This window comes from Serinus canaria, chromosome Z (assembly GCF_022539315.1).
Source record: "Serinus canaria isolate serCan28SL12 chromosome Z, serCan2020, whole genome shotgun sequence".
Classification (NCBI taxonomy): Eukaryota; Metazoa; Chordata; class Aves; order Passeriformes; family Fringillidae; genus Serinus; species Serinus canaria.
In genome coordinates, this window is record NC_066343.1 from 16,558,759 (window position 1) to 16,970,775 (window position 412,017).

Sequence of the window (412,017 nt, forward strand, 5' to 3'; positions counted from 1 at the left end):
TGGAAGGAAAAAAAAAAAAAAAACGGAGAGAAATAAAAGGGACAAAAATTAAAAAGTGGGAGGGGGAAGAAAGGGAAAAAGAGAAAAGGGGGAAGGCGAAGACAACAAAATAGAAAAGGGTGGGTAATGGAAGAAGAAAAGAAGGCAAAAGGAAGAGGAAAAATTGCATGAAAAAAAGGAAAAAAGTGACAGGAAAAAGAAGGGAATAAAAGAAAAAGGGGGGAAAGGAAAAGTAGAAGGGAAAATGAAGGACAAAAAAGAACAGAAAGAAAAAGAGGGGAGGGGGGAAAAAGAGAAAAAGGAAAAACAAAAATGGAGGGAAAAAAATCATTGATAGGTGTCAGGAAAACCCATGAATATTAAAGCTTTTTATATTGTCTTTTTTAATAGATTAAGCTCAAAGCAAATGGAAAAAAATCAATTTAATGGAGTAGCAATAACAAAATCTGATTGCATGATCTATTTCACAGATACTGAAGAGCCCCTTAACAGTTTAGATTAAATTTACAGAAAGTATCTTTTTTTTTTTTTTTTTCTGAGAGTTTGGCAGTGATTGGTATTCAGGACCCTAAAAACAGAGACGTTCACAGAGCACTCATATTTCTGTACATGGCTTCTTTTTAGACCAAGGTGTTTAAGGAGCATGAATGAAACTTTGGTGTGTGCAGTTTTCTACCTCAGTTTAAGCCATTCACACATTTTCTTCCAAAACAGCTTATTAAATATTTTCCTTTTTTTACCTGTTTATCAAATAAGAAAAAAATATATTCCTTTGTATGCCACCTCTATGCACCTTGAGGCAAATTAAGACCTATATGCAATAATAAACAAATTTGCTTGGTACTGAAGGAAAAAAAAGCTATTTAGTTGTCAAAAATGGGGGTTTAAGATGTAATTTACATTTGTAGATTTCCAGCTGTGTTAAATTTGGGATAAATATCTTCTATGCTAATACTGAATTTGCTGTAAGAAGTCATCAGTTAGGGTGTTTTATGACAAATGCTGGTGCAAACAACATGAGCCAGTCTTGGTTCAGCTGTATTCCAACACAGAATATTTTTTGGGGCAGGTATCTTATTGTTCTCATGTGCCAGCAGAAGATGTTGCATGATTTTTGTCTACAATTCAGCCAGTAGTTTACCTGGCTTTGAGACCCTTCAACTGGTAGGCAATGGTATGAGGGTAGAAAAACCTTTCCTCATTAGTTTTCTGATTAGAAATTTTTAAACTTTATCGAAGAATCTACTTGATTTTTGAGGAAGAAAGGATTCTATGTGCTTTTTTATGTAACAGGGTTGGCTTTTTTTCCCCTGAAGCTTTCATATATTTTTAAAATAAAGATGAAAAAGAGATGTTCCTATACTATAGTCACTGCACTGTAGTTTAGACATATGCAAAATATTTTGAAAATCAAGTTGTTAATATCATATAGAAAGTGCAGTTATTAATTGAATACAAAAACTTTAGAAGTTTATCACCAATTGCAATTAAAATCCAAATTAGCAATTTTATTTGTAAAAGGATCCTCCCTATCCCAGTTTCCCAGCTCTGCACACATTCTTTCACTCAGCCCAGTACATATTTCCTTTGCCCTTTTCCTCCCAAGTCTGACCCAGGGCCCACTGCCTAAGTACAAAATTGGAGAGGCTGCTTCCTGCAAGTATCCAGAAGAGATGAAAAGGATCAGGGAAATGGATGTGTTCTTGCCTCAACACATTCTGTCTGTACTTTCTTCCTGTCTCTCCCCTTTGCTCCTGTAGCAGGATGCTCTGCCTAACCGAGGGCAAAACATCTCAAACTTGACCCTGTTTGAAAAAAATTATGAGTAGTGGATGGGGAAGGGGCCTCATACTGTGTTTGGTGTTGAAGAATCAGCCTGATTCTTCAACACCAAACAGTCCCAAAGTGAAACATTCTGAGGATGTGAAGAACATTTCCTGACATAAACTGGCACTGGTGAGCATGTGCCAGGTGAAGTTGCTATTGGAGGCACCATCAAATCATAGTGCTGATAAGTTATCTCAAGCTGCTGAGGTGATGCTGCAGGCCCAGAGACATCTGACTGTGAATCACCTTGTACCACAAAAGCCCAGCCCCTCTTTTTAATTGCAGGGAATTCTAACACACCTCTTCTCAGAGCAACCTTGGATATTCCACTGTTGAATGGGGATGCCCCTCAAGGCTACTCCTCAATGCTGAACAGAAGAGATTTGTCCTCCGTTGTTGGTATGGGAAACATAAATTTCTGCTTAGTAATTGTTTTGCTGGCTTTAATATTATTCCTCCAGTATGCAATAAATTGTGTATTATACTAGTAGTTATAACTATCTTCACTGTGTAACAAATTCTGATTAAGATCCCTTAGTCTAAGCATTTTTATCATCAATTAAAATAAATAATTCTTCTATATTGGCTTGCTGTCCTTAACTCTGCAGGATAAAGCTGCGCCAAGCTTTTTAAATTATGCCAATAAAAATTTTTGGTCATAAACTCTTGACCAAGTCTGGGACTGGGTTTCCCCTCTGAGGAGAACATTAGAAAGCTAGAACCTTTTTGAACCTCATGATGCAGCAGGAGGGTTTCCCTCATAAACCTTGCTGAAACTTTCCATTCTGCCCTCAACAGCTCCTGATGTTAACTCCTACATATTATATCTTCATGCTAGACCAGAGGTGATCAGCATCAGTATTTAAAACCTGCTGGTTTGGACAACTGTGGCATTGAAGCACTCTTTCAGACCTCACTGCAAAACTGCCTCCCAAGAAACTCAGAAGAACCTGGACACATGCCTGGTTCCATGGTGCAGCTCCTCAACAGCTGCCAGGCAGATACATGGCCCAGCCACCTAAAACAATAGCAGCTGTCTGGCAAAAATACCTGAAGAAATGAGTTCAGTCTCCTGGGTCATTCTTCACCTCTCACATTGCTCATTTTCTGTAAGCTCATGCTTCAGTTTCTTCTGGCTTTCCAACTGGTAGAGAATTGTCAGTCTATCATAATCTATGCGCACACCATTGTGATCTTAGAAATACCAGGGATTTGCTTCTTAAATAGTAAAACTCTTGTCCTAGTCAGGCAAGCTATAGATTTCAAGAATTCTCTTCCCTTTGTTCTTCTGTTTGCTGCAACTCCTCTGGCACACTGCAAATCTGTAATTCAGTCAGCATATTTTCATACTTTTTAATGCTTTTTTTCTACATTTATCTCGTTTCTTTGTTAATGGCTCATTGCCTAAAATTCCTGGATGTGACATGCAAGTTATCAGTTGTTCTATACTGCTGATACTGATGTTGAAAAACCTCAGAGTTCTTAGGAGACATACTGTAGCATTATATTCCTTCAAGAATAATGACTGTAAGCTAAATTACATGCCTGGAAGGGAAATATAAATGTAAGAAATAGAGAGATGGAAAGTTCCTCATTATCACTCCATCATTGTGCTGAAGTAAAATGGGAGTCATTGCAAAATTCAAGATTAAATAAAGCTCCTGGATATACTAAAGAATTCTATTATATACAAGTCAGGAATACTGAAAGATTAATATAGATATATACTCAGAAGTAAAGACTGTAAAGAGATTTCTGTGAAAGATAAAATAATAAATATTCAAAGAAAACCCAACAAAAACGTTAGCTCAGGCTTTTAACCTGCAGTATGTTTCCTTGATCCCCAGCAAAGGCATATTAATTCCTTCCTGTTGAATTAGATTTGCTGCAGTACCTTGGTAAGTTAGGCATGAATGAGTGTCTTTTTCTGAACGTCTTTGAAAAAAAGTGCAATTTACCATTTTACTCATTCTTTTCTTATTTTCTGTCACTATCATTGTAAGGAAATACCAAGAAACCTTTAAATAACTATACCAAATGTGCACAAGAGCTTTTGTGTCAGAAAGAGAATAATGTTGCTACTGCTCTTACGAAAATTATTCTGGTTCTTCTATTGCATATCCAGATAATAACATCATAAAACTGAGGTGTGTTAAAGCAATGAAGCAAAATGCATGTGAATACAGAGCTAGGCAAACAGCTGAACTCTCTTTTTACCTCTGCTGTAGGTATTCTACTTATGCAAAGCACTCCCTGCCTCAGTATTTCTATCTGTAAATGACAACATCAATATTTTCCCTGCGGGATGTTAGAAGGTGTAGGTTGTTAATATTTACAAAGCATTTTCAAATTTTTCTGAGGAAAGGGTGAAAAAATGCAAATAATAGTAAGTAGAGTAAAGATATTATAGTTATTCTATCACTGATTATAGCAGTCCTATTTTCATATTCTTTCTAGAGATTTTCATTATTACTTGCTATTTTTCTCCTCTCTACCCTTCTTTTTCTCCCACCCCCATTTTGTACTTCATATTTTGAATTTCAATTCTGTTGCTATGGTAACACCACGATCTGACTAGTGCTGCCTTCAGACCCTTTTCAAATCTACGCAGTGCTATTTAAAACTACACATTTTGTGTTTAAGAGGCCTGAAGTTTTCATTAGAATAACCTGACAGGATTTTCCCAGCTCTAAGCTATAGTGCAGATACACATTTCTAAATCTAATACTTGCCAATGCTTTTCCATCCCAATTCATGTTGATTTGATCATTTTCTTCTCTGTGGTGGCTAAATAAATGATGGTGGAATTAACAGAAGTAAGCATACTTTTATTTATTTCCATAAATATTTCCATATATGTATCTATATGTGTATATACACATACAAATAAGCAGGCTCACTGTGCGCATACCCAATTTGTTTTTCATGTCTTTAAACTGCAATCTGCCGCAGAACTTCTCAGAGAAGTCAAAGGAACCACCAAGTTCAGTTTAATTTTATAATGAATTAAAACTCAGAAGACAAAAGGAAAGATTCCCAGTGGTGTGAGAGATTTCAATTGTTTTTTTCTTAAAAGCTGCCACTGATCCTTGCTAATGCCCGAGTACAAAGAACAAGTGTGCAGTGGAGTACCCACTCATAATCCAAAGCTAAAGACACACATTCAAACTTCTGATTTTGCATTCAAATTTCTGATTTTACATTCTGATTTCCTAAAACTGTTTAAAATCCTGATAAATTTACTGCTGTAACCATTAATTAGAGTCATATGCTTCAGCCTAATAGATGGTCACAGATACACTGCTCAAGCACTGGAACACATTCACAGAAATCAAACAGAGGGTTTAAATAACATCCTGCATCAACTTGTGATGAGGGAGAGGACCTATAGGTAAGTTCCTGAGCATTTAGATCAATGTATGCAATGTCATTACAATGATCCCCCATTTCTGATATGACAAGCCCAAGTTTTATCCTGGGATATAGTTTTATCCAAGTTTTATCCTGTTCTTCAGGTGGCATTACAGACTGACACACTGATTTAATTTTTCTACCTCTATCTCTGTGGAGTGGCATAGCTAATCTATGTTATTATGCTCCTGACTAATTAAAAAAAAAAAAAAACCAAACAACCAAACCAACAAAAACATTATTACTCTTAAGATAAAGGAATAATAATTCCTCAGCTAAATGTCTCTCCTTGAAAATCATGGGATTTATATCTTGCTACTTACTTATTCAGACTGGATAAATGTTTAACATTCAGATGATACAAAAGCCACCTTAAGAGATTTCAATGGTGTTAAAGCAAATTCATTTTCCAGCTGCAAGAAAGCAGGCCAGCTGTGCATGAATGTACCCAGGTAAAAGCCCACTGAGGTTTCTGTTGGTATTTTATTTCAGACTGCAGTTCATGATTTTAAATCTTTGCATACAATACCTGAAGTCAGCATTGATTCCTCTGCCGCCCCTCCACCTTAGAGGTATTTCACTCCTCAGTCTTCAGCATTTTCCTCACTTCTGCTCCCAGAAGTGCACCAGAAGTTTATGCACCTGTTCAGCAAAAGATATAAAGGAGATGACCTGGCTTTAAAAAAATATTGTCGTTTTAAAATGTACATTGTTTCATTGTGTAAGTCTTGTTACGATTTTTCAAACAGTGTGTTCCCTTATCTGCGGAGCACTGCAGCCTGAAAGGTGTTAGGCTGGCACAACTCAGCTGCACAGCCAGGAGTCAGGGAAGGAAGATGAGTGTGCCGATTCCTCAGGCTACTGTTGCCACTAAAGTGTGCCTTTACTGAAGCAACAGGGTTGAATTACCTCTTTGGTGGCATCATTCTGACCCCTCTAAACCTGGGATAGGAATTTTTTTCCTACTCTGAGAAGACAGAATTGTAATGCACATGCTAAGCTACTTTACATGATTAAATAAATCGTGGCCTTCACTGTGAATACTTTTGTATAAAACAATTTTCAGTGTATTAAAAAAGCCCACCTTGGCAATAGATTCCAGCTTGAAGTACTCCTGCATCTCACAGACAATGTACATTCCTCCTGCCATGCTGCAATATGTTACTACCCTAGGTTGTGCTGACACAGCTTTTGGTAGGATTACATTGTGAAGAAAACTGATAAAACTTAATAAAATCCTGCCAGCAAACAACAAAAAACCCTTTTAAACAGAACTTGTTAACCCGTGGCCTAGAAGCTCAGCCTTTGCCTTGAGACAGCAGAACAGGCTGATGATTTAATTGTTCTGGATAGATTATGTTTATATCTACTACAGTAAAGAAAAGGAGTCTTTCTAAAAATGTAAGCAGAAGAAGAAGATAAAGGTAAACTTTATTAAACTTAAAATCCCCAAGAAGGCAAACATGAAACAGAGTTTATAAAATTACATGTTTCTTAAATGTTGTTCCTTTAAGGCAAAGCTTTTTTTTTTAGGGTAAAGAGTTTATATAAATTTGTCTCCACAGCACCATGGCTGATTAAGTGACTTGACATCTCTATAGGAAAGTGATGGAGGTGTTTCTCAGAGCCAGTGTACAAAGAGATGCAGCTCTTCCTCAAAACCTCCCCTTAGATGTGACAAAAAGAGTTGCCCAGATTTGATTTGTGACAGTGGACTACTCTTCTGTTATCTTTACCTTTCTCTGGTGCCAAGGGTAATTTCAATATTAAAACCTGTTAAAATATTTTCAACACTTCCTCATTTTCACACTTGGGAGTTTTTTTCTGAGTGGGGTATAAGTTGCCCCATATTTTATAATTTTGGCTATGCTACCTAGATAAACCTCAAGGGAAAAGCCAAAGTATTATTGTTGTCCTGATGTCAGAAACATGTTATTAAAATCCTATGTCTTTTTTAATAGAATTGTCCTGTCCAGTAATATTTTTTCAGTACCTATTAGAAAGAGAGTACCTGGAGGGACATCATGTGATTGCAAACTATGGAGCTGAAAAATTTAGGGAGAACAGTAGAGCTCCCAAGACAAAAAAATGTCAATTTTGCCATTATTTACTTGGAAGCCTTCATGGAGAGACACAGGGATTACTTTAAAAGTTCTCTAAAGCAGAATTTCTGTTAATCAGAAACTGCTTTAATTCATGGAGCTCAGTCACCTGGGATACTTTACACAGCATTGCTCTTTTTGAAGCAGAGTGTATTTCACTACAGAAATTGTCTTGTAAGTATTACTCAGCACAGCAATAATAACTGGGTACAAAGAGCTATCTGCCATACAGTTTTTGACTCTCAGAGTTCATCCCAAACTGCTTCTAACTATCCTTACATAGTTAGAAGCAGTTTGGAATGAACTCTGAGAGTTCATTCCAAACTGCTCACACATCTTGCCTGGAAAGACCAGCTAGTCAGGTCTGTGAATAAGCATAGGTACATTAACAAATAGATTCTCTCAGAAAGTGGGTTGGGGTAAAATAATTTTTAGAAAATATTTTAAAATAAGAGAAAGAGAGAGAGAGAATGCATATCAAGTTTTCTCAGATTTTAATCCAAGCTCAACTGCTACCTGGTACAGGTAAAATTATGGCCAGCTGACTACATCCTAGCCCTGGAAATTAGGCTGGTGCTTGCTAGTGTATCCAATATATTTTGCCACGAGACCTATAATGAGTATTTAATAGATTATCTTACATTTGTACAGTTTAGGCCTGCCAGGCCTGCACCATGTCTAAAGGATGGGTGAGTCCACTCACAGTGTTCCGTGGACCTCCGGCAGGTGAATCACCCTGAAATCAGCAGTAGGGTTTGCTAACAGGGGTTTTATGCAACAGCAACCATTATTCCACACACATCAGGAAGTCTTTCCTGGGAGGTGCTGATACCCTGCCCATGGAAGCCAGTGTGTACTGGCACTGACAGGGTGGGAGCACATCCAAAGGCCAGTGCTGTGGATTCGCAGCTTGCAGCAATATTCAACAAATGAAAAATAGGCAGATAGCCACCTCTGAATACCTAGGTGAATAGGTGAAGCTGTAAGAAAGGGATTACTACGTTTTTGCTTTTTTTTGCCCTTGTCTAATCACCAGCAGTAAATCTGTTGTGCCCTCTGGAATCCATAGTGGGATAAAACAAGCTCTGACTTGATTCCGGTTTATTAAGTCAACAAAATATATTTTAAATTAAACATTTATAAAAATAGTTTGCTTTGTTTCATATATGATGACACAATCTCTACTTTTTTTACATAGTATGTAATTATGAAGTGTGTGACTTGTAAAACATGGGATTTTCCCTGCTCAGTAGATATTCTAGGATTATGTTTATACCATTTTAGATGCAACTGCTCTTAAATTGTTGATGGAAGTGCACAGAATATAATATATATAGCTTATCAGCATTCCTCACTTTCAAGATCAAGTTACAGAAATTTCTTGGCTAGTTTATATTAGATGTCTGGTTTGTGCTTAGTTAAAAAACAATCTTTTTCAACTGTAGGAAATTCTGTTTTGATCTGATTTATTATATTTCTAGATGATGAGAGAAGTGCATTTAAAGGCACATCCTCTGAATTTCATCTGAGTGTCTTCTTGTATAATTTATAAATGCAACAACATGTCTAACGTTGAAAGGAGTGTATGTAGCAAGACTGGTTTTGCTGCATTAATCCAAGATTTCCATTGGCACCTTTTCTATGAATTATTCAAATAAACATCTTTAACTATCCATGTCTCACATAATTTTTCTCTATTCAAGCAAGACATGTCAGAGTTGTTGCCTTGAACTTTCTGTGTAGTAAGAAGGATAGCTGTGAACTCCACGTGTGTTTCTCACCATGTGGCAATGCCTTGTTTCCAGTCACCTATGTCTAAACATTTGAGTTGTGAGTGCAGAGAACCAGCCAGCTGAAAATGTTATCATGACTAGGTGCCAGAGCACCAGAGAGGACCAGGATCTCCCCAGGCCCAGGGAGACAAGGGGAACCCATCTCTCTCAGGACAGGAATCTCACAGCAATCCATCTCAGCACTCCAGGAAGGGAGCAGGGCAGTGCTCAGTGCAAATGGACTAAAGGTAAGAGTAACCCCAAGTCCAGGGCATCTCACAGACCTGTGAGGGTAGGGCAGGTCCAAGATCAAGCCAGGAAATGACCCTACAGATCAGCATATGGGCAGTGTGGCTGAAGAGCAGCACTCTTTGAATGTCACCCTGTGCCCATGGGAGAAGGTGGCAGGCTGTCACATGGGTGAGGGTCCCACATGAGGCTGAGCAGAGCTGCAGAGGTCAACTAATGCCCCCCCAGAAAATGGCCAAGAAGGGAATTTTGGGTGACGTGGCGACCCTCTTTGTGGCCTTCTGCTTCACTTGCTCCAGTTTGTCAATGCTTGTTTCACTGTATGTCCAAAACTGGAGGCAGGAGTACTCTAAATGTGGTCTAACAAGAGCTGCGTGAGGCAGGATATTCACTTCTCTTAACCTGTGCTCATGTTATTATTGTGTTATCCCAGCTCAGGCTGGGATGCTGTTGGCCTTCTATGCTACAGGGCACAGAGCTGAATCACTTAAATTGCTGTACATCAGGACCTCGTCTCCCTCCCAGTAGAGCTGCTCTCCAGTTTGTTTGTTTTTCATTGCACTCATACCATCCTACTCTGGGTGTAAAAGTACTGTACAGGAGAATGTTCAAAGCCTTACAAGGATCACAACATAGTCAGTGAATAAATGTGCAAGTGCAAAGGTAAAAATAGTTTAAAAATATAAAGGTTAAGGCAAATCAGAGTTAGTCACTTTGTTATGCAGCCTATATGTTGTGTTTGCCTACTAGTAGATGTTCTGAGAACCACAAACTTAATACTTCATAGAATCAAGGAATCATAGGATGGCTTGCGTTGGAGAAGACCTTTAAAGGTTGTGTAGTGCAACTTCCTGAAATAACCAGCAACATCAAAAAATCAGGCTGATCAGAGCAACATCCTGCCTGATCTTCAATAATTCCAGGAATGGGTCATCTATAGCTTCTCTAAGGAACCAGTTCCAGTGTTTCCCCACCACTACCACAAAAAATTTCTTCCTTATCTAGCCTGAATCTACCCTCTTATAGTTTAAATCATCACTGTGCTATTACTACAGGTCCTGTAAAAAACTCCCTCCTCATTTTTCTTACACAGCCTACTTAAGTATTGAAGTGCCACATAAAGGCCTTTTCCTCTCCAGGCTAAACAATTCTGACTCTGATAATTTTTGTGGCTTCTTGTGGACTCTCTCCAGCAGCTCCATGTCCTTCCTGTGCTGGGACCCCAGGGCTGGAGGCAGCTCTGCAGGTGGGGTCTCAGCAGAGAGGGGCAGAGGGGCAGAATCCCCTCCCTGCCCTGCTGCCCACGGGGCTCTGGGTGCAGCCCAGGGCACACTTGGCTCTCTGGGCTGGGAGTGCCCATGGCTGGCTCATGTCCAGCTCTCACCCACAGCACCCCCAAGTCCTTCTGGGCAGGGCTGCTCTCCATCTGCTCATGCCCAGCCTGGGCTGGCACCAGGGATTGCCCCGAGCCAGGTGCAGCACCTGAGCTTGGCCTTGTTAAACCTTGTGAGATTCCCATGGGCCACTGCTCGAGCTTGTCCAGGTCCCTCTGTATGGCATCTGTCCCTCAGGAGTGTCAACTGCACCACTCAGCTTGGTGTCATCTGCAGATTTGCTGAGTGTGCACTCAATACCATTGATTATGCCAGTTGAGGTATTAGAAAGTATTGGCCCCAGCGCTGAGTCCTTGTCTTGGGGTATATTTGATATGTACTTGATGAGTACCTGATATGTCAATTGTAATGAGCTTGTTTAGACATAAGTCTCCACATGCAGTTAAATAAAATTCATCTGAGTTCATAAAGTCCTTCTCTTCCCTGCAATTCTCTTTTTATGAAGCACAGAAGTAACTTTCTGACTTTGACTTTAAGCAGTAAATGCTGTATGTATTTTTCTGCTTTTTAAAAACAATAGCAGCATTTAAAAATGCTCCTCACATTCATCTTCAAGTGCCATATGAATAGTCCAGTTTCAAACCTGCATATGGCCAGCTGTCACAGTTCAGCACAACAGAGAATCTGGTATAACTTTGAAGAAAGCTATGTAATCATATCCATCCTTAAATCTAAATTCTCTTGATAGCTTTGAGATGTAGCTATAATCAAATTCAGAAATAAATCCTTTCTTCCTTTCATTGCTTGGCTCAAAGAGGCTTCTGAAGGTAATGAATGGCAAGTCCCACCAGTGGGCAAGCTGAAAAGTTCATTTAGTATTGTGAAAGCCTGTAGCATTTCTTCAGAAGGCCTGCAAGGTTTGTGGCATATTCATTTGGGGTCTACATTAACTTTGTTACATTATTTCTGGAAGAAACTTTTAGACAGCTGAAAATTATTGAAAATCATTATCTGATTAACTGAATTAATAAAAAAACCCAGGCTCATAAGTGTTTGTCTAATTGTAACTTGACAAATTGAGAGTGAGTATAGATTTAATAGGCAACAAGATTGTGTAATTGTAAAGTGGTCACCAACTTAGGCAACTATCAAATTCCAATTGTTCAACTCCAAAATTACTTATCTTTATTTAATTGGTAGCCATTCTTCTAATTTTCTTATAAAATAACCTGCACTTTAAATGAGAAAAAGAAGGGTGAAATTTTGCTTAGAATCTACCTCTTATTTCAGAAGGATAAATGTCCCACATTCCACCTGTGTATTAAATTTTTAAACTTTCTTCTCAGGCTCCTGGGTGATAGCTATGAATTCTGACATAAATCTCTTACTGAGACTGCATAAATCATGCAATGCTTTTTAAAATACTTTTAAGATTGGAATGCCAACCAATAAAATCTCCAAAATTTATAGAGCACTGAAAGGAGCAATGCTATAAAAACAAGCAGTCTTCTGTTCCGGGCTGGCAGTAATAGCAAAGCAGTCCAGATCTGTGTGTGTAGTCATTTCTGATAAGCCACGAAAGTTCCTTTCAAAGCTATTAGATCCAAAGCCTGCTAAACTCTTTGGATATGCCTATCCTAGTATATGCTCAACATTGCCTAGGATTATCCTTAGGCATGATTTGGGACTCAGAATTCATCAGGCCCCTCCACCTCTGACAGGTAGCTTGCTTGCAGCTCCTCTCTTGGAAACCTGTCTAGAGACTTGACTAGAAGAGCTGCAGTCTTTTTGTGCCTTCATTATCACAAATATTTTCCCCGTACCTTTATTTACTGGTGCTTCTGAGCAGGTTGACACGACCTGCAGTTTTCCTCTGTGCTCTTTCAGGGTGCTCTCACATCTACAGGACAACAGAAAGAGTTTTTTCTAAAATGGACACCTCTTTGTGCATGCTTAAGTGCCCTAAAAATTACCTGTTGTCAGAATGATGTCTTCAGAGTAGTATAAAATTATTTCCCAGCTACTGATTCCCTAAATCCCAGTCTGCAACTCCCAGAAGATTTGCCTGCATTGCCCTCTGTCATTATTTCCTGACACTGCAGCAAGGGAAGAATATGAGAGCATGTCAGCATCACTCAGATAGCAGAAATCCTCCTGACCAGTGCTGACTTCATACTCATACATTAAATATTACAGAAAATATTATTCATGCACCAACTATGTGATGCTCAGGGTCTCTGATGTGTTACAGTCTCTCTACCGAGGGCAGGCAATACTGATTGTGATCACAGAGTTGATTATAAGCTGTTTTGCTTGGACAAAAGTGTTTACCCACTATCCCTCTTTTATTAATGAGGCCTCAGGGCCACAGTCTCAATGGACAGCTCCAACAGCAGGAAACAAAAACTCTTTTTTCATGGCCACATACTGGGATTGTTGAAAGGTGTCATAGTACTGAGAGTATCTGCTAAGGGCACATTTAAACTTTCTTTGTACAAGCAGATTAACCAGGATCATCTTAACAGATCCAACTCAAGAAGTTTTGGTGTGTTACACCTAGAGAATGAAGTCTGTAGTTATGAATTATTTAGTCCTTCATTGTATATGTCTCATTTTAAACAAAAACTGTTTACCTACACAGGGCAGTAATGATGAAGGGGAGGGGAGGAATTTACATCAGTTTATTCAAAATTGTAAACACTATCTGCTTTAAACAAGCACTCCAAATCGGAATCTGGTTAATGTGAGTTTTAATAATGGATCTCTTGAAAGAGTGTCACAAATCCTTTAGTGACAATAAGACAAAATTATTGTGCCATATTGTAAAAATTTTACCCTTAAACTGTATCTTATTTTAAATCTTGCACTACAGCATATTGCCATAAGTATATTAGAGATGAAATGTCCATTTTAGAAGCTCTGATACCTTTCCATTTCACACTCATTTTATCCCTTTTATTTCTGAAAATAGGAAGAACCCGTCTTGTTTCTCACATAGGTAAGTCGAGTAAATAATATTACATTCTGATTAAATTCTGCTACAGAAGGATAATATTTTAAGTGAAATTGAAAAGGTAAGGAACAGAAAATAATTACTAAATGTCAATAATGCAAGAATAATTTTCTGGTGTAATTTAGTTTCTGTTTGGATGTGCATGTTGATGGTGTAATATACCAAGAGCTGTACTGTTGTTTTTTGCTGATGCAACCTTTCTATGCACCAACAAATCAACAGACTATTGTTCTATGGAAACTTTTTTCTGCTTAATTTTCAACTCTATTAATTTATTGGTTTTTACCTTTTGCTTTGCTTTTTTCAAGCTTGATATTTCTACTAAATGCCTGCTGAGTTTTTTTGCTTGCCTTCTAATTCTGGTATTGTTGGTTCACCACCTTACTATCACTAACAGTATTTTATGATAGCTAGAGGATTTTCAGATTTCATGTCAATTATGGACTTCATGGACTCTTTTATTTTTTAACAAAAGTACTTTTCAACCATAGTTAACAGAAAGTATCCTGGATTTTCAGATGTGTGTTTTCAAAATTTGGATTTCTCTGATTGATACTGTTAAGACAGTATATCTCATGTCACACTTCAGAAATCAAATTATATTTTTTTTCCTTGGCTACAACCCATGATCTGAAAAATTTAGAGAGCTGCTGTTGTTGATCTCCATGCTAATCTCACAGGAATAAAAATATAATCTGTGTGCTGTTTCCCAGATGTATCATATGAATGAGACATGAATCTTATTGCAGCTTGTAAGCATTAGAAATGCGGAAGAAAATTTGCTGAGAAACCTGTTATGTAAGATCTGCTTCACCAGTGTACAGAGCTTAATCTTGTAACCTGATGTACAAGAACCTCCCATTCAGGAATTCTGGCCCTGTCTGTTTGTTTTGACCTGCCACTGGGATTTTATGGAGTGACAGTAAATGCTAGCTGTTTTGCCTGTTTGGCGCTTGCTTCCTCTCTGAAGGCCAGCCAGGCTGCTTTGTCAGTCTGGCTGAGTAATTCAGACTCTACAGGTTGAGACTCAACAATTTAGACTTCTCTTTACTGGTTGCTAAACAGGCCTGAATACCAGCTCATCAAGGCTTATAAATTTGGGATGTATTTCAAAATTCCTAGCATAGATGCACTTGGCAAGAGTTACTTTTGATTAAAGATGTAACAAAGCAAGAGTGAAAAACTGGATCAGTACTTGGTAAGTTGCTTGTTCCTGAAATATATGAATTCTCAGGTTTCAAGGGAACACATTGTTCAGCAAAACAAGGACCTGTTATTATTTAGAAAAGCAATAAGATGGATGTGAAAGTTGGAAATTCTTCATCATTGGGATTTAGGTGAGTAATTTAATCAGTCTTTTGTCTTGAAACCTGTCCTGCATCTCATCATGACAGCATTTTTGTTTGTCAAATGGACTTGATGATGAAATTACCAACAGTAATATGAGATGTAGGTGTAAGAGACATATTTACAGAATATCTTTTTACATGTTCCTTTCCTTGTTTTCCAGATATCAGAATATACAGAACTATTAAAGTAAGTACAGCAGATATTGCTAATGAAGCTTGTGACCTAAAACCTGCAGACCTTTGCATGGCATTACATTATATATTAGTTTGCCCTCTGGTCTCTTGAACCTCCTTTTCCTCTTTGCTCAAAGTGCAAATTCAGATCTGAATAGTTGTTACAGAATTAGGTTTAAAAGGATTTTGCCTTTCATTACACTTAAGTGACCAAGAGAGATTTCAGAAGTACTCAGGGATGCTGAAAGTCCCCTGCTATGCCTGGCAACTTCTTGAAGCTTCTTAGCAAACATCTGCCAGGGGCGGAAATTTCCATCTACCTCTCTAAAGCATTCAAATTTACCTGGGGCAGAGGATTTCTAAAATTCATTGGAAATCTAAAAGCTATTGTCAGGGCAATAAAGATAAAGTATGAGAACTTCCCGCTCTATTATGGTAATTGGTGCCCGGAGCACAAAATGACATACTATATATTGTCACGTGGTGTCTTCTTAAGACACGTCTGTTTGTACTTGACTGGGATGATGAGTTCAGACAATTCATCATTTGGTTCCAGAGAGAATCTTTCTTCTCTCAAGCTTTACGATTACGGCTGGTCTCATGCCTGTCTCATTCTAGCCTTGCTTCTGGAAGGAAGCCCAGGGATTTAGGTGAAGTTATACACAGTTCTATATTAGGAATACTGCTTGATGTCTTTCAGAAATGGAACATTTATCCAGGAAAGTGTGACAAACTTCCTTAGCTTCACCATTATCTATATTTCCATAATATAAAATCTTACTGTTTTAACCTCTGTAATTTTTTTTCTTCACAGATTACCGTCATATTTGATGTTTCACTAGAGTCCTATCAATGTAGGAAAAACATAAAAATGGAAAAGCACTAAACCCAGCAAGCACCAGATGCCAATCACAGAAGTATTCATCATATGTACTAAGTAACTGCTCATACACAAGGACTCCAAGCAGTTTTAAAAGGGGATAAATTAAACCCCTGTTCAAGATGCCAATCACAGAAGTATTCATCATATGTACTAAGTAACTGCTCATACACAAGGACTCCAAGCAGTTTTAAAAGGGGATAAATTAAACCCCTGTTCTGTACTGTCACTTTAAAATTTTTTCTAACTTTTAACCTTTAAACCCGTATGCAAATAGAAAGGAAGCCTAAAAGACTTAAATTCATAAATTAAAACACTTAATCTACTTCACTCTTGATTTACTTTATAGTTTGTGAATTCTCCTTCATTTTAAAATTAAGTTGTGTATGAAAGTACAAGACTACTACAGAAGTACTTTTATTTAAAAAAATAGTATTTTAAACTTTTTTACCCTTCCTTTCTCTTTCATATGTATGAAAAATTATGGACTGTTAAGATTTTTTCAGTACAATCTGGGAAAAGTGACATAGATATTTACATTTCTGTGAAAAAAAAACAAACAACAAAAATGAAACCACACCCCTGGTACTCTGAGGAGGAATTCTAAAAAATTTAGAAACAAGTGTATTAAATTACTTACCCATCTCTGCTTGTTTTGTAGAGATCTTGAGAATAGCTTTTCCTCTTTCTAAATAATTTTTTAATAAGATGAAAGAGATTATTTCTTTCTAAGAACCCAATGTCCCATATGTGTAAGGATCATTACTCTATGTTTTCTGAAAAGTTTTTTGTGAAGCAAGGGGATATGGGCTACTGGGACACCATGAAACATGCAGAATTCCCTGATTGACTTGTTAAGAAAAAATACTGCAATCAAGGCAATGAAAAACAATCAAACAATCAGAGCACTGCCAACAGAATTAGAAAGGTGACTTTCTGAAGGCAAAACCAAACTGTCAGTGTGAATTTTAAATCTAGTGTTTATACTTACAGATGCCAAGAGCAGCCTTTTGTTTGTTTAACTTTGGGTATTTAAATTTAAAAAGAAACCTATGTAGTTTCTTTTTAAACTACATAAAAAGAAACTACATAACTTATGTAGTTATAACTTAACTTCTCAGGTGGGATTAATTTCTTCCAGATAATTCAGCCAGCAAATTTTGGGTTTCATTCATATAACAGGTATCAGATTGGTACAATTAACTCTTCTTCAGATTCTTTAAACTGCATTCATTTTATTTGACACTGTTATATTAAAATTCATCTGTCACTGGTAGAATCCTACACTTTTAAAAGAAGGTATTAAGCTGAATTGGGAGAAGGAGGAGAAATCCTACCTCAAATCTATGGAATTAGGAGATCAGCCGTAACATTAGACAAAGTTTTGGCTGCTGTCATGTCTTAGTAAAAGGATTTAAGGGAGAGAGAGATCTTTTGCTTAAAAGATATTAAACATATTAAACATAAAAACTATACTATTCTGGAAAAAAAAAATTACTGTGTATTTATTGCCAAAAGCTCAACTCTTGGAATTCCCAGGCTTTGGATTGCCCACCAACCTCTATTTTCCTATCTCCTGGCACGCACTGTAAGCCTGTTTTTAATTAACTGATCACATACATCCCAGTCCTCTCCTGAGTTCCTGCTTCCTATGGGGCACAATACATAGATAATGCTCCCTGAATGAGGAACTATTCATAATTTTGTTTCTTTGTTATTGTTCAGTGTATGATCCCATGTCACATTTTTAAGTTCTGCTCTGAAGGCAGAAATTTTCATTTCCTCTTGGGCTTTTCTATGGTGCTCATCACTACCGTGTCTGAGTGCTTTACAAATCTTAATGAATTTATCTCCATTGCACTTCTGTGCACTGAAGAGGAATTATTATTCTAATTTGACAGAGAGAGAACTGAGACAGAATAAATTAGAAAATATCCACTATTTTTGACAGTCAATTTGAAATGCTTACAAGCTGATTTTTTAGATAGTTTAGATACAGGATATGTTTTAGTTTATCCAGACATTGTACTGGATACATTCAATGCCTCTTGCCTGTGTTGCAGGTATAGATACCTAATGTTTTCAGACCACACAAAGGGCTTGGAGTTACAACAAAGAGGAATACAGAGGTGATCACTTGCCAAAAGTACTATTTAGGTGATGTAGCTATGATAGATCCATGAGAGAATGAGGGATACACTTACTGAGGGCACCATTCCATTTGCCTGAATTTTCAGACCATCCCTTTTTTTCATCAGGTTTCTGCTACATCCACTGCTGTATGTCTTCTAACTTCTGCAAAATTGATGGAAGGATTGTACAGCATCCTATCTTGTATAATTCTTTCTTCCCAAGAGCAAGACTATTCAAACAGCACTGCATGGGGAACAAACCTTGTGTAAAATAAATTTCCAAATTATAATGCAAAGACACAAGAGGGATTTATTAAGTTTGTATAGGGAAAATCGATAATGCTTTAATCTGTGTTTTTGCACATGATCTTGCATGCTTTTTTAAAAAGCCCAAGCAAGAAAACAAAGCTGTGGACTGTATGTCACCGTACAGATACTCACCTGGGTGACGCTGGGTCCTCATGCAGTTCCGAGATGAGCTGCAGCACAGTGTCTTCAAAAACTGAGTGGTAGAAAGATGATTTGTGAAGGATTTGCTGATGGTCTAGGAATACTGAGATTCGGGAATTCATAGTTTAAATCTAATTTCTAAAGAAGATTGTGTCACAGTGAGTTCATGCCCCTTTTGCAAATTTGGTCCTTTCTAGTCCTTTCCCTCCAGTCTATGACAGTTCCAGTTTTGTTCCTTTATTCCCAATTTAAGTCCTTTCTTCCCCTAGATGCCCCTTTCTACCCATTTATCACAGTTCTTATTTTGCTGTCCTCTGGAGTTCCTAATCAAGCCTCAGGCTCCACTGACAGGATTCTGAAAAAAATGGCTTTTAAAATACCTTTTGGTGCACATTTGTCATAGTGCTGTGCCTTAAGTGATATCTGTGTGCTCACAAATCTATTTTTTATACTTTTTTTACACACTGCAATTCAAAACACTATTGTTTCTATGCTGTTTCAGCTTAAACCTTATGCTTATTACTCCTATTAACAATAAGATGCAAAAAATAAAGATCCATAAGATTATTGACTGTAAAAATAGTATCTGTCTGTGTCATTAATTCCTTGTGTGTCCTGGATAAATCACGAAAATTTGCTGCCACTTTCTACCCCACAGAAAAAACAGGGGCAGTAATATTTTCATTCTTTAATCCACATATTTCCTTGTCCATCTCTAGCCTGGACACGGTTAAGATTATTACTGAGTTTAATTCCACTCTTTTCACAGGGTCAGAGGGTGAAGTGCTTTTACCCTGTGGCAGTGCTATTGTAATAGGGTCCCGATCTCAGTTAGGGCCTTTGAACTCTATTACACTTCTAGCAAATAACAGCAAAGTTACAGGACTTATTACATAACACATAAAACATACATGGCACTGTGTGAAAGATTAGTTACAACAAAATTGCCTTTCTAACCTGCACAGGAAAATATGAAATTATTTGTCTAAAGCCTGTTTGATAAGACAGTCATGATATAAGTGGATTTTAAGAATTTACAGCATTTATTCCAGAAGGAGAATATTTCTTTATTTGAGAAGGAGTACATATCTGATATTTACTCTGACTATGTCATGGTGCTATCTACAGCAGCAGACATATGAAAAAATAGGAGTGCTGAATAACACAAAAATTAAAAGCTTGTTCAAAGAAAGCAAATTGCTTAGGGGGAAAAAAGAAAAGAGAAGAAGGTACAGAGGAAAAATTAATCTCTTGGAATAATGTAAATAAGACCTAGGGATAAAAGAAGGACATAGTAATTAATACAAGTCTGTGCATATATACATATGTATTCTGTCACTGTGTCTTGCAGGCATTCATTACTGATAGATATTATTACTGAGTTCTTAAATAAAATTCACTGAGAAATCCCACAGCCACCACTGTAGTACCAATTCATTACAGTTTCAAAATGTGAACGATTTTGTGTGGCAATGGGGGACATAATCACTGCAGCACAAAGGTAGAATACTATAAATCATTTGGAAGAGGAGAGGACAGGAAGACATGTCAGAGAATTAATGCATATAGTTAAAAGAGGCACCCAGGAATGTTTCATTTTCACTACTTTTTCAGTGACTTTTTGATCTTATTTTGCTGGAGGGTGGGGAGATGATTGCACCAACCCACACATAGTAAGAATTAATCTATGGAAGATACTTCTTGGTTACCCTCCCTGGCTGCAGCAATTCCATCTTATCATCCTTGGTTGTGTGGAGGTATTTTATTTTCCAATGTAAGCAGCTAAACTCAATAATCCTATTACTGTAACAAAGTAGGGTGCAAGAATCCTCTAAAAAAGAAAGTAGACAAAACTAAATTAAATACATTTTGAGACATTAAAACAGCCTTTAAAAATCTGCTTTATTTGATGCTGGGATTTGCGCATTGATTTTTGTTATTAAATAAGCAAGTGAATAATCATTAAATGAGTTGTAGTCGTTCAAGCATGAAGGGCACTTGATGGGATCTTGTCGTGGTTCTGCTCAACAGAAGGATCAGGCAATTGCAATTAGGGGAGTCTGTGAGGGAATTTTGTATCTGCAGCATCCTGCACAGAGAGCGTGATCGAGCATCTCATTAAAAGCTTGGTAGAGACTGTGGCGTGGCTGAGAGCAAATTGATTTAAGTTCATTCTGGATAGTAATACTAAAATGACAGCAGGGAAAGCAACCAGAGGCTATGGAAAAGATGTAAGCCCTTTTGCTGAGCATATGCATCCTTCAGCTGCCACTTCATCTGACTTCTGAGTTAGAGGACACCTTACTATATTTCCTACAGTGTTTGCATCATTCTGTAGCTGCATGGATCTGGGTGGCATTTTTAAAATTTTTATCTCTAGATCAGGGCACAATATTACAGTGAATTCTTGAGTTTTGAAGCTGATGAAGAATTGAACTGCTTATTTCTAAAGCACAGCATCATACTATGAACACTTTCTGCAAGGTTTGTGTGCTCAGCATCTGCTGGTTCCAGATAGATCAGGAGTGCTGATTTAAGCTGGTAATACAGAGCACTGAAGCTTTGGTAGAAAGGGGTCTGACATCTATAAAATAAGAAGTAGGGAGATTGGAAGGCACTCTTACTGTTCAGCCTTTGGACCATTCAGCTATAAAATGGGAATAATACTATTCACTGTGGCACTTCTCATACTAAGTGGAAGGCACTATGCATTTTCTGGGTTGGATTTTCTATATAAATACAGGGCTGATCATAACAATTTTTTCTGTGGAGCCATTTGATGATGCCATTCAGTGAGCTCTTCTGTATCACCTTCATCTGAACAAGATCTGGTTTGATGGAGCTTTTAACAGAATCCCATGGTCAGATATTATGGCACTCTACAAGTATTGATAAAATTTCAGACTGTGTTCCCACTCAGTGATGATGAGAATAAGATAGGGGAAACAATGTGCAAATATCCTGAAATATGGCTCTAAAAATCTGGTGCATTTAATGGTGCATTTAATAACCAGTGCTTTTAGTTCCGGAGCTAATATACTCAAATCCTTCCTTATCCAAATACTAGTATACTAGAAATAGTATACTAGTATAAAACCGAACAGTATTAAGGAATAAATCAGCCTGGAAATGTGAGTTCCCATTGAAATCAGCTCCTTGTTAAGCCTCCTGCTCAGCTTCAGGAATGCCAGCACCTGTATGAAAAATAGTTTGGAAACAAATGTAAGTCTAAAGGAATTGCAGAGATGCTTTCTAAGCAACAGTCATTAATAATTTGTTCTTTTCTGTATTCTAGTATTCAAGACAGAAGAAAAATCTCTGTTTTGTTAGATTTTTTTTAAAACACCTGTTTTCTAAGTGCTAATGACGACTTTTAAAATTGTCATTAAAAATACAGATTTAAAACATCCATCACACTATTAGAAACAATAGAATTCCCATGAAAAAAACCCATACAGTTTCATTTCAAACTAAGAGAAAAGAAGGAAATTTCACTGCACCAGTAAAGTAGAAAGAGCTGACTGTTGAGTTTGTGCCTTTTCTCTCCAATAGCTGAAGCAGGTACCTCAATCTTTACTTGACTGAAAGCACAGCAAAAAGGGGCATTAGTTTGCACAGCAGTCTCTGGATTCTGCTTTTGAAGCTTCTGAACTGCTGGGATGGGGTCCATAATCACTGCAGAAAACCCATTAATGTCTGAGAAACCTGATGGTTTAAATGCTGCCATTGGGTGGGGGTGAGGTGAAGGCTGGAGCTCATGATCCTGACTTCAGCAGGAAGGCTCCTGCCCCACCTTAGGGCTTAGACCCACAGCACAGGCTCCACCCTGAAAGTGGAAGAGTGTGGATGCCATGGGACAAAGAGAGAGAAACGGCAAGCGTTTCTCACAGGGGCTTGTGAGAAATTTTAGGGAGTTGGAAAGATGTGATAACCTGTTGACTATAAACAATTTGCAGCTGCTGTTTTTCTACTTTATTTTTCTGTTCCTCTCAAGGACAGTGCTTGAGAAAGATGTTTCTGTTAGTTAGCCAATAGAATAGAACCTATTGAACCACTCTATAAAAACTGTGCAGTTCTTCTGAATAAAGCTTTCTTTGCCTTTCTATGATCCTGCCTCTCTCCTGTTCCAGCCCTGACCTCGGCACAAGAGTGACAGAAGAGGGGCCAAAAGGAGCTAGATGTGCCTTCAAGTGAAGTGTTTGAGCCACCTGGCCCGAGACTGTGCAGGATGACCAGGAAGAAGTGATTTTAATAGGCAGCACTGTTGTAAGGACTGAGATACTGAATGCCTTTCTTGTCACTGTCTTTACTAGCAAGGCCGGTCAGAAAGGAAGGAGCAAATAAAACAAAGAAAATCTTTTTCCTTGGATTTGGGCAGTGAATACTTAAAGCAAAATGGATCTCCATCCGTTCTCCATCAGTTCATGAGTTGTGGTGGGATGGACCCATGAGTGTTTAGGGCACTGATGTCACTGCAAGACCACTCTCAGTGACCTTTGGTTGATCATGGTGACTGGGAGAAGAGGACCTGGGGATCCCAGTGAGCACCAAATGCTGAATATGCACCAGCAATGCACCCTTGCAGTAAAGAACTCCAAAGGTATCCTGCATTATGGACACTTTGGGAGTATTGCCAGCAGGTTAAGGAAGATGATAGTCTCTATTCAGCACTGGGGAAGCCACATCTGGAGTGTTGTGTCTAGTGCTGGTTCCCCAGTACAAGACAGACATGGACATACTGGGAGAGACCCATGAAAAGTCACAAATATGTTGGACTGGAACATCTCTTCTAGGAGGGAAGGCTGAGAAACATTGTACTATTCATGATGGGCAAGAGAAGGTTTAGGGGAAGATCATCGACAGGGAGGCAGTAAAGAGGACAGAGCCAAGTTCTTTCCAGTGATGCCCAGTGACAGGAGAACAGGCAAAGGGCTTAGATTCTGAGGGTGACCAAGCACTGGCACAGGCTGCTGAGGGATGTGGTAGAGTCTCCCTCCTTGGAGGTATACAAAATCCATCTGGATATGGTCCTAGATAATCAGCTTTAGGTGGCCCTGCTGAGCAGGGGAAGTTGTATCAGGTGACCTCCAAAGGTCCCTCCCAAACTCAGCCATGGTATGGTGTGATGAGGAATAAATTACATTGTACTTGATGTTTACTTTTTATAACTTGTAATTATTTTATAATCCATTAAGGTATATAATGTATGTATAGTGCTGTTATAGTTTTTCCTTATGTTGACAAGACACATTTTTCTTGTCTATTTCTTGGAGCAAAGACTAGTGCATGATATTGGGTACTACAAAATAATGTCTAATATTGAATGCTTTCCCCTCGTCTTGGATAACATTCAAGACTTTGTTCTTCAGAAAATTTTTCATTTCTAAATGTGAACATTACCAGCAGATAATTTAGGGGTAAAAAAAAAAAAAAAAAAAAAAAGTTAAGCCAGCTGTCACATCTTATGCTAGGTGGATGGGACTGGTTAAACCAGACAATACAAAATGGTTCAGCTAGATGTGAGGGGAAATTGCTGCTATAAAGCTCAGAAAATGAGCACTTTTGTAGGATTCACAGAGAGAATGCTAGGACATTTCAGTGCAGGAGAAAAAGGTTTGCAGATTGATGTATGTCTCTTTGAGTTCACAGAGGATGAGTCTGGAGTGACTGATGGGCTAATATTAACTATTGAAACTGCCTCCATTTCACATTTAGTGCAAACAGTGACATTTTTAATGCAATATGGTCAGTCTGGCAGTAATCCACACTTCAGAAAAAAAAAAAAACAACAAGCCAAACCTTCTGAATGAAGAAATGAAGAAGGAATACTTTGTTCTATTATGTAACATTCTGACATTGATTTTCTTTTCCCTTTAAGATGCTGCGTTCAGGCCATCTGGCTGCCTTGCACTTCCTTTGGATCTGTTATTGAACCAAATAAGGTAGACTGTTGAAAAGACTAATACTATTTAGTGAATTATTGAATCTCAAAGACATTCATACTCAGGTTTTTCATTTTTCTGATATGCTTTGTTGAAAACAGGATGGAAGTTGTTGCACATGAATTTATCAATGTTTGTTTACTGTGAGTAGAACTTGCAAAATTTCACAGATGAGAACCTGAGTTTCTGAGACTCTTTTAAAAAAATTATCTCACACTTAAACCAGATTGCCAAAACTATGCTAAAGAATTTTTAAGCACTTCTTCTGTTTTTTATGTGATTAGTTATCTAAAGATAGAATATCTTTAGATATTAGAACTATGCACTAGCTCCTACTTTGAGAAGGATCTATGTATAGTATGTTCCTAAATCTATAATCATACATCTGTTAATGAAACATGTTGGAATCATTCGTGTATGAGATGAAAAGCTGTTGTCACAATCTATTTAGAAAATGCTGATTGGACAAAAAGAAATAGGATGTGGTCTATATGTCACATATGCCTCAAATTATTTATAACCTGGAGGCAAAGTTATCTTGAATGCATATGGATAATTTTCTAGCAGGTAAAGCACAGAGCAACATCTTTTATATATCATATAAGTACCATATATTACTAAATGTCACTGAAGTGCTGAGAGCAGCTCATGGCAAACAGAATATACCATGTAGGGTAGAAAAAACACATGAATTACCAGTCTGAATGACATGAAATTCATGGACCTTTTCTACCAGTACTCCAACATCTTTAAAAACTTTGGAAATCCTAAGGAATGAAATCTTAAACAAGATTCAAGATGAGGGGGAGCATTCTGTATCATTCATTATTTAATAATGTAACAAGTTTATTTGTGATGAAGTATGAGTTTTGAACTAGATGATTGCTTATTATATCTGATTACCTGTGTAAACAGAACTCAGTCTTGCAAGATACACGTGAGACTTTGCAATGCATTTTCATATCTTAGTAGTTGCCATACTGAGCCACTTAAGCCCAAAACTGTAACAGTCCAAATGTCAGGTAACCTGCAGTCTAATACAAGAGAACTATAAGGTCAATAATGCTGTCAGTTGCTGACACCAGCATGCACCAGGTGCCTAACATTGATTTCTGCACATTCTCCTCATAAAGCTCAGCTTTTCCAGTGCTGACAAGCTTGCTGGCACCACCACAGCTTTCTCTGGATCCATGTCACAAACCTTGCAGGGTTGGTTCATGCTTGATCCACCTATTTGTACACCAAACCTAGTCACAACCTAAAAAGAGATGCAAACTTTAGGCACAGCAAAGAAACAACAAAAACTGCATCCAGCTGGTGGCCAGTCACCAGTGGTGTCCCTCAGGGGTCTGTGCTGGGGCCAGTTCTGTTTAATATTTTTATTGATGATATGGATGAGGGTTTAGAGTCTTTTATTAGCAAATTTGTATATGACATGAAGCTGGGAGTGTGTGTCGATCTGTTAGAGGGATGGAGGGCTTTGCAGAGAGACTTGGAATGGTTGGATGGATAAGCAGAGTCCAATAGGATGAAGTTCAATAAGTCCAAGTGCCGAGTCCTGCACTTTGGCCACAATAATCCCCTGCAATGTTTCACGCTGGGGATGCTGTGGCTGGACAGTGCCCAGGTGGAAATGGAGCTGGGGGTACTGGTCAACAGCCGGCTGAACATGAGCCAGCAATGTGCCCTGGTGGCCAGGAAGGCCAAGGGCATCCTGGCCTGTATCAGGAATAGAACAGTATGATCAGCAGGAGCAGGGAGGTCACTCTTCCCCTGTACTCAGCACTGGTGAGGACACACCTTGAGTGCTGTGTCCAGTTGTGGGCCTTTCATTTTGGGAGGGACGTTGAAATGCTTGAGCATCTCAACGTCCAAAGGAGAGCAATGAGGCTGGTGAGGGGCTTGGAACACAAGCCGTATGAAGAACAACTGAGGGAGCTGGGGTTGTTCAGCCTGGAGAAAAGGAGACTCAGAGGTGACCTTATCACTCTCCTGGAGGGTGGCTGTGGTGAGCTGGGGATCAGTCTCTTTCTCCGGGCAACAACAGACAGAACAAGAGGACACAGTCTCAAGCTGCGTCAAGGGAGATACAGGCTAGAATTAAGGAGGAAGTTTTTCACAGAAAGAGTGGTCAAATACTGGAATCATCTGCCCAGGGAGGTGGTGGAGGCACCATCCCTCGATGTGCTTAAAAAAAGACTGGATGTGGTGCTTGTTGTCATGTTCTAGTTGAGGTGTTGGAGCGTGGGTTGGACTCGATGATCTTAAAAGTCTCTTCCAATCTAGAAATTCTGTGATTCTGTGAAATTGCCTATACATTGAGTTTGTGGTAGAGTTCCATGGTGAAATATATTATATCTGCTTGATATAATGCATGCATGCATGGCTCTCCCTCAGAAGAAAGAGACACCCAATGCTTTCAAAGACCAGGGATTTTCCAGGAGGTTTTCAGAGAGAATGCTCCTAATGAGGGAAGAGCAGGACATACTTCCAGGTTTTATGCCCAATTCTCACTAATTTATATCCATGATAATGGGCTTATGAAAATAATTAATTATAAGTGTATTAGTGAATTGCAATTATAATAATTGTATTGCAATTTAACTTTAGGAGTAACTTGAATTAGCCCTTCTTACAGGGCTGCTAACTTGCAAGTTTGTAAAGCTTAGAATCCCTATCCAGTGGGAAGAGACTGTCATATCTTTAAATAGAGAAAATCTCTTACATAAATGGCCCTTGTACTTCATAGTTTATGCTGCCCATCTTTCTGAAAAGTTACCCACACAGGCATCTTCCTCACCCAGAGCCTGTGAATTATTCTCCAAGACACTTTTAGACTGGTTTAACATTTCATAGAAGCTATGATGCTTGTACATTTAAAGCATCTTCTTATTCAATCACATTCAAATGACAAAACCTTTCTTATTAATTCTTATAGCATTATGAAAGCAGGCTGGATACAGTGGGATTTCAATCTGGTTTAGTCAAAGAGATAGAATTGGGAAAATAAGTATTGAATGTGCTTTAAATAAAAACAAAATTTCTTTCATTTAAGCAATTGTAACCTCTAGGTTAAGATTTGACATTCATTAAGCAGTAGAAATTGCTAAGTTTGTTTTAGATCTGCAGTCCAATATTAGCTTCTACTAAATGCTTGACTTGTTAGGTATTGGAGTCTGTCATCAACATGTTTGGAAAAGAAAATGATTGGGCTTTAGAAAGCCATTTAATTTGCACACATATGTTTTTTTCACATCTGTTAAATTACTCGGATGGATCCCCTCTTTACCAAATTTGGCTTAGTGAAAGGAGGTGGCTACAAAAGCATTGCTCTGTCCTTCCTACCTCCTTGGAAGATTATGTAATCACCTACCCTCACTGCCACGTATCAGTTAATAAAAACAAAGAATGGCTAAATTTCACGCCAATTAGCATACCATATTCAAAGGAAGGAATGAGGAAGCTACCCACAGGTTTCAGGACAGAACAGTCAGCCAGTCTGTTCACAATCATTCATCTGTACAAAAAAGTTTGCAAGCAGTTGCATGTTCCTTCTACTTCAAAAAACATTTGAATCCAGGTGTATCTCTATTTTTACTTATAAAAAGCAAAAATAGAAGCAATTTTCATTTAAGCATTGTCAAGATCTAAGTATAACTTCTTGTTCAATAGTATAAAAACCAGCTGAGATATGAAACTGGTTAAAATCAGCTGAGAAACACTCTTTCTATTCCATGAAGGTTTCCATGGATTACTCTAAAGCGATCCAAAAGCAAATTTCCACTGGCCTAGAAAACTTGAAGTCACTAGCTTCTTCAAGGCTTATGCGTAGGCCTATGAGGAGGAAACCTTCCCGAAAATGCTGAGTTATTAACTTTTATAACTTATTGTGCCTAGGTGTTCTACTTTCCTCAAGATCTTTGTCAGATGAACTCTGACAAACCTTAATGAAGGGCTTCAAAACATTCTTTTCCCAGCTGTCTAACTGATCTTGTTCTGAAGACTATGCCCAGTAGCTGAGTTGGAAAACAGAGGCAAGTTTTCAAGCTTCAGATGCTCTGTAAGCCAAACCTTTAATGTAAAATGTGGCTGACAAAGGTGAGCTGTATTATAGTCCTGATCTGTGTACAGCTGACTGTGAAGTATGTTGATTTTGCGGTACCTAAGTGACTTCTACCAGAATTTTGGGGGGGAAAAAGCTGCAAGTTGGTATAATCATAGATGGCCACAGCTGTTTGACCATGTGTTTCAGAGTTCCTGGTCTGTTTTCTGTCTCAGCGATGCTCAGCTTATCACACATGAGAGAAACATATTTGTAGTGCATTTCCCACAACCAACATGGCTCTTTAATATTGAAATTAAAGACAACAGATACAGTGGTCAATTGTTTTGATGGAGGGATCAATAAGTTTAGTGACTGAGCTGCTCTTTTGTCTAAAGTAGAGATGAAAGACAGCATAGATATAACATGAAGAATTAGTTTTCAGAAATTTTTTATTCTAGGAAAATATGTTTATCCGAAAAATATCAATTTTCTACTTTTTGACATATACTCCAAGTTATAAAGAGAGTCTTTAATTGCCTGTTGTAATCCAAGGATTCAATCCCTTAAATTCATTAAAGAAATGTCAGAGCAGGGACACAGAGACCACTACATATAAAGGATCCTTTTGAACTGATGAAGAACAAATGAAGATGCTGAACTTTTTTCACAAGAGATTTATGAATAAAACTTCTCAAATACCAAGCCACAAAACTGAGAACACGGGTGTAACAAGCAGCATGGATTTGTCTCTTTACACTAAATTTATTCATTTCTTTAACCCAAGACAGAGGTATCAGGAAATTGCTAAAAAGGACTGAGAAAAGGTAGCTGGAAGGGATTAAGCAATATTTTCTGGCTGCCTCTTCATTTTGTCTTCAAAAAGAGAGTGAGCTAAAGACAAAGGATGGTGGCTACCTGAAATTGCTTAAATTTGCTGTGCAATTTTTATTTGAAGAATGAAATGGAGGGAAGGGCCTGGATACATTTTGGAGCTTCTATCAATTCATTTTGGAATCATATAAATAGAAATTTAAAGACTTCTCAGAGGACATGTTCTTCTGCCAAATTAGATGTTGAGCATGTCATGGGTAATAACATGGTCCTCCCATGCATCATGTATCCCCAGAAAGGTTACACTGGCAACACACTAGGACTTAAAGAAAAAATTAGAAATACACCATACCATAGAGTTTTGTTCAATATCTGTCACTTCCTGTGGCTACTGAGTCCTCGCAGACCATGGAAAATCTTAAAAGGAGATAATTTGTGAATGGGATGGTCCTTGAATTCATCACTTTCCTCAGAGTAATGAATTCAAGGAAAATTCAAAAGCAGAGTGGCTTTTTCTTCTAGTCAATCCTTTCAGTCTGCTCACTAATCTGATCCATTGTAAACTTGCATGGTCTAGGAGATGTGCATCATTCATAAATATGTTGCTAGTTTGGAACGCGTTAATTTCCAAATGTGGTTATTCTACCTGTGAAATGATCTTGCTGCCTCCAGCACAATTTGGTCAAATTATCAACCAAACCCTCTTGTTTTTGACCTTTGGCAAGTCCAGCTGCTCAATCTCAATCAGCACAGGCAAACAAGTTTTCTTCCAAGTCATGCAAAGCTTCTACCACGTACCAATTTATTCCTCCTACTTCTTTTTTTTTTATCCCAGTCACAGCTCAGTCAGCCTGATTTTGGAAGGAAAGTTCTTACTACCCATCTGGGGAAAAAAGTTACAGTATAGGTCTAGGACAATTGGTCTCTTGGTAAATAACTTCCTTTTTTCTTCTCTGATAAAACAGAGGAAACAAGAGCAGTTCAATGAGTTTGGCAAAATAAATACAGTGCTGCCCTTCAGCAAGAGTTCACTTTCAAACAATGTTACTATATGTTTATACTTTCCACTATCTGTCTGCTACCATTGCAGACAATATCCTGAGCTACTGGACCTGGTCTGCCTGAGCAGACCTCTGGTGTGACTTCTATATCTAAACAGAAAATGACAGCATTGATTAATCAGTAAACAAAAAAAAAAAAGAGAGAAAAACTACACAAAAATGACTTAAGTCTTCCATATATTACAGCCCCTTTGAAAATTTGTTGCACAAGAAGCTGGCACAAGAACAAATTCATGTGCAAATGAACTGAGGGCAATTTTTTTTTTCCTTTGAAGATATTCTAGGAATTAATCAGCACTACAGAAAACTAAGTGCAAGTTTAAATCCTGGTTTATTACTCAGCAGTAGATTAAAAATGTGTGTTTTACTATAAGCTGTTCGTTTTCATGCTGCTCATTCCTTTGTCTCCCTGTGGTGTGAAGCCATCTGTTGTGTTGACAGAACTACCTGGGAAAGGAGGACAGCATGTACAGACACTAATATGAATGCTGAAACTTCTATTTCTTTTGTCAGATTAGTCCCCAGCTTTTATCCGCAGGATGTCCCTACAAGCAGTTGTGCTGGCCGCAGCAAGGAGAGGATTTTACCATACAGAAGCAGTTCTGGCTCTGGCTGGGGTAGAGTTAAGAAATGAGGAGCAGCTGAGGCAAAAGTAGAATCATACCAGTGCTATGTGCAGACCTTTATTTTCAGGAAGAAGGCATTTCAGCGAAGTATGTGCAGCCTCTGGAATTTCAAGCATACCTCAGGCTCTGATGGAGAAAAATCTACTGGCTTTTTTTTTTTCTTTCCTCATCTCAGACATCATTCAGGATAATAAAATGATTAATTTTTCAAGACACCAGCAGTCTTCTCTCACAATACCTTCAATTTAAAAGCTTTGCTCATAGATCTGCTGTGATATGATACATCAGTGCTGGCAAAAGTATAAAAATGATGCCATCTGTTGTTGGCTTAGATACAGACATCAATTCCTTCGGCTGGGCAACCAATCTGAATTGTTCAAGCAGAAGCAAGCAGGACATCCTGAACATCCACAGCCTGGATTGGCAATCGTGATCCAATAGGTACTCAAGAACTATTCAGTAACTTAGAAGATCTCATAAATACAAGTTAGACAAATAATTTTCACCCTTTTGAAAATTCCAATAGCAAAATTATTAATGTGAGTAATTAAACATGAGTTTGCATCTGGCAGCTGAAAATCAGCCTGAAGGCTTTATGATCAGTGAGAATAAAACATTGCAATGATACATGTGAACAAACTAGTTCACAATATTCTATTCCTGCATGTCAAGTTCTAATTTAGTTTTCCATCACTCTTTCATGAAGATACTTTGAAGAAGCCAATTCCTGTAGCAATCAAGGTGAGAGCACAAACACCATGATGTAAGATCAATTTTTGAAGAATTAATAAGAAATCTATGAGCCCAAAGACCATCTTTAAACTCAATGACAACACCCCATGTCTTTTGTACCACACTAGTTCAAAAATATTGTGAGAGATAATGTTACATTACATGTAAAAATACTATGATAATAATCATTGTGATATTGACTGTGATGTTTATTTTGCATTACATTCAAGAAACTAGAGAACAGCCTGGAGTATTGCCAGCTCTTCTAAGCAGGACAAGGAGTGTTGATACTCTTTCTGAAACTCCATTTATTTTATTCAAAAGTAGCCTGGCATTTTTTATTTCCTGTATTAACTCCTGTTTTCCTGAACACTGAAACAACTGAACAAGAATGTTTATTCCATGTTTGCTGTCTCATGTTATGTCAGCTGCACCTAGGTACAGTCTTATTCTCTTAGCCATATTTTGAGGGTTACACCTGAGGCTGTCAAGTTTCACACCATGAGCATTAAATGCATTTGGCTTCTTCTACTTCTCAGCCCATCTTAACAGCACTGGCATGTCTCCCCTCGCCTGGGAGATGCAAACCCCAAAGCTGAAAAACCTGGTGCTGCAGCCAGTGATGGGCATCCCAGTGCAGCACAGGCTCAACGTGTCCCCAAAGGCAGATTCTCACCTTTACTGGTTTAGCCATTGGAAAGTAGGTTACAGAGCACTGCTCACTAGGTAGAGAAGAGCTGTGTACTTCAGACAGAGGCTGCTGAACTGTGAATTAAGTGAGACCCTTGATTAGTGTAAGGAATAACTGGATGTTGTGTTTAGAGCCAGTGATGTGATCACTGCACCTTGAGAATCGTTCTTGATTGATTTTTTCACTTTTAGCAGCAGAAAGAAAATTACTGAAAGAGATATAATAGGGGGATAGAGAAAATATGCTACAAAAAAAACCTTAAATTAACCTATGCAAATAACTTTGAACTGACTCTTAGATGCTTTTGCTTCCATTTGTCTCTCACTTAAATGGGATTGAGTATAAGCAGCTGTTCCATACAATGGAAATAACTTATATCAGTTACTGGAAAATTTGGGGGAAACATTTCTAAATTAGCATTTGCATTTAAAAATTTTAAAGGAGAAAAAAATGTTTGCCTCTTGGGTGTGCAAAGTGGAAGACATCAATCCAAGTGCCTGACAGAATCAGATAATTGATGTTTGATCTTTTTGTAGCCTTCAGCCAGGATTAGAACCTTTCAGTTCTGTGGAATATGCTGGGATGGCCTTCCCACTGCTGAAGATTTCCAGCTATACATGAAAAGTCTCCACTTGGGAGCCCTTACAACCTGAAAACTTCTATTTCAGTTAGCATTTTATTTTTATATACTTTTTAAAAAATATGTTAATCAGCTTGGCAGAAAAGGCTGCAAAAGGGCTGTAAAATGGTTAATCACAACAGAGTAACTGACTGTCCAACTCGTGATGGTGAACCACACCTGGCCCACAGGCTGCTCATATCCTGTCTCACGTCAAGGGCACCTAAGTGCATCAGAAACTTGAAAAAATGATGCAGCTGGGGCTGCTGTGACAGAGGTGATGCTGCTCAGGTGTCCTTCTATCCTTCAGGATAACATCAGGAAAAACAGCTGCTGCACAATGAGAATGATCAGGGCTCCAGCCTTCAAGTGCACCCCCCAGGAGATTGCATTCAGGGTGAATACACACTATGGCTGCATCTTCACATCCCAAATAACTTCCCGGGAACAAAGAAAGTTGGGATTCAGTAGTTTTCCGTAAGAATTTGGTTTCAACTACATTCAGGCATCCCTGAAAACTCTAACTGTAAATTTGTATTTATATTCTTAAGATAAATATTTTAGTCAGTGTCTGTCATTTGCTTTTAGATTCTGACGCATTTTTTAAATTTAGGTACAGAAAAGGAAAGACTGCTTTATATCTGGAGCTGAAAAGACAGTCTTGCCTGTTACAGGATGTAATGCCGAAAGACAAGGAGAATGGTCTGATTTCAATCAAATAATGTTTAAATTATTTAGTCTGTTTAATCTATTATTGAAAAACTCCCATAATGCTGCTCTAGAAAAGCTTCCTATACGGAACTGATTTTTTTTCTGGCATCGTATCAGAGGTTTCCAATATTCTTAATTAATCATAGCTAGATTATCTCACTGTAATATTGACAATATATGAAGCTTCAATATTTCATCTTAGTAAAAATGACCTACTTGAGCCAGTCAGTCATTCAAAATAGATTAAGGTACAAAACCCAAATAATTAAACACTGATTTATTTTTAAAAGCAGATGATCATTCTCATATTACTTCAGCACCTTCTACAATTAGAATATTAGTATGTAAAATTTAATTTAATGCTTGATTCTCCCAAACACACTTCTCAGGGAAAAAAAAAAGCAGTACTTACTGATTGTGATTACTTGAATTCTTTAAGGTTTTGAAGGTCTGTAACTCTGACAAGGTTATTGAAAAGAAAGGTGATTGTTTAAATTCCAGCATGCACATATTCTCATTCAGTCAAGGTCACTTATCAATCAAATGAATGTCATTTCATAAACACCCCTGAACAACTGTGTTCTATTATCTAAATGGGAAGGAGAGGTGTTAATGGGTGTCTAAGGGATGAAATCAATTTAGCTTGGAGGCACTCAGCTGTTAGAACAGTTGTTAACATGTCTGGCTGCTAATATATGCTGATTAGTATTAATATCACACAATGACTGAAATGCGACTGGCATGACATTTCTAAACCAATGAACGGTGATTACAACTCTCTTTTCTTTATCCTCTTACTGAGTAATTGCCACCAGCTTTTCCACCAAAATTCACCTGGCCTGGTTCGTCAGTTTCACATCACTCGAGAACAGGACAAAGTGATTGTAGACACCTGCCCAAATTTCCAAAAACATGCACTCCCTACAATGAGTGCAGGAGCAAACCCAGGGAGATTGAACAGTTGTGAACTGTGGCAAACAGATGTTACACATATACAGTCATTTGGACGGCAGAAATACGTTCACGTTAGTGTAGATACCTTTTCTGGAGCAGTCTATGCTTCTGCCCACACAGGAGAATCGTCTATCGATGCCATTAAGCACCTCTTACAAGCCTTTTCTTTCATGGGCATCCCCAAGGAGTTGAAAACTTATAATGGACCTGTTTACAAATCCAAGGAATTTGGGAGCTCCCTGAAGCAATGGAGAGTAGGGCACAAAACTGGCATCCCCTACTCCCCTACAGGTCAAGCCATAGTAGAAAGGACTCACCATGATATCAAAAGAGTTCTGGATCAGCAACATCAGGTTCTAAAAGTAGAAACTCCTCACATCTGGTTGTCCACGGCACTGTTCACAATCAATTTTCTGAATTGTTCCTTTGACAGCTTAAATCCTCCCATCTTACGCCACTTTGGGGGGAGCAGTCACATGTTGATGAAGGAAAAGCCTCCGGTTTTAGTAAAGGACCCTGAGACTTGGAAAACGGTGGGGCCTTACAAATTGGTTACTTGGGGATGTGGATACGCCTGTGTGTCCACCCCCTCTGGTTTAAGGTGGGTCCCTTCCAAATGGGTAAAGTCCTCTATTCCCAAAGTGTCAGAGAAAACTACAGAAGCGCCCCAGGTTGCTAATGCTGCCTGGAGAAGAAAACGCTGTATGCGTTCTCTGGAAGAAACTCTGTTTAAGCCTCCCATCTGGAATAGTTTGTAATACGTTTGTCTTAAGTTTCCTTTTACCAGTGTAGATCCCGCTATTCGTGTGCAGTCTCGAGACGCCATGAGACCGAGCCTGCTCCTCACCCTACTTGCGATCATTTCTCCAGTGATCTCCTGGATAGTCCCTCAGCCCAAAGCAAACATACATCAAGAGAGAAACTGATGACTGGCTGAGTGGACTGTTCAAAAGCTGGGGACTCTTGGGCTGGTTGGGATCTATGCTGAAATCTCTGGTTTTAGTACTGTTTATTTTAGTTATTGTTATTGTAGTTGTGTTAGCATTGTTTTTAGTTTAATCAAACACATGGTTCTCAAGTTGATTTCAAGCTCACCTCCCTCTCCTGAAGTTTACCACTTTGAAGCCCTTAGTGCTCCAATAGACGACACAGAAGCCTCAGTGGAAAGTACTGACCCTCCTGCAGAGGAGGAGCCAATTTACCAACCATGTTTAGCAAACATTCTGCACCACGAACTCAGTCCTCTTCTTTTTAAACAAAACTAGGGGGAGATGTTGTGGTGTGAAGCTATATCCAGTCCCTATAGGATATAGGGACAGGATATAGCTTCCTATGCCTATTTAGGGATAGGATATTGTGCCAACTTCTTCCTTCCCTTCCTTCCCTGCCCCCTTGCCCTCTTTCTAAGTGCTGTCTGTCAAATTCCACATTCCAGCAAGGGCGTCATGTGATTGGCAGAAGTTCAAAAGATGCTTCTCAGACCTGGGGTCATTGGCCTGTCCAGGTGTCATTGTCCCCTGAGACCCTCCCCCTCCCACCTGGTTGGTGGCTCACCTATCCTCTCCCTCCCCCTTACCTGTGGGTTTAAAAGGCGCTGGAACCATGCGGTCGGGATTCTGTTGGAGCTGTTGCAAAGATTCAGAACTCTTAGGACACTGGAATAAACTCTGGATTTAACCCTCCGGCAGAATCCGCTCTTTTTCTTTTCACCATTGCCTGAACATTTTCCACTAGAGGTGAACTGAGTTTCTACTTTGCTTGGACTCATTCTGAGGGCCTAACTCCCAGCCAGCCAAGGGTGTCTATGAGGTGAAAAACCACAGCTGCTACCTTTGAGCACTAAGGCCGGACAAGCCCAGGGACACTCCACTCAGCAATATTGGGATTATATTCTAATATATGTGGACTTTCAGATCTGCAAGGGCACAGCACAGTTTGAAGATTTGTACCCACAGGCACCTTCTCGTCATGGTGATCTTGTTGGAAGAGGAAAATAAAGAGCATTTGACCTGTTATTTCCTGGCAGCAGAGGATCTTGCATGGCTCGTTGAGACAGTAAGAAAGACCTGCACTAAGGAATTGGAAATACAGATTTCTCATGGATAGTCATGCTCACAACATATCCTTAATGTGTTGCTGCTAACAAGTGAAAGTAGAGTTTTCAAGTACTGAATAACAGAATGTACTAAATGAACTTTTATTCTCTTTGTGTTTCTTTCCCCCCCTAATATGATGTCAATACTATGGAAATGTTTAGTTCCAGAAGGGAGACAACACTGATTAATGTTACCAAAAACCCATGATAAAACAAAAGTTTTGTTGTCTTTGTAAACAAGTAACTTGTTTACTGTGCCATTTGAGTAAAAGCATGCAGAGGGATCAGGAAAAATGAGGGATGTCCAGACTCTTTGCACCATCCTTGTATAACATAAATATTCCAGTGAAGGTGGCTTTGCAACTAGGGCTGCCTGTCTTAGAAAAAGAATCTCTTCCATAAAACCTATTCAGAAGAAGAGAGGATTATAACCTGTTCCCAGAAAACTCCCCACACTAACTTAAGGGTACTCAGTAATTTCTGAGGGAGTAGGCAACAAAAAAATCTGAACTTGGGGGGAAGAGGAGAAGGAAGGAAAATATAGAGAAGATATCAACACTGGCAAAGATCATTATCATTAAAAAAAAAAAAAAAAAGGTACAGGTAAAATTGGAAGCAGAAGCCAGAATTTCAAGATAGATTTTCAGATGTCTTTATCCCAGTTTGATAATGGAAGTGTTTTAAAACAGGGCATAGAGTAACAAATTGTGGAAGAACTTAACAAATAATTTCATTTTTACACATACAGTCCTTATATGGGAAAATAATTGTGTGCAAGAGGAAACAACTTCCAAAATCCAAACCTTTATAAAATTGTTTTTAATCTTTGTATTAAACTAAGCTGTTTCATATAGCTTAATTTAAAGTGGACTAATTATAAATATTAGACTTTATTAAAAAAAGGACAAATTGAAACAATTCAAATTTGCAATTATACTCTCTTGAATATTGTGTCAGCCAAGGTCAAGTTGGAACACAGTTGCGATGCCTCAAAAATCTAATTGTTAAGCATCAGTTCCAGCCTTGTTCCCCCATCATAGAGGAATGAGAGAAAGTAGTATTTCTGTAATGCTGAAATGCCACCAGGGAACATTTAGGACAACACGATCTATCACATCACCTTGCATGAAATACACCTGTTCTCTTGTCTACTTGTCATACCAGGAAGAACAGGCATTTTGGAGAGAAAAAATGACATGGGACATAAAAAAAAACCAACCCCAGTTTCAGCATATCTGTGTAAGAAAACAAGATCTCTGTTAATTTCTAGGAATCATTCCGTAAACTGTATAGAATACAGAAATAATTGCAGTTGTGTTCTCATGGAAAAACTCTTCCCTCCTATATATTTAACTTTTTCTCAGATTAAGGTAGTTTGCACATGCACATCCCACTCCAAAGTCAAATTCTATGCATCTCAGACGTGTCTTAATACATCCAGCAATTTTGTATATATATTCAGAAGGATACACTGACAGTCTTGTTACTGATACACAGCCATGGGCTAACCAAGACTACAGGATGTGGATTTCATTTCTTAATAATTATAGCTACTGCCTATTTTTTCTTAATGTAATCCAGATGAGCTAAATATTGCAAATTAATTTAAACAGTAAACTGAAGTTAGGATACAGATTTAAGGCAATTGTGTGGGTAATTCAGTTCTATTTCTTAAGCCAAAAATGTAATTATTCCTTTACCGTCACTGTGTCATTGTTCTTAAGTAAAACTGTAGGTAGAGCTTGTGAAAGAAATAGAAAACAGAAGACAAAAAACGATTTTGTGAACACACAGCCCTGCCCCCCTCCCCCCCCCAAAAAAAGAAAAAAAAAAAAAAAGAAAGTTTCAAACAAATTTTTTAAAAAGCGGATTCAATGCAGTAAAAGCAGCCTTATACTCTTGTGCTAGTACGGTAAGTGTTGGTAAACTAATTAAGGCATTATAAGAGTTAAAAATTAACATTTTAAAAGATAATTAAGAAAATAATAAGAAAGCATAGAAATAAAATGCACTTAGTTTAGAATTAATCTACCTTCAAACAGAATTTTGCACCATGCAAAACATCAAGGTTATACTATTAAGGATGTTCAAAATAATTTTAAAAATACAGATTGTATTTCTTTCAAGACAACATGAAGACTATGGAAGTCATTTGTCACAATTTGATTCAGGAGTAGAACTGGACAACTCTTTGTTTGAACTACTTCAGCTGTGTCCCAACTCACTCATGCATTGTAAAAAAGATAATATTGTGTGGAGCACCATTCCTGGATTTTTTATATATATATATATATATATATATATATATATATATATATATATATATATATATAATGCGTGTGTGTGTGTGTGTGTGTGTGTGTGTGTGTGTGTTTCAAGTAGCTAATTTTACAAAAATTAGAAGAAACAAAAAATTTGTTTGTCACAGGCCTCAGGGGTTTTTGCCATCTTATTGAAAACACATTTTGTTTTCTTTTTTTCTGTCTTCTCTATTTCTATTTTCAAAGCTATAACTGCTAATCAGTAAAATAATTTAACCTAGTCGGTAATGTTACATTTTTCTAGATATTTAAAATTATGCAGAGCCTGAATTTTTTTAAAAAAGGGTTTTTAAAAGGCTAGTATAATTTTGGTTTTTTTAAATCAAACAGAAATTATAAACCCTTTAGCCAGAATAAACACATTCTCTTTAAGAAGGACTTGCAATGATGCATTCTTAAAATATGTAATTGTTTAGCCTTATTGCAGTATTTAAAACAGTATGTATTTTTAGGAATACAACATAATGGGGATGTGTTGGAGAACAGAGATGGATGAGAAAGAATCATCTGGACATCATGGGTACCTTTAAGGAAGACAGGGACCTGAGAGAAGGAAAACTTTTACTGCTCTTTTGAAAACCCTCTGTAACTTCTCCAAGGAGACCAGAATAAACACAGGGCAGTTCTTTTTCCTGAGGGGTGCAGCAACCACACTGTGAGCACTTTTTGAGTGAATAAACAGACCTGGGAACAAACACCTTCATCCTGGGGCAACTGTATTTCATGTTGCACCAAAGTTTTGCCTTTAAAACTTTCAATAGCTGTTATGTGAAAGAGGTTCAGGATGGAGAGAGCTTAACCTGCCCTGTGTCACTCATGGCCCTGTGTCTTTCTTGGGAACACAAGTCATCTCAACAGCAGCAAATGCGCTCGTCCATGAAATAGCAGTGCCAAATCCAGGCTTTTGTGCTGCACCACTGTGCTTGTTCAGTGCCCTCTCATGGGACCCACAAAGCTTTGCTCTTGCGGTAAATGATGACCAGGGAATCATGTTCTTTTCCTCTAAGCATCCACAGCAGTGACAGGAGTGGATGACCACCTAACTAGATTGATGTTTCCCCTCTGTAGTTCTACTGAACCGAGTTTTGTTGCATCTGTAGCCCATGGTCCATATCTTATCCTGTCTTATGGCACATAAGAAATATTGCTTTGAATTCATGTGTGCTAGCCTGTTTTTTCAATAAAATTGTTGTCACACAAAAAGTCCCACCTGAAATGGAGGTGTGTATGATATTCATGATGTAGGCTGAGACAAGAAAAAACCAAAACAACCTGGGAAACATCTTGGTTCTCTAAAATTAAGGAAGATTGGAATCTGCACTTTGGTAGAAGACTTTAAAAGAAAGGTTTATTCAAAAGAAAAGCTATCTCACTTGTCCTACAAAAATCACTAAGTTTTATTACTACTGTTTAGCAATGTCTCTGCCCCATGGTGTTGACTGGAGCCTTACTAATCTAAGTTCTGCAATATCTGTTGGGATGTTAATGCAATGAAACATGCAGAAATGAAATCTTAATAGTAAAGAGGTCAGATCAGTTTTAATTTCAGAGATTCTTTTTCCACTTTCTTTACAGAATGATATTGTACAGAAGAGCTTTTCCACAAAAGTCTTATACACAGTACCTCTGATGCCTGTTGATTTTTGCCTTTTTGTTTAACATATTCTCTGTATCCTTATACATATATGCATAGCTCTGTAGCCTATTACTGGATTCATGCTAGTTTTACCTGTACTTTTCCCTGCCCTGATAGGCAGAAAGACCAAACATATTCCAAAGCCCCTATCCTATCTTGATTCTCCTTAGAACCCAAGGTTGAAAACCAGCTCTTCAAGACACATTTCATTAACAAGTTAAGTTTCCATCTGAGGAAGAAGGACTCAGAAGGGGCTTGTCCTGGAGGGGGAATTAGGTCATCACCAGAGCTCCTAATTGGTGATATTTGTCAAATATACTAATTTGCAAAACTTACAAAAACTCTTTTCACCAGTGTGGGTAGGCTTTTCTGGACATTTTCCCTATCTGCCCCTGGAGGCCTCCAACAAAGACCAGCCTTTACATTACCTCCTATACCAATATTATCTCAAAATAATGTTATATTCTAAGTTTTTAAGGCATCACTTCCATTCCAGACATCAAAATATCAGTTATGTGCAGCTTGTCACTGAAAGAGGGGAATGGCCACAAAAAAGAACAGAATGAAGAAACAAAAAGCATAGAAATGAAAGTAGTGGCATGGTAGTTGGATTTACTAACATTCAGCATAACATACAAGATGCTAACTGGATGCCTGGGATATATCAAGAAAAACATCCTTTTGTACTTCTATCACCCCAAATAAGTTGTCATAGGATTGTTAGTGTTCAGGAACACATAATCACGAGAAATGATTATATGCGGGTGCTTTTATTGAAGAGCTCTGGGTGTCAGGGGTACAAACCCAAATCTGATTCCGACATAGGTTCGGGATGGATATGCTTTTATATTCTATCATTATATAACTTTCATGTTAATTGTTAAACTTACATTGTTCTATAGTATACATAGATTTCAGCCAAGCATAGCCACCTTAGACTAGGAACATACAGTTTCTCATTGTTCTTCTTATGATTATACAATAATTATTTTAATTACTAAACAATCATTACAGCTAGCAATTATACTACTTACACAGGTAAAACACAAGGCTTGACATTTCAGAGTTTATCTTAGCATTTTCCAGGGCACCACTATCAGGATCATTGTACATAAATGTTAATATATAAATGTGCTTTTCACCTTTGCCCAGGCACTTAAGTAGCACCAAGCAGAGTTATAATTTCATAGGCAAGTTACTGACTGTTGGGTGTTGGGTTTTCTTTTTTCCCTCTCCTTTTCCCTTTCTCTTCCCCTCCCTTCCTTTCCTGAACTTTTCTTGTTACTTATGGTATCTTTTCCCATTGAGTTGCTAAGAAGCACTGATGGCTGGATGCTTGAGAGGTGGGGAGGGGGAACTCTGGTTTTTGGGAGTTTTTCTTGGAGGGAGGACAAAGATACCCAGAAAACAGAGGCAGGAGAAAGAGGAGGGCTGGGGAGTTCGGGATGGTCCGTCTCTCTGGATTTCGGAGGAGGACAGTTGGACCTGTGGCTTGGGGAAAGGAATTCTCTGCCACCGCCATAACCCATCGGGGAGCTGCCTTTCTTCAGCCGCTGGGCCCTGCATGCCCTGCCCTGCTGGGATGGGCCGCAGTTCCCAGCTACTGCAGCAGAGCTTCTGATACACCTCATCTACTGCCCCAGGATTTCTGCTCATTCCGGCTATTCCAGCTTGGTGCTTCTCTGGGGCCCTGGGACTGACTGCCCTGGGGTTTGTGAAGTGAAGCCTCTCCTCCATCCCTTCCCGTCTCAGCCAAGCCGCCATGGCAGCGCGCTCCCTGAGCTCCCGCCACAGCGCCCCCTGTGGCCGCGGGGGAATCAGCGCACCTGCCCTGCCCACGGGAGCCAGCAGCGCCCCTGCTGGCCGTGAGCGGGACTGCACCAAGGGGAAAGTGCCTGCGGCCGAGAAGGGCTCTGTCACTGGGCTCTGCTTCTGGCTGTGGTCAGGGCCAGAGCTATTGCTGTTTGCTTGCCGTGTTATACACACCAGTAAAGAACTGTTATTCCTATTCTCATGTCTTTTTCTTTGCCTCAGAGCCCCTTAATTTCAAAATTATAATAAATTGGAGGGAGGGGGTTCACATTCTCCCATTCCAAGGGAGGCTCCTGCCTTCCTTAGCAGACCCCTGCTTTTCAAACCAAGATGCTGACATTCTTCTTTATGTATTTTTTCAGTTTTTTGAGATGAAAGGTTAGCTTTCCATGTCTTAAGAGGAATTATCAGAGCAAAATAGTTTTGTAAATTGATCCTTGTTCTTGCCCTTGTGTTTGTCCAAGTATCAATGCAGCAGAAGGCTGGAGGTGACCAAGCTGAGCCAGAACATGGCACAGCTCTCTAAGACCTGCTGGATACAGACATCGGGATGTTACAATTTTTACTTTGACTACAAGTCATCACAAAACAGATTAATATTGTCTGCATTTTGGCCATAAGCAGAATATCACTGACTCAATTTTGTCCAAGTATGCTAAGGAACAGAATTTCACTACATTTTCTAAGTGCGCAGGATAAAAGACAATTTAAACCTGCCTGTCTCCTAGGACTTTCAAGTCTGCAAGTAGATAAAAAACTGGCTCTCTGTACTGTGCCCTAAAGCAATGCTGGAACTATGTCTAATTAACCTCCTGAAAAACCTGAAATATCAGGAAGGAATAGCACTAGACTTCAAATGCTTTTTCACTTAGTTAAAAACCTATGGGTAGTACTTGTTTTTGTAGAATTCACGCCAATTGCTCTAAAAATTGACTAGACAATAGTGAATAGTTACATTTAGAAAAAGATAGTATTAGAAAGTACAATTTAAAAATTACAGAATACATTTTAAATCAAGGTTATGCCAGGAGGAAATTCTAATTTTGTCTACATTGTCAACCTAATGGGTTGGGTAGAACCTAATGCATGAAATTATTTTTCTGCTCTTCAATTTTAAGAGTGAGGTTTATTTGTAAGTACTTGCTTTTTCCTAAAGTAGATCTTTCTCCTCTACATGCTTGGAAAAATTTTATTTCATATGAATGTGGAAAAGGGAAGAGATGATGTGTGGTAATGTTAATCCGAATGCTCTATTTATATGATATAATTTAGTTCAATCTGGATCCTATGCAAAAACAATAATTAACATTTTTCCAGGTAGCTTAGTAAAACCAGATGAGAGGTAAAAGTAAAGGTTAGAAATTAAAATGCCCTCTATGAATATCTGTCTGGCTAGGCATATATTAGTTGTCACATATTGATCTTGCATGTGTGCATCAAAAAATAGAAAATATTAATTTCAATATTTTAATTACTTGTGGTCAAATTTACATTTCCATATGCAAGAAAATTGATTTTTTTCATTAAAATCAGATTTTTTTACTGAAATCCAGGAACTCAATGCATATATACAGCTCCCACATTTGTCTTTTATTATTGAAGAATTATCTTGCTCATACTCATACAAATTTGTTTTTGGAGGCTCAAGTTTAATGCAAACTCACCCTCTCAGTAAAGGTTCCTATAAGGACTAACAAGGCTGGTTACTTCCCCTGCCACCCTCCCCACTAATCGCAAAAAGCCCCAGCCCCTAGCTGTATTTTACCAGCATTTTCCTCCATCTTGAAATACTCTAGTATTCCCATTATCTTCTGTAACTTCCCAAAACTAACCACTGCAGAAATGAATGGTCCAGTCATGCATGAGGAGGAAGTGCCTGCATCTAAATAATCTATGGAATTATGCATGACTCTTTGGGAAAGGCACATAACTCTTCAGAGTCTTCCAGAACATGTAGAGAACCCACTTCTTCCTTCAAGCCTTAATGTAACAGATGAGGATACAGATTTAGTTTGAGGGAAATCTCTACTGCCTATGAAAACAGAGGAATATGGGCTTTGCTTCCCAACTATTCTACTGTATCTATTGCTAGTGATGAGAAATATCAGAGTTGGCTCTGAAGGGTGCCAGTTTGGCCTGGCTTGGCCACAAAAAAACATGAAAATACTGTTTCTGAGATATCTGCCTAATTCTGGTTCCAGGAGGCTTCAGTGGTTCAGCACTAGACTGACAGTGCCATCATAGTCTTGTGTGCATGTTTATCACATTCCTCAGGTTTAGTGCACTGACTCTGATGTAAGTCTGATTGTTATCAAACTTCAGTTGGGCTGCAGTATTCCAGTATCAGGCTTAAGAGAAAAAGTGGTAGGAATGAGTTATTACAAATCCACTATCTCCTCAGAGCAGAGCACTGTGGTTTAATATGTGTTCAAAACTTTGCTAAAAATACAAATTCCTTGCCAAGGTTTACAAAATTTTGTTCATTTCACAAGTTTCTTTATACACATTTTTTTGCCTCATCATTCCTTGAAAAAAAAAAATCAATTTAAAAATGTCTTTGAGATCTGATTTACTTTTCCATCCTAAACCCTGACATTCACTGTTTTCCACTTAGAAAATCCTGCAGTATAATTGCACTGAACATGAATGGCACAAAAGGGGAGTAAGCCACTCAGAACATTGCAGTTGATTCTGCAGTGTAATAGCAGGAACTGATTGTGCCTGACGACTTCTGGGGTCACCAGGGGAATATCCTGTGATTTCAGACAGCGAGTGGTATCTGGCATCCATGGCAGTTTGTGATAATATACCATGTATCTTCAACAGCATGCTCTTGTATTAAACACTAAAGACAATTACAATGGCTGCAGTAAGTGAGCCTTGACACTTCTGACAGGGTGCCTAAACATTAGGAAAAGAGAACTTGGTGGGATGAGTACAGAAGTAAGAAACACACAGTGCCAATTTTTGCCCAGAAGTTTTTTGGGTTCTTTGCAGTTAACTTTCTGGAAACTTTGTTGGTGCTCTCTGCAAGACAAATGGAAATGAGTTGCAGATTAGCTGAGGGCACCAATTAATGTGAAAATACATCTGCCATGTTTGGTTTGGGATTTTGAAACAACTTTATCTTAGCTTCTATGGCAAAGAGATCCTGCTATGCATTCCTCAGTTCTGGAAGTCAATATACTGTCTGCAGGCCTTTCTACTGTCAAGCAACACTTTAATCTAATGCCTACATTTTCATGGGTTACCCTCTGTCACCTAAAATACTCTCTTCACTTAATGGAGAAGATTATTGCAAGGAGCCCCCAGTCATTTTTAATACCTTGAAGTACATGCTTAGAACTCTGGTGATTGCTGGTGATACAAAACAATGTTGATTACAAACAGTTGCATAAATCTTTGCTCTAAATTTCATATTTTCATTTTTATCTCTGTTGTTTTTTTCTTGCTCTATATACACTATCAAATTTTAAAGAGATTAATAACATATGGTAATAGTACTAGCTCTTTTGTGATTGTTTTCAAAGACCTTGTCAATATCTCAAGATATACGTTAGGAACTATTACTCAAAAATCACTTTCAGTTATGGATACCTGTTTTTCTTTTTCCTCTCTCAGAGAATCAGTTCCTGAGAGAAAGAGTTAAACTGAAACAACTCTTAAAATGGCAGTGAGATTTTGAGAATGCAGCTCTTACGCATTTTACATTTTATCAGCAGGTATCTGTTCTGCCTCTCTTAAGACCACGCAAATGAGTAGGGGAAAAAAAATATATAGGGCATCCTGCTCTGACTGATTGAGTTAGAATTACAATTCCTAGTGAGATAAATGGGTCCTGTATTTAAAATATCTTAGTTACCACCTGTTTGAAAACAACTTTCTTGAATTTGGCAGATTAGTGGAGCTCTCTTTTGTTTTGTTGTGTATTTATACTCTGCCTTTAAAATATGAACTCAAGTCTTACATCTACAGGTGGCATTTGCCCCCCCCCAAAAAAAATTTCCACATTACAAGTAATTTTGAAACAACCTCCACCCCCTGGGTCATAACCAGAAGGAGTGGGAAAGAGAACTGGTGGTTAGGTCTGACCTAAGAGCACAGAAATGACCTTTCTTCCATCGCAGATAAGCAGTCATGCCTTGCTGCCTTCATCTGCTTCGCACTGGGGTTGTGTTTAAAAGCAACCTATGTGCAAAGCTAGCTTCTCTGAAGAATAGACTGACAAAAGAAATATCTAAAAATAGGAAGAAAAAGTGAAAAGCACAAAAACAAAGCTATTATTAAACACATAAACCCTGAAGTATGAATATAAACAGAGCTCTCCAGTGTGATGAAGGTGTTCTGAGAGGAATGGGAGCCCCTTGTGACTACAAAAAATACAACCACTAGTCCTCTGGTGAAGCAAGAGTACAAATAGATCTGCTTCAAAGTTTCAGTAGAGCTTCTGTATGCAAGGGATCCCCTTGCAACCTCTAGTCATTCCCCATATACTTTTCCTCTTATCTTGCTCTTGGGAGAAGAGATACAATCTGGCTTAAGATCCCTTTTTATTGCTTGCATAGACGAGAGTGCTTCAGCAGATAAGGGAAGCCAGCCAATATGCTCAGGAGCTGTTGTGCCAGCCAGGCTGCTAAGCATGGCGACTGCTAGATTTTTCATTTTTATTTTTTTCTTTTACTTTTCTCTTTTCACCCTAAAGAAAGTAAACTCAACAACGGATCTGTCTTAAAAAACAAAACCAAGACAAGCAAACAAAAAACCCAACCCAAACCAAACTTAAAAAAAACAAACAAAAAAAAAGAAATTAAAAAAAAAACCAAAAAAAACCCCACACAAATCCACCACTCTCTACCATACAATAACTGTAACTTTATTCATCATAGTTTTCTCGACATGTAACATAATGGAGAGAAAATAACCCAGCTGTGGATAGAAACACGTTGCAAGACCTTGCATGTTTACACTAGATTATCTCCTTGGTTGTTACAAAGGCTGTAACATGTTAGCTGTCAGGCCGTTTTGCAGGAGGTTCTTGGTTTTTCTGTGTATTATTTTTTTCCTTGTGTATTCTTCTTATTCAACCTTCTTGGTACATATCTGCATTTTAAATACTGTTTGGAAGATAAAGTTTGAAAAGAACAGTCCAAACCATTTTTTTTTATGACGTAACATTCACAGCTCAATTTCTGAAAATCATTCCCCTGTCAATTCACTTTAAAATGCTGAGCTGTTTACTTCTCCATATCAGTGCAAGCACTTCTCGCACCATCCTCTGTGCTCTGAGTGGTTCTAAGTCATTGATTTGCATAATGGCTGCGATATTATTTCCCTGGCTAAAAGGAAAATGTGCATCTCACTAAACTGATCACTATAATCTCCTCGCTCTGACTCCGAGCACAATTTTAAAGTCTTTTGTTCATTTGTATAGTCATGCATTCTCTGTTCCAGCTTTCTAGAATTTAAGGGTAAGAAATGATTTGCATGAAAATAAAGTGATGTTTGAAAAGTTGAAAAATTTAGAGTTTTGAAGAGAAAACTGAGAGAGAGGAATTAAGATTGAAAGCTAGAACTTTTGTTATACATTTCATCCTGCCTTTTTAATCTAATTGCCCTCCTTCTAAATTCTGGTTGTAGGAAGGAGTACAGTTTTTCTCTGCAAAGGGACTACTGAAAGACTAATTCAGATTTGCTAGATTTTTTGAAACAATTTTCTCTCTTTCTTACTGAAAGTTGTCCCAGCGGGCATTTTCAGAGTGCTGTGACCTTCCCAAAGAAGCATTTTGTAAAAGACTCCTTGGGGGCACAGGCAGGTCTGTGCTCACATCAAGTGATTTCAGCTCTTCTGCCATCCGGGCGGCACAGAAGCAGAGATGGGGTCTGCGTGTGAGGTTCCAAGAGAGCCTTTATTGAGCTGCTTCCTCAAAAGAGTCTAGGGACAAAGAGCCACTCAGGCAGGAAAAGCAGGGGTTTATATAGGGATCTCGAGGGGCAGGACAGAACACCAGGGCCAGTGGGGTAAAAGAAATCAACATACATTTGCAAAGGGCTCTGGGGTCAGTTTTCTTGCTCTCCTTAACCGTAGTGTTGAAGCTCAGGGATTGGCCCTCTAGGGGAATGCAACAGGCTTCACCTTTGCTGGTTTCTCCAGCCCCCACAGAAAGTATCCAAGAAAAAAAACTAGCAGACATTTGTCAAGCAGAGAACACCAAGCTAAGTTTATATGTCCCTTCTGACATGCAGAAAGAGAAGTCTGTCTGAACAAAACTCATTTAACTATGCAGTATAGGGAATTCATGGAAACAGAAATAAAATACAACCTCATTAGCAGTATAGAAAAAGGGAATACATTTCTTTCATGTTAGGCAAATGCATAGAAATTAATGTACTGCTACAAGAACGGGATAAAAAAACAAGTGTAATTCATGTATTTAGTAATAATTTAGAGGATGATGTTAATTGAACAATAATTAACTTTGCCAATGAGAAAAGACAGCTCAAATACAAAATGCTCAATGTACACATAGTCTTACTTTTCACATCTTGTTCTGATGTGTGTGCTAGATAAAGGTTAAATACTAGCCACCTTGCTGTGATTATTTTCCCCTGTAATCTATATTTTTTCTCTACTGAAAAATCAATATAAACTATGCCAGAAAAAAGGCTGTGAAGAACAAATTTCATGAGTGTAATTGTTGATTCAATACTCTGCAATTAAAATATTTTATAGTAATTTTCTACATTTATCACTTAATATAATTTAAATAATTCAAATCCTGGTTCATTCCACTACCTCAATGATACTTTTTATCCTATTTAAGTTTCATCAAGAAAAAAAAAAAAAGAAAAGATATGAACACCTATCAAAGCAACTCTAGACAAAAACTAGGGTCTAAACAAAGACTAAAGTAGAGAGTAGGATCTTGTTTTTACTTAGCTGTTATAGCTGAATAATTTTTCATTTTGAGTGTAAAAATGAGTAAGATAAGATATTTTCATTCCTTTCTCCTTGGGACAGTTGCATGCAGGAATAACTTCAAAACAGTTTGGAAGAGATTTAACTGAAAATTAAAGAACAGCACAGTGAGAGAAAATATTCTGGTTTAGCTATATAAAAATACATATTTGACAGGGCTTTCTGCCTACTGCTTTAAAGTTTAGCTTTAAAAAGGAGACTGATCTAACAATTGTATTTGAACAATATTTGTAAAATCTAAATGGTCGATCTCCCTGTGAGTTTACATTTGGAAGAAGAATGAAAATAAGTTCTGTGAAAATAATTGTGTCAATTCTGAAATTGATTGAAAATCAAATGCACTGAAATTATTTCACACTACTGAAATGGAGGCTAGAGCCTCCTTCTTTCATGAAGATACAACTTGTCTTGTTGTGTCTGAGAGCAGAAAAGAGTCCCTGCTCAGAAGGCACCTGTTTTTCCCCTCCTTATAACTCAACATACATAGCCTAACTCAGCCTAACTCAACCCAGCTTTGTAAAATCATTCTGATATTTAAAAAGTAGTGTATTCAAGGTAATTCTTACTAGAGCTTTTCACAGCTTAACGATAATGTCTGGGCCTTCCTCACTTACCTGAACTCAAATAAGTTTCTCAAGCGGTCCTTTGATTGAATTTGTACTATCTTGCTTTAAGATCAATTGCTCAAATATGCTGTGGAAACAGAATAAACTTCAAAACAAAACACTACTAGGAAAAGCAAAAGCTCTTTCATTTTCAACTATTCTTGTTTCAATGGAAACTTTGGTACAGAATGGTACTAAAGCAACCCAAGTATAAGATGAAAACTACTGGACAGAGAAAAATCAATTCTTACACCTCTTCACAGCAACACCCCTTTGGGGATAGGATGAGAGCAGAATGTAAATAGTTTATTACTTGATGCTTCAGTCTAATGCAAAGGAGCACTGATGCTGACACGTCAGCACACAGCAAACAGCTTACAGTAGCCCAGCAGTCCCTCCACTTGGAGCCATTAAACAATAGAATTATAGATGTGGAGAAACAGAGGTCGGTATTTAACCTGCTGTTTAATAAATGCAGGGTAGAGTGAATAGAACAAGACAGGAGTTTTCATTTCTGAAAAAGAAACAGTCTTAAGTACTGAATTTGAAGTAAATGAAGAAAAGCTAGTAGTATCTACTGTCAACTGAATGGAGAGAGGGACACCTTAACAAAGGAAGTGGACTTGTGTAATGTATATGGATTTTAATTTGCAGCATAATATGGATATTTTAGAGACATTTCTAAAAGTACTAACATGCTAACTGCTTGTAGCAGTTACAATGTCAATTGCTTTGCTCAAGTCAGTAAAGGCAGCTGGAGAACAGCTGCCATATTAACTGTACAATACTTTAGTGTTCAGTGAGAATTTGTTAACACACACTTTACAATCTTTTAAAATGCTCATACTACCCTCACACACAATGCCTGCAGAAGGTATCGAGATTCCCTCTTTGTTGTGCATTTTAGGGCAGGGTTTCACTGTGGTGTAGCAGCAGCACCTATTGCTGCTGGTAGCTCTTGCTGAGCTACACAGCCTTCCACTGTTGTGGAACTGCACTTCCACTTCAGGACATCAGCATGCAGGTGGCCTCTGAGAGAAATGACATGGCATAATATTTAGGTTATATCTTCCATATTTAATCTTAGTAAGTCACTCTTGTATTGCTTCAGCCATTTGATACCAATGGAGTTCTGCACACTTGGGGGACAGTTATTTTGAAACTGTGTTATGCTGGTTATGCAGCAGTACTTACTGCACCTTTTTCTATAAAAATCTTCTGTATTAAGTGAAGTGGAAAATGGCGTTACAGTTAAATACAAGTATTGGACTGGGTTTCTTTCAGAAAGGTAATGGCTGTGTGAACAGCAGAAGTTGTACTCATATAAAATGCTATCCTTCACTTTCTGGAAGAAAGAAAAAGGGGAAAATTCTTTGTTCCCATAGATTAATGGTTGTATGGCTTTCTTTTTGAAAACTTGAGGTTGCTGGGTAACATAATGCTATAGGATGTATACCTCTAAGGCAAAAGCTATTACAATAAATTTTCATACAAGGAATTTACTCAGATAAGAAGTGTATCTTGATTTGGCAATTCAAATTGCTTAAACTCTTCCACTGATATCTCTTTTTTACTCATCACCACTTAAAAGTGGTCTTACTCAATATGCAAACTCACTCAGATTTGTATTATAACCTCCAGTATGGATATCACCAGGGAATAAAGCTCAATATTATTATAACCTGGAATTTGTACTTTATATGTTCTCTCACATTTTTCCAACAGCAAATGGCTCATCCAAATGCTTCATACAATGCAATGTGGCTTTAACCTTGAGCTCACCATATCTGAAGCCGTTGCTCTCACTAAATTTTAAGTAAGTATAGAATCTGTTTTTAAGTGTAAGTTTACAAGCGCAAATTGTTGTTCCTCTAAAAGGATAAGCAAATTTGTTCAAGATGAATCTGTTAGATTTCAGGCAAGAAACTCCCAGGAAAAAAAAACATTTTAAAGTTAATTACTAACAATTTTTTTGTTTAGTTCAGCGAGGCTGGGATTCAATCCCAGACACACATATGATTTTTCTCATAGTTCAAAGCTGACCATTTAAACTTCTGGTTCTTCTCAAGTACTCTTATGCAGACATTAACAAAGGTATATGAGAGTTTCAAATTTTATAAAGGCCTTTTCCTTCTAAACATCAAAGTCTCTTGTTTTGCAGGTGGTAACACCTACCAGATATATGCAGAAATGCAGAGCAAAAGCTAAAAATTAGTGGTTGCCTGTAGGGGGAATGATCATAATTTTATATATTCCTTACCTAAGAAATGAAGTGCCAGCATGCAAACCCCAAGTTTAAATCTTCTAAAAAGACAACTAAGCTTAAAGCACCTATTATTCTAATGATTTTAAACACTTATAAGTGAAAAAAGTGAAAGTAAAAAATTAAAAGTACTGTTCTGGTTTAGGCTGGCAGAAAGTTAATTTTCCTCATAGTAGTTAGTGTGGGCCTGTGTTTTGGGTTTGTGCTGGAAACAGCGTTGATAACACAGGGATATTTTTGTTATTGCTGGGCAGGGCTTGCACTGGGCCAAGCCCTTTTCTGCTCCTCACCCCACCAGTTAGCAGGATGGGGGTGCACAAGGAGTTGGGAGGGGACAGCCAGGACGCCTGACCCCAACTGACCAGAGGGATATTCCAGACCGTGAAACTTTCAGGCTCTGCATGTAAAGGTGGGGGAGAAGAAGAAGGGTGAGAATGATCAGAAGGATGTTGTTTGTTTTCTCAGGTCACTGCTGTGATGCAGCCCTGCTCTCTTGGGCATGGCAGAACACCTGCCCAGACATGGGAAGGGGTGAATGAATTCCTTGTTTTGCTCTGCTTGTGTGTAAAGCTTTTGCTCTCCCTATTAGACTGTGTCTCAACCCTTGTCTTGTCTCACTTTTCCAATTGTCTCTTCCCATCCCACTTCATTGCTGGCTGGGGTTAAACCACAACAGTCCTAATGAATTCTAGAAATTCTCTTGAAAGACTCTTTACTCAATGCCAAAACCCATTTTTCTTTAAAGAGAAGTTCACACTCATTTAAGGCAGATGTGGTGATAAAGCATTTTCATTCAGGTGAATGTGCTTTTAAATAAAGCCTGGAAACAAAATATTAGTGAATATACACTTAATATGCAAGCACAGGTTACTTGTAGAAAATTACATGCGAATCAATGGATACTGCAAATAATGAAAAAAATAAAGGTCTCCTTAAGTCCTATTTTTTAAAAATAAGAGAAATCTTTGCCATTTAATTCTGTGAAAGTTTGCCTTTCATAGCTGAACTGGAGGAAATAGAATAACTCACTGGACATTGCCTGGCAAAGGTAGAAAATACACTTTTATCCAGCACCTAGCACCTCTGACACTACAGGGCACAAATGTGACCTTGACCTTAAGCACTGGCAGTAAAGAATCCCCTGCAGGTGCCGTGGGATACACCAACAACTTTCAGAGGGAATGTCAAAGAGCTGAAGATTTTCCAGTAGTCATGTAACATTTTGATGACTTATTACTGGATTTCTCAACACAATGGAAGGACCCCAAAAAATAAAACTGTTGTATCAGCTATTGTACTATACATGCATCATATGCCTGCAGCAGCATGACTGTGTCAATGACAGTATTTCTTTTAGAACAGATATTTGAAACCCAGACAGATAAACTGGAAATGGCAGTCTAGAAAATGTATGAATTTCTGCTTTGTATTTGCCACACTCTTGGAGAATATAGCTGTAGAGAAAGGATAGCTGTGAAGAATGGTATTGTGGACAGACGTTCTCATCCCATATCCTTTTTTACAAAAGAAAATAGCTGTTTTAATTTGAGGTAATCACAACAGTACAATGCCTTAAGGATATAAAAGGCAATTAAATATAGAATTGCTCCTAGTCCCAAGACTGGTAGCCTTGAGAGGTAGGACAGTATGATAGAAGAATGCAAAGGAAGAGGTCAAGAAGCAAACAAATGTGTTCAAAATAATTCCACTGTAAGAAAAGCCCTGTGTTTTTGTCAAAAAAAGTTTGTTCAAAAGGTTGACAGTGTATTGATGTTTGTAGACCCAGATTTTTGAAGGCACTTCATATAGTATCTTCTTTATCATCATTTACTTAGCCCAACATTACATTTGTCCATGATACTTTATAATTCCTTTCTGTATGAATTACTAATAGTGCAAGATGTACTTAGTTGGATTAAAAATTATTTCTGGCAGACTTTTAAATGGTGTCAGATGTGCAAGGACACTAAATAGACCACACAGATTTCTCTGAAAAAATCTTTGGCCAAGGATTTTGATATTTTTCTTAATAACTCAGTGGAAGCCAAATCTCTATAGAGTTCTGACAAGAACTAGTGAATCAACTGTACCAAGTTGTTCACTTGAAATTGCTTCCTTGACTAAATGCTTGCATCCCATGTGACATACTCGTAGTTCTGGTGGTTGTATCAAACTTATGTATGGAGAGGAAACCAAATCCCAGACTGTGTTTTAGATTTAGTAATATTTCCAAACTGATAGAGGAAAATAAAGAAGCAGTATTTTGGACCTTCCTTTCGTCGCAGGAGGCAGACCTTGCTGGGTAGGCCCACGCAAGCACATTTCGCCTAGGAACCCTCTGAGTTTCATTTAACACCCCAACACATCCTCTGTGATGTCTTCCTGGAGTCACTGTGGCCTCACCAGCAAAACATAAGAGGAAAAGAGGGCAGCAGACCCAAGCATCAAGGATAGTTCACATCAGCAAGGAAGAAAGCACTGTAAACAATACAGTAATGACATCTCAGAGGAGGAAAAAAGAAAAAAAAAAATCTGTTGTGCTGTATGCACTGCAATAGACCCACCAATCACCTATGGCAAATGGGATCTGGAGTAGGATTCAGCTTTGAGTTCTTGATCTCCTTCCACCTCTTGTTTGTTTTCTGGAGAGAGATTAAGCTTTTTAAAAGCTGTAATACAAGGAGAAGGTTTGATATGGTAGAAGGATGATGGGTTGTGTTTTTTTCTCATCTATAAATCCCTACTTAAATTCTCTGAGAGTTACTGAATATAGCAGAAAATAGTTTGGTGTTAACCCCTGGCCTGTGGTGCTCATTTCTATCATCTATGAGGAGATAAATAAAATGAGATCATCCTATTCAGTTATGTTCAGCTGGCATGTTCACTAATCATATCCCTATCCCAGTAATGAATCCCTTCAAAATGTTTTACAAAATACTCAGGAAATAGACTACAAATAATAAATATATGTTATGCAAAGAACATGATTGCCTTTTTTGAAAGCATTGTGACATCAGCAAGATGACAGAAGTAGCTAATATATACCCTATACAAGTACATTGCAAATGGTTTGACTTGGAATTTTGGAGTGGTTCCACCTGTACAACAAAGAGGTTTTGAACATTTAAGATTGTCTTTCATTTAAGCACAAACTAGGATAGGGCAAAGTTTTTTAGAAAACACAGGGGAAATGCAGACAGGCTGTAGCTAAAGTTTCATACAAGAAAACCTCCTTGCCTTGTTCACTGCCCTGGCGAGGCATTTGTCTCATTTAGGCTCACATTGAGATCAAAAACTTTTATTGGACTCCTGACTTGCCATGGACTTTCAGGACTCTCCACACCTGTACAGACAATCAGAGTTTCAATCTACTCTCTGTCACCTCTCTTTAACTGGCCTTGCCCTGTAGCCTGTCATCTTCTGATGCAGCAGTACCTTCTGTGCCAGCCCATGCTGCAGAGACCCACTGGGAGAGTATGCTCTTTTTCCCCTCAGAGAAAAAACAACCTTAGGTGGAGAAAGAGGTGCCTTCTTCTTTGTGGCTCAGCCACCCCACTGAACAAGCCCAGCTGTCAAAACACAGCAGCCTCTGAATGAATCAGCAGCTGCACAAAATGCTTAAATAGAAAAGATTGCCACCAGAGCAAGAAGCTGTGAGGACTGCAAAACAGTAAGGTACTCAGATGTAACTTTCTTGAGATGCAAATTGTCCATCTGTCTTGAAGGATATGAGTACTAAAGACACTGAAGAAATATTCATTAAAGGGTGCATAGAGTCATATGATACTTTTTGCTGTATATGCTTTAGTTGTGTCACTCACAGCATCCTTCCCTAGAAGTGATCCAACTGTGAGGTGAGCTGGTATGCGGTGAGCAGGGTGAAGAAGTGGCTGAAAGGCAGGACTCAAGTGCTGTAGCAAATGGGGCAACATCTGGCTGAAGAGCAGTCACCAGAAGTGCTTCTTAGGGCTCAGCTTTAGGGACAGTACTATTCCATACATTCCTCAATCACCTGAATGCAGAGGCTAGATTAACCACAAGCACATTTGCTGGGAAATGCTACTGACTCCTCAGGGACAAAAGGCTTTGTAGAAGTACCTAAATAGGTTAAACATTAGTTAAATTGCATATCAGTGATGATTAGCCAATGTCAGATTCTGCATCTGTGAAAGAGTAGCACCAGGCACAAGCCTGCATTGGGAGAGGATTGACAGCAGCTCTGCAGAAAGGGATCTGGGTGTGCTGGTGGATAGCAGGCTCCACCTCAGTCAGCAGGAGGGGAAACCCCATCCTGGGGTGCATCAGGCACAGCACAGCCCACAGAGGGGATCACACAGTATGCAGTTCTGGCCCCAATATTTAGGAAGGATGTGAATGCACTGGGATGCACCCAGAGGAGGGCAGTGGAGCTGGTGGAAGGCCTGGAAGGGCTGTTCAGTGAGGAGCAGCTGAGGAGACTGGGTTTTGCCAGTTTGGAGCAAAGGAGATTGATGGGTGACCTCTCTGCAGCTTCTTAAGGAGGGGAAGTGAAATGCTGATGTTTTCTCCCTGGGTTCCAGTGACAGGATGCCCAGAAATGGCTCAAGGCTGCACTAGGAGAGGTTCAGACTTGACATTAGGATGGAATTCTTTACTGACAGGGTGGTCAGACCCTGGAACAGGCTTTTTAAGGAAGTGGTCAATGCCCCAAGTCTGCCAGTTCCAAACAGGTATTTGCACAATGCTCTTCATAACACATCTTAAGTTCTGGTGAACCTTGATGTGGTCAAAAAATTGGGTTGAATGTACATGTCTTTCAACTGAAATATGCTATTCTATCCTGCTCCATTCTACTGTATTCTAAATGGGCATTTATGACAGTTTCATGCATTATTTCCACAATATGCATAAAGCAGCCTCTAACTTCTCACAGAGAAACAAAAATGTTCTCCACCAAGCAATTCATTATTGCATTGGTGGAGAACACCTATGCACTGGTGCTGTCAGTTTTGCCCATGCACCTATGCACTGGTGCTGTCAGTTTTGCCCATGATAGTGACTGTTAAATAATATCCTTGGCTTTAATCTTGTCCCGTGAGCTTTAACATCTTATTTTCTCTCCTATTGATTTGAGGAGGCAAGTGAGAGAGCAGCTGGGTGATCATCTGGCAGCCAGCCAAAGTCAAACCCCACAATTACTGTCTCCATGTCCAGACTAGAGGTAGTTTTTCAAACATTTTAACTCTTATGAATAAGTTGCCTTCAACTTTTGCTTGATCCTTAGCAAACTGCGGAACAAGTAATATGATAATGGCAACACACTAATTGCAGTTCCAGTCAGTGTGAGCTGCAAGGACAGATTATACATTTGTTCACAAAGGCTATTTTCAGAGCTTGTGAGTAATACATTGCTTGTGAATCAAAAGCTGGGAAATACTGATAAAACACCGTAAAAAGAAAAAAAGAAAATCCAGTAATGACTTGAAAATGCTGTCAAATCAAATACAGAGCAGATGAGGAAGGAGGATGGGTTTATAATTTTCCATCTACATACTAATTAAGACTTGATTTTTTTATAGTCTGAAGCCTTTCATGCTGATAGATCACAAGTTGCGTGTCAAAAAGCAATATAAAATTGTCTGAAGTCTCAAAATAAATATCTTCAAACTGGTAGCTGTTCTCTTTTCATCTCCAAATTATTTCACACACATTGCATCATGAAGTCTTCAGAACATTTAATCCTAATGAAGTTGAATCATCTCAGACATTTTAAGACACTCCAGCATTTTAGGATTTGTCTCTGAGACTGTGTTATTCAGGGAAGCACGACAGTCCTGAACACTTCACCTCTCTTCCCCCACATGAGGTTCTGTGAGTATTAAGATGTGGAACTAAATTCATTCCCAGCCCCCATTACAAGGGCAATGAGGTAAGTAAGTGGATAGTGGGAAACGACTGGTAAATTTTTCCTATTTCTTATTCTGCCACAGATTTCCTATGTGACTATAGGCTGCTGTCTGTGCCTCATATTCGCCTTCTGTGCATGTAGATAACAGGTTTTTTTCTCTCTTCATGGTAACGTGAATCTGAGTTCATTAATCTTTAGAAGTCACCTTGTCCTGAAAGAGTCACACTTACTATGTATAGCTCACTCAGTAAACTCAGGAAGGGCTCACATTATTCTTTTTTCTTATTCCCTGCACTTTTGAAGGCATTGATATTTCAGTGTTGGCTAAGATTTCCAAATGGCCAGGACAGCAGAAAAGCCCTCTGTCCTTCTCTTACTTGTGGCTGTGAGCGTCAGTGCCAACATTAAACTTTTTCCTTAAGCAAAGCTGTTTGAGAACTATGGACTACAAAGAAGAGAAGGGGAGGCTTACCTTTTCAATTAACTCCCAAAAATAAATATTAGATAACCACTAACGAGGAATCCCTTTTCCAGTTACAAAAAGTGCCCTACTGATGTGTATGAAAATTCTTTACAGTAAAAAGGAAAAGTGGTTTATCTCATAAACAGGCAAGTCAAATGATAAGCATACAACACATTGGAATGTCTGCTTTGTGAAGAAACATTGAAATACTTTCATTGATAAAAAATCCAAGTTTCATGGCTTACTGTGTTCCTGTAGTGGTGTATCTGTAAGTGGTGCACCAGCTCAAATGATAAAAAGCAAAGTGAAATTATGGTATTTCACTGTTTTCTTGCATTTAGATCAAAGCTTTAATCTGCAGCCTCTGATTTTAATTATACTTAAAATCTCTAAAGAAAAAGCTTTTTTCCTTAACTTGAAATGCTATTCCTCTTAGAAAAAAGTGTTTTGAATGTGAAATGCACATGCCTTAGGGAAGAAATGTGGGATTACTTTGTGCATGACCTAATATTACACCTGAGGACCTGAAGAATTGCTAATTGACCCTTCACCAGTACAGGTTCCCACGGGAGTAGAACTTCCTTAATAATCATGCTTCAACTTGTGCAGCACTACGTACCCCGCCTTACTTACTACATCAGTAAGTATCTAAACACTCAAACAGCAATGCAGAAAAAAAGGTAAAGGTATACAGGCCAAGTGCACCTCTATTTTGATCTTTATCCTAGGTTATGGTTCTCTTCTTTTTGAAACCATAGCTTCACACAGCTGTTCTTACCAGTCTCTCCATCATTTGTACCTCATTCAACATAACTACACTTTGTCCAACTGACACAACTTGATTTCATACAGATAATTTCCAACATCTACTGCTATCACCTGTATAGAAATTGTCATGATACATTTAAGGCACCTTAGATGTTAAAATAATATGATTTGTTTTCAAAGACTTGTCAGTGCACAATATGTTCTGGAAGAGCATAAGGCACTACAGGGCCATTTTAATTATATGTTAATTATACTCAAAGTGACTTAGCTCATTTTAAACACATATACAATGACCAAAGCATTTACATGAGTAAGGAACTTCAGTCTGAAGATTTACCAGGAAACATAATCATAACCAACTCAAATTTACATTGAGGTACAAAGTGGAGAATAAGACACAGGAAAATCTCTAGGGAATACAGATTTTTAATTAACAAATATTAGGTACTACTGTCCAAATTAACTGCTGAGAAGCTGAGAGTGCTTCTCAAGCAGTAAAGGAACATCATATGTGACAAGCAATTTGTGTAATTACTTCTAAATAATCCCACTTTGCAACAAGGCAGTGTGTATGTTTCTGAGAAGATAAATAAATACTAAATTTCAGAAGTCATCTCATTCTGAAAAAATAGGTAGCATATGCCCTAGCTCTTACAAAACCTGACATGAAGTGATTTTGCTACTGATTTCCTATAATAGCATGACACTCCTGCAACTACCACAGCCATGCCACACTGTTTTTCCCTTGTATTGCAAAATGGAGCCATCTCTCCCTGAATGATATTTTTGCCTCAGACTGGACAGTTTCCTGAAACACACACTGGTAGAAGAGGAATATACTCTACTTTATGGATTGCAACAAGAGTATTAAATGTACATTTAGAAGAAAGCAGACACTGCCTAGCAGGGTTCAGTTGGGCAAAAGAGTACATTTTAATTTATATGAAAAGTAAAAGAACAGATCTATTTATTTTCTTATTTTCTTTATTTTCTATTTACTTTCATAGTCTGGGTTTGTATGCCCAAGACACACTTTCAAAACCTGAGTTAGACTCAAGGCTAAATGTTTTTCCCAAGTGATCAAGATCTACAATGAGCACCAGTTTTCAAGAATCCTCTGAAGTGTCTAAAGAACTTTTCAAGGTGTCTGCAATAACCTGAGCAGTTAAAGCAAGAATCACATATTCTATATAACATTTCATTTGTGGTTTCTTTTCTTATGAATAAATCTATATCAACAAGCTAACCTTTTCCTGTTTTAATACTTGGAGAAAAGCTTTTCGAATGTTCACTTATTTCCTTCTCATTGATCCTTTACTCTATATGGAATCTACATTTCCTCCATAGATTCTCCCTTGTATATTTAAGCATGACTAGACAAACTGCACAGTACACCTCTGACAGAAGTTGAACCTAAGCAGCAAAAAGAGCACATCTTTTACAGTGTGTTGATGCACAGGCAGGAAAGAGGTCTGTGGCCCTGTTCAATTCCTTGAAAGCAGCATTACAGGCATTTTCCCAGCCTGGGATCCCATTTACGGGGCACAGACAGCCAACAGCTAATCCCAGCCACCTGCATCACAGGCTCTTTTCACTCCACGCCCATGTGCCAGATATTGTTAGACAAATGCATCTGGAAAGCAAATCAGCAGCCAATTCTGCCAGTCCCACGTGGAGCACAGGAGGCAGCAGCTGTTCACAGCTGTCTCTCTTGGCCCCTGCACACTCCAGGCACTTTTGTGGCAAGGTCCCTCACTTAAAACCTTTTAGTGCAGGAGAATCGTTGCAGAGCATAATGCAGGACTTGACCTTATAACCCAAAGTCCCACAGAGCTATGCTGGACCTCGTACATGCATAAAACTCGATGAGTTGGGAACATCTATCCGACACTCAACAACCTGAGTGCAGTATTGCAACAACTGGGACAGTTCTGTGCTAAGGCAGAGCCTTGATGTCTTCAAACAATCTCTTCAGAAACACACTGGTAGAAAAGGTTAAAAGGTGCACATGAAATATACAAAGCTTGCTTTACACACTTTTTAATTCAACTAATTTTGTTCTCTACAATCCCTCAGCCATGAGACAACATGGAATCCAAAGAGAAATGCATTCTTTTTTTCCCCAGTTAGGCTAGCTGATCTCATGATACATATCATATGCATTTCCCTGGCCTACTGATAGGGAAGATATGTGCATTTCATTTAGTATAGGTCCACCTTTTAGCATTATGTCCTTTCTTACTAACAAGAGCAAAATTCTGAAACTGTCACGACAATAGCATTAATATAATCTGCCAAGGCTCCTCTCATCTTCACCAACTTTTTATATTTGCCTGTTAGGTATTTTTTTAATTTTAGGGATGTGCATTTTGTAGGAGTACTAACATTTAACAGAATGCCTCTTATGGGAGCAAGGTGATGAAACCTTGAGAAGTTAGTGAGGGATATGGTTCCTCTGAAATGTCGGTACTGCAGCTGCTACTTCCAGATAAAGGGCAAGTTTGCCTGTAGTTTTCTGCCAGCAGTAGTTAACACAAATTCTGGCAAAGACCCCAATTTCTCTTCAAAGACAAAGACAGAAGGGAGTTGGCACTGCTCAAAAAATGTTGTTACAACGACTACCTTTTCAAAAATATTTCATCAAATTTTGATTATATTTAATATATATACATACATCTGCCAAGGTTTTAAGTTTATGCCATCAGCCTAATAGACAGACTCTAGCTATGCAGAATAATATGGCAGTATGAGTCATCTATTTACAGCCATTCTATTGTTTGGCTGCTTGAAACAAACATTTGTGGGCAGGACAGAGAGATGAAGATTAGTCCAGATATGAAAAGAAGACATCATTATCTGAATGATGTTATTAATTTATAAATTTATCATTAAGATTTCTTACAAATTTTCTCTGTAAGTGATTTTTCAAACATCCATTTTAATGGAAAGTTAGCATGGACTATTTACTTCCTATCTTGCGGGCTATCAAGACAGAATCCTCTAACTTTTCCCACTTATTAAAAAAAAAAAAAAAAAAAAGAATCTTACCTTGGGAGGTGTTGTTCTCAGAAGGTTTTATCATCTACTTCTATATTTAAACATCCTATACATAGACAGATTGTATTCTCTGTCTGTGCCTGCCTAAAATCTAATTTTCCTACAGCGTAATTTTCCTGCTCCTTTTCTTTAGAAGTATATGGCAGAAACAGAAGCATTTGGGTGTGATGTGGTTGGTTGGTTTGTTTGCTTGTTCTTAAAAGTACATGTATGAATCCTGCTTGGGAGCCACCCTCTGAAAAACTTCAGTTTTTAAAAATTCCTCCCATCTTTTCTAATGCTTTTAGTTAATGCTTTTGGGTTACTTTAATAATCCCTAAATTACTTTTATACTGCCCAAACACCCGCTGGGTGAAAAACCTTTTTCTCATGTCTGTTGTAGATTTCCTGGGGCACAATTTCAGGCCATTCTCTCAGGTGCTGTCACTGGGCACCTGGGAGGAGAGATCAGTGTTTGCCCCTTCTCTACCCCTTTGTGAGGATGTTGAAGGCCCCAGTGAGGTCTCCTTGCAGTCTCCTCCAGGATGAACAGAGCAAGTGACCTCAGCTGCTCCTCCCATGCCCCTCTAGACCACTATCTTCTTTACCCTCCTTTGGACACTCTTTAATAGCTTTATAACCTTTGCATATTGATACACCCAAAACTGCCCTCAGGACTTGAGGTGAGGCCACCCCATCCCAGATCAGAGCAGGACAATCCCCTCCTTTTCCCAGCTGGTGATGCTGTTCCTGATGCCCCCAGGACAGGGCTGGCCCTAGGGGCTGCCAGGACACTGCTGACTCATAGCCAGCTTGCCATTGACCAGGACACCCAAGTCCCTCTCCACAGTACTGTTCTCCAGCCTCTCATTCATTAGTCTGTCTGTACAGCCAGGATTGACCAATCCCAGGTGTAGAATCCAGTAGTTGTCCTTGTTAAACCCCACCAAACTGGTGATTGCCCATCTCTCCAATTTGTTGAGGGCTCTCTGCATGGCCTCACCTCCCCATTTTGTATCCTCTGCAAACTTAGTGTACCTTCAAATCTGTTGTCCAAGTCATTTATGAAGTTTTTGAAGAACCCAGGACTTAAGATGAAGCACTGTGGAACCCCCCTAGTTACCATTCTTCTGATCTTGCAAGACTCAAACTCCAGTTTGAGAATCACAATTCTACTTTGGAAGCAACTATCATAAATAGTAAAAGGTTATCATATTACCAGAAACTAATTTCTCAAGTATGTTAGCAGCCAGGAGCATTGTAGTTATTATGTCCACTTACGAGTTGTACTGACCTCAGGAGTATTGTGCAGTTTTTAATTAAAGCAACAAAAATAAATTTTTACACTCATGTAACCCTTTAAAATTAATTATTTGGAATGGTGAAAAAAGTACACATGCATAATACAGACAGGATTTCCATAAATACATTGAAAATAAGACTAGCCCAAAACTTCTGTTTAAGATAACTTCTATTTTGATTTATGCTGGGTTGTTTGTTTATTTACATATGATTTTTCACATAATGCTCATATTCTACAAGACCACTGTATTATTCTGTGAATTAAAGAGATCTAGAGAGAATAATGAGTAAGTTATCTCTTTTTTCACCTAAGATTGCAGCCCTTTTGTAGCTGCATAAAACTGTAACTTAAATATGGTGGTCCATATATTTTGTATCCTTGAAATGCCTGGATACAAAATGTTTTTTAAGTACAGTAAATTCAATGTATGCTCAAACAGAAAAACTGTGAAATGGAAACATTATAGTGCTGATATTTTTATCTTCATCAATGCATGGGTGGGCAAATCTTAATTGGGAATTTGTTAAAAAGGAAAAAAATAGGGATTTCCTATTTTTTTTTTCTATAAGGATTTCTGGAGGCTTGAATGCAAGCGCTGTAGTGTCTGAAAATAGATTATTACTACACACTTACTAGAGAATCTTTATGCTGAGAGAGAAGGAAAAATTATGGCAGGTCAGAAGACTGAAACATGTGCCCTCTCTTCTCCTACTCTCCCTTTAATTATTGACAGCCTGTCACTTAGGTGGCATGGTATGATGAATAATAAAAGAGGATCCAAGCTGCATTGCTCTCCAGGATTTCTTCTTCCAAACCAAATACTGCCATCTTCAGGCAGACCATACTTCATGTCTACAAGTTCGAGGGTTTATTAGCTACTGAGGGGGTCATCACCTCAAACAAACTAAAAACTGGTTCTTTTGAAGATCTTTCAGATTGATACCTTATATGAGATAAGGAAGAGAATCTCCAAATTTTATTCTACCTTTGGGAATAAGATTACCACTACCTAAGCACACCTAGATGTTATTTTGGCCAAAACATAAATGAAACCATTCAATTATTTCCCTTATTGTAACAAGAGATAGGTAGTTAAGCTTACAGCCATACAAGAGACCCTGATTGCTAAGCACTTCCAAGTACACATACGTATTGTCAATACACAGGCAGGTCATTGCAGAAGCAGAATTTAAACTGTCACAATTTGATGGGTTGAAATTATGTATCATATTTATACTTTTTCCCTTCAAGCAAAGTAGAACTTTAAGTTGACATTCGAGCATCAGATGATTGTATCTGCAGAACAAATAAGAAAAGGCAGACTACCTGTTGTCATCATATTGCAAAACTCTCATACCTACTCAGCAATTTCTCATGGGCAGCTCCTCACAGCACTGACTTCTTCTTCTTCTTCGTCGTCTTCTTCTTCTTCGTCTTCTTCTTCGTCTTCTTCACAGCCAACAAACCTCAGCTCTCTCCTCAGCCAGCTAACCCACTCTTTTGTAGCACTCTTTTGTTGGACATAGCTGTGGCCTATCAAGGGCAGGCCTGTTCCTAATCTTTGGTGATTAGTACAGCTGCAACTCCTCAGGTGTGAGACTACCTTCTACACTGTCTTTATTTTCTTACATTCTCTCCTTCCACAACTACCCCTGTAAACAGATAATTCACAGTATATACTACCCAAATATTCATCAGAGTACTGACATTAATCTTCCTTTTCCTCTTGATGTGCCCTTAAATTGAGATTTAGTCATGAGAATCACAGCCTCCATTCAACCATTAGAATCACATGAAGAATTAAATAATATAGTGGTTGCAATGAAGACTAAAACTTGCAAGGTATCAATAAGTAATAAGTAATAAGTTAAGTTTCATTTAAACACTGCTGATTTTAGCCAATGTAGAGTAAATTTTTTTCACAGTGGCCAGTATGGGACTGCGTTTGGCATTTGTGCTTAATACAGAGTTGATAATACCAAGATGTTGTAGTTATTGCTGAGCAGGGACTGCAGAGTCAGGGCCCTTTCTGCTTTTCCCACTGCCATGCCATGCTGGCAAGGTGGCTGGAAGTCTGTGGGTGGCTGGGAGGGAACGCTGCCAGGACAGGCGACCCAAACTGACCAAAGGAATATTCCAGACCTGTGACATCAGGTTCAGTGTATAAAGTGGGGGAAGGAGGTGGAAGGAGGGATGTTTGGACTGGGGATGGTGTTTGTCCTCCCAAGTCACCCTTAGCGTGATGGGCTGCGCTCTGCTGGAAATGGCTGAACATCTGCTCAACAGTGGGAAGCAGGGAATTCATTCCTTGGTTTGCTTTGCTTGGGTGCGTGGCTTTTGCTTTCCCTATTAAACTACCTGCATCTCAACCCTCAAGCTTTGCAGCTCTGACCCTTTCTGACTCTCTGCCTGATCCTGTTGGTAGGGCAGTGAGGAAGTGTCTCCATGGGGCTGGGCTGCTGGTGGGTTAAACCATGACAAACACTGAAACATATTTTTAAAAATTTCTTATTAGAGTACAAAATTGGGTACTTCTTTTTAAGAAATTAATTTTTTCCATAATGGGAACTGCTGTTGCTATCTTACTGTACTGGCAGGATACGATATTTGTTAATACATAAATACTGTACTTTGTGCAAACACAACAGAACACCAGCCAAAAAAACCAAATCAAGAACAGCCAGATCCATTTTAACTAAGTATGCAAGTCAATTAAAATTAGATAGACTTTTTATATTCCTTACTGTCCTATAAAGGAAAAGGATATTAAATCAGAATTTGACTAGACTCAAATTCTAGATTATGTCCTTACAGATTCCATGATGTTTCACTTTTTGCTTGTGCTGTGTCTAAAATTGTAATCTGTTACTAGGTGTGAGCTCTGATTTCAGAGAATACCTTACCTCATCTCTATGCTGGAAAATTCTGTATTTTCATATGCAGCCTTGGGGTTGAGAGATTTTATCCTTTAAAGGGTTCCTCAAGTCCTCCAAATAATCAGTTTTTCCAGAACAGTATCTTTAGAAGTTTTATTATGTAATTAATCAAACATATAATGAATTCAGAAATCTTGCCAACTTTTCCACATAATCCTCAAAAATACCAACCTCTAACACTGCACAGACTAAGAGTCTCTATTATGTTTTCAGGATGATGGCCATAAGACATTAGTCCCTTCAAATTGTTTTATCTCTGGGCTTACTGTAAGAGGTAGCCTGTCTCACTGGTTTTCAAATGCATATTTGAAAGCAGAGGCTGAAGGAAGTTATCTGCTCTCTCCTTTTTATCTTTCCTCCCTTCCCTTTTTCATCACTCCTATGCCTGAAGTTCCTTATCACTGCTCATCCAGCACAGCACAGCGGACACTGTGTCTCTATTGTTGCGAGCAGCTACATATTTTTCTCTGTGCCAAATTCAGCCAGGAGGAAGGTTAATTTCTCCATCTCCAGTACTCTGCTGGTGCAGAAGTGAGAATAATCCAGGGAGTGGGTTAACCTAATCCAGTCTTTTAGCTGACAAGATCTACTCTCCACCAACAATACCTTACTGTTCCACAGTGGTGCCACTTTTGAGCTTGCTAAAAATTGCAGGTCTTCAGGAATGGAGAACTGAGGAACCTCCATTCATACCCATGTAGACTGAGGTCATTGTCCAGGTGCAATCCCAGCCAGCAGCTGAACCCCACACAGTCAGCCCCTTGCTGACTGCTCCCTGTGGAATGGGGGAGAGAATCGGATGGGTAATGCTGAGAAAACTCCTGGGTACAGATAAAGAGAGTTTAATAGGTAAATGTGCAAGCAAAGCAAAATAAGGAATTTATTCCCTTCCCATAGGCAGGCAGATGTTCTGCCATTCCCAGGAGAGCAAGGCTCCATCACATAATGGTGACTTGGGAGGAAAACGCCACCCCTCTGAATGTTCCTCTTCATCTTCCCCCCACTTCACTGCTGAATGTGATGTCACAGGAGTATCCTGTCCCTGCTGAGTCCCCTCCTAATTCCTTCCTTATTCAGTGGTAGGATGGAGGGAGAAGCAGAAAAAGCCTTTGGATCTCTGCAAGGCCTTCTCAGCAAAACTCAAAATATCCATGTACTGTTTCAGTCACCAATCAAAACACAGCCCCTTACAAACTACTGTGAAGAAATTTAAGTATATTCCAGCTAAAACCAGCACAAATAGTGAAACAACTAGGATTTTACAAAAGAACATGAAATCTGTTTCTATATCCAAGATGTAAATTCTGCTATTTCCATCCATTTATTTCATATTGACATTCCTAACACACCACTCAAAGCTACTGATGTTAAGCGAGCAAAGCTATGCAAAGGGAATAAACATACTAAATCATATAGTTTTATAACTTCATAACTCAATGAAACTAATTCTACCTTAAACTTACTTATTTAAGTTAAATAACTACTGTCTCTCAACATTGGCAGTATGCCCAAAGATTATAGATCCAGTTTTCTAAAGGTCAGTCCTGAAATACAGATGAAGATGCACTTAAGGGGTATCAGGACTAGATACAACATGGTAACTTAAAAATTTCTTGTGTTCCCTTGCAGCTCAAACTTAAATACCACACTTACCTTGCGTCACCAATCTTTGTGGCTTATTTAAATATGCACAGAGATAACAATGAAAAGTGTCATTATCCTTTGCTATGTGTGTAATAAACCCTCACTATCATAAATAGAGGGGATTTTACTGCTTAATTCCAAGACTAAGTGGTAGTAGCTTTCAGGCATCCCAGATTACTGGTTTTATGACTTGTAATTTCATGAAATATAAGTAGTGCTAATGAAGAAATGAACCCTTAGTTACATCTGCCTTCTGACATTATGTAGTGAAGATTTCACAGCTGATATTTGGTCATATAATATTTCATTCTGCTTTTTCTCTGCAACAGGTGGTTACTATGCTTGCCTTTCATGAAGCAACAGTGACACTCAGTGTTAAAACTCTTGCATAGACCAGAAGCACCCTCTGCTTCCCTGTATTTCTCATCCTTCCTTTAAATCTCATTTAAATTACCATTTTTTAGCTCTTGAAATTTTTTTAGCTCTTGCAGGCTATTAGGAAAAAAAAAATTCTACCATCTTGAAAAATGAGCTAAACTCTCCCTCTATGTTTGTATCTAAAAACTTATGTCTAGATTATGAAAAAAAACAAAGCCCAAAGCTTTGTTATGGTACTTACATAATTCTCTTTTTGAATGAGATCTTGATTAGACTGGATTGCAAGGTTCAGAAAATGAAGTGGGTGGTGTTTTGGTAGAAGTATGTTTCAACTTCAGATGGAAGACTGAAAACAATAGAAAGTATTTCTCCTTCTGCCTACAGATACTGCAAATCTTTGGGGAACTTTGAAGATCTACTTGAAACAGCTAGACATAAAAGTTCAGGTTTAGGTAACAAAGACATTTGTGAACAACTGGGATGTAGTAAAGTTTGTCTCTGGTCACAGCTGGTGAAGCCCTGTCCAGCCCTGCCTGGAGCCCTGACCCCCATGGCAATCTGACAGCATAATTGCCTTGGAATTTGTCTACTACAGTGATAAATATTTTATACATGCAGCAACTTCAGAAGTACTGTAACTTCCGATATACGTTATATCTGCTATTGATCACCCAGATGTACAAAGTAATTCTGAGGTACCAGTGGCATAAAAATCCCCAGTTATAACCAGGTGACCACCAGTGGGAGGAGAGAAAGGCTCTGGTCTGCCTGGACTTCAGCAATGACTTTGGTACCACCTCCCCAGAAAAACTGGCAGCCCACAGCTTGGACAGGAGCACTCTTGGCTGGGTTAGGAGCTGTTTGCATGGCCAGGCCCAGAGAATGGTGGTGAACAGTGCTGGATCCGGCAGGCCTCTGGTCACTGGTGGTTTCCCCAGGATCAGTGTTGGGCCCAGTTCTGTTTAATATCTTCACTGATGATCAGGATGAGGGGATTGAATCTACCATTTGCAAATTCACGGACAACGCCAATTTGGGTGGGTGTTTTGATCTGTTACAAGACAGGAAGCCTCTGCAGAGGGATCTGGAAAGCTGTATTGATGGGTCACGGCCAATGGTCTGAGCTTCAACAAGACTACAAAAACCCCTGCATTGCTGCAGGCTGGGGCAGAGCTGCCTGTTTGTAAATCATCTGGGGGTTCTGGCAGACAGCAGCAGAACATGACTCAGCGGTGCCCAGGTGGTCAAGAAGGCCAAGGACATCTGGCCTGTGTCAGCAACAGAGGGGCAGCAGGAGCAGGGCAGTGACCGTTCCCCTGGGGTGGGCACTGGTGAGACCACAGCTCGAGCACTGTGTCCAGCTCTAGGTCCCTTAATTCCAGGAAGGACATTGAGGGGTTGGAGTGTGTCCAGAGAAGGGAAAAAGCCTGGCAAAGGGTCTGGAGCACAAGCAGGTGAAGAAACCGGGTGCATTTAGCCCGGAATAAAGGAGGTGGGGGGGTATTGTAAATCAAAGATGACTCTGACGAAGGGGAAAGAGAGAGAATGATGCATCTGACTCCATCATCAGAAGGCTAATGAATTACTTTATTACTACACTATGTACATTTCATCTAAACTGAATCTGCCAGGCACTCACTCTTGCTCACAGCTGCACAGAACTGCACTCATCTCTGATTCTCTCCCGTGACTGTCCTGTGACAGTCCCACACACACACACACTTCTTGGCCCTGATAGGCCAAGGGAAAAAAACATCCTCACTCTGGGTAAACAATCTCCATATTGCATTCTACTTTAGCACAACACAGGCACAGCAAGCGAGACAAAATTGTGTTTTCCTTCTTCTCTGCTTGTCTCACAGCTTTCCTCTGTTCAGAGGGCATGTGAATACCACAGCGGGGGTACCCTGCAACTCCCTGACCTGAGGCTGTAGCAGGTGTAACTGTAACTGGTTCCCTCTTCCCTGTACTGTAACTGTAGCAGGTGTAACCTGTAACTGGTTCCCTCTTCTCCCAGGGAACCAGTTACAGGACAAGAGGATGCAGTCTTAAGCTGCTTCAGGGGAGATTTAGATTGGACACTAGGAAGAATTCCTACACAGAAAGATTGATTAGACCTTGGAATGAGCTATCCAGGGAGGTGGTGGAGTCACTGTTCCTGGAGGTGTTTAAGGGAAAGCTGGATGTGGCACTTAGTGCCATGGTCTAGTTGATTTGGTGGTGTTTGGTAAAAAGTTGGATTTGATGATTTCACAGGTCTTTTCCAAATGGATTCTGTGATTGTGTAATCTACTTGAAGGGAAAATAATCATACCAAATATACTTACAACAAACACATTTATTGTAGTTTTACCTTAGTTGGCAACTAATAAAAACACAGCTGCTTAGTGCCTCTTACTCCCCCACCCTAGTGGAGCAGCTAAAGAGCTGGAAGTGTAAAACTGAGAAACAATCTCATGGGCTGAGGTAACTAACAGCAGTTTAATAAGTTAGTATTCTAACAGAAGTAGTAATAATGAATTGCAAGGAAAAGACAAAAATGAAGACAAAACAGGAGAGAAGAAATAAAACTCAAGAAAAACAAATTATTAAAATGAAAAAAAGAACAACTGCGGTTATACCATATCAGTTGTTTTGGCACCCAGTGTAGTGCATGAAGGGTTGAAATAATGGCAGACTTGACTGAATGTGCTACAATTTGCAGCTGTTACTGCTGTTTAGCTATTAACTGGCAGGCTACTGTGCTTGCCATGGGGCTTGCTTGTCACTGACATGTTTTATGAAAAATCCTTTCCTTAGGATTTTTTTCTCCTGAGAAGCTGAGAGGCCTCAGGAACAAAATGTAAACAATAATTATCTGCTGCTGTGGAATGCAACAGGTGGATCTTTGATTGGTCCATGTTGGTTGTTTCTAATTAATGGCAAATCAGTCAGCTGGCTCGGACTATCTGAGAATCAGGAGCTTTTGTTATTGATTCCATTCTCTGCTTTCCTTGCAAGCCTTCTAATGAAATCCTTTCTTCTATTCTTTTAGTATAGAAGAAAGGATTTCATCAAAGTATAGAAGTAAGGACTTCATCAGGAGGCTTGCAACATGGGAGTCAGATCCTCGTCTCTCCCCTCGTCCTGGGACCACACATTCACTTTCCTGTCTGTCTTCTGGAACCCAGTGCTTGTTAGTGGCTGCTCTGATTTTGCTGCTGGCTGCACTGCTGGTTACCTCAGCACGTTGTGCCTGGAACACTTTGGTGACAGCCATGGCGAAGTGCCTGGGCTGGAGGGTGCCCAGGACAATCTGTGCTCCTGTGCTGCCATACTGGAAAGGCTGGAACTCCAATGTGAACTCGAGTCTAAGATTCTGTGACCTGTGGAGGAGTCCACTGTAAAGTAAAGAACCACTGACAGTCCATGGAGGATCCTATGCTGGGGCAGGTGGATGTCCAAAGGCACATGTGATCCCATCAGAATCCTGTTCTGGAGCAGGCTCCTGGCTTGAGCTCTGGACCCATGGAAGGGCTCCACTCTGGAGCAGTTTTTGAAGTACTGCAGCCTGTGTGGGAAGGACACACATTGGAGAAGTTGAAGGCAGCCAGCATTTATTGAGTTCAGCTTGGTTTGACGACTTGACTTGGACTTTCATCTTCTTTTAATGTTGTTTTGTTTTTCCTTACTGAAATAAAATTTTGCAGTCTGTAGGACGAGGGAGTGTGCGAGCCATCACTGGCAAGCAGCTGGGACAGGCACAAACCAATGGCTAAGGCACAAAGAGTGAATTTATGTCCATTATCATGCTAACTGGAGGAGCCCTGAAGCAACACCTGGGCTACACAAGGGCAGAGCAGGCACTGTTAAACTCAAGGATGACTGGCCTGCTGTTCACACAGTCTTACCAAGAGTTACTTCCAGCTGTCTTCTGCTTTTCAACCCATTCTCCAAACAGAGCAGAAAAGGCCTTGCCAATTTTTTTTTGCAAAGATGTGCTATGGGTTATATTGACGAAGTTCACTGAAGTATAAATCCAAACAAAATATTCTATTGCTCTGCTTTTATCCAAAGGTATATTTAGTACTTTTCTCATAGGAAACATTTTTACAGATCTGCTGAAGACTAATAATAGAGGTAACAAACAAAAATAATAGTAGCATGGGTATTTTAATCCTAACATAACTCATCCCTGGGCAAAAGGCCAAAACATGTGCTACACAATATAAAATATTGTGCATTCCTTTTCCTGCCCTTTGTTATTTAATATTAGTAATGAGCCATATATACTCTAGCTATAACTTGGCTTCTCCTTCCCCAGATACCTTTTAGTAAAGACAAAATTGCCCATATATTTAAACTACATATCTAAGAGTATATTGCTAAGTCAACTGTTTAGAACGGAATACTGAAACAAATTGCTTTTTCTAGGCACTAAGCAGAGTCTTAATCAAAGCAGTGTAGCCTCTAGCCAGGATTCACAAACCAGGGCACCTGCATCGACATTCAACACACTGCAGTTAGAGGTGAGTACCTGCAGGAGGGCACAGGGGGTCAGAGGTGCAATACGAGCCTTGTTTCGAGATGTAAAATTAATTAAAACAGCAGAAAACAAGTATTTTCTGGAAAGTGCTGGTGGGAAGATGACGTTGACCGAAGAAACCTTGGAAGACTGCTCTAGGTGGTCTCTAAGCTTGTGTTATTCTGCCACTGCAAAACCTCAGCTACTGTCCTGCATATAATGAGCCCAATGGGAAGGGGTCTTCTCACATTTGCCTACAAAGTGTAGCACAAAAAAATTTATATCAGTTCCTCAAAAATATACACATATTTTATACATCTTATGTGTAAATATATATGGCAATGACTTAAGGGAGGGGGTCCAGCAGATGCCACAAAGATGGTGATGGGCCTGGTGCATCTCTCTTGTAAGGAGAGACTGCAGGAGCTGGGCCCATTTAGTTGGGAGAAAAGTGAAAGGGTTTCTCAGTAATGTGTATAAATATCTTCAAGGCCGGTGCCAACAGGATGGTGCCAGACTCTTTTCAGTGCTGCCCAATGACATGACAAGGGACAGTGGCCATTAACTAAAATACAGTAAGTTCCACCTCAACAAGAATGCCACGTTGAGGGTGGCAGAGCACTAGAACAGGTTAGCCATGGCATCTCCCTTTCTGAGGACATTCCAAACCCACCAGGACGCGTTCCTGTGTTACCTGATCCAGGTGACCCTGTCTTGGCAGGAGAATAGGTCGAGATGGTCTCCAGAGGTGCCTCCCAACCCCTAACGATTCTGTGGCAATGCATACACGCACATATTACAAGCGTACGTGCCGTAGGCGGTGTGCAGACCCGCGTTCACACAGTGAGTGCACCGATGTGACACACGGCGGACACGCACCCGCGGCCGAGCCTCCACCGGCCCAGCGCGGCCGCTAGCGGCAGCAGCGCCGGCCCACGGAGCTCCGCCCCCGCTCCCCGGGGGAGGTCAGGCCGGCGGTAGCGGAAGCTTCTCCCTCCCTCCCGGCGTCCCGGAACCAGCCGCGCCGCCGCCGTCGCCTCCTGCCTCGGCCCGCCGGCAGCATGTCAGCTCCCGGCGCCGCCTCCCGCAGGTGACACCCGCCCTTCCGCTGCCGCCGCTTCCCCTCCTATATGGGCCACCTGCTCTCGAAGGAGGCAAGGAGCCTGAGTAGGGATCGCCGCCGCCCGCGGGGGAAGGTGCCGCCGCCGTCGCGCAGCCGGAGCTGCTTCCTGCGCGGGCCCTGCATGCTCTGCTTCATCGTGCACGGCGCCAGCCCGCCCGCCCCGGAGCAGCCGCTGCCCGCCGGGGACCCGCTGCTGCCGCCGCCGCCGCCCTACGTGTCGCTGACCGCCGCGGAGCAGCGCGTCGCCCGCCGCCTCCTGCGCCTGGCGCCCGCCGCCTGGGAACCTCCGGGCCGCTGCCAGCGCCTCTTTCTCTCCGGCCTGCTGCCCTCGCCGGTACGGGGCCTCCTGGGGCCGCCCGGTGAGGTCTCCTCCGAGATGGTGTGCAAGCGCAAGGGGGCCGGGTTGCCCGCCTGCCCGCCCTGTAAGCAGCCGCGCTGCGCCGCCGCCGAGCCCGAGCCCGGCGCCTGCCAGTGCCCGGCGGAGCCGCAGCTGCTCGCCCTGCCTGGCGCCGCGGGGGAGAGCGGCGGGGGCACCGCCGGGCAGAGCGGCGGGGGACAGCCCGCCTCGCCGCCGCCTCCCGCGCCCCAGGACGAGAAGGAGCAGGGCCGGGAGGAGGAGAAGGAGCGGGGCGGCGAGGCGGGCTGCGAGGAGCCGCTGGAGTACCCCGGCGACAGTTGCCGGGAGCTGCCGCCGCCGCCCACCCCGGACATCAACCAGCTGCCGCCTTCCATTCTCCTCAAGGTGGGTCGGGATGGGGGGGATGGACGGGCCAGCCCTCTCCTTGAGGATTTGGGAAGGGGCTGTGCCAGCGTCGCCGGGAGGACTCAGTGCCGGGGACAGCCGGTGGAGGCCGGGCCAGTTCGGAGCTGCCTCTGCGCCTGGCTTTGGGAAGGCGGATAGGGCTCTGGGGTGTTGTTTGTGTCCCGTTCCGCGACCCCATTTATTTGTCGTTGGAAACGGTGTTGTGAGGCATTACCTGGAGATGCAGAAACACAAATCAGCTCCAGAAGCTGTCTGGTAAATGTTTTGACTGTAGCCATTAACTTCGTAAGGTGCCCTTTTTTACAAGTCGACTTTTACTTTCATCACTGGTGTAGTACTGGCCAAGGGGGCCTGTCACTGTTTTAAGTGATTCCCTGGGTGTTGGAGCTACATAGTTTTCAGTGTTGATTATGAAACAGTTTGCATTGCTGTGTATTGTGGATCGATTTTGGCCTTAGTAGTTCCACAGTGTTTGCAGCCTTCTTGAATTACATGCTTTCATAACCTCTTACGCTGTGTATCCGAAGAACAGTGTCACCTCTCCTGTCCCTTTTGCTCTCTTTCTCTTTGTTCCTGTAATACTATTCTCCTTTGGTACTACTTTCCATTTTTAAGCTACTCTTTTGACGACTGTGCTGACTTTCTTCAACTAAACATTAGCTGAAAAGAGGAGTCTAACTGGAACTGAGCCAGTGATGTTTTCCATAGTCTGATGTGACTGTGCCTTTAAATTTTGGGAATAAGTTTTCAGGATTGCAGGAGTTTCTCAGAGGTCAAATGGCTGAACTTAAAGCAGGATGTAGTAGTGGAGGAGTGAGAAGCATGACTTGGTGTTCGTGTTTTTCTAGTTGTACATCCAGTGCAGAAAGTACTTCCTTTACTCTTTTGTTGTCAAACAGTTACAACCTAACAACAATCTGTCTTGCACATAACACTAATTCTGGTATGAGGTTTTTTTCGTTGTTGTTTGTTGGTTTTGTCTGGTTTTTTTTCAATACTCATAAGTGTGTTAGTTATGATAAGCATGTTTCATAGATGCACTATGCAAATTAATTCTAGGCAAATAAGAATTCATGACCTATCATCTGAATTAATCTCATCTGTGATTACACAATTGAAACTTTGTCTTGTAGTTCTGTTAGAAGGGAATCCATTTGTTTGCCACTGTTATTGGAAGATAACTCTTTGATATTTGGTTTTAGGGCTCATCTGATTAGTGTAGCTGAAATACTTTTCAATCAATGGCATGAGTACTTTTCTGTGGTTACTTTTACTCAGTTTCACTTTTTGAAAAATACTTATCTATAACTGTGCCATAACTTTAATAGTGAAAGATGTCATGTCCATCTTACCTGTGGACTAGTTTAAATGTTATTTAGTGTCTATTTAATTCTTATCCGTGCTTTCAAGGTTGTGGGGGTTTTATGTTTGGTTGCTTTTTTCTACAAACAAGGAGTTTTGTTTTAACCCCAGGCAGCCATTCATACACCACATCTACAGATTGGTTGGGTGGAGAATACAGGGGGAAAAAGTGTACCTTATGGGTTGTGGTAAGAGCAGTTTAATAACTGGTAAAAAATAAAGTGTGTTACTAACAATGTTTGTATAAAAAGGAGAGCAAGAAAGAGAGATCCAGGTGATGCACAAAACATTTGTTTTGTACCAGCTACTAAACACTTACCAGCAGCAGGGAAGAATTTTATCCTAGCTGAAATCAGGACAGACATCATCTACCTTCCTCAGTGATTTTGCCTCTACAGTTGTCCTGAAGTCAGTTCCTTCTGCAAAGTCTGAAAAAATAGGCCATTATTTCCAGCATTGTGGTAGGAGCCAACCTACTCACCCCCAAATTTGTTCTTCATTCCATAGCTGTACTAACGAGTTGGGCTTGTGGTTTTGGGTTTTTTGAGATTTTTTATATACATATACAATATATATGTATATATATATATATATATATATATATATATATATGCACAGGGTATGTGTAACTTTATCTATATATCTGTCTCCTAACTATTGCATTGTTTTGGGGTTTTTGGTTGCTTCCAAAATATACTAGTCTGTTATGGAGCTTTTAACTTCAGATGTGTAACCAGGCATCCTGTCAGCTGGATTTATATTTGCCTTCTTGTGATGGATTTTGATACAGATAGGATTATATTCTGGATTTTCTTTCTCCAAAGGTGTCATTTTATTATGAGAGGGTGGAAGACAAATTTACCCAAAATCTTTACTGAGCTATTTTACTGTAGGTGTAGGACACACCTTAATGCAAGGACAAGAGTTTCCATCCTGGGAAACATCAGGAGACAGATCCTGATGGTTTTTTTCTCTATTCCCATGTCTGTGACCTTCTGATGTAGTGGTGCTGGTGCAGGAGTGACTGTCACCAGTGTCTGCAGATCGGCTCAAGACAAGCCCAAGGAAATATGTCAGGAACTTTTACGAGGAGCTTGCCACTTTTTCTGCTCAGGTGCTGTTTAGCTGTGGTTCAGTCTCCTCTAAGCCAAGGGTTTGGGATGGGTGGAAGGATTTGAGAGACTGAGTTGGCCTGCAGATCATTAGATGGACCCTGCTGGATTGGTAGGTTCACAGTGCAGTGTGCCAGTTGATCCTGTTTCCCTGGCTGGTGAAGAGGTATCCTGGTCAATATGAAGTGATAAAAGAATGGTGCTTCCATAGTCAGGGTTTTGTGTTTTGCTTTTCATTTTGCTGCTGAAACATGTTTGAGAAAACAATGCTAAAAAGTGGGCAAAATGTCATCTTTAGTCTTGGAAGAGGAGGGTGATTACCTTTGACTAAAGGGTCATTTAAAGCCATCCTCTTTAAAACTCGAGGAGAATTAAGGAATTATAGATCAGACAGCTGTAGATAGCTTGACTGTGTCCTAGACATGTGTGAATGAAAAAAAAAAAGGAAGCTGTTTCTTAAGTACTTCAGAAAATTACAGAATCTTCTGCTGCATGCATTTAAGTTCTGAAAACTTTGAGCTGTACATCACAAATTTGTGCCTATTGAAGAGCCACTGCTACTTATTCCTGGAAAATAAAAGAGAAAAATAAATCTTCCTGTTTAATCTGTTACCTCTTTGTAGTGCTGCTGTTTAGTCAAAAAAGGTGTAAAATAGTCTGCAGACTGAGCCATGAACTTAGGAGAGAATGCCAATTCAAACACTTCAGATTTCCTTTTAAGGTGTTGTTTTCCTGGGCTTTGTATGAGTCCAGTCCGGATAGCTTAAGAGTCTAGCCCACACGGGTCCGCATAGACGAAGGTAAAAGACGAGAGGCACTCTTCTCCATGTGGGTGCAAGCATCCTGTTTATTAGCTTGGGACAGGACACAGGTGATGGGTCACCCAGGTAGAAAAGAGCAATTGGAACTCTCACACAGGAGGTTTTATACCCTAGGGGGTGGGGGCGGAGGAGAGAGAACAGGAGCCAATGGGATGCCATTGGGGAGGGGTGAAGTACCTGTGGGATAGAGCAGGTGTGTATAACGGGGGGGGGGGGTGAGGGGGAGACCATGTGATGAGGGAGGGGGAAAACCCATCCCCAGCGAAACAACTAAATAAACTATTTAGTGCAATACAACACCTCCACCTTTTCTGTTAACTAAAATGGAAAGGAGATGTGATGGACTATTTGTGTTACTGATTATAAATTTGTCCACCACCCCGAGAGTCTCCAGTCCTTGAACAGTCCTCAGATTCTTGCTTGACTTGTCCGATCAGGCTTTTTACTTCTCGGAGGGCTGCGTGGATGTCGGGTGATTTTGATGTTAGGTTCATACAGCACAGTCCTGTTGGAGAGTCTGTGCCAGGGTCACCCAGATGTTTTGGCGTGGCTGAGGAACAATTCACGCAGCTGTCAGACTGCTCAGCGTGAACAGGATCACAACTTGGACATGGCTTTTCGTGAGGTTAGGTGGGAGGTAGATTTCCTGTTCTACAAAGGAAAGCAGACAATTTTTTAAAGAAAATACATACAAGTTCATGGGTCTGCCGGAATGCAGCTGACTCTTCTATGATGATTTTTCTTTCTTTTCCCGGCGGCGTCTTCTCTTGGAGGCAACAGCTGCTTGCTTCTCATCCCCGTCTGCTGGAGCTGGATTTTTAGGGATGAAAGGTTTTACCCACTTTTGGGGTATCCATCGAGGGCCTGAGGGGGTGGATACACATGCGTAACCACGCCCCCAGGTGACGAGCTCATAAGGACCCTTGGTTGTCCAAGTTTCTGGGTCCTTAATGAGAACTGGTGGACGCTGTGACAACTTAAACCGGTTGTTATTATTGAAATGACGTATTACTGGAGGGTTCATGTTTTCAAATGAACAATTCAGAAAATTGATGGTAAACAAGGCTTTACAGAGCTTTTGTTGTGGAGTCATCCACACTGCAGAATTTCCCTGCCTAGCCAGGACTTCTTTGAGTGTATGGTGGGCACGTTCGATCACAGCTTGACCTGTGGGGGAGTGGGGAATGCCTGTCTTATGCTCCACTCCCCACTGCTGGACAAACTCCAGGAACTCCTTGGAGGCATACGCTGGGCCATTGTCAGTCTTGATCTCCCTAGGGACCCCCAATACTGAAAAGGCTTGCAGCAAGTGTTGTTTAGCATGCGCAGCCCTTTCCCCTGTGTGGGCAGAGGCATAAACCGCACCTGAGTATGTATCTATGCTGACGTGTACGTATTTCATGCGACCGAAACTGGGAATGTGTGTGATGTCTGTCTGCCACACTTCACAGCTGCCAAGGCCTCGGGGGTTAACCCCAACACCCAGGGATGGCACTGCCTGAAGCTGGCAATTGGGACAGGTGGCCACAATGGCTCGAGCCTGACTTCGTGTTAGCTGGAACTGGCGGATTAGACCTGGAATATTTTGATGGTATTGTTGGTGACTTAGTTTTGCCTGTTGAAAGATGTCTGGAAGGCGTGCCATTTCTGCTGGAGCTGCAAGGGAATCTGCTTTGCGATTACCTTCTGCGATCTCGCCTGGCAAATCGGTGTGTGACCTCACGTGCATCACATAGAAAGGGTGCTCCCGCTGTGAAACCAAATAAATTAGTTTTGAGAGCAACCTGTGGAGATGCTCATCCTCAATGTCCTTGAGAACTGCCTGCTCCGCCCTGGACACTACTCCCGCCACGTAGGCTGAATCGGTAACCAAATTAATTGGCTCCGAAAACTTCTCAAAGGCTCTCACGACTGCGGCCAGTTCAGCAATCTGGGGCGACCCCTCCACAAACTCAACATCAGCTTCCCAATGCTGGGTCTGGGGATTTCTCCAAGTCATCACCGACTTGTGGGATGCTCCAGATGCATCAGTGAACACTGTAAGCGCCTTGAGTGGCCTACGACTCCTTTTCTCAGGAGCAATGAGGTGGAATTCCTCGTTGAACAGCTTGTGTGACGGGGCCTGGACTGATACCTGTCCACTGTAGCTGTCCAGGGATAGCTGGAGACTGGCATTGTTCTGGAGCAGGTCATTGAACATTTTCTTTGTCAACTTCTCAGGAGAGCCCTTTCCCTCCTTAGCAAGATGGACTGGAAGGTGAATACACTCAAAGTCACAACCGGCCAGCTCACGCAATCTTAACCTGGCCTTCCAGATCAGCTGAGCTATCAGCTCCTGTGGCTGTGTGATGGTTTTGGATCTCTGATGGGAGAGGAAAACCCACTCTATGATTAGAAGTGGATCTTTTTGTACTTCAAACCACTGGAATATCAATCCGTGTATGTGTGGTAACTTCCCCAAAACAATGAATTCGAAAGGCAGCTCGGGCTTATAACGATGAGCCTGCCTCTCGGCCAAAGCCTTCTGAACTTTTTGGAGGGCGGTTTTTGCCTCTGGGGTCAGTTCCCTGGGAGAGACTAGCTCTCTCTCTCCCTTCAGTAAATTGAGAAGGGGAGCTAGGTCCCTGTTAGTGAGACCCAGCCAAGGCCTGACCCAGTTCAAAGACCCACACAAGGAATGGAGATCTGCTAGGGTTTTGGGATCACTCTTAATTTCCAATTTCTGCGGAACAATGGTCTGCGCAGTGATTTGCAAGCCCAGGTAGTTCCAAGGTGGCATCCTCTGAACCTTGTTTTCCTGCAATTGAAATCCAGCAGAGGTTAAAACTTTAACCACTAGGTCAAGTGTGTCTTGGAGTATTATGTCATCGGGGGCACACACAAGCACATCATCCATGTAGTGTAGGATGATTGCCTCTTTTTTCTGGGCGCGCACTGGGGACAGCAATGAAGCCACGTACCACTGGCAGATGGATGGACTGCATTTCATTCCCTGTGGCAATACTTTCCAGTGGTAGCGCTTCATTGGGGCTTTTCGATTGGTGGTAGGAACAGAAAAGGCAAACCTTGGAGCATCTTCTATGTGTAGAGGGATATGGAAGAAACAGTCCTTGATGTCTAGGACAGCCAATTGCCAATTTTGGGGAAGCATCGCTGGGGAGGGCATCCCTGGTTGGAGAGACCCCATGTCCACAATTCTTTTGTTTATTTCTCTTAAATCTTGGAGGAGCCGCCACTTATCCTTCCCTGGCTTTTTTATTACAAAGACTGGGGAATTCCAGCAGCTAGATGTCTCTTCAATGTGTCCTTTAGCTAATTGTTCTTCCACTAGCTCCTCGAGCGCCTTTATCTTTTCATTACTGAGTGGCCACTGTTTTACCCAGACTGGATCATCATTCAGCCATGTTAACTTGTGGGCGAGGCGCTCCACAGTGGCCGCTTTTAAAAATCCTGGGGTGTCTTAGGAATGACCAGTTTGACTCCCCACTGGGACATGGTGTCTCTACCCCACAAGGGAGCTTTGTAATTAGTAACAAATGGACGGACACTGGCCAATTTTCCGTCTGGTCCCTCAATTTGCACGATGCTTTTTGATATCTTTGCCAATGTGACTCCTCCTACACCTTGGATTTGGCCAGCCACAGGCTGCAAATCCCAATGTGACGGCCACAACCTTTCGGGTATGATTGTCACATCTGCCCCTGTGTCAAGCAACCCTTCCACGTGGAGATGTTCTGTTCCACGCATCAGGTTGCATCCCATGATGGGTTTGTCCTCGCCAACCACTTCTGCCCAGTATACACTAGGTGCCTTGTCATCTACCGAAATGTCTGCTGGGACAGGAATGGCCTGGGCGATGATTTGCCCCTTGGCCAAATAGAAGGGTGGCTGTGGACAACGCGCCAGGAGAATGAGGTTAGGTATGCCCCCTTTGATGGTCATGGGAGCCACCTCAATCTCCATGGGTGTGTGTGCAGTGTCCCCAATAACAAAGTACTCACTGTCCAATTTTGTGCAATCTTTTGTCAAGTTCTGCGAGTCCTCAGGTAGGCCCACTCCAATGACCATCCACTGGGTAGACCTGAAAGCAAAAGCTTTGGTGGTCACGAGCTTGAAACGCTTGTGAGACCACCAAATTTTATCCTGTAAATGGCACTGTTGTTTTCCCACATCCCACTTCCCTTCCTCCCCTCTTTCTGTTTTGAGGGAGGCTTTCCCTTCAGGGAAGCCCGCCGCATTTATGTCGTGGCGCTGGACGGGTTGGCGCTGACTTCGGAGTTTTTTGGTGTGAAGGGTGTCTTTTGTTGCCAGTTTTGAGGGCAGTCCTGGGCAAAGTGTCCTGGTTTTTTGCATATGAAGCAAATGACATGTTGAAGTTGTTCTGGTGACATCTGCCGCCTCCTGACTCCCGGAGATACAGCTGCCACCGTCTCTGGGTTTGTTGGCCTTGACCATGCCTCCCGTGTAGCAAACAGTTCCGCCTTCCTAGCACAGGCTTCGATCATCTCTGCCAGTGTAGGCGGGGGGTTGAGAGGCAGTCCCAGGAGCACCCTGGTGCAGACTTCATTGGCATTTCTCTGTGCCATCTCTTTCACTATTTCCATTTGTGTCTTGGGGTCCCGTACTTGTCGCTCAACCTGTGCCCGGAGTCGGTCGACAAACTGCAAGAAACTTTCTGAAGGAGATTGTTTAATGTCAAGAAAACTACCAGTAGGTTCAACAGTTGGTAGGTGGTTAAAAGCCTTGTATGCAACTTTTGAAACCTTATCTAGAATGAATTTGAACAGCACCCGAGCTTGGTCCTCAGACTTATCCCACTCCCCCTCACCGCATAAATGTTCGTAAGTAATGTTATTGTTTTCTAAATCTTTGGCACCCTGAGGGGTTTGTTTGAGTTCCTCCATGAGATCTCTGAGAGATCTCCTCTGGGAGCTTTCCCATAGATCAAACTCTGACTGGGTAAGCAGGCACCGGAAAAGATCTACTATATCAGTAGGAACAAATTCAAGGGATGTTAATGTAGCCCTCATCATGCTTCTAAAAATTTCACTATTTCTCCCAAATTCTAATTGACTTTTGTATAACTCGCGCTTTGTATGATATGAGAAGGGCTGATAGGTTCTAGGACCAGCCCTACCACCTGTGTATTGAGCATGGGCTACCAAGGGGATTGCTTCTTCCTCCCGGTTTTTGACTCCAGGGTTTCCCTTTTCAGCCCCACCCCCGTGGGACCTGGTAGGGAGACCACCCTGTCCGCAAGCCCCACTCCCATGGAAACTGGGAAGGGGACCACCCCCTCCCTCAGCCCTACTGTCTTGGTAAGCAGGCAGGAAAACACCCTTCACCCCACCCCCATGGGGAATGGGAGAGGGTACACCCCCTGCCCCCATGCTGGTGCCTTGGTAACTAGGAGGTGGGACATCCCCTCCCCCTGCCCCACCCCTGTGGGAAACAGGCAAGGGCCCACCCCCCCAGCCTTCCGCTCCACCCCCCCAGCCCTTGTCCTCACCCTCTTAGGACCCAGGCAAGGGGGCGTGGGAAACAGGCAGGGAGGCGGGGCAACCGTGGGAACCAGGGGCGGGGTCACCAGTTGACGTAATGGAGGGCGGGGAGACAAAGGGAGGGGGAGGACCGCCCGAGGGAAGGAAAGGGTTGTGAGACCGGAAGGGGTTGGGGACAGGTGAGCGAAAGGGATTGTGGGGAGAAGAAGGATAAGTGGAGGGCTGAAACACGTGGGTGCCGTCATTTTGGGCTCCGGCCATGCGGTCGCGTATCCTGAATGCCACCATGCGGTCGCAGCCATTTTGGGAAGTGGGGGGGTGAGAACGCGAACTCGGGATAACAGCAGTTGGGTTAGAGGGGTGCAGGGAAGGTGCTCTGTTGGTCTGTGCGCAACTACCAGGGTACTGGGAGAGAGGTGGGAGGCCAGGGAAGCAGTGGCAGTGCCAGTTACCCTGAAATTGCCGGATAGCCTCGCATGACTTTCTCAGTTCAGGGGCAGAGGGAGTGGGAGGAGCTGCGGGAGGGGAGACTTGTGCTAGCCTTTCTTTAGAATCCTTCTTTAGGACTGCTTTCCAAATCACCAGGAACACAGGAAAAAACTGAGACACTGTCCCATCTCCCTGTTCTGCTTTTGCTGTTAGCAAGTTTCCTATTTTGTCCCAGGCAGAGACTGAATGAACATTCTGCTGGGTAAACTGAGGGAAATGTAAAGAAATCCACCGAACGAACCATTTCAAAACTACTTTGGAAACTGTAACGTTTCCACTACTCTTAGGGTGTCTAAAACTTGGGTATAAATGCCTCTCTGTGTAGCAGAAAACTTACCACCCATTTTTGCTTTCTGCAGCACTCAATCTACCTTTTAAACAGCTAGTACAAACAAAACTGAAAGCACTGAGTCCACAGCCAATCCGGGAAAGAATCCGGACAGCCTTCCCCCCCCTCCTCTCTGGGGGAGAGACGAACTGCTTGCGTACAAACCGCGCGGCTTTTAAAATGGCGGGCGCCCGCAGCCGACTCCCCCGCGCCATGTGACCGCCACGCGGGGAGCCGGCCGTGCCGGTTCGCAGCCGATTGCTGGGGTCTGCCGCTGCCCGGGCGCGACCGCTCACGGCAAAACTCTGCTGGAGTACTGCAGTAGGTTGTGGGCACTGGGATCTTGTTTGTGCTTTTTTTGGTAATCGTTGTCCTTGATTCTGTAGCTGGAAAGGGATTGTTTTGCCTGACTACCTTGTGAAGAGAACTTACTAACACATAATACGAAGTTTCAGAGTTACATATCAGGCAGCAGAGAATCTGAAAAATATAAAAGCTAAAACCTAAGGTGTTATGAAAAATTGGGATTTCTATTTATTGATTTTTTTTTTTTTTTTATCATCAATGGGAATGCCCTTATCAGGAATGCTTGGGGTGTGCTTGAACTTAATTCAAAACAAGAGAGTCTAGTAATAGATAATGTCTCCTTTTTGACATCCTCTTTCTCAGTTTGCTGAGCTTATTTTTATAAAGCATGAACATGTGCCGATAGGACTGACCCTGTCAGTTTTGGCTTAAGGCTAGTGCACTATAAAGGGAAGATATGTGTGTGTGTGAGTACATACGTGGGTATGTATTTAATGCAGTGTTTTCATAAGTATATTATTGCTGTTATTTGAAGCACTATTGACTCCTTTTCTCTTTAGTCAATGCTTTTTACTTATTTTTCTCTTTCTTCCCTTGTTGAAATGTTACAGGTTTTCTTTTGTTGCAATGATAACATGTTTTTTTATGATAATGTTGATTGAAACAAAATGCATTGCTGCTGTCATTGCACTGCTAGCCCTGAATTTAAGATAATCTTATGTGATGAGTTATGTGAAGTGGGTTTGATAAACTAGAGATAGACCTTTAATTTTGTCTTCTGATTTTATGAATGCTGGTGTTTATACCTGAAAAGACTGCGTATGCATTTTATAGTTACCCTGTGATTTTCTTTTTAAAATTTTTTTAAAATTCATTTTGGCTAGTTAGGAAGAAGAGGCATCAAAATACATAATTTGGATTGGACTTTATCTGCAAGGTCATTGAGTCACTTTTGTAATACTAACTATCTTTCTTATTTATGCTGGTGTTCCAGCATATTATCCCGTATAAAGTTAATGTTGAGTCTTTTAAGTGTAGCACTAAGATACATAGAATGGGTTTTGAACCTTTGTGACTGATGCTAGGAGGTAAAATGTCCTTTAATTTCGCTATTAATTTGCAAACTCATTTTTCTTTAGCCATGCTCAACACAGCAATGTGGTTTGCTATGGATTTGTTTTGTTTTTTTGGCTTCTTGACTGTTTTTTGTTTTTTCCATGAAGCTTACTGTTACCAAACTTCTGGAATTCAGTTGAGGGGCAAAATTGTGAATGGAAGATGTGCCAGTAGACTAGTAACTAAAGAGAAGACAGTATATGCTCTTTATCTCAATGATAAATTTCCGAAAGATGTAAATTTTATGATTGATTGCAGAATTACAAAAGCAATTGTTTTGCTTTGCAGAGGTGTGTTTGAAAAGGCGGCTTTTGTTCAAGCATGTAGGTTTTAACAAGAAGAATGAGCTATGTGATGGAGGAGAAATGTCATGGAATGAAATTTCTGGTTTCTTTGACAGGGATAGGTCGCCCTGATTTTTTAAGATTTTCTAAGCCTTCTGATGTTTACATTCTTGTAACAAACTTTCACACACGCTTTCTGTAAATAACACATTGTTTTGCCTTCTTTTATGGAAGAGGAGAAATTTGGTGGACTGTTGGTTTGTCCAGTGTCTTTGGAGAGGTGGCACTGTCATCCTCCAATTCACTGTCACTTTTGGAAAGCTGTAAATGTTGGAGTCAGGAAATAAACGTTCCCTTTTTTCTTCATCTTGAGAGCAGTGGTGTGCTTGTGTTATTTTGTGTCCTATAGTGATAGGGATAGATGCCTTAACACTCACGGCCAGTAAAAGTTTCCTTAATGTTGTTTAGGTGTTGGCTTGTCTTGTTCAGCATCTCCAAAATGATATATTATTGCATTGAGAAAACTAAGAGATTACCTGAGTTGTGCAGTGTTGGAATGTAAAGTAAATTAAATGTACATGTGCTTTCATTCCCTAATCATTTATTTGTTTCTTTTGTTTAGGTTGCCTGACCCATGTTTGATCTTTCACAGATTTTGCTTTGTTTTAGTTGTTTTTAAACTGGCATGGTGGCTCAGAAGCATTACCTGTTGTTTTTTAGTGAGGACAGTTGGGTTTCTGAGAGTGAAAACATATTAAGTTCCTGCAAGTAAAGCTACTCTGCTTATTGGACTCTTCCTTTCCATTAGGAGGACAGTCATTTCTTACAGACAGAAGCTAGTATTGTGGTTTACCTTGAAGCTAAGGCAATCTGTGAGTAAATGGCTGCTAAGGGCAGTGTCTGTCTCCTTTTGTAAACTTCTGGCTGTGTGTTTCACTGGCTTTGTGCTCTGTAGAGTGATCATGCAATTGCTGGAGGAGTAAATTCATCTGGCTAATCTGACACCAATCTAACATTAGAAAACTTTTCCTTAGAATCAGCTGCCTGAAAGGACTTTCCCTAAGTACAGTCACTAAATCCAGTGCTAAAATTCAAGTGACTGGAAGTAGGGGACTGGTAAATGGTTGCTGTGAATGGCAACTTGCCAAGAGAATCCTGGCTGTGATGTGAGCTCATATCATCACTTTCCCTGACTGGCACATTTTTCTTAATCACAAGGACAGTTTGAACTTGATTTCCTTCATGGGTGTACTGAGGCTCCTTTCATAGGTATGTGAGTTCAGTGCTCACATCTCCTTCATAAATTCAGAATTACTTGTATTTCCCTTGTTCTTTTCAAGTTATGTGTGAGCAAAGTGAAGCAATATCTTGAAAACAAAGCACGTACTTGTTCTTCCTTCCTCTTCTCTTATGTATGATAGTTGTTTTCTTAAGTTCTCGAGTTTTCTGAAATAGAATGAAGCAGCCTTTACTAAACCTAAATATAAATCTTAATCTGGTAGTTTAAATGCTCTATGCCTGCAATTAGCAAATACTGTGTTTTACTGTTCATAGTAAAATGTCATGCACTAAGCATGTTCTTTTTTTCAAATAGTACTTGAGAAATATTTTTAATAATGAAATTGTAGTTAGTTGCTGAAAAAATTTATGAAACTAATGAGCAGTTTTCCAAGAATGAATGTCTCAAGTTACTTAGGCACCATGAAATGTTTGAATGTACATTTTATTGTTCCTTTGTTGTTAATTCCTTAAGATTTTTGGTTTTGAACAAATCTGCCTGATGCAGTGTAATGAAAACAATTTTGTAGATACCTGTTCTTGAATACAAAAGCTTCTTATTGATAGAGGAGAGCTTCATTTACAGAAATGAAATTATTTCTTTCAAATGAAAGTGAGGGAAAGAAATAGGGGGGTGTGTAGATTCACTTTATAGTCTTTTCTGCTGTGGGGCCTATATTTTGTTCTTGTCCATAGAGGTATACCTGTTTTTTAAAGTTAGCAGTATCTTTTTAAAGAATGGTATTAGCAATCAACTGAATTCTCTTGCCTCATTTCCTGAGGCAAAAGCTTCTTTAGTATATGCAATCAATAATTCTAACTCCTTGATTATGGTTTTTAATTTCTTTTAGAGTAAGATTGTCTTTTGATAAGTTAAAATTATTTCTTGAATTATGATTATGTTTACTTTATATTTGATCTTGGTGATGTGAAATACTTCTTAGAAAACTTCATGCTGAGGATATTGTGTTGGCAACCACATAAAAAATTTTCTACTACCAAACTTCCTTTCATAGTAACTTTAATGGATATGGTTGACTTTTCATAATATCCTTTGATTGAAAGTGCATTTTTTCTTTGCTTGATTCACTTTTTATTTAAGTCCAAAATGACCAAATATTTAAAGGCACACTAAATAAATTTAGTACATTGATTTCTGATGTTTAAAAACTGATCTTTATTATTTTTAAAAAACATATTTGTAGGATGCTTTGTGGTGTTTTTTGGTTTGCTGTTTTGGTTTTATTTTCTCCTCTGTTCCTGCTGAAATACTCTAACATTTCACACAAGTGTTCAAAGCAGTCTTTTTTAAACTCACAGGTTGAACTCTCTAGCATACATAAAAACAGTGGGGAAGTGTTAAGGGTGTAATGTCTGAGGCCCATTATGCAAGGACTTGGTGGTAAAGGAGAAAATTACACAGAATAACTTTATTTCTAGTTTTTCTGGTTGGACCCTTCATTAATATTAATCAGCATTTGCTTTCTCCCTTTCTCATCCATTGCCTTACAAAATATTCTAAAACATTGAAGAAAACACCAAAACTTTGTCAGACACTTTTTTGGTGGTCTGAATTGTACTGTACAAGGACTTGGTTTAGCTGGTTTAAAATCAATTCGACATCACCTGATTCAGAATGGTGGATTGACTCACGTGGGGTGCTATGGAATTAGCTGTGTTTTGTTCTTTAAAGGTAAAACAGTATGGCTTTTCTCTTGTAAAGGATTTGTATGGGTGTATCTATCAACATAAAATTAGATTGTTTGAATTGAGTGAAGCAGATTGAATGTGATTTGACTGAAAACTTCCTGTATCTGTTGGTTGACTTTGGCTGTCATGAGCATTGCGTTTTTGTATTTTCTTTTGATGTAGGATCACTTTGGTTGGAAAACATCTCTAAGATCATAAAATCCAACCATTAATCTGGTACTTCCAAGCCCACCAATAATCCATGCCCCTAAGTGCTGCATCTACATGTCTTTTAAATACCTTCAGGGATGGTGTCTTCACCACTGCCTTGGGCAGCCTATTCCAGTGTTGGATAACCCTTTTAGTGAAGAAATTTTTTCTGATGTCTAAACTAAACCTCCCCTGCCTCAACTTGTGTCGATTTCTTGTTGTCCTGTCAGTTTTTGCCTGGGAGAAGACCCTGAATCCCCCTGGCTATGCCCTCCTTACAGGCAGTTGTATAGAGCAATAATGTTCCCCCTAAGCCTCCTTTTCTTAAGGTTGAAAACCCTCAGCTGCTTCCCTTCTGACTTGTGCTCCAGACCCTTCACCAGCTCCAGTGCCCTCTGGACTCACACCAGCACCTCAGGGTTTTTCTTGTCATGAAGGACCCAAAACTGACCACAGGACTGAGGTGTGGCTTCACCAGTGCCCAGCACAGAGCAATGTCACTGCCCTGTAGTACTGCCACGCAAGCTGTGAGCAGACAGTTTCTCCAGGAGAGTGCTGTGTCAAAGCAAACTGTGGCAGACAAAATTCACAGCCTTTCCCTATTCCACCACACAGGTCATCTGGTCATGGGAGGAGACCAGGTTGGTCAAGCAGGACATGCCTTTCACAAACCTGCTTTGGCTGCGCCTTCTCCTAGTTGTCATGTATGTAACAACACTGGAGATGATCTGCTCCATACCCTTATCCAGGACCAGGGTCTGATGACAGGCCTGTAGTTTCCTGGATCTTCCTTCAAGCCTTTTGTGTAGATGAACATCCCATGTATCATTCAGTCAACTAGAAATGCCCCTGTCAGCAGCTAGGATGCTTGTAAATAATGGAAGGTGGCTTGGTGCGCACTTCCACGAGCTCCCTTAGGGCCCATGGAACCCATTTTGCCCTATAGACTTGTGGGTCTTAAGTGGTGCAGTGGGTCACTGACTGCTTCTCCTTAGATTATGGGGGACTTCATTCTTCTCCCTGTCTCTGTCTTCCAGTTCAGTGGGCTGGGTACCTGGAGAGCAGCCAGTCTTGCTGTTGAAGACTGAGACAAGGAAGGCATTTACTGGTCTTTAATGAGACTGTGTGAACAGTTTTATTTCAATGCAAGAGCTTGTGGTTAAAGAATTTACCATGTCTGGAAGGTATGATAAGGCTGTCAGTAGGGAAGATCAGGTATCCTTAAAATGGGATGTAGCCTGAAGGCTCAGAGAGTCTCTTGCAGCCATTGAAGGGTAAGATAAACCCACTAATCTTAACAATGACATGAAAGGATAAACCAGGAGAAACTGACATCTGCATTAGGAATTTGAGCTGGAAGAGAGGGAGCTCCTTTTCCAGAGCTCTGCTTTCTCTACCCCTGCCTTTTGCCAACAGGGAAAATAGTGTAAGATGATTCTAATAAATAATAAAAAAATTTTTTTTTCCCCTTCACTGCGCTGAAGGATACTCTGGTGTTTGGAAGAGGGATTAGACAATAGAGGGGGGAGCAAACTGAATGGTGGATATGAAAGTGTAGATGTTTGAGTACAATCCTCAGGAATTAAATGTGCTCACTAGTAGAACCATTGCTGTCCAAGTTACCTGTCATAAGCAGGAATTGAATGAACACACCTGTGGGTAGGAATGGTTTTAACTTTCAGCTGTATTTATACATCCTTTGGAATTAGAGAATTTAAGCCACAATATCAGTGTGTATCTAGAGAATAATACTGAATTAAAGGGTGGTGAAGTCATCAAGGTGAGTAGAAGTGTTTTATGCACTAGTGTGGAGTATTTTAATCAGTAGCTCAGCTAATCACTTAATGTAAGGGTGATGTGCCACCACCTGGGATGTGTATAGTCCTTGCTTCTAAATTCCATTTAGTGTAATTCAGTATGTCATCTTCTAGCAATTGCAAGCTCTTAAGATAAGCTGTTGTTTTATATGGCATTAATCAGCATCCTTTTATAGCTGGAACTTTTGGAGCTCCTACAGATAATAAAACTGGCAAGGCCTTGTTCTTGAACACATACTGCTTGTGTAACTCACATGGCTACTCTTATGCATGTTGGGACTTCTGCAATGATTTGGGTCTCCCGTCTCATCCTGGTGGCCTCGCTGTGTTTTGAGAAGTCAGTTTGCAGCACCTGTTGTCCTTAATTTTCTCTGCTTCTAGACTTAACTACAGCGTGGAGTAAAATATTACTACAAATGCTTTTGGACATTTTAAAGAATATTTTCTATGCAGTAGTACTGTTTGTGTCAAGTACTTAATCAAACTTGTTTCTTTTTTGTTTTGTTGTTGCTGCAGCTGCTTAATGCAGGAGAAACAGGTTAGCAGTAGGTCTGTGATTTGTGAGGGCTTTCGGCTTTTAGTGGGATGGTAGTGTTGGTTGATGGTTGATCCTGGCTGGACACCAGGTTCCCCTCCAAAGCCCTGGCACTCCCCTTCTTGATGGGTGAGGAAAAACATGAGGAAAGGGTCATGAATTAAGGACAGGGAGAGATCGCTCAGTGATTACTGTCACTGAGCAAAAAAGACTGAACTTGGGGAAAAAGGTTGAATTTATTACCAATCAAATCAGAGTAGGATAATGAGAAGTAAAACCTACATCTTTCCTAGTTGTTTTATCCTTCCTTGGCCTAACCGCACTCACAGTTTTCTCCCTCTTTCCCCCAGCCATTCAGGAGGACCAGAGTGGGGGTTATAGTCAGTTCATCATACCTTATTTCCGCTGCTCCTTCATCACTTATTCTCACTCTGTCTCTGGTCCCAATTTGTTTCTTCTCACTGACATTTTTTTTCTCTTTCTTACGTTATTCCAGAGCTGCTCCTGCCATCACTGACTGTCTTAACTTTGGCCAGTGTAGGTACATCTTAGGTGCAGGCTGACACTAGCTCTGTAAGACGTGAGGGAAGGTTCTAGGAGCTTCTCAGGGAAGCTGCCTTTGTAGCCCCCCCACAACTCTCAAAACCTAGCCATGCCAACCCAGGATAAACAAAATAAAATACAGATAATTTTTATGGGCTTTTATTTTAACAGTGACAGCTGTATTAGCAACAGTCTTTACTGTACCAGGTTTACTATGTTTTTAACTGCAAGCTTGGGTTTCTCAAAGGTGGTATTTCTACAAATAAACATATTTATTTCCCACTGGAGTAAAGATTAGTTGAAATATCTTATAATGCCAACCTTTATGTCCTTTGTTAATATTAATTGAAGTCAGTCAAATGTCTGTCTAAACATAATGTGGGTCATGTTGCTTTGTTCTGTTCTAAGGTTTTTATAACAGTTAAAAGATTCAGTCTTCTGTTTCATGCCAGTAGCAGGAATTTAATTTTCCTACTGCTCTTACTAACTTAGAATTACTGAGCATCATCAGACTGTCACCTTTTCTCATGTTTAGAATTACACTTTTGCAGGAGATGTCAGATGCCAAATTACCACTTACTATTCAGTGCTTTCTTTCTGCTAATTTGTAATTCTTTAGGTGTGCCATCTCAGAAGCACTTCTGAAACTCAGTCTATGAGATGAGTACTTAGGATATATTCGATTGTTGGTTATGCTAATATGACTTACTAATACTGTCAGTTCTTGTGGGATGTAGGTTTTTTTGTTATTGTCTCTGACTAATCAAGCAGGGGGCAAGTATGTTATAATGCATGCTAATACTTTCTGTCTTTTACAAGATGTATTGATAATAAAATATTTCTGTCTCTAAAATATGATTGCATGTGACAAATTTGTTTTTTCTTTCTTTACAGATATTTTCCAATTTATCTCTGAATGAGCGCTGCCTTTCAGTGTCATTAGTCTGTAAATATTGGCGTGACCTCTGTTTAGACTTTCAGTTTTGGAAGCAACTGGATCTCAGTAGTCGTCAGCAGGTATGAAAATATCATTGTGGAATAATTGTTTTCATGACTCAGAATTTGTTTTTGGAACTTGTACTTTTGACCAGAGGTAAACAAAAGAAACACATAAAATGGTGATATTGCATGGATTTTACTGCTATTCCCTGAAAATGTCTGGACCCTTAGATTGCTTCCTTTAAATATAGTATATTTTGTCTGAGATCAGTTATTAAGCAGTGTGAGCATAAGTGCTATTTGAAATGGGTTGTGCATTACCTGTCTCAACTCTGAATAAGATAGTCTAGAGCTGTGAGATGTCTTATTAATTCAAAGACAAACATGAGCATTCCTGAGATTACTGTAGTTGGAAGAATGGTCACATATGTGGTGCTTGCTCTGTTTTAACAAATTTTCTTTATTTTATTCTTCAGCTGGTATCGCTCCTATTAATTAGAAAAGGGACTGTGTTTGGTTTTTTGTTTCCAGTATTTTGGTTTTTTTAAGCTTTTAGCTGATCCTAGAATTAAATATTTGTGGGTTTAATTTAGTGAGATCCCTAAGAGCCTAGCCTTAAATTGTGGAGGATAACTTTCCTCCTTGGAAAACTTTAGGGATGCCAGTATTGTTTGACCACTGCCCTTAGGTTTCGTGTTGAGTAGTGACGTGTGGAGGTTTGTAAATTGGATCTTGAGTGTTTAATGAAAATACAGAGTGCAGGGAAATAACAACTTGACAGTTGCATTTGAAGAAGAATTTTTTTCCTTTGCAATTTGTTGTTGTTGTGGTTTAATATCAAACAGCAGTCAAAGCCCAGGTAACCCCTTCTTCACTCCTACCAGTAGGGTTGAGGAGAGAACTGGAAGAATAAAACTACATAATTAATGAGTTTAAAGAATTTAATAGTGAAAGAAAAATTACACACGCATATACAAAATAAGAATTAAGAACAAGACAAAGAATTAATTCATTGCTTCCTATCAGCTGGCAGGTGCTCAGGCATCCCCAGCAGAGCAGGGACCCATCACACTTGAGAAGACACTTCTCAATGACTTGAGAAGACAAGCCCCATCACTGAAAATGTCTCCCCCTTCTTCCTCCTTCCCCTCAATGACTGACTGACTGACTTATATGCTGACTGTGATGCCACATGGTCTGGAATATCCCCTTGGTCAGATGGGGGTCACCTGTCCTGGCTGTGCTCCCTCCCAGCCTCTTTGCTACTGTGGCCATGTGAAAAGGAGAAAAAACCTTGGCTCTGTGCAATCCCTGTTCAGCAATAAGAAAGCCAGCACAAATGCAAAACATAGTTGTATACTAGTCACTGTGAAGAGAATTCTACCCCAGGCAAGGCAGCACAGTTGTTTTCCATTTTATCACCTGCCTAAAGAAAGAGCAAGAAAAATGATCTGACTTGCTACAAATGAAAACCATATTGAATGCAGCAATGGCTGCTCCTCAGCTGTATAAGACAAAAATCAAAAAGGATTCGTGTTACTCTCTTGCCCTCTTTGGTTAAAGCTGAATCTTGTCTATGCCAAGTGATATTTTGAATGGTAAATATTTTTGAATGGTCCTTTGCAGGATTGTCTGCTTTTAAGATTATTGTCATTTTGGCTGACTACAATGTGTATAGATACAAAATGGATGGAATATTTTGTTGCAAAGGTGATAAGGAAACTTTGCTGTGTGAGCACCCAGGGGCTGCTCTGTCAGCCGCACTGGCCCACCTGCCTGGACCGAAGCCCCTCAGTGGCTGCGGCCCCAGGGAGGTGATGGATCCCCTGCTCGGCTTCCAGACCACTTTCCTTACTGCCTCCACTTCTGGTTTCCCACAGCAGAGTCTCACACCTCTGGGACCTTAAAATAATGTAATCATTGTGCAACCACAGAATAACACCTCAGGCTGGAGGAAGAGGGACCCCAGAAAAGGGACCTTTGTGTTTTTATACCCTCACAGTCTGCGCGTGGGTACATCTGGGGGCTCTTGTCTCCTGCTGTATTTCCAACTGTCTCTTGCCTGGCTGTGTAAAACAAAGGGCACAGAAAACTGTGGCAAAGGGCCGGCACGAGTTCATGGCCTTTTGCCTCTGGCTGTGCCACCTGGAGCTCAGCTGCACCCTGAGCTATTTGCACTGAGTGTATTCCTCAACAGTTCTCCCTTTGATTAAATGGACCATACCTGCTAATATATTAAAATGAAAAAAGAAAACTTTTAAGACATTGAAACACTGCCCTTCCATACAGCATTACTACAAAAAAGAAATATAATAGAGTAAAGGTTAACACAATTTCTGTAGGACGCAAATGATTATCAATATGAAATCACATATATTTCAGGAAACAAAGTCATTAGTGTTTGGTGGCTACAAGTTACATAGTTCTGTTATTAGCTGGTGTTCTACTTCTGTTTGTTAAATGATTCCTGCCCTTCTTATGCTAATTAGTCCACATACTCAGTCTTTCTGGTCTTTTGGTGTGGTGGGTTTCTTGGGTTTGTGGTCTGTGGTGTTTGCCATATCCCTTTGCCAGAATTGCCTTTTACTCAGTTGGAGTTGATTCAACACAGTTGCTGAGTTTGTTTTGTTAGTTTCTTCCTTATCTAAGAAGTTCTGCCAAATGTCATTGTGGTCTACGAATTCTGCATTCTTTGTGTCTGTCACTAGTACATTACTCTCCCCAAGCTTTGTTAACCTTTCCTAGGAGCTGAGGTCATTGAGGTGCATCAAGCCCTAAACCTTAATAAAGCAATTCTGCCAACAAGTAATTTATCTTTCTAATACCTGGACATCACAGATAGTCTGTTCATGGCTAAAAAGAGAAGTAGTTCTGTGGTTACCCTCCTAACTCTGGAGCTCAGTCTGGTACTTGAAAACTTCAGTCAAGCTGGGCAGCCATTTGGGATTTTTTTTGTGGTGACATAAATTCCTGCAGCTGCCTGTATTTTCTGTGCTTGTCTAGCTGTTGCCTCTCCCTCTGTGTGTGAGCATTATCATTAAGTCATCTAGCTACAGTCTACACAGTATGTCAGAACTGGCTTTTGCCCAATTGACTGACCATATTCTCTCAAAACCATCAGCCCCCCCACTCCTCTGAAACAAACCAATTGCAGTAAAATATTCAGCCATAGGTAGTATTTGTAAAGGAGGTATAGTTTCATTTTTCCTATAGCTCATGGAAATGCATCTTATAAACGGCCATTTTTGCCCTAGTGACATTAAAGATTTTTATGGAAAAAGTTGTGAGTATTTGTTTTTTCTTTGCAGGTCACTGATGAGCTCTTGGAAAAAATAGCATCAAGAAGCCAGAATATTACTGAAATCAATATTTCTGATTGCCGCAATGTATCTGATACAGGAGTATGCATATTAGCAATTAAATGTCCTGGGCTCTTAAGATATACTGCCTACAGGTGTAAACAACTTTCTGACACCTCTATTATTGCCGTTGCCTCTCAGTGTCCTCTTCTTCAGAAAGTTCATGTGGGCAATCAAGACAGACTCACTGATGAAGGCCTGAAGCAGGTAACCATCCATTCCACAAATTCCTTCTGAAAACTTAGTATATTTCAGCTTAGCAAGAAGATGATACTCTTTCATAGGATTTAACTAAAATGATGAAAAATCTTCTGTTTTAAAAGTTGGTGTATGGAGACTTAGTTTTGGTGCAGTAAATGCTGTTCTCTAGAGACTGCACCTACTTTTTAATACCTAGGGATTGAATGATTGATTTTGTAGTTAAATGTGCAGTTTGACATCCTGTACTTCACTTCTGTCGGATTCAATTTTCCTGAGCTTGGTGACTAAGATCTTTATTGTTGGATGTGCAGGAAGGTTTCATCAACTTTCGGAGAGTGTAAAAGGAGCATTTAGGAGTTAGGGTAAATCAAATAAGCTGTTGAGCATAAAGGCATTTTTAGCTACCTGTACACAGAGTAAAAAACTTAGTTCTTATGTGGTGCTGTTAGCTCCATTTTGTTGATTGTAGTTAGAAACTTCATTTTGTCCTGTATGTAATTAGAATCTTTCTTCTTTGCATACAGTGTTTCAAAGCCTGAAAAGAAAGATAATTTTTAATGGAGGATGGACAAGCAGAAAAAAATCTTTTCTCCTATCTCTTAATTTCAGTCAAATTCTGTTGTTGTTTTATTTTCACTTTGATATCATTAATTGCAGCTCGGCTCAAAATGCAGGGAATTGAAAGACATACATTTTGGGCAATGTTACAAGATCTCAGATGAAGGAATGATCATTATAGCTAAAGGCTGTTTGAAGCTGCAAAGAATATATATGCAAGAAAACAAATTGGTAAGTACATATCATGATTTTGTTCTTCCCAAGGTATTTTTTGATTGTCAAAGCTTTCTCTTGCTCTTTATCTTTTAAAAATTTTCTTTAGAATGGCTGCTTTTTTCAAGTGAATTGCTTAAAAATGTTTCTGGCTGTGAAAAGTGCAGTTCTGCAGACATGGCACAAAAGGTGATGCAAAGTACAGGTTAAGCTAAATGCATTAACTTCTTGTTTTTAACATGGTATTTCACAAGTAATTGTTTGGGAGATGTGTGGTTTGTATAGGAAAACAGTTCATTTGGAGTTTTTGTTTCTACAAGTGCAGTAAAAAGTGCAGACATCTAAAAGATTTTTGGAGCCTGGGTTTTTGATTACAAGTGATACACTCTGATAATGTTTTCTTGAAATGTGTCACTTTCTCATCAGGATGGAGTAGTGTGCCTATGCTAGTGGAAGGAAATTGTTGAGGAGTAACAAAACAATCTTGTGTCCTAATTCTAAGCAGTCTCTAAAAGGACGGTTTCTAATGCAGAGAGAGAGTGGCTTGCAAAAGACTTAAGTTTTTTTTCTAAATTTCATTTTATTTTTTAAAATTTATTTCTTGCAATTGAAATTTGCTTGCAGTTGAAATTTTAACTGTCAGCTAACATTGTGGTTATAACCTTAGTTTCAAAGGTGCTGAATTGGAACAAATAAATTGTGTTTGTAAGAAAATAGCATACCTTGTATTCAAGAATCATTTGATATTTAGCTTCAAAAAGATAAAGAAATGGCAATGCTCAAGATTTTTTTTTTAATAGAAAACATTTTCAAATCAACAAAGAAAAAGGCAGCCAGTTATTGGTTTTGATCAGCACTGTAGAAAGTTGAAAAATAGGAGACAGGGATCTAAACTTAGATTTCTGTGTAATTTAAATGCAGAAAAAGGGCTTGCTCTTCCTCTTGAGTTGAAACACAATCTTGAATACTGTCAAAGCTAGTCCTTCTTACCTTAATATGTAAAAAACTTTAAATATGAAAAAGAAAAATAAATTATCCATGAAGTCTGGAAGGAAAAACATCTTCCTTCCTTATCTGGAAAAAGAAAGGTGGGTTAATTAAAATTAATTAACTCACCTTTTAAAATTAATTAAACCTGTCTTTGAAAGGAAGAGGAAAACATTCAAGATTTGCATAGTTGCATGTGAAAAAATGGCTTAATTGTAATTAAGAAAACAGTGTGTTTAAATTTCTACATAAGTTGTTGATCACTGGAAAATTTGGAGGCAAGGAATTAGCTTTCCTTGTAGATGCATCTTAGAGTTCTTAGAATTGAAGTTTTTATTCTCTTTATAGTGTGAAATGTAACCTAAGAATTTGTTATTGCAGTTAGCCCTTAAAGACTTCATGGTTTTAGTATCTGAAATATCATTGAAGTTCCTGGCTGAAATGGAACATAGGAAGTAGTTTAATCCTTTTTAAGGCAATTGTGAAATGTGCTCTTAACTTGCGCTCTACTTGGTTGCTTCGTTGTTGAAAACATAACACTGATTTTTATTTGCAATCTAGACAGAAATATTTGCTGTCACATAAACAGGAAATTTATCTTAATTTTGCCCCTTCAGGTAATTTGTCTAGTGACTTACCAAAACTGAATTTTTTGACCAGTTTTTAATGAATTTTCTTTCTTTTTTTTTTTTTAGTATATAATTGTACTTAAATTTCTGCCCATCCTTAATTTTCCAGGGGGAAGAAAAAGTCATGGGGCAAACTTGGTATAGCTTTGTAAAATTAAAATTCAGATTCACAGATCTTCATATGTACAAATGAAATAAGTTTTGAAGCTGTTATGCACTCCAGGGTGTTGAATCCTTAGAATAAAATTACTCTTGAACAATGCCATTAGATGACAAAGCTGAAGAAGCTGCGGTGCTTTCCCTTTGCTAGGGACAAGAGTCTCTCAGGTCTTGCTGGGAGTGTTGTTTTGTGTGACAAACCAAGACAACTTTTAAGAGGTTCCCATTCAATTGTAAAATAGAAACTTTTACAAGCCAAAATAAATTAAAAATAAAGGGATTGTTTAGTTGTGGAATTGCCTTTAAAGGGAGTTGTGGTTGGCAAATGGTTTGTCAAGTTCTGTGGGTTACTTTTCTCCCTTTTAAAAAATCCCCTTGATATTTGGCACATACTACTTCATGTTCCACTGGTGAAGAAGGTGGTTTGGGGAGACATGTGTTGGTATGTGTGTGTATTTTCAAAATGAATAAGCATTCATTCTCTGAAATCAAAATATCCTCTGGCAAGAAAAGTGTACTTAACGTAAAAAGGCTTGGTCTGTGTATTTAAATTTCATACATTGTCAGTATGCTAGAAGACTCCTATCCTCCCCTTTTAAGCAACTGCTGTAGCATCCATGTAAATAATGTAAATAGTCTTATGTTTTGTATTTTCTTGTTTATTCCTTTCTCAGAGGTACTTAAAATCATATGTGTGTCTCTTACAGGCAATTTCTATTAATTTCAAAATGTATAGTGCATTACAGATAGTACATGATGGTTGAGTTTTCATATAGGCTCGTCTCACACTAATGGATTTTACACTTCAAAAATACATCTAGGCGGAGGCAACCATCAGCTAAATAATGCCTTTGTGAGTGTTACTTTGCAGTAAAATGTGTGTGGATCAGGCAACAGAGTTCAGTTGCTTCATCTGTTGCTAAGTAACTGTGTTATCAGACTGCTGAGCAGAAGCAGAGAAAGGAGAATTTATGTTCTGATTGTTGAATATACTAGACATTTCACAGAAAAATAGACCCTTTCCTGTCTTTGAAGTGCTGATTATTTTCATGGTAATAAGCAAAAGCTGCAATTAATAAATGGGACAAAGGATGTAGGAGGAAAAAGTTAATGCTGCATGGCTAACTCAACAACAGAAGATTGTTGTTATTTGCCTAACTGTTTTGGATTTGTATCTCTTCAAAACATGTTTATTTTTTCTCTCTCCTTTGAATGACAGAAAATTATAAGCTGAGCCTCTTCTCTAAAGCATACTGGCCAAACTGGGAACCCAGTTAAAAAAAAAAAAAAAAAAAAAAAAAAAAAAAAAAAAAAAAGTAGAACTTTGTAGGACTTATGAAGTGTGTTGCGGTGTTGTCTCTCTTGATCTGCCCCCAAGCAGTCTGATACAATTGAATAATCTCACAGAATTTCAGTGTAAATGGAAGAATAGATTATAGTTCTGTCCAGAAAAAAATAGAAAACTTCTTAATTTCTTGGCTGAATTTAGTTGTACATCTTATTTTATGGTTGTGACTGGTATGGTGTGCTGTAACTTCTGTGTTTGCATCATGTGAATGTTCAGTGTGAATGAAGCTGGTGGAAGATGGATGGGTTAATTTCATTGTTATCTTTGTACAGATTGCTGTTTCTAATCTTTCCACCTGACACAAAGAGTACCTAGCTTAGGTGTAAAGCCAGAGAACTGTTCCACACTAATGTGTAGTACTCTAGCTGAGACCCAGAATGGGGGGTACTTCGCCTGAATGGCTTTTTTTGCAGTAGAAGGGTGGAGTCCTAAAATATTTTAAAGGTTTTGTGAGATGCAGAACTCAATGACTACAGTGCACCCAAAGGAAGGGGTTATCTCCAGAAGCTTTTGTGCAAACTATTTTCCTTATTTTGAATAGAGGAGAACTAGATTTAGGAGCTCAATGTAGAGCTGGAGAAAACCTTTCTTCACTTGACTAAATTGATTATATACACTATTATCTTTTAAATTACTTTACCTTAACTGGGTAACTTAATGGCTAAAAATATGATACAGTTGTTGCTGAAACTTAACCAGCTGGTGGTTCCAAGTTTGTTCCTTCCTATTCCACCTAGTGTGGATGGATTTTTGTGGTGAACTAGATACGGGGCGGGGGGGTATGAGAGAGACCAGGGTGGAGTTTTAGATATTGTAAGAGAATGTCAATATTTCTACTTCTATATTTTGTTGCCTTGCTCTCTGTTCTCTTTTACAAGCTCATTTAAGTGTGGATGAGTTGGTATAGTAGCTACTATGGCAGAACTTCTTCCTTTCCAATAAAGTGATGTTGTGAAGTGGATTCTTAAAGCAAATAATAGGTTTGATGGTTCCCAAATATGTGCATTAAGACAGTTATATTCTAACTTGACTGTGTTTTTATTTCTTTGTTGGACTCTTGAGTCTTCAAGTTCAAGATAACCAAGTTTGGGCCCAGTTGGCAATATCCTTGATATGTGATGACACTTTTCAAGTGATGATACTTTTAATTTTACAGATGTCTATTTAGAAGTTTTTTAAGATGGGTATTCTGTAAGTGTTTTGCTTACCTTTGCAGTTTGCAGCAGACAGGAGTTTAAATTCAAGTTAACTGTGATACTACATTTGATAGAAATTAGAGTGCTTAAGATACGTGAAAAATACGCTTTAGTTTCAGTAAGTAAGTATTTAGGTAGACTAAACAGAATGTTACAGTTTTGTCACACAATTAAACAGTTAACATATACTTTTACAGCATTGACTGGAATCAACTTAGTATAAAATGTATAGTAAAAATAAATTTAATTCTCCTATTTTCTGAATAAAAAATATTGTGTAAGCTGATAAATTAATTTTTGTCTTTTAATGATATTCCCCTCCCCACTTCTGTTTTTGCTTTGGGAACCATTTCCCTTCCTGCTTCATACTTCTCATCTACAAAACACTTACTTCAGCATTGTGCCTTGTGTCACAAACATTGAGAGGTGAGAGTATTTTGATTGAGTTTAGCCCAGGCAAATTGTTTTGGGAAGAAAGTATTATAAGGCTTATAAACAATGTTTAGAATGAATGGAAATAATTTACTTATTTCAATGGTAACAGGTAAATGAAAGAAATTTTTTGGGAAAAATATTCCAAAAGAATATAGTTTCCCTGTCCTATTTCCATCCCCCACAAAATATTCCATATGCTGTTTTCTTTTTACATGCAGTTGCTTAAAACTGTTCTTCTACTTGAAGAAATTTCAGAAAAATAATTTATTTCCCATGTTTCTACAGGCATACTTTCCCAAAATACTTTTGACCACTTTATATCATTATTTGAGGTTTTGAAAACTCAGATTTCCAGACTTTCCCCTTCAATTACTATTTTTACATTCAAACCCCCAAGTTCAGAAGGACCCCTTTTCTGGTTTTCTTTGCAGACACAGGCACCTCCTTCTCCTTCAGATGTGACCTAGGTTTTCTGCAGCAGAATCTCAGACACTGGATTAATAAAAATTACAGGTTTAATAGAGATACAGCATCAGGTCAGTGAAGGTTGGGTGCCTTCAAAGAGAGATCCAGAACAAAGAAAACCCCAGGCAATTTTACCCTTATGACTTATGTCTCCACCTCTCACACACTCTTCTCATGTCTTGATCTAATGGTAATTTTTGGTTTGTGGTCTTCTAGCACTTTCCTGGTTTCTTTCTCCATGTCCACCACACAGGCAGGCCCTTGATTTCTTGTCTCATTGAGTTACAGCTTCTGCTGACAACTGTAGCCTCCTTATTTTTTGTTTTTTTTTCAGGTGCACCTGCACATAGGATGGAAAGCTAAAAAACCACTAGTCTTAATATAATAAACATTGCCTAGCAACAAGAAAAACGTCACTATGTTATCAATGTTCTTTTCATACTGAAGCTGAAACACAGCACTGTACCAGTTCCTATGAAGATGACTAAGCAAATTAATTATTCTGGCTGAAAGCATATCTAGGTCTAAGTTCACAGCTCCTGGCCTAAGGCTTCAGCAAATCCAGCTACTGATGCTAAGCAAGCAACACACTAAATCTCACAGCTTTGTAAGTTCATGTAGCTCATCCTACTTAGGACCTGTTTATGCTGAATAACTAGCATCTCTCAATAACTACTTGCTTGCTAAAAGTTTATATACATATTGAGGAAGATTGTGGAGTCATGGAATGGTTTGGGTTGGAGGAGGCCTTAAAGAGGTCTGGTCCCAACCCCACTAATGCTACACCTGTCCCCTTCCAGGCATGGGGCAGTCCAACCTGGTCCAAAGCCTCACCATCCCCACAGTAAAGGACTCTGTACATACTGAGATGGATTTCTCTCTTGTGTATACTGTATTTCATAGCTTTGGATAATGATGTTTCATCTTCTGTCAAGTACTAAATTATAGATTTCTGAAGCAAAAACCTTGTGCAGATGGCATGCTGGTAGTATACACTAGTAATGATGAAGTCCCTCTTGTATTTTAGCTTCTCAAACACTTTACATACATGCCAGAACTACTTGATGTACCATAAAAACAAGGTTTAGCATTTTAAAAATTTGTTTAACAGCTATACTGATACTAAGATGAAGTGTAGGAAGTCATGCTTTCATAAGAACTATGTGAGACATCTGTCTGGTAGTAAAAATGCTATGGAAAATTTTGTTGTTTGACAAGCTCTTCTGAAGCATTTACTTAATTAATTTTTTAACAGCATAAAAATGATTCAGTCAGTTTCTTAGAAACCTAACTTACAGAACCTTATTCCTTCGAGTTCAGCTTAGTTTTTTTTGTCTTTTGTCTTTTTTTGTTTAGATCCGTTGCATTTTGACCTGGGCAGATTCTGTAATACTGGTCCTGCAGTGAAACGTTTATACCAAGTTTGATGTTAATAGAAGGGAAAAAGGCAAAACTTGTGTACGTGTGCATAAATCAGCTACATGTATCTTCTGTAAAGGCATTAGAACCACAGTGCAGACTTCAATTTTCAATATAACTTTCTGCAAGTACCGTGTTAGTAAACACAGTGCGGTGTTGTCACCCTTAGGTGGCGGCATTGACTTTGTAGTGGTGACGAGCTCCAGGCCTGTGCTGTGGGGAATTGCTAATGTGTGGCAGATAATTTCTGAGTATTGTGCTGGTTCCACAGACCCTGTGTTCCCTTCAGCTGCCAGGATTGCTATCAAGAGTAATTCTTAAGTGTCTCAATAAGGTCAGCTGTATGGTTTCACCACTTTCTGCTTCTTTCTATTGTTTCTTTTTAGACAGGTACTGCATTTCTCTGTTGTGAGTTTACTTTGACATGCACAGTGTGTGTGTGTACGCATTTAAAAGCCACCAACGGCCGGAGTTGTAATCTGTATTGCTGAATTAATTATACTTTTTGACTCCTTTCAGATTACATGTTGTTGATTAATGACTATACCTACTCTAGTGTTTTAAAAACTTCCAGTTTTGGTATTGATAGAATATATACCACTTGAAGCATTTATTTGGGCTGTAATTTGTTACTACTTTTAGTAAACAGTCTATGTATAAAAGTGTATAGCACATATGCTGTAGATTAATATCATGACAAAGAAGTGAGTGGTGGAATGAAAGAGTGGAAAAGTGGCTGATATGAAACATTTTTCTACTGTTTGGTCAGCATTATAAGGTAATTTTCACTTTGATACTTGCAGATGATGTATTTTGCATATAATTTTAATAAAAGGTAAATGCATTTATTTTTACATTCAAGGACATTTTTTTATGCCTGTGCATTAATGGCTTGCATGTTAGTGTTGTACATCAAACTTAGGAGGAACTGTAACAAATAATGTTCTCAGTACTGAAGCTTCTGGTATCGAAAGTCCAAATGGATGGAGGTAATGCAAAAATCCTAAATGAAATATACAGGAAAATTTCAGGAAATTGTGAATTTTAAAATTTGGGTTAGAATGTAGGCGCTTCCACTTTTTTGTTTCTTTTGTTTGTTTTTTGGCTGCTCTTGTTGAATAAGTTACTCGAACTTTTAATTAAAAATGTGGTGACCAGGAATTGGAGCTGAATATGGAGCCTTTTCAGTTGTTTGAAATACCCATATTTAGTTGTCCTTTATGATCACTGGTCTTACAGTACTTTAGTCACAAACCAAAGTCCATGATGCAAGAGTGGAAAATCCTTCCACTAAAATATAGGCTGCTAGATATTAGTGTTACCTAAATGGAGCTGAAATTTTGTGTAGATCATTTGTTTTCTTGTTGGGGTTTTTGTTTACTTGTTTTAATCTGGTGATATCTTGTGTTAGAACACTGGCAAACTCCAGATTAATCAATTGTAGGTTCTTTATCTCTTAAGTTGGTATTTTGATTCATGTTGTACTTTGTAAGATTCTTCAGCCATTCACTAAGGATAGCAGTAAATCAAAACTGATAATATTTCTCCCAGTGAGCTGTGATGCTTACTGAAAGAGATCATAAGAGTGATGCTGTGAAGCAAATCCCTTAAAACTGTCAGTATCATTATTTTAAAATAGTAGTAATCTGAATCAAAGATAATACAAATATGTTTTTATTTGTATATGACAGAGACAAGATTACGTAATGAATGACAGGCAGGCATCTTTGTTTATATAATTTCTTTCCAGCAAATTTCAGTTGAACTTTTTTATCTTTATGAAGCTAGAAGAATGAACTTGTCAAATTTCTGAAGCTGTGGGAAAACACTTTTGTTTCCCAGAGAACTTCACTGTAAATTACATAGGTTACAGTTTCCAGTATAAGAGGTCAAATCATTAGGGTACAAGTTCTACAAATGTCTGCATTCCCTCTTCTCATCTTTCTATAGTTACTGGTACCTGAGAGCATATATATATATATATATATTTATAGATAGATATAAATGTAGATATAGATGAAAAAAATGTGTGTTCTCTGTGTGTGTATGGAGGTACTTTTCCAGGCAGTTGTATTGTCCAAAATGCGACATTGTTGGTAAACAATGTTACAGGGCAAATTGAATAGGCATGGAGACTGAACTGCTGAAACCATCCTAAATACTGTCTTTTTTGAGTCAAGGTTAAATTTTTATGAGTTTTAAACTGCAACATCAGTCCCCCTGGTGGGTAAATTTTTACATTTATACTTGGATTTAGACTTAAATTGCAGATTTATCATTCATACTCACTTTATGCACTTTCATCCTAGGAATCACAGCATTATTTATTTTAGAATTTGCTATGGCCTTTCAACTGTCATTGTGTTTTTAATCCAGAATGATAACATTTAAAAAACTGTGTTTGTCTGAACTTTAGACATAGGTACATTTGTAGTTATTGTGGCAAATTTTGAACATCCTATTCTGCTTTTCAGAACTATGTGTGGCTTTGCCCCAGTATTTTTAAGAGTCCTTAGCTTAGTGTTCCTCCTTTTCTTTGTTTGGTATAGTTTGTTTTTTTAAATTAATTATTTAAATTAGTATTTTCCAGTAATAACTTAAAATTCTGTTGTATCTGAGGCTTTCCCCAAAAATTGTCTTGGTGGGGTGATCCTCAGAGACCAACTTGTGGTTTTCTCTGTTTGGTCTTCTTGTTCCATTGCATCCTAATGTGGTCTGTTCAGGATTTTTTTTTTTTTGGTGCATGTCTCTCTGGGAACTGTACATTATTCTGTCATTATGCAATTAAATTACAGCAAAATTATTTTAAATTCTTTGAAGGTTTTTTTGTGAGATTTATATATATGTGTGTGTGTGTATATATATGTGTGTGTGTGTATCTGTGTATTCTCACAGTTACCCTACTGATTCTCCACCCCATCCCTCTATGGGTAGTGAACTGCTACCTGGGGTTAAACCACAGGAATGGATAAGACTGTGCTGGTGTTCCCCTCTCCTACCACCTTGGTAAAATTACAAGTATGTTTTAAGAATATTTTCTATCTGAAACATCAAAATGTAAATTAGGGAAAAAAATCTAGATTACAAAATCATGAAAAAGATAAATATTATTGGGAAGTACTTATTTTTAAATGGTTTTCTTCTTGAACATTGAGAAAAATAAGCCAATACCTCTAAGGGTAAGGTTTTCATAAAGTATTTTAATTTTCCTCACTCCCAAAAGAAAAAACTACTGGATTTGGTAAATGGGTCAATGGGCCAACTTTGTGGTGGGTGAGTGTGCATTGCCAGCAGAAGTTTTCCAGAAGACTTGCTGGGACTGCTTCCAAGGGCTGCATTTTTGCAGTAGGGATTGTGCGTGATGCTGCTGTTGGAGATGTAGCTGTGCCTCTGCCGTGGTCTCCCTTGCATGAGCCGCGTGCCCAGAGGATTTGTTGGTAGGTCTTGTGTGTGTTTCTGGTGATGTCACCCTGCTGATGCCGTCTGTGGAGTTGTGCCAGAGGTACATCCTTACACTTCACCACTGCCAGGGTTTGCAGCAAGGTGTAGGTGTGACAAAAGAGGTGTTTGATTGGCTTAAAATGTCAACTTTGCAAGTCTCTTCATCTGCGCAGTTCTCTTTTATTGTATTTCCCAGTCTGTTTGTGTTTGGAGACTGGAGTTTTTAAAAGATGCTTTTATAAGAGCAATTTTATAGTTTTCTTTAAACTAGTCCTGAAGTTTTTTCATATCTTTTTTGATTTGCTGTTCAAAATATGTGAAAATGAAAGTTGTTGGTCACTCTGAAGTTATTGGATTATTTTGGTGGGAGGCGGAGTGTTTGCTGTTAATCTTGTGCAGTTTCTTGAAAATACAGAGAATTACTCAGCTATGTAGTGAATACTTATATTGTATAGCATAAGTGGGAGATTTGTGATTGTATTCTTGAGGTTGGATGATTTCAGCTACTACATAAGGCTGTTTAAATATATTTGTTATTTCAGAAAGATGACAATTTCTAGCATAAAATAGTATTTGATACTTTCTGTGGTTTTAGGCATTTTTGAAAATACCTTAAGGGTGCACACTTCAAAAATTTATGCTTTATAGGTGTCAGAACAGTTCTGTCTTGTACTGTTTTCCTTCATTTTTAGTATATCTCTTGCATCTCAGAATACCTTAGAAAATTTATTCTTCCTATGGAGCTCATTCTTGAGCTAATGTGCTGGGGTTTTTTAAAATGTCTCTTAGCACTGTACAGTCTAAAAATCACTGTGCTGTTACTTTTGCTCCTAGACTACAATTTCTCCATGTTTTGAAGTATTTGCAACAAAGTTTCAGAAAGTTTTGGAGTGCTTTTAATGAGCTAGAAATAGTGTAGGTGTTTGTTGTATGCACATCTTGTAGCTCTTCTGTGCTTTTTTGCTTTTCTTTTTTAGTCTTGCTTGGGAAAGGTGTTGCAAATAAACTTGTTGTTTTGGAAGGATTGCTACAGCTGACCTTTTGTTTTTTTTGATTGTGATACTAATACTCGGTAAAATGATGTGAAACTGCAGTGCCTGTAGAGATCAGTGGTTGATGTTATTTTTTTTTTTTTTTTGCTGGGAGAAAAGCTATGTGGACAGTGAATTTTAAACTTGAATGGCACTACTTCCTTACTAGTTCTGTTACACAAATGGAAAATTGGGAGGACAGTCATCCTTTGGTGGAAGTAGTTTTTTTGTAAGGCAACAAAATTCTTGTGATCCTATATGGTAGGACTGTCACATCCTGTGAAGGCCACTACCTGCCTCCTCTATATGCTTCATTCTGTGGTGGCGGAAGTTATTTGGAAATTCCAAACTTCTCTAAAGGTATTCCTGCCATTTCAGATACTTTGGTAGCGGCCTAGTTGTTGTTTTCATGCAGGTGACAGTTGTGCTGTATTGCAGCATAAACTCAGGTAGATCATTGTTTTCCTCTCCTATAAAGCAATCTGTCTGGGACTGGAAAGTATTATAGAAATGGGATATCCTGGATTTTCATGGCAAAATACTGCTGGTTTAGTTCATTGGCTTGTGCTTTTATGTGGCAATAGTGATTCTTGGACTGTAGAAAGAGACCTAATATATCTGTGAACTGACACCCTCCAAAAATAGAATTTGGGTGAGGTGATGCAAAAATCTGCTATGCTAAGTTCTTTATTTTTATTGCTAACTTTGGCTTAGCTAGTAATTTCCTCTAATCTTACTAAGATGATGATAGTGTGGTTTTTACATTGAAGTAGGCACAAGTAGAATATTGAAACAAATATTTAAGCTCCTACTCTCAGGCTACTAGTATTTGTAAGGAAAAGAAATTTCAAGTATATTTTTTAAAGAAGTATATCCAGATGCCTCTTTTGACTATTTCTGTAAATTTTAAGCTATTTACTTAGTGATGCATAGAAATGTAGTGACACTAATTCAATAATTTGTAATGTCTGGGTATTTTTGTGTCTGCAGAACAATTTCTACTTGCCATTTGCTATAGATTTTAAGTTTGAATATGGACAAGGTAATAGAAGGTGATTAAAGATACTAAATGTGCAATAAAGACAGTTGAAAACTTGATGGTTTTTGTGGTATAAGCAGTTTTGATCTGAAGACTATCTCTGTGTAGCTGGTTTGCTTGTAGCATTTGGATGCTACTAGCTGTGCAGAAATTTTAGTGCTGTATGTTTATAAATGCTCCACCATTTGAAGAAAAAGAATTTAAATAGTTTATTCTATAATATTATCTGGCTTATATTTTCAAACAATATTTGCAAATAAAAATGTTATATTTTTGTCCAGCATTTAAAAAAAACTTAATTCATCTTCTTGAATTAAATATGAGTCATGTCTTTTTATGTCTGGTCTTTTAGGAAATGTTGCTTTGAAAGAAGTGAAATTTCAATGCGTAATAAAACACATCAGGCAGATCAAATGTTTAGGTACCTTGGCAAATGAATGTGTGTCTCAATAAATTGTTCTTTTATCTGGTAATTCTGTTAAAGATGGCATTTTATGTGTATCAAATCTGCCATGCATGAAGTGGTGTGTAGGGCTGTGTTTACTAGGACAGGCAACTTCTGCAACAGTTGGTCTTTATCACAGGAGACTGTACCCCTCTTTGAACTATATAATTTTCCAGGCATATTTGTTCCTGACAAATTTGGCTATCTTATAAGTGGTGTTCAGTTTTTTTTTTTTTTTTCAGATAACCCTGCAAATTATTTTCTTTGTTTAACATAGTAGGTGGAATTATTACTGTTTTTACTGATTAACCTGTTTGCAATTGTATTCAGAAGGCATATGATCATGGTTTTCTTGATTTTTTTTTTTTTTTTGTGACTTGTTTTCTTGTTGTGCAGAAAAGACAAGCTCCTGATTGTAGGGAGTAGTTACTAATGTTGTACACCACAACACTTTTGTGTACACAAATCCACACTTTTGTAAAAGCTGCTGTTGATTCTGAAAAGAAATATTATTGAAGAATTGCCAATTAATTTGCAGTCACTGCAGTCTGTCGTACTTGCATAAATGTAGCATTACAATTTCCATTTTCCTCACATTTTCAGTTGCATATATCTTTCCCTTGCTTTTTACTTTAGACAGAAATTTTCCTTCTAGCTAGGGAGAATTTGTGTGTACCAGTCTTTTGTTTGGAGAAATTCTCATTTTTCACAAAAAACTAAGAGATCTCTATGAATATCTCCTTATGAATCCTTAAAATTCTGGGTTTTTTTCTACACTAGTTAACAGGGGATCCCACAGCAGTATGACAGATGTGCTTTTGCTGTTTTATTATCCTTTGAAAAATACAGCTTGCCTATGTTCAAACCCAGGTTTGAAGAGAAACTTTGTTATTTTCTGTCATATACATGTCATATACATGTCATCTATGCTAAAGAAAATTTATTTTGAGATGGATTACTTAGATGGATGTAGAGCAGTGTGATGTGACTTGGAGGATGAGCACAGGATGAACATTTGTGAGCACAGGATGAACATTTTCTGTTCAGTGTGTGAAAAGGTTGGTAGGGCTACCTGGTACTTCTTTCACTGCATGCTATGGTCTGCTCTAAGTCTAGGACTGAATAAAAGCAGGCAGTGGTGGTTTTTGTGTTATTTTGTCTTGGTTTTCTTTTGCTCATCTATGCTTTGTTACTTGATGGTTTTATGAGAGGAATGTGGGAAAATAAGGAAAGCTCTTGACTCTCTTTGGTCTTGTCTGAGAGGTTTTCCATCCCTGTGATAAAAACCAGTGGATGGCACTGATATATATTTTTTTGGCGGCTTTAACAAAATATCTAGATTTTTGTCTTGGAAAACCAAAAATGAAATTCCTTGGTGATGGATTTTGGGTGGAATTTTTTGCTTGTTTGCTTTTGAGACTTGGGGGGTTTTATGATCATTTAGATAATATGGGTTGGGGATTAAAGAAAGTGAGAAATCTGGAAAAGTCTTGTTGCTGAAATCTGCAAGGTGATTAAAAAAAACTTGCTTTCCCAGAAGTTATGGGTTCTTCAGTACTGAAAAGAGACTTTACAACGGGCGCTGTAAGCTTCACTCCTACTTTTTCCATGGTTCTCCCCTGAAGCTGAAGCTTGGCCTAATCAAACGGCAGATCAGTTATACGTGATGCTGCTCTCCAAATACATCCAGTCTTACAGCCCATTCTGTCTTTTTTTCTGCTGGAAAAGAGTGGGGATCGGCAGTCAGATTTTACCCAAACTCATGTTTCTTTGCCATTTTTTCCCCTCCCTCATTTCTGGGACATGTTTAAGTCATTGGTGTTACTAGTACTATTTCGGAGAGTGAACGTAAGCCATTTTTATCATAGAGGATTGCTAATTTGTGCTCCACATGAACTTGTCTTTAAAATGAAAGATTACCAACTAATAGATGAGTGTGGAATAAAAGGAATGGATTATGGCCATCACTCTAACTTGGAAAAATTAATTCTTGAGCATGTTCCCTGGTGTATAGATTCCTCAAAATAAAAGGAGGAAGGGGAAACCACATCTTAAGACATTGAGTCTGAGGATAGGAATTAAGAAAAATGGTTTTGGATTCATCCTTAGCAGTGAAATCTCACATGGCTGTACAGCACAATGTGAAAAATTATTTCACTGCTGAGTTGGAATGCTTTTGCCATAGGTAGACTTTGGCTGTATAGGTTGCAGGTTTAAATTTTCACTGATATTTTCATGTTTTATTCTATGCTACCATTTTATAAACATTTACCGATGGATTTCAGTGGTAGAAAAATGTCTTTAAAAAGACAAACGTGTTTAGCAGAGTAAAGATGAAGAAATTACTAGTAGACAGGTAGTCACTCACTGATGGTGCACTATTTATAAATTTGTGAACTTATCACTGAATTGACTTGTATTCCAATGCTTTGATGAAATCCAATTTATTGCATTAACACTGTGTTTTTAGCAACTAAACCAAAAGTCTTTATCAGTCCATTCTAAAACTATTTCCATGTGAATTTATGAGCCTAAATCAGTACTTTGACTGTTTAGAGGTGAATTACACAGATGGAAAAGTTTTAAATTACTCACTATCCTGTACCTGCTCTTTGTACAGTTCTCGAATTACAGTTGTGATTAAAGGTATTTTGGTATGCCAGATGCATTTTGTTGTTTGTTTTCCTCCTAAACACTAACTTAATATTATGTAAATAGTTTAAATATAAATTTATACAATATTTTGATTTAAAGTTAGTTGGGGTAAATGATATGAATCTATGTAAGGTGAAGACCTCTCTTATGTCAATTTTTTTTAAAGGCACAACACACCACATTATTTGTGAGTTGCACAACTCTCAAATCACAACTCATTGCCAATGTGTGAGGAGTTGTGATGGATGGAGGCTGATTATTCTTGTTATTAAGAATGTGTTTTTTCTGACCACTGTGGACTGCTTCAGGGGGTGGTGTGGTGTGAAGGAGGAAAGGTGCAATTTTCCTCTACTTAATTATTGCATATTTCAGGGGAATTGTTTATTTGTTGCTGTAATCAAAGTTGGTCTATGGAATGGTTTTAGAATCTCTTCTCTTTTTGAAAACTGTCCCTGCTCTCCAGTCAAAAAAAGGAAAGCAGAATTCCAAAGATTCAGATAAATGAAAAAATTAAACTCTTCTGTTCATTGAAAATTTTGGTTTAACAGTAGCAGCATTAAATGCTAACCTTAATTAAAAATTAAAACAAAACCCCTCATATATTAAAGATGTTATTTTTTAATTCTTCGTGAGCTCTATTTTTGTGTAGCTCTATTTTTGTGTTTTTTCTTTACCATTTCTCCTCTGAAATCTAAATGATTTTTTGCAAAAGTTTTATCCTTGTTATTGAGTCTAATCTAGTTGTTATACAAATAGCACGTCATTTAGTAGCTAACTCATTTTTTCCTGTATATTGCAAGTGCTTTGGAAATGTTTACTGAAAGTTACAATTTGTCTCACAAAGATTTCAGACTTTTCTTTTTATTCTCTCTTGCAAGCTGTTTGAAGGAGGCAAAGGGCTTCTGTCTTTGCAGACCATAATTTCTTTTCAAATTCAGGTAGTAGATTACAATTATGATGCAACCCCATAATTTTCACCTTGTTGTTATTCAGTGTTATTGCAATCCTTTTAAGTTGACTGAAGCGATTTTTTTTTTCCCCTCAAGCATTCCTTCTGTTGAACACTTTTGTCTTTGCCTTATGTACTTTCACAGTTTATTTTCAGTTTTCACTTGCTGACACTGAGTTTGTTCAAGGTCAGTTTGTTTAGCTTTATCTGTCTGATACCATTAACACTGGCATCCTCACCCAGTGATGGTAAACAAGGTTTCAGAAAGATTGTTGTTTTGCATCAGAATGTGTGTTAAAACTTCATCAACAGGGATGAGAAATGAGGAGCAGCAATCTCTGAGGTAGGGGATATCACCCCAGTTGGTAGTAAGATCTGCTCTGCTCTGCGCAAAGCAGTTACTCCGTAGGATGTGACCTGCAGAGTCAGTCATACCTAATTTCAATCGACTTTTAATCTGTTTCTGGAAAAGTATCTAGCTCTAAATATCTGCTGTCTTTCTAATCATTACTTTAATTGTCTTTCAAGAATGCTGAACTTGAGTTTTGCTATTTTTTCTTGTCTGAGTTGTGTTTTTTTTTTTAATTTCAGAATAGTTTAAGTATTTGTTATTTAGGCTATATTTGAAGCTTCACATTGGCTGCCATATGCAAAGATATCTCATCAGTTTGCATCATGTGCATTTAGTTTTATCCTGTTCAGATAAGCCAAGAAATATTTAGGATACTTTTTGTCTAATTTTTCTCAAGTATTTCCAATGTTTTTGTCATTTTTTTGATTTTCTTCTAAATTCTGCAGCTTGTATTTAAATTCCAATCAGAGAGAGATCTGTTCTAGTTTAATTCTCACCATTTTGTATATTTGTTCTCCCTGTATTATTTTGTTTTGAAGACCTAATTTTTTACCCATTATATTCATCTAGTAATCCTCTTGCAGGTTAAATAAACACCCATTTGGAATAAAACGATGTAGGGATAAACACTGGCATATAAGGCTGAATTGTCAGACAAAATTTGGTTGTTTTATTTGAAAAAGCTGAATTTTGTCAGGAAACCATAGTTACATTAAAACCTATGAAAACCATTGTTTGTCTTAAGGTAGCCAGCTTCTTTAAATACAGTCCAGTATTCCTTAAGGAGAAATTGTAGTGCCTTGATGTTCCCAATTAGTGTTTTGCACAACTTCTGACAAATCCATCTGTTGTCATGACTTGCTGTAACTATTACAGTTGTTGTGTGAGTTTGCAAGGGTGGACTTGATTAAATCTTTCTGATGCTAATGTACTGACCTGGAGTTTCTTGATGGAAAAGGGCTGAAAATAAGAGAGCTTGTTTTCTATGTGGTCTTTCTGTTCACTTCAGGATTATTCCAGGGTGCATGTGGGAATGTCAGCAAGTTATGATGCTCTATTATTGTGCATAATTATCTTGCCATGAGAAATTCAACAGGCCGCCAAAGAGTCCAGCTAGCTTCTGGAGTTTGAGTGATACTTTTGAGAGACAATGATTGGAAAAATTAGTTGAATTTTCAACAGAACTTAGTTAAAAATTAATACCAACTGGAGGTACTGATTTCTGAATTATGTAAGAGCTAATTAGATTTATTACTCTTCAGAATATCTGATTTCAGTTTTGGAAGTTAAGCAGTTTACATAATTAAGTTCCTGTACACACACTTAGGACTTCCAGAAAGTTATTTCAAAATGCTTTTAATGTGCTCCAAATACTTTTAGTGTCCACAGTTTCTATTAATTTTGAGGAATGATCATGCAACACTCTGGAAGTCAGGAATTTCTTATTTACGATATTAAATGTGTGATCTTCAGTATTAGGCTCTGACCCATGTCATGCAAATCTGTGCTTATAGAGGAGTGGAAAAGTGTGTCCTTTGTGATATGAGTTTCAATTCTTTAACTGGACTTCCAGATTCAAAAAGATTGTATGTCTTTCTAACATATGCTACACTGAAATTTAAAAAACAATAGCACATGTAATAACAAAGCTAAACCAAAATCTATATTATGATTGTGTAGTATGTAAAAACTTTTTAATATACTTTTTTTATTTTGTATATTGTCCAAGTAACATAATCTGATTTGAAATCCTCCTCTACTTTTCTTTACCTTCTTTTGAAAAACCCAGTTGCAAGGAAAAAGTGGATATAAAGAACTTGCTCATGTAACTCTCAAACACCTTCTGTCAGTAAAAGAAAAATCATACTCTGATCCTCACACCTGTGTTCTTCAGTGGCGTGAACCAGCCGGCCTTCCATCACTTCCTTCAACATCATCTGGAAAACTTTAATAATAATAATATTTGGGGGAAAAAATGTGCCTCTCAGTTTAACTCGAGGACATTTGCTGGCTTTTCTTTTACAGGGGAAGGGGATTTAAACAAACTTTCCATAACATTGGTTGGTTGTGTATTTTGTTGTAACCACCATGAAGTTCACTGCATTTAGGGAGACGATGAAGCCGAGATGAAAAGATATAAATTCATGAAGACTCAGTTTCACAGCTGGTGTATAATCCTTTCTGTTGTCGCTGGTGCCCTGGCCCCAGTACCCAGCAGAACAAAGGGAGCTGAATTGGAAATGGTGGGAGCTGGGGAGCCTCTCGCGGGCAGCACATCTCATGGCCATAGGCCTTGTCAGGGCGCAGTGTGATACCCTTTATTCTGGGTGACAGATGCGAGGTGGGTTCTGCGAGGGGGAAGTCATTACTAGTGTGAGGGCAGTGTCAGATCAAAAGTAACTAGCGATCAAACAAGGTAAAGGGCTGCGGAAAACAGGCTTTCTGTCTGGCCTCAGCACCTGCTGGATCACTGGGGGGAATAGGCCTTGTGTGTCAGGTTGTGCTGATTCCCTTTGATCTGTGGTGAATGAGCTAGGATGAAACTGAAGGGGAGAGGGAAGAGTTTTATTTCCCATTTCTTCAGGACAGTTGAAGGTGCTTTGCTATGTAATGCTGTTATGGACTTCACAGCTGAAAAAATTCTCCAAAAGACGCTTATTGGAAGTAAATTGTTCCGGGCTTGGCTTTTCTATTTCTAGCCTGGTCTCACTGATTAATTCTTCAATGGCGTTTAATTTTGATGACTGAGGATAAAATCTGAAATTTAAATTAGATGATAGTAATATTCTAATATAAATTAATGTTGTATTATATAATACTATAATATTGTTAAGATTAAAATATTTGAAATATTTATATTTCTTTAAACAGAGATGTAGATGCATATGCTGTAAGTACATACAATTTTTTTTCTGTGGACACTTTTCCTATAACTCATAATTTAAAGTCTAATTAGCTACAAAGAAACAATAAGGGATTACCTGTATACATTTCAAGTGTGATGATAAGCCATACTTGGTGTTCCACAAAGAGTGTTCCATTTCTGAAATACTTACCTACATATATGCACACCTGCAAAACCTAAGTAATTTTGTAGTTGTGATGTTTTATTATGGTGTTCCTTATGTTACAGACATAATTCTGTAAATTAATATATTTTATTTTGCAAGCTTCCTTGTATTTTAGATAGTCCCTCATGTCTGTGCCTTTTTTTTTTCTGTTAGGTATATTTTGCAATTCATTTTGTTATGGAGGACTTTCTCTATACGGCTATATAGTAATAAAAATTTATTTTATTAGGAGGCATACCTGTGACATTTCAATTACAAATTTCATTTCCTGCACTCAAAATGAGGAATATATGCATCTTGTAGAGTGTATACTGAAAAAATTGTACTCAAATCAACTATTAGAATTTGTTTTGTAGTTTAACAATAATATTGTCCTTTTTTCTAACTGTGATCTAAGCTTTCTTTGTATTTACAAAAGATTCCTAACTTACTTCTCCTTTCTTCCATCTTCACCTTCATCTTCCATTTCCCCTTCCCTCTCCATTCCTTCTCCTCTCCTGGTTTTGCATCCCCATAGAGTCATGGAATGATTTCTGTGGCAAGGGAGCTTACGAGTCACCTGGTTCAATTTCCCTGCCATGGACAGAGACACTTTCCAGCAGATGAGGCTGTTCCAAGCCCCATGCAACCTGGTCTTGGTCACTTACAAGACTGGGGCAGCTGCAGCTTCTCTGGGCAATCTCTACCAGGGCCTCCACCACCCTCACAGCAAATAATTTTTTGCTAATATCTGATCAAGACCTACTCTTTTTTTTTTTTTAAGCTATTCCCTCTTGTCCTGTCATTCTATGCTCTTGTAAATAGTCTCTCTGCATCTTTCTTGTGGGCTACCCTTTGGGTAGAAGTCACTCCAAAGCCCTTGGTTTTCTAGGATGAACAGTCCCAGTTCCCTCAGCCTTCCCTTGTAGCAGAGGGGCTCCATCTCTGATCATCCTTCCTCTGGACTCACTCCAAGACATTCATGTCCTTCCTGTGCTGGGAACTCAGAGCTGGATGCAGCAGTGCAGGTGGAATCTAACAAGAGTAGAATATAGGGTATTTTTGTCTTAATTGAGTATATTTTGTGGTTTTTGTTAAATGTGAAAGTGTTACTGTGAAATACCTGGCAATATACTGTGTATATTGCCAGGTATTTCAGAGAGTAAAAAGGTGCATAATCTTCCTTGATAACTTAAATTTAAAAAAAAAATCTAATTAAAAAACACTCCAGAAGTTTTATTATCAGCTTTAAAAGTTTTACATAGTTCAGTATTGACTAAGCAAAATAGTCAATACTGACTGTAATAATTTCATAGTTCAGTATTGAAATGTCCTGTGCAGCTCTGTAGTGTTTGTACTGTTACTATGGAAAAAACCTAACCTGGTGTTCTGAGCTCATTCTGTAACACTATGGCTGGCCTTTTCTTCTTGACCTCAGCTTTCATGCAGCTTCTCAAGCTTCACACATGCATTAGTTGGTCTTAGAGTCTTCCCTTTCAAGTGACCATGTGGCTTGAAATCAAAATAATACTCACACAATAATTAAATGAGTAACTAGTATTCAAATATATTTTAGAGAAAAATATTTATGTCTGTTCTTCTCATCTCTGAGATGAAAAATAACTACACATCCACACACACAAAAAAAATCAGAATAAATTTTTGTATACAGAGAGATAGTCATATATGGTTTTCATCCTGCTGCACTCTAGATAAAATGGGAATGAATGCTATGCATTTGCTACTTCTTTTCTTTGTGATTTCTGGGGTTTTTTTGTTGTTAAGTAAAATGGCACTTTCAACATTCCTGTGAGCAGTAAAGTATAATAAAGCTTTAGCTGCAGTGCCATCTGAGTCCTCCTAGTAATCACTTTGACCTAAAAATTTAAAACTCTATTACATTTTGCCTATGGTTTTTGTCCTCTAACAGATTAATCATTTAACATGTAGCTTCAGGTGATGTGTTTATCTTCTAAAAGCTTAATGTTCCAATTGGCAAAAAGTAAAACCCAAGCCAAAATACAAATGTCTTCCTACATTTGTTCTATACCCTGTCTTGGATTTGCAACCATTTGAATAAAAGTAGTGCAAGACCTGTCTGCTGGAGATTAGCTATTTATCTTTTATTAAATTTTTTTTTACTTTAATTTTTTTTGCATCAGTATAGACTCTACTCCAGCTATTTTGTAAATTTTTTAGCTCTAGCTTACCTACAACCAAACAACAACAATGATGAAGATACATCAAAAAATGGCCCAGATTTTATAAATAAAGCAGCTTTCTGTGTTGTGCTAGCTTTGTTTACTGTGCTGGTTTTTTTTCCCCACTACAAAACTAAATAACTCTTTGCAGTGTTAAAATAAAAGTTCTTAACTTTTAGTAGGAACATTGAAATCATCTGAGCATCTCTGGGAAGTTAGCATTAGAGAAATTTGGGTACATGAAAAGCTCAGAATAATATGACTAAGTAATGTAGACATACAAATATCCCATGGGTGGATGACAGGAGGGTGGTGCTAGGCTCTTTCCAGTGGTGCCCAGTGACAGAACAAGGAGCTCCTTTAAACATAACAGTTTCCACCTCAACATGTAGAAGAGCATCTTTACACTGAGGGTGGCCGAGCTGTCAAGGTGGAGTCTCCCCTGCTGAGACATTCCAACTGCACCTGGGCACGTTCCTTTGTCACCTGCTTCAGGCTTATTCATAAGACTTCTTATATGTAAAATTATAAATGCTTCCAATTTAAATTTTGTCCTTCTAGCAAAAACCATAGTGTGTCCTGTGCCAGCCGTTGCTTAGCTAATGCTGAAAGTACAATTCAGTGTGTGTTGAATGCTTTAGGTACTTACTTCAGTAAGATTTCTGTAACAGTGATTTAATTCATTTTATGGGCAAGATAGATTTGTATCACAGGATATTGTGACACTGTTTGGTTCAGTTCCAGAATGAGTAATAACAGCTTGTCGTGTGTTTTGGAGTATATGATTTAACAAAGGTTCTAACACAAAACCTGTGTCCCTATCCTACTGATTTTAGTGTTTTGTGTGATGGGGCTTTCTGGTGGATGTTTTGGTTTTGTTTGTTTTGGTATGATTTTTGTTTGGTTTTGTTTGTGTGTGTGTGTGTGTATGTTTGTTTGTTTTGGTTGGTTGGATTTTTTTCTCTCCATAAAACCACTGAGCTGGCACAGTGTGCTTTCTTTATTGTTGCTGCAATACATTTGCACAAAGTTGGGTACTGTAATGGAGGGCAGAGCTTATTGTTAAATATTCCATGAAATTTTAAATGTGGCAAAAATAACGTTGGAATTTGGCACAATAGAAATACTGCAGATAAAAAGATGAAGATCTGCAAGAAGATCTTTTGATCTGGCAGACATATCCTTTTGATGTGTCAGCTGTTTATGTACTGACTAATGTCAGCATACCTCTTACACATGAATTGCATAGGGTGTGTAACTGATGAAATATGAAATGGTGTCTATTACAGTGAGATGAACGTATCTGTATATGTATATGTATCCCTTTGTGACAGCATTAGCAATATATGTAGCCTGTACACATTTTCACGAATTCAGTTAAAATTACTGTTCTGACATAATTTCAGTAAATTTGAAAGAGCTATTAAACTCTGTGTTTTGCTAACAGTGAGCACACCACTGATTGTATTTCCAGCATAAGAATGGCAGTTGCAACTGCAAAAAAGGACTGAAAACTGACTTTAGAAACTGCACTGCAGTATATCTTAATGACCCTGCTTGAGCAATCTCTAGTTCAGTGAAAGAAACAACTCCACATTTTTGAGTACTCATTCACAGTTGAAGGGGCATCTGTTTGCGGGAAGGCATCATTCAGGCAGTAAGATAAGACCCTTGAGGTGTACCCAAGTGTTGACTACCACTTCAGTTTTTTATCTGTTTGCCAGAGTGCAGAGAATGAACAGGAGGGGAGGGGTGGGAAAAAGGAAAGCTTGGACATTTTCCAAGGCCCCAGTGTCTGTGTGTGAGGGGTTATAATTATAGGCTGGGAGGCTGACTTTTATTGGGCAGGCTTTTCTGGTGGACTTTCAGCCCCCCTCCGTCCCCTCCCAGGTGGTAGCTGGCTTTCATAGCCAGAATTGCTTGACATTCTCAGACATGGCTAAATGGGACCTCGGCCCCAGGGTTCACACACTGCCAGCTGGAAGAAAGTAACAAATGAGAGCAGATGACAAAACAGACGTGCATAGTAAGAGAGGGGAAGAAAGGAAGGAAAAACAAAAGGTAGGAATAAGAAAAAGAGAGAAGGGAAATCATAGGGGAGGAAGGGATGGTGGAGAAATGAAATGGTGGCAAATACCGAGCTCTAGGAAGTTCTATTTGTATGGAAGGATCTCTTTTTGTTGCCACATAAAATGCAGTAGCATTTGCTTCTCAATGGTTTATTTTACAGTGGTAGTGTGCTTTGTAATGATAAAACAGCTATCAGCATGGTGAAATGTGAGGGGCATTAAATGCTATCGCATGTCAAGGCCATGTGGTTGTTGATTCTCTTGTAATAGTGTTGCTGGGTTGCTTGTACTACTCATTTTTGAAAAGTTTCTTAAAATATTTATTTTGACCTGCTTTGGTACTTATGTAAGATATATCTTTGAGGTGGCAAAAATACTCAAAATGTAGAGATCCCCTTAACTTTGAAAATGGATACTAATTACCATCAGAATCATTGTTTATGAAAAAAGAGGAGGGAAATTAAAATGGAGGGCAGTGGGTCTGAAAATGAATTAAAAGAAATCCTGCGCTTGATGTGCGAGCATGTGTTCTAAATTACTTTTTTTTATGTTATGTTCAAGTCTTTGTTTACTGTTACTTTGTTTACTGGTCTGAAGGGAAAGAATGCTTCTTTTTTTTATATTAGAGTGCTTTTCACACAAAAAGCGCTTTTCTTAGTTAATGATGCTGTTATCTTTAATTCTTTTTGGTCTGCCTGGATTTTGTAATATATTAAGTACTAATCCTAACAAATCAAGTCAGAAATTTGCCAGATATTGCAAATTTGAGTATCGATCTCATCTAATTAACTTTGATTCTAAGATTCTTTAAATTCGCTTAACTATTAAGTATCAGAAACATCTCAGATTTTTTTTAAATTTAATTTTTTTAAATTCAAAGGCTTTTTAAGTCTCTGATTTTGTTTGGGCATGGTAAATACCAGGTTGCACATGTGCTGTCTGCACTGGCTACTTTGAATATGCTATGTTTTCTCCTTTTTATGTTTAGGACTATTGTATTGTCATATTGGCAGTATGAAGTAGGTTTACTGCATGAAACTATAATGTGGAAAAATTTAAAGTACAAGTATTTGTCTGAAGTTCTAAAATGGTAAAAGGCAGTAGGTACTAAATAAAAAAGTGCCATGCATTATGCTTTCAACTGTAATACATCACGAATACAGTCTGTCCATAGTTTGATGGTACTGAGACCTATTATTCATGTCCGAATTTTTAAGCTCAACTAGACATCTTTAATGATTTAATAAAACAGAAAATAGATAGTGTAGATAACTATTGTGGCTTGTTCTCATCCACTGCTTTTCTATACCAGGCTTCATGACCAGTCATCTTCTGATTAGTCTTGCACTGCTAAAATGTCACTAAAAGCTTTTAAGGATTGATTGCGAAGGGCGAAACACCAAGCTCTAATATGTAGATGGTTGGAAATGGGAAAATTGATATTTTAAAATTTATCTTGAGCATGAGTTATATTACTATAAGTGATAGAAGACATCCTACTGCAGTTAGTGCTGTTCCAAAAAAGAGAGTGTGGGTGGGTGATTTGGGAGACGAATTTTTGAAAGGTGGTTTGTGCATCAAATTCAGTGAAATCTAAAACTTTGTTTTCCTCCACCATCTAATCTGCTTTTAATCTTTAATTAATAACTTTTAGCAATTAATTAAGAAACTTTTCAGTAAAATACAGTGATAGAACATCCGTCGTGCAGCTCTCCAGTTAATTCCAGTATAACAAGTTCTGCTGCCTCACAAATGCCTAGTTCATCACCTTATGAATATGCTTAATTACAAATTAGTACTGGTCACTTTGGCACTGTCAGAAAAGCTTTTGCATAAGTTCACAGTGAAAGTATGACCAAAACATGTTTCTCAGCTATAATTTATCAGAAGAGGGTTGGAAGAGGTTATTACATTATAGTCTTGTATAATTTACTGTACATTCTTTTCCATATTACTGGGTTATTGTGGTGCTTCATGTTTTCAAAATGTCTGAATGAGCTGTTTATCAAAAAAGAAGAAAGCATAAGAAAACATATGATTTGGTGGTCGTGCCACTCCTTCTAGTGCTGTTTTTGTGACAGCACTTTCTCGTAAACGTGTTAGTAAGATCTCACTTGGTATATTGTTCACTTACAATGATTTGATCCTTATTCCTGGAGTTTTACTCTCATTATTGTTCTAGAATTTTAATATTAAACATGATTGTAATAGAAATATATGATCATATACATTAGGTGTTAAGATTTTCTTTTTCTTGTCAATTTCCGTGGGACACTGGCCTTATGTGTGTGTTCCATTTCTTTTTGTTTTTCTGTAACTGTAATCTACACTTAATCTATTATGGATGTATAAAACAAGGCTCCAGCTTTTCTTTTTACAATTCTGCTAAGTCCAATGAACGTAAGTAACTCACTTCAAGTAAGAAATGTTTGCTTTGTGCTGTTACATCGCACCATAAATGTCTAATGGATGTTACTGTCTTTTTTGTATTTACTAACTCAGAAATATTACTTTGAAGATGAATGCTAAAATGTTAACAGAAATATTAAAAAGTGTAAAAGCTAAAAAATGTTTAAAAATAATGGAGAGAGATATCCTGTGTCCACTTTTCCTGTTTGATTTCTATGTTTTGAACTTCTTTTTGAGACTGTATTTAGCTATATGAAAAATGTGATATTTTTATTACACCTCTTTGATGTAGCATTTTTAGGATCAAGCTTACATTAGAGGAATGATGATCTTGATTTTCATCTTCAACTAGAAAATTATTTTTATTTGTCATTCAGGTTAACACTATTTTATTTTCGTGTGTGCAGAGACTCTAAAGGCTATGTTAAATTTATTACAATGTTTATTTTTAAAATTTAGAAAAGATATTTTACAATTAATGAATTTTATTTGAACATACCTACACAAAACATATTCTGTTTGGTATTCAATTTTTCCTTTTCAAAATTTTTAGGTTTATTTTACCTCTTTATATTAATTACGTTATTATTACTGTGTTTGCTGAGCTTCCCCATGAGCAAGAAGAACTTGCAGATTATGTGAGTCCTATCTAAAAGTATGATTATTGTGAAATCTTGCCTTTTCCTTTTTCCTGTTTTCAATTGCAAAGCTGGAGATTGGTATTAGTGAAAGGCTTCTTTTTGCTCATTGTACTTACTGCTACCTTCTGTGAAGTTGGTAAGATGGAAATTACAAGGTCATAATCTATGTGTTTTTAATACCCGTGAGCTCTGACTGGTATTCAAAATACTGATACGTGTAACAGCATCTTTTCAGCATGGTGTTTCTTCTGCTTTTTAGTTTGTATAAAAAATTACCAAAATCATACAATTATACTAACTTTCTGAAAAAAAAAGAGATGCAGTTAACAATCTAGCTACAGTACTTTCAGTAAAAGCTAAAAAAAAAAGGTACAAATACTCTTCTGCTTCCTCATATTTTCTGTATGTGTGCATTTAACTACTGAATTTAAGATTCTTTTGTTTTGTAAGAGTTGTAAATGTGCCAGTGATTTCAAATAACACAAATAAACACAAAATTGTTTTATACAGTCAGATATATAACTAAATGTAGAAATTAACATAAATCTGTTCAATAGAAACTATTTAACATTTTCAGGCACAGATTGGGTTAATTTGTAAGTTCATTCAGTGTTTTTGAAGATGAAAAAGGCCCCTCTGTGTGCAGTAATTTGAATGCATTATTGAGTCTCCATCAATTATGAGTTCAATGCAGACATGCGCACAAGGGGAGTGTAGGCATTACCTTCATTGTAAGCTTTGTACATGTGGCAAATCCTGAGAAACAGGGAATTTGTAAATTAATGCAAGGACTTGAGATTTACTTTCTAATAAAGGAGAATTTTGGGGAATAAGTGCAAGACATTTGGGAGTGCATGTATACAATTTAATAATCAAAACCAAGATTGTGATGAGCATCTATATTTTCTTCTAAATTGAAGACATGGTGTACCACACTCTTTCTTAGTGAGCTGTCTCTTATTCACTGTAAATTGCACATGTAACAGAGAAGATACTTTTAAATTAGTGGAAAGAGTATATTTTATATAGTAAAGAAAAACCTTTGAGTCAGAAGTGCAGCTAATTAGTCAGTGTTACTACTGTTCAGTTCATATTAAATGGTGTTTTCTTTGAAAATTGTTCCCAGTTTTTCTGAACAGTAATAGAAAAGCTTAATAAATTTGATTGTTTCTGACATTTGTTTGTGATTAGCCATTATATGGTTGTTCTTTGAAACTGAAATGTAATAAATAATAAACAAAATCCTTTAGAAGTGAGAATAGTTAGGCTATTATCACAATGCTGTGGCTCTGTAAAACAGTGTCATTGTTGTACTCTGGAATTTCAGAGGTGGTTTTCTGCTGACTGTCAGCATACATTTTCATCACAGTTTACTTGTGTAAAGTTTATTCTTTAGTAATATAATAATTTATATAGCAGTATTTACAAACCATTAAAAATTAATATATATAATGTCAGGTAGCAGTGGAAAGACTATTTTCTGTCTCTTAAGTTGCAAAATGATTTTGCGGGGTAGTAAGTAGAGAGTTTGAGGTTTTGAAGCTTGATAGCTTTGTATTAGAAGTCAGATGTTTGTGCTAAAGTATATGATGTAAAATTTGTATAGTTGCAGAATGTTTAGTATGCTCATTACTTAGCAACATAAAGAGAAGAATGATTAAGGTGTCTTAATGAGAGAAATGGGGTCATAATATCTTGTGTGATTTCATGTATCTTGGGATCATTAGCAGTGGGAGACTGTTATTTATACCATTTCTCTTTCTTGCATATGTAATATGAAATTGTTTTTTTCCTGTGATAGTATAGACCCTCTTGCTTCTGTGAATATTCAAGCAGCTTTTTTTAGGTGTTCCTTTCTCTTTTGTTCTGTAGTATAGGTAACATTTCCCTTTAGGTTCACTATTTTGTGAAGGTCATTTAAAATATGTTTACTTTCATTTAGGTTAAAGTGACTCAATGTGGGTAAAATGAACTAATTAATACAACAGGTCAGGCTGTACACTACAAAATATATCCTTACATTATTATTTCACAGCCTGTTTTTGAATATTGTCTGTTTTGTTTGAGCAAGTAATTTCTTAAAATTTTGTTCAGGACCAGTGTTACAGTGCATGATACATACTGCATGATACATACCGCACTGTAAGAGAGTAGCTTCATTTTCTCTGTTTATATCTCAAATAAAACAAAACATATTGCCACCTTGCTGTTCACTGTCTTTATCTCAGTATATAGATAATAAAAAATCTGGAGAAAAAGAAAAAAGTGTATAAAAGAAAGCATCTCATCATAAGAAAAAGGGTTGTTTTTAAGAGGGACTAATCAAATGACACTGATGAAAAGAGGTCTTTGAATCTTCATTATCTGATGTAGGTGGCTGAGTTCTTGAATTTTGTACTTACGAGTCACATTTTTCAATGCAATTTGTCAGACTAGAATGTGATTAATCTATCTGTCATTCTGAATTGATATCAGGGAACTTGTCAGAGTGTACATAATGATGTATGACTTTGTCAACTTTTGATAGTAATATTATATTTACAACTAACAAAATTTAAGCATGCATCATGTTGACCTTGAAATAAGCTTATTCTGTTCCCTTGATTTGTGAATACACGTGGCTGTTGATAAAAAGAAAATGAGCACTTTGCTGGAAAAATAGAGCTCATTTTGTGCTCATTAATTAAGTATGCTTGTTGTTGCACACCAGCTCATAATGTAAGAGTTAGTTTGAATTTTTCTTTTTCGCATTTCCTTGCTGACTTTGTGTATGTATCATTTGAAAGACATAGAAGTATCTTAGAGGATAATTTAAATTTTCAAATACTACCTAATGTATCAAAATAGTATTTTGCAATTTATATAAGGCAGTCATGTGCCTGAGTCAAGTTTAATACTGAAGAGAAGTGGTCAATAAATATATTTGACTTTGAAGTTGAAGTGATTTTTTTCTTTTTACATTGCTAGTGAAACCTGGCTAAATCCTGTAGAATGTTGAGACAGAGGAAGGGTCTATTCTTTCTCTATGATAACCTTCTCTAGATACTGTAACACTGAATTTTTCCAAATTAAACATGCTTTTCTTGAAGTCTTGTGTAAATCTCCTAACTCCTTTGTGCATTGATTTCCCCATTGACACATCATTAGCTAAGAGCTACCTCATAAACTGTTTGAAGAGCAGGAGTATTCTTTGAAACTGAGACTTGTGCCTTACAGAGGATATTGTGTGAATTGTCCATGTTTGAGCCTTGAAAATATATTCATTTAGCTGAAAGTCAAAATAGGTGTTAAACTATATGCTAAAATGTTTGTAAGTTAGTAACAGTAAAGGTAAAGAGCCTGCTCATGCCAGTCCTAGAATTGTTTATCATAAAATCATATGGATTAGGGTAGAGCTTCAGAAATTACCCAGTCCTTTGACCTCCAGAAGTTATCTAGTCCAGTCTCCTGGTCAAGGCAGGGTTTTCAGGTCATCTTCAGGTGAGTTTTGAGTATTGCAAGGATGGAGACTCCACATCCATTCCAGGCAACCTGCTCTAGTGTCTGGCTGCCATCTTGCTGTTGTAGTCTTGCTAGCCCAGCCTGTTACTCATTCCAGTGAGGCAGATAATTGGAATATCCATTAATCTATTGTTTACCAATACTTTGTCTCGCTGGTGAGACAGTGGATAAATTGCAGTGGGACCGTAGTGCTTGATAAATTGAGTTATGGTCCGAAAATAAGAAATAATTTTGAAAATCAAAAGCATGATTTTTATTTCTTCCAGACTTTGTGTGTAAGGGATAAGAATTTTACTTATCAGTGATTAAATAATTATTAGCAAGAATAAGAAACCAGACAAAAAATTTCATATGCTTTCAAATATTAATTTTTACCTATATGTAAATAATTATATTGAGAAACATTTAAAGAAATTATTAGGGATAAATAGATAGATAAATAAATAGAATGGAAATTTGTACTTGGAGGTTGTAAGAATGATTGTCAGTTCATGTTCTGTGGTGTATTGTAGTCACAGAACTGTGTCTGAATAGTTCATCTGGCAGTTTGTGAGAGGGCTGTTTAAAATAAAGACAAATGAATGTCAAATTTCTTATCTAATTTTAAGTCTAGTAAGGAAAGAGTATGGATGTTTTCAGTGAATCACTAGGATGGAAGAATGTAAGCATATTATAGAATGTTCATTGATACTGCCCTATATGGGAGAATTTATTTGCTTCAAATATAATTGTAAAGAGCATGAAGCAACTAAATGGATGAGGAACTCTGAAAGCTCTCCCTTCGGGACTGGTAGTTGATTATATTGCTTTCAGTAAATGAAGCTTTTTGTGGGGGCAGTAGCTAGTTTCTTATACATAAATTTATTATGTTGATAATTTTACTGTATGACTTTATGGTGGGAGGAGTGACACTTCTGACGGAGGAATTGGTTTATTCTTTGTGCTATCTTTGTATGTGTGCAGGTGCCAGAAAGAATAATCTTTTGTAGTAATGGCAAATTCAAGAAACAGACAGCAAAAGCCCCCGCGAAACCCTGAAAGTGCTTACGTAACAAATATAATTTCCAGTGAAGTAAGCAGTATTATTCTATAATAAGGAAACCTTTCAGGAAAGTCTTCAGAAGTCTCTGAGATGTGGGCAGTGGTAATTTGTCAGTGGACAGATCATGCTATTAATGAAGGTAACAACACAATTAGATGCCTGCTCCTACTTTCTCCTTCGCCATCCACTCCCTCCCACCTCCCCCAGTTATTTTACTGAACCACTCTTTTCTTCCAAGGTTTTCATTTGAAATATAGAAATGAGTGGAGGTAACTTAAGCAATCCAGCTGAACATTAGAAACTATGAGTGCTGAAAAATTTGTGGTATTTGTGGCTGTCAGTTTGTAAGGGCATTGACATAAGAAGAAATGATAGGGAACTCAGGTGCTCTTAAATATATATTTTTTCAGTGTGAAAAAATAGAAGCCTTAATTGCAGCGTGCTGGAATTGAAAATGTATTAGAATGTATTTGATTATTTTACTGTGTTTTTAAGTATCTGACAAAGGAAAAGTCAAAGGCAAATTATGTGAGTAAGTGCTTCTGCTAGAGTTTGAGGAAATTGTTAAGCTCAGTTCTCTGGATGGGAGAGTGTTTGTGATAATAAAATTGTAATGGGAGGCAATTATTTTTATGCTGGTGGGATAGATACAGAAATTTTTAATCTACTCTAATGGTTGATATTCTTATTTTAAAGGAAACTATTTTATTGTTCATTGCTCTTATTCTGTATATAGATAAAGCTGTTACTTTGTGAATAACTTTCAGTAGCTTTGGTCAGTTGAGATGTATTTGATATTGTTTCCCTTGTGCACTTTGACAGGTGGTTTAAAAAATTATTTTTATCAAGTTTAGCTTATTCTGATTAGGCCTGAGTTTTTTTAAATATACTACTTTAAGTATGAATAACATAAAAAAATCTTTTTAGGAATGAAGAAAAATTAAGATCTTCTTTCCAGGAACTGAAGACCAGTAATTTTGAAAATCCTCTTTATAATGCCTTTATTTTTTTCTGAAAAGGACAATATCTTGTCTTCAGCTTATTGGCCAGAATGCTTTGAATTATAATACCTAGCTCTTAGATAATTCTCTGCATTTCTAAAGTATTCTATAAATATGTAGTAGTTAATCCGCTTGAAGTGTATCAGTATTAAACAATGAAAAGCTTCATGAAACCCAGACATTTTCTGATGTCTTTGATTCTCAGGCCCACAAGTATTAAATCTTTTGTCTTCTCAAAGTATATTCTTCCAACATTTTGGTGGAGAATATCTGTAATTAATGTGATCTTTTTAAGAATATGATAAACACATTTCTAGTCAAGGGATTTATTTACCTCTGCTTATGTCTTTACACCCAGAGGATTGCATACATGATTCCCATTCTTGTAAGCATAGAACTAATTGTAACTGCAACAGAATCATGCCAAGGACTTGGAATAGTGCCTACCAAAACATTGATTGTATGGTTGAAATCTTATATTTGTTCTTTCAAGTCATCTGCAGGAAGTTCATTAATAAATTTATGCTCTAGTGCTAAAATTCTGGTGTCCCTAAACTCATGGTTGCCAAGCAAGAGTGAAGTCCGACAGCTTATGGTTCAAATGGTTAGCTGCCATTTTCTGTAGGATTGGGAGGGTGAAAGAGAAAGTACTGTGTTAAATAAACATTCACAGTGAAAAATGTTATAATTTCTATAATTTTGTGTGTCATAATTTGTCTTTTGTTGTTTTTGCTTAAAATAAAATTTGGGTAATTTCTTTGTGTATTGCAAATAATTTCCATGTGTATGGCTTTTGCTCTATGGCAGAAGCTGTCATGGTAAAATTTGCATCAAGCTGCATACATGTTGCAGCATGTTTTAATTAAACATGCAACATATAATAAGTAGTGTTTAAAGCAGAGATGAAAGAAAGTGTAAAACTTACGAGTCTGAAACAGTAAACACATAGAGCAGTTAGAAAAAAATCATTAACACGTTTTGCTTTTAAAAATATCATGTGCATTTAAGTTTTTAACCTGTGCTTCAAAAAATGGCAATACAATTATGTCTGACATTGAGAGGGAAAACCTCAGTTATCTGTCAGTGATTATTTGGCAGCATGGATGAAGAATCCTTTTACGTTTCACTTTATCATACTCTTGGAAAGGTAGGCAGGCATGGCCTTAAAGTGCTTTAAAATAGTGTAGGGAAGTTGTGCACCTGATAAATGAAGTTGTTATTCTTGTGTGAGGTAAGAGTGGTAGTTAATACCAGTTATTTTACTGATCAACAACCTACTTACTCTATATAGAATTGACAGTAACAAGGTAGGATTCTTTACACCATTTCAGTAATGCTTGAAATGATGACATACTTCAAATGTGTGATGTGTTTATAATCAAATCTTTCCTTTAGTGGCAAAGTTGACTTGTCAAAAATTAGGGAAACCTGATTTAATACTGTGCATGTAACCTTTTTTAGCCTTATTGGCTATTATAAAGGATTTAAATGAAAAGATAGTATTTTCCATTTTTTATTTTGGAACTTAATTTTATTAATTTTCATTTTACAGATATTGCTTGTATTAGTGGGAATTTAGACAATACTTTCTTTTCACTTAGTTTTCAAATTATTACCAATGGTAGTGTTTTGCTATTTGCTGCTTTGTTCATATCCTTTTCTGAAGGCAGAATGTTTTCCTCTCCTGTTCATTCTAAGTTGTTTATGCTTTACAAATAACTGACTAATTTAAAATAACTGACTAATGTAACTGACTAATTTAAAAATATTACTGTTGAACTAAGTTGGAAGTGGGGGGAGTGGGTTAAGTCTCAAGGATCCAGCAGTCAGGGTGACCAGGTTAGGAGCAATCAGGAGACAGTTTTCAGCTTTTCTTCCCTAGCAATTGGGAAAAGAAGGGATGAAAGGTCTTCTGCTGAAGGATGGGGATAAAGATTTTAAATTTTCCAATCTATTCTGTGTTTTTTTCTCTTAGTGATTTTAATGATTTATTATTCTAAAGGGAGTATAATGAAAAACAGAAAAAGGTGGATGTGTCCCAGTGTATGAATATTCAGGAGAAGTCTTTTTTTCAGATGTTCTTTAATAAAATAAGGAAATGATGCCATCATAAAAGCACCAAGAGCCAACAACTGTATATTATTAATATTCTGGGATTGTGTAGTTCATAAATAGGTCCAGGAAGGAATCAAGAGTTTCACTGAGTTTTTATTTCATATTCATGTCAGGAGCTTTTTCTGGGATTGAACGCTTTGCAAAGAGGTGGTAGTTCCTGTTTTAGAGAGAAAGAACTGTTTTATTTCGGTGTCAGTTTAGGGGGAAATAGATTAAATCTTGGTTCACTGTTGTAGCAGGTTTTGACTGAATGTTTACTAGATGTTTTAAAGTAGTAATGTGATTTAAACTACTACCAGTATGACAAATTATGATATTTTGTGACAAAAGTATATAAATTTGGGGTTTTTTAGTAAAATAATAGTCTAAGACAATGGATTGAATGTCCTTACATTCTTGTCTTTATTTAAGATTAGGATTGCATCAAACAGACTATCAGATAGATAATTGAGATGAATCCTATTTGCTGTGTAAAAATTTCAAAAATTGTTTCAGAATATTTAGAAACAAATGGTTTGGTGTGTCTTACTCTATAATTTTCCTTCTAATTTTTGAGGAAAAAGCCCTTAATTTTCTAGAGGCAGAAATAGATGTCCTAGAAATGGGGTGTCACTATTTCAGGGGTTTTTTTCCACTTTCAATGTTAAGTTTTATAAGCATAACTATGCTATTTCTTTAGAAATGTCATAGAGGGAGTTGACTTAAGAGAATGCATACATGGATATCTTATTTCCAGTTCTTGAGTTGTTCTACCCAACTGTTTCTGGCAGTGAGGTTCCACATCATCTTAAATGCATTTGATGTTTATAGATCCAAAGCAATGCCTTAGATAGTAAATTGCTTTAAAATTAGTACACGTAAGAATGTGAGGGAATGACACAGTCCAGGAGAAAAACTCAGATTTTGATAGGGTCTTCCTGAAATGCAGGATATTTCTTTGTCAAGAGCTATAGCTGAAGATACAGTGATGATAATGGTAAGTTGATGATTATACTTGATGAGATAAAATATGTGACAAGTGTTACTGAACTATGTTTGAGTTACCTATGTCAACAGGTACAATGTTCAGTATTAGCACACTTACAGATATTTGCTGTAATGATTCAAAAGTATGTATTTTCCCTGTTAGAGCTTCATTTTGTCATAGACATAACGCATGAAACCCTCTTGTCATCTGTCAAGGTTTGAGCAAACAAATTTTGACACAAATCAGAAAACTGTGACAGTTGAGTGACAAGCTGTCAAAGGTTACAGATCAATTGTACCATTTATTTCCTTAACTTCTGCTAAGCAGATAAATATCAGGAAAACCCCTGAAATCAATCATTGCAAATACTTCAGAGGTTTAAGCAATAAAAGAGTATTAGATACAGAGAATCTAAATTTTTATTTCAGAACTACAAAAAAACATTTCAGTGATGATTTTTATTGGAATCAACACTGCTAAATAACATTTCATGTCTTAGGAATGCTGAATGTTTTCAGATTGTAGTAGAAATATAGATTACATGTTAAGGTTTAAAGAAAAGCACGGAAACAGAAAGGTCAATAGGCATTTTCATACAGAATCACAGAGTGGTTTGGATTGGAAGGGACCTCTGGAAAAAACTAGTCCAACCTGCTTCCTTAAGCAGGTTCACCGAGGACAGGTTGCACGGGATGTCACCCAGGTGGGTTTTCAATATCTCCAGAAAAGGGGACTCCACAGTCTCTCTGGGCAGTCTGTTTAAATTCCTTCCAGCCTCAAAGTAAAGAATATTTTCCTCCTGTTTATATTGAACTTGCTGTGTTTCAGTTTGTGCCTGTTGCCCCTTGATCTTGTCCAGAGCACAGGTGAAGAGTCTGATCCTTTCCTCCACTCCCTTCATTGTCTTTGTAGCCTCTGCTGACCTTCTCCAGGAGCTCCTTGTCTTTCTTGAACTGGAGAGCCCAGAACTGGACACAGCAGTCCAGTTGTGCCTCATCAGGGCTTAGTAGAGGGACAGCATCCCCTCCTTTTTTCTGCTGGCAGTGCTCTAAAGCACCCCAGGTTCCCTTCTTGACCCCCAGGCCACTCATGGTCAGATTGTTGTCCACTAGGACCCCTCAAGTTGTTCTCCTCAGAACTGCTTTCCAGCAGGTCAGCCCCTCACCTGTACTGGTGCCTGGGGTTTTCCTCCCTCAGTGCAGGAGCTTGAGCCTGCCTTAGCTGAGCTTCACTGGGTTCCTCTCTGCTCAGCTCTGCAGCTAGGTTTCACTGACCAGCAGCACTACTATCTGGGGTATCAGCCACTCCTCTCAACTTTGTATCATCAGCAGACTTGCTGGGGGTACACTCAGTCTCTTCATCCATGTTATTGATGAGTGAACCCAGTGTTGACACCTGGGGAATGTTAGGTACAGGCCTCCAAGGTAACTCTCCTCATTGCAGCCAACTGATTGAGCTTTGAGTTTATGGCTGAGCAATGTTGGTAACACACTAGTATTTTGGCTGCTCTAATTGCTTGTGGAGGGTCAAGGCTTTATGTCCAACCCCATCTGTGGCATCATGTGTTTTTAGAGTTGGTTATTCCTTTTGTAAGTTAATAATGGTTTGGTGCTTGGTTCCCTCTATGTATATCCCTCACAATCGTTTCTACAAGTTTTTAAGTTGTTTATCCCTTGTTTTTTAAGTTGTTTGTCCCTTGTTTTCCTGCCAGTGGATTGTCCCTCAGAATAAGCCTATTTCCTCCCTTTTGGAGCTGCGCCCCCTCCCCTGCCTGTCATGGTAACCACCCCCCTTATCTTGAGAATTCTCTGTGACAGCCATTCCTTATTCGATGTATGATTTGCCCCTGGGGTTTTTCCCCTCCCCGGTGTGATCCTCAGTGGCTTAGCTGTAACTCACGCTCCTCCCTGGGTCCTTATTATTGGTAAGCTTTATTGGTAAGTTATTGGTAAGCTTTGTGTCTCCTCCTGTCACACCCACTCCCTTTATCAGCATCCCCCCCAAGACCCCCTCTTTGTCACTTGTCCCTAACCCCACCAGAGAAGATTAAAAATCTTTGGTACCTACACGGGTGTCCATTTCTCCTTCCTTTATCTTGGGACTTCGTAGCCACCATCCCGCCTGCGCCACCCACGCCACAGATGGTAACCACTGCCCAGGGTTCCGGAGGGGATCCAGGAGTGGCACTTGGTGTGGCCACCTTTGTCCGTATTCTGGGAGCACCTAGCCGGGCTCCTGTCCAGCTCCCGTGGCCGTGGGAGAGGCTACACCCATCCCTCCCAGACATCTGTGAGCTTATTGTGGCTTAGAGGATGGGAAAGGACAGAGTTGGCACAGATGCCAAAACTGACCAAAAGGATTTTTCCATACCACCTCCTCAAGCAATAAAGATGAGGGTAATAAAGTTCCCAAGAAACTTCTTCACATGCTGTAGCTCAAAAATATTTCTGGGTGTTGCCAAAGTCAGGGCACCATGTCTTTGTGAAACTTCAATATGTACAGTTGCTGAATAGAATACTTACAATTTGTACTATGCTAAGGTTGGTTCTTAACTGCAGAAAATATTCAGTAGATTTTTGAGGAGCAGAAGGTAGCCTTTGCTTGAGAAATGTTAGCATGTTCAGTCAATGTAGACCAGGTCTTCTCTTTTCTTATCTTGGTACTCAATCGACAGGTATTTCTTTTCACCCCCCTGAACCCCTTTTGCCACCAGCCTGCCTACAAATGTAGCTGTAGCCTTTTATTTTCACTATGACTTCGGAGTGAAAGTGCCATCTCGGGATGGCATACCTGTAGGAACCAACATGTTCAGAATTGCACCTACTGTTCTGCCTTTTTAGGCTTGTCCTGTCATTTCTTCTTAATTCTATGACTAAGGTAACTAAAGATTGCATGAAAAATGAAAAAACAAGACTAATTCTTGTGGCAGAAACAAATGTGTTTAATTCTGAGAAAGCCAGTTCATTACTGGTGGACTTGTGAAAGTCACTTTTCTGTAAAGTTTGAAGCCTTCTTTCAAAACTAAAAAATATAATTTTGACCTATTTGGTAATTCAAATTTTCCTCCTTCTGAAGAACAGAATCATTAGATTTTGAGTTATCCCAGGAAAAAAAGATAAAATGTCTTCAGTTATGTTTCGAACCTCAGTCAGATGAATGAATTAATTTTTTTCTCAGTGCTTAACTTTTTAAATTTTCCTTGGAGATGATATTGTCATTATGAAGTTGAGCTTAAATAACTGATATTATTTATTATTTCTACACCATTTTGAAAAATATGAACTGAAAAAAAAGAACTGAAGTTTTCACATAGGTCTACACATGACTGTACAGTGTAAATCTCCCCCAGTTTTGTTTTTCTCTGTTTTTAAGGAGGAGCAGCTGCTCAACATTCAGTAGTTCAGTCAATAGAACTGCAAATGTAAGATTTTTGTTCTGTACAGAAGAAATGAAACAGTGTGGTAAAAATATAAAGTGTGGAAATTGTTTTGAATTCTTGAAATTTGGATGTCAACAAGATAAAATTCTTCATTCTTGGATTGCTATAAAGTAAGGACTCAGTGACTACAATTTTTTATCTGTCTTGAATCAGATGCACAGTTGGATTTGGAGAAAAATGTTTCTCTCTGGAGTAAATGTCTTTGTTTTTTTAATAGAATTCAAGCCATCTGAATTTAGAAAGCTAGGAGTTTCATTTTGCATGTTTTTAATTTGTTTGGGATAAGATGCCATACCAGTCATAAATTATCTTTCATGTTAGCAGAAAAACAAGGGATTGAGAAAACATGCAACACAATCAGTGTCTTGCAAATATTTTTTGCATTTTTCTTTATGGTGCTCTCCAGAAAATCACAAGTATAATTTCTGCATTGTATATTTAAACCTGATGTGAAGAAAAAAATCATTTGTCTAAACCAAATCTCAAGGTTATTAGAAGAATAAGGATACAGCTTGAGTTCTTGACAGCATACTTGACTCAATGTGCTTTTTTCTGATTATCCATACATAAAAGATGCTCATTGAGGTCTTAAACAAATCTTTGTAAATATTGATATTTTACACTCATCTTCCAGCCTTTATTTTACCTTCACTGTGTTTTGCTAGTCTTTCTCTTTTGTTTTGGGTCATGTGACTGAATTTGCTGGGCTAGGAGCAGTAGGGTGTTTATGGGCATGGAGTCCCTCTGTCTGCTGGTTGTGGTTCTGTTTAGCCAACTGGCTTCTAGATTGTGTCTGTATTTAGGTATGCTGTCAGCAAGAGATGAAACAGACTACATTTCTTTGTCATTGCCTAATTCAAAAAGTGAGAAATCAACAAACAGCCTACACTCCCTGTTACCCCCAGTACTTCTGTTTATATTCAGAATACCTTGTTTTGTTTATTTAACGTTTCTAATAATGGGTGTTGTCAGATATAAGTATTATTTTTGAAATTTCATTTGTCGTTTATTGAACTCAGAGGTACCAGGAAATACAATATTCTGACCATGAATTTGAAAGCATTCTCCTTTCCTGGATTAGCTATGGCATCTCTGTTAGAGATGTATAGATTTCCTCTCTTAAAGAGAAAGAAGGGAGTAAACGACTAGTGCAGTATCTTTGGGTACTCCAAAAATGTCTCAGCATATCTGTGGTGCAATATGGAATAAGTCCAAGCTGACATTTGGTTGTGTCAAAAAAAAAAAAAAAAGGCATTAAAAATATATTGTTCTGTAAAGTGACAAAGAAATTTGTAGCTTTTTTTCCCCCTGCTGCTGACATTTTAGAATTGCATCAAAGTCTTAATCTATATCAATGGCTGATAAATAACTAGTGCAGATTTTTTGTTGTATGCTTATATTAGACTGTTAATGCAACAAAAATGGATCATGTAAGTAACATATTTAATTTGGAAATTTTGTTAGTATTAATAAGTGGATATAGACATGTAATCAGAAACTATAGTGTTTATGGGAGATGTGGAGTTTATAATGATTACTGCATGCTTTCTGTTCTCATATGTTTCTGTTTTCATATTCTTTTCCTTATAAATTTGAAGCTAAAATATTTCATTTACTAAAAATAAAAGTCCAGAAATATTGCAGTTATGTTATTGTAATAATGTTTTGGAAACAAGTTTAAAGAAGTACATTAATGATGAGTACATTTACTTATTCACTTGGAGTTCTGAAGTATGAATGCAACATTTTTTTCTGGTTTTGATTTTATATTTACGGAAGAAACACTGTACAGCCCATGACTATAAAGCTATTTCAAGAGTTTAAATTGGTATTCATCTGCATTTAAGGGGGAAGTTATCCTTAAGTTATCCTTAACCATGATATCCAGCAATTTTGTGTATAGAGCGTAGAAAGTTGTAGTTTATGAGCAAGAATTGCACTGTGCACTACTTGTATGTGGCTTCAGGGCAGAGGAAGACAGTCTATTTTTAAATTAGAAGTGGGGTTTTATAAATCTGAGTTTCATGTCATAAATACTTCCTATTCATAGTGAATTTAGAATTGCAAAGCTTTTTGAATATGCTAGGGTTGTTTTAAACAGAGTTTTCATAAACAGCAAAAGTGAGGGAACACTGAATATAAGGGCAGAAAATAATGAAAGGCACTTAAAAGAGAGGCACTCCAATATCAATTTATGTTTATTGTGCATTAATTTTGTATTTTAGAAACATTTTACATTCATTATGTATTTTATATTTGTCAATATGAAATTGAAGACAATCTGGTACAGGTTGCTGTTTCTAAACATAGTAGTACCGGGAGAGTATTTCCAGTAGTCTGCTAATTGAACTCTTGTTATATAATTTTGTGAAGAAAGGCTTTTAGATTATATGTGTGCTAGCTTCATTCAATCTCTTTTTGTGGTAGTAAAAAATACAGGGGGGAAGAAAAGTTTTTGGGTTTTTTTTTAATTTCAACATTAGTTGGGTTTTTTATGTAGTGCCTATTTTTTTAGTGATTTGAACTTGAAGTTAAATTTCATTCTTTACACTAAGGGAATTATATTTTAAAGTGAAAGCCAGAAGAAAAATAGTTTTCATGTTATAGGAAAATTGTTATGGTCACTGGCTATATGGAATGTACTGAAGGATAGAGGAGAGCAGGAAATATGCTCCTGAACTACAGTAGTTGTGGCAGAGGATTTCACACCGAGATTCAGCTATAGTGAGATATATAGTCTCTGAATGAAATGCAAGAGCAGATTATGGAAGATGTGGGAATAGAAGATTTTTTTAAATTATGGAATAGTTAAAAATATGGCTGTTTTATTTCCCCAAATAAATACTGACTTCAAAAATACACTAAAATTATTAAGAATGTTTGGGGTTGGTGTGTTTTCATAATGAGTCAGCTTCTTGCATTATTAGTATTTCTGCTAATATCCTTAATTTTTTTCACTTAAGGAAAATACTTGGCAACAACTGTAGCAACAGTAGTTCAGGCACTTCTCTTGTGAGAAAATCATAGAATAATGGAATGGTTGGAATTAGAAGGGACCTTTCAATGTGGTCCAAACCCACTTCCTGCCATGGGAAGGGATATCTTCCACTGGAGCAGGTTGGTCAGAGCCCCATCCAACCTGACTCTTAATGTTTCCAGGAATGTAGCATCTCTCAGTGCTCCAGTGTTTCACCAGCCTCATTGCAAAAATTCCCTCCTTACAGCTAATCTCAGTCTACCCTCTCACAGTTTAAAACCATTACCCCCTGTGCTACTGGGCCTCCATAAAAAGACCATCCTCATCTTTCTCATACTTCCTGGAGGTATTCAAACAATGCAGGTAGAGAGGCAGAAAGAAACACCGCACCAAAAAAGAATCCTTAGAAACCATCCCCCCCAACCGGAATAAACCAAGCAAAAATTATTATTTCTTTCTTAATTTTTGTACTTTTCATGTGAGAGAAGTGTTCAGAACAGGAATAGATGCAAAAGTAAGCGCAAAATACCAACAGATATTTTGGGCTATAAATCATTTTGTTTCCCAGAAGCAGTTTAGTACTTGAGAAGAGTTTCTAAATTAGATTTATGTGATACCATCAACTCTTCACATACCTGTGGTGTGCTCTTGTGTTGCCCAGGAAAATTACATACTAGTGAATATTTTGGAAGAAAATGGTGGTTTATTATATAAACTCTTACATCTGATTTTAAAAACAAGAGGAAGAAATTGCTTTTTTTTTTTTTCAGAAGATAAAACTTGTTGTTATTCCTAGTTCCTTGCTGTTGTTAATGATGAGGGGAAAGTTGTTCAGTCCTTCCCTGGGGCTGTGTCATGTCTTTTTGTGTAAATTTTGCAAGTAAGAAGACAGGTCTGTGTTCTTTCACCTTGGATCTGCAGCAGCGAAAGGAGATATGATTTATTTGTTTACGACAATATGTCTTTCAGAATTGGAAGAGTCTTCTGGTTTTGACAAAGGCATTTATTTGGGTATATGTTGAAATCTAGTTACAAAAGCAGAAATTGTCACTGATGTTGATGAATCCTAGCAATTGGAACATTATTTTCACTTTTCTGAACAATCTGGTTACACATTTTAACATGCACAGCACAATATAGTCTTGTTTAGATAACTTCAGTGAAGTCCTAATTTTGAAATTACTTGTACCTTTGAGCTTCACATTTTTTAGCAGTACCATTTTTCTGTAAGCACTTGGAAGTTGAGGGACTTGAAAGTGAACATAGAGGGACTCAGTGACTTAAGCTTCTACAGAGCAACACAACTAGGACAAAATGCACAAAAAGTAAGAGATTTTATCTTCAAAAATGTTGAGCAAATTGCTGTACTTACAGCAAATGTATTTTCACTCAGCTACTTTAGCATAACAACATTACTTAGAAATTTTAGGTGAATTGTTTGTTTTTTGTTTTTGCCTGTGCTTTACCTTGTATCTGCCCATTGCCATTTGCAGCACAATTCTGCGTAGAATGCGTGGACCCAGCAGGTTCCTTTAAATGGTGATCTCAGTAGAAACAGTGGGATCATTTGATGAACTGGCTTTGGAAAACTTAAATATCTCTCTCAAGTCACTTGCTGGCTTGTTCGAAAGTGTGTATAGTCCCTGACTAATGTGCATATATAAAAAATAAATAAACATATGTAAAATAGATAAATATTAAAAATTATACAAATAAATAAATAAATTGTATATATCAAAATATAAAAATATATAAATATATAAATATAATGCAGTTTACACTGTAGTGTATGTATTATATTTTCATAAGCCAAGATATTGTTATGCAGTAGCACAAAAGAATTTCTTAACCTGAGGTTTTGTGTGTAGGTTTATATAAAGGTTTTTAATCTTATTGATAGTTTCATCTAACCAAAAGTACTTGGAAGTGCTAAAGGAGAGAGAGATAAGATGTATTGAAAAGTAAGTGAAAAGTTATTACTACCTTAAAAGACCTTTTTAATACTGGATTTGTTCATAGTTTTATGGGCAACTCAGCTTTCTTGTAGTGTAGTTTAGCTTCTGAAGTTACTGCTTTAACCTTTAGAGGAGCCTAATTGAAGTATGTGAAATTATCGTTAAAATATTACTATATAAGGTACTGTGATTTGAACTGAAAGATATTTAAAGCTAAAGCAGTGCTGGTAAAAACAAAGAAGTGGAAGTGAACAGATTTGCAGTCTTTCATGGCATTGTTTTGAATCAGGTATGTAATTTGAAGCTCTTAAATCTATGTCTGTGTAATGGAATAATACTGTACTTTTACTGAAAACTGATGAGTTTGGCTAGTGAGTATCAGAGATATGCAATATGATTTTAACAGTATGAGCCGAATTGTGAATTCTGTGAAATACTCTTGTATATTACAAACCAAAGGTCTGTGTCAGGGCATGGGTTTGAACCTAAGCTTCCTGGACCCCAAGGTGATGAGAAGCAGTACTGTAGGAGCAGTTACTATTGGGAAGTCTACATCTAGTTGCCATCTTCAGATTCATTATATAATAATCTTTATCTTCCTCTTACCTAAAATCCCAACCAGTTTACTGGATTCTTTTTACCGTTTGGGTTTTTAAAAATTTGTTAGTTTCTTGGTTCAGTGTGTGCCTGTGGTGAGATGTTGGCAATGGGATAGCCGCTCTGGTAAAGTGTATTCTTTGAAAAGCATAAAACTACTGCACAGTGGAATGTGATAGGGGAGTGAGAGCAAAGTGTGAGAAACAGCATTGCAGACCCTGAGCTCAGTGAAGGAGGAGGGAAAGGGTGTACTCCCCATGAGGGAGCAGAGATTCCCCTGCACACCATGTTGAAGACCACTGTGGAGCTCATTTCCACATGGCACTCCGGAGATGCCCTGCACGATACTGCAGCCATGGAGAATACATGCCAGAGCAAGCTCCTTGATACGTGGCCTATGGAGGGAGAGCCCACAGGTTTCCCAGTAGAAACAGTGGACATGGAGCAGTCTTTTCCTGAAGGATCCTCTGTGGTGGAATGGAGTCACATTGGAGAAGTTCATCAAGGACTGTACCCAGAAGGAGTGATGCCATGCTGAGAGAAGAGTGTGAAGATGGGGTAGTAGCATTAAGGGAGTTGTTACAGATTAACCTCAACTCCCATTCCCCATTCATCATCTTCCCTCAGAGGGGAGAGAAAGATGAGTCTGTTTGTCCTGTGACAGTAATTGTGAGTAGTCTCCTTAATTTGACCCATGAACTTTTCTGTGCAGTGTTCCCCCGGTCTTGTTGAGGAGAGACTGTGTGGGAGTGGCTGGATACGTGTCTGACAGCCAGCCAGAGTCTCCACAGCACCAGTGTATTTACCTGGAGGAGGTCTGTAGCAGGTACAAACCAGTAATTCTTATGCCTGAACCTCTTCAAATTTCAGTTCCTTTTGGAGGCTGCCTTCTTTTGAGCTCATTTTTTAAAAAAGAACTTGATCTGCAGAGAGATTTCCTGGAAATTCTCTCAACTTTGCCTTTGTGAATTTTTCAGGAGAGCTCCTTTTAGATCCTTTGGATCTGTGACCTTCAGGAACCTGGCTGTCAATGAGAAAGCTTCCTGATCCTATGTAGATTTACTGTCCCACATAGAGATACAGTTGCTTCCTGAGTGCTCTACCTGAAGTGAGCTGTCAGCATGGCCTGATTATCTGTGTTCCCATATGAATTAAGATGTGCTGTTTGCAGCTACTGAAAGTAATGCAGACATTTTTATCATGTCTGTGAGCCAAAAGAGTAAATACTCTGAATATTTTCTGGCTCCTTTCAAAGCCCTGCTGGTTATCATTGCATTGTGCATTCCACCTTAACTCACTGTGAGGGAAACAAACACAGGTCAGGCAGACTCGGGTAGCTCAGCAGGACAGACCATTTGTGATCAGGTATGTAGAGAAGATCTGCGTTGGTTACAACTTTATGATTAATTTTTTCACTTTCTTTTTTGTCCATTGGATGAACCACAAATCACCAGCACGTAGCCCTTTTCAGAATCTGTAGGGTTTTCTGTCTGGTCACGGTGCTGGATGCTTGTGAACTAGGTTTGAAGTTATTTTCCTGTTAGTTATAATTATATTCTCTGCTAATGTCTGTCACAGCACACTATAAGCAGAAAGATTACAAATACTTTTTGTTAGAATGCAGTATTTTATTCTTGCACATTATTGATCTATAAACACTTCAAGTCTCTTGTGAAATCCCTTTTGAAAGACTGACGAACAAATTAAGGAACTGCACTTAGAGAAGCCATCATTATAATGACAGGCAATTTAGTTTGAGGTAACTGGAGCAGTGAAGAATGTAATCCATCATATCAGCAAGTATTTTTACAAATTTTATTAGTCTGACAAATGTTATGCAGACCATCAAGGTCATTTCATAGCAAAGATGGGATATTGTTTTCATATTCTTACCGCAACAATAGTGGTTTGCATAACTACATGTTCAGTTCCCTATGGTCTTGCAGTGCAGTGATGCAGTGAGACAGGAAATAATACCAGCTGCAAAATTAGACCTTTTCCTCTTTGTGCAGGGCACATTTTCAGGCTAACTGTCCTAGCTTTGTGGGAAATAGCCCTTTTAGTGACAGTCACCTTTAAGTATTAAGGTTTCCTGTCTTTCCAGTCCCTGCTAAATGACTTTACCCCACTAAAGCACATTCCATGGCCCTTGAGTTAAGTGTGTTTGCACAGGGCACTTACTGGATCTGTTTCTTACAAGAAAATTACCACCATAGTTCATAACAGTTGGTAGAAAAGTGCATCCCTTAGATACGATCTCATGAAATAAAAATTTTCAGTTGAAAACACCAGAAGTCTATTAATATGGATGCAATTCTGATTTTCCTAATGTGAATTTTTCAATATATAGCAAAAATATGGAAAGTTTTTTCCTTCAAAAAGTAGGTTTTTTGCTTATTGCACTCCTTGGAAACCATTACCCAATAAGCTTTTGATGTTGTATGTATTTTGGGGTGATACAAAATTTGGTATTTCTCCTCCTATCCATTTTAATTTTTCAAAAATAAAAAATATATATGCATATATATGCCATATGCATATAATCACTCTGACTGCAAATGAGAGTCCCAGCCTAGTGAGTGCAGTTGGTTTTGTATGGTTTTTGTGGGATTTTGTTTTGGTTTGTTTTTACTTTTGCGTTTGAGACTGATCTACTTTCTCATTGGATTTCTAATTGTGATCTAGAGGAATATTTGACAGTTTAAGTCATTAAGAAGAGTAAAAACCACTAAGCAAATTTGCTGCAGCCATGACTGCAATTACGTTTTTCTCATTAAACCTTGATGTTTCTAAAATCTATGACACTTAGCTAATTATTCTAACTAGTGTAAGGAATGTATGGAAACATATGGAAGAGAGGCTTATTGCGTCAGGAAGCCTCACAACTTGCTTCCATAGCTAATCTCATGATTTATAGGTGCTTGTATCTATTTCAATCCAATAAATAGATTTCTTGTACTTATAATGCTAGGAAGTTGAATTGCTGTGAAATTTGAAACTTTATTTGAATTTAAAATCTTTGTTACAGGTCTTTCCACACAAGAGTTGTAGTTACAGTTATGCTTAAGTGATAGTTTTTCCTTATGTTTTTGCCTCCTAGTGTATCTCAGGTGAGAGATCAGATCTTTGATAAACACTGTGCTCTCATTTGCTTCAATTCCATGATTTTGGTGCCCCTTTTCTATGTTTGTCTGATGCAATGATGAGTGAACAGAATTGCAAAGAGCTTTTACATGTTTTTACAGAGTTCATTGTGCAATTGTGTTCCTTCTCTCTTCTAGAAGGCTTTACCTATATTAATTATAGGCCAGTTATTTTCATCTGTGTTGATTATACTTCCCAACTTCACCAGTAAAGTTTGTTGTGTTATGCTTTTGGGAACGTCATATCGTTCTTGATAGAACTCTGTAATACCTGTTTAAAGATTTATACAAAATCTGTTTGGTCACTGTTCAGTCTCCCAGCTCAACTGTTTTCCTTTCAGTCTAGTTCTTAGCTATCTTCATCATAGCTGTTTTTACTTTCCTGCCCTTAAATTCCTATATTGATTTCAATTTTCCTCAGTTTAATAATTTTTTGTTGGTATTCCATGAAAAGCATTAGTGACATAAATAGTTGTTGCAGCTTCTCCATCCATGAAAACCTCTCCAAAAATTGTAAAAGTTACAGCTGATAAGTTGACCGTGGCCTACATCAGATAAATGTGTGCTTCGGGTTTTTCATTTACTTCTGCATCCTTTTTATTTCCTTAAAATGTATTCTGGAAAGTGTTGGAATAATTTGTACTAAGGACGTCAGGAGAAGAAGGATTGAGTTAATGATAGCCAAACACTGGCTCTGGAAGGATCTCATTTCAAGATAATGAGAGAAAGACAGCTAAGATTCTAACTTCCCTGTTCCAAGGACAGGGAAGCAAGGTAAGAGGTAAATAGTATCATTATCCAGCTGGTCATTCTGTTTTTTTCTGAAGAAAGAGGCTGCCAAGGAAAGTCTAAAGAAGCCTGAGGCCTTTCTTATATTCTGCTTGTTCTGTAGAGGTTATGAGGGTGGGAGAGTGACTTGGGGGTGGAGAAAGACAAGAAACAAAAAGTAATTTCTAACACCTTTCCAGATATTACATCAGGAATAATAATAACATAATTTTTCTTCTGTTTTTTCCACTTGCATGTGGGGAGGACTTAATTCTTGCAGTTTCTGTCTCTATCCCCTGTCCCCCAACAAAAAGAAAATAAAAATTGCAGATGCAGTACAACTGGAAGTCATTAAACAGTGTACTTGGGCACTATTGACAAAAATTTGAGAGCTCACCTAATTGATTGCTTTGCCAGAAGCTGGGAATGTTGAAGATACATTGATTATGCAGAGCATTGGATATTGTATAGTTTGCTGTTTCCACAAAATTGCAGCTGATTTCTGAAGGAATTCTCAGAAGGTTTAGAAGTCAGGCAATAGTTTGTGTGTTTTTCAGTAAACTAATGACTCATCTTCCTGCATTGATTTATATAGCTTGTTTTACAGCTCTGGCATAAAAAAAAAATTCTTTCTGCTTGTAATTGTTATGTTTTACTGTCATAGAAGAGTGAGGTGAAGGGTGTTACATTGGGAAAAATTAGAATGATCAGGAAAAAAAAAATTTTTTTAAATCTTGTCAACAGCCTGGACTCAAAAAATTTTCTTAATATGTCTAGGGCATTATTTATCTATTCACAAATGGGTTTATTTGTTTAAAGGTATGTTGGTTTTAGGGTGGTGTTGGGGTTTGTTTAGTTATATTTTTCTGGTTTTTTTAAACCTTTGAATTTCTTAAACCAAAATGAGAGATTGTGATAACTGTGTACTAATTTTTTCTGGTTTAGAATGAAATTCACAGTACATGGGGCATGGGGCTGTGTTTGATTTTGTGTTACAGACAGTGTTGGTAACACAGGGATGTTTTTGTTGTTGCTGGGCAGGGCTTGCGCTGGCAGGCTTGCACTGGCTTCTCACCTCACCATTGAGAAGGCTGGGGGTGCACAAGGAGTTGAGGGTGCACACGGAGTTGGGGGTACACAACTGGGAAAGGTGACCTCAGCTGACCAAAGGGAAATTCCAGGCCAAAGGGCAGCATGCACAGCAAGAAAACTCAGATGGGTAACCGTGGCTTGCCAGACCTCCAGTGTGACTTGCTGGTTTAATTGTGAGCAACAAGTTTGGGTTTCTTTGCAAAATTTTTTTTCTTAGTTTTGATTGTCATTGTTTAAATTTTTTTTAAATCTTATCTACACTTTCTTTACTTAGCTCACAAGTTTCTCACTTTAACCATTCTGATTCTGTCCCCCACCCCACAGTGTGAAGAATTCAGTGAGTGGCTGTGTGATGTTTAGCTGCTTGTTTAAACCAGGACATAGTGACATCTTTAAGCAAAGCTGAAGATGTTTCTTTTTTTTTTCCTTTTTACCCACTTGCTTGCTGCTTAGTTTTTGCGTTGGTTTGGTTTTTTTCTTTTCCTTTTCCGTGGTGACCTAGAGATTTGCAGCAGTTATGATCTTTGTGTACTGAATGTGCTTAGCTCTGGGAAGAGCAAGCGGGTTTTCATTTTTCTTTTCTTAAATCTATATTAATGAACTTCAGCACCCTCTTGTGCTGGTCCTGCCATTATCACACGGAAGGCAGGGCTTCACACAAGCCTGGCATCTGCTGGGTTCTGCATTGGGGTTAATCAGGATTGTAGCCTGCTTCCAGTCATAACTAACACGGCAGTCCCACTGGGATTTCTCATTAATAAGGTGCTGTTCTGAAATGAATATATGCACTGATAGATTGATGTAATCTCAACAGGTATGTCTTTGGACAACACGTAAGGATGAAAAATATCACATCTAACTCATGTTCACATTCATATCATCGTTGCCTAGTTGCTTCTAATACCATTTGTAATGTCTCAGCCGTGATTTCTTGACCCTGTTTTAAGTTATGTCTTGATGTGGTTGCAGAGAGCAACATTCTGCATTTCTAGTTTCTGTATCTGTGTGCACATGTTGAAGCTGTAGATTCTGATTCCTTTGTTTTCTTCTGTGTCAGTAAGGGCCCTTATGGGATGATTTGACTTCCTATTTTAGTCTTTGGCCTTGGAATTGTAAAATTGTTTAATCCAGATGACAAAAAGGCAAATCGATGTCATTAATATGTTTAAGTGCCTCCCTGACTGTATTTTATTTGTTCTTCTTGCTGCGTATTATCAGGCTTTGGTTTTTTTTTTTTGCTGTCTGCATTCAGGCAGCCTCTTCAGATTTTAATAGATCAAAACTAGCAATGTATATGATGACAGCCAGGTATACGAATATACTTCACTGGATGCCCATTCAAAAAAGAAAAAAAAATCAAGATTGCTATACATATTATGAGTTAAAATAAAGCACAACAGGAGGATCTCTTCTTTTGTGTTCTGACAATCTACTTGCTGAGAGGTCTGTTAAAAAAAAGTAATTAATAAAAATGGTTTTTATGAATAATTTGATTATATAGTCTGTTACCAGCTATAAGCACATTTTCTTTAATGCCTTCTGGAGGTTATTGATTTTCCTTGCTATTGTGGTTAGGACAAAGCAAAAGTTGAGGGTGTTTTGTTTAGTTTGGGAATTCTTATTGGTGTTTACTGGTGGAAGAATTAAAAAAAAAATTATACCTTAATTTCTATCCTAATGGTTTAAATTTTTGTCACTAGGCATAGAAGTGTATCATCAGCAGCTAAACAAAGAAAGGTGTTACAGAACTTCCACTTGAGTTGCTTTTTTCTGGGCTAGAGATGATTATTTGCTAAAAATCTATAAATTAAATTTCCATTGAAGTATTTGCAAGGATGTGTGTATGTATCTATGCAATATCAACTTTTTTTTTAACCAGAGTGTGTCTTGGACCTTAGTCTTTGCGTACATGCATATTAAAATTCTATTTTAGCAGCTTTATGGGGTTTTTTTCTTTATTGTTGCTGTGTTTGGAGGTTGCTCCTACCAGTTATGGCTGATATCAAACTGTGATTGTAATGAAGTAGTCAATCGCAGTAGTGAATGCGGAAGATTACCATTTTAATGACTAATTTTCCTGCAACTTTTCATTGTCGGCCAGTCCCATTTATGTAATAATTCTCATCTCTCAGGATGTAACATGTTTACTTCCTCCCATAAAATTTTATGTAGAACTCTGTACCAATTTGTAAATGTAGGGACAAGACTCTAAAGCAGTGTGAAGAGAATCTTGATGTCCAGTCTGTTCCAATAATGCTTATGCTGAATAGCCTGAATGTCCACTGACTGCAGTGCTGACTAGATCAGAAAGCATGTAAACAATTGTATTTCATACGAGTGTAAACCAGAGAACTATATTAAATCACCTACTATTCCTATTCGTCTTTTCATCATGTCTAATGCATTTCAGGTTTTTAACTAATTCATGCCTTAAAGCTGATTCTGCATCATATTGATAGAATATGTCTGTGTCCTGCTTGATCAGACTAATGTTACAGAGGTTTATTTTAAATTAAATTACTGGTAATGCATGTAGTTCACTAAGTAAAAAATTGTGAAGAAAAAGCCCTCTTTGTATTGTTTCTTATTGTCAAGAATTTCTGTTTAGTGTGACCTCTGTTTTGTGAAGATCATATATACATCAAAACAATTTCCACTTCTGTGCAATATTTCTCATATTTTCACTGATTGTACACTGATTATACTTTCCAAGGGCATCTGAAATTGTGATTCTTTTGAAATCTCCAGTTAGAATGTGAACTCTGACTTCATCTGTTTTGTATGCTAGAATAGTATGGAATATTACATATTTTTCATTAATGATACGTGAAGCCTTCTAGTACTTGCAACAGGCTGAATAAACATGCGTACTTAAAACCTAATAGCTTGTCTGTTAGCCAGTAATAAATGTATAATATCATGTCCTCTAACCTATATTGTAAGACATCTTTTTTTTATTGCACTTTTTTCTTTTTAGAAGGACTTTTCATAGGGAGAATGTAATTTTGTTTTAACAGCTTACAATATCAAGAGGTAAACTGCAGGGCTGGTTAAATTTGCTAAATTCTCTGTTGTCCCTAAGAGACAGATTGAAATAATGTCAGCCTGAAACAGTATTTGTATATGAGATTTGGGTGACATTCTGTCTTTTTTTTCCTCATTTGTTTTAAAAATAATGGCTCGTATTAAAAAATGTGTACTGCCCAGGAAGACTAATATGTAAAAGTTTTTGGGCAAGATATAACTATTTTAAAAAGTTCTTGTGGAATCCCAATGAATGGGTCCATTAAATGATTTTTTTTTTTTTGTGAGCTATAAAATGCTGGATTTTAAATGTTATTTTGATTAATGCAGTATTTTTCAGCAAATAGTTATTGAAATATAAGAAACTTTATAATCATGTTATGATTTTCTTAGACCTATGTAATTGTGGTCAAAGTTCTTCTGTCTTTATGTTAACTTCTAGTTATTACAATAGGCAGGAAATTATTTGTTTCATTTCATCTCCTGTTTCCTGTGTGACATGAGAGACCTGTTGGTGATTAAAAAGCTTCTTAATCCTGTGCTTCAGTTTGAAGAGCATAAGCAACTTAAGACTTTTTCCTTCCCCCTGCCTTTACATGTGCATTTTTCTTATGATTTGTAACAAATGGTGACCATCTGATTCAACTAGAGTCCACATAATCAGAATTGAACAGTTCCCTCTATGAAATTTGTATTGGTGCATGGGGTGGGCAAAGTTTGTTACCTGTGGCCTGTAGTGGAAAATTTGAGAAAATCTTGTCCTTCTATACTTGTTAAAGAGAAAGAGGAGATGAATCTGTAAATTGTGGAATGCCACAGGTTGGAGATATCTAGAGGCTAACTTTTAAGAAAGCTTTTTGGTATTTTTGCCGACTTTCAGTTTCTGCAGTAACTGTCTAGATAACTGCTGGTAGCAAACTTTGGTAAATATTGAAGCTGATTATATCAGCTTCATGATGTCATACTTTAGTTCCATTGTGTATGGCTAGTGTGAAACCTGAAAAGTGAAACACGGTTAGTTGTTTGAAAAACAGATGCAATTGTGAAGATATCTTCACTGTGGGTTGCGATATAGAATGTACTGTGTATACATCACTTTACTGAACTGTATGTATATATTTCCTTTTATTTTCAACTGCTACAAGAGTTTCCTCACTCATTACAATTACATGGTATCCATGAAACTCCAAAGAATAGATTTGAACAAGATTTTGTAACTCTCTATTTCTACCGGATGTTGCAAGTGTCTTAACTTTATAAGAGAAAATAGTCATGTTGTTTTAAAATAGCCAATCTGGTGGCCTTCTGTGTTGAAGTGACTACACCATTGGACAGGGGAGGGGTTGCAGATGCCATTTATCTGGACTTCTGTGAAGACTTTGACACAATTCCCCTAAAAAATCCTTCTCTGTTTAAATTTCAGAGAGATGGATTTGAGGAGTGGGCTGTTAAATGGGTAGGGAACTGGCTGGATGCTTCCTCCAGGGGGTAGTGATGAGTGGCTTAGAGTCCTAATGGGCATCTGTGACAAGACATGTCCCCCAGGGCACAGGGTAAGGGACCAGTGTTATTTAGTACCTTCATCAATAACATCGGTGAAGGGATTGAATGCACACTCAGCAAGTTCTCAGATGTCACCAAGCTGAGTGGTGTAGTTGACACTCCTGAGGGACAGATGCCATCCAGAGGGACCTGGACAAGCTCGAGCAGTGGCCCATGGGAATCTCACAAGGTTTAACAAGGCCAAGCTCAGGTGCTGCACCTGGCTCGGGGCAATCCCTGGTGCCAGCCCAGGCTGGGCATGAGCAGATGGAGAGCAGCCCTGCCCAGAAGGACTTGGGGGTGCTGTGGGTGAGAGCTGGACATGAGCCAGCCATGGGCACTCCCAGCCCAGAGAGCCAAGTGTGCCCTGGGCTGCACCCAGAGCCCCGTGGGCAGCAGGGCAGGGAGGGGATTCTGCCCCTCTGCCCCCTCTGCTGAGACCCCACCTGCAGAGCTGCCTCCAGCCCTGGGGTCCCAGCACAGGAAGGACATGGAGCTGCTGGAGAGAGCCCAGAGGAGGCACCAAGGTGATCAGAAGGATGGAGCACCTCTGCTGTGAGGGAAGGCTGAGAGAATGGGGATTGTTCATCCTGGAGAAGAGAAGGCTTTAGGGTGACCTAATTGTGGCCTTCCAGTACTGAACAGAGCTCTCAAGAAAGATGGAGAGAGACTGTTCACAAGAACATAGTGTGACTGGGCAAAAGGCAAGGGACTCAAACTTGAGAGTAGGTTTAGATCAGCTATTAGGAAGAAATTCTTGACTGTGAGGGTGTCAACGGCTGGCTGGAGAAGTTGTGGATGTTTCATCCCTGGAAGCGTTTAGGGTCAGGTTGCCTGGGACACTTTTCAGCCTGGTCTAGGGTAGGGTATCCCTGCTCACGGCAAGAGAGTTGTAGGTAATCTTAGAGGTCCCTTAAAACCCAAACCATTTTATGATAATATTACAGTCATATTTACTAAGTCCTAAAGTAAACATTGGATGCCAAGGCATCAAACCTGTTTTTACTCTTAAAATTTATGGTGGTTTTTTTAAGCCTAAGTACCAGGTATTTGCTGTCTGTGTGTGGGTGTTAGCCTCAGATTACAGTGGCTCTGGTACCACTGTCATATATATATTAGTGTTATGTAGATGTCACAAACTTGCATTATTCAATTAATTGCATACTAAGAATATGATTATGTTGGGTAGGGATGAAGGGATCCAGTTATAGATAAATCACTCTTACATTAGTGTTTTGGCTTGGTTCACTTTATTCATCACTTTCTTTAACACTTTGTTTCACTGCGGAAACTTAGACCTAGTGAAGAATATGAAAAACATTTATCCCTGTGGCATACCACACCACAGTGATGCATATAGTTACTTTGGGTAAAGAGGGAGATACAGTACTTCATACTGTTCTGTTTTTTTGTAATGAACAAAAGCTTTATATGTGAGAATCTGTCAGAAGCAATTGTTTTTGAGTTGGTATTGTATGATCACAGTGAGAGCATTATCTAAGTTGGTCTTTAAGTTTTTCACATTAAATAAAAACACTGTGAGAATGATAGATAAGTTTTACCTATGAGAGGGATGTGATGACAAAACAAACTTATGCTATGGAGGTGATCGTGTTTTTAATGAAAGGGACATGGATTTTTCAGATTCTTGACCAGGAAAATTAAAGGGTTTATTTAAGTATCTAGGAGACCTTCAGAAGGTCATAAGAGTAATGAGGCAAACGAAATATGTTTTTATTTATGAATGCTCTTGGAGTTAACCAAAAGGATGCAGACATAATAGTATTTAATAGTTTTCATTACCAAGACCTCCTCCTATTTGTGAACATGATCTTGTGAGGCCATTTTAGAAGGGAAACAGTATGAGCATAAAACACTTGTTACTTGAATGTGTACTGTAAAATAAATTTCCAGGCACTTTAAAAGCCTTGAAGTTGTGGTAAACAGATATATTTGCCTGAGTAAATGAATTTAATGGGAATGTGTAAGATCAAATTGCATAGAGGAAGCGAAAATAAAAGTTACTTTCTTTTAAAAATATTTTAGGTGATACTGAGTTTATTCTGTTAGGGTGAACAGTAACGCTGTTGAATAAACTGGGATTCGGAGAGGGTTTTTTTTACTCATAATACAGAATAAGAAATATGCCTCTATAGCTCTGGAGGCATTAAAAGTGAAGATAATGCAAAGTCATCTTTTGTCCCTGAGAGAATAAATATTTTATTCATACTCTTCTTAGACAAAGAGGAAATACTAAGCTACTAGACAACTGAATCGTGGACCTATTGTGTGGTTACAGGGAAATTTTTTCTTCTTTTCTATTCAGAATGGTAATAAATAAAAATACTTTATATATATTTCTTAACATATGGACACATTAGTCTGTTTGATTGAGTATTGTGAAAGCAAAGGGGAATATTATTTTTAATTTTTAGAAATTATCATGCATTCTTCTGCTTAAAAAATATGCTGGGAAATGTTCAGTTTTCCCATAACCATTTGTGAACATACAGTATTCTGGTGTGTGATCCTTGCTACAACATTTATAATGCAGTGGTACTCTATTTTTTATTTTAATTTTTTAAATTTTAATTTTAAATATTTTAAAATGTATTTTAATTTTATTTTAATTTTCTACATTTCGTAGGCTATCAGGTAATGATATGTGCTCTTTGGTGAAAGGTGTTTAGTTTTAGAAGCAGTGTTTTCCAAATCCATAGTAAACACATTTTGATAATAAATTTTCTCCTCTGGTAGAAGGGCAGTATTTTGTAGGATGAAGAATTGCTTTTACAATTTTATTTGCATTTTTCAACAAGTAAATTAGGGTGTGCTAATAGTTTTGTTTAATACAAATGGATGTAAACTGCACTTAATAAAATTGTGAGAGAATGAGAATCATAGATAATTTATATTGAGAATTTAGATTTGTTTTCTAACCCAGATATTTAAATTGGTTTGAAGATAGTGGTTGTCTATAGTTATTTAGTATTTCAAACTGTATATGATCCAAGGGTGTTGTTCTGTTTAGTACTAAATAATTTGCAGGATAAAATAGACCAGAAAAGAACCTTTTTGATGCTTAGTGTCATCAGTAACAAAAAGAAAATCAGATTAAAAAGTGGTACTCTGTGCCACAGAAATGGAAGGAATACTTTTTGTGGCCTTTAACAGAGGTACGTAAAGAGTTCTGTATCTAAAACTCATGTTGGAGTAATTAGGAATGATTTGTATACCCTTTCACTATTACCAAGATAAAATGGGAAAACTGGTCTTGATAGCCAGTTGTTCAATCCTCTTAAAAACCAGGGAGAAACTTTACATTCTAAAAGGGTACCTTATAAAATTATGATTCCCCTGAGTGTTGAATTGAGTATATTGTGAAATTTTGGGGCTATTTTCATACTTAAGGTGTTTTAAATTAGTTGATGTTACCATTAGGAAGGTCGTGAGGCCAACTGGTAAGTGTAACATAAAATGCTCCTTTTAACTCTTCAGCCCTTACATTCTAGTCTATCTTCTCCTCTTGTATCATGGGCAGATCAGTGATACTAATTCCTGCAGTGATGCATAGGGGTGAGGGCAAGCACAGCAATTCCATTCTCTTCACTCTTACCCTCCTCTCAAGTGTAAGAAGCTGGGGTAGTGAATTGTTACAAAATGCCGCAGAGCATTTATTCTCATGAGCTCTGAGGCAGCAGGGGTGCACAGGACATCTAAAACTTAAGTTTACTTACAAAGAAATTTTGTTTTTAACTTGTTTGTAAAAAATCACTTATGTTGATGGATTAATTAATCCTTTTCAGTTAACAATGTAATGTTTTTCAGCCGTTAGTAAGCAGCAGCATTTTATTTTACAAAAGACTACACATTTGCTTTGTGAAAAGATCTTTTTCTAATGAAATGAACCACTCAAATATATATATACCAAGATTGTGAAAAGATTGAAGATCTAACTGAATCATTAAAAGAATAAGTTAAAAAATGGGCATCATTTCGTCTTCAGTTAATTTCCTTCAAAGATGCAGGAACAGAAATATTTATATTTCGCTTTTGAGTGCTCATAGAAATTGGTAGTACTACTTGAACTTAAAGCTGGAAGTTGTTGAATTTCTGTTTTGATTAAGCAAATTGTTGAATTTACTGAAGGTGAAGAAATGCATTCTGGCAGGTAGTTAAGATGAGCCTCGCCTTCTGCTGTTCACTAATGAAATTTGGGTGTCCTAAGAACTTGAGTGTGATAACAGATTATCCATGCCTTATTTTTGCCAGTGCTCTGTAATTGCAATATGGGGTCATGAATTAAATGCATGTTTGTCAATAATAATTACTTTGTCACAGCTTTTATGACAAATATAATTTAAGCTGATGCTTGTGGAAAGCAGGCAGTGTAACAGTCCTGTTGAATAGGAAAGGTCCTTTCTAGTTTAAGTTTTAAATAAATCTTCCGAACATAAACTTTATTTTCCACCATTTCTGCCTTTTGTTTTCTGAGGGAGATGTGGCAAAAGAGCTCTGTATTTGTATATGGCAGTCTTTATTTGTGTGTATTTCTAAGATAGGTTTGTGCTGAATTACCAAGAATTTAAAATTATTTTGGTTTATATTTATGGTCAATTTATTAGTATAATGTATTCCTAAGATATGATATTGTTAAAATATTGTTAGGAACTGATGCTAATGAGTGCCTTGGTTTGTTTGGTGGATCCTTAGGACTAAATCTGTAAGTAAGTACTTTGAGTATTGCAGCTTCTTGTAGAAAGTAATTTAAAAATGAAATTGAATTTTTACTTAAATTTAAATGTGGTTAATTTATAACAGAATTTACTTGTAATTTCCTACTCACAGGACTAGGAAGATATGGATAATGTTAAATATTTTTAAGTATATCCTTTAGTTTAACTGTGTAAAATTTAATAGTATTCTACTGTAATATTTTGATCTTTCTTTTTACCCTCCTTTTGACCCTAAAATGTAGTTTGAAAGTGTTAGTCAAAAGAGAGGCAAGATAATCTTTCGCTTTGTGGGATAGAGGCATCATCTGATAATTTTAGTACAGAGATAGTAAGACAAATTTTACGTTAAGTAGGAAGTGCCTGTGTAAGCACACATGTGTTGTAAAGCATCTTCTCTCAAAACTGCTTCATTACTGTGATTTTGTTTTTTTAAGATTTTCATGTAATGATATCTAATTTCTTTCCTGCTGGTAGAACAGTGATAGCCTGTCTACAGCATATAGACATTTTTGTATATCAGCAATCTTTTTGCTTTTTTTTTTTTTTTTTTGTTTGTATTGAGTACTTGTGAATTTAGTTGAATTCAGCTGTGATCTAAATTAGTCCCTTGTAAATGCTTTTGCTCTGTGTGATTTGCCTGCATCTTTTGAAATTAATGTATTCTAGAAGTCTTGGTAAAAAAGAGTTAAATCAGAGCAATACCAGCATTTAGGCTAACTGCACATCACTGTAGATTATGGCACACAAGGATTTCGGAGGAGACAGACGAGGGAAATGCACATTGAGCATGTGAGACCTTAAACACCGTCTTGGAGGGTGTAGCCACGTGCTTCATGCGCGGCAGGTTTCAGAGTGGGTGGCATATGGGCCTCAATCTATAGCAGATAACAATGCACTGGTAAGACAAAGTTCAATGACTGAATTTGAGATTTTTGCAAACTTAATCTCTTTTCAGACATAAAACTGAATTTTAGTAAGCACTCTGTGACTCTTTCCTTTTTACCTTTGGTGCCCAAATAAAGTTTGCTTAAGCTGGCGACTGACCAAAATGGAGAAAAAATTTTTGGAGTAAGGAATTGGGAGAAAAAGTGTATATTCTACCATTTGTATTGCCTTGTGTAGAGAATACTTAGCTTCATCACTCTTCTATATTTACATGACAGCATATTTTTACTCTAGCAGAGTTTATTCTTCTGAGGAATATTTTTGCAACTTTTATTTTTGTATATTGCATGGAAAAAATTGCATATTAAGATCTGCTTACAGACAGTGAGTAGTGCACCTGCTTAAATAAGAGAACAGGGTATTCCTTCTGTGCCAGTTTCTTTTTATATTCCTATATTTTTTTGCAGTTACTTCTGTTTTAGATTCTGTAGGTGTTCATTAATAGTCAGGCTTTTTAGTTGGAATTTGAGTGGCTTTTATTGTTGCACCTCAGTCTTTCTTTTTGAATTATCATCTCTGCTTTTTCCTTTTTGCACTTTCATTTATTGAGTAGAATGTAAAATAAACTAATACTTATAAAATCTAATTCACATTAGGCAAAATATTGAATTTCTGTGAAACAATGCAGAACTGGAGTTCTTATATAATAGGCTGCAATACATAAAAAGAAAATTATTAAATCATATCTCACTTATCATAGATCTTTTTGATAGGAGCAAAATCTGTGCCATTAGTTCCAGACCAGGGTATTTCCCATTCACAGTGGTTTAGTGCATAACTTATAAATCTGTCCTCATCATCTTATATTACTTTTTCAAAGCAAGTCTAACATGAAGCAAGACACGATGAATGAAAGTCAGTGAAGGTCAACTAGAAAATCCAATTACTAAAGATTCTTGGAAGAACAGTATTGTGATCTATAATAGAATTGTGTGTGAATTTCTGTCTTTGTTGACAAGGGTCATTTCTGTAGAGCTGCAGGTTTTTTTTTTTTTTTTTATGGTAATCTAGTTTTAGATTATGCTAGTCTAATCTGTTTGTTTAATACATCAGAATGTCAGTTGTTTAAAAATTTGTTAGTTCACAGAAGCCGTATTTATAATACATGTTTTATGTACCTGTTCTATCTCCTGAGTAGTGACAATTCAGCATACAGTTACACATTGCATAACAAAGAGGTAGTGTTAAGTGCATAATTTTTGCATACATATCACTGCTAATTTTCCATGACTTTTTTTTTCCATCACTCACTTATTTTTCTTTCATTCTGCTGAATAGATGATTTCTTGCAAGTATAAAACACATTCATATGGTAAAAGAGGGTACTATATCTGGCACCTACTTCTGATAGAAATAGTAATCCCAGGCTGCATGTTGGAGCTATTTCAGAACTTTAAGTCTGTATAGAATCCAACCGTTCTACATACTGTAGATGATGAATAAGAAGAAAGCCTAGTTAAGCAGAAGAAGAGATGTTTCCAGTCTTAGAAGTGTCCTTGGACTTCATTTAACTTTGTTGCTTCTGTATCACAGATCACAGAATAAGTTAGGTTGTAAAAACTTCTGGGGTAACTAAGTCCAAGCTTTGACCAGCTCTGAATGCCATGTCCAGTCTTTCTTTAAACGCCTTCAAGGACAGGGACTCCAACACCTCCCTGGGAAGCCCATCCCAATGTCTGATCAACAGATGTGGTTGAACTTTACCTACTTTACTTTTTTTTTCCCTTGATACAAATAGATCTAATGAAAAAAAACCCACGAAACCAGCCAAACTTATGCGTACCAACATTGTATCATTATGGTTTTGAGCCAAATATAAATAAGGACTGATAGGATTTAGTTGTCTGTAGTTCTAAATGAAAACTATGTAATTTTACTTAATTACCAGTTTACACGTAAATTTTAAATAAATTCCAAATCACTACATGTTCTTCTTTCTCCCAAACCCTGCAAAAAAAGAACAACAAAAAGATGTAATATAAATGTTATCTTTTAACCTTTTAGCAGATGTTTGCATTACAGATATTTTGATCTGGTATTTCCATGCAGAGTCTCTTACATTCATCTTAGGAGAAGCCATTTTAATGAAATTGCAAGTGTGTGTTTATGTAAATATGGAAATACATATATGCATTTCTTTCACAGCTAATTCAATCATAGGAAAGTGGAGTAATAATTAAAGTGTTTAACGAAACAGAATTTCAAGTGGTCTTCATTCAGACAGGGTGTCTGAATGGGAAGAATGTTATTAAAAAAATGAATTGATATAAATTACTTAGGATCTGAAAAAGAACTAATGTATTCCTAGATACTGGTATAACAAAGGATGCTGAGAGGAAGGTACAGTTGATTTAAACAATTTTTACAGTGTTTCCCAATAAAAGTTGAAGTAATCTTCTCTAGATAGTGGAGTTTTATTGTCTGACAACAAAAGACAGAAACACTGCTTTTTTATTTATAGTCAAGATTTAAGAACAAGTTGTTTGCAGTAGTAAAATATGTGTCTGAGCTACCACAGTAATTGTAAAGCATAATCAGGTTATATCGCACTCCTTTTGACTGGAAAATGAGGCATACAGAGGTAATGAAGAATCTTTTTCTGATTTAAAAAATGATGCATATTTAAAAAGCACTTAAAAGGGTTCACTGCTAATCTGTAAACTATTTAGTTTAAATGGTCATAATCTACTGCTATTAATTTTTATTAAAACTATTTTTTCCACAGGTTTTGTTTAGATTACAGAAAACACTATAGCATGGAAAGAAGATATTTTAAGACATAGTAATTTTATTATTTGATTTCAAAATGTCATTTTTCAAAATCTTCATGCCCCTAAATGTTAGCTCTAAGTAAGAAATAATTTGTAGATTAAAGTTTTAAGCTCTGTAATGAATTTGTGATATTATGCATTTATGCAACTGATTTTTCATTAGTACATTTTCTTGATAGATAGGACAAAGCTGTCTGCAACAAAGAATTACACTTGAATCTTCTGTAGGGAGGGTAGACTAAGATTGTAATAGAGTCCTTCTCTAAGATTATTAGCTGAATTGGAGGTTTTATTTTATTTTCTATAGGAGATAGACTATTTTTTTTTCCAGCCCATTTTTGGTTCTGGTAGCATCATAAGTACTGTAAATTTCTAAGCCTTTGACTTAGGATAATTTGTCACAGGGTTTTGGTAATCAATATCTCAAAAAAAGTAATAGTTGATGTGGCTGTCCTTGGCTGAGAGGAGTGGGCAAAGGTAAAAATATAAGGCTGTGTCAGATCAAATCAGAAAAAAATTTCTTACCGTAGTGGTTTGCTTTTGTTCATGCAGGCAGACCTGAGACATGGGTCTCTGCAGATAGCCCATGATCACTACCCAATTTTTGATTGAATCTGTTCAGCTAACTCTTTTACCTTTCCTTTTGGACTGTTTTCAGTTTAATTGGGTTCTAAATACACAATACTAAAAGTCTTGCCTTTTATTTGGCAGATGTGCAGCAGTAAAAATCTCTGCTCGCTGAGAATTGTTGCTTTGAGAAAACTGCACTAGGTCTGTAACAATTTTCAGTAACCCAAAGCGATACAGCTTTTATGAGGTTGTAGGCCTGTGAACCCATATCTCGGGGTTATCTTTCCAAAACTTGTCTGCCAGAGTCCTCACCAAAGTCACCACATGCTGCCAGGGTGCAGGAATGTGACATCTTGGGCGGCAAGTTGGAACTCTAGGTGATGGTGATTCAAAGCACAGCCGGAATAGTGTTCCTGTATGAATTCACCTGAGGCTCAGCTGTGCACTACATCTTTCAAAATTTGTTTTGCTTTTTGGTTTTGTGGCAACAGGAAGACATCCATAGAAATTTTGAATGTTCTCAGCATTCAGGAGTTAGGATTCCAGGCACAATAAGACATTCCTGAGCCATGTAGCTGGAAAATACAGGCTTTGTCCCTCAGTCAGTATATGGTTTTTCATGACTGCCATTTGCACTGGGAATATATACTTCTCATAGAAAAAAAAAAAAAAAAAAAAAAAAAAGCCCCCCAAACAAAAACAACAACAACAACAACAACAAAAAAAACCCACAACCAAAAAAACAAAAAAAAAACCCCAAAAAAACCCCAAAACCACAAAACAAGAAGAAAACAAACCTTACTTGTTTAATTGCCTAGTCTCCCATGAGAAACAGATGTAATATTACTTTTAAGAGTAAATCTTCAGTTGCTGTGTTTTAGTTAAAAAGAAATACAAGACAACGCATATAAATTCAAGATAGCACACAATTCAAATTCTTTGCAAAGTCAGTGATGGGTATAGTATGAGTATACAGACTGACAATAACTAATTTGTTATGTTTTCATTTTTGTATATAATTTATGAAAATAGTGAATAGAATTGTGTCTTGGGTTATTTGCACATAAATAGGTTGATAGTAAGATCTGAATTTGTGGCTATCATCTCTTGCATTGTGTTTCTTTTTTCTCTGCCTTCTGCCAGAAATATTTTTTCTTCCTAATTTTTGTGAATTTATGTCCATGCATATCCATGCAAACTGTGCAAACCCAGTAATCTCTCTCAAACTCTTGAACAAATAATAGTAGTGGTTATAATAATACTAAAAGTCTAAATAAGCCAATGTTATATAGAAATTTCTTAAGCTGTAATATGTACGTGCTTATATCACCTATTCAACTGTTATCTGTTTATCTTTTTTGTAGGTGACAGATCAGTCAGTGAAAGCTTTTGCTGAGCATTGCCCTGAGCTGCAGTATGTTGGTTTCATGGGCTGCTCAGTTACTTCAAAAGGAGTCATTCACCTTACCAATGTAAGTATCATAACTACTTTCTGCTAGTCACTAGTGTTTTGGACTATAGCCATGTCATAGGTGTCAGCCTGGATAAGATTATGTGTATGATTTATAGCACTTACATGGACAGAAACAGGAATAAGTGAATGAACTTTGCATTATTTAGATTTCACTGTATATAAACACTGTACCTAAAGTATATTTATGGGATTATACATTTTCTCATGAGTAACAGTGATGTTCAGGTCAAAACTCTTTAAAATATGTAATTACACCTGATTCCATCGCAAACAAAACAAAAATCCATTTTAAAATACAAAATTCTAATTGCAAGAGATATAGACAGACCTCTGGTTGCAAAAGGATACCCCCTGTGTACATATGTTTTGACTATTAATCTTCTTACTTGACACAGATACATTTTATTTTCTTTCCTGTTTCTTTTGCATAAGATGAGCGAGTGATCTGTGGGAAATCGAACTTGAGTGAATCTGCAGAAAGTAATTTAAGTTTTCAGTAAAATGGATGACTTGAATAAGGTGAACAAACACCATCTAATTAAAATTTGTAACTGAAAGTAAATCTGGGGATCATGCAAACATGAAAATGGTTAAAGAGATCTTGAGGTAGGAAGTAGAGAGCATATTTAATGAAAATGGAGTGACTGGTGTTTCTTGATGCAGTTGTTAAGGTCTACTATTGTTATACAGAACCATTCAGCATATTTGTAAATTACTTTCATAATTTTAGAGCTGCTTAGCTGAAGCTGCAGAAGAATTGAAAAAAATTTGGAACACATGCAAAAAGAAATAAGCCCGGGAAATTAATTTGTATGGTAAAGTTATAGGACCTCAAAGGATGCAATTTCAAAATCACTGTGTATTAAAGTAATGAGTAAAAGGTGTGTATGTCTGTTGGAGAAAGAAATAGACAGGGTATGTAGTCCAAAGCTTTGTAGGAAATTTCCACTAAGATCACTTTTCAGCTACATGGTTTTATTCCTGCATTATTCTGACCTAGATTTATTGAGTATTTAATAAATGCTAGATGTCTTATCCTTCAACAAAATGGCTTTATAATCACATTTATTAGATTGAAGAAGAGTCAAGAGCTTGACTTTTTATTAATGTGTTTCTGATTTTCATGTGTTTAATACTAATAAATTGTTAGAAATCCTGATTTACATTGGAGTGACCCTGTTGAACGTAGTCCTTCAGAAAATATCTAAGAGGGTGCTTAGACTTTTAGTATGTAATTACTTTGTAAGTGATTGGTGGATGTTGGGACTTGAGATTTAGGTTTTTCTGTTTCCTTCCCTCAAGCTGCATCTGTACAACTTCTGTAGGCTGTGAATACTGCAAAGACAGTGAAGTGATAGCACTGAAAGGGATTGCTTAACCTGGAGAGGGCTCAAGGGAAGCCTTGTTGCAACCTTTCAATACTTAAAGGGTGTTTTTAAGAAAAATGGGGACAGGCCTTTTAGAAAGATCTGTAGCAAGTAGTAACATTATCTGCTGCATCTGTCTTTCCCAGAATTCATCTGTTGATGACATAATTTTTTGTTCTAACCATCTGTGGTTGGTTTTATGTTGTTGAGTACTAAACTGTTTTTTCATAAGTGTTTAGTAGTGATTTCAGTCTGGAGTTGCTAGAGAATGTGGAATCTGCTGTTTGCTCTCTGTGGCCTGTGAGTGTGTCCCTCCAGGCTGTGCAGAGGTGGTTGCCTTCTGTCCTGCTTCTTGAGTGCAAACTGGAGATAACCGCAGTGGCCTCAGTTGTGAAATTGCTCTGAGGCTGATGGATGTGTAAAAATTGAGTGGTTTATTATTACTGTATTCTCCCCCTAGGAATGTTAGCTCTCTTTAAAAATACTGGCTCTTGAAAAATTCTAAATTACAGTGCTGCTGCGTTGCAGAGCTTTTTTTAATAGCTAATTGTAGGGTATGGAAGAGAAAGTGTTGTATACTTCAGAAAAAGAAGAAACATTCAGGGTTTATTTTCACTCTTTTTCTACTGAACACAATGACAGTAAAAAAATTTTTTTGAACAAGACCAAATCATCATGTTGATGCCTTTTTTCCTTGAAGTTATTATAAACTGAAAAAAATACAGATAAAGTAAATAATGATTAGTGGGTGAGATGAGCGGCACTTCCTGTACATACACAGAAAGAAAGGGTAAAAAAGTGTGTTTATATGCAATTCACAGCTAGACTCTCAGTTAAAACCATTTGTTTGTTATGATGACCTGGATGTGTTTAATTTTCCTTTAGTTTTAATGTGTCAAACATAGTTACAAAGGAAGTGAATGACCTCCTTCCTCCCTGACATCAGAGTATTTAGTCCAACACTTATCTGTGTTGTTTCTGTGCAAGTGTGAAAAACATGTGTAGTGTTTTAGTTTATCTTCTGTTTTAATCACATCTCCACTCACTGTTTTCTTGCTTTATCTTTTATTATAATTGCTTTTATTATTTAATTAGCTTTCTACGTATAATTTTTTCTTGTTTGCACTCTTTCTCCCATCCACACAACCTTGTCTCTCAAGATTTTACCCCTGGTTATTTTTTACTTTGCTTTTCCTGTAAGTGTGAAGATAACACAAAAGTGAAAAGTGCCTGTCCGCATTAGGTGATTGTGTTGAGCACAGAACAGCCTGGTGGGTAATCTCTTTCATTAACTATGTGGGAATTAGAAACTTTGTATTCTTTCAAGTGAGGTTGTGATTTTGTAATGTTACATCTTTGACCTCAAGAGCAGTGGCATTTTCCTCCCCTGTTGTGGTAATTGCTTCTCAGCAGTTTAATTGTTGCATTTTTTATGGCATTTTTACAGTGTCAGCAAATCTTGACATCTAGATATAACTTTATTACCAAGCCACTTCCTTGGCTTATTACCAAGCTTTCTTCCTTTGGTTTCCGATATGTATGCAAGGGTAACAGGTTCGTAGCGATATACTCTGTTCTTCTATGCCATATACTTCAGTCTGAGTGTCTGGTAATTTTTGTTACAGAAATCTCTATTTATGTATGAATCTTTGTACAGAACCTTAACAGAAAAAAATTTCTAACTTATTTGCTAATCACCAATGCATGGGGACAGTTAATCTAAGAATTGTTTTTGGAATAATGTGGTCTTTACTACTTCATCTCATAATAGTTACCCACGTCCAATACAACTTAGTAATACCTGTGTCTGAGTTGGTGGTCAGTATGAAGTCAGTCAAAATTTAGATTTATGGAGTAATTTTTTTGGACTCATTCAGTGTAGACATCGTCAACATGACAGATACATATTGATAATCTACAAATGACAGGACTGATTTTACAAGAACCTTTCTGAACTGGAGTAATGTATTGTTTCTTTCTAGTGAATGATTTGTTTTGACACCAGGTATTCTGCTTTTTGCTCTTTTTCTGATAGTATTTCAGCATACATTCTGATCGTAAAATCATTAAACTTCCCAACTAAGGGCATGATTGCTGTTCTTTGGCTAGATACGGAGAAAACAGCATCTTAATAAATTTGTATAATAGGCTGGATTTCATATGATGAAATATGATTTATTTCAATCTGTTTGCCTTTAGTAATGTGTCATTTTAAATATTAGTCTCCCAATGACAGAAAAAAGGCATTAAGTGAGGATTTTGAATACAGTGATTCTGGGGCATTCTTCATGAGTGTTGGCTTGAAACTTTACCTGATATGGTGCTGTGTAAGTGAACATTTTTGCATCTTGTCAGACTGAACCTGATGATTTTGTTGAATGAAGTTAACTGTGTCCTTTTTAAGAGATTCTTGTTGCTGTTTTGAAGAATTTGATGCTTTTACCCAACTGCCATTTCTTTCAATGAAGTAAAAATACATTGCAGAGACATTGCATGGTTGAAAGTGTTGGATCTAGGAAGCTTCCACTTCCCCTCTGCCGCCCCAAAAAAATTAATTAGAACTACTTGATAGTAAATAACATGAAGATGTAAATCATGAATGAATCAGTAAAAATATAATTCTACAGCAACTTTTATAGTTTATAAACTGGAAATAAGTCTTGTAACACAAATACTATACACGAAGTTTATATGTCCATTCAAGTCCCTCCTCTAGAGGTAATTAAATCTTTGTGCTTGCAACAGTTTTTGATTGCTTGTTTGTTACGTAAGCAATGGAACCTTAATGTTTCACAGTAGCTAAGAGTTCAAATTAAAACTTACCAATATGCAAAACATTTTGATCAGTCTTTGGAAAAATAGTCTCCTTTGTAACTATTCAATAATTTTCAAATTCTTTAGGCCATGTATGATTACTGTTCTAGGCTCACAGTATACCTGAAGTGTGTAGTTCAGTTATGGCAGCTCTTCAATAAAAATTAATGAATGTGAGTAACTTTTTAAAAAATAGTTCATAGATTCTATTGACATTACAGTTCAAAGAATGTGGTTTACATTTTTTTCATGTTACTGTTTTTCATTTCCTGAAATCACATATTTGCTTTTGGAGACTTAAGTCAGAGATCAGTTTATTCCCTGAAGGCATGTATACACTGAGTCTCAAAAAAATTAAGCTTAATTAGCAAAAGATCTGAGTTTAAAACTCATTAAGTCCTTGTAAGGACTTTCCTTCTGAAATTATTTGGCTGGTGTACTGAAGAGGATTAATCTTAGATGAATTCTTTAGCAGTGGACTTGGCAGTTTTAGGTTTCAGTTGGACTCAGGCTTAAAGTTCTTTTCCAACATAAATGATTCTATAGTTCTGTTCTCTTCTGTGCTTTTTAGGGCAGCATATCTGTGCAGGAGTTGTGGAAGCATGTAATGGGAGAAAATTTGTGTAGCCGTTATATTAGCAATTTCAATTCAATAACATCTAAATATTCACAGAAGTTGGTACACCTACCCTTAAATTACCTATGATCCCAATGGTAATAGTAATTTTCTATCTCCTAAAGCACTGCACATATTTCAATATTCCAAGTTTCTATAGTCAAGATAGAAATCTTATTAATTGCATGACATTCAGGCACACAACAGTATGATAATCTCTGAATCTTCAAATGTATCATTTGGTATAAAATTTCATTTAAGGCAACCAACCAAAGTATTTAAAAACCCCAAAAGTTTTAGCATATTTTAAAATATCTGAGATCCAAAAGTAATGATATAATTACTTTTGTGTAAGTGATAATCAGTAATTTCAGCAAGTATGTGTTTATAAGTAGTGCACAAAATTAAAGTGTTGCTGCTTTTTAAAAATTCTTTTATTTTCTATTTCATATTTTTAACCCTCTGCCCACTTATTTACATTGTGTGTTTTGTGACATTAATGTTCCTTTTTCCATGAAAGCATTTTGACTGACGTAGCTGAGTTCAAAGTTTAAATTCTGCTCATGCATGATAATTTGCAAAGCTATAAAATTAAGATTTCAAGAAAAGTTTGGATGTCTGCAGAAGTGCTGTGAAATTACTCAGTAAAATGGTGTTGCTGCATGAAAAAAAAAATTAAAAGAATCCAAAGGGAAAAATATTATGCATCCTAATTCTGTAAGATAGAGGATATTCTGTAACTTAAATACTCATTCTCTGGAATAAATGCTGTTTAAAGGTACAATATTTTAATATCAGAATTTATGAATGCACTGTAGAGTCTAGCATCTGTTTTTTAATTGTATGCTTTGGAGAAGCTTGATTTTTCTTTTTAACATCATACTGATTTTAGCTGTGAGGGTTAAAATTAGATTGTAAGACTTATGTGTTTTTTCCTTCCAATTTTTTCATAGTTGTGATTATAGCATTTTTCCCTTAAAATTACTTCTCAGGTAAGATATAAAGTATGAAATTTGTCATTAGGGTATATATTTATTTTTAATGAAAAATTATTACATACACATTTATTACAATTCTCTCATCAGTAATGAGATGTTGATACCTCTTAACTAGGCAGGGAGGTATTCTTTATTCAGATTGATCCAAAATTGTCTCAAAAACAAGTGTGTATTCAGTTCTGCAGGTCTTGAAAGCCATTGACACTTCTGTAATGGCAATTTTAGGTTGTAGAGACCATACTATACTTGTGTATGTATCAATCTGAAACAGTCTCTTTAAACTTCTAAGACACAAAGGTTTTCCTCATTGAATATGTTGTGCCTGAGAAAAAGAAGAATTAACTTGTCAGGTAGATCAGTTGTTTAAAATGAAGGAATGTGACAGTAAAAAAGACAAGTGATGGTTGAGTTTCTGTATATTGAATATAATATTAGATAGACTATTACTAGTGTGAGGGAAAGAAGCAATGAGGGAATGATCATTCGCCTGTGATGGTAAAGGAAAAAATCTACCTTGAACACCCTATTAATTTGGTGGACAGGAATTCTAGGAAATCGGTTTAGGTTTTGATTCCAGCCATGCAATGCCAAAATGTTTTTTTTTCCTAGGAAACCCCAAATGCTTTCTGCTGCATTCATCACTGCATCATTGAGGTAGATTATATGTGATTATATAAGATTAGCTTCTTCCCTAATTTGAAGCCACAGTCTTTAGGCATTTTTTAAAGGAGCACTGGCCCCTTTCCGTGCATTGATACTTTAGTTTATATTTATATGGCTTAGTCTGTAAGTAATAATAATGGCCAAAGAATCACCTGTTTTGTTATCTTCTCATAAGAAGAATGTTGTTGAGAAAGAAAGCTTAGGGTTTTCTTAAATGGGAAGATTTTCTACTTGTCTTTTAAGATGCCTTAGTTGTTTAATGTCCTAGAACACACTCATTGTTGAATTGTCCAGCAGGTGTATTTTATACGTCATAGGCATAGACCACATTATTCCCTGCATGGTTTAAAGGCTGAAATATTTAGTATGAATAGCTGTGTGAAGGTGAGGAAATTTACAGTTGCTGGAAGCTTCCCCTTGTAATTTATACAGGAAAAAATGAGAAATTGGTTATGAGCTTTTTTTTGGCACATTGAAGATAAACTTCATGCTGGTGCAGTATGTATGAAATGAAAATAGAGCTTGTAAAAGGCGTCTCTTTTACCAAGACAGTATCAATCACTATATGCTCCACTCCCTAATATTCAAAAGGTTTATCAGAATTTCAGTGGGAATACAGCAAGTGACCTCCACTGTGATAACTGTAGTAGTATCATAATAATAGAAATATTATAGTCCTAGATTCTGTAGATGTACCCTGCAGGTGTTCCTCAGGGGTGAGGGTTCTTGATATTATGCTGGTTTTGCAGAATTTTTGGGAACAGTATGTGGTTTATCTTCAGTTTTTGTTTGGAGCCTGTTGAAAACTTAAAGAACAAAACTCCAGTTTCTGTGGAAGGCTACCTACATTCAAAGTCCTTTTCTCTTCCTATTGTTCTTTTCTTCTCACCCCACGCTGTCACCTCTCCCCCTACCCACCTGTCCTAAATGCATTGACTTAATAATTAACTACTGAAGTGGACCAATTATGTGATCTCAGTTGGATGTCTTTACCTAATCAAATCCTTAGTGACTTAAATCACTGATGAGGATCATTTTTTCTCTCTTACAGGGAAAGTAAATTTAATTAAAGTGTCAATATTGCCTAATGCAATTATTTTTCTGGAGTATAACAGAGATTATTTCAGACAGCTTAAAAAGCAAACAGTACTTGGAGGTTATTATGACTAAAGTGATACTGGAGAAGTCTGTAAATTTTTTTTTTGCATACATAACTCATAAAAGTTGTAAAAGGGTTTGCTTTTGAAGGACACAAGAATGATTAACACTAGTAATAAGTCCGTTTAATTAGTGCATAACTTGTAAGCATATTGTTTTGTGACTCCAAATTTTGTTGCTTAGAATATCCAATCTATTATTGATAACTGTGCAGATAAGACTACAGTATAAATACTGTATTTTTCAGGGAGTTCATATTGTTTGTTTACTTTGAAAGCCCTATACTCTGGAGTCGTTAATTGCATTCATGTGAATCTAAGTACAAACATGCTTTTTCACTTCCTTCCATGCCTTATTTTTCTTATGGCTGAATGAGTTGATATTTTACCTTGTTATCTTACACTCCATGTACTTAAGAGGAGGAGGGCCTAGGCCCTTATTGTAAGTTGTATAACGCCTTGAGTGAGAATGTCTGTATTTTATGTAGTAACTGAGTGCCTGAATAACAACTTTGATCTAGCTGAATTCTGTGAGTATCTCTGATATGTTTGCTTTTTGTAAAAGATACAGTAATCATATCTTTCATGACTAGCTGGCACATACTGTGCAACTTCCAAAAAAATTAGCAATTTTTTCAACAGTTATGTATGTGAATGAATTTCAGATTATTTCTTTCTCTCATATTTGTCTCAATAGCTAAGAAATCTTTCAAGCTTGGACCTACGTCATATAACAGAACTGGACAATGAAACCGTGATGGAAATAGTAAAGAGATGCAAAACCTTAATTCTCTCAATCTGTGTCTGAACTGGATCATTAATGACAGGTAACTTCATTAGAGCATCCAAAAGTAGTGTAATGCAAATTTAACTGGTTCTCTTAGTTGAGAATAATTCCTCATGACTTAGGGATTGGAGGAGATTGATTAAAGCAAACAATGTTTGCTGAGTGCTTGTTCTTGCATGTTTTGGGTAAATCATCCAGACGCCTATTTTGTGGGGTGTTTGCCTATTTCTGCAATGGAGAACAGTTTAGTTATAACCAGATGGCAGCACTAATTTGTTTTATGAAGATTTCAGGAGAATGTGCTGTGTACAAAGAGTGATTGAAATGTTCAATTGCTATTGAACTGGCTTATTCAGTAGGTGTCCAGGATTTAGATAAAATTATATGCACTCAAACAATGAAGTATACATTTGACTATATAAATACAAATAAACTGCTTGTGAAATAATAAGTGGAATTCCTGTATTTTTAGAAAGCAAAAAGGTTGTTTGGTTGGTTTTGGGGTATTTTTTGCAAAGAACTTCAGAATCAAAATGGAAAAATGACATTGGGTTATTACCTAGCCTTTTCCTTTTGACCAGAATACCTCCTATCCTGCTGTATTCCAGTCTTTTGATCAACTAATTTATTTCAACGCCAAGTATGTGGAAAAATATTATGTAAAGTTATATCACAGATCAGATGAAAATGAGAATTTTGAAAGTGAACATTTTTTTTTAAAACAAAAAATTGAGCAAAGTCAGTGCCTGAGGGTACACAGGCAAGAATATTTTTAATTACTTCTGACAGACTATTTCATTATAACTGCTGCTTTAGATGAAAAGAAAAAGACACTTTTAACAGAAAGGGGTTCTAAAACGGTTTAACAGAATAATGTGTTCTAGCCATTGTACTTTCCCATGATTACTTTTTTGGTGTTTTTAATAAGGTATGCTTTCAAGCTTTTCAAAAGTCATTAAGGGTGTACTGATGTGCAGGTAAGCTCAGACTTTGGTGAAAGTGTAATATTCTAAAAGTAATAAAATTGCATTGTGTTCAGTAGAAAGTACCAGTAATGGTACCATAGCCATAGCTTCTTTTAGCCCTTAAGACTTATTTTTTGGATTTGTTTGTTTAGATCAGACTTTTGATGAAATTTTCTTGGTTTTGAAAGCATTTAGTTGCCTCATCTTTCTGTCTATAAGGCCTTATTTTCACATGTGAAAAAGGTTACTGGAAAATTCCAGGATAAGCTGGAAAATATAATAAGAGTAAAAATTCAAATTAAAAAAACAGGCAGTTTTCAGTTCTTTTTAATTAAAGTACTTATAAACATATATCCATCTGCTTGAATGTTTTGTGTATGGCAGTCTGCTAAGTTTGATCTGAACGGCTGTCAAATAGTTCTTGAAAATCCTTGATTAGAGTTACTATAAAAATAAGAATATCTTTTAAGTCTATGCATATTACTTTAAAACTTCACACTGAATATGAATTATGAGAATTGTGAATCTCAGCAAGAAAAGGAAGCCCTTTCAAGCAGTGACAGATAATCTGCTTCTGTATGCAACTTTTAATTGTTTATTTTTGCTTCTTAAGGTTTTCCATTTAATTTTTTTTCAGATTGTACTTGTTTGTATGTAATATACCAATTAAAATTTGTACATTTGAATTATCTTCTAGCTCAAGGAAAATAAAAAGAGAGAATTTAGAAAATAATTAATGCCTGAAAATCTGAAGCAGTTCTTGACAATTCAGATATTTTTCCTAATTTAAAAGTGGCTTGAAACTCCAAGTACTAGTCTGAACTGAATAAAGTTGGTTGCTTTACTCCTCCTAAAAGCTCAATTGAGAATAATGGAAAATTATGTAAAAGGAATGTGATACAATTGCATGATTTTATTTGAAGAAAACACCAGTTTAGTGCAGTATTTTGAGTGTACCCACTTTGAGAATACAGGTGAGCTTTCAAAAGCTCAAAGGACTTCAGGCGCTTGGGTTAAGATGCAAATTAGTTTAAATTAAGTAAATTAGGTAATTATTTAAGCTTAACCTTTTTTTTTTTTTTTTTTTTTTTTTAAATGCCATTGGTGGCTCCTAATCTGAGGAAATGTCAGAGGAGATTCTGATTCTTGATACCCTTCCAGAGCATTTGAGACAGTAGCAGTCTAACATTTTTCCCAATTCCTGGTTTTAAAATAAAGATTAGTTCCACCTCTCCCCCACTCCCCACCCCATTATCAAGCAGGTTTACTTGTGAGATCCAACTATAGATGACTTGTATTCCAGATATTTTCAAACTTAATAGGACAGTGTTCTGCTCACTTTAGAGAACTGAGGGCTGAGGCTTCCTTAAAGCTTTGGAAAGCTAAGTTTTTTTGTGCATAATATTGAGTGTGAAAGAAAACTGGAAAGTTTTTAAAATACTAGTATAACTTAAAAGAGCTAAGTAGCTCTTAAAAGCAGTTGATTATGGCTTGGCAGAAATAAGTCACTGGTTTTAAAACTTTTTTTTAGATTTTATGATTATTTCTAGAAATCTATTAAAATTCTTTCCATAAGCAAGAGTATAACTCTAGAACACTTGCAGTCCTTGCTTGTGACTAGGTGTTAGAGTTAATCATGTTATCATTACATTTCTTCATGGATAACTTGAATTTTCAGAGTGCAAGAGCTGTGCTTGGCCGGCACTTGCTAAGATTTTTGTTGCTGTGATTCTTCTGCATATGCAAGAATTGATGAAGGCCATTGTTTCTGTGTTTTGATTAGAGCTCTTTTTTGTTTTGGACATATGCATCTAAAAAGCTTACGTGGGGCAGTAAAAAAAAAAAAATTTACCTAAGGCAAAAAATATGTTCAGTTGAGATACTCTTGACATTAGTTTTAAAATGAAGAAAAAAGCTCACTCCAAAGCTTAATATACTGTTTTTCAGATTGATTATGTTTGTTATAGAAACAATCCTACTTCTTTCAAATACGAACAAAACCAAGCTTGCAAATTCTTTTTATACGCATCATGAGTAGATTGCATCAAGTCGTTGCAATTGGAAAGGTTTGCGTTCTTTGTACATGGTGAGGTGAATAATACACTCTGAAGCTTGCTTTTGGTAACCTTTTTACCTTGAAGTTGTTTTTATGGTCACTGCCCTTGTTCCTTTGAATTTCAGTTGATGAAGTAAAGCCAGAACATCTAGAAATAAATCTTTTGAGGGATTCAGGAAATGTACTATGATATGCTGGCAAAGTTTTCAGGGGTATGTGGGTTTTTTAATAGTTTGAGGAACATCTGCTATTTATTATATCCATAATGATCAGGAGGCAAACAGCAGGCCGTCTGACTTTATTTTGGGAATCTCATCAATGTGGACTGAGAGTTGCAACTCACTTCAACATGTGTAACACAATTCACTTAGGGACAGACATTTAAAAGCTATGCAGTGACTCTGAAATCTTAAGAGTGTTTCTGCTTGCTTCGGTCATGGTCTTACTAAAATATTTCCTTATATTTGTATAATATTTGTATAGAGGATGTTTGCAGCCCCTACTGTAGCTATGTTTCTTCTTAGAAACATAGGGAATAATTCAGATAAGGCAAGGAACTTTATTTACAGGTACAGTGAGACATTTTTGTGCCATGGCACTGCCAGTCACCCAGGATAAGATTCCACCTGCAATACAAAATTATCAGTTAGTTTTGCAGTCAAAGGACAATATTTTCTCAACCATTTAAGAACTTTGGTTCTTCCTCTGTAGGTGGTGCTACATGTTCTTGTAATAATGTCTCCAGAGAGCTGTATTTTTTCATGTCATTTATTACATGCCTTGTGTGTGACTTCGATAGCAGGTGCTAAGATTTGCAAAGCATCTGGATGTTGTTGAGAGCAAGTTATGGTTGTGACTTGGAGGACGATATGCAATATCTGCATGGCACAGTAAAACAGTAAGAATTTTGTTATTTTCCTTGTGGTGGTATTGCTAACCATCACTGGACTTCTGACTGGTGATGGGAGTAGGAGAGGCATTAATGTGCATCTCCTTGAGCTGTTAGCACAGGTGGAAAACCTGGACATAGTCTCGTTGTTCCATTTCTGAGAAAACGGCTCTTTCTTCTTTTGTATCTCCATGAAAATCCACTATGGATAAACCAGAGTAGGCAGTGTAATGGGTCAGTCTAACCACACTGTAATGATTAAGATTTGTTGGTGAGGATTATAGTTGGAGTCCAGGACGGAGGAACTTGAAAATACAGACATTTCACAAAGAGGGCAGTCAGGAAGTCAATGTACAAAAGAAATTCAGTGGAAACATGGAAACAGATCATAAACCTGAAAATCAAACTGTTTGTACAGTCTCAGAGTCAGGAGAAATGAGAATTCACCTTCAGAGAGTCTCCATCTACTTTATTTGACTAGGTCACTAATGTGCTGCCAATTTCTCTGACCCGGGTATCATAGTTGTTGGCATAGAGCATTTTGGGGTTTCCGCATTGTTACGTAGTAGAATAAATTTTGTTAATTTCATCTTTCATACATTAGAGAAGTGTTCAAAATTTTATGTTGACTGCCTAACATGAGTTCATGTAAATCCATGTAATCAGCATTGGGAGCATCTGATGAGATCTGGATTTGTTGTGGGTAGCAGATACAGTGCTGAAGATTATCTCAGCAGAAGATTAGCTCAATGTGTTTAGTCCCAGAGCTGCTGGTATATGTGAATGCCCCAGCATTTCGCTAGCAGACAAGAGCATCACAATAGTAGCTCTGTTCTTACAGAGTATTTTTAATAAATGCAAGGCTAGTGATCACTAGAATTATTTCAGGAAAAGTAAAAGTTTTTTCCTCCTGAAATTAAAAGTCTCTGCATATTTGATGTGGAAATTATTTTAATGAAATTGCTTCTAAATGAAGAATTCAGGGCTTTCATCTTTCCTGTGTTTTTCCTAATCAAAAATGTTCATTTTGACTTTGATAACTACAATGCTAATATAGCATCTTAGTATTCATCACTTTAGATGTGACTGAAGTTGAAATGTACTTCAAGAGCATTGACACTTATTCCTGTAATATCATATAATCTGGATTTGTAGATATAGTAAAATCTTCCAGAAAATAACTGTACTTTAATGCAATATTTGTCATTAATCACTCTAGGTAAATACTAGCATTCCTTTATTCTAATTTAATTTCAGCTATTCTGAGTTATCTGAAAGATCTCCTTAGAGTACTCTACATATTTTTCAGATGTTTAGTCAGCTGCATTAAAAAACTTGAACTCAATAAAAACTGAAATAATGTCACACAAATCAATTTTACTTTTAAAATTACTTACTCTTTTGAATGTCATACTTTTTAATTAAATTTAGAAGAAAATTTGCTTTACCCTGCAGATGTTTTGTGAAATGATTTGAAACTGACTGTCAATTTTTTTTAAAATTCAGACCAATGCATAGAAGCTGGACAAACAATAAACCTAAGCATGGCAATTTTCTTTATTGACTTTAGTTCTGGATCTTGTGTTTTTTTGTTTTTTTTTTTTTTTTAATGATTATAAAAAAAATCTAAAAACACCCCATTTGTGATTAGTTCAGTGTAATGGGATAAAGTGAAATGAGACACCCACACAGGATTAGGGGAAGAGTATGAGAAGAAAGAAGCAATAGAGAAAAGTATTGTGAACTGGCTGTGACCCACATTCCATATTGCCCTCTGAGAGAAGGGAGAGGGGAGTTGGGAGTAAACTTTGCCCAGCAAAAAAATGGCAGCTGAGGGGGTTTTAAATGTTTTCTTGTTTCTCATTGTCCTGCTCTGTCTAATTAGCAACTAGATCAGTTTTTCCAAACCAAATCTGTTTTGCATAGGTGGCAAGTGATTTCCTATTCCTTATCTTGACCTCCAGGCCTGTTTCATTTTATTTTGTTCCCCAATCTTGCTGAGGAGGGGGGGCTGAGAAGCAGCTGGGTGCCCACCTGTCATACATTTAAGGTATCCTTACCCACACTTCCATACTCTCCTGCACAAACTACTCCAGGGTGCGTCCTACCCATTGCTTGCAGTTCTCCAAGGACTGCTCCATTGTGGTTTTTTTCCGTGGGGCTTCAGTTCATAAAGAACATGTTACTCCAAGCATGGATCCTCCACAGCTCAGTTTTGTGATGCTGTGAACATCAAGGTAGCATTTATGCTTCAGTGTTTCCTTTGGTAGACTTGGGCGTTGTCACTAATACCTTATTTCAGTGATGTGATATCTTATATGATGTGGTTTTGCTGTTGCTGTGCAGTACTGTGTGAGAATGGCACCTTTCATGCCCACGAGTGCAGGATGAACTTCCTCCAGAATCAAGAAGTGGACATGTATTTATGTTATTCTGGCTATCTTTGTTTTAAATGTTTTACTCATCAGTGCAGTGGAAAAAGAATTTGGGTTATGATTCCACACATATCTCAGCAGTTACCCCAGAAAACACTAACCTTACCAGTGTTAGTCATCCTTTCAGCTTCTATTAATGTGCCCCAAACCCACATTATAAAGACTTCTGGGAACTGTTTCTTCAGCATTGTTATCAAAGAAATTAATTTTTACAAACATTTGATTTGAACAGATCACTGTCATACTATCTGCAGAGTTTAACTGATGATAAAAATCAGAATGCCTTTTATATAAGTAAGTGTAGCTTTCCGTCTATTGGCTTTAGCCTGCTAATTCTGCTTATTTCTATAATGGAGATAAAACTGGTATTAAAAGAAATAGTTTTTTTAGGGACCATTTTTGGTGGAAGTGGATGTTATCAGAGACAGTAAAACTTTCAAGCTCTTGTCATGATTTGCCTTGCTTTTGTCTTTCTTAACATACTTGAAAAATGGGGAAAATAGTCTACTGTTGTCACACTGCTGAAATGTATGATAAATGACGGTCTGTAAATAGTGAAAATATGAGAAGGGTGATTAAGTCTGACAATTCTCACGTAAAAACTTGAGATGATAAATATCTCCTGTGATTAGTTGGTAATTTAGTGCAAGGGACGAGCATCAGCCTAAACAATTTTATGAGTTGTGGCATAAAAAAATTCTGTGAGATAGGTAGGCACTTGTTAAACCTAAGGAGAAATTTCTTAACTTAGTTGCTAATAATTAAAAATGGCAGACTTGACACAAAAGGTGGCTTGATGATTTTCTGTATGACATTCCTTACAGAAATTAAGAAACTGCAATGCTCCCTGAAGGCATGGAAATGACAGTGTGTTATAAATCTGATTCCTCAGTGCATCATGAAAATGGAAAATGTTTTGTGTATATATATAATTTCTGTACAGATAAAATACTTCCAGTGTTATAATTTAAAGCAGTACAGGAAATTAAAAAAAAAATCCAACCTGCCATGGCTCAGAAAAGAAGATGTAGTCTTCATTGCAATTAGTGTTATATTCTGAGGTTGCAACCTATAGTTCACCATGCAGTCAGAATAGACACAGTACTTGAAAAGATGAGAGAAAAAGGAATGGTTGTCCCAATGATTTATTGTACTGACGGTATTGTTTAGAGCCTGTCAATATATCCAGTATAAATACTATTTGAAAGGAACATAACCATGTTCTAAATTCCATTTAGGCTGTTTCCTGCAGCATGGGTTCTAAGCTCAAAATGAAAAAAGAAAGCAATTATTTGGTGGGGTTTTTACCTTTGTATATGTGTGGGTGAGCATAAGCTCATGCAGTCATATAAACAGGAAAAGTGTCAGATGCTGAATACTAATTATCTTCAGTCCTCATCGGGTTACTCAGTGAGCCCTGCTTTTCTTTTGTTAAAACCAAAGAAGACTGGTGTATTCTGAATTTTCTGTGATGTTAAATGTAGGGACATTTTGTTTTAGAATTCAAGATTAACCAATAGGTACTGACTTGTAAACAATACAGGAATTTAATGTACCTTTGAAAAGTTGTACTCAGCTGGAAGAGGAAGATAGTGACAAAGTGGAAGTTGAGCTGACAGAATGAATAACTTGCGGTATTATAGTATACTGCGCTGAAAGTGCAGTAATAATGTAATGAGGAAAAGAAGCAGTAATTCAAGTGGTGGTCATGGTGATGCCTATAGGATATAGTCAGGGAAAAGCAAGTAAGCAACACCAAGAATAAAAGTTTTAAAAGGCTAAAACTCTGTCTGCTTGAAATCTTGTTGACTTCTGTTCATACCTTGTGATTGTAATTTGCTGTTTTTCAGAACCATGGTGAATTGGTCTGAGACTTCCTTCAGTCCATGAATCTAGTTTTTAGTCTCATTGAGTAGAGAAGAAACTGATACTCACCTCCATGTGCCTGAAGGGAGCTCGGATTCAGCCAGCTTATCCAGCTAGCTTTCAGAGGGGCAGAGTGTTCCCAGGCCTCACAGTTCTATACAACAGAAAAGATAGGAAAAATTCTGCCCAGTCATTAAATATAGCCTGAATTTTTCACTGTCAAAAATACTTATATCTCATTTATAACTTGTATAATTTCTGTCATCTTGGCATACTGGGAATGCTACGCCCATTTTCCACTTGCCCAGTACAAGAAAGATGTGGACATACTGGATAGAGTCTTGCAAAGGACCATAAATAAGGTGAAGGGACTTGAGCAGCTGTCCTGTGAGGGCAGGCTGAGAGAATTAGGGCTGTTCAGCCTTTGAGAACAGAAGGTTCAATGCAAATATACCCATGAAAAAAGGGAGCAAAGAGAGCAGAGACCGGCTCTTTCCAATGGAGCTCAGTGACAGGTGGTGGGCAAATGCTGAAAAACAGGAGGTTCTCTCTGAACATCAGAAAACATTTCTTCACTGTGATGGTGGCTGACCACTAGGACAAGTTGCCCAGAGAGGCTGTGTGGTCTTCCTCCTTAGAGACAAGGATTCTAGGTGCCTTCCAGGCCTCTTCCAAACTTACACACTCTGTGACTCTCATACTAACCTCTTGTGGTGTTTGTATTTTGATTGTTAAGGTAGATGGAGATACATAAAGTGTGGTCCACCATAGCAGCCATATTCCTTGCCTGCTTCTGATTTTTTAAAGTTTGTCATGACATGTTTGAACAAACCATTATCTCCTGATTCTGGAAAATGTATTGGTCAAGGAAGTCCTAAAGAAGGCCCACAAGGAATTAGAGATATATTGCTATCAGCATCATTGATGTTACTGCTTATAGTGAAGAGTCAGAAAAATTGTGTATTGCCCTCATTCTTTTCATGTCTTTCCAATTGCCTCCTCCTACTCTGTTTTATTTCTTGTCCTAATTTTCCCTCCCCTTCAGACTTTATCTGATAAAGTCTAATTTGTCTCGCCTGTGGCATTTAGCAGATGGTTTTGAGTCTGTGGTAGTCAGAGAGTTAAGAGCAATTCCAAATACTGTGCATTGGAGCAATTTTGTCAACTTCAGTCACTCCAGACTGAGGTTTGTAGTCTGCTCCCTTGCAGCACAGTATCAAAAATTTGGCTTCCAAAGACAATGGTTTTTTTTCTGTATTTATCGTCATTCCCCCCGTCCTTGCAACTTCTCCCAGAACACGAGAGGGAGTGAACAGGGCTTTCTGTCTTGTTTCCGAAGGATAGAGTTAAAATAAAACTAGTTTACCTGCTCTTAGTGTTTTGTATTTCAAATTTTCATAGTTTTTTCTCAGTTACCTTAGAATATTTTTATAGGTGATTATTGCCTTTGACATGATAATTTTTTCTAATGAAAATCCCATCTGTGTTCAGCTTAGTTTCACACAGGGTAAGAGCCACCTTTGCTTTCTTGGATCTGCTTTGTTCTACACAGTGGTAATTCTCTTTCCATTGAGAAATTAAATCCTGTTACCTCTTGACATGCTGTAGCTAGCCAAATTTACCAACACCTGCCAGCTTGTCATTAGTAGAGGTGTTTCAATGAAGTATACGGATCTCTTGTAAATGAAAGGTACTCCTAAAAAAAGAATTGCCTGTAGGCAAAACACTGCCAGTAGTGTTTTCCTGACTTGTTCATCAAGTTTCCTATAGACGGAGGGAAAGCAAGCTACAATGAAATGTTAACCTACCTGGAAAGCTTTTCCAAGTCTGTGTATAGTAAAATAAAAAGATTGGTCTTCCATTCACTTATAGAAAAAGACCTTTCACAAATAGAAATGACAAGTCATTAATGATTAATACTTTAATTCCATTCTGGTAAAATTAACTAGTATACTTCTATATGAGCATTTTATAGAAGTCAGCAGAATAACAAGTCATACATGCTACATCTGGTTTCACACCAAAAAATATGTGTTATTTATGTAATATAAATAACACCTGTTATTTGAGTTCAGTGCAGTTACAGTTTCAGAATTATTTTGATTTTTATTTACATTTTGTTACTTTTCTTTCAAAAAGAAAGAAAATATGTCTTCAAGTTTATGTATGCAAATATACACATACAAATATAATATATTCTCTGGATGGTTAATAACAGGTTTTTGCATATGAGTAGGTCTGCTAAATGTGTTGAATGAATGAATGCTTCCTATTTAGGGAAGTCTGAAGGAAGACTTAGGGAAATCCTAAAGTTACATCTAGGCAAGTTTCTAAGTCTGATTTACTATAATTTGTTCCTTGAGGAGTAACATTGCAGTTGTGTTTTTTTTTGCTGGAGCCACAGTACATTTCAGTCAGACTTTACCAAGAGTTAGTGATGCTAAACCCTTTGTTTCAAAACCTGAGGCTGGATGCAGCATCTAAAAAGCCTGGCTGCCAGAAAGATTTATCAGCTGCCTGTGGACCCTGCCCAGTGCAGAATAGAACAGAGCCCAAAGGCTAATTTTTGTTCTCCATCTACTGTTGAGCAATGGGAATTAATTTATAAAACTGAATTTCAAACTCACAGATGTGTATAGTGGATTATCTATGAATTGTTCTGGCCTCCTCTGATTCTTTCCAGATACATATTGCTATTAGCTTGACTTTATTAAGAGTTATGCAGTTCTGCCAGTTCATGTTTCTAAGCACCTAGAAAGTCGTTAGCAATGCTACTGAAGTTGCACAATTTGTTTCAATCTGGAAAATCAAGCATGAGCTGATATAAAAGGGAAAAAAATCCAGCCATGCCTGGATTGGAAGAGTAAATTTGGGAGATATATTTGATTTGCATATACTAAAAGGAGACAAAAGGCCTTTTATAGTCCTTAATTAATTCTATGTTTGGTATATGAAATGCATTCATTCCAACATATTTTCAACATGTTTATAAATCATTCATGTATTGACTTAGAATCTAACAAACTTATTTTTTTTATGGTTCTGATTACTGTCACTGAGAAGATACCCGCTCTTGAAATATTTATGTCCTTATTGAATTGATTCAGATAAATTTTACTCTTGAAGACTAGATACCTTTCTATTGCATAACTTGCTTTTCCATGCTGCTCTTGGGAGCTTTTTATCAACAAGGCATAACAATTTGTTTGTTAGGCTGAAAAGTGTACGAAATGTTACTCAGAAAGGCCTGTCAGATGGCATTCAAATATTCATTCAGTTTTTTCCGATACTGAAAATACTTGCGTACTGTGAAAAATTACTTAAAAGAGAAGATCTTACCTTGTATAGCTCTATTTTCTTCCAATCTATATATTTCTTTTTGGCTGAGAGTTTTCAGTGGTTTCTTTTTTTGCATCTCTGTATCTAGTGGTTTTGATTTCTTTTAAAGTGGTCCTTTAAATTTTGACATATGCAGGCTGTGTTGAGAGGATGCCTTTCCTCACATGTGCAATGTATTTTATGCATGTATAAAATATATATACATTTACTACCCAAAGTGTTTCTCTAATCTGTATTGCAAGCTGTAGTTCCATTTCTACTTTCAGACATAGTAATTATTAGCCAGCAGAATTTAGCTTAGAAAATTTGTGCCATCCTTTAGCATTTCAGCAGGGCGAAAATAAAAAGTGCATGCTCAAGCTTTCATCCATTAATTGTCTTCTGGCCTGGGAGACCGTGTCAGGAATTTTAAATGATGTTAGACTCTCCTGGGGTGACTGGAGAAAAAGGAAAATACATTCTGTGTAACTTAGCTCTGCTCAGTGGTCTCCATTTGGACTGCTTTCCTGCCTATGTCTGGTCTCTTGTGGATGACAGTGGCAGCAGAACTGCCAATAATTATTGTAGCTTGGAGCTAAATGTAATGGATTCTCTTGATTTTTCATAATAGCTAGAGTAACTCAGAAATTTTACGTTATATTCAACCCTCAATTCAGCATGAACCCAGAAAAATCCATTCTATTTTAATACTGTATAAATTTCCAATACTGTATTATTTTCCAAGAAAAATAATGTTGATTTGTGTTTGTTTTGGTTTTGCTTTTAGCGTCCATAAAAAAGAGAATTGAAATACTGTTATATGGAGTCGTGTTTTGGAGACAGACACATGACACAGCACTGTGGGTTATCAGCAAACAGCAATGAGTTTAAAAGGCTGCCCTTTTATATGGGCTTTGGGCTCACATAATTGATTGCATAGGACCTCTCTGGCCAGTGGTGTATCTGCATCTCCACTAGAACTGGGTTGGCTGAGGTCTTCACTTGGGTTGGAATCCAGCCTATCCCCACCTTATCTGGGGACTTGTTTTCTTCTAGGTTGATTGAGTTTAAGGGACAGCTTTAGATCATCTGCAATATAAAAAAATACAAGTAAAAACTAGCTTTTTTAGTAATATCTTAATATTGGTATTTCCTTACCTGTGATGCTAAACAATTGTTCTAAACATCTGCTCTAAGCAAAGGTTCCTACTATGAGGAATTTCTTCTATAATTCTCTTCTAAAAGATGTTTTGTTTCTTGTGATTACTATAGGTTACTCTCCTTGAATGCTGTAATAAACATTCTTCTTTGCTGTCCCTAACAGATTTCATTTTCTAATTAAAACATAGTCATGTTTTGAAAACATCTTACAACAGAATTGAGGGCTGTTGAGAATGGGCTTAAACACTTCCGGTCAAATTGTAAAATAAGCATTTCAGAAGAATTTTTGGTAGCACCTAAACTTTTAGTTTTGCTTGTAACATTGCTTTGACTAATTTTTCTTCTGTATAATGAATGTGTCCCAGTGGTCAATGCTGTCAAATATTTGCTGAATGAAGTTTGCAGAGATGTTTCCTGATTAGCCCTGGTGTAAATGGTGATATATTCATATATCTGTTAATTTGAATGCCGATTTAAATAAGATGAAGCAATGTGAAAACCACAGGTTTTGTAAAAATGAGTAAAAAGTTAGAGTTTGAATTTTCATTGTTGTAGCCATTTTTTACTAGCATACCGATCAGAAAACATTGAAATTGGAATTTATATTTATTTCTTAAACAGCTATGGATCGATTGGTCTCTTCAAGTACTGCTCCAAGTGCCTCAAAACAATGAATGTATGATAATGTACTGTAACATACCTTAAGATAAAACATGAACCCTTTAGAAGTTAAAGGAATGTGTAGAGTTTAAGTTTGATTTTTCCTTTTCTCATAAAATTGTTTTCTAGAGTTTTGCATTATAAGTGTCTGTAACTGAATGATAGACCTTTAAAAAAACCTTCTTGAAGCATTTTTTCAATTGGCTTCCAAAATGGAAAGTGCTCGGAGAGAAGTAAGAACAGGTGGCAGGGTTTTATTCTTCTCTAGATCTTGCCCTAATGGCTGGTCTTTTCATTTACAATCTTACTAACACATTAATAGTGTTTAGGTGATTAGAGATTTCTAACACATATTTTTTTGCAGTCCTCAGGTCTTAACATAAGGGCTCAAAAAATGAGTTTACGGATAGAATTTGTCACTGGATCTTCAGCTTTATGTCAGTAAATAATTTATATCACTTCCCTTTCAAGCCTCATTTTACATCATTATTTTGAGCATTTAAAGGGTTAAAGAAGTATTGCAGAGCAAAGTAAAGCTTCTCTTTCTGAGACTGCAAGGTATGCTACTAATTTTATCTGGAAGAAAGGCCTTCTTTATATCCTGCTTATTGCTTGTCACAATTAGTCTTTCTCAGCAAATGCCATGAGAACAATGGTGTTAAACAGAAACTTGCTTTAAACTATCTTATTATAGCAAGTCAAATGTCATATAAGATTCATATATGTTGTTCAATTGCATGTTAAAAAGGCTACAGAAAAAAAAAAATTAGGGACTGCAACTGAGCATCAGCTCTCAGCTTACACTATTTTAAAATTCACTGGTGGTATAGTTTACATAGGTAACCCAGTTATGTTCAAGTTTAAAAACAACACTCAATAGTAGTATGCTTGTAAATGTCTTGGAAACAAAAGTTGCACAAAATCCCTCCACTTTTAGAAAACATATTCTAATAACAAATACATACAGTGAAGTGATGTTCTACAATTTTTTTTATAAAGGTTTCATCATTCCATAGAATGCTTTAATTTTTCCTGAAATTTCAAAATATTTTTGCTTTGAAATACTGAATATTGGATAACATCTGTATATATAAAGATATATATATTAGTGCATGTTATGCAGAGCTTGTTCAGGAACATCAAAGTGAATTTTTTTACAGAATCTTCCATAAAGAAGATATTTTTCAACATAGAAGTTTTACTAATAAATGTACAGTATCCAGACTAGAAATATGAGCTGAAACGTAATGATATATTATAAAGTCTATATTATGAACTTAGTCTTAAAAAACTGATACAATTTTACTTTTTAAAACAGGATTTGAATCCTAGTGCTACACAATAAGAAATTAATTTCAGTGTTTTTCAACATTGCTGGTAGCTGTAGCTTTCTATATTGTGAAGAAATCCCTTTCTAAAACAAGATACTCTGCAATTTCCCAGTAACAATCATGAGCATTTTGAATAGCAAAGCACAAAGCATTTTGTGGTTTTGTTACCTCATCTTTGGAGGTGATGGTAAATACCTGAATAAACATCAAATTAGAGGAAGCGGGAATGAAAAACAAGGCGACAGCTCTAATACTGAATTGTCAAATGTAAAATCCAAATGTTACAAATTTCTGAGTATTTTTGATATGCCCACGTGGTTTAGAATGTCTGTATAAATGTATCTAGTTTACTACTACTTGCAATACAGGGGCTGTAAGTGAGCCAAAATAAAAGTGAAAGTGTGAATTGTCATAAAAAAATATTGTGGTAATAGTGAAGGATGCAAATGTTCATTAGGACATGGTATTTGGGAAATCAGAGGATTTTAAATATTTCGTATATTTCATTTCTATCGTTGTCACTTTTCATTTATTGAAGTATATGATATAAACAATTTTTTTTTGCTCCAGCTTTCACTCATGTATGCAAGTGTAAAATATTGTACTGCTGTAACATCAGCATGAAAAGGTGATTAACAGTCTGCTTTTTTCTGCTGTTGCATATTATGTGTGAGAAATGACAGAGGTGACGATTTGTCTAATTGCTGTACTGTAGTTACAATTATAGAGAAAAGGTCAATGTAGTCATTGTCAATTAAACTGCAAAAGAAAACACGTTTTGTAGCCCTGAAGAACCATTATGCCAATTTTATGCTGTTCATCAGTGTGTAACACAAGTGCTAGGATATATAAATCTTATCTTTCATGGAATTACAGCGGACTTGCTCTATTACAGGCACTTGGTGCTGCTGAGTAGAGATAACATTAAGTACTCTCTGTTAATTGTATGTTCTTTCATTGTCTCATGTTTCTCAAGATTTGTGTGCAGTAAAACCCGGCTGCTTTAATGAATAGAAATGGATATGCCAGAGTGCAATTTGACCCTTCTATTTTCACATAGTTAAGAGATGGTGAGTGACAGAAAAAGGTCTTTAACTTCAAAAGGTGCTGTGGTGTTAGCATCAACTTCAATTAGTGTAGGTATGTCAAATATTGAAATACATACACTGAATTTGGTGATATAGTGCATATACAAAATAGTGCAGTGATATCTTAACTGCTGCACTCTTTTTTCTACTTTCTTTTCTTTCCTTGCACTTTTTTCTTCAGTCTTGGTTCTCATCAGGATACACACATAAAACAGAGGTCAGTTATAAGAATAACTCCATATAAGTACAGTCCTGACAGCTGTATTAAGTTTCTATAGGTATTCCTGAAGATGTGCTTAGCACTAAGAAATTGTTTTTATTTAAAAAATGCTTCAAGGACTGTCAGGGTATGGTAAAATTTTATGTACAAATTTTGTTCTTATTCAAATAATCAACAAAGTAAGGGTATTTTTTTTTGTTAGGACTCATACCTGGAAATACTTTAAGAGAAAATTTGAGTGTTTTGTTACACCTCTAAAAAAGGGTCTCACTGTGTCAAACAACATTATGTTGCTACCATCTAATAGAGCTGTGTATGTCAAATTGGGACATTGAATCAATATTAATTAAAAAAAAACTTAGAAATTGATTTAACCTCTCAATTACACCTTTAACATAAGGAGTTATTTTGTTAACAAATGATAGGAAGACAGGAAAAGTGAACATAGGAAATGTACTTTTGAAAGATAATTGGTTTTGGGGTACACTCTCTATCTATGTGCTAGAGGTACTCAGATATTCATAACTGTGGAGGTATCAAAAATACCTAGAAGGCAAAACAACAAGTACCAAGACACCATATTTAGAATTAGGGCCTAGAAGAGTAACAAGAAACAGAAGCCAAGCTTCTTGTGGCTGGTCCCCGGAGAACAGTCAGCTGATTTTTTTATCCATGTGTGTAGATTGGTATAATTCAAAAGGATACTGACTGCAAGTCATAACAGACCTGTCCTAGGGTGACACTGGGGGCTGTCCTCCCTGAATTTACCCTAAAGCAAAACTCTTCATGTATTCTTCAACAATCTTCCTTGGTGTATTTGATTAAAGCAAGCTTTGAATAAAACATAATTTATTTTATTTTGAAACAACATTTTTGCCAAGCAATGCAGGGTTTTTTTGATCGCTTTCTTTCTAGGGTCATGGGGAAATCTTGAAAGCACCAATAACTGGTAGCTAGACCATGATCATCTCTGGTTCCAAACTCTGTGTACCTCTAGTTATCATATTTTCTGAGTTGTGTTTATATCTTTGTTCTGATTAAAAAAAAAACAACAAACCAAAACCAAACGAAATCTACAAAAAACTGGTGAGATCTAATAGAGCTGGTGTTTTGTAGGAGCTGTGCCTCAGAATTGCAGGTATTGTGAATCTGAAGGAGTGGAGTGAAGGTCTCATCATCTTATCTCATCTCTATATTTTTCAGAATAGAGAATAAATTGTTAGTATGTGGGGCTAGATTCTATGTCTAGATATTTACGTTTGTATTAATTTGTCTTTGGAAGTGAAACTGCAGTTTTTTATCCCACTTGTCCTGTGTCTGTGTTACCTTCTGATTACAGAGTCAAACATTCAGGCAGATAAGCCTCATACATTGAGCAGAAAGCTCTGGAAAGACAGTGGAGGGAGAAGTGCAGGGAGAAGAATTGTGCCTGGGCTTTGAGTAACTGTGACTGCTGCACATCTCTGTTGGATGGAAAACAAGGGACAAAATGGAAGCCATTGAACTCATTATCATTTCATAACCTTAATAGGTCAGAGTATGTAGGATATTTGCTGTTTGAAAATTTGATTGACCTTTTAAAATAATTTTCCATTATGCAAGTATGTTTCTGAGTTTGGCAGAGAAGGAGAATCTGGATGCCTGCTGTGCTTGACTTGAGCTCTTGATATGCAGAGCATGATACTGGACTTTCAAGAAGGGTCTGATGGATTGAGACTGAAATTCACAGTCTGAAACAGTGTTGTGTATGATATCCAATAGTTCAATTTTGATCCACACATTTTGCTAAATATTCTTTGTTAAATAACATATGCTCTAAAGTTTTGAAAGAATGGCTGAATCTTTAGGTTTTAATTAGTTTCACTCTAGTTGGCAAGTACATGAAGATGATTTTATTTTTAGCATGATCCTCTATTGCAAGCAGAATTCATTTTATACTTAAGGAAAAAAATTGAAGGATTAGGTATTTGTTTACATAATAGATTGGTTAAAAAATGAAAATTTAGAAATGCTGAGATATTTTGGAAAACTATATGGCCCTGTAAATAAAGTGTTGGAATTGAGTGCTACTGTAGGCTTTTCTTTACTGTCTTGTTTTCTTAATCTCTCAATGATCCCATTTATTCCTTTAAAAAATAATAAGAATAAACTTTTTAAGGACTACTAATTAAAATGGCTCAAATATTTACTCAGAGCACAGATAAAATGAAGAGAAACTGTTCATTATATAAATTGGGAATTTAATTTAAGCTATATTTCAGTATCTCATAATTTGAATATGTCTTAAAATTTAAGCATTTTCTACCATACATCAGACTTCCAGTATTTGTAACTCTGCAGGATTCTTTTAGTATAATGAAAAAAGACTAAGTGGAATAGAGTCTAGTATAGTTTATTTATAAAGACAGTATTTTATAGATTTGAGATTAACTGTATTCATTTTTTATATTTGCCGTGCTTCTCAGGAAGAGGAATAAGAATCTATGAATACTTGGAGAAAGAGGTCAGAATGCGTCACTTGATGCTATAGCACTGAGAACTCTCTAGTACTTAACAGAAGTTGAGATATGTAGCTGCAGTATTCAGCTGCAAGGGACATACCACTCGATTCTTGGCAAGTTTCTTCTTTCTGGGTAGTCTTGTCACATTTATTCCTTTCTCAAGCAGCAAAAGAGGGGCTAAGAAATATTTATTTATTCATAAGAAGACTAGTCTAGTCTGTTTGTAAATCCAATTTTTGTATCCCTCTGAATGAAGTTAACATCATCTATCTTTCACGTTACAATCTTACTCTTACTTTTTCTATGAATTTTGGCTTCTTAATTTGAACCTAAGCTGGTGTCATATATTGAAACAGATTGTGGAGAGATCAGCATTCATTTGTTATTTGTATGCATGTCTTCTATGTGTATATAAAATTACAGCTGTTGAAACCTTTGGGTGATGCAAGAAGAAGAAGAGGTAGTAAATAACACTGAAGATAGACTGTTGATACCAAGCCATCTAGATTATTTTAGTGAACTAAGATCATGCTGGGAAAAATGCATTTCAGTATAGCCATATACAAAATTGAATATTTAGTAACATAGAATGCAGAATGTACCTGCACAATGGTAAAAGAGTTACACCTTTGAGAATAATGGTTCTCAAACAGATTTAGGGATTACGATGAGTAAAATGAACTCATGCTATTTAAACATCGCAAAACAGTTGAAGAGGCCTGGGGTGAAGAAATGTATTTAATCTTTGTGTACACCGTTAAAAATATAATATCACAGTGTGGCAAACAGCACCTGTATTAATATTTTCAAAGTAAAGGAATATGGTCTTACAACTCAAAAAAAAGAAAAAAAAAATTAAAGACAATTGACTTGCAAAAAAGTGTAGAAGAATTGTAAGAGAACAGCTGGTGACATTTCAAAATCTGGAAGTAAGAATGAAGCAACTTGCATTTGAAAATAGACATTTACATGTGAAATGAAATACATTTTAAGTAGTATATCTTGGAATGAATTACAAAGGAAAGTAAGTTCTGCTTGCTTTTTTATTTTCCCATCAGATTGTAAATAATGTGTTTTAACTTTTCCAGAAACCCCGGGGTTGCTAAAAACAATATCATTAGAATAGGATCTGGACCTCAGGGGGTCCTCTAATCCACTCCCCTTCTTACAGCAGGATCAGCTGTGAGCCCAGACCAGGACAGTCAAAGTCTCCAAGGATGGGGTCTGCACAACCTCTCTGTGCCACTGCTTGGTGGTCTTCATGGAGAGATATTCTGAGGCAGGCACCCAATATGAAGCTCTTGTTTCAAATTACTGAAATTTGAAACTCTTGTTTCAAATTATACATTCTTTGCCTGATTCTCTTGGCATGCATCACTGTTGGAACCTCACTTTGTCTTGATGACCTGGCAGATACAGGAAGGCTGCTTTATGTGCCCCCAAAATGACTTCTCCAGACTGAAAATGCTTCCCTGTCTCTCAGTAGGACCTGTCTTCCAGCCCCAGACCATTGCGGACGGATAAGGTTGATGTCCTTTACTCCCTGAGTGCACTGCTGACTCACATGCATTTCGCTGCTTTTCCAAGATACCAAGTCCTTTTCCAAGATACCAAGTCCTTTTTCCTTTTCTGCAGAACTTTTTCCCACCCAGCTGGTCCACAACCTGTCCGTCCCCTTGCAGACAAGTGCAGATGAAGATCATAGAATGGTTTGGGTTGGAAGAGACCTTTAAGGGACTTCTAGTTCAACCTCCATGCCATGAGCAGAGATCATCAACCAGATCAGATTGCTCAGACTTCTGTCTGAACTGATCTTGAAGGTTTCCAGGGATGGGGCATCTGCGAGCTCTCTGGGAAACCTGTGCCAGTACTTCACCACCCCCACTGTAAATAAAACTACCTTATCTCTAAATAAACCCTCTCTTTAAAACCATTACCCCTTGTTTTATCATAAGAAGTCCTCCTGAAAAGTTGGTTCACGTCTTTCTTGTAAGCATCCTTTAAGTACTGAGAAGCCACAGAGAGGTCTTCCTGGAGCCTTCTCTTCTTGACACCTGTTGTCACTGATGTCCCCCGGGACTCAGCCATTGACTGTTGCTCTCTGGATATGACTGTCCAGCCAATTCCTCATACACCAAACAGTCCACCCATGAAATTTATTTCTCTCTGATTTAGAGAGATGGATGTTATGGGGGACCATGTAAGATACCTAATAAATCAACTGACCATGACTGATAAATTATGTGACTGTGTTAGATGGTTATTAAGTTTCAGATTTATTTAGTGCATTTACTTCTTGTTACGAATTGTGCTGCTGTTTGAAAATCATGAGAAACAGAAATGCTTTCGTAGATTCTTTGTGGCACAAACTTTAGAATTGCTTGCTGTTTATATCAGGATTTCAGTAGTTGCATGACTTTATCACTGCATGACTAACCTCTCTATACCGAGATTAGCTGAGTTAAATAGCAGCTAATTCAGCAAGTAGTAGTAGTAGTGTCTTCTGAGAGGAGAAGAATGTCCACAGTCTGATGGTTGGTACTGTGCCAGAGAGCTCAAGAGTTTGTTAATACAGACTTGTTCAGATGAGTAGAATAGCTAATTTAATTTTACAGCTATTCCTGAAAAATATTCACAATTTCCCCATAGTTACTATGTGCATATTCTGAACATTTGTGGAAGTATTTAATTAATATATTACTTAACAATTCTGTTTTCTTATTTTTTATCAGTAAATGCAGATCAGTTTCTACCCACTTTTTGGCTATTTTTTTTTTTAAATGAATTTTAAATGTATTATGGTGCTGTAAAATAGACTCCTGCAACTTCCATGGACACTCACATGCCTGCCAAAATTCAGGCAAAAATATCTGTAAATTACTTTATCTTCATATATCAGCTTCTTTTCAGTTCCTATAAGTGAATCAATGGCTGTAGTGGGTATTACGTAACCAACAGTACCCTTAAAAGAAGGTATCCTATAATGTATGCTTCAGGCAGTGATTAGCCTCATAAATTGTGGTTCACAGTACTTCTGTGTAATTATTGTTAAAGCCTTAGGATATTAGTAGGGCATTAAACAGGCCATCTTCTTTTCTTTACATATTGTGTATCGCTTCTGTAATTTCTCATGAAAAAAATGGTATTTAGATGTAATTAACTTAAAGAGCTTTTAAGAGATTACAAGTTGAGCTAGGCAAAATGGCATAAGCCCTTCATGTTTTATTAAAGAGCTGCCTTGAATAGCTTGTACTGTCCCATTGCTTTAACTACTTAAATGTGAGATTCTTCATATTCACTGGGTGTAATCATGATTCTATTTCATGTTTTATGCAAGCTATGTCTTATGCAATCTTTTCATTTGAGCCTTGTGTTTAACTTACTAAAATTTAAGTTTTTCTTATGGGAAATGAGAAATTCAGGGAGAAAGTTGAGTAGCCTAAGTAATTTGTGAAAGCAAATTTGAAGAGGAAATGTTCAACATGAAACTGACAGGGTGTAAGTGTTTATAGTAGGATTTACTACTAGGAAAAGATATGTATCTTTTCCTAAATAAAAAAACATTTAATGCTTATTGGGATACCTTGAAGGCATTGGAAAAACACTGGAACTGATGAGAAACTAAATCTAACTTATTTCTTCAAGAAATAATTGGAAACACTTATTTTCAGTTTGCAACATTTGAAATGACTGTTCAGATAAGATGGGTGCAGCACCAGTTGTTTTTTCTTTTTACAAGAAGAGGCCGATGGTAATAGACTAGTATCTTTATTTGTGGTTTGGGAAAAGTTGGAACCTAAGTATTTGATCTCACTTTTCTTTTAATAAAATAAGGGATTATGAAGACCATTGATGATTATGCTTGCAGGTGTAATTTACAGAACTTATTAAAACCTCTACTGTTCCTTATTTTCTGGTCATGAGTATTTATTGGTTGTTACAGATAAAGAAATACTTTTGCACTCTTCTCTAACTGACACTTAATGATAAAAAAGTTTCCTGAAAAAGCTTCTGGGGTCAGTTATGTATCCTTCACCCTTATTACAGAATCAGGGAATGGGTTATGGCAGAAAGACTGGGTGCAGTCTGGCCTCCATACCCAAGCAGTTTTATTCTTGTGCATGCGATTCAGGATTGTTCAGACAGCCTTTGAACGTCTCTGGTGAGGGAGACTCCACAACCTCTCTGGACAATCTGCCGTTCTTAGTCACCCACACAGTAAAGTTCTTATGTTCAGGTGGAACTTACTTTGCTGTGCATCAGTTTCTGCCCTTTGCCTCTCGTCCAGTTGTTGGTACCGTGGAGTGGAGCCTGGTCCATGCTGTGACTGTTCCCTACAGACATGGATGAGGTCCCCTCTCAGTTGTCTCTTCTTGATGCTGAACAGGCCCAGCTCCCTCAGCCTTTTCCCATGAGATGAGTTCCTTTATCATCTTTGAAGCCTCTGCTGGACCTGCTCCAGGAGCACCTTGTCTGTTGTCCTGAGGAGTCCCGAACTGGAAACAGCACTCCAGGTCACTACCAGAACTGAGCAGAATTGCAGTTACCCTCCCGTGACCTTCTGGCAGTGCTCTTCCCAATGCCCCCTAGGATCACTTCTTTGCCCCAAAGACACTGCTGGCTCATGGAGAGCTTGTTGTCCACTCCAAACTTCTCACAGCTGTATTCCAGCAGGTTAGTGTACCTGTCCTGGTGCCTGGAATTATTCTTCCTCAAGTTAAGGACCTTGCATTTGCCTTTGTTGAATTTCAGATGATTCCTCTCTGCCCATCTCTCCAAACTGATGAGTTCCTCCTGAAGGGCTGCATTGCTCTCAGGCCACTCCTTCTGCTTTGTGTCATCAGTGAACGGGCTGAGGTGTGCACTCTATCCCTTCATCCAAGGTAAACAATACTGGGCCTAGTACTGAATTCTGCAAGACACCACAAATGGTGTCTTGTTGATTGTCAAACAATCTTGTTTTGCTTTGGGTGCCTCCAATGAGACCCTGCCACTGATCACGACCCTTTGAGAATTGTCATTCAGCCAGTTCTCAGTCCATGTCACTGTCCACTTGTCCAGCCTGCACTTCCTGAGTTTCCTTATGAGAATATCATGGGACACAATACCAAAAGCCTTGGTGAAGTCCAGGTAGACAACATCCACCACTCCCCACTCATCTAGATAGTACTAACAATGACAAATGCTGTCTTTGGAATTCTGGAATAGGAGTTGATATTGATATGGGCAAGTATGATGTCTTCTTTGCTTGTGTTTTTATAGTACTTATTTTCTGTTTATGTATTGTTTGCTCTGTATTTGGAAATCATTATATATATATAAATTGTTTGGGGCTACATTTACCTGAGCTTGGTTTGGGTTTTCCAGCAAATTGTAGTTAGTATTTAAATGTAATTGGAGTTGCATAATAATTTTAAAAAACCAAAACAGTAACAACCAGGCCCCACAACAAAACATAATACATGTAAGTAGAGAACTATACAACATTTAAACTGTTACCTTTTTGTGAATATGTTATATCCTCTGATGCATGTGTTGTAATGCGCAAATGTAGTATCAGGTTATTAAAATGAAATCGTTAAAACATCCAGGAAGGAACTAGATATTTAATAATTTGCTGTCACATAGTTGTTATCTGTCATTCCACAGTTACTTGGTGTTTTAATCATTGAAATCTGTAAGCTGATCATACTCAAACTGGTACAGAAGAGAAAAGGTTCATTGTGCCAGTGCTCACTGAGTATTTGGCAATCTTGTTTTGCTTTGGGTGGCTAAGAGCTGGTGACATGGTAGTATGCCCCTCGACTAGTTTATTAATACTGTGCTAACAGCAGTCATCTGTTCATGCCCTCTGCATAGTCAAAAAAAGAGTCTTTTGAGCACAAAAGCTGAGGAGAGGTTTATCCTGAGCCCCAAAAGTGAAGGTGATGAATCAGGTTTTAGTAGAAAAAGAACCTGATAGTTCTTTGACAAGCAAGAAAAGAAGCTGCGTCCTGCTCGTCGGCTGTTTGTCCACTAAAAATAGTGGTGTCATGTATTGCTAAGAGGAACCTTTGGTCTACCACAGAAAGAAAGTATACCAAAGTTTCGTTGTGTTTAGGGCTTTTAGTGCCTGGAGAATAAATTGGTCCTGTTACTATAAATTCACTTTCCAAGCTACCTTTAGCAAGATACTCCTGTACTGCTCGTTATTGTTAGTGTCTGAAGATGCTGCATGTGAGACATTTATACTTCCATTAGGTAACACCATGGATAATCATTGTAGGGAGTGTGAAAAAATAAGTGTAGGGGTCACTTGTTTAGTGAAAAGGTGATGAGCCAAGAGCTTTATGGTTTCTGGGAGATTGCCATAATAGGGACCTATAGTCAATTAGAGATTCTAATATTGCTAGAAGCCTGATAGAAGCTTAAGCTCCCTCATCTGATGTAACTATCTTGTTTTTTCTGCTAGCTTGTGACTGCAAGTCAGAAAAGTGCTTTAAAAGGAGTATATGAATAATCCTGTGCTTTATTTGGTTGCTAAAATCTTGCTAGTCTCATTTGGATATATTCAAGTGATTAATTTGAGCATATGCTGAAATACTTTGTTGAATTGACTCTTAAATTAGTAGAGTGAAAGAAGGAGTTATAATCTCTTTTTTTTCTGCAGTATTTCATTTTTGAAAAAATGGATTTGAATGAAAATGCTATTGTGAGGAATATGTAAAAATCAACCTCTATTTCCTAGTTGAACTGAGGATCGCTGATGTTAATTTAAGCACTTCACAAAGCTTTATTCCAGGATAGAACTTCTTTACAGTGACAAGCAAGTGGCTGTGGAATATCTGTACTAATATTTGTCATTATTAAAGTTGTATTGCTTATGAGCCCATTAAAACCCAGTTAAGCATATTGAATTTTAATCTGAGGAGACAAAGGAAGTCAGATGCATATTGGTTCTACAAGATCCAGACATAGGTGCTTTTTCAGGGCATGAATCTTATGGCCATACTTTCTCCCAGTTCTCATAAGGTCTGCATTATGGTACTTCTGTTTTCCCAGTTCACTCATGTTCTAATTTATCAACCCTATAATAACATCCAAAATACTGATTTGTTAGCAGTAGTTCTGCACTGGGTTATCTGTGTAAATCTCAGTGCCAAATGACATTGGAAAGGAGATGATTTTCTTCGCAAGTAATTTTATTTTTATTATTTTTCAGAAGCTTTTTTAAAAAGTGATGTTGATCTAATATTTATGAATTTTGATTTCATTCAACCATTGAAATCTTATCTTAGAGATATCTTTTATATAGTTAGCAGATATTTACTGGGCAAATATTTGTTTTTATTTCATAATACTGATCAAAAAATGACTGGAGCTAGTGCAATATGCCAATTGTCACCTTAAAATATGTATATTCACAATAAAATCATAGCTCAAAGGATTATCAACACCTGACTTTTATGAATGCAGTTAAGCCATGCTGCTGTTGGTATGTTTTCCTAAGCAGCTACTTCTCAGAGCTGTGATACCACCTGAGTGTGGGACTTTTCAGGGCCTTTTTCAGCTGGGGCACTGCTGGACTGGATTTCGGCCAGCAGCACCCCTGTAGCTCCAGGTGTCCCAGTAGTGGAACATGTGCCTGCCAAGGTGTATCTGCTCATATGACCTGGACCTTTAATGAAATCTGATGAAATCCAGCAACTTACTTGGAAACACATGTTGGAAGTTTTACTGTCGCTTCTCAATATTACAAAGCCAAAAATTTTGGAAGTTGCTGTATGGAAAAAAGTGGCCCAGAAATATGTGACACATAAATAATTTCAAAGAACCCTCCAAAAAAAAAAAAAAGATGTTCTACCTTCATCTTAGTGTTCTTTGAAAGAGCAATAAGTATCAATTTTTTGTTTAATATTGCAGTTTCTGTACAGAGTACCGTGTACTAATGTAGGCTGTTCACATATGTTTCATTTTGCCGTCATTCTGGCTCATTTTTAATTCTTTAAATACAGAAAACTGAAATGAAACTACTGATGTATAACTTTTCTTTGGTTTGAGTTTTGTGTTTTTGAACTTTGAAAAAACAGCAACTGCAGTTAACGTACAGTTAATTATCTATTAAATGTAGAGGCAAAAGAATTCAACGGATTGTAACAAATAGACATTTTAAGAAGTACTTGGCCAGTATTTTGTGGACCAAGATTGTCTCTTGATGGTCTTTAAATAGACTTGCAAAAATTATATGGAGCATTTGGAAGTTTAAAACACAACTTGCTTATAATTCTGGAAATGAATACAGATTTAGCTCATTAAAAACCTCTTTAAACTCTCCTGCTGTTCTAATATAATATGAAAATTTGCAGAAAAGAGAGGGATAGAAGCATTGATTGCAAAGTAGTTACAATTACAGTGTAACTTCTAACTTTGCCCATGAAGTTGTGATACAGCTTATAAGAAAGGTACAATTGTCAAGAAATAAAAAAAGAAATAGAAATGTTTGTGATTAATAAAATTTTAGCTATTCTATTATCTTACCATGAGATGGTGATGTTTATTCTGCTCTGTAAGGATCATACAGCCGCAATTTGATTCTAGGCTAGATCAATGTTTCTTTTGTAAAAATCTTCCAGAGAATATACCCAATGATATAAAAAGAAAGTGACAAGTTTTCTAATTACAACTACTTAGAACTTTGTTGAGACTGTTTTTGACTACAAGCTGGAAAATACTTGGAGAAGAGTCTGATAGTAGAACATTTAGAGATTTTAAGTAGGTTTCCAAGGCCCTTTAGGACATTTCATAGATATAGATACTTAAAGGATTTGGAACACATTGTTTCTTCCCTCTCATTATTTCTTATGCAGTGTTATTTTACCTTTCTTAGTTTAGTGTAACATTCTTAATTGTTACCTTTCCAAGAAATTTTTCAATAAACTTCTAGTAAAATAGCATTCATCTTATTTTATATTCAGACAGGGAAACCGGACATGCCAAAGGAGAAGAGTCTGTGTAAAGGCATTCTGAACTTCCTTCTGTGCTCACAGTGCTGAGTTGCTGACTTTTTTTGGCTCACATTAACTTGTACAATTAAGGATGAAAAGTTCATCCTGCAATCCTGCGGAAGATTTGCCCGCACACACATTTTTATCTGCAAGAAAGTATTTGCAGGGGAAAAGCCAGTGCACAGAAAATGGACACCTGCTAGATGCATAATGCATATATTTGGCCTGAAACATGTGCACATTCATTGTGTGTTTCAATATTTCAGTCCCTCACAGTTACAACCAAAACCTGTAAAGATCTAGAGAAAATGCCAGCAGTTGTACCCAGAGAAACCTGACCTTTTTATTCAGTGATTTTAAAATGATAAGCAAAGATAGGGCAATGCTGCCAAGTGCATGTGCTCTGGTCTGATCTGCTTTCTGGATCTGCCAGCTGCGGACCAGCTGTGCTGGCCTCAGTGGTGCCAGAACTGCAGGCAATGCTGCAGACAGGCTTTGAGCAGACAGGCAGCAGCAGGGGGAGCTCAGATTAATGAAATCTGTTCTTCTGTGACCTCTTTTGAAGGAGTAAGGGAGGCAAGCTGGGCCCTGGTGACAGCCCAGCTTGGCATCCATGTGATAAAACAGAAATTATACATGATTTCAGGGAATACTGAATGAATCTGTTCTGAGGTTTTTCTAGAAAGCCAGACAAAGTGACTCTGTCCAATACTAGTATCCCGGTGTTCTAGTTGGAGTGGTGCTATTAGCACTGCTACACCTAATCTTGTATTTAATTCTATCTCTCTCTCTGTATCTCTGCTTGTGTCTTTAGGATTTCCATGGAAAAAGTTTTGGTTTAGCCTTCCTTGATTTATGATTAGAAAGGGTTTGCTAAAATCTCATTTCAAAATTCTGTGTTTGAAAATAGAGAATTATCTGCATATCAACTCTGAATTTTCTCTTCCCTGCCATCAGTACATTACCAACAGAGGATGGTTGGAAAGGAGGGGATGAGAGACAGAGGAGACCTGTAGGCCCAGGTGCATAATTAGGTTCTAAATCCCTTGAGACATAAGGCATAAGAAGAAAAAGGATAGGACCAGAACAAATTATTTTCCAATGTTAGCAGGTGAAGCATATTCATCTGATGCCTTCAGAAGGCATTATAAGGGTGTAATAATTTTGCCTTACATTAGTCCCTCTCCCAATTTTTTAAGTTTAATATTAATGCACTTAGTAGATTTATTTGTTTACTCTGTCTTTTCTCATGCTTTTTATAATTACAGTTCATGTGTCTTGGTAAGTTCTTCCTCTGCTGTTCACATGCTGCTCCCATAGTGGAGATCCACACTGATAGAGGTCAAAATCAGATCCATCAGTGCAAGTTACAAATGACTCAAGCACAGCTAGAAGGTTTTGCAGAGCTATCGTATGGTTTGTCATTTTTATGTGATGTTTGCCCTGAATGATGTCGTTCCAGGAATACGTACAACACACATACACACAAAAAAAAAACCAAACCAAACAATTACGCCCTAAGGTGCCTCCCCATATTCACAGTTTCTTTTGAAACAAGAGAGAGATTTCTTTGTTGCTATATAGTTCATTGGACCAAATATTTTTATACTCACTTGGGAAATTGTATGGTGTCTGTACCTTCCCAAAGCTATGGTTTTGACATGTGCTGCTCTTATATTAGCTGCAGGCTATGAGCTTTCCTGTCATCCTTTCTGCATTTTTAATTGACTTTTGGCATCTCATGTCATGATGGCTTTTCTTATGCTTGTCCTGCTGCTGCTCATACATCCTTTCTCTTTTGCCTCACAAGACAGTAGCATTTTCTGCTTGCTTTCTTTAAATTAGGTGCAAGGAGATGGTCTATAAAATTCTCTGCTGTTATGTTAACCTTGGAGGTTTCTGCTCTTGGATATTTCATGGCTGGTAAGTGTTTTGAGAAGAAGAGATTTTGTTGATTAATAACAAAATTGACAAATAAGCTTCTCTAGTTTGATCAACATTCACATACTGAAATCAGGTTTTTCTTTGTATACTTTTCAAGCTTCTTACGGCACTTTGACACTTAATGCAATTTTTTGACACTTACGCAAAGAATTCTTCCCTTGTCTGATGTTCTCTTCATCCTTCTCAATGACACTCTTCTTCAAACCACATTCTGTAACTTCTACAATTAACAAATAATACAGCGTCATCCTCTTTGCTTAATCTATTTTTATTGTTCCACTCAATCACCTGTATCATTGTAGATTTTCTATTTCTTGCTTTTTGGAAAAACTCATCTGGGCATCTTGATGTTGCAGATCTTCTAACCACTGATAGCTGTGCCAGTGGTGCTAACTTGGTTGGTTGCATAGTGAGTATGTGGCACGATCAGGTTTCTGTTTAAGTTGCATTACTGTGCTTTTGAATTTGACCAAACTCTTCAAGCAATCCTGAACTGAGACATTTGGAAAAAGGAATTATGAAATATGGTTAAAAGTACTGATTATTAGTGACTAGTACAAATGAAACTTACATTAATCCACACAATACTGACTGGTATTTTAGGATATATTTATGATTCTGTTGGTCCATTTGTTTGTGACTTTGACCAAGTTATATGAAAAAATGATCATCCATGTGCATTGGTGCCTGATTTTTTTCACTGTCTTGCACTAATCAAACTACTTAAACAGGCATGACAGACAATTCACTGCTTTTGAGAACTGTGGATCATGTCATAGATCTAATACTATCTTAAAATTTCTCAACAAATTTGATGAAGGCTGTCTGGTAACTTTGATCACTTTGAAAAGCTGGTTTTGGGATCTTAGTTTTCTTTAAGGGATTTCTTGAAGAGTTACTGTAGCTAGTTTAACTTGAGTGAGTAATATTCTTGCCAGAATAGTCATGGCCTAAGCTTTGTGTAATGCTTGCTTACATTGCCAGTACCACATCTGAGACCCATTCTTTGATGTCTTGCTTCCAGAATGAGTGAAGGCTGTGTGTTAGTTGGAAACACGTTAAACTTCTTCATTTTCATGTCTGAATACCAGTTTCTCACAGTAGCATTATTGCTAGTTTTGAAATAAAAAGCTGCTTCTTCTGTAATTCTGAGTTTTTCAACCAAAGTCAGTCTCTATGCTTGATTTATCTTGAGAAACAAGGAGAATGGTGCAGCCTGAAATTCTCTAGGTTGACTAAATTGTTACAAAAGATTTCATTCTAGTAATCCTACTGAGTATGTGCTAAATTACAGCACAAGACAGAAGGTACTGTCTTCTCTACTATTAAAAAATGGACTACTCCAAAGAAAAATTGGTCAAAACTGAAGGGAGTCATTAAAGGAAGGAGTGGCAACTCAATGAATGCAGTCTTTCTTTTGGCACAGGTGACTTAAAGCAGTAGTTGGAATAAGTAATTTCCTTCACCAAAGGAAATCAAATACTCTGATTAAATTTTTATTTCTGCTCTTTGACAAAGCCTTACTTATTTCAAAATTTATCAGCCTCTGTGATGATATCCCAGTCTGTTTTTAGTCAGAAATTGGGCTGTGCCTCAGGTTGTATATATTGGAAAACAAAAGGCTTGCGTGTCTGGTTGACAGGCAGTCTTGTAATGCATGATAGGTTTTGCTACCAGCTCTTAAAATTCTTTCAGCTCATATTTTTTCCAGCACCAGATGGCAACATCTCTGTGGTGTTCCACTGAAAACTTAAAAATTTCACATGGATTCTAGGGGATCCGTACCCAAGTGGATTCTAACTGGTCAGAAATCTGGTTCAAGTTAAAGTATTTGTCACACAGCAAACATCACATGTGTTAGATGTTATATAAAGGGAAATTGGTCCTGCCTTCCTATTTTATTTTATCAGTAAGTGTATTCTTTCAAAATAGCTTTTATTTTTATAATAAAGAAGAATGTAATCAATCCAGGAATTCTTCAGATGAATTACTCCCATCTTGTAAGTTAGCAGATAGGAAATTTTTTCTTTTAAATCATGTTAATTAAACATGGATACAGCAGTTATTATTGTGATAGCATTGCTCTGGCATTATTTGATTATACATTATGTGTAAATAATCTTGGTATGTTTTGTCCCTTAAATAATATGTAATGGAAAAGTGTTTTTTTCTGAATGTATGACTTCATATTCTGAAGCCTGTTGCTGGAATCATCATCAGCTGTGTACTGAAGTGTCTCCCTGTTGCTTCTTTTAAAAAGTGATACAAGAAGTCAACATCTCATTAAATTTTAGAAGTGTGTTGGAATGAAATGGTGCTATTGAATTTACAACTTTCAGCTGTGCTTTTTAGACTTCTATTCCATTTGAAATTTTATGATGATGTGTCAACCTCCAGAAGATTTTTCTGTTTTTTTTTTGTTTCAGAGCAAGTTGTGTTAAAGTGACAAACTAAAATCAGTGGGGTGTTAACCCTTTCAGTTCTCCATTTATTTTCCAAGTTTTATAATAAAACAGTGTCAAAGCTAGTTTGACTGCAAATGTCCAGTACTTTTGAGCTGTATATCAGCAAACCTTCCTGGAAATTTTCTGCTACATGTTACCATAAAAAAATCATAGAGAGAAACAGCAGTTTTTGCTTTTTTATTTTACTGTTTCAGTGTACTACAAAACATTAAGTCCTGCTAGTTTCACTGAAGCCTACATGAATTTAAAGAACTCCTTGGTTGTCCTCTAATCTGGACATTGCAGAATGATCAACTGGTGCTCCATGCATGCTTTAAATACTTCTTCAGCACAGAGGGATTTTAAAGAGATGTCATGTTTGGCAAAACAATCCCCTTATTGCTCTTCACTCCATAATCTGAGTTTGATTCTGTCATTACTTGATCATCTATAGCGAAATATGCATGCAAAGCCAAAAATAAACAAGTTTGTTTGTAACTGCAGTTTCCAATATGTAATTTCTCATTGTGTCTTCTTTCTGTGTCTGATACTGTGAAAAAAAGCAAATGAGAAAAGCAAAGCTTGTTAGATAAATTTAAAATGGTGGCTGAAGAAAATTGAGACCAATGTGCGTCTTTGCCTCTTGATTTTCTTCAGCCCCTCAACATAGGGGATTGTACTGCAGTACTCAGTGTTGGTGAAGCCTCACCTGGAGCACTGAGAGCACTTCTGGGCCTCACACTTTAGGAAGGATGTGAAGGCACTGGGATGCACGCAGAGGAGGCCAGTGGAGCTGGTGGAAGGGCTGGAAGGACTGTCCAGTGCAGGACAGCTGGGAGGTCTGGGTTTGTCCTTTTTGGAGAAAAGGAGTCTGAAGAGTGACCTCACTGCTCTGTGCAGCTTCCTGGGGAGGGGAAGTGGAGAGGGTGGTGCTAATCTCCTTTCTTGGGGGTGCCATGATCCAGAGCATTAGTGAAGATCTGAAACAGGGCCCAGTATTGGCCCAGTATAAGCCTAGGAGAAGTCAAAGGTAGACAATATCTGCTGCTTTCTCTTCAACTACAGAGCCAGTCATTTCATCATAGACTGTGATAAAGTTGCTCAAGCCTGACTTTCCCCTGATGAATCTATGCTAACTATGCTTGATGATGTTATTGTCCTTCCTATGCCTGCTGACAGTTTCCAGAATTAGCTGATGCATTGCCTTCTCATGGATCAAGGTGAGGCTGACCAACCTGGATCAGCTTTCCTGTCCTTAGATGAGATAGCGGCATTTGCTTTTCCTTAGTTCTCAGACACTTCTTACAGTTGCTATTATAGTTGAGAAGTTACTGACAGTGGCTTTGCAGTTCAGTTTGCCAGCTTCCTGAGCACTCAAGTGCATCCTACTTCACTGAGAGTCAACACCCCTATATTTATTTGTGTTTAGTTTTTTTTCATACTCTTAAGTAGCTTCCACCACAGGTACATCTTCTTTGCTCCAGACTTCTCCTGTGGTCTCTCAGAGCTGGGATTCATCAAGGCCTTCTCATGGAAACTGTGGAGAAGGCAGCATTTTCAGTACTTTATCTTCTTTCATGTTCTGTGTCCCCTGCTTCATACAGCAGAATGCTTAAATCTTTTCTACCCTTTCTTTTGTTCCCTGTGTACTTAGAGAAATCCTTTCCATTGTCTTTGACATCTTGTACTGTACTCAGCTCCATTTTGGCTTTGACTTTCCTAACCTCATCCCTGGATGATTGAACAATGCTTCTGTATTCTTCCCATATTACCTGCTCTTGTCTCCATTTCTGTGTTTTCTTTTTATGTCTGAGTTTTTCCAAGAGCTCCTATTCCTGTTTCTCTTGTAGAAAAGATCTATGCAAAATTGCTGATTTTCTTCTGCTCCATAAAGAATGTTAAACACTTATCAGGGAATATTTAAGCAAGCGTTCTTTATTCCATTTCTTTGCAAGAGGAAAGTGTATTCTGCTTTCAGGAAGAATACTGGGAGCCAGTACCTTTGTCTGCTGCATGAAGTGTTGAATTTCCTGAGAGAGATTTATTGAAATTTTATATAAATGTCTGTGTGTATGAAACATCTTGGCTTAGTGTGGGATTCTTACTTAATGTTCTTAGGTATCTCCACTTATTTTTATAGATCATAGGAAGTTGTGTGGGGGCCTGTATGAAATGTATAATGGTATCAGAAAACTTTGTATTTCTTCCTTTGAGGACTTTTCTTTTTTTCTCCATAGCTGGACAAAGTGTTCAGCCTCCCAGATCAACAACTTTCAGGAGTATGTAACCATTGTACAGAAAGTGAGAATGAAGGGTAATGCTGTCTTACATTTGAGAGCTCGGCTCTAATTCATGTGAGCATCTTTTAAAGTTTTTTTTAACCCCTTCACAGGCATTTATTTTCTCTAGAGATGTATGAGAATTTAGCTTGGATGGTTTTGGCTAGTTATTCTTTTATTGTTGTTTATGTGTTTCTCCATTCCATACAAACAGTTCAATGAATAAGAGGGTTTGGGGTTTTTTTGTTTTATTTTTTGGTTTTTTTCTCCCCCAAGGTTATCAACCAAAATAATAGACCTCTGTAGCAGGAACACTTTCTTGAATGAGCTGCATCTGTTGGAAAGGAGTATTTATGGTTTTTAAAAATTATGATCTTGCTAAAGCTCTATTGGCCAGATTTTCTGTTGTCAGCAAGTGGAATATTGTTTTCATTTCTTTGTCTTTTAAATACTGTTCAGGGAGTTATGTAGAACATATTATTAGATGCAGAAAGATTTAGAATTTTGTGTTGTTTAGTGTGCCACACTTATGTGGAATAGATGAGACTAGGAAAGATACTTTCCTTTGAGAATGATAGAGATTTGTGCCTGAATGTTTACATTTACTAAACCTTTTTTGCAGTTTATATTCATACCAAGCCATTTATTCAGCCAAGATGTTGTTTTAGAATATTTTTTTAGGACAGAAAAGACACTTTCAGTTGTTTTGTTAATACAGTTTTAACACAGTCTGTATTTATGTATGCTATTTTACTTACAAAATTCTAAAGGTGTTTTGGGACAAGAGACACCATACAAGAATTCCTTGTCCACTGTGTGCATTGCTGTTTACTTACAATGCTAAGGTCTTACAGTTCTGCTAACAAACCGCAAAGTCTTACATTGCCTCAAAATTGTTTTCAGTAGATGATCTGCTTAAGAGAAATAATAGATAGCAAATGTGTTTAGGGAGCAAATGATGCCCCTTCTTCTTAAAGCATTAAGGTTTTGTAACAAAAGCCATTGCTTTACTCCATTGTCAGGAAGTATGTAAAGGTTTGGCAGGGTATGAAAAGAAAACATGGTTATTAATGACCAGAAATGTTTGCCCATTCTAGGAAAATTTTGTTAGGTACTTGAATGATTTGCATGCATGTGTGCAAGACCATAAGTTGATTTGTGTGTGTGTATCCAAAGTCTGTGTTTCCCTACATAATATCAGAGTACCTGAGCTGCAGAGGAACTTCTATTCAAATAAGCTCAGTGTCTTGGAGGTTACATCAGAGTGATAGTCTGTTTTCAAATGCTCCCTTCAAGGGCAAAAAAATCATAAGGAGTTCTAAGGCAAGTTTAGCTGAACCCTGTAAAGTGCAGAGAATGGAGTCTATGGTATTGGGTTTTTGTGTTTTTCCATTAGTAATGTGTTGTCACATGTATGTCCCATTGTAAAGACAATCAATATGACACCCTGGCAAGAATAAAGTATCCAGAGTAGAATGTCAATACACTAAAAGTGCATTTATAAAGTCTAGGACAACTGAAAGAAAATAATATAAGGTAGAAAAGATTTAGCGGGTAGCCACAGAACCCACAGTATTAAATACAAATCTCATAGTGTCATAGAAATAGAAAGACTTGGATCTGTACACTTGCCCTATTCCTGTAAGTACTTTTCTCACATTGAGCTGAGATAATATAGATAAGGAACTCTGATATTAATGAAGAAGAAACAAAGTAATACATTTTCACATACAAAACCAGAGACAGATATTCTTTCTTAGAGGAGGAGAGAATAAGTAAACATCTTTTGTCAAGTCAGACCATATTGTATCATATCACAAAATGATTCATCAGGGCTTCTGCCTCTCCTTTGAATGTCCCCACATTTTAGAGTAGCAAATAATATTATACTTGAGACTACTTAAGTTTAGAGTTCTAGGTGTCATATGTATTTGCTTTAGAATTATAGTTTGGGCAAAGTACTCTGCATCAGCTAAGGAGTTAGGTGGTTTAAAATAATAGAATGAATAGAACTAGGTGAAAGAATTAAAGTATGGAATGACAGAATGCACTAAATTAGTATTTTATGTAGTTAATACTTTATAGAGAATGCTTTGCAGAGATAAAGCATAGTGAATTAATAAGTTTACGTTCACAATTACAACTCCAGTATTCTAGAAGTTAGTTAGGTAGAATTAAATCACTGAATTTTCTAGTACTGAGCTAGTACTGGAAAGTGCATCCAAAATATAATTTGTTCTCTTCTACATTTTCTAATAAGTTTCATGATGAAGATGATTACGGACTTTTAATTTACAAGAGTTATAGTTGCCTCCATTTTCTGTGCTAGACATGAGCTCTTAAGTTTGTTTTTTGCTGCATAGTGGAAATTATATGTAAAAAACAATAACCTTATTTCTGTATTTATGATCAATTTTCAAAGTTACAGTGGTTACTCTGGTCTTTTGTAATGCACTGCCATGTCATAATAAAGGAATTTAAATATTTCCTGATCAGCAAAACAAGGAAGCCTCAATGTAAATGCAGTAACCTAAAATCAAGTACTTAATTCAGTATTTTGTTGGAAAAGGATGAACTTAAACATTCTACTTGCCTGATTTCACCCCCTAACAAACCGTAGATCAATGTAGGGCCATATTTTTGTACATCCACAATTCTCAGTGTTCCTGCTTTTACCTCCAAAAGTATTTGACTATGGTTTTTCAAATAATGTCTGTATTTCTTCATTGCTTTTTCACAATTTCTGCCATTTCCTAGCTAGTATCTTCTGATCTATTCTTAAGCTCATTTTACTCTTCCCACAGCCTTTATTTTTCTCATGAATGGCTGTGCTTGTATGAACAGTGTTCAGCAACTTAGCAGTTTCTTTCAGACTTAGTGAATTCAGTCAAAATCACAGAAGATCCAGGCCCTCTAGTTTATAGTTCTGTTACAGCTGTGTACTGGTCATTCATTAGTGTTACTTTTTAAAATTTCTTATCTTTTACCTGTGTATATATAAGAATAATTTAAAAATATTTCTGTCTACATAATGTCTTCTTAAATATATATTAAAAATTGTGGAGTTTTGAATCTAACAGTTTTATTTCATTTTACAGCTATAAAATTATTTTCTTGCCTACTTTTCATCAGTCACATTTAGTGATGTGTGTCCTGGAAGAACAGTGAAATTCAGCTATGAGAAATGATGATTAATATTTAATATTCATGAACTTACATACCTAATTTATGATAATTTTAAAATCAAATAAATCATATGGGGCTTACTGTAATGATATAACTCACATGTATTTCATGAACAAGTAAAAAGTACCTTTAAAGTAAGCAGATTTTGAAAGCTGAAATGCCACAAAATATTTAAAGGACACAATAAATGGATAAGCAATTGTACGGTCTCTAAGAGGTGGGATAGACAAAAATGAAATTTGTAATTAGAGCATGAAGTGCACGGACTCCTGTTAGATTTATCATTTAGTATTTACTGCACTGGGAATGATCATAAAATCAATTAACTGGCCTTCACATTTTACATTAGTTTATGGCAATTGTTGTATTTGCTATTCAATGCAGATTCTTCATGAAAAAGCAAAATATAGCTTTGATCAAAACATTAACTAATAGTCATGAGCGATTTAAGTAAGATACTCTATAATAACAATACATCTTAAATATTTGTGTTACACTGGCTCAAATTTAGGGTCATTGATTTTCTTTCACTAAAGTATGTTTTTTTTAGGATATTTTGAGTCTTCATATAATAAGAATACATAACTTTTCTTAGGTAAGTTCAGTATATCTTTGCCAAGGCTATTTATTGAGAAATATATTATGTATTTTAAAAAATATATAATGAAGTCTGAATTGAAACTTATATCTGTGCAGTTTTGAAATATATGCAGGAAAATTTTTTTTCTTTTCTTTTGTTGTCAAAGCTGGAAACATAATGATAGTGTGCAAATTGTCACCTGACTGTATATACACTATAAGAAAAAGCTCTGTTCTAATAAACAATTGGATTAGAATAATTTTAGAACTAATAAACTATTACCCAAAGTTTCAATTTTTTATTTTCATTCTGAAGGGAGAATTCATGTCAATCTTTGATGTGTGTTTTCTTCCAATTTTTGTGTTTTCTCCCAGTTTTGACCCTCTAGCTGGTAGCACCTTTTGAAGAATTGAGCCAGTATCATTCGTATAATTAAACCTGTTTCTTGGCTCTTGATTCTGCCTTTCTTAATCATAGAAGTTGTGCTTCATTTTAAAATGCAAGAAAACTATGTCTCTGATTTTTGTTCTGTCAGTTATCAGCTTCTTTGTGCCTCTTTCTGCCTGTGTTACTTGTGTATGTGATTTTGGGAGTGAGGGCAGAAAGAAATAGACTGTGATAATGCTATTGAGCCATCAATGAGATGCCTTGTAATCACAAACCTTAGCTTCTCTGTGCATAACAGAGCTCTAAGTGCAGATCAGGGACTCTGATGTGAGCAAGAATGTAAAAAAAAATAATTTTGAACTTCATTTTCAGATTCAGAGGCTAATCTTAGGGGAGAAGGTGATAGCCTATAAATCAAACAATAAGATACAAATCATGTCAGCTGTATAAACATTTATTTTGCCAGGAAATTAATTAAATGCCACTTGTTCCTCACAGGACATGGAGATGCATCCAGGAAACCTAACAGTAGTCACATTACACATATTCAAATACTAAATAGGGTGTGCCATGTTCTGTTCCCTTTTCCATTCCTGATAGATGTATGAGATTCAGTTATACCAATTTGATGGTTCATTTGAGCTGTGTTTACTCACTAGAAGTTCTGAGTAATGAAAATGAACATGGTGCTTACTTGTAAATAGTGGATTTGGAGATTTTTTGGCATCTCTAAATGTGTCACAAAACAATAATCTCACTGCCATTTTCTCAAGGAGTATCCTAAAAGCCTACAAAATTAAGCAAAGTCATAATGAACTTCCAATGTCTTTTTTCTTTTCTGCGAGTTCTGATATTGTTTTCTGTAATTGGATCAAATATAATTATTAATATAAAAATGGAATAATTATTAATTAGCTGAAAGGTGAATACTTGAAATTTAAGAAGTCCTATAATATCATATATGAATTTGTGCCTTTATCTATTCACATGTGCTTATCCTTATCCTCTAATTAATGAATTTTGTTTGCAAAGTTAGTATTTTCCGAGTTCTGTGTAGCTTTGTGCTTATTTTAAACAGTGGATTAATGAAGCATGCCATTTTTCTTTCATAGTGCATTTGCATATAGCCCAAATTTAAACATATAAAATAACATGTAAATTTAATAAAACTTTCCTTTCCAAAAGCTGAAGTAGACAATCTGCTTTTTCAGTCTTAAGCTTGAATAATTGTAGAATTCTTTCATTTTGTCTTAATGTCACGCCTTTTGTCGAGGGAGTAGACAAAGGGAAGAGTTCAGTCGAGATGTTGTCATCAGCAGATCCTATACATAAAGTATTATAGAAGACTACATAAATTTCCGATCTGGAGTTTTAAGTGTTGACTCCTCTTTCCCATTTCTGATATAGAGAATGTCCAGAATCCAGTCTGTGAGACAGAATATCTGTAGTTACATTTCAGAGACCTTTCCAGAAGTGGAATGCTGAAGATCTGTGGCTTTGAGTGGAGATAAAGTATGGAGGTTTCAGGTTGACAGTTTTAGATATCCCAAACTTATAGAAACCACTCAGCTTTCTCAAATTTACCTTAGTTCTCTTCTAATTTTTCAAATCTTACACTTGAGCACACTCAAATCTGAATATTCTAGTCACCTGATGAACGGATTTTACTAAGGACAACTTCAAACCTCACCTGAATTATATACGTTTGATGCTGTAAAAGTCATTCTTAGTTTTGGACTAAAATGAAGAATTTTGGTGGAAATATGAATGTTTGGACATTACAAATAATTGATAGGATATGTTCCCATTTTTAACTGAGTTGTAAGCAGACTCAATTAATTTCTAGTTTATCTGTGGCACTTAGATCAATTTCTAGTTTCTATCTGATAAATGTAACTTCAAAACTTCCAGGTTAGTCACACTGCTGTTCAGGGCACTGTGTGGGATCTTTATTATCCAGTTTCTCCAGGAAGTAACCTTGAAATAGTCTCGTGTGCACTTTGATGCTGAGCTGAGAAATTTTCAGTGTGGGTGTTAACCTATATCCCTTTCAAATGCCACAAATATGTTTCTGAAAGAAAAAAGAAGGAAACTGTCTGTTGTCTTTAGATCACACAAAACTATGTAATTTTTAATGTTTATGTACTTTCTGTTTCCTTTCAATCTGTCCAGATACCGTATGAGTTTTAATTTTCTTTCTGTACTGTAGGGCAAGTTAAAAGTTAATTTATTATCAAATTCAGTAATTATTTCTCCACTTTGTGCTGGATGCATCTGCAGTTCAAGAGAAAATTAATTTCATGTAGTGCAAAAGTCATTTTGTAATTCAGAAAAATTAACTAGGAACAATACTACATTTAGCTATATTGCCTACATTTGATACTAGAATATAATACAAAAATTTATAGAGTTGCTATTATAGTGGTTTGAATTCTGTAGTTAAAATAAAATTTGTAATTTAAAAGTACATTTTATGCTGAATAGTTCTGAATTTGTAGTCAGACTTCTAATCTACCTCAGAATAAATTTGAAGAACCTTCCTTCTAACAAAATTCTGCTGCATGAGGGCAGAAGCATATGAAAGAAATGTGATTATCTAAGGTTTTGAGAACATATCTGACTTTCATTTCTAGAATTCCTCCTGAACATTTTCTGCACTGCTTCTTTTATCTCCTGAACTTAATAACTTAGCAGTGTAAGAGATAATTGAGAAAAACAAGTAATGAGTATAGTCAGGTAATGAATATAGTATGACTCGCTATTGTGTTCAGTGCTTCTGCAGTCATAGAATTCTTTGTGGAAAGTGTCAGTCTTTCTGCACAGCTTCCTAGATCATAGAAAAGATACTGAATTTATCTAAAGAAACAAATCATTACTATTCATGACTGTTGAACTTGGGGCTAACATTGTGGATGAGGGGAAATCAGATGTTTAGGAACTCATCTTACAAGAAACAGTAATACTTCTTCATGAAATAAATACAAATTTACAATATGTACATGACTTGTACTCTCCAGAGCATTAGTGAGTAAATGGCTGAGGCACAGAAGTCAACAGACACAATTTTATTGTTGCATGCCTCAGGTATTTTTCAGTTGCACAGGAAATGTTGCTGGACCTGGTTGCTTTGAGAAAAACTATAATTGCCTTGCTATGCTAGCTGTGTAAATTCTTACAGTTGAATAATTATCCAGACAAGTTAAGAATTTGTGTTTATAGGGTTTTTTTTTACATACTGAAAAATACTAGTCATATTTAAAGAATCACATCTCACAATTGCCTTCTAAAGTCCACCTTTCAGATCTCAAATTTTCTGAATTCTTACTATGAACTACTTTTCATGTCAGTGAATAAGCTTTTATAATAGATGAAGTAATAATGGGAGAGAACTGTGATTAAAGTTCTGTGAAGGTAAAGAGCTGTGAAGAAATTGTAACCTACCAAAAACTGTTCTGACACATTTATTTAATTGCATTCAAGCAAAATTAGCAGTGTTCAATCAGTGCAATGAATATTATGAGGGGAGGAGATGAATTGAAACTGAAAACATTCTTCTTGGTCACACAAAGTGACATTTTTTACTAGGCTTTAAATATTACATTATTTACTTATTTGGGAAGAAAAAAAATACTGTCAATAATTCAGTAGGGGATTTCTTTTTATTTTGAAAGCAAAGCTTATTTCTCTAAATGTGAGTGGATGCTTTCTACAATGTTTTGGAATCATAAATTTATAAATAGCATTTGCAGAGTTTAAAGTCAGTTTAAAGTATTGTGGAGTTAAAAAAAGATAATTGGTTACACTGTAATAAAAAAAAGTAGTTTCGGTGGTAGTAATCCATGTGTGTCATGGAAAAATGTGTGCCTGACATTTTCAACTAAGAATGAAGAAGAATCCTTTATGTGAAATTTTTCTTTTCGTAAAATTACTTTAGAAATCTTACTAATACTACTGCATTTTACTCATAATTTTCCTAACCATTTACCAAGTTTTTAATTTCTCAAGCTTTGTAGAAGATTCAAAGTATCACCAATGAGTATATAATTCCTTTTTTTCTTAAATATTTCTAGAGGTACTTTTAACTTGTTTATGCAGGGTACATGTCTGCTAGTGAATAGTTACAGATTGGCACTACAATACTATAAATTGCTTACAAAACCATACAGTATTTCTTCTATTTTACTTACCATTTCTGGTAAATGGGCTGCCTATATGATTGTTTGAAAGTTATGGTAGCATACTGAGTCTTTTGTGCATTCCACTTTATTTAATAATCTCTTCTTTGTTATTGAGCACAAATGGAAATGTAAATGCTAATTTTAGGAGTATTGTGTGTTTCCCAGTGATTCTGATTTCATGTTTATTTAAATTACAGCAAACAATTCAGCTGGGTTAGCTCACAGAGCATTTCAATTACATCTGAAATGGAACGAAATACAAGAGGGTGAATTGCTTTTTCCATGCTACCTGCTCTTCTTTAACGTGACTTCTCTGTGCCCTGTGATGTTTAAAATTGAGACATCCTCAGAATTTAGGACTTGCAAACTTGTTGAACGTTAGTACAGTATATTTGTCCTTTTGTGTTATAGGTTTCTCTGTACAGTCTCTTACTAATCAAAATGGAGCAAGGGTACAGCACTTGTAAAAAGCTGTGAAAATAATCCTGCAAGAAGTTAAAAGTTTTCAGATTTCCTCTAAAATTATTAAGGGGGATAGCATGTACTGTTACTTGTTTTAGAGTATGTAGCAGTGCAAGTTGTGTTTGTGGCTTTTAGCTAAGTTACAAGACGCATTTTGTTCAAACTCAAAGGAAATACTTTTTGCCACCTTGTATTAGTGTGTTCCATTTGCATCTTTTTTACTGTGTGAAAAGAACAACTGGCATGCTTTTTTACTTTTGTTATAGAACAGAGCAGCAGTCCTGGGAAATAACACAAGCCTTTTGCACTTGAGTTATTTAGATCATATTTCTTTAAAGTGTAAGTCAAAAATAACTGAAGTGACTAGCAGGAAAATTCAGCTGTTCATGGCTTTAGTTGTAGTCAAAGGTGGTTGTTAGCTCTCTATACTTATTTTTTCTTTTGACGTACATTTTAAAATATTATTAGAATCATAGGATCATTTAGCTTGTAAAAGACCTTCAAGATCATTGAATCCAGCTGTGAACTGCTTCACTGAACCATGTCCACAAGTGCCAAATCTATATGTCTTTTGAATACCTCTGTGAATGGTGACTCCACCACTTCCCTGTGCAGCCTGTCCCAATGCCTGACCAACCTTTCCTATGAAGAAATTTTCCCTAATACCCAATCTGAACCTCGCTGATACAGCTTTGGACCATTTCCTCTTGTCCTGTCATTTGTTCTTGTCCTGTCTGGGAGCAGAGCCCTGCCAACCCCTACCCTCTCTACACCTTCCTGACAGAGAGTTGTAGAGATGATAAGGACCCCCTCCCCCCCACCCAAGCTTCCTTTTTTTCCAGGCTGAGCACCCCCAGCTCCCTCAGCTGCTTCCTATCAGACTTGAGCTCCAGACCCTTCCCCAACCCCTGTGTCATCAATGGAGAGAGACGGGGAGACTGACTCGGTGATCAGAATCTGATTTTATTGTGGGATACAAACACTTATATACTATTTCAGGGATACAAGCAATGTGTACTACAATGATTAGGTTAAAATCACAGACACAAACTTGTGCATATAACAGCATCTCTTGCTTGCAGAGTTTAATGGGATTTTCTTTTTCTGGTAAACCCATTTGATTTCAAGTTCTTGCAATCTAGGTGTGATTTTCAAAGTTCCGTTTGCTTTTGCCAAGGCATCCTGTTATCAAATCTCCTATGTTAACCAGGTCCAAAGCCCATCATCTGTCTTGTGTCCCCCAACATTCCAATAGCTCTGTTCCCTTCTCTGGACACGCTCCAGCCCCTCAATGTCTTTCCTGCACTGATGGGCCCAGAACTGGACACAGGATGCAAGATGTGGTCTCACCAGTGCCAGGACAGGGGGGCAATCACTGCCCTGCTCCTGCTGGGCACAGGATGCTGTTGTGCTTCTTGGCCACCTGGGCACAGCTGGCTCATGTTCAGCTGCTGTTGACCAGCACCCTCAGGTCCTTCTCTGCCAGGCAGCTTTCCAGCCCCTCAGCCCAAGCCTGTACTGCTGTGTGGGTTTGTAACTGTGTGTTACCATTCTTATTCCTGTGAAATGCTGCAAGGTAACAATTACTCTTCTGGGGGGGAAAAAAAGAATCAAATTTTAAAAGACTCCATTTGTCCGTACACTTGAAGAACTAGAACACAGCTTTTAACATAATTTAAATTTTCAGGCTTTCTTTTTAAGAAACATTCTTTCTTCAAATGTCAGTGAAATTTATTTTAAATCATTAAATATGCTCCTAACTTCTGCTTTAGTGTATGTTCTTCAAAAAGATTAAATCATCAGTCTTTAATTGTAGAGGAAACACAGTTAAGGACTCCTAAAAGCATCTTTGATTTCATGATAGAGCAAGGGATTCCCATCTTGTTTTCATGGAAAAACAGCATATCTTAGCTGAGCCTCAGTATGGGATACAGAAGAGCTATCTCTTCCTTTCCAGAATAACTTGAAGTTCTGAAAAAAAGCTGCAGTAGGGAGAGCAGTATTTCATCACTGTATTCCTTAGAGAAATTGTAGAATATAAAGACAATCTGTGTGCTGTATAGATAAATATTTTTTTAATTATTTTTACTATGTCTGTCTGTTTTGTTTATTTTGGTCATATATCAGTACAGATGAATGATGGAAGACTTACAAAGTGAGCAGAAGAAATACTATAACATGCCATATTTTTAGGAGTAGTAGTAAATAGTGACCAGAAGTCAAGAAGATTTTAATATCAGTACTTATTTAATTGATTGAAAATATATTAAGGGACATGTAAAGGTATAATCCATTGTATAAGCCTTCTGTAATGACGCTGAAAAATATAATCTTATTTCTCTGTTAAAAAAATGTCATAGCGAGTGTGGTCTTGTTCACAAGGGTCTCAGGATGAGGGAAGAGATGAGAAAGTTGACTCCATGTTTCAGAAGGCTTGATTTATTATTATATGATAGATAATATATTAAAACTATACTAAAAGAATAGAGGAAAGGATTTCACTAGAAGGCTAAGCTAAGAATAGAAAAGGAATGAATAACAAGGTCTTGTCTCTGACCGAGACAGTCTGGACAGGTGAACTGTGATTGGCTCCTAATTGGAAACAGCCAGATGAGGCCAATCACAGATTCCCCCTGTTGCATTCCACAGCAGCAGATAAGAATTGTTTACAGTTTGTTCTTGAAACTTCTCAGTTTCTCAAGAGGGGAAAAATCTTAAAGAAAAGATTTTTCATAAAACATGTCAGTGACAAGCGAGTGGTGAGATTGCAAGCCTAGTAACACTTATTAATTATGCTAAATTTTTATTTTTAATTAGAGTAGCTCTTTTGAGACTAAATCTTTTACCGTTAGGCTTTTTGAAACCTATGAGATAAAAAGGAAGATTTTTTTCAGAATATTATTTACATGATTTTAATTAATGATTATAATCTACATGGTCATTTTTGAAAAAGAGCACTTAATCCCTTAACCAGTTTTCATGATTTGCATTTTGCAAAAACATGTAAGCCCTGAAGGCTTATTATCTCTGATTTTTTCCAAACCAAACTTATTTTTAGAGAACTGTATTTTGTTTCTACGCCAAGTCCCATTTCCTATCATAACACCTGTTTCTCATGCAGCGTGAACTGATTGGTAGAAAAGTAAAGTTTGCTTCCTTTTGCCAAGACAGAACATAGCCCTTGGCAAGGTTACCTTTGAAAACAGTTTTTCATGCAGACACCGTCTATAAGCACTATTGCTGTTGCCAAGATCCTCTGACTAATGAAGGGTCGGCGCAATAGTGTGTTCGTTCTCGTTGCTGGCGGCACGTACATGTAGCGTTTCTTCTGAGAAAAGGCACTCTAGTGTTTCAAACAGAAGCTAGAAGTTTAACCTTCTAGGAGGAAGGTCAGTGTTAGTTTTTATTGATAGCACAGAAAGAAGCGGCTGTGTAGGAATATGAAAGATAAACTCTGTGGCAAGCTGAAACTCTTTAAAATACGGAGTTTTCAAATGTTTCTTAACTAAAATTAGTTCTAGAACTTTCATGTTTGCAAAGTTACGTCTTTGAATCTAAAAGCAGGATTATGCTTAGTTTTCCATATTGATGATTTGGGGAACCGATTCCTAACAAGGAGGGATTAGCATATAGACTGAATGTAAAGGTCAGAACTTCAGGTGCTTACTTTCAGATTAATTTTTTTTTCTGTTTCCCACTTAATGGAAAAATGCGTAACAAAAAAGATCAAGTATTGCTCTTAGTATCAATTGCATTTAGAAACCTATTAAAATTCCATTTTTTTTTCAAATGTGTGGACCAAATAATCTTTTCTGTGACAAGAATAAATGCTCAGGTATCTTCAGCTCAGATTTTAAATAAAAGTTTTTGGTAAAACTTACTTTAAATGGATAGGCTGTAATCTACTTAAGAGCCAAGAATTTCTAATGTAAAATTTGAATTAAATATTTTGTCTCATAGCTATAGTAATATAAAGTATATGTTCTAGCAACAAGTGAAGAAATTAAAACAAGGTGAGGAAAGTTACTTCAGGTAAACCAATAGCTACTCTGTGGGCATCCTCAGATAGCTAATGAAGGGTTTTAACTTGAAGACAGTTCTTGGAGAACTTCCTTTATATTGTCAGTCTTAAACAGCTGTAGTAGTCCATCATATGCATCATTTATCATGAGGTTGGTAGTGTACTTAGGAGCAGCACTCACAATGATTAAAACTTGCTGCATTATTAAGAGCAACTAAACTCTTCTTTTATAAATGTGCTTTCCCAGACAGTTAACTCATTTCCAGGAAAAACTTCTATGTCATGTGTCTCAGACTGGACTTGTTACAGGAGACTTTTTTCTCTATTTTTGTGATAGCACTGTATGTGCGATACAAGACTTCTTGTTTATTTTCATTGTACTAAGTATGCATGTCTGTACTTCATCTTGAAAGAACTTATTTTTATTTTAATTACTTCTTTATTTTAATAGAAAATACATTTTTAAATTGAGTAAATCATGCCTGTCATGTATCTTAGCTTTAAACAACAACTTTGTATAGATACAAACTAAATGCAACCCTTATTAGGGAGCTGCAGGATTCTGTTTCTTGATTCTAGATTGTCATTTGTTCTTTCTAAGCAGGGAGCATCTCCTTTCCTGGTTAAAACCTTCTTCTGCTTAAAAAGAAACCTGTTTAAAACTGCTATATAGCGATTTCATGGGCTCTTGTATTTAGTGCTTCATTGAGCCATGTTCATTAGTTTGAACTGTTTCTTCTTCATTAACTTGGCATGTACATGCCAAAAGGCTGGTTTGGGCTGGGATAGAGTTAATTTTTTCACAGCAACTCCTTTGGGGCTATGATTTCTATAACAGTCAATGATTAGAATGCTTCCTGAAGACAATGTTGATATTACAGGGTTAGGTATTTTAGTTGTTGCTGAGGAGTGCTTACATAGAGTGAAGGCCTTTTTTGCTCCTCATGCTTGCAGCACAAATCCTAAACATAGCACCCTGATACTTACTGTGAAGAAAATTAACTTTATCACAGCCAAAACCAGCACACAGAGTTAAGTGTGTCTGAAGTAATTTTGAAGTTTTCTTTGTGTGCTCATATTGATCTTTCTAATAAAATTGATATGGCCTTTGACCAGTAGGATAATTAGCTCATCTTTTCAGGGTTTTTTTCAGATAGAATTTACTACATATTTTCAAAACTAATACATTTCCTTGCTTTCTCAGTGGTGCAGCAGACATGAAGTACTTACTTAAAGTGAGGCATATATTTCCTATTATTTGTATAAAAAATAAAGTGTTGAATCTTGAGCTCAGTATCAGTATCTTGGCTTTCAATTTTAATTGGATGTTTATTCTTTGGGCATTAGGCCAAAAAGAGCAATACCACAGGAACAACACTGTTTCTTGAACGAAGTTAATTAGTCTTTTTTGAGGTCTTCTAAGTCACTTCTTCAAGTAGTTATTGTGTATATTGGACCCATGTCTACAGCAGTGATAAACAGGGTAGCGCTCATTATTGTGTAATATAGTGTGTACCACATATTTAATAATTCTCCAACTTTAATGCTAAAACCAGTTAAATCTTTACATATACACAATGATGATTTGATTCTGTAGTTCCAGTATTGAATTAGCTATTAAATGCTGTCACCAAATGTTTATGGTGGTAGTTTTATATTTTCTATAAGTTACTCCTACAGAAGTACACTACAGAAGTTTTTTTCAGTCTGAAATGCCAATGACTACCTTAAAGATATTTTCTCTCAGCCGTACGTAACAAAAGTAAGTGTATGCTATCCTAACAGAGGAATAGCTAAATGATAGTCTTTTGGAAACTGTGTATTTCGTTGCCCTGGTAGCATGCAGAAATCTTTGACTATCATTTCCCCACTAGAAACTTCAGGCATGATCGTCTCAGTTTCAAACAGAAACTAGTTTGCCAATGATTTAACAAGCTTTAGAGAGATTGGGTCTACAACCCAAGAGATTGGTCCTTGGAAAATCAGTGCATTTTTTATTTGCAAATCACTTCTGAATGCTCCTCTGAGCATTCAAAACTCCTAGCTTTAGCAGTTTCTTTACATTATGCTAATGATGCGTGCATGAGCTCATAACCTTTCAGCTATTCACTTGCTTGTGTAGTGGCCTTATTCAACCCTAACACAACTGAAAAACAAAAACAGCAGAAAAAAAAGGTAATTAGTCAATTCCTTATTTTACAATTCAAAATACAGAAGTAACACTTGTAGCACTTTCTTCTTTTACATATTTTAAACTTTTCTGAATGCTTGTTTTACATACTACATTTTATAAACAAGGCAGACAGTAAAAGTGAAGCTTGCAATGATACGTAAATTCTGAATTTAGTGCAGAGTCATGAAAAGTATATGTCACAGATGTCTATGGGAATCACTTGGTCTTACCCTTGTCTTCATAGGGTGACCTTACAAGGTTTTGTAGAATGACATCTCATTGCCACAGCTTTTCAGGCAGTTTTTTGTGGTTTAGCATCACAGCACTCTGCTGGTCTTCTTCAGCCCACTCCAGTTGTACTTTGGGATTAAAAAAAGTGAAACATATCCTAATACACGCTGCACAACACAGCTGATATATGTTATTGTGTTGCTTCTTCAGAATCTATTGCGAACAGTCCAGTCAGTGTTTTCTTCCCACAGCTATTTTTGACTTGAATTGATGAAAAAATCTAAGGGACAGGCTCAGAGACAAACTCAAATAGCTACAGTAGTCAATCAGATGAGAGCAACTGAGACCTCTGGGCTACGGGAGCTTGGGACCTGCAGCTGCTGTTCACGAGCAGGCAAAAATAAGTGCGAAGTTAATGCAAGTACTGGATATTTTGCACCGGTTAGCTGCTTATCAAGGAGTGAAAAGAGATTTTGGAGTAGTTACCATTGTGTGAGACTGGCTTCTTGGCACTGACCTGGTCTAGTTAATTTTTCGAAGGGCAAATTCAGACCATGGGATTGGAAGGATTAGGGAGCTCAGATTAATGCTCCTGTGGTGAGTTCCTTGATGAAGAGGTCAGGTGGAATGAACAATGGGAGTCGGTCATTTAGTTGGGCTGTATTCACTTGTGTCTCTGCCTTAACTGCAGTGGGGCATTCTGCTGGTCTATTAACACTGCATGAGAACCTTGCCTACCTGTCGTTTTTAGCTTGTGATTTGGAATAGTTCTAAAATAATCCCATATAATAATAATCTAGATGGTCATTCAAAGTACTCTCCTACATAAAAGACAGGGAAGTACATAAAAGAAAATAAAGTTGCCATTTGAATTTCTGTTGTAGAAAAAAGAAAGAACTGGCTACAGTATTTTCTCTGCTATTTTATACCTTAGTATATTACTTGCCTCTTGTCTCCCTCACATTTTTCCTTTGAATTCTCTTATCCCTCCTCTTCTCCTTCCTTGACCTTATGTAAGAGTAACATGTGTAGTTCAAAAAATCAAAAGCAACACACCAAAAAACCACAAAACTACAATAATGGAGGTGCTTCTACATGTTCTTTGATTTCCCAGCAAACTACAGTGGTTATGGAAGTGTTTTACAAATGTCAAGTAATAGAGATCAAACTACTGAAACCTCTTCAGAAGCATTATAATGTTCCATACCCTGTGACATTTCCCAGATTGTGGCAGTGGTCCCAATCCAGAGGTTTTCAGAGCCACTTGCATGTAGATTGTCATAAACCCATAGAAAATGAAGCTTGAAGTTTATCTCTAGTTGAAAGTATTCCATTTTATCTGTTTCTTTAAAAATACCTTCCTGTAAATTTATTTATAATCTATTGCAGTGTCTTATTTTCTCACCAGTAGAAAGCTTATGTTAACATTATCTAGATATTTCTTGCTTCAACTGAGGACTATGTCACCACTGATGAGGAGCAAGATTTATTTTTGGTCTAAAGAGGTTTTAGTCCATCATCCAGGTCACTCCTTTGTAATGGTTATAATTGAGTTAACCATCTGGTGAAGTTTAGTGAGTCGGAAGTAAGGAAGGGCATTTAATTCTCATGTTTCAGAATCACATTTTGACAGAATTCCTTAACAGTAGAATGATATAGCAACCTTTTTCCAGGTTTTTCTCTAACCACTGAGCAACCTTTTTGCAGAATTTTTGTTGTTCTTTGCCCCTTGCTGGTTTTGTTTCATTTTGTGCTTGGTCCTTTCTGATTTTGTCCCTAAATTCTCAGGCCATTATGCTTGCCCATTTGATACGGTATCCATTTCTTTTAAATCACTTCTGAGTTTAAGAGCCTGAAGAGTTTTGCTTTGTCTGCAACAGGTTTTTCTTGCCATTCTGCTAAATTTTGTTTCACCAGAATTTTGTTTTCTTAACAACTGGAAAATAAGAAGGAAAAAAAGAGGAGACTACTAAGTTCAAAACTTGTAATCTAGCAAATTCAGAGTGACTTTGATTTGAAATCTTATTTCAAAATCACTTTCATTAGTTGACTTCAACTTGTTATTTTCAGCCCTCTACTTAAAATGTGTCTTAAAAAGCCTCAGTTCCAGTTGCCTGCTTTTCAAAAATAGGTGCAAGCACATTACAAACCCTTTGGGAATTGCCTGTTATCTTCTGCAGTTGACTGAAGTATCAGGCCAGCTAATTCAAATCGTGCTTCTCATAAAAAGACTTATTCACAGTGTTGTTCTTCAGCAGGTTTTTCCAATGAAATACAAAGTCCTGGCTCAGTCTTGATTCAGTACTTCAGATGGTTTGAACTGAATAGTGCTCATGTTACCTTTTCTGTGGCTTGCATTTGCTCTTTAGTTTTCCATAAAGTTAGGTGTTTTTAGAAGTTGAAAATTAATTTTGTATCTCATAAGTCAGAAAATTATATTCAGGACAAAAATAACATTTATGGTCACAGTTACTAACATAAAGTACACCCTTTAAAACCCACTTGAGATACAGCATAAGAAAAAATACCATAATTTACTCCATAGAAAATCCTGATGACTGCTGTGTGTGCTTGGCACTGGTGAGGGACCACCTCAAATTGTGTGCCCCATTCTGGGACAGTCACCACAAGAAGACACTGAGGGACTGGAACATGGCCAGAAAAGAGCAGCAGGACTAGGGAGGTTCTGGAACACAAGTTTGATGAGGAGCAGCTGAGGGAGCTGGGGGAGGGCACAGCCTGGAGAAAAGGATGCTCGGAGGTGACATTATCATCTCTACAATTGCCTGAGAGGAAGGTCCCAGCTAACAAGTGGCAGACAAGGGGAAGTGGTCTCAGCTGGAGGTATGTTGGATATTAGGGGAAAATTCTTCTTGGGAAAGTTTGGATGGGCATTGGAAGAGGCTGCACAGAGCAGTGGTGGAGTCACCATCTCTGGAGGAATTTAAAGACACACAGATGTGGCATGTGGGACTGATTATTAGTGGACTTGGCAGTGTTTGGTTAGTGACTGGCCTTGATGATGAAGGATGTTTTCCAGCCTAAGTGATTCTGTGTTGTCCAAAATCAGCAACCAGTAGCCTGACTTGGTATGATGGAGAACCCTAAATAACTAAGAATGTAGTGTTTTATTCAAGGTAGCAGAAAGTTTCTGATGGGGCTGATCTCTCTGATGGAATCTATATGAAATAATAATTAAATAACTGAGCAAGATGGCCCTAATATTGTGAAAATACAGCTAGGAAGCTCCTTAGATTCCAGCATTAGTAAAGTGTAATACATTTACATTTCCCTAAGAAAGCCATTATTCATCTTTAGCATAGCATGTGTTAAAGCATTTTCTTTTTCATGTAAAAGTAAATATAGTAATTATCTCCTATTTAATAAAAGAAGTCTTTTTTTTTTCAGTTAAGAGATTGTAGATAATCGTTTTTTTCCCTGAAGTTGATTCATACCAAATATTCTATGCATTTCTCAGCCTGGCATAATGCACTCACTGGTTATTTTAGTGGGGTTCTATGAAAATGGCAAAACTAAATTTCTCGTATTATAAAATCTGTATTTAATTGCTTTGAGAAATGAAATGCTTTGGATCTTAATTTTAGAATATCTGTATAGAAGAATATTTCACCTCAATCTTAAAATAACATTTTTTGAAATATGTGCTTATTTACAGGAGTTTCTTTTTCTTATACACCCTGATAGCAGTCAGGTTTTTAAGTGGAAATTGGTAGTTATTGAAAGGTTTCTGCCATTAGATAATACAGGATTGTAACAAGTGGGTGTCATTCTACTTTGAATTTAGAGGCCCTTAATGTTATGAAAAAGATATCCTCAGGATGTTTTACATATACCAAAGCATGGAGTTAAATTATAAATTAAATAAAACCATTAGGAGTGTCTTAGTCACACAGTAAAACTGATCTGTCCAACAAACCAGTCAATATGGCTGAATGATGGTACAGTAAGTGGTTTCTAACTAAGTTATATGCGTGTTTCAAACAATAACTCAGTTATAGCATAAGTGTTTTTCTGCACTGTTATTTAAGATAATGCAAGTTCCATCTTATTAAACTTAGTGAAATTAGGCATTAGAGATTACAAACACTGGATTTTAAAAATTAATTTAATGGGAGATTCCAGCTGTTTCAGGGTTCAAAGACACTGTGAAGGATTAAAAGTGTGTCTATACATTTAAACACTATATATTCTTGTTTATTTGTGTAAAACAGAAATTCAGAACAATGGTTAGTAAACTGCCAGTGCTTCAACATATTTCTATGAGCATGTTTTCTGAAAGAACCTTTTGTCTATTAATGAGAGCATCCCTGCCAGAGAAACTGATTCCCAAGTAGACAGCTTAGCAGGATCACTGGTGGGGCAGGAGGGAATGTTGTAGAGCTTTACAGCAGTCCTGCAGCCTGTGTGGACAAGGCTCATGCTGCTGTGGGTGCAGAACAGGGCTCCATTCATCAGCAGTCATGGCGCAGCATTCTGGGACCTTCCTCAGGTGTTTGTGGCACAGCAAGGTGCCAGGGGGTGATTGGCACAGAGACACTGCCATGCTCAGGGTGCAAGGGAGAGGCTATTGGGGGTGAACTAGTACACTTGTGGCTCGTCACATTTTCACACAGTGCTTAATGAGGGTAGTGAGTTTTACCTGGAGATGGAAGCGTGTCATTACTCTTTTCTTTCCCAGAAACATGTTTGCTTACCTTCAAAGCAGATACGGTCTTTTCATACTTTTACTTCATACTGCTTTTATCTTTATTATTAGCCTTAAAGAGCATGCAGAGGTCAGGTATTTGACCTATGGAGCATAAAATTTGAATGATGAATTTAATAGATAGGATAAAATATACAGAAGAACAGCAGGGCATGGAGTGACTCAAACAGTTTCAATGTACTGGGTAGTTCCAGTGTTATCTAGTGTAATAATGTGTATGTGCTTGTGAAGAGGGTGTTTCAGCTAGGCTGGAAGAATTTATATTGAGCTTGTAAGACCATCAAGTTCAGTGAACAGAGAGATCCCAAGGAGCTGTCAGCATAGGCCAGGGACATTGCTCCTCCAGTCACCTCTAGGTGTACCAGCCTTCCCTTTACCAGGGCTCCAAAGTTTTTTTGGCAGTCTTCCTGCCCTCTCTTCCTCTATTTTGTAATGAGTTTCCTCTAATAGCCTCTGTCCGTGAGAAACCCACCCAAGTCAGCGTCTTCCTCTTACCCCTCTTTAAAGCTTCAAGGGATAAATCCTTGCCTTGAAGGGACTGTTCTTAATGGCTTGTGGTGTTCATGCAACAGAACTAGCAAGAAAGACAATTTAAAAAAAACTTTTGAAAGTTATAGTAAATGGGGGGGTAGAAAGCAGACTGACTGTGTTTATTGTTATTGAGTACCATAGCTATTCAGTAATAAACATAATTACGGAAACCCGAATGTGATATTAACTAAGTAGTTTCATTTATTTTGTGTTCAGAAACCCCTTCAGAGACAGTGTCTTCAAACTTTTAAACATTCATACGCAGTGCAGATGAAGAGAAAAATAAATATGAAAATTATTTATTTCTATGTTTTTTAAATTTATCATGGTTGAGGTATCCCTGGGTATGGATGTTCCCATACCATCATGCCTAAGAGTATCACACTGATGTCTAATAGAAAGACAAATAGAATAATGTCATCTTCTCTGATTGAAAGCAATGTTACTCAAAGATTGTGCATGTGCAAAGATATGCACATGAGTTACAGTTACATTTCATGTTAAATATGTTTCTGCAAAACAATAAAATCCCGATTTTTACTCTGGTTTCCCTGGGCTTGACTTTCATCCCCACACGTTTTCATCCCAGAATTAACGTTAAAAATAATATTGGTTAAAGGCCATCTTATGGTCTCTTCTCTTAATTATACATCTGGTGCATCCATTTACCCTTCTAACATGTAAGCTGCAGAATGGTTACCTCTGTCTAAAATATTAACTGGATAAGTCACTTCTAACCCTCTACTAGCAACGCAATTGTCAGTCTCTGTTGATGAAATATAAAATTAAAATCATTCCTCAAGATAGAGCTGTAATAACACCATGTATCATTTGACATAAAGTGCTCAAACTTTGTAAAGTGCAGAAGTAATATCCCTCCCTCTTTGGTCTTCATTTAACAGTTGAAAGCCTGCTTTCACAGGCTTTTCAAGAGAACATTTTAGACAGTGGAAGTGCCTGGAAATCAAATCTTTATTAAATATTTATGGGAGAGGACACCTAATGACTTCTAGGGGACCCTACAAGGAGATTCAGTATCCATAGAGTGCACTTATCATTGTTTGTTGTTGCTGTGATGGCTGATATTAAATATTTAAGTGGTGACAATTTGCTCAAAGCTGTACAAGACCAAAAAACCCAACACGTTATTCCAGCCTTTACAAACTTTGTCTTCATCAAACAAATGCAGAAAGTATACTAACTTACTATGAAACATACCTGAAAAACAAACCTGAGTAGAGCACTTTTTCACATTGTCCTTGCTTTCCCTCTGCCATCCTCACTGAGGTGCCTTGCCTCAGCAGGAGTTGCTGCAGGAGGAAGGTGCTTCCTCTTAGGGAAGGTGTAATCAAAGACCACTGTTTGCTCCCTCACCTTTACAATAACTGCAGGGACAGCTGTTTGACCGAGTTCATTTCCCCTGTGACATTGTGCTAGAGAAGATGGGAAAGAGCACTGTTAGCATCTCCAGGAAGAGGATACCCAAAGGCTTCACTGATGTAAGATGGGTCACAACACGAGAATTTGGAGCAAGAGTTTTTGGTTCACAGGGTGAAAACAGAAGAGATTGGCTGCTTGGCATACAGGTACAGAATTGTCATCACATACATATAAGAAGTACAGGAAAGTCTGATGGGAACTGAAGGAAAGAGATACAAAAAAGGAATAGTACCCAGTGCCACTAGTGAAAAAGAAGGGATGTTATTTTAGGTATTCATCATCCATGCTAATTAGATCTTCATTATAGTCTTAAAAGACAAAACAAAAACTATAAGGAGGAGGCTTATAATTTTATTATTGTCCTTCCTGTTTGGATGGACAATAAAATTTGATAGAAGGTGGTGCTTTGTAGCATGTGTGTTGACAATAGTGTACCAAACAAGAGACTCAACATTTTAACAGTTTCTGTGGATAGAGACAGGGAGGAGACAATGTGGAACTGAAACCTCTGACCATAAGTAATGAAGACAGTATGCAGAATAAAGTGCAGAATAAAGTATTGCCTTCTCCCTTGAATAATACTGCATCTATTTTGCAAAACAGACTAGAATAGGAGAATGAAAAAGGATACAGAAGAAAGTTTGAGAATTATCAGCAGTTACCCACCAACAGGGGAAGTATTAGCAAATAATAAGAAATTGGAACCACCATAAATAAAACTAGAAGAAAGAGAAAGCATCACAAATGTGATCACTGAAATCCCTAAGCCAAGAGGAGTTCAAAACCTTTAGAGAAAAAAATGACTGCACACCAAGTGGCTCAATCATCCTGTAGGATTTTTTACTATGGGAAAACAAGAGCCTGTGGGAGCACTTTGTTTGAACTGAGCTGGAAACAAAAAATGCTAAATTGGATACAGGCAGTAGCAGATAAGGAGGTGGATATGTGTGCATTAGTTCCTCCTCCAAGTGGTGTTCATTCCAAGTTGTGACAAACTTAAACCATTGTTTGTGATAAATCTTTTATGTTAATTAGGAATGGATTATGGTTTACTAGCACAGTCCTGATCTGTGACTCAGCTACCATGGTATTGATGGATCTATGTATGTTTTTTAATGTGTATCTATCAGTTGGCAAAAGAAAGACTAACTAAACCAGTAAAAAATTTGCAATTTGATGCACAGTTACTTTGGTTTTGTCCATTAGCTGATTTCCAAATACTCTTTCAAAATAGAAAGCTTTAGCTTCTTAGAATCAATGTATTCATCTTTCGGTTTATTTGACATCTTCTGATAATTTATATAAAAGAATGTTTGCTTCTTCAAAAACAGTTACACTGATTTTTAATATTCCTTTAGTTTGTAAAGGAGAAAAATATGTACAGATTTGAACTCTTGTAAATGTAAACAGGGAGAGGTTTTTCAGATGTTAAATGCATTTAAAAATGAGTATGTTGTACTTCAATAAAGTTACTTTAAAGGTACTTTTGCTCTCAGGCATCATTTTGCATAATAAGGAAAGGAATGCAGAAAGCAGTTACTACGTTTCTAGAGGTTAAATTAAAAAAATAGAAATTAGAAATTAATGAAAATTATAGGATCATAGCAACATAAACCTGGAAGACCAATAATTTACTTTAAATTCATTCTCTGTTTGAGGCAGTGCTAGGACACTAATCCAAAATTATGTCTAACCTTTTATACCATGTTGCTTTCTAGGAAACCTGTTTTAGCATTCCACTGTACTGATAATAAGGTGGGGGAACACAAGGAGAGCAGTCTTTATTACAAATATTTTTTTTTTCTTGCAGAGATCATGCAGAACAATATATCAGTGTCTTTTTAATAGCTTCATTTGACACATACAGAATCTGTTACATGTTTTCATCTTAGCCTTTGAATCAGATCAGCTAAGCCCAATACCTTCAACCTGACATTTAAATGCTAAAGTCTTATCTAGAGCTGATTTAGTCTGTTTTGAAAATGGGTCTCCTGAGCTGCAAGCAGAAGGCAGCGTGAAGCACCTCAGTTGTGCCTTTCACATCTTAGTTTTATTAATGCTGAACAAGATTCACTTGTATCATGCTCTTGGATAGTCTGTAATAAGTTGAAATGTTTCACCAGTCTTTGTTGTGTTTGCTTTTATCTTTCCTAAAGCAGGAACAAAAATCCCTGTTCATTTTCTCTGCTTTAGTTTGAAGAGGAGTCTAAATTTTTATATATTTAGAAAGAAAACATGTTTTATATATTTAGAAAGAAAGATGCAATCTGGTTTTATTATAGTTTCATGAGTAATAAAATATATTTAATTATTGAAAGCTTGCCAGTGAACTCTTGCCAGTGAACTTCTCAGCATGCTGTGAGTTAGGAAAAGTGGGAGAATAGTATTTAAAGTTTTTTGCCATGTTTAAAATACAAAGTTTATCTTCATAATCAAAAAGGAGAAGGATGTGATTAATACAAGTTTTGCTGTCAATTGTGTCCGCAGGGATGTTTTAAAGAAAATTTTGGAAAACCAGTGTTGTGGATCAGGACAAGTGTCTAAAAAGCTTGTAATCAGAATTCTTGAGTCATGTAGTTGTTAATAATATATTAAATCTATTAAATATGTGCTGCTACTCTAGCTGTCAACCTTTCTGTTTCCATTTTCATATCAGACAGGCTCCCTCCCTCCCTCCCTCTTTCCTCGCTCTCACTTTCATGCCTCTCCTCTCCCTTCACCCTTCTATTTTCTTTCCCCCTCTCTTCCCTCTGCTCTTTCCCCACCCCTTTTTGCTGTACCCACAGCTGTACAGCAGTGATTTTCTGCACCTGTGTTGTGAGAAAGTAGAAGAAAGCTAAAACAATTCTGCTAGTTTTTTAGTATTTGCAGTATGAAATGCAAATCACTCTTCTTTCAAATAAATTACTAGGAGAAGCAAAACCAGGTAAAAAACTACTCTTATTTTTAAATTACTGCATTTAAATACAATTAAAAGGTTGAGGCCAGAGCTGGATTTGGATGGAAAAATTGAAAAAACAATTTGACTGTCCAACTGTGATAAGAACTGAGAGCTAGACTGAGGCAAAGTCATCATGCCCAAGATCATCAGCAGAGCAGGCAACATGGTATACTTTCTCATCAGAAAACACCAGGTCAGGCTTATCAAAATCAAATTAGTGAGCAGGAAGCCAGGATTCAAACACTGATGGTTGCATCTGTATGCAACCAGATTGCATACAGATGCAACTTACGTATGCAACTTACAGTTCCTCACCTGATGTTTCTTTTTGGGTGCCAGCTATCAAAGCATGGCAATTTGTAACTAAATGCTGGAGAAGTCTATATTTATATGACACAGTGCAGTGCTCCAGGTAAGCAAGGGACCTCCTGCATTACTGCAGCGCAGAACAGTGGCTGATTGTCCTCCCAAGGAGTCCTGTCTATATCTGTGCAGCACTTCACTGTGCTCTGCTGGGGGAACCTGGACTTAGTTTTTTATTTTGGGAGTTTGCATATTTAATTGCATTCTTTTTGTTTACATTTTCTTAGAAAATTATTCTGACAAAGCTCAAGAGCTTTTTTATTTAGAGGGAGTGTGGGTAGCTGTGTTTGGATGAGCATTAGATTTGATTAAAGTCCACAAAACAGCATTTTCTAATATTTTTAATATGATTAATAGGGATTTCTGTTAATGATATATTTCACACATTGATAGTCAATTTTAAATAGCTTTATTTCTAATGCAGAGGTCCAGATAATAATATTTTAAGTAAATCTGACAAAGTAACTGGAGGTGTATGCTTGAATGTGGTTGTATATCTACATATCTCTTTAAATACATCCTAACATTTAAACAAAATCTCCTCTTCCCCAGTGTGAAAAATACAATTGATAGAACTGTTCATCACAAATTGAGGACCAAGTAACAAAAATTTGCATAATCCATCAAGATTGTGCTCCCTGTGCAGAGTCACTTTGTATGAACTTAAAATTATTTAGATTTCTTAGAAAAGATGTTTTCTGCAAATATGAAGGGGGCAAAACTGCCTTTTAAGAAAAATTTGAACCAATTGACTGATTCTTGCATAATTTTTCACCATTAGAAGTACTGCATTCTCTGGGGTGCTCATGGTATAGGAACGAAATACACAAAAGAGAAACTAGTTTTCTGAAGAGATATGAAATATGAAATATGAAATAGTTTATGGTTAACATTTTAATGATGGAAGTTGCAAAACCAGCTATTTAGTTCATCTCTGGTCCTTAACAATTATGAAGACACGTGCAGTTTCTTGGAGAGAATCACACCAAGGTATAGCAAGTTCATTCAGTACGTTGTTGAGGCAAGTCAGATTTACTTCTTGTTATAAAAGTTTTTCTTTATTATTGATGCTTTGTGTCCTAACACTTCATATTGACACTGTGGCAGGTTATTGCCTTGTGTTCTGTTCCTGTTTTTCTGATTTGCAGCATTGGAAAGGCTGTGGGGAGGCAATTCTTGCAGTGTATTGCTGCCCATAAGTGTTTTTGGTAATCATCAATTTAGTCAATCATAATTTAGTTTATCATCAATACTGATATAGGTATGAAAGACGTACTTTATTGTTACTACTATGAGTATCTAGGATTGTTGGAGTTCATGTAAATTTATGAAATTAGTAGGGATGTGTGTGTTTTCTTTCTGTACTATTGATGGGAGATTATGGATTCATCTGCAAATCATGTCAGTGGAAGGACAGGGAACAGCTTGGATATGTTTTTGTCTCTCTAAGTCTTGTTTTGGAGATTAATGAGAAAGTGCTCAAGATCCCTGGAAAACTTCCTGTGCAGTACTCTGTCTTGTAATGCTTTTATATGTTAAGCATTTCATGAATAAATAGACTAAAATGGACTATGAATAATTTTATTGTGATTTGAATGAAATGCAGGCACAAGTAAGCATTAACTACTGAGACTGAGATTCTGTGAAAGGGAAGCTGGATGTAGGAGCAAGCACCAGCACAAATCAGGACTTAATATTTATTCTTTAGGTATGTTTCTGCAATCATTGATCAGTTCAAACTAATTTACTTACGAAACTAATGGTTGCCAAGCTGATAACCGGGACAGCTGTAATTTCTCATTGGTCTATAACACTGAACAAATACAATATATTATTTTAGAATAAGGTGTGGGTGGTGGTTTTGGTGTTTGGCTTTTTTGGCTTTGGTGTTTTTTTTAATTGTTTATGTTGTATTTATAGAGTTGGCAGCATTTAGAATGAAAAACTTCATCATTTTCCTGGTTTAATTTGTTTGTTTGTTTGTTTGGTGTGCCAAGGGAGTTCCTTTGTGGTGCTGACTACAGCTCTCCTCTGCTTACTTTGTCTTGGAGAAATCATGGGGTTTTTGAAAAATAAAAGTGAAGCATTGTAATAGTTATGAAAAAAAAAAAAAGCAGCCTTTTTTTTGCATGTTTGTTCTTAATATTTTCTTCATGCTTGGTGTTTTGGTAGCCAGTATTTTTATTTCATGACCATAATTTGTTCACTCATGGTTTAATTTTCTTTAATTCCTTAAAATTAAATGAATTAAACTATTACTGACACAGAAATTAAATTTATGAATGAAAAATGTTTTCAGATAGTAATTCTAATAAATCACTTCAATTAGCATTCAAGAATCAAACAGCTGTGGTATCTTTGTCTTTAAAAGGAGCTTTATTAAAAGAAAAAATTAAACCATCTTGCCCTGTGGATTTGCTTATAATATCTGTCATTAAATAGCTCAAAGAAAACTTCCAGCCCCTACCCAATGAGGTGGCCTTAGAACCAATGTGTGCTAGAGCAGAGCTTTATCAGTTAATGTCTATTCCAAAAAATATTACATTTTCAAATGTTTTCAGTGAATCAGGTATAACAGATAATCAGAAATATAGTTACAGGATTAAAATAGTTTTACTATTAACTAAAGGTCAGATTGCTTCTTGTAAATGTGATCTCATACATTTCTATAGGTTCAATTTTAATTCATTCTAATTCTATTTTATGTTTTTTCTGTCACATAATCGTATGTTTCTATGATTTATATTTTTCTTGTCCTTCTTTCAAGGTAAATTTATAATCATGACAATATAAGAGAGGGTACAGCAAGCAGTGGGGTTTTTTTATCCTTTATGCATTCTTTTGTGTCTACACTTTAAAGATTTAATCAGACCAATAAGCAAATTATTGGGCTTTCTACATGTAAGCATAAATAACACTGATTATAACATTTCATTTTCATGGGCTTTCAGTGATGGAAAAAAGAATTTTTATATTAATTGCTTGATAATCAAGTCATTATGAAAAAGTCACTTAAAATTGAGAAAATTAGGGTGAATATATGGAGTTGTGCTTTCTATTTTTTAAGCAGTGCAGAAAGTTCAAGAAATTCCATCTTTTGTCATAAGGTAGTTGTTTTTAGAGCAGCCACTATTTAATTCACCAAAAAGAAAGATATAGGTTTTGTATTGTACAAAATGTGTTTTGTTGGTTTTTTTCTTTGTACTGATGAGCAGAGTATCTGTCTCAGGTAATCATTTGGACCACAAGAATTCTCTACCCCGTCTCTGTTGATTTTCCTACTTGATTCTTCTTTTGTTTATATTGAAGTAAATTTTTAAAAACATTTAAAAATTTGAGTAATCTTCTGACATGGGATAAAACCATGTAATACCTTATATGTAGCCTTTCCCACAGTAACTCACACCAATATTCAGTGGGGCAGTTTCTGAATACTGCTTCGATCCCAGCCATTTATGAAAGATAGATCCAAAGTGTAGGATTGCAGGTTTTCTGCCATTGTTCCAGATATTTGTAACAATGTGATGCAAGGCGGGGGTCTAAATAACTTTTTCCTTTGTTATAATGGAGAAGTGAAATGTATTAAAATTTTTTGTTTTGATGTCTGTTGTACAAACACGTGTTTGAAATTCCAGTGATGCTTTTAGTTTATATAAACATTTTTTCATCTACAAGAATCTATATTCTGATACTATTTCTTAGATTTTTTCTAGTTTGATCACTTCAATATTATTTTATTTTAATGTGTTCTGTAATAACTTAATAATCATTCATACCTGTTCTGTAACTGACAGCTTAAAAAAAGTTATAAATGTAAACTATTTTCCTGATGATTAATGTGTAAACCTGTATAATCAGTACAGTCTTTATGGCAATATTGGCCCTTAGTAGCATCTCTGTCTGGGTGAAAAAGTGAGTGCATTGTCCCTTGACTAGAAATGAGAATATGTCACATTTACACCTGGTTGCCCTTTCTCTTCATGCTTTAAGGTTACAATTTTTAACAGCCAAGTAAGCTGAACAGAACTGCTGTTTTCCTTCAGAATTTTTTCCCAGTTTCCTGTGCAGCTATTTTATTTTATTGATGGTAAGGTTTATTGAGGTATAAATGAGAAAAGGCAGCATTTCTCAGATCACAGAAATTAGTGAAAGCACATGCACATTTGATGTTTACTTTGAATGTGACCATTTGATTAATATGTCCTACTAGAAAATATTTTTGCTTTGGTTTGTGTAGACTGTATTACAGAATGTCTTTATATTTTGAGGGGTTGAGTTTACACACTGTTGAATCAGCTGCAGCAGCTTTCACAGATACATTAATTTAACAAATGCATTTGTAGTTAACTGCTCCCTTGACAATAAACGGAAATGATCACCAAGCCCCAGAGCTAAAAACCTGTCCAGATTAGCCAAGAAAGCAATGCTTTCTAACTATGAATTTCAGCAGCTCATACCCCTGTGCACTGTGACAAAGAGGGACTTGTTACACAATTACTTCTGGCGAAAATATGCAGTTACGCTGGAGCCATGCTGCAGGCAGGCATCTCCCTGAGATGCTGTTTTGTCTAAGTGAGGGAATGGCTCTCTGAGTAACATGCTGGTCATCCAAATATGTCCAAAGTAATAGAGAGCCCTTCAAATCAACCAGCTTGTTATGCTCAAGCATCTGTTTGGCATGTCACCTTCACCTGAAAAGGACTTCCAAGCAGAGTACTTGCAGCAGTTCTTTAAATATCAGAGAAGCATCACTGGTTGTGGTTAACTCCGTGAACGAAGGATTCCTGACAGGTTGGGATATTTTTCACTAAGCATTTGCATGGTACATTTGCCATGCTCATCTGGATGACTTCTGCATAGAGAAAATTTTTGGTTTATGAACTTTATCTCACTTTAAATGCTTTGGGGTGCATTTTAAGTAGTAGTGGTGTACCAAAAGAAATGCCCAATTTACCATGTAAAAGTTGAAAATAGTCATGCCTTAACTCCAGTCAGCAACTAAGTACCATGCAGCTTGCACCCCCAGCTACTCCCACCATGTGATGGGGAAGAGAATCAGAAGGAAGGCAAGACCCCAGTGATGAGATAAGAACCTCATCATTAATAATTGAAATGAAATCTCATCAGTAAGAGTAGTAGTGGTGTTCTACATTACTGCTGTTCCAGTATTCCTATTGTAATGAAAAGAGAGACAGCAAAAAATGACAAATAAAACCCAAGAGAAAGAAGTGAGGCTGTTTTTCACCACTTACTAATGCCCAGCCTGTTCCGCAGCAGGGCTGGGCCCCTCCTGGTCAATTCCCCCTGGTTTGTATACTGAACATGACATACTGTGAATATCCCTTTGGTCAGTTTGGGTCAGCTCTGCTGGCAATGCTCCCAGCCAGCTCCCTGTGCACCTCCACACTGGCAGAGCTTGACTTGTGGTAAGCACAGTTCGGCAACAGCCAAAGCATCACCTTATTATCAGCATGATTCTCATGCTAAAGTGAAAACACAGCACTGTTCAGTGTCCTTTCACTCTACTCCACCCCAATGGATCTGTTATTAACAAGAACTGCAGTAACCCTTCCTCCAGAGGCAGGTTTTAACATTAAAATTGTATCAAGGAACATTTCAGCATGTTAAACCACGTGAGGTTCTTGCTGGCTTACATGGCTTGTCTTTTAACCTCATGTTCAAATTACTTCAATTCTTAACCCTTAATATTTTAATATTATGCATTGTTACGTTTTTTCAAAGGAACAGATTTACAGTTAACACATATGGTCATCAGGGACTACAGGGAACTTGGGTGCAAAGAGTTGAGGTAGCTTTCAAATCCAAAGATTCATTTGTATAACAGGCCTTTAGAGGAGTTTCTAAAGGGTAAGGACCTGTAGATTGATTGTTTCTCTGCTTCTTTGGCAGTGAATATGCTGTATTTTGCAGAAAGTATATTGCAACTCGACCGTGATCATTTTGTTCTGATACCTTCTTTTTCTTTGCAGTTATCCATTAAGATGGTAATGTACCTTTCATTGTCTGATATTTAGAAGCTTTTCTTTTATTAATTTTGGCTTGGATAATTGCAGCTATAATTTGGTTATGCTCAAAATTTCTTTGTAGGCAGTCTTACTAGTCTACCAACAAGCTTTATTCTTCAGACTTTTAAGTCAAGGTGGTTGACAGAGGTTTTTGACTGCAGTGCTAAGGATTTCTGTAGGCTGTCCAAGACTCATGAAAGAAGAAAATAGTTTCTCCTTGTCATGTAGGATCTGAGCATTTGATGGCTTTTGTCTGAGTTGTTAATGGATGATTTTCCGTATTCCTTTATGGAAAGAGATACTTAATTGTTCTTTGGGTTCCAGCTAATTACAGACAAGCAGTTTGCTCATCCCAGTATGAGGCTGGACGACCTATATACTTAGTTTTGCTTGGGCAGAAGAAACTTCTTAATCATTCATCATGAATCTGAACCAGCAACAGAGTAAATCCATGAGGCCCTGGAGCTCAAATGATGGAATTCTTTTCTTTTATGTCTGTCAGGAAGACTTGTCAGCAGTTAGCTTCCTCATCTTTCTATTCTAACCCATTTTATATCATAGAATCATGGAACTGAATAGTTTCTTCCAGAGCTTGTTTAAGAAAGGGCAAACAGCCAGGTGATAAGGTGAGAAGAAGAGAATACAGCAGCCTCAGTAGTGTGCTGATCAAAAGCTGAAAAGAGTCAGCTGCTTTTTTAGATGTTTTTAACTTGTTGGCATGGCCAAATAGTTACAAAAGTAAAAGGATGGCATTCAACATATTTATAGGCTGGTGACCCTTTAGCCCTGATGGAAGGAGATGCTAATCCAGGATGCTTCTTTTTCCAGTATGATTCTTAAACAGACTGAGGTCTTTAGATGAAGGTCTAGAGTCCTTTATTTGCAACATAGATACTGATTGTGTTTGAAAGTATTTTGTATTGGTTAATTCTAGTGTGTCTTCAGTGGCTTTCAGTTTTGTATTATTTTGTATGCTACCAACAATAATTGGTGCTGGTACATGTAGTACCTGGATATATATAGTACATGTCTCATGGGTTACTGTACCCTGGGATTCTAGATGGATAACTTCTATCCTTACACTTTCTGAGCTATCTGTGTCTGGAGGCATTGTTGTCCTTTCTGGTAATAAAAAGCAAAAAGTGTTTGAAATCAAACAAAAAAGCCACTTCAAAAAAAAAAACCAGAGATGAAGATATGCATAGGACATGTGCCCCAAGTCATATGACAAAGGATCTTTTTTTCAGAGTATGCAATACAGCACAAGAATTGAGTGTGGGAGTAAAAGTGAAAATTGTGTCCATTCTTTCTGTTATGTTAAAAAAAAAATTAAATGGTTAGGACCAAAACGCTTGTGTAATGGATGGATGGAAGGAAAAGTCTATTTCCTGTTTAAAATCTGTGACAAAATACTGCTGCAAATATTTTTGACAAGATGTCAGGAGTAATTTTTGGTTTTCTAGTAGTGTTCTGACTGAAGCAAAATGTCTTATTTGAAACACAAAGCTCAATATAGCTTTAAATCCTCAACAGCTTTGATGGAAAATATATAAAAGGAAACTTTTGTTGATAGATACCCTACTTTTTTCAGGTAATGCTTTTCCATGTACCCTGAGCTCTTTGAAACTTATTGTGCTTCTGTGGGTTTACCATGAAACACTGAAAACAAGATGTTTTCAATGCCAGCTTCAGGCAAAATGGATCTCCTTAGAATTATAGATTTCTCCAGTAGTCCTTGATTTCCTTAATATGGCTTCCTCTAATGAAAGCCAGTTTCATTCTCAAATACAGTTTGAGACAGTACTTATATGAGCGTTTATTAATTCTTCTTTCCACTGGAAAAGAACATTCCTGACTTCTGACAATAGGAACTGTACTGTTAAATATAAAGATATTTTCATGATATCAGAAAATTAATGAAAATTGGCTCAATAGTGTTCCTCTATTTAGCATTGTAAGCTGAATTATCTTTAATTTTCTATTTCTTAAACTGCTGCTATAAAGAGGTTTTCTATTTAGTTCAATTGGTAAATAACCACACTGTTAGAAATATTCCTATTTTTATACGTTAAGACAACATATTTTATCTTAGTTGTAAAAAACAGAGTGCTGAAGCATCTGCTTTCAATACACTTAAAAGGAATTTCATTGATGTTTTTGTTGCAGAAAGAGCAAAGAGTATGATTTTTCCTTTATGAAATAAATGAACTGATGTTGAGGCTGTGATTTTTTTTTAAAAAAGCCATATGTAGAAGGCAAATCATATTTGCCGTATTTGTTTCTGCAGTAAACTATTATTGGCTATGACACATGTCTAAATGTATGATAAACAAAGTGCTGAGGTTCATTTGGAATCTTGATTTTTACTGACTTTTCCTGAGGATTTTAAAGGATGCTCATCTTTCCATGTAAGGGTTATCTGTATGGAGCAGGCAACCTCTAATACATGGCTTGAAGCCCTTTGATCTGCTACAGATAGCAGCCTCTATCACTTATTTTGAGCTCCCCACCTCTTCTGGAAAGCTGAACTGATTTTCTTCTGTGTCCTGCATTCCTGTTGGATGTTTCAGGATTCAGAATTTCAGCTGCTTTCCTGAATACTGAACACTGCTACAGTTTTCTGAAACATGAGTGTCAGCATGAAAGGCTTGGAGAAGTGTTGAGACATCTTTCTGGAGGACTAGGAGGAAATCTTACTTTTGAATTGAATGATGGTAAAAACCCATTCAGGGTGCTGTTATGCAACAGCTTTCTGCAATTTTTTAAGTTTCAAACTGAAATGTAAAGTCTGTCTGCCTGCTCCTCACTTGTTGATAAATACCAAAGGAAGGCAACTTCATGTAAAATTCTTCAGATAAATTTAGTTCTGCACCTAATTTGTACACATTTTAGCTCCTTGTCACATTCGACAAATTCTTCCATTTTACTGCGTAGCAACTTACATTTTCAATAAAAATTTAAAAATTTAATGACCATATGCTGTCGTACATATTTATCTGGCTTTTATTCATAAAGATGCTTCGTGTATCTATTTGCAAATCTAGTCATGTGTACAAACATAGATGTTAAAGTTAATACTCAGCTCAAACTGCTTTCCGCAAACATGAGCTGTTACTGTAGTAAGAACTTCATTCAACATTTAAAAGTCTTGTTTATATTTTTTTATTTTTAAGATATCTAACTTGTAACAATTTCTTTATGAGAATTGAAAATCCATTTTCATTATTCTCTTAAGGCAGATTTTTTTTTTCTCACTGGAATTACATATAATGAGTTTGGGATTGCTTTATGGTGTTATTTTTTTTTTAATTCGTATTTTTTAGGCTTAGTATAACAAGCTGAAAGAATCATGAGCAGCTATTTTTTTTTCCCTGTATAAGGTCTTTTAAATAACCCTGAAATCTTTTATAAAGCCTCACAGTATGTTTGGGAAATACATTCATGTAATACATACATTGACAGTACTTTCATGGAATTGCATTTTCCAGCAGTCATAAGATCTAGTGTAACCATCTGGTTGTTGACTAGTAGATTCAGCACATAGCTTAAAAGGCTTGGTTTTATCTTTGATTTTTAGTAGTACTGTTTCCAAAGGCATTATTTTAAACATTATTTTCCTCAAGTGTTTTTTCCTATGTAAAACTTCATCTAGCTCATGTATTTTTGTATTAGGAAATGCACCTTTCCCTGATGTTTCCCTGATGTCTTAGTTGTTTTTGTTTCTTTTTTTTTTTTTTTTTTGTCACTTGATTAAAGTATTACACTGTTTTATTTACCTAGGTCTGCAGTTTTGGAAGCTTTTCATGGATTATATCTCTCATCTATGAAAGAGTAAAACAAATTATTTGTTTTCATCTGATTTTTTTCCTATTGAATGCCAGAGTGTGTGTTTGCAGGGGATTACAAATTATGGTAATAAGTTGTTAATTGCCTTATTGTGATTGTCTTCAAAGACCACTGCTGAAGTATTTGAGAATCCTTAGGAACAGCTTATAAAGAATCTTTATATGTCTTTGACTCTAACTTAAGTGCTTGTAAAGATTAGTGGCCACTTCTGTCTTCCTTGAACTTGCTGGGTTGAGAGGCCTTTGAAGAGTTATTTGGGGATTGGTGGGTTTTCTGAATAATATTATATGAGGCATAAACAAAGTTTAGAACCATATTGTATATAAACCAGGGAGTATATTCTTATTTGTTGTTCTTCTTATCCTCTCTTTTGTTATGCTAAGAGGAAAAATGTTATGCTAAGTGGAAAAACATACTTTAAAAGTTCTTGGATGTTTGCAATGCATTGTTTTTTTTCTCCATGACTTCAATACTTGGAGAATTTCTTGCTCAAAACTTCAATTCTTTACATATTACCCATCTGCCTAGCTTTTCCTTTTGTTGTTAATTGTAGATATAAATTCTTATTTTATAACTCTTTCTAATGAATCTACCTGGTTAAAGAGGTTTTCCAAATTATGTAAGAAATCAGAAATTCCCACTGTGTGAACATAATCTGAAAATCCTTTTTTCACTGTGTTTGACAAACATCACTATTTTCACCCTTAGTACTGTTCAAACTTTCCACACATTAAACAAAATTAGTCTGGATGAGTACAAATGAAAATTATTTTGCGTGTAAGTTTACACAGTGGACCGTGGAGGGGAAGGAAGATGATGGTTAAGAAAAAAGAATGAGTAAGTTCCCATTCCAGCTCTTCAGTTAGCTGGAGATCCTACCTGCTAACCCTTCCAAACCATCTCGGGCTACAGCCACCTTTGTAGGGATTTAATTGCCTTCCTTGTTGTCAGGGGATATGCTACAGCACACAGTGATTATCTAAGACAGCTAGAGGAAATGGACGTAGACACTGAGTTCATCTCAAAAGCTTTTTCTGTGCTGCCACCCAAGGCTCCTTTAAACCCTGCCTCTTTGGTTTTATCTAAAAAACACCCCAAACCCAAAACCAACCAAACAAAAACCAGTTGAGCTTCTCAGATATTTTCACAAACAGTATCATAACATATATTTAGTATGGGAACCTATGGTGGTGAAACTTTGTAACTGGGTAAAATAAAAATGTTTATTATAAAAATAAAATAATCCTGTGGACATTCAGTTTTCAGTGAGGTTTTGATACTTGTAACTGTAATAGGAATGTGAAAGGTAAGCTCCTAGTAACAGGACATGTTTTCATCTGCAGTCATAAATCAGTTGTGAACATTTAGATTATATAATTGTTTTGTAGGAGTATAGGCTTATTTTTATTTCTAGGCTTAAAATTATTCTAGCTGCTCTTGGTTTTAAATCTGTGCTGCAATATAATCAACAGACCTGTAAAGCCATCTGACAGAGATCTTTTTGGAGGAAAAAGGTGCTGTGTAAGTAGGCAGTACTATATTTAATAAGTATGTGCAAGATAGCGTGTGACAAATCATCCTGAAATCTCTATGCCATGACTGGGAGTCTTACTTTTCATGTAAGGAGCCCAGAGGGTGGCAGTGAAGGCAAAGTTATCTGGCTTTGTCCAAGCATTTCTCACAAAGACAAGCCATGCTGAAAAGTAGAGACATTTTAGAAATCACCAGGTTACCACTGGTAAAAAGAAACTGGCTAAGGGGAAAAAAGGTTTTTTTGTGTCCAATTGAGAAGCACAAGAGGGGCACACAAGAAATCAAGATCTGAGATTACTGTGATCACTGTTGTATTTTTTGCAGAGACAGACAGTGTTTTCATAATTTCTTCTAGTACAAGGGAGTGAGAATGGTTCAGAATAATCTGTTGGGAGTTGGTGGTAATTATTATAGCTGATGCCAACTGGTAGCCAAGAATTATGGCTGTTTCTTGATTCCCACACTAACAGAGTTCTTAAAGGACAGAAAGATTTTCAAATCTGGATTCAGCTGAAGAGTTACATGTGTTTCAGTTAGCTCTGTCTCACCTGCAAGTGCATGGCATGATCTCAGTTTCTTCAATCATGCTAAAGATTGTGGATTATTACTATTATATTACAGTAACAAAGTTTTATGGATTATTTTAAGATGCCTTTTGTGTTGCATACATTTCACAGAAATGCTGTTCTTGTAGTTTATCAATTAGCAGCTTCTGTTTATATCCAAAATAAAATTAATTAAAATTCACTTTAGTAGAGGGGCTTCCTTTTTTTAAACACTGTCAAGTAATTGATAATAGCTCATTATCTGAACTTGAAATCAAGGTGAGCTGTGTATAGAAAATTCACACTGCTTCTAATCATTGTAATATCCTATAGAATGCCTGAGTATGATGACTGAAAGGTGTGTTTGTTTGAAATTGATTACTTCTGATGAATATTGAGGAGTAGTCTAAAAACATTTCTTGGCAACTTTTTATGTTACTTGCACCTCTTTGTGCTGTAGAGTGTGACTGCAACCATGTCTGTCCCTGACATGAAACAAAATGTATTCACAGTTGTGGGAGTGCTTCTTAAGAGAAGAATAGCATTGTTTTATGGACTGGCTTGCAAATGTCTAATTTATGTACACAAGGTGGGGGTACTCTGTTTGAGGAGGATAGTAAGGGGTGGAATTATATCTTGTAAGACTTTTTCCGCTGTAAATATCTACACACATTATTTTACTGGTTTTATATTCTTATATCAAAAAAAAAAAGGGAAAAATCTACATTAACAGAAGTAGAAATATGCATAGATACTGTATATTTGACATGTTTTCATCTATGTTACTATTTAGAAATATTAATGCATTAAAATACTTTTAAATACTTTTCTGAAGTTCTAATATTTCTACCTTGAAATATTTACAGTACATACATTAACCTTTATCTGAAAAACCTAGCATTAAAGGAGATAATAAAGAGAGAAAACTGTGACAAAACAATATCATTTTAGTCTAAATTGATGTCCACTTATTATTTGCTCGGTAGTCTACAGTTCAGAAGTTTTGGCACTGCTGTGATCATACCTGACTCTGTGATGTTATCAGAAACACCTAAATCTTTAAGAAAAGGTGTTAACCCACATCTAGAGATCATTCAAATGAAATATAAATACTCAATTAAAAAATCTTTTCCTTCTTCTACCTTTCTGAGACAGTGGGCTTGTAAACTGTTGTATGCAGTGAAAATAAACCTTTTTTTTAGCCAAGATGCATAATTTACAATGCAGAATGTAACTGGAAGCCAAGAAAATTACAACAGGAGAATTTCATTAGGAAACAGTCAGTCACATTTTGCACTACTTGCAATTTTGGAAGGTTCAGAAAATCTTGGGGTTTGAGATTCAAATATATAAGCAATGTATTTGTAGGAAACAAATACTTCAAAAACTTCTTCACAAGATGTAGGTAAAAAATTAATTTGGTGGTGGCTGAAGTCAAAATTTAAGGTATGGATACAAATGTGGTCTCTGGTTTTTTACCTGTGATGGTCTACATCTTGTCTGACCACACTGGGCTCCTGCTGAACTGAGGAATTATTGACTGGTGATGGGTGTTAATTGATTGACGAAGTCACAGGAAAGGATGTCATGTTGGTTTTCTATGATCTGCTGCTTCCAGTTACTCCTCCACCTAGCAGAGAAACATTATTTTACACTGATTTAGTCTCACTGCTGTCCCAGACTTTATCACAGAAAAGGTAAACTTTATTTAATACATTAGTGGGGATGGACTTAGTTTGAAAACACTCAGACTTTCTTTCATCATGATGAAAAAATCATGTCTTGAGGTGCCTAGGGTGCAGTGTATAATTCAACTAGAACCACACAAACTAGTCAAACAGGAAATGGGAATCACATTAAAGCCAATGGAGAACTTCCTTGGGTCTTACTCTGATGGAAATAAGCTGAACTACTGTCATAATTTTCTAAAAAAAAAAAAAATGAAAGCAGTAGAGATACCAAGCAGCTTAGTCACATGAATAATTCATCCAGGTAGCAGGAAGAAATAGTAAGTGAGCTCTTCTAAATCCAGGATTAAACCTGAAGTTGCTAAAATCAGAAAAGGCATTAGGATTCCACTTACTAATGAAGTGCTCTAACTGAAAACTTCATGCAATTGTTTTGTAACAACTCTCTAGAATGGGAATATGAACGGTCTTGTTCTGCTTTTTGGGGCACAATTTGGTAATTATTTGTTTTAGAGGAAACTGATACATGTGTTCAAGCAGGTAAATAATGTTAATTCATTTCTTTCATGGCCCCAAGCAAAAGATTTAGCCTGCCATATCACCACTTACATGTTTCCTCTATGTCTAATAAAAATGTGAACTAAAACACATCTCCATAAGCACATTAGGATGCTAGCTGGTGCTGGAAATATTTTAAGATTTTGTCAACACTTTGAAGTAACCAGTATTGGAGGTAATTAATTCTGTCAATGAGCTGCTTTGAAGGCCTAGTAATGTTTGAAGCCATTACCTAGACATTCTGTATGTGGAGTTAAAAATTTCTAGCTACTTGCCATGGCAAATAATTTTGCATTTATGATTTGTGGACAAATGTTACATTTTTTTTCCCATGGGGGAGGTCATTCTTTCTCAACGAGAATCATCCTGTGTACATCTGCTGAAAGTACTAGACAAAAAATGAAATTGGAGAAACAGGTAAAAACTTGCCTTTCGATCCAGTATGAATGCATTACTTGTGCTTTGTGAATCGCTTTGGTTGACTATTTACCTCCTAATGGAATTCCAGTCTTGCAATTAGAAAACAAGCTTTCAGTCCTTCTGTGGATATTGGGAACCAAAAACAAATGCAAACTCACATTGGTCATGCCTATCATAGGTACGGACAAGTTAGTAAGAATATAAAGAAGTTTCTTATCTAAGAAAATTTGTATTAAAATGTTGCAAGACTGTGCCTAGCAGTGAGATACCCACTCCTTTATGTGTTCTGCCAATAACCTAGGAAATACTAGGAGCTTCCATGTGAAATTTGAAAACTAGGAATTTAATCAGAATTAAGAGAGTGAGAACATAATCTTTTTAAATCATTGCTATCAGTACAGCCTGTGACTATCTTAGCATACAGTGGATGATAAAGAAAACAAGGTGTCCTTTAAATACAGATTTTGTTACTAAAATCCTGAATGGGCTTCAGAGATTTCTTCTTACTTTATTTCCCTAATTTCCTGCCACCCCAGTAAATGTGGCGGTAGTGAGAGAAATTTTGAACACAGTGGATGTCAGCACAACTTGGCAAATGGTATCTGTTTTGAATTCTTAAAAACATGAAGTGTTGTGTTGGACAGTGGACATATTTGCTCCAGCTGACCACCAGCATGCTGTGCTGCTTCCCTGTCTAAAAAAGTGCAAAGCAAACTTAAGCGTTTGTACACTACTCCTTCTGTGATTTCTCTAAGTTGCACGTATGGAATATATGTAACATTTTCCGCCCCCCCCACTGTTTCTATCAAGCACACACACTAGTTGCTTTGCTTTTCCCCTGACTTCCCTGGTGAGTGGGGAAATGTGCCTGTGTTACTTTTATACGCAAATGACTTCTTGCACAGAGGGGCTGACAATTCCAGCTCTGTTTGACCTGGTTTAAGTGACTGCCAAATTTTAGAGCTAAGATTAGTAGAATAACCCTGTCTTTTCTTTAGAAAGCTTTAACTATCAGCAAAATTTAGTGCTTCAATGCAATATAACATTACTATGGGAAAGTGCAGTTAGGTGATTTCATAGATTTTTGTATATGTTTTTAATATTGGTTTGCTAGAAAATCTATGAAATTATAGTTATGTATAATGAATTATGAATGCATCATGGAATTCTTGCCTGAACTCTTCAGTAGGGCAAAAATGCACTGCATGGAAATTTTCTTAGGGTTTTTTAATATGTAGATTTTAATTAACTGCATAATTTCTCATGATTTAGACGGTTGGACTTTTGTGGATATAGCTGGATCAGTTTAAGAAATCATTTGACGCTGTTTGTGGTTGTCCTGCAGCAGAACATAGTCACTGTCATAGCTGAGATGCCATGACGGGATCACGTGACTATTTCTGTTCTGTTTCAGTCCAGAGTTATTTGAGGCTTTCTGGGAAGACATCTAAACTTAGGCTGCCAAACTTTAAGATATTCACATCAGTGAACCAGGCACTCAGCTAGAGGATGATATTGTGCCATTGGGTTTGTTAAAGGCTTCTGAAAAATTAGGAAGAAAAAAATACCAAATTCATACAATTTCAGTCAAAATCGTTCTGCTTGTTCTTAAGTTAGGGTTTTTCCTTTTGTTTTGGGTGGCAATTTATTACTTTTGAACAATTTGATAGCATTTGGGGTAACTAGTGAGAAAACACTGAGATGTAAGTGCAGGCAGGTAACACCATGTCACGTTTCTTTTACAAAACTAAAAGCAATGCTGTGATACAACAACTGAATAATTACTAACCATCTGAATTCCTAACAAAATCAGAACCATATCAACAAAACTCAGCGAGCCTTAAGACAGAAGGGAATTTTAAAAATTTCTTCACTTATTTCTGAATATGTTTATAATTGCTCAGTTATGAAATTCCCAGCTATTGAAAACTGCCATGTTTTCAATCACTTCAGTTTGAAGGGACACAATATATTCTTAATATTCCTTCTAGACAGATTATTTTCCAGTAAGATTGCATGAAAAGTTACCTTGTTAAGTACTTCCAGAATTGAACAGCATTAGGTGAAGTTTGTGCGTTATTAGGTGGTATTATTAGATGTATTTAGAGACGATAGTTGGCAATCTATTAAGATCGTGATGCATAGAAAGACATAATGCTCTTCTAGCTTCCAATAAATATATTTGCCAGTGTAGTCTCTGAGTTAAAAGGAGGCAATTTTGCTTCATACAAACGATAAAGAGCATCATCAAGCTTGTTTTCTGTTGCTTTCTCCAAGCAGTGTACCAGTAACAGAAGTGCTAGCCAGACAGCCACATGGAAAGAAATTCATTATCATTTCATAAGGAGCTTCTGAAATTTGCCTTTAAACTGGTTGGTTTTTTGTACTTTTGTTTGTTTGTTTGTTTTTAAAGACATTGCTATCTCAGTGCATTCTTTCCAATTTGAAACGGAGTTCTAAGAACCTTGACATTCTTACCAAGATTTAGACAGTAGTTCATGGCAAATCTAGAGTTTTAAAATGTCAGCAGGCATGGGTATTTTTTTCCTATGCTTAAATTTGTGCACTAAAATATTTCCAGTAAGGTATTATGCGTGAAGTATTCCAGATTTCTCATATAAGCTTTGCTGTGATGCTACCCTTTGGGTGAGACCTGAGAACTGCAGATCTCAGTTATTGCTCGCATTCTCCAATCTCCCTTCTTTATAGCATTTGTCAAAAAATGCATTGAGCTTGATTTTTTTCTTTCATCAGTTTTGCTAACTTCAGCAGAATTAAATGAATGTAACAGATCTATCAACTTGCTCTAATTCTTTAAGTATAAAGAGAATGAACCCCAAATCAATTCCAAAGAAACATGAATTATGATGAGTACTGGTTTTTATTTTTTTCCTCTTTGATTATCTTGGCTCTTCTTCTCTGTCATTGCTTTGTATAAGCAGAAATTCACTACAAACTTGAATGTCCTTCAGCAGTAGAAGAGAAATATCAGATGTGATGATAAAACTATTCTGCAGAGAACTTCCTAATTTCCTGTAAAAGACTTCACTTCTTCTACTGTCTAATGGAAGAAATTACCCATGTAAACCTTGTTCATCTCATATAAATGTAGATCATAACTCTCAGGAATACTGCTGTTCCCATTAATAGGATTGAGAATATTTATCAAACTTTTATAGGGACTTGATGTTTTCATAGAACTGAGCCTTTGCAATATTTAAATCCTCTGTTTACAACTCAGTAAAAAAATAGATTTATGGAATATGTTTCCATTTTGGAAGGGAGAAACTGAGGCAGAGGTTTTGCTGTTTTTTTAAAGTTAGCAGGAGAGACCCTTGATGAAATCCATTCTCAGTCCCATGACCCATTGACCATTGTCTGCAGTGTCATTTCAAGAAAAGGCAGTCTTTAAAGCTGTACATTAATGAATACCTGGTAGAGGTTAGGGGGTTCTTTTCTTAATTAGAAAAAAAGTCAGAGATACAAAAGGGTTTGATAGGGTAAATCTCAATAGATAAGATCAGCTGCCTATGTGCAAAGCTCAGTGAAGCATATGTCAGCCCCTGTGGTATGAAAATAAAGCAGTGAATGTGGTAAAATATTCTCTCATATGTGTGTACTCCTGGTTGAGATCATGAAGTACAGAGCTGTATAAACACAGTATTTTATTTTCAAAACATCAGGTGAAGTTTTTTTCATTTTTATGGAACTATTTTAAAGTTTATCTAAGCATTCTAAAAGCACGCTTCAAAGAACATTTATGGGAAGTTAAAGCATGGCAATAGAGTTGCCATTTCTTACTTTTGCTATATTAAACTTGGAAGCTTTTTTTGAAAAAAAAAAGAAAAAGGGCTATTTTTACTCTTACTCTATACTAAGTCTTAATGGAATAGCACAAGACTACTTACAAAAAAAGAAAATCTATCAAAACTGAGGTCACTGTAACTCCAGGAAACACCTTGAGGCCTGAAGGATGTAAATGTAATCTCTAAAATCTGAGGAAGAATAAAATCCTCCGCTGTTCAAAGCCCAGTCTCCCCATGCATGAAGTGGTGCAGTTGAGCTGGTGTATGCCCTTTTGTAGTTTGTACTGGGAGGGAGAATTCTAGCAATACTTCAAGGTTTTTTGGTCTTTTTTTGGATTGTCTCCTTCTTACTTCTCTGAATTTGCAGCATATATGATGGTCTGTCTCTGAACTTCATTCCGTGTGTGGCGTCATTACTAAATGATTTCAACTAAAGCTTCAGCCATAACACACATTGAGTATCACCCCACCCTCTTTGTACACTGCTGTGGCAATGAAACCTCGAGGGTCTTGTTTGAACTCACAAGGATTTGCTTATTTGTATAGAAATAGAGCCTACAATCTGCAAACTACCCATCCTGTTTATAGCTACTATACAGTCTTCATTTTCTAAATCTGCGCATTTTTGCATTTAACAGATAACATTATGACAGTTTCCGTTACAGTTGTCTCAGGAAAAGCCAACATGACATTCCCTGTGTAAGGAGTTGATATCTATATAGTGTACATCAGTACACTAATCATAAAAACAGAATGGCTTGGGTTGGAAGTGACCTGAAAGATCATTTCTCTCCAATGTCCCTGCCATGAACAGAAATACTTTTCACTAGATAAGTTTTTTCAGAGCTCCATCCAATTTGGCCCTGGAGTCTTCTGGGGATGGAGCATCCACAGGTCCTCTGACCAACTTCTCCCAGTGCCTCACCATTCTCATAGTAAAGATTTTCTTCCTAATACCTAAACTAAACCTACTTTCTGTCGTTTTAAAGCCATGCCCCCTTGGCTTAACTCTCTCTCTATGCCCTTGTAAATAGTCCCTTTCCATCTTTCTTTATGAGGTTCCTTCAAGTACTGGAAAGCTGCAGTTAGGTCACCCTAAAGCCTTCTTTTCTCCAAGCTGAGCAATCACAATTCTTTGAGCCTTCCCTCACAGCAGAGGAGCTCCATCCCTCTGATCACCTTGGTGCCTCCTCTGGGCTCTCTCCAGCAGCTCCATGTCCTTCCTGTGCTGGGACCCCAGGGCTGGAGGCAGCTCTGCAGGTGGGGTCTCAGCAGAGGGGGCAGAGGGGCAGAATCCCCTCCCTGCCCTGCTGCCCACGGGGCTCTGGGTGCAGCCCAGGGCACACTTGGCTCTCTGGGCTGGGAGTGCCCATGGCTGGCTCATGTCCAGCTCTCACCCACAGCACCCCCAAGTCCTTCTGGGCAGGGCTGCTCTCCATCTGCTCATGCCCAGCCTGGGCTGGCACCAGGGATTGCCCCGAGCCAGGTGCAGCACCTGAGCTTGGCCTTGTTAAACCTTGTGAGATTCCCATGGGCCACTGCTCGAGCTTGTCCAGGTCCCTCTGGATGGCATCTGTCCCTCAGGAGTGTCAACTGCACCATTCAACTTGGTGTCATCTGCAGGTTTACATAGGCGGCACTTGATCCCTTCATCTGTGTCATTAATGAAAATACTAAATAATACTGATCCCAATGTGGACCCCTGAAAGACGATCACTTCTCACTGATGGCCATTAGGACTCTGAACTATTGACCACTGTAGTAGAGTAATTCAACAGTATCCTATCAGGAATGCAAATATTTTGCCAGTATTTTAGTGGAAAAGCTCCACTGAAACAGTTCAGGAAAGAAGCTATTACTTATTTTTATCATACAAAGCAATGTATACTAAGTATTGTGCATGGGCTTGCTGGTAGTGAACACTTCCTTGGTTTTCCTTATGACAGTAGACAGGTTGCCACAATAAATATAGGAAGCTATATATATAATTCTCCCTCCCAGTATATTTGAAGGGCTGTATCATATAGGCCTTTTCATTTAAATCTGAATTCCAAAATATTTTAGAGTTCTTAGAAAAGTAAGAGATGCCATTTATATTTTTTTCCAGACTTAAGTATGATTATCTGTGGCAAATCAGACTTATGAGGGGTTCAGGATAAGATTTTTTTTCCCTAGTAGTTTATTTCTATTAAATCCATTATGGTATCTATTTCCTCCAAGCCAGAAAGGAACTGCAGGCTGCCTGGAATACTACTACATGTAAAAGTCAGATAGTGGAATTACACAATCTTTCAAATTTCTCCTTTCTTAGTTTAATTGCTTGCTGGATTTATGTTCATTTGGGGTAACAGGATGCATTTAATTTTAGATAAGACTACTAATATTTGAAAATAGATATTTATTGCTGAAAGACAGGGCATAATAGCTTAAGCAAAGAGCTGATTCAATTATCTGTGTAGCTCTCTGATTGGAGCTTGCATGCACCTGGCTACACAGAGCACAAGCGGACACTGTGGGACTCGGCTGCCCTCACCTTGATTATTATATAAGCTCCAGCATGAAGAAAAATCTTGTCTGTTTTCCTGTGCTGCAAGTGGCAAATCTGTTCGGCAAACCTTATTTTAAATTAGGTTGATTTTTCTAAGGAATACGTCCCTGGTAATCACAACTTAATGACCTCTCTAAGATAATTGCTGTTAACTTGTATACCTAGTGACGTTTTGTATATTGGTTCCAGACAAAAAGTGCATTTCAAATTCTGCTTGTGCTTTTGATTACAAGTCTTATCTTGTTTTGTTGTGTCTGTGGTTAATAGATGCAGTTCTTGGTCTTAAAATGAAAAATCATTTCAAAATATATATTTTAAATATGATTCAAAAATGGCAGCTACAACTGTGTACAAGGGTAACTGAAAAACAAGTAAAAATCATACTTCTTATTAGTATAAATTATTAGAAAACAAATACATTGGAAGAGATCGTTTTTTCATAATGCAAATGAAATGATCAATGAAAGAGAATCTTCAACCAAGAATATGTATCCATCAGGGTATTAAGGTTATCATTTATTGTTATGGCATTTTACAAGGGTTTATGGATCTGTCAGTAAAATGTTAGCATTTTCACTGGTTTAGCCTTTAAACTATTCTTTCCTAGTGCAGTGGGCCTCAGATTCCATCAGTTTCTTAAGACTATATGTGCTTCTGTGGTCAGAGGTTTGGTTTTGTTACAGGAGAGATTTGACTATTATATTGCATTACTGCCTTCCATTGGAATACCTAAGTCATCAAAACCAATGGCTTTGAGTGTTATTTCATGTGCAGCTAATTTTTTCTGCCTGAATTTAATGCTTGAAATGCTAATTTTTGGGGAGCATAATATATTTATTCATGAGAGGTTTATGGTTTCCATGGCATGTTTTAGTGTTCTTGTTGTTTCCAAGCTCCCTCTTGCTTCCCAGTAGTGCTGTTGGTTATGATTTGAGGAATAGTGAGGTGTTCACTTGACTGCTTAGAGACAAATACAGTCAAATACCAGAGAAGACTTGCAAGCAATCTGATGTTCATTTTGAACCTTATCAAGATGGTATGTTAATGTTTTGGGGGTTTTATACCTCTTGTGGGTGAAGCTTACTCACTCCCTCAAATTGTAGACTCATAACCAGTAATTGGCAATGCCAATTAGCTCCGCTCAGGGCTGAAGAGTCTCAGACTGTAACAAGGCCTCCCTGGACTACTTACACTACATACACTGTACTCATATTTTCTCATTAGTTCCTTTCAGTTGCCACCAATACAATTTTCCCAATCTTTTCAGATTTAGATCAGAAATATAATAGCTCTGTGTTTGTATAGAAACACACGCACACATATATAAAATACATATACACACACATACATATACACACGTATATATAAATAAAATAATTTTTCATAAGGATCTGTATTATCTTTCAGGTAGAAGCTTACAGTTTACTTCATTAACATTAAACTTTCACTCAGGGCAAAAAATGTAGGGATCAATTGGTAAGAGGAGAAAAATTGCAGAGTTTCAGATTGCTTATTTTTCTAGTCTGTTAGAGTTTTGTTATTATTTTTAAGGTCTTAAGTTTTGGAAATCATAAACCTTGACTCAGAGAAATCATTGCACGTATTTTTATGTGTGAAGTTATCAAAAATGAGGGCCTAAATTTGAAGTTGCCGGTAGACATATCTGTGTTTCAGTCATGAAGTTTTATGACTTTTGAAGAGACATGTTGGCAGAGAAGCTTTATACCAGTAGCTCTTGGCAGACCTAAGTAATTTCTCATGTTTACAGACCAGGTGGCAAGAGCAGTATACACAAGTACATGTGGATAAATTTCTGTAGTTTCTGTAAACTAGATGGAGGGTTTTCTCCTGACAGCCATTCTTAAAAGTTGAGCAACATTATAGTTATGTTGTTTTTACCTTGGTTTTTTTTTTTTAGTTTTCGAAGTAGAAAGACATCTTAAGAAATTGAAACTGTAAGAAGCAGTCTTAGGTTAATTAGTCTCTGAATGTTATGAATTTTGGGATGTTTTAGGTGTGGATATGTTCAACATCACAGTGCTCAGTTATCTAACATTTCCAGTTGTCTTGCAGACTTCTGTGGTCTTGTAACTCTATTTTGAATTGATAGTATGTAGGTACATTTTTAGCTATATTCTTGATTTCATATTATTGTTTGATTGACTGGTTTATGTCAAACAAGTTTGTGCTTCTTGCCTTTTTCTTGCTCCTGATTGCTCTGTAAATTTCACAGTATGTGAGATTAATTTCTTACTTTCCAAATCAAGTGCAATAAAACTGAGTTGCCCAACAGTCTGTCAGAGAACAGCATTCATAAACTATTGAGTAGATCTAGGGAAAACTTGGTGCAAGCATTTATTGGATAATATTTTCAGGTTTAATAAATAAGCAGTGTCTTCCTAAAATTTTTCATGTTCTTTGTTTTTAATATTTAATGTTTTACATAGTTCTAAATTATACTCATTTGCAAAGGAGGGAGTGAAAAGATTTTAACATTGGCTAGCTCTGATCCAGACTTGTGTATTAGCAAAGCTCTAACTATAGTTTTATTTCTTTATTCCTTGTCTCATTTTTGGTAATAAGTTATTTTGAGTGTAAAAATCTCTTTTCTTTCTGGAAGAGTGTTTATATTTTATTTGTTTAGTACTGTTGATAAAAGCCTGCTTCAGTTGGTTGAAGAGATTTAAGAAATTCTCTGAGTGTTGGCACAGAGCTGTTGCCACCGTGTCCATGTTGGGTCCCTTTCAGAGAGGGGTTAGTCCCCAAGTTTAACGGGGCTCAGTTTTCTGGTGTGTTCACTTCTGAAATTTGGCGCAGCTTTAAATAATAACTTTTCTTCATTTTTTTACCAGTATAATTCTGCTTGTTGCATTTCTGTTTTTTTTTTTTAGGTTAGGTTTCTTTGTTGTCTAGTTCAGCAACATCATAAATATAAATACTTCCAGAGATAGATATGACAATAATCTGACATCATTTTGATGGATTATTGCAGAAGATTTAAGATGATCCTTGCTTTCTAGAAAAGGTTAATTTGATTTTTTTTCTCTTAACCTTTTTCTTTGCTGTCATGTTTAACAAAGATTAAAAGGTAAAAGCAATAAATACACAACTACTCTTATTTTTCCTTATATTGTAAAGAAGTCAGTTTTCACAAGCAATTATGTATTGTGTGACTGTCTATAGAGCAGAGGCAAATGAGGCAATATAAAGTGTTTCTCCTGTCTTTGAATGTTGTTGTACATGAGGATGATGTATAGAAAGGGTAATAGAAATTAGAACTGGATTAGATTGACTTATGCAAGGTATAGAAAGCACACAAAAGCACATAAATTCATTTAAGTATTTTAGGTATATATAATTTTTTCTCCAAACTAGATGTGCCATTACCTCCTTCTTCTAGATGTTAGATAATTTTCATATTGTCAAAAAACAGGAAGAAATAAGGCATTCAAAGCACCATTTTTTAGCCTTTTTTCCTTTTATATTTTGATGGGGTTTTTTGCCTGTTTAATGAATATAGCTGAAGACTGTGAAGGTTTTCTTTTCCTAGTAGGAAAAAGTGGAGACTATTTAATTTAGACTCCAAGACATCATTGAGAACAGCACTGGAGTCACTCAAGCCACTTTAAAAAACTTTAACCCTTAGAACTGGCACTATCTGGAAGTATCTATTAAAGGATAGATTTCTAAGGGCCACACCGTCAAGTGCTTCTGCATTTGTGCAGATTATATGATTTAAATGGTGTGCAACTGAAGTTGCAGAGAAAATAAGTCTTTTATGTCATTTTGTCTGCCTTGTGGTGGTATTTTTAGACACGGCCATACTTTATTTTTTTTATATTAGTTGTCTCTTGGTGGGTAAAAATCAGCAAAAATAAATTGAAAACCCTTAGATTCATTTAAAATAGTTTACAAAATATTTTTTAGGTTCAAAAAATTTATCCAAGGGTAAGAAGTGCTATATAATATGATTGCTCTGCTAAATTATATATATGATAATAAAAGTTTCTTTTAACCTTAGTGTCTATTGACTCTTTGATTGTATCTTGTTTGCTGAAATGCCTAATGAAAATTGTACTAATGAAATACATTATAATGATTTTCCTTTTATTCATATTACAAGTAATAGTAATAAAATCTCATTATTATGAAGTATTTTTTCTGGAATAAATAGTAAAAAATATTTTCTCATGGTTTTTTTATCTTAAGCCAGGTAACGAAGGTATGTTCTTCAAAATTATGGCTGACAGGAGCAGAAGAAATTTTTCATGTATGAAGAATGTGTTTAATGCTCTAAATCTTACCTTATTTTAGGAATCTCTGTAGTTCTGAGGGTATCTTATACCAAAAAACATAGTCCTGGTGTAAATATTTCTTTTCTTTGTGTATTCATGATGTAAGATAATCTTTACCTAATGATAATATTTGCAAAATATTTCTAAATATCAGGGTCTCACAATTTTCCAGGGTTGAGTATTTATAAATAATAGTATTTATATAAAGAAACTGTTATTAAGCTACTCTGACAGAAGTGTGCTGTTTATTAGTAGTATTTAATTTTCATTGTACTTTTTAGAAGAAGGAAGCAGGTAGAGGACAAATAGGTATAAAGGCTATTGTTCAGTTATTGCCTTATTGTAAGCTGTAACAATTAGGCTTTTGGTTGCTTTTAAAGTCTAAAATTGCCATCATGAACAGTTAAATCATATTAGGAGATAATGTATTAGAGGTGGTAAATGAAAGAAAAAGGTCCCTGAGGATTTAGGTGTACCTTTCAAAAGTATGGCAAATTCTGCAATACTGATTTTCTTAGAAATTGGAAAGTAAATTAATTTTGTGTATTGTTCAAGGGTTGATGTAAGTCTCAGAGTAAGTGATTGGGTAATTGACCTGAAAATTAAAGCTGAATATATTGGATCAGAAGAAATTCTTACAATTCATCTAATAAAATACACTTTTAAAAATGTATCTATGTAGAAAATAGCACAATAGTCATGCTAGCTGATCTAATAAACAACTGATCTACATTAATAGGATTGAAAATGGATTTTATGATTCTGTGATTACTGAGTGATAGGTTATAAACACTGCATTTGGAAACATAGCGTAAAATAGGCTTGGTCATAGGTACATCATAAGCTCCTATTTAGTTTCATTAATAATTCATATTAATTTTCTTGCTTACAAAAATCAAACATAAAAACCTCTATGTTTCAGTGCATAGTCTTCATAGTTATGATAAGGCAGGTGAATGAGCTGTTTTCTCATCTATACAAGCTTCTCCAGCTATGTGTTGGAACACTATGATCATGTAGCATTTCATGACCTGATGAATGCTGACTCATGCAGAAATCACTGAAGAAATACAGACATGAATGTAAAATTAAAATTTCTTACATTCTGTCCTCATTACAGTGCATTTATAGTTCTTCCCTTGAAGAAAGCTATCAAAGCTTAAATTTGCAACAGAAGCTTTCCAAAGTAATAAAAAAATGGGAATTCACATTTGTGTAGTTTTCCAAAGTGCTTGTCTGTATACATTTTGAGCAACTTACATATTCGGAGACTTAGGGGAATATCCATGTAAAGGCTTTCAATTTAAAATAATATTTGTCTGTAGTGTAAACATGTAGCCATATTAATTTTCAGTAAAATGTATGGATCCATTTGCAAAATGAAGAAACTGAGATACAGTACATTTAAACTGTGGATTGTACTCTTGATATTTTAAAATGATTTACTGTCTTATAACAGTAATTTTAATGTGTCTTCCAGATGTGTGGAGGTGATTGCCAGAGAGGGACGGAACCTGAAAGAACTGTATTTAGTATCCTGTAAGATCACAGACTATGGTATGTAATATAACTGTATCTTTACTTTTTGTGAAGATTTAACTGGAGTTCACAGGGACTGTTATCAAAAGTGTTGGAAATGTAGAGATAAAATTTTCAAAACCTTTATCCATGAAAATAGGAAGTTTATATAAAGTGTTTGACTTGCTTAAAAATATCTGTGGTTGGAAGTATGAAAGTCAGTGTATATATTTGCTGCAAAGTATCCCTATAGAATCAACAGTTACTGGGCAGACTGGGTAGAATCCCCTTTGAATAGTCCTGGAAACCAGGAGAACATTAGAGAGAAAATCAAGAATATATATGTGTTTCTAGATGCTGTAAAAGCATAACTAAGCAAGCAAAAATGTAGATTGATCACCTGTTGCAGGCCATAAAATCTGAATGAGGTTGATGGTCCTTTTAAAATGCTGGTATGGTAAAATAGAGAATAGCATCTTAGAATCAAATGTCCTCTCTGATAGGCCACATAGAAAGACAGATTTTTTATTTAGAATAGGAAAACTTCTGGTGCTTGTTGGAAAGTCTGCTTTGCTTTTTCAAATAAGATACTGACCTTAAATAAGACACCTTTTTTTGCCATAAAGCCAGATTCTCAAATATCTATCTCCCACTTACATGCCTAAATTTCAGTAGGATTTGCAGACTGTATATTTGAGATGTTCATTTCAGGTTTGCTGATTTTTTTTTCATTTTATACTGCTTAGATTTTAATAAAGAATTACTATGTCAAAGTGATAAATTACCATTCCAGTAGTCACAAACTCATTCTTGTACTTTCCTTTTCAAATTCTGCACTTCACTGGGGTTTGTATTGCGTGTTCAAGCGTATGTTGTTCGGCAGAGTTCTGCTCACCTTATGTCTGCAGTATTGGAAGATGAGGCCACCATGCAGCTGCTGCAGCTGCAGATCTTGGAGCATGGCAAAGGAGAGGGAGCACTGGCCTTTACTGCCTTTTCCTCTGGTCTGCTGTTGTTTGTGCATCCAGGGACAGAACAGACATTGTCAGAGTGGAAAATGGATTTTCTCAGCTCAACACCACTTGTCTGAGATGAATTTCTGAATTTGTGAAATGTCTCGTGGAAATTCAGGGAGGGAAATTGTCTGTAGAACACAAGGTGATAATAATGAAGGTGCTTCTTGTCCCTGCTGGAGGGTTGAGAGGTGCAGGACAGGGTCTGAAGGCAGACCTGTCTCTTCTGTCTGTGTACTGCAGATTTATGGGCCCTACTCTAGTCCCTTCTGAGTCTGACAACCCATGTGGAAAGAGTTATCATGGGCATAATGGAATCCATGTCTTGAGGATCAGTAATTTCTCAAACTGATTTCACCCTTCATTCACTGCAGTTACTCAGAGGAAAACATGATTTTTCCCAAAAGTAGGGAAACAACTCTAAAAAACTGAACGAAAGAAACCTAGCAGAAAGAAAACCTAGCTTATGAAAGAATAAAGAGAGAGAAAAGGAAGTGTCCCTAGCTAGATGGAAGGCAGAAGGTGTGTTTCAGAGAATGAATAAGTGGGAAATAACTGTAGCATTTGGCTGATTAGCTCTATCCAACCTCAGCTTCTCTTCTGTATACTTAGGCCCATCTGTCACTATCATGTTATAATCTGCAGTCACTTAGCATCATTGCACTCAGTTACTAGGAATTTGAGAATATTTTCTGTTGATAATGTTGCTACTAAGCTTTACTTTGCTTAAAAATCAACTATTTTTGCTATTAAGAATCCAGTAAAACAGCTGAGATACTGACTGATTTTTGATACGTTATTGACTAATTGATTAGCATTATAATCTTCAGCATGTCTCAGCATGCCAACCTGACAAAAAATTCTTCTTTTAATATCTGAACTGAAAATGCAAAAGAAACCATAACAAAGTAAAATTTATAAGCATAATTTATGGTTTCTCAGTGAGTCAAGATTTTGCCTTAGATTAAAAATATGATAGCTAGTGAATGTTTATTAGGTAAACAAGAGTGTTGCAGGGTTGAGCCAGGCATCGCTCTTTTCTCATTTATTTTCTGGCAAATCAGTTGAAGATTTTCTCACATTTGCTTTGGTTGCTGGTAAGTTACAAAGTGAGCGCCTTACATTGTTGCGAGCTCTGTTCATTTTTGAACCTCCTTTATCAAAGAATCTGTCTCACTTCTCAAGGGGAGAGGAGCAGCTGCAGTTCCCCAGAGGCTTTTGAAGCCCTCATGTCCTCAGTAGAGGAAGTCAGCTGAGGAGCATGTGCCTGACTTCTCAGGGAGCCTTTTTGGTGGTGTCCCATCGTCTTGCAAAGACTTAACCACTCATGCAGTTCTTCAGGCTCCATCAGAGAGTGTCTGAGGCTCTGTGAGGCTGTGACTGGGGGAGAGTGCACTGTCCTATGCAACCGTGCTCTGTTTTTGATAATCCTGAGGGTAAAGCAAAGAGTTGTCCTTGCTTTGACAATTAAAATCTTGACACCAAGTTTGTGCAGAGGCGGGATTTTGAAAGCCCTCTTGGAAACTGTTCAGCATCAGGTTTTTTATGCTACGAAAGTTAGCGGAATTTTGATCTCTGGGACAAGATCATAATTGCTTAGTAACTCAACTGGGGAAAAAAAAGTAATATTGCTAATTTCTAGGAAAAATTTTAACCGTGTGATACATTAATTTATCAATAATAACTTCAGTAGATAAAGAAAATAATTACAGCAAAAACTGTTATTGTTATCCTTCAATTGATTCAATAAGGTATGTATGTGTGGGGTAATTTCATGTCTTCTAGAGAAGACTGTGAAGTGCAATCTTTGCCATTTCGTTAATTTCTTTCTTTTGTTTTTCTAATTTCTGCATAGGGTAGATATTATACAAAACTACCAAGCATACTTGGGTTTTTTAATGTTATTAGTATTTTTAAAGTGCACTAAAATACTACATTTTATTTGGAAGCCTAAAAGATTAAATAAAAACTGCTACACTCTAGTAATATATCCATTGATGGCATTCATTTCTCTGACATTTTTCTGACCAGAAAAATATTCTTTGTAGTATACAGAGATATTAGGATTCAAACAGGAATTTAAGTATGTATACATGCTGAGAGCTGTTAACTGATGAGACAAAAAACCATTCTTTATTTATTGCTACATTTCAAAAATAATTATTTTGTATTTTTGTATACAAAAATGTATTTTGTTTGCTTCTAAAAGAAATTATGTTATTATATCTGGTTTTAGGTATAACATAATTTTCTCAGAATGAATTTCTAATTAATTATGTCTGTTGGAGTGTTGCACGCTAGGACATTAATTAGTTTAAAAGTTTATTTACATCCAACACATTTTTAAATGCTAAATCATCACTAAAACACATCTAAACTGTCAGGACAGAATTACTATAGTCTTCGAGATAGACACCTGTTTGCCCAAGAGCACAGAGTGAAGTTAAAGCTAAACATTAGTTCCTCATAATGTTTGCCCCTTTTGTTAGGCAGTCATGAATTAAGCATGGATTGTCAGTATTATCTTTGAATTTCCTGCCTTTTGTTGATTTGTGTCACAACCTTAACTTTACTTAAACATAGCGGGTTTTGTATTTAAGCTTTTCCTAAGAGCTGGTAAGGAAGTGGGATTTTCTCAGCTGTGGGGAGACTGTGTGTCAAATGAATTATGTTGATGTGAAGTTGCAGAGTGGTGAGCTAGAGCAGCAAGCACACACAGAATTGTGTAACTGTCTCTTCAATTTTATGCTCTAATTCTGTGTTTTATTGATATCCTTAGTGTTGGGAATTTGTTTTAAGTAAATTATTACTTATCAAGTTTGTAATAGTGCAGAGTGCTATGCACTCGGGAACACAAAAGTGAGATTTTGTGTTCAAAGATAAAAAGATTTGATGAAACTAGCCTGTGAAATAGGAGTAGATGTTTTAAGGGTCCGATCTTGCAGTAATGCACATTCTTTTCAGTAGGGAAAAATAAAAGTCTAATGCTTTACTTCCACTTTAGAAAAGCAGTCAGACCAGTGTTTCCTCTATAGGTGCAGAAAATAATTTCAAAGGCAAGCTTTAAATTGTAGACTTCCACTAACAGAACACAGGGGAGGGAAAAAAACAAATCCAAACATCACCACTCCAGAAAATAAACCCCTGAAGAAGTAACCTTTGAAAAATGTTTGAAAAGAAGTGTTCAAATCCAGCGCTTTGTACAGCTCTGCCTTGTAAAACCACTAAAGAACTTTCCGAAAAAACAAAGTGCCCAAATATTTATTACTAAGAGTGTGATTAGCAGAGTGCAGGGAAGAAATTTATCTCAGAGTGTTGCCTGTCGAGTAACCTGCAGAAGATGGCAGTTGTCTTCATAGTTGTATTGTAGAAATTCCATTACCTAGTAGGTCTGGATTTTGCGTATCTTAAAAAGTCTCTATTTCTAGCTGTAAAGTAATTGCACAAAGCTTTTCAGAAGAAATGCTTGGCACAAGGAGCTGAGATGAACTGTGTTCTTTTGCTGAAAACTCTAGGATTCTGAGTATTGAAAAGGAGCCCTCTAGATATGTAGCCTTTTCTATAATGGGTACTATTCCTTTTTCATGTTACCTGTTTTCAACATTTAATGATGCATTCAGTGTCTGTGAAGACACATGGGGCTTTTTTTAAAGGTTTTCCTTCTGCTGAGGATGTTTGCTGAAGCAAAAAAAATGAGTTTCAACAAACTATAGTGGAATTATATAGTTTTTATAATAAAATGTTATAGATAAGGCATAGCTGTTACAAGTAGAAGTCTGGAGGAATAAGATAGCATTTATACTGAATCAAGCCCAATTGTCACAAGAAAAAAACGTAACTGTAACTTGCACTTATTTTTCATTACTGGATTATGGGTTCTTTTCTGAGAAGTGAGATACCACTAACAATGTTAAAATAGTTTCACTAGATACCATTAAATTCTAACATTTCAATACTTAGGATAACTAAGCTTTCTATTTTAAAATAAAATATTTTAATTATCAACTGGATAATTAAAGGATAACTAAGGATCAGGTTGTCCTACTGGGAGTTTCTTGCATTTCTCTCAATATTTAGTATTTGTCATGTAAATCTTAAAATATAAGCATAATGTGGGTATTTTCACAAAAAAAGAGTGTTTAACATCCACTTCTCACTTGGATTAGCAAATCTCTCTAAGGCTTGATCTCATGAAACTTTCCTACTATTAGCTTTTTAAATCTAGTTTTAAAACACCGTGTCTACTGTACAATAACTCAGAAGGCAAATGCATTTTTGGGAGATAAGAGCAGAATTTATGGATAGACAGATGGAACAGGTGGTAAATACATTTCTCAGTTTTAAATACTTCATCCTCCCCTGTTACTGGTTTGCAATTTCTTCCTCAATAATATCATTTTTATATATAATTTATATTGTATATATTTATATAATATATTTATATATTAATAGATATAATTTATATAATTTAAATAAATGCAACTTTCTTTTTGTCTTTGAAAATTATTTTGAATTGTTGCTGTATTGAATTCAAATTTCTCTTCTTCTCTGAATAAATCTTTCCCCTAGTAAGTTTTACTATCCTATGTGTGGTTCTTTCTCTTTTGCACCCGTTTAGTGATGCAAGGAGAGCTAGCAGTGATCACACTGACAACCATGTTTATGCTTGCAGGTAAATGTACAGATAATCTTTTAAGGACCAGGGCCTCTATTACCTCCTTTAGTGGTCTTGTGTGTGTTGTGTATTTATGTATGTTTTTGCTTCTATAAAATGGTGGTAATATATTACAGTACATAGTATATCTAACTACTATATATATATAGATAAATATTGCTTTCTTATAAACTTTTACTTCTTTCTTTTCACAAAAACATTTTCCCTTTAGGTTTTGTTCTGGTAGTTATTCAGAAACCTGAGCTCACTGAAGTAAGTCAGCCAGATTGTTGATGTTTAGTGCCAAATTTGGAGATTCTTTGCTTGGTTTTAGAATTCATTTTTGTGCATAGGTTGCAACTTTAACTCCAGCAGACTGTAAGAATTAAATTACCTGAAGAGTAAGTAGGTGGCAAGCAATCCACACACACTTGTATGTATTAATGATACTTACTTCCTTTCACAAGAGCTCGTAGCTAGTAAAGGGGTTTTGTTTGCTTTTGGTATTAAAATGTTCATTTTTTCTCAATCCTGAAGTAAACATTTCCATAGAAACTCTAGTAATTATGAGGATCAGTGAAAGCTTATTCTGGAAGTAGAGGTGAGTTTCAGTGTTTTATGTAGTAAAACAGTACCTATTATAACTTGCTGCCTCTACTCCATTATAATGGCATTGCTGTTTATGTTGGAGTGTGCAGGGAGAAGTTGGGGTTTTTTCACACACTTCAAATCCTCTGAAAATTTCCTTTCAGCTAGGAGGAAAAATTAAAGTATAGAGCTTTTGTAAGGACATTTTAAAGCTTGTTTGGTTTTATATTTCATATTGTTGTTTCAGTTTGGAGTTGTTGCTCTCATAGATTCTTGCAGGTATTGATACCTAATTTTGTTTTCATAGGGGATCCTTTTGACATTGAAACCAAGAGACTTGTTAATGTGAGGAAAAATTGCTGCATATTGATGTATTTTGGGAATGAAACCCTATCAGAGGACATCTTTTTTCAGTTTTGTTCAGAACTTTTAGGAATGTTCAGGAGTGAATACAAAACTTTAGTCACCTATCTGTGGAAATCATTAATAAGGAAAAGTCAAATTAAAACTTTATAAAAAGTAATCCCTGAAGCAGAAAGGAGCTTTTGAACAATCTTGTCAGCACCATATATAATTCATAACTATCAAAACCCCAAATTTTCTTTTTGTGTAAGTTTTATTAGTATTCCCAATGTCATAAAAATGGCATGCAGTTTCCTTTAGAAGCTGATTTGAGTTACCACTGTGCATCTTCAAGACCCATACAGTGAAATAAATTACTGCAATAGCATATTTCTCAAATAATAGACAGTTGCAAATCCTTTGTCCTATGGTACATAATAAAGGATTTTCTGTATGAGCAATGAGATGAGATGAACTTCCAAACTATTTTTTGTCATCCTGGAAGGTGGGTTGTCCCCCTTAACCTGTGCCCTTAAAAATAATGTAGTATAAAAGCCAGATGGAGAAAGCTGGATATAGATGCGCTTTTGAATTGTCAGGAAGAACAGAGCAGAAGCCTATGATTTGTACACAGTTTGTTCTCCGTTGCTTGTTCTGACTGTGGAAAACAGAAATGCATTGTACTTCAAGTTTGATTTGTCTTGTAGGGAGACACACAGGTACTATTATTTTAATTTAGGCTTTTCTGTGGGAAACCTAGTGCTTTGCATTGTTATTTAAAGTCTTTGGTGAGAAATTTGGCAGCAATTTATCAGTTGTAATAGAAAGTTTAATTTTGTGTTGTTTTATCACCAGAGAGAAGTGCTTAAGTTAATCTTCAGGAAAAATGCGCCTCATTTCTGATACAAGAAAAATTGAAATGGCCACAACCTCTTCATTACTGCCAGATATACATTTCCAGGTTCTTGCTTTATTTACTGTGTTAGGAGACTTTAATATAATACCAGACTTCCATTTAACTAAAGATCTGGCTTCTGTTCTGTGGTGTTAGTTGTATTTCCTTTTTGGTTTTTTTGTGTGATTTAAAAGAGTAACGTACAGCTTTATTCCTCCATGTTAACCCCTGTAGTACAACCAGTGTGCTGGGTGCTTCTCCAGTGAGCTACCACGCAGCAGAAGTAATATACCTAAACACTTGCCTTTGCAGCTCAAGACTGATTTAAAGTGCAAATAAATTATTACATGTAAATTATGCAATTATGATCATATTATGAACATTACAGTCATTGTAGGTTTGGTTTTTTGGTTGTTTTTTGTTTGTTTGTTTGTTTGTTTGTTTGTTTGTTTTTTGGTTTTGATTTTGCCCCTCCAAAGACTACTAACAAAATGTATTGTCATTTTTTACTTTCATTTCAAACAGGATCTGTTATGTCACACTGCAAGGAAGAATGCCAATTCTAACAGAACATTTGATTTGCAGTCAGTGGTTGATTTACTTAACAAAAACAATTGTGAAACTTTATTTAGCATACATTTATTTCTGGCTTGAATAGAATAATTTAATTTAAATATTTAAAACATGTAATGTTTTCTGATAAACACCAGTTACAACTCACATTAATACACTGTTGCTATAATCCAGTTTTATATTTAGTTCATTGTATTTCTGAATTTCTTTAAAATTTGCCCCCAAACCACAATATTTATTGAGTAGCTATTAACGATATACTTTTAAAAATCCATACATTTTCTACATTTAAAATTATTAATATAAACATAGTATACTCTCAGAGTGGATTATTCAACACTCCTTCTCTTAATTCTAAATTTTAAAGCTGTATTTGTATTTTTCTCTGAGAGAAACAGAGCTCAAAAACAAAAATAAAAAAAATTATTTACCAAGTCTTTTTCCATTCAATGTGTGATGATACAAAAGTCTTGTTGATATATGTAATCATACAAGTAGAGAGTTGCACCATATTTTAAAAGAACTGATCATTTGCAGTTTCATTTCTCCTAAATTCTAGAAGCCAATTTTATGATCCCCCCCTTTTTGCTGCAGTATAAGATATATTTTAAAAATTACATTTTAAAGTTAGTGTGTATTTCTAACAGTGTTGCCTAAATAAAAGTTTTCTTCAGCTGGCATCCAAAAGGGAGAAGCTTATTCACAGTTCTTAAACATAAAAACTGTTATTTAAACTTAGCAAGTTGTTTCATCATAATTGCTCAAACTTAAGTTAAATCCTCAAAAACATTGCTTTCTTGGTGGAAGAATTTCCTTTCCACATTCTGTTTTGTACATTCTCTTGGTGTGTTGTTGGATTCCAGTATTACTCAAATTACTCAAGAAAATCTAATTTTTACTGTAATCTATCTGCCTGCCTTGAAAAATTCAAATAAAGTGCTTTGTAGTCATACCACTAGTGTAGTTATTTTGAATGCCTAAGTTTAAAAAAAAAAATCTTGTAATGATTTCTGTAGTCTTCTGTAATAGGAACTTGCCAAGGGAATGAATACCTAGAAAAAAGGTTTTTCTTTAAATGGATGAAAAAATAGTAGTTAAGATATTGATGTAGTTAAGTAGAATAAAAATGAAACTAAACTGCTAATGCCACAGCAATATGATAAATACTGGTTTTGAGCTTTATTTTTTAATTTTAAAAAATTAAATGTTTAATTTAAACAGTTTAGTGCCTGTATGGTTTTTAACAATTGGGAGGAGAATATGTATACAAATTCTTACTTTACTACATATCTGCCTTTTAACATTTTTGAGGTCTCACTATTAATAGATCTGTTATGTGTAAGTATTGGATCTGCCACATACTGAAATATCAAGTAGTAGAGAGTGGATCATTCTTAATTCATATTATTTTGAAACATGAATTACAACTCAGCAGCAAAATATGTAATAAAAAAATTTAACATGGGTTTTTATCAACTGGTCTAAGAGCTGAGGATGCGCCCAAAAAACTTTTAAATTTATTTAGTGAAATGTAATGAGTGGTACTCCCTCTCTTCATTCCTGTAATTGGGGTTCTGGGTTAGCTTTATTATGACAAAAGCATTTGATTTTTACATCTGTAATGAATTTTACATACATAATGAATGAAAGAAGTTCATGCTGTCTTTGTAGGCTGTAAACTCTTCACAGCACAGAACAGAGTGTAGAAACTGTTCTGTTACTAGTGGAGGGAATGTGATTCACTTCATAAATAATCAAGTAATCATTGTCCTTTCAAAAATTAATAAATTGATGTGAAAATTATGTTTTGGTCAACTTCAAATATTTGAAGAGTTTTCTATAAAAAATTAGTCTCAAAGTAGCTTTTAAATTATGTATTTTAGTTTCTCATTAGTCAAGTGGGATCATTTTAGCTTTTGAAATGTCAAGTATCTTTCCAGAACTCTCAGACAGCAAGATTGCTTTATTTGCAGTTCTCTTTGGCTTGGTGCCCTCATCCCTTAATTTTAGCTATGCATACTGAACAATATTTCTTTCTAATTTCAAGATGCCTAATACAGAAGAGTAGGAAAGTATGTCCAAAAATGTAATATGGAATATTGTTAGCACAAAGAGAAGTGAATAAATATGGTTAAAGAGAAGTCTTGAATAGTGTAAGAAAACAATTGTAGTAGATCTGAAATTCTAAAAAGTGTGTGCTTTCTGATATTCTGTTAGTTTTCACATACTTTGTAATAGGTATTAAAATATATTCCATTATGTCAACAGGTTCTGATACTTTTAAAAACAATATAAATATGGGGATGTTTAAATGTTATTATCTAGGCATAATAATCCAGAGTACAAATTTAGCAAACTTTTCAGTAATCTGAAGACATTAATACTTTTTTTTTTGGTGGGGGGGAGGGGTGCTGGTCAGTGTTTTGTTGGTGTTTTTTTTAAGTCTTTTTAGTAGAATGTATGATAAATATGATGCAGCTCAATTAACTTTTGTGAACTCAGGACCTCTAGGAACATGGTAATTTTGCTATGTATGGATATTAGTATGAAGATGAAATGGAAATTTTTTTTTCATACTACCAAACTTTGAAAGCACTGAAATTATAGATTGCATTTTGTGCAGATTATTTTAATTTGAAGATATAGTAAAAGCATCCCCCTCTGCTTCAAGTATGAAATTAAGTATGTTCCTTGATTAAATCTGTATGTCTGCATAACTAATAATTGTGTAGTGTTGAATTTATGCTTAAAAATGTGTGTTCTCTCAAATAGCTATTTAATTAAAGCATCTTGTTTTATGAGTATTTGAATTAATGCACCTTAAACAGGAGTATTTTCTCAATTTCATTGAAAAAATTACTATCCTGAAGTTTAGTGACCAACCAGTAACCAAAAAAGTGAAGTATGAAATCATCATTGTTTATTGTTTGTAAGGGTTTTTCAAAGGTCTAGGTCTTGCATTAGAGCATTAGCCACACTATTAATTTGATATAATAAATAAATCATAGAAGTGTTGATTGAAGGAGTCCAGTGTTGAGTCAGTCAGTCCTGCCAGGCACCCAGGGTGGGGATGTCACTAGCCCTTATCAGGTCTACTTTCTGTGGCTCTGCCTGGATATTACTTAAAGACCTCCAGGGACAAGGGATCCACCATGTGTCTCTGGATATTTTGTCAGTGCTTCATTTACACTCCTAAAGACAATTTTTTTCCCCTCTTATGCCCAACCTAAATCTCTCATGCTACACTGTGGTCATTGACGTTGTTACATCTTTTGGTAAGCTGAGTCAGATTTGAGTCCATCCTTTCCATAACTACCAATACAACTCAGATCTCACCACAGTATTGTATTTGTGGGAAAAAGAAAAATGTGGTATTTTTGCATGTGAAACAAACCTGAAACTTTAAAAAAAAATATGATTAATAAGTGTTAGCAAATAAGAATAGCTTTCTATTTCTTGGTTAGTCATCCAATGACTCCACTATTAGGAACTTTTTATACTGCATATTTATCATGCTGAATTTTTCCTTAGGCCACAAACACTTGTTTCACCATTACATTTTAACTTATTATTTAGAGAAAAAACCAAATGCCTCGTGAATTAATTATATTTGTTTTCTTTTTGCAGTTAACATTGAAATGTCATTAAAAATCAGTGACAGTGTTATGTTGCCTACAGCTTTGTTTTAAACCCACTGAGGGGATATTGGGAAAAAAAGTAAAAACTCTTTCTGGCTATTTGGATATTGCTACATTTTCATGTTGGTAAAACATGATTTCTTTAACTATTGTTTTGTTTTGAAATCAGGGACAAAGAAGAAAACTCATTAATATTTGAGCAGCAATAAGTGCTCCAATATCCTAACCTGACAGTTTTGCTGTACCATCTCTGTTATGAAAAGCGGAATCAAGGAGACAGCAGCATTTAACTGTGGTTGCCTAGTAAAAGGATACTAGAGCATAATTAACTATAACCAATTGCTGGTCTGGTGCACCAAATCCCAAATTATGTGTATTGTATATCTCCTATCTTCCTCTAACTTTTTATCTGAATCTCTGCTATTTCCCTAAAAGCATAGGTTTGTACTTTTTTTACCAGTGAAGTGGAAAACACCAGTAGAATGTAACCTTTATGGTTAGTCTGTACTTGGCTCTTTTGCATTTCTTTCACCACCATTAAACTTTGTTATCTGACTTGGTGCACCAAGTTTTTTTAATTGATGTTTAAGAGAGACAGAAGTACTCTAAGCTATCGGAAGCTATTTTCAAGCCCTTGGGGAGTTGTAGTCATAACTAATGATGCCCTAAAGTGGCCCTGCTATATCTACATTTTAGAGGCTCAGACAGAGGAACATGAAACTGCTGGCTGAAAACATGGTATCCTTCAGGATTTTGAATAGGGCAGGTATAATGATGACACTATAAATGAAAAGGCATTTGAAGCTATGTTTTTCAGGAAAAATGAGCTCAGTAACCTATTCAAAATTTCACTGCCTGTGATTTGTGCGTTTTAGTTACATCACATTCATCAGTCAGAATTGCGGTGGTAGGTGTGTTTAGTGTTGGGTTTGGTGACACTGTAGCCTATGACTAGTTCTTTGAGGCCATGCACTGTAATGACTCATGAAGGACTTCTTTTGTTTGTGTGCCCACATGGGACTGTTCCTGTATATGCCAAGAAAGTGGAAAAACATGCTGGTATGGAATTTCAATGGAAAAGACCCATTTTATTTAGGGGATACTTTTGGCGGCTGTGAAACAGCACCTACTTGATCAAAATCTTGACGTCTCCATTTTTTACTGGTAAATCCCTGAAGTGATGCTTGTGTATGTTATTGAAAGAAAACAAAACACCCACTAATTTCACTTTGGCAACTAGTGATCTCTTTTGTTTCTTTTTTGTAGTTTAAGGGCATATCAGTTCTTATTTTTCCTAGGTGTAGTTCAACAATTCTGTGTTAACAGAACTTGTTTTTTCTACCATGCGGTGTTCTTGTCATATAATTAAAGGAGGAGGATTAAGAAACCATTCTGATCAAATGTAACTGCTAAGAAAAAAGAAGAAAAGAAGAAATCTATTTTGTCCTTTAATCAATAAATATAAAAGTACACTTTAATAGAAACTGCAGACTGAAAGAAACCTAATTCATTGAGGTTGCTATTCCCTCTGCAATCCATATTTTCTTACAAACTATGATTTATGACCAGTGAGGTTTTGCACAGGTTTTGTAAAATAGACTGAAGATGCACTGGTTTTGTGTATATATTTGTGTATATATACGTGATAAGTTTTTGTGATCTTATGTAGAGGGGTTTGCCACTAGCCATGTATTTGCCCATATATTTGGTTATCAAGGCCTGCACATGCAGGTGCGAACATGCACAAACACTTTGGATTATGTTTGTTTCTTATGTAGTCATAATTGAAGAAATGCCTTTAGAGTGCAGACATAGCACACGTCTTGCAAGGGTGTCTTTAAGTGAAAGGAAAAAGATTAGATAGCAGTATAAATAATTTTTTTTGCATATTTTACTACTAATGCAGCTAAGCATTCATAAGTCAGATATACAGTACTGGTAAATTTTGCATGTATTCCTGTTATTTTTAATCAAAATAAAAAGGTCAACAATATAGTCTTTCTAGTAAAATAAAGTACAATTTGATTACTTTCTGCTAATGCATATTACCATTTAATTTGAATTTTAGGAAGAGGGAGTTCTCTAATGGAAAGGAAATGGCCTGTATAAATTAGGTGTACCCTCTTACATTTACCTCTGTTCATGCAATTTTGAATATTGTTGCAAACAAAGCAATAAAAACACTTGAATTGTAAACAGTATTGAGTACATATATATGAAATGCGCCAAACCTTTTTCAAATTTACAAAATGCCTGAATCTCCTCACTGAGAGATAAACCGAAAATTTACAATTATTTATTGTAATAAATAAATAAAAATTAAAGTTTAATCTGAAAGCTGTGGGGTCTAAAGATACAACCTACAACCTAACTCACAAGAACAGTGGGAACATCCATGAACCTCCAGTTCATGGAGGTGTATTAATTATATGGATCTTGTGGAAAGATTGTTTCAGATAAAACACAGAAACTGTGTAATACTTTTTTAGCATGGGTACACAAAGCTCTTCCTTTAGGTGGGTGAAATTACCTAGCCACACATCTCTGCTGTGTTCTTCATGTAAGATGCTTATGATGCTCTAATCATCACAGTTGCAACTTTGTGTATTGTCACTCATCTGATTACCAAGATTCCAGTACTAGAGATTTTGCAGCACCTTGCAGTTTGCAGATAAAAAGTCCATAATCTTGAATCAGGATTTAACAAAGCAGCATTTGTGTAGTTCCTATGGGAAGTGGCTTAGAACTGCACACAGAAGTTAAGCCTATTACCGTACTTGATAATGGAGCTACTGAGAGGTCTTTTGTTGAATGAGAGTAGGTGCACATCAGATTGTGAAAGATGGAAAGCATTGTTGGTTTTTTGTTGATTTTTTTTTTTCCTGACATAGACTTTAAATCTTGAAGATCTGCTGATATCACATAGGGAATAAAAGCAGCTTTAGATGTATGGGAATAAAAGCAGAAGAATTCAAAATAAAACCAATCAGTCAAAGCAATAACATGTGAAGCTGTGGTTTAGGAAGAAAATCCTTGGATTTTTTGCTGTCAGCTGGAACCTTGATCAGTTTAGGAACTCAGAAAATGTTTTCTCTCCTTTTTTCAAAGTTTTAATTGATTATGTAAAACATTTTCAGATTTTGCAATGCTGAATGCAGAGTTTATAGTACCTTTCAACTCTCTTGATAGTGTCGAGGCAACCTTGATCTGTTTTGGAGACAGCAGCCATCACTGTTATATTTCATAATGCTTGGAGAAAAAAGAAAAATTCAAGTGGTAACTCTGGCTGTTGCAAATTTTGGATATGTATTGCTGAAATAAGTCACTTTGTATGAGGAATGCTACTGTAGATGCCTTCTTACCTTGGTCTCTCTTCACTTTCCTAGTATTTTCAAACTCCAATGCAGGTATTTTCAATCTCATCCAAAGTTAATAGGCAAACCACTTTTTCTGAGAGAGCCCAAGCAAGACATCAGGCTCACCTAATAATAGGTGGTGGTGGCCTTTGCGAAATAAAGGAGAAGAGGGATCCAGGGGTTTGGTCACTCCCACAGTTTGACTGACCCACATGGAGTTAGGATGTAGTTTCAGCAAGAGGAATGTGGGTTGTGACAGGGATAGATGGGGAACTCTGAGGTTAGGCACTCAAAAAAAATTACAGAATACAGGATCCCTGGGATAGAAAGCACTCGTGGATTAAAGCATAGATAATTTTATCTCTGGAAAGGAGAAATAGGATAAATATGGATTTTAGAGTGGAAGTACTGAGCTGTGAGAGGGTCTTCAGAGAGGTTAGGGGTTGCCCAGGCCACCCCTTTGCTTGGGGAGAAGAATACACACAACAGGCACGTACCCTTATCCTTCTTTTTCCCTGTACAGAAATGTTAATACCTAATCCATTCAGCTTCTCTGTTCCTGCCAGTAATGTTGTATGTAAGAGTACTTTTGTAAATACACCTTCTTGCTCCCAAATTTAAACATTTAAATGAACCTTATCTCTGTTTTGATTAAATTCTTCCTTTTCCAGATGGAGACTGAGTAGTAGAAAATGGCATCCATTTGTGACAATGCATCATATATTCTAAAGCTTTTCTTTTCATTACATGCTTTAGGTGATCAGTGTTTCTGGTCAATTTGGAGAAAGGTTTCAAAGAGTCAGATCTATGTTAAGAAGCCCTGGAACCTCTTACTATGCTGCCAGGGTGCAAATTGTCAAGAAGCAGTAGGATTTACACAAAGTCAGGCATGTTTCAATGATATTTTTTGTTCTTCATGGCTTTTGTAAAGTTGACCATTTACGTTCACATTGTTTTTAGCTGTGCTCGCCCTTTAGATTTGCTCAGTATTGTGGCCAATCGTGCTTAATTTCTTTATCAGTGATCTTGAGAAGGGGATCAAATGCCCTCTAAGTCAGATTGTTGATCTGTGGGAGGGCAGGAAGGCTCTGCAAAGGGATCTGGACAGGCTGGATCCATGGTCCAAGGCCAGTGGTCTGAGGTTCAACATGGTCAAGTGTCAGGACCTCCCTTGGGTCACAACAGCCCCATACAGGCTGGGAAAGAGTAGCTGGAGTAGCTGGAAAACCTGGGGGTATTGGTCAACACCAGTGGAACATGAGCCAGCTGTGCCCAGGTAGCCACGAAGGCCAGTGACACCTGGCTCAGATCAGCAACAGAGGGACAGCAGGAGCCAGGCAGTGACCGTCCCCCTGTGCTGGACACCAGTGAGGCCACACCTTGAATTCTGTGTCAGGTTCTGGTCCCCTCACTGCAGACATTGAAGGGCTGAAGTGTGTCCAGAGAAAGGCATCAGGATTGGGGTAGGGTCTGGAGCACAAGTCTGATGAGGAGCAGCTGAGGGAGCTGGGCCTGCTCAGACTGGAGAAAGAGTTGGTGGTGGAGGGGGGAGTTATCTTTTTTTAAAACAGAAAATATTGTAACTAGGTGAGGGTCAGGATCCTCTCCCTGCTAACAAGTGACAGGACAAGAGGAAACAGTGTTGAGTTGAGCCACAGGAGGTTGAGATTTCATCCTAGGAAGCATTTCCTCACCAGAAGTGTTGTCAAGCGCTGGAACAGGCTGCTGGGCAGTGGTAGTATTTAAAAGATATGTTGAGGTGGCACACAGGGACATGAGTTAGTGGTGGACCTGACACTGATGGGTTAATGTCTGGACTTTCCAGCATAAAGGATTCTGTAATCTTAATAGGTAATTTCATGTGTCCAGATATGAAGAATTTCTAGTGTCTTTATATTCTGAGATTGGGAGCTTTAATAAAACACCCATTTATATTTTTCATTTCAAGTGGCATTACAAACATCAGCTTTACCAGACATTCTTGCTTAGGAAGTACATAGAAGAGTAAGAATGTCCGCTTCTCTTCTTTGGTTTTATTGTTGTTGTTTCCACATTACAGTGTCTGTAGTTTGCCATTGTTACCTGCAAATTTGCAGGAAATGTCTTAGCTTTTGTAGATTTAACCCTTTTTATCCTTCAGAAATGCCCTGTGCTCTCAATTTTAATTTATTCTGAGGAAAAAAATCCCTATTCAGAAGTGATTTCTTAATGATGGGAAAGAAACTTAAAAAACTAAGTTGTTCTTTCCATCTCCAAGTACATGTTTAATTTAGCTTTTAGTAGTTGGTACTTTTTCTATCTTTTCCAAATACCTGTTTGCCATCTTTCTTCTCAGGGTAAGAATAAGCAAAATATTTCAGCTGTGGTAATGAGGACAGAATGCATATGAAGTTGGGGTCTGTTTTTCTTTGCAAATAGCAAAAGAATAACAGGTGAGGAGTTCTAGCTTAATATTTACATGTGAATTTAGTGACTAAAAAATCAGTAATCTGATTAAAATTAGATGCACTACTTATGGGTTCTGTACAAACTCTTGTATACCCAAATTTAAGCAGATTTCAGAAATATTGTATGTGTCATACAGTATTTAAGAACTGTTTTTGTGAGCTTCTTTTGAGTATCATGGATGTTAATTTAAAATGGAATTAGCTAAAAGACGTTTTAAGATGCTTCTGTCTATCTAAATAGCATTTGAGTACCAAGAGACCAGTATTGATTGACACAATATTTGTTGCTCTGTCTAGAATCTTTGGCACCAATTCATTTGTTCTTACTGAAGAAAACATAGGCTAAAATTACAGAAAATTAAGTTAGGTGGGAAAAATAACCACATTTGTGGCAGAGGTACATAATATACTTGGAGCTATTTTGTATAATTATGAAAGTATGGATTGTTCTTATAGGTAATCAAGAGTGACATTTAAAAGGAGAAATTAAGATTAAAAATAAAAAATTGATATAAAAATTATGTGGTTGAGAAAGCTCACAAATTGATATGTTACTCTAATACCTAAAATAGAGAACGTAAAGCTCCTTTCTAATTTGATTCATGAACAAAAGAAAACTTGTTATAGGAATATGTGAAATAATAGGAAAAACTCTTCATTTAAGGATCCTGAGAAATAATTCCTCAGCTATCAAGGTCCAGGAGACATCTTTTCTGTCCTCTAGGCAGAGGTAAGCCTCAAACTGTCTGGCAGCAAACAAACAGGGAAAATTATGCAGAAAATACATGTCTACTTTAGATTCCAAATTAGGCAAGCTGACCTGCAGAGTCACCACTTCTGAAAGAAAAATGGACACAACCTAATGTAAGAAGCTTTGCAAATGCATTAGTCAGAGAGAACTCACCAGGAAAGGACTGAAAAATAGGTGCAGCAGAGAGAGGGATTTATTTTTTCTGCTTTGTAGAAATTGGCTTCCTGAGGTTTTGGGTTTGGATATCATAGATGACTAGAATCATTTGAAGCTTATCAAATCCCTCTCAGCCAGCAAAAAAACTAAGCATTAGAACATATGATAAAAAGAAGCAGACAGTTTTCATGAGAAAGACCATGATATTTTGTACATGAAAAATGTACAAGTTAGCTATTTTCATAGTTTCAGACATTGGCTTCACTATGCAAGCATGAAGGCTTCATGCTGACTAAATGTTTCTCTATTTTCTTGAAAACTGACATCTGATATTTCATGCAGAATTCTGCATTAATTATCAGTCCAAGACACCGCCTTTTTTCAACTCTTTGGCTTCCTGCAACTTATAACAAAGTCGATGAAATCAGTTCTTGTGTTATTTACACTTGAAAGGTAAGATTGCTTTAAATAATGGGATTTGAAGAACCTGAAAATTCATCTTCTTCCAATCTTTATATCTTCTTCTGTAGTGCAGTGGTAGTACAGTTTTGAAGTCCCCTCTGCCTTGGAAAAATCCAAGTCTGCATGCCATGATTTCATGGTTGTCTCTGTAAAGTAAAATATTTTTCTGTTTCTAGTCTTTTATTCTTGCACCGAGTATTTTTTGGTCAGGTTGTTGTTTCTGCCCACTGTTGCTGTATGTTTGATTCCTCCTTAGCCTTTCTTCATGTGGGTAATGCCATTTCCTAGACTGCTTATTGCCTCTGGTAGGAAGGACAAATTATGCGTGCTTTGAGATGCAGAGTAATTGTCTACTAAAGGAGTTTATGAAAGACAGAATTCAGTTTGCTGTCTCTGTTGAGAATGATTTTGGCTTTGTATACCAGAGTAAGTCAGAAGTGTGTGATCAAGTCATGTGGAGAAATAAGAGGAGAAACTGAGAGAAAAGTTTTGAAAAAGAAAAAGGTATTTAAAGAATGATGGAGGAGGAAACGGGGCGGGAGGAGGAGGTATATATTACATGATATAAAAAACCAAATTGTGCTGCAACATCTGTATTTGATGGGTGGACCACTTGGGAAATAAGGAATTGTCTGGATGGTTGCACTTAAAGGGTTGTGGTCAATGACACTGGGTGGAGACTTGGTGGTCATCAGGAGTTGGTGGTGAGACTGGCCCTGCTGAACACCTTTGTCAGTGACACAGGCAGTGGGATCAGAGCACCCTCAGCAAATTTGCTGACAACACCAAGCTGTGTGGTGTGATGGACACACTGCAGGGTGGGGATGTCACCCAGAGGCACCTTGACAGGCCTGAGAGGGGCCTGTGTGGATCTGATGAAGTTCCACAGAGCCAAGTGCAAGGTCCTGCACCTGGGTCAGGGCAATTCCAAGTACAACATAAAGTGCAGGCTGGACAGAGAATGGATGGAGAGCAACTCTGGGAAGAAGGATTTGGGGTATTGGTGGATGAGGAGCACAACATGAATGGGCATCTGGGCTCACAGCCATATTGGGCTGCATCCAGAGCCCTGTGGGCAGCAGGGGAGGAAGGGGATTCTGCCCTCTGCCGCCCTCCAGTGTGATCCCACCTGCAGAGCTGCCTCCAGCTCTGGGAGCCCCAAACTAAGAAGGATAGGAAGCAAGTCTAGAAGAAGCCATCTAGATGTTCAGTCTGAGCACCTCTCCTGTGGAGACAGCCTGAGAGTGCTGGAATTATTCAGACTTATTAGAAGCCTTTCATTACCTTAAGGGAGATTACAGGAGAAGTCTGGAAGTGCACACAGGAGGTCTGGAAGTGCATTAGTGAGAGAACAAGGAGTAATGGTTTTACATTGTACAAGAGTGGGTTTAAAATTACATATTAGGAAGAAATTCTTTACTGGAAGAGTGGTGAGGCCCTGGCACAGGTTAGCCAGAGAAGTCATGGCTTCCTCATCCTTGGAAATGTTCAAGGCCAGGTAGGACAGATCTTTGAAACATCTGGTCTAGTGGAACGTGTTCCCGTGTATGGAAGCAGGATGTGAATTATTTGATCTTTAAGGTCCCTTCCAACCTAGGGCATTCTGTGATTCTATGATCTAACTTACTTCTCTGCTTTTGAATTGTCTTTTTATTCATGTTACCTGCCAGGAAAAACAGATTCCAAAATTGACTGCTGTCACTTTTCATTTTATTCTACTTCTTTCTGGCAAAAAAGAAAGAAGACAAAAGCTTGGTGTTCAGGTTATTTATGTATCTTGTAACTTACAGGATGTCCTCTGGTGTTACTGGTACTGTCCATGAGTTATTCAAGGAGCTTTAAATACTTTATGTTCTCTATGTGTGGGATAAGCCTGGTTATGCGTATTTGGAGATGCAGGATAATTGTCTACTCAGAGAGTTAATGAAGTATAAAGTACAATTACTAAATTCTTACCCTCAATTATTTTGCTATGGCTTTCCTGGGTAGGCAAACCAGAAGAATTGTAAAGCTATCCTGCACCTTCTGGGTCAACACTATATCACAGACCATGTGCAAGAAAAACAGTCTGACCTTCTCTGTATGTAATGAAACTGCTTAATATCATCTCTTAGTAGCACATAATGAGTCTTCTGTAGTCTGGAATCCTAGTGGTTTTTAGAGTTAATGCTTCTGTTTTATGTTTCTCTTTACTTGAACACTGAAAGAGAAGACACAAAAGGATACAAAAGGAAGCATTTTTCTAACTTTTTAATTTCAATTGACTAAAAGATTTTTTTAAAGCATCATTTTATGCTTTAAAAGACCATCAATGGATGGTCTTTTGTTTGGGTTTTTTTTTTTGTTTTGTTTTTTTGTTTTTTTTTTTTTTTTTTTTTCCAATCAGCTTTCACAGCATATGCTAGGGTAAAGCCTAAACAAAGCTTTAAAATGGAATTTTGACTTAACTGGTCAGCAGTGTTGCAATTTCATCACTTTAATATCTCATATCCAGGAAATACAGATGTATTAAATAGAAAAATGGGATGATGATTTTATCAAATAAGCAGTCTAGTAATTGGGATGAGATATTTCAATGAATGGAACGGTTTTCCAGATATGCAGTGATTCTTCAGCAGATTTCTAGCTTATGATTTAGAGAGGTAGAAAAGTGTTTGTTGAACTAGCAAGGAAAAAGACCAATTTCTAGTATTGCAGAAAACATTTTTCTTACAAATAAATGATTTATACTGAGGTAGCAATTTATCTGGCATTGAAAAAAACAAGCTATTTTCAGGATTTTCTAGCAGTTGAAAAAAAATATAAAAGCTAAATGTCTTCATGCACTGGGTTCACAAACCAGCATTAGTAGTCCTACTTTTGTTTGCTGCAGACAGAGTTCAGGAGAGCATCCCTCTTCAGGAAAAAAAGAGAAGTAGCAGCTGCTATGAAAAGAGATAGGTTTAAATGCAATTTACCTACTATCAGAAATTAATGTTTGCCTTAGCTACATGCAAGAATATTACTAGTTAAGTGTGGTGCTTCTTTATTAATTGGGGGTGTTTGTTAATAGCCCTAAAGTAAGAATACCTGAAAAAGTTATGTTCAAAGCTCCAGATGATTTATCTCCTCAGGACTTTTTTTTTACATTATAAGTGTTCTATTATAAAATGCAGCCCAAAGACTAGGCAGGTAATAGAAGCATTTACTTCTTGGATCAGAAAACAAAGAAATGTGGCATGTGGACTAGAGCAATTATTGATGTGTATGTTTTCAAATAATGATGTAATCTGAGTTACAAGGAAATTGAGTTAATAAGCAAAGATAAAAATATAGATGCCTGTGCTTGTATGTTTTGAACTCAGTAGAAGACATTATTTTTTATTAATTTTTATTTCGTTGAATACTGGTTTTGATGTGTGGCAGGTTGGGGGGTTTTTTTTATGGTGGAGGCTAATTTCATCAAGGGATAGTTTTCAATGCAGATCTTACCAAATATTCTCTATAAAGGTACTCTTATCATAATTTTTATATATAGGTATTTTATTGTGGCAGTAATAACTGGAATACAGCTTTGCAAAGATGTCAACATCATCCCTTACAAATAATGTGTAACAATATTGTTAGAATAAAAATATATATGAACTAGGTAAAGCTTTCCCCTCCTACCCTTGCAAGCATGCACATTGCATGCAGTCACCCCATGGCTCATTTTCTGCAGCATTCTAAAATCTTTTTTTTGCAGCTGTTCTTGAATGTTTTGTCCTAGTGCTCATGCACACATACATGCATATGTACCTCTACCCATGCATCCTCATGCAAGCTAAAATTCTCCTTTTTGTCTGTATGTATCACCTTTAACCAAGACAACCAACCCATCCCACTAAATATTTCCTTGTGTCCCATGCAGGTAATCTGTTAGAGTTGCTATATTCCTCCATTTGAGAGATAGCTTTTATTTTCTCCTGTAGGATATATTGGAAAATATCAAATAATTTTTATGAATACTACTTATATTGGTTTCTTGCTGTGGGGAAAGATCAGGAGAATATGCTAAAAGAAGTAGGAAGCAAGAGGAAGACTTGACTAAGCAACTTATGAGCAAACAAGTAAAATGCACAAGTTAACAGTACACAAATAGCTACTTGGCAGCAAAGTTATTGCAAAAGCATATCCAGGGGTTCTGTAGGGAACATCCTGTCTATTCTGCTTCTAGTAGGTTTTGTGTATGGTAGATTTGTATTTTGGTGTATAAATCTGACCAGCTTTACCAGTAACTTTGTATGTACTGCTAATATTATTGTTGTCAGTTGTATAGATTTTAATTATACAAGCTGTCCATACTTATCCTCAATGCAGTTCTTTTGCTGGGGTTTTCTTTTATGGAAGTAGGAGTGATGTGCACATACAGTGTAGGTTTTTCAATAATACCTTAGAAGCTGTAGAAATAACATGTCACTTTAACCTTGCTAGCAAACTACTTTTTTGAAATGAATGATGTGTAATACCAGTTGACTGTCTATGAAACTGAAAAAGCTGATGGTATATCAATAAAATATAACGCATTAAATAGTGCTGTTTACCACATCAGTGTCTTATTGGTGATGTGAAAAGGAAGAAAGCTTCAGAGGCCAAACTGTGATGTTTGCTAGGACAGTCAGAAACTTATCACAGAATTACATTACTTCGGAGCAGTCAGACTGTTCTCCAAGGCAACCCAAGAATAGCTGTCCTGTCTGTACCTCATGTACTGGATTTTTAGTCTTCTCTTGAGACAGCTGGCAATGTGCCCTTACAGCCTAATGCCAAAAGCAAATGGCTCATCATCCCTGAACACCCTTACATATCAGCTACAGAGGTGTGTAGCAATCTTTCAAAAACAGAAATCTGATCTCAAGACTGAAGCATCTTTTTTTCAATTAATTTGGTCACTGAAGTTTATCAGTCATCTTTATGCTGTCACAAGAATTTGTGATAAACCGGTTTCACGTGGATAGACCTAGTTTCATGTGAAACTGGGATGCAATGATTTATTTTTTAGTAATTTCCTTTTTAACACTTTTGATTTAAAATTGTCCATGTGGTTAACAAGAAACCTGACATTTGCAAAGCTGCTTGAGAAGGAATTGGTTTTTACCCCTGCTGTAATGACACAGTGAGTTATAATATTTTTCATGTTAATTTGTTCTGGTTCCATAATAAAATTAATTTGTTCTACTTCCATGGTTGATTATCTTTCTAGGATGAAGGAGGAAGGGCAGTGTAGTGAGAGAGAAGTTATACTTCTTATGTCCTGGTTTAAACCCTCTATGTGTAAAATACTGTCATTTATTGTCTCACAAAATGACTAACAGCAGTTGTATAATCTTCAGTATATCATAGTGAATATTTAATTTACCAGTTCCTACCACATATCTGTTTTGGTTGGGACTGTTTCTGGGACAGTGCAGTCTGGAATGGGTATGGACCTAAATCAAAGTGGACATGTTACTTTGGGTTTTTAGTATGTTAGCATCCTAGTACTTTTTTCCGGCATCTTGTTCTGTAAAAATTACCTGTGCATTAATGCAGATGCCATATTTTCATGTGATTCGAATTGCTACATGTATAACCTGTTTTGCAAGGGACATGTGCTAACTAGGCAAGCTGAGCCAGAAGTATTAACATGACCTTTTTATTGTTTATTAATTAACCAAAATTTGAGGTTCAAATAATAGAGAATCCTCAACTGACTTGATATATATCTCATGATAAATAAATGCCAGAATTCAAGACACATTCTTAAGTGTCCTAAGGCTAAGTCTGCTAAACTATAGCAGTGGGCCTTTTGTTTGGGTTGTTTCACTTTGTTTCCCTCTTGTTTCTTTCTCACAAAAATTTAATGTTAGAAGTTATTAGAATTTTTTGTAAGTTTTAATTTTCTGTCCCATGAATATGCTTAAAACTGAGGTAAATATGTATGGCTCCATCCATTTCAAAGGATATGTATATCCTAAAACATTAAAAATTGCAGATTCTTTACCATATCTGATGATACTCAGTTTCTGCAGAATCTGGCTTTAGGTGTGGAACCTCAGCTTAGCTGCAGTCCTGTATTTGAGAGCATTAATCTCCTGGCATCAAAAACAGGGAGAAAATTGTTGTGCAAGGAAAATGGAAAGATGTCTAGTGAATCTAAAGAATGCCAGTATCAAGATGGAGGTACTTCTTGAAAAATATATGTTCCTGTAAGGATCTCTGCCTGACAGCTTAATGATTAGGTCAGGAGCTACTAGTTCTTTTGAGGAGTTTTGAAATTCATCCTTCTCACATTAGTACTGCTTGTTACTCTATCTCATGATGTTCTAGGTCCTTATTATTTAAAAGCTAACATTCACAAATTATACATCTAATAATTTACGCCTGATGCATGTAGAAAGGGAAGACATTTTATAATGGAAATATAACAGAACTTTAACTGGAATGGCTATGCAGGGCATTAGTATAATTCATCACCTGTTCTGTACATTTAGACTGTTTTCTAGAAATCCATTAAATATGATAGGAAGATGGATTGTGTTCTATTTCTGACTGACATTATCATCAGTACACATGGTAATTAAGATCCACTTAGAGAAGTGTTGTCTGCAGGGTCCATCAGTTGGCTAGCAATTAGAAATAAACTGAGGTGGGTGAACCTAGTGATTTCAAAAGACTTTCTGGTTGTAGAAATAAATATGGTGTACAGCAAATATTTCTATGAACTTTGGATTTCTGTTAAAACATTTATCATTTCATTAGAGCATACTAAAATTCATAGCAATATTTTGATGCTTAAATGTGGTCTAAGGGGCTTTAGAACTGTAAAATCAAGCATACATTTACAAAAACATAAAGAAAAAGGTTGCTGTTTAAATAATGATACCTCCACTATGAGATTCTTGTCTCTCAAGTGGATACCAAATGGCATAAAATATAATGTTGTCATCATATTCTACTTTCTTTAGAGTAGCTTGAAAAACATGCAGAAGAACCTGTGTCAGACCACAGCATAGCTGAGAAATGACTCTGCAATTGTTTTGCAGTAAAGCAAATCCACACAAATTTATGCATTTAACATGTCACTACTTTCTTTTTTCCATAAATGTTAGTGTCTTACATAAATTCAGGTAATAAAGGCAACCAAATAGATAAAATAAGTGTGGAAGTAAATTTGTATGTATTGCATATGTGCTCTGTCGCCAGCTATCAAAAGATGAAAATGTTGCTTTGAAAAACATTTTATTTTCATTACTCAAAGTTTTTTAATGGACTGCTCGGTTAAGCTTCTTTTGTTTTAAAATAAAATCCAGCAGCTAAAATGTGTACTCTGTTTTAATATTCTTTCTGGCACATGTTGTAGAAAAATAAATGAGCCTGGTATAATGCCCTGAAGTTTTATTTAACACAATTTTGAACCTGAAAGGGAAGCTTCAAATTATAGGTTATTTTGAACCTGTAGTTTGAATACAGAAGACTGTAAGTCACTATATTGGTTCAGTTTTTCTTACTTCCACCAGGTCCCTATCCTGAATTAGGACCTGGAGATAGAGCAGCATAAATTTGTCACCATCCTACTTTTAGAGGGACATGCAAAGAGAGTGCAGAGGATCAGGTACTACCATGTGGTTCTGGGGTTAGGAAGTGTGGCCAAGAAGCATCCATGTGTTTGGATCTAAAGCCCTCCATGAGGAAACGGTTTTTATTCCTCCTGGGTAGAGATTTAGCTGTTCACAGCTTGATAGCCAGATAAGTATGTAAAAACACTATGAGAGAGTTAAAATGTGGGACAAGCCTATTTGTGTAACTGGTCATTCCCTTTATTGAACAAAATTGTATCCTCTATCACCAGAAATTCATTTAAATAGGTATGTGACTTAGCAAAAACATAGCTGATTTTTTATGTTTTTAAGTTAGAATATGACGTGTCATATTTTCTAAGGTTTTATACCTGTGATTTGTATTATACACCATTTGCCTAGAAATTAGGAATGCAATTTAAATGTACAAAAGCAACATTTCATTTTTGATGCTGTTGGTTAATAAAACTGCTGTGAATGCATGGAACACAGAAAAGTGCTTATCAAAACATGGATCACACTAACTAGTCCAAACAGACTGAAATTCTATAATCTCTAGCTATGGCAGCATTCACAGTTCACTGCCTACCCATTGCCACAGGTACTAAAAGATGAATGAATACCAAATAGTAGCACTTAAAACATGGCAGAACAGACCTTAAACTCTTACTTTCTAAAATACTTTCTATTGCTTTTGGGTAAGTACAGGAAGGAATGTGCAATAGGAGGAAAGGGGGAGTTTCTTTATTCCCTCATGTTTCCATCATGTTTTCCTTTTGTAAATGTTAATAAGGTGGTGCCTGACATTCCTAAGCTATTCAAGAGTGGCACAGTGCATTTATTTTCACTTATGGAGGGTTTTTTCCATGAGGAAGTTGTTAAGTTAAAAGTAGAAATCTGTTTGTGAAACATGTCTGGGCTGTAACTGTCGTGCTGTACATGCCAGAACATTACAAGATAGTTATTAGATGCTTCAAATACAGTACCTTCCTTTTCCATTCTGGCAGAAGTACATACTTCCAGTATGTGGTTGGCAATAACTTTCTTCTGTCGTCTTTCTTCTCTTTCTTTCTTTCTTTCTTCTTTCTTTCTTCTTCTTTCTTTCTTTTATTCTTCTTCTTTCTTTCTTTCTTTCTTTATTTAGTCATAGTTCTTTCTTTATTTCTTTCTTCTTTCTTCTTTTCTTTCTTTTCTTTCCTTTCTTCTTTCTTTCTTTCTTTTTCCGCCGGCTTCCTTCCGCGCTACTCCGCCCCTCCTTCGCCCCTTCTTCCGACCCCTTCCTTCCGCCCCTTCCTTCCTCTTCCTTCATGCCTTTCCCTTATCTTCCTACTGATGTCCTCCCTTCCTTCCTTCTTCCTTCTATCCTTCCTCCTTCCTTCAGTCCTTCCTTCATTCCTTACTTACCTTCCTTCCTCTTCCGCAATTCCTTCCGCCACTTACTTCGCAAACTTCTTCCTTCAGCCCACCTTCCTTCCTTCCGCCACTCCTTTCCTTCCGAAAGTAATTTCATTACGACATTTTTCAACTTCCTTCTTACGCCACTTCCTTACACCCTTCCGTCACAATTCCTCCTTCGCCACTTACTTCTTCCGCCACTTCTTCCTTCTTCCGCCATTCCTTAATCTTCCTTCGCCACTTCCTCCTTCCGCCACTTCCTTCATTCCGCCACTTTTCCTTCCGGAACTTCCTCCTCCTTCCGCACTTACTTCTTCCTTCCGTCCACTTCCTTCCACACCCTGCGCAACGTCCGCCTTCCCGCACTTCCTTCCGCCACTCCTCCGCCACACTCCCCTTTCCGCCACTCCATCGCAACTCGGACTTTCCGCCCACTCCTCCTTCCGACACTTCCTTCCTTCCGCCACTTCCTTCCTTCCGCCATGCCTTCATTCTCATCCTTCGCACTTCCTTCCTTTCCGCACTCGTTCCTCCGCACTCCTTCCGTCCGCCACGGCCTTACCTCCTTCTCGCCACCTTCCGTCCGGTCCTTCCGCCATTCCTTCCCTTCCTTCCGCCACTCCTTCAGTTCCTTCCGCCCACTTCTTCCCCTTCCGCCACTTTCCTTCCTTCCTTCCGCCACTTCCTTAGCCATTCTCGCCACTTCCTCCGCCACTACTTCCGCCACTTCCGCCACTCCTTCCGCCACTTTCCTTCCGCAATTCCTTCCTTTCCGCCATTCATTCCTTCCGCCGCCACTTCCTTCCTTCCGACACTTACTTCCGACACTCCTTCCGCCATTCCTTCCGCCAATTCCTTCGCCCATTCCTTCCTTAGCCATTTCCTCTTCCGCCATTCTTCAGCCACTTCCTTCCCGCCACTTCCTTCAGCAACGTCCTTACTTCCGCCACTTCCTCCTTCCTACGCCCCCTCTTCCTCCTCCTTCGCCACTCATTACTTCCGCCACTCCTTCCTTCCGCAAATCCTTCCTCCGCCACTGCCTTCCTTCCTCCGCAACTGAATCCTCTTCCGCCACTTCCTTCCACCACTTCCTTCGCCACTGCCTCCTTCGCCACTTCCTTCCGCCACTCCTCCGCAATCCTTCGCCAACTTCCTTCCGCAACTTCCTTCCTGCCATTCTCCTCCGCCCACTACTTCATTACGCCACTTTCCTTCCTTCCTTCCCGACACTTCCTTCCTTCCGCCACCCTTCCTGCCTTCCGCACTTCATTCTTCCGCCACGTGTCCCTTCTCTTCCGGCACGTCCTTCTGCCTTCCGCACTTCCTCTCCTTCCGCCACTTCTTCCTCCTTCCGCCACTCCTTCCTTCCTTCCGCCACTTCCTTCCTTCTTCCTTCCTTACTTCCGCCACTTCCTTGCCGCACTTACTCCCGCACTTTTCGCAGACTCCTTCGCAACTTCCCACTTTCCGCACTACTCCCTTCCGCACTTCCCCTTGGCCTGCCCACCACTGCTGTCCTTCCGCCACTTCCTTCGCCCATCCTCCGCCACTTCTTCAGCCACTTCCTCATTCCTTCCGCACTTTCCTTCCTTCCGCCACTTCCACTTCACTTCCCTCCTCGCCGCCCATCCCCTGCTCCGACCATTCGGCCTGTTCCGCCATTACTTCCTTCCGCCACTTCCTCCTCCGCCCACCCCTTTAGCCACTTCCTTCCACCACTTCCTTTCGGACCCTTCCTTACCTCCGCCATTTCCTTCGTTCCACTTCTTCCTTCCGCAACTTCCTTCCTGCTGCCACTTCCTTTGGTCCGCCACGTCCTTCCGCCACTTCCTCCGCCAACTCATTCCTTCCGCCACCGTTTCCTAGACACGTCTCGCCCTTCCTTCGCCACCTCCTTCCACAACTTCCTTCCCGTAATTTCCTCTCTCTCGCCTGCGCTGCAATGTAAATGCTAAGATATTAAATACTTCTCCTTTTTATGTAATTTTTCTTACTCTTTTAAAGTAAATATATAGTAAACAACCTTCTGTATTTTGCCTTGAAATATTTCTTTAAAAATACCATTCAGTGTTTAGGGAGTGCTCACCCTGAGAAGGTGGCTTGCTAAACCCATTGTCCGTGGAGGTAGGATAGGTGACTGATTACAGACAGGCCTTTAATTAAGGAATTGAAGATTGTTTTCACAGATAAAAACCTCATCTTTAAACTATTTCCTAAGTTTCTTAGGAGGCTATAGCTTGCTTGATCACCAGTTTTGGGATATGCAAAAGCTGGCAGACTGCAGTGTGCATCCCACTTGACAATTCAGAAAGATCTGGCTTTTAAGGCTTAAAAAAATCTGACTTTGAGATTTAAAGTGCAATGTTACAACATCTTGGAAAGTCCTGGTGCAATATAGGAAGAGGCTATTGAACATATTTATAACCCACATTACTTGTGTTTGGGTCTTGGCATTCACATATTACTCATTAATTAAATAGCAGTTCAATTTTATTATATTTTCTGGGCACTGTGTGGCTTTTTCTACCATTTTTCAAGATCCCAGTATATTCTAGTAATATTCTAGTATATTCTAATATTCTAGTATTACAGAATTTTCTACAAAATGTAGATATCCCTGCATTAAGCATTTCACAATATTTGGTCAGTTATTGCTAATCTAAGGAGTTAGTACCTACCAGCTTTGTGACAAAAGTGGTATTGAGTTGGTGTAGCCCCTTCTATTGGGCTCCCCTTTTTAGGTCCCAGCAAGGTGTAGGTCCCACCTTATCTTCCTGTGTACTGCAGAGCACTGTTACAGTTTTTGCTGAATACCACTGGTGTTTTCACTGTTCCTCTGAGAATCTCTTTGCTACCAAGATCTATTTGAGTCTTCTTAGACCTGCTTGCACTGCCACTCAACTAGGAAAAAAGTCCTATTCCTTACATTTTTTTGTTGGGTTAAATTTTGGTAAAGGCTCCAGAGTGAATGCAAGTTATCACATCAGTTTAATGCATTGGATTGCATATAGTCATATGCAATAGTCATTTTATTTTTAGTCATTTATACCAAGATTATAAAAATTATGTGCCATCTGTCTAATGAGAGGTCTGTCTAATTAGAGAATGTTTCACATTCTTTTGTTACATGGCAGTACCTATTTTGAATCCATTTTTATTGTATCAGTGAGAGGACTGAGAGTGAGGAAAATAGTGAAGACTAATTCCTGGTGTTGTTAGCAGGCGAAAATATTGTTTGTGGCTGATTATCAACCTTGCAAGTCAACATGTTAGTAGAGTTAACTAATCTTGAGATGAGTATTTCAGAGAGATGTTTTGCAAAGTGCTTGCTGGTCATCAAAAGTTCTTAATTGTGGAGACCTGGACTGGGTAATAACAATGGGAAAAGAGAGAGCTTTCTTCTTCTCTTCATATTTGCAAGGAATTTCTAATGCTGCGGCTTGGACATAGTCTCAGTGCTTACCATATAAGTTTGCTACAAGGTGCTAAAAAGACAGGAAGGTGAGGGCATGGCAGGAAGTGGAAACTAACGGGATTGAGTGCACTGCTGGCAGCCTCATCATTACTCTATCAAAGCAGTTGTTTTTTTAGAACAGTAGTATAATGTATATGTCATTAGTGGTGACGCACCTTTAGCTTCCAAACTGAATGTGTGCCATTTAGGTTTAGTTCTAATGCTTGTTACTAGAGTTAATAGGTAAATGTTATTTTAAAAGATGCCCCTAAAATTTAATTAGTATCTCAAAGTTGTTTTAATCATGTTTATAAATGCTAAAATGTTATGAATCAAACAATTGAATGAATCATTCCATCATTGTATAATTAAGACTGACTAAAAGTAAAATTATATTTTAATGGTCCTCTTCTTTTCCCATTGAGGCCAAGGGCAAGAATCCCATTGACGTCAGAAAGTGCAGGATTAGGCCTTAATATGATCTGCCTTTTTTGTGAGTAACCTCAGTATAAAATGCTTTGTCTTTTCTTTTTAGGGATAAATGTTTAGCTGACTGTTCAGTCACTTGTTCAAAGCTTGTGGATGGAAAAAATGTTTCTGAGCTAACATAAATATTTTCCTCAAAATCTAGCAGATCTTGTAATTGTTTTTTCAACCCTGAAAACAGATCATTAAAATATTGATCCTGTTGCCTGAGGTTTGTATGTTTAACTATGTTACTAAAACAATAACTTTTGTAGTCTGTGTAGAATTATTTAGTGGGACCAGCAGCAAAGTTACCTGGCTGACTTTAAAGTGTATCTTCCTCTGATTCTGTTCAGTGGCAGGTGGGAGTGTGACAATGCCATTGCAAAGCACTAGCTACTTTGGCCTCAGCTAGTTGTTGATACAAGTTTGGATTGCCATAACTGAAAACTCAGTAGCATAACAAGTTGATAACCACAGCGGGGTGAAATTTGTCTCAAGGACATCAAGAATAACAGGTCAAAGGACTGTGGTAAACTGAGAAGAGTAATGGAAATGCTGTTGAGATTCACAGTCCTCCTGACTTTCAACACATGCTCTATGATTTTAATTATGAATTAATTGATGTTTTTTCAACTCCTGGCATAGAAAAGAAAAAAAGTAGTATTTTTTAAATTAATAAGGTTAAGAAAATGAAATACAAGATTTGTTTTATGCTCTGTTGTTGTTGTATATTGATTCCTCTGTATGAAAGAAAAAGCTTCTGCCATATATTCCAAAGCTGGATTTCTCACTCCTTTCTGAAGATCAATCGCTATTTTTCACAGCTAGCTAAATACATTCTTAGTGTATAAGCATTTTATACAAATTGAATCCCACAAGGGAAAATTGAGAAAGATAATACATTGAATATTGTATGTATGGGAGTGTTCAAATTGCTATCTGAGAGTGTAAGAAGATCTGTTTTGAATTCTTGGCCTGAGTCAGGTGGACTTCAAAGTTATGTTTTCTGTATTGTGGTGATTTCTTGAATTACAGAATTAAGAGATACAAAGAGAAGAAGAAACAATAGAAACCACTAGTTGTTTTTCTGACAGCTTCATGCATACAAAAACCAACAAAAATCACTGACATGTTCAAAAATGCTTTTGAATGGCTGGAACTATTTTTTGAAAAAGACATTCTGTTTTTCAGAAAAATTATCTTGTATCTAAATAGAAGTGTTTATCTCTTACAAATATTTTAATCTAAATATTGCAACTGTTGCATAATTAAATTAATAAGTATCTTCATCAAAATACTGCTTTGCAATAACTGGAACAAAAAAATAAGAAAAGAGGGTGCTTTTGTTTTCTTTTCTTTTCAAGTTCTGTGCCTGTGAGAGATTCCTTAAAATAAAACAAGAAAAAGTAGTGGGACATTTTTCCCATCAAGTGTAATAGTAGTGCATAAAATAGTTCATATGTTTGTGTTAATAAGTTTACATTTGAGATCAAAAATAAATAAGCTCTTCTTTTCAGAGGTCAATAATGCAGCCAGTAAACACATAGCCATAAGTGTAGCTTCGAGGGAATAGTGGTCAAGACAACTGGAATAAGAAATATTTCATCAGTTCATTATTCAGTGTGCTTCTTAGAGTAGACTGGGGGAAAAAACCCCAAAAATCAACAGACATAAATCGAAATTAATCTTTTCTAGTTCAAAATAAAGAAAAAAAGAAACGTGAAAGAGCAGATCAGTGTAATTGGAATTTATTATTATTCTGTATTGTCTCCTCTGTTTCAGTGGAATCAAAGTTTTAAAATCACTGGTGAAGGTGTCCATAAAAGCTCTGAAACCTAGGTAATTTGTTTCATCTGACTAACATGTTTTACATATTGTGCATTTAATAATGAGTAAAGTAGCTAGGCCAATAATAAACCAGTACAATACAGACAAAAGAGAACACTTATTTAAGGTCATTGTGTCAAACGCAGCAAAATACTGTTTATAGCATGTCAGGAATGGCTTTACAATTAGCACTAATTACTGAGAAAAAAGTCAAAACATCAGCTTTAAGGAAGGACACTTTTCAGTGCAAGATCAAAGCTGTATCTCTACAGAATAGCAAAGCTATTTAATTGCACCAAAGTGCTAATTGGATTTTGAGGTGCTTTCATGTGTTTTCACCCAATTAGCCAGTCATCCCTGACCAAATCCACCTAAGAAGAGATTATGAGTTTTAAAACTCCTGTCTGCACAGTTGCAACTGGGGTTACCTGTGCAAAAGCAGTAGTGCCTTATTTTTATGTAAATTGAGGTCCTTCAGGTCATGTTACTAGGCTTGCAGGGATGAAGAAATAAGGAGCAAAGCAACCCCACACTGTGTGGTAAACAATTACTTAGATATTCTGTCCTCTTTACATCAGTGCAAGAAAACAGAAAGGCTACAGCTAACACTCTTTTTTTGTTACATAGTTCATCAGTACACAGTGTTTAAAGAGAGCTTTTGATGCCTGAGGAAAGACTTGTCTTCAGAGGCTTTATCTGTGCTCTGCATTTCTGTTAATTAGGAAGAATAATTAACTTTTAATGTTTTTAAGGTAAAATTTGCAATATTTTCCTAACTTTTTTATATAATTTAATTTGTGGTTTTCTTATTTGTAGAAATTACTGCAATGATTTTTTCACTACCCTTATTTATGAGTTTAATTAACATCCTTCACATTTATAAAAGCACAAAAAGTCAAGATAATGGTGACAGTTGATAAAACCCATACAGTTTCAAAAAAAGCTATTATTTGTTAGTAATTGAACTATGTCAAATACTCATAAACCATGATCTCTTGAGGCAAAATACATGTGCAATATTTTCCTAAGACAGTTTTTTCTACATTTTTAAGAGTCTTACATTTTCCCCCTCAAAATGCTTAGACAACTTGCTGTCATCCAGTCACTGTAGTGGGATCCTGAGGAAGCAGATACTTTTCATCATGATGGAAGAGAAGCATGTAGTGAAGCCCTACAAGAATGTCTTCATGCATCCTTCAAGAGCTCCAAAGTCCCATCAGAAATTGCTCACAAAAGTTCTATTGAGATTTTCCCTAACAGAGGAAAAGGACTTGTGTAAAGGAGATTCCACTCAGGTGACCAATCTCTCTTTCCATTGTGGATTCATCCCAGGGCCACTCTGCAAGTTATCCAACCTGAATTCTGAGCATTCACACTTCAGAGCCCTGCTTTTGTAGTCACAGTGTTGTGACTGCTCCTGTCTTCCTTCCTGCGTGCCAGAGAGCCCCAGGAAGAGTCCACTGTGTTTTTTACTTAGAATGAGTTTTTCTCATCAGTTAATTAATCATAGCAGACCTGGACCTTTTGTGTGTGCAGTGGAGTAAGTATGGGAATGTAGGGTGAGGAGATCAGTAGTCTGTAGCATCCTTTAGATGCAGGAAGGAACTTGGGTGCAAACCAACTGGGTTTGCTCACACACAACATCTGCATTTTGAGACCTCATACAGAAAAGGACTGAAGACTTATTGAATCAGAAGAGTGAGAAGGAGCCATTATGATTCTGTGACATGTAGATAAGAGGAAAATATTTGAGTTTGATGTCAAGCGTCCTAGTTCCTTCACTGCATTTTGCAGTGCAACTTAAAACACTTTAAACACATAATTTGTATCAAATATGCACTGATATACTATCATATGGATGCAGAGTTTTTCTTTAAACTATGATATTTATTTTTGCTGTTGGTTACATGGTAAATCTCAGGGTTTACTATTATTCTGATAGTTCTTTGAAACTGAAAGACTCAATAGAACAAACATCCTTCACATGTCCTCATTCTGTATACTTGACATTTTATTGTGATTAAGGTCTTCCACACCACGTTTCTGTAATTTAAGAGGGAAATAAAGCAGCAGGTCTGTCATGCTGATTTCAAGATATTTTATTTATTTCACAGAATTGCAATAGAAAATATTTTTGATTAATAATTTGAATATTTGCTTGACTTTAAGGGAACATACAATTCCCTTGAAACCATTCAGTTCAAAGTGTCTGAGTTGAGTCTGAATTTGAGAAACGTTTATTGCTTTTAGAAATTGTTAGCTTGACCTTGTAGGGCCTAGCTTCATTGGTTCTTGACTATGAGAAGACGCTCAACAGAGAACATTGCTGGAATTAATTGTGTAGCACTTGCATGCAGAATACATACTTGCACATGAAGTGTTCTTTAGTTATAGTTCATTTTTATTGCTCTCAAACAAGAAGATACCATGCTAATTAAAAGTGAGGATTTCAGGTCCTTAAGTACATTCTTTGCTTACCAGGCCAATAGGCCAATAAATCTTGCATCTAAGAATAACTAGGATCACATGCTTCACAAGAACATAAACGGGAAATAACATATCTGTAGAAGAGGGTTAATTCTAAGCCCAGCCTGCTACCATTCAGGCTTATAGCATTTTCTAACAAGTTGTGACATGATGAAGGTAATGCTATACTGTAATGCTAACATAGTCAGTCCAATTGTTTACACAAGAATTTTAAATTTTGTTATCAACACATTTTGTATTTATAATGAAATTTAAATGATGTCACTGCTTACTCTTTTAAAAGTACTCAGCAGAGTACACACTGTAGCTGTGTAAATGGTAGTTACTAAATTTACCATTTCATTACTTTTTTATTTTATCAGCCTACACTTGCTGTTACCTTACATTAACAGGAAGCTGTGTTAGAATTATATTCTTAGTTTTAGTACACTGTCCGTTACTAATTCTAGCAGTACATTTAGTGCTTTTTCCTAATGCAATCTGAAATTCTTTTAGCTTTAAGATGAAGTATGCTCCAAATAAATGCATGTCTCGATCTGACAGTATGAACGGTACCCATGCCACATGCTGTATGGATATTTTTATCCCTTTGAAAGGACTTAGACAAAAATCAAGTATCCTGAACATTAATTATACTATAAGCTTAAAAGGAAAAGCTTGTCCCATTTTGCTTTTATTTACTGTTGAATTGTTCCTCTCTTAATAAACAGGTCTTATATTGACTCAGCTGTGGGCCTTTTCTCAGTTGAGACTGGCAACAATTAAGGATCTGTGATTTAGTGAGTTAAGTTTATTTGTTAAATAACTTAGATGCAGAATTGAAAAGTCTCAGCATTAGGAAAAAAGAATTTCAAATACAGCTAGGACAGTAGTCATACATGTTTTATCTAATGCTTATTCTCTCTTTCACATGTAAACAGTTGGAGTTTTGTTATTCCAGAATACACGCTTTGCTCCACAGCTTTTATTCCTTCTAATGTATCGGATTTTATTCACTGTTAGTGCCTGGTTTCAGTCGGAAACTGTGTCCTTGTATGACCTTGGTCATTGGCATTTTCATCCTTCTTTGGTGTTCAAAAACATATTTTTAAAGGAAACTTGAAAAGCACCAGCTTAACAGGAGCTGTAGTGTTTGGGAAAAATTCTTTCTAAAGTCTATGAAAAAAGGTTAGGTCAATTTGCATTTAAAAACTGAAGTATTCCACTCCTTTATGCTCTTCTCTTTCTCAAATGATCCGGTTTTTCACAGTGGCTGTGTGAACATCATTACCATATTGCTCTCAAAACTTCAGATCCTGCCAGGGTCTGAGCATAGAGACATACAATGGAGGATAAGGGTGCTTTGCAACTCATAGAAACAGCCTTTGTTTGAAAAGCCCTGAGGATGAGCATCTACTTTTTGTTTTAAGTTCCATGAGGTCATGATCCTTTTCAGTTTTCAGCTCTCCATCCTCTATGCTAAAGTACTGGAAGTGATTGGATGGCCAGGCCATTCTAAGCATTCCTTATGCAGTTTTTCTTATTCTGAAGAAATTGAAGTTGGCTATCACCTTTTTTACATACACACACACACACACACACACATACACACACACACATAAATATACATACATGCATATGTGTGTATAAATATGCACGTGTATGTATGTATGTGTGTACATATATATATGTACACATATAAAAATAATCATCTTTAGTATATTTTGAATCTGAATGTATTATAGTGTCATTGAATGGTTAGGATTGGAAGGGCCCTTGAGGACCACCCTCTCACTATGGGACACTTTTGACTTGACCAGGTTGCTCAGAGCCCCATCCAACCTGGCCTTGAGCACTGCCACAGGTGAGGCTTCCATGGCTTCTCTGGCCAGCCTGTGCCAGGGTGTCACCACCCTGACCTCTACCCTAGCAGATCATATGACTATTGAAGAGCATCCTTCTAAGAGTAGTTATAGAGGAAACTTACGAGTACAGATCTGACTATTATCTTCAGAAAATTAAGCTCACTTTCAACAAAAGTCACAGATGATACTCTATCACTATGAGGCAATTTTTTTGTTTAAAATAATAAATTACAGTTTTCTGACAAGTTGGAATGTTTTTCATGGAGAAGAGCTGTTGGTGACACTTTCTAAAGTGCTGCAACATTTTACTAATTTAAAAAAGTCTGCCTCAGATCGATTGCGACCTTATCAATAGGATGGTCTCATTCATCTCCTATGCTGGCTGCTGTCGTATTGCACACTAATGGCTTTCAGCTGCACTTACTCCTTTTAGGAGATTCAACACTTTGTAATGCTTTAAAGTTCTTTAGAGGAGGTGAAGCACTGTTGGTGGCTTGCTTCAAGACAATGCCTTTCCTTTTTGCATTCTTCAATTGTATCACATGAAAATGTAACTTACTAAATCCTAAATCACTTGACAATAAGTGTTTTCTTAATGATGGGTTAGAAAAATATGGTAAATTTCTACCTTTTCAATAGGTAATACTATCAATAACGTACTACAAATAATTTTCTAGTTGTAGGGGATACATAGCTGTGTTCCATAGCTGTGGCTGTTTGGCATTCTTCATTAGGCACCTGTTTTCAATGCCTTTGCAATTTGTCCAAAATCTTGGGAATAATTTCTCCATGGGAGATATATGTTTCAGTTTAACCTTCTGAAAAATATTTGCTCAAGCAGTTCAGCAGTTTTCAAGAATTAAATTAGGTTGTTTTGTCCACCTGAACCATTAATAAATTATTTTCATAGAGTAGCTGTCATGACTTTGAATTACATGAAGTTTGAAGTCAGGGTCATACTAGTGTAATTTCTTTCCTTGTACAAATTCATCCACATGTGTCTAAATTTTAAGTATATGTTTGCATGTATTCAGAGAATACGCATCAGAGATTGGCAGTGCTTGTTCTCTAGGGGGTATTATGTATCCCTTCACAGTTCTCTGTCCAAATTGTCTGGAAAAAGGGCACAGGCCTTTAAGGACTCTCCTCTGTTCTTGGCAGCTATGAAGTAACCAACCATTTGTCCAGTGGTAGAAGCCAGCAAAGAAAATACTGCCCATGCATGATGCATTCCTCCATCCAGCACTCTGGATCCTGGCAAGCCAAAGTGAAGGATATTGTTAGGAATGAGGAGGAATGATTAGAGACATTCAAAGTGGATGTCAAGGGAGAAGGCATGCAGACAAATGCTGGGAGAAAAGCAAAACATTTTTGCTGGAAAAAGACGAGGATAAAATCAAAGTGAAGGGTAGGTGTTAGAGCTACAAAGAAGAAGGCAACAGTTTGGAATGTTTGAAGGAAAAAAGGACAGAAAATGTTTGGAAATAAGAATCAGGTGTTGGTCAATGAAATAGGGGAAAAACATGAAGTAGAAACATCAAGAAAAGAGCAGGGGTATGGGGATGAATGGGGGGTGGGGATGAATGCTCAGTAGAGCATATTCCTCCATAATCCTGAGATTTTTTTATCAGGTTAGTCTCAAGAATGAGAAAGGTTGTTGCATGTTTGTATGAGAACCGTTGATGGTAGATTTGGATTGTTTTAATTTTATAGTTCTACAAATCACAGGAAAAAAAAAAGGAAAGCTTATTTAACTTTAAGATTTCAAGTGCTTCTTAAGATTAATACACTGGTGAAGAAAGTTCTGCATGATTAGTTGCATGGTTATTTTGTGTACATTGCACGATAGGTTTTAAATATCTGTTGCATAATGCTTTCCATTCTCTCCTTTGAACAGGACAAATTGTGTACTGGGGACACGTTAGGGCTGCAATGAGGCTGTTGTCTGTAGTACATCTGCTTCTTTTATTGCGGAAGTTGGAAAATATGTGGTGAATGAATTGGAGACTGTAGAAAAAAGCACAGTGTCATGCTAAGACAGCCAAGTGCTCTGCCAGAGAACTGAATTGCTGCATGCCTCTGCCAGAGGCTTCCTGTGTGGTGCTGGGCAAGACATCTGGATTTTTACAGGCTCCTCTGTGTCCCCATGTACCGACCTACTGTATTTAGGGTGCATAGGTGAAGTCAGGATGCTCTCATGAGGTATGTTTGAAACTTCTGTTGCCAGGCACTTCAGCATTTTTTGATAGTTTCAACCCCCTGGCCATTTCTGGTTTTAATCTTCATCTTAGTTCCTTTGTGTAAAATTGTGCTCACAGTATAGTTATGGACATACCGTCAGATCTAAATTTTTGCAAAGAACGCAGACACAGTAGCTGTGTCACCATATCCCTAGGTTGTAAGCATAAAAGCATATTGTGTGCAAAAATAACGGTGTATTTTGAAGTTAGTAAGAAATGTTAAATTGATTCTCATTCAGTGACAAGCAATCAAATCTGCACATTCAGTGTGACAGGGGTTTGTTGGGATCTTATGCTTAATTACCATTCTGTCATCATCACATGGAGGCATGAAGGATGAAATTAAGCAGCTAACCTAGCTAGTACTAGTTTTGCCTAACTTTTGTGTGTTTGGATTTACAGTGTTCCATGTCACTGTGTTTGCGTGCACATTTTCTTCTGTTTTGGCCCTCCTACAAACATACTTATCTTTTAGATTTTCAATGAATTTGAGATAATTTCAGATGTTTTAAGTTCCAATAAATTTTGTTAGTACAGTCTTCTGGGTGAAAGGTAGAAACACCAGCAGTTGCCTCAATCAGCAACATGTCCAAAATGCTGTATATAAATTTTTATTAGATGTTCAAAGATCCAGGTAAAAATAGTTACTATGAATGTTCTAATTGTTAAAATGAATGCTATATTGGATGTCTGAGTACCTCATCCTCAGAAAGGATTTCTCTTCTGGTTGAGTTCCTTACAAATTAATGGCTTTTTCTTCCTATATTGGTTATTTTCATACATTAAAATATTAGAGGTTTTTCTCTAAAATCTTGCCATAATGCAATTAAAAAATCAGCAACAACATAAATCCTTTGGAAAACAGGCTTCATTAATTAATAGAATGGTTCTTTGATTTTATTTCCTTTTTTTCTTTTCCCATTTAATTAATGTGATTTTTAAATAATTTGGGAATGATTATGAAACTTTTGTGGTAGCAAGTTGTGCCCATGCAGGAGCTCATGATTTTGTAGTGCATAAGTCACTTAGGTCTCGAAGGCAAACAGATCATGCACTTCCCAGCTGCAGTGTAGGATTCCTGGGGGCTGGGTCTGAACCCACCACCACCACTCTCTCACCACGTCTGACAGTGCATTTTGTGTCTTTTTCCTTCTAAAACCTGTATTGCTGACAGGGTTTCTGTTTCCTGTACTCTGTAGAGAGCTGGATTCCAGGCCTGCATGGGAGTGTGTTTGGCAGAGTATAAGAACAGAATACACAAACTTGCAATGTCTGAAAGCATTTATTTTTGCTTATTTGAAACAGTTTATTGAATTTGTTACTCTCTCTGTAAGATATGCTTTCACTACCTGTGGTAATGCTGTCGCCATGGTCTTGCTGTCCCCATTCACACTAAGCTGCACAAGAGCAGTCTTTAATCTGCTGTGTTACTGCGCTGTTTATCGCAGCACCGTGAGTGACTGTAAAATCTCTGGCAGCAAGCTGGGGTATCCACTTGCACTAGGCGTCATTTAAAAATGGAATAGAAGAATCCCTTCAGAGCTCACATTCCATGTATAAAACTGGAGACCAGAGGTAAATAAAATGAAACTGGAAAATGCAAACAACCAATGAGGCGGTCACAGTCAGCATGAAAGACAGCAGTCTCAGCATGCCAGTGGCATGACAGTGATGCTAATTTTGAGAATCTGTGATACTTATCATATTTGAACTTATTAAAGTTACTAGAGTCTGGAGGATAAGAGATTTTAAGAGAAGGCTGACATTTTTATTGTATGGGTCACACGCAATTTCTTTAGGCTGGTGCATATTAAACTTATTTGAGAATGATTTTTCCCAAGTAGCTGTTCTTGAGGGAATTTGTGTATGATACAGAATATGTTATGCTAGTTTGTTTATTGTTTCATAAATTATGAGGCCTTTTTACCAGAGTTCTGAAAGTTTCCTTTGTACTATTAAAATTGTCTCCCCCTTTACAGATTTCTGCCTCTCCTACTGTTGGTTGAGATTTTTCAGCATGTTCAGTTTAGGCAGCTTTTTCTTTTTGCTTTCTTTTTTTTTCCCTTAAGAATGAAAAAATATATGCTAATCCTTTTGCTATAAAATATTTAAATCATCCAGTTCCAATCTGTCTTAAAAGTTTATCTGCTTCTGGTAAAAAATCTGTTTGGTTACACCAGACAGTGGTGAAGAGAAATAAACAACTTCAGAACTCCTCCCTGTAATAAAACTGCAATTTTTGATGTTTCAGATGCTCTTTTAAATCTGACTGTGCCTGAATGTATGGAAACATATACTGGATACAAGGAATCTTTCTTATGTTAAATCTTTCTTACAAGATTGTTGGGAAAAATGGATCACTATAAGGAAGATAATGGCTTTTTTTGATTCTCAAAGAACATGAAAGAAATATAATGCCTGGGAAGGTGGAAAGATACAAATAAGATACCCTCAGTCTCATTGCTGGAGAAGATAGTGGGTGAGATTGAAAGCAAATTGAGATAAAATTGATCAGTGAATCTCAAAATCAAACAGAAACATGAATTGACATACATTATTTTTGGTACAGGAAAATAATTTGACAAAAAATGCATCTGAGTAATTTTCTGGAATATTTTGTCAATACACAGAATAAGAAAAATGCACACTTGCATATTTTATTCAATTCAGACAATTTTAATCTTGTTTTTAATCTTGATTTTTTTCAATTTGTAATTATGTAAACATTTAGAAATAATGGAGGTGCCTTGTGAAAGAATCCTTATTTATTTACTTACATATGAATATAGTGCCATCACTGTGGTTGGTCAGCATCATTAAAAACAGAGGTGGCAGCCATAGCAAAAGTGCATTGCTGGACTTGGAAAACATGATGGAGAAAAGCTAGTGAGAATTCTCAGACACATTGCCCTGAGCCAACAGTAAGGTTTATTTTGTGCCAGTGACCTCTGACTTGAAGCAGGGGTTGTCTAGTAAGATGGTATCATCTGTCTGCTGCTTGAGAGAAGGCAGAGGTCCTGATGGCTTCTTCTGCTCTTAAATGTGACCTCAGAGCCAGTCAGTTCTACAAATATGTATGTTTGCTATAGATAAAAAAGGTAGCAGTTTTGAAACTCATCATTGTGATTCAAACATTGCCTGCATGAATTTATGACATCTGGAATAGCAGCATGCCTTTATGTACATGTGATGATTGTGACAGATTATGACTCATGAATCACTACTGCATGAAATATGGCTTTCAGTTACTCATTACTAAAATTCTAATAATTTTCTAAGTGTTGTATATACTTACATGTGTACAATACGTTATTTTTAAATTATGAAAGATCATTGGCACAATCCTTATATGTTAAATATCTCAAATTTAAGGAAAAACATTTGTTAAATTTAAAAGGCCCAATGTATTGTTTGAGGACAGCACCAATATTTCTGTGTTACAGTAGATGGATATTTCAGAGGAACACTACTAATGAAGCATGGTTTCCTCTGGATTTGTGCTTGTGTGCTAAGCTCAAGCTGAGTCCCTGATGTCATGCTGCAATTGTTTCCTCAATGTGAGCATTGATGGGTCCTCAGAAGAGAGTTCTCTAAAACCTCATGGGAAGCAGGCAACTTTGAGATTCTTCCTCTGCCTCACCTGACTGGAATAAAACAGCAGGTCATGTTGAAATGGGGCATTGGGCTTTTCAGGTTTAGTTGATTTGTTGAGGTCAGGCAGAGGGAAATGTGGGCATGCTGATACAGGTGGGAGCTGAATGTGCTTTGTTTACTCTCTATTCTCTTGGGGCACCATGTCAAAGACCTAGTGCTGGTTGTTGGTAGGCCTGGTGTTGGTCCTACTGCCCCAAGTGACCATGCTGACCATACATGTAGGTGCACCATACAAAATGATGAAGCCTGGAATTTACCGCAGAAAATTTCCTGCAGTGACATGATTAAGTATGGAAATTAGTGTGTCATGGCAGTCTTTATATGCCGTAATCTGTTCTTTTGTTCTAGTAAATTAATTCTGTAGTCAGCTCTGCAAGTCAATTTACCTCTAGTTTTCAAAGATCCCTTTTTGGCAGTTACATTGTTACACAGCTATTGAGGAGAAAGAACAATAATCAGAATTAAAAGCACTGAAACTAAATTTTTTTTTTTTTTTTAAATTCAAGACTGAAATATTCAGGAACAGTTCAGGTTAATGTGTTCAATTTGTTTTGTATTGAACTGTAAGAATATAAAACAGATGGCAGAAAAGGCTGTTACTAACTGGGATACCCCATAATTTCTCTCCTAGTAAATTCCAAGTTTTTCTGAGCTAATTATTTTTGTTTCTGAAATAAGTATTTCAATTGCATATCAGGAGATATGTGGTGCAAATTGATCTCAGGCTGTAAGGAAATTCAAAATCAGCGGTTAACGCAGTTGTACACAATTTTCTTTATGGCTATATTTTATAGATGATTTTTTTCAATCTTATTTTAGTAAAATAATGAGTTATTGTAAATGAGATAGGTAGTAATATTTTATCATTTATCTTTTCTGGTTCTCAAAACAAATAAAGCAGATGTCTGAAATCATAACATATTGTGTTAATATACTTTAGGGCTTTTCTGTGTAGTGATGAATTAGTGTACATAAACATACATGAATGTGGGAACTATAACTGAAATTAAATTCATCATCTGCTGCTGGCATAAACCAAGGGCAAAGAAAAGAAATAAAATCACGTTTGATATAGCGTTGGGTTATATAAATTTAATTTCTGTATTTAGAGTTTAATTTTGCAGATATCTTGCTATAAATAGTCCCACTGAAGTATATTATTTTCATTGTGTAGAAAGATGCATATATATGCAATGATATGAAGTGACTGAAGTTTTTGTAATTATTTAGATGTAGAACCTCTGCATGTGTGTTAATTGTGTTTACAATCACGACCTTAATTGGAAACTTGTATTTCTTTTTGAGTACAGTACATAAAAGTGTAGAGGGAGACATCACTTACAAAGCAAAGTTACCTAGTCTTTTAATATCCTGCACTTTTATTATCATTTTCACCTTGTGTGACCACTAGAAAGGAAAGAGCATACACTACCTGATAGCTAGATAGCTCTCTGTTCAGGGAAATTGGTATTTTAGCCTGATGTGTTTTACTTGGGTAAACAGCAGTGTAAATCAACTGAAAAATAACTAGCTGACTTTTTTTAATATAACTTTTGAAGGAGATTTTTTAGTAATGCATAATAATTAGTTTATAAGGATTGTGTATTTTTAAGTAAGTGTGCAACAGCAAAAACTGAGATTACTGAGATTAAGCATTTTATGAATTGCATACTAAATAACCTTCTGATAAACAGATTTTCTTTGTTCTCTGTGGAACAATTCAAGCAAGAAATAGTGGTGTAATAGTGAAACAGCACAAAAAATACAATTGTCAATAAAAAAGTCATGCTGTGAAAATGTTTTTACAAGTGGCAGTAAAGAACTTTCTGATTAGACTCCTTCACTGGACAATTTTCATTTTTATTTTTAATTCAAAACCAATGGATCAAAGTGTTTAGAAAGATATAACAAAGTCAATACCATCCTAATTATTTCTTTAATGAGAATCTGTAATACTTACAGTGCCTAGACTATCAAAAGTTACTAGAGACTGGGGATAAGAGATTTTAACAGAAGTCTGCCATTTTTTGACACGTTGGGTTTGGGTTTGGTTACCTGTTATAATTTGAGATGTGGCAAGTAAAAGGTGACATGAAAAAGATCATAAGTTTATTTTACTTTTCCACAAGGACATACTTTTCCTCAATCACATGGATGTTCCTCTGCAATTGGATTTCTTAGGGGCTCAGAAATAGCTCATCGCCATGGCATCTGTTTCCTCAGGAATTTTCAAAGTTAATGCTCTCTGCCATTAGTAGCCTCACGCTATCTTTTTCTATACCCACAGTATGTCTCTATCCCTAGGAAGAGATGGAGCTATACAGAAGTAGGAGAGAGTAAGATAACTTGCAAATTTTATTCAATAGCATTCAATTGAGTACAATTGTATTGTATTCATTGTGTTATCTTTGCCAGTCTGTGTGTGAGGGCTGCGTGAATTCCCTGACCAAAATGTAAGCCTGCTCTTGCGGCCAATACTCCTGAGTGCTGGAATCAGACAGATGTGAAGGGGAGGGAGAGTAGATGGAGAGGACAATCCTCATCCAGCCTGGTCCTGGACAATAGGCCTTGAGCCTTGAGCCTGCCTTGAGCCTAGGCCAATAGGCAAGATGGATGTTCAGAGTCCCCCAGTACTCTGGAGCAATGCTGTGGCTGCACCAGGATGCAAAGGAGAGAATTGCCTTCAGTGAACCAAAGTCAAGACTGAATGTTCTTTTGTCTGCTTTGTATTACGGTAATAAATACTCACCTCTTCCTATGAATAGAGGGCACAAGTGTGCAGAGTCAACACTGAAGTCAAGAAATATTTATCATTTTTTTAAAAATCATTGCTGAAAACAGCAAAGAGTGTGGAAGCATTTCCAATTGTAGCACTGTAGTGTGATAGAACATTAATTATTGTCATGCTACTTCACGCCCACAGGTATTTCAAATGCACAGTGAGAACAACAGTAAAAATACAAGCAAGTCTTCAAATTATGCAGGTTTAAAAGTGAAACATATGGCTATTTCCTAGAAGATATGTTACTAGTAATGTAGCATATGGGTGTCCATATGGAAAGGATTGCACTGCCAGTACTGTAGAGATTAAACTAATATATCACTACTAAGGAGATAGAAAAATGTGTCTTAGTCGCTTGCTGATTGTTAGTGTTGGTAGTGCAGTTTTTTGTTTTGTTTATTTTTTTAAGCTGCAAGGTAGACAGATTGATTATTTGTAAAGGCATAGCTTATCAAATTGTAAAACATAGCTATAGAGTATTTGAATAAATTCATAAGCTGTATATAATCCAATTTACTGCATTTCTGTAGCACTGTACTTATTGTACTCCTCATCAAACACCAAATCTGTTTACATTCATTAAAATAAAGTGATTCATGCTACACTGACCCAGTAATTCTCCAGAGCTATGTTTCTTGAGCCACTCATGAAGTTCTTTCATATATTCTGTCCTTTCGCTGAGAGGGATCCAGTGGAGCATTTGCTACTTCCCCATTTTCATATCTGGCAAATAAGCAATCCCCTCACAAGATGTTTTTCTCCACCTTTTGTGTTTTCTTCTTAGTTCAGGCTCTGATTGCACTTGTCTTCTTGCTATTTTCTCTTGGTGACATCTGAAGTGGAAGGGTTTTCCTCTATGTGGACCTGGGCCATTAGTAGAAAAAATCCAGGCTGCTCTGACACTGCACTCTGCCAGGAGCATGAGCGCTTCCCAGCAACATCTGATCCATCTTTGAGTTTAAAAATTCCTGAAGGCTTAAATTTGTATTGTTATTCTTATGTTATATTTGATCTATCACAGACAGTAGGTACTTCAGAAAGATGTGGTGGTCAGGTAAAACACATTCTTACTCATGCCTAGGATGGATATTCTCCAACATAAGCACTTCACTCAGTGATGACTTGGCAGCCAGGCTGATTTAGAGATTATTCATGTTCATGCCTACTTTTATTGTAAGCATCCTCGGATGTCAGTGATGGTGACATCAATCAAGTTTGCTGGCAGAACTTTGTAGCAGTTTCATCAAAGATCTGTATCAGATATTTTTATTAGCCTTTTTAAGGTTTTCAGTAATGAAAGTCATTTTAAAGTACAGCCATTTTGGGAAAAAACATTTGTAGGATCCAAGGCGTGCTTGAAGGTCTTCTTGCAGGTTGAGGCAAATAAAAAGTGTCTGATCGTGTTAGTTTGTGCCCAGTTCAGAACACCTAAGTGCCAAGTGTGTAGCATCTGTTTCTTTTTTTAAAGCTGTGTCAATGGGTTATGTATTCATCAGAGATATATATCTCCAGCAACCTTCTAGACAATACCTACATGTAGCAATTAAAGCAGTTATGTTTTTGTGGCATGCTAGCAAAGAGCTAGTTATGCAAAACATGTTCTTCGTGCTTGTCCAGTGTTGTTTCATACAAAGTCTACACCAAGGTGAATGACAGTGTGAAATACAGCAATATTTATAATAAAACAGAAACCTAGTTTCTAAAAAAAGGTAAAAATATGCTGACCGGACTTGGAGTTTGAAGTACAGAAGTCTAACTTTAAGAGTTAAAGCTCTCTTAATGACAATAATGTAAGATACAGCATAAAAATTTTTCTATGAAAGAATCTTAAGTTACACTTCTTCACTCCTTTTATAAAAACCCTATCTTAGGTGTTTAAACCTGAAAGCCTTTCATTGTGTATTGGTTCAGATGCATCACAAACAAGTGTCATATTTTACTCATGTAGATTTTGCTAATTATAAACAAAATAAATTATATTCATAAAAATTGCACTTTCAAGTTTGGCATTGCTATGTTATGACCATCCCCATATGTTACAACTATATTCAAATAACAGTAATTTTCATACAAAAAAATGTAAGTAATTTTTTAATTTGCAAATTGTTCAATTGCCTTCCATATTTAGTCAGATAGTGTGGGTTTCACCTCAGCTTGTGCTAGCTATGAGTCATCTGTACCTCTTCAGCTGGTGAGGAGCAAGACCTATGGTCCACAAGGATGATTCATCTTTTTCAGATATCTCCAGAAGTTGCTCTCCACTGAAATGACTACAGAGCTTAGTTAGACCAACTGCAAAGATGAGGCTTCTCACTTTACGTGACTGAAATAAGATGAGATTAATCCATCCTTAACTTCATTCTAAATTTTATTAGTATGTCTTTAAAGGGAGAATATGGCTTTATGTGGGCACAAAGTCCATAGCACATAACACAAATTTAACTGTGAAAAACATCTGGTAACATCATAACAAAGTCTTTTCTTTCCAACTTAGCAATATCAGTAGTATTTGGGATTAAATGTAACCTTGCACTTGATTACCTGATAATTTGAAAACAGTTTACCAGAGTTAGCAAATACTGAGACATTTATCTAAAAACGGAGTTGCTTGATAAAATACCACTTAAAATACTCAGCCCATCTTTAAAATCACATTTTGAAATTGCAGAAATATTTTTCTGTATCATAGGAAATTATCAGCATAAACTGCCATATTTTCATAGACATCTTTTTTAAAGCACTGAAATTCAGCAATTCAGAATTTTCTTCGAGAAATTTTAACACAATTGTTTCTTTCATTCTCCTAAAAGTTGAGAGTCAAAACAAGATCTAGTTCATTTGGGAACACATTATTACATGTCTCTAAATGTGTCAGTTTAAAGCTTATGCAATCTCTCTCTTAGTTGTTCATTTGCTGTATGTCTTAGTGAGAAATGTAATTCTGGATGCTAAAAATTAGAGCAGGAGAGACAAAGCAAGTAGTAATGGTGATGATCTCAGGTGTCAAGGGAGGAATTTAGTCATATATCCCACACAGAACATCTTAGGTGATTCATCTAGTAGCACTGGTGTCAGGTAGGGAAAAACATATTTAAATAGTTTTTTAGCCAGAATCATGAGTGCCAGTAAACTTCAGGAATGAGAGAAGAGTATCTGCAAAATCAGAAAGAAAAGGCAGAAGGCAGTCTTGTGGAAGTGTCATGAACAACTGTGCCAGCTGCAGTGAGTTTAGATTAGTGTCAGCATCAGAATTAATGGGAATGAAAACCTCTCTGCTGTAACTACTCTCTGTATTTACAACTTTGTATAGCAGTTGTAAATTCTTTTAAAATCTTGAGCTAATAGAGTTAGGAATCATACAGTCTAAAGTGAATGTGGATTTGTGCAGATGCATTGAGTGGCTGTAGCTGCTGTGATCGTCACTGATTCTGCTCATGTGCCAAGGAGGGGGAATAGGTGTGTATGTGCTAGCACAGAGTGGGACACTTACCTCTGGACTGCACGTGCTGCCCAGCCAGCTGGTGTGGAGGGCTCGCTCTGCACCTCTCTGCGGATCCACGCCTCCCAGGACTACCAAGAGTGAGCCAGTCTGAAAGTTTGCTTAGAAGAGTGCAGTGATTAGTGTTTTGATAGGCAGGAGAAAATTGATCTCTATGCCTTTTGCCACTGATCATCCCTCTTCTGAAGTTCACTTTAAAATAGGTGTGATGAGGCTACCACGCATACATACCATGAAGTTCCAAGACTGGCTAAATTGATATAAAAGATGTAAACCCTTTTTGAATACTGCACCAGAATTTTTTTAAAGTCTTAAACAGATAGGTTAGCTTTCATTCTGAGACCATACTTTTTAAAATACCATGATAGAATGGTACTTCTGTTATCTTTCGTTTTATAACCAGACAAGGTTTCCTCAATATTTAACTATGGGTTTGGAATTTTGGTGGTTTTTGATTGTTTTTTTCTTTTTTCCTTCTTTTTCTGCTGGTCCCATAAATCTTCTGGCATCTGTAATTAGTCTTGATTCTACTGTGCCTCCTCCCACATGCTGGTTACATAGTCTATGTACCCTTTATCAGCAGAGGAGTACCCAGGTGGAAGCCAGGACAAATTTCAGTTTGCTCCTTTTCTTCTCTGCCTTGGGGATTTAAACCTGGTCTATATGAGATGTTACACTGTTTTAATTAAAATGTTTTTAAGTCAATATAGTTAAATCTGTTCAAACTCCTTATACAGAAGCACTTAAACCTGCTTAACCTTTGCTAGAATTGGTTTAGCTAGCATAGATAAATTGCTGAAGTAAGCTAAATTAATTTAGGTGAAGTCTTAGCTGGGATAAGTGCATTTACATTAGATGTTTGCACCAGTTTAACTGGATTTAAAATCAATCAGTTTAGTTAAGTCAATGCATTTTTCTTTGTATAGGCATGACCTTAGTTAAATAATGTTGTTGTGTGCAGCAAAAGTCCAACTTTCTGAAATGCATATTTTTATTTCTAAGTAAATTGGTTGAAGATTTGAGTACGTAGTTGAGGTTATGATAGGTTTGTGATATTTTTAAATCATGTTTAAGATTCCTTGGTGGCTCTACTCAGCATGGTTTTGTTTAGAGACAGGAAACAAGTCACATTTTATTGAAGTTGACAGATCCGAAATCCCTGCCTGCTGACGTTGTAATTTCTCAGTGTTTCAACCATGATAAAATAGCAAATAAGTGGCCACTGAACTGCTTGGTTCAGAATCAAAAATATACTTCTGGAATGATTTCACTAAGGGAATCCATTCAAGTTATTCAATAAAACCTCACTGTTCTGTAGCTGTTATCAGTGGATTTTCTGATAGCAGTAATGTAATACATATAATATAAAATCCTTGCTACTTGACCTAAATATAAATTCTGAAATCTGATCTAAAAAAAATGATTGCTGAAATAATTGTAAAAAATTTTTCAATATTTCTGCATTCTGGTTCAGTATGAATTCTTATAGAACTTATTATCTAGAGTCCTTATAGAACTTAGTATCTAGAGTCCAAACCTAAAGTCTAACGTCCTTCCATGTCCAAAAATAAATCTCAGATATCTGAGGAATAAAAATGTGAATTTTGTTCCTTTGTGAGATGTAACACTTGACTGTAGTGTAACACTTAAGTAAGTTTTGCTGTATACTTTGCAACAATTAGAATTTTCTAGTTGTGGTTGGGTCACACTCTTTGAAATGGACAAAGAAAAGCTGAAACCTAATCTGGCTGAAAAGCTGAATCTAATTTGGTTTTTTCATTGGTATTTTGTTGGGTTTTTTAGTTTGTTTGGGGAGTTTTTTGGGTTTTTTGATTGTTTAGGGTTTTTTTTTTTTTTGGTTGGTTGGCTTTTGGTTGTTTTCTTTGGGGGAAAGTACTTTAGGTAATAGCTGGGGAAACTGTATCCAGCTTTATTTTGTAATCCAAAAGTCAAACAGAAAGCAGGGAAATTAATTTTTATTTTCTTATTTCTATCCCCTAAGACTCAATTAACAAGCATCTAGTTTGTTGGGGTTTTTTTGCTGGGAAATGAAGTCGTTTTGATCTTTCAAGTCAGAGGCTTGACTGCTTCCACTTTACTTGCCAGAAAACTAAATCTTAACTGTGGCTTTAACAAGAATATTTACAATAGATGTGCCTTGCAGAATATGATTACATATGTTCCTGATCATCCACCAATATACTTCTCAGTATTCCTGAACAAAGCTGGCCCTTGGCACCCATGATTCCCCAGGTAAAAAGGCAATAGGTTGTCTGTGTCAGCTTTTGAAATGCATTGGAATATTCATGCTGTGTTTATTTAAAATGGTTTATCGTGATGAATTTGTCAAAGAGTGCATAATAAAACTTTTAATTCATTATGTTTTACTTAAAAAAAAAAAAAAAGATGGCCAGTGATCCTTTGTTAAATAGACCTTCCCAGAGGAAAGTAATAGCAATTACAGAGAAGTACAGCTCTTTGGAGGCATTATTTCTAGAGGACTTTATGCAAGGGGTTTAGAATTTCACATTTTGTTTTCTCATCTCATGAACTACCACCTGCAGAAAGGAAACATGACTTAAAATCTTCTTTTATCACAATAAACACCAATCTCTTAATCACCATAGAAATAATGTATTATTTTCCTGAGATAAAGGTTTATTTCTTTATCTTTTAGATTTCAAAATAAATCTGTAATGCTGTCATTTTGTAGGTCTTATGCCAAATTACTGTCTTCTCTCAAATGTCTATTAGTGTAATGAAGTTTCCATTCTATAATTCTTTTTAATGGGCTCTGGATATTCCGCAGTACATGCTGGGTACTGGGCTTCTGCCCAGTAAGGCTTGAAATCTGAGCTATTACATGAATGATCCATCTCTCTTTGTGTTCAGCAGACACCCTTTGTCAGGATTTCTCTTTTCGTATCAAAGTTCATGATGAGGAGTCTGCAGTACTTGTAATGCATTTTTACTGAATTCTGCAGTCTGAGTTCTTCTGGTGCTACCATGCTGAAATAGCCTCAAAAATGTTCCAGTGAAGTTTTGCAGCTGCACATACATTCACGGCATAATTGAGAAAAAAAATGAAGAGCTAGGGATCCTGGGCTCATCCAACTTGAACGCAGACATGCAGTTTGCATCTGATTCTTAACTTCTAATGTAGATTTCTGCCGTTTGTTGAGAATGTTTGAGAAACAGTTTGAGATTTTGGCACAGTCTGGCATATTTGTCACAGATATTTTCCCAACTGTTTAAATCAGCCTCTACCAAATACACAGTGTATATGTGTGGATGTTCATTTACAGCTCAGGACTCTGACTATGCACTTGTCTTATTATATCTACTTGCACTTGTGAGTCATTTCAGCATTGTTTTGTGTGTTTACTCTGTTTTTAGATGGAATTTGAAGGCTGACCATTTAATTATGCATGTGCTTCAAGCTGCTAGTAATGTGTTTTTTTGGTAAGAACTCCCAGGACATGAAGTATTTTAGATACACAAAATTGATGCATATAAGAACAGTGATAAAATGTTTCAGGTGCATTCCCCAAATCCCTTTCTTTCTAAAAAATGAAAGAGAAATATAACTTGCTTAGGTACAAAGTTGTGTCTTCTATGTCCTCAGAGTGCTCAATGTTTATAGTAGGACTTCTTTTTACTGTTGATATGGCAAAACTAAAACTCTGGGACCATAGAGAGAGAAGGAGGGGCGGGGGTAAATATTTCATTGACAGTATTTTTTTCCTCTATTAAACGACCTGTGGATATATAAATATATAAACCATGAAAAGCTTGACAAAGCAAGGCTTGAATTATATCTAAAGATATGCTATATGTAATTGTAGATACTTGCTGAATAAAGTATCTTTTTGGAGAAAACAGTATGCAACTAACTAAAATGCAAAAGCACTCATCTTAGAACAAGGAAATATTGATCTCTGTTCTTTTTATTTGAAGTAATTCTAGATCAACGCTAAGTCTGTGAAAGGAAAGAGATCCTTTCTCTGAAAGCATGAGCTGTTCATCCAGCTGCTGTCAACTTTTTTTAATGCCTCTGACCAAAGAAACTGCAATGATTTTTGTAAGGCTTTTGACCTAGGTTAATTTTTAAAAATCAACATTTACTGGAGGAATAAAATTGCTTTTCATTTAAAGACAGAGCCTCTGTCTACAGGTAAAATGGAATTTTATTTCTATTGTTTAGAAAAGAGATCTCTAGTGAAAATTAAATTACTTCCTGCTTGACATATCTAATCACAAACTAAAACTATTTTACATAAATACCACATTGAAAAGTTTTAGAACCCTGAGTGGAACGGATTGCTACTTACACTCACTTCACTGCAAAACTAGTCAAAGGTTCACTGAAAAGCTGGTCAAAGGATTCGTTTTCATTTCCCTTTTTAATCTCACTAAAAGCTATTCCTGAGAGTTTGAACATGCACCATAGGCGTCCTGTTTTCCCATTATTTGCCTCTACATGCTTCTTCTCTTCACGAGACTTTATGATACAACCAGGTTTCCTACACCAGTGGTCAAAGAGAAACAATATATTCTCACACTGATTATTATTTAGAATCTCTTTTGTTATGGATGAGAGTATGTCCAAAGACTGCTTTTCCCAGGACAACGCTAATGTTTTTAAATGGCCCCTGCAGGCAACCGGAACTTCAGATCTCTGAGAGTGACACATGCAGCCCTGAAATACTTTCTTTTCTGCACTTAAATGCCGAAGAAGGTCAGGGAAAAAAAAACTAGGTGGAAAAAGTGTAATTCATGCTGTTGCGTGGGAAGAGTGATAGTGCTTGCAGAACTGCTCAGCTTTGAATTAAAAAAGGTGTTTTATGATTCCCCTTTTCCCTTTCTGGCACTCTGCAGCAAAACTTGGAGTGGCTGTGCATTGATTCTAAAGATGCAGAAATTATTGAAGATAAACATTAAAAACAATGCACAGTTTATAATCATGTCCTATAGTTAATGTCAATTCAACTTAATTTTACATTTCTCTTGTATATGGAGAGAGCAGCATGTAAAAAGACTAAATTAACAAGGGGGAAAACATCAGGAGATCCATGCTTTGTTCTGTCCATGTCACAGATTTCATTAAGTTTTGGGAATTACACTTAATTTGGCTTGTTCTTCTTTCCTAACTAATAAAAACACCTTTTTTGAAATGGCTTTTCAATGGAAAAATTTACCTATGGTACTAATGCTACCAACCTTTATTCAGGAACATTTTACTCTAGTTACATTATTGCATTGAAATAGTGCTTCACAACCCTTGCTGTCGCTGAAACCTTGTGTTGGTGCATCACAAGGGGGCCAAATGCTTTGGCAGTGCAACACAGTGCATGATCCTCAGGCTCCTGTCAGTGCAAACACTTAATTTAGATCTGGGTTCATTCATTTCTGTCTTCTGTGAGGGAATTGATAGAATGAAAAAAAAATGCTAGAAACAGGAGAGTAGTGGAAATTTTTCAGGGGATTAGTTATGTGCACAAAGACTTAAAGTCTGCTAAGTTCTCAGACTTCTTATATTTAATAATTAAAAATAGATATATGTATTTTTGTATAAGGAGTATCACCAATGGCTCCCAGATTTAGGGACAATATGTGATTCCAGATGCTCTGCATGTATTACAGGAAAACCCTTTTCTAAACTCCATAGCTAACCTTGAAGAACAATGAGGTTTTTGAAGAGGGGTCAAAACAAATGCACTATACCAAACCTTGAGGGTTTGGTCCTTTGATAATGGAGAAAATCTGCTTCAAAATTACATTTGTTACTTGTCTTTTTAAGCATTCTCAGATAATAGCTATATTTGCTGGTATAGCCAGTATTTACTAGTGTAGCAAATATTCAGATTAAGTTCATAGTCTTTCCCAAGCTGAAAGATAGTTTTGAAACTGTGTAAAATTCCATTCAATTTGTCCCCTTAAAAAAAATAAATAAATCAATGAATACCACAATTTTAGTTAGATGTGGGCTTTTCTATTGTTCCTGGAAGCAGACTTCCAAAATCTTTCTAGTCAAAATAAAGAGGACTTGATCCCACTCTTTTCCAAAAAACTCAGTGGTAACTTTATAGCTGACTTCATAGCTAACTGTTGGAGAGGTATTGACCCTGAACACAGCACTATTTTTGTAAAGTGATATTCAGAACTCCACGTAATAGTTCATCAATTGAGGAAAAAGCCTATAATCAAAACCTATGCACATACACAAGAGGGAAATCAGCTTCATCCTGATTCTTTGACATTTTCTTGCTTTTGAGTAGATATAAATAAAAGTGTGTGTGTCAGCTTTTCGGTAGTTACCCTGCAATCAGCTGGCCTAAAGAGACATTTCACAAGTTACATTTTTCATCCTTTTTTCTTTTTTCATTGAACATTGCACTTGATCTTTTTCTTTCACTATGTTTCTATCTCTATATACACATTTTCATAAAATATGAAGGATGAAAGAGCAAAAAACATAATTAACAGAGAGACAAGTTAACAAAGAAGCTGTTGAAATTGATTGTAAATTATTGTACTTATTTATCTATTATTAATGCAACATTTGACAATAATCTTCCAAGTTGGCAACTAGAGCAGTCAGATCAAAAAAAAAGGATAAAAGAAAAAGAAAATAGTATTTAATTAGATCATGATTTTTCTAATCTGTGAAAGCTATTTTATAAAGGACATACCCATTCCCTCACAATTTTGTTTAAGTAGATGGCTTTGATTCAATCTATGTGTATTTTATGTTCAGATTTTAGTTCTTTAGTAAGGAGAATTCTTATTTCAACAGTATTCTGAATTACAGAAAAAACTTCATTTAAAAACAAACATTGAAAAAACTGCATGTGGAGGTGTCTCATTTATAGTCAGACAAATATTACTACTAAGGAAAAATCAGTATAATACTTCTTAATATATTTCACAATAAATGATATGTTTTACCTTTTTGTTCTTCAGTTATAGGTATAGTAAAGCTTTTTAATTTTAAAATGCAATGTAAAATCTAAGATTTTGGTTTTGTATAGAGGAAAGTCTTGAAAAGCAGTGCATTTCAGGAAGAAATAAGCAAATTGTACCCTTGTGATAGTTCGGATCCCAAGATGGTCTTAAACAAGCTACTATTTTTCATAAATATTCGCCATTAGCATCTCTCTTGGTTAACTTCCCATTCTTGATTCACCCAATTTGCCAGATTTCCAAGTGGACAAGTCCATATGTAATCTGTTCTAATGCAAGGTATAAGTGTAAACTCCTTCTTGTGCAAGAAGCTTTTTTGCAATTATTTCCACTGTCCTTTTGGAGGTCATTTCAATGAAACTGGCTCTGATTAGTGTTAAACCTTTACACATGGCCAAGCTTTAAAGTATTTCTTCAAATTTATGGTGTCTGACTTTACACTTTCCCGAAAACTAAAGTTATCTCAGATTTTATTTTCTGTAACATTTTATTTCAGTTCCATTATTTATTTGTCACAGACCTCCCCAAGTTACTTTTCCAAGCTTTCAAATTTTCCTGCTTTAGGATTCTGTAATGATCAGATACACATAGAAAAGAGTAAGCAGTCTTTTAATTACAGTGGTTGTTCAGGAAAAGATATGTTGGGTTTTTGGTTTATACATATATACGTATATTCTACTTGTCAGTAATGAGCAATATTCTACAACTCTCATGGGAATGCAGGAAACCTTCCTTTTGAGATAGTGCTTTAGAGAAAGAGAGTGTAATTTTGTGCAGCCATGAAATGGTCCAGGTTCTTGGTCATGTAAATCAACATAGTGCCATTGAAGTGAATGAAACTTCAGATTATGACAGGTTAGATCTTCCTGAATGAGGAATGATAATGTCTGTTGTATGTTCTTCTGCTGCCATACTAAGTAACTGTTTTCAGTCCATCTGGGAATGGACTACAGGTGTGACTGAGAACAAAAGTGTTTAACAAATATGAAAAATTTCTCATGTTTTACTTGCAGCAAACTTCTCTTTGATTAAAACTATTCCTACCAGCCTTTAATGCTGAATGTAACTATTCTTAGAGATTATTTTGTAGCATACAATTCATTCTTCCTTGGCAACAACCTTCACTTGTTGCTCACAGCTGAACCCATTGTCTGTCTACATGCATAGATCTTCTTTTGGAAAATGTAATTTAAAGTATCAGTGCTAGAAGAATTCTAATTTTTGTCTCCCAAAGATAATGCTCAGAACAGAATAGCTTTACACACAAATGCAAAATACTTACACACTAGGATTTTGCTAGAAGTTCTTGAATCCCAGTGGAACGTTGAAACTAAACTCTGTCAGTTCCACTTGACCATATGCATGACTGGTGCTGCTGCAAGCCTTTAACTAAACAAATGGTCACTATTATCTCTGTAAGGTTGCATGAAGGGAACAGCAATTTGTGAAATTGTCTTGTCTGAAAGGGTCCTTAATGTGCTTATTGAACACTACAATTTCTTGGTAATATATTATCAAGATATATGTATTGACATATATGTTATAGCATTGATTTCTTGGTACTGAGGGTATGCTGTTTGGCTGATGAGCTGCTTCAGTGGGAGTTGTACTTGTGGCACCATCATGCCAGTGACCAGCATCTCACTTCTGTGTCATGTCTGGTGCTTCAATTTGAGATATTAATTTAGTTCCGAACTAAAGGATTTCCCACGTGACAGATAAGTGTCATTTAAAAAGAAAAAAAACCTTTCTTTTGCATTCATTAAAAAAAAAAGAAAGGGAACAAACCTTGTTATTTTATAATGAAACATCATCTTATTGAGGTGAAAGGTGACAAAATCATATTAAATGTTTTTTTCCACTGACTTGTTACTCCTTAGTATTTAGTCCAACTAGCATAGGGACAAATCAATTTAAAAAAACAGCTAGGACAAATGTGATTATCTGTGTTCACCAGTACATTTTTATGTCCTAACATTGTCAGTAACACACTTTTGCTACGATTATGTGGGAAGTTTTTGTGAATGTAGCTCACATAGCTGAAGTACTCAGCTCAGTGAATATTCAGATGAAATATTCTCCTCAGAAGTATTTCAGCTCACTAGCTGAAATACTTCTGATATCAAAATGGATGTATTTGTCTATACAGTTTACATTCCCTGTAGAATCAGTTTGCAAATGGTTGCAGAGGTAAAATTGGCCTTACATCTGAACTTTCAAAAACACAGAAAAGTGGTAAATAATGTGGAACCTGTGCTCAGGCCCTGTGAAGTGGGAACCTGAAGTATTGCAGATTCCTAGAGTCTGAAAAAAAACCCCATCCCTTCTATTTGTTCTGACGCAAGGAGCTCATACAGTTCCTAGTGAATCTGTGCAATTATTTACATAGCTTTAAAACTGTAGCCAAATTTTCTAGCACTGACAGATTATGCTTTGAAGGTCTGTTGCACAGTTATATGCTATGAACACCAAATATGCGTCAGCAACAGGTTAATTGCCCTGAGAGGTGCTTGTTTCAGATAACTGGGATGTATGTGTAGCTGGTCTGAACTGGTGAGCAGTTCACTTGATACAGAGTGAGTTATTCTAAACATATAATTTCTGTATGTTATCTCTAAAGTCTTCTAATGTAGAATATATATTATCTTAATATATTGTTATATAGTATTCACTAAAGACATTTTTAACTATGTGACTGCTTCCCAAAATTAAGCAGCAAACCCATTAACATGAGCCTTAAATAGCTGAAGTTTCTTCTGTCCCAGTTTTTGGCATCTGTGAGATTTTTAGAGGAAACAACAGGGCCAGACCTAAATCTAGGCGTTTTTTCTGATGTCCAGATGTTGGTTAGCACAGTAAAGTAAATCTTTTTCTGGAGCTAACACAGTTCATTCTTCAAGGTCTTTCATTGATGGCCTTCAGTCAGTGAGGAAAATGCTTACATTTTGGTTTGTAATGGAATCCAAATAATTGAAGTCAAGTTTTCACTTTTCATTGAGATCAGAATAGAAATTTGTTTCTAATCCAGGTGTATGATGGAGATGTGGAAGAGGGCTAGCTATATGACTACATAAAAGGGATAATTTTCTGAAAATGGAAGTAGTTTAGAGGAAGCACCAAGACAGTTGATTTTCTAGTAGATGATACTTACTACTTTCTGGTAAAGCATTCTGCATGTGAACATTTTTCAGTAGTTTTCTGCTTTGAAATGATTAAATGAATGTAAACAGGCAGTAATTACATTTGATGAGGAGGTTTCCATTTTTTCCCCAGTTTTGGTTTCCACCCTGTTAACTGATATTGACATCTATTGAACTGAGTGTTTTTTAAGGCAATGTGTCCTTCTTGAAGCTATGTCTTAACCTGGTGTAAAATTCTGGATAAATTACTGCTGGCTACTCCACTGGGTTCTTTGCAAAGCTTTTCAATATATGCCCCAGAACATGCTCTGATTTCTAGGTAATTTTTAACTTGCTTCAAGATGTTGATATTACTGTAAGACCTTGTATGAATTTGTTGCAGATTAATTTCTCTGAGCATGTCCAGGCCTATAAGTTAATTTTAGTTCAACAGCTAACTTGCAACAACCAGAATAGACAAAGATATTACAGTATCTCTTTAGAAAAGACTGATGATTTCATTCAGTGTCTCAGGATCATGGGCTTTAATCTCCCAATGAACCATTGAATGTCTGTCTTTGTAAATGTAAAGTTCACATTTTTATCTTTCTGTTAAATCTTTTTAAAGAAGGAGTTGATGTCTGTGGAAGGCATGGGGACAGAGAGTGTTTTCCTTTTAAATTTTTAAAAATTTTCAGCCAAGTGATGAAGCAAATGATTCTTTGGATGCATTAATAATCTTTTGAAGATGTCCATGCAGATTTCATTTGTACATTTATACATGTGCATTTAGAAATGCCTGCTTTTTTAAAATTAAGCATTTTAAAATGTATAATGTTGTGGATTTGCTGCTTTAAATGTGAAAATGCTCACTGTTATTTTAAATACCTCATTGTAAAATATACATCACTGTAGCAATTCACACTAGTGGTGTTCAGCCTTCCTTGATTTGTGGAACTCTTCAAATTTATTAATGGAAATATGTATGTTCTACAGATATTTGTAGATTACTTTGTATCATATTTGAGTCTTCCATGAAGGCCTTCAGAAGTATTGTGGATTCCTACAGTCCACAAAAGACTATTTGAAAATTACTGCATTATAATAAAGAAAACCTTATCTATGTTCATTCTCTCTTAACCAAGTCATGCAGTCATAAATTGAGTGGTATGATGGAACTTTGGGTAAATTTGGTGCTGCATATAGAAAAGAAAGAAAAAATCAAAATAACACAAGACAAAACAAAAAAACCCTCACTTTGCATTATAAACAATTTTTAGCAGATTTGCAGTGTAATTCTGTTGAAATTCTCAATGATCTTGCCTCTACTATTTTCTGTAGGTTTTATGGTGTCACTTATGGCTGTTAGAAAGAAAAAGGGAAATTTTGCCTAGCATAATTCAGATTTCCGTTTCTTATTTACCAAGTCCAAAATTGCAACCAGGATTTAATTTTGTATACAACAAGATATATATTTGAACATGCCTGGATGAATTAAACAACAATCTGTTGCTTCTTGTAGTGTTTATCAACCCTTACACAGGCCATCTGTTTATGACAGTTATGACTTGTCTTCATCTAATTCATTTACCATTTTTAAAACTTTCAGTATAATTTTTGGCAAGAAAAAAAAAATCCTTCGGTTTTCTTAACTTTTTGGGTGAGAATAGGAGAAAAGGTTTATTTTATTTATATAGACATCCCAGAAAGTGATCATTTATTTAAAACAATTTTGTTTACATAGAAAATAAAATCAAATCTTTTACAAAAAGGGACCGTGTCTTAGTGATGTATCTGTAATTAGAGTTTAGGACTAAATTATTGACTTGAGATCTTAATGAAAGGTTTTCATTAAAGGAGTATGAAATACATTAAAATTACATGATAGTGCAATTCTCTAACATAATCAGTCAAAAAGGTGCTCAGTTTCAAAAAACCCAGGAAGATGCATAAGCTTGGGCTTCTTTCACTGAAATTAATAAGTGAAAGTTAAGTGTTTTCTTCCTAGCTTGCACTGAATTTTGGAAGACTGAAGAAGAGGTCTTGCAGTTTGGAGATTTTATTTCTTGGAATTTCAGTCTTCTTAGAGGCTTTGGGAATGACTTTGTTATAAAGTGTACATGACCTGGAAAGCAGAGGGGTAAAAAAAAAAGGTGAGGTCTCCAAAACTGCAGCTACCTTTGTTCTTTTCTCTTTCCTTGCCTTCCTTGTCATGGATCCATCATCCCTTGGATAGGGATAAGCCAGAAACAAGGGAGTAAAAAGTCCACAGCTTTCTTCTGCTTGCAGCATTCTGATGGCAAAATCTGTGAGTGGGTAAATGAAGATTATCAGCTATGGAGGAGGTAGTGTCTCCCACCACAAGTGAAACTTGTAGGTCATGTTCATGTATGAAACTTCTTCTGTCTGTTAATAATTTTTTCCTTTTCCCACTCCATGATAGGGCTTGCTTTACTTCAGTTTCCTGAATTTTTCACATTGTCATTTCATTGAGTGCAATGATAGAGGATTATGGCTTTTGTTCAGGTTAGAATTCTTAAAAGTGCTCCACACAGCTCTGAAATACTAGCTTCCCAACAGCATTTTACTAATTTCCTGGGTGATTCTACAGCTTGACAAATCTGTGGACATAATTTGTTTGCCAAAGTAAATTAAAGCATAGGTGTATGAATAATTTCTAATTATCCTAATTTTAGTGTCATTTGCATTGGAAATAAATCAGTAGTTAATAGTATAAGCTCCTTCTTCTTTTGGGTTTGAGTCCATGTTGAATTTTACTGTTCAATTTACAGAAGAGTAATTTAGTTTTCATATTTACTTAATAGAGTAGGAGTTATGATGCTCTTGAGCATGACTCTGAACAACAAATGGGCTGAATGAAATAAGGAAAGTAACATACAGAATTGACAGAAAATATTTTAAATGGGAAGGCTTCAGAAGGTGGGAAGAGGGGTTACCACATATAGACTTAACAGAAGATTCAGTTACCTAGCAGTGTCCTGATTAATGTCCTAGCTAATAATGGATTTTAAAGGCTAGGTCCTATGCAGCATCATTTTGGTTTGTTTTTTTTTTTGTTTTTTTGTACAACCAAAGAGGCTTTAAGTATGAAGGATAGGGGATTACCTCTGTAAGCACAGTTCTGGCACAAGTACAGTTTGGAATGGAAAGAAATTTAAGTGGGGTTATTTTTGTTTTGGGTTTTTTTGTTTTGTTTTGTTTTGTTTTGTTTTTTTAACAATTACTGTCAATATGATTGAAGACAGACATACTGAGGCAAAAAGCAATAACAACAAAATGTGGTGGAAGTCCATTTCAGCTTTGAGAATGTATTGTCTGCAATATAGTAGAACAAAAGATATCCAGGATAAAAGCAGTGCTCGTAGCTGTGGAAAGCAAAGATATTGATCTATTGCAAGGATTGAAATTATTTTTTTACATTACATGCACAAAGGTGTGTTCAGTGTTGAAATTTATCTGTAGCAGCACTGTTGATATTTCTGAGTAATGTTCATGGAATATTGTGGCTAGCAGGGGATGGGGAAAAATACTTCCTTGGCCAAAGTTTGTCTTCTTTTTTTCCTCTTATTGTTGAAGAAAAATGGAACTGTTGAGTTCAAATATCATACTGACCTGTTGGTTTTGTCTCATTCATGCCTGGTCATTCCTGGAGCGCATACAATTCAACTAAATAATAATAGTGGAGTTTAAGCCACATAGAAATTAGTTACAAGTTTGAAAATAACTCACCAACATATTTCCTACATTGCATTTATTAATGGATACAGTTGGAATTTTGTGATCCACATTGTTTAACAAGGACTGGCACCCTGTAACCAAGTCATTTATAATGGGAAGTACAGCCCCTGCAAAAGCTGTCAGAAGACAAGGCAAATAGGAGTGAATGTATCTGCTGAGATCATGTATCTGTAAATTTTAGTTAGCAGTTCAGTTAGTTTTGCTTTCATGGTCACCACTCTGCTAACACAACTGCTTAGCCTTCTGGATTATGAAACAGAAAATGATTCACCATGTTTTCTTCCTCATAAAATTCTAAAATTCATGCTGCTCAAAAGTATAAATAATATTGAAAGTAATTATTCTTCCGGCAGAAAGGAGCAAATTTGTTTCTTCAGCCTGTGTGACTGCTTACACTTCAAGAAAATACTTTGAAACTGCTGCAGATGTGCTACAGATAAATGTTTGTCACGCTCTAACAAGATTCCATGTATACCATCTTCATTTGGATAATGTTTGACTGTTTGGATCCTTTTCATAAACTAAAATTTGCTTAATTTTTTACCTGACAGTAGAACATTCTGTGTTAGCATTCCCAGAAAGATTGTTTTTACAGAAAATAAAGCACCGTTTTGCTTTATTTTTACAGAAGAAAAGATATTCATTTATCTGAGTGATACCACTGCTGAAGGAAACAACTTTTTCTGTGACAGAACTAAGGGTTTTCTGAAATACTCCGGTGTTGATCAAATAGATTTTTCATCAGACTGTTTTAGGCTGCAGGTTTTAAGCTTTATTAATGAGTAAAGGTACCAGAACCTGAAACTTCCAGTGGCTGTCTGACTTAAAATGTGTTAGTTTGTGACTGTCACTAGCATTAGGAAGATGACTTTCACTTAAGTTTGCAAGCATGAGTTCATTAAGTGTATATAGATTAACGCATGTGGTGTCATTTGTACAATTACAGGTAATTCAGACCCACAGTTTAGCAGGGGCCATCTTCCTCATAAGAATACTCATAAGCATTGCTTATCACTTATGGCAAATATGTTTTTAATACTATTTTTAGACTGGCATAAAGAAAATGTAATACTTTGTGCATCAAAAATTGTTGCTGCCATGTGAGCACAAACTGTAATGAAAACAAATGGCTGACACACATATACTCCTTATTATAGAACTGTGTAGTTCCCAGTAAACAGCTTTGGTTGAGCTTATACTTGGTCTACTGGTTATATCCCAATTCGCAAGCAAACAGTGTCTTCTTCAGTATTAAGGCGTTCTGCTTTTTGGGAAAGTAAACACCTGATTCAAAATTGGATAATTTTTTTTATCTTCTAAAGTAATGTGGTCTGTATGCATGCCAATTCTTTATCTAGCCCATTAAAAGCTTTCTTTTTCATTATTCTAGTTTTCTTTTGCTCAAGGAGTCCTGAATGAAGTTATTAGGTAAAGTATTGCATTCTTACACAGACATATAAAAAGGAAAAAACTTCCATGTTTATTAAGGTTTTTTTTGTTACAGAGCCAAAAGGAAAATTAAAGCCCACTAAACAACTTAGATAAGCAGTTACTTTAGATGGTTGTGCATTCTTTACTCTGTTGAAACCATATTTATATTTTAAATTTGGCATTTCCTTAATGTGTAGTACTAATAATTAGACATGCTCTATTGGGCATAAATGCTGCTGTATTTTCTGATCCAGTTGGATTTTGTTAGAGAGAAAAGGTTGTACTAAACTGCTTTGCTGTAGAGTTCCCACAAAGTGGCCTTTATTTTTAAGGAAATGGATTAGATGCCTGGAGAAAGACTTAATAAAACAAGTATTTTTCAAGCCCTTAGGAACTAGCATTTGTTGTTTGCACTTCACCATGCTAATTGTTGTTTAAAGAGTTCCTTAGGTGAATACACTTGGCTCATTTTATGAAGTTTCATTCTATTCATTATACAGGACAGCTAATTAAAGCTGGAAGTGTTATTGTTCTAGAGAGATTGTGTAACCATTCAACTACAGACATCTTGGAGATGCTCTGTAGGTGTCAATATTTGACACCTTACTCTTTAAGGAATTACAGATAATTTATGGTTTTTCTCATCAAAACTCAGCTTTAGCTGTCATAGAGGAATAAACACAACTTAATTTAGATATTAAATAAGGAGGATCTTCAAAACAAGTTTTCTGAAAGTAGTTCCCACATTTTTCAAGCCAACTTGTGATGATTCACAGTATGGAACCTTTTTAAATTATTTTCATTTCTGCCTGTCAGCTGTGCTCACTCTCAGCATCCAGTTGTATTGATTTATATGAACAACCTCAGTTGCATTAGTCATAATGAAATTAATGGCAAGTTACATCACTTTTCTCTGACTGTGTTTTCCAAAGCAGAACAATATAACGGCATTGGAATGTATTAAATGTTATGTTAACAGACACAGGATCCTGTGTTAAAGTTCATTTATGTTGAGCTGTGAATTGATACATGCTGACAAAACCAGGAAAATGCAGAATTGAGGCTGACAGTCTGTCCTTCCCCGATTGCATAGATTTGTTGCAGCACATGCTGTATGTAACTTCATGCTGTGATCTAAGACCTAAGCAGCAATTGCTACAAAAGGAAACAGTCAAAGCAATCTGTCAGCCACTGCATCAAACCTTTTTGTCCCTTCTGGATACCTTTTAGATCTCTAAAGTAACTTTCAGTAATACACTTTAACTCAGCAATTTTAAGAAAAACTTAAAATTATATCAATTCCCATCTTCAGTGAAATAAAATAAATACCTATGGATTATTTCTAAAAACATGTGTTTTAATCTTACTTTATTTTATTTTACTTTAAAAATCACACAGAGTTAACATCTTGGCAATAGCTTAAACTCTACTTTGGCAAATATCTTTGATATTTGGGATTCTAGGGATAGCTGCGCATCTGGAAGGGTAACATGGACCTTGCATTAGCTGTCTTCATGCCTTCTTCTATGGGTGTCCAGCCTTCTCTGTGTGTGAAGATTCATATCTCCCTGAAAAAATACAGTGTTTGCCCTTCTGCTGATCACTGCAAAGCCTTTAACAGCAAATGCTATTCCCAGAGCTGCCTTAAACACTCATCCACGAATGTGCTCAGGCATAATTAGATAAGAAGTCTGTACAAGCTTAAGGTTGTAAAAGAAATGCTGTCACTGCCTGTGCTCATTTCATCCTCACTGTGTCCTAGCTTCATAACCCCTCCTGCTCAAGTAGGTTTTCTCCCTTCAACAGTGGAAACAGAAACATTGTTACCATTTTACTTGAACTGTGTGTCTTACTATTAAACTAATTGCCTTGTTTAATAAGTGTCTTCAAAATTGTTGTTCCTTGAAGAACTATGTTGTCCCATAGCTATAGCTGTCCATATGCTCTATTTTTTGAACCACAGAATTGTTTAGGTTGGGAAAAACCTTCAAGATCATTCACTCCAACCATTATGCCAACCACAGACTGCCAAATCCAGCACTAATCCAAGTCCCTAAGTGCCGCATCTACATGTCTTTCAAATACCTCCAGGGATGGTGACTCCACCACTGCCCTGAGCAGCCTTTCCTGGTAATTGACAATGCTTTTGGTGAAGAAAATTTCCCAGGATCAAATCTATACTTCCCCTGTCTCAGCTTGAGGCCGTTTTATCTCATCCTGTTTCTGTTACTTGGGAGAAGAGGCTGATCCTCACCTGGCTTCAGCCGCCTCTCAGGGAATTGTAGAGAGCAGAAAAACCTCCCCTGAGCTGTCTTTTCTCCAGGATAAACACCCAGCTCCCTCAGCCGCTCCTCATCAGACTTGTGCTCCAGAATCTTTCCCACCGCCAGTGCCCTTCTCTGGACACCCTCCTGCACTCAATGTCCTTCTTGTAGTGAGGGGCCCAAAGTGAACGCAGAAGTCAAGGTGATACCTGGCTAGCTCTACATCTTCAGTGAAGCTTCCTAAATGTAGCAGTCATATTAGTGTTAGTTACATAGGTAACAATTGGTTGTTGATTAAAGAGGGCAAAACTAATGTATGAAGACATTCTAAACACAATTAAAGTACCTTAAAAGTATGAAACAGCTGGAAGAGCAGCTTGGCTGGTGCACATAGATTATTTTGTCTGAATATTCTTTTTTCAGACTCCTTTTTTAATGCTATGGAAATGCCATAATAGTAAATCAGTCACATCACTAAGTAATATTGACTGTTGCTCCTATTTTTCAGATTCCTTTTCTAATACAAGCCTAAGCATTTCTTCAGTATGCTATAGACTAATTTTGACTTTCCTACCGCTATCTGAAGTTGAATAATTTCTTCCTTCTCTTTATGGACTTCTCTTTGAAATAATAGCTTTCAAACTGTGATCCTTGAGAATGTGGGAACTAGCTGTTGGACTGATATTAAATACACAGGTCTTTTGCAGAGAAATTTGACAATAAGCATATGTGATACTTTATCAGATATATATTGAGGGTTTGCATTGGTTTGTTTGTTCATATTTCTATCAGTTCACTGCACAGCCAAAATGTTACAGATGTGCACATGGAAAGCATTCTACTACGTTCAATGAATTTTTTTTTTATTATTGTAATTTGTTTAGGAAAAAAAGAAAAACAGTTAAAGGGGAAACATAATGTGCCAGAGAATAATATTCCAGAGCTATAAAAATTTTTAATAAAGATGTTAATATTCTGTCTTATCAAATATTAATGCATTTATGTGGACTATACAGATATGTCTACACGTATATGTGTATTAATCTTTTTTATTTCACTTTTTAAATTTTTGTTCTTTTGTCTTCTTTTCATATAACACAAAAATGTGTTACATTTCGTAAGACCACTCACTTTCTGTTCTGCCTATCCCTTTCAAACATAGCTGCCTTTTGATAACACAATCCCTAGTGTCTAGAAAAGGACAGTATTTTTTTCATTCTGTTCAGTGCTGTTCTGTCTAGTCCTTGCTCTGAGTTCCCAGGCATACTACTATACAAGATTACACAACCACCCTAATCCTATTGCATGAACCACAGTTTTTCAGTCTTCACTTACCATATTGCAAGAAGACTGAGTAAGGAGAGTGAGTATGAACTGTCTGGGTTAGAGAAATAATTATGTGATTCTTATGAATAATAACCTGTACTCTTAAAGTAGAGAACAGTAAATTCAGTATCAATATTACAAATGGCATTGGGGATTTTTTTCTGGGAGTTAAAAAGTACTGCATGGTCATTGAAATACATGAACAGCCCTTCTGGTGTAACACCTCATGGTCTGTGGTTTTTTTTGGGTGCATTGCCTGTTACATTTTGTGAAAATATTACCTTTTACTTTTTGTGTGTTCCAGTGAACAGTCAAATATCTAACCTCTTGTTGTGCAGAATAGTTATACATCAGGAGTTATACAATGAAAATCTAAATTTTCAATAGCCATTTTCTTCTAGATTGCGTAGATAAAATTCTATTTTTGTAAACAGTTTTTATCTTTTAGTAAGTATTTATTTGACTCTTTTGTCTCAATTCGATTTAATTTTATGTACTAAAATTGTATCTATTGCTGCTTGCTCTACTTGCTGCAAAGCTTATCAAAAATTAGGAGTTGTTACACTGAATCATGATTTAAGTAGTTATTGTTCTACCATCAAACAGTGTGAAATTCTTTAGTGCGTGACAGAAGTAACATGCTGTCATGCATTAATTAGATGTTCTTCATCCTTCAGTCTTTTAATCTTTTTGATGTGTACCCTTTCAAATTGATGAATTTATGACTCCTCTTTAAAAAGGCAAAATGCATAATTCTGTTGTTCTTGAGCTTAGGACCTGTGTTTTCAACATTTTCTGTCTCTGGCAGAATGAGTACAGACCTCTGTCACAGATGTCATCCTTTGTCTCAGCAAGTATTTGCAGACCATCGGGCAGGCTTTTCAAAGTCACAATTTATTAATCAGAAGAATACAGTAGCTAAATTCCTTAGGAGAGAAAGACAAAGCTAAATGTACAAAAGGGTGTGTTCCCACATCATTTAGGATTACTTTCTGTCATTCTCCAAAGAGGCGCGCTCTAATCTTGCCTGATCTCACAATTGAACAGGCTAAACCGTTAAATTCCCTCTCTGGGAAAGCATCTTTAGTCTCTGCCCCCTCTCTTACAATCCCATGTGACTAAGAGCTAAAGTAAAATTCTTCTTTTTTTTGACAACCAGCATCTCTACATCCTGATTTTTTATTTCTTCTGTGAAATTTGGACTTGAGAAACTTAATTCATTCACCAGGATGGTCTGTTAATAAGTGATTGTGATATTCTGAATTATGTAGGTGTATGTGTTACATATGTGCAATGTACATATTATTGTCTAATAGCCTAAATTTGTATATAAATTAATCTTTATTAAGTGTTACAAAGTTATTTTTCTAGCTTCTGCCAGTTTATGATCTTAAACAGTTCCAGTAAAACGTTAAGTGATCTCTCCATATTTGATGTTCTGCCTTTTGTGATTGTATCTATAGTTCCTGGAATACTCTAAGGAATGGCTTTTTAGAACAATTCACAGAAGTTTAGGAGCTCTGCATACACCAGTTATCCAAACAATTCAGAATTTCAAAACAGGTTGTTTCTTTCCTATTTCTCTATGTTACTGCATTGCATGTACTTCAGATCATTCAGGTTTACAGATCTCAATTTCTGCTGTTCTTCAGTAGTGGCTATTGTATCTGAATGCTACTAAGCTTCTGCATACAACAACAGCTTGGAGTTACAGCTCTCAGAGGTTAGGTATGTGTTTTTTAAATAAGCCCAAGGCACATTATTTGTTTTGAAAAGACAGTATTTAAATTTCCTTGTTTCTTATTAAAAGGATTCAGTTAATTTTTGGTGTCTTTGTTAACGGGACAAAAAAAAAATTGTCTATAGACTGGAAGAAGTAATTTTAACAGTCCATAGCACCTCAATACTCTCCTGATGCAAAAAAAAAAAAAAAAAATTTACATATCCCTGTCCACAGAGTGAGTTGTCTGGTAAGAGAAAGGCAATCAGATTGACAAGGCTTGGTGTGCACTTGCTACATCAGTGCTGCCTGTTCCCAGTCATCTTTCTGACCTTAAGATGTGGCTTTCAGGAAAATTGGTGCCATGATTTTCTTGGGGATTGAAGCCAGGTTTACTGCCTTCCATTGATAATCAGACTATGTGTGTGACAATGATGGAAATTACTTCAGTGTAAAATAATGCAAAGAAAATGAGTTGTGTTTTAGTGTCGCCAGGAAAGTGAAAATTGAGCTTGATTCATAGGGGCTATTTTGGCTTAAGACCTAGGGGTTAAAAGCAGCAACTCCAACAAGTTTTGCAATCCGTTTCTGAAATGTTTTTTTTTAATATTTTTATAAGACGTCTGCAGTCAGGACAGAAGTAAATATGCTGGATGCCTTTCAGTTTGTAGTACCAAGGTCTTTTTGCATCTTTGTTCTGAAGATCTGGGAGGGGGGGATGCTTTGTTTTGATTTGTTTTTTGCTGTTGGTATGCACTGAGTAAAAGATACTGAAATGGCTGAAAAGTCACAGAGCTTATGTTCAGGATTAATAGATTTAATTTAGACTGCAGATATATTTGTGATTAATTCATTGTTGTCAATGTTGGATTTTTTTCTTGAGAGACTTGTATAAAACAGAGCAAACCATTTTCTATGACTATCCATAGGTTAGCTTTGTTCTTAGTATGGACTTTTGGGGAAACAGGTGCTTAATTGTTGTAATATTTAAGATAATTTTGTAAGATCATTCTTTTCTGTATTTTCAAATAAATTTCTAGTTTAGGGCAAAGCTTTGCTTACATTGCAGGGCAACAAGTAGTAAACTTTGTACAGATGTTTTATGATTTGTACAGACTTCTAGTTGTATCAAATAGCCAAGATGAGGAAGCAAATCAAGCAATAAGATAAATTTTACTTGGGAAGTCATAGACCTCTAAGTTCCATGTGTTTCGTGGAGTTTTATCTGTAGGATGAAAGTTGGTTAGTTGGTTAGTTAGTGATTTTCTTTGTATCAGTTAATTAAGTTCGCATTGAGTACAGAAATGTGTACTGTACCAACTTAATGGTAACTGTGGTTACCACAACCAGATCATAGCCAGATAACTCTATACCATTTCTTTTGTGACTCTGAAAGAAAACATATTTACCTGTATTAAATGTATTTTATATAAAAAATATAAAGTAAAATACCTTTTCTGCATGAGAGGTGCGTCTATCATCTTTCCTCCCTCATGAGGTCTTTTCAGTCCTTGAGACTTTCTTCCTCCAGGCATTTTCCTTATGGTTCTTTTGGTAAAAAATAAGTTAAACAATGAGATTTTATTTTCAAAACTTAAACCAGAAATATATAAATTTATGTCTTACCATTTCCAAACAGCTTCTTTTTTTTTTTAACTTACAGTAGTATTACTACTTTAGTGTTTTTCCACCATACTCCCAAATTAAGGTCAAAATATTATTTCAGAGAGAAGAGATTTGACAAGATTTTCTAAACTCTTGGAGAAAAAAAGAGTTGCTAAAGGAATACAGTCTGCCTCCTTCTCATTTCCTCGAGGCCTCTGTGTAGGTTGGTTTCCTGTTGTGGTCATGCCATTCTGTCTTTCTTCATTTTGTTGCAGCCCCATTCTTCATTCTCAAGAAATGTTGCCCAAGAGACTTAGGCACAAAGGTTCAACAGTAAAATTATCACAGGAGACCTCAAGCAGCCTGAGGCAAATGAAGACAGTAGGGAAAAAACTAAATACACTGTGTTAAAATGCAGGTTGGCCATGCTGAGAAGTGATACAGCATGCCACTGGGAAAACTTGTGAGGTTGGGCAACTTTGCTTCTAAATGTCTCTAGGATTTACAAAAGACTAAATATTTCCTTGTTCACTATACCTTTCTGGACCCTTCGTTTTTTGAGCACTTGCTATAAATATTATAATACCAGTAGTGTAAAATATTTTTTAAATGACCACTGACCAATCTCCCTTTTGCATCACTTCTGTACCATAGGGAAAGGATTTGCTTGATCCCCTATATTTCGATTACATGGATGTACTGTATGGGAATTTAGGGAATAAAGATTGACATTTGATTATGAGAACAGTGAAGTTCAGGGCTATGTCCTCTGTCTGTGTTTTTACTTTCATTTCAAGGGAACTGCAATGAAAACCAGGAATGTACTTGAGTGCATGACTGTAAAACGGAATTGGCTGAGATTCCTGGTAGAAGGCTAGTTTTTGTACAGATTCTGTCTGTCTTGCTTTGCTGTTTCCTGGTGACAATGAAACGTAGCTGTTATGAAAGGTCTTGATTATAAAGGAATTAAAAACTATGTCATACTACCTGTCAACTGGATCTGCAAAAGCCTGGGTAGATTTAGAGTTTTTACCAGCACAAAGTGGAGTTTTGGACTGATACATTCATGGTAGCCTTTATTTGCTACAAGATGAACTACAGTGCTTGATGCATGATTTATGTCAGGATATGATGAACAAACATTCATTTAATCATCAAAATACCCTTAAAATTTCAAAACAGAAATAAATGAATTACATAAAAAGTTGTATCACTCAGTGAGTCTTTATTTGAGGCATAAGCAATATGAATTGTGAGCTATGATTCCTCTCCTGGGTGAGCAAGGACACAAAGCAGTGATTTCTTCCACTGCTGTGCATGGTTGCAGCAGCTAAACACCTTTTGACACATGGAAATGGAAATAGGCATGTACTGCCTTTCTGCACATAGTAGATTAGCTAAACTGCAGGATTTAGTAATTTGCATGGCAGACAACCACCAACATCATCAGTGCAGGGACTAAACATGCGTAGTTAGTATCGTGGGCAAAATGATGGAGATTTTTCTCATGGCATCAAGATTTGCTCTGGAGAATAAAATTCTGTTGCCCTAATTTAACTTTTTATAAGCAAGCATATCTAAAGGAAAGCTTTTTCTATATATAAGCAATATTTAAGCAATACTGTAGGGAGTGTTTTTAAACATACATAACTGAAGGTATCCATTTGTAAGTGTAATGATGTATTAAAATCAGATGGCAGTGTATTGTCTATATTCAACAATATTTGACAAATTGCAAGTGTGTCTAATTGCATGCTAATTTTTAAGTTCTTTTCCACTTCAGATGAAATATCAAAATAATTTTGGTGACTGTTAAAACTTCAGTTAATTCATATGTTTATAATTTACCTGGATGATTTTCATCTTTCTCTTTTGTTTCTAATTCAATAGAGCAACATAAATAAAATATAGAAAAGATTTTTTAGGTTGCCTATTTTTGGTCTATTTTGTAGAATATTTTCTTCTCTCTCCAGAGCTTTTTTCATTCATATTTTAAATAACTCAGGCAAGTGAGAATAACTCTGTAATGCCAAAACCAGCAGAAGATTATTTCAAATCCATGAAGCTGATCTTCATGGATTTTGAAATAATTTCAAAATTTCACCATATTTTTAACACCTGAATGTATTGGTTTCTTTGCTAATTTTATTTTTATTGCATCCGCATATTGCAGTTTTAAGTTTCATAAACCTCTAATTTTTTTTATAAATTAGGCTCCCCCAGAGTTAGTAGATAACTGTCAAAGCCACCTTAATAGCTTTTTGCTATAAAAAAACCTAAAATATAATAAAGTATTTTCTTTTGTATAATCTGTGTTTTATATAGGTGTTAATAGATAATTATTAATTATATTTGTATATTACATAATGTTTACATATAAAAATAAAAAAATATAATGGAAAGTTCCGTAAGAAGACTGCTTCTTGGTAATCCTTGGTTGATTGATTGATTTCTCCTGTGTCTAAAACCCTTAGAGAGATTGGAAATTTTGAATTGTAATTCTTGTACACTTAAGTGCTTTTGACATTAATGAAAAAAAGAAAGAAAGAAATGCAAAAATGATTTTTGCATGAATTCGTATGTGTCTATAATGTCCTGGTGTAAGGATGATATCAATCATAATTAATTTTAAAAAGCTTTTTTGTCTAGGCTTCACTGAAGGCTGACCAAATGCAGTGCCTTGTACATTTGCATTTTAGGTAATAACAGGAAGAAAACACAGTTAAGCCTTACAGAGGTTTATTTTCAGTTAAATTGAAATAAAACTTATTGCTTAAGGAAGCACTCTACAGTGTAGTAGTTGCATGTCATTAAAAAATATTTTTAATTGGACATAATTGTGTTCAATACAACAGATTTCCAAACAGTTGTATTTGGTAATATGATGCAAAACCTGGGGTATTTGTTTCTAGACATAAAAACTACTTCAAATTAAATTAAGAGTAGGCCAAATATCAGTTGCTTATAGCAAAGATATTTTTATTTTTCTGTTATAGTAACCTTAGACTTGAATCTAATACCCACATAGCAGCTTCTGGGTTTACAGGTAATACACAGCTGAACAGAGACCTTCCCTCTGACAGACATTTCTGTCTGTAGCAGCAGATGCATTTGTATGTGTCAGTTTAATTTAATCAGTTTAAAAAATGAGGTGAGGTTAAATTACAATTTTCTCTTAGTGGTAGTGCACTGTGGATGGAATTTGTCTGGTTTTCTCAACTATTCCAGCTGGTCATCCAGAAGATGTTTCCCTTTTCTACAAACCTGGTCCTTTCAACTTCAATAGCCAAGTACCATTACAACCAAAAAAAGTTTTGCTTGATACAGCTCAAGGCTGTAGGGATGATTTTCCCATTCCAGTTGTAGACATTACACTTCTGCGGAGTAGGAGCTGTACATCGGTTGATTTCCATTCCACAAACCTAGCACTGGAAAAAGAAACATGGTATGGTGCTTTCGCAAAAATAAATGGGACTATAAAAAGGAGAAAAATAATTGGATGCCTTGTTAAATATTCAAAAAAAAAAAAAAAAAAAGACAGAGCAGTTCATATGTCAAAGCTAACATCTTCAAACTACTCGGGGTATTTTTGTGTCTCCTTCGCTGCTTTATTTCAGTGTGTCAGGTTCTTCCCTTTGATTGCTGACCATGTTTTTATGCCCAGCTGTCATTAGTGTTGAAACACACTTTTGGCTATTCACTGCTGATTGTGCTACAACTTCTCAAGTCACAGAATTCAAACTTAATTTTGTAAGGGTTTTGCTGCATGTATCCTCATTAAATTACTGCCAAGCTTTTGAAGAATAGCAGTGTATTCTGATTATTGTGGGCCAGTGCACAGAGGAGGAAAAGCTGTTGAGCAATGCAAACATTTTCTAAGCTAAAACTTGTGGCTTAAAATGTTTTTGTCATACAAGCAAGAGACATGTGTGTACTCAGTAAAAGAACTTCAGGATGAAATAGCCAGGCTCCGTGCTGCACTGTGTAATCCTTCACGTAAACCTGCCTGATTCCACAGGATTGCCTTGCAGAAGTATTTCAAAAAAATGTTTCAGGGAAGTTGAGAAAAATGTTAACTGATAAATCTGTTGTCTGTGTAATGCGAGTTAATTATTATATGGAATGCAGTTAAGTGAACATGTGAATAAATGCAATGTATCCAGGAAGAGTTGACGCAGCTGGTAAGAGAGGTCGTACTTCAGTACTTTGGAGAAGTCAGGAAGTAATAAAAAAGACTTGGTTGATACAGTCTGTTGCGATTTCCAAGGAGCATTTCCCACAAGGGAAGGTGATTTTTTTAAAGAGGAAAGAATCCTGAACTGTAGGATTCCTTGCCGCAGGATGTTATGGATGTTATGTTCTGTGGGCTACAAGACTCGTCAGATGAACTTATGAGAGTACAGAGGCATAAGCCCCAGTTTAGAAAATCCCTGGCCACATTTTTCATATGAGAAAAGTGTTCTGGAAAAATATTGTTCCATTTTCACTGGTTCTCATGGCCTTTCTTTATCTCCCACTGCTGAATGCTGATAGAAACTGCATAGTGTGTCTTTTCTCTAACCCAGAGTGTACTTGTAAGGGTGCAGATCCACACATGGAAATTTCCAGAAAATATGGTGACTGGAGTTTTCAAATGGCATACCTTCTGTGTTTGATAGATGAGCTGTAGTAGTATATGACTTCAGTATAACATATAATTTCAGTATAATACTCTCATCAAAATATTTGGTTTTCCAGAGAGATGTCTGCTGATTTAATTATTAATTATTAAATATTTTGCAAAGTTAGGACTTCTTTTTAAGAGATGTGCTGGAAAGAGACCAGGAAATTGGTATTGTCCTACAAATATCAGTGAAACTGTAAAGAAACTGTGTGGGTGTATTTATCATGCATTCAATATGTCAGCAACAAAATTCAGTTAATATTTTGGAAAACTGCTGCAAGAAAGAAATTGTGCACTACTTCCCCTTCCACAGCTTCTGAGAATGTTTCTGGCGTCTTTTGGCTCATTTTGTTTGCTAATCAAGTCCATCTAGATATTTATAAATAATCCAAATACCCTCACTGCTGTACACCAGCAGTGCAGTTCTTTGCAGAACCACTGGAAGGTGAGGTGGGTTCTTTTCCTATTCTTTTAGATCTCATTTACATGCTGATTAGCTAAACTTATATCTTGTATATCAAGAGCTACCAGCTCTTTGAAATTCCTCTTTTTTTTTTTTTTTTTTCTTCTTCTCCTGACATTTGGGAATATAGCATGAACAGAACAGCCCCATAGCTGCTGAAAAATCAACTCTTTAAAGATACATGCATTACTTGGAATAAGTCACTCCTTCATCTTCCTTTTCAACAACTGCTTTATAACTGGAGTTAAAAACTGTGTGAACATCCTACCCCTTGATTATATGCAGGTGGCTGACTTCTACACCAGAAACCTTGGCCTTTTTTCTTAGACTGATATTTTAGCTGCTAAAATTTCTGTTAATAAATCCCAGCTTGACTTCCTGAGTCCATATTTCTGAAAAGTGCTACAGTCCATGGCGACCAGGGTGCCAGTGATTTTTATCTTTTGTGTCATTGTCATGTCATGACAAAACCTTCCCAGCCAGTTCAGATCTCTTGTCGTTTCTCCTACATACCTTTTTTCAGCCCGTTCAGAACTTCCAGATCCTCTTTCTTTTCCTTTAGTAAAGGTTCAAATTTTTCTTTTAATTCCTTATGACTTTTTTAACTCTTGATTTTTTACTGGAAAAGTGTTTGTGATGAGAAGGTGACAGTGAGACACACCTTTGTTCTTACATCACCAAAATGAGCAACAAGAAAAAATTGAATTTTAGAATACAATTATAGACTGTATGGCATGAGATTTCCTGCAGGGTTTTCTAAAACTATGTCTTATTGACTCACAAAATGTCCGGTTAATTTAAGTGCTGTCTTTGTAGTATTATTTTCCTGGGGGAAAAAAGTATTAGTAGTGTAAAGTCGGTTATTTTCTCTGAAAAGTGAGATAGAATTCATTTTATTTTGCATTTATTTCAATTTGGTAATTGATCCTTGCTTCTTCTGGAAAAAGTAATTAAAAGAATTCTTATAGATTATGTCTGTTAATTGGTCTATTTATCTTGATTGGTAGAAAAATATATAGGATATATGTGTGTTTGCACATGTATGTACTTCCAATTTGAAGAGACAGCTTTTATATTGTTGAGAATTATGAAACATAATGCCATTTACAAAGTGCATGAGAACTGCTTTTCAAAACTGAATTTCAGCATTATCAGTGTGTGCATGGAGCTGAGGTTGCCATCTGCAGAGCGGTGTATTTCATGCCTTTCATGTCTTTGCAGCTCTGATAGCCATTGGGAGGTACAGCATGACAATAGAGACAGTGGATGTTGGATGGTGCAAAGAGATCACGGACCGTGGAGCCACCCAGATTGCTCAGCGCAGCAAATCCCTCCGATACTTGGGACTGATGAGATGTGACCAGGTAAGAAGCCTTTTCCTGAGCTGGTGTCTGATTCTGAGTGTGGTAGTGTTTCTGTGTGTGTGAGGGAGGCAGCAGGATTTATGTTTTTCTGGACAAAAATGTTTAGTATTCACTACTCTAGCAACTGTTCTGGTGTGCTGTCTTCACATAGGCTGCTCAGAAGGTGCACAGAGAACTAGAAGGAGCATTATAAATGTTTGCTGATGTAGATTTTCAAAATGCATCTGTAGGTTACACTCACAGCCTGAGGTGCTCACAAGTTTTTTGTAAAATCTGCCCTCTGACAGTTTTGAATACTTTTGAAAGTGGTTGGCATCTCATGTTGTAACTGTGACAGACTACTTTGTTTCTTAAAAAGAAAGGAAAAAAAAACCTTCAGCGTAACTTCAAGAGTGATATAGCAATTTTCTGTATGTCTGTGCTCTTGATCATATATCATGGTTTTGAAAACAGAAGGAAAAAGATTTGAATAAAATTGTAATGCTTAAAAGAGAAAAAAATACTGAGTTTCTTACTATGTAGCTTTATACTTGAAGAATAGTAAGAATGTCTGTCAGTTTTAGCACTCTATCATTAGAGGAAAGAAGGAGAAGGCAGTCCATCTCCACTTCACCCTGTGTATAGCCTTCAGAAATCACATTTCTGTTCAGAAGAGAGATCAAGAGTCCCATCACTAACAAAATGTCTGGCTTGTGATGCCCATCATAAGCATCTCTCAGGCTTGTGGATTTCTGATTGGATACTCTCTGTGGCAAAACAGGTTTTAGTCTAAGAAACTTCACGCTCCAAACCATTACCTTGCATCCTTAACAGTGCACTATAGAAGACAGTGACAAAACACAGTATTTCAAATGGCAAGGAATAGTAATGTCCAGGTCAGTGGTAAAATTAGAAACAGCATTTTGAAAAGCCAGCCTTAGGCAGTTTCCAGTTTGCAGGGAGGTTGAGCGCTTTGGAAGAATTGCTTTGTCTATCAAAGCTGAGTCCACTTAATCTCCTAAACATTAGTGTTTTTTATAAGAGCCAACAGACAAAAAGAGTGTGTGAATCTCTTTGATGGATTGTGCTAAGATTATGTACTTAGAGAATGTTAAAAGGGTAACTTAACCTTGGGAATTAGGCCTGACCCAGAATCATCTAACCACTTCTGCACATGTGTTTATTTTGTTAATTTAGCTAATGTTGAACAATCAACAAGGATCTAATAAGTGCAATAATTTTATCCTGTCTTTAACTGCTATAGAAAATCAATGATCTTGATATTGAAAAGAAGCTTTACTGCCTCATAAGTTAAACTAAACGTCATTTTCTTAGACGTGTACTACATTTAATTGCTGGTAAACACTTTTCTCGTTCTTTAGAGGAGTATACAACATCTTTTGTGTTTAAAAAAAGTCAAGTGCTAAAAGGAAAAAAATAAATATTACTTAAGAAAGCTTCAGGGAAGATATAAAAGCACTGTTGACTGTGTGCCTGTGAGTGTGCTTGTGAATCTGCAAGTATCCAAAGTATGATAGATAAAAGATGCTAAGAAATTCATAAACACTGTTACAGCAAACAGTGTAGTAGTGGGACTACCACTGGGAATTATTTTCTTGTTTTCAAAGCCTTAATGGGAAGAATAGCTTCACAGACAGAATGAAGTAAGTATCCTTGACTTAAGGGATTTTTGGCAGCTAGAAGATGCCAACTCCCTTTTTCCACTGCAAATGAACAGAGAAATTACTGAACAAAATTGCGTTCTCAACTGTCTCTCCCCAGTATCATGCAGAACTAATTTTTTCCAGTGGCTGCTCTATTAAATTAAAAATGTCAGTGTCCAGCACATCATTAAAGAGAATTCCTGGGGGGGGAGGGGGGGCAGAAGGGTTTATTTACACTCCCGGTTGGCCAAAATTCTTGTCTTTGTACTGTTGTCAGCTTGCAGTGAGGAGAAGGTTTGAAGATTTGTCCCATCTAACCAGGCTTCCTTCTCTGAGGTACTGAGTGTTATGCTCATACCAGGTAGCTTTTATGTGTTTCTAAGAATTCCCAGGCATTTGGAAGGGAAGTACTTAAACACAGTTACATAAGGAACATATGTAAGTAGACTTCAAATGGGTACCACTAAAACACTCTTTATGAGCCAGGCTTTTTGGAATTTCTTTGATATGCACTTGACATAAATTAGAGGCGTCAAGGGTCCTCCCCAGAAAGATCAAGAGAGGCTGTGAGCCTGGGTAAAGGCAGTCTCTGTTTTATGCCATTGATTATCCAAGTGCCTCCAGGCAGTGTGTTTCAGTAGATGCAAAGCATTATTGATCCACACCATGAAAATAATCAAATTATTCATTTTTCATCAAACTGCTATTGCCGTGACCTTTCTTTTTATCACTTTTCCTACCATCTTACATGCACACCACAGGAGTAATATGGTCTTTGCCTTAAAATGTATTACAATGTGTTGAGAAATATCATTAAAAAATGCTGACTTTACTATGAGGTCATCATAATGAGAGCATATATTTCAGCTGGAACTTTTCTGTATCAGATGGGATACATCTGAGAGACTATCATCCAGACCTCCTGAAGTGTGAAAGTGATCTAGAGTAGACTCTAAATGTTTTTAAATAACTACATTCTGGACAACAGAATTCCCCACTTGTCTGCATACCAACATGAACGGTACTTGAAGCAGCTAGGCCCCTTCTCCCTTCTGATCTCTCTCACAGGACAGGGTATCGACTGTGCAAATAAATTTTTGTGTACATGGGAATGTGTGCAGCTGTGCAGGCACCAGGCAGCCCTCAGGACTGCACAAGTCAAGTGTTCCATAGGAAGAAAATGTTGCTATTCTGAGTCTCCATTTCTTTTGAAAGCAGTAACAGATAAAATCAGTAGTTATGTAAGGCCTAAGCAGGACATTTTGGAGGTTTGTAATTGGAAAAGGCATGAAAGAGAAGGCATTTCTGTTTTGCATTACGGTGTTCTGCCTGTGTTTGTGCTGTGCCGCGCTTCCAAGGGCAGCGAGCCAGGCTTTGTTCCTTCTTGTCAGCTCTTCACAGTGCTCTGAGAGCAGGGTGCAACCACAAACTCCCCATTCCTCTGCACAGAGGAGTGCTGTGCTGCTGGGGGCTGCGGCCCAAGGTTGTGTTTAGGACTTGATGTGGCTGTGTGGGAGCACATGGTGGCTTGGGAGCCCAGCAGCTCTGGGTTTGTCACCCCGGAAAACACCAAGAAAAGTATAACAAGGGGTTATATTGAATTCACTTCAGGTAAGTTCCCCACAGCAGAATGAAAACATACCTGTTCATTCTTCCAACCAAATTTTAACTGTAGCTCTGTATTTTTTATCACAGCTTAGGAAAGGGGATATTTTAGAGATAATTGAACCTTTCCTTTAGTTACTTTAAGTATCTTGAGAAAGGTGTGGGCAGTTACAGGATGCTTTCTTTCCTCCCACAAACACTGACATCAGAATTCCTAAGAGCTTTTCTTGCGTCCTAAGGGCATCAAATGATGCCTTTATCAAAATAACAGATTTAAAAACATATTTCAAGCTTTTCTTTCTGAACACAGTGTACTGTACATTCCTATCATTAAACGGACCTAGATCCTATTTACTTATTCTAGTCAATTATTTAATTAATTAATTTGGCATATTTTGTATTTCATATTTTTAAAAATGGAGGAAAAAGGTGATGTTCTCCACACTATTTATTTCTAGAAATCATTTTAAAGATGTCTTTATACCACTTTTTTCTTGTGCTCTCACAAGTGAAATAGCTTTAAATAGTGGCAGCCTGAAATCTTTACCCTTGGGGAAAATGTCTGGGTATCAGCTAGGAGATAGGGACTAAAAATTTGTTGTTTCTTTTTTTTTTCTCGGTAATAGCTTGACTGGTTGAACAATGTGTAACAATAATCTTCCTGCAACTTTTCTCACACACAATTTTCATATTTCAAGATCCTTTTCCTACAACTGTGGTGCAATTTGTAGTGGTTATCAACAGTGCTCCCATGTAAATGCAGGAGACATTTCTTGGGAAAATAGGCAGAAAAATGACACTGAAAAAGAGAGGCCACAAAATTCAATGTTCACCACTATGTGTGAATGAAAGGAAATGAAATGAAATTATACAATGAAATAAAATGAAGAGAGTCCAACAAAGTTGGCTGTGAAAGGATACACAACTTAGTTAATAAATCATGTTGGCCCTTATTCCTTGCTTTTTTTCTCCTTGCTTTTTTTCTTTTCATTTTTTGAGATGAATTTCTCAGAAAAGACATGGTTGCTTTTCATGAAAATACTTTTGAAAGCCTGTAGCTTATTCCAGATGACTTTCTCAGATAAATTGTAGCATATATTTCCTATTCTAGTTTTGGTGAGATATTAGAGCACAGAAGTTGGTGGCCAGTACAACTGACAAAATGACAAACTATTTTATGTTCCCAGAGGAAGAAAGATAGATGATCCCTAAAAATAAAAAATGGTCAGTTAAGAAATCATTTGCATCTTAAGTAAGAATAAGATTTTTAGACTATATGTGGATTTTTAATATAATTTATCACTTGTCCTTCTACAAAACCTGTTTTACAAATATTTGTAAATACATATTCAGTGAAGACCACAAATCATTAGCAGAGTAAGGAATGCAGCTCCTGTTGTTTAAGAGAAACATTTTTACCCATCACTCACAAGCTTTTAATTTACACAGCTAGTCTGCCCCTGAAGGTAAGTGAAAAAGAGCATTAGCTCTTTTATATATCCTAGGTTCTAGAGCCACATCTTTCAATTTCCAATATATTTTTGTGCTTAACTGTTCTTAATCAATGGCAGAATAGTGAGAATACAGAGCCATGGCTTGTTTTAATGTAATTATCACAGCAATTTGCCTTCCACTTTCAGAAAATGCTATCATTAGCCTGATCAGAAAACCTTCCAAATTGCTACCATTTCTTCTTTTATATTACAAGGGGTTCATTTTGAGATTTGAAATTATGGTTTTGTGATTTGAAGAGGAATGAAAATACCCCATCCTTCTCTTTAAGAAAAATTCCGTAGCCCTTTTTTTCTCTTAAATTACTATAATTTGTTCAAGTACGTTGCCGCATATTAAAAAGGAACTGCTGTATTTTTTAAAGTTTCATATGTATAATGTAGGAGCGGCAATTGATACATCTCTCTATGAATAATGAAGATTTTAGATTCATGAGATCTGTGAATCTCATTAGAAGGAAACCACAGCTATCCCACAACAAAAGGATAGCATTTATTTCACTTTGGTTTTCAATATAACAATTTTAAACGTCTGAACAATACTACTTTTGGCTTTTTCCCTCTAGCTAACAAGGATAACAGATCCATTATGTGTGTAAACGAAAGCATCTGCTAAAACACACACAAAAAGAAAGGGTTTTTATACAAGCTAAAGATCTTGCTCTTCTAGTTTAACTGTTTCTTTGCTAAAAGATTTTTACTCTCCAAGCTGATACCTCTGCAGCAGTTCCATGGCACTAGGCTGAAGATGGAATTTTCCAGAGTAAATGGAATTGTCCTTGTTTCTAAAAAGCACCCACCTGAACCATGTCATTCTCTAAGAGAAAGATGGACCCTCAGGTGATGATCAACAGTTCAAAATCATGATAAGGCCAGCTATTAAGGAATAATGCAATGTAAACTGGTCAGCATTTTTATGAATAAAAAAATTTAAAAGGGAGAAATTTATTTAGAGCCATTGCTCCCTCGAACTTCCAGTTATTTTTGCTGGCTGGCAACTTTTGAGAAAGACTTCTCTGTTAGTTTTACATGCCATCATTTTGACAGGTATTACAGTAATGTGCTCAAATTATTGTTAATGTAGTCAAATAGGAAGGAAAATATTCAGTGTTATTAATTCAAAAGGCAGAAAGTAATCTGAAAGAATATTCATCACTATATAAATTACCGCTGTCATTTCACTGCATCTGGGTCTTTATTAACTGCAATTTTTAGAAGAAAAAAATTTTTGAAATGTGTGTAATAAGGGTAATATTTTTACCTGGAAATATTCTATAGGTGGAGTCTAGAAGTTCATCTGATTAAATGGGTAGAATTTGCAAACTAAATAACCTGCCAACCTGAAGGGCTCCTTTAAAATGGTTTCTCAGCTTTAATAGAAAAATAAACCCTCACAAGAAGCAAAGAGAATTGAGAGTGAAACCTTTGTTACTTACGCAGCCTCAATAAAAAATAGTGTGTTGCAGAAAACTGTGCATCCTCACAGAGATCTGAAATTGGTGTTCCTAATTTGCAGTAGACTGGGAGTTTGAGGTAATAGCATTCACATGAGAAAACAACCAAAACAATGAATTTCATTCCTTTCAGGTGGGATTTAAACACGAACTGTAAAGTAGACACACTCCACAAGCAACCTTGCCACACTTTCTGAAATCCTTCCAGAAGTGCTGCCGAGGAATATTGAAAGACTCGTGCATTCCATTTATTTCAATTCATACAGCAGAAAAGATTGCAGATTTTCTGTTTACGTACTCCTTTACCTTTACAAATATAAATGGGTTATTAATTGCTAGGATTTAACACAATTTAGTTGTCAAATGTCATGATAATAATAGCACTACACAGACTGTACTTGCTGATTTCATTATTTATAAGTCTACAAATACAGTGTTTGTGTGTGTGTGCATATGGGATTGTTTTTCTTCCTTTTTTTTCAATAACAGCATCCTCAAAGTCAAAATGCATTCTAAGACGTAAGAGACTTTATTTGGACTATAGGATATTGTGCTAATATTGGTAGTGCTGTTATTTTGTTTAAGTCCTAAACAAGGGTTCTGCCCCTGGGCATAAGGGCAACTGAAACTCTGTGGAATATGTCTGCCTTAGCTGATCAGCTGCACTTCACACAAAACGTTTCCAGAAATCTTTAATATTGTTATGGCTACAGGCAACAGTTATAATTGGGCCACCTGAGAATATAATTCATTCAACTATTAGCAGAAAAAAAAAAATCAAAGTACACTTTTTATAAGACACTCACTTGTGGAAGCAGAATACAACGTAGAGAACAGAAAGACTGTGTGAAAATGTTTTGCTTATAACTCTAAGTGTGTATATATTGGATTTTTTTGTAAAACGTTAGAGAAATAGGAACATAAAGAGTTTTCCATATCCATCATTGTGGATACACACAATGACTATAAAGTCATTTCTTTAAGCATTGCATACAGATTTGGCTTTCATGAAATACTTCTCTATGTGTATTGAGACAGAAGTGCGCACAAATTCCAGTAGCTGAAGTACCACTCCACAAGTAAAATGCCAACAATATTGTAAGAAAGCCCTTTGGAGACAAAACAATTTACATTTCTTCTGTGTGAAGTTGATTTTGTGAATGTTTGTATGTAGAAATGTTATGATAATAGTTGTGCCATTTTTCTAACCTATCTGTATGGCAGCCATCAAAATCTTTTGGTCTGAATGCTACCTCTCGCCTGCTAATATTTCCCTAAAATTCTTAGCAAGTACTAGATTTCTAAGATTAAGCTAGCAGTTTTATGTATTATTAATACCTTTCTGTGCAGATATTGCTGACTCAGGGTATTATAAATCAGTCTGTTATTTATTAAGGACTGATTTATAAAGTTGTGTAACTGTAGATACCAACCTGTGCTGTCCTCAGAAATCAGCTAGCCAATGCCCCTTCCATGGGCTAGGTTAGACGCTATGCAGAAATTATTTTAGCTGTCGTCCCTGAATGGTGGTGAGAGGGACACAAGCAGGTTTTTGTATGAAGTTATAATAATGCACATTTGCACTAATCCAGTTTTGCAAGCTTTAGCTTTTTATTTATATACCTGCTTATTGGTTTAGGTAATTAATTTGGAATGGAGATAACTTTTTCTTTTCAATTATCAAGTGAGTTGGTCATTAAACTGAAGTCATTAAGATGTGAAGATTTTTAGGTTTTGTTGTTGAAAAAGACCGATCAGACTCTTTAGATTAACGCTGAATACTCATATACTGTGTAGAGCTGCATAAAACTTGCTGTTTAGGTGATGGCTCTACTCTTGCTTTTCAGTATTGCTCTAGATAATGCAGTCATTCTTAGCACGTTTTAATAGCTTTAGAGTCTGATCCTGACACACTTGTAGGAGGAGTTTTGGAGATCAGTACGAAATCTTACAATTCTTGACAATTTAGTGAAAGAGTATCCAATCCCAGAGAAGATTTCCAGGACATTATATCATCTAAAGACAAGCTAAGGAAAAGTAACTAGGAAAACCCTGTTCAGGAAAAGCCCCTATACCTCTGTTTCTGTTCCTGAGATGTGAATGAAGGTGTCAGTCTGATTAAAAAGAAATGCCTGATTTGGCTGATGGTTTCAAATGTAATCTCTAATTTACCTTATCAGGATTAGTAAAATTTGAATTTATCGTTTGAATTTAATAAGATCCATTGTAGGAACATAATGAAAACACTAAGTTAAAAAAAAAAAATTCTAGCCCTTAGGAATCATTTTATGTCTTCAGAAATTCCTAATTTTAGAGTCTAGAAATTAAAGAAAACAATGCTGAAATCATCACTAAACCAAACGACACAGCAAATTTAAAAGAAAAAAAAAACCTAATAACTATTCTTGATGGTATTTTGGATTTTTCATGAAAACTTGTGGAAGGTGGCATAACATAAATTTCTGAAGATGTTCTGTGTCAGACAAGTTGTGTTCCAAATCAGTAAATACTGACAATAGGACTAGATGAGTAAACATAACATGCTAGATCAAAATATGAATGAATATTTTATTGTGAGTAGCTTTCAGTTTACTCCGAGCCTGAAAAAATCAGCTCATAATTGTTGGTTACTTTATTCTAGGAAAAATATTTACACAATGGTGGCAGTTTTCAGGCTTCCTGTTATGGGGAGACCATTTTACCTAAAGGAGAGTAAGAGTGTTGAGCACTGATTTCCCATTTTTCTCAGGATTTCAGCCACATTTTGTGTGCATGTAGCAGAGTGATGGTGAAAGTTCTCCAAAGAAGCACTCACAAAACCCTTTTGCCAGTGTACCATTTCACAGGGACTCGAAGGATGTTCTTGTTCTTCTTTCCAACATGAACTCCTAATTATCACATGAGAAATGTTCTCTAGCATGGATAATATTTAAATACTCTCTGCACAACCACACTGTCATCAGACAAAGAAGAAGTTAAGGACATCCTATCCAGACAACATTTGTCACAAAGTCAAATGCATTCTTCTGAGAAATAGGCAATATGTGTTCAAGTATCTTTAAGAAAAAGTATTCAAAATTATGACTTCTAGGTCATAATCTAGGCTCTAATTGAGTTAAAGGGAGATGATGCCACTGCCATTTTCTGTAACCCATCTTCTCCTTTGTTTTGTTTTTTCAATCTATTCCTTGGCTTGGGATAAATAGTTATTTCAGGAAGAAAAAATAATTTTCAAACCACTCTTTGTTGTTATTTTGGGTTTTTTTGTTTGATGACTAGGATTTGCAAAACCTATTACTTTCATTCTTAATGATATGGGCTGCATTCTCTCATTATGTGTTAAAATATAATTGAAGAGCTATTCAAATTCAGATGAATGATTATGTATTAGATAATCTAAGTAGTTTATCTGCAGACAGTAGTCTTTCTTTTGACAACTCAAAAAAGAAGATTAATGAAAGTTCTGTGAAAGAAAAATATAGCATTTTACAGCATATTAAGATGTGGAGATTTTTAGTTTTCATTCATGGAACAAGAATGTTTAGGCCCAGAAGGGAAAATTACTCTGTTTGTGTAATGAATTTATTTTGGGAATGACATTCAGTATTTTTGTTTTATCACCAGCCAGGCTGATCTAAACAAAAAGACAGAAGCTTGTGTTCTAATGGCTGGGCATAAGACTTCTTTTCATCTTAATCCTACCATTAGGGAAATGATGAAAAGGATACTAACAAAGTTGACTTAGATATTACTTTTCACATTCATTAACGAAGAATAAAATTTTATTTCCTTTTTTCCTGTTTTTCAGATAATGCATTTCTAGTCCAATAGTATGGAGAGTTTTAAGTACTAAAAGTTTTTCATTGTTTTAGTGTCGGACCTGACTTCTCTCATGACAAAGGAAAGGTATCAAAATCTTTAGATAGGGAATACTTTTTTTCTCATCTCTGGATCTAGGTTGGTTGTCCCACTGCCAATTTTTTTTCTCCTTCTTTTGTTGTGTATTCTTACATTGAATTTAGTTTGGGATAGTTTTTAACTCCTTGCTTTTTACTCTCAGGATTAAAAATATTTATATTTGACTTAAAGTTACATATATTCGATAATTTATCATGAAGCTTGGCAAGATATTTTTTCCTTTATCATGAGAACAAACTCAGTTTTTCAGACTCAAAGTAATTTCTTTCTGCAAATGTTATGGTTCCAAATACATCCATAGGATTTGTTATTACTTTACTGTTTACCAACAAGTTATAATACAAGTTGTTGCCTATGATCAAACTAATAATTTAAAATATTTGCTTAATGCTCCAGTAAAAAATAGAGAAAAGCTTCTACTCTTCAGGCTTTGGTCATAAAACAGCTTTTTTTGTCAGTGGCACTTATGCAATGGTTTTATCTGCCTTCTTCATACTTATGTTTATTTTGTAACTGTGTTTGGCACTTGATGCCAAAAGCTTCCTTCTTCTGTTTAGTAAAGTATTAATAGCCAATAGCAAAAATTTTTATCTATAATAATTGTATCAGAAAAAAAAAACTAGGACAAACAGTTAGAGGTGTTTTACCATAGATTTCTTCATAGGTTTTTAAGACTAAAAGCTACCATTGTAGCATCCTCTGTCTTCCTAAGTGTCATGGGCCATGCCAAAGTTAGCCTGGTAGTAAATATATCAGCTTAATCCTAGCTAGGCTGTAACTTGTGTATATGTCCTGAGTCCAATACATCAGGGCATGGAGAGGGTTTACTACCTTCCTGTGGGGGAGCATCATATTTGTAATGAATTTGCCTTATTTGTTTCTTATAACAGATAATATGCAAATAACACTGGCTCTAAAGCCATGATAGCCATGATGCTGTTCTAACAAATAATGCCCAACAGGTAGGTGCCAAACTTACCATAATAACTTCTATGTCTTAGCAAAATTTTCAGCTATCTAGTAGTTAAATAATGCATCTTCTTCAAGCTTCCCATTAAGAAAGAGCAAAATAAGCCACTGTCGGTTGTAAGCCTCTCTGTTGTGGCTGAGTTAACCATTAAGAGGAGTTCCTGGTAGCATGATAGATTCTGCCGTGGGTCTCTGCAGCATGATTCTAATGAAAAGAGACTTCTGACTATTTTTTGGATAGGCATAAAGTAGCAAATTACTGCTACTTTGGGGAATCTTCCCTTCCAAGCACTATTTCTGTGAATTGTAGATTACAATTTGCAAGTATGTATTCAGCTGTAAATATCAAATATTATGGGGGACTTTTGCTATCTCTGATTTCATTTTGCTGTTTCAAAGTCACTTCTTGTTTTTCAGCACTGAAAGATGTTACTGTAACATAGCAATTTGCCAGAGAAGTAGAGTTTGTGCTGTGAAGTTAAACCAGTTTTCTATCCAAGTCAGTCTCAGCTAGATGAAACTTCCAATGAAGATTGAGTATTTCTATTATCAAAGTAGAAGAACTGGATATTAAACCTTTCATTTATCCTTGTCATTGGGTGAAATCACTGTTCAGAAGGAAGCTCTCCTTGTTATCTTTTAAGGACAAAAATATTATTTGATACTGTGGTTACCGTGCTTCAAAAATATTTTTCGCAAGACAGATCTTTGTAATGGTAGTAAACATTTCAGTCTGGCTTTTTACTTTTGGCTTTGAAAGTAGAATGCTGAGGGAAGAAAAACAAACAATGCCATCAGTTGTACATGCTACTGAGGTAAGTGATTCAGTAACTGTAGTATCAATGCATTTTAAAATGCCCAGTTGTTCAGCAAAGATTTCAAAGGGAGCCAACTAGAAGTCATGGTTCTTAGGTTAATCTTTTATTTGTCTAAAGGCTAAAAAAAGCTGTTTACCTGTGTGATATGAACTGCAGTCGTCTTTAAAATAATTGACAAATTAATCCCTTCACAGCGCTGGAGCTGTAAGGGTGATAGGTTTAACTGGGTTTGTCTGATTACCTTGTCTTATGAAGAATAAAGGTGCTAACTTTGATGTCTCAGATTTAAGAGGCACATCCCAGACCCAACCATCTTGTATGTTTTAATGATTGATACCAATTCTGCAGTGTTATCCTCACAAAAGAAGGCTAAAATAAAATCTTCTGCCAGTGATGGATGTGAAGACATGCAGGACTTTTACCTTTTGGAAAAAGGGACATAAAGGAGTAATTGATCTACCTGCAACATAGAATAGTTCATATTTTTTTCCCCATCTTTAGTCATGTTATCTATAACTTTTCATTGCAAGCCTGTTGATAGCAATCATACAGTACGAATTTATTTCAGTAAAGTTAATTGTGGAGTTACTTAGCATTTTTAAATGTCTCCCAAACTGTACCATAAATTAATTAATGGATGTAATCTATTTTCATTTTTCAAAGCAAAAAAAAATCTCACATTTTTAAATGTATGTCTGCTTGAGCAACTTTGAGTAAATAGCTTCTATTTCCAGTTAGAAATCTGTTACTCTGGACAGCATGTTGTTTAACATGCTGATGATGAAACTTCTTCCTTTACAATGAAATTACAGCATGGGGTTTGATTTTGGTTTTTTCCATTCTCTAACCAGACATTACATTCTGTATATTTATTTTGTGATAAATGCACCCAAAACTATAGTAACAATGAGAAGCCCCATCCTGGGAGTCTGCCCAGGAGTCCAAAACTTTTCCATTCTTCTAGCTTGCCTATTGTTACCCTTTTCATTCACTTTCTGCACATCATAGGTACTGTTCTTCTGTTGCAGGTGAACGAGGCCACAGTGGAGCAGCTGGTTCAGCAATATCCACATATAACCTTCAGTACTGTGCTGCAGGATTGCAAGAGAACACTGGAGCGGGCTTATCAAATGGGCTGGACACCCAATATGTCTTCTGGCTCCTAACTTTCTATACCAACATGTTCCACTCTGCTGCATTTGCTAGATCTAATGGGGATTGCAGAAAGGTTTATAACCTTTCATATGATGCAATATAGTTGAGAGTTTACAGAGGTTACAGTAAAATGGCAAAAGCTGTACACTGACTTTAACGTACTGTGCAACTAAATAAAAATATTGAAGCAAAACTTTGGTTTTGTTTGCATAAAAGTGATAAAAGCCTTTGGCAAATTTCTTGAAGTGGATTCCTACTAGTTCTCTGGATAGTTTGAGTTATAGATGTTAAGCTTGCTTTCCTCTGTTTACTTTGCCTTGGTCATGTGTGTTTCCTTTGATCTGTAAATGGTAACTCAGTGCTAGCACAAGTGCAGTTGATCAACAGAGGCATGTGTTGAAACTGGGAACTAAACTTGATGCTTTTTATTTACTAAAGCTATGCCAGAGGTTTTAAGATACAGAGTGAATTACCATTTTCTTATCAACATCTTTCTTTTTATTTCTTTACATATAAGAAGCTGTAGTGATATTAAAATCTTTCCAACTTGATGTTTTAATAATAACACTGCTTACCCTAACAATAATAATGATCCACACTTCATGAAGACAAAGAGTAGCTGAATACACCAACTATCGCCAGAAATAAGTTGGTGATGCTTATTATATTTGGCTGAAAAAAAATTTAAATTTTAAATGAACTATTTTAAATGAACTTTTATTTTAAATGAACTTTTATTTTAAATTAACTTCTCTCCTCTGATGATGCTGTTCTGTTGATGAATTGGAAAATTCAGATGAATGGCTATAAATCAATAAAAGGATCCTTCTCATTTCCTGTGTGGTTTTATTTTAGAATGGATGTTCCAATGCAAATAGTGAGAAGACCTTGAGACGGCCATCTGAACATGAGTCCCATCATGGGTATCTTTTGTAGGATCAGATGCTTCTTAAAACTGTATGTGCAAGGAGATATCCAAATTAAACACATAAAATTATTCATTTTCTTTGTAGGACTGTTATGGTTTAACCCCGAACAGCAACCAAGTACCACACAGCCTCTCTCTCACACTCTCTCACACATTGCATTCTAAGGAGTTAAATTTTAGCAGGGAATTCTGAAAAATACAGACATTGCAGCTTCAATTTGGAGTTGCCTTAACCTTTAGAGTATTACCATTTAGTTAAGAATGTTGTCAGGTATGTAACACTGGATATTTGTTTTTAAAAGGTTACAGCATTTAAATCCAAACTATAAAATGCTTAAGCTTCAGCTGAAAAGATGCCATTATTGTCAAAATGTTTTGCTAATCCAGAAGGCCTAATGCAGCATAACATAGAAGCTTGTTTAGTATGGCTGTATAACCCTGTAAACCTATTTGTTGATTTCCATAGCATAATTTTTTACAACAGAAACATCAGCTCACGCTACTTCCAGTGAGAATGTTAAATGTTTTCTTATTAGACTTTTCAAATGGGGATGAACTAATTTCTCTGGAAAAAAAATATATCATAAAGATTTTGTTTAAAATAAGTGGTAAATACTTGTGAACGTGTGTAATGCTATGCTGTTTATTTACTCCTAAATGGCAACAATATTTTAAGAATAAAGCCAGTGAATTGTATTGCAGATATAGTACAGAATCTTGGTCAATTTTCTTTCAATTTCTCTTTATGAGTGCATTAAAACTATTCCCACAATTTGTAAGTTTCTATTTTTTTGTGAGACCTTTGATCTTACAATAAATTTCTATAAAATAAGAAAGATGTGATGTTTTCTGTTTATCTGTGCTGCTAACTGTACTTAGACTGTACTAACAGAGAGTCTGAAATCTCCATTGTTGAATAGATAGTACTCACCTGGACATGATCCTTGGTAAACTGGCCCTGCTGTGATTGACAGAGTTTAGACAACATCCATAGATCTTTTTCCATCTAAAATGTATTGTAACTCTACAGATTTTTAAAATATTATGGGTCTGGTTGCTTCTCTATTCACTTCAGTCATATAAGTCACTTCCAATAGTTTTGCCTTTTAATGACTACTCATCTCTCAGTTTTATGAACATACTGATCTATAGATCTCACCATGACTAGTTAATTTTACTTTTATGTGATATGAGAACTCTAGATGGAAATATGTTTTTCTAATTGCAGTGTTGACACAGATAGTTCCTTGATATCCTTATATTAATAGTTTCCAAAGTAGTTTTAGAGGAATAAATAATACTGCACACTCATCTTTGACATGTCATGCAGGGAAAATGTCATTATGGTGTAAGAAAAGCTACTGCCTCTTGCAAAAATAAAAATTATCCCTGTTTTCTCATATGCAAAGCTTAGAGTAAACTGAAAAACTCATAGATGGCTTCTGGATTCCCTAATTCCAAAAGGCCTACTTTACTAGAAAAAAAAAAGTCCTTTTTTCCTTTTGTGGGAACCTGTTGTTAAGATAGGGTAACCTGTGGTTCAGCACTTTCTTTTCAGAAACATTTCTAGGATGGGCTTGTTCAGCCTGCAGGAAGGGCTGAGACAAACTCTTAAATGTTTTCTGAATTAAGGGGTAGGTGGTTGGAGGAGAAAGACAGATAATGGTTATTTTCAGTCATTCACTCTTTAAATCCAGGTGTAATTAAGGCTTAAAGCAAACTCAGATAGTTCACCTGGTGGTCATTCCACCCATCCCTCACCACCTAAAGGCTATGTGGAGGGGAGTGTTCGTGTGCAATTTGTCTCTCCAGAGGGAATGGCTACAGTGATGTTCAAAGTCACTTTGCCCAGGCTCCCAGACTAGTGGGAAATTTAGTGAAATGCCAAATCCAAGATGGCATACATCCCTTGTTATCAGGTGCTCTGTGCAGTACTAAGCATATTCTAGTAGTCTTTGAAAAGGGACAAAGTGTATTTCTCTCAAAAATACCAAAACTGTGTAGTTGAGCCAGTTATCAGATGGGATGACTATCTTTAGGCTTACATGTGAATGTCCTGATACCCCAGGTGGGAGTTTTACACCTGAGCCAGTTGTGCAAGGGAGGACATGGGCATGGTAAAAAGTTTATCCCACCTCACATGATCTGCTTCTTATCAGCCTTCTCTGTTACCTGACTCAAAACCCAGCTTGCTGCCAAACAAAGATTGGTTTGTTGTGGCCATCCTCCCCTCACTCACCCCCTCTGCACCTTGGCTGTTCTTAGGCACATCAGAGATTTTGCCACCACACATCTCAAAGCTCACCTCCCCACTTTGGTTGGGGGTGCAAATCTGCCCCCAGCAAATCACATGCTGCATTTGCCAGTGGCTGATTGAGTCACTAACCTTTAACATTTTGGTCTCTCACACCCCGCAGCAAGGGATGCACATGGACCTGTTGGGGCAAGTCCAGAGGAGGCCACCGGGACGATGAGAGGGATGGAGCCACCTCTACTTTGAGGAAAGGCTGAGAGAATTGGGATGGTTCAACCAGAAGAATAGAAAGCTTCAGGATGAAGTACTGAAGCTTCCTTCCCGTACCTGAAGGGAGCCCACAAAAAAGATGGAGAAGAATTTCTACAAGATCATGTAGTGACAGGTCAAGGGGAATAGTTTCCAACTGAAGGACAGTAGGTTTAGATTAGATACAAGGAAGAAATTATTTACTGTGAGGGAGATGAAGCACTAGAAGAGGTTGGCCAGAGTATCAAGGGGGAATCAAGGTCAAGATGGAGTTCTGGGCAACTTGGTCTCTGCCAGTGTCAGAGGGATTGGAACCAAGTGATCCTTAAGGCCTGGTCTAATCCAAGATATTGTTTGATTCTATGACAACAAGCTTTAATCCTTTTTAAATTAGGAAATATAGCCCTGCTAAGAATAATTAACAGTTAATTTTTTCAGGCTCTCAGCTGGGCTCCTCATGAGCTCAATGATGTCCACACAGATTACCAAGATAAATATGGCCTTGGTGATTCTTCATAAACTGTAGTGTTGACAGGAGCAAAATCAAGAAAAGCAGCAGGTCACATACACTTTGGTTTTATGAAACAGAAGCCCAAAGCAAGCTTTCTTCAGGTCATGGGATCTTGAACAAGGAAAGGAAAAGGACTGTTACATCTAATAAATTAATTAGGATAGGACAGGACAGGACGGGACGGGACAGGATGGTATGGGACAGGACGGGACAAGACAGGACAGGACAGGACAGGACAGGACAGGACAGGACAGGATTAGGATAGGATAGGATAGGATAGGACAGGACAGGACAGGACAGGACAGGACAGGACAGGACAGGACAGGACAGGATACACTGTTTCTGTTGGAAGGCACCTGAAGTGACCAACCAGTCCAACTGACAGTGCTGAGTAACAAAGGGCATCATCCAAAGGCCTCTTGAACACTGACAGGCTTGGGGCATTGATCATCTGCCCAGGAAGCCTGTTCCTGTGCTTGAGTACCTTCTTGGTGAAGAAATGGTTATTAACAAAATAATGCTTTGCAAGACAACAATGGTAAGAGCATGCATTAAAAGAATATGATGATACCTGACTTTGTAAACATTCAGATCTGTGTTTTAAAGCAGGTGAGGGTTTATGTTGCTTATTTATGAAACCCATATTAACAGAGAGTCACTTTAAAGCAGATCCATTTAAAGAGTCCATTACAATAAAATATTTAAAACAATGTCAACTTGCCTCCTGTAATTTTTTTCTTACAGCTTTCCCCCTGAGTGAACTGTGATATTGGCAGTATATTGGTGGCTGAGATTTTTTTTGAAGTTCTGGTATACTTAGAAGCAGAGATGTGTAGCTCTTTTTTCAAACCACAGACACCCTGGGAGATGCTCCAAGCTTGAGCATGTGGAATCTACCATAGATTGGCAGTACTGAAAAACCAAATAATTCTTTGTGATAATAGCTGTGCGCTGCCAATCTAAACAGGGTAGGTACATGGTCACATTTTGTGACTCATATTTTATGGGGTCTTATATTTCCAAGTCCTGCTTTAATAAAAGCCTCCCTGTAGTAGGCTCTTTGGAGTATTTTCAACACATGCAATCGTTGTAGATTACATAGTTGCTGAAAAACTGGGGAAAAGTTCAGATGTTCCTCTGGCTCTTTGCATTAGGCTCAGATTAACACAAATAATTAGATGAATCACACACAGCATTGTGGCTGTGGTTTCTTAACTGGAGATACTTTCACAAGCTGGAGTAAGGTAGCATGGAAGAAGGGTCTGTATAACAGCTGCATCTTCACATCTGTTAAAAAGAAACTGAGGCAAAAATTCTTTATATTTAGGGTTGGGTTTTTTGTAAAGGCTGTCAGGATTCTATAAGGCAAATCCAAATGTTTCAGCTTTATAAAGTTTTTCTAATGGGTTGTGTTTCAGGTTTATTTGGGGGCAAAAGACAACAAAATCAGCAGGCTGAACTGTTTCCTCTTCAATATTTAGGCAGGTCTTTCTATATATAGCTGATGGAAAGTGTTTTTGTTTAAATGAATGTTAGAAGTCTTAAAATGAAAAATTTTACAGTGAGTATTATTGGGCATTTCCAGCTGCTGTGAAGTTATAAAGACTCCTGGACTGAAAATTTCATAATCTCATGTTTTCACCCCCTATTGCAAAATGCTTCAGCCTTTGGTGTTTTTAAAATACCAGCTATTAGAGAAAGCTACAAGAATATTCTCAGAAGCACTAACTCCCAGAGCACACAGTTAACTTGTCCCAGGTTCCTTGCTTTGGCATCTCCTTGAACCAAGATCAACATCTCAGTTCTTACTTTTGAAGGACTAAAAGGTTGCCTTTGTGCTGTTGTTTTAATCTCTGGTCACCTCTCCTGACCACATTATGTGAGTCATGGTCTCTGAAGCAATATAAACTAAACTCTGCTGTAAGGCATGGGTATTTTTTTCTCTAAAATAGGCAGTAATATTTATACACAAAGAAAAATGCTTCATATCCTTCTTTCCTTGGAGAAAAATGAGAATCAAATGTAGTGAATGTTAATCACCTTGCCTGAGTCTTTCACGATGTTCAAATGTCGAGGTTAATGAGAAAGCTAGAAGATAGAAAAAAATAATTTTCCTGAAGAGAAACAAAGCAAGGATTTGCTTCCTGGTTAGGGAGGAAAAAAACCTGGAAATCTTTAATAGAAACCAAAAAGGTTGTAGCTAAAGCAAAATTACTTTTTAATGACCCTGTAGAAATTTGAAATGAAGTCCAAAGTCCAAAGTCCTTCATCATCTTCTCAAGAGTAACAATGGAAGGGTTTGTTCATTAGATGTTGCTTTCACTAAGAACTGCATTATCCAGGACATGGCATTTGTTTCTGTGGCTGCACTTCTGGTGGCAAGAGCTGTGCCAGGAGCACTGCTGGACTCTCAGGTCACCCTGGCTGTTGCCGGGATGCTGTTGGTCTTGTGGCTCCAAAAACATTCAGGGCTAATGATGCCTAATATCCATCTCCTTAGGTTCCCTGAATACAGCTGTGGCTTCCTGAGGGCAGGAAGGCTGAATGGCACTGACATGAGGTGTCCTGTGTCCGTCAGCACTAGAGAGCTGTCCTAGGCAAGTTCAATCTGCTCACAAAGACTGTGAGCCCTGTGGCTCATCTGTTGTCTCTACGGCACGGTTATCAGAAGCCACTTCTCGGTATCATGGTCCTAGCTCACAGCCCTGCTCCTGCCCAGCACTGTGCCCCACAGCCCCTTGCTGCTGCAGTGGATCTCACTCACTCTGTGCAGGACAGCAGTCCTTTCCAGCCCTCCAGTGGTGCAGAGGCCAGGGAAAGCCCCTGACCCAGCCAGAGGCCATGGGCCAGCTGCACCCTTGACACACAGGTCCCTCCTGCCTCTCTCCCTGCCTGCCAGGCAGTCAAGGGGGCCTGTGTGTCAAGGGTGCAGCAAGGGACAAGGGATGGGACAAGGCAGCAATGGTTCTGAGCCAGGCTCACAGGGATACGGTGGGTACAGTGTTCAGGAGGCGATGTCACCATGAGGGTTCCTGGATTCTTACAGAGTAGGAAATGCTGACAAACAAACCTACAGCTCTTTATCCCCACAGCTTGATCACGAGTTGAGCTTTCCTGCTGTAGACCAGACTTTGTCACCAATCTCCTTTAGGGTTTGAATGAATCACTACTTTTTAGCAAAATTTTCTGAACACAGAACTTAAATTAAGGAATATTTCTGCATTTAGTTCTTTCTGCATCAGTACAGATATTGAAGTTCTTTTGCTAGCATAAAGAGCAAATGACCTGCTGACCTTTCTGTTTGAATATATGCCATATCCTTTATATTCTCTTGTGTGTGGCTTCAGAAACAGTTAACAGCAGGAAGACTACTTGTATTGCATTAGCCAGAGATAGGAGAATAACACATTTATGGATCAGTGTAATCCAGTCATTGGTTTATGGATGCAAAGTCCTTCAGGGACTGTCACAAATTCCCAGCTGTCTGTGAGAGCTAGATTTTGCAATTGCATCTCTGAGCTATCTGCAAGGCATGTAAAATCATATATATCCAGGCAGCTCTCTGTGACTTTGCATCTGCAAAGGATTGAGAACTATTCCAGCAAGGATGTGCAGTAAATTAAGCTCAAGAAATTTGCCCGTGAAAAAAATTGCCTATGAAAAATAAGTATTCTGGGTAAATCTTCCATGGGTGGAAATCTCCTTAGCAGAGGTAGGTTTGAGCAAATGCAGACAGCTGTTAAATACTGAAATTATGACCAGCCCTCAGAAACTTATTTTTCCCACTTTATATGTTTGTGCCTGTACTCATAAATTTTTCAATGAAGTTTTGTTGATATTCTGGAAAACTGGAGAGAAATATCACATCTGAATCCATTTTAAAAATAAACACACGCACAGACCAAAAAAGAAAAAGAAGCAGAATTAAGCAAAACCCACTAAAGCTATCATTTAACTTTCTTAAATGTTCTACAGTCCAATGTATCATGGCATAAGGATAAGATCTGGTACTTGGCAGAAACAAAGATGCCTTGGATAGGATCTATGTAGGGTCTTTGCCAAAATGACAGAATATGTTTGGGAAGCAGCAACGGCAACAATAAAGGAAGAGAATTTTTCTGTAAGATCAGCACATTTTTTCATTTCTAGCCTTGGAAATTGCCCTTTATGCCTAGGAGAGGATGAAATTGTATTGCTATAGAGTGAACATGTGAGAATAAGACAAATAGATGAATGGTAAACAAACAAATAAACCCCACCCTTGGTACAGATAGTGACTAAAGGGTAATTCTCTGTATCATTGCAATAGAATAGACAAGAACCACAAGTATAAGAGAAAGGGTAAGAATTTTTAAAGCCTCTGCATTTAGATGAGTAAGTCCTTGGGGCATACTGGAAATTTAGTAGGAGGTGACCATATAGTGTTTTGATAAAGGCCACAGAAACTTCTGTCTTGTAAGTCAAGCTTGCATCACTAAAAGCAAAAAGAAGGACTTCCTACCCTTCATGTACATCTGTCCTTCCCTGTAAAATAATGAAGCCACAGGGGCTAACTTCTTAGCCAGACAGCTGGTTCCCTGTAGGGTCAGAGCACCCCAGGCAAGCAGTCTCAAGGCCGGATACCTCAGCCCTTCGGGGGCTGAGTGCCCTAGCCCCGACTACCACACAGCTGTGGCCTCTTAGCAAGCTCAGTGATTGTCAGCTCTTAGTGATATCAGCTCTTTTATGGTTTCAGCTCTTAGCTTGTTTGTAGGGACTGTGGCTGGCTGTGGCTTCTGGAAGGCAGACGAAGATGAGAGAGGAGAAGGTGGCTTCAGAAAATTCCACAATGGTTTATTCTGAGGGTCTCGCAAAGGGTCCGAATGCAGCTCTTCTAAAAGAGTGGGCCAAGACAGCCCCTTTTATAGGGTTAGGGAGGATTGAAAACTGACCAATTGTAAGGGTTAGGGAAACTAGCCTATGGGGTCACAGAGAGATAAACAGGCCTGGAGGACCAGAGTGAGGACTCCTGGTTCAATTCCTATGACTCAGCAAATACCTATCTCTAAACATCCCTCCACAGAGCCATAGCTGGCCCTGTGTCCGCTACGCTTCCCTCCCCTTGTTTGTTGTTGTCTAATAAAGGGAAAATTCTTTTCTCCTGACAGAAAGCACAAGTGAAATAAATGAGAAACTACTAATTTGTAGAGTGTGCTTCCTTTTAGGATGTCTGCAAAACCACCATCCTAACTTGCTGGCAGCTGCATTTCAATGACTTTTTTAATGTCTTGACTTTCCTAGACTCATTCCTAAAGTATTTTTTTTAACCACAGTCTTCAAGGCTCAGTTAAACTTTCCTCTAAAACCATTGATACTGCACTAGCATTTTAATATCAGTTAGCTAAAACATACTATGGAGGCCATTTCACTGCCTTTATAGTGACCTATGTTCTTATAAATGTGTTAGTGAGATTTATCATGTTAGTTACACCTTGTTCTTGACCCTTTGCTTAGAAGATATTAGTGTTTAATACTAATTACTCAGTATTAATATCTGTACCAGCATCAGTAGCAGGGCTAATACTCAATTACACTGAATCTCTTTTGTAGGTGAAGTCACAAACATTAAGATCTACCAAAAGTTTCCATAAAAGAGTAGAACTGCTACCCTTCTAATTTTGAGCAAACTTAGTCTTGTTTCTCTTAAGTAAGAGTGCCCGTAGATGCATAGAGCATCTCTGGAAGTTGTATTATTGTGGTCTCCAAGTAAGCAACATGCAGAAGCTGGCAGCTGAATCTCTAGCTACTAATGGCTAACCATTCAAGAACCCTTCAAAACTGAGATGTGGATTTGGGCCCCCTTGGCCTCAATTACATTCTTAAAATTGACCTCTGTACTCCCTAGGTCAGAATTTGCCCTTTAAAGTTCAATAGTCTGAGCTGAGGACCTACCTAAAAATCCACAAACATAGCTTGTCTACTATTGAGTCTAACCTGAGTTACATCAATTTCTGCATATTCTGAGGAGGCTCAAGTTTTTAAAGCCTGTGAAAAGCATAACTTGTATAAAGTTCTTGTTGGTGAAAAGAGCAACAAGGTCTTTCTCAGGTCAGTCAGAAAGTGAGAAAAGAGTTAATACTACTTTTTAACAAGTTTCCAATGAGCCTTAACAGTGGCTTATACAAAAAACAAAAAACCACTTTTACAAATTACTGCACTGCTAAAATAGAGCTATCTCTGATAGCAGTGCAGACTACTATCAGAGATAGGTATTTAATGTAAATTACAGTTAACCTTAACCTTTATATCTTCAAACTGAGAACACAGTGTCAATCAAGACAGAACTTTTGCAGTTGGTTGTATTTTGTTTTATCAAGAGCTGTCAACACTGCAACAAAAATACTTCCAACAAAACTGACAAGAGACCTTCAGAAATTGATGCCTTTTGTATTTTAAGTGGTTACAGAAGTAAACCTTATTTCCCCAGTATGTTCTAACAAGAATGGTAGAATATCACTTAGTCCCTTCTGAATGAAAAAATAAGCTGTTCTCTGCTTTCTTCCTAGATGCAATTTCTTCTCCATGTGCACTTTTCTCCCCCACTCCCAAAAAAATTCACTATCATTCATCTTGGTGTTTCATTCTTCATTCCTTACTACACAAAATGAATGTTGGTCCCTCACCTTCAATCAGTTTAATAGAAAAATCAAACTAATAAATGGAAAACCAGCAAAGAACCTGTAAAGATCCTCATTCCCCTGAAATCAACAAGAGCAAGACACGTCACCAGCAGGATACATCACGTAATCCACACCTACTCCAAATCAATAGCAGACAAACTACTGTGGCTACTGTGACATTCTCTATGAGCTTGCTAGTTAACAGAATGCATTTAGGGAAAATGAACCTATCAGAAAATATTTCTGGGCATTTGCACTGTAACACCCATCAATTTCAATAAGTCTTGGCACTTGAATTTAGTTGATAGACCACATTTCTGCTGCTCTCTCTCCTCAGTTTCAGAGTCCTTCACTTCAGACTTCAAATATAATAGATCTGGGGGAAAATTAGTCTTTTATTTCAATGGTGCATTTAATAAAATAATGAAGACAGAAAAATCCAAAATTCTCTTCTTTGGCCATCTGCAGTCCCATCTCTCCCTCTTAAATTTTGCTCTACCTCTCTTCAAAGTTAAACTTCTTCCATGCCTTGCTTAGCATCTTCCCTTCCTATCCTATTCCCTCTCCACTTCCCCAAGGAAAAAAACTTACATTTAGGGTCAATTCAGTACAGCTGTATATCTTCCATTTTGAATACTTCTGTGTTTCACTTTGTGGCCCATGGCTGTGAAAAGTGGCACAGTTTCATGTTTCTAATAAAATAAAAGTTATGGTGTGCTGCTTTTTGCTACCATTTCTTCATTACCCTAAACCAGAAAAACAATAGACCTTTGCCTCAGAGAAATTATCATGGAGATTAATTTGGTGACATGTAACAAGATGAGCATTTTTCTTTTTTAACCTCACAAACCTTCTCTACTTCCAATCAAAATTTTAAACTGATCTTTCTGTAGCATTTACACTGACGAGCTAGAGGGCTTTTAATAATTTACCCATGTTGCTGCAAAGAGGCGGGGAAGGACTGCAAGTTTAAAACACGAAGGAGAAAAGTTAATTTAAAGCGATGTTTGGTAAAAAGTCCCCTTTGAGATCCTGTTGTGTAATTGAACAGATTAAGAGAACTGACAGTAACTTCACGGTATGCCTAAGTGGAGGTCTCTATGGGTCAGCACTCGGATCTTGTGCCGACACGTTAAACAAGTTTGTCAATTTTCCATCAGATTGATTTTTCTCACAGGTCTGGAAGCCTCGTCTCATTTCATCTTATTTCCACAGGGGTCCTTAACATTGCAAACTGCCATTTACTTTTGTCTCAAAGTGTGAGGAATGATTTTTATCTCTGAGTGGCAATCACGGCAGGCAGCTCCAGCACTGCTTATAATGTTGCACATTGTCCTCCCTCACCAACTGGGGTTTCTTTTGTGTTTTTCCTCTCTTTGGGAATGATGTGGATTTTTAGAATACATTCAAAATAATTATTAACAGAATGTACTTAGGGCAGATGTCTGTAGTCTCTGAAGTGAACAAAAAAAGCAACAGAAACCGTGGGGTTTTTTCTTTGCAGTTTTCAGCATAATGAGAGGTCAGCTTGAGAAAATATGATGTCTCTGGGAAGGTCACAGGGAAGAGTATTAACCTCTCTTTACATTTCCATGTCTATTATCCCCTCCTGTTAGTGTCAAGGGAAGTTATGTGCACAAAATAGAGAGCATGCTTCTGAATAGGTGAATGCTGCTGAAGATTATAATGATATATATTTGAATTAATTGCACTAATGACAAGAATCTACTCTTACTCCACACCAAGTTAAATAAGTGCAAAATTTGTCTGAAAGCCTGTGGGACCTGATGGTATTCTCAGATGGATTGTACAAACACGCAGTCCCCTTGACACAAATTAAGCTGCTAGGAACTTAACCACTTGGTTGACCTAATGACCTCTTGATGAAAGAAGACTGCCATTTAGATCAGTGCTATGAGAATGAAATCATAGGACACCCCAAGCCCCATGTTTTCTATTGCCTCCACCTCTGGTAGTCCTTTCCACTTGTGAAAACTGGCTGTAGTCAATCATTAAAACCCTAATTACTCTCGTACTCTTTGTAAGAATTTCTCACAAACATCAGCATCTGAGACAGATACAAAGCAATGAACTGAGTTCTGAATTTCCCTGGTGCTAGCTGCATCATCTTGCCAAAAACATGGAAAGATTCATCATCCCTTCTTTTGGAGTCTTGTATGACATCCAGTTTTTAATGCAAATGCAAACAAGTTTCCTTAATTTTTCTCCAAAATGTGATATACTCAACCTAATTAAGTGATCAAAGACAATTTGGAAGTTACCAAATCATTTGGTAATAAGCAATTCATCACTGCTGTAAAAAATTTGCCACAATTTTGAAATCGCTGTAAAAAAATATGAAGAAAAAGAAAAAAAAAAACCAAACCAGCAAAACAGACCTTGTAGTGACGATTTTTGTGCTAGTATAACTGGAAAAGAATTGGAGCTGCTGAACTGGTTGTCCATGGGGCACTTCCAAGCCAGGAGGAAGCACTGGATGCCAGCCCAGCCCTACACAGATGGCACAGGAGAGAACAGTCCCTGATGGGCCAGGTGTGCATGCAGCTGTGCTGGCTGCTCACAGATTGATGGGGGGTGGGGGGGTGGGCAGGCAGGGAAAGGGATGGATAACCCAGGAAAGCCCCTGGGAGCCTCACAGCTGGAGTCATATCAGGCTGATTCTTTACCTCAGACTGTGGAAGGGGTGGTGCAGACCTGACCACCACCTGTGAAGAGCATGGAGGGGAGGATGGGGAGATGCCCTCGCGGTCAGTCCATGGGAGGTGGAGGTAGGGAGGCCAGGCCAGGGGCCCAGGAGCCAGGGTCACAATGAGGAAGAGAGGGGCTGGGAAAGAGCAGGGTACTGAGTGTTTCTGCCCTCCCTTCTGCCTTCTCTCCTTTCTTGTTGAACTTTTTGTGGATAGTAATGATCCAAGGGTGCTTTTACAGGGAGAGACAACATGCACAGCCCCACATGTTCTTAAGGTATTGACTTGCCAGAGAGGAGTGTGTTCAATGAGTTAAGCTTATCACACATTACAAAAGGAAAGGAATATCTAATACAGATTTTTATTAATTGTTATATCTGTGCTTCCATTTTGTATTCCTCATTTCTGCTGATAGGTAATCCCCCAAACAGGAGCTGAGCAAAATTCCTCCATTTCCATATTGTATCTGAGTATCACTCAACGATAGTGAATGGGATAGGGATGGCTTTGTTGTGCCAATAGTTGTGTTCATGTTTGGTTTGCACAGGTTGGCTCAGCCTATCTAATTTTTTGGCAAACTCTCTGGAGAGTCTCCTGGGTGAGCATTTCCTTATTGCCTTGCTGCAGCTTAATATGAAAACACACAGCAGCAGATTGTGTTAGTGGAAGGGCATGTAAACGAGTACTTACAGGCTTTTGATCATGGTGTAGGTGCCCAAACAACACTGCCAGAAATGGTCATCTGTCAAAGCGGTGGTTTAGTGAGATGGTCTGAGATACTTAAATGAGATTTAAAATAAAAAAGCAGGTTTTTTCAGCTGTTACCAGTTTCTATGCAAACACTTTCCAAAAGCGGAGACTTTGCCATGTGAATGAGGCACCACTTCCACTGCATCAGCACAGCAGCCCCAGCTCTGCCAGCCCTCATGGGAGTTTGGGTTCCCCAACTCGCCTTCTGTCCTGGTTCAGGGCAAATTTGGGAGAGAACCCCCAAAGGGCTCCTCTAGGAAAGCAGATTCAGTTGTCCCTCCCACAACCGGGCGGGGAGAAAATACCTCCTTGGAGAAAAGTGGAAAAAACTGTTTATTAAACAATAAAACCTAAACAACATTAAACAATAAAACCCCTTGCTGCTCCAAAAGAGGTGCAAACCCAGAAAGTCCCCTCCCCAGATGCCAGTTCAGCTCACTCAGTCCCTCCAGTGCTGGAATTGTCGTGGCCCAAGCCCGGCCCGGTGGCCACTGATGGGAGCTGCCGGTGCTCTGCTGGGGGTTCAGTCCAGAGCAGGTGTGAACAGGTCCAGAGAAAAGGGAAAAAAAGAAAAAAAACCCACAGTCCAGGGAACTTCTTTGCCTCAGCTAGCTAAACTAACTAAAAGCAAAGGAGAGCTCTGTCCCGCTGTCTGTCCATCTGCAGACAGTCCAGGAGGAGGAATGCGGAGGAGTGAGTTCAGTGTCTGAAAACAAACTTTGCGCTTCTTCTCTCCCCCCTTCACTCTCTGGAACAAGTCTTTAAGGTGCAAAACTTATTATCCAGCATAAACAGAACAAGACGATTGGAGAGAAAAGCATCATATAGTCAACCCAGGACACCTTCCCTCTCCAGCCTACCTGGTAAAAAATCCCTTTTCTCTGTGACCATGCAATGGCAGTAAGAAGATTCTCTAACCAGGCCCTGGTCTGGATTATAAGAGGTAGACTTTTTTTTTTGTGTACTCCATGTATATCCCTGAAAGAGAAAATCACAGTCTTCTGTCTATTTAGGCACCTCAAACCTGGCACAAGTGTTTAAAAACAAGTTCACTGCAAAGTTAGCTTAATAGACACTTCTCACAATTAAATATTTTAGACATCTTACATTTTTCCCATAATTCCAACATTAATTAGATCACAATATGGATTAATTTCTTGTCACATCCAATTTTTTTTTGTTGCAAGATATTTTGAAGGAGTGAAACACAAATACGAGTTGCTGACATTTGTAAACTCTCCCTTTTGTTGTACACACAAACATAAAATAGCTGACATTTGGCTCTTTCATCCTTTCTTCCCTGCTTGTTCAGCGCAAATATTATCCAGACAGGCGTGTTAAACAAATATCATAGTATCTACAAACAAGGATGTATAAATCTCATTGTCCTGGTCAACAGCTCAGGACTAAAGTATCCTCCTAAGCCATTCTGATCTGCAAGTGACCTTGAGCTAATTGCTCTCCTGCCGTGTTACATGAAGGTCACTGTACTTCCTAATCTCACACAATTTATTTTTTTATACATAGCAATACTTTATCAATAATATAAAGGTAACCTTTGATTTGCATTTGTATCATTTTATGGGGTGGAATTACAGTAGTTTATAAGCTACTTTGTGATTATTGTTTTCTGGTTACTGTACTTGTATGAATGTAAACAAGATATAATGAGTTTTTTCATCCGGCTCTTTGGGATGGAATGGGTGCTGAAACTGACAATTTTCTGATCAATGAGAACTACAACCTCTTTGAAAATTATCACAAGCTATTCCTGCTACAACTCCTTACTTCCTAATACAAATGTACTCAACCATGTATTTCTTCAGAGTTTTTGTTTTAGTGCTGCCATCTTTTAAATAATATTGTGAGAGGGTTGGCTAGTACTTAGAGTGTGTGTGTCCACTGCATTCATTGCTGAATGCTAAACGTTCCAGTCTCTTAAGACTCCTTTAAATGACGATACTGCTATATTTTTTGCTTTAAGATTTCTGTTGGCATGTGGAAATGTGGATAACCAGAAAAGCTTATGGGTTTCTTTAATGACAAGTTACCTGAAGTTGCACAGTGGCCTCTGTGTTGACTTCTCAAAGCATTGTCAGTGCTCAGCATATCCCAGGATCAAACCTCTGATGAGAATGGAGTGAATTGATTTGCTGTTTCCTGCTTTGTTATTGAATACTTTTATGTTCTTTCATAAACTAGTAAAACTCCAATCATACAAAATTAAGAGGTGATGGTGAAATGACCGAAGTGGCTAATTAGAAGAGCCACTGCATACTTTAAGGCCCTGATTCAGGGACATCTATCAATGCTGTGGATACTGCTTAATCATGGAATCAATACTTCAAATTAAGCACACGTGCTCACCACTTGGCCAGGAGCTGATTTGCAATAGCATTTCCATAGTGTTTTGAGAACAAAGTATTAGCTGGCTTGAAATGTTTTCTAATCACCTTAGTGCTCAAACCTCTACGGAGTTGCTTTCCCCTGAGGACCCTCAGAAGAATAATTGTGATTTTGGAACATGTGGATAGGGGAAACATTTGGCAAAACATTTAACTGGGATCAAGTTTGCAAACCTTGGCTTCCAGACATCCTCTGTAACCAGGCACTGGTGACAATGGAGAGCAGACACCACAGAACCTCAGCAAGGTTTTGAGCCTCTGCTGAAATCTCACCTACAAGTGCAAAAACTAGCAGGTGAAAAAAAATACCTACTAAAAATAGCTGAAAATATTCCCCCTGACCCCAAACCTATGACAACAAAAAAGAGTTTTGGATGCTGATATTGACCTTTAGAGACCCCAAGCCGGTCCATGCAGCACTGAGGCTTTCTTCTAACATTGCCAGGCTTTGTCAGCCTGCAATAGCACACCTGCTGTTTATCCTGCAAGCTGGTGACCAAGCTGTTTGTGCCAACCCACTGCATTTTCTCCATCCTGGTCTGCCCTCGTGGTGATCAGGAACCTAAGGCACAGAAGTTTCACTGCACAAAGGGTAAGCAGACTGGAAACAAAAGTTTTAAAATAATTGCATATTTAATTCTAAGCTTTGGTATTGATGTGACAAAAATTCTTCATATGATAAAATTTGATTAAAGTGAATATCTGGAAAGGTTTAAGGGGATAAAGTTAAACATGGAAGACAGGCTGAATGACTAATGTCTGAAATACTGATCTACAATAGATAAGGATAACAGCAGTGGTAAAAGAAATATTTAGACTACAGATGATGATGCTTGCTAGGAGAAAAACATAATTCTTACATCTTTTAAGCTGCATCCTCTTAATAAATTAATCTTTCCTCAGATGAAGTTGTGCATGGAAACTCTGACAGCATGCAGTTTAGGTGATAGGTTTCATGGATGTCTGTAGGGCAGTGACTCTTTCCAAGCAAGAAAGTTCATTTCAAAGTGACCACAGCAGAGCTCACTTACCACCCACACTGTGCTTGCAGGATGCTTGCCAGCATGCTTGCTCTCAATAGCCCAACACTGGATCTCCACCTTCTGAAAACCAGGCTGTTTCTTCGCATTTGCTCCAAAATTAGCAAGTGATTCATTCTGGCAGGCTAGCAATGACACCAGCCTGAGGACACCTGGAGCAGCATCTTCTGGAGATAAATGCACACTATATATTAAACCTGAGTCATGATCTCACACCTCAGGTAGTATTAATGAAGAAAAAAATTAGGTTGAAGCCCATCTAGAAATACCAGTCTGTGAAAATCCATCCCTTGCTCATTTCTAGGAGCACAGAGTTGTGATGAAGCCTTTAGCATGGCCTGCGAAGATGTCATCTTTTTGGCAGCCTTCCCCAGCCTCCCGTGGCCTCACCATTTGGAAGCAAGCCTGAAGAGCCCGTGGAGAGATACTATATCTGCTTGGTTATTATTAGTTGTCTGGTACTGCTAGTGTTGTATTCCTGGTATCTTTCCTCATGTTGCTGCACGCGGTCACAGGCTGGAATTTCAGTAGTGCGTGGAGAGAGAGCTCTGTGTGTGCAGTGACAGGGCAGGGGCTCTGGAGCCACACGCTGATGTCAGGCGCCCATGGGGCTCTGAGGCATCAACCTCACCTGGCTACCAAGTGCTCACTCCTCCTCACCAAGAGGACATTGGTACTTAGTAAGAAGGAAAAGTGTTATGGATGGAGACAAAGGCAGGAAGATCAGTCATCAGTCACCGTCATAAACAAGCCAGGTGCCACCTGGGGAAAATTACTTTAATTTCCTACCATTCAAGTAAGTTTGAAAAGTGAACAGTAAAGACAAAAACTAAAGCACCTTTCTCAGTTCACTCATTCACTCAGGCTCAACATGTCTCCCTGTTTTCAGATTCCTTCACCTCTTCCCTACAGCCAGAGCAGGAGACGGGTAATGGATGTTGTGGTCAGGTGTGGCAGTTCCTCTTCTTCCTTCTCAGGTAACTTTCACACCTTCTTTCTCATGCAAGACTGGCCCAGGATGAGTTTTCCAGCAGCCTAGCTGAGCACATAAGGAGGAGCCTGGGTAATGGCCCTGCTGGGAAGAGCAGCCTGCCTTGCAAACAAAGACTTAATATGTGCCACTCCCAAGGCCTGACAGGAGCCTAAAAATGGATGTATGCACATTTCCTCCCCTTCTGGATTCTGCAGGGCTGTTTGCAAGCAGTTTGGAGAAGTTAGTTTTCCCAGTGGGGAGCAGACCACTGGTTAGCAATCAATAAAGCAATCCTGTATTAATCCTCTGACTGGGCAAAAAAAAAGGTGTGTACTATAAATTTGTATTGAAAAGAAGCTGCCCCTCCCTCCTCTGAGGAAGAGCCTGCAATGGAGAAAGATGGATAAACAAATAATCCTCTGGTTTTAATGAACACATCCATTATATCAGCAATAGTTATGGCAACAGGAGTTATGTACTTTGAGGCAGCATCTCTTGTGCCTTGTAAACACCTCAGCCTTCTGTCAGGGCCCCCGCTGGGGCTATTTACAGCTTCAATATTACAAGGTAGCTACTCTCTAATTATACACCACTGGATTGCTTTCCACCACTCAGGTCCTTGGTTAACCCTTAATAATAATTAATTTTTTACTGTTACACTGTATATCAGCTTAAAACTTTCAAGATGCTAAGGTGTCCCAGTAGAGTAGAAAACCTATTAAGATATCAAGACATGCATGCTTTGCAACTTCTGTTTTCATTAGTGGCAAAAAGCCCCACAGAAAGAAAAAATAAAAAAAAAAAGTGAGCCTCACAAAGTCACTGAAACTGGGACTCGGAGCTTTTACCACAGCACTTGCATTGCAAGACGTTTGTTGTCCTCATCTACTTTCTTTTTCTTTTTTGCAAAGACCTGTGCTCAGGACTTGGTTCCAACATACCAGTGTGTCAATCAGAGCTACATTAGTCAGCCAGTATGTGACAGACAAAACTTGCTCAGTTGATTGAATTTTCCTCAGTGCTAATCTTGGAGGGATTTTGTCTTGCCAGTGGGGGCTGCAGTTTTTATGTAGGCATTTATTTAAGTTTTCTTGTAAATAGCAATGGCCTGCTTAGAGCAGATGAGGTGAGAGGAAGGGAATATCCACTGCCAGCACAGCACAGTACTTCACCGTGATGACTTTTCAACTAAATGATCAAAATTTCTCTAGGACTTTCTGCCTGACCTGCACCCACAGAAAAAATAAAGTAAAAGGTGAAAGAAAGGGGAAAAAAATGGAAAAAACCCTCTGTTAATATTATTCTCCCAAAATTCCTTCCATTTCTTCCCATAGCATCTGATTAGAGCCATAGACTGGGCTCTGCTTTCTTTGTCACATGTTGCAATCAAGAAAATCAGGGAATGTGCATTTCTCTCAGTCCAGGAAATATTCAGGAATAAAGAAGAACAGCTGGTGAGACGTGAATGTGGAGCCATTTGACAGGAAGGAAGATCTACCCCTGAGAGCAATTCCAGAGGAAATAAACATCAAAATGAATGACTTACAAGGCACTGTAACCTCATTTGTTGGCAAATTGAATACTCTTACCACACATAAATATTCTTGAGCAGAGATCTGATCTTGTGGGCTCCCAGCTATTAAAAAAGCACAGTTTTAACAGCATGCAAGGAGAGGTTGAACAAACATCTTAGCTGTAAAACTCATTGATGAGCCATCATAAACCAGTAAATTTGATAGTATAAGTGCTAGAAAATCAAGCCGGGTCTCACTGTATTCACACATGGATGAACTGAGGAAAAAGCAGGGAGAAGGGTACACCAGGTGAGGTGAAGTAACTGCTGGGTGAGCTGTGAAGGGACCGGATGCTCCTGCTGTTCAGAACCAGTCACAGGTGCTCTTCAGCAGGAGGTGCAGGGATGATGCTTTGCTCAAAGTTGAAAGGTTTGTAAGCAGCACACCAGCATTTGGGGGTGATGTCTCCTGCAGCTAGGTAAGCTGAGAGTGCAAGAAAGGGATGGGGACTTCTGCATCGAAAGCTGGAAGGAGGTAAGAGCAGATGGACTGGTAGATTCATAGCCCTGCACCCAGAGTGGGACTGTGGTAGATGCTGGACTGAGAGACTGCTAAAAACAGACTCTCAGTTTCTCTTCCACGTGTCTTCAGGCTAAAGCTGAGTAAATGTGTTTTCCTGTATCACCTAAAGGGAAAGGCATTAAGGGGCAAACAGCCTATTTAAGGTATCTTCAGGAAGACAAATTCAGATTAAGAGTACAGCTTTACGAGTTCTGGGAGCCAGTTCTACAACTCTGTTTTAGCCAGGAAAATTATTACATTATTAAATAAGCCTTAGGGTATTGATTCAATTTTGCTTTTCTTTCTTTACTTTTAAAGCTTCAACAACAGTAGCAAGTGCATGTGGCATTGTGTGTCAGTCCTGACGATGCAATTTACATGATGCTTCTGTTGCATCCTCTCTCTTAAAACCCAGGAGAGATGGCTGTGATTTCTTTAATGGTAAGGTTTCCTTACCATTAAAATTTATCAAAATGACTAAAACAAAGGTTTTTTTCCGGTGGACATGAGAACACAGAAGGTTTATTGTCACATTTTCAAAAGGCCTATTTTTAGAGACCATAAACGTTTCAACACACAGTTTCTGTATTTGTGAGCCTAGATCATACAAAATTAATTGCATATTAACTCATTTGCCCATGAAAATGTGGCCACTAGATGTCTATGCTTGTGGATTAAAGGGAATGTATGCAAAATGAAAACCATTACAAATTCAACCTGGTGTACCTGAAAATACACAAGAAAGAACAGCTTTATAACAGCTCTTTTCTACCAATATATTCAGGTTTTATTTCTTACATTTTTTTACAGGGAGATATTGTAAGGTTTATGAGCTTTTCTGAATTAACTAATGGACTTATCTAGTAAAGTGGGACCTTGAAATATGCATGTGCTTTTCTCTGAACTAATATTCTTTGCCATTTTCTTCTTTGAAAAATTGCACTTTGTTTAAATTTATTTAGATAATTTCCAAAATAATTTTGTTTTGTTCCTAATCTTTTGTTTGTATAATGCAGGTCAGAGGCAATGAGAAATAATTTGGCTTTTCTTACCTCACAAAATTTTGCACCAACATACTGAGCAGGGTAGAGGGAGGACTGTGACAGAAATAGCAAAAGAGCAGCTCCAGAATGTCTGGCAGGGATATGATGTGCAGCATTATAATGCCATCATACCCTCTCAGCATGCTGCTTTATATAAGTTGAAGATGGTTGCTCGCCTTGCCAATTGCAGCTTCCAAAGGGAAAAGAATACATGGTAGGGTTCTACTATGTTTGCTTAGCTTAAATTCAAACTTTTTCTATGAAACTCAGTTTTTGGAATTTTTTTTTAATAGAACAGCTTCAGATGTTGGGTTTTGTTGTTTTGGGATTTTTCCCCCTTCTTTTTCTGCCTTTCCATTTTTTGCCTATTTCTAGGGAGGCTAGCTTTTAATATTTCCAATTTTACTTTCCTCCCGCTTTCCACATTCTATACATTTTCATGCTTAGTAAAGATTACAGTGACAAAAGAATGGAGATGATGCAAAATTTTTGCTTTGCAACTTGAAAACACTGCAGAATATCTGAAAACTGGATAAGCAGAAAAGAATTAGAGGATGAAAACAAAATTTTTTAAAAGTTTTATTTTATTTTATTTCATTTCATTTCATTTTGCTTTATTCTGAGCAATAGAGGGGAAAACACACATTTATTTTAATAAATGTTTAATTTTTTTAAATAGTAAAAGAGTAATGTTTCTGTTTCCAAATTTTTCCAAAGTTCTAAGTTTAAAACAATTATGGCATTTATAAACCCAAGCAAATCCATCCCTTTAAAATAAAGTTCAAGCATGAAGGGAACATTTAGTCCAAAAACCTTGATCCTTCCTGCTAAACCCTCTTATTCTAGTCACTAATACCTAGATTTTCAATCATGCTTCTATTTCTGTGGTCCCACTGCTGATCAGAAGTTCAGTGGTCAGTTTAAACAACAACTTTGGTATGATGATTGATAGTTCATAACCCATATTATAAGACAATGAACTGTATTACCTCCAGGCAAAAATCAAAGAAAAAATTACTGTATAATCTAATACAGTGCCAAATCATGAGTCTGTGAATTTTTTTGTTGTTTTCAAAATTTATTTAAATAAAAAATTACATTTATGTATATGTCTATTTACATAAAATATAGGCAGTCATACAGTAGTTAAATCGGAGAATTATCAATTAAGAAATTACACTGCAATTATATTGCACTATCAATTAAGAAATTACTCTGTTTGAGACATGAGCTCAAGGTTCACACAGTCTAACACGTATCCCTGAGTTCTGCAAAGGGTTCATCACTGCAATTTTGAACTCTACTTGGTAATCTCTGCATGGGGAGTGTCTGGCCAAAGCAAAACTCCGCTCAACAGCCACCAGGCTTATCTTCAGAAGTGTTTGGCAAAATGAAGGTTAAATAAGTCGGTGTTCAAGGAGACTGTTTCAAGCACACTACACTCATCCCTGCAGGTGGCACAGGTATGGCATTGCTCTGCTGTCAGCCCGAGTTAATGGCCAGTTTGGCAGCCCTGCTTCTCTTGAACCATGAATGAAATCCTGGCCCCACCAAGGCAGTGATGAAACTCCTGCCAGGTGAGTAAGAAGGGAATCATGTTACACCTTCCACCTTCCAATGAAATGCCAAAGTTTATACTCTTATTTTACTGAAGCCAGTAAATATACTATAATATATATATATATATTATATTTATTATTTATAATAAGAGTATAAACTTCTATAAATAAAAGTTTATACTCTTATTTTAAATCCAGCCTGAAGCTGGATGTGAGATATTGTCATTATATGATAATGACAATGAGATATGTCCTTGACTTGAGTTTCATCTATTTTGTTACTATAATCCATTTGCTTGTAAAATAGGTGTAAAGTTTACAATTTCTCAAGGAACCTCACTGATTCAAATTTATACTTCATGATGAAAATGGCTCTGTGAATGCAAAAGAGTAAAAATAATGAGAAATTTTCTTATTCTACCCTCAGAGTTCATGTTTATGTAGAGGCAGATTGAAAACATTACAAGATGAACTCCAAATATAGACCCTCAGAAGTCAGTTTAAATCCCCAGCCAATATACTCCCTAGCAATATTCTCCTGTTGATCAGCTGGACGCTATCAAATGATGTGATAATAAAAGAGACCCTGGAAGGGGAGCAACAGCTAATAAAATAAAATAAAATAAATAATAGTAAGGAAAAATAAATAAATTTTAAAATCACCCACAACAACAACAACAACAACAACAAAAAAGGAAACAAAAAACTCTGGAGCTCTTTATTGCCATATGAAAAAATATCCCCTAGTGTTTCAAATAAATTCTCATCTCCTTGAAGTGATCTTTCCATGAAATGTATTAATATATTTTAAAAACAAGCTCTCTGCCGCACTGCAAGTTCCTTGTTGACTTATTTGGCGGCCCCTGAGAGAACATCAGGAGAGCTTTATATGGAAGGACACTAGGGGAGAGCAGATTAAACAGGCTTCTGGCTGCATTCAATTTTCTCTAGTTTGGGGAGATTTTGCACCTTTCTTGAAGATTGTATCAGCTGGGATTAGCACATTCCATTTCCTGCACTCCTCATAAAGCTGAGAACTAAAGAAAATTAAAATAAAGGTCAGTGAACTTGGCTACGCTTTTCTCTGGCTAAGAATTTGTCCATATGTTTGCTTCTTTTTGCTTTGATCACATTTTGTTTTGGCAGGCTCTATGTATGCGTGCATGTGTGGGGCTTTCATGGTTTTCCATTCCACTATGCAACTGCTGAGTGAATTCATCAGAATTCAGCCCACTTCCGTTCTCTTTATGGAAACAATTTGTGTGTAACTTTGCTTTTAGTCTTTCACCAAATTTGCTCTTACTCAGTGATGGAGGGTAGCCCAAGGTATCCCTTTTTCTGGCTTTGAGTTGGCAGTGCTTCCTTCCCCCTCAGCCCCCCAGGATCCCGCGTGTCCTCTCCTGCACAGAGACTCACTGTCCTGCCTGTCCTGCTGTGCAAATCCTTTACAGCCTCCCCAGGAGCCTCCTTCCTGCCACCCTGCAGTGTCAGCAATGGGATTTTGGGAACCCTTGTCCCTTTTGTTCCGGACCAGGGCCACTAAACCTGTGTCACAGCCCATCAGTCAGTTGCTCGATAGTTAATTTGGGTCATTTGAACAGACTGGATTTAAATCAGTAACCCAATCGTCACTACCAATGTCCTGAGCCAACTGCTAATCTTTGTGTATGTACACACCTGGTTTTTCTTATCATAGTTCTGAAAAAATACACAAAGGACTTTTTTTTTTTTTGATAGATACCAACAACCACCCCTTGGAGCAGGTCTGAGATCAGGCCTGACAGCTTTAACCTGCACTTGCTGGCTTACACACAGGCTCTGGAGGCTGCGTGGCAAATTCATAGAGGATTTCCACTGTGAGGGTTTCTAAAAAGCTGAAAAGTCCCCAGGCAGCAGGCAGGGGAGACAGGTCCTCAGCAGTGCCCACAGAGGGCAAGGGCAGCAGGGGGACGTGCGGGTTCCCTGGCCTCCCACCAGCCCTCCTGTGCTTGCCCACGGCGCGCTGCCCTTGCCATCTCGTTGAGCGTTCGGAGGCTCCTTGCCAGTTCCCCATTAGTCTGTCGTAATGAGATTCAGCTTCTGTTTGATTTCCATGATGAGTCTGAGCAGCAGAGCCCAGGAGAAGTCAAATAAGGGCAGGGTACTTTATGTGACCAGGGCTGAAGTGTGGCTGAGCTTGACTAAACCTACAAGGGACAGCGAAGGGTAAAAGAGCTTACACTGGCCAGGCCTTAGTGCTTTTCTGCCTCCTGCCTCTAAGTCCACATTCTAAGCATCTTGAGTCTACAAAGAGCTTTACCGCATATGTCATTAGAGCTTCTTTTAATTTCCTTTTTTCTTCCTCACTAATATATTTCAAGTCAATTCTGACTCAAATCTCACTAACTCTGAGGCTGCCAGCCACATTCCTCTGTGTAGGGAGACCTGCTCATAAAGCTCACCCTCCTGTTTCACCCTGCCATTTCACCATCTCATTTCACAGGAAGTCCAGGTGAGTGAAAAGTCACGTGAATTCTGTCCTCTGGGCTGTGCCACAGTGTCTGTAACTCATAACATGGAAAATCTTTGGGAAGCACAAAACATCTGTCTCCCACGGCTTGAGTTCTCGCTTTATAGTGCAGTTCAAGTGAGCAAACTAATGCATGAATTTGCCATCTGTAATTCCTGCTTAGCTAAGAGATTAAAAAGGAAGATTAGGATCAGAGTGAGGGAGATTTGTAGGTACTATGGGCAGAGAAAATGCTAAATATTTGAGTAAATGAATATATTTAGGGTTTAGGACTTTTGGTAATTTAACATACATCAGGAACACATTATTGTCAAAGCTCCTGTCACAAGTTCAGGGGTCCAATGACAACTGCTGCAAACATACTTCAGCAGTGCAGAGATTAGGAGCAGTTTGCCGACATTTTGTACTCAAGGCCTGCTTAGCCGCTTCCATTCATGGAAAACCTGGCACCAGGCTGAGCACCATCTGCAAGGCTCTGCTTGACAAAGATCTCATGAGGCACTTGGGAAGATGTCTATTTCTCATCACATGTGTAATTTTTACTAGAAAACAGGCTGTGGAGAAACCTGCAAATCATCAAAACATATGCTGTCAGAGGAAGGCAAGAATAAACACTGCCCGCAATGGCTAGACACTGTCCAACTGCAGCATGGAAAGATGTGACTCAGAAGAGGGGTGCTACAAAAAGTGGTACCTGAAGCGCTAAATGCCACAAACATGAAATATAAAGCATGCATAAAATGAAAATGGATTGTTACCAACCCACTTTGCTGGGGCAGGACTGGTGGTGTCAATATATCAATGATCAAGAATAAATAACAATTACAAGGCACTTTTACTGCTGTGCATGGCACTGTGAGACACTTTAAAGTGCATAACAAAGCTAAGGAAATTAATAAAAGAAATTAGCTGGTGGAAAATATATGCTGAGAGGAATTTTTGAATTACTTGTGCTAATTGTTTTGTTTTACAATAGTAGAACACCATATGGGTAACATTAGCTCATCAAAAACCTCATTTTGGTTATACAGCTGTGGAGAAAAAGTTTGACTTAGAATGCATAAAAAGTGGAACAGAAACTAATATTTAAAACTTCATCATGTCATTATATACCGCGACACTGAAGCATGATCACTTGGTATTCTGTTCAGCTCATTTTCCTGTGTCAGTTATACTGCAGAAATTAATAAAGATTCAGAGTCTGGATATGAACTAATATGTAACTGTCCTAACACTTCTGAGTTCAAAGGACAGGCTCTCCTTTCGACTTCTTTGTGAACTGATGAATGTAACTATTAATGAAAAGAAAATGAAGCTGAGTGACAAAAGGGTAATGCCATCTCTCTCTTCCTAATCTATTGAAGAAATTATGTCTCCAATTACGTAAATTAAACTACGGCCACTTCTCTTCCCAGGTCAGTGAACACCCACATTACCTTCTTCTCCCTAGTCTTCAAAGTTAAGAAGAAACACAGCCCTGAAAGCATCTTGCTTCATATGCTCTACAAAAAAGTCCCACTATAAAAATCTGTATCGGAAGGCCACTGTTTTCCCTGTGGATTTACGTGATGACCTGCAGCCTGCTCTTGGAATGGGTGGCAGACAGAGCCTGAGTAATTGGAAACTGTGATGTAGATGATGGTAGTGGTTCTGCAGCACAGCCACGGTGTGCTAAGTTTGTGCCCTTTAGTTACCACAGCTCTGGAAGGATTCAGCTAGGCAATCACATATATCAGGAGCTTAGTGCAGCCAAGTGACAAATAGGGATAATTGGGTGCAGATCAAATGGGCTTTCGTAGTGTCCATTCACAGGCATGAGCAGACAATGTCTTTCTAAGTAAGGAGATGGCAAGGCATGTGTGAAAAATTATCCCTTTGGCAATGATTCTGCTGGTGACAGATAATCAGAAATTTAAATGTTATTCTCATCTTTGGAGACCTCCTAAAATAATGGAGGATGCATGAAACCATTTGTATTTGAAGAGAGAAGCTAAATAATTTAATATTACAGAGCAGGATGCACAGCACTGGACAGAAAAATTATGAAATCCCAGTGCAGTCTATCTCGTGCTCTTGCCACACTAATTACAGATCAATTACATCTCAGTTGTTTGCAACCTTATCAAAGAATAGTAAATTTACTGACAGCAAAATGTGATAAGATGTCTTTTCATTATTATGGTAGATTTGTTGAAACAGCTCTGACGTTGAGATTAATAAAAGCTTTCCCGGAGGTAATATGATCTTTATATATATAGTCTGAATTTTAAAAGCTGAAAGCTTGATCCTAGGCAGTATCATAAAAATTTTTGCTTCTATTAATTGTTATCATGAAAACATCCTTAGTACAGAGGAGGTGGAGGAAAGAACAAAATGAGTCTGTTGATGAATTGAAAGCTTGTTATTAAAATATAAGTGTACCTTTTGCCTTCCACAGATCAGATAATTAATGAGAGTGAAGAACAAAAACTGAGAAAATCTGCAATTCATGTTTTTGAGTAGGGTGACAACACAGAGAAGTGCAGGGGGAAAAGAGATGAATTTTACAGAATATTAGCATGGAGGGAAGAAAACAGTGAACCTACACAGTATTAAAAAGAATTAAATAAAGTTCTGGAGTTTAAAAAGAGCCACTAACCAGCAAAATGTATTGATTTTCACCACAACATTTCCCATGTCTTTACTTCTCCACTAGAATTTCCAATGACTTGCCATATAAATACTGAGATCTCTCTCTGCATGAATTGCATATCAGCAACATTTACTTACACTTTCTACACTTGCTCTGAAGGTAATTGTATATACATTTTTACTGATCCCAACTTTTGAAATTCTGGAGAATTATTTTGATTGCAGTGTTAATGTCTTGCAGGTCTTTTACTGCATTCTGGATAAGTTTTGGTTTAGGTTCTGGTGTTGGTTGGTTTCTTGTTTCCCTATTTGTTGTTTTTTGTTGGGTTTTGGGGGGCTATTCCTGCCAAAATTGGCCAGACTTGAGAAAAAAATTAGTCTAGCTTGTAGACATCAGACTTTATAATTTAATATTTTTGTTGTTATGATAACTGTTTGAAATACCATAGCCATTACTTTTTACTGACCTACTCCCCTGCAACAACCTAGTCACTTTATCAGAAGTGGATCCTATACACCATCCATGACTCCAGGACATTTTAATGAACTGATGAATTCAAATGAGACTGAAGCTCTGGTCATGTTCAGGAGAGGTGGCACAACTGTCCCTAACTTTCAGGAAAGGGGACCATTTTCTAGCTGCTCTTCAGTAGATAAACTCAGGAATTCTCCATGGCAACCCTCCAAGATTAAACAACATTTTAGGATGAAAAACTGCTGGTGATTCTACACACCCAGTTCAGGTAAAAGCAGATTTTTCTGTAGTCCTCATTATTGTTTGGTTTTATCAGCTCAATAACTTCTTAATTCTTCCAGTCTTAGAGTGGAAAAGTAGAGGTTCATTGATTTCTACTGGAGTTGGATCAGGTCCTCCATTAAGAAGAGTCTTTCCATTAACTGGCCACAGAGATGACATGTGTTGAAGCCATCAGTACTGGATACTGTGGCTCTAAATGTGCAGAAAATAACAATGGAAAGATTTTTTATTCCATGGCAGTCTGCCATTTATGAAAGTGCAGTAAAAATTAAGTTTTTAATGGTGGTAAAATGTTTTAAAGCAAAAAAAAAAAAAATACAATTGAGATATGATATATTAGGCAATGATTTTTTCTAAAGAAAATTAATTAGGAAATAAAATGAACTATTATTTTAGTTAGCATATACCCCAGAAAATAACAAAATAATTAGGTTTAATTTAGAACGTATTTTATTTTTTAGTAAAAATGGCAAACACAGTTTAATGTGCCATAAATTTATCAAGGAGCAATTTCATCTCTTCAATAAATATAGCTTTCTACAAGTAAGTTAGAAGAATTTAGTCCAAAGATTCAGAGTGTCAAACTCACATAGCTTTGCCCATATTTTATCAGGATGTGTGGACCATGCTAGGAGACTTTGAAATAGACTTCAGGGTCTATTTAAGGATATAAAGAATAGATTCCTGAAACCTTCCTCATCATTTCCTGTTTCACTTAAGCAAATCTTTCTCAGAGTTTTACACCCAATTCTTGGGTGCCTGATTCTTCTCCTGCATTCAAGTCAAGCTTGAAAGGTAGGATTTAACCAGAGAAAATGCCTGGGCTAAGGTTCTGAAAGACGGATTGTCGATGTGTGCCCCTGTCTCTCCTGTGGATGCACCCCCTGAGGATCTGGCCACGGAACCTGAACAGGGTAACCCTAACCTGTGATTTCTGGTGATGAGCCTTGAATTGGAAAGATGCTTGCTATGTAGCCACGTCTGAGGTGTCATTGCTAACACTCTAACAGTCACTTTTGCCACTGAAAGAGATGGAAACTAATGTTATAAATACTATATCAATGTGCAGAAAAGGTCACTTTTCCACCTTTGCCCAGCTGTGGAGGATGTACTCTTGCTTCAGGTACCCTCAGAGGGATAAATCACCTTTTGAAGCTTGAGCTTGTGTAAGGTAGTGGGACTGGGAGCTCATTCCAACTCTGCTTAAGGACCCTGAAGAGTTCCACTAATTTCAGGGATTTAAACAAGCTCATGTGCTGTTACAATTAACTTTTAAAGAACAAGTGTAGCTATTGACAGTTTTCTTGGCTTTTAGGATCATGTGTTGGTTAATTATATATTTTTTCTTGCTTTAACTCCAGCTTTGGAAGTTGGAAATGCACAGCTCTGACTCCAGAACTGACACCAGCGCTTATGGAACTGGTTAGAGCTTTGTTGCATCTGGCCCACAGATGCTAGTAAAACCTAATATATAAGAGAGCAATAGCAGGAGCTGCATAAAACCTGAGACAGACAAAAAATGCCTGTTGGAGGGATGGCAAGACAAGAAAGGAAACTGCATAGAAAGAGATGGTCTAACTGTCGTGAGGAAACACACAGATGAAAAATGTGAAGTTTTTCAAATAATTTCCAGACATTTGTGGAAGTTACAGTAAAACTGGAAACTTTTTTTACCTTTGCCCCACAGCATGATAGATTACAAGGAGGTACAAGTACATTCGGAACACAGACATAGAAATCACGATTCTCCTGGGGAACAGCCTGTCTATGAAGTTCACTGATGTGGCAGGGTTAACTTCTCTGGATATTCGAAAGATCTTTGTAAATTCATGACAGCTTACAATATTTACAGGTTTGCAAACTGGAACAGCAATAACCATAGCAGAGAAGCTCTGTGAGCTAGAAGACACCCTCTGGTGTGTTGATTGAGGGTGTCTCCCCTCTTTGCACACTGATGCGTTGGAGCTCCTTCTGAAAGCTCTGGTGTGGGTTGTCGAATTAGGAGGGAAACCACTCTCAGTGGAACTCGTGCCGTGATCCAGCATAGCAAATCCTGTGCTGTTAAATCAGGGCTTTAAAGCGATTTCTTGGTATTCAGAGAGGCCTTTCCTTTTTAGGCAACAATGGAAAATGATCTGGATAGACCCTGACCCTTAACCCGCAACAGTGAATGTCTCAAGCATGCTACAGCGGATCAGAGTTGTTCTTGCTGCCCTCTGCCCTTTAGCATGTCTGAAAGGAAAACTTCTCACAGAATCTGACATAATCACTCCTGAATGCTTAGCATCCCTGGGGTTCCAGCTTTAGGGCATGGGGGGTGGAAAGATGACCTCCTGAGGACCCTCCAGCCTTTTTCCTTATAATTCTATGATTCAAACTGTCAACTAGAGGTATTCCAAAGAATTTTGAGCTGAATACAGGATGAAAGTGACTTACATAGTAAAAATATCACTTAAGCATTATTCATTAGCATGTAACTTCTATTAGTGAGCCAACCACTGATTGGTTTTGTCACTTGATGTGCTAGAAGCATCTCATGCAGAGCAGATGCTGATTCTGTGCATGGTCACTTCATGCCTAGGGCACTGAAAATCTTAAGTTGTTCTGAATCCTCTGAAGTGTAAACAAAGTATTTCATGATAAGCAGATGAATTATGGTGCAACAGTCATATATCTGATTAAACTGTTTCACACATATTGCTTGTTACCACAGTGCATGCAATCACCTTGCATCAGGATTTGTCCAGCAGTTCTGGATCTTCCCAGGTTGTGGGAAAGCCAGATAGAGAGCTACTTAATATGGGTGGACGTCAGTTGGCTGCCAAAAGGACTAAGATTGGTAAGAAGTGGTATTTCACTTCTCCCCTGTGGTTTTGGGCTTTGGGGCTTTTTGTCACAGTGCTCTCAAGGTCCTCAGTTTGGGACATATGTGAAACAACATTTATAACTGAGATGACCTTTTGTGACAAAGGAAAGCTGCACAGAGACAGCATGGATAAGCACATACCTAGGGCCTAATGATCCAAGCCTCCAGAGGGTTGCTGTGCTAGTCAGCCTTGCTTCCTTGGTGGCTTGCAGCTTATAATTTGAGTATAAAGGTTTCTTCTTTCACTCTCACAAAAATTAAAGGCCCTGGATTTTACAGTACTTAACAGTGCAATTTGGCATGGCTCTTGCGTAGGAGGGACGTTCTTCTTTTCCCTTCTTCCCTGCCTTGTTGTCAGATACACATCATAACTTTGATTGCTTGATCATAAGTGTGCTGTGGCTGCTTCTGACAAGTCCTGTGTGTATACAAGGAAACTCCTTTGTAGTTCTTCATGCTTTCTTTACCAGGTGAGCTTACAGAGTGAACTGTCAAAAAGTGAAGCACAGCTCGTTTCCTTCTGTTTTTACAAGCAAGTTAGAAGACTATGTCTGTGGTTTTTTATCTGCCTGCACAAGTATCCTTTCAGATGTGCTGGGTTTTGTGCCCTATCTTAAAGAGGGCCATTCTTGGAAAACATGTCTCTTTTAAGTCTTTAAATTCTTCCTAGTTCCTTTTGAGAGGCACTGTGAAATACTAGGACCCTCTGATGGTCTCAAAGAAGTAATTCAGAGCACCTGCATGAAACCCTGAGGGGAGGTTCTCCCTTGAGATGTAGAGACACAAATGGGATTTGAACTGTCCTGATAGGACACAAAATTTGTAGGGTTTGTTGTCCTGGGGTCTGTTGCTGTGAATTTTTGTTTATCAATTTTTTTACCAGAATGAAAATCACTATAGAATTAACGTAATGTAATTACAAAGTTGAATATCCCTCAGCTCTCTACATTAGAGTATGTATTAAGTTACCTAAATGGACCAGTGTCCAGTCGGACAGCATTTTCCGGACTCCTGACTCACTGGTGGTCTGGGGATGAAGTGAGCTAAGTAATATTGTAATAATTCTTACAAAGTATTTAACAAATATTAAATTATTTTCTTGAAAGGTTTTTTCCGCCGCTGCTGATTTGTATCATGGTGCCTGAAGTGCTCTGCTTCCATTTAAAGCTTTTTGTGCCTAAGCCTCTGCCTTCTGCTGCCCTACCTGTCTTGATCTTTTTGCAGCTGCCACTTCAGAATTTAAAGATAAGGGGCCAGCTAACATAGAAGAATTTTTTTCTCTTTCCATGGCCATTAACGTTTTTTCCTTTCTAGTCTTTCTTTTTTTTTTTTTTCTTAAAAAGGTACCTTTGTCTATAGCTTCCTGCTACAACTTCAAGGAAGCGACATTTATCTATTACCTTACTGCTGCATTGTGAAAGTCATGAATTATGTTCGTCTACTCGGATAGACTTTCACCCTGCTTTCAGTAGGTCTCCATTAACCTGCATCTGCCAAATTAAACTGACAGGTTTAGAAAAACTTGACACAACAGATTCTAAAATTAGGCCTGCTACAAAAATCAGAGAGATTGAGACCGTGGTTTCCTCCCTCTGTGCAGCTTTAGTTGAATCAGAGTGACATGATAATACAAAGAGGTAAAAGAGAGAAACAATGTTTCAGTCCTCCTTTATAATAGGGTTTTGTTATTCTTGCTTTAAATTTCAGTGACAAAAGTGGTTCAGAAATCACTAACAAGAGTTTTCTGACATAGATGTGCCTTGTGTTCCTTTACTGGGGGCTTTATTCTTTTTTTTTTTTTTTCCCTCACTATTCTGAAAACTTCCAAGGACAGTAGGTGGAGGGATTGTTAGAAAAGAAGGGAACATCATCTTAAAAAGAAATTGCCAAGCTTAATTGGTCAAAAATGGACATGAGCTAAAGCCCTGAAAAAATGAAATCCCTGCAGACAGTGTGTGTTCACTGTGAAGTGCTGTCAGTGAAACTGGGAATAATATTTTTAAAGGATTTTGGTCAGAGTTCCCAAAAAATCAGCTGTTTTAGCAGAAGGCTTGGCAGTGAATTCACTGACAGGCTTGAAAGCTTTCTCCATAGTGAGAACTTTGTGGCGAGCCCCCTGCTCCCCTGTTGTATGGGGATCCAGAGCTGGAACAGTTCCCTGGGTCTAGTACAATTTTATTAACTAAGAGTTGCTGTCTTTAGAAAATAAAGGAAACGGAGGAAATGGCATAGCGAATCCAGGCTATCCAAAGATCACACACCATTTTCTCTGTATTGAACTTCCTCTCTTCTATGAAGTTGCATAAAACTCTTGAAGGACTTGACTTGTTAGGAACACTGGATTAACAAACATGTGATGCCAAATCTTTCTTAGCATCTCTTAGTTTTGTCACAGATTTCTTTATGGTGCTTTGCTACTGAGGAAGCCTCCAAAATCCTTGAGGAAATGGAGAATGTGAATAATTTTTCTGTTCTTAAAACACGGCATACCGTGAAACAAGAAGCACTATCTAGAAATTAATATTTAATGCACAACAGACGACTGTTAATTTTCATTTCTGAAAGTGAAAATCAAAAACAAAGGAGAAAAATGGGAAAGTTGCTATGTCACAAGCCGCGGTTTGGAACAGAATTTATAAACAGATTTTATGTCATCAGGTAGAAGGATTCATGCTATACAGCACCTGTTTAAGTTTGCAGAAGGCTGTGCCTGTTTGCTTGTTTCAAGGAAAGAACTACTGAGATTAATAAATCCAGGACCCAGTTAGAACTTCCCCCTCCATCTTGTCTTCTGGTGCTGCTGTTTTACATTTTCTGGAGAGGCTGGAACATAGGAATCTTGGTACACCTACTCAGAAAATTTCTTGGCAGGTTGTGTTTATCAGAAGGTAAAATCTGGCCCTTCACAGAGGGTGAAATTAAAACTGCACTTTGGAACAGGGAGAACACCTTTTTATTCTGTAATACCACTGCCTTCACAGAACAGCAGTGTTGCACTGTTCTTCACATAGGGTGATCGTTAATGCAGTGAATGTCAATATTTTAGCATGTTTATGTTTTGTATTAGCTCATAGTCAATATTTAGTTAGCTTTAAAGGATTTAACATTTTAGAGCAATGACAAAACCTCCTATTGCCATGTGGTTTCCCTGAAGCTGGCAACATTGATACAAATATCTGCAAATTACCATATAATTATAAGAGCTCTGTCTGAGTGATTTTAGGTAAATTCAATCCTAAACAAATTATGAAGGTGAACTATCTGTTGATGTCTTTGTCAGACTCCAAATAAATAAGCAAATGAGTTTTATGTTGATACATTATGTAACACAGTCTCACTGGACTTCTTTCTCTGGGGTCACCAAAGATTTTTACTTGGGTATTTCTAAATACCAATAAAATTGTACAGAGTTCTGCCTCCCAGCAAAGAACTGTTAGAAATTTTGATTCTAAACTCTAAACCAATAAGTCTTCACTTGGCAGGCTGGGGTTTTTTAGTTAGATCTTTTGGGAGTTTTTTTCCCCAAAAATGAGAAAATACTATGTTGAAGATTCTGTTTTGGAAAGAGATAAGTGCCAAAACCCTAGAAACTTTTTTTTTTAATTTAATGAACATTTTAAGAGCAAAGAATTCTGTGCTACCTTTCCAAGTGGCCTGTCAAAAACACTATACTATATTGAAGCATCTGCAGGTCTCAGAATGTGTACAGATGTTCTTGTGAACATGCATACATGCATACATGTCTGACTGGATGGACATCATTTATTTCTATCTCAAGGAAGTTTGCATAGGATCAAAATATGCCTTTTTTCCTAGACTGTGTTAATAACCTCTAGCATAATTGAGACTCTGACCTGTGGAAGCCAGAATTCACAGAGGAATACTTCTTTTCTTTCTTTTTTTTTTTTTTTTTTTTGTATAATATCTCTTTATTTACTATTGTGTGATAGGACTGTCATTCTGTAGTCCCTATCGTGGTTTGGGGTTTTTTTACACAATCATACTCCTCTGTGTAAGTGTTATAAAAACTGTACACAACATGTTTATTTTACTATTCAGTTAATTTAAAACTGTGTGCTAGTCCAATTTAAACAACTGTAGGAGATCAGGCTGAAACAAACAGAAAAAAATTGCTTCCTCCAATGTTGACTTTCAAATTGCTTGAAGGACCCCAGAGATTAAACGATGGATGTGTGGTATCTCTCTGTTAGGATCATTTTTTACTTTTAATAGAAAATTTCTGACTGAGACAAAAAGGTCAAGCAAGTTAGTGCCTAGCAAAGTATTTCTCATGTGGATAAGGCAAGAGGAAAATAAAAAATCCCAAGCATCATACAGCACCTCAATCCCCTTACACAAGCCAAGCATTTTGAAGCTAGTAGTAATTCATTCATCTATGGATCTACATCTGTTAGCTTAATAGGTGACACAAGGGTAGATTTTAAATGAGCCTAACCCAATAACCAGACTTATGTAATAGGCTTTTCAGGAAGACGGAGAAGGAAGCCTAATGGTAAGAAACACTAGCTCAAAGTATCAGTTCCAGTAGCTCCAATGGCTAATATTAAACCTTTCTGTCTGTCTTTCAGTATAACTTTCCTTTGTGTTTGCTCTACTCTGGCTATCACATTTCCACTACAGCTCCTTTTGGCCTCCTGTTAACCTAAGTGAATGCACAGGTGTGCATAATACATTCACAAAGAAATACTATTGTTTCAAAGAATTTATTTCTCATGGTTGTTGTTGCAAAAAGAAATGCACATCACATGCAATATTTTTTTCTTAGTTACTCATGAAATGTTACTGATATTATTTGTCGTACTCTACCACTTAAGTTACATTAAAAACTATAGCAAGAAATAAGTTTCTCTAACTTGGTTGTTCCTATAAAGATTGTATCTTGTCTTCTTTTACAGGGCTGATCAGGCAGAACATGATTTTCTCTTCTGTGCACTGGTTTAACTCCATGGACTTCAGAAGAATTACACTTGGTTTATTCTGGTGAGAGATGGAGACGCAGCTGATTTTCTACCTTAGATGAGTTGCTGGCACAGAAGCAGAAAAATTATATGTGCTGGGGAAAAAATATGGTGTGCACTAGCAAAATGTCCCAAACAACTCAATAAGTTTAGCTTAAGAAATGTTTTCTCCTAGAAAATGCCAAAATAAACTAGAGTAACATTTTATTTAATGGTGTGGAAAAATTCCACATTATAGCCACATGAGAAATGTATTTAATTTTCTTTTTTTAAGCCAGTCAGCAAGTAAGACAAGAGTGCATATTGCTAAGTTTGCCAGCGCTGCCTAGAAGAGCATATTGAAAGATCCCCTGAAATGCACAATTGGATGCAAAGCTAAGATGGAGGGCTTTGTGCAGCTGAAGAGCACTTTGATGAACCGACTGGCTTCAGATGCTGTGAATCTCCAATCTCATTACTGGCAGACATAAAAACAACAGTGTAAACCTTTTGTCTCTTATTCTCTCCTGATTATACCGGATGTGGTGGCACAGAATAAACATGGCAAGGCATCTTTGTGCTGGAGATGGTTTTAGCAATAAATACAGCCCTGGCATAGGGAGAGACAACTCTTGTCTCTTCAGCTGGTGCTACGCTGGATTACTCTCAGTATGGGTTTGATCCTCAGTGTCTTTCTAGTAATGAGTGCTCTGGCAAGAGCATTAATCACTGCAAGCAGAGAATTAGCAGCTCCAGCATTATCCATGTGGTCAACAGACATGAAGAAAAAACAGGAGGCAGAAGGGAAATATTGTGTGTGCTTTACAGGTTTGCAAATGTACACGGATTAAATCAGCAGCATCGCACGGCAAAATTAGGACTTCTTGTCTGTCCCTTGTAACTGTACATAAATAATACATGTTTAATACATTTTAAGGAATTTATTGAGATACATTTACTGCAAGGAGAAGTGTGTGGTTAGATAGCAAGGGCTGTGAGAGGTGATTCTGTCTTTGAAAGGCATTCACAGTGCTACAAAACATTTCATACATAAAAGTTGCAAAGCAATGTGTGTCCTACCTTGAAAATAGATTGTCAATATCTTAACATGAATAAGGAAGCTCACGTAGGCAGTACAAGAAGTCTGGGGATGTTTATGTATGTTCTTGTTAAGACTGCTGTCTTTAATTCCTGTCTGAGCTTCAAGTAAAGCCTTTCTCTTCAATATGATTTCATTTCATGACAGGGCAAAGAGGGCTACACTATGAGAGAAAAGACTAAATCTTAATAACCTCCAAACAGAAAAAAAAAAAAAAAAAATATATATATATAGTGAGACAGAAAGAAAAATAGAAAGAAAAAAAAAGCCAACAGCAGATATCAAATAAGACAGAAAGAAGTAAAAAGAAATTGACAGCCAGAGCTAGGTGAGAAAAGAATAGTAACAAGAAGCAGATGTGGTTGTGCTGCTTCATCAGGACCATGCTACAAGTGTGGGAAATTTGGACAGTAACACACATATCAGGTTTTCAGAGACAGGTCCCCTCTCCCTCTCTGTCTCCCCTCCACACCTAGCAACAGGACCACTTGGAGACAGCACCTCTTTGCTACTGGTGCATCCCTCTGCCTGGAAGCACCAGGACTTGCACCAAACTGGTGCCAGAGAGAGGCACAGAGGAGATAGCTGAAAAGTGCTTGCTACAGCAAGCAGCTGAGGTTTGCCTGTGGTCCATGAGAGCCTGTACCCAGGAAATGAAAATCCTGGCAATCCATGAGTCAGTACTGTCAGCTGGGGAAGCAGCATTTTTAGAGCCAGGCCTTACCTCTCACCACTGCATTAAGCAAAGCCCCAGTGAGATCTCTTTGGATTGTTGTTCCTCTCTTTGTCCTCCTCTGTTCCAACTATGGGACGACTTCCATTCCCGTACCCTTCACCTGCCCTGCGCCTTCCCTGCACGTCCCTTCCCTTACCTTCCCTTCCCTTCCCTGCCCTTGCACGTCCCTTCCCTTCCTTCCCTTCCCTTCCCTTCCCTTCCCTTCCCTTCCCTCCCTTCCCTTCCCTTCCCCCTTCCCTTCCCTTCCCTTCCCTTCCCTCCTCCCTTCCCTTCCCTTCCTTCCCTTCCCTTCCCTTCCCTCCCCTACCCCTCCCTACCCCTCCCCTATCCCTCCCCTTTCCTCCTAGACCATGAGTGTGATCTTATCACCACACTTCTGGAGCACTAGACATGTCCTAGGATGCTGGGTAAACAACAGTCTTCTGGAAAGTCTTTATGGGGAATGTGGAGGATTATTTAACTGTCAGGGATATTTTTGGTTTTGGTATTGGTTTCTGTTTTTGTTTTCTGTTTTGTGTGTGTGTGTTAATCATACATACTCTTCTAACCTCTAAGCTTAAATGACTATGAATAAAGCCTGGAGACTGTTCGTAAAAATTGGAAAAATATGTCTTAGCTAAGCCTGGGTTTCCTATTGAAGTTCCAGAAAATCATCCACTGAAGACAAAAGACAGTAAAAATTTTCAGACAAATAGAACTGAGACCCAAATATTGTTACAATATAATATCTAAAAAAAGTGCTTCCAGCCAATTTAAGTTTGGTTCTGAGGCTAGATGAAGCTACACAAGCTAAAAATGACCAATAAAGTATTTTCAGTATAACTGCTCTGGGAAATTATTCCAGGTATGTCTGCAGACTCAGTTTTGTAGGTTTATCTGTATAAATGGTTTATAGAAATAAATGTCACCTTCATTGTGATAAAGACACATTCACTAAAAAGAGATACATGAAGTTTCTATTGTTAATGATACAAGCTTATCAGAGATAAAAGGACTGATGAATTATAGCTATAGTTTCCATATTTACTACTGCAAGCACTAATTTTTTTATCCTAAGAACAAGAAAACTGTGAAGAGATGGATTGATTTCTGATAAAACAAGAGCTGATAAAAGCCCTGGTGCAGAATGGACAATATTTGGGTTGTTTGTGCAATTAGTTTTTCTTCCTAATCTCCTGACCTTTGCTGCTGCAACTAACTCAAGACTATCCTCTCATAAGAAGTGACACTGCAAAGCAAAGCACGTACTTATTCCAGGCAAAGCAAATACACGACAAAACAAGATGAAAATAGGTTTTACCCCGAGCTATAGGTCTTCTGTCAAGGTACAGAAGCATAATTTGCTTGCTAGTCTTTTCTTCAAGGCACAGGAGATTTAAATGAACACTCTGGGAGTAGCATTTGAGCTTCATCTAAACTCATCCATCTGCTGCAGTGGAAATCAAACAACATACAATGTGTGAAGAAAATCATATACTTTACCATGAGGTAGTCGTTGATTCAGAGAGTGTTTGTTGGAATTTTCCTCTGGAAGACATCTAGTTCAGCCTCTCCCCTGAAGGAAATTTATCACCTGCTGTAGATCAAGTAAGGCATTTCTTTCCCTAGTCAAGTTGCACAATCTCTCACAACTCCTGTGCTGTACATACCATCTTTTCTAGGAAGATATCCTAAACATTTAATCTGAATGTCCCAGCTGCAGTAAGGTTTCATTGTGCCTTCTGAGGTTATTTTCTTCCAAAGGGAGGAGTTTGGCTCAAGAAATCATAAATTCCCTTCCAGCAGATGTGGACTGCTATTAGATAACATCTGTGTTATGCTGAACAAGCCAGTCTTTCTCTTTGAAGGTCATGTGCTCTAGGATCCTACCTGTCTTGGTACTCCTAGCTGATACTCTTTCTCTTACCCTACTTGATTTAGAACCCAAACCTAGCTACATTATTTTAAGTCCAGTGACACAAAAGTCAGGAATGTGTGTATAGTCCCTCCCCCTGACCTGCTGGCCAGGGCCAGTGTGCCCTTCCCCTTATATGTGATGTGTCTGCAATGCTGGCTTGTTTTCTGCCTGGTATTCACTGCTTCTTCCAGGCATTGACACCAGGACTGCCAATCAGTCCCAGCCAACCCTTGTGCATAAACTAGTCTTTTATGTCCATGTACAGAATTTACACTTGAACTGTTCACCAATCTTCACGTTTCATGAGGTCTGTTAAGAATGAGGTTTAACTTTCCTGCTTAATAACCTCTTCCCCTTATTTACTATCATTTACAAATCACTTTCTTAGCATTCAAGTTACTGATTAAATTATTGATTTATGGGACTCGCCTCCACTTCTTCCTAGCTGCCATTTAGATACCAAGATACTTTTTATTACTAATTAGGTTGTCTTTCTCATTCAACAACGAGCCCATGTTTTCTCCTACACACATACTTACAAATGTTACATTAATCTTTAAATCTAGGCCTAGATTTAGTTCCATCTGACCTTTGGCCTTTTCCCTAAGTACTTTAGAAAAATTATTGTATTTTTCCCAGTCACTATAGGTGGCTAAAAGTATATGAGATGCTTTTCCTGCACTGTTTTTGCTTTTATTTCTCCAGGGTTCATCAGTCTGGATCCAAAGATCACCAAAAGATTTCATCCCAGTGCTGTCTCACCAAGAAGCTTCTTTATACAGAATGCAATCCTCCCTACTCTTCTTGTCTCCCAAAAGAAGTCTGTGCTCATGGTGCACATGCTGTGCCACTCAGTCTCTGTGACTGTGCTCACACAGTAGCCCTAAAACCAGACATGACCTTGCAATCCCCCCTGACTCTTGCTCTTCCTGACTGTTGCTACAGACACAAATGTAGAAGCACCACAGGCTGGTCTCAGGCTGCATTTGCCTCTGAGCACAGATCTGATTCACTGGTCAGCAGATTCTGTCACAGAAGTACACTAGCTGTGAGAAAACTAATCAAGAAGATTATCATAGATCAGAAACCTAGTAGAGAAATGTACTAAAGAGAAACAGTTTCAAGAAGACAATGTTGATCTTTCAGAAACAGTCATTGGCTTTGGTTAATGACCACAGAGAAGGCAAATTTTATGATATAGACATCCCTAGTAGTACAGGTAGCTGAGGCATGGGACACTTTTTCTAACCTACTTTCCCTCCCTCTTAAGTCTCGTTTTACCAAAACTTCAGAACAGACTGCCTACCACTTGGATAACAGAGTTATCATCAAGACACAGCATGAACCAGCCCTACTTTGTCTCTGGGTGTCTTTCTGTGACCCCACTCTGACAATGAATTCTGCAAATAGAATATACTGAGTGCAAAACAATTGCTCCCTCTTTTGCTCTGTGTCCCCATATTCATTATATTCAGCTTCCTCATTGCTGTTTCTATTATTTCCAAAGGCTGATTTTCTTTGGTACCTTGGATGGGTTTTATCTGAGCCGTGTGATTTGCTGTGCTTGACCTACAGGACATACTCCATGGGATTCACAGCTCCATCACTCCTATTTGCATACTTGCTTTCCAAAGCCATTACTCACCTAAAAGTATCAGAATCTCTATTTTCTCTCCTTAACCTTTTTCACTGTCTATCCTGCTGACAGTGGTTCATTCCAGCATGCCACTGTAACAACAGGATTCTTCACAATAGCTTCTCTGTGTTGACCTCCAGTTTATTCACATCTTCTTGGACGGGTGAGGTTTGCTCCAGCCTACGTTGTCTCAGACAGGCTCTCTAACAACTGTTTAAGAATTATTAGCTTATTCACTTCAGCCCAGTAAACCAAGCACTTTGTAAAGAACAATCTCTACAAGCATTCATCCTTCTCAGAAAAATTGTTCATAATATCTACTATTTAGCCACATGTCACTGATAGTGGTTTTCATTAAATTTGCCTCTACAAACAACTAAACTGTTGTTGGCATGTATTCCAGGGTGAGCACCCACTGCAAGATTGGTGAAGACTTAGTAGAAACATGTATGTTTATTCAAGAAAAAAATGCTTGACGTAGTTTCTTTAAGAGGTGTTGCCATCACTGCTGTAACTTGCAGACTGGTTTAGCTACTATTGACAGGTTATTGATATTCCTCTTTGAACTGCATGAAGCTGTAAACACAGAAGCTTCCTCACCTTATTTTCATCAGCATTACTTAATATTTTTTGGGGAGAACTCTGAAAAAAGCTACACAAACATCATCTCCCTCTGGCACCAATTCCTCTGCATTAGGTTGAGAAGAAAGCTTCAGCTTCTGTCACTATCACAATGCACCAACATGGGAAAGTGCCTTACAAATTTACCCTCTGTTTATAAGTAATTTCTCCTATTGCCTGTTTTTTTTTTCCCTGGAACAGATTAGACGCTGTCCTAGATGGTTTGGTCTGATCCAGTAGGGTTAATTTCATCCTAACTCAAAGCAGAACCTAAAAGGGTAATGCAAGGGTCCTGTCTGCTGTAGGCACTCTGTCTTACTGCAGCAGCTGCTTGCAACCTACTGGGCTGTGCTCTGTTTCCTAGGTAATCAGGTTGCTCTCTGTAGAATTATGACTTTATGAGGGGGGGGAAAGTGTGAATGAGAAGTCAAATTTTTTAACACATTTTTCTGTGTTAAATATGACTAAGGCCACAGGAGGAGAAAAGCTGCAGAGCAGAAGGGAGTGTCTGCAGTGGCAGAAAATGGCAACATTGCTCTTCTATCCATATATATGGATGGGACAGGGGAAGAGATTAAAATGCAGCACCTTGTGGTAAAAGAGCACTGTCAGCGTGATCAGTAGCTATTGTGACAAGACAGACAACCCAGACTCCTGTGGACTGTGAGAAAACCCACAAACTTTCTCCATTCAGATCAGTAGCCCTGAGAGAGAAGGCCTGTTAGGCTTGAAATACACATTTTTCTATTTTTTTGCACCCGTGTTTAAATAGTCAGAATCCCTTCTTATTTTGCAGAAGTAATGCTTTGGGACAAACTGATCAGAGGGCAATACTTGAGGTATAGCATGTTGTATTCAGATAAATTATTTTCCTTAATATCCAGCCAAATTGTGTTGGGAAAACAGTAGAACTTGTAAAATGTAAAAATGCAAGCCCAACAGTTTCTTACCCACTAACTTGAGAGGTGTCTGTCAATGCTCAGATTTTTGAACTTACTGTAACACTGATTTATTACTTTATAAAATGTTTATGTTCTGACAGTCTTTCTCTTTATGTGTCTCTAAGGCATATTGCAAAATCTGCCTGGCTTTTGCACTGAGCTCAGGACTGTCCTGTTATAGCAGAAATACCAAGCAGATTTTATGCAATGGAGTAGATAATGTTTTATGATAGTTTAAGGTAATGTGGAGTGAAAATGGCCCAACTTTAAAAACATTTAGTTTATCTACTACAAGGTAGTCCCTTGGGTTAGGGTTAGGGTTAGGGTTAGGGTTAGGGTTAGGGTTAGGGTTAGGGTTAGGGTTAGGGTTAGGGTTAGGGTTAGGGTTAGGGTTAGGGTCAGCTATGTTATTGTTTTCTGCACTGAACTGATTGTGCCTACCCATTCTAGCAAATGTTTAAATAACTTACATAAAACCTGCTACACTTTTGTATCCTAACACCCCTCCATACAACTACAAAATCTTATTACTTCTTACTGAGTTTTCTCTTAGAGTAGCTATGAAATACCTAAAATTTAAAAAAAATATTACATCAGCCACACAATGACCCATTTTTATGCATTGAACTGAGCAGCAGCAGCTCCTCTACATAGATGGAGATGTTGTGAAAAGCTTGTGCAGTTTGTCAGTGCTCTCCATGCACTTGCTTTTGTCTTGTCCACCTGCAGCAAGACCTCTGTCTGCAACAGAACAGCTGATGTTCCGTGGCTGAAGACTTGAGCTGGTGACTATTGCCCATGAACATTTCCCTCTCTATACTAGTGCAAGCTACAAGCCAAAACTCACCCGAGGTCAGTTTCAGAAAAGAAACAATATACACTTTCCCAAACGTGGATGTTCCTGAGAATCCACAGAATCACTCTCCTCTTTCACTGCCTGACAGAAGAATATTAGTAGTTTTCTGTGAAGGAAATGTTTCCTACCTTTGTATTCCTCTGTACAGAGACAAAGGGATCTCAATTCCAGTTGCCTCCATCTTTGGACACAAAATCCTCAGGAAAAAAAGTACTTTTTTTTTGCCCTTCCCTTCTAATTTTTTAACAAAGCAGTAAGCTGACAGCTGATGAACACAGCTGGCAAGAAACTGGCTCAGTGTACCGAGATTCTTGACTTGGTAGTAACATAGGTTTAGAATATGCAGTGGTATATCTATTCACTGTGGCTAGGAAGAAATGAGTAAAAGTAACAGAGAGACTCATTTTTCTGCCTGATAGGCTGGTATCTTTTTTTTGCTGCTGTCTATTATTGACTAGATCATATTGACTGTGATGCTTCAAACACTGTAATTCATCAGACAGATGCTGACTATCTACTTGTTCATTGTTTATTTATGAACAGGGAAAGATTTCCAAAGGTGTTCAGATCATTTAGAAGACAGTAATCAATTCATATATATTTTTTTATGTTACAAAATAATAAGCCTAAGTCAAATTATATTTTGTTGTACTAGATAGTAAAAAAATGAATCCTCAAGGGGCAAACAAACTGTTGTTACTGAAAGAATTACCCATCCAGGATGGACTCAGCTGCCTAACACCTCATTAACTATTTAGCAGTTCCTTAGAAGGAAAAATCTACTATACAGTGAATTCCTATCAATATTTAATACAGCAGTGCCTGGAGCACTGGACTGAGTTCCTTACTTGTGCAGATGGCATAAGCAAAGTGAATACTGCCACATCTCTTAATGGGGGAAATCTCAGATAAATCCCAAGGCTTCTTTCCTTTGTTCTGGTTTACTTTATATTCTTAGAATTGTTAGTGACCTGTTGCTGAGCATTTCTGCAGAGTTCATGCCAGTTTTTTCCTTTCACACACACAACAAGAGCACTTATTGATCACCAAGCAGTTTCATCAGAAAGCCAAAATTACACCATATTGACTTAATGCTACCATCTTCTGGTTTGGAAAGTACCTTTGCTAGCCCAACTAGTTGTAGTAAATTAATTTAATATTTTTCAATGAGATAAAACTCTCTAATTACCTAGATTTGGTACTTGATCACACACTATAAAAAAAATTGACCTTTCATTAGTATAATTTTCTTTCAGTTTTAGAATAATCCATCATAGTCAGAAAACTCCACCAAAATCTTGCTAGCTCTTTTGCTATTTCTCTACCGTCTGTGTCTCTATCCTGTTCCTAATTATAGAAATTCTGCCATCACAGTTAAATTTACAGCTGCCAGATTACAGCTAAATTGGTTCTCATCACTCTTTTAGCCTAGCCTCTGTTCTCAAGCTTTTCCATTTTTCTCTGTCCAGGCTTAGTTCTCGACCTAGTGTGACACTGCTGCAGGGACAAAGGAACCTATTAGTGCTTTACACTTAAAGTGTCATATCTGTCTAAAGTGTCCTGAAACAGAAGTGTAGGGATTTGTTTTTCACTGTTCCGTGGCAGAGCATTGTCATGTCATTTGTGAGGTGGGAACTTCACAATGTGAGATGCTGCTAAACGAAGAACACTAAATGATCTTAGTCTCAGCACCAACAGCTATCCCCAAGAAAAATAGTGGGGATTTCTTTGTAACCCCAAAGCAGCAGAGGCTGCCATGGATTGGACACAGGTGGAAAAGAAAGAGTAAAATGTGAGATTTCTAAAGGACTAAAAAATAACTCAGATTAATACTATTTTTAATGTTATCCAAACTATGTATTGTTATCTTATTTACTCCATCACCCTGTTCCCTGTAACCTAGTGACTCTGTTTTCAAATCTCTGCAAAAATATTGTGCTCTGAGATGAAGATAGCCAAAATATCTTTCTTCCCAACAGACTTGGACACAGCAGCCTATTCATTCCCACTTGGGCATGAAGTAATCTCCACTACCTAGCTGCCACAGCAGGCAATGAGGCAACAGAGTTACAGGGGGGGAAAAAAATTTTGCTTGTTCTCAAACCTATTTGTCATACATAATAAAGCGTTAGCAGACAGTGGAGATGTGATATGGATATGGCCCTTTTGATTTGACTTCCCTTACAACTCAAAACATCTTTGCCTTTAATTCTTTTTCTCGGGCTGCTCATATAACTCCACAATAAACACACATTGTCTCCTTGTTTCATTTTAAAGCCATTTGGGAACACTGTGGCAACATGCCATAAAAATTGGGCTTATTCCACTTCATTCCGCTAACTCAACTGTTCCACTAGATTTTTTTGGTCTCCTGAAGATTTATTGGAAAGTTTTATCTTTTGTAGCGCCCGGTCCTTCTGCCAGATGTACATGGAAGCTCTTAAAACTCAAAGCAATCTGTCAGAGGAGTTGTCAACAACCTTTTTACAATACTGCTGACCTGTTAATCTAGAACTGTCACTCACTAGTAGAACTCATTGTATTTCTGGTAGGAGAATCCCCAAGAGCACAGGGTTTTTCAAAAAATTAAAAATTAAAATTAACAAAACACATACAAAACTTTAAGGCTACCATTAAAAATAATGCCGTCTTACAAAAATTAGCAAAAGTAACTATGGTGTTTACCAATTCCTGTGATATATTTTCTGATGAGGGACCTGTCCCATAAAGTCAATAATGCCTACTTTGCTTTCTATATATATTTTCCCTGGGGACAAAAGATTGCATATCCAGCAGAAATTACAGAAAGTCTATGTCAAAGAATACAGATTTTAGGCATTTATTTACTTATATGTAGACCACATAAATACACATATTGTCATACGTTATGGTAATAACTTTATAACCTTGCTGTGATAGCAACTGTTCCAAGCTGTGCTTATGTACCACTGGTTCACTCAGGCAACGTGTGCATGTGGTCTATTCAGGTCTCCAAGTCAAATGTAATAACAATATTCTGTCAGAGTTTAGTGGAATAATTCATTTAGCCTATTTATGCATTTGTAAAGCTATTAGAATAATTCAGAGTCAAACGTACTTCCCCGAGGAATTCTGTAGTCTTAGATCAGTATTTACTTTGAGATCTTTGCTTGAAAGGAATTAAAATATACCTTAGCTGTGTTTTAAGCATATCAGTCTTGGTTTGTTCATCTCTTCTGTCTAAGGTAATCTAAGAAAATGGCCATAATCTGTTTAAGGAATGTATTTATTTCAAAAGATTTTTGGATTAAAACACTTCTCAACTTTGGCTGATGTTAGTTAGTGCCCCTGGCAATGTTCCTATTACATTAAGAATGTAAGAACAGCTGCACCAGGTCAGACAAAAGGTTTGACGTGTCCAGTGACATGTCATGGCAGTGTTGTCAGAGACACTTAAAAAAAAAAAAGGTGTCAGGAAAGGATAAGCATAAAAAGCATCCTGGATGGCAAATGCACTCTGACTTCACTGCTAGAAGTACTTAGTCTAATGTATAGATCTCATCTGAATTTTTATTATGCTGTCTGCTTCTTCAGAATGGTGTGATATGTGTATAATAGCTAGTGCCACGCTTGCTGCTTTCCTTCCTGATGACCTCACTGGTGCATTAGCTAAAGTGCATCTATCTTAACATCACTGCTTTCCTCTGTCTGTAGAAATATCTGCAAAATCACTAAGGGTCAGGTCACATCAGCTGTAACTGATCAATGAACCTCCACAATGGAGAAAGACCCAGAGGAGATGGGCAAAGATATGTTCCTGAGGCTCAGGGAAGAGCACTTTCTTTACCACAGCTGATGTAAAGAAAGCAGAACTTACCCCAACACAAAGGTGGCTGGCTTTTGGTTTAACCAATGGCTCTGAAAGTTGAGTGGACCAAAGTGTTGTGTAAATGTCCTTCCATAGGCTAATCAAAAAGGTGTGGGTGTCATCTTAAGACAGCTAGAGCTTCATGGGAGTAGTGTAGAAGTGACTCAGCTCAACATAGAGATACAAAAACTGAGAAACCAATAAAATATACTTCAGAGCAGCAGGTATGAGCTGGCTTCAACCAACCACTCCAACAATGGAAAGCATAGGGACGCCTGGAATGGGAATCAGGTTTTTGTTGTTATTCAGCTGTGTACTGCAATTGTTTTATTATCCTTGTGTTACATTTTCTGCGCAATACTGCACTATTCCTCCGCTGAATCCCTTGTAATGTCAAATATCTTAAAATAAGTAAACGTGGTATTAAAACATGAAAACTGTCCACATGTGGAGTTTCTGAATGAACCTGGTCTGGGAGTACTGGACACTAACATCCACCTAGTACAACAGGAGCAAAACTAGTTTTGATAATTTTTATTTGAAATGTCTTCAAGTTAATTTCATACACCTGCATTGCAAGATTATAAATCCCATGAAGGAAGAGAGTTGTTTATGGATACAGCTGTGGTAATCACATATCCTCTGACAGCTCTCTTCCAGGATTTTCCTGGAAAGCTGTGAGAAGCTATGAGAAAGATCAGAGAAAAGTATGAGAAATAATTCTCACCTCTACTTGCTGCGCCTGTTGTTGTGCACATGTGGAATGTGTTATGGAGATTGCTTACCAAAGGGTGGTTTCTCAATTGGTGGTGGTGTTTGGATTCATTGACCAATTGGACCCTCATGTGCATAGGACTGTCTGGCAACTGATGGGTTTTTCTTAGTACTATAGCATACTATTGTAACGTATCGTATCGTATCGTATCGTATCGTATCGTATCGTATCGTATCGTATCGTATCGTATCGTATCGTATCGTATCGTATCGTATCGTATCGTATCGTATCGTATCGTATCGTATCGTAACAATAAAGCAATTGATCAGCCTTTTGCAGTCACGGAGTCAATGCTCATCATTCCCTGGTGGGGACCACTGCTACCATATACAGCTAGCAGGGATGGCATGAGATTAAAGTGTGAGCAAATGCAGTTTTAACGTCAGAATAAGCATCTTCAATTTTAGATCTGCAATATCATGGCATTGCTTCTGAAGATAAAGTCAAGGTTCATCTCTTGAAGCTTCACTGGCAAAATGGCAAAATCACTAAGGCTGACACCACAGAAAGTCTGTCCATCTCTGTTTTCTACCTCATGTAATTTATATGTGCTGTATATGCTTACAATATGGCTTCTTTCTAATTTTAATAAGACTCTTTAGTTTTCTTGTCACAGATGTCTTTATCATTACCTTTAAGATAGGACAAAGTAAAGAATATACTTTATTTTATTAAGTGGGAAATACACATATTTTTACGTGGGGAAAAAAATCAGGCTACAGTGTCCTAACTAATGCAGAATAAAAAAAACATTAATAAAATGCAGTTTACCCATGTTGAGGTGAGAATAAAGACTGAGGTCCCAGAGGGAGGAAGCAAGCAAACAATGTTTTTAAATATTGTTCTAGACTGAAAGAGAAAATGAGACTAAAGGGAGACCTCATTACAGTCTTCAACATCTCTGTTAGGGGGAGAGAAGAGGCAGACCCTGACCTCTTCTCTGGGGGGCACAGTGACAGCACCCAAGGGAACGGCCTGAAGTTGTGTAGGGGAGGTTTGGGCTGGACATCAGGTAAAGGTTCTTGCCCCAGAGGCTGTTTGGGCACTGGAACAGACTCCCCAGGGCAGGGGTCACAGCACCAGCCTGACCGACGGCAAGGACAGTTTGGACAATGCTCTGGCACATGGTGTGACTTGGGTTGTCCTATGCAGGGCCAAGAGTTGGACTCCATGATCCTGACAGGCCTCTTCCTGCTCAGCATGATGCTGTGCAAGAAATAAAGAAAGAAAAAAGATACAGGCGCACAAATAAAAAGTTCCTGTGAAAGAAATTCTTGAAAGATGTTGTTATTGCCTGGGGATCACAGGAATTCTAAAGCATGTGAAATTACAAATGTATGGCACATAGAAAGGCTATTGACTCTTAGATTTCCAAAAATTTTATATGTATCCCTGTGACAGGGGAGCACATAGATTTTTACATGCTATTCTTGTGAATACAGAGTCTGACATTCCTATATATGATGCTTGTGTGGACTAAAATGTAGCAAAGCATTCATTCATGGTACTTTTATTTAATGTATAAGCAAGGAAATACAGAAAACATTGGTCATTTTAGCATACCAAAAGGTTAAATACTTCATTAAAAGCCACTGTTTTTCACTTTAGGGTGAATAATCAAGTGCTTACAAGCCTCTTTATTTGATTCACAGTTATTCATAGCTATAGCTAAGAATGCTCAGAAGCGTAGGTAGAGAAATACTTATCTGTTAGGAGCAAGAGCATCTTGTGGGTTGCTGAGTCTATTTGCATCCAGTTTTATTATCTACAACAGAAAAATGCTGAAAATTATGAAATTGTTCTGTGAAGAACAATGGAAGTTAATGGAACACTGAAAAGCAGGTTATTACTGAGTTCCCAGAGTCACTCAGTTCCCAATTTATCAAAGATTCTTCAGTCAGAGGGAAACATAAGCATCAACTAAAGAGAAGATACAGAGCATAACAGAGTATAACAGAGCACTTAGACACAGCAGACAAAGGCTAGAAGAACCAAAAGGGATAAAAGCTGTAGCTTGACAAATTTGATACAGTTGTCTAACAACTAGTTTTACAGTATCACCAGGTTACAGCTGTCCAGGGATATCAGATTGTCCATCCCTCAGATTTTCTTTCATTTCAAGACTGGACATTATTTGGGAAGGGAGATGCTTCAGCAATCACAGAAAAAAATGAAGTGAATTTACAGGGTCTAGCATTTAAAATCAGATGAACTATGATAACAATAACTCTAGCCTTTAAAATTCTGAGCCAAAGTACTTTTCTTTTTAAATTTAGTGTCTTTTATCCAAGGGATTTTAAACGCTTAACAAACACAGACTAATTAACCCCCTCAACACTTGTGAAAAGTAGGTAATTACTAGATCTGCTTTTCAGATATGTAAGCTGTGAATCTGTAAAGTTAAGTGATTTGTCAAAGGTTGTGGAACAAGCAAATATCAGATGTGGACTGCTGGAAAATCTAGGTTGTGAGAACACAAAACTACACAATTGCATTATATTCTGGACAGAATGGTTGATCTTTTAACATCTTAACAGTCAGGTGGTGTTAACTAAGTATTTGCAATGGATAAGTATTTGCAACAGAAAGAGATCTGAATAGAGGAGGTAAAGGATTTTAGTGCTGATCAGTGAAGCTGGCAGGTTATTGAAAAAATACCAGGGAGAGGTTACAGTTTATTTAACAAACGTAAACCAGCTAATGATATAAATAAAGCTGGGGGTGCAGTGCTTTTTCTTTGAAACGATGGTGGAAGATGCTCATAAATATGCTTATAAATATGTTAAAAGGCACTTTTTCTTGAAACTACTTGCCACAGACAGCATGCTCTAAGTTTCCACTCCCTATCTGATTAAATACAGCTTGGTGCTGCCTGGTATCAGCAGGCAGGGTGTCCATAAATCCTGGCCTGGATTATGTTATGTTAAACTCAGCAAAATTCTGATTTCACTGTAAGCAGTAGTAAAATTCTTTCAGACTTCAGTCTCAATGCTGGTGCAGTTCCTAATGAAGAGTATTTTGGGTACTGCTGGAAAAAGCATTATTCCTCAGTTTTAATTTTTCTTAATGGGGTGGCTTCTACAGAAACTATGATGCTGTTAGGCAAGTCTTGTTGACTCTTCAAGAGTGGCTGAGGACAGCATACAGAGAGAACCATAGCTTTCAGAACTGCAATATCATGGAATTGCATCTGTGGACAACTACCTGAGCTAGTAGGGACCTTCAATCCACAGCCAACCATAACTTCAGGGACTTACAGAAAAGTGACACAGATGCTTCTAGAGAAGTACTGAATAACTTCAGGGACTTACAGCTGTGACACAGATGCTTCTAGAGAAGTACTGAATTTAAATGCCTCAGGCCTCCCAGTAGAAAAGAAGACAAAATTCTTCTCTACCTCTCTTTCTAAAACACACTGAGATGCTGAGTATCTAAACTTGGCCTCAAATATTCCCTTTGTTTACAACAAATTATATTTTCCAGGTATTCTTCTACAGGCTGAGCAGGATATGTCTTGATACCTGCATAATGCAACAAATAAAAAAAATTTCTTGTATATTTTGTAGTGAAATTTGCAAGCTTATGAAATACTTTCCTTTTTCTTTCTGTTAGCTGTAAATAAAAGAAAATTAGGCTAGAAGATCTGGCACAGTATTCTAAGATTTAATGCCACTGAGTTGTATATTGCAGATATTCTCTTTTGTGTTGTTATGTTTCTTACTCACTGCGAGTGAAATCCAGATCTCACTGAAGTCCATGATGAATTTTGCATCCATCTTCTTAAGCAGACCAAATTAAAAACTTGAAATGTAAAAGGTCTAGGCCTATACACATGTCTGAGAGGTTACTGGCAAGAAAGGCTGAATACTTTCAAACAATTGTTATGCATATGCAGTACAAACAATAGTATATTGTGTATGTGGAAACTTTGTGCAAGTCTGAGACCTTTACTGCTTCTGTGCCTTTTGATGTTAAACTGCCAGTTCTTTTAAAATGCATGCTACCAAATTACAGCCAGCTCTTATAAATCAACAAAAAGTAACAAAAGCAATGAGCAGCTAGAGAATATCAGTGTAATATGAGTACAGCTATACCTGACAAATGTAACCTGACTTGCTTTTTAAATGCAGTTTCTTAAATGAGTATAAGAAAAAAGATAAACACAGTAGATGAGGAAAAGGGGAATGGACAGTAGAAGCATTTTTGGGAAACAATACAACAAAGCATCTGGTTTTTTCAGTTCTCTAAAGGGCTGACATGCAGGGGACTGTTCTTTTCCAACCTTTTTTAATTTTAAATGCTTCCACATAGCTTTAATGTATTCCATCTATGCTTAGAGAAAATAATGAACTGATGAATAGATGATACTTTGAAGGGATTAACTGACTGCTGCAGAACAAACTAAATCGACTGCAAACTACCCCCAAAACTTAGTGAACTTATTATTTATAGTTCCTTTCCAATAAAAAAAGCAATATAGTCAATATTAAGTAGTCTTTCTTTGAAAATTGTAGTTATTTTGATAAAAAGTGCTGTCAAAGCAACAAACATTAATGACACAAACTGTAGATCATTCACTTTCATGTAGGGTTTATGAGGTTCCTTGTGAGAATACTTCATAGTTAAAGTATGTCTTCCCTTGAGTATCACATGAGCATTTAATTTTTGTTTTGGCATAGGGCCCATTGTGTTTATGAGGTTCTTTAGAGAAGTGGAATTGATAGCCACAAAAGAAAAATTGAGATTCCTTATTTTAAACATTATTATAACCTTCCAAGGTTTTCAGGACCAAAATAAAAAAAAAAAAAAAGTGCTCTTTTAAGGAGATAGATAGATAAGGACTTCATTGCAAAAAAGCTTTAGAGGTCTACATTTAGTCTGACAATATAAATAGTCATATCAGGCTTTATACTTTTGAGCTATTTATTGTGCTATAATGATATCCTTTGCTGCTTTGCCAGTTACACTGCATATCATGTATTACACTTTCTTGATCTACAGTATTTTTGTTGACAAGGATAAGTTTGCAGGTAAAACTTCAACTCAATTGAATAGCCTTTGATTTTCTCATAAGCTTTTCCATTACTAGCAAAAATTAATCACATTTTTTATTAATATTGATTTATTGTCGGTCACATATGTAAATTTACACTACAGATAAAAGAATCCCTTAAGTTGTAAACCTATACCATGGAGCATGATCTTGCAGGTACAAGTCATGCAAAAGAAACTGTGCTGTGTCAGATCTGCATGATTTTGGCAAGATTGTGTTAAGTGTCTTGTTACAGCTCTTCTCGTAAGTGACTTTATGACAATTTGCAGGGATTCTGGCCACAAACCTGTTTTATAACAACATACTAATTTTCTTTTACTTTAACACATGGAAGATTTATCCACTCTAGGTCTAATACTGTTGAATTAATTTCTGTAAAATTCTAAACATCCTTTACTGCACCAAAGATAAGGAGAGATGAACATGGTCTGTGTGACAGTCTCACTCAGCACCCTGCAGGAGCAGGATGTTTTACTGAGAACTGTGATACAGCAGTTGCAACCTTAGTGGTACACCCTGAACAAAGAACATCCACTCTGCAGATAACTAGGTCATATAGACAGACTCAGAACTTAACCTCAAGGTTCTATTAAACGGGAATATGTGGCAATAAAATCAAGTAGCAAATTCCTTCTGATAAAGTTCTGATATTCGATTACATGTCAAAGGAGGATCAAACCAATGAAATCCTAGGTAACTTAGTAATAAAAAAACCTCCACTCTGACTATTGACCTCAGACCTCAGAGTGCCACATTCTGATTTGATTTGCCCCAGGGTTTTTCCCTCTTCCCTTTCTTTCCCCTCTGAAGTAAAGTTTAATAGTTACACAAAATTAATCATTACTCCTATTTCTTGGCTCAGGGAAGATGCAGTAACATTTGTACAGCAGAAAACATCAACTGTCACTCACAGTGAAAAACTTTTTACTGTTTTAAGTGATTTAATTGGCAGCCTTTAGATAATGTGATTTTCCATTCTGTTTCTACCATATGCCTGTTGACAAAAGGATTTCAGAAGTGTAAGACAATTATTGTTTGTTTTCTTTTGTTTATGCTGAAATGCTAAATGATCTAAGAATACACAGTGGATTTTATAAGATACTAATATTCTCTCCTAATTGAATTCTTTTCAAGATCTTACTTCTACCCTTTTAGAATTAATATCTAGTCCTTCAATTCTTAATTTTAGCATTTTTCTTCAACATTTGTAAAATATTTCATAACTGTATTTCAGTTATCTTGTAGCTGGATTCCACTATCTCCTGTATTCTTCCCTTTGAAATGGAAGGTCGAAAAAATTAGTTTTGAGAACACCTTTCCAATGTCAAAGGTAAGATGCATGTCTTTGGAGTGCCTATGGCCAAGGTCCAAAATGAAGGACAGTAAAAGCAAATGATTGCCAAAAAGGTGTGAAATTAATTTCTTAACTATACAAGTCTCTTGTAACTTCAATTTAAAAGAGTAAGATTTTAATGAATAATTTTCATTAAGCTGAGAGGTCTGTGCAAAAGCTCATCTGAGATGAAACTTATTAAAAAATCATAATGAAGGAAGAGGGATCATGAGTGCCAAAAGACTACTTTCTCTCATCTAAGTTTTTGATATTATAGTCTGAGAAAATAAAATTCTCATATTTTTTCCTCTGACAGTACAATGCTCTAGAAGGCTATGGCACAGCTGATGGTAAGGAGAATAATATTAACTTAAAATTGGCACCGAGAAAACAATGCAATTCAAACTGTTGCAATGTTTTCATAAATCCGTTCTCCACTCCATAGCATAAATCCACAGCACCTTCACTGACAGTGAGATTGCAACTGAAGGCTTGTTAAACAGTCCTAAAATAATTTAACCTTGTTGCTTTTCTGCATTTAGCTTTCCATGATGATTATCAGACTGGCATTTGTCAAGCTGATGTCTGTTTTGTTGGCACAGATCACACAAGGCAGCTAATTCTGTTCTGTTCTTGTTTGGCTGAGTCTAATCTCCTGGAATTCAAGAGTCAGCTAAACTTGGTAAACCATGCAGTGGAAATGGTTGCCTACAAAATCTGAAACAATTGTGATATATTAGTGGACCTCTCTGATTTAGGAATAAAGAGGGCTAAGAAAATGTGCTTTCTCTCATGACTCTGTCTTGAAAGTTGTTGTTTGTTGTGCTCATAAATGTCTTTGATAACCCTTCTCTTTCTATTTCATGTTGGAATTCACACAAGTACAGTACTACAAATAAGAGGTACCCAGGATGAATGTGATATTTGCTATTTCAAAAACATTTAGGCCTCACTCTTCACACTCTAATCTGCAAACTGTTCATAAATGTTGTTTCTAAAAGAAAGGGTTTATTTTCTCTCAGTTTCATGAGTCTAAGAATAGGCTTTTTAATTAAAAGCATTGCTGAAGTCCAAACAGCTAAAAGCACTGCAAGGGTCTTCCACCCCACCTACAGTAAATAATTCTTCAGTGTTTCATCACTGAAATCTCTGAGGTTTCTTTCTTCCAGCTAAACCTTCCAAAGGGCATAGTTGCACACAGACTTCTCCAGAATTTGCTGGCTAATTAACTGTAGTAAATATCAGCCTGTTTTCTGTTTGTTCTTTTAACCAGATTAGATTTTCTCCCCAGCGCAAAGGACCTTGTTCCATGGCTGCAGTACCAGCGGAGCTGCTGCTGTACAAAGCAAACAGCGTGGGGTGAGAGGCTGCACCAAACAGTCATGGGGGAACCTTTGTGCCGTGCTGACCGACGGCTTGGAGACCACCATCTGCACAGGCCATGTGTCACCCATGGCACCCAGCAATGCCCTGTCAGGTCTACTCCCCTGGTCAGGAAAGCATCTCCTCTGCACAGAGCTCTCCAGCCTGTGACACGTGCTGAGCCTGCCTTAGCGAAGGAGCTCTGAAGTTTCCTGAATGGAGATCCTGTCTCATGCCATTCAGCAAACTCCTCAGACTGTCTTTAGACTACAAAGCTCTTACTTGTGCAACCTATCAGGGCAGTGATAGCCTCCAGTGCTAACTCAGTCCAAAATTGTGGCACGATCTGTAATAACCTACTCTGCAGCTCTGTTGTTTGGGGTTTTTAAAAGTTGATTCATTTTCACTAAGGTGAGTAATGTTAGTTAATGGGCGGTGCTGTGTGATGAAGGAACAGTGTCAAAGTCTAAGGCTTTGCTATGTACTGAAAGATATGCACAAGCAAGCAGAGGGTTTTGCAACAATAGGAACTGTTTTTTACAGCTTATGATTCATAAGTAAAATGAACAGCAAGAATAATGGCTGCAGTTGCACAAACTTAAATTGAAAATTATCCTGAAAGTTGATTAAGTTCTGAAAATTATGAAAGGGTATTCTGTCAATTTTTTTATTCTTGTGAAGTGTACTATTAATAATAAAAATTAATAATCATGTTTACTGAATAGGGGTTTATGGCAATCAAGTACAGGATTTTCATCATGTTTCCAGGTGATAACCTGTGCCTTGATTTTCTAACTTGTTTTCCTTCACTTATCTAAACACAGACAAAAAAAATACCCTAGCTGTCTATCCCGAGCAACAAGGCTTAAACCAGCAACAAACAAAAGACAGCATGCCCATAAGCAAGATCAGTGATTTCTCCATTAGTCAATGCATCACTGCAAAACCAAAACCCACATATACCTGCAAGCACCTGTTTCTGATCATATTATTGTGAATTCAGTGTTTGGCTTTACATGCATGTAAACCTCTTTTAGTCTTCTGTGGGTTTTGTTTTGTTTGTCTGTTATTTTTTAAATCTCCTTCTGTCTGTTTTGAAAAGACTGCTTGAAAAGAGAGTTTCTAAACAAATGGTGATGTTCTAGACCACCATATGCAATTATGCAGTGCAGAAAAAGAATCCTGAAAGGCTAACTTTCATCATAAGGAGTCTGGAAAAATGCAGTCTCAGCATGTGCATTTGAACGGCAAGCAACACAAAATATCATTTAAGAGTATCACAAGGTCAAACAGGATTAATATTTACCTTAGCTGGTTTGAGTCCTGCCCTGTCATCATAGGAGATGCATGGATGCTGAAATGAGAGCCTGCTCATGTAACATAATCTGTATAACCTGTATAACCTATCTGCTCAATACAGAGCTTTTTGCAGGAGTAAACAGCAATCTTTGCAATAACTAAATTAATACTGTCCACTGTCTCTGTTCGGATTTTTTTTCCCCCTGGATTATACTTTATTTTTACAGTACAGTACTTAATCTTTCTTGCTCCTACAAGCTTTAAATACTTGCTTCTACAGTGATAATACCAAAATTGGAGGTTTTGCAAGATCCTGACTCTGTAATAAATTAAGATTGAACAATTGCTTTCAAAAGTCTTTAAAAAAGATCTTAAAATTAATGTCTTTAGGGATTGAAGTGGATGGGAAAAGGAAAGCTCCATATTTATCCTAGGGCCATGGCTTCTCTTGCTTCAACTTTATTGATGAGGTATTTCAGTTATTCTTATTGAATCAATATTGATGACAAATCAGTGCAATGATCTTTACATTTTGTAAAGACAGACACTCTACACAGGCTCTTGAGTGGGTAAGACCAAATGCTTTTATTTGGCCTTTCAAAATGACAGTATTAAAATATTTTTAACTACACAAAGGCATAAATTTTGAACTCTTTAAAGTATGTCAACAAAAAACCTCCTCATAACTAAATATTTAGCAAACATGAGCAAAAATACTTATGAAGGCAAACAAACACAAACTTGAATGGCAACACACTATATATAAGTTATTATCTACATATATGGAGGGGACATTGCATTTAACTTCAATACTTCTGTGTCTAGGAATAGATAAGTAACCTGCTTCCATTTATGCTTTTAAAAATCTTGTGCCTTGTAATTTTCTCCCTTGTAAATTCTGGGGATTAAAAAAAATAATGAAATAGCTATATGAAGGTAGGAAATACTTTGGCTTCTTCTCAAAGTTTTCCTCAGTGCATTAAACTTTGCAAATTTTCAGACTCACATTCAAAGTTATGTGCTGAAGAGATCTTGCCCAATTTGTGAGCTAAAGATCTTTTCACTGCTCAGCCAGACACACAGGATTTGAGCTGACAAACTGAAATGGAAGTAAAGTTGGTAACTAGACTATCATTAAAAACAACAGCAAATTCTGAAGAACCATATGCAAAAAGGAACATGCATGATTCCTGGACAAAATAAAATTCCTGAAAATATCTCTGAAAAATACCCCTCTAAAAGTTATCTAAAATTCAATTACTGCATTTTGTGCTATGGCATTTTCTTTTATTTTTATACAAGGGTCTTGAACTTGCTTCTTTGAACATCCAAACCCATGAAGTTATTGAGCCTCAGTACATTCCTCAGTAGAGTAAACATATAATCTATCCCTGGTTAGTGGACTGGAAAATGAGGGTTAGGGGAGCAAGGGAGTCGCCAGACAGCGTAATAAAAAGAATATTGAGAATCTTAATTTAATTCTGCTATTCTAGCAAGTTGAAAATATTCAGATGCACAAGTAAATACTGGTTCAGGTTTGTCTGAAGTCATTTCCTTATATTCTTTTCATAAGATTATTTCTTCTTTCTATGAGGAAACAAAAGACAAAAGAAAGAGGGAGAACATACACAGAGTCTCTCACAGACTCTGAGATTAAAATATTTTTAAGTTAGAGAAATCACCTCGAAAAAAAGGCTCTTATTCTGTTGAGAATATTTGCAATCAAATTAGGAACACCCTTCTCTATAAAGATTTCAGTAATTCTCTCCAACAGTATTGTTTATGTCTATGGTACCTAACCCCTCTCATATGGAAATTAGTCCAAGATTTTATTCAGAATTATTATTTTACAGTTTATAGTATCAGGGATTGCTGTAAAAGATGAGAGAATTTTTGATGATTAACCATCCTGTTCAATTTGCAAGACTTGAAGCTGAGATTGCTTCTAAATAATTTTTTGTCAACATGTTTATGCAATCAGAGAGTGATTAAAAAGATAAGAAAGCATGATGCTTTCAGGTCCTGAAAAATACAGGTCCAGGGTTACTGCTGATAAAAAAATATGCTGAAATTTTGTTCAGCCTTTTAACAAAATGTTGCAGATGATTTAAACACAGACCAACCATAGGAAAATATATACATTTTTGCCTGGTTATATTTAATAAAATTTTACTAAAATGTTAACACATGATTTTCAAATGCACATTCCCACAAAATTTAGGGAAAAAAGAAAATAATTTTAAGATGCAGCTATATATTTCACTGATTTGCAGTATGCATCCATTTTTCCAGAATGAGCTTTTCTTGATTCTCAGGGTTTTAACAAAAGGAAAGAGCCCATGATATTTGCCTGTTTAATATATTTAAAGTAATTGGAGGTAATATCAGAAAAAAGGTGGATTGGGTCCTATCAGTTAGTTTTACATCTGAAGCACTGCTCAAATTTATAGAAGATAAAAATCATACATACAAGCTATAGGAAAAATGCAGAGATATATTGGTTATTTTCTGTTTTATGAGTGACAAAGTATCCCTGAATGGCAAAGACAAGAGCTTAAATTATATTTCAACAACTCTACCTACATTGTCCAGAAATTCTTGGTATCTTGAACAGATAAAAACTATTTATGGTGCTACAATGATAATGTGCATTGTTAATGGCATTCAGCAAAGAAAGAAAATATTCAGATATATCACTTTTCCCTCAGACAAAGTCTTAGGCTATACATAGTTTAATTAATTTGTGCTATGTGATCAATTAAGGTAGTGACTGCAGCACAGCACACCAACCCTCAGGAGCTCTGTGCAGCCACTGAAGAGGTACAGGCTCTGCAGTGGATGGTAAAGGTTCCTTTGTGCTAAAGGTCCAGGGGCAGCTTGTCAGAGGCAGCTCCAAACACTCACTGTGCACACATACAAATTTTTCTAAACCCTGTATTCAAAATAGTTTCATTGGTGCTGGATCACTTGTTAACAGTCTTTACCTTTCTGCCTAATGAACACTAATACCAGGGGGCATTGGCACACAGAAGCATTTTACAACTGTGCTATCAATAATTGTGTAATCATGTAATCATGAAAATGGGGAATAGGCTAGAAGCTGGCAAGTTCCTGTGTACTGCAAGTTCCTGTGTACTGCACAGTTCTGTGAAGTGGTTATGTAAAAAATATTCTCACCTTCTCTTTATTAAACTGGTATTTGGTTTTACTTGTGGAATTAATTTACATATTCAGTCCAAAGGATTTTTGTCTCTGTATTGTTTATAAACTACTAAGATACAGTCACCTACAGCTTGCTTGCTAAGTAAAGCAGGGGAAAAGGATATACTCCTGCTACTGTTAGTATCTTTTGGATTTTTTCCCCCGTTATTAATAATTTGCCTTCTTTTCGCAGCTCTGTATGTGTTAAAAAAAAAAAAAAAAAAAAAAAAAACAAACCAAATCATTGCAGTCCTGGAAAGACATTTTATATACTAGATTAAGGTCTGACTCTGCTATTAAAATGCATTTTATGTTGTACAAACTGACCCTTTGCTCTTTCCCTGTGATACTTCTCACAAGGAGAACAAAGAGGGGAAAAAAATATATTAAGCTTTTCTTGCAAATGTGGCTGAGTATGTTCTTCGGGGAAAAAGAAAGTGTTATTTATTTATTCTGCTTCCTACAAGGGCAGTGATTTCCACATGTCTTTCTGTGCTGGAGAAAAAAAGACTAAAGAAATATTGGATGTGTTTATGCCTTTTAAAAGAACTCAGTTCAAAGACGGAAAAAAACCCCGGAATTGCTGGGATTCTTATAATGAAAAGGAATGTTTGAGTTTGAGTTTACGGTGCCTGTTATACCTGGGTCATTTACTTGGCTGATGTACTTTGTACACTACTAACACTAATCTACAGATGTCAACACACTGTAAACAAGGCTGGAGGAAGACCATGGGGAGAGAAGTTTTTAAGCTTTTAATAGCAAAGCTTTGAAAATCGTAAAATATTTTGGTAAAAAAAACCAAAACAAGCAAACGAACAAATAACCCCCACCCCCAAAACTAAAAAAATACCCCCAAAATTTTTAAAAACCAACCCAAGGGGTTTGATTATTTCTCTTTAACTCCAGCCCACGCTCCGTCGCTTCAGTGACTTCCGAGCGGAGGGCGAAGAGCAGGAATCGCGGGGAGTTTGGATGATGCGATCGGTGAAGATTAACCCGCAGTGTCCTTCTTCGTTCGCACTGAGGAAAACCACAGGGAACTCAGCGGCCCGACGAGCAGCGGCGCGGCAGATCCGACCCCGAGCAGGATGCGGCCGCCGCTCCACCCGCGCTGCGCCGCCGCGCCGCTGGGGGGAGTCGGGGCGCTTCCGAAGGAGCCGCGCCTGCGGCGGGAGCGGCCCCCGGGCCCGGGACGGGGCAGGACCGGCACGGGACGGGACGGGACGGACGCGGCGCTGGCCGACGTCACCCTAGCAACACCGGCGGGCGGGAGCTGCGGGAGGAGGCTCCGGTCCTGCCCGCCCGCGGGGGCCGCTCACCTGTCCGCGCCGCGCCCTCCCCGCACCCGCGGGCATTTGGCGGCAGAACGCCGGGCCGGCGCCCATCATGCCCTGCCGCCGGTGTCGGGGTGTCGGCGGCGGCGGGTGG

The 412,017-nt window shown here is 37.1% G+C and overlaps 1 protein-coding gene across 1 annotated transcript; it reads left to right on the top strand.

Moving 5' to 3' along the window:
* The first annotated feature begins 74,545 nt into the window (after window positions 1–74,545).
* On the top strand, window positions 74,546–350,249 carry FBXL17 (F-box and leucine rich repeat protein 17). The gene is given in 10 exon segments (XM_030237045.2): window positions 74,546–75,397; window positions 93,704–93,826; window positions 97,057–97,314; window positions 97,966–98,097; window positions 162,549–162,656; window positions 170,971–171,049; window positions 171,052–171,100; window positions 257,166–257,242; window positions 335,840–335,982; window positions 348,929–350,249. Coding segments are annotated over 10 exon segments (1,842 nt in total). The 5' UTR covers window positions 74,546–74,662; the 3' UTR covers window positions 349,067–350,249.
* Window positions 350,250–412,017: the final 61,768 nt, after the last annotated feature.